The 476295-nt window shown below is 41.5% G+C and overlaps 2 protein-coding genes and 1 long non-coding RNA gene across 57 annotated transcripts; 2 read left to right on the top strand and 1 right to left on the bottom strand.

Moving 5' to 3' along the window:
* Window positions 1-6: 6 nt before the first annotated feature.
* Window positions 7-145686, top strand: CAMK2D (calcium/calmodulin dependent protein kinase II delta). Of its 6 annotated transcripts, XM_035113117.2 has the most exons (21): window positions 7-361; window positions 1912-2006; window positions 59665-59724; window positions 79165-79219; window positions 82114-82179; window positions 85680-85752; window positions 93128-93230; window positions 94256-94339; window positions 95517-95611; window positions 97440-97562; window positions 99403-99486; window positions 101078-101120; window positions 108067-108104; window positions 109487-109519; window positions 115662-115721; window positions 117406-117447; window positions 121278-121326; window positions 135621-135696; window positions 137288-137382; window positions 141374-141602; window positions 143588-145686. In XM_035113117.2, exons 1-21 carry the CDS (start codon window positions 297-299, stop codon window positions 143589-143591), a joined length of 1572 nt encoding a protein of 523 aa, XP_034969008.1. In that variant the 5' UTR covers window positions 7-296; the 3' UTR covers window positions 143592-145686. The 6 variants fall into 6 exon arrangements, with proteins under 6 accessions (XP_034969008.1, XP_034969009.1, XP_034969007.1 ...); XM_035113118.2 differs by lacking the exons at window positions 85680-85752; window positions 109487-109519; window positions 143588-145686 and adding an exon at window positions 86722-86794 and having other exon boundaries at window positions 141374-141606; XM_035113116.2 differs by lacking the exons at window positions 109487-109519; window positions 115662-115721; window positions 117406-117447.
* LOC132592628 (uncharacterized) lies at window positions 2013-15905 on the top strand. Its single transcript, XR_009558124.1, has 2 exons — window positions 2013-9708; window positions 9772-15905. It is a non-coding gene; the product is annotated as an uncharacterized LOC132592628 (long non-coding RNA).
* An 11763-nt stretch (window positions 145687-157449) lies between the features above and the next one.
* ANK2 (ankyrin 2) lies at window positions 157450-467602 on the bottom strand. Of its 50 annotated transcripts, none has more exons than XM_060278531.1 (53): window positions 466991-467117; window positions 423649-423706; window positions 285477-285578; window positions 279171-279269; window positions 277267-277365; window positions 264384-264482; window positions 258197-258382; window positions 257417-257440; window positions 255554-255652; window positions 252715-252813; window positions 245897-245995; window positions 245005-245202; window positions 240927-241025; window positions 240690-240788; window positions 236950-237048; window positions 236498-236695; window positions 233189-233287; window positions 231824-231922; window positions 231175-231372; window positions 229728-229826; window positions 229530-229628; window positions 227588-227686; window positions 225234-225332; window positions 218007-218079; window positions 217083-217139; window positions 214194-214338; window positions 211518-211620; window positions 210069-210172; window positions 207899-207940; window positions 206056-206091; window positions 201857-202081; window positions 200141-200239; window positions 198860-199014; window positions 197387-197598; window positions 194802-195006; window positions 193961-194057; window positions 192678-192906; window positions 191199-191324; window positions 190493-190615; window positions 189048-189080; window positions 187721-187742; window positions 178538-184519; window positions 177059-177133; window positions 176103-176234; window positions 175334-175474; window positions 172646-172925; window positions 170500-170779; window positions 168089-168181; window positions 167490-167573; window positions 166070-166234; window positions 164425-164604; window positions 162376-162467; window positions 157450-159717 (listed from the first exon to the last, which is right to left on the bottom strand). In XM_060278531.1, the coding sequence occupies exons 2-53, from the start codon at window positions 423667-423669 to the stop codon at window positions 159534-159536; spliced, it is 12186 nt and encodes a 4061-aa protein (XP_060134514.1). In that variant the 5' UTR covers window positions 423670-423706; window positions 466991-467117; the 3' UTR covers window positions 157450-159533. The 50 variants fall into 50 exon arrangements, with proteins under 50 accessions (XP_060134514.1, XP_060134513.1, XP_060134504.1 ...); XM_060278530.1 differs by lacking the exon at window positions 466991-467117 and adding an exon at window positions 445785-446030; XM_060278521.1 differs by lacking the exon at window positions 423649-423706 and having other exon boundaries at window positions 466991-467602.
* Window positions 467603-476295: the final 8693 nt, after the last annotated feature.

The raw sequence follows: 476295 nt of genomic DNA, 5'->3' as shown, positions 1-476295 counted from the left end.
TCGCCCGAGCTTTTGCCAAGGAGGAAGGTCGCGGGGACTGAGGGGGGAGCAGCGCGCCTCCCTTCCTCCCACTCTTGCTCTCCTTCCCCTCCTGCTGTATAACCCTCGCAAACAAACAAGCCAGCCGGAAAGTGGAAAGGAGCTGCCAAGAGGGAGCGTGGCCGAGAGGAAGAGGAGGAGGAGAAGAAGCGCTTCTGCCCTCCCCCGCCGCGTCCTGCCCGCGCCCCCTGCCGAGCCTACCTTTCCTCCTCGCCTTCTTCGGTGGCGCCAGCAGGAGCGAGCTCTCCGGCGGGACGATGGCTTCGACCACCACCTGCACCAGGTTCACCGACGAGTATCAGCTCTTCGAGGAGCTCGGGAAGTAAGTCGGGGGCGAGCAGAGGGACAGGCTGGCGGCGGGAGGGCTTGGGGGTGGCGAGAGGAGCAGGGCATCGAAGGGGGGCACGCTGTTGACAGCTGAGAGGAGAACCACACTGGCGGCGGCGCCTTGGCACTGGGGGAAAGGTGCGTTGATCCCTGTCTTGGGTCAGCCAGCTAAAAAGCTTGCCACTGAATTTTACGCACAAACACACACGTCGGGTGGTGCGGCGATTTGAACCGCAGCAGAGTTCAACTCCATGGCCAGATCTAGTGGAAGGGGAGGGAGAAGCAGAGATGCATATTGGAAGGAGACGCAGCTGTCTTCCTTTCGCCCTCCTTTTGCATGCAAGGTCCGTGTTGTGCCTCGGACGATTTAGTGCCACGTTTGTTGATGCAGAAAGTTCAGCTCTGTCAGTAGAGTGTAATATGTGTAATATAACACACAAACACAAATATACACACTATACACATACGCAGTGCATTTAGACATGAAGGAAGGGCAACCCTGCCGAAGCAGACTGGGCTTCCCTGCGTGGGTCTCCTCCCCCGCCCGCCGCTTTGTTAATTAGGGATTTGTGTTCTTACATCCATCAGTCTGGTTGGGAACAAAATAATGGCACAAATCCCCCCCCCCCAATTCTCTCCCGCGTTCTGTGCGGAGGGGCACAGGGGGTGAGAGAGAGCCACAGATGACTCAGTTTGCCCCTGGGCAGCGTGGGTGGCTCAAATTTTAACGTCCAGGAAAACAACAACATCACATTCTGAAAGGGGGGGGGCACCCAAGTGTTAGGAAATGTGAAGAAACATACTTGTTAGTCTTCTTATAACACAGAGTGCTTACAATTCAATCCAGTAGGTCTGTGTTTATCCTTCTGATTTGCATTTATCTCATTTTCTTCCATATTTTTTTTTAAAAATGTGCGAATTCAATACGGTGTGATTTTGTTATATAAATTGACTTGAAAATGTTTGACCGGATGGCAGGAGTGGTATTAACATGGTGAACATGTCATGAAGAGCAGTCTAATTCCAGTGCTCTTCCTCTTCAAGGGAATTGCAAATGAATGCTCTTGCTCAGGACTGCATCTATTAAGATTTATTGCATCCTAGCCACTCCAGTGTGACATGAGTGTTTATGCTTAAATAAACACAACGTGCCATGTTTACAGGATCACAGGAGGGACTGCTTAAAAAAAATCAGTACCTAAAAATAAAATAAAATCCACCACAGGAATATATTCAGGCTACACCTTTCAGTCAAAACCCTGTGAAAAATGCACAGTTCCTATGTGTCAATACTGCCACTTATAATGAGATGTACATTTATTCAGTCTGTTAATGATATGGCTTATGCTCACATCTTAAATACAATTTACTGTTACAGTCCATCAAATTAGGGCTGATTGCCATGTTGTGCTCATTCTCATGCCTTCATATATTGACACTGTTCAAATTGGTTAATGCTCTCTAAATTACTAGACCATTTCTGAAGTAGCACAGCTGCCCCCCCCCCCCTTGAAACTGATGTTTCTCTGATTTATTGGCTTACAGGGGAGCTTTTTCAGTGGTGAGAAGATGTTTGAAAATCACTACTGGACAAGAATATGCTGCCAAGATTATCAACACTAAAAAGCTATCAGCAAGGGGTGGGTACTCCCAATCTAATGTGAATTATTTTGTATTTATGCAGATCTAAGTGAATTGTGATATAAAATAATGTTGATTGCATGGAGTGAAAATGAGGGCCCCCTCTTTCCCACTGTGTGTGTTTCTGTGTTTGGGAAGACCATATTTAACTTAGCATATTCCTGTGATACTGCTTAGAGATTGCCTGTAGTGCTAATTAGACGAACTACTTGGAGTTATAATTTCCAAATGAGCTCTGTTATTGCATTTTGAGGAAATAAGTTCTCCTTCCTATAGCTTTTACTGGAGAAAAGGAGGTCAGATTGTAATTGAATTGCACACTCCTGTTTTATTTACACATGAACTTAATTCACTCTGGCATATTTAACATGAAAAAAAAAACCCTTGAGAGGAAAATTCCCTGCTTCTTCTACACTCATGTTTTTGGTTGAAAATAGGTCTAATTTTATCAGATGATCTGCGAGCCAAGTGGCCATGTTTAAATGAATTATCTTCACCTCTGTAGTGCATTGTTTCCCCACTTCATGACTTCCAGATTTGGCTGTTTATTTCGCAGTGGTTTTATATGAGCTCCATTGTTTTGGTCCAGAGCTTTCTCCAAAATGTGTCATTCATGTCTCCAAAGCAAATTGGATGGAAATTGGACACGGGGCAGCTTCCCATTCATTTCAGCGGTGCTGGTCTAGGAGAAGTCGGAACTATGTGTGTGTGTATGGCTCTTTCAACTAATGAAAGTAGGCCTTATGGTGGTGTATTCTTGGTAAATCCACACTGAAGTGCTTGTATGAGGATTTTGAGAATTATGGATTATTCTCTGTTAACATCTGTACTTTCCATGTTAATTTCTGGCCTCTTTATGAGCGTAGAAATGAACTGAAGTGTTTGTTCAGTGTGCACACCTTCCATTTATGTCCTTTTTAAAAAAAATATTAGGGGGAACTATGGGGCAAGAATTTGCTTGCCTGGGTTTATTTTTATTTTATTTTTTTGAGCTTATGTTATGTGTGTGTCATTACATGTACCTTGAATTCCTAAGGCAGCTGGAACAGTTCAAGAGAGTAGTGTTCATAGACTGCCATCTGCAACCTGCCTGGCAGTCTAAGCCAAGGCATGTTTACTCAGGGGTAGGTTCTATGAATTAAATGGAATCCTTTTGTATGTTTACCAGGAAGTAAGTTCCACTCTCTTGAATGGGATGCATCCCCAAGCAAGTGTGTTTAGGATCATAGTCTTATTCTTATTTATACTAGAGTGAGTTTGAGGGCTGCAATATTACATTATTAGAGTTTTCTTTCTCCTTTTTAGTTCACATATTTTGAAGTGGCATTTATGTGCTGTATAAAATTGAACAGAATTAGTGCACCTTTACTTCAGCAGCTTGCACATGTTTGCATTTAAAATATATTATTAATCTCTGTGTGTAAACATTAATGCAAACATTTTAAAAATTTCAGTAGGCTTTGCAGGCTCAAACTATGTAGCACTGATGTGTATGGAATTTTGCTTGTCATATTTTTAGCAACCATTGTGTTGAAGGAACCATAAGGAATTTCCAGTAGATTTTGGAGAATGCTTAAACACCTAGCATAGACAACTGTTGTTGGGCTAGATGCAGGGAATAAAAAATTCCAATAGTTAAATACCTGAGCTATAATGAATTGCCTGATAAAGAGCTATGTGTAACATGAAAGCATAATTACACATCAAGGTTGGTTGAATGAAATATGCGACCGCCCTTCTTCATTCTGTAATTCACGTTTTCACCAATACAGTTTTAAAATTGTAAATCAGAACTGTGATTACTGGCATTTCTTGTAATACTTGAACTATTCCTCACCACCACTCTTAGTGGTGTTAAGCTAGGAGTGTTACGTTCTTAGGAATTCCATTTTGTGGCTATAGCGTGCAAATCCATAGCCTTTGTTTTTTGGATTTAAACCCAAGTGGTGTAATTGAAGGCATAAAGTTTGCCTTCTGCTTATGTAAAGATCTATCTCTCTGCTGTGTGTGTGTGCGCGTATGAAAGAGAGACAAAAGCCTTTGTGTGGTACAAATCTTGATACATTACCCAAATGTGTTAAAAGGCACAGAATATTTTGTCCTTAATAGGTAGCATCCAGTTAAGTCACACTCTTAGATGCATTGAAATGAATGCTTGTGTTTAAGTTAGCCGTGACTAACTGAATTCCATTCCAGTGGGTCTACTCAGTGTAGGATTTAGTAGCATACTACCCAGTGGTTTTTTTTAAAATAGTTTATTGGCTTGGAAAAAGAAAATAAGGCGGTCACGTGACAGAAACGCAGCATATTTTGATTGGGAAAGGTCCGTAGCTTAGCAGCATGTACCTTGCATGCAGATAGTCCTTTATTCAACCCCTAGTGTCTCAAAGTAGGAGAAGGTCTCCTGTATGAATCCCTACAGAAGCCGCTGCCGGGCAGTAGATGATGTTGAAGTAAATGGAGCAGTGCTCTGACTTTGTCGAAAACAGCATCCTTTGTTCTTTATGATGATGATAATAATATTTTCCACATGGAATTTTATCTAAAGATGGGAAGATATCAAAGGCATGGAGATGGGTAGAGGAAAGGAAGAAAAAGGAATGGAGAAGCAGAATAAGGTCTAAAGCCAGCTAGAATCATGATGAGAGGATGATAAATTCATGGTTTTAGGTAACTGAGCGTATGATACATATATACAGGGCTTTTTCCAGCCGGAACTTGCCTGAGCTCAGTTCCAGTCCCTCTCAGGTGGGTGACATTGCCATTATAAGAGAAAAATAAGAGGTGCCCATTATGAGTTTGGCCATTGCTTCTTCTAGAAAGATAGCACTGCACACACAGTATATTTGTTTCACATAAGTTATAGCGTTCTTGAGGTGCTACATAATACCACATTGAATAACTATTTAGTTATCTTAATCCTTAGCACGCCCCTTCAAAGAAGGATGTGACACAAATAATGATGTGTATGAAAGGTTTTAAATGTTTTGTGACATAGAGCATTGTCTGTGGGTGCCTGCTATGTAGACCCATCTCAGAATAGAAGCCGGCTTGGGTCCAGCCAGTATGGGGATGAGGGTTCTGTATCTGAACTCTCTGAAGCCCTTGAAAAAGGGGGCAGGAGCATAAATAAATAAGGAATCCAAACAAATAAAGAACCCACGGCAAATTGTGACCCTATTACCCAATTGTATCCATTTGTGTCTATAGTGATCTTGAATCACTTAAGAGCCAGTTCTACAAAACACATAAACATCACAGCATTATTAGGGATGTGATTTGCCGAAAGAAATGTGGGGATGGACTCTTATTTAAAAGCATTTTATTTGAAAGTGTAGGGAAGCTCACGCTGTAGTACTTGATTATCAAGTGATGAACATACATTGCAGTCGTCAAGTGGTGTACATCAAGTGGTAAACATGGTGCATTTTAGCAGTAGGCAGCAGCCAGCTGTACATGCAGGCTTGTGCTCTCAGGAATGTTTCGGCCTTAAAGACTGGCATTGCTTCTGTTACATCTCTCTCTTGCATATTTAAGTGCATCTCTCTTGACAACATTTCAAGATTGCCTATTTAATTCACACATTGTGGGCTTTCTCGCTGAGCACAGTGGAAGTCAAACAGTAGCTTGTTTGTCATGCCATGAATGTTTTCTGTGATTCTAAAAATGCCTTCTCTTTCATATGCAAGACAGTTTGAGGAGGAAAAGGGAATAGAACCTGTAATTTATTTTTTGGCATCCTGAGGGCATACTTTCTGTGACTCTGTATGGCTAGAGGCAACTTTGGAAATCAGATGGGTAAATCAGCATTCTGGATCTGTTTCTACATTGGCATTCTTGGCTTCTGAATTTCAGGTTGGTGAGTGATCTCAGCAACACCTGAACATGTACAGTTTTGTAATATGCTTACTCTCAAGCACTTGGGCTCCTTCGGTAATCGCCTCAATGTGAATTGCTGCTCACGTCTGTCTGTTGATCTATAGTTCTTTCAGTGCCTCATTTTTGAAGAATAATAAAATACTTTGGTGTTCCAAGAATAGTAGCTTACAGCTGTTTTATTCACAATTTAGTAGCAATATGTAGAAGAGGTGCTTTTATAAAACAAGCAAAGATCTCGAATCAAATAAAAAGGCGTAAAAGTGAGGTAAGAGAATATTTCTATGGGACATAATGATTAAACATGTAATGGAAGCTGAAGCAAAATAAAAATAAAAATAAATGGATGAAAGGAGAGAGCAAATAGAAGTTGCTTTACCTTTCCCACTTGTCCTGCTCAACCATGCTCAGTGCTGCTCCACCCCACCCCATTATTACCATACTTCAGTGGCTCCCAATTAGCTAAATATTGCAGACTCTGCTTTTTCAGAAGCCAAGCGATGGACCCCCTACTTTAGAATTTTTTTGATATCTCCATTGTAGTTTTGGTTTTGTGAATGGTGCCACGGACCGCCTGGGTGGCTCACATGGACCGCCTGGGGTCTACGGACCACCAGTTAGGAACCAATGCTCTATTTCTGTCCTTCTGCTTGGGAAAAAGAATCACATTCACTTTTTGATAAACCCTCACTGGAGATGCCTTCTCCTACTCCATTGGAACGGATAAGGAAAGGGACTCAGAAGGAAGAGAGTTTACCTTGCCCACCCCTAGTTGTTTCTGTGGTGGTGGTGGGGGGCTCTGAGCAGGCTCATCAATCCTGTGGTCCAAAATTGATTGTGGCAGCTTGATCTGGGCATCAGTTTTCTCTAAAGCCCAATAAGGTCTTGCTTGCACAGTTGTTTGCAGAGCAAGAGGAAGCTAAGCCTGCTCAGAGCCTGCCTGTCCCTGAAAGGATCAGTGTGGAATGTATTGAGCCTCAGAGGAAGTTCACCACAGGATGTGCTTCTTTGGAGACTGCTGGCTGCACACCTGGTGTCTCCTTCAGGAGCCAGACTGAGCTTACTTAGCTGGCTTCGGTCTCCAAAGCATGGTCTTGAGAAGAGAATAGGAGCCTTGCTGGCTCAAAACAAAGGTCCAGCAAATTTAGTTTCCTGCATCCCACCTGCTTTTGGGAAGTATGCAACAAGAGAACGAAGGGAACAGCACTTGCCTGCTGTTGTTCCCAAGCATCTGGTATTCAGTGACATATTGCTTCTCATCATGAAAGTTCCAGATGGCTATCGTAGTTTGGGTAACGTTTATTAGCTCTTATCCATTGAATTGATTTAATCCCACCTTGTTCCTGCCTGAGAAAAAAACAAGACACGTTCCTTCAGCCCCAAGAACTTCCTGGTTGGCCAGATCAAAATCAGCACCAACGTTGAGGCGATATGCATCTGGATACCAGCTGCTAAGGAACATAAGTGAGAGGAGGCTGTTACACTGTGAGAACAAGATGCTGGAGAGGATGGCCCATTTGGTTTCATCTAGTAGGGCTCTTGTGTTCTTATAGTTAATACCTGCATGTTGCCATTTTTATGGGGATATTTCATAATAAACATGCGTCTCTACCTCCATCATTCAGCCCGGACCACCTCTAAGGGTCTTCTGGCAGTTCCCTTACTGCGAGAAGTGAAGTTACAAGGAACCAGGCAGAAGGCTTTCTCAGCAGTGGCTCCCTCCCTGTGGAACACCCTTCCATCAGCTGTCAAGGAGATAAAGAACTACACACCTTTCAGAAGACATCTGAAGGCAGCTTTCTATCTGGAAGTTTTATATTTGACACTAGCTGACCCTGCCACGCGTTGCAGCGGCTTATTATTATTATTAAGGTGGATTGCAAATTCAAGGCGTTGTGTCCTGCCACAGCTTCTCTTTTCATTCTTTATTATTAATATTTAATTTCTATACAAGCGTTCATCAAAACTGTGGGATTTAATCCATTGGCACAGTCAAAGGCAACATTCCTTATTTCCCTAGAGTTGGGCAGAGGCAGGGAGACATCCAGTCAGTGTAACTTCCCCACAAAACTATATCCGGGTGGTTTCACAAGATATTTCCTGGCAGACCTGTTCTTCCTTGGCTGAAAACCAGGACCACAGCTTGCAATAGTTCCAGAGGCCAAGGGTTGTTTTGCTCCAAGTAGACCCATTGGAATGAATATCCATTCATTTCAATGGGTCTCCTCTGAGTGTGGCTAATATTGGGTTGAACCCCAAGCTTCTTGTCACAGTTGCCAACTCGGTCTCCCATGTTTAGACCACCCTCTCCTGCTTCTTCGCTTGCGTCCCTGTGTGGGCTGGAAAGAAGAGACAGAGCTAGTCTTTCATCTGGAATTGTCTGGGAGCCACACCGAAGTATGTTGGAAGTCTTGTGTAGTCACAGTTTTGCCAGTTCGGTATAGAATAGCTCCAGTGCTGGGGATGTTCTACCTTCCAACAGTTCTCGCGGAAGGAAAACAAGCTTCTCTTCCATCTGTGTAAACAGACGGCTCTGAGCTGGGCAGCTTTCTGTTCCAAAGATCCTACAGTTTAACTGTCAACAAGGAGGGAAGACGAGGGACAACAAATGCTGTTGTACACATACACTTAGCTTAATGATGGAACATAACTCTTTCTCCAGGCCAGCCGCCAGAGGAAATGCAGTTCGCTCCTACCAGGATGCACTTGCCAATGGATAACGCGATGCAGAAAAGGATACCCTGGGACTACCGACTGGTATCTTTCCAAGCAAATGGGGTGTGAGGGAGCAGTCACGAAGTTGTTAGGATTTGGAATGACTGGGTTCTTACTATGAACTGTATGTAAGTGTTTGAGGCAAGCGCCTTGGTCATTGGAATGGACGTCCGACGGGTCATAGTATTAAATTGAGAATATTACGAAGATACAGTATGCACCAATTGTGTGCCTGTGGGGCCTGCGTTCCTCGGGCTGAGGAGAGGACTCAGCAGGGCAGCTGCTGTGTTGGCAAGCGTTCGCTGATTGTTGAAACCGACTTCAGCTTTTTAGAATGGGTATGTAATTTACAGAACAAGACCCTGACTCATACAGAGAGCATGGTTGGATCAGACCAAAGGCCTATCTAGTCCAGCATCTGTCATCCCACAGGGGCTAACCAGAAACCTATGGGATGGCTATAAGCAAGCCATGATGAGGGCAGTAACCCTCTTCGGCTGTGGTTCCCCCGCAATCAGTATTGTCTTCAGGTAGTGTATAGCTATCTTGACTTCTGGCCAGCCTTGAGTCTGATTTGAAGAATCTATTTAGCAGGGGATTGCCGAGACAGAAAAAAACCCTTGTGTGTGCCCCAAGGACAGGGCACATGCAATTTAAATATGACATTTAAGAAGACGCACTGCAAGTCTGGCAGCTGGGGGAGAAGGATACTGATAATTTGTGGGGGGCGGAAAGGGAACCAGACATTGCTTCATAACTGCTGGATAAAGGTAAAGGGACCCCTGACCATTAGGTCCAGTCGTGACTCTGGGGTTGGCCGAGGGAGCCGGCGTATAGCTTCCAGGTCATGTGGCCAGCATGACAAAGCCACTTTTGGCAAACCAGAGCAGCACATGGAAACGCCGTTTACCTTCCCGCTGTAGCGGTTCCTATTTATCTACTTGCATTTTGACGTGCTTTCGAACTGCTAGGTTGGCAGGAGCTGGGACCAAGCAACGGGAGCTCACCCCGTCACAGGGATTCGAACCGCCGACCTTCTGATAAGCAAGCCCTAGGCTCAGTAGTTTAACCACAGCGCCACCTGGGTCCCAAATAACTGCTAGATAGTAGGTTATAAAATTAGAGCAATCCTGCCACATAGTCCAGTGTTACTATTATTGTCCAAGATCGCAGGTGGGGGAGTCTTACAACAAACCTGCTATGTATTTCACAAGTTATTGCACTCAATCACTTCCCCACTCATCCACAGCACAGAACCCCCCCCCCTCCAGCCTTTCCCAGTCCTCTTATTCAATTAGTCCACTTCCTTCTTGCAGGGAACCCCCCACTTGTCTCTTATCTGGATTTGGCTTCATATGCAGCCGAAGAGGACTGGTTGGAAATGGAAGCGCCTTGAGTGGCAATAGCCTGTTCTCAGATGGAAGCTTCCACTTGCTGGGCAAATTCAGGTGCCACCCTGCACCCTTGATCATGTGCTCACTGTGTGTAAACCTGGAACAGCAGCCAGTCAAAGGGCAAGGTTTTACCGCACACGGCAAACATGGGAAGAAAGGGAGAGCCATGTGGTTGCTTGCCTCAGCGCTATAATTTCCAAGTGGCATGGCAAGAATCCACTTTCATCTAGGAAATAAATAACACAAGCTCAGTCATGAGCCAGATTTGAACTTGAGGGGGGTAGAAAAACTGCATACTCTTGACGTTGCTTGAATTGTACTTGCCAGCCTGTTTTCAATTCATGCTGGTGAGAGTTTGTCCGTTTCTAGAGCAAAGGGCTTCACTAAATATGGTCTTCCTTGGGTGGTGTGTTGGAGGTGGCAGACAGAGGGCTAAATTTATAGTTGCAAAAGTTGGATAGGAATAATACATTAAATTCTAATACATTAAATTAAATTGGAATTGTGTTCCTGGCAGCTGGTGGATAAATTGTCTGCTGAAAATACGTAATTTCTGTAAAGCCAATTCCATTTGCTCTGCTATCCTACTCTGGCTGAGGAGCGTGAGCTATTAAAGACTTGCCCCTAAAGTACTTTCCTCTAATTTTCCGGAGCCGGAGTGCTGCCATTGGAAATAATGTTTCTCAGAGAAACTGTTCTAGGCTTCTTTGCTTGATGCATATTCTTAACTGCCTAATGGCAATCAGTGCTCAGCTTCCTTCCTAATTTCAAATTAAAGCAAGACAACATCTTTAAATAATCAACACTTTCCCTCTCATTAGGCTTTCTGTCAAGTAGGTGCATGGAACACAACCTTGTTCTATTCCTGCAGCAATCTTAACTTCACCTTTTGTTAGGGCAACTTCTTCTTAAAATACATTTGTGTGTTTGGGAGGCGAATTCAATCAACTGCCAATAAGGCTGAGTTAAAGACTTCCTTTGATGGCCAGCCACATTCTGTCATCAATCTACATTGTGGTAATCGGTCATTCTCTACTCCCAAACCTTGGAATCCAAGGTAGCACTGTAAAAATATTTCGGTTCTTGGGGACTTAAGCATCACATTTTTGGGAGGCTGTTTGTCCTGGCACTCGTGATACTTCATCAGGGCTGAGAACAACACTTGTTCACAGCATGTTGCAAGCTTTTTGTTGTCTTACTTAGGCATATCTGTGTTTGGGCAGGTGCAGAATGGAAATAATTTTGTGTGTGTCTGCTAAGGTAAATCAACATTTTATAACCGTATGTTACTGGAGAGGGAATCATACATGTGTGTTTGTGCCTCAACTCATGAACGCTGTATATTTATAGTGAGGTGATTGCTTGGGTTGTATATAAAAAGGTAAAAGGTAAAGGACCCCTGGATGGCTAAGTCGAGTCAAAGGCGACTCTGGGGTTGCGGCGCTCATCTCGCTTTCAGGCCGAGGGAGCCGGCATTTGTCCACAGACAGGTTTCCAGGTCATGTGGCCAGCATGACGAAACTGCTTGTGGCGCTACAGAACACTGTGACGGAAACCAGAGTGCACAGAAATGCCTTTTACCTTCCTACCTCAGCGGTACCTATTTATCTACTTGCACTGGTGTGCTTTTGAACTGCTAGGTTGGCAGGAGCTGGGACAGAGCAACAGGAGCTCACCCCATCATGCGGATTTGAGTCACCAACCTTCTGATCAGCAAGCCCAAGAGCAGGGGTCAGCAAACATTTTCAGCAGGGGGCCGGTCCACTGTCCCTCTCCGGGTCATGTGGCCAGCATGACTAAACCGCTTCAACAGTGCCCAACTTTCATCACACACAACCAAGAAAGCATATGGTTAAGTTATCTAGTCTGTATTAATTAGAAGGCTAAATTAAAATTTTTGGAGCTTGGGACACTTGTGTCCAGAGGCAGGAATGTTCTAAAATGAAGTCAGTTTTGTAACAATTTTGAACTCACTGGAAAGGAACAGGCAGCATAAGGTAAGTGGGTGTGTGTAGAACTCCTCTCTCTCTCTCTCTCTCTCTCTCTCCACTGCTCTGTGCTTCTGTGAGGCGAAGCAGAACTAAGTCTGGGTGCAGGGTGAAGTCCAGACTGGTTACAGGGTCTACTGAAACAAAGTTAGATATAGAAGGGTTCAGACTGAATTTGGGTGCGCAGACTGTGCTCTACGAACACAAAGCTCTTTCGTTGTTTCCACAGGGAACAAGCTGAGCCTCGGCTCTACATAGTAGCATCATAGCCAATGGCAGATTTAGAGGTATGCACAGAATTAGGGCCCCCTGTGGCTGAGTGCCCCCCCCAATAGTAGTATGTAGGTGGTGACCATTTTGTGTGTGGGGGGGGTGTTGTTCTGTTCCTGGTCCCCTTGCACGTTGGCAGAGCATGCATGAGCCCGCCCCATTATGCCCTGCCCCTCTTCCTGCCTTCTTCAGACCCACATCAGACATGTGCAAAATTGTCACCACCTGCATATTGTTAACGGAGAGGTTACCTTTGAAAGATGACTACAAATAATGAATTGCCATGGTTGAATTTTGGTATTTTTGTTGCGTTGTTTCTGCCTCTCATTTCTCCTACTCCACTCATTAAGGTCAACGGAGGTTGGCCCATTGGGCTACCAGGCCACACAGGTTGTCTAGCCCTGTGTGGCCTGTGTTTGAGCCCTCACCTGAAAGGAATCTGACTCCTGGTCCCTGCCATGGTGCACCAAAGGGAAGTGAGGACCTATCCATGGGTCTGTTGCTGCAGCAATTATTTTTAGCTTTTGCTGTTGCTTGCATTTCCTGAAACTGCTCTGTGTTTCAAGTGTGTTTCAAGCTGCTTCAAGTGTACTTTATCTGAAGAAGTGTGCATGCACACGAAAGCTCATACCAAAATAAAAACTTAGTTGGTATTTAAGGTGCTACTGAAGGAATTTTTTTATTTGAAAATATGGGTTTCACATCCTAACAGTGCCCCCCCCCCCCGACTGCCAAACACGTTTGGGAGATGCATCTTAGTGTCACTGTTCAGCTTGAGAGGCAAGTGTTCTCCCAATTCATTCCTCTACCCCTTTCCTCCCGGTTTCCTTTTGCTCCTACTGATTCTGAAAAAGTATCTTCTCATCCCCTGTGGTGACAAACAGAAGATGTACTATTTTCTCAACCTAGTTTCTCTTAAGGTGGCAAATGGCAGGATGTGCCTGTAAAGTAAGAAAGGTTCTGTTCTCAGAAGTCTCCCTCTTGCTTTGAATTTCTCCTTCTTGCCATTGTTTTTGATTGGCTGTGCAAGGAAAGGATGGCCAGACCTGGCTCTGCATGCTACCCAAAGGGCCAGCTGGAAACCTTGTCTCTTGTTGTCCTTTTTGAGGCTTGACTGGGACTGTTGTAAATCCAAGCCTTGGCCCTGAATCAGTGTCAGGCTTGCCTTTTGCATATCCTAGGGCTTTCTTTTTATTTTTTCCTTTCTTTTTAAATGTCTGCTTCCCTTCTCCGATTCTTCCTTCACTCCCCACCAGCACCACATCAGGCTGCAGGATCTAAGTGCAGCCGTGGATTAATGTGTTCTTGCATTTTTCTAATCTTCAGGAACAGCACGTTCCTAAAAAAAAAAATTGGAAAGAGCCAAGAGCAACTAAATGCAGTTGTGTGTTGTGACAATGCAAGCAGCAGTGTGGTCCTGAGAATCTCCATAGATGTTGTCAGATGATGTGGCACCTAAAAGGGAGTTAGTCTTTTCCCCCCCTGTACAATCATGACATCAATTCGCAGGTGTGTAGGAGAAAAACACAAGTGCAATATGCAAATAAATGAGCATGTTGTTATAAGGGGTAGTGTGGGGGTGGGGAAGCAATCCTGTTTAGAAATTTCTCTCCCGTTTGTTTTTGTTTCTAAATTTCTGGTTATTTAAGGCTCAGCGTACCAGCTTCCCAGTTCTTGCTGTTGTTTTTGTGATGGGTGAGGGAAATGCAACCCACAGCCTCTTCCTGTAACCTACTTATGAGCACCTGCTTTGTTCCACAGCCTGCTGCTCTTGACAGTTGGCCCCCAAACCACAAATGTTTTCATATTTCTGTGTGTGCAGATGTAGCAAAATGAATGCCAGTATTTGGCCCATTTCCTTCTTTGGATGCTTAGATGAGAGACTTCTCCATTCTTCAGACTTCTTTCTGCATCATTACCTGCCACGTGTGGGGAAAAAAAAACTTTGCATGGGTAGTTTTGAGGGTTACAAAGGATTATACGGAAGAGGACCAAATATTTGTAGCAAGTATAACCTCTTGTTTAACCGTTTTAAGTTGATCAGGCCTCAAAGTTGAATGAAACATCTTTGGGTCAGAGGGCACTATAAATCTAGGCTGTCAGTTTATGCTTGGAAGTACATATGGTGGAAGCATCCATGTATTTATATATAGGTGGATATTTATAACTCTCTTCCTCTTTATATAACCCCAGTGGTATTGAAAACCTTTTGTATACCAGAGTCTTTGTGTACACAATAGCAGCTGTAGAGCATGTTGTCTTTTGTGCAGAATAATTCGATGGCTGGATTCTCCCCCTCCTTCCTTCCAGGCGTCAAAAGACCACAAAATGGTGACTAGCTTTCAATGGTACAAGTACTGCTGTAGCAATTTTCATAAGCAAATGCAACCTGCCAGTTTCCTTTCTATGAAATAATAGCATTTGATTATGAGACCAGGAACAAATATTACTGTACTTTGAATGCTGTTTGTTTGCTTGTTCATAAAGTATCTAAAAATCTATGCATTCTGCATATGTGCTTTAAGAAATTCCCTGTCTTGGGGTGAGTAGCAAAGTAGTGCTTTGTTGAGAGTAAGGGTGGTACAATGCTTAGGATTTCAGTCTAGGACAGGAGAGTTCTGGGTTCAAATCCCTACACAGCCAATAAGTTCACAGGGTGATCTTGAGCTAGTTATCAACTTTGCCAAACAGGTTTAGGGTGTGGCTGTGTGACAAGCAGGAAGGGGAAGGCATAATACTCGCATTTCAAGACCAATCACCTTTCATGGCACATAATAATCCTTTTTTTAATTAGAAGGGGGTGTTCAGAAGCAGATTGTGTTATACAGTAGCATTATAGGAAGAGATATCTGCTGTTCAAAAGGGGGAGGAGTCAAATATTACAAACATTAACCTATAGACCTGTCTAAAATAACTCTTTAGCTTCAGGCCAATAACCTTATTTAATGTGAAATATTTGGAGGTGTGGAATGTTGCCTATAACCAAAAACAAACATGTTTTTAAAAGACTAAATTTGTCGCTCCTTGCCAAACTTTTTTTTTAAAAAAATCTGTGAAATGTGAACATCAAGCAATGTCATTCACAATCTGTTATCATTTAGTGAGCATGTGCCATTTTAGAAGCCTTCAGCATTTTCCCCATCCTAGTTTAATCACAGGTAGTAAGTAGCTGCTTATAGGAGGGCAATATTCTGCATTGTGATTGCAGGTGTCGCCGTGTTGATTGTCTTGCATATTCATGTATCTTTAGGAACAGATGGAACCACATAATATCCATATTTGATGATCTGGTGGGATTTGCTCAGCCTAAGCTCACATTTACATTTTGAACTCTGAAGGAGATGTGTTGGCAATTTAATCAGGCAAGGAAAGCCTTGGAGTTGCTTCTGTCGCTCCTCACCAAGTTTTTGACATTACAGTAGATGAGATGGCGAAACTTGTGTCTGAACTGTACGGATTGAAATTGCGGACTCACAACTGAGAATCATTCTCCATGGGGGAAAAGGAACCTTGTACATTTAAAAAGCCTAGCCTTCTCTCTACAAATATCTTTTCCACATACGCTTGCCCCCAACGAACACCCCCATTCCAAAGCAACTATTTGCCCCACAGGGGGAAATGTGCAAGTATCACATGGGTGCCTGGGAACCCCCCCCCCAAAAAATACAGGGCAAATAGCAGCTTCGGAGGCAATTTATGGATGCGGGGGGCGGGGCAAGATAATAAAGAAAACAGCAAGGGGCTAAGTGGTAATCCCCACCCCCACCCCAAATAACACACACATAGGTGCATATACAAGATTTCAGTACGGAGCTTAGTCAGGCTCCCCTTTAGTGCTTAGAGGATTGGATCATGGATCTCTCCCCCCAATTTCTTGTTTGGTCTTTATACATAGGATTACCACTGCAGCTGTTCATTGTGACAGTTAGGCCCCATGGCAGAGATGTCTCCTGTGGAGTGCGACTTGGGCGCTGGGCGCAGAGCATCTGGGGTGCTGCAGTAAAGGCCAGCACTGTTATGTCCAATGGCAGGCGAGAGGCAGGGGGCGGATTTGGGCGTCGTACATGGTGTCACTGGAATTTGACTCACCAAGGCCCACCACTGCCTATGGCAGAGGTGGGAAAGTGCTAACACTTAGTCCTCATCAAGCCTAAATGCAGCTGGGGGGGGAGGCATTTCAGGGTGTGTGCACGCAATTGTCTTCTATTATTATTATTATTATTATTATTATTATTATTATTATTATTATTATTATTACCCCGCCCATCTGGCTGGGTTTCCCTAGCCACTCTGGGCTAGGGAATGCGTTCTCGGTAGTGGCACCCACCCTGTGGAATGCCCTTCCACCAGAGGTCAAAGAGAACAACAATTACCAGACCTTTAGAAGGCATCTCAAGGCAGCCCTGTTTAGGGAAGCTTTTAATGTTTGATTTCTGTATTTTAATGTTTTGTTGGAAGCCGCCCAGAGTGGCTGGGGGAACCCGGCCAGATGGGTGGGGTATAAATAAAATTATTATTATTATTATTATTATTATATAAAAATAGCAAAACATCAGACATTAAAAATTTCCCAATACAGGGCTGCCTTCAGATGTCTTCTGGAAGGAATTTTTTTATTCTAAAAATCAGATAGTCTGGAGGGAAAGGCTTAACTCTTCCCTCTCTCTGCACTCCCTGGCTCCAGAAGGATGCTTTTGCTGTAGAATGGGGGGCGAGAGTTTGGCTGGATGTCGGGGTATGTGTGTTGGGGAGTGTGGTGTAGCCAAACCCACTGCTATCTGGCCACACATACTTTAATTTTGGTCCTGCCGAATGCTAGCATGTGACCTGAAAACCTTAGCTATGAGAGGATACTGTCACTGGGCCGAAAAAGACCCCACCCCCCTGCCCTTCCCTAAGGGAAGTTTTCTTGCGATACAATAACGTTCTTCACCAAGTTTTGTATTTTGGGTATCAGCTTATTTGGTAAGGCCTCTCCTCCCTTCCAGAGGGGAGGGGTTGCGCTCAGGACCCGCCTCCCGTGTCTGCAGGGGGCGTGTTTGGCCCCCTGCACTAGTCCCTCCCCGCCGCTGTGTCTTTTTTTTTTTTAATATAATTTTTATTAGATTTTAACAAGAAATACAAGAAAAAAGAAAAAGGCACAAAAAAGAAAAATACATTAAAAAAAAACGACAAAAAAAACAAAAAAAACAAAAAAAAAACAGATTCGGACTTCCTCATTTCCCCTTCTTGAGTTCTTATTGTTAAAAATAGTTCTCGCATTTTCCCATTCTAACTTCACATTCTTTTTTCTAAGTTTCAACTTTTTCATCTTTTTCATTGCTATTATCCATTCTCCTTGTACTTTAACCTCTTTTCTCTTAACATCCTCTCTCCAAAATTATTATTATCTAATCCCTAATCTCTTTCCCTTACCCAAAAATATATAAGATTCACATCCTAATTTATTACCCATTTACTTCCACCCACACAACAAAGTTCCCACCCCCCCTTCCCTGGAATCGAAGTCTCCAGATGAATCAGCCAGGTTCTTCATACAATCCTTAATACATTCCGAGATCAGACCATATTATTTCAGACAATACCAAATAATCCAAGACCTCTCAACCCACCCCTAGTCTGTCCCATACCAACTTTTGCCGAACTCTTGCCCCCCTCTTCTGTAATCCCATCACTTTGTATCTTTGCACCTTTTCATCCTCTTTCTGCCCCCCAACTGTTTGTGTCCTCCCCTCTCTCACCGGGGCGCTGATTTTCCCAACCTCTTTTTTGGGGTGCTTTTTTGCTTTTACCCTCTCCTGTTTCACTTCTCTCACCAGTGAAACAGTGTTTTCTCCTACTTTCCCTCCCTGTTCCACCCCTCCCACCAGTAGAACAGTGTTCTTTTCAGGAAATAAGTCCATTGGTTCAGCATATTGTCCTTCAGTATTATCTTTCTCCTCTTCTATGTTTTTTACATACGTCACTCCAGCACAGTCCTGGTCTTCCAATCTGTTTTCTTCTCCCTTCTCCTGATCTTCTATATCTGTTGGATCCTGTGTTTTACAGTCAAAAACAAATGTCTCGACAGTCTCTTCTCTCAGAAAGTTTACATCAAGCTTGGAGATGCTCACTTGCTTAGTAAGATCCAAAATTGTTGCCAATATTAAGTCCCACTGTGTGACTTCCTGTCCACTCTCTGGAACCTTCTCTCCTATTCCTTTGTCTAAAACCTCCTCCATCTTTGTACAGACCGGCCGTGGAGTTGAAATTTTAGTCCAATATATATGAAAAGTGAACAAATAGGCAAAAAGCCAATAATCCAGTCCCACTTGGTCAGAATCTCTCTCTTTACTCCTTCTTTTCCTCAGAGTCAATACTGAGCAGCCTCAAGGCAAAACAAATCCTCTTTCACTGTTTACAGCTCTCAGTCTCTCACATTCAGCCAGACACATTCCTTTGTATTGTGACGTTAATCAGCAAACTGACTGATCTTTCCTTTGACCCGACTCCAGGCTCGCAGGGGGCTTTTCTCATGCTGGATCTCAGTCTTTTGCAGAGATAAGTACACCGCTTACTTTTTCCTTTACTCTGCCTCAGGAAAAAGCTCTTTTTACAGCATTTCTGGGTTTTCTAGCTTGCTGCGATCTTTAGTTACTCAATCGGGGGGAGATGACTTCCCTTTTTAATCTCCGCCTCCCACTGCCAAATTCTTGTTTCAAATTGATTGGTTTCAACTTACTTCGTCCAGATCGTAACTTTTTCAGGAAGAATCCACCGCCTGCAGGTTGGAGGCTCGGAGCTTCGCTTCTTGGAGGTAACGATGGTATGCCTAAAATGGCTCCCGCGACTGCCACTCAGCTGGCTCTCAGGGGCTCTTGCGGGCTTCCTGGGCAGCTGAGGAGTCGCTTCTGGAGCTCCGCCAGGCAAAATTTGCCCCCTGGACGCTCAACCAGGGGTATTTACGGGGATCCGCGTGCCCCCGCGGATTCCCCCCCCCCGCGATGCCAGAAACCTCGCAGCGCGAGGTTTCTGCGCCTCCATTTTCCAGCGCGGCAGACTGGAAGTCTCCCCGCCGCTGTGTCATACTCCTCAGCCGGCCAATAGGGCTCACTGGGGGGCGGAGTCTAGCTCCGTTTAAACTGCTGCTGCGGTGGGGGATCTTTCTCTTTACTTCCTGCCTGCATCGGACGTGCAAAGCTTTGCTTGGATTCCAGTGAGGAAGTGTTACTGTTTGCTTACTATTGTAAATCAAAATGTCATCTATCATTGAGAGCGTCTTTATGACTGCAGACCTGCATTTTAAGGAGGGTTAAGTATCATCACTACTGTATAGATAAATTAGTTTTCTGTAGAGCCTCTTAAGTTGACATTTCCTTAACTTTAAAAATGACTAAATTTAGTTCCAAGACTTCCTTTCTATCCCCGATCCTTTTTTTTGGGGGGGGGGAGGCTGAAATGCCTTAAAGACTTGAGTAAATTTACCTTTCAGTAAATGCAACCGCTGCTTCATTTTTGCTTGTGCTACTTTGCATTCTGTCCACAGCACAAAAAGCAGATGGTCACTTAAGCACTGCAGAGGTGCATTTTAAAGTTAAATCTGTATATTTTTGCCTCATTGCTTGCAAGTAACAAGAGGGAGGTTTCTCGAAGAGCACTGCACAGCTTCCAACACTGTGTACCCTGAGAGAGAGATGTACTGTAAATCGTTAAAAATCCACACTCCTTTTTTTAAAAAAAGAGCTGAAATATATGTGTGTATGTATAATAGCTAGTCGTCCGTCCCCCCCCCCCCAGCTCCTAACAGTCAGCAAAATCAGGATGTCTTCTGGCTTTGTGGGTCCCAGGCTGTGTTGGCCAGACTTTCTGTGACGTGTGATGACTGAGAGAGAGCAGCTCTGCTTTTGAAAGGCACTGCTGCATATAATAGCACTTCAAGAAGCCATTGCCTCTGCCCCAAGATTGGTGGAGAAGGGGGCTTAAACGATGTACGTAAGCAAAGCTATGCCTCTCCATGCTATCTCCGTGACTTAAGAGGGGAAGCCAGAGAAAAGCGGTTGTTTCCACCGCAAAAATGTAATTTGAGATTTTGACATGATAGCTTTCAGCAGCCTGCTGCCACTTTCACCTCTGCACAAGGTCGAGTGGAACCTGCTGTGAGGAGAAACTCATGAAATGCAACTAAATGAGAAGCATTTCTGCTCAGCTTCAGCTCTCGCTTTTCAGTGGAGGGTAGGAGGGGGGCACATGACTCTCCAGATGTTGTGGGGCCTACAGCTCCCATCTCCCCTGATTATTGGTTGTGGGGAGTCCCAACAGCATGAGCAGGAGGACGGCAGGTTCCTCCATCCCTGGGTTAGAGTGTTTATTCACATTAGATAATAGCTGAGGCTGGTAGAAAAATTCTTGTCCACCTAAGGCTTTGAAGAAACCCCTTCCAGTTCCTTTAAAGGAAAACGTTTGCTTGGGATTAAGCAGTATATGATATGCATGATGAGAGCTGTTGAACCTTCATGGTTCAGTCTAAGATTTCGATTCTTTTGTTAAGCCTTCCAAAATCTATTGAGCAATGATGTGTGTGAATGGATTACTGTTTGAAGGTGATAGTTGGTAGAAGAACTGGAAAGTGTAAGCCAGTTCTGCAGCATTCTGCAAATACCTCAAAGGTGTGACATTGAATTGATTGCACAAGTAAACACCATAAGTATAGAGAGAATAAAGAGCAAGGGGAGTTCATTATGGAGCAATAGCGGTCACTGAGCGATGTTAGCAGAATTATCAGAAGCATGAGCTTTGGAATGCGCAGGAGCAAACATTACTGGTGCAATTAGGTAAAGGTAAAGGGGCCCCTGACCATCAGGTCCAGTCGTGTCCGACTCTGGGGTTGCGGTGCTCATCTCGCTCTATAGGCCGAGGGAGCCAGCGTTTGTCCGCAGACAGCTTCCGGGTCATGTGGCCAGCATGGCAAAGCTGCTTCTGGCGAACCAGAGCAGTGCACGGAAACGCCGTTTACCTTCCCGCCGGAGCGGTCCCTATTTATCTACTTGCACTTTGACGTGCTTTCAAACTGCTAGGTGGGCAGGAGCTGGGACCGAGCAACGGGAGCTCACCCCATTGCAGGGATTCGAACCGCCGACCTTCTGATCAGCAAGCCCTAGACTCTGTTGTTTAACCCACAGCGCCACCTGGGTCCCTTGCAAATACCTCAAAGGTGTGACATTGAATTGATTGCACAAGTAAACACCATAAGTATAGAGAGAATAAAGAGCAGGGGAGTTCATTATGGAGCAATAGCGGTCACTGAGCGATGTTAGCAGAATTATCAGAAGCATGAGCTTTGGAATACGCAGGAGCAAACATTACTGGTGCAATTAACAATGGGCAAAATGAAGTGCTGTGAATTTAGGTACAGTGGAACCTCGGTTTATGAACACCTCGGTTTACGAATTTTCGGTTTATGAACGCCGCGGACCCATCTGGAACAGATTGATTCACTTTCCATTACTTTCAATGGGAAAGTTCGCTTCAGTTTATGAACGCTTCAGTTTAAGTACTCCGCGGACCGTCTGGAACAGATTAATCCACTTTCCATTACTTTCAATGGGAAAGTTCGCTTCAGTTTATGAACGCTTCAGTTTATGAACAGACTTCCGGAACCAATTGTGTTCATAAACCGAGGTACCACTGTGCTGTGTTGTTGTTTAGTCGTGTCCGACTCTTCGTGATCCTATGGACCAGAGCACGCCAGGCACTTCTGTCTTACACTGTCTCCCGTAGTTTGGTCAGACTCATGTTGCTGGCTTCAAGAACACTGTCCAACCATCTCGTCCTCTGTCGTCCCCTTCTCCTTGTGCCCCCAATCTTTCCCAGCATCAGGGTCTTTTCTAGGGAGTCTTCTCTTCTCATAAGGTGGCCAAAGTATTGGAGCCTCAGCTTCATGATCTGTCCTTCCAGTGAGCACTCAGGGCTGATTTCCTTAAGAATGGATAGGTTTGATCTTCTTGCAGTCCATGGGACTCTCAAGAGTCTCCTCCAGCACCATAATTCAAAAGCATCAATTCTTCGGCAATCAGCCTTCTTTATGGTCCAGCTCTCACTTCCATACAGAAGTGAGAGAAGTGAGGTACTGTAGATGTACTCAAAAAATGATAGTGTATCTGGAATTAAGGTGGATTCCTGCAGAAGACCGTTCTTGGATATGTTGCTGGAAAGCCAACCGTGGAGCCTGCCTGCCTGCCTTCCTCCTTGCCTGACCTGGGGTGCATTCCACTTTCGGTTGAGGGTGACTTTTTAAATAGCCCATGATGTAACCCAAGTGTTTAGCTCTTCCCCAATAGCAGAATATCTGGTTTGAGAACTTGAGTTTCAAAAAGGAAATATTTGTTTGCTGTACTGCTTGTTCATTCCCATGTTTTTCATGAGTACGGTACTCCAACGAAAGCTGCAGTTCACAAACCACTCATGCCAGGGTTCAGATTTGCCCCTTCAAAGTCTGTGAGTCATAACAAGTCTATGTGGTGTGTGGTGGGGATTCTCATGTTACTAATATATTGTATGTTTATTTTCTTTGCTAGTCACTTTATACACCCGGGCAGCTAAAAAGCCAGTATAAAAACACACAGTATGCAACCCCAGAGTCGTTAACGTCAGGGGTCCTTTACCTTTTTATACTTAATACGTTGTTGTTGTTTAGTCGTTTAGTCGTGTCCGACTCTTCGTGACCCCATGGACCATGACAGGCACTCCTGTCTTCCACTGCCTCCCGCAGTTTGGTCAAACTCATGTTCGTAGCTTTGAGAACACTGTCCAACCATCTCGTCCTCTGTCGTCCCCTTCTCCTAGTGCCCTCCATCTTTCCCAACATCAAGGTCTTTTCCAAGGATTCTTCTCTTCTCATGAGGTGGCCAAAGTATTGGAGCCTCAGCTTCACGATCTGTCCTTCCAGTGAGCACTCAGGGCTGATTTCCTTAAGAATGGATAGGTTTGATCTTCTTGCAGTCCATGGGACTCTCAAGAATCTCCTCCAGCACCATAATTCAAAAGCATCAATTCTTCGGCGATCAGCCTTCTTTATGGTCCAGCTCTCACTTCCATACATCACTACTGGGAAAACTATAGCTTTAACTATACGGACCTTTGTAAGCAAGGTGATGTCTCTGCTTTTTAAGATGCTGTCTAGGTTTGTCATTGCTTTTCTCCCAAGAAGCAGGCGTCTTTTAATTTTGTGACTGCTGTCACCATCTGCAGTGATCAAGGAGCCCAAGAAAGTAAAATCTCACTGCCTCCATTTCTTCCCCTTCTATTTGCCAGGAGGTGATGGGACCAGTGGCCATGATCTTGGTTTTTTTGATGTTGAGCTTCAGACCATATTTTGCGCTCTCCTCTTTCACCCTCATTAAAAGGTTCTTTAATTCCTCCTCACTTTCTGCCATCAAGGTTGTGTCATCTGCATATCTGAGGTTGTTGATATTTCTTCCGGCAATCTTAATTCCGGCTTGGGATTCATCTAGTCCAGCCTTTCGCATGATGAATTCTGCATATAAGTTAAATAAGCAGGGAGACAATATACAACCTTGTCGTACTCCTTTCCCAATTTTGAACCAATCAGTTGTTCCATATCCAGTTCTAACTGTAGCTTCTTGTCCCACATAGAGATTTCTCAGGAGACAGATGAGGTGATCAGGCACTCCCATTTCTTTAAGAACTTGCCATAGTTTGCTGTGGTCGACACAGTCAAAGGCTTTTGCATAGTCAATGAAGCAGAAGTAGACGTTTTTCTGGAACTCTCTAGCTTTCTCCATAATCGAGCGCATGTTTGCTATTTGGTCTCTGGTTCCTCTGCCCCTTCGAAATCCAGCTTGCACTTCTGGGAGTTCTCGGTCCACATATTGCCTAAGCCTGCCTTGTAGAATTTTAAGCATAACCTTGCTAGCGTGTGAAATGAGCGCAATTGTGCGGTAACTGGAGCATTCTTTGGCACTGCCCTTCTTTGGAATTGGGATGTAGACTGATCTTCTCCAATCCTCTGGCCATTGCTGAGTTTTCCAAACTTGCTGGCATATTGGGTGTAGCACCTTAACAGCATCATCTTTTAAAAATTTTTAATACATAATAAAGACCATCAATTTTTTAAACAAATAATAAATGCGTGGAACAAAGCGTGCTGGCCCACACATTTGCCAGGTGGAATTGGGGAGCTTCACATCAGCAGAGTGGCATCACAACACAGGGCAGCTGGGCTGGCCAGAAGAATGCCTTTGCCCAATCCACACACATACACAACAAAGTGGGTTTGGATTGCATTGCTAGTCTTTTTTTCCTGGGTATTTATTACAAAACTAGTGTAGATTGTTTACTAATGATGATGATAGGAGCAGGATTGTATCCTTTTGGGGATTGTGGTTTTAGCCTTAAAATGAGGGAAGAAAGCATTACATTTATAAAACGAACTGGGAAAACAGACTATTATTCTTCAAGGTCACTGGAAATGAGTAACGTGGAATTCTAGTTTAACAACCATGGCTGTCTTTTTGCACTGAACACCTTTATCCTATCGTGTTTCGCAGACACAGTCAGTATTTGTTGTGCGAGTAGCTTTCCCCGTAGATATTATTTCAAACTTGCTTTCAGTTACAAAATATCCTACGCAGTTTGCCTTGTTATTTTTACGCTTAATTCAGCATGCAGTGTTTTTCTTAACTTAAATTAACTTAAATTAAAAGGCATCCATGGTTTGTCTAGAGCTGTCAAAATGTGGTTGCATACACGTGCAACAGGTCAGTTACAGTATACTTGTATTTAAAAGTCAATTAGATTTAAGGAAAGTTTTGACCAGGAGAAAAGCATCACTTGCAAAATAGAGTCCCAAGCAGTGCAGAATAAGTAACTGTTTTCTTAATTAAATGGATTCATTCCAGCCATAAAAAAACTGCAGACACCATAATCAAGGAAGTAGCTAGCAAAAACCCACCCTTCTGCACTGGCGTTGCCCATCAGAAGCATGCCAGGTTAATTGAAGGAGGGTGGAGAAGTTCATTTGCAGTATAGCTCCTGAACTTTCACCAATCTAATCTATGCCAGCCTGTGAAAAAGTGTTCAGCAATGTGTGTGCATAGTCGGTTCCTGGCTTGTGAAGGTGGTAGGGCTTTCCAGCGCCATGCTTCCTTGAGAGCAGCTTTTCAGGAGTGTGAACTTTATTTAAAGGAAAACACTTGTGGAGTGTTTCGCATTTCTAGCGACAGATGGGGAATGGCGTGGTTCAGCAAGAGCACACAGCCGTCTTGCACACCTCCTGACAAGGAAACTAACACAGGAAAATGTTCTTCTTTATTAGTTTAAAAAACAAAAAGCCCTCTCTGTGTCCTGATTTGTCAGGAATGATTATTTCTTGAGCTATAGAATAATTCATCTTGGTTTTCCCATGAGTAAGTGGGAGGAAGGTCCCTATGGCGTGAAAGGTTGCAGGCTGCACGAGAGACAGATAGCTTGGTGGTAGAGCATGTGCAGAAGGTTATCCCAGTTCCCTGGCGTCTCCTGGCATCTAGAAATAAGAAGGAAAAAGATCTCTGCCTGAGAACCCAGAGAAGCGCTGCCAACCAGAGCAGACAATACTGATCTAAATGGACCAGTGATCTTACCTGGTGCATTCCCTATGCTTATAAGATAGCATTTGAAGGAGGGAGGCAATTTTACAGTGTTAGTCCTCTATTTGAAACGCCTTCTGGTCAAATACCAGTTTACAGGTAATCATAAGAAGGGAAGCAACTGGAACCTTGAAGTTTCCCATTAAGTTAGCACCTGGAGCTCAAGCTGATCAGGCACCTTGGCCTCTCAGTATTCTCTAATATGGCAGTATTTATTGTATTAAATCAAACTATAATAAAGTACTTCTGAATTACTTATCTCTATACATCATATCCAAATTAAAGTAAATCTGTTTCTTATGTCCTTTTGGGGGGTAAAGATAAAGGTAAAGGACCCCTGGACAGTTATGTCCAGTCAAAGACGACTATGGGGTTGCAACGCTCATCTCACTTTTCAGGCCGAGGGAGCCGGCATTTGTCCACAGACAGCTTTCCAGGTCATGTGACCAGCATGACGAAACTGCTTCTGGCGCAACAGAACACTGTGATGGAAACCAGTGCACACTGAAATGCCATTTACCTTCCCACCTCAGCGGTACCTATTTATCTACTTGCACTGGTGTGCTTTTGAACTGCTAGGTTGGCAGAAGCTGGGACAGAGCAACAGGAGCTCACCCCAGCATGCGGATTTGAATCACGGTCCTTCTGATCAGCAAGCCCAAGAGCAGGGGTCAGCAAACATTTTCAGCAGGAGGCTGGTCCACTGTCCCTCAGACTTTGTGGGGGGCCGGACTATTTTTTTTGGGGGGGGGGAATGAACGAATTCCTATGCCCCACATTTTAAATAAAAGGACACATTCTACTCATGTAAAAACACGGTGATTCCTAGATTGTCTGCGGGTCAGATTTAGAAATCGATTGGGCCGGATCCCTTCGTTTGCCTACCCATGCCCAAGAGGCTCAGTGGTTTAGACCACAAAGCCAGCGGGTAATATGTAAGTGGCTACCCTGTTTTGAAGGAATGCATATTTAAAGAAAATTATCACAATAAACCTTATGTGCACTTCGTTGCATGATCTATTTACCTGTTGAAATGATCTATAAATGCTTAACAGTACCAATGTACATTTTTTTAAAAAAAAATAGCAATAAATAGCATAAAAGCACTATAAAAATACAACCCCATAGTATGGTAGGTTTTTAACATATGTCCAAAGTATGCAATCCTTAGTGTTTTATGTCCAAGGGAAGAGTGTTCCATATCAGTTGCCACCATACTGAAGGTTCTGACCAAAGGACTTAAAGCTAGAACTTCAATAGTGGGTAAGTCCAGCTGTATAGGACTGTGAGGATTTGTTGTTAATCCTTCTTGGCTTTTGGAATGAGAATTTTAAGTCATCAGCCACAATCTAGAGAATAATGCCTACTCATGGGAGCTTTGAATTAGCATTTATCAGCCGAATGCATCTGCCTCTGCAACCATAGCAAAACCAAATTTGAAACGTGAAAGAATCCAGTCTTTAGGGGGCACCTAAAGTGGCATGAGTTGTTATCCCTCAGTGCCTGGCTTTTTTAAATGTAACGTTTAGAACTGGTCTCTAGCAGCCTAAATGCATAAACATCATGCTTCTTTTTTGTTTCCCAGATACATTTGCAAATTTTACTCTGTGCGCAGCACACACCTCTGTCTTGCAGAAAAATAATAACAATTGTGGAAGCTGGAAATTCTTGTGACTTTCTCAGTACGTCTGCAATCAGACTGAGCAATAAATGTTCGTGATGTGCGTTTTTGCGCTTGTGTGTTACTATGTATGTCCAAAGGCATATGTAGTTGTAACCGTAACGCAAATAGCAGATTCTGCTTTTCATACAGATAATTTGTTACTCGTTCATTTGTTCCGCCTAGCATTACTATTTGCATTCTTAAAAATAAAATAAAATAAATGGTTACATATCTGCTCACCATTTTACATGCATCTTGATTCTGTTGGTCTCAGCAGGCTTAGACCCATATAGCCTTGCAGAGGCTGTCCTTGCTGCTGCTTCGATATGCATGAATGTTTGTATCAGTTCATCACTGACACACTGCCTTTTTATGCAGTATGATATTTCATAGAATGCCATTTAATTTTGTGCGACGAACAAGTATTATTTCAAGGGTAATTTGCTCTCTTTGGTGTTCAGTTATTTGTCCGTGTCTGGTACCAGAAGCAGCAAAAAAGAAGTTGCACATGCAATTCAATTATGTCGCAGTTAACATTGGAAAGATAGGTTCCAGTTGCTGGGGATCTTGAGCTGTTGGTCTCACGTCCTGCTTATGAACTCCCCATTGGTTAGCCACTGCGAGAAAAGAGAGGAGATAATCCTTTGGTCTGATTCAGGAGATCTTTTCTTATGTTTTTACTAGGCAGAGAGCAATGTCGGGAAGCCATAGCAGAGTAGGAACCAATAAGAATTTAAGGGAGACAACATTTGTTGAATGTTTGAAGATTCAATAGCTCTAATCCCACTATCAGCTGGATTTTTATTATCTTCTTTCAGTGTAGTGACTGTGATGTTGATTTTTTTATGTTGAAATGTTCCAGATTTTTTCCTGTTTACCCACATTGAGAATCCATTAGTATGCGGTAACTAGGTGTGGATGCAAACACATTTTTGATACGCCTGTTTTAAGAAGATAAGGGCAGCAGTGTTGAAGACTTCCAGATCATTAGATCTTGTTTAAACAATAGAAGACTAACATTTGCAGAATTCTTAAAGGAATACCAAGTAGTGCATTCCAAGTGGAACTTGTTCATAGTTCTGTCTCCTTATCTGGATTGGGGCACATTTTGTGTGTGAATATTTTTGCTTTGATATTGCTTTTCTAGGGTATGCTCAAGGCAGATTTACAGGGCAATATACCGTGAACATTAAATGTAATTAAACAAGCAGCAATATAAAAGTTATCAGTATTTTAATGTGAATTGGAATGCTACTGTATCAATTAAATTGCAAAGTGTCGATTGACTACTTTTGCCCATTGTAATAGTATAACCAGTTATCTCGGAATAAGGACAACAAGAGTCAATGCAATTTACTTCAGAGTACATTAAAGGATTGTGCTATGAAACAATTTAAAGCAATTGGGAGCCATTTTAATCTATTGGAAAAAGCAGCCTAATTTTTCAAAATAAATAAAGCATGGCTTTTCAAGCTTTGTCCCCAAGAATCTGCTATCTAGAAATGTACTATTCCTGAACATGCTCTGTTGAGTAGTCATGGTTAAATAGCCATTGATAGGCCAACTCACAGTGAAATTTGCTAGTTGTTTTAGAATTAATTAAGTTTTTATCTATTTTATCCACAAAACAAATGGAAGCTTTTAGACAAGCCACACAGAAAAACAGCACAGAAACAGTTTTTCCTTCTACTTTTCCATATTTAATCTCAATATTGCCCAATCTTTTTGGGTGCTCACAATTGCTATAAGTTCAACTGAAAAACATTGATGGGTCATTTGGAGTCTGGTTTTAGTGAATATTCCACACACACCCTGGCTCTCAAATACGTGCTTAAGGACCCTTGAGTATCTCAATAATTTTTGTACCAGTTGCCCAAATACTTGCTGGGTTTTTAGAGACTTGCATGAGAGATCCTTGATTTGGATGGCAAGGCTTTTGCTCAAGTGGACATGGCTATTCCATGACCTCCCACTTCAGTGGGTGAAATCCCTGTGTGCTAGCAGTCCTTTCCCACCACAATAACACTTCTAAAAACCCATTTTCACAGTGTTGTGTCCAAATAGTCTTGGGATCCTAAGAGACTGAAATTGCAGCCACAGAACTTTACATGTACGGTAAATATGAATCTCAGTGTCCTTAATTACCTAGCTGAAGTTGTGACTACCAGATGCAGTTGGTTGTCTTAGACAATTTGATATGCTTTGATAGCATATTCTCTAACCTTAATGATAGTTTAAAAAAGGAAATCCATTCAAGTGTCCTTGTTTAATATTCTGTTTCTAGTATGCTTAAAGTATAAGTGGAGTTTCACATTTAATGAGACATTTCTGTAAATCAGGCAGAGAGATTTGGAACGTGAAAGTGTATAATAAATATGTGAACAAGTTAATGCTGTTAAATGTCACAGTCGTGTTGTTGGTATTCTGCATAGAGGTCTGATTAAATAATCCATTCCTTACAAATCTTCCTGATCACTTTTGCATGTTGTAAAATTTCCATATCTGCCTGACTATGGTACCAGCCTTAGTCATCCTAAAACCCTTGGTCCTGTGAATCTGAGTTACCAGTGTTGAAAATCTGCAATGCTCTCATAACATCATAGCTTGATGCTCAATTGTTAGGGAACCCCAGACTGTTTATGTGCTGACAAAGCATCATCTTTTTCAGCTTTGTATTGGGTTTTCCCCTCCACAGTGATTCCCACCAGGTATTTATAGTTGCAGCATTTTGCAGGCTTAAATACCCTTCTGCAAATGAAAAGGTGCCTTTGGTTTGCAGAAGGGCCTTTGATCTGGTGGATACTCCCAGTGGGGGAAGGAGAGGAGGCCATTTTCAGAGATTCCTCCTTTCCCCTGCAGTCCCAACTGCCTCCCACCGTGTTAGTCCAGGGGGACCATCAGTTGATTATAGGGGACACAGGACAGAAGGGAGAGCCATTAAAAATCAGCTCCCCCATCTTCTGCCAGCAGGAGTGTCCCATGGGATCTAAACCATTGTTTGTGCTTTATTACAGAGCTAACCATTTACTCATTTTCATATTTATTGAATCTCAAATACAGTGGACGCTCAGGTTGCGAATGTGATCCATGCGGGAGGCACGTTTGCAACCCGCAGCATTTGCAACCCACAGCGCCGCATCTGCACATGCACGGGTCTCGATTTGGCACTTTTGCGCATGCACAAAGCGCCGAAACCCAGAAGTAACCCATTCCGGGACCTCCTGTTTCGGCTCGTTGCGCAACCCAAAAACGTGCAACCTGAAGCAGCCGTAACCCAGAGATAATTGTGGTATATATATATTAATCCCACTATGTTGTCATGAACTGGCAGGACAACAGGGAGGAGGAAGGGGATCCTGGCGAGAGGTGTAGCTGGGACACACCAGGGCAAGCAGGGGATGGGGAAGGAAGCACAGAGCGACGGAGGATGGCGAGGGGAAGGAGGTCAGTGCACAGGAACCAGCGCAGCAGGACCCATCACCAGAGCCAGAGGGTTCCCTGTCCCCACAAACACTGTGGGCTCTGAGGTGTAGCGAGCAGTGGGCAGGGTACTTCAGGAGGCTGAGGCAAGCAAGGGCCCCCAGCCCAACTCCCTGGCTGGCCAGGTATGGCTTGTTAGCTGTGGGAGGAGGGATGTGATTCCTCAGCAGGAGTAGGCCTGCAACAGGTGAGGGTCACCTGCCTCATCAAGCCCAGATGCTGCAATCAGCAGGCAAAGTAGCAAAGGGAAGCAGAGCTGAGGGGCTGTGTCTGCTGATCTGCCCCTGTTGAGGGCAGTTTGCATGTTCCAGGATCTTTGTGGGACTGTGCTTCACTTTGGACACCTGGATTAACCCTGGACTGGGGATTTGACCTGCTGACTTGCCGCCAGGTAGGCCAGGGGTTCAGGACATATGCACCCAATTGTATCAAGGAGGCGTTGCATAGTAACTACTGTACCTAATTTTCCTCTCTCTGTGTGTGTGTTTTAACTCAACATAAACCTTACTTTTTATGTGGTTAGTAGGAAGAGTAGCTTCTGGCCCATTTTAGAAACTGTGTTTAATGTGGCTTCATTGGGTTTCACATTATTTGAATTTTCCTTAACTGGGGAAAAAAATGTGAGGGGAAGGAATATAATAACACCAACAGGTGTTCTGTCTTGCTAATATTCCCACCTGGGCGATTCTTCTCTGTTGTGTCATTAAGAATACAGTAGCATATTTCAAGCTCTGAGGCCCACAATAGAACTGTGGCAAAAGTATGATCAGTTAAGTAAGTCTAATGGTTGCCCAACTGCCACCTAAGATGGCTGACTTACTCTGCTTAAGCGATACTGTGAGCCCTGATCTGCAGGTGGGTTGGGATTTGGCAACAGCTTGGCACTACATGGAGAGAGTGAAAGCCTTTTGTAGGTCCAGAAGAGGCCTATGGGCCGTTTGCTAAGGATACCTTTACATTGCAGGAAACATCACTGCATTATGTGCAATTTGGATTGCATTGTTTAAAGCAGGGTTGGCTAACCCCCAGCCCCGCGGGGCTCTGACTTGCCTCTCCCCAAAATAGCCCCCGAGAACTTTGCTGCAGTTGCAGCGCAGGAGTGTTGGAACAAGATTTCATTAGTTGGGTTACGGTAGGACTAGTGTGATTAGGATTGTGCCACTGCATTAACAAAACAAGTGTGGGAAGGTGATTTGGGGGGAAATTGGAGAGTTGTTCCCGAGAGCCGCCTGTGGCCACGAGTACAAATCCCACCCCCACCCCAGTGTGCATGTGTTCTGGAATAAGTTTGGATCTGTGTACAAGAATGTGAGGTGGTGACTTTTTCATCACACACACTTTATCTCCAGAGGATAGTGTGGCCCTTGGGCAGAAAAGGGATCTGGTCTAAAGAAGAAGAAGAAGAGTTTGGATTTGATATCCCACTTTATCACTACCCGAAGGAGTCTTAAAGAGGCTAACATTCTCCTTTCCCTTCCTCCCCCACAACAAACACTCTGTGAGGTGAGTGGGGCTGAGAGAAGTGTGACTAGCCCAAGGTCACCCAGCAGCTGCATGTGGAGGAGCGGAGACGCGAACCCGGTTCCCCAGATTACTAGACTACCGCTCTTAACCATACTCTCGCACGTTGCCACGCCTTCTGCATTTCCAGTTGATCCCTTTCTAAAAGAACCTATTGGGAATCTATAGGGAAGTTTTTAATGTTTGATGTTTTACTGTGGTTTTATAATTGCTGCCCAGAGTGGCTATATGGGTACATATAAATAATAAAATCAACAACATCATCATTATTATTTATTATTAGTTTATTATTATTATTTGTTGTTGCTGTTGTCTAGTTGTGCAGTCTCACCATGTAGCAGCTGTACAATTGTAAACCCATGACAGACTTCAGTGTTTTGAGAGAGAAAAAAGGATTTCCTGTCCACTGCTGGCAATGGTAATCTAGGAGACTTGGCTTGTGTGCTTCAGTGTTCCCTCTGTAGTTTCTTGCTCAGTGTTTTGTGAAATCCTGCCATACCATAGAAATAGCAAATGTTCATAACGGTGGGTTGTTCATCTCACACTTTACAGTGGAAAAGAGCATCAATTCTTTTGACTGTAGCTGCTGCAACCAGGGGCTGAGTAACCATAGAGAAGGATGCAATTTTTTGTTCTGTATCAAACTGCTGGAGTGTTGGCAGGAAAGGTACTTTAGATCAGGCCCGGCTCTAGGGGTAGTCTCAGTGGTGCAGGGTGCCAGGGCGCCCGACCGGCTTGAGACGGCCCTGCTTTAGATGGCCATGGAGGCAGTTTAAGATCCACAATAGCTAGTGATACGATTTGGTATAGTGGCTTTCCTGCTCTTCCAACAAAACCAGTTGCTTTCTTACAGAATTGTAGTGTCATAGAGTTGGGGGGGGGACATTGGATCTACAGTGTAGGTTGCAACTACTGTTCTTGTTTGACATGTCATCTAACTTCCCCACAAACAAATTATAATGAATGCTCAGTAAATACCTGATGTTGGTTCCTTCTAAATTTAGTGCAAACAGTTCAGGGTGAATGCTCAATAAACTCCTTAATTAGCACAATTTTTTAATTGGTTGCTTCAAATATAAATTTAAAAACAAGGTGTTTTTTTTAAAAAAAAGCTGAGGAGGACTGGACAGATTCAAAGAAGGTAATTATGCCGTGCTGGATATTTAATCCAAAATTGTCAAGGAGGCACAGTTTAGTGTACAGAAGGTGTCTAAATATATTGCTATGTAAAGTAGACGGTAACCAGAAGGAATGGCTGCATTGCTGTATAACTGCTTGTTGTTGTATGCAATAGTCAAGGCGTCTTTAATTCCTTCTGCTCTGATCCATTAAACTGTTAGGTGTGATCTAAAAGCCAGAATATTAACATGTGACTCTTGGCATACTTTAAATTGAGTTGGGAGCCGGCAATTAAAAAAGCCTTTAAATAGAAGTCATATCTGCATAGTAGCCAAGCATTAAGCAAACTTGTTGCAATATAAACAAGACTCTTCTTCTGCTGAGGAGGGCGTGATATTAAACTAATTTCAGCTGCTCCATTTGGAAAGTGAAGTGATGCAGGAGTGATCAAAGCTGCATGCTTAAAAACAAGAAGGGTTTCAGGTTTATTTTTCTGTTTGGTTGACAAATCATTAGCATGCTGAACGGGTTACTTTTATGGAAAATGTGGGCATCACAACCTGAACAATGGGTACCCATAATAGTCTTTCAATGTACATTAACATTTTGCGTTGCTTTTAGGAATGAGATTCTTAGCTGAGAAATGGAGATAAAGTTTTGCTTACATATGAAAATGGATAAATGTTGAATTAGTGATAAAATGTATTCATTCACAGAAATATGCTCGTCCAGGAACCTCTAGCTTCACATTCCCCCCCCCGGTCATATTTTATTCCATTATTTTGATCATGTTTAATCTTTAAAATGTTGTCAACATGCTATTTCAACTCATCGTAGTTTGAAGTTTCTCCTTCGTAATACAGGGATTAAATTTGGTATATCAGTTTTGTTTTATGGTATGAAAATACAGAATGGACACAGCACCTGGGTAATAGCTGGGTGAAAGCTCAACCAGTAGAGCGTGAAATTCTTAATCTCAGGATTGTGGGTTCAAGCCCCACAATGGGCAAAAGATTCCTGCATGTAGGGGGTTGGACTAGATGGCCCTAGTGGTTCCTTCCAACTCTACAATTCTATGTTTCTATGATTTGATCAAATTGGTGTTGTTTTGCTTTCAGTTAGGGGTGGGGAGCCTGTGTCCCCCCAGATGTTGCTGAATTACAACTCCCATTGACCTTGCTAACTGGGGATGATGGGAATCAAACAGCATTTGGGAGAATCACCATCCCTGCTATAAGCATATAAAATTTCCCCAAACTTCAGATCAGCAGGACTGAAAGCACATATAACCTTTAATGTGACTTGCTTTGATTCACACTTTAATGTGGGTTACAAACGCTTCAGCTTATAATCTCCACTAACCCAGAAATAGTACCTCAGGTTAAGAACTTTGCTTCAGGATGAGAACAGAAATCGTACTCCGGCAGCACGTCGGCAGCAGGAGGCCCCATTAGCTCAATCAATCAATCAATATACTTTATTCGACCAATAGTCAGAACAAAAACATTTCTCAATACAAAGATAAACATATAAAACTGAAGGCATCAGTGGGATACATAAAAATATAAAAAATATAAAACTGAAGACATCAGAGGGATACATAAAAATATAAAACTGAGGGCATCAGCGGGATACATAAATGGGGTATGACCGCGCTACTAAACCTCCTACAGGTAACCCACATCAAGACATTCGATTATACGTTTCCGACACTTGAGCGCCAGGAAGAGGAATTTAGCCACAGAGAAGGTTATTTTCCCAGTGGGCTTGTTTAGCAAATATGCTGCCTGCCGTTCTCTTAGTCGGGAACTAAACTGGGATAAATACAGGGCTATAAGACATTGCCTTAAATCATTATAAAAGGGACAACTCAGTAGAATGTGTTCTGTAGATTCTACCTCACTCAAGGCACAATGGCACATTCTCTGACCGTATGGGACTCCTCCAAATCTTCCCCTCAAAACCGCCGAATCAAGGACATTCAGTCTAGCCGCAGTAAGTAGTCTGCGGTATTCCACGTAGTGGATATCCGCCAGGTAACGGGCTGGTGCAGACCGATACACCTGCTCCCCTAAAAATATCCCAGATTTCATGCGGGCTATGTCCTCCTGTCTGGCGATATCCCCCAATCTCTGAGCGATCATTGTACGTCATGGATTCAATATAAAGGGAGGACAGACCGCACTTTTGCACTTCCTCTACCACTTCCCTTTCCCATGGAGATTTAAAATTATCCCTCAGAATCAGGGGGGCCAAACCCATCGGTCTGAAACATAGTTTGAGCCATAGCCATAATTTCGCTTTCAGGGCCACATACGTAAAGGCTTGGCAACCGGTCTCCAATCTCATGATCGCACCCGCAACAGAAGGGGGGATCCTGAGAATGGCCCTGAGGAATTGTGATTGGATAGATTCCAATCTTACAAAGTCCCTACGCGTACCCAAGGCAATGCCCACCAAAAGTAGTGGGAGAACTTTCATTTTAAAGAGTCGCAGGGCAACATCCACTGTTTGTGCCTGTTTCTTGGAGTGTAGGGATCTAATCAACAGAGCTGCTTTAGAAGCATTTGCAGCTATATATTCTCTGTGTGCCAAGAAGGACCTGTTTGATCGAACTATCTGACCCAGGTATTTGAAGCAACTAACCTGCTCTATGGGAATACCATTAATTGACCACAAATTAGGTTTTGGTCGAGCAGCAAAGACCATTATTTTGGTCTTGGCATAATTAAGATGGAGCTCGTGTTGGGTCACGTATTCATGAAGAGCTCGAAGCATCCTCCTTAACCCAATGGGGGAGGTAGCTAAAAGGGCGGCGTCATCCGCATACAGGACATTCAAGGCTCTACCTGCTAATTTTGGCGGGTGGAAAGCAGCATTGGTCATATGGGCCACTAGTGAGTTAATATAGAAATTAAATAGGGCAGGGGCAAGCAAGCAGCCCTGTCTTACCCCTCTAGTGGTGGCAACCGGATTAGAGACTAGCCCCTTGCCATCTAGCTTAATTCTCAGGAAGGTATTTGTATGCAGATTCATAATCAGAAAAAGGAGGAGGCGGTCAATAGACGTCGCTGCCAGTTTTGTCCATAGCTGGTTCCTGGGGATTAGATCAAAGGCCTGCTTAAAGTCGATAAAGGCGACATGGAGGGCTTTTAGGCCTTTGCCAGCATATTTGTCGGCCAGATGGTTCAGGATTAGAATTTGGTCTGTTTTCGATCTTCCAGGGCGGAAACCTGCCTGTTCCTCTGCGATAATATTATTGCTCTCCATCCAGATCGTTAGCCCCATTAGCTAAAGTGGTGCTTCAGGTTAAGAACAGTTTCAGGTTGAGAACGGACCTCCCGAACGAATTAAGTTCTTAACCAGAGATACCACTGTACAGTATATAGTTTTTTAGGTTTAGGCAATTAGTTTCTCCCCATACATTCATCTCCCAGTCCCCTTTTTGCAGCACCATCTTGTGAATTTGCATTGCACCAGATTCCTATGAAGTGTCCATATTTCAATGAGACACTTTTTTTATTGTGTTGGGACTATGGTTTCTATGTGTTATGCTGCACCTTACCTTCTGTCTAAGGATATCATTTATTTACCACATCTACATTCCACCTTTTTCTCTAAGGAGCTCAAGGTGGTTCTCTCCCCCCCCCCCCCCCACCTCGTTTAATCCCACAATAACCCTGTGAGGTAGGTTAGGCTGAAAGGCAGTGTGACCTGTCCAAAGTCACAGATTGAGCTTTATGTCTGAGTAGGGATTTGAACTCTGGCTTCCCAGATCCAAACCCAACACCACACAGCCTCTTTGGGAGGGGCTGCTTTTCCAAAACATTGGAAATGGATACTACCACCAAGTTTGAATGCTTCGATAGCATGTATAAATCAAATATCCAGCTCCAAGGGCCTTCTAGTGGATCCCTCACTGTGAGAAGTGAAGTTACAGGGAACTAGGCGGAGGGCCTTCTCGATAGTGGCACCTGCCCTGTGGAACACCCTCCCATCAGATGTCAAGGAAATAAAACAACAATTATCTGACTTTTAGAAGACACCTGAAGACAGCCCTGTATAGGGAAGAGTTTTTTTATGTTTGATGTTTTATTGTGTTTTTAATATTCTGTTGGGTGCCGCCCAGAGTGGCTGGGGAAACCCAGTCAGATGGGCGGCATATGCATAATAAAGTAATATTTTTAAATTATGGTTTCTTTATAGAATGCAATATAGTGTGCAAGAAAATCACATTGATATTTGTTTGCTATTGTAGCCCAGCTATGCAGTCTATTCACGTGAAGAACGACCTGCTTTCTTCGTTAGGGAAGGGAGTACTAACGAAGTCATCAGTCATTCATTACCTGACACAGAATCATGCAGTATCATATAAAGATGTCACTGTTGCGAGAAAGAAAGGTGGCAAGTCTTTCATATGCCCTCTCTTATAACTTCTCCAGTGAGATACTGCACTCCAAATGTGTCACTATTTGTTTTTTCAGATAAGTTGACAGGTTCTCCCTTCAGCAATTCCTGCGTTGTTTCCCACTGTAAAACATGTTTCCTCTCAAATGAAGGAACAAAGCACAAATGTGGATAGGATTCTTAATCTAGGTTTGCTCCTTGGGAATTATCCAATTGAACCCAGTCTGTTGATAGTAACATGCAAAGCCGTTTGTGGAAAGCTTAAAGCTATTTGAGGATTTGACCCATTGATCTTTCTTTCTGCTAAGGCAGGATGGGCAGTTAATTGGCTGAGGAAACCTGATGAACTTCCAGTTGCTTAACAACATGAAAGCAAACAATAACTACCATGTGTTTTCACTCTAAGCTCATTTATGTCTAACATAGCCGCAAGCATGTCAACTGGAAGGGTGGCTAAATACAGTTCGGATAAGTCGTACAGATGACTAATATTAAACTAAAATGAGGTGTGAACAATGATTTGTGGTTTATACTTTCTCTGACTTCTGTGTAGGTGTTTTACATGGATGTGCTTCAAGAGTAATCACCTACTTTATTGGTCATTGCTTATTCTTATTCTTAACTTTGCATACTGCTCTTCATCCGAAAATCCCAGGGCAGCTCACAAATTTATAATCTCCAGATAAAATTTCTCTTTTAAAAAGTTGAAGTGAAACTTCATGCAGAGTATTTTTCCGTCTTAACAAAATTATTTATAGGTGTTTATCTAGTGCAATAAAATTCTATCTTAAAGTAGAAAAGATGTATTATATCCATGAGTCCCCTACAATGATGTCTCAGCATTGTAAGGCAAGGGATGTCCAGATCTCTTTATTTTCAAAAGTACACTTACAATGTAGGAAAAGACATGCCCATTGGTCCTACATCTCTCAGCTACTCCTAGGTGTACACCCAATGAGGTAGTCGAAGTAACAGAGAGGCCACGCCCCTGACCTCCGGCTTATGTATCTCCCCCTGGCTGCTACTCTTCATAGAATTGTAGAATTCTAAAGTAGGAAGGGACCCTTAGGGTCCTCTGGCTCAACTCCCTACCATGCAGGAATCTCAAGTGAAACATGCATGACAGAGGGCCGTCCATTTGTCTGTGGTCATCCCAACCATGTAGTGCATGTATGGAGTAACTCTGGACTCCTTGACTGGGCATGGTGGAATTTCTAGTCCACAACATACAGAGAGCCACACGTTCCCCTACCCTGTTGCAGTGGATGTAAACATTGGATTTGATTTTTCCCCCTGTTTTCCTTTTTGGCACCGTATCTTTATTATCAACCGTAAAATGACTGCAGTCCAATTGGTTCCCTCTGACTCTGGAAGCTGAAGGTTCAGGTTTTTCAAATAGTTGGAGGTCAGTAATCACACTGACAATAAAGTACACTTAAAACTTGATAGAAAATTTGTCGATTAGGAAATAGTTTTGTTACTTTGCCCCTTGAACCACTGTGTCCTGATATAAATCCTGCCCCCTTTTCTCCAATTTTATCTAGCTTAAACATTTTGTAGATTCATTTTGTGCCTGTGGGGATACTCGGCAATAGGTAATTCTAATGCCTGACAGTTTATTGCTAGTCAACTTACATGCAATTAAATAGAAACATGATGCACAGTAAGAGATTGCCAGTAGTTTAAAAACACATGCTGAAATGACAGCCCTGCATTCCTGTGGTTTCTCGGGTCGCATATAAACATAGTAATGATGACGAAAATGACAGTTGTACAGTCAAGTCAAGAATAGGTTTTCCATTTGCAAATAAATAAAATAGTATACAATCCATTCAAAGATAACTTAGCTGGATGAGTTGTTTCCATTAACATGGTTGATATTGGCCCAGATGTTAAAAACAAATGCATGGTAAGACAGCAGATGGCTATAGAAAGAATTGATGAAATTAAATAAAAATTAAATAAAGATCCTGGGGGGTAGAGGGAGGAGAAAGTCACCTCCCAAAGTGTGCCTCATGATAACTTCGTATTGCTGACAAACGCACAGGAATAATGAAATTTGTTTATTTGGCTTACAGTATTGTCTTCCAGAAAGTATAGACTTTACATAGCTGAACTAGGCTCAGAGATTAGTAAGATGAAAATTGTAATGAAGGCCCAGAAGACGGTACAAAATGTGGTGCTGTATATCTGACTGTGTTGGAATTAGTGGCAGCAAAAGTCCTGCCTTTTGAGCAACCAACTTTGGTTTCACCTTTTTTACTTGTAAATGCTTAAGATGGCATATACTGACTGCTCCATCTTTGTGTTTTCAGAAACGAGTGATGTTGGTACAGCAGCACCCCAGCCCCCATTTATGTGGGGGTTGCTTCCCGAGGCACCACATGTGTCAGTGAAATCACTTATAAATGAAATCCATTGAAAATCCCTGCAAACACCCCATTCTTCCAACATTTTGTCCTTTTAGTGATGTTTCAGTGATGTCTTTATGACCTTTCTGGGTTTGGTGCGATGTGTGTATACATGGTCGTGCACATATTGAACGTGTGTAAACGCTGCCTGTTTCCTAAAAATCTTTGGAACTAATTATTGAAAGCATACATTTTTAAATGCGCCTTAGTGCTTTAGTTGTATGAAATGTCCCAGTTGCGACACTCTTTCCAAATCATTAGATCAAGTAGCACTACCCATGGCTTTAGTTCTTCATCCTGAATTAGATAATCTCTCTTCATGGATTTATTTCCTCAACATAGACTGATCTTTTATCAGATAGACCAGGCTTCCTCAACCTCGGCCCTCCAGATGCTTTTTGGCCTACAACTCCCATGATCCCTAGCTAGCAGGACCCAGTGGTCAGGGATGATGGGAATTGTAGTCTCAAAACACCTGGAGGGCCGAGGTTGAGGAAGCCTGAGATAGACCTATCTGGGCTAAAGTGGTTTGAATCTTGTTGCACTTCAAACAAATCTGAGGATGGCAACAGCAAACAAACCAAACACATTAAATACTTGCTTCCTTCAGGAAACTCATTCAAATGTTTTTGTAATATAACTACAATGTAGCTTTTGTAATATAACTACAATATAGCAGAAGAAAGAAAGGAAAAATGGTTAGCTCATGTTAACAATAAGAATAATCCACAAATCCTGGTTTAAATAGATCTAATTTAAATATGTAAAATATATTAATACAAACAGTCTGGTATAAGTCTCTTTACAACCATAAGGACTCGTAGGTCCCACTATCACTGTCCATCTATTGTTCCACACAATACTTAAATGTAAAAGTGTGTGAACATATGCAAATATTCAAGGATTTTTCCAAAGCAAAGTTAATATGAAGAACAATTCCTGACCAAAAGGAAGACACCACAGAATATGCTGACATCATATGCCCCAAAGAGGCATGTTCAGCATTACATCGCCAGTATCTCTTTTTTAAGTACTCCAGAAGTCTATTAGTAGGAAGGGAACATATGCCTGGCATTCTAAAAAAAAAGATGTCAATGTCTTTATTTTCTCCATTCTAATGATTTGCTGCTTTGAGATGAGTCAAGATAGCTCTGGGTTGATAGGAATCTCCTCAAAGATATGGACAGGTTTTGGATCCAGAGATGTCTTATAGATGCAGAAAAGTGAACTGCCTCCAGTTTTCCTGTCCTGCTGAAGTCCAAAGTCTCGTGCTGCTTTAGAAGTTCCACCGACCCTCAGCACAGCATCTTTAGTGGAGGGAGGAAGAAGCGAGAAAAGCCCTGTTTTATGCAAGTGGAGTTTTGCTCATTCTTTTATAAACCCACCCCTAGATCTGCTTTTGTTCCTGAGAAGGCTTAAGAGCAAAGAAAACAGAACACAATAATCCCTCATGTAACATGCATTTGATTTGCACAGTTTCAACCATATGCTGGTCAGACCTCACCTGGAGTACTGTGTCCAGTTCTGGGCACCACAGTTCAAGAAGGATACTGACAAGCTGGAACGTGTCCAAAGGAGGGCAACCAAAATGGTCAAAGGCCTGGAAATGATGCCTTATGAGGAATGGCTTAGAGAGCTGGGCATGTTTAGCCTGGAGAAGAGAAGGTTAAGGGGTGATATGATAGCCATGTTCAAATATATAAAAGGATGTCATATAGAGGAGGGAGAAAGATTGTTTCCTGCTGCTCCAGAGAAGCGGACACAGAGCAATGGATTCAAACTACAAGAAAGAAGATTCCACCTAAACATCAGGAAGAACTTCCTGACAGTAACGAGCTGTTCGACAGTGGAATTTGCTGCCAACGAGTGTGGTGGAGTCTCCTTCTTTGGAGGTCTTTAAGCGGAGGCTTGACGGCCATATGTCAGGAATACTTTGATGGTGTTTCCTGCTTGGCAGGGGGTTGGACTGGATGGCCCTTGTGGTCTCTTCCAACTATGATTCTATGCTGTTGAAGGAGGCCTGGTTGAAATTTCAACCCAGACAAGAGTGGAGAGCTTAAAAGCTGTTTTTGCGCAGGGTCCACTTGGAGTTACCTAGCACGGAAAGAGCTTTTAAGCACTCTGCCATTCTTGCTGGACACAAGGCACAGGGGTGCTCTCACAAGATGTCACAGGAGCATCCCCAGTGTTCCAGAGCCGGTGCACTGAGCAGACCCCCCCCCCCCGAGCAAGGCTAAGATCCTAAAAGCTTTTTGTTTTAGGTATCCCAAGTGGACCCGGCACAAAAATAGCTTTCAAGCTCAAGGCCCTCTTGGCACACTGACTGGGAGTGCTGAGGATGCTGTGTCTCCCCCACTAGCTGTGGAGTGGCTCCAAGGGGTTAACTATACACGGTTTTTGTGTATACTATATGCATAACCCTTGAAACCAAACCCCTGCATAAGATGAGGAATTGCTGTATTTAATTTGGAAATAATAATGGTGCTGGGCAGTACCATTCCAATTACTAAAAAACTCCAGCACTTAATGGTTTGTTTCTCTCCAAACAAACCACAGGAGGAAGTCAAGGAGAAAAACAATTGAGTTCTGGTTCACTATGGTTTGTTTCATCCCAGCTTGGGAAAAAGAGAAGTGGGTCAAGCACACTTTGAGCAGCACGGTCAAGAATGCTTGTCTGTTTTCTGTTCCTAGTCAGCCATAGTTTGGCTTGCCATGATGTGAAAACCAGCTTATAGAATAGATATTATTTAAATACAATCTGGAATGTAAAGTTTTTTAAATTAATAGGGTGGAACCATTGCCCAGGGTTAAATTAAAACACTCCAGCTGCGCTGTATTCTGGCAAACTATGCTGGAGACTTTGTAAAATCCATTCTGGTTCATGAGTACCTACAGAATGAAACTATTTTAAACATTTGGAAGGTCAAGCTTTACATTTTACCTTGAGTTTGAAAAGTGCAGTTAATTGGAAAGCTGAGTCATTTATCCAAGGTCAGTCAAATGGCATAGTATCTCATCTCCCAATTATTGTATCTATATAAGAGAAGGTTAAGATGAAATTGCTTCTTCTGAATGCAAGTTGTGAATCACTATGGAATGACAAATCTCTCTCTCTCTCTTTTTTACACATAAACACACTTCACAGTTAGACATTGGCAGATTGTCTGACTGCTAAGATGAACTTCTTACACCTTTTGCCAGTTGGGTGTACTTTCCAGACCCGGATCAGCCTAGAAGGTGAAGAGGTGGGCAAGCCTTTGAATAGGAGGAGATACACACACACACACACACACACACACACACATATATATATATATATATATATATATATATATATATATATATATATATATATATACACACACACACACACACACATACACACAGTGATATCATTATACAGTACATTGGCTTTCTTGTTTGTTTCAGACAAGCAGCTGTTGTGGTGTTGCACTCCTTTGGCAGCAGTGCACAATATAACATAATTCAGTGTGATGAAGTTTACTTCTATGGAATTTTATCATCTTCCCCATCCTCCCCCATAGCACTTAGCATATTCCATGCCAGTAATGTGAGACCAAATGCTCATGCAACACTGAAAGACTTAAAAGCTAACACGTGTGTGTGTGTGTTGTTGTTGTTGTTGTTGTTGTTGTTGTTTTGTTTTTGTTTCTGATAAACCAACTCTTAATTTTCCTTTTCTCTTCCATTCTTTGGAAAAATCCTAACATTAAAAGAACCTGTTTCTATGTCTAAGATATCTGAAACGTACACACAGAGAGAGCTCTGGGCAGAGACCACTGAGTGTTGCCACTAGTCAGCATAGATATGTAAATCCTAGTTTTGTGTTCTGTGTATGTGCTTGCACCCATCTTCAGTATCTCTCCCAGAGTGATGTATTTCAGTTTGTGTACCACACCACAGCATGCCACACTTCCCCCTTATCAGCCTGATTGATGGCCTGCTAAATTCTTGCTTCTAGGCAACAAATTCATATATTCATGTAATAAATTTATCTCTTTCCATCACTCTTCCCTAGTCCCAAACCCTTCAAAAGCAATGCAGTTGGGTGTTTCCACTTCCCTTAACACAGCTTTGTGGCAGAATTACAAGTAACCTGTTTGCTGCATTAATATTCATCTTGTCTTTTCATGAGAGAGAGAAAAAGAGATATTTCCATACACAAACTAGGTCTGTTAGAATAAATAATATGAAGGTAAGCTGTCATGGGAAAATTTATTTGTTTGTAGTGAAATATAACTGGCAGCATATCCACATTTTTTTAAAAATATATAACAATACATTTGATGGCATTTCAGATACCATAGTCCTCCTTGTTGATCTGGTGTGGATGTAACACTGGCTGTTTTTTAAACACAGTTTACAAATTAGGCAGACACATATACATGCAAACACAGCCCTTTCCCTGGTAGTCCTAACTGTGATCAGCATCACACCTGCAACATTAACCATGGTTAGTATAAACTAGATTTCTTAGTTTAGTTGGGATTGGGAACCAGTGTTTGAACAGGTCCGCAAACCCTGGTTAATGTCATGGACTGGCTGGATGCAGAGGAGTGGTGGGAGGCATCGGTTGGGGAACCCCCGGGGAAGAAGGCTCAGAGCCCAGAGGATTGTTGTTGGGGAAATGATGGATGGTCAGAGGGAGAAACTGGGATGAGGAGATGTCGGAAACTGAAGCGGCAACGGGGTTTAGTGAGCAGGAAGAGGCTGTGGCAGAGGGCATTTCAGACTCAGAGGCAGGAGAGGAGGGGGAGCCAAGAAGCAGAATGGAGGCAGGTCCTGCTGTGACCAGCTCCCCCCCCCCCTGATCTCCCAAAAATCACAGAGAAATGGGAGGAGTGGTGGGAGTCAAGGTGACAGAGCCTTAGGCTGCTGTGAAAGGAACCGGGGAGGAGCCACAGAGAGATGTGGAAGGGCTGGGACCGTTAGTCCTCACTACTGCCCTTCTGGGAAGAGTTGCTGTGATCACTTGGCATGTGCTGTTTCAGTTCCTTTGATGTGTTATGGAAACATGTAGACAAAAGCGGAGAGGGGATTGGGACCTGATGGGGGATGACCACGCTCCTGTGCGGGTTACTCCTGCTTTACAAGTCCAAGGCAAAATTGACACTGCCAATCCTACATGGAGTTTGAAAGGATTCCTTATTTTGTCTATGCGCAGGTCTTTGTGAAAGCTGACATTCTAATTCTCCTGAGTTTGCCTACATTTCCCCCTTACTGGGAAGTGATAAAATCAGGAAAGCACTTCAGAGAGCCCACCTAGGAGCATTTACAAATGGCACTATTCTTTGAGACGAAGGAGCCTTCAGAGTTATTTTCGCACAAAGCATGAAGAGCGAGGTATTCTTCATGCTGGGGTAGTTTCAGTGCAGTGGTGTCAAGTGGTCATGGTGCCATTGGGTGTCTGGTTGCTAGACAACAGATAGGAACAGTAAATATGAATGACTGCCTGCTGCCACTTTTCCCTGAAGCCTTAGCGTAGTGACCACTGGAAGCATCTGTAACATTTACCAATTTGCTTGCAATTTGTTAAGTTGATTCATAGCTTAATTAGTTTCTGTGACTGCATCATAATGTTTAAATTGGTCCTTTTCAAAGCCAGCATTGTTCTACCAACAGCATCTGTTCTGAATTTGTCTTTTAAATTTAATCATATTAAACACCACAGATTTTCACACTGTCATCTACACAAATGCATAAATGTTTTGAAAAATCAAACAAAATATAAAACGGTGACATAACGTACACCAGCAATTTGCAATGTGCCTCACTATAGTGTATTAGTAATTTTCCTGATGTCTGTTCTTCTGGACTGCAGTTTGTGCTTCCTGCAATGGTTGAAGCACTTGTTCACAAAATCTAGGCTTAGAAATAATTTCAGCTAAGTGAGAAATTAATAACCAATAATTCGTTTAGGCAAGAGGAAGCAGTGGCATTATTCAAATGAATTGTGTCTATAAGCCACAAGTCATGTAGCTCAATGCTCCAGTAGCCCTAAAGAACATGGTGTTCATACTGAATGCACCCTTATCCTTGGTTATTGAAAGCTCTAATAATTGGCAATTTTAAAATAATTTACCTTGGGTAACCCCTTTAGGTCAGCTATGAGTACTTTAAGGACTGCACTCTGAAGTCTATGAATCTCAGTACGGTATTTGATTTACTTACTGCAAGTACATCTTTACAGGGAGGAAATACTTAACCTCTGATACAATCTTTATGCAGCTGTTAACGAGAGATGCAGCTTAAGAAAAAGATGAGGTAGGCTGAATGCCATCATAAATTGCCAAACTAAGGAAGTTAGAAAATTATAGACTAGTATAGGTCAGCCTTCCAGATGTTTTGGACTTCCACATCAGCAGCAGATGGCATGTCAGGGATGATAGTAGTTCATTCCATGGAACAGCATTCCTGTTGAGATACGATAGGTGCCCACTTACTGTACCTTCCAAAAACAATTGAAGATATTTTTGTTACAACAAAAGCTGTATGAAAAGGTTTCCTCCGCCTTAGGTGTTCATTTTCTATTGCTTTAGAACCTTTCCCCCCTGTTTTTAAGCCTACCTTTAGCAAAACAAACAAATATCTGAAGAAGTGTGCATGCACACGAAAACTCATACCTATGACAAACTTAGTTGGTCTCTAAGGTGCTACTGGAAGGAATTTTATTATTATTATTTGTTTAAACAAACAAATAAATTGCAATACTGTATGTTTCTAGACTGACCTCACACATAAAAAGCAGTTTACAAATTAATAAAAATCACATAGCTGACCAAATAAAAAACATCTGGAGAGCACCAGGCTGATAAAGGCTGATCTAGATCCTAGGGAATGTTTTTGATAGATTTCTTCAGTTTTGGAAGATTTGTCAATATGCTGGCATCAAAAACCTAACCTTTTCAGAGCAGCCCTGAAAGACTGCATTTTGTTCTAGCAAAGCAGGGACAAAAAAGCAACAGTTGTGTAAAATGTATAGTAAGTGCATGCCTAAGCATGTACAGTGGTGCCTCGCTAGACGAAATTAATTCGTTCCACGGGTCAATTCGTGTAACGAATTTTTCGTCTAGCGAGTCCTAGTTTCCCATAGGAATGCATTGAAACTTAATCAATGCGTTCCTATAGGCTCTGGGAGGACTGGCGGCGGCATGCAACGGGGCTTTGGAGAAGGTCTCCGAAGCCCCGTCCGATGCTGGCTGTGTGCAAGGCGGCGGGGGGAGAAGCTCTCTTCTCCCAGCCACCACCTTGCCTGCCTCCCCCGACATGGAGCGCAGCGGCGTCTCATGCCGCTGGTGCGCTGTGAGGCGACGGGGGAGAGAAGCGCTTCTCCCCCCGCCGCCTCCCGCCTGTCTTCCCCGGTGGTGCGGGGCGGGGCGGTGGCTCCGGGGGACACAGAGCCGAATCGCAGCGGGCGCTGCTTGCCCCGCCTGTCTTCCCCGAGCTAAGGGGAAGACAGGCAGAGGCAGCCGCCGCACCACCGCGTTTCGGCTCCATCCTCCCTGGCAAAGGAAGATTAGCTGTCAGCTTCCCGCGCTGACAGCTGATCTTCCTTTGCCGCTTTCTATGGCCGCGTTTCGTAAGACGAAGCGGCGGTCATAGAAATTTTGTCGTCTTACGAATGTCTCTCGCAACGCAAAACTCTTTTGTCTAGCGAGTTTTTCGTTGTGCGAGGCATTCATAAAGCGAGGCACCACTGTATATGCAACCAGAAATTCACTCCCTGCCACAGGATTCAGGAGGAGTTCCTCCCTAGTAAGTGTGGCTAGATTGAAACCTTGGTCAAAATAGCAAACAATTATGATAAAATAATATTGTAGGCTACCCCCTCTCCCCTAAAAAAATAGTCAAGAAAGGAAATGATTATTTTCCATCAGTTTGTTCAATGTCATTTGTACACACAGTTTCTTGGAATTCAGTTTGTGTTAACTGAGTCATCCCTGTTGTGGTAGGAGCCAGAATTTAGGATGTTGGAATAAATTTGAATTTAGACATGAAAGAGGTAACAGAGCCAAGGTTCTTTAGGCATGACTCATAATTTACAGGCTGTGGACCACATCTTTCAATGGAGCTGGTTCCAGCGTGAGGCCTGAAGTCAGTAGTAGGCTTACCAAAAATATGATTTAAAGATCCCTTCCCGTGCCTTTTTCTTTTTTATTGCGGTAGGCTATCTGATGCTGAAACCAAGTGTGTCCAGATTCTATGTGCATATATAAAAGTAATCAATTGCATATGATGTTTGGCCTCACTGAATGTCTGATGTGACTAGACATAACCAAACATAACCAAGAGATAGCATAACTGAAGATTTGCCTCAGCACCGGTCGCTCTTGGGCGACTGGCATTTCCCCCCTTCAGATTTAGAGTTCTCTTTTTACTTTATGTTTCTATGTTTTATTTGCATTGTTCAAAAATTGCATTAGAAAGCCACACATGCATAACACACATGGTCTAAAAACTTACAGATGAAATGAGCACTGTGAATTTGACTATAAAATCAGAATGAAAAAGTCCCATGCAAACGTGGCAGGACATATTAAATTTAATTTGACTTTAGTTCAGGTTGTATAATTCAAGATGCAGCATGGGTCTTTGTCTCTGTGGTAATGTGTGTTAGTACACTTTTGTACCATTGATACCATTGTCAGTTGAGGGACTGGTTTCAGTTGGTCGAGGCTTCCTTTTCTGCATGAATTGACATAAGGTTCAGACCTTGTAGCCGATTTAACACTGTTGACTGCCCACTAGGAAATCAGATCACGGAAACAGAAATACTTGCCGGTACCCAGATCCTTGGCATAGGTCCAGGTAAAGCCGTCTTGCAAAGTATAGCTGAGGATATTATATACAGATACGGGAATTGTTCTGCCAAAACACAGGGAGAGGGGAGAGAATTATGCTCCCTATTTAAAGGGCTAGTTTCTCTGATTCTACAATGACCAGGGGGTCAAACCATATTTTAAGTAATCAAAATAGTTTCAGAATGCTCCTATCAAGACGATTCTATATAAAAAAAGCAGAGCACCCTTGCAAAATCTGATTCATTTTAAGTGGTGTTTGTTAGGAACAGCAATACCCTCTGTATGCTTCAGTAGGGGAAAGTCCCATTGAACTCAATGGGATTTACTTCAGAGTAGACACCCACATTTACTGCACTGTAAATCTTAGTACGTAAATTGTTTAATAGGAAATATTTTCCATAATTTTGTGCTTGAAGATGACAACATAGACCAATAATAATTTAGTTGATTGTCCACAGCGCCCTTCATTTTAAGCTGACTTCTGGAGTTGATTTTTAAAAGCAAGGCCAGAACAAGGTATTTTTACACCTCTGGCAAGGACACCTTAGTCACCCCTCTTGCAGCATGTAATATGGTAGATAATAAAAAATGAACACAAAGTCTGCACATGACTTTTAATGCACATCTTTTTATTTTGCTGTTATAAAGCACCATAGTAAACATTTACTGAAATGTTAATTTGTAGCATCATATCCTAAAATGTAAATAAGTAATGTTTAATACATTTTTAGGCCTAATTATGTAATAGCTCTAAACCATGATTTTTAAAATCCATGGCTTAGTGTTAGGTGTGAACACTGCTTAGTAGCTCTACTATGGTTTGTTTACTCCCAGCAAATCACTGTCTGAAGCCATGATTTTCCTTTGGCCTATGAACCTTGGTTTGTTTTAACTGTGGCGTGATGTTATATATGAACCAAGTACCCTTTCTTAATCAAGGTTTGATTGGGCACCAAACAAAACTTTTTTCTTCCAGCTGGATTACAAATAAGTTGCAGAGCATCTAACATACTGGCCTGGTTCACACATAAAGTTAAGCCATCATTTGTTTAATGAACCACAAGTTTGTCACTCTGTCAAGCAAACTATGGCTTTTTTCTCCAAAGCTTGGATTGTTTTCCAGCTGCTGTTGTCTTGTGCCTTTGTAACTTCCAAATATTAGTTGTGGGGCATTCTTCCGTTTTTAGAAGTACACTGATGTAGCCGTAGATTTGCATTTGCCTTCTGTGGCGGGACTCCTTTAAAAATAATAATCTGTGGTACTAGATAATATCTTCTAGGATTCCCCCCCCCAAAAAAAAACACCCTCTGTGTGTTGAGGGAGTACATTTTGTCCTATAGGTAGGGCAGCTTTTGAGCCCGAGGTTCAGTCCTGGACAATAGTTTGGATCCTAGGAGTCAAATCTAGAATGTATTTGTAATTACAAATGTGCTTCTAGTAAACACAAAGCTAGCCAACATACATCTGGGACCAGGAAAGAGAGTTTTCCTGCCAAGATGCATGGCCTCTGAAGATTTCTCTTTTTTAGAATATACGTGCTGATGTCCCTGAAGATTCTAGCCTTTCTTCGCAACCTTTTCCCTTTTACGTCTATATAAGCTAGTAGTCATGGGATTCAAATGCCTGCTGGGGGATCTCGTCTGTCTAAAGAGTTTTTGTTTTTACAGTAGCAGAATGGTCTGTAAAGTGAAATGAGCCACGTTCCAGCCAGTAGTACCAGTCAATGAAGGCATAGTTAAAAAGCAATAAGGAATCCCTTGGCTATGATACACCATAAGCAAAACCACAGATTCTTTTTTAATAAAAATAATCTGCTGGAGGGAGTAATTGGGAACCTTAACCTCACATTTTCATCTGTGCAAGTGTTATTTTTAGAAACAGTGTCACTGAGAAATGTATTTTTTGCTCGGATATTTCTGGATTTAGAAATTGCATTAGTGTTTTGTGAACTGGAATTTGAATCTCCCTTGGACTGTGAATATGCAGGCGCTGGAAACTGTCACAGAGGCAAAAGGACAAGGCAGGTAAAAGACAGTTCACTTATTTGAGAGTAGTGAAGGCATTTTGGGTTCATGATGCCGACAGGTGCATCATTAGCACTCACATATTTGCTCATCAGTGTGCATATGTCTCGAAAAGATGTCTGTTACTGTTGGAATTGCTTGTACCAAGAAAATGGTCCTTTTGCTTTTGCTACAATGGACTAGCATCGCCGTTCCTTTATAAGTTACATCAAAAGTAAAACAAATAAATAAAACAACCAAGAAAGTAGAACTGCAGAAGTCATTCATTCTGCTTTGGGCCCCTGCAATAATGTTCCCTGATCTGTGTGTTTGGGGAAGGACTGAGTGGGAGACTTGAATGTTGCTTCTTGCTTAGCTGTACATATATTAGAATTCATGTTACCTGAACATTTAGTATTTAACTACCGGTAAAGGCTGCTATTGACTCTTCTACTCTGCAGACACTGATAGAGATGTTTCTTTGCTCCTGCATTCCTGTGCTGAAAGGGGTGTAGGGGTGTATGCCGGGGAGGGAAGGAGGGAGGGATTGAACAATCCTACCCAAAGAGTCAACAAGGGCTGTGCTGTGACATTCCCTGCCTTCTGAAGGGAAGGTCCATAGCTCAGTGGTTGAGTATCGGGTTCAGTTTCCACCGTTTCCACATAGGACTGGGAAATTAAAAACTTCGATCGCTTCTACATTGTCAGAGTAAGGCAGCACTGAAGTGGCTGGACCAATGGCTCAGCAGGAGAGGTGGCAGGGTTTATGGAATCCCCTGCTATTTTACTCGTGGCCTGTGGCCTGGCTGTTGCGCACTGCAGCTTGTGAATATGGAGTGGCCATCTCAGAATCACAATTGTAGAAGGGACCTCCCCCTGCTATGCAGGAATGTCAACTAAAGCATCCATGACAGGGGGCCAGCCAACCTCTGCCTAAAAACCTCAAAGGAAGGTGAACCCACCACCTTCCGATGGAGTCCGTTCCTCTGTCGAACAGCTCTTACTGCCAGAAAGTTCAGAATCTCCTTTCTTGTAACTTGAAGCCATTGGTTCTGGACCTACCCTCTGCAGAACGAGAAAACAAGCTTGCTCCATGTGACAGGCTTTTAGATATTTGAATATGGCTCTCATATATCTTCTCAGTCTCCTCTTACTCTGGCTAAACATACCCAGATCCCTCAACTGATCCTCATAAGCAGGGGTCCCCAAACTTACCCGGCTTCGGGCCAGATGCCCGCTGCGCTGATTGCGTGGTGGGCCGGAGGGTGGGGGAGCGGGCGCGGGAGTGCACGGCTGTGCGGGCGCATGCGCAAACGCTATTTCTGGCACACTCCCGACCTGGAAAGCGGCGGAAATAGCTTGTGCGCATGTGCAGAAGCCTGCTCCGGCCCGGAAGTACACCGGAAATGACGCTTGCGCGTGCGCACAAGCTTTTTCCGTCGCTTTTCTGGGTCAGAAGTTGCAACGAATGTCCCCCTCTCTATTACTAAAATGCGACACAGGAATCGAGAGGTGAAGCCACCCACACTCTTCTCCCGCCGCCTCCAAATAAACCCCTTTATTCTTGTGGGTTTATAAGTAAAGAGCCTCTCCTTCCAGCTCACGTGGTATATATATAAAAAAACTCTAGGCTGTTTGATAGAATAACCTCCTGCCACCAGTAAAGGGTCTCTCTTGGCTTGATTCCCCCTACAGTAAAAGTTTGCCCATTCCATGCTGGCAACTTGTTGACACCCCAGGTTATCTTTCTAAGCCTCCTCAGTGTTACTCCAAGACACAAACTTTCGCCTCTTTTCCTGAGGTAAGTTTTGTCCTCTAATGAGTTACCACTTCTGTGAGTCCCGATACCTAGCTGGAAAAATAATGACAATACTTCTTGGCACAAAAGAGAAGAATTTTATTAACCTTAGAACATAGTTGTTTCTTTAACGTTTCATGTGTTTATAAGCTACGTTTCGGTTGTAGACAATCTCTGTCAAACATTTAACATCGAGCCTTCCTGAACCTCATCTAGATCCCCACTATCCTGGCCTCTCAACTTTTTTCTTCACACTTACACCCTCTTACTTCACACTTACACCCTCTCCCTCCCCTCAACTGACAAAACCGCCGCTCCCTCCTTTTAAACTGGGAACAGTCCCGCCCCCACCAGAATGTTATGTCAGTCAGGGGACCCCTGCTTATAAGGCTTGGTTTCCAGACCTTTGATCATCATGGTCACCCTCTTCTGCATATGTTCCAGCTTGTCCATATCCTTCTTAAATTGTGGGCCCCAGAACTGGACACAGTACTCCAGTTGCTGTCAGAGTAAGACAGAATAGAGTGGTACTGTTCCTTCCCTTGATCTAGTTACAGGTAGGTAGCTGTGTTGGTCTGGCGTAGTCGAAACAAAATAAAAAAAATTCATTCCAGTAGCATCTTAGAGACCAACTAAGTTTGTCATTGGTATGAGCTGAAGAAGAAAGCTCATACCAATGACAAACTTAGTTGGTCTCTAAGGTGCTACTGGAAGGAATTTTTTAAATATTTTGTTTCCCTTGATCTGTACACTATACAGTGGTACCTCAGGTTAAGAACTTAATTCGTTCTGGAGGTTGGTTCTTAACCTGAAACTGAAAGTGGTATCTCAGGATGAGGTACCACTTTAGCTAATGGGGCCTCCCGCTGCTGCCACACCACCGCCGTGCAATTTCTGTTCTCATCCTGAAGCAAAGTTCTTAACTCGAGGTACTATTTCTGGGTTAGTGGAGTCTGTAACCTGAAGTGTCTGTAACTTGAAGCGTCTGTAACCCGAGGTACCACTGTACTTCTGTTGATACAGCCCAAAAGATCATTAGCAATTTTTTTTGCTATTGCATCACACTGTTGACTGGAGTAACTTTTGTTGCAGAATTCTACATCTTTATAGATTCTCAGCGCATGCACTCATACTAATTACTGCTCATTATAAACTCTTGACAATGGACTTTTGCTACTAAGTATTTGATAGTTTCTTGCAGATACTAACCTGGGAGATCTGGTTTTAAATTCCTGGCAGAATGACTTGCTTTGAGCCATGGCTCCATATGCCCCATTTCCTTGTAATTAAATTTGGATAAAGACAAAGGCCTACTTTGTCAGTGATGATTTCTAAGCCCTTTTGAGCACTGGATGTGATGATATCTATCTGCTTGTACCCACCTTCTTTCAGTATAGCCTGCCATCCCATAATTTGTTAGATTAATGTGTTAGTCAGTATGGTCCTGCTGGTTAAGAATGGAGTAATAATGGCTGAATAGAGGTATAGAAAAATGAGATTGGAAGGCACTCAGTGGCTGATAAATATGTCCTTTGTTCATTCCTGTATTGGGATCCTTTGGCAGATTAGTGCAAATCAAGTTTCTTTCTTTAAAACAAACAAACAAAAAACTTCTTAATGCCTGTAAGGTAAACAGTTAAAATCAGTAGATACTACCCTCCCCAATCTATTCAGTGATCACAGAGCTCAGATCAATTGAGTTTGCTTTTCTTAGTCTTATTTTTTTCAAAGCCTGATTGAATAGAAGTTCTGATGCAATGTCCATCCACAAAAATAACTTGAGGCATGCTGTGTGCCCTAATTTTGGGGCTGTTGTTACTTTCATCCAGTGGCCCGTTAGAGAAAATTTGGCTCTTGTGGTGGCATCTGATTATTGGATACAAGCATCCATTGTGCTTTGTCGTGTCTGTGGGAAGTTGTCCTGGCAATAATGGCTACCTGACAAGTACTTGAAAACAGGATACATTAAGAAGATTGGTCTCCGCTGAGGAGGAAAAACACTTTATTAATGTCAGTTGTGCCTGATTATGTTAGAACAGTGCCTTACTTTTTCGACAGAAAAAAACCCCCACCTCATCCACCCCTCCAAGTAAGGAATAAATAAAGGAAGACAATTTCAGACGTTTCCCTAGGAGAAGGTGATGTTTTCTAAAGCATTTGGTTTGAGAAAATGCATTATTTGTGTAAAATCCAGGAGCCAATGTTCTCCAGCCTTGGCCTTGTAGAAGGTTGGATTGATGGGGTTCTGTTCTTTCCGCTTGAAGCAATTGGGGGCATCCAGCATTCTGGACAGAAAGCCTTGAGAACTGCCGGCTGTGGTGTGACTAGCCAAGCTGCTTTTGAATTCTCTAATAATCAAAGTCTAAAATTGGCTGCACTGTGAAATGTCAGAAGTATCATCCTCTCCAAAAGAGAAAATTAGGGCAGTTGGATTTGGTGACAGTTGCTGCATTGTGGGCTTTGGAGCCTTGAAAATCAAATCCCTGATTTTTATAGCTGGCATTGATTTCTTGTACAGAGTTCAGTGTAATCAGTAAAGGAGTGTGCTGCGCAAGCCACTGAATCTTAACAGTTCTGCTACTGATGTCCTCCCACAGTTGGCTAGCTTTTAGAGAAACTTTGCAGAGGAGCAAAAACATCTATGGATATTCTGCATCCTCCCCTGTGTTTCATCTGTTAATGTTTTCACATTATTTGATAAACATTTTAAAAATTGTTTTGGCCAGACCCAAAGAGCTGCACAAACAATTCCATGGGAATTTGGCTTTCCATGTCCCATGGGAAACCTCATCTGAAAGCAAGGGCAGTTTCAGAAGCTGTTTGTTATCTCTCAATCCCTCTCTGTGCCCGCGCACATTGTTGAAAGGGGAAAAGGAAAGTAGAAAAAATTACTGCATGCCTGCAAGCTCTTGAGAATTCCTGAAGCAATCCTTGATGCTAGACTACACATTTAAAATAAAATCTGCTGCTTATAATGTGGCAGCTCCTTGAATAGATTGTTCTGAATGAAAATGAAAGATGAAGGCAATATACCATAGAAGTCTCAGACCTTTCAAGGAAAAAAATAGTTCATTGATCAAAGACAATGTTATTGTGTGATCCTCTCCAACCACTTTTCTCTTTTAAGTACAGTATTTGCATTGCTTTGAAATATACATACATTGGAGCAATTTACAGTAATCTTAACATTCAGATCTAGTGCATACTTTATGTCTGGTGGATTATAAACCAAAGTACTGTTCATCTTAACTCCATATAATACTCTTTCTGTTTAGTGCTTTTGATAACCTGATTGCAACAACTGACAAGAAGGATAAGGCAATCTATGGCTCCTAGTCAATGTAGCTTTGTATCATCTCCCGTATCAGTTCCTGGGGAACTTGGACAGAAGAGTGCTGTTGTACTCATGTCCTCCTCATGGGCTTCCCATACACATCTGGTTGGCCACTGTGAGAACAGGATCCTAGTGTAGATGTGCCTTGGGCCTGATAGGGCTCTTGTGTTGGGTGGGGGTGGGGACTGCTCATAGACACAAAACAGACAAGCACAAGACTTAACACGATGTATCTATTGTTGGATGGTACTAGGTCAAGCTAGGGATGCAATTTGGACGCGCCTCACATTAAAAAAAACCCAAGCTATTAAAAAAAAACAAGCTGGCACTTACAGGAGGAACCTAGATCTTTCTTCTTGTCATGCATGTTCTGTGTGTCTGGAGCAGGGGTCGGCAAAGTTTTTGTGGCTTGGGCCAGTTCACAGGCGCTGCGGTGGGCTAGAGTGCGTGTGCACACACGCATGCGCAAACACTATTTCTGGCACTCCTTCCAGCGTGGAGGAGGCGTACACAGCTTCCCATTGGATGCAGGAGCTTCCTGCAGCCAATGGGAAGCCGGCCAGCATCGCGGAAGGCAGTCCCCAAGCCCTGGTCTGGAGAGTAGCAATCAGGGGTGGGGATTTGATCCTGCACATGCAGAACAAGATGGCATAGCAAGCAACAAGACAAATAATCAAGGACATTAAACTGATACAACCCTCTTGCCGTGCAGATCAAGCTGTCCCAGTATTGATGATCACATGTGCAAATCCAGCCAAACTACCTTGCTGATGAAAAACTGATAAATAAGGTGAAACCATCTGGCAAGGAAGGGTCCTTAAAATAATTAAGGACCTTGAGCTTGTTTGGAGGTTCTAGCAGGGGAGCGCAGCTATTGTATACCCTTGACCGAAGAACGGTACACTCCTTCTATCTGGGATGGTTGTCCTCTTCCACCGAGCGCGCAGCTTCGGGAGGGTCGAACATGGAGCGGTGAGGGAGGAAGGGGACATCCGCCTAGCCAGCCAGGTCAGCCGAATCAACCCTGGCGATCAATGGGGTGACAGATGTCACAGCCAGATCACCCTCACATACCGTATGTAGGACCTGCTAAGAAAGAGACAAAGAGATAAAAGTTAGATACGAAAATTTGAACAAATTAAAAATAAAGTTTTGTATTACTGTTTAACCATTGTTAAAGCGGGTCAGTTGTAACGAAGTGATGCAGTAGTTATTGTCGTTTTTTGTGTTATTGTTTTTTGTTTTGTTTTTTGTTATTGTTGAATTCTAAATAGAGCTTTTTAACCTGGAAAAAAATATGAAATAAATATTAGTTGAGCAGCTACTGGACTCCCCCTCAGGCCCCTGTCTAGACCAGAGGAGAGCAGATGGTAAATTGGAGTCCACTGGTAGATCTCTGGGCAATTTGAAATAGAACTGCAAGTATTTTTGGCTTCCAGTTGCAAATTACAAAAAAGACTTCCCCCCTTTTTTGTAATTTGCAGAAAACGGGAGTGTATTTTTGTGTGAAACGATTGCGAGACCAATTCTGATACTGAAAGCAAATATTTGGTCTGGGATATGGGCCTCACAGGCATTCTGTCCCTTTTTTACACCAGCCCTACAAGCCACTCTCTTGCATTTGACTCTAGTTGGTGGAACTTGAGGGTCTAGACTAGATAAACAAAAACAAAAGCAAGTAGATCCCAGAAGTCTGGCCACCCTCTGGTCCAGGCTACTTTTGCTTTAAAAGAAAGTGCAAACGGGGAGAAACAAATCACAGAATTCCTTTTAACTGTTAGCTTGGCCATGAGAAGTTGTGGAAGTGGCAGAAATGCCAACCTGATTGCACTTCCTGGTTTGCCATACCTCTGGCAGCTTGACCTAAAGTACCATTTGCCGTGCGCTGCTGAATAAATCTTGGAAGTTGCGGTATGATTGCTTAATAACAGATGACTCAGAGGAAATCACGAGCTATTCTCAGACAAGCAAAAAATTAGGCTGAAGTTCAGAAAATAATTCACTTGTAAATTATTTGCTCCATCACAAGTAATTGCAGCACTCTTTGATGCCTTTGTTTTGCTAGTTATAATATACTCGGCTTGGTTGCACTCCAAGCTGGCTTGATTTCAGGAACCCATAGTGGCTTGCCACTTACAAGTCCCCCCCCCTTACCTCCCACCTCAAGAGGATTTATGTACTTTAACATGGAAGTTCTTAACAAAACAATTCTAGGCCATCAAACAGATCATGTCATACAGAAACTTGGTATAAGTCACTCCTAAAGTTCTTCCCCTCCCTGCAAGTGTAATGCATGTCCAGGCACATTAAAAGTTACTATAAATTCTGCTGTATACAAAGCAACACTGAAAGAAACTTGGATAGGAGCAGTGAGTGGGTGCCAAAGTAATTCAGACTAAAGGTTCTAGATTTCTATGACACAAACACACAACGGGGAGCAGCGGGGAAGAGCTTCCTAGCTCCACCCTCCCTTCACTATTCTCATTGCCCTCCACAAGTTAGAGGCAGATCTTCTGAAACTGAAAGCTTTAGATCCCTGGAAATTAAGAATGTTAGAACCCTGGGAAACCAGTGTTTTATAATGCTTAGGGAGCCTCTATGAGGACAGAAGGCTCTCCATTTCAGGAGAGTTACCATGCACTATTTCTAACTCCACCCTTACCCCCTGCAAAATTGGTTTAACAAGTTGGATCCCCGACCACTGGCCCTGTTAGCTAGGGATCATGGGAGTTGTAGTTCCAAAACATCTGGAGAGCCAAGGTTGCCTATGCCTGCTCTTGTCCACTATACTAAGCCTTGGCTCCATCTGCACTATATATTTAAACACTATTATACCACTTTTAAAACAGTCATGATTTCTCCCCAATGAATCCTTTTTTGGGGGGGGGTGCTTCCTGGGGGAAGCCAGGACTGTTTAAAGTTGTTTAATACTGCTTTTGATGTATAGTGCGAATCAACGCTTAATCTAGAATTGAGTTTAGAGACAGCACCCTGCCAGAATAGCTAAGTTTATTCTTCTTAAAGAAAGTTGTGAATTAATTAGATCTTTCTAAGTCACCATGGCAGATGGTTAGAATACAGTATTTATGGGAATTTCAAATATGCAAATGTACATTCCATGATCATGTTTCACTTTGCATCAGTTCATGTTTTATTCTCATACTAAATAAAAGACATGGTTATGCCTTTAAAATTATTAATCTATTTATTATTATTATTATTATTTCCTGCAGATCACCAGAAATTGGAAAGAGAAGCTAGAATCTGTCGCCTTTTGAAGCATCCCAATATCGGTAAGAATGTGGACAATACATAGCCATGTAGATTTTTTTTTTGTACAGGACAAAAGCCACAGTATTAGTCTCAGAGAAATAAGGCAGACCAAAGAGATGGGTTTGTGCTTGTACTGATGTACTAATATCAGTTTCAGAGCATTAAAACTTTTAATTTACTAAGAAATTTCTGCATATGTTGAGAAATGCAAATATTTCACATTTCAGTAGGGAAGGGATGCAAAACCTTGGCCCTGTTGATATTGCTGGACTCTAGCTCCAGTCATTCTTGGCCAGCATGACCAGTGGTGAGTGATCAAGGCAGTTGTAGCCAACAACATCTGGAAGGGCAAAGGTTCCTCACCCCAGACCCAGCTGTGCTACCCAAGGAATAAAGAAAGGGAAAGAATGGTTGAGTAGTAGGCTAGGTGTTAGAAATGAAAAAGACAGCTCTGACAGCTCAATGAGATGGAATTTTCACATCTCTATCAATACCTAACAAACCTCCCTCCCATCCCTTTTCTTACCTTTTCAGCTGTCCTATGCAGGGGCTATAAGCTAATGTGGCAATGTGTGGCAATCAACCACATCAGCACAGTTGTCTTCAATATAGCAAGAGTTTAACAATCACTAAAGTAGAGCTTCTTCTTTGAATTAGAGAGTACAAGTCGAACTAAGGTTGTTTTCATTGCTGAGTTTGAACGGGCTTGGAGGGAACAGGACACATCCCAAGGCCTGTTTGGAACTTTCTGAAGAATTTGTAGCAAATTGTACTCATGTATCTTTTTTGCTTTGTGCTGTTGTTTTTTTCATTGTGTTGAGATAAAAGCATTGTCCCTAAGCTCTGGCATATTCTCTTATGCTTTCTAGGCCAGTTGTTTGGGGTTTTGGTGGTTTGTGTCACTTTGAAGATGTTCATGGACCTAGCGAAGTCTTTGCTCAGCTCTGGGCCTCTGGTGAACACTTCAGCAGTTCTTATGTGTGTGATGATGTTAGTTTTGAGATTGCAAGGCCTTAGCCAAAGTCCATGAGAATTTGAAGTTGGTGGACAGTCCAAAGGCAGCTATCTGCTGCTACCGTGCTGTTTAGTTTGAAAAAAGGATATATGCTTTTGAATATGGCAATAAAGGTCCATTGTTTTTCATTTTGGTGTGTACTGGCTAACTCTAGAGTCTAGACTATGTTGTCTAAAATCTGCAGCAATACAGTTTAGTGTGGCAGTGTCAGAAATGTCCTGTTCTACTTTACAGGTATTTATTGCCTCTAAGCCCTTGAATGAAATGTTTGTAGGGGGCCATATGCTGTTTCTCACCTAGCTTCTGTTTAGGCAGGAAGAAAGTCAGAGATACAGCATCTTCTCACTGGGTATACATGCAAGCACCCTTCCTCATTTGTTTACTGTATGTGTTTATGGGAAGTGGATTTTGTCCGCTGGCCACATCTGTTGATGTATCCCTGCTTAGCCATGCACCCTGGGCAGTCACACATTTAGCACTGGTGAGAAAAGGACAGGCGTTCACACAGCTTCCCCACCCTGTACCAGTCAGCTTTTCCAGTTTAAAGGAAGAGCCTTATCTATATACATGTGTGTGGTTCTTTCTTACAGACACCATATTTGTGGCAGCTACAGGAGGGGGTACCTAATGGGCTTGCCGGGTATGTGGCCAGCAGAAACAATCCTGTTTCCCTTTCACACATTAATGTGGGAAGGGTGCTTGTATGTACACCCACAGTGAGAGGCTACTATAAGGAGGAGAGGGAGCTTTTTCTCTCATCCCTGGCATCCTTCAACATATCTGGCATTGGTGCTTGCAGGCCGGCCCCTTGCTCTCAGTACAACCATCCCCATTCATCCTGATCAAACATCTATACAGAAGGTGGGGTTAGATTTGAGGCCTGCTTTATTATAAAGTTAATATTTGTCTATTTGGGTAATACAAAAATGACTTTATAAGAATGCCTTGGTTCTTTAGAGATTTGGGCTTTCTGCAATTAAGTAATACACCTTCCGTATTAAAAAGTGATACAGCCCTCAAAAGAATCAAGCTGCTGTTTAGCCAATGTTTTGTTTTATTTATCCATTTACTTCATAAAATTTATAAACCGCTTAATTGTAGAAAAACCTCAAAGCGGTTTACAAAAACGATAAACCAGTAAGATTATTGGCAATAATGCTATTGCAACAGCATTGCTTATCTGGTAAAAAAAATTGAGCCCGCTTTCAAAGCTGCCAAGCCTCATTAAGTTGGAATAGGAGGAAGGGTATTTTCTTTATTGCTTACTGCAAAAGTAAAGATACTAAAGTAATGTTTCATTGCATTCTGCCAACCAAGAGCTGGTTAGCACAATACCTATTCTAGTCACATGAGTATAGGATAAAAATGTAGCATGTAGCAACAGTGGACATCATGAATGGCAATCCCCGTTATATGGTAGGGCTAAATTGAAAAGGCTCATGTGGACATGCAAAAAAAGTTGAACTTTTAACAGGACTTGAAAAATTAACTGAGCAAATGTTAGAAATCAGACTTTACAAATATTCTTGTAGTCATTGTAGTTTCCAGGGTTGTAATGATGCTAGGGGAAAAAAGCTAGAAGAGAAGTAGTGGGAAATTGCTCTTTTTGTAGAGTCTATTTTTTTCTACACATGGAATTTCATTTCAAAGTACCTTAAATTATATGCAGTGGAGAGAGAGAGAGAGATACAAAGGGCTTAATTTTCCCTTTTATGTTGCTTCCTTTTTGCTTTCTGGTAGTCTTCGATTTCTAGAATTAAGTGGAAAGAATCTCTGGTGCAAAAAAATGGGGTGGGGGAAAGAAACCCATTTTTCTTCTTCATAATAAAAACGCATTCCTGAACTTTCCATTTTCTGGCCTGCTTCCATTTGGAATGTGCTTTATTTTCCATGTTTGATTTGTAAAAAAGAAATCCTTTTATCTTTCCCATTATGCTAGCCCAATATTGTTCTTGTAGCTTTGTGCTGGCATGTATTCCTTGGTTTCATTTTGTAATTGCTAAAACCTGTGAGATTCCATTAATTAGTCGGGCAGCTATACAATTTTCTATTTCCTTTTTTAAAAAAAAACAGCAACGTTGCTGTAACTTGTCATAGTAACAAAGAGTAAAAATGTATTGAGCTTCAGGTGGAATAAAAAACTGCTGTGGTTTGCAGATTACATGCTACAAGAGCCGTAAATTTATTATCATTATCATTATTATTATTAAAAGCTTTCAGTTTCTGGATTGTAAAGTAAAATGCCTTACATACCTGTGTATTAGTTACATCAGTACATCTTATCAATGTACCTTGTAGCCTTCAGTAGCAATACCTGTGTCTGGCATTAATAATTTTGTGTTCAAATAAACAATATGTTGTAGCAAACTAATCAACGTAAAACATTTTCTCTGATGTTCCCTGTTTTCTGGGTAAAACACTCCCTCTATTTTCCTTTCTTTATTTTTTAAAGAATTAAGTATATGATCATCCTTTCCAGTTTTCTGAATTTTGGAATGAGTTTGAATTGAATTTAATACACAAGATCTGCAACAAGAGAATGGGCCTTTTCTGTGGTGACTCCCCAACTGTGGAATGCTCTCCCCAGAGAGGCTTGCATGGTGCCATCATGTATTTAGGCAAAAACATTCCTCTTTACCTGGGTCTATGGCTATAAAATAAGTGTGTTGGGAAAGGAAAGGACTGTTATTATGATGGCTACGTAATTATTAGGCTGTGTGTCAGTATGCTTTTTATTACGGTATGTTTTTATCATTGATGTTCTGTAAAGTGTTTCTAATGTTCCACACCACCCTGGGATCTTCTGATAAAGGGTGATAGATAAACTGGATAATAAATAATAATAGATCTATTGTGAGAATAGACATTCCATCTTCGGTGTGATCCTGTATTTGCCTACTCAAAAGCAAGCCCCATTGAGTTCAATTGGACTTCAAGGTAAATTGATTGCCATCTTAGTTTTCTTTCCCCCCCTTTTAAATGAAGGTAAATGTTTGGCCATTTAACCACATACCATGTCTGGAAGAGAGTAGCCAAAGCAGTGTCTAATTCCCAGCTATGAAGATTAGGGTTAAGAAGAAAAGATCGTATCACAGAACCATTACTGTACTAGCTAGGCATGAAATTATATGCATGTGATAAGGGTGTTCACGGTAAACTTGTTTTTCAGGTGAATGTGATAGCAAAGGCTTCTTATCACTCATGCATTGATCCATTGATCTCTTCTATGATTTTGCCGGTTAGCCTTGCTTTATTTTTTTCAGAAGCAATTATAGCCTTTTAACAATGAGGAGGCAGAGAAGCTAAAAGGGAATCAACTGCTTGTGATTCTTAATTTCCTCCCTTTGCTGTGTACAGAGGGAAATAAACAGTTAGTTGGCTTTAGCGAATGGAGCTACTCTTTTATACTCTCTAGTGTATGAAAGATATGTCGTTCATGTGTAGCATCTCTTCTCAGATTTCTTTCCTCTAGTCTAGACAACTCCCAAGGTCATTTTTGGCCTTGCCTATGATTGCGCAGGGTTGACAGAAATGTGAAACAGCCTGTGTATTGTCAGACTACAGATGGCCAGCTTACCTTGTGGGGAGGTTTCCTTGTTTCTTAAACATGTTCCAAAGCATTGGTCTTCAAACCAGTAGATTGGGGCCAGCTGCTGGGCCACAGCCTGAGTTAAGCTGGGTTGCAACAGCAGCGCTACCACAGTACTTGTACATGGTTAAAAAGATTAAGAAACGAGTCTCCAAAGCTTGTTTGGGTTAAAAGAGAGCTCTGGTTTTGAAAAGGTTGGAGACTGTCGTACAGCAATACAGGTGGCGGTGGGTTTTGCTTGAACAGATAGGTTGTTGTTCTTGCTTTATCCCTAGTTATTTACGTTAGATTGAAGATAATAGGTTTACCTGTTCCTCCACTGCAGCACTTTGCCATTACAGTTTGCAGAGTTGTGGCTTAAAACAACGTGTTTTGGGTAGTAAGTTTTTGTCTTTAAACAGCGTATTAGGCACACTGTTACATTATTTAAAGTTAACAGCTCTGGGGCGCCATTCGAAGGGATGTCTCTGGTGCTACTGTTCCATTTGGGCAACAGACCTCCTTTTGCAAAGTGGAATTGCCCCTTCTCCCCCCTGCAGCCCCCTGCGCAGCCTAAAAGTTTGTTCCAAGGAGTTGGGAGATCCCCTGGAGCTGATTTTGAGGGCACCCTGGGAGAGGAGTAGGAGGTGAAGTCCTGTTGCAGAAGCAGAACTTTGTTTCCAAAGCATGTGATCCAACCCTTTGAATTCTGGCATGGGTTGTACTGATGCTCACCCTGCCTTACCTTGAAGCTATAGCTTAGAAAACCTTGCTGCAGTCAGTTTTTAAATACCCCCCCCTTCCTGGGCCTAATTGCAATTCCAGAAGCCTGATTAATTTTGTGGCACATTTGAACACTTTTTTGACTACAGTCATACCTCGATTTAAGTACGCCTCGGTTTGAGTATTTTCAGTTTAAGTACTCCACGGACCTGTCTGGAATGGATTAATCCACTTTCCATTACTTTCAATGGGAAAGTTCGCTTCAGGTTAAGTACGCTTCAGGTTAAGTACGGACTTCCGGAACCAATTACACTCATACCTTGGGTTAAGTACGCTTCAGGTTGAGTACTCCGCGGACCCGTCTGGAACAGATTAATCCACTTTCCATTACTTTCAATGGGAAAGTTCGCTTCAGGTTAAGTACGCTTCAGGTTAAGTACAGACTTCCGGAACCAATTGTGTTTGTAAACCGAGGTACCACTGTACTTGATCTAGCAGAGAAATGGCGTGACTTTACCAGTGCTAGAATGTCTAACCCAAATACTGTTTAAACATGTTAAACAATGGTTTTTGTGAGTCCCTGATTGAAAACGGCAGTATGGTTAACTACAGAGCACTTCTAGATGCATGGATGCCTCGGAGCCTCTCACAAAGCTTAATGTGCCATAGAGCAGAGCAAGTGCGCCAGCTACTATTTCAGATAAAATGTCTGAAATGAAAGGAGCCAGAGTTGCATCTTAAAGGCATATCCAAAGAGACAGGAACAAATGCCACGAAGCAGTAATAGCGTCTTTCACTGAGAGATGACCTCTGCTATCCATTGTACTTCGAAAAAATGCAGATGACACTCGGTTACCATAATCCTGAAGAACCTTGTTGTGTTTAGCTATCGGCCCTCCAGCAATGAGTTCTGTGTTGTGTGTTCCAGCAAGCTCTCTTTGAAAGTAACACACATGCTATGCTGCCTGCCAGAAGCCCCAATTTAATAAGAAAAGAAAGATGTAGACTAAATCCTTGGATGTTTCTACTGACCTATTTGTTTTCTCCTCATACAATTCTTGTTTTTATATACACACTACACACAATTTTTTTTCCTCGCAACATTGCTTTTGGGGTTTGAAAGTTAAACTGTGAGAGGTTTTTGCCATGCCCTTCCTCAGCCTTTGTATACTTTCCTCCTCTTGTGTTCGTGAAACAATGAAATAATAATAATTAATAATAATAATAATAATAAATTTATATACCACCCACCTGACTGTGGCTTCCAACAAATTAAAACATCAAACACAATAAAACATCACACACATTAAAATCTTCCCTATACAGGGCTGCCTTCAGATGTCTTCTAAAAGTCAGATAGTTGTTTATTCCTTGAGATCTGAAGAGAAGGTGTTCTATTATTTTAGGGTATGTTCCTATTTGTAGTTGAATGGACGAATGAAGCTCGGAATGCCTTAACGTCTTACAAGATGTAATTTTTAATAGGATATATTTTGATCAATCAAGGTTGCAATTCTAAGCACATGTACGAAGAAGTAATTCCATTGACCTTGGAGGACTCCGCTTCTAAGTAAACATGCAAGCCAGGGACCTTATATCATGCAAGCATGTAGAAAACAGGTCTTCTAAAGAAGCCACAGACATTATGCTTTTGGGGGATACTTTCCCACTGGGGGAAAAAATCCAGCTTTGACTTTAAAACCATTGCCATGTTTAATTCACTGCACATCCTAGCATTTCTATTTAAGCCACTTCAATAGGGCCTGTGTCATTGAAGTGCTTTGAAGGTCAAGGTACTTGCTGGTGGAAGGTTGTTCTTGCAGCAGAAGGTCCCGAATGCTCTTTCATGCCCCACTTGTGGGTGACTAATAGGCTAGTGCTCAGCAAGTCGCTCATTAACCAAATGAAAAACAAAGCCAGCGGACCTGATGGGATACCTGCTGAAGTCTTCAAATATATAAGGGTCTGGTGACTTCTCGTTCAGTGTATCTGAAGAAGAGTGCATGCACACGAAAGCTCATACCAATGACAAACTTAGTTGGTCTCTAAGGTGCTACTGGAAGGAATTTTTCTATTTTATTTTTATTTTGTTTTGACGGCAGACCAACACGTCTACCTACCTGTAACTAGAAGTTTTCAAAGTGGGTGAAACTGAACTTGCACAACAACTTCACAAGCATCGAAAAAATCTGGGAGAGAGAAGAGATCCCAGCAGACTTTAGGGATGCCAATATTATCAATCTCTTTATTAAAAAAAAAAGGTGACAGAACTGATTTCGGAAACTATCGAGGCATCTCTCTATTAGCTGCGGCCGGCAAAATTCTTGCAAGGATCTTAGCAAACCGTCTCTTAACAATATCCAAGGTGACCCACTGCAAATGGCATTTTGAGGAGATAAGATAGAAGCCATAGTCTTTTACCTTTCACCCCCATAGTTAAAGTGTTCCTCCAGTAAAACTAGTTGTTGTTCAAGGCCTTTATATTGCCAGGGCAGGATTGAGTTTGAAAGGGATTTGGGGACAGTCATAATTCTGAGAATCCCCTTCGCTTGAAAAACTTATGACATTGGTCATATTTCCTTTACTGTTACAGAAATTAGACCAGATCCAAAAAGCCATTTACAATATTCAAACACTTCTGCCAGTGCTCCACTAGAAGCCTGCAATGGAGCTGAACGGTTCTGAGTTATCAGAAGTAGAGACAGGTCTATGGAAAAAACCACATTTCACTAACTCACTTCCAAGCTTTTCTCCCTAACAATTATGACTAAAGATTTGTACTCATTTCAAACAAACAGAAGTTGAGTGCTGTGCAAGGGCCTGTCTGGCCCTTGCTTCCATTAAAATATAGTGAGAGTTGAGTTCTCAAAAAACATGTGCATGGAATTACATCTTTGTTACTTATATCATATGCCAGAATTGTGTTTAACGATCTAAAAACTAAAGAACGACACATTTTTCGTGGAAGGTCAATGTTGTGTCATCTGCTATGTTAATGTACTGTAACTTCTTTTGTAATGAAGCAAGTGTTTTCAATCACTTGAAGCTGGTCGCTGATCAATTAGGTAGTGTTTGTTTATAGGCAGGATACAGGTGGTAAAAGTGAAAGAGCTGTGCTCAATAAGTGATGAAGTGATGCAGAGGACCTCAGGAGTATTGCTATATGGGTTCTGAATGAGTAATATTCCTTTAAGGATTTGATTTCATACAATACATCTTTTGATGTTGTAACTGAGATAATGCAGGGTCATTGGCCATTATAATATGGTATCTAATCTAGCAGGTAAGTACACACTTAGATTGCAGTTACTTTGTAGTAATCCCATTGAACTCAATGGGACTTTCTTCTGAGTAGATATAGAAATGTTGATAATTATTTTTTTTAAGCCTATGGTGTTCAAGAGTTCTTAACCATTTCCTCAATTGTGACCTTAGGATTATCTGCACTTAAGATCATTAACTGACGTAAGAGTAAATTCTCAATTCAAGATAAATGTAGTCTACTTAGTACTGAAGGCCAGAAACATAGCCCATTGAAACAGGCCTGAAATCATGTAAATGCCAGTTATTTTGTTTGGTAGAATTACACCTCAGTTAAGATATTTTAGACCAGAATCAATATCCACCCAAAGTTTTAAATACCTAATGCCTCCAGCTATGAGGTGAGTGTCCAGAATATGGTTAAACCTCTTCCTTTGAAATTTGTGCTCCCTCAAAGTGATGGAGTAGTCTGGCATCTGAGATTTTGTCCAAAATGGAACCAGATATAAACAGAGGGTTTTAAAATAAAACCAGGTCAGACTGAAACTTATATAGGAATGTTATCATGAAGGTACTAAAGGTAAAGGTAAAGGGACCCCTGACCATTAGGTCCAGTCGTGACCGACTCTGGGGTTGCGGCGCTCATCTCGCATTATTAGCCGAGGGAGCCGGCGTACAGCTTCCAGGTCATGTGGCCAGCATGACAAAGCCGCTTCTGGCGAACCAGAGCAGCACACGGAAACTGCGTTCACCTTCCCGCTGTAGCAGTACCTATTTATCTACTTGCACTTTGAAGTGCTTTCGAACTGCTAGGTTGGCAGGAGCTGGGACCGAGCAACGGGAGCTCACCCCATCGCGGGGATTCGAACCGCCGACCTTCTGACCGGCAAGTCCTAGGCTCTGTGGTTTAACCCACAGCGCTACCCGCGTCCCCTATGAAGGTACTTGTGATGACTAAAATTGTACTGGCAAGGCATTAAGAGTTGTATACTCTTCCATCTTTGAGGAAACACCTCAGAGGTTTGGCCACAAGCCAGAACAGAAAATAAATGTCAAACTCTTAAATCAGGTTAGATATAGGCTTGCCATCACACAGGATCATGCAGATAAGTGACTGAGATGTGTTAATAACTGGAATGAAAACTGTGGATGTGGGCATTCTGCAAATCATTTTATTTTCTATTTGGGAAAAAAAAGGAAAAAAAGAAAGTGGTTCATGGACTTCTCAATATGCACCATGGAATGTGCTGAACTGAAACCAGCAAGAAGGTGCCAGCTCAATGTGAGACTTCATTTCTGTCACCCTCATTCTTTATTAAGTCATTGAACATTCCTGTTGCCAGCTGTCAGTTTGATGGATTCTGGAAGCATTTCCTTTATCTGGGTTAGTGAAAACTCGGCTTCTGACATTGTTGTGTGGAAATTGGCTGCAGAGCACCGATAACTGGAAGTAAAATACCAAATATAGCAACAGCCCATTTTCTTCCCTTCGTCCTAAGACAAATGTTTTTGCATCCTCTGAGCAGGTTCTAAAAAGTGTCACTTCACAAAGGTCTTCATACATTGTGTGTGTGTAAATGTGAAGGGGAGTGGGGATGAATTCTGGCCTATTTATGAAAAAGCTATGCCCATTTAAGAAATTCTGTCCTATTTATGAAAAACTTGTGAATAAACTAAAAATATTAAGGGGCCAAGGTAAACAAGATTTGACTATATGAAGAGGCTTTCCCCTTAGCACTCACATTTACAGACACATGATTGCGAAACATATTTGCAAAGGTTTATTTTCTGTTTCTGTATGGATTTCAGTTAACAATGATATAATAATACTTGCCGATCTGTCTCTGTGAAAGTGCTGTTGCTTTAAGCTCTGTGTGCAAGTTTATGTCAGGGTTTGGCCCTGCCCAGACCTGAAACCTGAGGTCTCCTCAGATGTGGAGGAAGGAGAGCTGCTACCCCCACCTACCCTACCAGCAAATCTTCATATATGTTGATGATCCTAAGGAACCATCAAACCTGGGCATCCTTGTTGAAGCAACAGCTTTCATCACAGATTCAAGTTTGATGGTGTTTGCTTTGATAGTGTTTCCTGCTTGGCAGGGGGTTGGACTGGATGGCCCTTGTGGTTTCTTCCAACTCTATGATTCTAAGTTCCAGCCCTTCCTAGAAATGCTGAGGATTGAACCTGGGACCTTCTGCATGCTTAAGCAGATGTTCTGCCACTGAGCCACAGTCTTTCTCTGTGTTCACTGATCTTGGATTCTTGAAAGAAGCACATGTGTGTTCTAATAATGCCAAGGTTGCAGGTTCGATCCGTGTATGGGACAGCTGCTTAGTCCTGCATTGCAGGGGGTTGGACTAGTTCAGGGGTGGCCAATTCCCAAGAGACTGCAATCTACTCAGAGTTAAAAACTGGCAGTGATCTACCCGCTTTTTTGGGTTCAGGTCAAAGACGTTGTTGAGCTTTTTTTTTAGGAAGGAGGAAGAAGGCCCGGGGGGGGGGGGTTCGGGTCAAAGTTGTTGGGTTTTTTCAGGGAAGAGGTAAAATTCTGAGCTTTTTTTTTTAGGGGAGCCACAGTTGTTCAGCTTCTTTGGGGGGATCCAATGATCTACCAGTTATCTACCCCAGATGTCTAGTGATCTACCTGTTGGACATGCCTGGGCTGAAGGATCCTCAGGGCCCCTTCCAACCTGTACAATTCTACAAATGCAAAAATGAAATATTATTTGAAATTATTTTTGAACCTCTTTGTTTAGAATCTTTTCTTTCTCACTTCTAAGTATAGCCAACGTCTTTCATCAGTAGAAGCTATATCTAGCCTCAGCTTCATCTTAGATGTTTAGATATCGCTTAAAAGCAAGACCAGAGCCCTCCAAATTTCTTAATTCGTTGTTATCCGCCAACTAACCATTTTAGACTCAGGTCACTGGACCATGGCTTAGATCTGCTGAAAAGGTATTTCAGTGATTCCCATGTTACACTCCTCCTGCTATAAGCCTTTTTATTTTGATGGTTAATTTTGAGACTAAAGACACGAACTCCCTTATTCATGAGAAAATCCTGCTAAAATTCACAGGACTGCCTCCTGAGTTAAGGGTTTTAGAATGTTGGTCTTTTCACCTGATGTTGTGTACAAGAATACTCTTTGCAGACATGGTTAAAGTGTATTGAAAGCAAACCCCAAAAGCTATCAAGTGAGAACTTCCAAATGGAACAACAAAAGGCCGGTTATTGTTCCTGGGGATTTGAAGGCACTTAGCTTTTTGGCTTATACCCAAGGAAACCAATTATCTCCTACTGATAACATGCTCTAGAGTGTAATTATTATTGATGCAACTATATGTACTTGGAAAAAATATTTTTAGTGGGCTGAGTTGTGCTCCAGAATATTTAAGTGTGCTGATATTTAAAACGTGTCACAAGTCACAAGTAAAAGGATTTGTATACCATAAGTAAAAGAGGCTCACCACATAAACATGCTTGGTGCGTATATAAGCAAGTAGCCTGTACTGCCTTGTATTTATAAGGGGGGAAATGCCTGTTCCGCCCACAATCTCTACATTCTAGTTCAGGGATGGGGAGCTTGTGGCCCTTCAGATATTACTATATTACCAATAGTCCCAGCTAGCATGGCTAGTGGTCAGGCATGATGGAAGTTGTAGCATAGCAATATCTGGAGGACCACAGGTTTCTCTTCCTTGTTCAAAATGGAAAAAAAACCCACTTAGATTCTTTTTCTTTTGAGAGGGTGGGGAGGAAATGCAAATTCTTTACATGTCTTTCCTTGGCCAGAAAACTCCAGGATCTAACTATCTCATTGCCTGCAGTTTGTTATTAAACATGCCACCCTATTCACAGCTTTTACAACAATTTATTTAGCACTGGTAGTGTGCTGGGTGCTTTGAATTTTAAAGCTTTGGAATAACAAGTAGGCATGCTGTTATTGTGAAGTACTGATTCATTTACTTTTACTCCAGCAGAAAATAGTAACTTGTTCTCTTACGTTTTAAACTTTTAAGGAGAATGAAATGTAAAATACTATTATCTGGAGCAGATTGTCCTAGCATATACAGTGCTTTCAGTTACAGTGGTGCCTCGACTTACGAATTTAATCCGTTCCGAAGGCACCTTTGTAAGTTGAAAAATTCGCAAGTCGAAAAACGCCATTGGAAACGCGCTTTCCCATAGGAATGCATTGAAAATGGAAAAATTTGTAAGTCGAAGCAACCCTATCTAAAAATTCGTAAGTCGAAAAATCCCTATCTAAAACCGCCACGTTTTTTTTCCAGATGTCGAGACATTCGTAAGCACATGGCCATTACCCCCATTCGTAAGTCAAAAAATTCATTTGTCGAGTCGTTCGTAAGTCGAGGTACCACTGTATAACATTCAGCAGTGCTTCCTCATGGAACCTCGATTGTTGAACGCTTCGGAAGTCGAACGTTTCAGCTTTCGAACGCCGACAACTGAATGCTTCAGTTTTCGAACGTGCCTCGGAAGTCAAACGGCTTCCGAGGTGCGTTCCTCCATTTTCTCCATTGCAAATGCTGACCAGCAATTGCGCCTCAGTTGTTGAACGGTCCTCTGGAACGGCTTACGTTTGACAACCAAGGTTCCACTGTACTTGGCACCTTTTTTCCCCTAGAAGAAAAGCACTGCCATCTAGTAATTTTATGGTGATTTTAAAAAATTCAATTACTTGTATGACTGCAAAATATAACTTGTTAAAATGCCCACTTCATTAGGAATTTGCATAGATTATTGCAGAAAAGTAGTTTTAACAATATTTGCATGTTCAAAATAGGTTGGAAATTATGGTAAAATCTTGTGTTTAATGTGCATTAAGAACAGTTTCTTTCCATATTAAAAAAGACCAAAGAGATGAAAAGAAACAAAAACTGAGAGCATATACACCTATACATTTGGTTACAGCAAACGCTAGAGCCAAACAGCAGAAAATCTTCCACAAACATGCAATCCATAGCACACAAAGTGAAGCAACCAGTGAATGTTGCAGTGGCAGGCTTTGTCCCAGAACTATATACATCCAACTATATATATATCCTTCAAATACTGTTGGACTCCAGTTCCCATCAGCTCCAGCCAGCATAGACAGTAGTCAGTGATAATGCAAGTTGTGGTACCACAACTTCTAAAAGGCCTCAGGTTCCCCCTCCTTGTAGGAAGGTGTTTCAGTGCATATGAGGACCTGAGGAATCATGGTTTCTGAACCCATGGAGAAGAGACTCTGAATGTAGTTCTATGCATTTGGCATAGTGGGTGGCATTATTTCCTGACCTTACAGAGGACATTTGTAGGTTGTTCTGCATTCATTAAAAATGCCAGAGTAGATACCGAAAGGATTTTGTGATTTCTTATTTGTCAGCAAGGTCTAGAATTTATCTCTTGACACCACTATTTGCCTCAGATTTTTAGGCTGTCTTCCTAGAAAAGTCAGTTCAGTTATTGGTATCTCTACCTTACATTTTCCATGGTTTAAGAGAGAGATTAAAAGAATTTATTGAGTTTTTCTACAATCTCGTTATCCTCCTCCAAAAGACAGTTGTAGCTCCTTTGTCAGCCAAAGGTCAAACCACCTCCTTGGTTTGTTGCCAGATTCTGGTATATTTAAATGTATAATTCCTCAAATTCTTTCCTTTTGTTCTTTATTGTGTGCTTTTGCCATTTGTGATCTTTTGTTGTCCTTATTTGACCAAGACTTTCATTTTCTGAGAAAAGGTCTTGACTGTCTACCAGCTTCCTTACTCATTAACCACTCTAGTATCCTCTTGGACTTTGTGGTGTACATTTTGTGGTGTACATGTGGTGTTCATTCTTTGTACTGTACATTTTACTTGAGCATCTTATTAGTTCTGGCTCACCCCGAAGCATTCTGGGAAAATTTAACCCTCTTAACTTTCCTTTTCAACTTTCTTTTTAACAATTCCCTCATCTCCAAGAAGCTTTCTCTTGAAATAAACATGACTGTGTTGGACTTTTGTCTTAATTGTTCAATTACAGTTGAATTTAATAGCACTGTGCTCACTCTTCAAATCAGTTCCACAGCAGTTATGTCTGCATGCCACTTAGACTTACACTGAAGATAAAGAAACATGGAACAAAGCAATTTAAAAACACAATAACAGCAGCTAAAACATAAAAATAGGTTTCTCATTTGTTTGCTTAAAATAATCCTTAATAAACTAAACTTTGCTTAAGTGAGACTCCTTTGAGTATATACAGGGTGAGTCTTTTAAAAGAGGCCCCTTGGAACATGTGTACTCTGTATCCACGGTGCCTCTTTTAAAGGACTCACCCTGTATATGAGAGAGAGAGGAAAAAAAACTGGTGAGTTAGGACATAATCGTACCTTGGTTGTCAAATGCCTTGGTACTCATATGTTTCGGCTCCCAAATGATCAAAACCCAGAAGTGTGTGTTCCGGTTTTCAAACTTTTTTTGGGAAGCCGTCTGTCCGATGCAGTTTCCGCTATTGTTTCTGGCACGCCTGCGCAATCAGGAGCCAATCGCAAGCCGTGCCTTGGTTTCCAAATGTTTCAGAAGTCGGATGGACTTGTGGAACGCATTGTGTTCGAAAACCAAGGTATGACTGTACATGAAAGATATCTTGACTCCAATTAATGATGATTAAGACTCCTGAATGCCTAGTGTCTGCCTTTGGAATGGAAGAAATACATTTTTGCTATGTTAATTGGGCTTTGGTGTTTTATGTGTACCAGATTGTGCTTTATTGTTTTGCTGTCAGCAAGGCTATCTCATCTGGTTCAGGAATTTAATATGAAGGCGATGCTAATACTGTATTTTTTAATGAGTAGACAACCTTTTGGAAATTTTGGACTGACATCATCTCTAAAGATTTGGATTTCCAAAATAGCTTACTTTCCTATTTTAAAAAAATCACAGAATTGCCACATTAAGTGTTAAAAGACCATCTATAATCTGTCACTATGAAATTCTTTGTGTGGTAAAGCAGTTCTTTGCTTGATTTAATTCTCATTGATTATAAAAACTTAAAATTGTGACTTGGGATGGAGTCTGTATCTGAATAAATATATTAATGTTACCAGTTCAAAGGTGCCAAACAGCAAATTAATAAACATTCATGTGTTTGCACTCCTGCAGTGCTTATTCCCACCTCCCCCGAATATCTGTATCCTTGATGTTTTTCCTCAAAATTGTGCTCAAGCCAAATCACCTTAAACTGTCCAGTTGTGAACAAATGCATGGGTGCAAAAATACTCAAGGTCTGCCTGCACATCTAATGTATCAGTATTACTTTGGTGATATGCTTGAATACTCTGGCAGAAACACATTTCTGTGAATGGAATTAGGAACAGAACAGAATTCTCAGTGACGTTACGAGTCTGTGCTGGGAGAATGCACTCTTGCAGATGTTCAGAGCTGTTCCTATTGCTGCTCGTTTTGACTTGACTCAACCCAAAGTTCAAAAGATTTTGCAGGATGTGGTGAGATGCATTCTTGCATGTCAGAGCAATAACATAACCCCATGCTAGGTTAGAAAAGGCAACTTGTGGAAACTTCACATCACTCCTCTGTGAAAGCGACCAGAGAGCTTGGTGTCATTTGTGGTTAAAAACTGCTGCCTCTTCAGTAAGCATGACACAACTTCCTTTATTACTGTACTACATCTGGTACAAGAACCAATCACTAATGAAAAAGCACCAATGGAGACTTGTATGTTATCTACCAATGAACTCAGGTTTAGATCCTGGAGCTACCTGGGGAAAAACAAGCTATAGTATGATGCTAGGACAGGGGTCCCCAGACTTGCATCTGGGGGCCGGAGGGCAGGGGAGTGGGCCGGAGGGCAGGGGAGTGCGCGCCCGTGCGCATGCGCACACGCACACGGGCGGGAAAAAATCGCCAAAAATCGCTTGTGCGCATGCGTATGGGCCTCCCCCGACCCGGAAGTGCACCAGAAATGACCTCTTCCGGGTCGGGAGAGGCCCATACGCATGCGCACAAAGGATTTTCGGCGATTTTTTGCCGATTTTTTAGATCGTCGCTGCGCCGCGCGCCGTGAGAGCGGGCGGCGGCAGCGGGCGGCGGGAGTCGTCGCGGGCCGGATTGGAAGGCCGATTGGGCCGCATCCGGCCCGGGGGCCGTAGTTTGGGGACCCCTGTGCTAGGACAACTCCTGTTACTCCTTTGTGCTTGAGCAATGACTATTGTGAGCGTTATGTTAATCCTTTCTTTTGTTAGATACAATTTAAGAACCCTCAGGTGCAGTTCTGTCCTTATGGTTTGGTTTTGTGGTTTCTGCCTTTAATTCAAAAACGCACACAGCCACCCCACACACAAAGGGAGAAGCTGCTACTAAATATAAGACACGTCTTATATTTATTTTTTCCTCAAAAAAACACACTATGGCTTATTTCCAAGGGATGTCTTATTTTTTTCCTCCTCCTGCTGCTGCGGCCGGCATTGCTGCTGCGCCTATCACTATGTCTTATTTTTGGGGTATGGCTTATATTCCTTGAATGCTTAAAAATCCTGCTATGGCTTATTTTATGGGTATGTCTTAAAATATGAGAAACATGGTATGCACGCTACGCATTTTCCTGATGTGTGCTCAGCATGGTTTTGAAAAATCCCATAGCATAGCTATTAGAACAGAAATAAGAGTTGCATTGACTTGGCTTACATCACTAATGCAATTCTTGAAATTTACTATACAGTAATTCCATAAAATACACAAGTGTTCCTTTCACTGTGAAGTTCATATAACCAACGGTCTCAATGTTCAATAAGTCAAAGTACAAATGACCTGAAAGGGTTTTTTTGGGGGGTGAAACCCTTTGGGTGCAGCCCAAGGTTGGAATTTAGCATTGCGTTCTTCACATTGTTTTGTCTGTGCACATACTCCAGCTTGCCATATGGAACAACACCCACCCTTATGCACTTCTCTGGAGGTTTTTCTGCCCCCCCTCCAAAAAAAGCCAATTTGGGGGGTGCAGGGGGAGGAGAGGGGGGTAAGCCCCATTGCACAACCAGAAGTCCTTGTGCAGGGCTTCCACTGACAGAACTGGTTAGCTGAACCCTGCTCCAAAATTTGCAGCTGAATCCAGCTGTCCTTGTTTGACTGCATTTTTTTCATCAACATCATCATTGAAGTGTGTTTTAAAAATAATCCTTTCACTCCCCACCATATGGCATTTCAGAGGTATGATGCGTATGAACATCGAAGGCTCATTTAGCAGTCTTTGTCTTCTGTATGTATTTGTCTAAAAAGGGTGTTTTTTCACCCATCTAGGCTAATGGCTATATTCACATTCTCTGGCAGTGAATTCTAGGAGTTAATTAGGAATTGTGTGACATAGTCCTTTTGTTGGTCTTGAACCTAATGCTGAGGAATGTTTTTAGGTGACCCCAAGTTCTGCTATTAGGGGAGAGGAAGAAAAATCTCTATTCAATTCCTAATTTTATAAACCCTGCTGCTTAAGTTGCCTGTGGACCATTCAAACTTGAAAGATCAGTGTTGGTGGGGGAAGTTGTGCACACAGGCCACAGGATGCCCCCCCTTTTGTGTGTTTCATATCATTTATTGCTTTTCTAGCTGAGCACTCCTCAGTAGTCCTCCAACAAGGGAAATTTCCATGCATGCTATTTGGACTGCTGAAACAGTTGAACTCTTAATTGTAGTTGGAGTGCTCATAATATGTGTTGCAAGGATCTTGAATATAGCAAAGCACATGCTATAGGTCAGGTTGCCCAGAAAGCATAATGTTTGCCTTACTGGCACGGAGCTACAATCAGTATTTTTTGTTACTGAACACCTAACTCGCTAGACAGCTTCCACTTCCTTTAAAAGTGTGTTCTTCTAATGCTTTCAAGGTATAAGGTGTCAACGCTTAAATAGAAGTGGGTTTTCTAAAGGAATATGTGTGCATTTCTGTTTGACACGCGTTGACCGGGCATTTGACAGACTAATTGCTTCTTTCCCAGTTCAGATCAGCTGCTTGGGCATCTGAAATGAGGTCTGCATGGAGACTTGTAGCTCATTCTTGAAAAATGGGAAAGGGCAGCGCTCAAAATAATCTTTCTACGTAGTAGCTCTTCATCGAACAACAGCAACTGTGTCCTGATATGGCTTCCTATTGTGAACTAAAATGCACTGAGTTCTGTATTCATTTCCTTCTTGATAAAAACAAAGTGCTTTTGACTAATTCACAGTGAAGGGTGGGAAAGATAGCGAAACAAAGACATACTATTCTCCTGGGTGTCTTGGTTGTTAAGGTAATTGTTGAACAGCTTATTCTATTCCCAATTCAGTGTTTGTTGCCACTTGGAACATTTTATGTGCTGATTCCCATTTAATGGGATCTGCAAACAACATTTCTCTTAATACATCAGCTCGCTACCCAGCATCACTGAAGTTCTTCCCCAGCAAGACTTATGTGCCCAAAAGATTTTTGAATAAAATAGATATTAGCATTCATGAAATATGGCTTCTATGCTACAAATTTGTAATATAGTTGGGTGACAGCTGTAACCTAGTGCCCTCTAGATAGTTTTGAATATAATTCCCATCAACTTCCACATTCTTGGCTGTGGTGGCTGGAGCTGATAGGAGATGTAGTTCAAAACATTTAGAGAGCACCAGGTTGGAAAAGGCTGGTATAGTGCAAGGAAAGAGATACGAGCCTATTAGATGGAGTGCTTTCTGTATATATGAAGAAAGAAAGATTCTATAAAAATGGATTGAAAAAGGAAGACAAAGCATAGCTCTATTTTTTTTTTACATAAAAAAGGAAAAATTAATTATCAAAGATGGGAGATAATTATCCAGAAAGGTGAATTAGACAAAAGAGTCAAAGAGAAAGAGATGTCATTTTTCTTTCTTTTTTTACAGTGCGACTTCATGACAGCATATCAGAAGAAGGATTTCATTACTTAGTCTTTGATTTGTAAGTATGTCTGCTTGCTACATACTGTACCAAGCTCTTTTTCTGAAGAATGAGATTGGGGTGTGGGGAGAGCCCACAAAGACCCTGGAGCTGTTCTCTGTGTTCCTAATATTTGGCAGGTGAAAAGGAGGCATAAGTGGTTCATGTCATGGTAGTGGATGAATAAATTATATCTAATTGCATATTGAGATCCACTGAAGCTGAATGTCTTAAGTGGTTAACCCATTTTGTGATCTTGGTTCCAGTCCTTCCACAGCTATGCATTCAGCTGTAAAACACTGTCTATTTTTATGGGTGGGTGTGCAAGGATTCTGTTGTCTTGCTGATAGGGCATACATACACCCAGTAATTTTCTCCCTTGGACATTAAACCTACTATCCAGTTGGTAGACAGGCTTGGTGGGGTTGCCCTCTCCAAGCCAATGTATACTATAGGTACTACAATGGGAAACTGTGGCTTAACAAACCAAGAGAGCTTTTAATTGTGACACAAAAGTAAGGAAATGGAAAAGAGAATGTCAGGAGAAAAGAGTACAGGCTCAAGTCCTAACAAGGCATTAGAACATAGCTGGATCATAGTTAATAATTATGTGAGCTGCCTTGATAAGAGACAGATAAATGCCAGATACCTTCTGAATAACATGCACCAGTGTTACAAAACTGTTCAGTGAGGAATGTGAGGAAATGGTGTTATGTTACAGTCGAAGGTTCTATTTTTGGAAAACACTGAAAAAGCACAAGAATTGCTGGTAAAGATGAGAAGAGAGCATGAAATGTTTTGTTTACAAGACTGCATTTATGAAAGATTTATGTAATAGCATATTATTCAGTGAAATGGCATGCTGTTACGGGAAGAGAGAGGCCACCAAATGTAAAAACATGTAGCTGCAGCTTAAGTCGTAAGGCTATTGTTTTGCCTAATTATGCCCAGTGTTGAAATCTATTTTTGTAAAAGAAATACATTGGGCTTCTCACTTCTGGAGCACATTTCTTTTTGTCAAGAAACACTGGAGCAAAATTGTAAAGCTCATAGATGTTTAAAAAATTCTCATTTTCAACCTCTCGGGACAGCACATTTTGATGTGTTTTTAAAAAACCTAACGAACAAGAAACTTTAATATTAAAACAGTCAGCTTAATAAATAGACACTTTTATTGTGAAAAGTTTTTGTTTCCTTATTTGATAGTCATTCAGCTATTTTTTTGTGTGTGTGGTTGTTTTGTTTTTAAAATAATTTTTTTCACAATGAAATGTTGAAAGTGGTAAGATTGGGGGGATTTGCCTGTGTATGCATGATTCTGTTTATATAATTATCACTATAAAGCTATTACAATATCCATAGTGAGCTGGTTGAAGTAAAAATTCAGCCATAGTGAGGTGTTTACGCAAACTTACTTTAGACTGCCTGCCTTCTTTCTTATAAGCAGTTTTTTTCTTTATTTGGGAAATACTTTAGTATCTCTAGTGGAACAATTAGAAATAGAAGAATAAATTGATATTGCGAAGACTGAAAGGCCACACGGGGACAGGCAGATCTATTGTTTAAAGCATTTTTACTCAGCTCTTCAGCCAAAAAGGCTCTTGGATCAACTTCCCTAAGATCAATAACAAATAAGACAGTCATAAGAACATTAACAGAGATGTGATAGATCAGACAAACGTTTCCTTTAAAAGAGTGGCCAAACAGGTGTCTCTGTGAAGCCCATGAGCAGGAACAAGAGCCCTCCTGCTTTTCTTGCCTCTGTCCAGCTAAAAAATGCAGCACAGAAGGAAAAAGAAGAGGAGGAGGGAAGAGGAATACAAGAAAACTCAGGCATCGGTCCTTGGAGCTAAAATACTCCTACAGTGATCAGGTTCCTTTACAGTGATGAGCTTTAGTGGCACCAGTTCGGAGAGAAGCCAAGCCAAATGGAGCTGTTCTCTCAACCAAGCTGAGAGGGTGGTTCGGCTTCCCAACTTCTCCCTCTGTTGTAGCTTGATGGAACAGATAGATGACAATTGAGGAAAAGCCAAATGGAGCTTGTCTATCAACCGAGCAGATGGAGTGGCCATTAGTGTGATATAAATCCTTTCAAGTTATTATTGTGCCTCTTCTACTAAAAGTGGACACCCGTAATAGGGAGGTTAATTACTTACCAAATCCTTCATTTCTGCGTCACGAAGATCCCGTAATGAAAGCCCATCATAATGTAAGTGATTTTCCTGCACATTATAGGGGGGGAGCGAGGAGAATAAAACTTACTGGAACTATTTGGTATTGCATACAAATATCTCAAGTAACTTGAGGTCAGAACAGCAGGTGGCTGAAGGTCGACATCAAAGGGCTGCTTCACACCTTATCTATCAGGGGTGGGTAACTGGATCTGGCGGGTGGGGTAGATAGTTATCTCCCCCATCCCTTGCAGGCCAAGCTTGGCAGGTGGATGGGAGCTGCCCACCTGTCAATCACCTGACATCACAGTGAGATTAGGCAATCCTTTTTTTTTTTTGCCGCAGTGGGTCTTGCAGAGCGCTTTGCAAAATGGTCTGCAAGATGAGGTCTGCCTCATTTACTACAATGTCCAGTATCCTGCAGATCTATGCACCGATAGTTGCAGTAGTATGAACCTTCTTCATGTGTGACGATGCTCCACGATTCAGTACTTTTGCAACACTTTCAATACTTTGGCAGTTACAGACTCCGCTAACCCGGAAGTAGTACCTCGGGTTAAGAACTTTGCTTCAGAATGAGAACAGCAGCAGGAGACCCCATTAGCTAAAGTTTCTTTGTTAAGAACGGGCCTCCAGAACGAATTAAGTTCTTAACCAGAGGTACCACTGTATAGAATTCTCTCACACATAGGATTCTCAATTATTTTTGTCCGATATAAAAAAAATGCTTTATATCATTAACAGAGTCACTGGAGGTGAATTATTTGAGGATATTGTTGCAAGAGAATATTACAGTGAAGCAGATGCAAGGTAAGTGCTGAATTTCAAGGCTTTTAACTGTTTGTTCATTTGCTGTTTATTTACCTTTAATGTGGTACCGTATTTGGCACCATAATAAAATGATGGTTGGAGTTCCCCATCGGTACTGACTTAAAAGTAGGAAACATTATCAGCTTGCCACACAAGGAATTCATGGATTTATTGGGCAAGCCTAGTTTGATGATGCACTCCTTATAAGGATGGTGGCTTTAGTCTGCTTTAAGGGATTAAAGTATTTCCCCTTCATCTAGTGCACCTTTTGACAGGGGAAATCACACTGTCCCAGAACTTTAATATTATTCATCTATTATTCTTTCACAATGCATTTTTGCTAGGAAAGTATGGTTCTCAGTTAGCCCAACAGACCCATCTAGTTTCCTCCATTGAAATTTGGAGTTCCACATTTATTGCTGTGATGAGCACTTCTCATGCATGTCCACACACAAAAATCCATGCCCGCTGTTTTCTCAGTTTTTATATAAAGCACATGGAAGCGGTTGAGTGATCCCTGCAGGGGGGGAAACACATTTCAGCATGCTGGTGATCTCACCTGGGCACCACAGTGTTCCTAATCTACTTTCCACTTTAACTAATTGCCATTTTACAGGGAGCTCCAGAAAGTGGCGTGGGTGGGTGATAACATCTGAAACGATCCTTTCCGTCTCAGTGAGTGGTGCCCACTGGTACAAATAATCCCTTTCAGAGAACATTTTGGTCCTGAGGAGAACAGTGCCAATAGATCGAAATCTCCTTGCTTGTCTTTCTAGCCTGAGCACACAGTCCCCATCAGGTGCTTCCCTCAGGGGCGCTCAAGATGAAAAGACTTTGATTGCTGGATTTGGGTTTCTTCCTGTTGCACCATCCAGGAAGATAAACCACTCCCTCTTTCCTCTCTATATACTCTGCAGTGCAAAACAGAAGGGGGAGGCAGCTTCTGAGACTAGGCAGTGGTTCTTAGATATTTTTGGGTTATGGACCCCTCTGAGAATCTGATGAAAGCTGTGGACAGCCCCCCCCCCCCAAATGCACATACATACAAAATTTAGCACAGTTCATTTTATTGTTTTGGAATACGTGCCCAGTTCATGGACCCCAGGTTAAGAACCCCTGATATAAAGTCTGCTTTCCACCTCTGCTGATCATCAAACACTGCTTCTTCAGAGATCAAGGGTTTAAGATTCAGTTATGTTTGCTGGTATTAGAGACAGTGGTCATAACCCAGAGAATTGCACATGCAGTTCTGTGTATCTAAAAGGGCATTTTCACTGTTTCCTAAAACCTATATGTTCTTGCCCTTTTCCATTCCCAAAGTTAAAGTGTGATTTTAATTTTTTTTTCTAACTTTTAACAAGTAGTTCCCCATGGGATATTTTTTTTTGGGGGGGGGGAATCTAGGACCAAAGCATTAAACAGGTCATTGTTGAGCCCCTCATATGACCATTTTGGCATTCTCAGTGTGTTTGACCTTGGCTGTAAATATGCCAAGAACATTGGAAAAAGCTTTCGGTCTTCTTGGCTTCTAGACATCGATAAAAAAATTCAAATATGGATGTGTAAAATGACAAACTGTGTGTTCTTGTGCCCAAATAAAAGTGTCTTAATTTGTATCTTAAATTACAGCTTAGTTCTCTGTGCTTAGCAAGAGCAAACATATTTTATGCAATTGGCTTAAAGAAACATAGTAAAGTGCTTCGGCTTCCTTTTATTACTTTTGGATATGCCTGCTAAACATACAGCTGTTCTAGATTAAATGATACAGATCCTCAATGAATTGCACTGATAGTTTTCTGATTTCCCCCCCCCCCCTTATAATTCAGGGGCAACATTTTGTGCCTTTTTAGTTATTGTTTAATTTGTACTTCTCCCTTTCTGTTCCTTTTGTACAAGTGTTGAATTTGTATCTCTCTCTGTGTGTTCTTAAATATGTTGGGGTTAGTGTGGATTGGATAGCGCATGTGCTTAAAAATCCAGTCACTGTGCCACCCATTAGACACCATGGAGAATGTGCACAAATTAGGAGAGTGAACAAAGTATTTTACATATTTTACAGTCAGTTTGTATAACCTCCAAGTCAAATGGGATGATGTATTAACCAGTGAATGTCCATGGTCTTCAAGTTGAGAATACAGTGTGATTTGCCAACATAATTAACATATGCAGTGGGACCTCGATTTACTAATTTAATCTGTTCCAAATGCACACTCGTAGGTCGAAAACTTTGTAAGTCGAGTTTCCCATAGGAAAAGCGGTTTCCCATAGGAATGCATTGGAAACGGAAAAATTTGTAAGTCAAGGAAACCACATCTAAAAACTCATAAGTTGAGGAAACCGCATCTAGCCGCGAACGGGTTTTCCGTTCGGATGTTGAAAAAATCATAAGCGCGTGGCCACTTTTTTCGCTCGTAACTTGAAAATGTCGGATGTCGAGTAGCTCGTAAGTTGAGGTCCCACTGTAGATGTGTTGACTGTGCCAGTGGCTCCCAAACTCCCCTCAACTGACCATCTTAGAATTGCTGGTTGTCCTGGTGGACTTACCTCATGGTTTTTCTGCCCTTTATAACAGTTGCAGTGCACTGTGACAGGTGCTCTATGGTTTTGAATTGTATTCTTGACACTTTCATTTCTCTTATTGTATTTTATTGTATTGCAGTTTGCATCTCCCTATATAATTCAGATTATAGCAGAATAAAATGCAGCATAAGAAAAAGAAGAAGCAATAAAAATAGAACTAAAAATCAGTATAAAGATTTCATGCTGGCATGCTGTGGGCCACCTAAAAGAAGCTCACAGAGCACAGTTTGTGAACCCTTGGACTAGGCAATATGCAGAATTTACCATTGGTGACTAAACAGTGGTACACAGTCTTCATAATGTCTGATGATGTGCATAGTGACCAGTTTTTTTATGCATGTTCTCTATCCCATTCACATTGACAACACTTACATTGTTTGCAAGGACTACCAAAATAAACAGCATCTAGACCAGTGTTTCTCAACCAGTGTGCCTCCAGATGTTTTGGGACTACAACTCCCATCATCCCTAGCTAGCAAGACCAGTGGTCAGGAATGATGGGAGTTGTAGTCCCAAAACATCTGGAGGCACACTGGTTGGGAAACACTGATCTAGACTCACCCAAATAATTTGCATATACAAAAAAAGTTTAACTAAAGATTGCCATTTCCCCCCCTAATATTCCTGCCATTCAATGAGTGGGAAATACAAGACAAAGTATTCTGTCTAATGATGTCACATGTTATGTGTTAAATGTCCTTTTGTTTTTTTTGGTAAATCTTAAAATTTCTGTACACAGCATTGCTGTGTTGCAGATCAGCGTGTAATTGAAATGTGTCCAAAAATGTGATTTTATTTATTATTATTATTATTATTATCATTATTATTTCAAGTTATTTTCATTTTGACTTTTGCATTTAATGTGATTATGTGCCTTTAAAATGTTTTTTCCCTTCCATTCTGCCCTTGTATCTCTGCAGTCATTGTATACAGCAGATTCTAGAAAGTGTTAATCATTGTCACCTTAATGGCATAGTTCACAGAGACCTGAAGGTCAGTATCTGGTGCCCATAGGTTGGCTAAGAAGTGTTTCTCTCTCTCTTTCCTTTCCTTTTCTTGGCTTGAGGCTGAAGGGTGGGTTCGGCTGAGAAGTCCCCTTCGCTTTCCTTTCTCATCCTCAGGATGACAAATGGATAATGCATGGTGCTGCTTTCAAGTTTGCAAGTGTCACAGGTCTAGCATACATCACGGTAGAAGCTGAAATAGGTGTGGCAAGACAAAGTGACCTTCCAGGATTTATTTCCCCACCACCACTTATATCTGTGGTATGATAGATATCTCCACAAACATTGGAGGGAGCTTGCACCTGCCACATAAACTTCGGCTGTGATGTATGTCAGCCTGCAGGTTTTGTTTTTTGTTTTTTTAAAAAAAAACACCACTTCTGTGCAGAGACTTTGGGTTATAGTAGCAGAACAACTGGCTTGGCATTGCTCTGCTAGAGTAGGACCAACCCTCAGGCAAGAGCAAGCACATAATCGCTTGGCTAAATGAAACCACGAGGAGTGAGTAATTTGCCTTAAAAACACATTACTGCCGGAAAGTAATATTAACTGCAGGTTGGGCAGTGCAAAAGAACCATCACCTTCAAATAAATAGAAGGAGCAAACAACACCAGGTGTTTAATACAAGCTTGCAAATAGCTCTGGGAGGTTATTTCTTCATCTGTATACGAAATACATGGCCAAAAATGAGATCTGTGTGTAAAAGTAGACCCCATTTTGGGCCGTTCCTCCTTAGCACTGCTGAGATCAAAATGAGCTAAGTGAGCTGCTTCATAGCAGCACACTCACGCCTGAGGAAGTTAGCTACTCTAGCCGAGGAATGCGGGTCCATTTCCGGAGGTTGTGCGTTACAGTCTCTGTTTGCTGGTTTTGCACTATAACCCAGTCTCACTGAGGGTATACAGACAGTGAGTGTACGGCTTGGAACTAACACACGCCCCCTGGTGTTTGCATGCAGTCATTGCATTCAGCAGATCCTGGAGGCTGTGCTACACTGCCATCAGATGGGCGTAGTCCATCGGGACTTGAAGGTGAGTAATGCTGTTGGGGAAGAGAGAACCTATACCACATGGTCTCAAAGCACTCCTTTTAGCTGCATTTTTGCGTGTAGAGGGGCAAAGAGGCGCCCACTTGTTAACTTGCTGGTTGTCTGGACAGTTCTGAAAGCTTCCACATAAAAGAGACACCAAATTACCAAATCCCCTTGCAAATTTAGAAGTACTTTCCTTTGCTGTTCTCCTTTGGCGTATACGTCACTGAAGCCGTGGATAGGAGCGAACCTGCAGAAGAGTTATCAAGTGATGCTTGAGCTTGTCGTTCCACGTCAATCCATTTCGAATCAAAGAGTGAGAAGCTGTGACTGAGTGTGCTAAGCTGCCGGAGGCATCTCTTTTTACCTCCCAGAAACCTTCTAGCCCATTTTCCTTTGGATTTTTTTATTATTATCTACTTTTCCTCCAGGGTCACAAGATGGAAGGACTGATGTGTTTTGCCACTGAGTGTATTGGGATGCTTTGCCAGCTATTTGTTCAGCTATTCAGCATCAGCATCCTATTTTATGCAGGCTGCTAGTTTCGTTGGGTTCACATTGCTCTGAGCTTTCTTTTGCCTTTTTATCTTTCTGCTTCTGGACTAAGAAAAAAAGGAAATGCCGATTAATTTTGAAACCCATTCTTAAAACACACGATGCAATGGGTTTTGGGAGAGCCCTTGACTAAGACACTGTCCATAGCCTCCCACCCTCCCAGTGCCCCCACTGTTGGCACCAGCTGTTCCTGTTCCTTCTCTCCTTCTTCATCAATACTGCCATTCACTTGCTTGCCAATGAGTAAGCAGGCAGTAACATGCATTGCTCCTCCCTTCTAACTACTCACTGTTGTCCGAACAAGTAGGTTGCAATGGTGAAGAAAACGAGCAGGTGATGGAGCAATAAATCACATGGAGTAGGTTTATTAGAAGAAGAAACAAGGCCTGCTCAGGAGCTGATTCCTTGCATCGTTCCTCTGCATCCAACCAGTCCATGACAAGGAGGGATCTTGCCAGTGACTCCGCCTGCTGGGTTATGGGCCCTTTGGTGGTGTCCTACTATGCTACCGCTTGACACCTGCCGTGCTAGATGCTTGCGAAGGTTGGCGGTTCAAATCCCTATGACGGGGTGAGCTCCCTTGCTCTGTCCCACCTCCTGCCAGCCTAGCAGTTCAAAAGCACACCAGTACAAGTAGATAAATAGGTACCGCTGCGGCGGGAAGGTAAACAACATTTCTGTCATGGTGTTCCATTGCAGCGGAAGCGGTTTAGTCATGCTGGCCACATGACCCGGAAAGCTGTCTGTGGACAAACACTGTCTCCCTCAGCCTGAAAGAGAGATGAGCACCACAACCCCATAGTCGCCTTTGACTGGACTTATGCGTCCAAGGGTCCTTTACCTTTTTACCTTTTTTATATGTATATATATTTAAAAACTTCTTATATGTTAGGAAGGCTCGCAAAGATCTGAAAAGTAAGCAGGGGATAATTTGTTAGGGTTTTAATGGAGATTTTGTACACCACGTTGATATATTTTTATATGAGTTTGCAGTACAGAAATGAATTCACATCATCCTAATTATCATCATCGAGGAAAATTAAACCAGTGGTATATGTTCTCCTAAAGGACCTTAAAGTTGCCCATATACCTAGCAAGTAAAAAAAGAAAAGGAAAATTCCTTCACACTGAGGGCTCTGTAATGGCATTCATTAGCACATTTGACATTGAAATCCTCGGGGTGGCTATAGAAAGCAGTGCTTATCCCACCCTTCCCTAGCCTGGCCCTAACCGCCAGATATTTTGCACCAGTTTCCATCAGTGCCAATCGGCATGGCAGATGAAAGGGGATGATTATCTTCCAAAATATCCAGAGGGCACCAGGTTGGGGAGGGCACATAACATTATTAATTTTGCTGTTTGGGGACAGCAGCCAGAAATAGGTCACTTCCAAGCTGATTGGATCTTGTATTCATTTGATTGAGTCCTCTATTTATTTGTGTTCTACATAACTCTTCAAGACATCCATGGCTTGCATTAATTGAACCATCACTTCATAATGAAAGCATAGTACGTGCATTGTTGTCTTTCTGGACTCAGAGTGTGCATACTTACACATCTGGATGACCATTTTATTGCATCATAAGATCACGAGTCCACAAAAGCTTATGCCCACAACACATAGTTCAGTCTTTAAGATGCTGCGTGACTCTTGCATTGGTTTGATTCACAAGGAAAGATTAGTGCACACCTAAATCTGTTCTGTTGAAAACACTTGGAGTTGCTGTGTTCGCAGCTGAGCTCTTTTATGATTGCAGTTTCCGTAACACCTTTCAAATTATACAAACCCAATCACTGCATGGTTTGTGGATGTTGTTTTCACCATGCCCTTCAAAAGGAGCGCAGAAGTTCTAGCGGTTTTATACTCATCTTGCCGCTGCCAGGTTGACATGCGAAATGAATTATTCATAATTCCATTTGGCCTTGCGCTGCACTTGTCTCAATCTGTCAGTATCACTGACAAAATGAAAAGGGAGCTTCCACGTCCCCCCCCTCCCCCAAGTATTAGTGCATTCTTGCTGTGCTGTTACATAACCAGTATTCCCCCATCACCTCACAACTGAGTGGGGATTCCTTTGCTGCAGTGCCAAGAAGATGATTATTTCTTCTTCTTCTTCTTCTTCTTCTTCTTCTTCTTCTTCTTCTTCTTCTTCTTCTTCTTCTTCTTCTTCTTCTTCTTCTTCTTCTTCTTCTTCCCCCTACCCATTTTTAAAAAGGCATTAAACATACATTGTTTTTGTTATTTCTCTCTCTCTCTCTCTCTCTCTCTCTCTCTCTCTCTCTCTCTCTCTCTCTCTCTCTCTCTCTCTCTCTCTATATATATATATATATATATATAGCTTTTCTATCCAGACATTGAACCTCAAAGTAGATTGCAAGAATACATATAATAAGCAATACCTTGGATCTTGTTTCTCCCCTCATCAATCCTGATATTTTTAAACCATAAGCCAGTGGTTCCCAAACTTCTTTTTCCACTTCAACCTTTCTAAAGATCTTGCATCTTCAGCTACCTTCTAGAGCAGGTATAGGGGACCTTGTTTCTGTCAAGGGCTGCATTCCCTTTGGTGTAATCTTTCAGGAGCTGAATGCCAATGGGGGTTAAGGCCACAGGTTTATTTATTGGCAGAGCTACTCCTTTTCTTTTTCTTTCTCTCCTACCTTCTTTTCCCTGTCCAGCAGCTTGCTGGGGGAGGAACAGGACACTGTTTCCTCTCCCCTTTCCATTGCTGTAACCATTTTGATTTTCCCACCCACTGTCCTTCTATCCTCACCCCCACTACATCAGACTTCCCACCAATAAAATTAAACAGAGGACTACAGGTTTCCCACCCAGTCCTAAAGGTTGAAATGGATGGGTTTTGGTGGACCTCCTCTTGAAAGAATTAAAAAAACGTCTGAAATGTCTGAGCATTTTACTATAGAGCAACCATGTTTGTGTCTTTTTAAGCGAAAAGGATTTCTAGTGAGGAAAGAAGCTATTTTTCATACCCGGCTCAGGTGTGACTGAGATACGAACCATTTTCAGTGACAGACAGGATTCACATTAGCTGAAAAGCCTTGACAGAAAATACCCTTTACGGTGACAGAATCACCACTGATTAAACAGGCTAGACCAGGAACCCCCAAACTTCAGCCCTCCAGATGTTTTGGACTACAATTCCCATCATCCCTGACCACTGGTTCTGTTAGCTAGGGATCATGGGAGTTGTAAGCCAAAACATCTGGAGGGCCGTAGTTTGGGGATGCCTGGGCTAGACCTTCGAATGCTCCAGAATCTCAGGTATAAAACCCTAAACTTGTAGTTGGGAGCCTTTGGATATCCACGCAAAAATACACTGTCTGGCTATTATGTTGACATGGCCTAAACAAGAGAGAGGCTAAATGATGGCTGCCTCTCTACTACATGCATAACTGCAGCTAAAGTGCATCTTTGTGATACGGACACTGACTTGCTCCTTCCCTGGGAAGACTCTCAAGTGTATGCTGTTTAATCTCCTATATCTTTCTCCAGTTTGTGCACGTTTGTCCCATCCTCTTCAGACCTCTTGCATGACAGACACGTCAGCGTTTCCCCGTTGTCTTGAAATGGCTGGTGCATGTTCTTTTAAGGGGCAGAGTCCAGCAGCCCAGGATGTCCCTTAAGCTTGCTATCGAAGTGTTTGGCTGTGTTTGTAATGAAGCATATTTACTTCCTTATGACAGCGATGTTTGCTTTACAGTACTTTGGGTCCAAAGATATTTGCTGACAGGTGTTAAGCACTTCTAAAGGAGCAGGGGGTGAGATTGAGTTATTTTAATAGTCCCATACTGTATGTGAATGGGCATTGCTGTGTTTACCTACTTGGGAAGTATGTATGACCTGGCAGCCTGATGCTCTGGGTTGTTGAAGGTCAACAATAAATAGAAACATCCAGTGGCTTTAAGTAATTTACATAAGCAGTGCTTTCCAGGAACTAATGATGGCCAACTTTCGCCTCTCTGCCTTACGAAAAAGGCTCTGCGGATCAATTTGTCCTGGGTATAGAAGTAGTATGGCAAACTGCTAGCAAAGTTGGGTGGCTGTTTTATAATTTATGCAATATTTTAGGCAGAAATAGTGCCCACCATTTGATGTTTTTTTATGCCCAAATGAATATCTTGGGATGCTTTTTTAAAAAAGGGTGATTGTGTTTGGTCAAACTAATTTAAATGAGAAGGGGGGGAGATTTTGGTCTGAATTGCATGTCTCTCAATGTGTTGGTTGTGCTTATCAAGCAGGGGAAAAGAATCTGCTAGTTTAATGATAAAGTAGTTTTTAAAAAATGGGGGGAAAGTGAGAATGACAATTTAAACAGTGAAATTTGCCATTGCAAATAAAGGGCTTGTAATTATTGTTTCTGATTTTTCAGGTGTCCATGAGCACTTTGAAATATGCAATAAGCACAATTTTTCTTCTTTACAATAACATTAAAGTAGCTTGTGAAGTAGTGAATGCAGGATGAGAAGAGAATATGCTCACTTAAAAATGCTGCTTTAAATAAGATGTACAGTGTAGTGAAGGTAGCCTAGTTTTTTTCAACTCTCAACAGGACCTAATGTCCAGCTGCTTATTCAAAAGCCTTTCTAGAGGCTGACAGGCTAGTCAAAGAGCCCTGGTGGGGCCTGAGGGCCAAACTACAAGTTGCCAATGCATAGTGGAAATCTAGAGATGGATGGATCTTTCCATTTCAGTTTCCGCTGAAAAGAAATCATCATGAAAATTCATCAGCATATTAGGGCAAATTTCTCCTAATTTCACAAATTTCACTTTTGTAAGTAGTTTCCGCTGATATATACTTTTAATAACAAGGAATTTTCCCTAATATGCATTTTGTACATTATTTTCACAAATCTGTTCCTTTTTTGCACACTTTCTCCTAATATATGCATTTGTTGTAAACATGGATTGGAAAACTGCATCACAGAATTCAGAGAAGTGTAAATTTCAAGAGACAGCTGTTTTTCAGTTCTGGAAAGTGTGAATTACGTGGGTTCACCTTCAAATGCGAACTGAATCCAATTTCTTTCCCATCTCTGTGTGTAGCTATATCTCTAATTTGTATTTAATTATGTGCACAAGGGGAGAGTAATTAGGTTGAGCAGTGAACAGGAATAAAAGCTTTATCACTTCTCTCTCCTGCAATGATCAGGACTAAAATCTTCCTTCCACATGGCTATTGGCAGCTGGTAAAGAAAAAAAAACCTTCCCATTGAAGCAATGAGAGGTTTTTTTTTAACTAGCCTTCTAAGCTGTCCCAGAGGTGGAGGAAGCAACATTAGGAACCCCTGTAGTTCTGAAGGGTTGGTCATCTGATCCTCTGTGCCTGTAATTAAATGAAAAATTTAGACATAAGTGCAGTCTATGCATTAAGTGTAACATGTAGTTCGGCCCTGAGCTTTCATTGTGGGGATCTTGTTAATGAAGAGGGATGAAAAGAGCCCTGTGAGGAAGAGTCTTAAGAATCTCTCCTGGAACTCTTCTGTTTTGTGTAGATACATTAAAAGAAATTCATATTTGAGCATTTAGCGATTTAACAAATTTATAAAACGCTTCGTGGTCCGAGGCAATCAAAGCAATAAATGACAGTAAACCCCCAAAATTCTAAAAACAAACAAACAATGATAACAGTTTTTATAAACTGAAAACAATAAAAAATAATCTCTGCATCTTCTTTGTAGGCGTTTAAAGAAATGATGACTTACGTGTTCTCTTATTTCCCCCCACCCCTTTCCTCTTCCTTCCTTCCCCTGCATCAAGCCTGAGAACTTGCTCCTAGCTAGCAAGTCAAAGGGAGCAGCTGTAAAACTGGCAGATTTTGGATTGGCCATTGAAGTGCAAGGTGAACAACAGGCTTGGTTTGGTAAGAGAACATTCTGACTTACCCATTTCCTCTCTGTATCTATCCTGCTGTGCCATCTTATTCACATGGAAACTAAGAAGCTGCCTTATACCACTGGCCAGTCTAGTATTGTCAACACCAATTGGCAGGAGCTCTCAGGGGTTTTGAGCAAGAGTCCTTTGCAGCTCTACCTGGAGATGCCAGCGATTGAACCTGGGATCTTTTGCATGCAAACACATGCATTCTCCCACTGTGCAATAGCCCTTCCTCAGGTGGGTGTGTTGTGGGCACTTTCTGTATTTTATCCCTAGTCACCGTTCTAGCTGATTCTTCCCTCAAACAGCTCCCCTCCCAACACACCTCTTCAGAAATGCTGAGCGTTAAATCTTTTTGTGCACAATCCTCCAGTAAGTTATTAGCGGCTTTTTTTCCACAGCTCCCATACAGCTGAACTTACCTCACGGGCTTGTTCTGAGGGTAGCATGGGATAACCCTCTGTGTACCACCTTCAGTTCATTGGAAGAAGAGCAGGGTACAAATTTAATAGGTGGTGGTCTCTTGTCTTCATTGCCAAAATGAAGTTTTGTGGGCCCAAGACTTGATTACTGTCATTCTTCCCCTTTCCCCTTTTATTGGGGCCTATATCTCCTCCATATAATGATACCAGGTCAACTGGGAGTCACTTTGTGAACATGATAATATCATGATAATACATAGTCAGGCAGGTTAATAATATCACTGAGGGCAAACCAGATCATCAAAGATGTCTTTGGGTGTGTTGGATCACCTGTCATGTACTGCAGGCCTGATTCTGCAAAATCTCTTTAAGGAGCTCAGCTTACATCTGATTCTCTCTTAGCAATTTGCCATAGAGCTCCCTCCAGGATGCTGGGGGAGGGAGAGCAGTGGATCTCTTTCCCTACAGATAGTTAAAGTTGGAAGAGCTGCTGAAAATGCAGTAGACACACAACTATCTAAAGTATGTTTTAAAAGAATAACTGATGTTATATGGATCATTTTACAAGAATGGTATTTTCTTTTATAAGGTTTTGCTGGTACGCCGGGATATCTTTCCCCAGAGGTACTACGAAAAGATCCCTATGGAAAGCCAGTAGACATGTGGGCGTGTGGTAAGATATTTTTGATTTCTGGGATTTTCCTTTTCTTCCTTTAAAAGCCTCTGTAAGTGAGCTTTTATATTTCATTGCTTTGCTCCTCCTAAAAACCTCTGCTGGATACTATTTTTTATAGACCCACTTTACAGGGTATATAACTTTCCAAGACAGTTTACAATAAATCATTGCAATACAATTAAAATCATGTGGACGTGGGCTGGCATAAATTCGGAGGAGGGGAAGGAGAAATTTGAAGGACGTTGGTAGGCTGGATAGAGCTGGCCCCTCTTCCTCCTTTCCGGGCTGGATCAAGAGGCATGGGGATGGAGCTGCATTTGAACGGCTCCCCATTCCTGCTCTAGGGGGAAAGGGCAGGTACCTTTATTCAGGGGGGATTTGGGTGGAGTAAAGAGATAGTGAAAGGAGAATATAAACAGCCCTTCCAACAGCAAACGGCTCTGATCTAAATATGAGCCCCATTTCGCGTCAACATAGCTCCAGTCCAAATCTCCTTCAAAGTTTTGTTTGCTTTTTTTGTAAGCTGGGTGATCCAACTGCAGAAAGCTGTGTCAGTTCCCTTGGAAAATGTTTACTTGAGTTGTTTTGACTAAGTTTAATGCTATTGTCTCACCACAAAAATGGTTTTGTAGATTTGGAAAAGGTTCAGAAAAGGGCAAACAAAGTTGATCAAGGGGATGGAACGACTCCCCTGTGAGGAAAGGTTGCAGTTTCTGAGGCTTTTTATTTTAGAGGCAAGGCGTTCAAGAGTCTATAGAATTATGTGTGGTAAGCAGAAAGTGAACAGAGGCAGCATTTTCTCCCTCTCGCAATGCTAGAACTCCTGGGCATCCAATGAAGCTGAATGTTGGAAGATTCAGGACAAATAAAATAAAGCATGGTGATTAGTTCAAATATGAAACTTGCTGCCAGTGATTACTAACTAACCTGAATGGCTTTGAAAGAGGATTAGACAAATTAATGGAGGATAAGGCTTGCCATAGCGGTTGTGCTCCACCTCCAGATTGGAATCAGGATGCTTCTGAATACCAGCTTGCTGGAAACTGCAAGAGGAGAGAGAGAGAGAGCTCTTCTGCTCAGGTCCTGCTTGTAGGTTTTGCTCGGGCATCTGGCCATTGGCCTGATCCTGCAGGCTCTTCTTATATTCATGTGTCCTTATTGTCACCTTCCCCAGGTGTTATCCTCTACATTCTCTTGGTGGGATACCCTCCTTTTTGGGATGAAGATCAGCACAGACTCTACCAACAGATCAAGGCTGGAGCGTATGATGTAATACCTCAATTTCTTGTTTTCTGATGATAGCTCACTATAATATGATAATATTGGGGATGACAGTGGTGCAAAACTGCTAAGTATTAGCTTGTGATTCTAGCATCCAGTCATTCCTATGATGTGTTTTTTTCTCTCTCTCCTTCATTCCTATTATCTGCCTACCATTTTAATCTACAAGCAACATTGCACGATTAACTGTTCAGGAACTTTAAAGAACTAACGTATGGGAAAAGCAGCTGTGTTGTAACAAGAGAAACCACAAGATTGTATATCCCAGGGGCGCCCCCAACCTTTTTGAGTCCATGGACACATACAGGGAACAGTCATTTGCATCACAAAGTGCCCATTTCACTGAAGAAAAAAATTGGGAGTTCTCATAACTGTCGTCCCCACCCTCCCGACAAAACACCTATATGCCCGCCCCAAAGCAAATAAAACACCAACAGAATAAATAGCCCACCCCACCCCCTCTTCACAACCAGACCTCTTTACAACTAGTGACCTCTTCACAACCAGACAAATCTCCCTAAAGCCAACAAAACTCAATTAAAAATAAAAATTGAGAGTGGTGGTGGCCTTTGTGGGTGCCATATGGGGTGTTCTCAGGGTGCTGTGTTGTTCATATGAACAAAGGCTGATTCGATTTCTGTTGGAGGTAAAACAAGGTGTACATTTTCAAAATAATAAATAACTGGTGACATAAGCAAGGGGTATGGAAGATTTGGTTCTCCTGGTGTCCTCTACTGCAAATGTCCAAGACCCACTGTGTGTGCTGGAGGTAGCTGATGGGAGCTGGAGTCCAAGAACATCTGGTTTCTGTTCCCTGTCACAAACAAAACTCCCTCCATGTAGTTCTTAATGCCTTTTTTATTGTCCCTGTCTCTATTACACACACCTATAACGGATGTTCTCTTCTCTCTATACAAACCTGCCCCTCCCCTTTCATTTTCTGGTGCGGCTTACATTTCCCCCATTTCATTCTTCAGTTAGATTTGTCACAGCTTCCCGCAGCTGTGATCTCTCTTGGTTCGCTTGCAAGTTTGCATATGTGTGCCCGGGACGGAGAATTGTGAAATGAGCCATGCAAAATACCAGCACCGCCTACAGTATATCCATCATACTTTCTCACAGCTCAGAATCCTTGAGTCTGGCAGCTGCAGAAGCGGCAGCCAAAAGTCGTTTCACAATTATGAGATGTTTTCCCCCCTCCTGTCAAGCTCATTCCTATGTGATGCCCATAGTGATGTATTTTCAAATGGACAAATGTCTATTCTTCAGCATGATTATCCTTCTTGCTGTCTCGGAGGACTCCTTTGTGCAAATTGCCTTTCATAATGTAATAGCCTGCTCTCAGGAGCACAGCCAGCAAACTTAACAGGTGTTTGTGCTTTCCCTGGTGATGTGGCTGCTTGTGGTAATCAACAAGCAAGAATTAGTGCCATTCAGAAGTGGGTATCCCTTCCCACCTGTCTTAGGAGATTATGCTCACCTGTTCTCCACAGCACGTCCCTTCATATTGCTCATTGTTGCTGTTTATTTAGATATTTTTAGGCTTTGCTGTGCCTCTTGGGGTCGTTTGCATTATTTTTATCTAATAAAACAAACAGACCTAACGTGTGTGTGTGTGTGTGTGTGTGTGTATCAGTTAATCTTGTGGGTCCACTCCCATTTTATGCTTCTTTGATTTGATTCAACTTGCTTAGAAATCGGGGGATTTGAAGGCCCAGAAAGCATAGAATAACAACCATTTAAATCCCTTTCAAATTCTCTGTGTCAAAGAATCTTGATTTTGTATGACATGGATATGGTTGTTTTTCCCCCCAAGTTTCCTTCACCAGAATGGGACACGGTGACCCCAGAAGCCAAAGACCTCATCAACAAAATGCTTACAATCAATCCTGCCAAACGTATCAATGCATCAGAGGCCCTCAAACACCCCTGGATCTGTGTAAGTAGGGTTCTACTAGCTGTCTACTTTGGTCAGAGGGCAAAGTCCAAAACTTGTCTCCCGTGCCTTTCTATTCCACTTGCAGTAAAATACTTCATGATTTCCTTCCGTGATTACTTGGAATCTCAGCTCAGTGCTGTAGTCAACAACGAGCCAGAGTAATGATTAGAGTGTTGGACTAGCGCAGGGGAGATCTGGGTTCAAGCCCGCATTCAGCCATGAAGCTCATGGTCTGATTGTCACCATCCCTGTTACTCAGCTAACCTCAGAGGGTGGTTGTTGTAATAAAAATAGGATGGGGAAGAATAATTCCCCATCCCATTGGGAGGTAATTTGGATATTAGTATAATAAATAAATACATTTAGAAATCTGATAATTAGAATTGTTGCTGCCCAACTATCCTTTGAGAATCATTTTTATTTTAATAGCCAGGGCGCCACAATTATAATTAGCATTTTCACCTTAAGGTGAATTATATTGTAAAAATAGTCTGTAAATTCAAATAAGGTGTTGGGGGTATGTGTTTTCGGCTCACAGTTTCAATAAATGAATACTACAGCGGCGCACAAATGCCTATCTCACCTTTATACAGTTAGCCCATATTAGCTCTTCCTACTCACCAAAATGTTAGAGAGGTTGTGGAACATTAGGCTCTAATCAATATATGTGGTGGACATGTGGGAAAGTGACTCAGTTCTGGGAGGAAGTATTTGTCAAAATAAAAGCAATTACTGGACAAAACATCTTTCAGTGTCCAGAGCTGTTACTGTTCATTTTTTCCCTGGGGCAGATAACATTAACTTACACCTCAAACCTCTAATAAGTTCTCCTTTAGTAGCAGGCAGGCTCATAATAATGAGTTGCTGGAAGAATTTAGAGGGTGCTGCTCTGACAAATTGGTACAGTAAAGAATGGCAAATAGCACTTGTTGGAAAAATGGACTAATAAAATAAAATTGGCACAAGGTTTAAAGCACAAATGCTTTTCTTGTAATTTACTGGTATGGCTTTAGTGTACATATGGCTAAAAAATGAACAGGGACACATTATAAAACCTTTTGGTTAAATTAAGCTGCTTATCGCTTTCTATACAAACGGTAATCTGGGATAAGAATTTAGTATGTTATTTTGCATGTATTGCCTAAGCACCATCTTATGGTCAACCCACATGGACCCTGAGATTATAATAACCTGATGCCTTTATTTGTGTGCCTCCCCCATGAGAGGTCCGGAGGGTGGCAACACGAGAACGGGCCTTTTCTGCAGTGGGGTTTAGGGTGGGATATGTTATTACTTAAGTGTATGCTGTTGTTAGATGCTGTAAGAATCTACTACCATAAAACAAAAACAAAAACAGTATAATACAATACAATATTGAACAAAACTACAATGCAATGCAATGCAATAAAAAACCCCACAAATCCTTAACCTCACTTATCTGGGAGTCATTTCTATTGAATCCTATAGGACTTACTTCTGATTATGGCTAGTTTAAATCCTGTTTAAATACAGTTCATTATATTGAAGAGCCAACCACTTTTAATTAAACACTTCAGATTCTAAAGTTTAGATATGAGGACCTTGCACTGATCTCTGATCATCTCAAAGGATTATTGTTGTTAAAGCAGGGCAATTGTCAGGTTGTTTTTGTTTTATTTAGTTACAGAACCAGTCAAATGGTGGGAGGAGCCTTGTCATTTTAATCAAGGGCTCCAGAGCTGCCATTGGCATCTGGAAGCAGCTCTAGAAAACATTGTTCGGAGATTGTCAATACTGAATAAATTTGCAAATCTGGTTGCATGCACCAAAACACTTCTCTTCCCCCCTTTTTTTTCTTCAGCAACGTTCTACTGTGGCTTCTATGATGCACAGACAGGAGACTGTAGACTGCCTGAAGAAATTCAATGCAAGAAGGAAACTTAAGGTAAGGAAGCAAGTTTCCCCCCAGACCTCGTGCTAGTTGAGAAAACTTAAAGCATATAGTTAGTGTCTCTTAAAAGCAGCAGGTATTCATTAGTTGAGTGTCTGTATTCTCTATGACTGCTTCTCCCTCTCTCATACATGACAGTAACGTTTCCCTAATATTGCACTTCTTTCCCCTTGAGTTCTCTCCTACCACCAGTTTCTTGGAGGGGGGTGGATGGAGGGGAGGAACATTTCAAAAACAAAAGCCCTCTCACAAATCAAGTCCTGAGTAAACTACAGAGCTGGGAATGTTTATGCATACCAACTGCATATGCATACTTCAACTTGCAACATTTGACTTACCATCATTCTGATCCAATACTTCCAGTATATTTGCTCCCTTCCCCTCTGTACTGTCCAGGAATGTTCCATAGATTATATTTCAAACATTAAAGAAAACAGAGGACCTCCTGCTCATACAGAGTTCCTCTCACTTCAGAGTCCTTGCAAAGATTTCAGTTAGCGACAGCACCTCTGTTCATGAGTCCTGTTGTAGAATGAATGAGAGAGTGCATGTTTGCACACCTCCACTCCACATTAATGATGGTGCAGGATTTTCTTTTAATAAAGTCTAAAGTGATTAACAGGGACCCAGGTGGCGCTGTGGGTTAAACCACAGAGTCTAGGGCTTGCTGATCAGAAGGTCGGCGGTTCAAATCCCTGCAACGGGGTGAGCTCCCGTTGCTCGGTCCCAGTTCCTGCCCACCTAGCAGTTCGAAAGCACATCAAAGTGCAAGTAGATAAATAGGGACCGCTCCGGCGGGAAGGTAAACGGTGTTTCCGTGCACTGCTCTGGTTTGCCAGAAGCAGATTTGTCATGCTGGCCACATGACCCGGAAGCTTTCTACAGACAAACGCTGGCTCCCTCGGCCTATAGAGCAAGATGAGCGCCGCAACCCCAGAGTCGGACACGACTGGACCTGATGGTCAGGGGCCCCTTTACCTTTTTAAAGTGATTAACAAAGGATTTTAACTTCTCTTTTTAAAAGAGAAAAACAACCTACACATTTAGAAAATAATGCAATAGTATTATTAAGTATTATTAATATTTTTAAAAAAAAAATTGGGGAGAGCATTGCAAATCGTTTTGAACAGGCCTGTGTTCCTTGAGGCAATCTATCCTTTACATATTTTATGCGCCCTCTATTTATGCTTCAGGCAAGCAGCCAATACTGTATTGTTTTGTTGAGATTTTAGCATGGGCTACAGTTCTGCCTGCCCATTTTTTTAAACTGAATTGCATCCTGGTCTTGGTTTTAACGTAGGAAATTGATTCCAGCATTTTGAACTGTTTTTATTGTCATTTTGATTATTTTGATTTTTTTTTGTAAGCTTCTGAGTTTACAGTATCTCATCAAGAAAGGCTGGGTATAGATTTTAAAATAAAGAAGCATGTTACATAGTTACATGGGCCATTTTAAAACTTTCAAATGTAGGAAATTTTAGCCAGCAGTGGGCCTCTGTGTGTTTGAAATAAGAGAGAGATCCTTTTGCTTATCTTAAGAAATACTGTAGAGGATACTGACTTATTATGTTGAATGTCTTTTTAGGGTGCCATTTTGACAACTATGCTGGCTACAAGAAATTTCTCAGGTATGTTCAGTGCACTGTGCGGCACCATATTGCTAATTGCTGAGATGTGGTATATGTTCCTGTGGTACATGTCAAAATGAGTTCATCTTTGCATGTGTCCGGATGCCATATTTGTTTAATACACTTCTGTTTGCTTTGCATTGGCTAAATAAAATTGGAGTAAGATGAAACTTCTTAAGTGGACACCTTGTTAATTCCATCTTTCATCTCTGGTAATTTCTCACTGCCTTTCGTATTATAGTAGTTAGACATGGTTATTAGATCTGCTCGCATAGTTTACAACAACCTTCCCCGACCTGGTGCCCTCCACAAGTTTTGGGCTAGAGTTTCCAACATCCTTGAAAGTTGGCCATGCCAGATGGGGCTAATGGGAGTTGTAGCCCAAAACATCTGAAGGGCTCCAGATTCAAAATGATGACTTAAAGCATGAAACCAGAAGACTTTATACCATAACGAGTTCTCTTCTGTTTGGATCAGAATAGCTATATGCCAAAGTAGAAAAGCTAGAGATACCTGGAAGTCCTTATTGAAACATTTTCTGTCAAACGGCAGGTCAACTTGCATTTTGTTGATATTGGTCTACTTGATTTTTAGAGTTGTTGTTTTTGACATGCTTTCAGATGCTCCTTGGAGTGAATTTCCCTGATTTTTAAGGGCAGATTATGGCCACATTTACATGTTTTGTTTTATAAGGACTTCCCGTTTGGCAGCCAATGCCAGTTGAGGAACCCAAAAATTATAACTTTAAAGATGGTTTGGAAAAGCGAAAGTTGAAGACTTGCTAGTCAAGTTCAACCTTTCAAATAACTTTTCTACATGAAATTCTCTTACTAATTTGCAAAGACGTGTATCACTTGAGGAGAATATAAAATGTTAAACCCAGATGATACATATGGTAGATAGAAACGTAGCTATCTAGAGAGCAATCCCCATTATCTTATTACCAGCAAAACATCTTGCCACCATTTGTTGAATTTGCCACTGCAGACAGTGCCCAATTACGCAAATAGGTAAAGTAGGCACCTATGGGCCCCATACCTTTGTCTCCGTAATATAATTCATTAATTTATGATTAGCACATCGCATTTTAAACTATGCCAGAGCACTTGAGATATATGGAGTCAAATTTAACACCTACCACCTTTAGTTGAGCATCAAAGTGAGGAAGTAAAGACTTCTGGCTAAAGCCAGGCTATAACAGCAAATTATTCAGGTTAGTGAAAACCCAAACAGATTGCAAATAGACCTCAAACTATCTGTTCACAGATATTGCAAGTACTGAACCAGGATGCAGTTGTGACAGAGTTTAGTACTTTACAAATCTAAATGGGAATGGGAGAGTTTACACTGGTAATAGGCATTACTCTTGTCAAGTGCACAGCCCAGCCTCTCTGTTATATGCTAGGATAAAAATAAACTACCAAGAACTGTGTTAAGTTCCATGTAAGAATCAAGTGCAAATGAACTGAATATTCTTCAGGTCCAATTGTTGCCACAAAAGTTTTGATTTTGCAGCAAGAGGTGTTAGCTTTACCTTTTTGTGGCTGTTCATGCCCACTGCTTGTGGGAAATGATTTAAATGGTATGAAACTTCCACACCCACCCATGTCACCTTAGTTCTAGTGGATACATCAAACTAAGTACTGTATCTTCTCAACAAAAATAGATTTAAAGATGTGTCTGGTCACCTGCAATGGTTTCTGCTGTAATTTTCTCTCCTTTTTGTAACCTTCACAAAAACAAAGAATAATTTTAATATATTACTCCATTCATCCATTCCTGAATTGACCTGTTCTGTTCATTCCGTTCTTTTTGAGTGGCACTTGTCTACTGTGGTTAATTTAAGAAAAGGTGCCATCCAGTTGATGTAAATGAAATCTAATTTTGATTTTTGTTGTTGCATCGCATGCCTTTTTGGGGAGCGAATTGTCCATAATGATGTATCTATAAAAGTGTTTTATTTATTTATTTCCTTTTTTGTTGTTCTTCCTGTAATGTGGAATGTATGTTTCTTGTGAGGTAAGCCCCCTCGGGAGCTGAAAGGAATGTTTTTATCTTCATTCTCCCAAGCAATGTGCTGCCTGTCCCAAATCACGTTTGTTTTTTTGTACGCTGTGTCCGGATGGAACTGGGTCTTATAGCAGCCACGTGACATTATCACGCTGTGAGTTTTCCCCTCCTCTGCTCCATTTCATTGGCTGCTGCTTGTGGGGGCAAGGGAACTTTCATTGGGGATGACAGCATGGCATACTTTGTAGTGCTAGATGTTACTGGGGAGAGAAAGAGAGGGGGAAGGAGAGAGACAACGATCCTGTTTTTCACAACAGTCATATGACTCTAATAACATCCAGTTCCAGCCTCAACTCCGTTTCTTTGGGTTAGCTGATATATAAGTAGGACATCATTTAAATTCATGACCTTTTCATTATGAAAAATTGGCAAAATGCAGGTCTTTTTTGTTGTTGTTCTCAATGGTTATTAGGGAATATACTTATTTGAAATTGGTGTGTTGCGAAACAAGTCTTTCATTGGAACTATCCTCTACAGGTTCAAATGAATGGTTACAATATGCTCAGTGTAAATCACCACTGTGTATATTTTGACAGTGTAGCATCAAATGTATCTCTTTTGGCCGAAATAATCCTGTGAGGTAAGTTAAAATGAGAGTTAGATTCCTAATTCAGATATCCATTTTCTAGCTTGCTAAACCATAGTTTAGTAACTGGGAATGAGCGTCAGAACTCCCCTACCCTCCCTTGTCCCTTTCCTTCCTTGGCATGCCAATACTGTATAGCTTAAAACTGCATCTTCCCGTTATTTCTGGAACAATGGGATACAGTGCAGCATCAGGATATTTACCCACAGTTTGCACATGGTTTAAGATGGTGGTAGGTAAGCTGACATTAAACCACAGTTCCCCGTTTTGGCTATAAAGGAGAACTGTGGTTAAAGCTAACCTGAATCTTTGCACCAAGGAATGTGGGAGACAAGGGTGGAGCATGTTGTCCTGATGTTCCTTCCTGGTTGCTAAAGTGTGTTTTCGCTAGCTGGAAAATGTATATCTAAACTAGGCCAGTGATTGGTTCAAAGCCCACAACAGTGGCTTTTGTAGCTGAGATTAATTATGAACTTTTGGTTGGATAGATTTTACTCACTGCCCCATAGTACTTATTACAGCAGAAGGGGTGAATTCCAAATTTATGTCTGTCATAGTTGTTCTGTTGCTATACAATGAAATATAACCCAAAGAACTTTCAAAAGCCAATCCAACATGTGCTCATTACATGTAAGCCAACATGCCACAAGTTCACTAAGCTTAGTTACTAGCAAAGTTGTCATTCTTTTCATTTGTGCTTTTATCCATTAATTGTTTTTAATGTTTAAAAATGTGTGGTCTAGTTGTACTTAATGCTGCTGCAGCACAGTGCCACAAATAGCCTCATTGTTTGCGGCAGATATTTAGCTCTAATGGTTGACAGTTGGGTTGCTACTTCATTCTCAGATAAAGGACTTATTCTTTAAATGTATGTTGTATCACTGTAGTGGAATTGTAAATACGATGAATAAAGACCATGGGTTTCTGTATGTATGGGAAAGAGCTTGCTCTGCCATTTCCCACATGAGGTAATGGGTGATGCAAGCGACATGTGTGTACGATTGCTCATTATTTCTTCCGCAAAAAGAGGGCTATATTAATTGGAAAATGAACTTGCAGGTTGTTCACGGAGACCAGGGGTGGGGAACCTTAAATCTGGGTGCTGAATACAGCCCTCCAAGCCTACGTAGCCCTTGGGACCTTTTCCAGGCCAGCACCCTCCCTAATGGACCCTTCTCCTCACCCTCTTTGAGTATTTCTGCCAGATTGGAATGTGACATTGAACTCTGATAATTCCTCTTTCTTCCCCGGATGGAGGACAAAGAGGAATGTGTGAGTGTGTGTAGAAACTAGCTTACTCTGCAATGGTAAAAATTCCATTGATTGATCTGCCCACATTTGCCCATGGTCCACCCACCACTGGTATGTGACCCTTGGAGCAGACCGGTCCAACTTTTCATACCAAGTAGGCCACAAGAGTACTTGGACATGGAACCTGTGGGCTGCACACTGCGTTGTCACCTGGTGCGAAGGGGAGAGTGAGCCCAAAATTGATGCCTCCCCAGCCCTTCTTCTGTCTTCCCAAAGCCAGCTAAGCAAGGCGTCCTTCTTTGGGAAGGAAACATAAGGCACTGGCAGGGTCCTAGAGCCCTCCCACCTCCTCCCCCAAGCTGGGAAAGCACAAACTAGGCTTTGGGAAGAAGGTTGGAGGACGCTAGGAACCTGTCAGAGCCCCCCACACCTCATTTCTAAAGCCCAGCACCTTCCTTACCAGGCTTTCGGAAGGTAGCACAAGAACTGCAGGGAGGGGGCATCAAATGTTGCCAAGGGCCACCCAAAAGGCATTGAGGGCCACATTGCTGAAACGCCCTGCCTGGAGGCAATGTGGCCCTCAGGCTGGGAAGAGTTCCCCACTCCTGATGGAGATCTATGCAGGTATAGTACCCATAGCAGACATTTCCTTGTGTATGCAATTGTGTCCCCATCACCATGCACAAGACTCCACCTGGTAAGTTACCAAACAGATCCTCAGTTTCCCTGTTTTCTATATCTGCATGGAAAATTCTTTCACTTGTACCAATATGGTTATATTTGTATTGAATTTCCTCAAAATATCATGTGAAAGATATAGTTCCAAATGCATTTATAACTTGGAAAATTGCTTCCTTTGTGATTATCAACATCATACTTTCACACATGAGTATTATTCTGAACCACCTTAATCTAAAAGAAAGTGATGATATCTGTCTGAATATTGCAAAATTTTAATGGCAGTTGGGTTTAAACTCTTAACGATAATCTGACCCTAGTCTTTTCCACACCACTTCTGTTGGGGCAAATTTCTTGTGTGCACAAAGCCACAGTAAGATAGATGTGACCACCAACGAAGATGGAAATAAATGATATTGTGCATCACTGCAAAGTATTCCTAATTCTGGCTCTCTTTCTAAAAACAACAACTGCTGAGCACAGTCCAGGAAAAATTGTTCACAATTTATTGCATGGCCATATGTATGATATGCTTAAATCAATGAAAAGTTTAATTTGATAATAGCTGAGGTTTCATTGAAGTCAGTGGGATTGAAGTGTTTAGTCTTTTTTATTTCAGCTACAGTACGCTTTACAGGCAAATTGCTGGAAACAAATCATGCACCAAACTTTCCCTTTTTCTTTTAACTACACAATGGCCCCAGGTATGACACATGATATTAGTCCATCCTTGGAACCTGATGTTTTTCCTCAGATGCTCAGTACAGCAACTTGGATACATTTTTCTTGGGCTTTTTCCAGTATTCTATCAAATATATTTATCCGTAGCATTGTTGTTCTTATAAACCAATCTACAGTTGGTGGACCTAGGTGTTATGAGACAAATAGTTCAATTGGTAGAGCATGAGACACTTAATTTCATGGTCGTGGGTTCAAACCCCACATTGGGCAAAAGATTCCTGCATTGCAGGGAGTTGGATTATATTACCCTCATGGTCCCTTCCAACTCTATAATTCTATGAACTAAAAATGTATTATGAACTGTGATGTATGGAAGTGAGAGCTGAACCTGGATAGGAGTTCCTGGCGTGCTCTGGTACATTGGGTCACAAAGAGTCGGACACGACTAAACAACAACAACAAAATGTACCAGTCACTTTTTTTGTAACATAGCATCTCAAAATGGTCCAGTTGTGTCTGCAGCACCTAGGCTTTAAGACTCACTGCATCTGTAACATGATACTGTGCTGGTCTTCCAGATACCTTTCACAGGTAGATGTTTCAGTGCATGTGTTTTAAACTGCTGAATGGCAGTGGAAAACTGTTATTTCTCTTTCACCTCTATGCCAAAAAAAATTCTTGGGATATAACGGTTTTGTCTTCCAGAGAAGTTGTTACCTGTTCCAGGTCTGCATGAATGGACAGAAATAATCTAGGGATCTAATAGCCAATATTACCTCTATGTGGAGGTTTTAATGCTCTACAGCAATAAAAATCTTACTGGTATTATAGGCATCCGAAAGCACATCAAAGTAGATAAATAGGCACCACTCCAGCGGGAAGATAAATGGTGTTTCCGTGTGCTGCTCTGGTTTTGCCAGAAGCGGCTTCGTCATGCTGGCCACATGACCTGGAAAAACTGTTTGCGGACAATCATCGGCTCCCTCGGCCAGTAAAGCGAGATGAATGCCGCAACCCCAGAGTCGTTAACGTCAGGGGTCCTTTACCTTTTTATACTTAATACGTTGTTGTTGTTTAGTCGTTTAGTCATGTCTGACTCTTCGTGACCCCATGGACCAGAGCACGCCAGGCACTCCTGTCTTCTACCGCCTCTTGCAGTTTGGTCAAACTCATGTTAGTAGCTTCAAGAACACTATCCAACCATCTCGTCCTCTGTCGTCCCCTTCTCTTAGTGCCCTCCATCTTTCCCAACATCAGGGTCTTTTCCAGGGAGTCTTCTCTTCTCATGAGGTGGCCAAAGTATTGGAGCCTCAGCTTCAGGATCTGTCCTTCCAGTGAGCACTCAGGGCTGATTTCCTTCAGAATGGATAGGTTTGATCTTCTTGCAGTCCATGGGACTCTCAAGAGACTCCTCCAGCACCATAATTCAAAAGCATTAATTCTTCGGCGATCAGCCTTCTTTATGGTCCAGCTCTCACTTCCATACATCACTACTTACAAGCACATATTTAAAACAAATAAAACTGCAAGGCACAATATAAACATGGTGTGGTAAGATGTTTTAAATGTGATGATAAATGCAAAGAGTAGAAAGAAAAAAAATACACCCAGTTTGTTTGTTTTGTTTCATTGATTTTGAATTACATTGGCTGACATTGTTTATTTCCTTTCAATTTATAGCAGCCAAGAGTTTACTGAAGAAACCTGATGGAGTGAAGGTAGGCTACAAATACTGAGGTCATCTAATGATACGTCTCATTTACTTTTCATTACCATGTGACTTTCTAAATTCTCTTTACTTTGGCACCGAAATAACGTCCTCTTCCTTTAGGTTTTGCTTTTTAAGAAAAAGAAAATATATATGCTTGAATAAACTTAAGTCACCGATTTGCAGCTGATCATTGACCAGCCATTTGGGAAGGCAGCCTCCATGTGTCCTTGGCATTCCATTTGTCAGAAGGTTATACCTCAGGTGTTGGCAGCCCTTGAGCTGGATTCTGCCAGAAGTAGTTGGTGTGCTTTGGCGGAAGTCAGTGCATAAGTTTACACTGAATAAAAGATGTCTGTAAGAAGCAGAACAATCTTGCAGTTTTCCTGTGTGATTTAGAGTTTCTAAACTTGGGTGACCTCAGAATTCCATAATAGGAGAGAAGCTCTGTAAATTCTGGGTAAATTCTTTGCAAAATAGCCAAGGAAGAGCTGGGGGGGGGGTATTTCTTCTTCCCAGAAGGACTTGTCAACACAAGATTAAATAAAGTAATCCAGCTAATATTAGAAAATGTAAGTTCCATTTCTTCTATTTTGCAAGTTTTCATTGAAATATGTATTTGACCTCAGCTTTTATCCTTGCAACTTTTTTTTGAAGTTTGTTACTTACGTTTGAATATCTAATTCACTGTATATTTCTCTTGGACTCATTACCTTTATACCCTTTCATAGTTCCCTTAAAGGCACCCTAATCACTTAGGTCCAACCTGTCTTTTTCAAAACAGCCATTGGCAACCTATTGCTTCCATGGACCAAGCACAAATTCCAAGATTAACTGGACCTTTTTCAATATATTGCTTGAATCACTGAGGGGAATACAGGGTGTTCATCTCCACTGCCTTCAGTAATTTGGGCACTTTCCAAAGTCAACCTGGTCCTCTCCAGTGTTCCTAACTGGGTAATTTTAATAGGGCAACTTACCTAAAACGTGTTCCAATTCAGATAGCTTGTTTCATTCAGTTTTAAGCTCTTGTATGTCTGTAACCACCTCTGTCAAAATTGGTCTGTTTAAACAGCAATGCTAAGTATAATTGCTGCCAACACTTTGCTAGTACCACTACACTTATGGGGGTCTTCTTTGCTGTGTGTTCAGGACTCTGTTTTGCCTTTGTGTTTGCAGTCCTATGAAGTGGCGGGTGGAGAGTGTGCATCTTATCAAAGTATTTGTTTTCACAATTTTTCTCATGCAGGAGATCCCACTCCCATCCTGAATACCTGTATATTAGGCTGTTCTTAGAACAAACAAACAGTAAACTGTTCTCCATGCATTGATACCTCAAATCCAACCAGTCACATTTTCTTCTTTTCCTTTCTCTCTGACTGGTCAAATCAGAAAAGGAAGTCAAGTTCGAGTGTTCAGATGATGGTGAGGATCTTTATCTGCCAGATTTTTCCTCCTGTGAAACGTTCACACTTAAGAGATGAAATACTTGCATTTAGATCTGTTGACGTAGCACAAGGAAGCTGCAAGACTTTTAAAATACAGGCTTGTAACTTCTGCGTCAGTTCAGTGTAACATGACGTCCTGAATTAATTGCTATCAGTTCTTCCAGAGCCAAGGTCACAGACGAGGGTGAGAAAGCTGTGTCCTTCCAGGTGTTGCTGCACCTCAGTTCCCATCAGCTCTTGCCAGTGTGGCCAGTGGCCAGGGATGATGCATTTTGTAGTCCATCAACATTTGGAAACCACAGATTCTGCACCCATCTCATAGACTGTGCAAATATCAGTGCAAAGTAGATGCAGCAATGGCCAGTGCAACTGTTCTGCTACAATATCATTGTTATTCAAAAAACCTTCTGTATAGTTGTTGTGGTCTCCTGGTATTAAACGTAGGTGAGATTTCTGAAAATGTAAGAACATGATAGGGCTGTCCCTTCAATTATATGTCGAGGTGTTTGTAATATGAAAACTGAATTATTGCTCAAGCCAGTGCCTGGTTCCTGTGAGTATTGTGCAGTATTTGCAATAAACAATAAAAATTGGTCCCTGCTTTTACCCTTTCTCTTACACCACCTCCTGTATTCCACTGCAGGTACCACATGGTGTGAAAATTTATTCCAACATTTAACTATACATTTCATTCCTCTTAAAAAGAGCAAGTGCTTTTGAAAGACCCCTCCTTTCTAGTACTTGGCATTCTGCTGATGAATAGTAAAGCTCTGTAGTTAGTTCTTGATAGAGGTGGACGACTACATTCACAGGTATTTTACCTACAGATACAGGAGACGAATAAAAAGAGAGCAGACTACTACCAAACACTGTGCAATGTCATATGAGTTAAGCAAATTTAAAGTTGCCCCTTGACTAGCATAGAGGACAAAGGTAGGTAGGAAGCAGAGCCAAGTCAAATGCAAATGAAAGTGGCAGCAGCAGGGATGTGGAATACACAGTTAGGTGTATGTCTGGCCTTAACTGCCAGTTTGCCAAACATACTGCATTGTGTATTATAAGATACTCTTTTGAAACCCACTCAACAGTCCTGTATCTACTGTACCAGTCACACATTTGTTGACGTGAACGTTTAGTTTTGGAAAGGTGGGTAATTGCCTCATGACGTCCTGCCTAACTTTATATGGCTATAGTCAGTGTGGTGTACCTGGGAGACCAGGGTTCAAATCCCCACTTAGCCATGAAGCTTACTGGGTGACCTTGAGCCAGTCACAGCCTCACAGGTTTGTTGTAAGGATAAAATGAGGAGGGGAAGAACCTTAAACTCCTTGAAGAAAAGGTGGGATATAAATGTAAACACTACAGTCCAGTTCAGTATTCAACCCACTGTCTCTGTCCTCGTAGAAGGACGGGGCTGAGTGAGGGGCTCTTCCGTCAAAAATAAGGAAATGGTGAATGGCATATTTTGAATTGTGCCTGGCTCTGCAAAGTGAGCTTCATTTGCAAGAAAATCTTCTTAAATTCCTGTTTCCAAAGTGTGTTCTTATAGAAACCCTACTCAAACTGTACAATCCAGCAGTGGGAGTTCTGTCACCCCGCTGACTTCAACAGAAGATGGATTGTGGTCAGCATGCTTGCAAGAAGGGTTTTACCTTTTGACACACAGTTTACGCATCTTTCCATTGTTAATTGCTTATAATTAGGAATATTGCACAGCTGTTTGTAGGCATACATGTTGCTTTCAGTGGTGCCACCAAAACTTCCTTGAACACAAATAAGGTTGTTTCCAGCTTTAAGAATTCTCAGAAATAAGTGGTAGGTTTCCAAGGAACATTTCCAAGTATTTTGTAGGGCTGATATGTTACTTTAGCTCAGGAATGAGGAACTCGATTCTTACCATCCTCACCTGTGGCAAGCCAAGCTTGTCACATGACCTATTTTTCTTTGCCTGAGGGATTTGAAATCAACTCAGTGAGAAAAGGCACAGGGCTTTGCATGCTCCTTCAATCATTGGTTGACAATGCCAGCAAGCACCATACCTGATGTCATATGTAATATGGTATATGTATGGCAAATGAACTTGCCTTGGCCAAAACTTGACTGAGCTCATGTCAAGTGGGGAACCTAATTAGCAAGTAGTCTGCATAATCAATAAAACTTCATTTTGGGAATGGGTCAGCGACTTCACTCAGGTCTGTCCCCTTTTCTGTCTCCAATGGGAGCTTCCCTCCAAGGGCAAGAACAGTTTTGGGGGGTGGGGGTGTAAATCCTATCAGGAGAGAAGGAGCTAAACTTGATCTTACTTTCCCCCCTCAATTTATTTACATTTTGAAAGTGCATGTTAATTGTTCATATGCAATTAATGTTGCATCTAGTTTGATCCTAAAAGGCATGCACTACTGGTAATACCTCCCATCATTACAGTAAACAAATACTTCCATGGATCTCTCAACACATTTTGTAAGGGGCCTGGAATACAACTTCAAAGTGTATATCTGCACTTGCAATATACAAGTGAATGTCTCCACCCTTTTACTATTGGAAGGATGTTCTTCCAGAGATGAAAGTTGCTTGAGTGATACTTTATATTTGATTCCTGCTCAGGATACCACCCATATTGACCCCTTTTGTTTGTGATCATTTTGCTTTTCTTCTATTTTTAGAATGATACTTTTGTGAGGGCCAAATTATATTTCAATTAAGTCTTTGCTTTTATTTATTTATTGCTTGTGAGAAGCAAGCAATCCCAACCCATGGTTTTGCACCATATGTAAGGGGAGCCCGGGGGCCCAGTGCCTAGCTTAGGCCTATTCTAGCAAATACACATAGTGCTAAACTGTAGTTCAGCAAGCATCATATGCAAACCAGCCTATACTCTTACGGAACACAGAAAAAGGCATAAATAGTGCATTTTCTTTTTCTTTCCTTTTTTGCACGTGCTATCTTTGTAATTCCAAATCTAATGTAGTCACTGTTCAGTAAGAAAAATAAGTGTTTAATTGAAAACATATTGTGAGGAGGGATCCTGAATACATACCACACTTTCAATATATAGTACAGATTTCTAAAAAGTTATTTACATATATATGCATTTACGTACCTTCCGAGGCACCCCTGTGGGCACGACACTGGGTGTTCAAAATCGCATACAGCACTACTGGTTCTAGAAGAATAAGTAAAACAAAGCAACTTAATTGAAATCTGGCTAATAATGTAGTCTGGCACCTCAGAGCTTATTAGAATTCTACCACTCTAGGGAAAAACAAACCACAATTGTCGTGCTGCACAACACCATGTGGTGTTGTAAAAACACCATGTGGTATTGTAAATCCTATTGAATGCATTGTTAAGCCTCCCATTTTACATATCTGAATCCTTTTTTGTTCTCTTACTGAAGGCAGACAGAAGCCCTGTTCATACATCACGGTAAGCCATAGTTAATGGTTTACCATGAATGCACAGAGCACTGTGCCCTTCACTCCTGCCCTCTAACCAGCAGGAACAACCATTATACCCGCGATATGCTTCACTCCAAACTATGATTGGTAAGCCAAGAAGAAACTTTGGCTTAACAAAAGGTTTTATGGTGTGAAGCAAACCACAACCCTCAGTTTAGACACAACATGAAGCCAGTGATGGAGCTTTGTTCCTCTTCCAGGCGTTTTCTGCACACTCATGGTAAACGATCAACAAAGGCATGTGTAGCACCCAAGTATCCTCCGCTGTGTTACTGTGCACAGGGATCTGTGCATACACTGATCTTACTTCATTTAGCTTAAGAACTCTCAAGGCATATCATTCATAATCCCATTTTGCAGGTAAGACCAAAGGCAATTTATTCAACACTGTGAATTCCATGGGTTACACCCATAATTTTTTAATTTTTTTTTTTACAATCTGGGATAGAATTTTGATGATGTGAATCTCTTAAGTCATGTATTAAAATAGCTACAACCATTCATCAATATAATTACTTCTAATCATGCCCTCAGCATTTTTAGCAGAAGAAGAAGAAGAAGAAGAAGAAGAAGAAGAAGAAGAAGAAGAAGAAGAAGAAGAAGAAGAAGAAGAAGAAGAAGAAGAAGATGATAAAAATATTTTTGTACCCCCACCCATCTGCGTGGCTTGCCCCAGCCACTCTGGGTGGCTTCCAACACAATATACAAAAACACAACAGAACATCATACATTAAAAGCTTCCCAATACAGGGCTGCCTTCAGATATCTACAGAAGGTTGTATAATTATTTCTCTCTTGGACATCTGATGGGAGGGCGTTCAGCAGGTCAGGCACCATTACTGAGAAAGCCCTCTGCCTGGTTCCCTGTAATTTCACTTCTCACAATGAGGGAACTCTTTGGAGCTGGACCTCAGTGTCTGGCCTGAACAGTGGAGACAAAGACACTCTTTTGAGTATACAGCGCCAACACTTTGGGGAATTGTGCTCGGAAACGTACTGGGAACCAATGTAGTTCTTTTAGGACTGGTGTTATATGGTCCTATAATAAAAATACACCTTCAATGCCATGGGTTAACATATTCCTACCATTGCTTTTTATTTTAAAATATGACAACCAATACTTTTTGTACTACCTACTTAGTTATCTGAGTAGGTTAAAAGTGGACATCCCATGTAACAACATAAAATATTTGTTCTGTTTATAAATAGACATTCCATTGAGTTTTACAAATGGTCAGCTAAGATTTATGTGTTTCCATTCTTGCTTTTCTTTCACATGTAACATTTTACCTTCTCTGTTCTTTGTGTTAGTGGAGCATTAAATATCCTGTATTACTGATCAGCTAAACTTTCTATCTTATTTATATGCAGCTCTGCTCCTCTTACAGCTAGAGCTGGTAAAACCAAAGGGCAGGTTTTCACCGGAAGATATGTGACAGCTCCTTCTGCCAGTTTTAGTTATAATTAAATTTTACTGAATCTTAACTTTTAAATATTCAGTTTACTTCTATTATGAATAAAATACTTGATATATAAGTGTGGATCAGCATTTTAAATGCATCTAAGAACTGAAATAGTTTTGGGGGTTTATTCTAGGGTGCAATGTAATTAGCTTTTCTGTTGTGTTTAAGGCTATGTCGCCCTTGCCTGGTTCAAAACTACTCACGATATTAGAGAGAAAAACAAATCAGTCTTCTGCTTGAAAGGAGGTCTTCCACGCTCATATCCAGCACTCTGTGTATATCACTTTAGCACACACTTCCCGGAATACAAAATCATGCCCTTTTAATACTCCACATTCACATTCTGCCGAAAAACACAGCTGACATCTTTTCCTGCATTGACTTGAAATGATCAATGGTCAAGAGGCTCTGTAAGCTACAATATTTAAATTATGTTGAATATACATTTTGTTTTCTGGTTCAATTGAATCCCAGTTGTGTCCAGAGAACCAGCTTGCAGCATGCTGTAACACATTCGGGCCTAATTTAGGGCAATAAGGGTGTTTTCGAAACTGTAAAGCTAATAACCTTTAAACATTTTATGTCCTGCCTAAATATATAGACTTCTGGAGGCAACACGTATGACAAAATAAAACTGTGTATGCTGTCCGTGAAATACCAAATGCATTTCAGTCCAAGGATAAATACTGAACTCACTTTATCAATAGCAAGGCGGTACTCTGCTATACCAACAGCAGGAGTTCAAGATTTATATGGGCCTCTAGCTTAGTTGACTCCCAAGCTAAACTCAGACCTGGTGCAATTTATTAAATAGCATCACATCCAAAGATGGGAGGTGATGAACAGGTCATTGGAAATGTAGGCCTATTCTCTCTCATTTCCTGCATTAATTGCATATTGCTTGGTTTGAGCTTTTTTTTTTAAAAAAAAATACTAGTAACATAGCTGAAACCATACATGTCTATACAGCACCTCCAGGGGCATTTCATTATGAACGGCACTGGGAGAAGCTGCTATAGTACCTACTCAAATCTGTTGTCATTGTTGCCTTTGATTTTTTATAAATTCATACCTCCGTCAATCTTTATCTCCATATCTATATCTGTGTATAAGTATTCTATATAGGGAGATATAGATATGATTATCTGCTGTGAGAGGTCTAAGGCTTGTTTGTTTCTATTTTTCTGCATACCTACAGATAAACAACAAAACCAACGTGGTAACCAGCCCCAAAGAAAATATTCCTACCCCAACGCTGGTATACCTGGCTTTTTCCTTTTAACTTGCTTTTGAGTTCTGTTTCTGAGTTTTCTCTCCCTTTTTCCTCCCCTCTCCCCTCTTCCTTGCTTGCTTTCTGAAATTTTTGCGCTATTTTTTTCTCTCTCTCGGGAACTGGGGATTGCACTTTTTAATATATGCATATTATTTATGTGTGTGTATAAAGAGGCAGTTGATTGTGAAACAGTGTGTTTCTAATTAGCCAATGTGACATGGAAAATGGATGTGGTTGTGTAGTAGCTTTGGTAGCTGTAGTTGAATTTCATTGCATGCTGTGTCAGAAAGTGAATAGAATGTGCTTTTGTGTTGCCCTTAGCTCTTCGTCTGATGAGTGTTCCAGTATTTATAAATGAGGCTTAAACAAACTTTCTTCCTACTTTTCCCTCTCAACTATAATGTGAGTGTCAAAATCAAGGAGAGCTAACAAGATTATTGCTAGGCAACCACCAAGTAGACCTTATTCAGCTTCTCATTATTTACTCTTTCAAAAAAACAAAAAACACAGCAGGGCTTTGCAAGACTTCACTTACTGGGATCAAGAGGCATCTATTTCTAAAGCTGGTTATATACCACAGCTAATACAGGCACCCCCAAACTCGGCCCTCCAGATGTTTTGGGGCTACAACTCCCATCACCCCTAGCTAACAGGACCAGTGGTCATGGATGATGGGAGTTGTAGTCCCAAAACATCTGGAGGGCCGAGTTTGGGGCGCCTGCTTTAATACATAGGAGTCATTACTCCATAATAGGCTCTGTGGTGAATGTGTAGCTCATGAGTCATAACCTTGCTTAGGTTACTTATTCTGATTTCTCTAGGCCATGCAGCAAAATCTCAAAATTAATAACCTTTCCATTAACAATTAGCATATTGTCAGTGGCATCCAACCTACCATGTTTTGGTAAACCCTTTTGAAGAAAGGTCTTTCCTGTTTTAAAGTACTGGCACCTATGGTTTTGTGCATGACAGTCCCATTGAATATTCCCCATGGAACTTCCCACTACTAAGTATTCTGAAAAGTATCGGCTTTATAGAGTCTTCTACCAGGAATTGCCCAAATGTGTGCCTGTGTGTCACCAACCCTAGAGATACTCCTGCAGATGGCTGGAGGGATATTAGACTCTGAGATTACAGCATTTCCTACCGTGAGTGTTAATCTCTGTGAAATGAAAGGATCTGAAGGTAGCAATACTCTTTGGTGCTTAGGGTTTTATATATCTTTTCCTGAACCTGCTCATCCCATTTTGGCTCTTCTTTAACCTTTATAGGCTGCACCGTCGTTCTTTAGTAAATTGACCTAGTTGCAAAAATGGTAGTTGCATTTCTGCCTAGTTGAAACCGTGAGCTAATCTTTGGAGGTGGAAGGTTAAAAAAACTGGCCAGCAGTTTGATTTGGAAGACGTTGTGAGAATTGGTGCCTCTTTAGATCTCCTTCAAAGCCCTGCACATGTGTTAAATCATGAATAAGGTCTTTGCATGCTGCTACAGTAGATACGGTGGCCTTTCTTGCTGGCTTGCCAGTTTCATCCTCTGACAGTAGCTAACTTTGCCTTAGCTCTTGTCAGTGCTTAGCCCTTGTCATCTGGCTCTTCTCGTTCTCCTTCTCACACGTGAGAAATCTATTTACCGAGAACTGTTTTCTCTCTCTTATTTTATTCTCACTCAGGAGCCCCAAACTACCGTAATCCACAACCCAGATGGAAATAAGGTATTCAGAAAGAACCAATGCTGTCCTGCACTTTTCAGATTCCACATTCCATCCAGCCCCCCCCCAAAAGAAAACACACACCCCACAGCGTGTGCATTATGTGGGCTTTAGCTAGGAAATTAGCTACCTGGTATTCAGTCTTCTAGTGAAGCCTGCAGAGAATTGCTTCTCTTGTAATGGAATCCTGCAGTGAGCCCATTTCTGCACTATTTCTAAGTTTCCTCACCTGTGCCAGAGGTGCTCTGGTAGAAGCTGTTCCACACTTTTGGTGTACATCTCTAGCTTCTAACCTGGAACTTAATGTCCTTGCAGAGAAAAAGAAGTTCCTCCTCAGATGCAGAGTGTGGTTCAGGCTTTTCATATGCAACACTTGACCGAAGTTCCAGAAAGGCACTTTTGGAGATTTGTCCCATCTGTTTTTGAGCATGCTCATTCATTGTTGCATAACCTTTTATTTTGGGAGGGGGCGTGTCGGGGTGCTTGTTGCAAATCATACACGTAAAAAAATGATAAATACACGTAAAAATGATAAATGCTCACACACACTTCACTGTGCTATCTTCCATGCATTCTTCTGCATCAGACTTTCTTACCTGATGCTCTCTGTATGCTGTGGACTGCAACTCTCATCCCAGCCAGAGTGACCGATGATCAGGGACTGGAAGTTGTCATCCAAAACCTATGGAGGGCATCAGGTTGGGGAAGGTTGATCTATAAACAGGTTCAAGTTCCCCACCTCCCCCAAATATAAGCATTTCCTGTACACGAATAATAGTTCCAAGGATGAGGCTACTCTTGGCCAGGAAAGTGATAGTTGTAACTTGTGTCCTACTCAGATTTCACCTTCTTGGGGTGCCCTTGGAACCAAGTCTTTCTGTCCAGCTGGGGGGAAACATTGGGGCCAGGCCAAAAGCAAAAACTTTAAGACTGCAAGGGAACCAGTAGAAGGGGAAAGGGAACTTACTAGCCAATGGACCTGTAGCTCCCCCCCCCCCCCGCTCTGTGCAATGCTTTTCTTCACTAAACTTCAGAAATTGTTCAGAACATCTTCCAGATGCTCACATCTGGGCTGGCAAGGATGTTCTCTGGATTCCATGAGTATGATTTTATTGCATTTTTGGTCGTTTGTTTTTTAATGTCTGCTGTTTATGATGGCTGTGTTTGTTGGATTGGATTGCATATCAATTTCCCCCCTTTCCTTGCATGGACATAAAAATGGGCTAAGCAACTGTTGAGCCATGGCTGGTGTGGTAGTGCTAGAACCCTGGAATTAGCAGCTTTCCTTTGCAGGAGAAAAGGAACCCATTTTCTATCCTTTTGTCACTGTTGGAGAGTTAAATTTGGGGGGGGGGGAGTGTTTGCCAACCAAATTTCTGGTGTAGCTTTCAGTGGTGGACATGTTGCCTATCCCTGGACTAGGTAATACTGTAATTGGTACCCCATAATTAACTAATCAAAGAAAACGCCACAGTATGCTCGGACATCACTATTATTTTCTGATTTATTTCATATAACAACTGACAGCTGCCCTGTGTTGTGTTTGTGGATAGTACTTGTAGCTCACACTACGGGCCTTTCTCAAGCATGTATCCCAATTTATTGTATTTATATCTCCAATTCATTCGCATATTTATTTTACAGTCTCTGGTATATATATAATATATATAAGGCGGATTGTGACGTTTGTTTTGCTACCACCTGCTCATGAACCACATTTTGTTGTTCATATTGTGTTGAAATATGCAGTTTACTGCCTACATTCGCTAACACTTGAATTTTCAGATTTCACTTGAATCAAAAAAACCAAACAAAAAACAAATGGGACAAAATGATCCATAGCTCTTTGGCATGACTACATCTACTTGTTCTGTACCATTATGGAAAATTGATAAAACTGTGTTCCCTTTCTGGGGTGTGGAAACGCCCCAAACTAAAATGAACTTCATCATGGAGGTGGATATCACTTGTTGGGGAAATCGCTGTTGAAACGTATCGTATATGGGGCGGGGGAGGGGATGTGGGGAGCCTTTTTAGCATGATGGGAGAAATGAACATGTCCATGGAGTTGGCTTGTGAGGTGGTGCATGGAATTTCATGTGGTTGCTGGCAGATTATGTAAACATTTTAAAGATTGTGTTAACATAACCTATAAAGCATGATACATCTGTGTTCATGCCTCTTGACTCTTGAGCATTCTTAACACCAGACAGAGCATGACGGTTTACTTTGAGTGGTTGGACAGATGTTGGGGTGGGGTGACGCTCGCTGATCTATTCGTTGGTGTGCATACATACATCATGTCTTTTAACCATCAACATTGCATTAAGCATTGAATTATTTTAAGAACATATAAAAGAACACTGTCAAGGTCTTTTGGGATTCATGTCTCCCAGGGTTTGTTTGTTTTATATACCAAGCCATAGAACAAACACCTGAAACCAGACTTTCAAATAAAGCTCACAGAAATTACTGGCCCGTAAAATTGTGCAGTATACTTGCCCACTCACGACAATTTTAATCATTTTTGTTCTGAGTAGAAATAAGAAACAGTTTTCTTGTCAACATGGAGGTGAATCTTACTTGTCTCAGGTGACCAGCTGCATTTATAAACCTGTGGCTTGATCCACTTTCAGCTTGGTCCTAATTCCATGAAGGAAGAGATTTGTCTCATGTTTTATATTGACTTCTTGTTTTGCTCTTTTCCTTGTATGAACTTGTTTTAAAGACTAAATTTATTGTCATCTTTGACAGTGTCCTTTTAAGCGTGTAGACATTATTATTATTATTATTATTATTTATTAATGCATAAAACTCTGACAGCCATCTGAGATGCTTGTCTTTTTGACAATATGGTGAGTTTAAAAAACAGCTGCCTGATGAACAAATAATTGTAAACCAGTAGGGAATAATATATCTGTCAAAACAAAACAAAAAAACATAGAGATATGAAATCGGACCACTTCTGTCTTTAAGCTTCCTTAATAACTTGCTTTCATCTTGAACAAATGTCTTTAAAAAACAAAACAGTGGCTGGGATCCAAAGAGCGACATTTATTTTTAATTTATTGCATTTCTATACTCCCCCCCCCAAAAAAAAATATATTCTAAAGGTCATGTACAGAAGGGGGTCCCTGGAAGTTCTCCAGTCCAGACACTGACCAGACCCCAACCTGATTAGCTTCAGCAAGGTGGCCCCTATAACTATTGTGATGCTTTTGGGGATGACAAGTGAGGCCCTCGTTTTTTGTTTGATGTTTTGCTTTGAATAGGAAACTGCCACACCATACCTTCGGCTGCCTTTGGAACTCTCATCTGTGTGCTGCCACTGTTTGAGAAACAGAACCTCGAAACCCCTTGAATAACTGGACCTTCTGGTTCCATAGTTCTTTGGGTCCTGGCAATATTAATTTGAAACCACAGATTGGATTTATATGTCTTGCACAGAACGACATTCCTGCACTTCTTATTTGTAAAATGGCTGGTTCTGATGGTCAGCTTAATGTAATTCACCATCCTCTGTCTAAAAAGTATCAAAGGGTTTTAAGAAAACCAATCAGCCCATTTTTCATGGTTGTGCTTCCCTTACAGTCCCGTGAAGTTCAAAACAAGAAACTCGTTGCCTTTAAGCGTTCCTTTCCAAACTGGATTGTGACCGCTTCAAATTTGGCTTTAAGGGTAAAAGCCCATCACCCTCTGTGATTATTTGTTTGAGTCTCGCAGTCACGTGGTCTGCTTCTGGGGTTTGCATGAGATGTTTGATGACATTGTAAATATAAATAAGTAGTGGAGTAGTAGATCAGTCAGTTGATTTTTCTTATACTTCTCAACAGGAATCCACAGAGAGCTCCAACACAACCATTGAAGACGAAGATGTGAAAGGTATCTATCTAGCTGTACTTGTCTGGTGCATTTCTAGAATGTCTTTATAATATCAAAAAAATTGTGATCTTACTATTGTACTAGCTGCCAGTATCAGCATGGCCGTACACCGCTCAAGGTGTAGAAGGCGGGACACAAACAGGGTGACCAGGCTGAAAGTTGCTGAGAAAATTAATTTCATTACTTGTTTATTGCATTTATATCCTGCCTTTCCTGCAGTGGACTCAAGGCAACATGCATGGTTCTTCCTTTCACCCTCACTACAACCCCGTGAGGTAGGTTAGACTGGGAGACAGTGGAGGAACAAAGTTCACCGCAGTGACTTTTATAACCGAGTGAGGACTTTTATAGCTGAGTGAGGATTTGAACCTGGGTCTCCTTCGTCCTACTTCTAACCACTGCACCACACTGCCACCCCATATACTCTATGCCGTAGCTGTAGTCACTTTTGCTGCTGCTAACCTTAGCACTACCTGCTGTCCCTCAATTCACCCACTCCGTGGTATGGATTCCTGCAGAAATGTGGATAGTGCTACATTAAAGCAAAACAACAACTCACAACAACACCCCCACCGTTAAGAGTGCTTTTTTGTATCTTCAACAATATGTCCTGTTCTACATTTGCAGCTTCATGTGCTCATTTACCGCAGTTCCACCACAGAACTTCATATGGAAATTAAGGCTCTGGCCTGGTTCAAATGGTGATGCTCCTTTGGTGTGGGTTGGGGGCAGGCCTAAGATTTTTGTCTTCTTTCCTCACCCACCTATCCTGTCCTTAAGGCCACATGGATGCACTGGCAGACGAATGTGGTGGCGGGAGGAGCGGCACACCCCTGGTGCCCCTGGGGGGGGGGGTGCCATCGTGCCCACCCCCTGGAATGCTCGGCGCTTCACGCACCCCCAGGATGCTCAGCGCTCGCCATGCATGCCCCCGGGACGCACACCACGCCCCCGGATATATGCCGCTCCCGGTGCCGGAGCACGTAGCTCCGCCACTGCATGGATGTCATATTTAAGTAGATTGAGTGTTCATAGGTCTGAACAGCATAAGCAATACTATAGATAAAATATGGGTCCACACACATGGGTGAAGAGCATGGGGACTCAGTTAAATGGAGAGTGAAACTGGTGAAATGGAAAATATTGAAGAACTGTAAGTTAATGTTGTATTTATCATTAAATAATGGGTTTGTTTTTTCACGCTTCTGTTTCAAACGTGTTTCTTCACTACTGTTTGTTCCAAGCAGCATTTTTATAAACACAGTCTGTTCAGATGCCAGTATTTTTGTTTCCTGGCCAGATTTATGTTTTCCTTTTACATTTCCCTCCTTTCTCCTATTACTGTAACATACTCTCGTATTTCCTTAGGCCGCCTTCCCCAAACTGGTGCCCTCTAGATATTTTGTACTACAACTCCCATCAGTCTTCACTTTGCTTGCTAGGGCTGATGGAATTTGTAGTCCAATGCATCTGAAGAGCGACAGCTTGGGGGAGGCAGTTACCACTTTGATTGCCATGATTTCTCTGCATGATTTTCCCCTGAAAAAGTTTTTTTTTTTGAGGCCACAATCAATGTGTAAAATGCACATTGGTAGGTTCCGTGGCTGGGGAAAAAAAGTTTTTTGCGGGGGGCGTCATGTGAAATCACGGCAATCAAAATGGCTGCCATGCTCTCACAATAAAAAATGGGAATGTGGTGTCTTGGACCTTGGCTTCAAAGTGTTGGAGGGTGTGGCATGACATGAAAGGCCATCCTTCCCATTATCCATTTACAGTCTCCAAGGTTGTTTTGCCTGGTGTGGGGGAGGAATATCTTAAAAGTTCAGAGAACGGAATAATCATGAAGCTGAAGGTCACAGATAGTTTGAGCTTCAGTGCAAGATTGTTCATGGAGCACTGGTTTGACAGTCAGTAAATGGGCAGATTAAATTGTAAATAATAGGTATTTTTATACATCTTTGCTAAAGCTTTTTGGAAAACTATGCAACATTGTAAAGTTAAAAGATACTGGAAGTATTAGAAATGAAATGAAAAAGCATTGTTTTATAATGTGAAAATAGTTTCTTTGGGTACTATAACCCAAATGGTTTTGTTTTGCAAAGGGGTGGTTTCCCCCCCAGTTAATGGTGCTTGTATCTTTTATAAGGCTTTTAAACATGTTACAGTAAGAATCTGATGCAATGGAATTAACAATTATGTGCAAGGAATAAATTTATTAGAGAATAAAATATAAGGTATTATTTTGTGGATACTGCAGATTTAAAGATGAAATTTAAATAAATAGAAGTAATGTTGGAAGTCTTAGGCGTTTGGGGTTTGTATTTTTTTTTTAGGAAGAGCAAATATATTTGTAAATACCATTTATAGTGCATGCTGTAGAATCCTTTGTCTTCCTATAGCAGTTTCTTCCAAATACGATTGTGTCTTCCATTATTTATTTATTCATATGGTGCCCTTTGTATAATGGATTCCAGGGCAGAGAATAGCATAAAATACTAATATATACACACTAAAACCATATTGGGAACAATTTGTGACAGTAGCCAGAGACGGGGAGGAAATTTGAATCGGTTCACATTTAAAAGTGAACCTCCCTAATTCACAGTTTCCAAAATAATACAAGAATCAAAACACAGCGTACCTTTGAAAGTCACACTTTTCTGATTTTGCAGTAATGTGTACAAAAGTGCATATACTGTCTGCAGAAAAATGTCTATTTCAGCAGGTGTTTTTCAGTTGAATGCCCCCTTTGCCCCTTAGAAATCTTTGAAGGATTGAGAAGGTGATGCAGGAAGTTACAGAGGGTAGGGGAGATGAGCAGAAAATGTGGTGATATCCTTGTAGTAGTAGTAGTAGTAGTAATTTATTTATACCCCGCCCATCTGGCTGGGTTTCCCCAGCCACTCTGGGCGGCTTCCAGCAAAATATTAAATTACAATAGTCTATTAAACATTAAAAGCTTCCCTAAACAGGGCTCCCAGTTCCCTTGTTGAATGTAAGGATCTGACCACTGAAACCTGTTTAGTCCCTTTCCAGTATCTTAAGATTTTGCCAGACCAGAAGACTGGGATTCTTGGGAAACCAAAGTCTGCACTAAGCGTAAGAAGAACCCTGCTGGATCAGGCTAAAAGATCATCCAGTCCAGCATACAATTGGCCAACCCACAGTGCATATGGGAAGCTCGTAAACAGGACCTGAGCGCAACACCACTCTCTCTACTTGTGAATCTCACCAACTGGTATTGAGATGCATACTGTCTCCGACAGTGGAAGCAGAGCATAATCATCATGGCTAATAGCCATTGATAACTTTATCCATGAATCCGCTTGTTATCTAACTTGGTGCAGCGTACGAAGTTCCACGCTTGTGTGGCGATCCTGAAGATACTAAGAACATCCTTGAAAATAAGGATTAGAATAATGGCCAAACATTAGCGTTCATCAACCTCACAGTCTAGGTTTGTCTTAGTGAAGTCTATAGGACTACTCCATGGGTTTGTGAATCACATTTATCAGCCTAGCAGGTACCTTATGAATGCAACCCGTATTCCATATTTAATGTTGTTTTTACTGATCTGCATTAATTGTAGCTCGACCAGAATGGTCCGAACAAACTGACATAGGTGCACTGGCTACTCTCTCGAGGTAATTTTTATTTATCTGGGTAAATAGTGCATATTACCATAGGAAAGTAAGGATATATTCCTTCTGTGCTGGCATCTGAACAGAGACCCATAGTGGTGAATGGTATCCCTTTCAGTTTTTGGGTCAACCTGATTTTTCTGTAAAGAGTTCTTGTTGGTTTTGCCATGCTCAAAGATGTTCACTTGTTGCGTGTGATTGAATTACCATTTTTGTTTTAGCCTTTTCTTTTCTTTTCTCTCCCCCCCCCCTCACATTTTCATGCCCCACATACAGCTCTCAGAAAGGAGGGTGACATGGAGGTGTCATGTTCTACTCACCATCTCTCTTCTCCCATTGCTTCTTCATCTTACCTGTCACCATCTTTGTTGTGTCCCAGCGGCCGCTCCTGCTGCCTGTGGCTCCTGAGGATTCTGATCATACTCTACCTGCTCATCTTTGTTTGTTCATATGTTGTGTTTCTTTCCATCAATTCGCCGGCAAAGTCCAAGAAAATTACAAATTCACAGAGTCACTTGCATGAATCTGGGCCCTCTCAGTCCACTCCTTCCTCTCTTTTATGTAAGTTGAGAGGTGCAGACAGTTCACTTCATTCACTCTGTCTCCGCTCCCAGTTGTAGAAATATAACGTTGAGACTTGGCCTGAAACTTGCAGTGGGCTGCAATTTAATGTCTGGATAACAATGTCTGTTTAACACTGGCGGATGGTCTCCCTTCCTTTGATGAAACTAAGCCCATTTGTGACTCATCTGTGAGGAAGAATGCCTATTAAAGAAATCATTTTGCCTTCAAAGTTGGATGAATTTGAATTTCATCACATTCACTGGGAGAAAAAGAAAGGAAACTCTTGTGTTTTATAGACACATCAGTAGCGGGTTTAGGAATGTTTGTGTTGCTGATGTGAAACCAGTGATCTTGTCTTCTCTTTATATTCAGTAGGCTCTTGGTGCATTTGTTGAATATTTTAAAACACTGGGGAGTGTGTGTGTGTTGAACAATGGAAAAGAAATGTTTAAATAACATAATTAATAAAATGTAGCACAGGTCAAGTCATGCCCCTCCAGGATGTTCTCCCGGACAAGACCCATAAAATGAATGGTAGCAGCACTACCAAGCCCTATTATTCATTTAGTAGTACATTTATACCCCAACTTTTCACAACGCGGGTGGTGCTGTGGGTTAAACCACAGAACCTAGGGCTTGCCGATCAGAAGGTTGGCAGTTCGAATCCCCGTGACGGGGTGAGCTCCCGTTGCTCGGTCCCAGCTCCTGCCAACCTAGCAGTTCGAAAGCACCTCAAACTGCAAGTAGATAAATAGGTACTGCTCCGGCAGGAAGGTAAACGGCGTTTCCGTGTGCTGCTCTGGTTCGCCAGAAGCGGCTTTGTCATGCTGGCCACATGACCTGGAAGCTGTACGCCGGCTCCCTCGGCCAATAACGTGAGATGAGCGCCGCAACCCCAGAGTCGGTCATGACTGGACCTAATGGTCAGGGGTCCCTTTACCTTTACCCCAAAAAACTTAAGGTGCTGCACTTGGTTCTTTCCCTTCCCATTTTATCCTCAAAATAATCCTGTTATCGTGCTTCCATTCATCTGCACCACACTTGGCCCAGGCAAATATCTTGGTAGATGTGCCATAGGTCAGAGATTATAGTCCAATGCAGCATATTCTCCAGTGCGAGTGCGCACACACACACAAATACACCCCTGTTTTGGTGGGGATGCTGCACAGATTTCATGTGCTGCACAGATGGGGTGCATTTTTATTTATTGCAGTTATTTACACCCCACCCTTCAAGGTACAAATCCGTTTGCGGTGGCTTACAAATAACGCTGACACGCTAGTAAAATCATAATAAATAAATAAAAACCAAAGACATGAGTTAGCTATACAGGAGCTCCAGTGTATCTGAGGCAAAGGTTGCATTGCTTTTTAAAGTTTCTATATGAAGAAAATATTAGATCGGGAAAGGGCATAATGTTTAATTTATGGGTAAACGCAGTAGAAAATGTTGTGCTTATTGCTTCATAATCATAAGCAGAAATTACTTACAGGACAAGTAAATATAAGCAAGGCAAAGTTATATAGATACATTATAGGAAGGGAATGGATTCCTGTGTGTTTTGTTCTTTACGAGCCTTACTCTGACTTGGTATATTTCTGCTTGGCAGTAGAATATCTACTGCAAAGAATGATGATTCAGACTTGTATAAGGAAAATGAGAACTGCTGCCATGTAACTGCATTAGGATGGAGTGCTGCAAAACAGAATCATAATGGCATGTGGCTGTCCTGTAGAAATAAAACATTCAATTATTGTGATGGAGCCAGATGGCAGCTATTGGCATTCACGGGTGTTAAGTATAAATAGAGCATGTTGTTAGGGGAATTCATGAGATCCGTAAACACCCCTTACCCATTCTGGGTATAATTTACCAGAATGCTCTCTCCTGTGCAAACCCCACCGAAATGATTAGCAACATAAGTTCCATTTGTTTTTGTTTTTATGGGGTTTGCATATGATAGGCCTCAGAGTTAGCCATTACCAGTATAAAATATGAGTTGGTATATGAAAGTTTTATGTATCTATTTAGCTATCTATCTGAATGCATACATAGATACGAACACATATTGCATCTTAAGCAGAATAATTTAGCAGAGGTATAAATGCCCCTGTTTGCACAGTGTGCTTGAAAATTCTCCTGTGCACCCAGTCCAAGAGCATCAAGATCTCTGGTGCTCTTGTCCAGCCCCCATTAATTTCATCCGGCCTGTCGTGCTATTTCAGAATGGCATACCATTTGTGATTCTAAAAGCTCTGCTTCTATTGCACCTTTAAAGCCTTTCCTGAGATTCTATGGTTACTTTTTCCAGTCACATTTTTTAAAAAATAAAAGCCAACAACATTCACTCCTTTTTTGTAGACATTTAATAGACAAAGGCAACGAGAGAAGCAGGCATTCCTATACAAAGTACTGTACTACTTTAAAAGGCACCCATGGGGCAAACTACTGAATAAGAATGAGGAATTTGTGGTCTTCTAGGCTTTGCCGGACTCCAACAACTTCCGTCTTCCCTGGCTGGGTGCTGATGGAGTTGGAGTCCAATAGCATTGGCGGGGTGTGTGTGTGTGTGTGTGTGTGTGGTGTGGTGTCGCAGCATTGTTTAAAGAAAGTAGAACTTTTTCCTGTATAGTGTTAATACGATGTGTTGTAAATCAAATAAACAGCAGCAACCTCATAAAGCTCAGCTGCTGGAGATTGAGTGTTGCCCATAATCTTCTTTTAAGAGAGCTGCTATTCAGAGTTTGCCAACATTTAGCTGCAAAATGTTGTATTGGTAAACTTGGGCTGCCATTTTGATATACTAACCAGCATAGCAATGTTTCTTCACTGCAAACGAATAGATTACGAGGCCTACAGTTTTGTCCATGTTTTCTTACGGGTAAATCCCAGGCATAGAATCAGGCAGCGTGCCATTGCATACCCAGTGGAAGAGGCCTGTTGCCTTTTTAGTATCTGTGAGCCTTCCAAAGGCATTCAACCCAGATGCTGAAGAAGTAAGTGGATGTTACCAGAATGCTACACTAGATGGATATTAAACTGATGCCGCCATGCTCTTTTTATGTTCTATGGGAACTTTCAGACGTGTAGAATTTATTGTGGCATAGGCATTTGTAAACCAATTGGTTCTAGTGCATGAAAACATATGCTACAGCAAATATGATTGTCTTTAAAGTCCCAAAAGACTCGCCTTGTATGTGTCTATTGCTGTAATGGAATAACATGGCTCCCGCCTGTTTTATTTCTGGCATGTCTTTTCATAGGGTAGCTTTGCCAGATGCACGAGTAGTTAATAAGATGCCACAGGACTTGGTGTCCTTGTTCAGTCCAAACAAAACAGAAACAAAGAGATGCATCCCTTGAACACCTAGGCTTTTTATTGGCTAATTATTAGGTAAACACAGATGACTGGGAATGATCTTTGGATGAACGGAGCATTGTGCCAATATAGTGTCAATGCACTTCTCAAAAGATTGATGCTTTCCTGTCTGTTTCTGAAGCACTGTTCAGCCCAGAAGCAGAAGCCACAAGGACACAAGCTTTACTCCCTACCCCATTCTGTCTAAAAGTTGAAATTCATTGGCATCATGCCATGGGAGAATGGTGCTGTAAGAGGCATCTGCTTTATGCAAAACAGTTTCATAATCTTATCCTGCTCTAAATGATCTGATTGGTCCAAAGGAGGGCAGCACTCCTGGATAATTAAGCAGAAGAGGGAATTTTTGCTGGTACAGCTTCTCACAGAATGGGGGGAGGAAATCCCTTGCTACACAGGGAAGATACATGAGTACTGTCCTCCTCCTTTTGATTTGACCAACCTAAGCCACTGCTGTCCATTTGGTGAGTCAGGACCTAATTTTGGGTTGTGCAGTTCTAAATAAATTAAGAAGACTTCCCCAATCCATGTCTGGGTGAAAGAAAGGTCTTGTGTTTGGAACCAGACTTCAGCAAATTCAAAACCTCCATTCAAAGTTTTTAAACAGAGGTTGGATAGCCATCTGTCAATGATTATTTAGCTGTGATTTCTGCATTGCAATGGGTTGGACTAGATAACACTTGGGATTCCTTCCAACTTTACAATTCTATGCAACAACAACAACAATAATAGTAATAATAATAATATTATTATTTATTATTTACACCCCTCACATCTGTCTACTTCCTAAGTAGCATGTTATGAATATTAGTGCCACAACTGAGCAAAAAATAGCAAGCTTCTGTGTTGAAAAGCTATGAATTTAGAATGTAAACCAGCCTTCCAGCAATTTTCAAACTGCCCAGAAATGTAGTGTTGTTACTTAGCGTGTGTGTGTGTGTTTTTTTTCAGCCTGTTGCTAACTGAAACATCTTTGCTGAGCTCAATTCACATAATAACCACAACAAAAATAAATAAAAATAAATTAAATAAATTAAAATTTTATTATTTGTACCCTGCCCATCTGACTGGGTTGCCCCAGCCACTCTGGGCAGCTTTCCTTAATGCAAAGCTTCTCATTCTTAAAGTGCTGAGAAGCAAATATTAATGTTTCTGTTTTTGATTGGATAGGTATTGCGGCCCTTTTCTTTTTTAGATGGTGCTGTTGCTTCTGGAAAAAAAGGCGAGGTGACTCTAGATAGTGACAAATGTTAACTCCTGTCTCCAAAACCTTCATAAGGAAACCTTGGATTCTGAGGGAGAATGAAAGAGCCCCCCAGGAAAGTAGGTCTATGTCTTGCTTATCTGGAGGTGGTTGTGGGTGTGTCTTGTTTATCAGACATAGGGAGAAGTAAACCCACTAACACGAATTTATCAAATTTAGAGATACATTGTCGCACCTGCCTGTCCCCTGCCCCGCAAGCTCAATCTGAAAATTGATTGGAATGAGCAAGTGTTCAAGTTTAGCACTTTAAAAGAAAATAGAAGGGGTTTTCAAAAGTTTGTTTTAAACACTTGTTTAAAGCTTTCCCCAAGCTTCAACCCCCATCTTCTTCTGCTCTCCTGCCTCCCTACCCCTGCCTTCATGTATTCCCCATGAATGAATTGGGAAGGGTGGCCGAGGGGAGGCCTGTGTGATTTTAAACCACGTTCTAAATCAGCCTGTGCTCAGCTTTTCTTGGTAACCACTCCCTCCATCACCTGAACGAAAAGATGGGTGCAATCCGACAGGGACAGTGTCAGTGCCAGGAACCCCTCTCTTTTATCACCTGTTTCATATTTTATCAGTACTGTCCTCTGGTTCTCATTTGAGGATGGGTTGTATCTCAGGGACAGAGTACATGCTTTGCGTGCAGAAGAAGCTCAAGTTTTACCTTTGGCATCTCCAGATAGGACCAGAAAAGACTTATACCCAGAATGCCTAGTAAATTATACCCAGAATGCCTAGTACCTTGGGGAGCCAGATGAGCCAGGGGCCCAACTAGTTCCTAAGTGATGGTAATTGCCGCCACCATGTACAGTAGCTGATACCCAGTGCAGAAGTTAGCTTCCTCTTCCTTTTGTTAAGGGGCCTGGCATCCTGGTATGGGCAAGTTGGGAGGTATACATATCCATTAGTGTGTTTGGATAGCCGATAGTCCATATGCTGACACTCCTGTTTCTCATTTTTCTATTCATTAGGGCATGAGACATTTGCGCTTTCGCTAGGTATGCAGAGAGAGTCTTGGGAGAATCTTTTCTTCTTAGGAAATTGAAGAGAGAATCAGCTGCTTAAGACTTCTGCCAGATCATTAGTGAGTGAATCACAGTGAATCACTTGGAGCAGCAGACACTGGAAAGTAATATCACTGTACAGATGACAGCTTAAGTGTTTAGGTTCGCCATAAAGTCATTCAAAACATATTAAATAAATGTCTCTGGCTTTTTCTTTGAACAAAAACAACAACAACCCTACTCTTCAGTAGAGACTTAAATAATTTTCATATGAATGATATGTATTATTCAATAAGAACTTGAATCATTACCTGTTCCCCTAAGTAAGTTTTAGCCAGATCCAGTTTTCCTTTGCTTGAAAAGGTTCCTATCTAAGACTTTGGGGGAGGTAGATGGACTATTGGTCTGACTGGTTCCTAAGTGATGGTGATTGCCACCACCTTCTGGTTTCAGGGGAAAAAACCAGAAATTGTTTTTCTAGAGCAGAGGGACTATCCGTACCATACATTTAAAACAGTCTTATACCACTTTAAGAGTCATGGCCTTTCCTGAAGGAATCATGGGGAACATGGTTTTTTAAGGGGGCTGAGAGACCCCCTCACAGCAATACAGATCCCAGCACCCTTAGCAAACTAGTTTTCCAGGATTCTGCTGGGGGGGGGGGAGAGAGATGTCTGCTAAAGGGGCATGAGTGCTTTAAATGTGTGGTGTGGATATGATCATATGGCACAGCGGTCTTCGTTGTAGAGGGTGATACAGTAGATTCTAAACTTCTTTGGAGTCACTATATGAGCACAGGAATAAATCACTGCAGCAAGAAGCTGTATTAAATGCCCTTTCCACCCTCAACCTCCTTGCATACATGCATGTAGAGGGTTGTTGTTTTTTGTAGAGGCTCGGGTCAAGATGCAATACTTGCCCCTGGCCTATGCCCTCCTCAACCCTTTGGAGGACTTATTGCAACACACAAGCATTCCTGACATCATAAGCATATAAAGTGAAATGGGAGAATTATGCTAAAATAAAGTAATAATATTTGGAATTTATATTCAATTCCAAAGACTTAAATTTTTTCTTTAAGCCTTGATGAGTTTCAGATTAAGCTCGGTGATCACCCAGCTGCTCAACTCTGAGCACATAAACAGTGCAATTGGTCTGTTTGCAGAGTTTGCCAACACTCTCCATCTTCCATCCCATGATAGTTACCTTCAAATGTGTATGAGCTGGTCACTCCTTCTTGCCAGTAGGGATTCCCAACTCTGGTTCATAAGAGCAGCCCCAAATTTGTTGCATGTGTACAACCCTGAACCCAGTGTGCACACCAATTAAGTCAGAGTACATTGATTAATCTCCATGCCTTTGAAAAACTTTAGACTGTCTGAGGCTTGATTGTGAAGGTTGACGTCAAATCTGTAATTCCAAGGGCCAATCCAAAACATGCATGGTGCATGTCTTTGATTCAGTAGATGCTGTGATGAACTAAGTTTGGGTTGGATCCAGTGTTGTTGCTCCATACATAGAAGTTCCTTCCGTTCATGGAAAGAAAGTTGTATTCACAGAAAGACCACTTGCATGGCCACAGCTCCTCTTCTCCAAGAATGGGTATGAACAGAGAAACATCCAGCCCTGATCAATGGTATAAGCACCAACTTAAGGCAAACAGATTCCATGCTATCTCATATTAAAGAGGTAGGGAACCTGTGGCACTCTGGTTATTTCTGAGCTACAACTTCCATTCTCCCTGACCTTTGGCCATGCTGGCTGAGGCTGCTGGGATTTGAAATCCAATAACATTTGGAGGGCCACAGGTTGCCCACTCCTGCCTTAGTATTTATGTGTGAACTAGCCTTCAGCTGACTTTGCTGTTGTCATCCTACAAAAGAAGCAACTCTTTGTAATACCTGGCCTTGGGTATCCTTTATGCTGCAGAACTTCAGAATCCAAGCATCATTTCTCCTCTTACATTATTTCTCATCTTGTGCATTCCTTGGAGGTTTTTAAGCAGAGATTGGATGGCCATCTGTCATGGATGCTTTAGTTGTGATTCCTGCATTGCAGGGAGTTGGCCTAGATGACCCTCAGGGGCCCTTCCAACTATGTTTCTATGTTGCTTGCCAGTAATGTTGGAATGAGATTGCAGCTCTGCAAGTAGTAAATATATCATTGGTGAGACCCTAAGTGTGCGCAACAGGCTTCAGGATTGTGGAAGGTATCTGTGTGTGTGTGTACAGGGCTGATTAAATAAAACACAGTATGCACCTAATGTAAATTGGCATGTAATGGGAAAAGAAGCCAGATTCACAAAAGTATGGGACCTAACTGCATGTCAAGCTGTAGCTGTGCTAGAAAAGCTTATGGGAACCAAACAGAATGTGACTGAACAAGGGAATGCTGTAGCTTAGAAAGCCAGTGCCATTAACAGGTGGTAGTTTCAAAAGCAATTGGATCCACGATGGAGGTGCTACAGCATGACTACAATCAGGGTTGTTGTGTTCGGTCTGGAGCTTTGAAGTGAAAAGGAGAAAGAAACTAAAAGAGTACTGCAAGAATGAGAAAAGATATCACATGTAGAAGGAACATTATGCCCTTAAATTGGACTGCCAACAAGCCAGGCATTGAAAACTGGGTCTCTCTCGATCATCTTTTTTTTAAAGTTTTCTCAGGTCATTTGCTGCTGAAGGCCTTTCTCAAGCTCCTGTTGTCCTGCCTTTTAAAAAAAATCCCTTTCCTTCTGGTCTTATTTCCTACTAAAAATATTACACCCCATGTATAAACCTGTAGCTGCATTCAGCACGAGCGATGAAGCATTTCTGTTATTTGTATTTGTTGCTCCCAAGTTTTGCTTGCTCTCATCATGCTTGCGGGTCAGCTTTCCAATGACTCAGGCAAGGGCAAGAAAGTGAAGTTTCTCATATAACTGAGCGCTGTGCTGCTTGTAGCAGAAGCAATCATTTTAGAGCCAGAAGACTCCCGTGCCTTTATTGAGTAGGAAAGAAATTCACCTTCTTGATGGTTTGCACCTATTCAACTGGAACGGACAGCATAGTGTAACTTCATGGATATATGCTCTGAGCTGCAGTTGGTATTTCATGTGCAGACCCTTGCCAAATGTGTGAGAAAGCTAATCCTGCCAAGCCCCTATTGTGCTAATGAAATGTACACGCACACACAGAAACGCGTGTTTGTGGGGGGGAGGGTGAGTAGCGCTGGAAGAAATGATGCTAGATGTGATAGAAACATACAGCCACAGCTGTATGTGCAGCACCAATAAGGCTTCCTTAATCTCATTTCCTGGGGTTGTAGGATTGCGCAGGTACATTGCTTTCAGGTCAGTTGTCACAAACGAAATTAAGTTGAGAGATACTCATTCACGGTGTTCCTATTGAAAAGTAATCTCCTAACCTCTGGCTTCCTGGAGTTTCTGTATTGTGAACAAGGAGTACTGCAGACTAAATGTGAGTTGCCCCTTCTGTGAAGCGCACTTGCTACTTTTGAATGCAACAGAAGTAAGGCTTAGGGAATGATATCAACAGGTGCCATACTGTTGCTCATTGGAAAATGCATACTAAAAATACCTAAAGAGCAGAGCAAACCTATATAGCCCACCCAGGTGGCACATATCTCTGTCATGCAAGTACAATTCACACCATATCAGTTCAGGAAAACTTATTCTGGATCACTTGCCATCATTGTGACAAGAAGCGATTGGCACGTGAGCAGCCTGCAGTGAGTGGGGGAGGTCTGGATCAGGCCTGCTGGCCAAATCCTATTCCCCACCCAGGATTAGGGCATAACTACTTTTTGGAAGCACAGCTGAGTAACAAGCAGATATAATGAACCCAAGGAAGGAACAGAGGAAGAAAGCAATTGGACCTCAAAGGAAACGGAGGTTTATCAAAGTCACCTTGGAAAGGACGTTTTGATGGGTACTGGCTGTATTTTGATGGCCATGTTTCCATAGCCGGTCCACCATTTTATGGGCATCTCAATAGTTTACAGATATTTTCTGGTGATTTGGTTACAGGAAATGTGCACATCCCACCTTTGAAGTTACATAAACTGGAGGGTAGAGCTAGAAGGCATGCATGAGAGAATCAAACTCAAGTGGCATAGTCTGCTAGATTCTGCAAAGGATTCTTCCCTTTACAATTTTCTCTGACAGCTTTATAGATTACAAAAATCCTTTCCAGATAGATCTCTGGCATATGCTTTATATCTCTACAAACAAACAAAAAATGTACCAAGTTCTAACAGCCACTTAACTCTTCTTGCTGTAATGTTGAGAGGGAGGAGAGGAGAAGAGGCATCGGTGAATGAATGGCAATCACATTGATCGGGCAGAAATCTCAATGGCTTCAACTCTATAATACCCTGAGAGTCTTTTGTTCTGCTGGTTTCCATTGCACTGTGCAAATACCTCTGAATGCACCATCTTATTCATGTTTCTGTCTTGTCTTCAGCTCGTAAGCAGGAGATTATCAAGGTTACTGAGCAGCTGATTGAAGCTATCAATAATGGGGATTTTGAAGCCTACACGTAAGTTGCATTTATTTTATTTTTCTTGAGATGGGGTACAAATGCCGAAGGCTGTATCCAGTGTCTAGTTTGCACAATTGTGAGAACAAAGAATTCCGTAAATGTTCCTAGACAGTAAAATAATCCAAATTCACTTCATAGACATGGATAATAAAACATACAAGGCTAGGTGTTCTGTCTTCACTGTGGGAAGTCACATGCGCAACTGGTTGGCCACTTTGAGAAGAGCGTGGGACTAGATAGCCCTTTGACCTAACTAATCTAGCAGGGCTCTTCTCATGTTTTTATGAAGCAAGTGTGTGACTTCTTGTATACACTTGAGGCTTTGCCCATTCTGGCTGATTAAACCTAGCCAGAGGAAGCTAGGTTGAGTGGGTAAGAAGAATAATGAATGTCTCCTAAGAGGAATGCATTGTCCCATCCTTAATATGACTCTTGTGAGACAGTCTTAACTAGTTGGCCTCACTATGTTGACTACCAACAAGTCTTGCATTTCCCATTCTTGAACAGGATTTTCAAGTGTGTAGTAGCATCTCTGCTTCATGGGTTCTTGAGATAGATTATATAGAACCATTTGATTGGTATTCAGGTCTAGTTTTGGGACTGGGGCAGCTTTGCTCACCTTGGTAGACAGTGTTTTCTAGGAGCTAGACAAGGGGGAGTATGTCCCTGTTGGTTCTGCTGGACCATTGGTGATTATCTTTCTAAACCACCTGGTGCGATAAGTTTAGGAGAAACTATTTGGCGACGGTTCCAGCCCTCCTTTGAGGCTTGGCTCCAGAAAATAGTAAGAACATTAGAAGACCCTAATCTAGTGATCAGGCGGATGTCATGTCTGGTATGGCATCCTGTTCCCACAGTGCCCAACCTGATGCAAGCAGGAACTGAGTACAAGAACACATTTCCATCCTGCAGTTTCCAGCAGCCGGTATTCAGGAACATATTGCCTATGGTAGCGGTGACAGAGCATAGCTACCATGGCTAGAAGTCACTGTTAGCCTTTTCTTCCATGAATGTATGGAATGCTCTTTTAAAGCAATATGTCAGTGGCCACCATTGCCTCCTGCAGGAGCGAATTCCAGTTTAACTGTACGTTGTTATGAAATGTGCAACCTCAGCCACGCTTCTCCAAGCTGCAACGTTGATGGAATTCTTGCAAACTGATTGGGTTGCAGGCCACCAGCAGCAGTGTTAAGCTGCCTGGTCAGGATATCTGAATCCAACCATGGCTAAATCTTCACCATCAGTGAAAATTCAAAATGTATCTTGCTCATGTATATTGCTCATTTAACTCTGCAGCATCTTAGGGCAGGCATCCCCAAACTTCGGCCCTCCAGATGTTTTGGACTACAGTTCCCATCATCCCTGACCACTGGTCCTGTTAGCTAGGGTTCATGGGAGTTGTAGGCCAAAACATCTGGAGGGCCGCAGTTTGGGGATGCCTGATCTAGGGCATATAGAACTAAGCATATTTTACACCTTCATGTGGTTTGTTGGCTCCATTGAATCTGGAAGATGACAATCCTCCAGTTGGTTGATCTTTAAACTGAATGGCTCTTGAAATGAGTGTTCTCTCCTCCCTGCCCTGTAGGAAGATATGTGATCCAGGCCTCACCTCATTTGAACCTGAAGCTTTGGGAAATCTTGTAGAGGGAATGGACTTCCACCGGTTTTACTTTGAAAATGGTATGTTAATAGTAATTCAGATAATTTGAGGTCTTGTGTATCTGGGAGATGTTAAGTACCAGTTGTTGGAAATACTGTACTCGTTTGCCTTTCAGCTTTGAATCTAAAATTTCTTTTTAGACATTTGAATCACCTGCTCTTTTTTAACTGGAGATGCTTGGGATTGAACCCTGGGACCTTTTACATGCAAGTGAACCATGGAACACCCCCCCCCTCCAGGTTGTACGATAGGGCTGGCTGTTTAGAAGTACATGAGAGTGTGTTATAGGGAGGGAAGAGGTGTTCAGTGACCTTCCATGTTCCAGAATTCATATATTTATTTTTCAGGAACAACCCCCTTATTCACATGAAGTGAGCATGATATGAGTTGTTAGGAAAGTGGCCTCATAACTGTAGGTTTTGCTCCTGACCTAGTAAATCCATTTGTTCCAGTGTCTGAAATTAGGCACTTCTTTGTGCATCAGGAGCCTACAATGCTGCTCTCTCTTGGTATGTGGGCTTTTTTTCACCACACTATATATCTGAAAAGGCCTCCCTGTTTCCGGTTATAAAGAAGTACAATGGTACCTCGACTTACGAAGACGATCTGTTCCGCGGCCGTCTTCGTAAGTCGAAGTCTTCGGTTGTTGAAGTACTGCTTCTGCACATGCGCCGACTGCGTGCGCTGCTTTGCGCAGGTGCAGAACGCACGTGCGGCGAAAAGACTTCCGGGGTTGTCGACTTCAGAAGTCGAAACCTTCGGAAGTCGAATCGTTCGGATGTTGAGGTACCACTAACTGATAGCAAATTGCCTGTGTCCCCCACCACAACAAAGAACTGACACTGCTATAGTGCATTATAGGAAGTGAATGGGATTTGAACAGTTTCTTCCTGTAGACATAAACATGCAAAGTGCCACCATGCTCTGCAGGTTATGTGGCCACCAAGTGGCAGCCACACCAAATGCAGCATGACCTCAGTTTAGTGTTCTGCCTGATTCCCTAAAACCATAGCTTTTTAAACATGCATCATTTCATGACACAGTTATTCAGTGAATAACTAAGCAAACCCCTTCCCAGCCCCGGGAGGAGTGCAGGGAGCGACACACCTACACACTGCAGCCGACACACAAACGCGCTCATACCAATGACAAACTTAGTTGGTCTCTAATAGTCTAATGTGCTACTGGAAGGAGTTTTGTATTTTATTTTGTGTTGTGACACACAGTTTGGAAAGCTCTTCCCTAAACAATTAACAGGCCCAGTTTCATGACTTGAATTTGGTTTGTTCAAGGAAGCCATAACTAAAATTATCTGCAGTTTGCCAGGTTTGAAAAATGTGACATGTTAAGGTTTAGCAAAAACAGAAACGAACAATTCCATGCTACTCAGCAGCAGAGGAATTAAGAGGGAGAAGCATGCAAGCCAGCCAGAGGCTAGGTTTGTTCCCACCACAATAAGCCATGGTTTACTGTGTGTGTTGTGGCATCCAAATGCAGCCACTGAAGAAACATATGTGATTAAATTGTTTCATGGAATTCTTTCTATGCCAAAAAGTCACATGAAGAGGATGTGGAAGTAACCTGTGGCAACAGCATGGTATTGCAAATGAACAGAGACTTAGGCCCTTATGTTAAATAAATGTTCTTAATGATTGTATTTGTTGCTGTCTTTAAAAATATCAGTTACTATTGTCCCTCCTAAGTAGAATGTGAGGTGTTGCATGTATCTCGAAGAGCAACCATTTGTAAAACATTAATAGCTTGATTGGTATCTGTACCAGAGAGAGAGAGAGAGAGAGAGAGAGAGAGAGAGAGAGAGAGAGAGAGAGAGAGAGGAGAGAGGAGAGAGGAGAGAGGAGAGAGGAGGAGAGAGAGAGTTAAGTCTGTTTGCTCAGTGAGTGTTGATTTTTTGTTTACTTCTTTGCTGGAAAAAGCAAGGAAGACCTATTTATTAGACAATAACTCCTGGAGAAACCCCCTCATGGTGCCTGCTAAAATCTCATTTGAAATAACTCTGATAAATTTCTTTAGCAAATCTCACTGCCTCTTTAGCAGCAGCTCACTTTACAAGACCGATCTATTGTTACAGTGTTCGAAACACATCAGTGTCCCATAGGGGCTGATTGTCCGTACACTGCTGAGGAATATAAATCCTCTTTTTAAGGTTCAGTGCCTGAGCCACATAAAAGGAACAGAAGCTTCATTTTTACTCAGGAAGGCACATGTTTCCTTGCTGTATATCCACAAGCAAGCTAGTGGAGAAAACACAGCATTCCTCTTTGGATAACAATCCACTAATGTGTAAATGTGTAAATTATAGTATAAACAGCTTTTTGCTTCTGCATAATAACGGCACCCTGCAGGTCTCGCAAAACAACAACAAATGCTCTCGTATTTGCATACATGGAGGCAATCCAGCGTGCATAGTGGGGAAAAGGATTTCACCCATGCAAGCTGTTCTCACTTAACTGTAATCCTGCCCCCCCCATCACACTTTGCTCCTTCCTTCCCCCATCATTACTGTTGGCATTGTTATATTCTGATGAAACAGGATACCAGTTGCGTAGACGCACACAAAATGGATGTTAACATTAATTTTGGGATGTTTTTAACCAGCACCAGTTCTTCTCTAGAAGAGAATTGCCTCACAAATAAATATGGTAGTTGAATTTTCTCATCCATTCAGCTGAGTAAACTTCAGTTTCATATATATTCCTCAGTGTCTTTCCCAGGAGAAATAACAGCTTGTACAGAATAAGGGGTGGTGCAGATTTTGTTGGGCCTGGAACACAGGGGAAGGGGTTAATTGTTAGCATGTGAGCTCCAAATCTTGGGGTTCCTTTTCTTCATCTCAGCTGAGTTCCTCAGAAAGTCTTCCTGCGTCTTTGCAGCAGCAGTCCAGCCCTCTCTTGGTGAATTAGCCACCTCACCCATCCAGTTCTAAAGTCTTTATTATTTACATTACAAGTTGCACAACACCACTGGTCTGCATATAAAATAAGAAACAGAACTATATCTCTGCTCCGTTCAGCTATCCGGTCAGAGAGACAGACTCGGATATTCTGTCAGACACACTGACTGCCCTGATAAAGACACCTGTTGCAGGGGAGAATTCTTGTTGCTAAGCAGATGTGAAGGATGTGCTTCAAGGCCATGCTTCAAGGCTCGTTTCAACTTTTATTTTGGCAACGCACTATCATTTAATGCCCTGTTGGCATGCCATGGTTCCAGTCCAGATCGCCAGCTGCCCCACAGCAGCTGTGTAAACAACAACACACATTTAAAGCACATTCACGCTGCTTTAGCAGTCATGGTTTCCCCCAGGGAATTTTGGTGACTGTGCTTTACCCCCGAGAGAGCGCTCTGCCTCACAGCACCTTTTTACAAACTACAGTTGCCAGGATTCTGTGGGGGAAGTCCAAATGTACCGTATATGTGACCAAACAAACCCAGGCATGTTAAATGCATTTTGGCATGTAACCTAAGAATAGGAAGCCCCTTTCAGCCAAGGGCCCATATTCCCTCACGGGCAAAATTTCAGGGGGTCATACATGTTAGTCGCTAACCAAGTCAAAGTTAGTCGCTAACCAAGATGTTATTTGGTGGTTGTAAGGATTATTTAGAGAGTTAATTTGAAGCACTTTAAACACTCTCCACATACGATCCATGAGTTTTTGCTTCACATGTTGAGTTTTCTCCAGTCACATCTGTGATCGGGGAAAAGATGTTGACGATCGCTAGTATGATCAAGGGTGTGGGTTTTTAAAAAAACAAAAATAAAATAAAAATTCTGCATCATCTTTTAATTAATATCTCTGCCTCAGCAAGATTCTGCCGTAATGTAACACATTAACTTCGGTGGACACACAAGCCAAACAAAATTCAGTGTATTTTCAACTCCAATTTAGAGCTCAGGGGCTACCTTTTTTAAAAGCATGTCCACATTTTGTTCAGGGCTGCATTCCCTTTGAGCGTTATGAGTTTTATACCATGTGCCATTCCTCCCTGTAGCTTTGTCTAAGAGCAACAAGCCAGTCCACACCATCATCCTGAATCCACATGTCCACCTCGTGGGGGATGATGCTGCCTGCATTGCATACATACGGCTGACTCAGTACATGGATGGGAGTGGGATGCCCAAGACAATGCAGTCGGAAGAGACGCGGGTCTGGCACCGCCGCGATGGGAAATGGCAGAATGTTCACTTCCACCGTTCAGGATCACCAACAGTACCTATCAAGTGAGTAAAGCATTCTCATATTCAGTTTGTCGCCTGTCCATCCGTTTAAGAGCTCTTTTCTTTGGCCCCAGTTATTTCTCTTCCACATTCCTATCAACTAGGTGTCTCTCAAAGGGAGTCTAGAGCATTTGATATGTCCAGGCCAAGCAAGCTGCTGACTGCTACTTCCATTTCATATCTACCTCAGTATGCACCAAATCAGCTTTCGAAACCATTGCTTAGAATTTGCAGCGATGAATCCGCACAAATTCAAGTGCAGAATGAAGCTCACTCAGCTGCTGTACATGTTTCTATTATTTAATTTTGGCTGGGTAGTGGCCACAAATTCTCCCTTTATTGAGTCAACAAAATGAATCAAAAGCTGCAGCTCCCATCTGCTCTACAGCGTCTGCCTACATGATTACTGTTGGAGCCCTTCAGACCAAACAGATTTCCCTAGCCCCATAAGATTGGAGCCTGTTACTGAATTCTTCTTTTTGCCTGTTTTTGCAGTATTTATTTAGAACAAGTATTATTTTACCAGGGTTTTATGTTTTATCTGCATTTTTATTACACTTTTCTATTGTTTTTAGGTCTTTAGGTTTTATCTTTGTATAGGGCTTAGAGATTTTTAGAGTTGTTTAGAAATTCTCCTAATTAATTACTTTTGCTCAGGATCAGTATATTATCTGCACTCTGGAAACAACAAGATGCATTGACCAAGATAGCAGCAGAGTGTTCAGGCTTTCGGCACACCTTAAATACAGTATAGGCAATTCCCCATTCCCACAAGTCAAAGGGATGGCCAGGTATGGTTTAGGAGGACTCACCAGGGTGCTCCCAATTTTTGTGTATGTGCACATGGGCCCAAAGCGGAACCCCTGCATAAATGGGGCATCGCCTGAAATTGCAAAGTGGAAACTTGAGTTGTAATTCACAATAGCATATTACGAACGAAGCTTTGCTTATATCTTTGTCTCGATCAAATCATTATCATGTTGATTTATTTGAATGAGGGTGGATGTAATAGAGCAGCTTGAGAAAGTTTTGGGCTTTGTTATTAATATAAATCGGGGGTGGGGAGCCTGTGGCCCCTCCAGATGTGGTTGGATTCCTAGCCCCCTCCTCTCTGACCACTGGCCATTCTGTCTGGAGCTGATGGGGAGCTGTCATCAAAGCATGCCTGGAGGGCTACAGGTTTCCTGTACCTGGTATCAGTTGTCCCTGACCCAAAAATAACTCCACGCATATGTGCATCCTTTCCCCACCTCAGCTTTTTGTCTGAATCCACCTGCAGCTATCATTGAACAAGTCTCTACAAGGGATAAAGAAAAAAGTATGCATGGATAATTTGCACCTGTTTCAACCACATAACACCAGTCTTGAAAGACCTACATTGGCTCCCAGTACATTTCCGAGCACAATTTAAACCCCTAAACGGCCTCGGTCCAGTATACCTGAAGGAGCGTCTCCACCCCCATCATTCTACCCAGACACTGAGGTCCAGCACCAAGGGCCTTCTGGCGGTTCCCTCATTGCGAGAAGCCAAGTTACAGGGAACCAGGCAGAGGGTCTTCTCGGTGGTGGCACCCGCCCTGTAGAATGCCCTCCCACCAGAGGTTAAAGAGAACAACAACTACCAGACTTTTAGAAGACATCTGAAGGCAGCCCTGTTTAGGGAAGCTTTTGATGTTTGCTGGATTACTGTATTTTAATATTTTGTTGGAAGCCGCCCAGAGTGGCTGGGGAAGCCCAGCCAGATGGGCGAGGTATAAATAATAAATTATTATTACTAATTAAACATTGAAATGTTACAGTAGTTTGAATATGAAAATAGTGGTGTGTGAAATTTGATTTCTCTCTGTGTGTACATATATAAATACACACAAACAGTTCATTTGGAAATTATGACTTAGCCCCAATAGTAATATTTCAGCAATTAATGTTAGTCTCTCTCTCTCTCTCTCTCTCTCTCTTCCTCCCATCATTCCTCTCGACCCTCCTAGCTAAATGTCTGCAGTGCCACGTTCTGTCCTCCGCACTCTGCACTTGGTTGGCTACCATCTTGGCCACTCCATTGCCCTCTTCATGCATGTTCTTCGAGTGCATGAAGCTGTGAAGTTTCTACATGTGATACATTTACGATGCATCATTTTGTTGTATATTCCATTGGCACTTTTTGTTTACACTTCAGTGAAGGGAATGGATGTTCCATGCAAACTGAGAATGGGAAAAAGACGACACGGGAGAAAAGAGGGAGGGCAAGTGAAATGCTAGAGAATATACAGAGTATACTTCTCATGTCAGAAGATAATATCTTCATGTGCAAACTAAGGGAATGAAGGTTTTTTTAAAAAAAAATCAGTTATCTATGTTTTAATTTTCGCTACTTCTGTTTTCTGGCTTGTTTGTTCTTAAAGGCAATGTGCATTGCTTTGGTCATAGTAGAAATAATTCCTACTAACAGCACCTTTGTTATTGTAGGACATATGAGTAGAAATACTGGTTTAGACCAAAGCATTTCTGTAGGCTTTTCTTTCTGGGAGTCATCTTTGTTATGAGTCACTGTAGGTAAACTGGGGGGAAATGGCGTAATTTTCTGGCTTGACCTCGCTAGAAGTATCTGTCACTGTTCTTATCGGGTCAGAAATGTCATTTTATTTTTAACAATTTCTTTAGCTTTGTAGTTGTAACTGCAGGGAAAGAGGAGATATTTTGGAGTATTTTTTTTCTCATTTGTTCAGAGCCAAGCAGTGAGCACATTAATATGAGATGGGTTTTGGTGGTTAAAAGGGTAAACTAAAACTTTTTAAGAGCATTTTATGGATGTACAGTACATTTATTAAAGCAAGTTGTAGAGGATTTTTTAAACTGATGCTCTAGTCAATATACTCTAGGACAATTAGGCCTTAAAAGCTTAGTATCAGGAGATTACTTGTCTTAATTTTCTTTGTAACAGTTTATTAACTGATAAAAAGGAAACTACTAAGAAAATATCTCTTTTCTAATAAAACTGTTACACTTTTGCCATAATAATTTTATCTGTTTTCTCATGGCTCATCAACATCCTTGAACAGTGTGGAATAAAATACTTATTGCAGCTTTATTAACTATTTCCCCCTGTTGCTGCATATATACATGCAAAGTAAGCAGGAAATAAATTCAGTGTCTGTTTAGAACAGATTGCTCAGTTGCTATTTGATTGCTTCTGTTGTGTAGATGTGAAATTATATTCCTGCAAGCGTTGCTCCTCTTCTTTAAAAGTTAACAATAAAAATAGGGTTTTTTCCCTTTTGAAAAAAAATACTTTTGTTTGTTTCTTCTCTCTTTGGTTAACATTGGGGCTACTGGTTTTCTGTAATGGTGTGTAGCGCATGATACTTTGATCAATGTTCTTTTTTGTAAGTTAAATTTACAACTTGCAGCAGCTTGAAATTTTTAAAGCAGACAAAAAAAAGAGCTCCCAATTTGTATAACTTTCATTTCTCTGTATTGATTACTAATCAAAAGTGGATCTTATTCCTTACATCTTGATGTTGTTCTAGTATACATATATATGTTAGAGAAATTTAAGCTTCTCTGGTGATGATTCTTATACAACCCACAGAAATGTTTATAACAAGCATCTACAGTAAATGTCTTGAGCCATATTAACCCGCAAATGGGATCTGTGAAAAGGCACAGTGGCCTCGTGCGTTTTGTTTTTTTTAAAAAATTTTTTTTATCAATTTCTTCTTTTGTGAAGCGGCTTTAGGTGGTATACGTGTATTTACATTTAACAAAATTAGGTGTAGAATGTTTTTCTTTTCTTTCTTTCTCTATCTCTTTTTTTACACTTTTTACCATAGCATGTGGTGTTGCCATATTACTCTAGGTCAGGTCTGTCTTCCACACTGAGATGTGAGGGGGGTGGGGGGGTGGGGGGATTGTGTGAGTTAGTTCTCTGCACTCCAACTGAATTACACACCTAACCCTTTGTCATTTTCAAAACACTGCAGTTTACCATGCGACACCATGTATATATATATATGTATATATTTCTTGCCATAATGGTAAAGAGCTGACTGATATATTTAAGAATTAATAAATTTGTGATTTCTGCTGACATTTGGCTCTCATTGTTTTCATTTGAGAATGTGACGCTTGATTCTGATGTTCAGGCTGTGAGGACGACTCCTGATGTAGGCAAATTGCGCGCGCACACACACACACACACACACACACACACGTGCAAAGAGGGAAATAATGTTGACAGGCTCTGAGGAATCCCAAGTTTTGCGGAAGCAGATTTTAAGTAGGCATTGAAAAGAGTACAACAGGGACACCTTCCTGGTGTCTCTAGGCAGGGAGTACCGAAGTGTAGCAGCTTCCATGCTAAAAGGTAGATTTCTTCCAATGCAGAAGGAGTATTACATGGCACCTGTAGCAGTGCCAGTTCTGCAGATCGAAGCAGTCAAGTGGGCATATATGAAATGAGATGTTAGAAGAAGCAGGTTCCACCCACCCCTCCAATCCTCTCTATATGCACACTGAACTTAATGGGAATTATTTCTAAACAGGCATTAAGGAAAACATAAAACGGTTCTGTTAATTGGGAGAGGGTTAGGAGTTGGAGAGGGAAGAGGATCAATATCATATATGGTTGTGGAAAAACATCCCCCCCATACACATTGTGTCCGTTTAAGATAGCTGCAACTATCCTGCGTTTCTGTGCTTGGCTAAAACTTTCAGTTTGCTGCCATCTGGCGGTTGCTTGTTTGCTATTCCAAGGGTTTGGTTTTGGGGAGCATCCAAGTAGATCTTAGGGCCTCTTCCATATCTGTGTTTTTCCCCCCAGGAGGACGTTCCATCTTAGCTGATGGAATATGAGTTTATTTTGCAGTCATTACCATGAGTTAAGGCAGTACTTTCAGGAGCCGCCATGACTGCGAAAATTGTTGGAAACCGTTCCCGTATAACTCTGGTTGACGTTGGAGATTTATTCACTGAACACCTCACCCCCACCCCCGTCAACGTGAACTTGCAGCTTTCCGTGAAGGAGGAAGGTTGTATGTTTCAAAGCAGTTTAATACATTATTAAAAACAACAAAACAACAACAACAACAACAACAACAACAACAACAACAACAACAACTCATCCTGAAGTCCAGAGAAATGAAAAGAAAAAAGGTGGTAACAGTAATGCTTGATTGTTGTATTTTAATATTCTGTTGGAAGCCTCCCAGAGTGGCTGGGGAAACCCAGCCAGATGGGCGGGGTAAAATATATTATTATTATTATTATTATTATTATTATTATTATTATTATTATTTGTCTCATCCCACTCTTCAATTCCTACAGTAGTGTGACTGGATTATAGACTCTCTTGGAACACATTTAACTTTTAAAATAAGTTCAGCATTCATGCTTCTTGGGAAATCATAACTTTATAAAGACAATGCCTCTTCCCCAGTCACACCACCATCTCTCAGGGTACCTTACAAGGAGGCTGTGATGCTTTTTTCTATTTTTGGTTTCTAATTAATAACAGCAATGCATGTGTTGTCAGGGGGGTGATACCCGCAATCACTTGTTATTATTGCTGTTTGTAGCAAGTGCATAGTTGCCTAAAATGTGGAATTCCTCCCATCCCTCCTCCATGGTCTCCCCCGCCTTGCAAAGAAGAATATTGTGCACCAAATTAAGGCCAGTATGTTCAGAACTGAACCAGAGGGATATCTACTTAACCAAATGTGCCAGAGATCTTAGAAGATCAGCATTGCAACCTCCAAAATGCAAAATAATACACATGCATTGTTTGTTTGTTTGCTTGCTTGTTTTGTTTGTCTGTTTGTTGAATTTCTATCCTGCCCTTCTTCCTGCAAACAGTCCAGGGCAGATTAAAACAATGACAATTAAAAACATCTCAGAACAGTTACAGTCAAAACTATTCCAATAGCAAATACAATTTAAACCATTCTAAAAGCAGTACTTACCATGAATGCTTGCAATGCTGTTGTGCCTCGTTGGCCTGTAATTTGCTTCTTTGGTGGTTATGGTAGTGATCTTTGTTAAAATGTTTGCCTCCTAGACAGGAAACTGCCATATTACCAAGTCAGATCAATTGGTCCAACTAGCTCAGGATCACCTACCCTGTCTGTGGCTTTCCAGGCTGCCAGGCAGGGGGTCCTCCCAGCCCTACATCAGCTGCAGATGGCACCTGGGATCTTCTGCATGCACCGTGGATGTCCTACCTCTGAAGTCAGAAGCCTTCATCAGATATTTTGTATACAGAGGGTATGTGTGGATGGATGGATGGATGGATGGATGGATGGATGGATGGATGGATGGATGGATGGATGGGGCATCCATGTTCTACCCCCCACAAAAATGGAATCTTATAGTCATGGAGCAACAGTGTAAATAACTGTGTTTAAATATAAACATAGAATATTAAAATCTCATATTAGGACCCAGCAAGATGACACACTTTCCAAGGTACATGCATCCATCCCAAATATTTCATGGCTTTTAATAAAAAGTTTGTTAGCATGTGAAATGACTGGGGCAGGGGGTACTCTCTTACTGTGAAGAAATATGACTGTGCAAGACCATTGACCAGCTGCATCTGCTATGCTGTTTTGCCCATCAAAGCCAGTTTCCACCATCTTTGGTACCACCGATGAAGCTCAGGTGAGTGATGGGAGTCTTTTTGGATGGCTTTGAGAAGTTTGATGAAATCTCCTGCTGGACTTGCTTTCTCTCACCCTCTGTGTCATTGTCTTAGGTACACTAAATCATCCGCTCAGCCTGCTGGACAAATAGTATCCAGGGGAAGTCTTGCATGCATGCAAAGACAGGCTCTGGTGGACTGAGCAGGCAAGATGAATAGTGGGTCCAATGGTAAAGAAGGCAGTTTCTGCAGGTGCTGAAGAGGGAAATGTCGGGCAGATGGGGCTCATCAACCTTCTCCATCTAGGAGAAGGAAAACTCTGATCCTAAACCTCTGCTGCCTTGTGGGATATTTCAGGGAGTAGAAAAGGCTAAGGAGTAAACCCTGCACAAATCCAGAGAGGAGTCCCTAAGATGGTTGGATGGCATCTTGTACGCCTCCTTCCAGCAACTCCTGCATCCAAGCTGGTGCTAGATGTATCGCTCTGCTTTCCTTTGGGCCACTTCAGTGAGGCTGAGAGTAGGGCCTTTCCATCTGAGCAGCCCAGGACCTCCACATGCCCTGCCCAGGTTTACACCATGGAGAGGTCACTCTGGGGTTTGGCTTCATCCACAGAGGCACACTCCATTGTCTTTTGAGATAGACAGGTGCCAACAACAAGAATGTGCAGATTTCATTGCTCACATGTAGCTTGCAAGGAAACTGGGCTTTTCCCATTAAAAACCCTCTCCAGAACCACTTTTCTTCGATTGCACTCTCCTGTTGGTTGGATGCAATACACATAATTTGCTCGTTGGGTTTTGCTCCCTGGCGCCTGAACTGGGAGTGATCAGTCTCCCTCCTACAACAGAACACATTAGAGAGAAAAGCCATCACTTGTGAGACCATTTATTATAGCGCCTCTGTTTTCATTGTCAATGGCCCTGACAGCATTGTTTATTTTGCTTCTGTGCTCAGCACCCATAAATGCATATAGATAAAGCTGTGGAAATGTGTTTGTTTTCCTCTCCTTTGCTGACAGCCAGTCTGGCTCCTGTCTTTGGCTTTTCAACCACGTGAATAGCAAATGGCTCCTTTTCCAGGACTACTTCACAGAAACTATGCATATGTTCCAGACCAGAATTTACTTGTTTGAGCTGCTGTTGTCGTGGCTGGTGGTCAACTTGTGACCCATAGACTTCAAGGGGGTGGGGGGGAAACCCAATATAAAGTTTAACATGGGTAATAACTGAATGTAAAACAATAGTCCTGCTGCACTGGACAAATCCAGCCCAGTGCTCTGCTTCCAACAGTGCTAAGCCTACTGCTTCTGAGCAACTTTCATGTGAGCCATGGAGTCAGCAGTACACATGCAGCCCAGATCTATGTCCTCATAGATCCCAAGGGCTGTTTACTGTGGATTGCAAGTTTTGCACAGTGTCCGCATGACACCCTTATCAGAATTCATTTCCCATTTAATCCAGAGTTACCATTTTCTGTAGGAAATCTGGTAAGTTTTTGTTTTGAAACCCAGTGGAAACAGTACTATCTGGATGACATGGGGAGATTCAGGTTGGCTTTTCAATGATGATGGGAATAGTGTGAACGAGCAGCATTGAATCAACAATAAAAGCCACATGGAAACACCCCAACTAGCCTAAAGCGATGTGGCATCATCAGATTTGACTGCATAGCTCATCTATTCACGAGAAGGACTGAATTCAGTGCTCCTTCATACAGCAGTTTTCTCCATTGGAGAACTTGGATTCAAATTCCCCACCCTTTCCAAATTAGTAATTGGTGCTGACCACGCAAAATATAAATACACTTCTCTTATGGGGGCAGAAAATGATACCAAAAGCATGATTGCCTTTTAGTGGTTCTGTGTAAGATACAAGCAAAACAACTCCTTTGGAAGTAAACTGAATCATTGCGGGACCATTGAAAGACAGATAGATTGTTAATGTTAATGTGTGTTCATTATGAGATAATTTTCCATTGATTGATAAACATGTTCCATGAATATCTCCTTGATATCAGGGTCATAAACTGAAACCTGCTTATTAGATGAAATGTGCAGCTGGAAGTTACCACATGGGTTTCTAATCCTTCTCCCAATCTAGTGCCTTCCCGATGTTTTTAATCACAACCCTCGTCATCCCTGGCTGGGTCTGACAAGAGTTGTAGTGCAAAACGTCTGGAGGGCAGCAGGTTAGAGAAGGTTGGCCTTGAGCCAGTGGTGCACTCTGGGTAGAACCTTGGGCTAGAAATCAGCGCACCACTGTCTGAGTCATATGTTATGAGTAGCATGGCCAGATCATGGGATAAGTCCATGTCAGTGTTGTCAAACCATGGTGACATATGCAGCTGAAGTGGAAACTTCCAACATGAGTCACTGATCCTGTTGTTTCAGTGCTCTGGGGGTTGTTGTGAAAATGTGCAAGAGGAATTGTTAACCCTCCATATCCCGATAAGCAGCAGTGATTCTAATGCTGACTTGATTGCTGGCAGGAGGGCTTCTGTTCTCAGAGATAACCCAGCTGCAGGTTAATTACTGTGCTTGCCTGCTGGCCTAGATCATGAGACACCCAAGCCAGGTGAAGGTAATTGCAGTAAAGCCAGGTGAAGGTAGCTTACAAAAATCATAGGGCCTGAACCAGAGAGAGAGGAGCTTTGATGCAGGCCTAAACTGAAATAAGTGCCTCATAGCCTGGCCAGACAGGTCTTCACTGCTACCTTCCTGGGGCTCCCAGCAGCTGAAATGAAGATTGAAGTTTGGTTAGTATTCTATCTTTGTATGAAGGGGGCTTGTTGTTTGCCTGGTATCCTTGTGTAAAGGAAGGCTTGTTGCTTGCCTGGTACCATTTTGTAAAGGAGGGCCTGGTATGTTAATTTTGTGTCTAGGTATGTTAGGCTATTTGATTCTTGTGTCAAGTGTAAAGGAGAGGATCTGTATCATTGCGTGTGATGAAGCCTGCTGCTCAGTAATTCCAGGCTGCCTTCACTACTTGTGTTTTGCGTTTGCTTCAGAGAACCCTTCTGTACAAAGAAATTGGTACATTTATTTTAACACTGAGGTAGGATGCAAATGTAATCGACTGATGCCGTGTTTTCTGTATTAGCTTCATTCTCTATAGTTGAAAAAAGCATTCCTTCAGAGAGTCTGTTGGATGCTGAACGTTCCGCCAGCTGCAAGGAGGGGGAGGTTCAAAATCCATTTTCTTGGTGTAATTTGTGTAGCTTTGCTAAATGTGTTGCTATTTTCTGCCCGGCTCTGACACAGGGACAATAAAGCGAGCCTGCCATGGAAATTAGGAGCAGGCCTAGAGTCTTGTAGGAAGTAATGCAGTGCAACACAAAAGAGGCCATAAATCAGCTGGAAACAACCACTTGGTACTAATGGCTCATTTGTTTGGACTTATCTTTTGATGGTGGCCGCCTTCTGCTGAGATGAGGGCCAGGAGAATAATGTCTGCCAAAGGGTATATTTAAAGCAAGCCAATAATGAGAGCCACTGGCTTGCCATGGAGATTCCACTCGGGAGCCTGCTTTGTAGTCTGAGATCTCTGCAGAGAAAAATCAAACATTTTGGAAAGGCAGCATGCCTTCTCAAGGACCTGTTAGCAACCTTGATAAGTCAGTAGCTATCATTCACGGAAAGAGATTGGTTAGATCCAAACGCATCTGATATTACAGGTTCTGTAGCTTTCATATTGTGAGTCTGAAAGTCGTTCCAATTCTGAAGGTCATTCTGTGAGTCAAAGCATTTGGTCAGACAATAATTTCCTGAGCTTTTTATGCTTCAGGTGAGGGGTTACACCAGCGAGAGCCAGTGTAGTGTAGTGTAGTGGTTAGAATATCGGACTAGGACTTGGGAAAGCAGGGTTCAAATCCATGAAACTTACCAGGTGACCTTGGCCCAATAGGAGTCTCTCAGCCTAACTGAACCACCTCACAGGGTTGTTGTTAAGATAAAATCGAGGTGTGGTATCACCTTGAGCTCCTTGGAAGAACGGTGGGATATAAATATGATTACCGTAATAATTAATTTTACCTTTGAATGTGTATCAAGAAGACAGAATGAGAACCCTGACATGCTAATTTTCTTCAATGTGGACCTTTGTTTTAAAATGCAAGAGATTATATATACAGTGGTACCTCGGGTTACAGATGCTTCAGGTTACAGACGCTTCAGGTTACAGACTCTGCTAACCCAGAAATAGTACCTCGGGTTAAGAACTTTGCTTCAGGATGAGAACAGAAATCGTGCGGGAGCGGGAGGTCCCATTAGCTAAAGTGGTACCTCAGGTTAAGAACAGTTTCAGGTTAAGAACAGACCTCCAGAACTAATTAAGTTCTTAACCTGAAGTACCACTGTAATGTAAGTATTTGCATGCAGTTTTGGCTAATGTACACATTTTTAAAATCAATTTTCCCCCAATACACATTTTTGTTATTTTCACAAATGTAGGCACACTTTCCCCTAATACAGTGGTACCTCGGTTTATGAACACAATTGGTTCCGGAAGTCTGTTCATAAACTGAAGCATTCATAAACTGAAGCGAACTTTCCCACTGAAAGTAATGGAAACTGAGTTAATCTGTTCCAGATGGTCGGCGGAGTACTTAAACTGAAGCGTTCATAAACTGAAGCGAACTTTTCCATTGAAAGTAATGGAAAGTTGATTAATCCATTCCAGACGGGTCCGTGGACTACTCAACCTGAAGCGTACTTAACCCAAAGCATGGGTGTAATTGGTTCCGGAAGTCTGTTTATAAACTGAAGCGTTCATAAACTGAAGCGAACTTTCCCATTGAAAGTAATGGAAAGTGAATTAATCCGTTCCAGATGGGTCCGCGGCGTTCGTAAACCGAAAATTCGTAAACTGAGGTGTTCATAAACCGAGGTTCCACTGTATACACAAACTGCCCAAGAGCTGAGCTGAATCTCATCTATAAGCTATTATAGGAAAGCAATCCCATTTTCACCTCACTTTTGCTTTGTAATGCTACTTTCATGCACCTCAAAGAACTGGATGAATGCAATCTTGCAGACTGTCATGCCAAAGACATTATGTGTGAGCCATGTGTTTACCATTTCCAAATGCCATTCTCCTTCCCCAAGGGGTGAAAAGATCACAGAAATGGGGTAAATTGCACATACCTATTTGGAACACTGCAAAAAGGTCAGCCTGTTCTCTCTCCCTAAAAAGGTTTAAAATACAGGATCACTTGCAAAATTCTGACCTAGAGGCATTCTTCTATATTCTGCGAAACATTGATGGCGGCTGTTTAAATATGCTGGAATAAAACAGAATGGTTCATATGCGAACCTTTGGCACATAGCAAAGCAGTTCCTTCAGGCAGTGTTGATCTTCTAGAGTGCAAGCTGGGTCTAAACATGATAATTCCATTGGCGTTGTGAGAATGATGTGTCTCATTTCTGAAACCTGTCCAATGGCTGTTTATTCACAGTGAGCTGATTTATTTGCAGTGATTTGGAGCTGATTGCTTTCTGGTGACAAATACACCGCTACTAGCCTCTTTCTACTATGTAAATGTCATTTGTCATTGTAGCAGTCTACCTCGCTCATTCCTATAGTGCTGCCCTTTGTGTTTTCTGGTAACGATGCTGGTGAAGTTAGCAAGAAATAGACACATCATTTGAATTGCCACCATTCATCAAACTTGTTCTTAATAGTCCAGTACCTTTACTCCAGGGTGGGAAACCTGTGGCCCTCCATATCATAGAATCATAGAGTTGGAAGGTACCCTGAGGATCATCTAGTCCAACCCCCTGCAATGCAGGAATATGCAGCCATCCCATATGGGGATCAAACCTGCAACCTTGGCATTATCGGCACCACACTCCTTGTTGGACGTCAACTTCCATCACCCCCAGCCAGCGTAGCCAAAGGTCCCCTATCCCTTTCTTATCTGGAAAGTCTTAATTCTGTTTGCAATTAATGATAAGGCGTATTCCAAGCTGATGTTCTGGGTTTGCCTGTGCTGCTGTCATTCATCAAACCGGAATGGCCAAGGTCATATCCGCTATTGGCATTTGGCTCATAACTTTATTACTTCAACCCCTTCCTTGAGCTTGCTGAGGAACTGCCCCCCCCCTTCCTGCATTTTATTCTGCTCTTGGTATTTACCGTTAGTTTGTTTTTTGGGGTGGCCTCCCAGTCTGAAGCCTGCTCTTTTCATTCATGCTTTCCCCCAATTACTGCCAAAAGGCTCCATTTCCACCATTTTGGAAAGGGTGAGGCTTCCCACCCCACTGACCTTGTCCACAATTGCTCAGCTCTCAACATACTGTGTCCAACAGAGCAATTCCAATGAACAAGGGCCATGGGTAGTTCTGATGCAGCTGTATGCTGTACTCTACCAAATATTAAATGAAGTAATATTTTAATGACTAAAATGTTTATAAGATACAGTGGTGCCCCGCTTAACGAACGCCCTGTAAGACGAAATTCTCGCTTAAAGAAAGGATTTTTCTAGCGGAGGTTGCCTCGCTAGACAAATTCGTTTTACGAAAAATTCATCTAGTGAATCGCAGTTTCCCATAGGAATGCATTGAAATTCAATTAATGTGTTCCTATGGGCAATTTTTTTTAAAAAAATAAAAATAAATGCATTCCTATGGGATTCGCTAGACAAATTTTTCGTTATGAGAATAGAGCCGTGGAACGAATTAAATTCGTCTAGCGAGGCACCACTGTATAGGAGAAGAACATTGAGGATGCCCTTGGCTGTGAGGAGTTGACATTTGAGGAAAGTGGGATATTTTCTCTCTGAGTTCTTAGAACAGCTGAGTGATGAGCTTTTAGGCAGAGAAGGGGTCTGCCACCAGAGGTTTCCTTGTTGCAGTGGCAGAGAGCTCTGTGGCATTAATCCACAGCTGTGGGAAATGACATGCGCTGGGCTGAGGGCAGCCTTGGATCTGCAGCATCCCAAGTTTGCTTGCTCCTCTGATGCATAGACAGACAGACACAAGTAGAATAATTATATCAGTCCCGGAGCTGTTGTAGCTGTTTTCAATCACATTGGGGGACAAAAGGATAGATTTTTGAAATGACAACCAACTTAATTAGCAATTCATAGTTAATGGGATAGCAAAAGTTGCTGTTTGATTGTATGCGGCTAGGGGCTACTCATGAAATCTCTTGCACTCTGTGGGATCATGTGAAATTTCAGCAAGATCTTGCTGAAATTGGTGCCACTTCTCTGCTTAGGGAGCTTCTGCCACCTGAGGTGGTTGCTTCACTCCTTTTCCTGGGTGGCCCCATACTGTACTGAGTGTAGGAACATGCTGCCCTGTCCACTCCAGCCTCCTTCACAGACCATGTGCACCTCCTCCTGTGGGCCGTTTTGACAACAGTTGTGGACACCTACCTGTCAATCACCTAACATCTAAGGATGAATCAGCAGACTTAAACTATGCTGCTAGTTGATCCTTTGCACGTGTGACTTGTCATCCTTTCTAAAGAGATGACTAAAAATCTGCACATAGTATTTATCACAGTTGATTTACGCAGAAGCTGTGGTATCCATTTGCTCCATTCTTCATGATTCACCTTCTGCTGAAGCAGATGTTTTCAACGGGTCACCCGCCATGACTCATCTCTTGTGCCTGAAGGGAGTCGCAACTAATACAGCAACAGATAAGTTAATTTTCCCCCTCCCCCTTTTAATTACCAACATGAGCACCAGAGTTTATTTGCTACTTTATTGCTTCTTATCCTAAGATCAATTTATCAATCTATTTGTAAAATATGTGTCTACAGGATTGGCCGTGCTTTCATTAACATCTTTCCCCTTATTATTAATTAATATATAGCTAAGAACAATGATGTTCTCATTAATCAGATGTGGCAAAAAATTTTGTTTGGCTACAGGAACATGACAAACGAACATATGAAACTGCCTTCTACAAAGGATGACACTAGTCCAGTATTTTTTGTCCTCTGATTTGGCTCTCCAAAATCTCAGGCCTCTCCCACACCTTTTAACTGGAGATGGAATATCTTGAGTAGTATATTCAAAGCATCTGCCACTGAGCTATGACCTCTCTCTCTTTCTAGTGTCTTGGGACAAGGATTCTGTCTAAGTACCCCTGCACATGTTGACTCCCATTTACTTCCTACCATTGGTGATTGCAGACAGGTACTCTTGCCAACCAGTACATATATTCTGGATTAGATCTTTTGATATTTGCCCTGCTGCCCTCTCTTTCAAAAGCATCGGAGCACCTGACCCTCTCTCAAAGTTTTTTTTTGTTTTTTGTTTTAAAGTTGGTTTTGCTTACGCTTCTGTAACTATGCGGTAGTTTTTCCACACAATAATACCTTGGAAGACAGGAGTGCCTGGCGTGCTATGGTCCATGGGGTCACGAAGAGTCAGACACGACTAAATGACTAAACAACAACAAATACCTTTTCACAGAGAACAGTGCAAGTGTGATTCTAATGTCAATGCTTCTAAGGCAGGCATCCCCAAACTGCGGCCCTTCAGATGTTTTGGCCTACAACTCCCATGATCCCTAGCTAACAGGACCAGTGGTCAGGGATGGAGGGCTGAAGTTTGGGGATGCCTGTTCTAAGGTATCTTATGTTATAAGCCCGAAAAATCATGGAAAAGAAGAAATATCTGCCTGTGGGATCATGCACATTTTGTGGGTTAACTCTTGGGATTTATGCACAGAAGGGAATGTCTTCAGTTTGCCCGTCAAGTTCATCTTCATAAGAGAGTTACCATCTGGATAGCTCAGTTGCTTAGAGCATGATGCTGATAATGCCAAGGTTGCAGGTTCGATCCCCATATGGGACACCTGCATATTCCTGAATTGCAGAGGGTTGGACTAGATGGTCCTCAGGGTCTCTTCCAACTCTATGAATTATCTATGTCAGAACAATTGGCAAACAACTAAACAAAACACACACATGACATCATTCCTGGAATATAACCACGCCTAGCAAGTATTGCACTGAATTTGCTACCAATTAGATAACATGAAGATCCATTCTTTTATGAACGGAAAACAATAAACAGTGTCTTTTGTTTCCCATACTTTAAATTAAATAACCAAATTCAATTCTTGGTTATGCAGAGGTAATTATGATAGTAGTAGTAGTAATAATAATAATAACAACGTGTAGAGGTTGCTAAGTTTGCCATTTTGCACCTAAATCAGCCCTGCTAAACTTGTACCAAAAAAAGGCATACAATTAGTGCTACATTTAACACTTGTACATTTTTATTTAATTAAATCAGCCATTGTACACGTTGCAGCTATGTATTGTTAGTGTTGTTGTTTTGTTTTGTCTTTTTAAAAATCTTTTTAACTAATACATGCCCTCATAGATATATTCAGTTAGTGTTATCACCATGGGAACAAGATGCTGACTCATCAACTTAAAATCACTTCTTCTCACAGTATTCAAGTTCTCTGATAACACAGCAAAAAATCAAAACCGATAAAGGAGAATAGCCATTATGCTGTTACACAGAACACCATCTGCACCGCAAAGTACACAACAGAAATGCGTTTCTTTTAGAGCCCCAGTCTTGAAGGTCAACCAGTGATGTTCTTGACAATGAGAAATGAGCTATTGTGTGTCCTGAAATGGGTCTCCTTCCATTTTGGCAGTCACAAGTGCTTGCCAACCAAAAAAAAAAATGCTAGAATGACACTTTGGGTAGCTTTCTTAGCAGGCAGCCAAACCCCCTAAAACATTTCCTTTCTCTCCACATGGTTTGTTAAATGAGGAGGTGTCATTTGTAACATTTATTTTCGGTATTCTGAGCACTGAGTCGATTATTATTATTTTTTTACAAGAAGGAAAATCTGGCTAGGTTTTGAAAAATATCAACCTTGAAGGACTTGACTCATCCTTGTTGAATATACTTTGTCTTTATCAAATAACTGATTCAAAATGTATATCATTTTATATGTATATATATAATATATATAATTACATATATATGTTAAAATGCAACAGAGCTCCAGACCACTATTAGAATTAGGTACAGACCACAGAATAATTCCAGAGTCGCATATGCCCTTCTTGGAAAAATCAAAGTGCAGACATTTACATGATGATTCCTGGAAGTTGGTTAAGAAATATAAATAAAACGACGACAAAAAAACAAATGCCCAATGGATTCATATCCCTCCATAAGCAAATCTCTGAAGAACAATCTCAAATGGAAGGTTAAGCTCCGCTCACTCAGTGCTGAGAGAGATAAGCTGTTACATGGTTACAAGAGAGTTGAGTTTGTATTTCCAATGCCACATGCATGTGCCAGGTTAAGAGACAGTCTTGATAGAATGTGATAAATTTAGAGTAACCCTTCTCAAGAGTGGGAAAGGATTTTTTTCCCCTTATCAAGTTATCTACAGTGCAGTGGCCAGCAGGAATAACCACCAATAAGACAGTGTGGTTTGCTAAAGCAGTGATGGAAACAGGAAATTGCAGGATTTAGAGCTTTTTTTTTTTGTAATGCACTTTGCCTCTTGTTCCAGTCTTAAAAGATTTGAATACAGTATGCAAATGTGCCACAGATATAGCTGCTAGCAAGTTATACCTAACTGGGTATTTATTTTTCTTCAGGAAATCTTTAGGTGGCTTCCCAGGAGTCATAAAGCAGGGGGGGGGCTGCAGTCAGCTGGCAACAGCTGGAGTTTGAGGTTTCGGCCTGACTCTCAGAAACTTTCAAGTCAAGGAGATCACCAAACTGGAAGTCCTATAAACATGGGAGGCCTGGCATGCTTCCTTCTCAGTAGATCCATGTTGTATATTCAATGGAAGAGTAATTAATCGCTCTTCAACAGTTTCAACAGACCGTGTAGTTCTCGATCCTAAAAGTAGTCATGAAAGGCAGTGTTTCTTTCTTTCAGTCTTGTGAGTCCAAGCACTTTAGCTATTTACATGTTAATGTTAGCATCCCTTTTTTTTAAAAAAAATATGCACATACATTGTGATTTGAAGAGGCCTGTGGAAGAAGCTATGTTTTTACTGATCGGATGCAGAAGCAAAGGAACAACAAAGATGGCAATCTTGACAGGTTTCCAGTATAGCACAAAGTCAATGACTTTTAGTAGACAAACCATCCCAAATGAAGGATGCTATCTTTGGTCACAAATTATCTTACAGATATTTGAAAAGAAAAGAAAACCAACCCTACACTATATGCCAAGTTGAAATGTTAGTGTCCTCTAGTGATTATGTTATGTCACCTACAGCAAAAGAAGAAAGTGAATTCTGGATATTGAATGGATATGTGTGTTGGTCTGTGGGTGAGATTTTAGCAGCATCTCATTTGGCCTCTCTCTTCCACTCATCTTTGCAGAAATGTCTCAGTAGTTGCTGGAGGTCATGCTGAAGGTCATCCCGGGGTAGTGCTTCTGGTGTGTCCTCCAGCAGTTCCACATGAATACGGTTTCCATACTGGTCCTTAACCACAGTCCTCTTCTGGGTACTGGCTTTACTCATTGTTGTCCTGCAGGGAAATGAAGGGTAAAGAGTGAGCAATTGTAGCATATGCTAAAAAGGAAATGCAATTTCCCTTTTCTAATAATAATGTTTTTGAGACATAATAGGTCCAATGAAATTGACTGCAGCAGGGATATGGATGTGAGCTGCCTTAACTATTCCTACAGAAAGGTGGAATATAACAATAAATGATTATTATTGATACTGGTGCTAATAATACCACCCATGAAAGCTCGTACCACAACATATTTTTTTAACTTCAAATGAACAAAATTGATCATTTGTTTTGTTTTGTTTGTAACATGGTAAGATGTCCACCTTCTAGAACTGGGCCTTAAAAACACATGCTTCCATGCACAGCCATTAAAAGAGCTTCAAATAACCATGCAGGCCTTTTCAGGGTGCTTAACCTAGCATGATGATAATTAAATCATGTTTGTTAAATATTTCTACTGCATCTTCTCTCAATGCTGATTTACCTTCACCAGTTAAGAGCCATGCTATCCTTGGTTGTGAACCGCTTAATACTTTTCTCTCACACCTTCCACTAATCACAGAAAAGAGCTTACATGGTAGATTGTATTCACTCTACCATTTTGTCTTCTTGACTAGACTAACTCCAAAATTTATAATATACTTGCACTTAAAAAGTACTTAGTTAGAACTGTCAACTGTCCCCAGACATGGAGTAAGGGCACAAGATGCAGCCACCTTGCTGACATAAGCCCATCTGCCTTGACTCAGTGCCTGGATGAGAAGTCACTGGGGAAACCCATATATATGTAACTTTGAGACCATTATGGAGGAAAGGTGGGAGATAAATATACTATTTTCAAAAAACTGGAAATGTCATCATTTTGCAAAAACTGTGACCACTAGCCTGTTTAGGGTAGAATGCATGCTTTCCTCCTCTTTGTGAACAAGGCAGCAATCCCTTGTCACATTGGTGTTTCAAGGATTTGGAATAAATGCGTTTATCCAGCAACATGAATTTTTGGCATATATTTGTAGCATGGCTAGTGACAACTGTGGGGGTGGGGACTGGTTCAGGAACTGATCTGTACCAACTTGTTCTGGAGACAGTTTTGACCTTTGAAAAGGTAGTTCATGGTTTACGACTGTTTCCAGCCATCCTCTTAAATCTGCTTTGGTAAATATCACAGTGACATCAAAGAGAACAGATTGTTAAATGGGGTTTGTCTAGTGAATGTGGGTGGTAAACATTTCTATTTTTTATTTTATTTTTTGAGAAGGGAGCTATGAGAAATGTCGTCACCTCTGTCTTCTAAGACTTTCTAAAGTACACGAACCGAAACAGTTTCTGTCATTTGTTACTTTAATCTTGGATGGGGGATCTGTTTGCTTGTTATTTCCCGGGGAGCTGCCTTCATCTAGTATGGGCATCTACACATCTTCTTCCTCATGGAAGAGACAAAGAAATGAATGGACCATGCTGTGCTGGATTTTCTTTGAATGAGGCATCTCCCTAACCAGCTAACGTACCCCCCACTCCCTTATTGCTTTATTAAAGGGTTTCTTTATTTACGCAACTAAACCATTCCTTGGTCCCATTATGTATAGTCTTAAAAGTAGCCAAGATGCCACATAGTCAGTCTTGACTATTGTCATGGTGAAGTCATATGTGGGAAACATGATGGCGCCACCCATGTTAAGCCAGTGTATGATATCATAAAATGGAAAACAAAGGGGGAAGAAACTTGGGGGGGAAGCAAACCACCATGTAATCCCAACCATGTCTACTCAAAAGTAAGCCCTATTGAATTCAGTGTTTACTCTCAGGTAATCTGAGTTAGGCTATAGCTTAACAGAAATTACAAAACAGCAATAAAAATGTGGATTATGAAATAAGTAGAGAGAATACATCATGGCTGCCTTATCCCAGCATCTACTCATGTTTCCTCTAACCATGACATCTGAGCCAAAGTGCTGAGATACTAGGGCAAGTCAGCCTCAGAACATTTGACTATGGAACACTGGAGTAGCCGTTTTGGTTGTACAATTAGTTCTACATTAACTAAAAAATAAGGGTATTAATAACTCCCCACCCCACCCCCAAGTGGAAACAGTATTTGAAGGCTCTGCTTGCAATTTGGCTGAAGCCAAACTTCTCCCTCATTCACTTAGAATGGCAATGGCGCCCACCTGAGAGGTGCCGGAACTAAGTCACAGCTGAAAAAAAAGCATTGGCTGAAGCCCTGAACAGAACCACCCCTCTTGCCCCCTGGCTAGGCATGCAGTGCAGCCCCACTTGTCTGTCTGGAAGGCAAAGTGGAAGCTTGAGAAGACAAATTTCCTCTTCTGAACCTATTTTTAGTGACGCTTCAGTTGTGTTTGTTGCAGAGTAAAAGGTCAAGCATAGAGTTCTGGTGAACATATTTCTGGAGATCAAAGCATGTAAAATTGACTTAGTGACTCCGAACCAAAATGTGAGTGATTTTTCAGCCTACATGTGCAGGTATGTGACTGAATCATACCTGCAAATTAGTGACAGTCTAGAAGTGGCCTTGGTGTCGATCACTTAATATTTTCAAGAAAAGCTTAAGGTAATGAGATTCAAAGCTGATATTATTTCACTTCCCACACAATTTCTGTTAGTTTGTTAATCATTTGCCATTAAGAAGTTCACTGCCATGCCAACCCAAACCTTTTAATAACTGAGCCATCCTCTTTCATGACCTCTTTCTCTACTAAAGGAGGGACTTCAATTTTCATTTTGTTACCTGCATAGTTCAGGGCCTAAAGTGAAACAAGAAACAGAACCATACCACAAGGGACTTTAAAGCACAGCTTAAATATTCCAACCTGCTGAAATGCTGGAGGAAGTCCAAAGCCAACGAGAAAAAGAAAAGTTAGCCAAAAACCAAACAACCAACCAAACAACCACCCACTTCAGTTTTTGCTAATGTAAAATATCTTGTCATTGAGTGCCCATGGATTCAAATTCATCACATTTTGACTGTCTAAAATATATAGGAGTCTTCTGTACTTACTGTGAATTTTGAAGAGTCACAACTGAATCTACATCTCTCTGCCACTGCTAGAAAAATGCATTATTTCCAGTAGCTATAGATGAACTTCACAGTCCTGCTCCAGAATACCAGAATTCCAAAAACTGGATTTTTGCACTCTTTCCCCCACCCCCGGTGTTATAAATTTCCAGCTCTCACCCCAGGACTAGTCCTAGATTATTGAAGCCAGAACCTGCCTTTGCACTTATGAGAATCGGGGAACATTTGGCAGTTCTGAAATTGGCAGGTCTTCCCAGGAAACCCATATAATCAAGACATACAACGTCTATCAGGGTTAGGGACCTGTGGCCCTCCAGACATTGCTGGACTAGAGCTGTTATCAGCCATAGCCAACATGGCTGATGGGCTAGGGATGATGGGAGTTGTGGTCTTCTGGGACAGAGGCTCTACATCCCTTGCCTTTATTTATTTATTTTAAATTTTATATACTGCATAATCAATCTAATCTCAGATATCTAATCTGTGAATGTGGAACATCCATAAAACAGCATAAAAATCCTTAGTCAACATATGGACAGTGGACCATGATAACCAATTAAAATGGCCAAACTACCCCAGGGTATCAGAGCTACTTTGGACATTTTGCGTCATTCTGCCAAGCGGCAAAGATGATTTTGCCCTAAATCAGATCTAGATTATGTATTGTAGAATGCATGATAAAGTAAACTTTGGCATCTACTGAATGTCTTGTGTGATTTTCAACAGCAGGAGCACCCCTATAGCTTGTTGGTTTCCAGAGCATTCTTCTTTGAATCAGTTTACAGGCAATTTATGGGGTGAATGGTAGGCTTGAGTACTTGATGGAAATTAATTACACCGCTAATGTAATTAATTTTCAGTGTCTCACCAGACTAAGGTGAACCCATTCTCGTAGGTCGCAATGAATATGAGCTTGTGTGACAGTGTGAAGAAGTACTGCAGTGATAAAAGGAATGTGAATGTCTTTCTATGCCACCATTTTGACAGAAGGAAAAATGTAAATTTTAAGTGTGAAAGGAACATCTAATGAGAGTACTGGAAATTACTGAGTTGGAGATATTGAGAGTGTACTTCTGGTGAGAAGCCTCCTGGATTGTTTCCTGAGTTTGGTTAATGAGTATTTTGTGGGCGGAGGGTCTCCAGTGAGATGGGAGGGGTCTGCTGCTGCAATAGTTGGAAAGCAGTGCAGATGGAAAGCAGTAGTGATGCCATGGAAGGGTGTTCTGGATAGTTAAACTGAGATATGGTGATGCAATTGGATTAGAATAAAATGTGTTTATATATTTTTTATTCCAATCCTGATTTTCCTGCAGAGGACCTCAGGGTCTTCCTCCCAGTGGTACCCTACTGAGTCACTAATCAGCTGTACATCTGCTTAGCTTTAAGAATATGGCACCATCAGATGTTCATAGAACATTAACTGGGTCTCATCAGGTGTCTCATACAGGACATTTACAGATATATTATTTTAGTGGTTTTGTGTATTTTCTAATTTGGACTTTTTATTTTGAGTTGCTTTGAACATATTAGAAAGGACAGGTAAACTGTACTTAGAAACAAGACTCCAAATGTACTTCACTGCAGTAAACCACCCCAGGATATGTATATTCTTCTCCCCATATGATTTTACAGTGGTATTCCAGACTGACACTTCCAAAGACATGTCGGAAAGGCAATATTTTTACCTCTTCAAAGTCATCTTTGGCTGAGGGAAGATCAGTTGCTAAGCTAGCATCTCCATGGTGCTTCTCCATTCGCTCCCCATGTACAACCGTAGTCTTCACAACTTTGCTGACCTTGCGGCCTTCCACTGGTTCAGACTGAAATTCTGAGGCACTCAGTACACTTGGCTCAGAAAAGGTCACCTGGTGAAGAAAGGTTTCATGGATAAGTTGTGTGGTTGTGAGCACACACTACTAAGGAGAGCTCAAAGCAAGGATTGCTTAGTTAACGCCTTAAATGAATGATACTGAGTTTTGGCTTATCATTCTAAGTGAACGTAATACATAAATTAAATTTAAAGATATGCTCAACTCGTCTCGGTTGCAAAATTTTGCAAGAAATCAATGAATCCTAAATTTCCTCCCAAAATTTCTTCCAGAATGTGTAATCGGATTACTATAGGAATTCAGATGGTCTTAGCTTGATGTACACATCATAAATCATATGGCAAACTCCTTCCAAATGAAAACCTCAATTCCTGCAGTTTCACTACACAAGGTGTAAATGCTTTGTGACCTTTCTATCTGTACTTCCCCCTCTGAATCTGACTGTTGCCAAGTAAGCAGTTCTCTGCATGTTGCAGAAATGGCTTTGGACCCTGTCTAATGTGAGTACCTTGAATTTAGAAGTAGACCAGTCAGCTGAAGATCCCATTAGCAGAGCACCCATATGCTATCCTGTTCAGCTGGGGCTTGGGCCAAGAGGTAGGTTTCTTTAAGTAGTCAAAGGCCTGGGCAGTTCCTACTGAGCTATGGTGAATGTTATTTCAGCCAAAGTTGGGGCCATCACAGGCTTTATGGAAGATGAAAAGGCCTTTATCACTGGTCTACAGCTGGTGGGTTATGACCCAGTAGTGGGCCGCAGCTAGTTTCAAGGTTGGTTGCAAGAGGAGCACTACTACCATGCAATATGTGATAAAAGATTAAGGAATTGGTTCCCAAATGCAGGTCTAGGTGAAAAGTGGGCCCTGGGTCTGAAAAGGTTTAAGATACAAAGGGAAGCCCAATCTCCTTGATGCTCTGGTTGTGCTGACTCTTGTCGAGTTCTATAACTTCAGAGTCCTGTGATCAATTGGGTTTGTGGTCATGATACTTGCCAGTTAGAAACAGGGATTTCTAATGAGGCAGACATGCAAAGAGATAGAAAATTAGTTTTACTGTCTGATGTTGGAGAAAACATCTCTCTACTCAATAGAATACTATTCACTCTACCTCCTTCCTCACCCTTCACCCTCAGTGCAACTCTTAGACTGAATGGAGATTTTCAAGGTTCCCTCCCGGGTGAAATGTTCAATGTTCTCCAAATGCAAGTGATAACCTTCCTGTTGATATTCCAGTCCCAGCAGCAAAGTGATTTAGAAAACATGACATGCCAATTTCGAAATGGGTATGCCCTGGATTCATCTACTTGCTTTTCACACTCTACAAATCACAAGGATTGCTTCTACATGTGCAACCTTAAAACCCAGGACATGTATGAAAAGGCCCTTAGAAGTGTGCAGACTTGCAACCAAGTGAGGGGAGGTTGCAACTTAAACACAATGGCTAATTGGGGTAATACTACTGTTAATTTTCCTAATTCATTTCTCATTCAGTCAATCTAACTAACCTCTGATTGCTCACTGTCACTCTTCAGCACAACTCGCTTTATGACCTTGGAATATCCATCTCCCTCTTCCACCTTAACAGGCTCCTGAGGTTCTCCTTGCATCACAACTTCTTCCTTTTCTGTGCCATCTGGTAAAGTGAATCGCCTGATGATTTTTCTAGTGACCTAATGGAATTACATCATTATTAAGAGTTTTAAAACAATAGCAGTCATATGTACCATTCTACTGGTAGGTAATATGAGGCAAATGAAAAGCTAGATGTTCAAAATGAGTTCGCCTAAGTACCTTAATTCCAATGAACCTTAATAAGCTCACCTCTTTAAATAGTGGCTAGGCCTCCCAGTCAGACCATGGATGTTTTCCCCTTTGGAAAAGTATCTTTAAAAAATATTTTGAAAGAGTAAGCCTTGCAGAAAGTATTTGTTATCAAGGACCTAGCAGAATCTCCCAGATCTCACTTGCAAAACTGATGAGCATGTTTAGAACAGCTTGTGTTTGACACATGTCTGTGCAGTACCATGCAAACTGGCCATGCAGTGCAATCCTAGAATGGTTACTCACAAATACCCCACTGTGCTCAGTGGGTGTTATCCAGGCTAAGTGTGCATGGATTGCAGCCTTGGATACTTTTATTACCAACCTTCGCGCTCATTCTGATGTATTGTTTTCCACCAACAAAGCCCTGATATAGAGGAAAACTCATGCTGTTGAATGTGTTCCTGGGTTACTAACTAGGCCTCAAAGGTGCTCTGCAGGGCATCATAGAAGTAACTTATGCCAGATTGACAACTGCGGCTTCCTTTGTGACCGCACAGAAATTTTATTGCAAGAGTTGTCACAGCCACTGCTGCCCCAGTTTGTGCCAGCTCGTCCTTGACGTGCCATGTGGAATATCAACATGTTAGTCTGCAGTTTGGGCCAGGAATGTCACTAAAGTGTCCAATTCCCATTGGAGATGCTTTCCATGTTACTATTGGAGTAGACACGGGGGGTTTCGAGGATTTAGTCCAGTCTGCATTTTTAAGCAGATTCACCTAATCTGCACTGCCCAGATTATTATATAGAATTGAATGCAATTATTATTTCACACTTCTTCAAATTGTGTAATGCAGTTCTTGACTCAGAAGAGGTACCCAAATGCATCTTTTAGGGTAAGATGTGCACCAAAAATGCATTTTGTGAAGAAGTGTGCAAAAAATAATGCTAATAGGTGCAGAAACAGGATGGAATATATGTGAAACTGGCACAGACCTGAAAAAAAATGATCATTAACAGACACTGAAGGAGTCTCATTGTAGGTTTCTTTTAATTTAACTCCATAGCACATAAAAGGGCCCAAGTGTAGCTTTAATTTACAAAGAAAACCCCCTGCTCTTCCTACATTTCCCATTAAGTCAACATCTTAATGTTAAATTGTACCTTCTTCACCACAATATGGCCATGTTCATCTGTGTACTGCTCCTCTGTTACAGCTTCTGGTGGCATTTCAGGCATATCATCCGACTGTTGGTCAAAGAACAAAATTCATAAATTAAAGTGGTTGCTTTAAATAAATTGTACAAAAGAGGTTAGTTGATTAAAGCAAGGGGGGAAATGAATGAATCAGGAAGCACTGAAGCATAGTTGTTAAAACTCCATTAAAGGTTCTGCAAACCAATATTTAAAAACATGCAAAGAAACCTTGAACCAATAGGCAAACAGAAATCATTTGACCTAATAGGAAGTAGTGTTGAAGCAGCAACTCTCAGTGGGACATGGGACATTCCTCCTCAAAATGCACATTGGGTAACAACCCTATTGGGCTTCTCTTTTCTCTTCCAAGCTTCCCAAATCAAAGTAGAAAAAGTTATCTATGTTACTCAATAGACATGCATTATTCAGAAACATGCCAAATTCATCAGTGCAATACCAGCCAAGGGGTTGCTTCAGGAACAGGACTTTGGGAAAAGGGTGGGTCTTAGAGGTGTAACCAGGACATAATTGCCACTGGCACGTGCAGTAGTTCAACACTCCTGTACCTGAATAATCACCCGGCGGCGAACGACCCTGGTAGTTACCATCTCTTCCTCATCTGAGCTGGCCTCCAGCTCACCTAATTCCTCTGCTAGCTCCTAGTGGAAGCATGGAAGCATGGCTCTTATCATACAGATATAGCATGGTGTGAATGAACAGCATTTGGCCCCTTCTATTAGCACAATGGAAACAACACAAATGCTCACAGCTTTAACAGAAGCTGCATTACTTCTTCCCTTGAGCATAACATGAGATACTAAAATCGCCTTTAAAGTTGTGATGCCATCTAGACTATATATATATATATATATATGTTTTTTTGTTATTGTAAATCACGTATTAGCTATGGTGCAATGTGCTTGAATAACTTGGATACGATCCAAAAACTTTTCATACTCTATTAATCTAATCAGAGAAAAGCTTTCGTACTTATTTAATTAATTAAAAGGCATTTACATACAATTTACTATTTAAAAAAGATCTGCTGGCTATAAACTTTTTTAAAAGGGAAATTAACCTGGACAAGAGAAGTCAAAGAAAGAGAAAAGGCTCCTGATGGTGTAGTTTGTTGATGTATAATGCTAGGCCAGTCACTCCATGGGGGAGGGGCTGGGAGGGACTGCTTATGCACAAGCTACTTTCGCTAACCATGGTTTATATGGTCAGCATTATATATGGACAAAACCAAAGTGAGTTCAAGCGTTGTTGCTGAAGTGCACGACTTGGCTTGGAATGCAAATGGAATGCCTCCCCCATTCCTTCCCACCACCTGGAATGCTGCATTCCATGCACCAGGGAGTAAAGTTTCCCAGGATTCCTGAGTCCTCAGATTGTCCTCAGCAAGGGCCCTGGAAACAACATGCTTTGGGTGCATAAAACCCACAGAGTGGGCATACTCGGCAGCATCCCAGATACAGAGAATATTGGAGCATGTTTTCAGGGTCCTTGATGCCCATCCTCAGACACCTTATTTCCTAGAAGTCCTGATGTCTGTGATGTTGCCATTAGGTATTTACAAGAGATGCCAGCGAGAAAAAAGGGAGTGCATATCTTTCAGACACGCCTTCATCAAACCTCCCCGCTGCCAGATAGCAGGACAGGATACAGGTGCTTGGGGAGAGGGGTGGGCTGAATAACATTTGGATGACACACCCAATTTGAAGTAGGATAGGGTCCAAATTTCATAATTGGCCTTGGCAAAAAATGAGCTGTTTCTGTTTGAGGAAATTTGTGTGTGAAATAGTTGCATGTGACAGGTCCAATTCTGAACAGAGCCGAAGAGCTTCCACTAATCACTAACGACCTCTCTGTAAAACAAACAGGAATGCTGACATGTAGGATGTCAACTCATCAATGTTTTGTTTGTTGCATGTACACCAATCAGAAAGGCACATATTGGCTTCCAAACATTTCCTGCATCCCCACCCCACCCAACCCTACACAGAAATCTGGTCATCTGCTTTGCATGCAGAAGACCCCAAGTTCAATTCCCAGAATCTTTAAGAAGGGCTGAGAATGTCTCCTGCCTGAAATCCTGGACAGCCTGTGCTGGTCAATGCGGACACTATTGAGCTACAGAGACCAATGACCTGGTATGGAGCAGCTTATAAGTTCCTATAATCTCCATACAGGGAAAAATGGCATCTGTGAAGCCCTTAAAGGTAAAGGGACCCCTGACCATTAGGTCCAGTCGTGACCGACTCTGGGGTTGCGCGCTCATCTCGCATTATTGACCGAGTGAGCCGGCGTATAGCTTCCGGGTCATGTGGCCAGCATGACAAAGCCGCTTCTGGCAAACCAGAGCAGCACATGGAAACACCGTTTACCTTCCCGCTGTAGCGGTTCCTATTTATCTACTTGCATTTTGACGTGCTTTCGAACTGCTAGGTTGGCAGGAGCTGGGACCAAGCAACGGGAGCTCACCCCGTCACAGGAATTCAAACTGCTGACCTTCTGATCAGCAAGCCCTAGGCTCAGTGGTTTAACCACAGCGCCACCTGGGTCCCCTGTGAAGCCCTTAGTTGTACTAAATATAGGATATTCGCTATTTTTTCTGAAGGATTTCTTTAGCAATAGATTCTCTTTCATGAATCCATTCTGGAACATTTCATTTTGGGTTGCTGCCATGTTCATCCTGTTCTAACCTAGTTGACAGAAGTTTTCTGTCTACTTTTTCCCTTCTGTGCTACCTACGGCTTTGTGTTTTCAACGGCAGATTTCTTTCATTTATAATCTGTTTGCAGTTGGAATTGTTTTTGGCCAGTTATGCGTGGGGAACATTGGTATTTATTATTCATACATTTTGTTCCTTGATACTGACTAAGATCACATTAAAGATGTTACTCCCCTGAATAATAATTCCTCTGATGTGCGCAGGAGTAACCACGTGATTCATCAAGCGAGTGATAATACTTACCTTTTCCAGCAACTCTTCTTCATATCTTTCTGACTCTTCTGGGTGTTCATCAATTGATTCCACAATCACCAGGCTATTTTTCCTTGGATAAAGATCTTCTTGGTGGTCTTCAGGTTCTTGCACAATGGGTGAATCCGTTCGTTCACTAGATGTTGGGGTATGGAGGTATGGCCTTTCAAGATCCTCAGAGCCTGCAGTGGAGCCCTCAGACTTTTCACTGGGAATGCTTGTTGTTGCTTTTTCTCCTTTTGGTGCCTGTGTTGCTCCAGACGTTGTGACACTGTGAAATAAAGTTGAATTCAAGGTTCCTAATTATTATATGTTCTATGTTTCTAGTGAATAAGCATACAGATGAATGTCAGGCTAAATATTCAACGTAACTTTAAGGTTTACATTAGTTTACATTAGTTTAATATAAACCTTAGAAGGACCACACTCCATCCGTACTTAACAGAGTTCCTTACTCTTCATTCTTGTTTGGAAATATAATAATAATAATAATAATAATAATAATAATAATAATAATAATAAATTTATTATTTATACCCCGCCCATCTGGCTGGGTTTCCCCAGCCACTCTGGGCGGCTTCCAACAGAAAAATAAAACACAGTGATCTATTAAACATTAAAAGCCTCCCTAAACAGGGCCGCCTTCAGATGTCTTCTAAAAGTCTGATAGTTGTTTTTCTCTTTGACATCTGGTGGGAGGGCGTTCCACAGGGCGGGCGCCACTACCGAGAAGGCCCTCTGCCTAGTTCCCTGCAACTTGGCTTCTCACAATGAGGGAACCGCCAGAAGGCCCTCGGTGTTGGACCTCAGTGTCCGGGCAGAACGATGGAGGTGGAGACGCTCCTTCAGGTATACTGGACCGAGGCCATTTAGGGCTTTAAAGGTCGGCACCAACACTTTGAACTGTGCTCGGAAACGTACTGGGAGCCAATGTAGATCTTTCAAGACCGGTGTTATGTGGTCACGGCGGCCGCTCCCAGTCACCAGTCTATCTGCCACATTCTGGATTAGTTGTAGTTTCCGAATCACCTTCAAAGGTAGCCCCACGTAGAGCGCATTGCAGTAGTACAAGCGAGAGATAACTAGAGCATGCACCACTCTGGCGAGACAGTCTGCAGGCAGGTAGGGTCTCAGCCTGCGTACCAGATGGAGCTGATAGACAGCTGCCCTGGACACAGAATTGACCTGCGCCTCCATGGACAGCTGTGAGTCCAAAATGACTCCCAGGCTGCGCACCTGGTCCTTCAGGGGCACAGTTACCCCATTCAGGACCAAGGAGTCCTCCACACCTGCCCCCCACAAACAGTACTTCTGTCTTGTCAGGATATATTGGAACTTCCCTATTATGTTTTCCTATTTTATTTTCTTACATTTATATCTAGGGTTGCCAGACTCGATAGAGGACAGGACTTCTGTGCCTTTAATTGCCCTGCTCTCTTTTGAGTCTGGAAACCTTAAAGAGAAACTAGCAGGCCCTTTGTTTAATTTCCAAGCAAAGGGTGTCATATAGAGGAGGGAGAAAGGTTGTTTTCTGCTGCTCCAGAAAAGCTGACACGGAGCAATGGATTCAAACTACAAGAAAGAAGATTCCACCTAAACATTAGGAACATCCTGACAGTAAGAGCTGTTCGGCAGTGGAATTTGCTGCCAAGGAATGTGGTGGAGTCTCCTTCTTTGGCGGTGTTTAAGCAGAGGCTTGACAGGCATATGTCAAGAATGCTTTGATTGTGTTTCCTGCTTGGCAGGGGGTTGGTCTCTTCCAACTCTGATTCTATGATTCAATTAAAGGCACAGAAGTCCTGTCCTCTATTGAGTCTGGCAACCCTATTTATATCCTGCCTTTCTCTCATCATGGAACTCAGTCCCAGATCCCCCATCCAAAAAAAAAAAAAATCCTCCTCTACCTTCTGTTCATAGACTCCACTGGAGGAAAAATCCTTCCGTGAGTTGAGGGATACAATTGGATACAACCACTAATTTTTTAATATATATTTTTTTCCCATCTTTTGGAATCTAAATGGGGTGTGTGTGTGTGTGTGTGTGTGTGTGTCTGTGTGTGTTATAGAGGTCAACAGAGCGTACAGTACATTTCTCACAATATGCCATCATTTTGGGCCTGCAATCTTGGGATTCTTACAAGTATTCTTGTGTAGTAGATGAATCTTCTGGCAGCGCATGAGATTTCCCTGAGAATTCAGCTTCTACTCGCTCCTTGTGTGCTTGTCGTAGGAGTTCTGTAATGGATAGTTCCGCCTCACCTCTGGGTGTGCCGTCATGCAAGGGTGAGTAACTCACAGAAATGTCTTCCTCAGAGACAAGGGGAGGGTGATCTGATGGCTCACTGTCTTTAGAAAAAGAATGCTCTTCCTCCTTCTTATCTCTTGTGCTGTACAGATCTTCACGGAGTGCAGAAAAACCTACAGCAAGGTAAAAACAATTATTTGGTCTTTCCATGCAAAGTAGGAAGGTCTGCTCAGTTTACATCTACCTGCAGATTTGTGGTGGTGCTGAGTAGGGAGAGGCAAATCTGTCAGTTTTGGTTTCTCTGTTTCTTGTTTTTCCAATCTTAGATTCTATGCATTTCCACATCAGCTTGCAATTAAAAAAATATATCCTCCTGAAAATTCATCAGTATTTTAGTGCAAATTTCTCCATTGCATGAATTCATTTTGTCTAATATACACATTTCTGCAAAGCAATTTCCCCCAATATGTGCATGTTTATGCACACTTTACCCTCATACAAATTACTTGGCTGGAGAACTGCACTGCATAATTTGCAGAAGTGTGAATTTCAAAGGATGGCTGTGTTTCACTTTTGTGTATTGGTTTGGAATAAACAAAGTAGGAAGGTTCATCTTGAAGTGTGAACTGAATCGAATTTCTCCCACTTCCTTAGGTTTCATGTAGGGCAGGCATCCCCAAACTTCGGCCCTTCAGAAGTTTTGGAACTACAATTTCCATCTTCCCTGACCACTGGTCCTGTTAGCTAGGGATCATGGGAGTTGTAGGCCAAACTCTGGAGGGCCGCAATTTGGGGATGCCTGATGTAGAGGCACCACACACACAAACACATACATAAATGTCTGCTGACATGGAGCATAGAACCATCGAGTTGGAGGGGGCTTCAGAGGCCATCTAGTCCAACACCCAGCTTAATCCAGATAGCCCAGAGCTGGAGCATCCACAGGACATTACTCTTTAGCTCAGGATTCAGCAAACTTTTTCAGCAGGGGGCCGGTCCACTGTCCCTCAGACCTTGTGGGGGGCTGGACTATATTTTTGGGGGGGATGAATTCCTATGCCCCACAAATAACCCAGAGATACATTTTAAATAAATGCACACATTCTACTCATGTAAAAACACCAGACAGGCCTCACAAATAACCCAGAGATGATTTTTAAATAAAAGGACACATTCCTCTCATGTAAAAACAGAGATTCCCGGACTGTCCGTGGGCCGGATTTAGAAGGTGATTGGGCCGGATCCGACCCCTGGGCCTTAGTTTGCCTACCCATGCTTTAGCTTCTATTTAAAGAACTCCAGTAAGGAAGAGTCCACCATCCCTCTAGGTCAGGCATCCCCAAACTTCGGCCCTCCAGATGTTTTGGACTACACTTCCCATCTTCCCCAACCACTGGTCCTGTTAGCTAGGGATCATGGGAGTTGTAGGCCAAAACATCTGGAGGGCCGCAGTTTGGGGATGCCTGCTCTAGGTAATTGTCCCCATTGTTTAACTACTCTTACCAACTTCCACAGACAGCAACCTGAACAGCTTTCCTTTCAGTTAAACATGTTCCCATTTGTACTATATATTGATATTTTAGGGTTTCTTTATCCTACACATGCCTCCTGCTAAGCTTAGCATTAAAAGCATTTAGATGATTCCAACACACATGCAGACATCTTGACACTCATGGAATGACTCACACCTTGAGTGTCTAAGCTGCTAATACTGAAAAGAATCATTGTTGATGTAATGTGCTCTATATGAATGCTCCATCTTTGGATGGCTCCAGATTGTCCCTATCTTGTGGGAGGGATTCAAGCATATATCGGAAATTTAGATTTAAAAGGCGCTGTTGCACTAGTGCAGCAAATGCACTTAAAAATAATAATCTGACATCTTGCGGGTTGGTAAGTGACAGGGAAATGCATTGAAAAGTGTGGGATAAACAAACACCCCACAAGCAAAACAGGATGAGTAATCAACAAAGACTGTCTATAATCTAACCCAGGCATCGGCAACATTTTCTGCCCATGAGCCGAACTTGTCCGTGGGCCGCACAGGCGCAGAAGCAATTTCCGGTGCTGCGCTGCCCATGTCCAGAACACCGGAAATGGCTTCTGCGCGTGTCCGCGGCTGCGCAGAAGCGATTTCTGGCGCTGCGGACATTCTGGAAATGGGCAGCGCAGCACCAGAAATGGCTTCTGTGCATGTCTGCGGCTGCGCAGAAGTGATTTCTGGTGCTGGCTGCCCATTTCCAAAATGTCTGCAGCACCAGAAATTGCTTCTGCGGCTGTGTAGATGCAATTTCCGGCGCCGCTCGGCAAGTCCCTGCGCCGTGTTGCGCCAGTTTACTGCAGCACGGGGGGGATTTGCCGAGCGGGTGGCTCGGTTCACGGGCGGCCCGTGGGCCGGATAAACGGCCTCCATCGGCCGTATCCAGCCCATGGGCCGGAGGTTGCCAATGCCTGATCTAACCTCTGCCTAATTTTTGTGCAAGCAAATCAGGTTGCATTCTCAATAAGCAGGCCTTTGATGGTTGTGTCAATGCTGACAAGTTACTAAACAGTGAGCAAAGGTGTGTGAGCTCACCCTTACCTTCACTATGATCCAGTCCTATTGTCTGTTCAATTTCTGCATAGGTGCGATTATGGTCTCGGGATGTTTCCATAGTGTTCTCCATGAGATGAACAATATCCATGCGATTTATTTTTGTAAGACACTCAGTAAGGCTTGAATCTGTGATACAGAAGAGACCAGACTTTATTTGAGTGCTGTGTGTTCTTTTCCCTTTCCTCTAGATTCACACAGCAAAAGAGTATGACTCAGAAGTCTGCATCAGCACCTTGAATTTGGAGATGAATGATGAAAATATGTCTCTTCTGTCCACCCTGAGATTATCCCCAGACACTTGGAAAAGGTAGGCAATTTACCTATTAGCTCAAGGGTGTCCACCTGTAAAAGTTCAAAGAGGCTTGCTACTTGTGCTGATCAGCAGTTACAGCAACCCCCTTTGAGGTCCTGCCTGCAGAGCAAAAATGTCCATTTACAGGTGAGGTTTGAAACCAAATTGTGCCTGCAAATTGACTTTATTGAGGGTCACTGGCAGCTGGCAGTTCCTCACCCTGCTGTGAGTGGTGCCGTGTCATAAATTTCTCCTGTACTTTTTGTCTGCCATTCTCATCAATTTATGGGGGGGGGGGAATGCCTCTCTTACAAAGACATGTGGAAATGTGGGGTTGTACTGCCACTTTCCCTTTGTATTATGCATGTGAATTCTTGACAGTGTTGCACTTCAGCAAAGTACATGTATACTCACTAGGCTCCTTTGCCAAGAAAAAAAGGTATCTACTAAAACTGAGCATACCAGTAGCATGTCTCCCATCACGTTCCAGCCAATATTTCAGCAGTGCGTGACTCTGGTCCTGCAGTGAATTAGGATTCTCAATTCGGATCTGATGAATTTGTTCCTCTGTGAAATCCAGTTCTCTTGCTAGCTCTGAAAGCGCACATTATTAAAATGATTTCAAACAGTCACACATTTCCTTTTAAATAAAGGTAAAGGGACACCTGCCCATTAGGTCCAGTCACAGACGACTCGGGAGTTCCATGTCGAGACCCTGCAACCACCCCCTCAAAGAGGAATAAAAACACTAGGATACATGATATAAGGTTAATGTTATTGGGCAAATTTAGGCCACAACTTTATTGGTATTGGCTTAGGCATTGAGTAGACCAGGCTATATCTGACTCCTGCCCGCTGCGTAGGAAGTTTGGTAGGGTAAACCACTGGTAGGAGGAGCCCCGTCAATGCAAACCAACTCGAGCTCCCCCCTGGGTTCCCAGAAGGGTTGTGGCATGGCCCTAGCCCCGCCCTGGGCTTCAGACAAGATCTGAATGACATGGCCCGAATCCCCCCCCCGGCGGTGCAGAACAACATCCCTGCCCCCGGAGGGGAGTGGGTGGTCACATGGTCAACCGCAACTCTGCCCCACCAGGAAGTGGAGCGGATTTGCAACGATCATCTCGCTTTACTGGCCAAGGGAGCCGGCGTACAGATTCCGGGTCATGTGGCCAGCATGACTAAGCTGCTTCTGGCAAACCAGAGCAGCACACAGAAACGCCATTTACCTTCCCAGCGGAGCTGACCTTCAGATCGGCAAGCCCTAGGCTCTGTGGTTTAACCCACAGCACCACCCACGTCCCTTGTACAGTCCCTGGTAGGCAGATGTAATTCGAGTTGGTGTCTCAACAGATAGGGAAGAAGAGCTAGAAGTTTCATTTTCCTAAGATGGTTGTGATCTCAACCACATTAGAACTGACCTGTCCAGCTGAATCCAAGGTGATCAGCGATATGTGCGAGTCTTTCCTCTATCCTTTCTTGATCATCCTGTTGATCTAAAGCAAGGTCAAATAGGACAGGTTTTTGTTTTGTTTTTAAGGCAAAACTGATCTGCCTCACGAAGAGAGACTCCATAAAATAAGGCCAGTGTTTAACAGTGTCTGCTTTCAAAGGAAACCAAAGGTCTTGGTATGTAGCTAGAATGGAAATATTTGAATACAAAGCACTTTATTTAAAATGCCCACTTAATTGAGTATGGTATTGGAGGCTTTGGAAAACACTGTCCTCAATTTTATTTTGGAGCTCATAACTCCTAAACATTTAAAATAAAACAGAACAAAGGGGGAGAGAAATAATTTGCTGGAGCAGGAAATAAGTTTTTTCATGCCTCTTTAAAGTAATGGCAAATGGCCATCAAACTCATATTTGCAATATTAGGTGATATATCCGTAACTTCATTTCAAACATTAAGAGCATCATATTTTTTTAAGTTGCACTGCTTACAACTATCAGAAAGATTTCCAGATCATGATATCTATGCAGCATTAGTATTTAGCAGTTTTAAGTTTGTTTTTTTGCTAGAACATGTTGCATTCCTAGCTCTTTACAAAGAAGGCATGCAAAAGCAAGTGCACACTTTTTCTCAGCAATTTTTGCACCAAAGCAGCAATAATTAATAATCCCAACAGCCAATCTGATACCAGCAAAGTTTGAGTTTTTGTTTGTTTTGTTTGTGTGCATTTGAAGTCATAGTCTCTACAGCTCAAAATTCAATTACCATATTTTCCCCTTATTGCTCCTCCGTGATAGGAAGTTCTTTTTTTAAAAAAATGGATCTAAACATTGGGCATTAAATTTAACATGATTAAGTCCATAAATCCAGTGCACCACCTTCCATTAGTAAATGGTGCGAAGCAAAAGTACAACAACCATAAAAGGGTTGGAGCTTTTTTTAAGGCACTAATAACTTGGCTTTTGGCACAGCTATATGGACTTGCATATCCTGAATTATGGTAATCTTACCTGGTTCATCTGTGTCAAAAGTAATTCATGGCAAAGTGATTCAATTATAGTGAAGAGAATCCAAAAACTAAAACTTGCGTGGTCAGCTGTATCAGAAGCGAAATAATAATGCTCTAAATTTGTTAGTTAAACAACATGAGCAAATGTTGTTGTTGTTTTAACAAAAATGACTGTATTGCTATGTTTTATCTTTTGCGTAAGCATTTGCAGTGTGCAATCTTGAGATTGTTTCAGGGATAGTAAAATACATACACAACACAAAACAAAACGGAGCTTACACAAAACACATTGACAACCACAGGAAGCTTTAAAAAGGAGACACACAAACCACACACACACACAAAAAAAGCAGGGGGGAAAGAAGGGAAGAAACAACAACCAAAGAATTGCGATTCATGACATGCGTAGCAAAGGGAATCCCAATGGCTGGCAAATACCTTCAACATGGTCAGGGACATTTTCATCAGGAATACGCTCAATCAGAGTCTCAATAGACTCATCCCAAATGGGCCTGGTGTCAAAGATGTCCTCGGCAACTGACTGCTGGGTCTCAATGGATGGCACATTTTCAATAACTGAAACTTCTAGGGCGCTACTACTTTCATCATCTGAAACTAATTCTTGTTCTTTCTCTGACTGAGTAAGTCTATCCACTAATTTGGAAGCTTCATCGCTAATCTCTTCAAAGAACTCTATGGAGTTTTTGTAAAGGTCAAAAAAATATTCCTTACTTTCTTTAGTGGGACTAACAGCACTGCGGGAAGCTGAGGCGCTTCTGTTCTTAACGGGCAACCGCGAAGGAAATATCTTTGGTCGTGAAGTCGTCTGCTCGTCTGATTCTACCTCAAGCTTCATCTCACCCACCCTCTCTCTGGTCTCTGCTTCGGCCTCAGCATAGCTTCTAGCTTTGACTGAACGCTTAGCCTTTGAGTCCACGGAGGCACTTTCATCAGATTCAGATTTGCTCCTGATGTCTTGTTTCGCAGGGAGCTTGCATGTTTTGTCAGGAGCTTTAGCTGACTCTGGCTTCCAGACAGATGTCTCTGTATACAAACACTCTTGTTCAACTCTTTGGAAAACTGCTTTGACTGGAATCTTAGACTTTGGTTTGGATGGGTCATCCTCCGATTCCTCTAGGGCCTCAACAAAGCTATCTGAAGGAAGGCTCTCAAGCTCTGATTGTTGCAATGAGTGGGATGCAGCGGGAGTTGTCCTAATGGGAATTTTGGATTTGCTTTCAGAAGGCACACATTCCATGATGGCGGTAGGGATTTCAATCACAGATTTCTGCTCCTCTGGTGAGGAGTCTGGGGAATCATCTTCCTGCTCAGCATACACCGACCTAGTGACTGTTGAAAAATCTAACTGTACATCAATCACAGTCTGCTCGGGAGAGACAGGGCAAGGCACCTGGGAGCTGTCAAACATGTCTTCAGTATCAGCTCTAAGGAAGAAGTCATCATCATCAGAAGCAGCAGTTTCTTTCTTTGGTGACTTTGAAGAGGCTGAAATGCCCATTTTAATAGGGATTCTAGATTTAATATCCCCTTTTGTGGTGTAGAAACCACTGGCCTCATCCTCTGATACAGATGTGAGTGAGCCTTTTATAGGCATCTCTGCTTCATCTAGTTCAGAAGATGCAAATGGAACTGGGGATTGCTCCTGCTGGAGAGATTCCAGGCCTTCAGCTTCTCTCATTTCTTCAGATAAGGACACATCTTCCTGAGACTGCTCTCCCATTTGGAAAAAGTGTAAGTTTTCATCAGAATAATTCCTCTTGGTCATGTCAATGGCACCACTCCTCGTCATTTCAAACAATTTCCCTTCCTGGAAAAGAAAGGGGTTTTGTTCACTGGTAGGCGTCCCTTCTTCTGTAGGAGTCCTGGCTGGTGTCGTGTCAGGTGTGGTGCCTTGTGACCTCCTGTCTACTATTAAGCCAAATATCCTTTGTTCTTCCTCTTTCACCCGAGCCTCAAAAGCATCATCATCTTCACGTATTTGACTCCACTTGTCAGAATCCACATCTGTCCTGGTTATGATCACTTGGTTGATTATTTTCTCAGCTTCATCTCTGATATCTTGTAGAGCAGCTTCATCTAGTGATGTGGCCTCTGGTGTTGAAGTTGATTGTTTCTGAAAGATGTCCACGTGTTTCGATTCTAACTCCATATAGATATCTTCTGAGGTCTGAACCTCAGAACCTACAGATGCTGGTGTGCAAAGGGAACTGGTCAGTGCAATTTCCTCATTGAAGGTAGTTTCTACCTCAGTAGAATGATGAACCCCAGATGACTGTTCTGTTGTCATCCTTAAACCAGTTCCTGAACTAATTTCAGTGCTAGTAAAAAAGTGCTGTGAAGGGACATTTTCATAAGGGCTTGTTATAGGCAGAGCACTGCTTTCATCAATATCATCTGCATTCCTTTCAAGGTCACCCTTTTGGGTTGTTTGAGGTAAATGGTCTGCCGAGTGCTCTACACTACAAAAATCCCTTTGTGCCATCTCAACAATGTTGTCAGTTTCAGCCAAATCACTTCCCCAAGGGGAGGGAACAGGTGAAACAGCAGTTGCCAATTCATCATTTGGGGATATACAGCAATGAGAGGAGCCAGGGGTACAGGAGCCCCCTCTGGTTCCCATAGCAACCATGTCTCTGTGTGGTACCTCCTCAGATGCTCCACCATCTTTCTCAGAATCATCCTGGTTGTGTGACGCCGCTGAGGTTTCATATAACTCAGCTATTTGGGGGGCGTCATCACCCACAGAATGGTAGAACGCCTCCTCAGGCTGCATCATGGGGCCATTAGGGCTAGCAGTGTCACTCTCATCAGTGCTGTAGCACTTGGACTCGCTAGCCTGTGCTATGATGCTAGTATCTGAGGCAAGAGAGGTATCACCAGACATTTTGGTTTCCTCTGTTGGCTTATCTGATTCTGTGTTATCCTCTTCAGTACCAAATGCATGCTCCTTGGATTCAATAGGCTGAAACCCTGTTTCTTCAGGACTAGAACTGGAATCCCTATGACATAGATGAGTTGAAGGAGGCTGCACCCTAATTACAGGCTCCATCAGCAGCCCAGAGTCAGCTTCCTTTTTCAGCTTTGTTAATTCTGGCTCACTTTCTGAAGAGGAAGAAGTCTTTCTAGATTCAGCTGCAGAAGTGTGCACAGTAGGTATTCCATCATCTTCTACAGGCGTTGAGGGTGCAAATTCAAGTTCAGACGCAGCTTCCAAATCAGAAGCTGAAGTAGCATCTTCTTGCTTGGGGTCCCTTCTATAGTCCCGCTTCTGCTTTGCTTCCTGTTCCAGCTCATCAAACATTTTAACTTTAGTCACCATTTTAAACATCTCTTCTTCTGGTGTGAACCTCCTCGTCGGCTCACCTTCGGGGTCATCTTCCGGCTCTTCGTTGACTTCAGGAATCACAGCTGACTTGGGTATGTTTGAGAGCATCTGCAAATCTGTTGTCTTGGGTGTGATTTCATAGCTAATTTCTTCGGAGCTGGGAGTCTCGGGTGAAAGAGGGCTTTTCCCTGAGCTTTCCATAAGAGAGGTTTGCTCTAAACTGTCGTCTTCAGCACTGCCATCAGGGTCACGTAAAAGTCTAGATCGCACAGGTGTCAGCTCTGGGAAGTTTTCTGCTTTGGCAAAGGCAGCCTGCGTGGGACCAGGTCCTGGAGGGAAACCAGTCTTTGTTTTCTGTTCTACAGGGCTGCTTTCAAGAGAATCACGGCAGGGGGATTCTTTGGTAGGACTAGGCTCAAGGGAATCGGGTGTTTTACGGGAGGAATTATCTTCCAGTACTGGGCTTGCTTCTAATGAATCTTTATGGCTTATAGCTAAGGATTCATCTGCAACTGGGCTAAGACCTTCACTGTCTTGGCTAGGAAGTGAAAGCTCCAGTCCTCTACTAATGGCATGGTGCTCAAAAGATGCCTGATCCTCATTCTCTAAAATAGTATCATGCACTTCAGATAACTTAGTTAAATGTCCTTGCTCAGTAGCCATAGATAACTCATCCCTGATAGCATCTTTATCAATCAATGTTGAGCTAGAATCTGTACATTTGCCTATCTCTTCTTTGGAGCTTGTAACTTCTTCTACTTCTGACAAACGAGGAGAGAGGGACTCTGAGCCGATTATAACTTTTATGTCTTTGTCAGCAACAGTCCTTTCACTTTTTGTCGGAGAAAGTCCCTTTGGTGAATGTGCCTCTGCTGTTCTCTGTACTGTACTGGCTAATTCTGTTTCTTCCATCTGGTCAGCAGTTTCTGTTTTCTTTGGTGAAAAAGAGAGGCTCTCGGGGCTCGTTTCTGGAGTTTCGGCCAATCCCTCATGCTTATAACTTTCCTCAGAGCTGACCTGAGGGGTCCCATCGAGCAGGCTACCAATTGGAGAATCTGCTATGCCTTCATGTTTAAGGCTTTCTGAGCTGCCATCCAGAGCACCACTTTGCAAGGAGAGAGCGGGCAAAAAACCATCTTTCACATATTCTGATGGAAATGTAACATTGAATGGACTGGTCAGTACTTGATCTAAGTGAAGCTCACCTTCCTCGGTAATTGAAATGTGCCGGAACTGTTGGTATTTATCATTCTCCTCAAGCTCTTCCTTTATGACATCAGAAAAATCTGTGGACGTCTTTCTGTCTGGGCTGATTTGAAGGTCAGTATCCCCTTGGTCATCAAATGTCAGGGTCACACCCTTTGCATTTTCATCATCAGTTGCTGGAAAATCTTTTTCTGCAGTTTTGCTACTCTGCTGCTTTGCCTGCTGCATGGCTAAATCTTTCTTCAGAGCGCCCTGTGCCTCTTTCTTAGACTGCAAGCCTGCCTCTGCCTGAGGTTCCTGGCTCTTTTTACCTTTTGGACTATCTTTTTTGTGTGTGTCTCTTTGTGTCATTGTCGGCTTCTTTTCAGTGTCTGTCTGAGCAGCTCCTTTCTTAGCCGGCTCTTTCTCAGAGACCTGCTGTTTCTGTTTCGTAGATTTATGCTCAAAAAGTCCAGCCTTATGCTTTGATGGATCTTGACCTGACTGGAAGGCTTTCATCAGTTCACGAACAGACATAGTTTCTTCAAGTCTCTCTGTTTTAGAAGAAGGTGAAACCGGCGGCTTCTTGGTTGTGGGTGAAACAGGTGGCTTTTTAGATGTGGGAGAAATGGGTGGCTTTTTAGATGTGGGAGAAACAGCTGGCTTCTTAGTTGTGGGAGAAACAGCTGGCTTCTTAGTAGAGGGAGAGGAGAGTTTGGAAGCAGAGGGGGAAGCTGCAGTCTTTGAGGCAGAGGTGGAAGCGGGAATCTTTGAGGCAGGCGAGGAAGCTGCAGTCTTTGAGGCAGAGGGGGAAGCTGGTATTTTTGAGGCAGAGGGGGAAGCTGGCGTTTTTGAGGCAGAGGGAGAAGATGGGGGTTTCGCTTTGTAAATAATTTTTTTAGGCTGTGATAGCTTTGCAACAGACTTCTCGGTTGCCCCTTCTTTTCCTGGGGTGCGAACAGGCAATTTTGAACGCCCTTTCTGCTCATCTTCCACTCTCTTCTGAAGGGCTTTCACTTTATCTTTGATTGAGCCAATAGGAGTTTCTTCTATAACAGGAGACACAGCTGTTGCCTTAGAAGGCTCTGCAGGTGCTAACCCTACCTCTTCATCTAAAGACTCATCTGAGCTGAACTTTGTTAGTCCCGAATGTTCTTTCTTTCCTTTGGTTTCTTCATCCTTTGGCTTTTGTTTATCTTTTAATTTCTTCCTAACTGGTTTTTTAATTTCCAAGGTAGGCTTTTGCTGGACTTGCTTCTTCTCTTGGCTTCCCCCACTTTTTTCAGAGCCCCTGCTTAAAACCACAGCTTCAAATCTCTCTTCTACTATGTCTTCCTGTAATGTCTGAGGCTGCATTTCATTAAGCGACATGTAATCTTTTAGATCTTGGCTGAGATGATCGATCATTCCCGCCATGTCTGTCTTTTCTTTCTCTGTTTTCCCTTTGCCTATTCTAGTTTCTGTGCAAACAGGCTCGGTAACTTCCAGTGGAGCATTCTGCTTAGCCTCTTCTATTTCTTCATCACTTACAAGGACCCATTCTTCTTCCACCAGCTCTTTCTCAGAACTGGATCTTTGAAGAACTGGCCCTTCTTTTGGACAGCTTCCACTTCTCAGGATTTCGTTCACTTTTTCCAAATCCTCCTTAACTCTTTCCACAATCTCAAATGGTTCTCCAGGCTCTTCATCGGCAGCTTTCACAAGGTCCTTCACCTTAATGGAGCCTGACTTTTCAGCTGAGTCTGTGGTCAAGATGGCAGTCATTTTAATCAAATCTTGTTTCATCTCAGAGACTTCGGATAGCAAGTCTGAGCTGGCTAGGACAGGGACTTCATTGACAAGGTGACTTTTCAGGACAGATGTTTCTGTAGATTCTGTTTCATCATCATCTTTGATGCAAATGGGGAAAAACAGTGAAAATAAATGGAAATCGGAAATAGAGATTGAAAAAATGTAATCAGGACTGAAATGACTGTCTTTGATTGCAGCGGTAGGAGGGTCAACAAAACTGTCTGGGTATGGTGGATCCACAAATCTGAGGGTGGAAAAAAAAGCAAAGCAAAGCTAACGGGGGGAAAACTGAAAAGGAAAGTGGGCAGGAAATAACTTGCTTAGTTTTCGCAGTACAGCACACACACACATACAACACCAAAGCTTTTATAAACCAAGGACACTAGAAAAACAAAAGTGGGCAAGAAAAAGAAATAGTGGAATTTACACAAAGATAGGCATCTCAAGATTGTCCAGATGTCACAGATCAATGTTCAAATAAAAACAGATAACAAAGGTGTGTGGGGTGGGGCGAGATTGTAAGTTGGTTGGAAGTTGATCTCCTCAAAGAGAAAGCCAGTGGTAGCAAACTTCAGAACCAAAATTAGGTATACGGTTGTAAACTTTTGTTTAAGAACCAAAGTTAGAAGTTGTGTATTTACATTTAATTCTGCGATAATCTAGAGTAAATGAAATACATTGATATCTGAGGCAGCTGCAAACCGGCATTTCATCTAAGGGGAATCTTACATTCAGATGGTGACACAGACACACACAGGCTTTTATTTCAAGAGGAATGGTCCTTTCCTTGGAACATCCTCATTATTCAAACAAATGGAGGGGAAATCCAGGGGAAAAGATGATGGTGGTGGTGGTGATAATGATAATGATGATAATAATAATTTAAAAAAAACAAGTGGGTAGGAAAATTTTAAATAGTGACTAGCTCAACAGAGAATTCATAGGTTAGGGGGGAATGTAATGCATGGCAACCAAAAACATTCATACAGGGCACATACGCACACACAGACACAAATACACACAGTACATATACATATATATGTAAGCCAAGTTATTTCCATGCAAAGCAAAGCTGTTGCATACATTGCAGGGTAAGTATCCTTACAATAAAATAAAAGGAAAAAGACACCAACAAAACTTAGATGGTTATAAATGAAAAAGGCTTAAAATCATATGCAACATACTGTGGTGAAGTATTGTCCCCATCCCCACTACTAACATATAAAGCATCAGGTTTGGATATAATGAGAAATATATTTGCAGTAAAACTTACTACAGAGTAATGTGTCTTCCCTCCCCCATATTGATTCAGGGGTTTTGTGTGAACAAAAGCATTTTAAAATGTCTTATCAGCAACACAAATGTGTGGAATTAGTTAAACTTTGAGACTATTGTATATTGTATATTGTAACTTGACCAAAAGGCGAATCAATGAGTATCATGGAGAAGAAAAGCAGAGCAGAGGAGGAGCCCAACTAGAGAGGAGGCAAAGACAGAGGAACCTGACCCAAGGCAGCCTGCAATTCTGCATGAAAAAGATTTATTTAATGATGCATTTTAAGAATGTTTACCTCCCATTCTTCTGCTGAAAAAGCTCCTAAAGTAGCTTCCAATGTAACTTCCTGCTCATTTGAGGTCCAGCTCCAAGGGTATGGCAGTTCCCTCACTGCAAGAAGTGAAGTTACAGGGAACAGAGCGCCTTCTTGGTAGTGGCGCCTGCCCTGTGGAACGCCCTCCCAACAGATGTAAAGGAAATAAAGAACTATACAACTTTCTGAAGACACCTGAAGGCAGCTCTATATTGGGAAGTTTTAAATGTTTGATGTTTTATTATACTTTTAGTTTTGTTGGAGGCCACCCAGAGTGGCTGGGGCAAGTAATTTTGTTTTTATTGTTTTTAACAGAAGTCATTTTACAAAACAGTTCATTATTTAAGAATGTAACTATCTCTTTTTTAATTTAAACCTCTTACTATCCTTAGGCACGGACCTCGACTGTGCCCAGTGGAAGAATGGGGCTGCCTAGCACAGCTCCCACCTAGACCAAACCACTGTGGCCTGGAAACTGCCTTTGGCAATTCAGCACTGCCTGGTGACCTTTCTTGGGTAAGTTTTTAGGGTGAACTAGGGAGAGAACTTTGCCACCTGATCCACTCTAGGGCTACAGATTCAAGTCCATGCATGGACTCATGGCAGTGTTTTCCTTCTCTGCCTTTCCTGGCTTCTGAAAAAGCAGCTGTTTCTTTTACTGCTTGTTTCTAGCTGCTGGCTGATGGGGCCACGGAAGAATTTCACTTGCCTGTGTCAGTGGCTGTTTGGTTCCAGAATTTTTGCCTCCCTTATAGCAAATGTTAATTGTTTCATTTTTCATTTTCGTGTCAGGAACTCTGGCCCAACTACCTGATGACTGGCACTGGGCAGGGGCCAAAGCATTAGGGCAAGGGGTGCTACATGCTCCACCTATAGGGTGGGTATGGCCTTATGGGCCCAATGGCTCACTTCCACTCAATTTGCACTCTGCAGTATCTTCCATAGCTTCTGATTCGTGAAAGCAGACAACATGAGTGGCGTAAGCTGGCTGTTTCCCCAAGCTGACCTTCCAGCAACTGGGTTGGAAAGCATCACTGGTAGCAGGGCTGCCATATTGTTTTGGTCCTTTGCCCATGCCGTGATCTGTCTGGAAGCTGTAATTTAATGAACTTGTGACCTGATTTTACCCCAACATTTGTTGCCATCATTCCCCTTCTTGTCCCGCTCCACTTCCAACTACAGGTATAATCAATAGTAGCTAGCGACAATGTCCCAATACATAAATATGCTTCTCAGAAATACTTCACCAAAGTAAGAGAGGGTGAATGGATTATGGAACTTTGTTACTTAAAACAGTATCACTTTTATACACAGGGACATGCATATTGCATGTAAACAATTTAATGAAGTTAGTTTATAGAAGCTGAATCTTTAAAGGTGATACTGTAATTAACTTATAAAATGCAATGACTTTATGTGAACATACATACAAAATAAAAAATGAAATAAAATATGGGGATTTATACGAGCCTAACAGCAATAGCAGGGGTCACCAGGGGATGTCAAAAGGAAAGTGAATGCTTAGATGAACTGTCTTAGTACTTTAATTTTAATTATTAGTAACATATTAAATAACATCTAAAAGCTAAATTTACATTATTATATCATTCTCTTTTAGAAAATTAATATTATCAGTGGCAATTAGAATTTGCACACTCTCTTATGCTTAACTTAATTATTAGACAAATAACATTTTTATTACAATCTTACGTTTTTCTGATGTCATGTCAGTCTGAAAGAGAACACAGAGTGAAATGGTTACAGCACTTTGAGTCACAACAACCAGTGAGAAAACACCAGGTAATTTACCATTGAAGTTGTAGGTCAATCCTAAATACACATACTTGGAAGTAAAATCCACTGGATTCAATTGGAGTTCTTTCCTGATAAGTATTGCAACTTAACTGGTTGTCCAGACAAGCTGAATTCTAATAAGAGCTAGCAATGCATTTAAGTCACTGATGAACCTTGGTGATTAATTCCTATTATCAAACTACCGTATATAATCTAAATTGTTAATTTGTTGAATTTAGGCTCTAAATTGGAATTTGCACAGAAAGATCACTGAGCAGGACAGGGAGAAACAGTAAAGAAGGTGGAAGTGGCAAGCAGGTTATTGATATCTTGACTTGTGAAAGTGCAAGAACAATATACTGGCACATTTCTTAGTAAAAAAAGGAGGAGCACATGCATAGCTCGATATGTCCTAAGATTCCAGCTATGCATTTGATATCACAGTAGGTGTCTAAGGTTCTATTACCTTGTGGAAATATTTAGCTTGGGGCCGGGGATAGAAACAATACAGCTCTATTATAATATTTGTCCCCTTTCTAAATTTTAAAATGCAAGGTAAGATAGATAATAAACTGTGGCTAAAACCAAAACATGGAAGGAATAGAGAGGAGGGAGGATGGCACAAACCTAAGGCTCATTCACATACAGTGGTACCTCGGTTTATGAACACAATTGGTTCTGGAAGTCTGTTCATAAACTGAAGCGAACTTTCCCATTGAAAGTAATGGAAAGTGAATTAATCCGTTCCAGATGGGTCCGCGGCATTCGTAAACCAAAAATTCGTAAACTGAGGTGTTCATAAACCGAGGTTCCACTGTAATAGGTTAGCATTGCATCTGAATGAGTTTTGGTATATAGTGTATCACTGCACGGTATATTTCTGCAACATCCAACATTTTTTTTATTTAAAAAATCAACTTCATATTTATTTCTGCATCTAAACAGTTCTGATTTTTATTTTTTAAAAATCAATTTTATTTATTTATTTTTAAATGCATTTATAAACAATGACCCAGATTCTCCAATAAAAATTTAAAAGATCACACATACTGTGTTTTCTCTCTCTCTCTGCCCCCCCCCCCTGCAGCTCTTTGCAATTTGAAAAGTTGCTCCTCAGAGTTTGGGAACTCTGGAGCCATGAGTGAATGCACAGCAGGGAGACGTGGTGAACCCTCTGCATGCATACCCAAGGCAATTTTGATCACAAGGGTTTTATAGAGCACTGATCTATTAGCAAGATTACCTCTTCTTCCTGTTCTTGATCTGATTCTGATTCCTTTCAGCCCAATATGCCATGCAAGAAAAGAGAAAAACAGAGCAGGAAAAGATAGGACGCGGTTAAAGGAAAAGAATGATTTCTGGTCATATTCAATTGGCTAGAGTACAAAACAAACAGAATTTCTGCACTTTTTCCTAAGGAGTAAAAAAAGGGAATTATCTCAAGCTGGGGACTTGAGATAATTAAAAAGTGGGAAGCTGTTTGGATATTTTAAGCTCTTGCTTGATTTTTATTACTGCATTTCAAAGAAGCCAATATACTATTTCTCAACCACCGAGCCTGACCGAAGTATAGAAGATTAGCCCTGCCATTTGCCATGCTGAACCATGTGGCTCAGGCAGTGGATTGTGAACCTCCATTCACCACCTGTAGGGCTGCCCCCAACATCACTACTGTTGGCTGCTTGGCATGTCCTGTCTCCTGATCTGCTACTGCCCCATATCTTGTTCTGAGGTATGTCACCGAATTGCTGTGACAGCAGCAAATACTATTGAAAGTAAGCAAGTACAGTACTCTCCAGGGCAATGCTACGCTGCTACCCACAAAAAGTGAGGTGGCAGCGGTGGAGGTATTGTGCCAACCCTGAAAATACATGGTTGGAATGTCAAAGAAAATGTAACAGTTTGCATGTGTTAATTGCTATCTCTTCATAATTGATTTTTCAAGCTTAAATCTGTAATATTTTAAATTCCAACGAAAGTGAGAAGACACACCCTGTGCACATGAGATCTCTGTTGTATGCATTTACTTGCTTATGTGAATGACTTACCTATGAACAGCTGGAGGCACAAATAAACAGAAGATCACAGATCGACTTGGAATGGGCAGGAAGGCGATATACCAGTATATGAGAACCCAGACTTTCAAGTGACTTTGCAATCTTTCTCCAGCACTACACTTCTGTCTGAGCAAACTACTAGGCTTAATGCTCAAGAAATCTGCAAAGGATCCTTTGAGTGGGTTCTTATGGTATTGGATCTTTGGATATAGACTCAGAAAATTGATGCTGCTGAGCCACGCTATGTATTCAAGGCCATGGTGTGAGAGCCACCCATCTAGAGAATACTCTATAATTAATGCACCCTCTATATTAGGGGGTGAGGAACCTATGGTCTTACAGATGATGTTCCAACTGCCATCCACTCCATCCAGCACAGCCAATGGGAGGAGATGTTGAGAGATGTAATTCAGCAACATCTGAAGGGCCACGGGCTCCCCTATCCTACTCTATATGTAATATTAAAAATATTTAATTAAAGTCTTAAAAATAAAAATTCACAGCCACTTAACCCAAAAGATAAGCCACTCCATGTAGTTTGTGCAAAACAAAGCCAGGGATTAGGAGCTCTGAAATTTCAGTGTGCCAGCTAATATGTGAGCAAAGATCCTTTCATTGTATTATGCAGTACCTTTGTGTGATTTGGCAATGTGATATTCAGATTGCAGATGGCTTGATGTACGAGGCCTCTAGAAGATTTCGGCTCCTTCATAAATGACAAGCGCCCACAAGGTTCTTGTGTTGTGTCTCGGACCTAGTGCAAAAAGCAAAGCAAAGCACACACAATGCTACAGCTCAAAGAGATATAAAATACTATCATGTTCACTACCTTTTAATCACAGTTACAGAGACAACATTATAAAATATGAATGATGCAAATGTATTAAATGTACAGATGAAGACATACCTAAGTACTGTAAAGTTCTATTTACCCACTGCCACTAAACCCTGCTTAAAGAAACTTTACTATTTCTGCCTTAAAGTGAAAATGTTGAATATCCAAAGGGAGATCTAAGCTAGAGGACAGATTTCAACATTTTCATAGATCTCCACAGTTTTTATTTGAAACATGGTGAATGTTCAGGCAACGACTCCCCCCCCCCCAATTTGCCATATTCCATTCCATTGCATAAAATGCCGACACACTGATGCACAAAAAGAGATAAAGTAGACCAATGCCCTTGACATGCAGTTCATCAGCTTTGGTGCTATTATTAAAATAGTTAAAGAATGGTGGTTTCTGGCTGTATATGGATGGGCTGTTTCTGCTTGTTGAATATTCTGAATAGTCACCACCAAATAAAATGAAAGTTTAGATATAGACTTGTATCTATTACCTTGACAAACAATGGAAGTCTATTTTCTTTGAAGGCATAAAAACTGAATATGTGATGTTGGCCACTCTTTGTTAGTGGTACTAGATTCCCAAAGCAGTCCACGTAGATGGGCTTTCCTTCTAATACCTACATTTGGTTGATAAGGAACAAAATATAATAAAAGTAAGTATCATGGAAATGTAGAAGAGAGTTCATTATTACCAGTAGTATCAATTCCTAGAATGCACTGGTCCACTGGCTGGGATTGACAGAAGTGGAAGTTCATCTGAGGGGCCACAGATTCCACAGCCCTCTAGAACCACCACTTTGCTAAATAGCAATAAAGCACTTTGGGAGATGACAGCCGGCCCTCTAGTACTATATAGTATAACAGAAACTCTTGTAGGCAAACAGGGAAGATAAAAGATATTTCCCCCTGCTTAAAATCCACCACGCAGGCATAACTGAACTGAACTATGGCTGTTCTAGGTTGGGGAGAATACTGAACAAGAGGATTCCTCTTAGAGGGTGGCGATAGGTGCCACATATTGTTTCGGATCCCAATCTGGACAATGTGCTATATATGTGATTGTATTTGCCACTAAACAAAATTTCAGGGGAAATTGATCTGCAGCAGGAACATGGCATAGAAATGGTGGTGGGGAGAGAAGGATTAACCCTTTCCCCTTCTACCATTTCCTCTTGAAAGCTGCTATTTGCACCTATTGCAAATAGTTTTTCCTCCCATAGCAAAAGCAGCTTTCCACCCATGGCAGGGGTTGGAAGCATGTCAAGAAAAAACAAAACAAGAGTAGGAAAGGTTCAATTCCACCCTCCTCCATATAAATGTTTTAATCTGGACCAAGAGTCTTTGTACAGTGGTACCTCGTTTTACAAACTTAATCCGTTCCGGAAGTCCGTTCTTAAACTGAAACCGTTCTTAAACTTAGGCACACTTTCCCTAATGAGGCCTCCCGTTGCCGTTGCCCTTCCACCATTCGGATTCCATTCTTAGACTGTGGTAAAGTTCACAAACTGGGACACTATTTTCGGTTTTGTGGAGTTCGTAAACTAAATCGTTTGTAAACAGGACTGTTCTTAAAGAAACCACTGTGGTTCTTTTTCTTCCCAAGAAAAAGAAATATCTGCATGTGTTCTAACATATTTTTGTTAGATGTTTTAATATCGGTATATGTTTCGTACCCCATCCTGATATTCATATAGATTAAGGGTGGACTATAAAATATTTCTAATTAACAAACAAGCAAGCAGATAAAGAATATACAGTAATGTCCAGTTTTAATACTACACAGAGTACACCAATTGAAATCAATGGGTATCCTTGGAGAGTGACTTAGCTGGATATTACCCATATTAAGATTTAAAATGAGAGGTTTTCTTTTTCTTTCTACATACAAAAGGAAATTAAAACAATGATTTTAAAAGTACATGTACAAAAATGTGAATGAAGGAATTTATTTTGCATGTTTAATACCATACCTCTACATCTCTGCTTCGGGCAACTTCAGCAAAGTTTTCTTGCTGTTCTAGCGTTTTATCCACTTTATCATCCGTCATGCAGAAACATCTTAATCGGGCTTCTATAGGATCATGTGATTTGGCAAACACTACAAATTTGGCCATGTAGGGCACACAGATAATCTCTCTGTATACTTGGGAAGCAAACGTAACAGATTCCTGTATCTGTCGACAGTCTATCAACCAAAACCTGCAAATAAACAAACATGGAAAACTGTTACATAGTTAAGTCCAACATAACACACACACAAGTTCAGGATTTGGAAAATACATCCAGAAATCACAATCACACTAGTATTGATTTCAAATTACTTGTGCATCAGCTTGAAATAAACGAATTCTTAATGGGGGGGGCAAAAACATCTAGATTCTGCATTGGGTGTGGCTCAAGCCTGAGTGTAATTTGAAATGGATCTCTACTAATTCTCAGATTACTAAAATGCATTGGAACAGTCATTTTCAGCTGGGATATGAACTGGGATATGTACACAGTCCCTTCACCCCCTTTGTAGTGTGCACAGGTGATCAAACCAGGAAATCTCTAATTAACCACAGTTTCTCCTTTTGTGCACATTAGGATACCATGGCTAACAGCTTCAGAACAGATATTAAACAACTTTAGACTCTTCAGATTCCAGAATTAATTGTACTCTACTCTAGTTTAGAGTCAGGCCAGGCGATGGATTACACATTGCAAACACTACAATGCCAGAATTAGCACATTAGCACAATACCTTAAGGACCTCCTGTCTCCATACAAACCTACCTGGACCCTGCACTTATTATCTGAGGGTGGCAACACAAGAACGGGCCTTTTCTGTGGTAGCTGCCTGTCTGGGAAAGCCTCCCCTCAGAGAGGCTTGTCTGGTGCCATCATTACATATCTTTAGGCACCAGGCAAAAATATACCTCTTTACCCATTCTTTTGGCCATTAATCTATGGCCTGTTAAAGTGGGGGGGGGGGGCCCTACGGACACAACTTATTATGATTATTTTATTATGCTATCTATTACTATGCTTTTAATTATGTTTTTACTATTACGCCCCATAAAATGTGATCTTAATGTTGTATACTGCCCTGGGATCTTTTGATAAAGTATATAAATCAAATAAGTAAATAATATCAGTAAATAAAACTTTAGTGGGGTACTTGTGTGCAATTAATAAGTAATCAAGCTGAAGATATAGTGCTGAAACTCTTAAGTACAGTTTAAAGAAAATATACTATTCTGGACAGTGGTACCTGGCAGATACGTTTGTGGTGAAGGAAACACATTCATTGACAAAAGTTAATGGTGTTGTTCCTGTGATGTCTTCCCACTGAGCAGGTGTTGTTCCGCCTGAAACAAATGAGGACAAAGAGAAAAAATGTTCGGCATTCCTACAAGAAGTCAATGGCCTGGTTGTCATAATAAGCCAAAGTATGGCTTAGTGCAGGCACCCCCAAACTTGGTCCTCCAGCTGTTTTGGGACTACAATTCCCACTATCCCTGACCACTGGTCCTGTTAGCAAGGGATGATGGGCGTTGTAGCCCCAAAGTAGCTGGAGGGCCGAGTTTGGGGATGCCTGGCTTAGTGAGACCACAAGAACAGGAGAGGAGCTGACAGCCAATTTGCGTGTCCAGAGTCCTCCTTACTCCTGCACTGAGGGACTTCAAGATTTGGCACAGCATTTCACGTAGCCAAGGTCTGTTCCTGGGTGTTGCTCAGGGTTAATAACTTGATATTTAAATAAATAAATAAATAAATACACACCCACATTTTTTTGGTACCAAGATGCAAAATCTTATTTCAACTATAAACAATGGAGGTTGTTATTTCCACTTTGCAAATATGGGCTAGGCTAAGCAAGAGCTTTCAATGGGTTCTCTACAACATCAACATACAATGCCACCCTTTTCAATGGACCCATCAGTGCATTTAAAATCATAGAATTGTAGAGTTGGAAGGGTCATCTAATTCTAGCCCAACTTGCTGCAATACAGGGAATTTTTACCCAACATGGGGCTTGAATCCACAACTTTGAGATTAAGAGTATTATGCTCTACCGACTGAGCTATTCAAGGTACTTCTTATGAGCTTACCTGTTATGCTGCATAGTAGTCTTAGAGTAGGTGTATCACCCCCATATCCATTAATCATCAGATCACTAGAGGCTTTAGGAACAGGGATAGTCATTGTTATTGGTTTATGGAATTTTCTTCTCCTGGGTTCCAATGTGACAATAGGGCTGAATGTGGCTTTGTTGCCTAAAATCTTCTTTACAAGCTCATTGTGCATAGGTTGAGCCTAACCAAAGACATCACAAAACGAAAGTCTTAATTATTGGTATCTGAACAGTCATAACAACAACTTTCATAAAAGTACATGTCAGTGTACATCATACAATAATTACAACAATGAAATGATTAATAAAAGCATCCATAAATACTGGCCAGTGATTTCAAAAGGCTATCTAAATAAGACAATTTTTAGTAAAGACAGGCATGATTCTTCAGGCTGGGAGCTCCATGGCACCCTACTGGCAGGGATTTCCAAAGCCTGCCATACTATAGAATCAGTCCCTCCAAAGGCCAACCAAACCTCAGGGGGATGGGGAAACACAAAGAGTGATCAAAGGATTTCAGTGATTGACATGGCACATTATGGTCCTTAAAGTACTTGCAATCCAAGTTGCTTAAGGCTTTGTGAATTAGCACTAGGGACCTTGAACCTCACCTGATGGCAAATTGGCTAGTGCTGTCAGCATGCTGCCAGTAGCCTGCTCCTGCATTCTGTACTAGCGTCAGTTTTTGGACCAGATACAGGGGTAGCCCCACATAGAGCATGTTACAGTAATCAAGTCTTAAGGTTATCAATGCATGGACCACTTTGGTAAGGCTATTATAGCCTTGTTAAGGAATGCAATTAGTGGGTTAATACTCTTTGAGCCAGCAGAGATGACTCAATGCACCTGCAGGCATCTTGAGATTCTCTTATCTGTGTTACTGGGGAGATTTACCAAGTATCTTTGTGTATAAAAGGGCTACAGCCTGCTGTGTGGGTTGTGGTAGGAGACTGCAGGAATTGTGGAAGGCTGTCTGTTGGAACTATGGATTCAAGTGAAGACTTTCTGAAGAGATTTTGGACCTCCAGTGACAGAGATGGCTCAAGATGTACCTTGCACACCTGTTCCTTCAGAGAGACTTCAACTCCAACCAAAACAGACAATTGCTATTAGCGCTAAAGAATTACCAAAAGAATTCATTCATTCATTCATACCAACAGGCTGCTCCCAGTGCAAATATCCCTGGGAATCATAGATTACCAAGCCTTCTATGTCCTTAGAAAGATTGCCACAGAGCTCCTGGGGAAACCCAAGCTCCTTCTGAGAATTCTCTGAAAAATCTCCAAGCCTATTCAGAGATGGGATGAGGTCACCATTCTCTAGCAAGCAGATGAGTGACAAATTGGACACAGCTCTATATTTTTACATAATTCGTCTGGGAATCATAAAGTGCTTTATGAACATTTAACTAATCAGTCCTTTCATCATAACTTCAAAGCATTCAGTGCAAGTTCACAAAGTCTACCACTTCAAATTTATTTGTAAATTAGACCAGAAATATGGAAGTCTAATCAGTTGTGAAAAGAGGTTAATTGGAGGAAATGGAAGTTAAATTACTTGCTGAATGTGGACGGACAGAGTCATAGTTAGTGAACTCACAACTTTAACTCATCTCCTTTAAACTCAAAATATATTTAATTTACTGTGGCAGTCTTTTAGATAAAATAATATTTGCAATGAAACAGTTCAGTAGCTTCTATTATTATTTTCTCTGAATAAAATAGATACGATTCCAGCCAGCTCCATGCACCCAGCTCAATTCCTTCACTCCTGCTTCTCTTCTCCTTTAGCATAAGTGGGAATACATAGCTGGAAACTTCAGTTAACTATTGCTTCTTGGTATGTGTGAAGCAAGAACTATGCTTAGCAGCTTCCAAATAAACCAGTATTCAAAAGCTTACTTTAAACATGGCTCCATCTCCTAGTTTATTTGGAAGCCATTAAGCAGTACCTCAGTTATGTCATAACAAGAAGCAATTGTTAACAGTGACTTCTGGGCTGGTTTCCCTGCTCAAGTGAAGGTGGGTGCAAAGGAACTGTTGCAGATTCATTGTGTATGTGCATATCCTGGTTTATAAAGGCAGGAATTGTTTGTGCAAAGATAACCAGCGGAGAAATGAGAGTTGTTTCTGAAATTCTGAATTACCTACTGTGACTTCTCAAATGGGAGCCAATGCTTTAGTAATTATCCATTGCTGTTGCTTATTTCCAAATTTTGTACAGAATAGTGTGCAAGCATAGTAAGACACTGCCAAATGGATACCAGTCAGTGTGCACATCTGCAAAAATGATCTAAAAGCAATCATATGTGTGATCGCATCAATGTGGTTTTTTTTGTGTGTGAAGTTTTACCAACATGCATGTCTGTTCTGATCAACTGTAGGAAGGAACCAGAGGTCCAGAATTAGCTTTATTAATTCTTCTAGCTACTGGAATTCAGGGGGAGTGACATACAGGAAAGAGAACCCAGAGGAATAATTAAAAATGGAATGAAGAAACTCCTCTCATCAACAGAAATGCTGCCAGTTAGATAATGTAAAGTCTTGTCCTCATTTCTCTTACCTGAAGACCAACACGAATTCGCTTGGTTAGTGCTCCTTCTGGAAAGACAGCCTGTACTTGAGGTACTACTGTACTGCTTAGCACACCGCCCTCGGGTCCAATGAGGTTACTGTCTTGTTTGACCCGGGACACCACTGCAAAGTACTGTGGGAAGTCCCGAGTGATGATACGACAAATACGTTTCTTCTCCAGCTCCTCTGGTGTGTCAAGGACTAAGTGAAAAGAGACCATAGTTAAACCGAAATTATTTCCTACCGTAAACATGTACATATATACAGTGGTACCTCTACTTACGAATAACTCTACTTACGAATGTTTCTACTTACGAATGGAGCTCCGTCTGCCATCTTGGATGCGGTTTAGATAGGATTTTTTCTACTTACGATTTTTTAGATGGGGTTGCTTCGACTTACGAATTATTTCTCCCAATGCATTCCTATGGGATCCGACTTACACATTTTTTCGACTTACAAATGTGCGTTCGGAACACATTAAATTTGTAAGTAGAGGTACCACTGTGTGTGTGTGTGTGTGTGTGTGTGTGTGTGTGTGTGTATATGAATGCCTCCTTTCTGTAGATACAATTTGAGATTGTTCTTAAGTAATGGTTGCAGCATCGTAGCCATAGTCAGAAAACTACTGGCAGATCTTATTACATTAAAAAATGTGTAGTATATTAACTGACTTTTCAAATCGTACATTGACCAGCCAAAGCAAACCCTCAAAGCTATAAAATTCAAGAGTTACTTCATGCTACTCCTAATGGCCAGTTTTCAACACAAAATAACATCCACTTCTCTAATTTTCTAGAGTTTAGATGTCTCCATGGCTACAGAAAGATTTGTGAACTCTACATTCAGACTACGTTAATCATTCTTATTTTCCACTATGGCCCTACTATTGAATGTAAATGTGGTTGGCAGAAGACCACACAATGTGTTAGGATTGCCATTAAAGGGTTTCTTCAGATTTTTGTAGTTTTGTCCAGAATAACAAATCTGTATCGTCAAAAACTTCATGTCACTTGGATACCCAATAGATCTTTCACTTAGTGCAGGGAGATTTGACCACAAATTTACAAGAATGGGGAAATATTAGTGAGAATTCACAAAATTGCTGGTAAATGTGTTCGTCTTACCCATGAGTCATTTTAAACTGTTCTGACACAGAAAGAAGGCAAACGCCACAAGTCTCTTGATGTTCTATTTATCTTTTTCTACTTGTTCCATCATATGCCACATTAATAGACTGAATGGTCTTGCACACAAATATTCATTGGCCACATGGCATTGTACATGTCAGCTCAGTGGAGAGTTAGCTGCACAGAAACTACATATAGCAAATATGCATAGCAAATGCATGCAGTAATCTATTTGTGGTTGCAGAATAATGTTTTTATTATATTTTTTAAGCTCATTATCATTTCCTTTCTATGGCTTTCAGACCTTTCTCCTTTCTTAGCACACTGTGTACCTTCATCCATCCCATTTAGGATTTCATTCAGCTCATCCTCTGTAAATTCACAGAAATGCTCCTTCCAGTTGTCTCCATTCTCACTGCGCAGGATCACCAGCTCCCTTTCTTTACCACGTAGAGCCGCAAAGTGAGGAATCTCGACAATCACAGGCCTATTACAGCAACACAGCACGTTAAAGGATTGTGCCAAATGGGCAGCAAATCAATACAAGTTTTCTCAGTCTGTTACAAAGTGACCTGGAATACTGCCGGCTTCTTTGCCATTCCTGGATACGATCCTGAAAAAAGCATACTAGAACCACTTTGGAATTATATAGCTTGTTGTTAGGACCAGTGAGCAATGTACTCCCACTTTTTTATATATAAAAACCACACAGCATCTATGGTACTTGCCAAAGCAGCAGGGGCTGGCATTGGGGCTGTAGAATTATAATCTGAAATGAATAAAGCCCACACATTTGAAACTTGTTTTGATGTGTGGAATCCTGTGCAATCACATTTATCATGCAGAATCTACTGTTATCTATGTATATACATATATGGCCACATTAAATAAAAAATATGACTTATAGGAGAATACAAATCTATTTAAGAAACAGGCCACATCTGTCATCAATATGCATTGATTTTATATTGGTTCTTTGTTTCAGTTGACATTTTCCAGACTCATAATTTATAGTGAAAATGCCCAAATGATTATTCTATATTAACCTACAAGCGCAAAATCAAATTTCTGCTCATTGTGCCCATATTGTATATATATGTTTCATCATAACTTGTGTTTCCCATTTTTGCAAAAACTATAAATACATTTGTGTATCAATAGTCTCACAATAACAACTGAATTACATAGGCCATCTTGTATATAATCATGCTAAGTTCTATGTTATATCCAATATATAACATATCACCGTTGTGTTGGTGACAATAGAGGCAAAATATTGTACAGTAGATTCCTACAGTTCCAGTCCAGGTTGCTTTGCGACAGACGTCAAGCACACAACAGCTATAACAACTGTTACATTTCACAGCTAGGAAGTTCTCATGCTAAATCATAAGTGGAGTTCAAGGAACTTTAAGAAAAGGTACAAACATATCACCAAAACAAAAACCACATACCACAAGGGCTGGAAAATGGTCCACTAAAGGTTAGGTAAATACAGAATTTAAAATCATAGAAAGGGACAATGTCATGGGCACAATGACATAAAAATAATATTGCAGAAGGAGAAGAATGGGAAGGCCAGCATCCATCAATTTGTTTTAAGTCTCTCCTACCCAAGAAATTTGGTCCCTGGAGGCCCCAGCTGAAGGATTCGGCTGACCAAACTTTCTCCCTCATTAAGTGGGGGAGGAGCCGTAGGCAGGTGAAGTTTACTGAGTACATCCAAAGCAGCAGTGAAAGAAAGAAAATAAATAAGCTTTATGTATTTTGTTTTCCAGAACCCCAGTGCACTGTCTGCTCAAGAGTGGAATTAGGCTGTACACTGAACAGGTTTCTGCCTTGATTTGTTTAGGTATGCCCCACTGATCCTGATAATTCATAAAAAGAGCTCCCCAGAATTTTGCAACCTTATCTTGTCCTCAGTAGGTTCAGTGGTATGCTAGCCTTTGCTTCTAATATTAATGGGAGCAAGATCCAGTCTTCGGGACTTATGAGCAAATGAATTAACGTGAGGCTTGGCTTGGCAGGAAGTGTTCAGTGACTTTGATTTCACTGCCAGGACGCCACTCAGGAAAGTGCCAGCGGTGTAAGACATGCCCTTGAGAAATGGTATGTAAACTCTTAGTACATGTGAGTTTCCATAGACATTCCCCACTAGGCTGAAAGGGTGGGGTGGGGGAACCAAAAGTTGTTGAGTTTACTGTGAGTGTATTGGAAGGAGGAGAAACAGGTAGATAGAGGAAGAGAAGAACTGAAAATACAAAATGCGACAGCAAAGGCTTTCCTTAGTTTGGGTTTGATGCTTTTCTTTAAATAATTTTCTAGTATTGAAGGGCGCTTTCGTAAACCCTAAAAGCGACCGCTTTATCACAGATGTGCATCTACCCATCGTTTCAGGCTTAGGAATCTTCTAGTTCCTCTATTGAAACACAGCAACAACAAAATAATGAGTTAAATGGTTGATGGTTTTTCCTCCTATGCTGCATTCTAGAGATACATCCCATTCTTTCCCCAAACCCCATTCTCCAGAACTAAACGAAAGTCTAGGAACTACAGGGCTTTAAATTTGCTTCACACTGGATTTACGCTGTTCCTTTGACATCTTCATCCTTTTATCCGTTTTCAGCTGAAGCCATTCGCTCTAAGCAGAGGGGGGTTTCCTTTGATCATCCATTTTTGGATGCCACCATTGGTAAGGGAAATTGCTGATAAAATAAAAGTGTTGAAAACTGCTGGTTTCAGCAGAAAATTGCTAAAACAAGTGCAGCACGTCTGATCTTTCTGTAAGGTACTGCAGTAGAAGGAATAAAATGCAGCCCCAGAAAAATCATAGGTTTGTGCTTCCCAGGCAGTCCCAATTACTGAGAAAATATCCTCTGAGAGAACACAAGTCCCCCTTGAAAGCAGCTTTAGCTTTTCTTGCATCTTTCAATAGGTGTTATATTTACATTTGCAACATTTGTGCTATTTTCATTTTACCCTTAAAAGCGAATATGTAATTAATTGACTACAATCACGAAACGATTTCTGCTTTAAAAGCCCAGCGTGGATTAAACAGACTTATTCCAGGAAGCACACTAAACCTTGAGTTGTAGCTACTGGTGCTTTAAATAAGGGGGGGGGGGGCAAAACAAGCTAGTTGAATTATTGCTGGCCTAACAGTGTTGCGCTTTTCACTGCAGAGCCCATCAGCATAAAATAAATCAGATACAACATTTTCACTTCGAGCACTGAAGTGCTGAGCCACCCCAGAGTAGATCACAAAAAGAAACCATCTTTTTCATGTGTGTTTTTTTTAAAATTATCTTGGATAATTAAAAAATTCTTACCCAAGAAACTGAGCACCAGAAGGCCCAACTTCAATTAAACGGCTAGCCAGACCTTCTCCTTCCACCATTGGAGGCATTGTGGCCAGTCTATGACGTTTGACCAACCGGCAGGTAACTCGTGTTGGAGCAGTGCACTTCCGGGGTGGAATAATTATTCGAAGTCCATTGTGTCTGCAACCCCGCATAGCACCACCTCGAGCATCCACCATAAAACTCACGAGGAAACTGAAAATTGGGAGAAATAATGCAATCTGATTTGCAAGTCAATCATAATGTTCGTTACTAAATGTCCATTCTTACTGGCCTGTGTCAACCAGAATTATGTGTTGTGTGCTACCTTATATCCACAGCTTTACATATTAATTGCAATGAAGTAGGTGTAACTATTACTGTATCTCTTTTCAGTAATAATATTAATAGAAATCAGACCTAAGAAGATTTCATATATGTAAACTCATGACAGTTAATAGAAATGCAAAGACACATGATTATGTGTATTCCTCGGCCTGTAAATATCTCATTTCAACGGGTTGCGTTATGCAACTGCCCACAAAATTGCAGTCATGACTGGCTGTGCTGGTTTGTATATGTCCATCAGCAGCATAGTAAAAGATTAGTAAAATAAGAATACAAATAGTATTCGGATACTCTGAGATTACATAACAGATACTGTAAATAAGAAGTCCATTTCAATTTTTGTAGATTTGTAGAGTAAAGATTCTAGGACAGCAGGCCAGATCTTTATCTGAACCTAGCCTTGTGGGCCAAATTTGACAGTGGGCAGGGTCCATTTGACATCACAATGATGCCATGCCAGCTGATTGAGCACTTTGAAGTCCCTAAACTGTGGGACTCCATACCAACATGCAGAGCTTGTGAAGAGTCTGATGTTTTCACTTTACCACCTCTCAGCTGATAGGTGGTAGAGGCAAGGCCAGCTTTCTACAGGAGCTGGCCATGTGAGAAAGTTCCCTGCAGGGAGATGACTCGCACACCCTATCTGGCACATCAGCTGATGGAGGGCAGAGCTGGAGCCTGCCTTGCCAATACACAATCAGATCCACACTTTGAGTTGTGCATTGGCAGTGGTGTCTCTACCTGTCCCACACTGAAGTTGCATAGGATGCTAGATATGGGGTCGTGGGCACAATTCAGGGGAAATGGCCTTGCAGGCTATATTCGAACTCCTAGCAGGCAAAGTGGGACCAGAGGGTACATAAGACCTATAAGACCTTGGTTTGTTTTCATAAAACTATGAATGAAACCAAGCAAATTGCTGGCATTCTTTAACAGCTGGCAAGATCTCCACCAAATGGTTAAGGAAATGTGGCCATAAAATGGGCTGAAATTGGTTAGAAAATGCCAACACTACTTTCCCTTCCCCGTTTTCTCTAATGTTGCTTCCCCTTGTTTCCTGCTTTCTCCCATCCTCAGTCCCTTTAAGCAAAATTGCATCCTTTAATGCCTTATATACCGTAAATGTGTATCAGATACAATACATCACTCTTCACAATCAGAACCTTTCCCCAGTGAGATCTACATGCAGTTATAACAACTCTCCAAGCTAATGGGTGATAATTAGGAGACACAATTTGCCCTCCTGAAGCATGCCATGCACCCTGCATCTTCCCTTTTTGACCTATCTAAGGCTGCCAGTACTTTTTCCCAGCAGGGTTCTTGCCCCTCAACATCATGAAAAGGAGATGAGACATTATGGAACTTCCAGCTACAGCAACAGAAATTATTTCACCTTCCAAATTTTCACTTATTGGGTACATCTCTTAAAAACACACACACAGTTGGCAACTCTACTTCCAGAGAGTGCAATTCAGTGCGGTGATTCTGCCACAGTCTACAAACTGTTTGTACGCCTTTGGTCTAAATGTGCAAATGTGCTATTTCTTAAGAGACGGAGCTTCTTGGTTTTAACAGGATAATGACATACCGTATTTTTCAGCCTATAAGACGCCCCCATGTATAAGAACCCCCCCCCAATTTGGGGGGTCTCAGATTTAAGGAAATTTGGGAAGATGGCCCCATATATGAGAAGCCCCATATTTTTGACACTATATTTTAGGAGGGGGGACTAGTCTAATACACGGAAAAATACGGTAATTCGGGATGCTATATACATACATTCTCTCTGGGCTGTTTCAGTTAGATAACATTGAATCTTGAGTTTCAATTTCCCTCCTACGGCACTTATGGGTTGATTTTTTCTTTATTAATTAAAAGGTACAATTGATGTACTTGTTTTCATAATGATTTAATATGTAAATTTATTCTTCCTTCTAACAGTAAAACATTATTCTGGGTATGTGTCATAGGCCAGATGATGCAATGAAAACTGCAGACATTATGGTTCTCTGGTTCTCCCTAAACATTCTCTTTGGAGTGATCCATAAACATTTCAGAATAATTTCTACAAGGTCACACTTTATATGCACTAATATAAATATAATTCATAATAATTTATTATATGCAACCAATTTCCATAAAGCCATGGAATATCACTTTCAGATAGAGGGATAAATAATTATTTTCAACAACTCAACCCTACGTCTAAAAATGATATAAACAGCAGGAAACAGCAAAACATTTTCAGGGAGGTTTCATTTCAAATGCACAGAACTTGCTTTCATCTGTAAACCTCTGCTCATATGAGAAAACAAGCTATATCAAATATAATAGTACACATTACACACACACACGGCTTATCCAGTTGGCCCCTTATGCTCCCATGACATAACAGAAAGACTGTCCATGGAGATATGGTAGCAAAAAACTTGCAGAGCTGTACTCATAGTAGGCAACGGGAAGGTTGTGGCATCTATGGATAAATATGAATTGGATGTTTATGTTTGCATAGCATCCAGCTAGGGGTCAGAAGAGGCTAGACACTGCTTTTAGCCCACTTCTCATTCTTCCTTCTTACATACTACCAGCCCAGAGGATGATCCTGGTGGTTAGCTTTCTCCTCCTTAGTTTCAGCATTGCCTTTGTAGAACTCAACAGGGATGGGGAGAAAACTAGATTTAGTTAGGTCTGGCTGCTGGCTGCCATTGCCTGTAACACCTGCCTTCTGTTCTACCAGCCCCAGCAGGCTGGGAGTCCTATAGTCACACCAGAGCAAATGAAACTATGGTTGTAGTCTTTTTACTAATGAAAAAGAGACAGCATGCTCCACACAAAACATTCAGATATGCTGGTACATTTGAATTAGTTGGTTAAGCAGGCAGGGAGACATGCTTCTCGTCACTCAGTTGGAAACAACAGCACCTCAATAGACTACATCCACCACAGCCTCACACAGGAGGTCTTCAAATTGTGATTACCATTTGATGCAGGGAAACAAGGAGATAGCAGCAGACAGTTAGTCACAGTGAGGAATATTAGATACAAAACAGCTTGATCAGGTTGCTTCAGCATTTTTTTATCAAGTGTGCAAATAATAATAATGCAGCAAAATAGTTGTGCTGCATTTTAGAGGGACAGCAAAAAACTAAGAGACCAATCAAACTCCTACTTAAAGTTAGTGGGCATGTTTCTCCTTGCATGAAGGCTACCGAATAGAATTCAAAATGGTCTTTGAGAAACTAAGGACAGATTTTCTCTGGACAAAGGGTACTGCCTACATTTATCTGCATTTAGTTAGGCATGATAATTTCCCTTAAACTTCAATATGATGTATGCATTTTTAATTACACGAAGGATTTCAGCTCAAGACTTGATGGCTCCAGGCATCTGCAATATAGTTACAACACACTATGCATCTGAATTTATTGAAGCAAATCTGAAATAGAGCTAACGATTTGTAATGCACAGTTTTAATTGTAGACTGAATTTTGTTCATGTAAAAATATTGCAAGCCTAAGCACTGCTTCTAAATTTTTCCCAGTTACTTTAGGTATCCAATTAATAATTGCTTACAATATTTTTGTGAGGCAGGGAGTGTGGGAGAAAAGGATTGCACATGACAAGATTTTGGAGGTTTCTTGCGGGGAGACAATGTATTTCCTTTGTACTCTTCAAAATGTAGGCTGTTAACATATTCAACAGACAGAAATCTTTCTCCTATACTAAGCAATGAATGGCATCAATGCACCAGAGCATCCTGAAGTGAATAAACAAAAAGGATGGCAGAAGAAGGAAGGCAAAAGGAAGGCAAGTATTAAAAATGAAATTATATATAAGTTCACCTGCTGTTGTCATGGTCAAAACATGGAGATGAGTGGCTGCAACAGTAGCAAAAAAATAAAAATAATGGATGAATAAATGAAATAAAAGGAGGAAGAGAAGCTGTTTTAACCTACAAATGGAGAGATGTAAAGTAAATATGTAAACACAGATTACAGAGAGAATATAAATACAGTATAGGTGCAAAGATGAATGAAACAGGATGTCCCTCCCTGATCCCTGCTGATCATAGCTGCCAAGTTATCCCTTTTTTAAAGGGATTTTCCATTATGCTGAATAGGCTTCCTCGCGAGAAAAGGGAAAACTTGGCAGCTATGCTGCTGATTGGGGGGGACTCAAGCCCTCATTGCAAATTTATCCCACCTCCAAAAAATATGGAGGCCACATAGAAACACTTGCCTGTATCAGTGTTCCAGGTGGTTCCATATGTGTGCAGATTCCGTGTGCCAGATGATACATAGACTAATATGACATAGAGAAATAGCAGGGAACAGTTGTCCTGTAATACATCTAGTTCATGGGCAACTGCATATGGAAATAACCTCTTCAATGTTATATCTTCCATATGATACAGTTAAGAGCTTTTCAGTGGCCTCCATATGGCAGGTTATAAAGCTTTAATCCAAAGGTAGCCAACATGGTTCCTTCCAAATGTTAAAGGTAAAGGGTAAAGGGACCCCTGACCATTAGGTCCAGTCATGACCGACTCTGGGGTTGCGGCGCTCATCTCGCATTATTGGCCGAGGGAGCCGGCGTATAGCTTCCAGGTCATGTGGCCAGCATGACAAAGCCACTTCTGGCAAACCAGAGCAGCACATGGAAACGCCGTTTACCTTCCCGCTGTAGCGGTTCCTATTTATCTACTTGCATTTTGACGTGCTTTCGAACTGCTAGGTTGGCAGGAGCTGGGACCAAGCAACGGGAGCTCACCCCGTCACAGGGATTCGAACCGCCGACCTTCTGATCAGCAAGCCCTAGGGTCAGTGGTTTAACCACAGTGCATGTTATCGGACTATAATTACCATTAGAACTAGCCACTGGCTAAGCTGGTTGGGAGTTACTTCAACTATATCGAGAAGGCAACACACTGGCTACCCCTGTTTTAATCGATCATCAGGTACTTGGAATGGACAAATGAGTTCTCTAGGGAAGTTTCTTTTTATGGGCTAAAATAAACCAACAACAGCTGCAGCACAAATTGGGTGTCAAACTCCTAACACTGAACATAGTACCACACAATTCTGAATTCACTGCACAATCCTATGCATATATACTCAGAAGTGATTGTTATGATGGACCCATCTTAACTCTTAGCTGCCTTTTTTTCATTCTTGCCTCCCTGGGGGAAAAAAATCTATTGATTATCGTTGAATTGGCCAATATAGGCCCATTTCCATTCCGCATTCTAGATTAACACATTTGACATTAATTATATGTCTTTATTTTTTCAAGTTGTTCACATGTTCATATTAGGACTCATTTTTGTTTATTTTTCTGACTTACGTTCCTTATTTCCAATTTCTTATCCTATCTGCTTCAAAATTGATGCATTCATTGCCATAGTTCCCTTGTCTGTGATTGTGGGGGGAAATTGCATCTTATTATTTTCAAGGATATGAAACTGCTGTTCATAAGAAGCTTTTTTTGAATAAGAAAAACTTTATTGTAGGAAGTTTAGAAATACTTTATTAAAGAAACAGCATAGAAATACTATTTGGTTTAGAAATACTTTAAAGGCTTATATGTAATTTTATTTTTATTTAAAGAGCTTCCAGCTGCTAGGTCCTGTTTCCACTGCTGTTTGTGAGAATACCATACTGGGTTAAAAATAAATAAACCAGTTACCTTGTTAGCAGTGATCCAATATCCTTTTTTGAAGACAGGCAGCTAAGAATGATAACTCTAATTATTTATCAATTTTATGCACCAGTGCTACATCCCCTCCATAATCCTCCCACCACCATCAAAAATGAGATAAATTTGGAAAATTATCCTGGGAATTACAATATCCTGAGTTTCACAATTGAAAATCTTTCAGAAATATTGGTGTTGGCCATTAGAATAATGGAGAACAAAAACCTGTGTGAACACTCATAATAAGAATCAAACGGAATAAAAAACAACAACCTACCACGCAGCCCAGCCCGTAGTACAAAGGAGACTTACCAAACCAATATAGTTCAATTTAATCTGTACAATCTAGTGGACCATTCAGATGTTGCCTTGTAGAAGTGTGTTGAGGAGATACAGATTGTGTGGGCAAAGCCTACGCATGAACAGCTTGTATACCCATAGGCTCTGTGCAGATAACACAATCAATGTGTGGATACTGGGAGATAGGGGTAGCAGGTGAGATCCCAATCTATCCTTCACAAATTGATTACATGAAGATATGTTTTCTAAACAAGGTTTAAGGCCTTCCCCTTTAGTCTAGTGCTCTGTTTCAGGCATGAGCTTCAGAGCTTCTCCATTTCATTAGAAGTAGCCAATTTATGCCTGCATTCCCTTCCTTTGTGGAATAGATGAATGCATTTTCTGCAGGCACACATACACATGTTTTCTGTGCACTGAGGTAGTTACCGTACACACAAAAAACCCTCTGAAAATGGAATCCATCATATGCTGATACTTATTCACAGAGTAAACTTAATTGAACTCCATGTATTTTTTGCCTATTGCATTTATTTTTTGCTTCCAAGTTTTTTAAAAAAGCTACTAGCTGATATTGTGCCATCATATTACCAAGCACACAGCTGAATATATATATATATGGGTGCCAGTATACGTCAGTTCTGATGTAAAGGCCATCTGTTCATTCTTCTTCCTGCTGCCACTCTTTCTAAATGCATCCAGAGTGTTCAAAATTTGACACTATCAAATTGTATTTTGTAATCTAAGGTATAAGAATGAAAGACCCAGCTCTTCAAAGTACCATAACATCAAATTAAGATAATTGATAATGAAACTATATTATTAAGAACATTATATTTGCCAGATTGCTTAAATGGGTGTGGTGCTGGTATCCCTTCTCACTTGACATTTTCCATGTCCTACAGATTCTAGCTCTAGTCAATTGTTCTTCACATCTAGGTGATGCAGGAGTTCCAATCATGTGGAAGCATGTGTATGGGCATTTGCTCATGCGTAGGCTCTTGGTATGCACATGGTCAGTGATGTGCAAGACATTGGGGGTGGAGTCAGCAGTGTACTCTCACTGCCCTGTTTACACAGGACTGAATAGGATTTTTTATGGTTCATTGTCTCTTGAAGCCTTCACCTCTAAACTGATGAAGGCCTCCTGAAAGCAGCTAAGAACTGTGAATGCCAATTTTATCCATTACTACAAGTATAATAAACTGTAAAACTGGATGCCAGTTACTAGCTAGTATAAAACTGCACCTTTCCAAAGGTACTGGCATTCAGTGGCTCAATTGGGTATTTTGCGGACCTCACACTTTAGATGTAATATATATTCTCCTCTTATTTTGAAATGTAGTAAGCCATCACTGTTGAGTCTGAGAGTCCTCCTGTTAATTATGCTGAGTGAGGCCCTTGACTTCTGCCCCCAAACCCCACATGAAAGCACCACTGACATTTGCTTTAAGTGGTTAATATCTTCAGTAAAAAATGGTCATACAAGGTCTGAGTCTTAACCTCTGAAATCTGGACTCCCAATGATTTCAAGAGTCAACATTATATTCAAGAGCTTTAGGTCTGGCTTAGGGCATGTCCACATTACCGATTTGTATTTGTTTCAAATACAAGTTTAACAGCCATTGCTTCTAGCAAAGAAATTTGTTGGGATCTGCACAAATATATTTTTCATTGACTGTTGAAGTCACAAATTCTTTGTGGTGTGGTGTCATAATGGTTTCAATATGAAGTGTACTTGAGTCCTTTAATCTGAATTGTTAGAACTTTTGCATTGAAACAATAACACAGAAAAATGCACATCTAAAATAAGCATTAGTTCAAGCTGCTGAGATTCTTTTGTCTTCTGTTGTGTATTACTTACCCAGAATGAACGGGGCTAGCAGAAAGAGTGACATTGTCCAGGTTGTCAGGGCTCCAGCTTAAGCGATATGAATTTCTCTCACCTTCTTTGGCCAATGTGGATACCTTGAAATGCAAATAAATTTAACTTTTCTGTTTTTGAACCCTTGTTCTTCTCTTTATTTACAGCACTGAACCAACCCAAACCAATATTTCTATGCCTCTGATGAAGTTGGTTCACAAGAAGCTATAAAATTCTAAAATGAAAGTGTAAAAGGTCATGTGTGTAACTTAGTTAATGACCAACTAAATATACTTCTGAGTTATTTAGATATCAAGCTCTACTCTGGAATCACTGTGGCAGCAAAACATTTAATTGCTCCTAAATGATTTCAGCCCAAACAATTGTCATCCAACTAAGTTATAGTCAGAGTAAACTCAGTGAAATCAACTAACATAACTTGAGTCCCTTGATTTAAATTGGACTATGCCGGGTATGCCTTAACTGGATACACCCCTGTAGCTTCTACCACTAAAAAGTGGCTACATTACAACCTAGATTTGCCTCACCATGCCCTAATGTTTCTTGTGCCAGAAGCATTTCCTCTGTCAGTTAATTTCTGTCAGAAAATTATAGAACCTGGATATACAGGACTTATAGTCATTCCTCCCTTTAGACATGTATATTACTTCAGCTGTGAAGCACACATATAATATTTATCTTCTCGGAACAGTGTATATACCTCAGTCGGGACAAATGTGATTGCAAAGCACTGACCCCCAAAAAACAGCTATACAGAGAATGCACTTACAAATATTATGTCTTACTAGCTGGCCCTGCCACGCGTTGCCGTGGCTAATCCCTGTGACTGCCACCACCCTGTGTCGATCCATGACATATCATGCCCCCTTTCCCCCAACCCCCGGGTCATCCCTGTGACTGGCCCCACTGTGTCCTGACCTATCCCGTCCCCTCCTCCCCCCAACCCCCACCCAGGTGAGTCAGTACATCCATTTGGCCTAGTCTGTAAAGGCTTCAGCCTAGTATGTAAACGACAGCCGGGGTGCTGTTGAGAGGGAAGGTTCTTTTCCCAGAATGCACTTTATAAGATTAATCTCACGGTAGCATAGGACATTGTGTGAAATTTGAATGCTATCGGTCAAGCGGTTTCGGTGAAAAGTGGAAACACACCCACATGCTGTTTTTACATTTTTATATATATAGATGAAGCAGTTATCTGCTTTATACTAAGTGGATTTTTTTTTTTTGCTGACAGACATATAACTGTGAATGATACGGAGGGAAATTATTCAGCTAGACAACATTATAAAATCAGGCAAGACCCAAGAAAGTTGGAACACAGAGCAGTTGATAGTTCACCCAAACAGTGACAGCGCATAAAAGACAATTAAGAATGGCAACATTAAAGTTATCAGTTGAGAGGCTTGCAAAGCTACCATAACATCTCACCTGGTGGCTGGGGATAACAACCGTGTCATCAATCATGGCGCTGTCTCTCAAGTAGGAGGCGTGGCTCAGCGTATGGGACCTGTCTGAACTGAAGGATCGTAGGCTGGTAGGTTGGCAACATTATCAGCAGTTGAGGTGGTGTTGTGAAGATGGGATTGTGGGCAGAGCAAAGGATTGAAGAAAGCATGCTATTAGCAAATTGAGTGCAACTTCCAGGGGGATGATTTAAGCACTTGAATAAAACCCTCCACTCTTTTTTTCTTTTTGCACCAACTTTCTTTCTCTTTTCTCAAAACCATTGGACTCCAACAGAATCCCATTCTGTTCAATCTACAGTCTGGAAATAGTTTGAAGTAGTGACCCTGTGGCTTAATGGCTCCCCTTATACAGTACTTAAAAGCAACAAGCAACCCGTTCCATTGTTCGTCCTGTTGAAATGTGTGTGTGTGTGTGTGTGTGTGTGTGTGTGTGTGTGTGTGTGTCACTCATAATTTTAAGGTAATTTTTCAGGAAGGAAAAAAAAATGAAGTAAGTTCCTCTGACAAGCAACGGTGTGCTACTTAGTCCCCTGGAAGGTACACAGAAGGTAGCCAGCCATATGCTCTTTTCGCAGTGCGCAATTTTGCCTTTATATACCAGCAGAATTTATAAACAAGCAAAAACAAAACAAAACAAAACACTGTCACCTTTACGTCACCTTTACGTCACCTTTATATGCACAACACTACCATAGAAAATCATTTGCAGTAGCAATGATAGATGCAAAGCAAAATAAGCTACTTTCGTACATCAACTAACGGCTTAATTGAACTGACTGCTATCACCTCAAATATCAAAATGCAAACATACTAAGCTACATGGAGTTTCGGCTACAATTATGTACCTCAAATATTGATTAAGAAGCTTAAACTATTACCAAGCTACAGGTCATATATTTTGTGTTTTGTGTGCAATACTTAATATGTTTCCAGTTGCCTAGTAACATAATAATGTTAGGAATAAATTAAGATTGCAGAAACAGTTGAGTAGAAACATTTATTTACACAGCACATTTTACTATCTCAATGTTAACTATTAATGGGTATTAAACTTGTAAATATGGGACCCAGGTGGCACTGTGGTTAAACCACTGACCCTAGGGCTTGCTGATCAGAAGGTCGGCGGTTCGAATCCCTGTGACGGGGTGAGCTCCCGTTGCTTGGTCCCAGCTCCTGCCAACCTAGCAGTTCGAAAGCACGTCAAAATGCAAGTAGATAAATAGGAACCGCTACAGCGGGAAGGTAAACAGCGTTTCCATGTGCTGCCCCTGTGCATTAGATCCATTTGTGACTGACTCTGGGGTTGCGGTGCTCATCTCACGTTATTGGCTGAGGGAGCCAGCGTACAGCTTCCAGGTCAAGTGGCCAGCATGACAAAGCCGCTTCTGGCGAACCAGAGCAGCACACAGAAATGCCGTTTACCTTCCTGCTGTAGTGGTACCTATTTATCTACTTGCACTTTGACGTGCTTTCGAACTGCTAGGTTGGCAGAGCTGGGACCAAGCAACGGCAGCTCACCCCGTTGCAGGGATTCGAACCGCCGACCTTCTGATCAGCAAGCCCTAGGCTCTGTAGTTTAACCCACAGCACCACCTGTGTCCCAGTGATTCATAGAATCTCACATAAAAGGACCCAGGGGCAGTGAGACTAGGACCTCTAGGGCATTTCCTCATACTTGCCAGAGACTGGTTTTCTTCTTGCATGTCTTATTGAGCAAAGTCAGGTACAAACAGTTCTTTCTATCTATTGTAATAGCTATATATAATTGAAAATGGGCAGCATGTTAACTTTGTTATCTTTCGGAAATCAGTATGTGCCTTAATAGTTTTTTAAGCCTGCCTTTAACTTGCAGCATTGCACATGCCGTAAAATAATCAGTTAAGATTTTGGTTGAGATCATCGTTAATTGCAACCACAATGGTATTTTAGTTGTTCCTTCAAAACTGAACGACTCTAATAAACAAAACCTTCAAAATTCTCCATGTCTACAGCATGGATGCGGGTATTTAATGACAGATGCCACAAGGGAGCACTGAAGAGAACATCATTTTCATGCTGCATAATACCTACCTGGGCATAGTGCTAATGAAAGCATACAAAGAGGGGAGAGAGAAATAATAAACATGGAACATGATTATGAAAGAAAAACCATGATTGTGAAAGAAAAACTAGAGGATCTAAAGCTGAGCTTCTTAAAATAAGCCAGTTCCATAATAGATGGAAGAAGCTACATTTTCCATAGCACAAAGCAATAGCACAACCACTGCATTGCATAGGCTTCCTTTATTGCAATGAAGATCCATATATTTAAGCTAACAATATCATATGTTTAGTGCTTTTAATATTCAGATGGAACATCTCTGTACCTTTCATTTTCACGTGAGCTGTGATTAGGGTATTTGGCTGAAATCTGAGGGGGGAGCTTTATGTACACATTTCAATCCAGTTCTCCCTCAGTAAATATTCTTCCTCAGTAAATATTCTTCTGTGAATCTACAAGGTGGGCATTCTCCATGCCCACCAAGTCTCTGGGCCTTGAAAGTGTCCTAAAATCCATCCAGATACTGTCCTAGGTGTTTATTCAGCAAAAATACTATAGATGTGTTAGAAAAATATAACATTATTTGTGCAGTAGTACCTGTCAGATCGGCCTCCTTCCAGGCTGTACCTCAGGTAGTTCATACCATCTAAGAACTGGCTGCTGGGTAAGGAATCGTCACCTAATTCTTTCAGATCTTCCGCTCTAAGATATTCTCCCCCATCTCCTGTCATAGTGTCATCACCTTGAGCCAAAACACACAAATTCACAAGATCAATAAACTAATGAAGACCTACAGCACTGGAAAAGTATGGTCACATATTAGGTGGATCACCTCAAACACAAACAAACAAAACAGGGAACATTATCCTCATTCCTGAAGCACAGCAAGCACAAGCTGTTAATACACACTAAGAAAACACTGGCAGAGTAAGTGGGATGATATCAGTGTAAGTTTAAAAACAAAACCCATCAACAGCACCTCACATTGAATCAGTCTTTTGTCCTTTGCTATTATACACACTGTTGGCTGAACTAATTTTGCTTTTGTTCCTTTTTTCCACTTAGTTTCTTGGACACAGCTGGTCTCTGACATAAACTGCTTCCACATGAGACATTAAAATTTGACTTTGAGCCCCTATTGCACTATTATGTGCCATATGAGAATGTCATTAATGTGGGACAGAATGTAGAAAAGAAACAGAAATATATATATTCTAGCCAGCAGAGAGTTTATATTGGCACTACACTCTGATTTTCAGAAAAGCTCAATTAAGTATCAGATGTGAACAGAGAAAGCTGCCTAATGTTTGGATCAGGCTATTTGCCCATTTAGCTCAGTATTGTCTACTCATACTGGCAGCAGAGGTCTTTCCCATCAGCTCCTACCTGATCCTTTTAAATGGAGGTGACAATGACTGCACCTGGGACCTTCTGCATGCAAAGCAAGGAAGAAACAGCATATATAAAATCTGATGGGGAATATATGTTTATATAAAGAGAGATAGAGGAAGAGCTTGTGCAAATGGAAGAGCTTCTCTGGACCTGTAGTAGGGAGCATTTTTCTTGTGCAGTGATCTTCCACTAAGTCAGAAACAGGCCTTTTATGAACTGCGAAGATGTTTGGATCCAAGGAAGCGTAAGTTCTGGATCTTAATTCAAACTTTGTAAGGCACCAAGGCAAAACTGACTTTCAGATTACTTTCAAAATAATAATAAAAAGTGTTACATTAAACGTTCCAACCATAACAGAAAATGGTTCACATTCATTATGAGGCAATGATGCATTGGATCCAGACTTAGTCATGCGTAGAGCAGACCCAATGAAATTTGTCTTAAGTTTGTCCATTCCAAACATGAATGAATCCGAGTCAAACCCTATGACTACACAGTAATCACCTTGAACCAGCAGCATCTAGTAATGACTGCTGACCTAACAGTCTTGCACTGAACCAATGAGCCAGACACTCTCTCTATAGTAAACACAGTTACCATGAGAAAGAGTGAATATGTATCTGTTCTGATGATGCTCACATGGAAAAGCAGATCAGGAACTGGGGGAACGTATTCCTCTTTTAGAGGAATCCATACTCTTGTATCCTCCTCTCTCCAGGTACTCTTTCACTTAAACTTAAATCATGTCAGGGATTTGTAACAGGGTAGGGGAGCCTGTGACCCTCTGGACATTCTTGGGCTTCAACTCCCATCAGCCCCAGTCATCATGGCCAAAGGTAAGGTATGATGGGAGATGTAGTTGAACATCTGGAGGGTCACAGGTTTGCCACCCCTAGTTTGGTGTGTTATTCTTTGTGCAAATCTTTGTAACCATAACTACTTCAGGGTATTATATTGCCTCTTTGACCAGCCATGCTGTCTAGACCCAAATAATTGTCAGTTAAGTGATTACAGATGGGCGTCACATTATGTCAGCCACACACAGCTCTCAAAGGCTCTTATGGAACTGTTGGCAACTGAACCGCTAAAATGGAAATATTGAACATCTGTCCCTGCTGAATCATGAGAGCAGCAGCATACAAAAACCATATTCTTGCAATCGTCTGATGGGGGGAGGAATACAAGAAGAACACACACACACCCTGAAATAAAGGCAAACACTGGGGCATTTTGCAGGTGGTATCTTTGGAATCTTTAGAAACCTGTTTCAGTGGTAATGGCAGGTAAAGCATCCACTACATTAAAGAAGCCTTCTACAGGAGCTACACATTCATCATATTTCACTATATTTATCGCTTTTTTGAACAACCTGGTAGGTGGCCATATGCCAATACAGAGGCTACCTAGTTAAACTCTGCAAAAATCCTTAACTTTCCTCTAAGAAGAATTTCCAAGGCCTTGAACAAATATATTGGGTTATTGAAATACATTTCAGGGTGGGGCGGAGCATTCTTTCTTAACATGAATCTGAACCTTTAGCCTATTCTATCAAAACTACATTCTACACAGCATAACATGATTTCAATTAAGAACTTGACATTCTCTTCTAAAGAGGAAGCCATCTTGAGGAACGTCACACAGTAAAGAAAAACCAACATAATTGTTTCTTAATATTTATCAGTGATCTCCCTGTTAATGAATCTTAATGCCCCAGGAGGGCACAATACTTAGTTAATACAACCATACAAAACTAGCAACTAAATACTAAGATCACAGAAGGTAATTTTATTATTCCAATATACTTTATTTAAATCTGAATTTATAGAACATGAACTATGTCTTAAATCTTCTTAAAAGGCAGAACAAAGCACCCAGAGAGCCAGCTACAAAATTAAGGCTCCGTTTTGGGGGCCAGGGTGGGCAAAACTGAAATCATGCAGAGACCCACACACACACATTCACTGGCATAGATCAGAGTTAGGCATTCCATAAACATGTGTCTCGGTTTCAGAAAAGAGGAGAGGGACAGTAAACAATTAAACAATAAAATAAAAACAGTTTTGTGCCTCACTCTAAGAACTCTTAACACTGTACCTGCATCACTAAAGGCATCCTCATCAGTGAAATGATCATAGTCAGAGTGTTTAAAAGCTGCATAACACATAAGTTAAATTTCAGGAACAGGGCCAAAAGGGAGCAACTAACGGCATATGGTAGACTGGGAAGAAATCTCATTACCTTGCAACCAAGAGAAAACCAAAATTATTTAAAATAAACATGGAGGGGGTGAGGGAGCGGTATATATACTGAACAACAGGAGGAGGATTAGAGAAAATCAAAGTAATTCTTCACATGGTAGATCAGTCTAGAGGCCAACACTCGATGAATCACTGGAGATTCATGATCTGATCCTCCTACCTCCAAATTTCTCTTTAAAAGCAGCCATTTGATGAGTAGCCCTTTCACCGCTGGCATTTTCCAAATACAAATAATGTGCTCTGCCCACCCAGCTATTTGCTCCAATAGAGAAAATATATAGGTAAACATATGCTTATCCTAACAGGGCAAACAGCAGCTGCAAGATGGTAGGGAGGGAGGGCTAAACTGAGACCTCCCAAGAGATGAGATCCTAAGAAGCTGCCAGACCATTGGTCCATCTAACTCCGTATGATCCACATGGACTGGCCAAGACTCCTCAAAGTTTTCCACATGACTGTTTCCTAATTCTACCTGAAGATGCCAATGACTGAACCTGGAACCTTTTGCAATCAAACCACATACGTTATCACTTAGCTATGCCCCACCTTCATCTAATCACAAATCTGTAATGTCTCTTATATTTGATGCTAACTTATCCTTTAAATAAATAAATAAGCATTTGTACATTTGTTTTTTTAGCCTATGGTTTTTCCCCCAATCTTTTGAATTAGCCACTTTAAGTAATGTGATGGTTTCTTAAATCCAGAGTTCGGTATATATTATAACCAGCCTGGCTCATGTGGTTTGTGGTCAGCTTACCTTCCTCATCAGACACATCCAAGACTTCAGTCATAGTTTCAGGTACATTGAGCTTGTGTTTCTCAGTTACAGTCTGGAAAAGAGAGAGAGAAAGAGACATCAATAAACAGGTTAAATCGTGGGAAACAACAACAACAAAAAACTGCTAAATATATATATTTATAAGAAAACACCCAGGCTAATACACATTTATCATAGTATTTTTCACATTTCAGTCTCACTCTGACATTTGAATCATGTTCTTCCTTTAAATACGTGGGAGTCCATCTTAGTGAAGACCTAACTTGGAAGGTCAATACAGCCCAGGTGGTTAGGAAGGCCCAACAGAGACTTCATTTCCTTAGGGTTTTGCGAAAGAACAAGGTTGGACAGCATCTGATGATTTCCTTCTATCGGTCCACGATAGAAAATGTTCTCTCATACTGCATTACGGTGTGGTATGCTGGTTTGACAGCCATGGGCAGAGAGTCCCTACAGAGGGTGGTGAAGACAGCCCACGACATCTGAGTCTGCTAGATGTTATCGCGGGAGACCATTGCCTCAGAAGAGCAAGGAACATTCTCAGGGATGACTCATACCCTGGCCAGCACCTTTTTAATCTCCTGTCCTCAAGCAGGAGATATAGAAGCATGATAAGCCACACCAACAGGTTAAAGAACAGTTTCTACCCATGGGCCGTGAGGCTGCTGAATGGAAGACAGCAACATTGCAGCTGACGTTTGGGGTTGGTGCTCGTACAACAGCACACAGAGTGTAACAAGGACTGAGAGATTTGGGGGGAGGGCTTGTTTAATCTCACTGTAAACAAGTGGTACAGTGACAATTCTATTTCTATTCTGTAGTTCTCGTGGTTTTTCCCTCTCCAAAAGATGTCACTTCCTTTTATCGCTACAGAAAACTTGGCCATGTGCTGTAATGAGCAGCAGTTTCCTTTAGCAACTGGTTTTGCATTTTAAAATGCTTTTAGCAGATTTGTTAATTGATATACATGCAAAACTTATTCAACTCTTTTGAGGCAGGATGAGTTCTAAAAAACACATTAGGTAACGTCTACAGAAAGAAGTTAAAGGATGCATATGGAACTTGTTAAAGCTGTAAAAACCCTTAGAAATGAAGCTTTGAACGATGCAAAATATTCAAGATGTGAACTCTGGGCAACATGTCCGAAGAACCTGCACCTAAAATAGTAACTTTATTACTTTCTCATGTTTTACCAATATATTTCTATTAGCATTTTATTCATGTATTTGTTTTTTAAAGCTTGTAAAATTACAATTTGTAAAAACAATTCAGAACAATTCCGTTTTGTGATTTAAGCATACAGATTCATATTTATTTCCTGCTAAGAAAACCAGCCACAGTAGCTTATGGAAAGACAAGATAAATTGAGTTGAACATTGAGACATTACCAGAAGAAAGTATTAGAGGGAAGCATATGAGGGTTGTATTCGGCCGGGTCATACCCATGGCAGACACATCAAAATCAGTTGAATTGAATAACTTAATCCAGCAATTTTCATGGGTCTATTCTGAGCATAATTTAGTTGAATATAACATACAAAAATGAATAGGTTTTCTACAAAAATCTCATAAAAGTGTGGTTCATCATTTAAAACTGAAAACAGGATTTAAAAGGTGAAAAACTAATATGACTGTGAGAAAATCTTAAGTGATAGACTAGACAACAACTGACATGGACAGCACCAGCGGAGGGCAGTGTACCAATGCCCCCCTAGGTAAGCAGTGTGCACACATACACACACATTGCTCTATGGAAATTAATAATAATAATAATAATAATAATAATAATAATAATAATAATAATAATATCATACCCATCAAATTAAAATAAATCCATTTAAAATGAACATATTTATTTGAAAGGTAACAGAACAAAACAAAACAAAAAACAAAAAAATCAATAACATACAAATATCCTGTTCACGGCCCAATGTGCTCAAAGCCGGAGCATATTGTTGGTTTTCTGTATTTCTATAAATATAAATGTTCTATAAATATCAGCATTCTCATCACAACCAAACATGAATCATGTTGAATCATGATGGCATCCAATATAAGGACAAGTTCTAGTTTGGAAAATTTGGGAAATCATTTGGCTGCGGATAACAGGCCTCAGTTTACTCTATTGTAGTGAAGACGCAAGGAGTGGAAGCAGAAACCGATACCCAGTGTTAATGTTTTTAAATATTAACTGATTTAAGAGACTAGTGATTCTTCTTTTTTTCATTTGCATGCATTACTGTTTCAATTTATTGTACTTAAATGCTTCAGCTGAATCTCAAAGCAGCTTACAAACAGTAACAACGGCAGCAATAAACAGAACAGAACATCAGCGCGAAACATCACAATTACAATGCCTGGGGCCTGGGCCAAATAAAAGTTGGCCTTACCAAATCATATCAATCATTAACAAATCAACAAGACAACAATTATAAGTATTTATAAACCATACAACAATACTAATGAAACAGCAGCTTTAAAAAACCATTCTGCCTACCCAATGTATTAAATGCAGAGAGCCCAGCATCTTGAGAGGACCTTGATGAAATAAGAATACCTAGAAGCAATTCCATACTATAACAAACACTTTCCTCAAATCACATAATGTTGTGCTTGTGGGCCATAACAATAACTCAAATAACTCAAACCTACAAACTCATAAAGAGACTGGGGGAATATACCCCCATCATTGGTACTGCATACTATCACCAAGAAGTGCCACCAAGAAGTACCACCTAAGAACATGGGGCAAGCCTTCTGGATCAGGTCCATAGCCCATCTATTCCAGCATCCGGTTCTCACAGTGGCCAGTCGGATGCCTGTGAGAAACTGGAAACCAAGATCTGTCCCTTTCTGTGACTTCTAGAAACTAGTATTCAGAAGCATTATGCCTCTAACAGCGGAGGCAGAATAGAGCCATCATGGCTAGTAGCGACCATTCCCCCACCCCCACCCCATAGCTGCCAAGTTATCCCTTTTTTAAAGGGAAATTCCATTATGCTGAATAGGCTTCCTCACGAGAAAAGGGAAAACTTGGCAGCTATGCCCCACCCCCACCCCCCAAAAACCCAGTAGCAATCCAAACAATTAGAGGGAGCAATATCCTTTTGCAGAACTATGGGCCAGGTGAGCAGCAATCGGCAGCAGGCACAGCCCATCATTCTGCTCAACAGCTCAACAATGCTTAAAAGTCACATGGCTTTTCTTTTGTAAAACCAGAAAGTTTTTTCTTCATTAGAAAGGTCAGACAACAGCAGGAAATCAAAGCCTGCCGAGATTGATTAAATGCACACCGCGGGGCATATGTTTCCAACATCTCTCTTTTCAGTAGCAAAGAAATGTGTTAACAACTACATTCAAAGAAGGAAAGCCTGCTGATGGAATGATACTGCCTAAAAGCAGAAAGAAAGTAAAATGCTTGCTTGCAAAGTGATATGTAGTATAGTGGGAAGTAGCAGGTTTGAGTTTTCTGGGGGTTTTCTGAGTAAAAGCAAAGATGAAGTGGACCTTCTGTTCTCAACTGGAAAAGGCCCTGGGCAATAATATGAATACTCAAGCTCAGACAATATCTGAGCTGTTCTCGTACCATTGCTGGTTGAATGCAGAGGAAGATTATATGGAACTGTCAGAAGCTGTGTGGACTCTCCTACTAACCATATGATGGAGTTCCACTTGGAGGTGTATTTGGGGTTTGGGGGTCAGGATGAAATTTTTTAAGCTTTACTCCTCAAAACAGTGGGGATAACAAATTTGTTCATGGTGGTATACATTCACCATGTAAGCGTTACCATCACAGAGGTTTGTAGCTGCTTCATAAAGATGGCAGCTATCCACTTATCTCCACCACATATTTCTTCTACTGCCACTGCTGGTTTGAGATTTATTTTTCATTGGATTTCCCTCCTAACTTCAGAACTCCTAGAGGGTGTTACCATATTTATTTTCTTAAAATAGGCTCTGTAATAGTACAGTCAATAGCAACTTGCCCAGTGGGGTGGAGGGGCAACCATAGCACCCTGGCAGGTGTGTTGTTGCTGTTTACAGGGAAGGAGAGAGGGAGGGGTGAGGAGACTGGCCCAGTGCCAGACTGTACTACTTCTAATTGCAGTCAGTAGGGGGACCAGAACAGTGCTCTGCAATACTACTACTAGCAGTTGCAGTTATCACAGTACTGTACTCATTAATGTATTTTTTGTGAGTATGAAGCGACTGAGTCTTATGGACAGATATACACAGTCAGTCTTCTTTTGCGGTTTGTTTGGGTTTTTGCCATGCTCAGTTCAAGTCATCCTACTGCCTACATCTCATTAATAACCCATAGCTCACTCTAGTTATAATTCCCAACAAACCATTTTGATTCTATCTTTATCAGAACATAACATCTGAGACTTACTGTAATCCTGCATTGCAAAAACAAAATTGCTTTCACTCACACATCTGGACGTTGTTCCAGTTCCAGAACCAATCCTCAATTTAATGGGAATTGCCGAAATCTATGTACTACTCTGATGTTTAAGTTCTCTCGAATCCCTTGCGTGGGATTGGGGTTAGAATGCCGGACTAGGATCTGCGAGACCAGGGTTCAAATCCCCACTCCACTATGAAGCTCACTGGGTGACCTTGGGTCAGTCACTGCCTCTAAGTCTAACCTACCTCAGAGGGTGGAGGATTAAATGAGGAGGGGGTGAACCATGTATGCCACCTTGAGCTTCTTAGAGGAAAAAATGTGAGGTAATAATAATAATAACAATTTATTATTTATACCCTGCCCATCTGGCCGGGTTTCCCCAGCCACTCTGGGAAGCTTCCAACAGAAATATTAAAACACAATAATTTATTAAACATTAAAAGCTTCCCTAAACAGGGCTGCATTCAGATGTCCTCTAAAAGTCTGGTAGTTGTTTTTCTCTTTGACATCTGGCGGGAGGGTGTTCCACAGGGCGGGTGCCACTGCCGAGAAGGCCCTCTGCCTGGTTCCCTGTAACTTGGCTTCTGGCAGCGAGGGAACCACCAGAAGGCCCTCGGCACTGGACCTCAGTGTCCGGGCAGAACGATGGAGGTGGAGATGCTCCTTCAGGTATACTGGGCTGAGGCCATTTAGGGCTTTAAAGGTCAGCACCAACACTTTGAATTGTGCTCAGAAACGTATAAAAGCAAATAAATAAAATGTCTAATGCATACTTGCAAAAACAATATGACTGACTGAAGAGTCTAGGTTGAAATTACACAAATGTACAAAAGGTGTAAGGTCCCCGCATGCTCTGGAAACGAAAATCGGATCAATGTAAAAAAAGTTAAATGAACTATTCATCAAAGTACAAAATAAAAAATGAGTTACAAAGGTTCTAAATAAATATATAACAATAGATGCCCACTATGCATACTGTAGTCAAGAAGTTAGGAGACATGTCCTTCTATGAATAGGACAAGGAATGTTGCTTAGGGAACAGCCCTCTAGTTGTCAGTAGGGTGCATGCACTGTCAGTGTGCACTCATGGCAAAAAAATCCTGGCCTAGAACATACCTCATACTAATTCCCCTTGCAGCCACTACACTTCTTGTGCCATTTGTACACTAGGGGTCCTTTGGAAAAGGATACATAGCCAAATCTCAGGTTTACTGATTTTCTGCTTGGTCTCTATAATATACTAGAAAGGTATCTCATGCTCTTTTAGATAAGCGAACCACAGACAAGCAGAGACAAAAGGTGCAAAAAAAGAGTCTAACTGTGGATACTTCAGCACTAAATTAGGATACCTTCAGCACTCAATTAGCAATGGATGCATATTCCAAAGGTGGAAGTGCAATCCAATGAGTAGGCCATAGCTGCCAAGTCTCCCGTTTTCCCTGGGAAATCCCCATTTTTCCAGCTGTTCCTAGCTCAAAAAACAGATTTTTTTTGTTTTTCCCCGGTTTATTCTGGCGCGGTGGCCATTTTGGAACTGGGCGGAGCATGCTCAGAAGCGACTTTTGATGCTGCTCTGCCCAGTTCCAAAATGGCTGCAGTGCGACTTCTGGCGCGGTGGCCATTTTGGAACTGGGCAAAGCAGCATCAAAAGTCACTTCTGAGCATGCTCCACCCAGTTCCAAAATGGCGGCAGCACTACTTCCGGTCTGCTATTTCCGGCCCGGTCCCTTATTTCTCTGACAGCAACTTGGCAGGTATGGCATAGGCCCTCCGAGACTCAAGATTCCAGTACCTGAAAGAGCAGCTCTCCTGGAATTGTCCTGTCTCTTAAGATCTGAATGACATGCTCTTTCTGATTTCCCACATCCAAGGCTGGTAGCATGAGAACAGACCCTCTCTGCGGCCATTTGTCTGGTGCCTACACTGTTATCCTTCTGTAGTCGACAAAAAACTGTCGTTTGGGGATTTTACGGACCTGTCTGTAGTATTTGTGTGGTTTATGCATTTTAATTGGTTCTATCTGTTCCTCTTGTTCATTATTATGATATATATTGTTACCTGCCCTGAGGTCAAGGGTGAGGGAGGACAGGAAAAAACCTCCTAAATAAATGAAGTATCTTGTAAACATAACCAGAGTATGGCATTATAGCTAATTTGAATTCAACCAAGACCCATTAAGCCTGACGTGAGAATGAATTTTCCTGTTCAAAGTTAAAGCAGATGAATATGACTCACAGTTTTACATCATGGTAACTTGGGGTGTGTTCAACCCAGTTAAGCAAGACAATTTTAAATATTTTTAGTCTCACAAACTTCACCAAATAGCAGCAGGGTTTAAACTCAAGGATTCTGCCGTAACTAACTTGTGGACAAAAATGATAAAGTAGCACAAAGTTTAGCAACAAGCAAATAGAGTGGTGGGCAGCAGGCACCTGCAATCACTTACAGTGTTTAAGTCTCATTCTGCAGCATCAGAAAGGTCAGAAAATAAGAGATAGCCAAGAACATGGAACACAAAATGAGGACTTGGCATGGCATCCAATTGGATCTTTTGGAGATACAAGGCATACAAGCTACACAATACCATCTTAATATATTTTATGGTGTGTATAAATAAATCTATCATTTCCACAGCTAGATGTCCATGGGTACTGTCTACAAAAACTGAAAAATAATTGTTACATTTAAATTATACTTCTAAAACGAAAAAATAAGAAAGGCAAAACAGAATCAAAAATAACTAAGAACAGAAATGCCCCTCTGAATAAAGAAGAGAAGATAAGGCTGGTGATACTCACAGTTGTGGTGGTAATCACTTCCTCGGTTACAACCTTTAATGTATCAACCACTGAGATATATCCCAGACGCTTAGCAATTGCTAAAGCAGTGTTGCCATTCTGAAAGGAGAAAAGAGGGAGAGAAGGAGAAGGAGAGGGAGGATTATGATATGAACCAATGAGCTCACACCCTGCACTGAATGAGCCAGCATTTCCATCCAAAACAAGGCATTCGCTTAGGAAAAATCAGTGTGCTTTACTGTTAAATCTGAATCTCTCTTTGCAACTTTGCTCAGACTACAGCCCCAATTGCCTTGGTAACAAAATACACAGAACATCTGCCTGTTGCACTTAATAAAAAATATACTGCTTTTAATGGTTTAACCCACAACTTTCTATATTACACATTATAAAATCTGGCTTTGCTGCAACTCCTGATTAATTTTACCAAACATGTTTTTAATTGAGAATAACCTGATTAATAAATAGCTTAAGAGGCTCCACCTGAAAAAATAGAAAGATGAGATTATTCAGGCAAATGGTGCAACAGGAACAAAACCTAGGGAAGGCAAAACAAATCAGAGACTGTATTTAAAATTCAATATACAAATGCCACTGCCAACAGGATACCCTCCAGATGTTGTTGAACGACAGCTCACATAATCCCTGGGAGTTGTAGTCCAACAGCATATGAAGGAAAGCACATTGGTTATCCCTAGACTGGGGGGGGGGGGAGAGAGAGAGAGATAGAAATTCAGCAATTGTATGCCTCAATTTCTATTTGGGTGAACAAAATAACAGAAGTAATTTTGCTTCTTTTTTCTAAATGTAATATATTTAATCCAAAAGTAGCACCACTAATTTGTTTTATGTTTGGTGCTGTACAAAATATCCTTCAGTTTCAGTTTTCAGGAGTTAAGTAGTATTTTCAGGGAGAATGTGAAATATTTCCTAGGAAAATCTAAACTGTGCAAGCACTTGCCTTCTGAGAATACTTACACACACACCCAATGCAGTTTCAGTACCAAATTTTGATTTCTCATATGTTGATTTTTGTCTGGGAGAGCTTCTAGATTGTTGCTATTTTCAGCTAAAATTTAATCATACACCAACAAATTTGGGTTGTGCCATTATTGATGATTGACAAGTCTTGCACATCAACCCATTTCCCCAAATGATTTGGCTTTTTTGATAAAGAGGGTGACTGGAAAATGTGGTGGGATGACACTTAATTTGATGCAACACTATGCTCCCCGCAAACAGAAAGCTTTTCTATTCTGTGTGAAAAATGACTGTGTCAACAGGGCACTGTTTCATCCAGGGCCGCCCCTACGGCCAGGGGGCTTGCCCGCTCACCCGCCGTGGAGCTGTTCCTGCCGGCCGGCCGGGCTGCGCAGCTCTGGCCGCGCAGCTCCGCCCGCCTGCCACGCTGGGAAACGGGGCGGGGGCGCCGGAGGGATCCATCGCACCACGGCGCCAGGGCGCCAAATATACTTAAGACGGCCCTGGTTTCATCTCAGCTCTAGTCAGGCTACATAGAAAGCCAATTTGACCTCTGAGGGTATGTGGGACTGCTGACCCGGTAAGTGGTCATTCTTAACCTGAGAAGCCATGGTTTCCAATGTTGAACATTTTCTGAAGTTGCACAACTTCCTATAGGAGCACCAGTTCCTGGCTGACCTCTTTTGGTCCCGTCAAATATTTTTGGGTGGGAGCTCCCCCCCCCATGTCCAAAAAACACAGAGGTGAAGCGTGGAGCCAAGCGCATCATGGCACAGCTCCAACGGCCAGCTCCTCTTTCTCCTCCTGCCATGGAGGTGAAAGAGGGTCAAAACAGCTTCCCGCCTGTGGTGGCACCAGGAGAGGAGCCACCAACCACTGAAGCTGTGTAGCTGCTGCGTTTGACTCCTCCCCAGCTCCTCCTGACGTCCTGATGTCAGGTGCATGATGTTGCATGCCCCCCCCATTGCCTTTGCAAGCTGGCGCCTCTGCCTCCCTTCATGTTCCTCTGAAACTCTTTGAAGGAACGGATTTCAGAACTGGTCCCAACAACCAGGTCCCATTCTCTTTTGAATGGAATACAGTCTTCAGATTGTCTTGACATTATACTTTCACTGAGTCTAACCTTTAGTCACACACTGGGAGAACGTGGCTATCAGTGAAATTATACCATTCTCTATTCTTTGAGGAAACGGATACACACTATTGTGTCACAGCCAACCAGGAAACAATCTAAGATAATAAATTAGGCACTACTCTTTCCCTATGCTGGATGGTAAGGTGGGTGATTTCTTATCATTAGCCTAAAACACAGAACCAGAAAGAGAAATGTACACCATGAAATGAAGAAAAGAGTGTGGCAATGCCATGCTTACCGCAGTGATTGCATTTGGTTTGGCCCCATGTTGGAGAAGAACATTGATGATGTGTGTGTGACCTTGCTGAGCAGCTTGATGCAGAGGAGTGTAACCATTCTGTAGTTAGTGGTAGTTCACACATTTAAGGGAGGGAAAAACAGCAACATCAATATATATATATTTGCATATTCCCTAGATTATTTTAATGAAGGTATAAATCATAATTGCTGGCAACCTTGCAATCCTATCTGTTTGGATATTGCAATTTTCATTATTAATACATTTTATAGAAAATTATTCTTTCACCATTAATAACAGAAGGCAAGTAATAGCTACCAGATCTATAGTAAGGTTTAGGGGAAAAAAGGAGGTGAGGAGAAATTAATCAATGGGCCAAAGCTTATAGGACAAAGCAGTTATTAAGTAAATACTAGTGATGCCATGGAAGTTTGTGAAGTTTTTATATTCTTTAAAACTGTTCACAACTTCCCCTCCATCCTTTTCTATGGGCTAGTCACTGGAAGATAGGTATGAGCCAATGCATCACACAAACCCTTATTCATCATCCAATTGATTTATTTTTCTTGGAGATTTCAGAGTGTAATATCCATGAAGAAAAAGCAAACAAGGGCTTCAAAGTAAACTAACTTTTGGTTAGAAATTCATTTTTCCATTTGCTTTTCTCATATGCTGCCTATATTTCTTAAAGCAGGCTTATGTTCTAAAAGCAACTTCAACTAAATATAACACTGGGTGAGACAGAACATTTAGAGACAGAGGCAATGGCACGACAATTCCAATCCAGCCATTCTTAAGGCCACACAGTAAACTACTGAAATGGAATTTTTCAGAAAAGGGGGGGGGGTTGTTATTACTGTAAAACAGCAAATTATAGAACTCTTCTTGCTAATAACACACCATGTGCCAAACTTAACTGAATGTATTGGAGGCAAGTTAAAGAGGAAATATATTCAAAATTGGTGCATTTTATCTTTTAAGTTTCCATACAGCAGAGGACATTTTAAAACAAAACAAAACCCCAACCCCTTTCCAGACTAGCTGGCAGCCAGATGTATGGATTCACTCAGTTAAAAGAGCAGCTCCCTTTTGCTAGATTTTCAAAGTATGTATCTATCTCTTAGAAGCATGGGAACGAGGTGTTCTTTTTCCTATAAAGGGACTTCGCAACTTTAAAAAAACTGCACTCATGCTGAAAGCCGTTTGGAATGTAAAGGAAAGAATTGGGAAGGGCTTAGAAACTGCAGTTAAGGCTCACTGCTTGTCCCCACATGGTTGCATTGTGGGATAAAGGCCATGCAAGCCAACTGAACTTCTTATCTTGTCCAGAGGGTTTTCAGAGAGTTCTGTCATTCTTGCACCAGCCCACTAGGTTTTCTATGCTGGGTTCAGAGGAAGGGGCTTCCCTCCTCTGGTAGTCCAGAGATTTCCATGCTAGGAGCAGAGGAGGGCAGAATGTTCCATTCCTTTCCTGCTGACCTGCTCAGTCAACTGCACACAATTCCTTATCAGCTATGGCTTCCTGGCTAGTCCTTATATACAAGACCACTTTAAAACATGTATTCATCATTGACGAAGGCATGCCTGAACCAAGATGTGTTTCAGAAAAATCACACCAAAGCACAAGTCTCTGGAGCATTATTCTGCTTCCATTTTATAAAAAAATAATCTGAAAATTGAAATCCACATGAGTGATCATCTGTGTCTGCTTCTGATGCATGCACATGTGTCCCTAGTCCACAAACGAATTATTAATGGTTCTCAGCTTGGCTTACTGAGTACTGCATTGCAATTTTGACCAAACTGGCTACAGTCAATGAGAACCACATTCTGCTTTCAGCATACTTCCCTGGAACAGTTAAAATACGAAGTGCAAATTACCATCATATGTTTGCAAAGCAGCAAAGGGGAGGGGGAGATAAAATTATGAACAAATGTTTACCTTTGTCTTTGCATTGACGTTAGCTCCCTGCTTCAGGAGAAAGTTGACCATCTTGACGTTCCCATAGTGACAAGCCACTATTAATGGACTGTAACCCAGCTACAAATAAAGAGCGACCCAAAAAAACCACAAAAATAAGTAGTGAATATGATATCACACTGGAAATTTATTTTATCATCTTGGAAGTTACTGATATACCTTAGTCTGGGCATCTTTGTTTGCCCCATGTTTTATCAGCATATCCGCTACATTCACTTTATCTTCCTGAGCTGCCAAATGTAAAGATGTCAATCCACTCTGTAAATTAAATATAAACAGTCTTTTATTGTATTATAGATACAGAAGTATTTGCAACAGCTGAACCTTCTGAAACAGCATCCAAACGTAAAGCTTATTACCACAGTCAAACCTCAGGCATACAAAGGCATGAATGGCAGTAGCTATGTCTTCATTGAAGAGAAGATGTCTTCTCACCATGAATATCCCGAGGCTGTGAACTAGTGCTACCAAGGGGCCTGAATCCCATCAATGGGAGGAATCTTAATCACTTACAAGTCAAATAAAAAAATTCCTTCAGTAGCACCTTAAAGACCAACTAAGTTTATATTTTGGTATGAGCTTTCGTGTGCATGCACACTTCTTCAGATACACTAGAAACAGAAGTGTCAGACCCTATATATATACAGAGGGTGGTGGGGGTGGGTGGGAATGGGTGGTGGGCTGATGGGAGTGGTAAACCTGGAGATGGTTGTTAATGGCTAATTGCAGCCATCAGCAGCCATTAACAGCCATCTCCAGGTTTACCACTCCCATCAGCCCACCACCCATTCCCACCCACCCCCACCACCCTCTGTATATATATAGAGTCTGACACTTCTGTTTCTAGTGTATCTGAAGAAGTGTGCATGCACACGAAAGCTCATACCAAAATATAAACTTAGTTGGTCTTTAAGGTGCTACTGAAGGAATTTTTTTATTTTGCTTCGACTCAGACCAACACGGCTACCTACCTGTAACTACTTACAAGTCAGAAAGACTGCCAACTATCATTCTGTCTATCACATCCACCATGACTAGATTTAATTCTAGGAAGCTCACTCACAGCCAAGCCCCAATTATGGCCCAAAATGAAAGAGCAGCAAGTGTAGATCTGAAGAAGATGAATGTCAAAGGTAGAGATGGATATCATGAGAGAAATGATAGCACTGAATGCTATGGCCAGGGGCCTCATACACATATTGAACAGGAGAAGAACATCCTATGAGGGCAATGAGCAAACGTCCATCACCATCCTTTGGGGCCTTTCTCTCAGGAATGAACGAAAGCTTCCAAGAACAGATCTCCCTACACAAGTCACGCCAACAACATCACAGCACCAACAGAATAAATGCATGAAAAACCTCCTCTGTTATTCTATAGGCAGAGAACCAGGCTATGAGAACTGTATGGGACCAAAAACCAAGCAAGTTAGTGTTTTAGAAAGCTTCTACTATCCAGATTTTATCGTGGTAGAAACATATTTATCTGTTTCTGCATATTTAACATACAATAATATTTTTCTGTTAACTGTGTGACAATACTATCCCTTCTTTCATTTTCTAGATAGCATTAAGTGGATTTATTTCCAGTAACAAGAAGGCATTACCTTTGTGGCCACGTGGATATTAGCTCCTTTCTCCAAAAGTAAGTTCACCAGGTCAGCATGACCTTCCTGAGAGGCCAGGTGAAGTGGAGTCACTCCTTGTTTGGTCAAAATATTGGTCTCTGCTCCATAGTTCAGCAGGGTTGTGGCTATTTGCATCTGATTCTTCTTAGCAGCAATATGTAGAGGGGTATATCCATTCTAAAAACCAGTTGCTTTGAATTAATATCTATTTGTAATGTCTGCTTTCTTTCACAAAAATATCAATGCATTATTTCTCCAGAAAATGACCATTCTTCTCTTGCTTTTACTGAGTCTAAATCTTCCACCTAAGGGAGGAATATTCTTCAGCAAGCAAGATATCAGTCAGGGATTCTTGTGTCAGAGCACAGCAGCATGGGATATTTTTGTGACACCAGTTAGTAGTGAAATCCTCAAAGGTTTGCACATTATTCAAGAACAGGACCATGCAATGACTTTTCTTAAATCCTGTCCGTCGCTGGAGATTTCCCCCTAAAGCTTAAAGGTTTACTTCTGTTAGACAGTATGCAATTTTAATGTAACTAATTATTTCTTAGATAAAAACAGATAAGCATCACCTATACTGTCAGAACTCCAAGGAAACATTCTTGAATGGAATGGGAAATCTCACCTTGGCAGTAGCATGGGGGGAAGAACCTTTCTCCAGCAACAGTAGGGCCACCTTCTGGTTGTCGTAATGAGCAGCAACATGGAGGGGGGTGAGGCCATTCTGGAAAGGGCGGGTTTATGTTATGGCATTAAGTGATGGTTAGCTCTGCTTCAAGCTACCGTTACATTACAAAACAACATAATAATAATAATAATAATAATAATTTATTATTTATACCCCGCCCATCTGGCCGGGTTCCCCCAGCCACTCTGGGGGAGTTATGTTAAATAAGAAGCGATTGACTGATAACAGCACAACATAAACATTGAACTCAGGGTGAATTATTTTCATATTAGAAAAGTTGCTTAGGAACAGAAAGGGCATTAAAGAAATCATTAGTTAAGGGGCTTTGCTTTGAAAGGGGATAGGCTATTAAAAAATTAATTTAAATTGCCCTAGTTCATGGGGACATGGGTGGCGCTGTGGTCTAAACCACTGAACCTAGGGCTTGCCGATCAGAAGGTCGGCGGTTCGAATCCCCGTGATAGGGTGACCTCCAGTTGCTTGGTCCCAGCTCCTGCCACCTAGCAGTTCGAAAGCACGTCAAAGTGCAAGTTGATAAATAGGTACCGCTCCAGTGGGAAGGTAAACGGCATTGCCGTGCACTGCTCTGGTTCGCCAGAGGCGGCTTTGTCATGCTGGCCACATGACCAGCAGCTGTCTGGGGACAAACACCAGCTCCCTCGGCCCATAAAGCGAGATGAGCGCCGCAACCCCAGAGTTGTCCGCAACTGGATTTAATAGTCAGGGGTACCTTTACCTTTACCTTTAAGATGCGTGCATGAAATCTGCTTGAAGGTTATTACAGCTCCAAGAACTGCTTTGTGTATTTGGATAGATTAGACTTAGTTTATATGGAGTTAGATACTATTGATTAAAAGCTTAAAAAAATAATAATTTCAGAATTATGGATATCATTCTTGCTTAAAAAAAATCAACCCCTTTCCAGCTACTTTCTGCTGTATTTAATTCCTGCCCTGAGTCTCTTGACCATTTCCCCATATAAGTTCCTGATTTGTTGCCTAATTCTACAATTGTGGAATAAAATATGTCTGTCAACTGCATGTCATTAATTGACTAATATTTCAGATTTGTTTTCTGCAATGCTTATGATATTTCAGTGTTTGTTAACCACACTCCTGCGCATACAATTCCTTTTTGGTGTCAAAAATTAATCTATGACACTCTTGGGAATCATCAGTTGCATTTTATTTATGTTAATGTATAAACAAACTAATATATAAATAAAAGCTACTTCTAATAACTGCAATGGAAAATTATTAACAGTATTGACTGAAAAAAGCAAATTCAGACACCAATTCCTACCTTTCCAGATGAATCAGGAGATGCACGACGCTGCAGCAGGAGTTTCGCCACATCAATGCTTCCATATTTAGCTGCCACATGCAGTGGTGTGAATCCTTTCTAAAAATGTACAGGTGGAAAAAACCAAAAACATCAATATAATCTTAATTACTTGGTTTTAAAGAACAATCTCTACATATTTTCAATGCAGTAACTGCTTAGCCCTCAAATTAAAATCAAATTTTATCATTAAAGGAACTGAAAAAATAATTAATCATAACTTCCCAAGGGTCCATAGCATATTTCCCAATTTGCGACGTATTTCCACCCCTAAAAGGAAATATCCCATGCTCGCATTATGTCTGCTAAGTTTCAGGTGCCAGGTGAAACAGTTTTATTTCAGGAGGCCTTTGCACCATCAATGTTGTTCTAATGTTCTAACCTGAAGTTTAATTTATATTTTGAAATTTGTATATTGCATGTTTCAGTTTTTTGTAAGCTGCTTTGAGAATTATTATTTTATTATTATTATCTGGAGTTATTATAGACACCTTTCTTTTGTTCTTTTTGCAAAAAGTAAATGAACACAGCTTACAAAATTAAGACACCCCACTTACCAAATACATGTTGAAATATGTGAGTTGGGGGTGTGTATACTGTATATATGCAGTACCTGACATGCAGTATTTGCGCATGCACTCAATTTTGCTTTGAGATATGCCTTCTCAGCAACTGCCTTCACTGTACCCCCTAACTATTTCCTAAACTCCCAGGAGTCTGAAAAGAACAATTTGTGGATTTGGCAATAGGAATTTTATATGCAATATGCTTTTTGTAGATTTCAGCTTGGCATTCAATACCATTCTACCGCGACGTCTGATAACTAAATTGGGAAATTTTAAGGAAAAACCATCTTCCACAAAAGCTGCTGCTTGCCTTCTATCACTGTGCCATACAAAGCGTGCTCACGTACGGTTTATGTGTGTGGTACGGAAGCTGTACTTCCCAGGATAGAGCAGGGCTGTGTAGAATTATTAAAACAGCAGAGAGCATTATTGGCTGCTCACTCACCACCTTAGAACAAATTTACACCACCAGGTGCCATAAAAAAGCACTAGATATATCAAGAGATCCAACGCACCCTGGTCACCATTTCTTTCAGCTCCTGCCATCGGGACGGAGATATAGAACAATGCAGGCAAGAACGAGCCGTCTCAGGAACAGTTTCTTCTCTAGAGCAATTTTGGCCTTAAATGGAAAGCCTGGACTTTGAAGTCATCTTATTTTACTTGTTATTTTGTATTATATTTACTGTTTTTAATTAGGTTTTTGTAATTTTGGATTATGCGGAATGCTTTATCTGAGTGGATGTTGCAACCAAGTAATTTCGTTGTTCCCGCAAGGGGACAATGACAATAAAGATATCTTATCTTATCTTATCTATCAGCAGGTTCCTGTACATATTTCTCATGTCAACTTTGAAGGTGTGTGGAATATTAATAAACTTGAACAGATGTCATATCTTCAAAATGTTTTCACTTCTTTTAACTGAGGTAAAACCATTTCACCTCCAATTTCCGTACTGGGCGGCGCACCCTCTTTTGTAACAACCCATATTCTTTACTAGAGAACAATGAACGCAGCTACTTAAATAACTCATCGGGTCTAAATCAAGCAGCTCCTTAAGAATTAATCATCTGAATACAAATCATACACACACACACCCCATGTATTTTAGTTGTCTTAATAATCATCTGCCTGTGATCAAACACCTCTTGCTCTGAATCACTGTGCCGGCACTTAGAAAGTAATATGCTAAGGCAAACAAGGTAATATGGCAACGGTAGCTCTATCAGATGTCACTCAGTTTATGCACATATTAAATGTGCTTTTAAATATTAAATATTTAAATTAATTTAAATATTAAACTGCTTTTACTTTACAGTGCTTACAATGAGGTTTCCTCAAGCTGGTGCCCTCCATACTTTTTGGATTCCAACTCATGGCCACTGAAATGTCTGGAGGGAAGACTGCTTTTGGAGAATTTACTTTGGTCTAACTCGGGAGTGGCACTGCAGAATCACTCTCTCGATGCCAACACCATTACTACTTACCTGAGTGGTGACTGGGCATGGTAGCAGTGAGATCAGGACTGTGCAGGCACAACAACAATGGAGGCAATGAACTCTATCCATTGGTGCACCTGGGCATCCCTGATCTGACTACTGCCTCGCCCTGTCCAGATAAGCAGTGACACCGGTGTCAGAAGGACACCGCCCCACGGTGCCAACCACTTCTAACTTAACTATAGCTCTACTGTTATTCATATTCAGAGATGTACAAATCAGGCTACTTCTGGTTCATGTACTCTTGTATCACAAAGAAGCCCTTGCTATCCTATTTCCACTTTTTCTGCATTTTTTTCAGAACCTGCACAAAAATTCACTTTTAAATCTACTTTTCTTCTCAATATTTGGGATGAATGAATCTATTAATTTCAGTTTCTCCCTGTTTTTGATTTTTCCATCTTCAGTTTCCCACATTTCCACATCAGTTTGTGGGGTTTTTTTTAAAAAAGAAAATAAGACCCTCAAGAAAATTCACCTGAATTTTAATGTGAATTTCTTCCAATATACACAAAAATTTACAAAGTATATTTTCCCTAATAGTAAAGCATTTTGTATGTTACTTTCACTAATATATATGCATTTTAATGTACACTTTTATTTTAGTACATGCAATTTTCTATACATTACTTGTCTGAAGAACTGCATTGCAAAATTCGGAGAACTGGAATTTTGAAGATTGGCTGTGTTTTGGTTCTTATATTGTATTGGAAGGTGTAAATTGGGTAGCTTTGGCCTTAAATGAAATGGAATTAAATTTCTCTCCCATCCATAATCAAAATACACATTTCTAAATATATTTTGATGCTAGCAATTTTCAGAGAGTAAGACCCATTGCCCTCAATCGGCCTTACTTCTGAGTAGACACCAAGCACTTCATCAAACTCTCATCTCTCCTCATCAGATCTCTCTATCTGTTGTATGGGAATAAGGATGCTTGCTTAATTTGATGGTTGTGAATTCTGATATGACCTGACCTGCTCTATACCTTTCAGATGATTGGAACTTCTAGAACTGTGCTGTCAGTTCCAAATTGTAAGGTGTGTATCAGGTCAGTTCATATCAGAATTCACAGCTGTCAAATTAAGCAAGCACCCTTATTCCTGATCTACAGGTAGAGACTTGATGAAGACTTAATGGAAGTTCAATACTAGCATTAGCCAGCTCACTATAGGACTGTTCATACCAAAACATCAGATTTTACCTTGGTAGCCAAAGAGTGTGCTGCACCTGCTTCCAAAAGAACTGATGCTACATCAACTTGACCTTCTCGGGCAGAGATGTGCAGCGGTGTATACCCATTAGTAGTTGCAGCATCTGGGTGTGCCATGTGCTGCAGCAACAGCTGGACAATTTCTGTTTTACCCAAGCGAGAGGCAATATGCAATGGAGTCTGTTCCTCCTACAACTCAAAGCAGGACAGAAGTTAGAGTGGGACTGTTGTTATTAAAGGTGAAGCCTCATTTCCCCCAGTTTCAAATAATTATTCTAGATGTGTTCAAAAGGTAGATACATACGGAACTCCCCACCACCACCACCACTACAAATAAATCTACAAAATGACCCAAGGGCTGGGCATGGGGGGTGGGGGGAACGACGTGTAGATAGCACACTTAGAAACTCTTCTGCTTTTGTAACAAAGGTGAAAACACATACCCTTGCTCGGGCGTCAACTAGTGCACCATTCCTCAGGAGGCAGCGCACCACTTCCACCTGTCCTGCGCGAGCAGCCATATGTAATGCAGTTTCACCACGCTGAAAAAAACAACAACCCCAGATTTTTCGATGTATTAGCCACCCGAATGAAAACCTTATTAGCTTCATTCATATTGGTCAATGTTCAGTGTAATGGAAGCAAGGCCTCTACTCCTAATATCCAAAATGTCACTCATGCAAAGCTAGGAAGAACATAAGAAAACTATGCTGGATTTGGCTAATGGCCCGTCTAGCCCAGCATCCTGTTCTCCCATTGGTCAACCAGATGCCTGAAGAAAGTCTGCAACATGAGTACAAGAGCTCTGTGATCTCCAGCAACTGGTAATTGACGGCAATGCCTCTGACCATGGAGGCAGAACATGAGTGATGAATGTCCTGCTGGTGGTGCAGGAATAAAAGTGTTGGCATATTTGCAAAGCTAAGCAAGATCCAATATGGTTTCAAATTGGATGGAGGACCATGCATTGAGTTTCCTGCATTGTAGGGGGTTAAACTAGATAACCCTCAGGGTCCCTTCCAACCACTGCTTTCCCCCTAGAAAAATAGGTGCTGGTACTCACCACAAAGTTGTTACAGTAAGTGTCACCATTTTTAACAACAACCAAAAACAGTGCCTCTACTCCATACCATTGAGTACCCCCTGAAAAAACCCCCACTGCTTCCAACCATGATTCTATGTAGCAATTCCTCCTAAAATGCCACTGCTGAGCATGTCTTTGAGGGGCATATATCTAGAAACAAGAGGGTAGATTAATCTTCACCAATCGGGGGGAGGTGGCACTATCTCTCCAGCCAGAGAACCTGGTGCTGCTGTTCTTGGACTTATGGTGACATCATTGAAGACCCAGAAGGAGGACAGGGGTGGTTGGGCCCCCTTTAATCTAATCAAAGCAGCACCTTTCTGCTTTGGGACTAACACTAAGGATGCACCTATTGCTGCTTCTATATAGAGCTGAGTCTCAGTTTGCTCCTTGCTGAAGTAACATTGAAGTGGTATGTTTCTAGAGCACAGTCTGAGCCCTGCATCCAGCAGGGACCCTTCCCCTCACCTTGAACTGCCCAGTCCAGTATCTAGCCTGAACCTCACCCCGTACCCAGCCTGAGTTCTGCTTTGCCCCACCCGCCTCCACCTCAATCTTGTCTCTACCAGCAGCCCAAACAGGGTGGAGTTGTGGACAGGAGAGGAATAACCCTGCTCACAACCAGCAATATATAACCCCCTGATGAAGAGACTATAATTCAGTTGACAGGACACAACATGACTAGGTCATCTCTCTGGTCCCAGGTTGAGCACACTTAGGTCACACAAGAGGGAACTTGGTTACGGGAACAAAGTAAAAAGGGGACTTTATACAAAAAGGAACCACCCTGTACAAGCAGCCTGGGCTTAGAATAAACATATGAAGAACACTGATAAAATTTCTCTTTGCATAGCTAACACAGGCATTTTGTGTTCAGGACTCCAAACCCAAACACCCAATGCCTAACTTCCATGCTTCCATGCTTCCATGGCAGTCAGGTGAGCACTCCCGTCCCACCCCACTGATGTATGTGAGATTGGGATGCCCACTACTATGCTGGCTGCTATGGTTCAGCATTGGGACTACAATTTCCATCATCCCTGACCACTGGTCATGTTAGGTAGGGATGGTGGGAGTTGTAGTCCCAAAACAGCCAGAGGGCCAAGTTTGGCCATGCCTGGCCTAAACTATGTTAATGAACAAATCCCCTCCCCAAAAGAATCTCCCACACAGGAAATACAAGGGTATCGCTCATCCAGGTAAGCTCCCTAAAGTTGATTAATAGCTATTCCAACCATGACTACTCCGGTTTAGTCATGCTGACCACATGACCCGGAAAGCTGTCTGAGGACAAACGCCGGCTTCCTCGGCCAAGTGAGATGAGCGCCACACCCCATAGTCAAGTTTGACTGGACTTAACCGCCCAGGGGTCCTTTCCCTTTCCCTACACTCCTGCTAAATACTCTTGCCTGGAGACATGGAACAAAACTATCTCTTCAGGCATAGTTTGCATTTAAGGTGTGCATTCACAGATTTATTAATAATTACCGTATTTTTCTGTCTATAAGATGCCCCCATGTATAAGACACTCCCAATTTTGGGGGACTCCGATTTAAGAAAATGGGAGGAGATCTATCCGTGCATAAGATGCCCCCAAATTTTGGACATTATTTTTTAAAGGGAAAAACCTAGTCTTATACACGGAAAAGTACGGTATTTCTTAAGCCATTCCCAAGCATTCTAACTGCACACTCCTCCCTACTCCATAAGGCAAGACTTTTGATGTGGTGATCTTGGCTTGCATTGTACCAGACTTCTCTGGTTTGGATGTAATAGCATATGGCTTGATCCAAACCATGATCTCTGCATCAAAGCTGACACACAACAAGAAGAGGAGTAGGGAGGGGACAGAAGCAAATGGCCATAGAAGATTATGCTTATTTCAGGTCAGCTGCTATACTTAGCCTGCAACTTCCTGCTAGAACCTCTCTGTTTCTAGTTCCAGATGTATCATAGTGTTTCTACAGATCTTTCCATAATCCAAAACGTATTATTCACATTAGAATGGTTCCATGAATCTCCAGGAGACTTTTAGTTTTGCAGACCATTCAAGTTGAATTTGATTTCTGAAAACAATAACTGATTCAACTGTCAGGTTTAAGTGATGATACCAAACAATACAGTAATTAGGTATTTAAAGTCACATTGAAATGTTTTTACCGTCTGTTTTAAGCTCCTTAGTTATTTTCCCAGCTGTAATTTTGTTAACTTAATTTCTATGAATAAATTATACATGACAAAAATAACTGTATGTATAAATACAGAATTAGGAATGGGCTTCACTTAAGCCATCTTGATTGTTAGTAATAAATATTATAACAGGCTATTTTGCCTTTACACTTGGATGATTTAAGCATTTGGAAAACAGCACAGGCAAAAGTTGAATCTGAACCCAATTAGATTTAGACTGCAATCTTATATTTACTAGGAACTAAATCTCAATGAATTCAAAACAACTAAATTCCATGTAAACATGTTTAGAATGAATTATTTTCTTTCAAGAGCACCCCATTTTTAAATCAAAGTTTATTTTGAAGACTATTTATGGTAGCTAGAAGTATATGTTTGTTTATATGTACACAAACACCTATTACTATAGTAAAGTCAAGTCTGCCAATACTTTTTTTAAGTCAAGGAACCTGAAATTTATTAATCTATTGCATTTATATAAAACCTTTTTCTCTAAGGAGCTCAAGGTGGTTCTTCTCCTCATCATGACCATTTAATTCCCATAAAACCCTGTGTGATAGGCTAGGCTGAGAGACTGTGACTGGCCCAAGGTGACCCAGTGTGTATTATGACCAAGTGGGGTCCAACACTTTAACCAGTACACCACACAGGCTCAAAGCAACATTGCATCTAAAACACTTAAGATTTTCTTTATCTAGAAGTTAAAAATATATCTATATATAAAAAAATAACTAAACCAAAGAGAGACAGAAGAGCAAAAGAAAGAAAAACACATCCCCCTTTTTGTATGCATTTATGCAAGACAGATTTATAAGGAAGTTTAATAAATTAATCCCGAATGCAACATTTTAGGTAACACAAATGGCAGTGCAGCAAAGCTATGATTACTCAGATGTAAGACATACTCACAATGTTAGTGACATCTGGAGAGGCTCCATTCTGCAGCAGTAGGAGAACTATGTTCAAATGGCCCATAAATGCAGCCACATGTATTGGTGTAAGGCCCGACTGTGAAATAAAGCAACAGCAATTTTACTCCTCTGCAGAGCGCCTTTAGGATCTTCCTCATTTATTTAAAAGGAGAGTGTGGAACTAAGAGAAGGAAGAAATAGTGGGGAGAGATGCTTCTTTAGGAAATTTCTCTACCTCTGTTATAGCTTGGATAGAAGCCCCGTATTTCACCAGCAGTTCCATGACTTTAATGCGATTTTTCTTGCAAGCAATGTGCAGTGGAGTAAAACCATTCTGTGCAAAAGACAATCATGTTAGTTATAGCATGCACCCCTCAGTTCTCATACAGCGTTAGATTATCAGATTTTCTTCGGTAACGTCAGGTTCTGACATACTGACAAAGCATATACTCCAGGGCCAGTTTATTCCCATTTAATCCCAGCCCAAACAGAATGTGTGGAGCTAAAGTGCCCTTTTGAAAATGCAAAATGTGTCCCATATGCAATTTAATGTGTGTGGTGTTCTTCACATGAAAAAAATAGTGCTATCCCAAATGTGTAAATAAGACAACCACATAGATGCGCATATAGAGAAAGCATTATGCATCAAGGATTTTATGATAATGTCTGCACAATGGGCTTGATGTGAAATGCAGACTTTGCCAACTTGTATTTGAAATTTTCTTGCAACACTCATGTGTGGGTGTGGGTGTGTGAAATAAAATGCTACTGGACCAAGTTTAGGCTTTTACTCTTACGTTTATAAAGTCCTAACAACTCAGAACCTGGTTATCTTTGAGACTGCCTTGCCACTACATGCACTCAGTATGTGGTGATTAACATCAGCAGCCTTTAGTGTGGTTGCACCAGTATTATAGAACTCTATTCCTTTGGTGATTAGACAGGCGCTTTCTAGTTTGTGCTTTAAATCCATGCTGCTGACTTTTTTTTGTTACTCGGGCCTTCCCTAGTTTATTTGTTATTGGTTTTCAGTTTGCAGAGGATGTGCAATGAAGGATTTTCATTTTGCCACCTGATTTTGTTTTATGATTGATTTTTCATATTCTTAAATACTTCTGTTCACCACTTAAATATTGTATATTAAGTATATTTTATTTTAAGCTGTTCGTGAATTCTTAAACAATTATTAAATAAACCAATTTTTACAAAAAAAATTTTTTTAAGGAAAATTCATTCTGGGAAATTTTGGCTCAGCTCTACAACAAATAGCCATTCTGTCTTCTATAATACAATTCCCTGAGAGCGTTGTTTGTTTAACAGTCTTGTCAAATGTAGTACGAACAATATCATTATCACTGAGATGACTATCTTTGAATGTTAGATCTAAATGATTTGCAGCACTATGATTTTAAAATAGCATTTTGAAAAGTCCTTAACTTATAACCATTTTAAAAGAAAATACTCCATAACTTCCCCCTTCTTTTTGTTTTAAATATTAGGGGGGAAAAGGGGGGCATCTCTTCACATCTCTGATTTACTCTAAGTTAATTAATGCCTGTGTTAGAGAAGAGAGAATGAATGTTGTTGTTGCTTGGCTGTTCTTTTTCTAACAGTTGCTAAAAGGTAATGAAAAAATATCACCAATCCTGACTGAAGCCACTTATGTTTGACAATTTGCTTAGGTGTGATATTGGTCTCTAATGACTAAGTTCAGTTATTTAATACAGTGGTACCTCTAGTTATGAACTTAATTCGTTCCAGAGGTCCGTTCTTAACCTGAAACTGTTCTTAACTAGAGGCGTGCTTTCGCTAATGGGGCCTCTTGCTGCTGCTGCGCCGCTGGCACACAATTTCCATTTTCATCCTGGGGCAAAGTTCTCAACTAGAGGTAACTCTTCCAGGTGAGCAGAGTTTGTAACCTGAAGCGTTTGTAACCTGAGGCGTTTGTAACTCGAGGTACCAACTGTAGTTTAAAAATCTGTTGAAACACACCAGAATTATCTGTTGTTTCATTTGGAAATGTGAAATCATACATTGGGTGTGTATGTTTTATAAAAAAAATAAAAAATAAAAGCTGAGTCATCTGGTTTATCAAGAAAAATCGAGAACAGGACTCTTTTCTTATACAGCTATATGCTAGGGCTTTTTCTCTCACAGACCTCTGGGGACAGGGCAAGCATGAGCAACCCCTTTCTCAGGCTGACACTTGGCAGCTTTAACCTGTGGTGAGTTAGCAATGCGCTTCTGCCACTCCCTGCAAGATTCACTATTTGGCATGCCAAAAGTAACATTTGAAGTGGGATGCCAAAACACGGATGTTGCACCATGTAAAGACACCATGAACTGAAAGCCAACACAAGCAACTTTTTTTTCAGTTCAAGTTGCAAGTTGGATTATTATGTACAGGTATCTATTATGCCATAGCTGCCAAGTCTCCCGTTTTTTGCGAGAAACCCCTGTATTTTAAACCATTTCCCGCTGGCAGCCCAGATTGGAAAAAAATCCCGTAAATCCCCTGGATTTCCTACCTGCCAGGGAGGCTCCATTTTGGGTGCCAGTGCCGCCCGATTTCCGGTGCCCAGACATGGGTAGCGTGGCACCAGAAGTTGCTTCTACGCATGTCCGGACATGCGTAGAAGCGACTTCCGGTGCCGCGCCACTGCTGATCCCGCATTTTTCAGCGGGAGACTTGGCAGCTATGATGTATGCAGCTCAATACCGTATGTGACAAGGTTTTGATTAAGGCTTGCTGTTGTGTGTATTACTTTGTGCCACCAGGAGGCCAGTGCTATTCAAATGGCTTTTTAAGAAGCACTAAGCACCAGAATTCTGTAAATAATGAGGACACTAAGAATTAAAGTGCCATTTTAAAAATATTTTTATTTTTTATTTTTTATGTTAACTGTGAAGCTGCTTAATTTTTAGATAAACTATTTCTGAACTAGAAATAGTTCAGAAATAGTCCTGTTTTGGAAATAGGCAAACAGGACTAGAAAAAGTCCTGTTTTGGAAATAGGCAAACATGACAACTGATGGGAAGTGATATTAGCAGCTTCTGTTAAACCAAATGTTCACATAGCATCAAAAAAAGAAAGAAGATCCTTCTCTTTATGTAGTTTCCAGACAGAACTGTTTTAGTCAATTAACTGCAATTTTAGTTGCTTTTAAGTTATGAGTGAACCAGCTAGAATAAATAATACAAGTAAAGTTGTGAGAATAGCCATCAACAACAACTGTTTACCTATTATACACCATACAAACATCATTCTTCCTTTTGAAAGGCATATCAGTTGAACTGTCTGAGCCATAAGCCAATTGATGCCAGTTACATTAACAGTCCGGAAACCTGAATTTCAAACACAGCCTGTTTTAAATGCCAATTAATAATCAGCATAGGATGGAGTCTACTTAGGCTGCAATCCTAATGGACAACTCATGGTTACTTCTGTGTAAACAGGGTTGTATTGCAGCCTTAGAATCCATGGTGGTAAAATATTAAAGAGACTATATGGCAGCTGCAAGGATGGTTAATGCGCTGCAGAGAACTTGGGCCAGAATTCAGAGAGCTGCTTGGACACACACAAGGGGCTTGCATTGACTTGATGGGTTTATTTTTAACCACTGACGTTCACCATAATACAAACTATTTTTGAAATGGAGTGGCCCTTACAAATAGTTTGCTGCGAGGCAAGGGAGGCTTGTGGGGAGGAGGAGGGTTGGGAGGGGAAGAGAAGCCCAAAGCCATCTGCTAATAGATCTAGTTTCCTTGCCTCCCCTCAAAAAGGCTACAACCTCCTACAAGCAAATGTGAGTTCAGACAGTGTGAACATACCTACTGAATTAGAATTATTAGACAGTGGCAGAGACCGCAATGTCTAGAATCACACATTAGAACCATTAGATTGTCATTTGCGTAGCTCACTACACACTCCTTTCAATACAGAAGGCACCGTGTACCCCTTTATTACAGGGAGCAATGGGGAGAGTTCAGACAGTCACAAGAAGCAGCTGGATCCATGTGACTGTGGCTCTCTGCAGATGCTCCCTCTCCACATGAACACTGAATGTGTGGAGCAGGAAGGGGAACCATGTGCCTGCTGGCTTCAGCCCTGGCATCCATAGTCCAAGTGTCCCTGCCCCCATAATGCCCATGCAAGCTGCATGGAGACTGGGGGCAGAGGCAGTAGGCATGGTAACATCAGGGGTAGAGATCAGTAAGCACCGGGTCCTTTCCATGCAATCACTGCATGTGTGGAGGAGAATGTCCAAAGACCCCCCCTTGTGTTTCCAGTAGAGGTACAGGAAAAGTTTACCAGAGCACGAGCATTTGGATTTGCTCTCTTGTCCAGCAGAAGTTTGGTGACACGATAGTGGCCACAGTGTGCAGCAACATGGAGGGCAGTCAAGTAATCCAGCGTGACATCATCAACAGGAGCTTTGTGCTGCAGTAGGTGTTTGACACACTCCACGTGGTCACCTTGGGCAGCCATATGAAGCGGAGAGAGTCCATTCTGCATAAGGCAAAAGTTCAAAACTGCATCAGACTCTACAGGGTGGTATCCAATGCTAGTCTTACATGGAGCCCATTGAAATTAATAGATATGACTGATTTATACCCAATAATGTGAGCACCATTGCTGCAGCAGAAGATTTCAAAATAACTTGCAGACCCTACTGGAATAGTAAAAACACAGCACACTGACTAGGAATTGCCCAATTATTTGGTTAGAAGCGGTACACATCCTTCAAGGGTATGTGCACATTTGCTTGGAATGCATGCAAAGTGGCATACCCTTGGAGGGCAAACAAGGGATGCCCCTGTATCCCTAATTTGGATCCAACCTGCTGTCTACCACATTTCCAGCAATGTAAATTGAACAAGGTTCCCCTGATATATTCTCATGTGACTTTGTCAAACACCTTCCTGGTTGTGGGAGAAAATGCAGAAAAGCATTCCTATGCATAAAGAACAGTACAAAAGCACCAATCTAAGTTAGACCTCATTCTCCAGGCTGGTGTGTGGTGGCCTGAGTTAAAGTCTGCTTGTCTTTATGTGTAGGAATCCAGCAGAGTATTGCCATATATGTCTGTACCACAACTTACTCACATTCCAGATTTTCTGCTTTATGCATAAATACTGTAATCTACCTTGATATTTCAAAACCAGACAAATGCCAAAGCTCTCTTCTCTTGTAAGTTACCCACCTTGGTCCTAGCAAGCAGTGGAGCACCCCGTTCTAGGAGCAGTTCTACAACCTGGTCGTGTCCACTTCGTGCAGCGCAGTGAAGTGGAGTCAGTCCATCCTTTAAAAAAGCAAAAACAGTGAAATGTTTATCATACCCAACACTTGTGCCCATGGAATATATTATTCTTCACCTATGAACCCCCCCCCTTTATGTGCCTTTAATGTGAGGGGTATCTTTGGAACTAACTGTCACTCAAATCACATGGTATCATTCAAGGTCCATCACCACTTATGAGGATGCAGCATGAAGAGACATTACAGAATTCAGGTAACCAAAGCGATAAGCTGCCACTCTCCCGATCCCTATGGGCAGTTATTTCCTAGCAGCTTCCATGTGGCTGTAGCAATGTATACCAATCCCCAGTTCTTAAGCAGAAGAAAGAGAAGAAGCATTTTCTACCGATCTCTTTCTCCACTGTTTTGGAATTGCCCCTCCTGTCTGTATGCATTTATGGTAAAAACAATACATGGTGAATACCTGTGTTGCCTCAGGTTACTTTTGAAACAGGGGTAAAAAACACAGTGCTATGGAGGTTTGGGCAAGGGGGGAACTAAAAGGGCGATGGATGACCTTAAAAGCATAACATGAAATCAACAGTGGAAGAAGCCTTAATTTAAGGCTGAAAAGCAAGCAGGCCCTAACAACCATTTGGCAAACTTGCTGTGACAGCACCGTCTCTTTGCTGCAGAAGAACATCCTGTCCCAAAGCACTTGCAAGGCTTCTCTGCCACTGAACATGACGGTTAGCAAAAGACAAGTCTATGAAAGATTTAGAGAACTGAGTGCATCCTAGGTGACTCCAGACCTCGGAGAGCAAAGAAACGAGGAAAGAATATTTGTGTTTAAAGTAAACTCAACTCTGAAAGACACTGCTACATGAAGGGACAGAAGGAAAGCTCACAAAAGGAAATAAATTTACCCAAGTCATATTGGATGTTGTTTTTGTACAGATTTGCAAACATACCCATGAACTCCGTAGGACACAATTCAGCAAGAGTTACTTGCAACTAAGTATTGAAGTCTATGGAATAGAACTTAAGGCTCAATGACCTCTGTAGTCCATGCATTCAGAACTCTGCGGCTGGATTACTGAAACACACTCTATGGGGGGCTACCCTTGAGCATGAGCCAGAAGCTCCAATTGGTGTGGAATGCAACAGCCAGACTCCTGGTGGCAGTATGTGACCAACAACGTGTGACATCAGTGGTAAAACCACTGGCTGCACATCTATCAAAAGATCAGGGAATGCTGATTTCAGTAAGACTTTTTGACAAAGTCCCTCATGATATTCTTGCAGAGAAGCTAGTAAAATGTGGGTTGAACAAGGTAAATGTTAAGTGGATTTGTAGATGATTGACTGACCAAACCCAAATGGTTCCACATTATCCTGGAAAGAAGTGACAAGTGGGGTGCTGCAGGGTTCTGTCCTGGGCACGTTGTTGCTCAACATCCTGATAAATGACATGGATGGGGGATTGAGCAGATGGCACCAGACTGGGAGGGGCAGCTAATGCCACAGAAGACAGAATTTGGATTCAAGATTACCTTAACAGATTGGAGAACTGGGCTCAAACTAACAAAATGAATTTCAATAGGGGCAAATGTAAAGTTCTACATTTAGGCAAGAAGAACCATCTGCAAAATTATAAAATGGGGGGCACCTGACATTCCAGTAGCACATGTGCAAAGGATCTAGGGGTCTTAGTGGACCACAAGCTTAACATGAGTCCAACTCATTAGAAACAGCCAGCATGGTCAATTGTCAGGAATGATGGCAGCTATTGTCCAGCAACATCTGCCAGGCCACAGGTTCCTACCCCTGCTCTATAGCCGCAAAATAAATCCTTGTTAGCTGAAAGTCACTTGACTGCTGCAGTTACAGCTTCTGGATCCCAGAAATACACTGGAAGTAGAAAAACCAGAATAATAGCTCAATGTAGCCCTGGTGTAGCTTCTCTTTGGCACCAGTGGCTAGGAAGGAACACTAGTGGGGCAGTGGTTTCCAGTAATCAAAGGGATCTCAGTTCTCCCACTGCTGAAGGTGCTGCCATGAAACTTCTAGCTTGTTTTGTAGTAGCACAACTTCACTGCTTAACCAAAGAATGTCTAAAATATAGGGTGGAGACACAAGGGAAACCATTTATTCCTCTGGTTCCCTCTTATACAAAATGTGAAAGCCACCTGAGATTAGATAAAAGCTGTACGTAACTTGCTACTACCTTACAGGACCACGTCCTCAATCAAACCAGTAAAGGTATAGCAAAGTAGCAAATCAAGCAAGCAAACACTTCTTCCCCAACTCTCTTCTTCCCCAACTTAATCTCAAACATACTACTGCAATAACCCTTTCAGACAAGCTTCTATTATTACTGTGGACATGATAGTGAATTGCGAATGAGATATGTAAAGTAACTTTTTGGAACTAGGCATAACAAACTGACGTAGCATTTTTTAAAATCATGATCAATCAATTCTTCCAGGAATTTAACTTGTAAATTAATGTTTATGCTCATCCCCCCCTTTAACACTACTGCCTGTTTACATATAACTTTATTAAAAGAGTGTTGACATCTTAAGATTGTTTAATTTATTATTTGTGGGGCTGGCCATTTCGCCCGCCCCCCCCTACCCCCCAACAATGCCATCTCAATGCCATGGAGTGCCAACTCAGTGGTTGTTGCCATTGCTGGCAGCAGCAACATGCACACATATTCCCAAACAAACAAACAAAATTAAGTGGGGAAAAGATAATTGAACCCCATCCACTGCTGGATAATTGCCCTTCCTGCTGGAAAAAAAGGTGAAATGGTTGCCCCGAATACTCTGCTCATCAACAGGCTGGAGAATTTTGAGAGGCCATTTGTGCACAGCTGTGCCTTTAAGGTAACCCTGTTCCCTACCTATCTTCCCAAGGCAACTGAAACCTAGTGACAATATGCACACCCTTCAAATAGTGCCCTATCAAGGCACAGGCTTCAAGTGTCCTGAAATGAGAAAACCAAAATATGGAGTACAAGAGCAGTGCTCAGCTTCAGTGTGAAAACAGAGCTCATTACTGAATCATGAAAAACCTACTCAGATTAAACCACAGTAAGCCCCACAGTGAGGAAAATTAAATGATTCTAGGAAGACATAATTTTTTGACCAGGCCTGTTATTTCTGAATTCCTGTTTTGATCTGTCTCATTTTCTCCATTTATTTATCTAGCTTTAGCTTTATTTAACAAAATGTATAAACAGCTTGATTGCAAAAATACCCAACTCAAGACAATTTACAAAAGCACATCTGTGGTTCGATTTTATAGTTTTTATATTATTTTTGTATACTGCTGAGAGATTTTTAACTTTTAAGCAGTTTAGGAAAGCTTTCAAATAAATTAATGAATAAAGAAGGAATCTCTTCAAATAGCTGTACCTGAATTCAGATCTTCTCACCAATTTGTGACTCGTGAGTTGCTCTACAGCTCACTGAGTCATGCTGCCAGCTGTAAGACTCTACTGACAGATTCACTTCTTGCCAAAATTCCAATCCGTTTGATGGCCAGGTCCTATTTTCTGTCTACAACCAGGAAGCAGGGCAACAAGAGTACTGTGGCAAATCTCTAGGGCCTTACAGGCTTTACAGACAGCAGGCGGACTTGTTCATCAGTTCAGCAATTGTCAGCTGTTCCCCAAGAAACAAATGTTTTGGACCTAGAAGTGGAAAGTCCAGGAAAGGCACAAATCCAGAGGCTGCTCTGATTCCGCTCGGTAAGCACACCATCAAAAGCCAATTCTGAGGGAGTGGTGGTTCCATTTTCTTTCAGTGTAACAGCAACATTCAGTGGGTTTGTGTTTAACTGCAATCACTAAAGAGATATATTGGGAAGGCCCTTAAAGAAACATAATTAAAATTTATTAATGAAGTCTGTCGATGATCCTTGAGTTTAAGTGTGATTTCCCCTGGTTTTGTATTGTTCACTCAGATACCATCTTTGTTTTCTGCTGTTTGCCACATTTTCCTCAACAGCAGAAAGCCTGTGGCAAAGGTTCTGGCCATAGAAAATAAGGAGAAGCACATTCTCTGTATTGCACTTAAACCAAAGGTTTAAGCTCCTCACAGTCTTCCTTCCTCCTTCTGAGCCCTATGGTCATATCATGAGTTAACATGCTTCTTAAACCACACAAGCGAGGGAAACTGCAGTGTGTGAGCTGAAATGGAGAAACAGTAGGTGGTAATTGTCCCCTCCAAAAACTGCCTTGTTTGTAATGTGCAGTTTGGCTTCCAATTGAATTGATGCTTTTGAATTATGGTGCTGGAGGAGACTCTTGAGAGTCCCATGGACTGCAAGAAGATCAAACCTATCCATTCTGAAGGAAAGCAGCCCTGAGTGCTCACTGGAAGGACAGATCCTGAAGCTGAGGCTCCAATACTTTGGCCACCTCATGAGAAGAGAAGACTCCCTGGAAAAGACCCTGATGTTGGGAAAGATTGAGGGCACTAGGAGAAGGGGACGACAGAGGACGAGATGGTTGGACAGTGTTCTTGAAGCTACGAACATGAGTTTGACCAAACTGTGGGAGGCAGTGGAAGACAGGAGTGCCTGGCGTGCTATGGTCCATGGGGTCACGAAGAGTCTGACACGACTAAACGGCTAAACAACAACAAGTTTGGCTTCCAAGTCCCATCTACCAGGTAGGGTGCAATGTTTGAAGCCAAAAGAGGAGGCAGCAGCTTTTCTGGTTGTTTGGAGTGGGTTACAGATCACTAAATCACTGGGATATAAAGATGCTTTTCTATTCACTTCTCCAACTGACAAATGGTGAAGCTAGACTCACTGTATCCTTGAAAACTGGCAAGTGTCACATCATTCCTATTTTGTTTTTTATTGCTCTATTTACTTATGGCCATAGCTAAGCAGACAGAGCAGACAAAGAGGACATAAATGGATCAAAGCCTGACACAAGGACACCACCACAATAGCGTGACACTGACAAACAAAACCACAAAGATCTGGAATCTCCCACACTGAGAAGCTGCCAGCAGTGTCCTTGAGAATGAAGAAAAAGGACGGTGTTAAACCTGTGAATGAGGGTGCCAGTGCTTTGGGACACTCACTAGGTTCTGTGGGGGTGTCTGTGTGCTAGCAGCTTTGAGCGACACTCCCAGCTGACAGGGGTGATAAGCCAAACAATGAAAGACTTTTAAAATTAGATTCTTTATGAGAAACTGGAGGTGGTCCTATACAGATCGCATATTGCAAGGCCAGTTTGATCTAGCCAGTTTAGCGATATAGCATGTTCAAAAGATAGGGAATAATGTATAACAAATTAAAGCGTGACCAGTGCAATCACATTGTTCTTTCATGCTTGGATAGAATAGATGCCTAAACTGCGATTTTAAAATACTTTTGTCTGTAACTCTGCCCCAGAACTGAAGCTTCTTTAATCAAAAAGGGCATTTGCTTGCTCTCGCCTACCTTCCATACACAAATGAATCTCTCTCTCTCTCTCTCTCTCTTTCTCTCTCGTGTACACAACTGTTTGTTTTTCTACACTAGTATGCAAGCACAGTGTCCGATACTCCAACCAGCAATTATTTGCCAGGGTCACAGACCATTTTTCAGCTCTAAGGTCTTTCTCTTTTACTTCTAAAGAAACCCTGAAACCACTTATATTTCATGTAATACAAAGGCAGTGGGTGGAGCTAATGGAGCCAACAGTGGGCTTCCCTCGGAGCCGCCCCTTGCCCATTTAAGCAGCCTATACCTGGGGCACAGCCTGTTTGTTCCTGCGCTGGGTTTCCCCACCCATCCACCCATGGTTTACACTGCTAGTCAATAACTTTGCTGTGGCTACGGTGGTCATTGTTCTTTATGGGGCCAGGTAGGAATTTGCCCACCGGGCTAATTGGCTCTGACCCGGTGGGTTTTGCCTACCTCATATCAATTGTCACAACTGGTTGGGCATTGGGGCAATCCTTTGTTTTGGATGGAGGGGAGGTTGTAGTCTCCGCCTGCCCCTCCAAATGCTGTGGTATCCCGTTAAAGGGATCTGGGGGGAGTGGCAATTTTTGCATGCCCAAGCCAAGGCTGAAGGCACTCCCCCAGATGGCAGTCCCTGCAGATGTCACCCTATTTGATGTAAATCTTAGGAACCCCCACCTGGATTGACCATGTATCACTTCCGGCGGGTGGCCCAGAAGTATTTAGATTGCCCTATCCCCAAGCCAAACCACTTTCATCTGTATTCAATAAAGTTGTGGCCTGTTATGACCCAAAACCAGTCTTATTGGTCTCTTATTTATATGGGTTGGGGTATGGGAAGTCTGATGCCCAGTCCTGCAATCATATCTTACTTGACTTGTTAACAGCCTATAAATTAATTCTAGGAACTCTTGGAAGTTTCACTGAGAAGTTCAACAAGAGCGGACAGCTTTCTCTGAAAGATCAGGTGGCACTGAATAAATTTTTGAGACGTCACTCAAGTAAAGCAGCAATTGTGAAGCAAGAACATTCAGCATCCAAAGTTTTTGCTCCATGGACAGAAGGAATTGCCATTCATAGAGCTACTCCTTTCATGAGTAAAACAACCTCTTCCATGAGTGGAAATTCTCCTTTCAGTCACAGAACAAAAACTTTGGACTCAAGACTTTAATGCGAACAATGGCTTCCTCAATGGCTTTCTCTAAAGGAATGCATATTGCTGTTCATATTTCTGATCCCTGCATAAACCAACAAAGAAACAAAGGGGGGGGAGGAGGTGCAGGATGACATTCAGGGAATAGAAACACTCACCCTGGTTTTGGCATCGATCTGCCCTCCACGATCCAACAAGAGCTTCACCATGTTTGTGTTTCCCCTTTTGGAAGCCACATGCAGTGGGGTGATTCCATTCTACACCATGAAAAGAACAAACAAAAAGCATGATGGACTTGAAGAGGTTCAATGGGGATGGCTTTGCGTTTTGACATGATACAGTATAGAAGATAAGCAAGGATGTGTCACAGCATACAGAAAACAGTTAGCACTGTCCTATCTTGAGAAAAAATTCCATAGCAATAATTTGCAAATGTCGTTAAATGGAACTAAAATATATGCATTTTTATAGCTATAGAAGGGGGGGGGAGGAAATCTGATCTCTGTTATGTTTCAGCATTTTGTTTGAATAAACAGAAGTTTACTACAACAGTTCTAATTCATGAGAACTGGGAAGGGGTGGTAATTTTGTATGGAAGATTTCACTTATCTTCATTTAGTAGCTAATGAAATTTTGATTGTTAATCAGTATAATTACTTAATTTGAATGCAATAACGCAGGTCCGAATGTTTCTGTTGATGTATGCACAAAAATCTCATGAGAGTAATATGCATACATAATTTCAAATGTGCACTTTTAAAGGGTATTTTGTGTATCTTCAGGAGGTTCTTCACTGATTTACTAATCAGCAACAAAAACATTCACCAAACATCGAACATCACATCCACACTGTATGCAAGACAAATAAATCAATATTTATAACATACTGGTATACTTAAATATAAAGCAACAATCATAGCACATTAGCTAAGACACAATGACACCTATTATTGTAACAAATATCAGCATTAAAAAGGTCCTAATTAGGTTGGAAGGTTTTGTCTCATCCTTCATTTTTTGCAATTGCCATGTGCAATTGCAATTGCACATATTTCAGCTGTGGGTTACGTCTCTTTGTAGAAAGCAGGAAGAAAATATAAAATCATTGGAACTTCCCATGTCAGCAAAATTTTTAGTAGCTTTGAAAAGCAATCCATTACACAGAAATATATTAAGATGCAGATGTTTAGTTTGTACACAGTATTTTATTATTTTCTACATTTTGTTGTATGGTGTGTTTTCTTTCTTCTATTTTTTTCAAATTGTATCTTAGTTGCTTCTTGCTAAATTGTTAGTCATCCTGGGAACACACTGTTGAAGGTGTGAGATAGAAACCATGTAAATAAATAAAATATTAAGAAAAAGCAACCCTTAAAACCTTATTCATTTGTATTGTGCATGCAGCAGCCAAGGGTGACCCTTTCAGGCAATTGGCAATCAAGTTTTCAGCTGTTCAGTGGCAAGATGGGGGAACAAGTCTAACTAATAGCTCAATTCTATGCATGCCTCCTCAGAAGTAAGATCAGCAGGATTTCCTCCCAGGACTGTAGCTTAAATACATCTCCATGTCCTGAACAGCTGTTATTTCTACATAATCCCAGCAGCTGGGGTGCTGGGAGGAAACATGCCCAGGACACCTGCAGAGCAGGTGTGGGGAATCTTTTTTCAGTTTGAGGACCACATTCTCTTGAGGGGAACCTTCTGAGATCCACATGCCAGTAACAGGCATAGCTAAAGGCAAAAGTGGGTGTAGCAATGGATGTGACTCTTACCTTGGTAAAGTAGGCTGTATTACAGCCATGCAAAAACCAGGGGCTTTTGTACACCCACACCTCTCCATCCAGCAAGCAAGAAGCATTATTACAAAACACCCAGGTGGGCACAGAGCAAGGCTGGTGAGGAGTGCAGGAAAAGCAAGGGGAAATGGCCTAGGGAGAGGACCAATTGCCCGACACTGATTTATTTCTTTTACTTGGTGGTGGTATTGATTTCCCACTTAAAAGATATTCAAAGGGACTGACAACATTTGTCAAAACAAAAACTACCCTTTTTAATCATCAACATCCAGTGAAAGTTTAAAAGCCCACATAAACCCGTTACCATGTACATTTAATTTGGGATAGAAGCCTATACATTGTTTCCTGGAAGTAAGCCCCATTGAGAACTCAGTGGGACTTGGTTTTGAGTGGACATGTATGATGGCACTGCTGTGGAATTAAAAGGCACACTCACACTGTAAAAGTACTTTCCACTGCCTGTTATAAAGCAAGTAGAGAAGGAGCCAGAAGGATTCCTTCTAGAGGAAGGGTGCGGTACAAATCCCATTAATAAATTAAAACATTCCATAAAGCAGGTGCCACAGTAGAAAAGGCTCTATTCCTGGCTAACCATCGTTTACTCAATGGCAAGTGACACACAGCAGGGCCTTCAATGTTAGCTACAGCATTCAAGTCGGACATTCATATGAACAAGGAAGTTATTAAGGAAGCGTAGAAATACGTGTGCAGAAGCCTGCTTCTATCTGCATATGGCTAGTAGCTGAACTGCAATGTGAACAGTATATACTACATATCTTAAGCATTAAAGAATATTAAAGAGTTGGAGCTTGTGTGCAAAGTACATATGTGAACAGACTAATGAGCATAAGGTATCTGCTACAACAAAGGGTTTTTTTAAGAATGCCGAAAGTTATATTAATAATTCAGTCAATGTGTTCTGAATCATGTGCATGAAATTTACATTCTTTCCCTCTACACAGAAGTGTATTGTGTAAAGATAATTTATTACAGTCTGATACTTTTTTGGGGGGGGGGATGGCTTATTTGTTGCAAGAATAAATGTAAGAATCATTAACTTTTCATAATTTTTCAAAACAGACTTGGAAATTGTTTTTAGTTTTGTTTTAATTTGAACATTTAAAGAAAGGTCATAGAATCAATGATTGACCTCCCTCCTTTCATTGTTCTCTCCATGCACAAAAAAGCAAAGAATCCATACCCTTGCTGTGAAGTCTACAACAGCTCCTCGGTTGAGCAGAAGTGTTGCTACATTAACATTTCCATAGTGTGCTGCTATGTGCAAAGGTGTGAATCCACTCTGCAAAAAAGAAACGGTCTTAATCAGAATGCACCAATTTTTACATAAGGAAGCATTTAACTTTTTTAAGCTATTATTATAAACAGAAGAGTTACTGTGACTCCTTCCTGCAACAGGTAACCAAAAGCACTATTTTCCAGTTTAATATCTGGGTTTTTCCATTTTTATTAACAGACAACAAAAAACAACCTTCTCTGGGTCTTCTACCAAGGAAAAACGACAAATCCCTTGATTCTAGCAAGAAACGATGCTTCTGAGCATGCTCAGAAGAGTCACTTCACCATCTGGACTTCCCCAGCTCATTTGACCTAGCTAACAATGAGGCAAGCTTTCACCTGGCACCAGTCCCCTCCCCTCACTATGGTCTCCTTGAAAAGAGGTCTATTCTGTCTGGGTTTCCTAATCATTCCTTATAAGCCCTTCAAAGTTTTGATAGTATATGACAGTGTTTCTCAACCTTTTTTGGGCCACGGCACACTTGTTCTATGAAAAAAAATCCCGCGGCACACCAACTCTGTGCCGCCCTGTATTTAGTTTAGTTTGGAGGGGAGACGTAAAGCATGCCACTGAAGAACTGCTGCGCGGTAGCCAGGCGGACCCACCAGGCGCAGAGCCTGCGGAGCGAGCGGGGACACGTTAGACGGCACGCACAGACCCCAGGCGGGCAGACACGGGCGCGCAGCTGCCGCCGCATCCCTCCCAGCCGCCCCAGGCAGCCGCCGCCACTCTGGCCCGGCGAAGGGAAGCCCTGCGCAGCCTTCCCCGCCTGCCTCCTCCTCCCCAGGCGGCGGCAGCGGCGCCCTCTCTGGCCTCCGGCTGGATGCCGACTCTAAATTTTGCCACGACGTGCGGCGACGAGAAGGGTGATTTGCATTGTCACGTGCCTGGCGGCCGCCAATACACAACACTGACCCGCTGGAAAGGAAGCCGGCCGGGTCACGACGTGGGCGCTCGCCTCGCGTCGTGACCCGGCCGGCTTCCTTTCCGGTGGGTCAGCGACGTGACAATGCAAATCGCCCTTCTCGTCGCGGCACACCAGCCAGCGTCTCGCAGCACAGTAGTGTGCCGCGGAACACCGGTTGAGAAACGCTGGCATATGATCACAAAACCCAGATGGTTCTTGAGACCAAATGGAGACACTTGCCCATTCATTTCCATGGCAAATTTAAGTACTGCTTTGGTTAGAAGATTAATGTTTTCTTCACCAAAGCATATTAGAATAATGGTACAGTATAACAGCTACAACAGAAAAAACTGTACACTGGAGTGGAGGGGTGGGGAGAGATACACAATCTCCCAGTGACAGATTTGAGGCTACTCTTCATTTAAAATCTATATAAACCATATATAAATGCCTATCATAAAATTAAAAGAAACATTTTACCTCAGTACCTTTGAGAAGGTTTCCACTGGGATCTCTTCATTTATCAATAACCAACAACTACCCACAGGAACCATGATGCAGATAAACATTAATGGAGTCACAGCCTTATATTACATGCAATTGCCCTGTATTTCAAATTATCCCCATAGCCCTAATGCTATTTCTAATTCCCATTTCTTGTTATCTAAAAACAATCTCCACCCTCTCAAAAGAACAAGGGAAGAAAAAACATCAAAGCAGAGGAGAAAATATACATTTTTGTCATCAGTGCACATTTAGAAACGAAATTGGGTACAGTTTGAACTGTATATGACAGGAAAATGCAGCAATTATCTGGGGGGAGGGGGGGAGTAGATTAACAAAATTGTTGTTTTTGGTACCTCAGTTGTCCTATTCACCATCATCTGTTGCAGCATGTTTTGGAAAAAAGAGGAAAGATATTACAGATTGGCAGAAAGACAGAGGCCTAAATTGTTTGCTGAAATGAATTATCTTGTTGTTATGGGAGAAAGCCTGAGCTAATGTTCAATTTAACTGTATGCAGCCCACCTTCTCTTGGGCCACAAACCGGTTTCCCACTCAGCAGCAACACTGCTTCAGCTTCCCCCTTCCCCACAACAGATTATCAAGTTTACAAAGACTGAATTTGATATTAACCTCATGTTAATTGGACTACATATTCAATGCAAAATCTGTCAAACACCCTTAGAAAGTCAGCGAAAGGAAAACTTAGAAACTGAAGGGCGATTTTTGTGCCTTGAAAATCTAACCCATTTCCTCCAGTTCTACACTGAACAATAGAGGCTTTTATTGCAGATACAGGTTTCAGCAACAACTACTAGAAGAGGAGCGTTATTATTTGCATTAATCTTTTTAAAGTAATGGAACTGATAGGAATCTCTGAGGGCCACTTAACAAAAGTATAAGTTTCTTTTTTGGTTACCATGTAAGATGTTTTATATGTACACTTAAAAAGCGCAACATCTGAATGCAGAAAAACATCTAAATTGTTTAAGGAGCTACTAAAGACTGCTGTTTCTTCTCAGTAATGAATCTGAGTTTGTCCTGCATAAAGGACAAAACAGGCCCTGGACATCCCAATTTTTAGTACGACTACCAATACTGGAGAACAAGGAGGGAGAAGCAAGCGTATTTTTTACCTTAGATTGAACATCAGCATTGTGATCATTCTGGAGCAGAAGAGCCGCTGATTTGGTGTCATCTTTCCTGGCAGCAATGTGCAATGCCGGCAACCGGACTTTCCCTTTAGTGTCATTCTCTAGAAGGATGGCTACTGCCTGATTGTGTCCTTGCTGTAATGCAACCGCTAATGGAGTGAAGCCGTCCTGTTGCAGCAGAAAATATAACATTCCGCATGAAGCCAGAACCCATATAAAGAGCTCCCACAAAGAGGTGTGTTGTACTTCACCACGCAACATTTTATTAGCCACCTACCGGTAGCAATGTATCAAACTCTGGCAACCCACCAAACACTCCAGAGAGGCCCATCTCCAAACATATTTACTACTGAATTTCACTTCAAAAATAATGTAAAAAACATAGGTGGTATTTTCAAGGCTGATGTAGTGATGAGTTATTTGGCCCATATACTGCTGCTAGTTGAATGTTTCTGGTGCTCTTTGGGGTTTTTGATGTTGGTGGTTTTTTATTGTTAGTTACTGATGAAATTGTAATTTAGCTTTTGTATATTTTTATATTAATTGGAAGTCACCAATCGATAACTAATAAATCACATATGCAATAATAATATTTGGTTGTGAAATGGCATGCTTATTCCCCCCCCCCTTATAATTTAAGCAAGCCAAACAAAATTTGCGGAAAAAAGTTTATATCAGTTCAGGGGAAGATGCATAAAATGTTTCCACTAGCCACAATCTAGAACACTTATTTAAACATGTGGAAGGGAGAGTTGAGTTTCAGACCTTCAGGTGGAAGACTGAGCCTTGGAGCTCAAAGGGTGTTGCCTGGTTGAACACAGGGCAGAACAGATGAGTGCTTGACAGGCTAGAATGAGGCAGTATGCTCCAGGTCAAGGGTAGAGCCTGGGAGACATGGAGATGGAGGCAACAGAAAAAGCTCAAGCCAAGAATGAGATGGTCCAGAGAACTAGTCCCTTTCCTTCTTGTCTCACATCCAGAGATTCAGTGCATTTTCCTGGAGGCCTTGAACAGGTCAAAAGCCTGATCTTTGGGGAAGGGATAGAACTCAGTAGTAAAACATCTGCTTTTCATGCACAAGGTCTGAAGTTCAATCTCTGACATCTCCAGGTAAGGCTGAAAGAGACTGAAGCTCTGGAGAGCTACTGCCAGTCTATGCATATGGACCATTGGTCTGACTCAGTATAAGGCAGGTACCTATGTTTGAGTTAGGACTGGGATATAGGAACACTTATGTAAAGGCTTATGTGCCACAGCTCAGTGGTAAACCATATAGGGTGTCCTTTTTTACAGAGAGCAGGCCTCTATTTGAAGGAGCTCTCTGTCTGAGGGCTGTCTAGACCTAAGGAGTCACAAAAAGGGAGAACATACACATCAACAGGGCACTAAAGTTGTCCATCAACAGTTAGTAAAACCTGAGCAGCAGACTGGGCAGCCACACAAGTCCCCTGGTGTCTTCCCCATTATGGTGAGATGTACTCTACTGTATTTCTGTTTAAATTATAGCGATTATTTCTAAATTTGCATCTACATGTATAAATTACCATATGCAAATTGAACTCTTCTGTTCTCCTTTTCTTAATGCAAATCCTTTCTTTCACAATGCATAACTGATCATGCTAAAAACACAAGTTTTGCATGCAAAAGATTCAAGCTTCAGTCCCCAGGTAGGACTGGGAAGGCTCTCTTTATGAAACCCTGCAGAACCACGACTGGTCAACATATACATTACTTAACTAGACTAATGACCTGACTCAGTACAGTATAAGGCAACATTCGATGTTTCTTTCTATTTTCACTGTGTGTGCTCAAATTCCAAAAGCGGCTTGCAACACAATTGAAGGAGGACTGTTTGGGATTAAAGTCCAAAATCCCCCTGGGCATACAGAAGGAATGATGAATTCTTGGACTGCAGCCTGTATGGTTGCTATCTAATGTTGTCAATCTAGTGTCAGCTGTTTGAGGTAAAATTACAGAAAGCCTATCCTTTGGTTAGAGTTAGGCCAGTAGGAGAAAAGAAGGAGGTGTCTTTTCAATATAGGTGAGACTCAGTTGTGTTGGCTGAAAAGAAGGATTGTTTTAGATCCACCTGGAAAGATGTGAGATGGCACCTCACCGTGCTTATGCTCACATCTCCAATATCATATTATTCTTAAGAGAAATGAATTAGTTTGTTTGGGGGGAGGTGGAATCTACTGAAGATTATTAAACAACAACAGTAAAGAACTGGGGGTTTCAAGATCAGGCAGTGACTCATCTACAAATGCTGTTTCTGCCTTGTTGCTTAGCAACCACACAGGATTTCATACTCTAGCAAAGCTGCCACAGCAACATGATCTTGGCCCATCCCAGCAACAGAAAGCATTATTTTAGGAACCATCATCAAATGCAATAGTATCCACTGAATGAAAGGATAGAGAAAACAGCTGTTAACAAAGGCAGACTTGGCTGGAGTGCAATGCTAATAAATGTCATACCATTCTGAATACCCTGGGGTGGGTTAACTCCATGCCGAGGAGGGTGACAAATGTAGGAATTGATAAGGGACCACTTTTCATGGTTGCTAAAAGTGGAAGAGCTTTATGAAAATATGCAGATTTGTCCATAGATCAACACTTTCTAAGTTTTTACTTCTGAGGCAGACATTATAATACCATAATAGTAGGGGGCGGGGGAGAGAACTTAAGTTAACGTAACTTTTGAAGGGACATGTGGGAGGTTAGAGTTATGGGTATGCTGAGCCAGTGTGGGTTAGGTCTTGTAGGTCGTAATCTGTGCTTTACAAGGAGCCTGGAAGACAACGGGAATCCAGAGCACCAGCTAAACTAAGCCTCAATGTTCAGAGGAAGTAGACCACTGAATACTAGATATGAGGAACAAGCAGTAAGGGCTGTTGGCTTCCAGGAGACAACTTATTCAAATGCTGTACTCCCAGTCAGCTCTAGCAAGGCTCTTCTGACATTATGTTCTTCTGCTAATGCAGCCCTGCTGAAGAGGTGGGCCACTGAATTCTGTACCAGCTGATGGTCTTCAAGGGCTATTCCAGGCACCCCCAAACTGCGGCCCTCCAGATGTTTTGGCCTACAACTCCCATGATCCCTAGCTAACAGGACCAGTGGTCAGGGAAGATGGGAATTGTAGTCCAAAACATCTGGAGGGCCAAAGTTTGGGGATGCCTGGCTACTCTGTTCAAAATATCATTGCAGTTACCTGAAGGGAAGGGGGTTTTGGTGGTAGTACCCAAGGTATGGAACTCCCTTCCCTCTTACTACTACTACTAGTAGTAGTAGTAAAGGTAAAGGTACCCCTGACCATTAGGTCCAGTCGCAAACGATTCTGGGGTTGCGGTGCTCATCTCGTAGTCCAAAACATCTGGAGGGCCAAAGTTTGGGGATGCCTGGCTACTCTGTTCAAAATATCATTGCAGTTACCTGAAGGGAAGGGGTTTTTGGTGGTAGTACCCAAGGTATGGAACTCCCTTCCCTCTTACTACTACTACTAGTAGTAGTAGTAAAGGTAAAGGTACCCCTGACCATTAGGTCCAGTCGCAAACGATTCTGGGGTTGCGGCGCTCATCTCGCTCTATAGGCCGAGGGAGCCAGCGTTTGTCTGCAGATAGCTTCTGGGTCATGTGGCCAGCATGACAAAGCTGCTCCTGGCGAACCAGAGCAGCGCACGAAAATGCTGTTTACCTTCCCGCCGGAGCGGTACCTATTTATCTACTTGCACTTCGTGCTTTCGAACTTCTAGGTTGGCAGGAGCTGGGACCGAGCAACGGGAGCTCACCCTGTCACAGGGATTCGAACCGCCGACCTTCCGATCGGAAAGCCCTAGGCTCTGTGGTTTAGATGCCACCCACATCCCACTACTACTAGTAGTAGCAGGGCCGGCTCTATGGGTAGGCTGGGTGGTGCGGGGCGCCAGGGCGGTGGCCTGACAGGGGGGCATCGCGCGGCAGAGTCACGCAGAAGCCATGCTGCGCCCTGCGCCCGCCCACCAGCCGCGACAAGAAACGGGGCGGAGCAGGGGCACCGGAGCGATCTCCACACCATGGTGTCAGGGCGCCCGACATGGTTGAGACAGCCCTGAGTAGTAGTTAAATTTATTACCCACCCTTCATCAGCAGGGCCCCGTACACATTACAATGATTTAAAATTCAATATTAAAAATATTAAAAAGAAATTATAGTGACTGGTATAGGGTGGGCCCTGAGTAATTAGCAGCACAAACTTAAAACTTTCAGGCATTTGCTGAGCATTAACACTGGGACCTCCTTAATGAATTACTGTTTTTCTGGTTACTAAGACTATAATAATAATAATAATGTTATTAGTTTTCAAGTGTTGTACTTTTAAAATTATTTATGACCCCATCTCTGTGATAGTTGTTACAATGAAGAATGAGCTACATGTTTTAAACCAATAAATACTCTTCAAATGGGAGACCACAAGAAGAAATCATCTTTGGGTGATAATTGGTACTAATAGCGTGAATATGTGACACCCTGAACAGCTAGGAACAAGTGACATTATGCCATGTTAGCATCATATATATTACACAATCCATATAACTAAGCCCTCTGAAAGCGGTAGTAGCCAGGAATCATTAAATTAGAGCTGTGCCCCTGCAAACGTGAGAAATGTAACTAAGTCTGGGAGCCATCAGTGGAGTTAGTTTACTGTACTTTGTGACTTCTTCCTAGGCTCTATGACTCTGTCCATACCACCACCCCTTTCAGCTCTGCTTGACTTATTCCCTGCTCTCAACATGCTCCTTACAGGAGTATAGCAAGGGGTGCGTAGGGGGCGGTGCACCCCGAGTGCCACCTTAGAGGGGGGTGACACTCGGCACGCCCCCCGCAACTCCCAAGCCGAGCCCCGCTGCCCAGTAAAAACCCTCGCTCGGCAGCTGGCTGCTCACTCACTTGCTCGGCGCGTGCTTTGCTTCTTCCTGCTGGGGCGGAGGCAAGGGGCGGGCGAGAGAGGGGCGTCAGTGGCCACTGCTGACGTCCCTCCCTGGCCCGCCCCTCGCCTACGCCCTAGCAGGAAAAAGCAAAGCGCGTGCCTAGCAGTGAGCGAGGAAGCTGCAGAGCGAGGGTTTTTTTAAAACCTTGCTCAGCGGCTTGCTTGTGGTTTTCCGGCAACCCATCCCGTAGCACACTTTGCTTCTTCCGGCTGGAGTGGAGGCAATGGGCAGGCCAGGGAGGGGTGTCAGTGGTGGCCGCTGACGCCCCTCTCTGGCCCACCCCTTGTCTCCGCCCCAGCAGGAAGAAGCAAAGCACGCGCAGAGCAAGTTTGCTGCTTGTTCGCGGTTTGCTGCTGCCGGCGCTCCAGCACCGGGATCCTCAGCCACAAGCAGTGGATCACAGTGCTCGAGTGCTGCCGCCAGCAACCTGCTCCATACGGCGCATGCATCGTACGGAGCAATGCTGCGCATGCACCGTACAGAGCGGGTTGCCGCTCCGGGTGCGCGAGCGGCTAGCTACACCACTGGCTCCTTATTCACAAACTTTTCTAGATAAAGCTTCATGATGATCAGAAAGTGAAAGAGCGACATATTGTAACCTTATAGACTATCTGCCCCAAAATGGGATCTCATTTGGTGAATGTTGAAAATAGTTCTATGGGGAGGGAAGGAATATCAAGGCCCTCTAAGAATGCATTAGCAACTAGACTGGAGATTAAGGAGCTGGATGGGGTCAAAGTGTGGAAACAATGTGTTTGAAGTTTTCTAGGACCTGAGAGCCAGACTACAGGCATCTATTTCTTTCCTGTGATGGCTCTTTTAACTGAAAAGCAGCTTGAAATCTTTCATTGGGAATGAAGGAACAATGGGGAGGGGGGGGGAGATGCTGCATAACCCTTTCCCTTACATTATTGCAGAATGCCCCTCCACCACCTGTTATCTCAACGGTTGAGGGAAAGTTGCACATCTTTCCCCTTGCAGATGAGGGAACAGCCTGAGGTAATTATCGTTTTGAGCAAGTGAAGGGCAAGAAAGAAAGGGTTAAGCAGCCCCTCCTTCCGGATGAAAGCATTTGAGGCTGCTCTTAAGAGAAGTCAGGGCAAACTAAGAAACAGGAGTGTGTGCCATGTAGATTCATCTTCACGGTTTTATAAAAGAAAAAGGCTATAGAAAGACCTGTAAATAAAATATCCAAGTACAGTACCTCAGTAGCAGTGCTCTGGTTGGCTCCATTTTCAAGAAGATATTTCACTACTTCAATGTGGTTCTCTTGAGCTGCCATGTACAAAGGAGTGAAGCCATTCTAGGGGGAAACACAAATAATAATAATATTTTCACTGAGGGCCTAAGGAATTATGACATCAAAACATGGATATTAAAAAGTAAAGCTCAGCTGCCATTTCCCAAATAAAATGAAGCAGAATGGAAAAGAAAACCAACAAATATAAAGTTCTGCTGTTTAAATTAATGATATGTGCCCTATAATAGTCTGTACCCATTTGCTGCTGCTTCACCAGATGTTTTGAACTACCGACTCCCATTTGGAAGATGGTAGCCCAAAACCTCTGGAGGACACTAGGTGAAGGCTGCAACAGAATACATGTTTTCAAACTGCTGCATGAACAAGCCACTGAAATATGAACACTTTGGCTCTTTGGTAATGATTTAGTAACTCCACATAGCTTTTTATAGCTTAGTATCCCCTTGATATCTTTTTCATAGCATTTAAAGTAATTTGGTGTTCGCTGGGAGAATTCATTACTAGACTGCTTTCCATGTAGGAAAATGGGAATGTTAAACTGGCAATAAAATTTTATAAGCACTGACGAGGAAAGGGATAAAATATATTTATTTATTGCTTTTATTTAACTGGAGGCAGCCCACTGGGCGCTATAAAACCATGGCCTCAAGAAAAAGTGCAGAAATGGCAGAATTCTGAAATAATGTATAGAAGCTTATAGTATGTGACTTTTCAACAAAATGAGCCAATAGTATTGGCTACAACATGTGTTTAGCATTTGATTGATTCTAAAATTGTGCTGACCATAGCACAGCAGCAAATTAACTCTTACAAGTCATTGTTGCACTCAGTGCAAGGCCGTAACATTCTGGATCACTACTAGTACAAATGGTTTAATATTTATGTGTATTTTATTTATTCATGAGTTCTATATATCTCCCTTTGCCAGTAGGCCTCCAAGTGGTTTACTTCAAAAACTGCATAAAACAATACAATAGAGACAAATCCATAATTGGAACTGAAATATGTGAGCATAAAATTCAGATTCCTTAGAGAGTGTGCCAAAGCAACTCCTATCTGCCTTTCCCTGGATTCAATTCATACAGTGCAGCGGATCACAAAGGATAGTTTTGAGTAGAATATTAATAAGAGTAAAATGATTTTATGAAGTTCCTAGAATTTTAACGAGTAAGCTTTGCAAATTGAAAGTGTGTCTTCCCAGCTCTCAAACAGACTGAAAGAAAGGCTAGCTCTATTGCAAGAAAGGCAAGACTATTGCTCTCCTGCCTACAAGATGACATGGCCAACAGCCAGGTCAGCGAGGCCTACATCATACCGGAAGAACATTACCAGCCAGTTGTTGCCATAGCAACACATATGTATCTGGCCAACTCTTTAAACATGTAAATGGATTCCTAACTGACTTAACCATGCCCATTACATTAGCAAAGTTCAACAGTACCTTCTACTACAGAGTACAGTCTTGCACATACAAAACTAGAAGCTTAGTGGGGAGCCACGGGAATCATCCAGACCAACCCCTCAATCCTTATACAATACAGAAGGGTGTATAAAATGGTTGTATCAAGTTTTGCTTCCTTTAACCAGTGATATATCTTTGTATTATAAAGAGTCATGTTTTTATTTACCATCATCCTGCGAATTAGCTTAACTCTAAGGTTTCAACCAAATCTATTCAGGCTTAATTACTGCATTCATGTATCCACTTTAACTTCCCAGGGAGTAAGACCCATTGAAGATAATTTGTGCCTGGACTTCAGCTCCTGCACAGCAGGAGTCATGGCTAAGCTTACCTGCAAAGTTTTCACCTTTTGCAGTTGCCAATTGCAGGGAGTAGGGGCTCTTTAACATTTACCCACACTTACTATGTATTTACAGCAGTCACGAAATTAAAAGACGTCTGCTTCTTGGGAGAAAAGCAATGACAAACCTAGACAGCATCTTAAAAAGCAGAGCAATCACCTTGCCGACAAAGGTCCGTATAGTTAAAGCTATGGTTTTCCCAGTAGTGATGTATGGAAGTGAGAGCTGGACCATAAAGAAGGCTGGTCGCCGAAGGATTGATGCTTTTGAATTATGGTGCTGGAGGAGACTCTTGAGAGTCCCATGGACTGCAAGAAGATCAAACCTTTCCATTCTTAAGGAAATCAAGCCCTGAGTGCTCACTGGAAGGACCGATCCTGAAGCTGAGGCTCCAATACTTTGGCCACCTCATGAGAAGACAAGACTCCCTGGAAAAGACCCTGATGTTGGGAAAGATTGAGGGCACTAGGAGAAGGGGACGACAAAGGACGAGATGGTTGGACAGTGTTCTCGAAGCTACTAACATGAGTCTGACCAAAGTGCGGGAGGCAGTGGAAGACAGGAGTGCCTGGCGTGCTCTGATCTATGGGGTCACAAAAAATCGGACACGACTAAACAACAACAACAACTGTGCATTTATATAAAATAACTTCCAGTGAGTGTCTAATCTCAGATTAACCCACCACATTAAAGTGTATCCTAGTTGCTGGGAAGAAATGAAGGACGATAGGAGACAAGGGGAAATCTGGTCTTTAGGATTATGAAGATTCTAAGGACTGCAAGCAGGAAACACAATAGCAAGCTCTGAAGGATTCCTATCACCTGGCATGCAAACAATCCACTCATTAATCAAAGCTCTGCAAGAAGATCAAACTTATCCATTCTTAAGGAAATCAGCCCTGAGTGCTCACTGGAAGGACAGATCCTGAAGCTGAGGCTCCAATACTTAGGCCACCTCATGAGAAGACTAATCAACAATGAAGTTCATTAGCTAACATTCATTAGTTAAAAACACTGAAAGGTGGGAGTAGACAGGCTGGCTCATCTTCTCACAGATACTGCTAACATGTACATTTTGCCTCATATCTTCACTTTCATAAGGTGCATTCACTTACTTAAAAAAGTAACGGGGTAAACTCCCATTGCTCGATTCCTGCTCCTGACAACCTAGCAGTTCGAAAGCACATCAAAGTGCAAGTAGATAAATAGGTATCGCTCAGGTGGGAAGGTAAACGCCGTTTCCGTGTGCTGCTCTGGTTTGCCAGAAGCGGCTCAGTCATGCTGGCCACATGGTCCGGAAAAACTGTCTGCGAACAAATGTCGGCTCCCTTGGCCAGTAAAGCGAGATGAGTGCCGCAACTCCAGAGTCATCTGCAACTGGACTTAACTGTCAAGGGTCCCTTTACCTTTACCTTTTAAGCTTTAAGTAAGTATTTCTCAGCCATTTCTTGCCCTTGAGTTCAAGCATTTTATTTCACAAACTGCTTGATTGAGTCCCTGATCCAGATCAGATCTGAGAGGGTAGTGGGACATAACTCTTGCCGCCCTCGTACCCATGGTCTCAATTTGGATTGGGCAATGTGGCATGCCTTCAATGTGCATTTTTGGGGGGGAGGGGAGCTCATTCCTTCACTAGAACTCATGTCACAATCTGGAAATGCTTGTTTAGTAATGCTACAAACCTAAACCCACTTATTGAGAACAAGCTTCCTTAAATACAGCAGCACTTACATCTGGGTATGTGTGGTTAAGACTGGAGCACAAATAATCTTCGTTCTTCATTAGCTATATTTTTACTTTTTGTAGTCCCTACTGAAATATGATGGATGGGCAACCCTCAGGTTACTCTCCTTCAATTCCATAAGCATGTTAAATCACCAGGAACATAAAGAAAATATTTACACTATGTCCTATGGTTTATATTTCTGTTTGTTACTTCATAATTATAGACATGACCCATTTGAGATATTGACAGCATTTCTTTCCCACTCAATTTAGAAGCTGTGGCATAGAAAAACATCCTAATGAAATTTGATGACTCTAATAGGAATGTATTCTGCAGCCAAGTAGGGAACAGCCAGCAAACAGCAGCGATTACGTGATTCTCCTTGCTCTGAATAGCACATGTATTCTCTTTTGCAAAATTTGACATAATATCACTAGGATAATCACATAGCACAAAACCCCATCATAAGGATCTGCAGATCTTGTTAGTGGGTGTAATATGTAAAACCCTCCCACACCAAAAAGCGGAGAGCTACTCATTTCTACTGTGATCACGGTCCCTTCAAAAATCTCCCGTTCTCAAAAAAGAAACTACACCGAAGAGTTACAGCTAAATCTGTTCCTTAAAACACTTGCCATTTACAAAATTTTGCACTAGACATCTCACCCTACAGAATGGAGTTCAAAATATTAAGGCTAAAATTACAAAGGACATAATTCTTACTTTTCTTTTATATATTTGCTATATTTAACTACATTCTTAATTTTGTCCAAATCATTCAAACAGCATTTCCATGCCAAATATTTTTTTTAAGTGAGGAGAGAAAACCATCAAAATCCCCCAGGTGGCATATCTTAATGTGTCACTACTATTCACATGACACAACAATTAATGGCAACATAGGGCACAGGAGGCAGCTGTGGTGTAATGGAGTTGCCTGCTGGTGATGAATGCTCATTGTTTTAACTACTGGTTCAAAAAGTAATTATGCATTTCAGGATCAATATAATCAATCAGACTGCTCTATGTAGGTGGTTTCCCCCCTTTGCTAAATACAGTGATTGTTGTCATTATGCAAGCCTCACATTTACTGTCAAACCCATCTACGGTTACTTTTTTGTGCTTATTATAGATCTAACAAAGCACTAAAAAGTCTTATTACTGACATCCATTCAGTGACATTATAGCATAATTGTGCTTGCTAAAGAAAAGAGAAAAAAAGCTGAAATTATAAAAGAATATACTCGTATAAAAGCTGCTTTTCAATTAACTGATTCCAAACAATACAACTCTAGATAGTTTTTGAGGTCCAAAATACTACTTAGGATTTGTTGTGACTCCAGTTTGACTTTCCACATCTTCTACTCTGAAAAACAAATAATCATGCTCCATACCAAACTTCTTTTAAAACTCCATCTAGTCTCATAGGCAGTTTGCTATGGAGGGCAAGTCAAAAGTCCCCTTGGGGAGGTAAAACTAGCTGACCAGTAGATCTTTAGATTTTCTCAACAGTTCTGATATTTACGGAGATGCAATATTCTGATCTCTCCCTTGCCTTGCAAAAATGTAGTGTCATCAGCATTCAAAGTGCTTTCCAGAGTGACAAAACCCAAATAAATCACTGTCCCAAACAATCCTTAAAAAAAGCTGAACAGCTTTGGTCGGCCCTCACGTATGTTCACTCCATCAAATCTGGCCTTCTTTGAAAAAAGTTTGGGCACCCCTGTCCTATACTGTCTTCACATCCCTTTTCATATCCAGCACAAACACATCATCTTTACCTTTAAAATCATATGTGATTAAAGCATGCAAAAGGCTTGTGTGAACTTATTAACTAATGAAAGTTTAACTGTCCCAACAGGACAGCTGCAAGTCTGTAATCAGACTTTATAGCAGGGCTTTGGGCCTGAGTTGTAATAGAAATGTGTCATAGAAGTATTATTTCTATGGAGGTCTCTGTTCTTGGAGTTCAAAATGCATCACAAAAGAATAAAAATTATTAGGACTCTACAAACTTATTTTGCATTATGCTCTAGGGCATTACTTTCAGCTGTACTAAAAATAATGTCTCATAAGAGGATTTTATCTCAACAGGAGAGATTCTCTTTCTCTACAAGGGTAAGTTAAGGACGTAATACCCACTTTTCCAAAGATGTTCACATTACATGATGAGGCTCTGAATATGCGTCAGAGGTTTCTATTTTTTTAACCTTCTTTTTACCTTCTTTACAGATTTTGTAACTAAAACAGAGAGCATAGAATCATGAAAACAAAAAGAGATTAGACTTAATGGGGCCATACATTTGTAAGAAAATTTCACTGGGGCGAGGGGGCAAATTTGTAAAACGAATTACCCTGTTATGAGTTATAGTGATCAAAATTATTCTGCTGTATCTAGAAAATAGTATAGGACAATTTTCGCAGAATTTTGAATAGCTATTTAATGCATTGACATTTCTCTCTGAAGAAAAGGAAAAGAAGTCATATGTCAGAGGAATTCTTCAGCCACAGGAAGAATGCCGTCATAATGGATTTGTTCAGATGTAACAATAACCTGTAGTTCACCTTTATGAGCCTGTGTGAGCCTTGGTCTTGTGTGCTTCCCCCTCTTCTTTACTTCTTCAGAATAGCCATGAGGAAACAGGTAGATTTTGCTTCTGTTTTTAACTAAGCAGAATTTGTCATTTTTTCCAAACCCACACAAAGTGCCATTAGTCTCAGGGTGCTTCAACCCTGTAGTTTGTTATTAACTCTGTGCTGCTCCTTCATGCAAATGTTTTGCAGCAGCAACACAATGTCATCTTCCTCCTCAAAATAAAATCCCATATTTTCCTCCCATACAATCCACATCTTTCATGGGTGTTTTTTCTTTGTTTGTTTTTACTTTTTGGATTTTCTGTGACAATAGTAAATTCATATTAGAAGATGCTGAAACACTCCCACTGAAGTTACAGGTAGGTAGCCGTGTTGGTCCGAGTCGAAGCAAAATAAAAAAATTCCTTCAGTAGCACCTTAAAGACCAACTAAGTTTATATTTTGGTATGAGCTTTCGTGTGCATGCACACTTCTTCAGATGAAGAAGAAGTCTGAAGATTCTGAAGAAGTGTGCATGCACACGAAAGCTCATAGCAAAATATAAACTTAGTTGGTCTTTAAGGTGCTACTGAAGGAATTTTTTTATTTTACTCCCACTGAAGTTTCTCGAAGGACTAACTCGATCTTTCTCAAAACTAAATCTGTAACTATTGTTTATAAAAGTTTATTGGAAGCTTGAAAGAGAAAAAAATCACGGTAGTTATGCAAGCCATCTTCCATTCATGCATCTTTTGGGAAAAAAATCTTTAACTGGGAGGTGGAATGTACAAAACAATGGGACATGGTTTTAGAACCCATATAGAATGTTTCTTTAGCTTTAAAATTGAGACTGGTTCAGCAACAAATTGATACTTCCAGTACACTGGACTAGCCCAGGCCTAGATCAAGGTAGTAAATATGGGGCAGTAGGGGCAAAATTAGGGTTTAATTGTATTCAATGTGCACTTTTAAAATGTGCTCAATTAAAATGTGTCTGATATTACTCTATTTTGAGTGTAATAGAGTAATAAATCCATCTTCTTAATTTGCAGGAGGAGTATATAAGTAAGCAAAAACTGAATTTGCACATGCTTACGGAATCAAGAAATATTTTCACCAGCAGCTGATGACATTTTTAAACAATTTTTTAAAAGAATGACCTAGATGTTAATTTAAAATAAACATAGAGAGCTGAACAAAAATAATCAGATCAGTTCTTATTCAAATAGAAGAAAGATTGAGCCAATTATGCTTTGCGCATCATGCAGCAAGTACTGTAGGATGTATTAGCAAAGGAGTTGAGCTATGATTGTGGTAGTCCCCAGTTTAAATCTCACCTCAGGTATGAACTCACAAGTAGGCTTAGAGTAAGCTATGACCTTCTTAGCCCTGGCCTCTACATAAGCAATAGGACGAGGATGCTGAAGACAACTGAGTTTACATAGTTGTTGTAAAGTTTACAACCAGATAAGAAAGTGCTATGAACACTGAAAAATGCTATATAAATTCCCTAAGGCCTAGTTTGGATGTAACAATGTCAATTTGATACTAGTTTTCCACCATGGTGCCAGACAAAAACTTTCCTCTATAAACAAGACTTTTGTCTTTAACTATCTGAGGCCTTTTGGAAGTACTGTAAATTGGATTTTTTAAAGTATTTCTTTTCCACTCTGTTTTAATGTATCTATATGGGGTTGGTTGTTTGGTTGTTTGTCGTTCTGGGTTGCCTAGGCAAGATAAAGTGGCTAACAAATTTTAACAACAACAACGAATTCTAAAAATCCTGCTTTCTTGTTCTCTCTGTTTCTGCCAGCATATTAGTGCTTTATTTTCTGTTGTGTGTACCAGAAATTAACTGCAGCTAAAAATTGGGCCAAATACTTGAGTCCTCATAAATATAGCCATCAAACAGGTAGGTGGGGGAGTTAAAGTATCTGGGACCATTGCTAGAATATTGTGATTTACCCATTATTCAGCTCAAGTTGAGTTCCAACCGCCTGCATTTGAGCTGCCTATATCTAAATATATAATGTCCTACACAGCCCTTTTATAACTAATTGTTTGCGTATGTATAAGGTCTAAGTGGGAACGAGATTATAATGTGTCAGAGCACCTGCCATTTTTATTATTATTATTTTGTATGAGCTTGGCTGCCTTTATTTTTTTGAGTCAATTCAATTTGGATCAGAATTCGAGGACCAAGCATCTGCTACAATGCCTGTAGACAGTGCCTGGAACATTTAGTGCTACCAATTAATGTGCTGAAAAACTAGAATATTCATTATATACTCCCTGTGAAGATGATATTTATATTTCTGGCATTTTTCATTAAAATGGGATTCAGAGTAGGTTTTTTTAAAGAAAGGACTGAGAAGTCAAATATTGGCATTGTATTAAAGCTTTTGGTGAAAAATACTGTGAAATAAAATTGGATAATGAATGTTCATGATAATTGTATAATTAGAACAAATGAAAAAAAGCTATTTGATAGCTTCTTGAGCTAAAATGAATCATAGCATTCATTTAATCTGATGGAGGAAGGGGATACAAAGAGAAACAAATTAGCCAGTGTTTTGATGTAATGATTTTTAGCAAAAAATGGAAACAGAAAAACCCTGAGCAGTGTCATGGGTGTAATATATAATTTCATACCTTCTCTTTCTTCATAATATATATTGAGACATTTTATTTTGTATGAAGTGACTGACAAATGTAAATAAAGTTATTTTATACAGACATTATCTTAATGGGATGTATGGTAAAGGGTTTGTTATGAGGTACAGTTCTCAGCAGAGCCAAGAAAATGGGCATAGGTTGGTTGGTTAGGTTTTTAAAGATGCTTTGGAGAATATTACGTAATTAGGATTAGTAAAGGTCCCTGGGCTCCCACTCCCCTCAATTCCCATCCCTCCATTTCACTTTGTTTCTTTGGTTTTAACCAAATATATTCTCCCCCACCAACTATGGGTTAGCTGGTGGACTTAAAATAAGAACTGCTGAGAGCTAAAATATCAGGGGGGAATTAAAGGGAAGCATATGATTCATGCTGTTCTATTCTGTTTCTTGGTACTCACTTCCTTTGTCACTGTAATATGCACTGTGAATCTTCTGTTCAAGAAATTGCTTTTCCTTCTTCCTTATGATGCAGTACTGCTGCCTGCTGTGAACCAATGGGGTTCATAGTAGGCCTATATATCTAAATAAACCACCTCCTATTGCAGCTTTATACAAAAACAGAGTACTGGGCTAGTCCTATAGTTCAGCCAACCCTATGAGTGACAAAGCCACCATGCAATTCACAGCAAGTGTGACCTCAGGCTTACTGAGTTCTTAACAATTTTGCAGGATGCCCAGCTAATGTAGAAAGAAAAAGCACATTCTTTATACCATCAGATAGACTCAGATTATGCAATGTATAAAATTATTTTTTGTAAGCTAAACATTCTTCTCCCACGTTGCAGTGTTATATATATATAACATAGAATCATAGAAATGTAGAGTTAGAAGGGACCCTGAGGATCATTTGGTCCAACCCCCTGCAATGCAGGAATACACAGCTGTACCATACAGGGATTGAACCTGCAACCTTGGTGTTATCAGCACCACACTCTAACCAACTGAGCTATCCAGGATATATTATAGTGGCATATGTGAGTATCTATATCTAAGAGTAATGTATGTGAATGGAGGCATGTATAAGACGAATAAAGGAGCATATGGAGTGTGTAAGAGACAGAACAAGGGCACAGAGAATAAATTATGGGCAACCCCAATCCCTGCCTCACAGCTATGATTTTAGGTGGGTCTCGGCTTGTTATTGCCAATTTACAAAATGCAACAGCATCAACAATGTGGCATTACTATAGGACAGGCATCCCCAAACTGCGGCCCTCCAGATGTTTTGGCCTACAACTCCCATGATCCCTAGCTAATAGGACCAGTGGTCGGGGAAGATGGGAATTGCAGTCCAAAACATCTGGAGGGACGAAGTTTGGGGGTGCCTGCTATAGGATATAGGAGAAGGCCTAACTCCATCACACATATTATAAAACTGCATGGGTATTGGTGGTTGTAAAAATATGTATAGATATTTAAAATCACCTAACTGTAGGTGATTTTAGATATCTATCATGGGGGCCCTTAGTGCAGTGAACGTCAGTGGTGCCACACATAGATTAAACAGTTCCATCTGACTACAGATGACCTTTTATTTTTATTTTGTCATTTGCAAATTCCTTCTACCCTTTCCCTTTCTGAAGCCTTTTCTGCTGTGAGTCAGCAGCTACCAAAATAGATCAAAGACTCCTGCCTGAGATACTGCGGCATTTCCTTCTATGTAAAAGAGAAAAGAGCAGTATTCCAGAGGGTGCCTTGCAGTTGCGGCTTGTGTATAGCCATTGTTCATTAATATTAAGCACTGAACCTGACTACAGATTTAGTATGTTTGGGACCAAATTTTTTATTTTTATTTTATTGCTAAATTAATGACCAAGTGCACAACTCACAAGCCCTATTGATATGAATGGTCTTCTTGCAGAGTTCCATCCCATCTCAAAGGGCTTTCTGCATGTGCACAAAGGCCACAATCCACTGGACTCCTTTGTATGCATCAATTTTCCCCAACCTTCAAGTATCAGCTTGCATTGTGACAGAGTAATGCTGCTCTTTGGCAAAAGAAAGGGAAATTAATGCAGCATGGCAAAATTTGAAATTTATAACAACCCTGTACAGGTACTGAATATGAACACAATATATCAATTACATCAATGATTTTAGACTCCCACTGAATCCAAACCATCATCTACATCAATGATCTTCAGATTTTCTGCTTTAATAGCAGGTTAAGTTTTAGATAGAGGCAGAATTTAGAAATGAATTGCCCACCCACCCCATTCCAAAATAGCCAGGTGTTCGGAACCTGAGCCAAATAAATAAGTTCAGGCTATTTCAAACTATTACATTATTATTATTATTATTATTATTATTATTATTAATCATATTTGTATACTGCCCTTCATTCAAAGATCCCAGGGCAGTTCACAACAGAAAGATACAAAATACATGAAGCAAAACCAATAACACTCCTTCCACAAACACATTGAAAAAGCCATGGAATGTTAATCAGCCAAATGCCTGGTTGAAGAGAAATGTTTTTGCCTGGCACCTAAAGATATCTAATGAAGGCATCAGGTGAGCCTGCCTTTCCCCATCCAAAAAACTTACCTTTCACATGCAGCATTGGATGGTGTGTATGCAAAAGAGGGGTTTATGTCATAGGCCAGCATTATCCCTGAAAATGTTCTCAGTGTAAGGCTCCGACTGCAAAGATCCCTGGGGGTTGCAGTTGGACATGCATTCTGACAAACTATAATTCCCACAGACCTTTACGATAGAATCTGCTCAGCTGTTAGGTATTCAAGGCTAATGAAAGTCTAAATAGCTGCTCTCTCCTTCACACATATCTCCACTGGCTATTACTGTAAGTTCTGGGGAAAGGAAAGTGAGTGGCAGGGCTGGCGAGGTGAGGGAGCAGAGACATTAGTTACAGGGAAGAAGCATTAGCGTGTTATGCTGTTGTGTTGGGGCTTGAAGCACATAGGGAAAGTGGAGACAACAAGGAGTTGAAGTGAAGATTAGGCATAGGTCAAGTTAGGTCTAAGCAAAGTGAAGGCAGTTCTCCTATAGCAGGTCAGGGCCCTTGGCAGCTATGGCAGCTGGGGTTTGAAAGATGCCATCTCAGCCCAGAGCCAGGGCCATTCGAAACCTTTTTGTAGGTTGACTAGCACTGCAGTTGGGCCCACCTCACTGAGGAGATGGCTGTGCTGACTTAAAGGACTCTTGTCTAACTCTGCAGTAGCCAGCTGTAGAAGGGATGAAGGAAACTACACTCTCAGACAAGGAAGACCCACAGGCGAGTGATGAAGGTCCTTTCTATGTATTTCCTTCTCATCGATGTGCCATATTCTGAGGCCATGGAAAGCATTTGGAAAGGGTCATTTCCACCCCCTAAGTTTCTCTTTATGAAGAAGCTTAGAAAGTACCATTCTTATTTCCAATTGAGATGAGTTTGTCCATGTTGCTTTTCCATACCAACATTGTGCTGAGGAACCCTTGGGTACTGCAGAGTATTCTAGGACATACTTAGGGTGCACTCTAATTTTGTGTGGCGCATCAACCAGATGAGGTCAGTCTGACCACTGCCCCATGTAAACTGCGAATATGACCTAGAATACACAAGTGACCCCAATGAGAAAACCTTCAAACTTAAAAGAGTTTCCAGGAACACAGTTTAAAAATCAGTTATATAGATTTTGGAGGGCAGAAAATGTATTGTTGCAGGCTGAGAATCAATAGTACTATATCCTTATTTGAAAATATACAAGAGTGAAAAAGGTATATTTGGAGAAGCATAAAAAAGATGGCTTCAAGAATATTGGGATTCAGTTTATATTACCTATAGGGCTCCTCACTGAATTCCATGCCTCAAAATGAAGTTCTACGTGCCAGGAGAAAGCTTATAATTTCATAATCTGAAGACTGAGAGATCTGATTTAGCTGCTGTGCTCCAGCTGCTGGTGAGGTTTCAATATGTCCCACTGTGCTGAATGATTTGGGCACTTCACTGTGTGTGACCAATTAACCTTGAGTCAGATTTGCCAACTTAAGGTTTAGAGCACTTTATACAACATTGCATTTTTATAAAGCAGAAAATGCCCAACATACCTGAGATTGTGCATTAATATTGGCTCCTTCCTTCACTAGGACTTTGACAACTTCAGCCTGCCCAGCCAAGGATGCAATATGCAATGCAGTATTGCCTTTCTGTTTGATAAAAGATAATAATAGGAATAATAATTTATTCATAGACAGATTTGCCCCAAACCCAAGGTTCAAAGCAGCTTTCAATAAACAGTATTTTCATTCACATTCATAACATCAATTGAAACTTTAGCATTCTTGCATTAAAACTATTCAATAACTTTCTCTTCATTTATAATAAACCTCCTAGAATTAAGGCTACCCAAAAATTTCTTAGAAATGTTTTTGGCCTCTTTTTTTTTTTTAGCTAGGGAGGTCCATAATGTGGAAACCTCTTATTTAAATACTTTGACTCTTATGGTATGTATATAATTCCACCATGTTCTTGCTATGCACTGCCCTTCAGTGATGCAGACCAATTTTGAAAAACCTGATAATTCTAGAATATTCACAGGGATAGAGGCGACAGTAAGCAAAGCAATAAAGCTGCATCCTTTGAATTGGTTTTGTCTCATGCTGCCAGCTATTAACACCAAGACAAAAAAAGGGGGAAATTATTCTTAACCAGAAAAAATCCCAAGGAGTAATATGAAATTACTTTCTACTTGCATGACAAGGGAGCAGTTTTCATGGGAACACAGGAACCTCCTTATACACAGTCAGACCATTGGCCCCCAGTATTGTCTACATAGGAAACCTCAGACCTGGGGGGAGAATGAGGCCCTCCAGGCAGGGGCGTAGTGTGGGAGGGGGCTGCTGGGGCCATAGACCCAGGAGCATTGGGGGGCGGCAGCGTTGGCAGGGCAGCATGAGGAGGACACAACAGACATGTGACCTTCCAATCAGTCCAAAGCCCATCTGTTCATCAAGACAAGTCTGGATCCAACACTTTCTCACCTCTGTGATTATATAGTATAGGAGAGGGTTCTTTAATTCTCCTATGTTTTTACTTTGAAGCCAACAAATGTACTAAGGGAGGGTTGGTGTGAGTTTGGTATGGATTGCAGAGGTTGATGCAAAGTGTGTGCTTGCATTCTTGAGGCATGCACAGCCGACGTTAATGAGGAAGGACAGAGTACAGTGCTGTTGTCAGATGGAAGGTGTGTGAGACATATACTTAGGAGTTTCAGCACATGTTTCAGAAACACTGCCTAATGGATCTTAATGCAGAGTTGAAACAAATAATGTTCATCATTAGTCTGTTTCAGGAATAGAATCATAGATGGCTGTGGTGCTCTTCCAATGTCTCTTTCCCCCTCCCTGCCCCCTTTCCCTTGTCTATTGTGTTTTTATATAAGATTGTAAGCCTTCAGACAAAGACTGTCTTGTTTTAATTGACTGTTTGCAAATCACTCTGGGAGCCTTTTTGGCTGAAGAGCTGGATACAAATGTTCTAAATAAGTAAACGTTACTGTACTACAGCTCCTATCATCCCTTAGCTGACCATGTCACTGATCAAAGCTGTAGTCCAACCACATTGTCTACCCTTGCTCTATTTCAGTGTGTGTGTGTCAGTGTGTGTGTGCGCGCGCGCACGTGTGTGAAACACACACAGAGAACCATTTGTATACAGTGGTACCTCGTTTTACAAACAGTCCCGTTTACGAACGCCTCTGTTTACGAACTGCGCGGACCCGGAAGTATTTACATCCGGGTTCTGCGGCATCGGATGCGCAGACGTGATCTGCGCAGCTCGTGCATGCGCAAAAGCAATCTGCGCAGCGCGCACGTGCGCAGAAGCGCTCTATCGGTGCTTCACGCATGCGCAGAAGCGTGCCTTCAGGGAGCAAATGCCTCCATTTATGAACACCTCCATGGAATGGATCGCGTTCATAAACCGAGGTTCCACTGTACAGTGAATATATTACCTTAGTAGCAGAGTCCACTGCAGAACCTCTTTCCAGCAATTCCTGAACCAGTCCCACGTGGCCTTCTTTGGCAGCCAGGTGTAGAGCATTGAGTCCATTCTGCAAGGGAAAAATAAAAAATAACAATCCTCACATTAACCACAAACTTCCCATTTGGCCCCTCTTAAAGGGGTTTAACCCTAGTCGTATAGCACAGTCGTATAGTCCTAGCTGCAAGCACAGACATCAGCAGCTAAAAAGTTCTCAGCTGGCACAGCCACTGCCAGTCAGAGACTGAGCTATTGTTCCATCCCATTCACATAGGAAGCTCCAGGTCCCACATCCAATGCATGCATGGTCATGCTGTCCACAACATCCACCACACAAACACCTATGCATCTCTCTCAACATTTGCAAATACAATAAGAAATGTTGTGTCACAGAAGGAGATACCTTTGAAATCTCATAGACTCTGCCCACCCATTTCTCATGGGAGTGTGGGGGAGGCACAAAGGAAGCTGCCAAGCAAACACAAGATTGACCTCTCCCTATCCCACTGATGTACTGATCTCAAAATGGGTAGGTTCAAAGGAGTCTACATAGTAGCACCCTCATTTAAACCTCCCAAAGTCTACTTGAACCGAACCTCTGAGTGCAGTATATACCAGTAAAACAAGAATTGGATGGGGTTTCTCTCATTTCTGTCCTTTCAAGTGTTGAAAAGCCAGAGTTACCTGGCTCTCCCACTTCACATATTTGTTTGTTAAAACTATTTCCTATCCGCTCAGTTCTACAGCAGAGTACATAAATAATTTTAAAAACACAACTCTTAAAATAAAACAACACCTCCTCTATCAGATATGCAGACTTAAAGAGGTGGTGGTTCTTTGTAAACAAAGAAGAAATCAGATCATTTCTCAAACATGGATATTTAAATTCTAGCTGCCAAATGCAGCCACTTTATTTGCACCCATGAAAATGAAATGGCTCTAGTCTATCCAACAACTGTTATTACTTTCATTATTTATATACCAGTAAACCACTCTGACTGTCCCAGAATATACCTAAATATCCAAAACTTTGTCAAAGTTTTTCTGGCTACTATAAATAGATTCCAAATGAGAGAAGTTTATTATTCTATCTGCTTGATCTTGGCAAAATCCTAATATGGTAACCACTTCTGGCTCAAACAAAAGTTTTATTCTAAAAAATCATTTTATAATTAAATCCCGGCTGAATCTTGCAAACACGGAGTGGCCTAAATACAAAACTACATTTATTTTATTTAACACCAACAACAACTTATATGAGCCTTCTTTGTAAGGAAACATCTAAGCTGTTCAGAAAAATATAAAAGAAAACAATAGAAGTATGAATAAAAACAGATATTTTTAAATATTCAAAAGATATTTATTTATCTTTTGAAATGAGTCCAGTTAACTTCTATGGAAACCTACCTCCACATGGGATAATGTACTTTAATAAATAAGTATGAATAAATAAAGTAAGCCTACTTAGGTAAAGATAAAGGGACCCCTGACCATTAGGTCCAGCCGTGACCGACTCTGGGGTTGCGCGCTCATCTCGCGTTATTGGCCGAGGGAGCCAGCATACAGCTTCCAGGTCATGTGGCCAGCCTACTTTGGATCCCCCAAATGCCTTACTAGCACACCTTGCTAAAACAGGAAATCTAGGAGATTTACCTACAACTATAAACTGTGGAATTCAGCATTAAATGAATTGACACAATACTGTACAGATTACATTAAAGGATCTATTCAGTTTTAATGATCAGTGGAAACAGCAAAAGGTCAGCTGGGCACAATCCAACCTATTTAGAAAAGAGGCTGGCTGGAAACCAAATGCTGTTTTATCTGATTAAATGGATCAAGGCAGCAGAAAACCACAGAGGGAAAGACTCATGTTGATTTCCCATTATCCACCGGTCTATTCTGGAGGACTGGGCATAATAATAATAATAAAGCCTTTCAGCAGCAGAACACAAGGTTCAATGTTCTGTGAGCCTTTCAATGTAGAGCCCACTCTAGATTCTACAAAAATAGTGCCGTGAACCTACAGAAAGGGAAGGAGAAAAAGATGGAAGGAAGAGAAAAGAAAAGAGTAGGGCTTGGCTAATGGCAGGCTTTTTCACGTGATCAATTTTATCTTAGATACAGCACCCTCTTAACTAACTTTAGCCCTGTATTTGTTTACACAACCCAGGACTCAATCCATGGTTGAAAGTGGTTCCAAGTGAGGACAAGTGCATCATGACTAAGCAGTGATTCTTTCCTGGCATCTCTGTTGCCATGGAGTAATTCCATCTGTAAACAATGTCAGTTCTTCAGGTGATCAGATGTGGGAGGGCGTTTGCAATTTAATTACAAGGGCACGCTGCTCTGTGGATGACCTAGGAAAAGTGGCTCTGGTGCTTTGCAGAAACAATCAGGGATTCCCTTCCCCATATTAAAAAATAACAGCAAATAAGGTTGCTAGTTTAGATAAAAAGCCTATATCAAGGCTTACTATATCCATATCTGAGATTTTGCAAATGCCGTGCTATTTTATCAGGTACCTTCAATCACAGCAGGAAGTGAGGAATCCTAGAATTGTAGAGTTGGAAGGGACCACAAGGGTCATCTAGTCCAACCCCCTGCAATGCAGGAATCTTTTGCCCAATGTGTGGCTTGAACCCACAACCCTGAGATTGAGAGTTTCATGCTCTCCAGACTGAGCTATCTGCAGGATCTGAAATAGTTTTTATTCAGACACATGGAAGAATAAGAACATAAGAAAAGCTCTGCTGGATCAGACCAGAGGCCCATTTAGTCCAGTATCCTGTTCACAGAGTGGCTAACCAGATTTTATTTTATTTTTATTTAACAGATTTAAAACCATTTCATAGCATGAAGCCGTTAAGAAGTGTACAATATACTTATGGAAAGCACACAGGCAGGACCCTAGTGAAACAGGACTATCCCCGTGTGATCCTCAACAAAGGGTATAAATAATGAGGCATATTGCCTCAGGCGGTGGAGGTCAGGCCCGGCTCTAGGTAGACCCGCGGTGGCACAGGGCACCATGGCGCCGGCTCGCCAGAAAGGCGCCGCGAGCTGCGCCTGCCCGCTGGCCGGCCGATCCGCCGGTCCGCCGTGCAGCTGCGCCTGTGGGAGCCGCGCTGCGCACTGCGCCCACCCGCCCACCGCGCTGGGAAACGGGGCGGGAGGGCGCCAGAGAGATCGCGCTGTGCCTGCCTGCCCGCCCGCCGCTGCGCCCACCCGCCCACCGCGCTGGGAAACGGGGCGGGAGGGCGCCAGAGAGATCGCGCTGTGCCTGCCTGCCCGCCCGCCGCTGCGCCCACCCGCCCACCGCGCTGGGAAACGGGGCGGGAGGGCGCCGGAGAGATCCAGCGCACCACAGCGGCAGGGGCGTTTAAGACGGCCCTGGTGGAGGTAAAACATAACCCTCATGGCAAAGCAGCCCTGAACTTGTCTAAAGCCATTCCTGTTTTACATCCATCCATCCCTATTTTTTGTAAGAAAATGAGAAGAAAACTAAGAATATATGATTGCCTAGTGTTTCTTCAGAATGAGCATTAATGAAGTATCTGTTTGCTTTTTGTGAACGAAGAAGGATAAAGCAAGTAGGCTGTATGGAAAGGCAAGACATTTGCTATTATATCCTTTTTCAAATGTATTTTCAATCAAAAATGTAGCAAATGTGAGATTTGGTAACTAGGGAATTATAGATAAGAGGACAGAGGGGAAGTGGATATTATGCAATTAGAACAGGGACAAAATATACATCAGTAAACTTCTACTTACACACAGACTGAGAAAGTGTGAAAACACATTAAACATGGCAAACAATTATTTTAACAACTCATCCTCTCTGAACATCAAAAATTGTGTTTGACAAAGAGAGCATACAGCTTTGACCCCCCTGGTCCCAGGCCTAAACTAACATCACATCAGCTGCACTACAGTGCTTGATCTTGGCAAAATTGAAGTGTCTGTTCTGGAATGATTATAGTTGGAAGCTGCTGCATCACATGGATCATACATCTAGTTTGATCCATACAAAGAACATCGACCAAGTGCTCATCTGATCATAGCACTGGTATGTCACATCCATATAGCAAACACAATTCTCTTCAGATAAAATATCTCAGATCAGCTAACATAATAATGGGGAGTAACCCCCACTGAACTTTGTAGGAGTTACCCCCACGTAAACAAACTTAAGATGTTAATCCCCATATTGGCATTTTTTTTTAAAAAAACTATTTTTTCTTTCTCAATTCACTTGTATAGATTTGAAATGAAGCAAATGCGTGATCCTTTGCATGCACTGAGGCTGTTCCCAGTATGAAGCAAACTAGTTGGCATTTGAGCAGTTCCGATTACTGCAGATGTCCATTAGCTACTTGATTCTATCTGCTCCAACACACATTGAGCTTCCCTCTAAAAATAACCTACGAAGTGTTTACTTGCTGCCTGATGCTACACAGGAATAGCAAGGGAAACCTCAGACTTCCGCGCTTGGGATCACTGAACACCAGGTGCATTGTGGAGGAAGATACACTTGATTTGTAGAAAGCGAAAGGGACACACCATGCCCAAGAGCAAAACAGAAGCTTTCCAATTTCCATAAAAATCAATAAAATACCATGTCCCTGCCAATGTATACTACTGCCCTTGAAATTTTGATTGAAGAGGAGTAGCTTCATATCTACTAGGGGAATTAAATGGGGGGGGGGTGTCTCTCAATCTAGAACAGGCATCGGCAAACTCTGGCCCATGGGCAGGATACGGTGCAGTGCGGTGCAGGGACTCTCCAAGCAGTGCAGCAGAAGCGATTTCTGGTGCTGTGCTGCCCATTTCCAAAATGTCCGCAGCAGCACCGGAAATGGCTTCTGCGCCTGTGCGGCCCGTGTCCGGCCCACAGACGATAGTGTGTGTGTGTGTGTGTGTGTGTGTGTGTGTGTGTGTGTGTGTGATGTGGGTGGCACTGTGATCTAAACCACAGAGCCTAGAGCTGGCCGACCCACAGGAAGAAAAGGTTGCCGATGCCTGATTTAGAATATCTGTGTGGGCAAACATCACAGGAGCTGTTTAAGCATTTGATAAAAGTTGACCTCATCCCTTCCTACTGCCATACAGAAGGCATGATAATAATCTTGAGACTTCTGGCTTTTGCTTTTCCTCTGCAAAATCAATAGATTATAATTGTAGGAGAGATAAGATTCACAGGATGCAAAGTTGCTAACATGCTTAAAATCTTTTTTAAGGCGAGACTCAGGTGTTCTATCTTGCTTGCGATCAGAATATGAATGGAGTCAAAAGGAAATTTCTCTATAAGAAGAATTGCCTGTTAACTAATTTAAGCCTATTCTGAGCCACTGATCTACTATTAATCTCCATGTAAATGCACTATAGAGCGAGCTGCCACCTTTTGTTGTTATTTATCATGTTTATAGAACTTATTAATTATGCAGTCAAAACATACAGAGACACCATTTAAATGTTCCTTTCCTAATAACCATGAATAACGGCAACTATCGAAATCACAGACTGGGCTTTGGCAAAACTTAAATAGACTGATCTGTCCTGGACTGGAGAGGGGGCTAAGTTGGGATTTTGTTTTTGTATTTTCTCTCTCTTTTTCTTTCTCTTTTTGCTGTTATACGTTGGAAATCAATAAAAACTGTATTTGTTTGTTTGTTTGTTTAGCAGTTTACATTAATAAAATTGTAGATAAAACAGTGAAAATCACACACACACACACACACACACACACACACACACACACACACACAGAGGTAAAGGTACCCCTGACCATTAGGTCCAGTCGTGGACGACTCTGGGGTTGCACACTCATCCCGCTCTATAGGCCGAGGGAGCCGGCATTTGTCCGCAGACAGTTTTTCCGTATCATGTGGCGAACCAGAGCAGCGCACGGAAACGCCATTTACCTTCCCACCGGAGCAGTACCTATTTATCTACTTGCACTTGACATGCTTTCAAACTGCTAGGTGGGCAGGAGCTGGGACCGAACAATGGGAGCTCACCCCATCGCGGGGATTCCCGCCCTAGGCTCTGTGGTTTAGATCACAGCGCCACCCACATCACACACTCACACACAAACACACACATGTGGCTCACAGGAATATCTTTCCACCCCACCTTTAGCACTCAATTCAATGTAGGGGGAAGGAAAGGCCAGCAAAAGAATAAAAACACGCCTTCCCTTCTTCCTTCTACCCAGTTCCTTCTGCAGTTCCCACTTGCATATTATGCCAAAATCTGTAAATCATGAGCCACTTACCTGATTACATGTATTGATGTCTATTCCTCCCTTCAGATATTCCACAACTTTGTCCAGATTGCCAGCCCTGGCAGCTCTGAGGAAACTTGCATTGCTGTCAGACTGTGAAAATAAGCAAGAGGATACGATTACATTTCTTCTTCAAAGGTACACAGCACAAGTAAGACCAAAGAAAGAACCTGCATATTCATGTTACTGAAGTTTCAGTTCCAATAATTTGCACTACTGATTTGGGCATCCCTATTCTAATACAGAACAGGAACGCGGGTGGCACTGTGAGTTAAACCAGCAGGAAGGTAAATGGCGTTTCTGTGTGCTGCTCTGGTTCGCCAGAAGCAGCTTTGTCATGCTGGCCACATGACCTGGAAGCTGTACGCCAGCTCCCTCGGCCAATAACACGAGACGAGCGCTGCAATCCCAGAGTCAGCCAGGACTGGACCTAATGGTCAGGGGTCCCTTTACCTTTACCTTTTATTCTAATACAGATTATTTCCCACATGCTGTGGTGTGCATGTAACCATATGGAAAGCCAATAATCAAATATTTTACCAATATTTCTCAACAATGTTTTCCCAAAATATCCTCAACCCTGTTGCACCTCACTGTCATCGCCCCCCAGTTACTGTTAGCTGTAAAATTGAAAGGGTACCAATACACATACAGCTGTTCTGCACCTGCAAAGATCTGGCTAATGTGTGGACATCTGGAAAAAAGGAGCAAGGAAGCAACAATGGGGCAGCATTAAGTGTATGTATGGAAGCAATGTTTGAACCGGTCAAATGGTTCAATGTGGATCTGAGCAGCAAAAATTTATTAGAACACAGTCTAAGTTGAGCCAAAAAGAACTATGATTTTTTTTCAGGTAGAAATATAAGTGATCGGTAATTGGGGGGGGGGGGATAGCATCCAAAAGATACAAAATTATCCCCACTACAGTTACTCACACCTGTTATAATCTTGTCAAAATGCCTAATTATGATAATATACTTTTACATGATTCAATTGATTCACAAAAGACTAAGAACTGGCTGGTTATTACAACAGATTAGGTCCTTTCCTTCTGTGTCTATCTAAGCCAACAATGGGGAACCTGTGACACTCCAGTTGTTGTTAGATGCCAGGTCTTATCAGTCCCAGGAAGCACAGCCAATAATGGGTGGCTACAGGTACCCCAGCCCAGAGCTTGCCCTTCATAGTTGCTGTCCCCAAGCATCTCCCATCTCTTTTCCCGCACCTTGATCAACATCACACAGATCCTCTTTTAGGTTTTTGCCACTCCAATCTCATTGATCCCTTCCGCCATCAACTCCCAGCCCTGACTGATTCCTCTACCCATCATTCCTTTGGGTTCAATCTGCACAGCTTGCTGTCTTCTTTTTTGTAGCCATTTTGCCTCCTAGGCGTTAGATCCACTATTTCCTTGGCTTGCTTCTGTTGTGTCCCCCATTATTCCTTAGGGCTCCACTTCTTTTTATATCCCCCCCCCAAAAAAAAACCTGTGTGAGGGGTTTTCTCCCAGCTGCAGTTGACTTTTGCTTCCTTAACAAAGGGTTGATGTTGGTCAGATGCACCTCGTTTCCCAGCAGATAGAACATTAATCTCTTCCGTTGTATCACAGCTACTCAATCAAAGACTTAGATAAACGCTCAGAAAGCTTCATTGGTGTTTCATTGGTATATGTACAGGCAAAAGAATATTAGTCCAACTATACCAGGATGTGAAGCACAATCCTATCCATGCTTACTCGTCTATCTATCTATCTATCTATCTATCTATCTATCTATCATCTATCATCTATTTGATTTGCATATTGCCCTTAATCCGAAGATCTTATAGTGGTTCACAGCATAAAAATACAAGATCAAAACACATAATAAAAACAAAACAATAAACCTCCCCATTGAGACAAAATACATTGTAAAAGTGTTTATGATTGCTGCCTTAATATCACAATGTTGCTATCAACCCCCCCCCCCCAAGGGCAGATTGCTCAAAAAACGCAACCACACAAGGAGCATGTATATGCACTGATAGGCAAATGTAATTGTGAGTCCCCAGTTAGGGAGTTTGCCAAATGATCTATTTCCCAGAAGAAAGGTAAAGAGTAATGATATGTCAGGGGCACTGTAGAAACTTAAATCATTGTTCCCTGCCCAGCGCTAATCAGAACTCTGCTAGGAGCTCACTGGTGCAAGTGGGGGGTCCTCAGTGGTCATGTTGCTATGGTCCCCTCCCAAACCTGGAGACACTCCTGGTTTGGGGGGAAACAGGATACAAAATAATGCTTGCTTGTTTGGACCTGTCATTAGTGGAGCCATAAAGGCACTGGACGCGGGTGGTGCTGTGGGTTAAACCACAGAGCCTAGGGCTTGCCGATCAGTAGGTCGGCGGTTTGAATCCCCGCGACGGGGTGAGCTCCTGTTGCTCGGTCTCAGCTCCTGCCAACCTAGCAGTTAGAAAGCACTTCAAAGTGCAAGTAGATAAATAGGTACCGCTACAGTGGGAAGGTAAACGGTGTTTCCGTGTGCTGCTCTGGTTCGCTTGAAGCGGCTTTGTCATGCTGGCCACATGACCTGGAAGCTGTATGCCAGCTCCCTCAGCCAATAACGCAAGATGAGCGCCGCAACCCCAGAGTCGGTCATGACTGGACCTAATGGTCAGGGGTCCCTTTACCTTTACCTAAAGGCACTTGGAGGATTTGTCCTGGTCCGCTTCCACTGGGGTAGGACTATGAATACCCCAGTAAAGAAAACCTGTCCATGAGAAAGGAAGGAAGGCGAAACCATGGGCAAGAGACAGTCATGCTGTTCTGACCTTAAAGGTAAAGGTAAAGGGACCCCTGACCGTTACGTCCAGTCGTGACTGACTCTGGGGTTCTGACCTTATACCACATTTAATGCACATATTCTTGCACATAGAAATAGAACATTAAGGCTGAATATGGGATTGCAAACTTTAAAAAAACCTTCTAATACAGCCCCTTCCCCCTGAGAGAAAAAAGAAAAACAAACTGATTCTCTGTTCATTGTACTCTGGATTTTACCCCAGAGCACAAAGATATAGAAATACTTCAAGGAGACTCTGGTGCATATTACAGGCTCCTTAGTATAAAAAAAAGAGACCACCCAACTTAACACACTGCAAGGAGGAGAAAATGGCAACACAAGATATTTGCATTGCAGGAGTCTTTTTCTAGCATTCAACATCAGCCAGTGAAGCTCTGTAACCATGACACAGCAGCAGTGTCTGTCAAACACTGCCAAAGAAGACTTTGTGCAATGCAGCAGACTCTTTTATTACAAGCGCAGAAACTGAAAGCAGAAATCGATGATGAAACCTGATTTTTTTGTGCTTTCAGGCTATACTACAGAGCACATACTTTTCATGATTAAGTATGGCAATGTTGCATTTAAACAATATTGCTGGATTTTTTTCACCGTTCTTTATTGGTTGACATTGCCTTGCAAGCCTTCAATAAGGGGAAATGAGCATGGCTTGGGGGCAGAATGCTACTGTGATGGTGAACTTTGCTCTGATCAATGCATGTTCATTAGCACATCTGTAGAACCCCCCCCCCAATGCACACACATATAGGTGAATGCACTAAGGGTCTGCACAGCTGGGCTGCGTAACCTGCAAAAGCAAGAAACCTTATCATAGAGAGGTCCCTATGCACACACATGTAAGCGTACTTTACACAAAAAGAAACCTAGATTCTTGCTTCTTGGATAACCAGTGGAACAGAGGCAGCATGGTTTTATATTTTGATTTTATTTTATTCTGTGAACCGCCCTAAGACCTTTGGGTATAAGGTGGTATAATCATCATCATCATCATCATCATCATCCACAATAATGTCCAGGCTAGTGTGGAGCTGGGGAGTGTGAAAGCACAACAAGGAATGAAATATCTGCTTTCAGTGTGCACATATGGTTCCCAACCAAGTGACAGAATCCACATATAGAAGCTTGCTTCCTTACACAGATTTCTCTCTTGGTAGAGTAAGATGAACATTATTTCCTTTTATTAACAAATTCAAAGCTGAGCATGCAAAAAAAAAAAAAAACACAACAACTCCACCCATTCTTTTCTTTAAAACAAAAACCAAAAAAGCTGTGCTTCTTCCTTGAGCAGAGAATATTTTCACTCCAAGGGCCACATTCCCTTCAGGGCAACTTTACAGGGGCCAGAGGCAAAAGTAGGCAAAGCAATACTGTAAATGCAAACGTTACCATTCTGCAGCAGGCTACACACTCACACACCTTTCTCTATCCAGACAAGCAAGAAACATTATCAGAGTTCAATGGCACATTCAGGCCAGGCAGAAAACAACCAATGAGAGTGAAAGGTAAGGCTGTGGGTGTGGTGGTGTCATCCTGGCAAAAGTCCCAAGGACCAGACAGAGTGACCTAGAAGGCCAGACTAGAAGCTCCTAGCCCCTGTCCTTGAGAAAGCAGAAATAAATAAATAATGGTTTGCTTTCCTGAACTTATTGCTCTGTATATCGGAATTAAGAATGACTATTAATTTAATGCTGCTTGTTGACTTTAAGAAGTATTTTGTGTGTCCCGTATATTCAAACCCCCACTGCTGCCTTGCATTTCTTATTATGACACTAATTTGCAAGATGAGGTCTCCACAGTTAAAAACGAAAACTGTCCTTAATCCACCTTAACGTGTTTATCTCTTGCTGTTCCTGTGGTGCCGGGGTCAGCCAAGACTGAAGGATCCCTGGAACGTCTTTGCATTCCCCCTGGATTTGGCAATGGAGAGTCAGCCTTACTTCTAAGTGACATTCATTTTCAGGTTGCATGTTGAGAACTCAGATCACATTACCCAAGTCATCGGTTCAGTTGTAGCCAGAAGAAAACATATTACATGACAGTCAAAAAATACTTAATTGATAGGTAATGCAGAGCTGCGTGTTTTCTCCTCCCATCTTCAGAATAAAGGTAAGGAACTTCCAGCTTTTACCACACCTTTGGGGAACCTTTGACCTTCCAGATGTTGTTGGAGAACAACTCCCATCAGCCTTGGCCATGTTCTCTGGGGATGATGTGAGGCACAGTTCAGCAACATCTGGAGGGCCAAAGTTTACCCACACCTGCCTCATAACAACTCTGGTTCTCTACCTCCTTGCATCTCTGCACGTATCTGTTTTGTATTGTTAAAGTAGAGGGAGGACCTGCTACAGGGAGGTGTGGTTGGAGACCGAAGTTTGAGAAACACTGGATTAAGTGCTTTCTTCTTGCCTTGAGATTGGTAAATACCAATGCTGAAGGGACAGAGACTGTGTGGCCAAGCTGGCGGGGCTGCTAGGAACCTTCCAACCTTCAGCTGTCAGCCGCACAGAATTCAAAAAACGTGGCTGGGGGTGCATTTGGCAGTGAAACTGGAGGCAGGGGTGGAAATGTATTTGAAGGAGGCAGGAAAGTATGGGACTGTCTCCTGATTCTTAGTTGCTTGATGCAGCACTGGAGGAAGCCCAGTGAGAGATTAAAAGGAACAGGTCAAGTATAAGGACACCAAGCTTCAAGTGAACTGAGTACAAGCAATAAAAATGTTCCTTATGAAACAAGAATATCTCATACTGACTATCTGGTTACCTTTCAGGAAGATGCGATTTCTCATAGTTAAGACATATGCAGGTTTTAATTGGCAGTTACAACCACCCATAGCATTTTAGAATATTAGAATATGCAAATAATAATAATAATAATAATAATAATAATAATAATAATAATAATAATAATTTGAACAGCAGCAATTTTCAAAGCAGGAGTAATGTGGACACCTGGTTAACTCTTTCCATATGGAATTTTGATGTACAGTACTTTTAAAATTAACCTTCTGTTGACTTCCCTAGCCTCTCTTTTCCAGTATAGCTTTGCAATTTCAAAGCTACTGTAACTTCCTCCTGATTAAAAACTTGGGTTTGTTTACAAGCCTTTTATTCAGTACATGGCTTTAACAACAACAACAACAACAACAACAACAACAACAACAACAACAATTATACCCCAGCCTCTCTGGGCTGCTTACAGCATTTATAAAACATAGTAAAACATCAAACATTAAAAAATAGTTCCATTCTTCTGAGCCAAGCCTATTATTTCTATTTTATATTCCAAATGTATGCTAATAGTAACTTTTTGAAAGACCATTCCAATGCCTAGATCAGGCACCCCCAAACTTCGGCCCTCCAGATGTTTTGGACTACAATTACCATCATCCCTGACCACTGGTCCTCTTAGCTAGGGATCATGGGAGTTGTAGGCCAAAACATCTGGAGGGCCGCAGTTTGGGGATGCCTGGCCTAGATCATACACGTACCTCTTTCCATGTGGATAAACTACATGACTTTTCCAACACATATTCTATACCATTCTTGACTACAAATTGGATGCAAAATCTCACTGAATTAAGCATATGCTAAATTACTTTGCCAAAGCCAATGCAAGAAGTAGTTAATATCAGCAAATAATACTGATGAAAAATATTTAACAAGCAGCTGTATAAATCTAACCCTTAAAGCTCTCCCGTAAATCCACTGTACTGTAATCATTTGGCAATCTAGCTTTCACTGACATTTGTAGGATTTCTGAAGCCACATTTAAAATAAATAAATAAATACACACACACAAAGGAGCCTGGGAGATAAGTGCCATATTAATTTTACAAAATGAATGCAGTATTTGTGTGAACTGAGGAAGTTGTGGGCACTTTCTCAGCAAGCAGTATTACACATAAAAAGCGAATGTGATAAACTACTTGACCTGAGATGAAATAGGTTGCTTTGTGTCAAGATTTCCAATGGCTGTTCCTGAAAACATAAAAATTATCATGCTGTTGGCATTCGTCTCGAGGGGGACAGTGACTATAAGGGAGAAATCAGCTACTACAACCTATACACAAGGATTTGGATGCAGAGGAACGTCCTCCAGCAGAAGAAAGTCTTTCTTCAGAATCCAACTCAAACACTATTCACTGTTAGTTGGGTTTAAGGCAACTCTTTTCAATCCATGATTAAATTGAAAGTATGTTCGATTAGAGTACTTTTGTGACCTCGTATTCCCATTCCAAACACATCCGCTGGCCCCAATAAAACAAGGAGCAATCTGTGCAAGGAAAATGGGGTTGCCTGTATACAATACCCCCTCTGGGGATAGGGGTGGGCAGAAAATCTCCTGCTTCACAATGTGCACATGTGGAAGGAATCCAATCCAAGGATTTGTGTGTGCAGCAGGCATGAAGGAGACTCAGTTTATCTCACATTCCTTTATCAACCCTGTATCCCACCCTTTGTACTTCTTCCAAATATGAAAATGTGATGGCAGCGTAATATTATTATTTGCTGGATGGTTAATGTGAGGTACTCCAGATGTTTTTGGGCTACGACTCCCATCATCCCTGATCAATGGCCATGCTGGCTGGGGCTGCTGGGAGTTGGAGTCCAACCACAACTAAGAAAGCCTCAGTTACAGGTAGGTAGCCGTGTTGGTCTGCTGTAGTCAAAACAAAATAAAAATAAAATCCTTCCAGTAGCACCTTAGAGACCAACTAAGTTTGTTATTGGTATGAGTTTTCGTGTGCATGCACACTTCTTCAGATACTGTATCTAAGAAGTGTGCATGCACACGAAAGCTCATACCTGTAACAAACTTAGTTGGTCTCTAAGGCGCTACTAGAAGGATTTTTTTTATTTTGTTAAGAAAGCCTCAGGTTAGCTGCCCCTTCAATTTGATCCTTGACTTTATATCTGCACAACAAAATGGGGCAATACTACAATGACAGGTGCATAATTGCAGCAGCCTAAAGATTAGCTATTTGAAGCTTCAATAAGCAGATATTGCTACAATGGGAGGATAAACTAAGTTACCAACATTTCACAGCTTTTCAGCCATCACCATACTGTCTTTTCTTCCCAATGAAACTTATGCACCAAATAAATTGTACCAGCCCATTTCAACATTATACAGTCATACCTCGGGTTGCAAACATGATCCATGTGGGAGGCGCATTTGCAACCCGCAGCGTTCGCTACCCACAGTGCCGTGTCTGCACACATGCGTGATGCAATTTGTGCTTTTGCACATATGCATGACGTCATTTTGTGTTTCTGTGCATGCGCATGCATGAACGCCGAAACCCGGAAGTAACCCGTTCCGGTACTTCCGGGTTCGGCATGGAGTGCAACCCGAAAATGCATAACCCACAGTGTTCACAACCCAAGGCGTGACTGTATAACCAAGTCAAACAGACCTGCTGTACTGCACTAACACCTATAAAATGTTGTAATCAGGATTCACACCACTCCATCTCATGGAATTTCAACCATAACAACATTTCTTCTATTCCAAATGACAAACCTATGCACCTCATAAACTGCACTACCCATTTCAGTGATACTGAACCTAAAATACTGCAAAATCATACAGACTGTACTGCAACTAACTCCCATAAATTGTTGTAATCATGGTTTGCACTGCTCTGTACTGTACCTGTACAGAAATTCCAAACAGGAAATTCCAAACTTGCCCACTGACAAATAATGACTCTCCATGGTTTCTTTCATAGCCCTACCTGGAGATGCCAGAGATTGATCCTGGACCGTTTTTCATGCAAACCATGTGCTCAATCACTGAGTCATGACCCTTTCCTCCAAAATGACTGGCACCAGCTCTCCAGGGTTTCAGGCAAGGGGCAGATTCCTAAAGATCCCCCCCTCAATTTCTCTTGCTGAACTCAACTGCTGCTATAAACTTGAATGTTCAGTTAAATTCCAAAGGGAAACTACTTCCAACTGTTCTTAATTCTCAAGGCAAGCAGAGTGATGCAAAAATGCAGTAGAAAAATCCCCAATAAAGTATTTCCAAAATAGCTTTGCTTGTGATTGAAATAAGGGAAGGATTTCAAGCAACTAGCTTTTACCAATTAAAAATGCATGCCATATTAACATTGAAAATGCAAAATAATATTATTTTTGCTAAATTGTTGACAGGAAACTAGCAAGGAGAAGTGGAATATCAAAGATCTGTGGGTGGGGTTGCAAACATGCCACGTGGGCACTCATAATGAGATTACATTGATGCAAAGTTGCAAATTGCAACCATGCATTATAAGGGAGTGCTACTTTTGAACAGATACCAAAGAAATTCTTCTTAAACAGCTTTGACATTTGATGAAATATGTGATATATAGTCTTCATTTGCTATATGATTTCTACTCAGATTCCATCTGACTTCCCTTCTTACTGGAAACATAGACACTCATTCATAATGCCACTGGACCCCATTCAGCTTTGACTGAGTTCAAATGTGCTCTTCTCTATTTTATTTCTGTGATGAACATGAAACTACTTTCAAGTGAAAGTGCGTAGAACTGGCTGAATCTGGAGAATAGTGCAGTGAGCCAGCACAATTAACCTTGAAATGTGAATGCAATTTTTAAAATTATACATTTGCGGCATTCCCCCCTCCTGCTAAATTCACTAAGCTTGCAGTCCTATGTACACACTTACGGTACTTGAAAGTAAGTCCCACTTAGCTCATCAATACCTACTTCCAAGTAAAGATGCATGGGATGAGGCTGCTAAGTACTTATATAGTGAATAAAATATTTGAAAAATTGTGTCTTGGCTTAAGTAACTGCAAACACTGACGACATGAGAGATCACATTGACCTGTGTAATGAACTTTTTTCTGTAACTGAGCCTTTAGATATCTCCTGACCTAAACTATGGAAAATATACTTAATGGAATAGCACAGTCCATCAAATGCAATTTATTGATTTTATGTTCTCAAATGAGACATCAGTACAGTCTCTTTGGAATGTCTACTTACAAAAATATAGTAAAATACATTCCTTTATTTTATTAGGAGCTCTATCTCCTGAGGTTTTTTTTGCTACTTACAATCCTACATTTTACATGCATGGAAACGTATCCCAGGAGCTACTTTGCTCTTCAACAGATCCCCAACAATTACCATCTTAATCCAGCCACCAGCAGTTTTTAAAGTCACAGACCCTATTTCATTGCTCAGCATTGCCAGTATCTACCAAGCAGGTTCAAAGAGTTCTCTTGCTAAGAGGTCATCTTCTTCTTTTCTACACAATCACAAAGGCCTATTTATCCCCTTTGTCGTCTCTTTAGGCTTACCAGTGTCTCAGGATATTTAGCCTCTTCGTTGTTGCATCCATAGTAGTCTGGAATTTTATCCACATCTTGTATGTTTCCTTGCACTCTCACACCCTTGTCCGTGTGACAAGCCTGGCAAAGGGGTGCATTGCCCATATCAGTCCTCCCCGTTCACTCCTGCAAGTGGGTTTGACTTTGAAGTGTCCTAAACACTCCAAAGTGGCAGAGTAAACAATCCAGAAGGATAATTACTGATCCTGTGCTTTGCTCCCCTCAACTCCCCTTGCCTTCTGCGGGCTGCCCTGTGTCAAAAGGAAACCTCAGCAACTGCAGACTGCATTCAGTGACCATTTCCAATTCAGGCACTGCCTGTCTATTTTTACACCTACTAGGCCAGCTATGCATGTAAATTGAACGGGGAGGGGGAAAGCGACATACAGGCAGCCTGACTAGCGCAGAGTTAAAGTCCTACTGTGTGAAATGCCTCCACATACAAGGGTTATTGAATTACCCAGCTGCATGCCTTTGAATGTTTTGATTTCCCCCCCCCCACCCTTCTACTGTTCACATTATCCCTTGGTGCTTGCCCAAAGCACTACAGTTCAGAATGCTGCATGCTAACACCTTGGTACTTTCCAGGAAAGGGGGGGGCATTGGGGGAGGTGAAAAAGTTTCACATGAAATGATTAATTCAAAATGCCAATTGTTTTTTATTTAACACACAAATGCTACTAGATATTTTAATGGTGCTTTGTTTTTTTTTAAAAGATCCTCATATGGTACTTAATAAATATGCAACTATGGCATATTTGTTCGTTCTGAATCTGCATTAGTTGAATGAGTCATAGTCTCATAGAATTCCTTTGGCAATTCTGCAGAGTTACAGCATTTGAGTATCCTTTAAGCACTTTGAGCCACTACCCTTTTGCTCAAGCAGCCATGCTCTCTAAAGTACAAATCTTAGAAGCAGGCCCCAGACAGCCAACTGGAGCTTTGCCAATAATACAAACTCAATTATATTTATCACCAGAAAAGTAGACATATGGTTGGATCCAGATTTAGGCTACAATCCTAACCACACTTTCCTGGGAGTAAGCCTCCATGAATTCAACAGGACTTTTCTGTGTAGACATAGTTGGGATTGCACTGTGGAGACCAATTGATATCAAGATGACATACATTAGTGGTGTCCCATTTATTTCAGCTGGTCTATGGCAAGTATGACTATGGTCTGGTTTGCATGCAGCAGTAAGCCATACACTGAAACAAACTATGGGAACCAGGCAGAGCGCTTTCTCAGTAGTGGCGCCCACTCTGTGGAACGTCCTCCCATCAGATGTAGTAACTATACAACCTTTAGAAGTTATCTGAAGGCAGCCTTGTATCCCTTGTATCCCATGGGTGGGGTACACATAAGATTAACAGCAGCAGCGACAACAACTGCTACAAAGGAGAACCACCATGCTGGTTTGTGCATGCTACTCAATCTTGCCCACTTTGCTTCTCCCTTTCCAGAGGCAATAAGCAAAGCATGGAGGGGCTGAGTTAGCATTACGTAAGAACCAACACTTGTATTCTGTTTCTTTCTGAACCTATAATGAATGGAAGCCATTGTTTGCTTTTAGTTTAGCACTTTGTAGTTTGTATGAAAAAACAAACCACGAAAGCCAGTTTGCATGTATCGCTAAGTCATCCACTCCATGGTTTTGTCCCCCGCTCCCCGCAAATGGGGGAGTGAAGGAAGCATGACTGTGCAACATGCACTAACACGCTGCTCATTCATTATAAACCATGGTTTTTTTCTGACCACAGTTTACTGTTCTTGGGTAAATAAGGCCTAAATCTGGTTCCAACCCACTGAATATACCAAAAGCACATGCAATGAAACTAAACTGTACCAAAGGTAACTGTTATAGTTTTAGTTATTTTGACACACATTTTCAAGTACTTACTGATTTTGTATAACATTGTTTCTCCTTTATCAATTTTTTTTAAAGAAACAAATGATATTCAGTAACCAGTTGTCAATGATCCAACATCTTTATTGCCCTATTGATTTGTTACCCTTCACAGCTGCCAGGATTTATAATCGGATAACTGTGTTTTTCACCCTTTAGGATTACTGACCTACGGGGAATTCATGCTCGTGTTAATTATGTCAAGTTAATTTAGAATGGCTCTGTGCTTCTCTTTTTCCCAAGTTGTCCAGCCTTTTGGTTATTGCAATATTTTATTATTTATATTTACTGCCAATTTATGGAGGAAAGTGTCAATTGCATACCTAGATATTGTAATAAAATTCAACTTGTGTGTCAAAGGAAGCTTTGAGATATGAAGTTTAACAGATTTCATGTATTGAGATCTCCAATAGGTCTCAACATTTAGATGTATTAATAGTAATCCTCAGTCAAATTCAACAAGCTTATGGGTCCACCAGACTATCTGTTCAGCTTTAATCCTGATTTGCTTGTACAAAGCTTATGTGGTGGTTAGACTAGGTCCAGCCTAAATTTCATTCTGAAATTTACAGTGTGGTTATATGACAGTTAATGGTCACCCTGATTCATTTGTTAGGTGTCTACATGTCAATCCATTTATAATTCATTCATCCCACATTTTCAGTTTATTTCCTTTTCCAAACTGTACTAAAGCAACAGACTGCCTAATCCACTTTAAATATGCTGGTCTAACATCCTGATATACACTTCAAGTCTTCTCATAATACTGATAGTCTGAAGACTCCAAGGTCTGAAAACAAACAAACTTCTTACTCTTTCCTTGCTTGATAAGATGCCAGGCATGCCATATTCAACATTGATGTGACAGGTTATGGACATCTGAAGCAATTCCACCCTAACCCCAGTCTAATACCTGTTTTAGGATTTCTTAATATGATTAGGAGAACTTGATGGGACATTTGTTGAGAGGCGGGTTGAGAGGCAACTTTCAAGGACTCACAGAAGGTCACAAAGGCAACAAAACAAATCAGACAGATACACCAACAACAGGCCTGGTGGAAGCAGTATGACTGGGGCAGTGGGATTCCCTCCCGACAAATTTCTTTGCTATGGGCAACAACACCTTCCTTCTGCTGCAAAAGTCTCAGAGTGCTTGACTAACAGAGGAAGCTGTAAAAATGAACAGACTTGTTTAGACACTCCCATAGCTGCAGATAGTTGCCTCTCATTTTTTTAAAACATCTGCGACATCAAAATTTATGTATGCAACTTCATATGAAAAGGGAAATATCAAACTCTTAGCACAATATCCCCATGACATTCCATCAAATACAGAACAGAGCTGCCTCCTATTCAGCAAAATTCAAGCCTAGCTTTGTGGCAGAGTTCACTGCGTGCACAGATCAACTCTGCCAGTTTTGTTTGTTTTATTTAACGCTGTCCTGTGTTTTTAATGTCATAAAAGATAGCAGTTGGCAAACCCAGAAACTTGAAGCATGCTCTATAAATATAAAAGGTTAACCTCCTCAGTGTTGCTTCCTGTTCACACATATCTGCCTTCTCACATTCCATGTCTAATGAATAAGGTTTCTAAAAAATTATGGTAGCCGTCAATACTGTGAAATTTAAAATACAATGTACAATTGCAACTCCACAAATTCCATTTACTTTAGACTCAAAGCTGGGAGGTGGACAGAAGGGAGCACGAAAGTGGCAGGAGAGATTCATAGAAACAACAGGTTTTGGTACTTGATATTCTTCCAGTTTTCAGATTAATTATATAAAAAGAGACATGTCCTACACACTAAATCTCTGCCTGGCAATAAATGTTAGTTGAAGAATTCCAATGGATGAAGAACATTGACAAAATGCATGGCATACTTTTAAGAGCATATAAATGGATAGGCAAGCAGGAAACAAAGTCCAAGGACTTCTTTCAAAAACCACTTGCAGATGGTTGTGATCTACATAGATATCTAAGACAAAGAAAGGGGCAAGCTTTCTGCCAGTGAACTTCTAACAATGCTAGTGCTGTTTGTTGCACTGCTTCAAAGTTATTAAGGGCAAATTACTCAGAAAGCAAATATTTTCATCCTTTGCCAGATTGAGGCAGGGCAAAGCAATCAAACCAAGTGTATTATTTAGCGACTTAAATTTCAAAGTCCTTATGGAAGGGTGGAAAACTCCCAGGGTCTCGTTAATGCCATTGTTATTTGGGTCTGTCTCTCAGATCTATCATATCACATAGCAGCTAAGAAACCGAAAACAAAAGCTGATTGTTACAGTAATCTGGCCTGTACACCAGTATTGTATAATTAAAAACACAAGCAATGGAAAAGAGTTAGAGGTTGCTTTCACCTTCTTGAATCTATAATTATTCAAAGAAGTCAAGAGGAAAAGTGCTTTGATGGAAAAGTGCTGGGCACATTAGAGGCTAATTGGCTAATTGTGCCATGAGAAACTTGATCTCGGTCAGCCCTAGTGTTACCCTCACTGGGGAGTTAAGGTACATAAGAAAAACTGTCAGTTCAGGCCAATGTCCCAAGTAGTCCAACATCCTGTTCTTCCAGTGGCCAGTCAGATGCCTGTGGGAAACCGGCAAGCAGGAACTAAGTGCAGCAGTATTCTTCCCACCTGTGATTACAGCTGAAGGCAGAACATAGACATTGTGGCTAGTAGCTATGGTGGTCTCTATTCCAGTTTTAGATCAGCATCTTAAGTCCAACCCTTGATCGGTCCTTTTGTTTCTGTTTCACTGAGTGACTTTACTGTTGCTGGGTTATCCTTGAAATGTCCTTTTCAATTCCAGAACTCATTTACAGTTGTTTCTTCGAATTCATCTCCAGGGAAAAATTATGGATTAATATTCTTCAGTTGCTAAATAACACTGAGTAGAATTATCTTAAAAGCCAATGCCCCATCTCCATCATCCTCTGAGCATATCCATCTATACTGAAAGGCTGAGCACAGCACATCTAGTGCATTGGCTGATGCTCCAGCAAAGAGCTTTGGACCAGCTGAGCACTATCTTCTTTCCTGGCTATTACTGGCAAACAGTATCTACTATGAATTGAATGTGTAAACTGAACATATGGGTTAATATGGCTAAAATACTCCATATACAGTATTAGGACATAAAGCCTCTCACACAGCTGATTGAGAAGTATGGCTTCGTAACTGTCTTGAAATGTTTTTCACTCGACTTGTTCATTGTGGCTGTGCTCTTACTTATAGGTGAAACTCGGAAAATTAGAATATCATCAAAAAGTGCATTTATTTCAGTAATGCAACTTTTTATTTTTTATTTTTATTTTAATTTTTACAAATGCTTTCTTTTGGAAATTCCACAGTAATAAAACAAATAGTTACAATAATACAAAAATAAACATCATTATTACATTTCATTAATTACATTCCATTTATAATTGACCCGCCTAACAACAAATAATTACAATTACAACAAATAAAGGCTTGACATATCTTGATTTGCATGCCATGCATTTATCTCATATATTGGTTTCACCTTTTAAATTGCATTACTGAAATAAATGCACTTTTCAATGATATTCTAATTTTCCGAGTTTCACCTGTATTTGGCTATGCTCATCTTATTTGAACACTGGCATTTCTTTGTCTTAAATTCATTCTAAACCTGATGGCTATCCATATTGATTTTGCGCAACAAAATCAAGAGAAAAATCAAAATATTAAGAAGGATATGGCTTCGGCACAGCAGGTGCAGAGCATCTCTTAGTTTTTGACATCAAGAGCAGCTCTAAATCCATTTAAGCACTGTGTAGCCATCCAAGCCATGGGATTCATAGAAGCCCTAACAGGATTTGTTATTTTTAAAGGAAAGAAAATGTGATCCCACCCCACCCCCTTGCACACAATTCATATGATTTGATGAGCTGTCTCTAACAAAAAGCACCTCCTGAAATTATGGGTATAGCAGCTGGAAATATATGAACAAGTTACAGAAATGAGAAAATGTGGAAGGTGATTTTGTTTATTGTGCTTTGGCACTTAATACCAGAATCTACACTGCTAAATATAAACAGCTAAATATATCCAAGAGTAGGACATATATAGCACTACTGCTGATAGCTGGTAAAATAATAACACTTTGCATAGTGGATTACAAATGGCCAAAGCTCTTTGCATACAAGATGTCACAGCAAACTTTACAAAAGCTATGTAAGATAATGATATTGACCTTTGCATGAGGATGATATTGCAGGCGCAGGGAGGAAGAGCTGAGGGAATACTAGTTAGGGGCTATGCATGTTACTTTGGGAATGAGTTGAGGTTTGAAACACTGGGCATTTTTTTGCAGCCTTTCAACCCACAGTTCACATTCTCAGGAACTTCACACATGTACATTTCAACGTACAAAGGGACATAGCTGAGTTGGTTACAGTGTGGTGCTGATAACGCCAAGGTTGCAGGTTCAATCCCCATATGGGATAGCTACATATTCCTGTACTGCATGGGGTTGGACTAGATCAGGCATCCCCAAAATTCGGCCCTCCAGATGTTTTGGACTACAATTCCCATCATCCCTGACTACTAGTCCTCTTAGCTAGGGAGGGCCGCAGTTTGAGGATGCCTGGACTAGATGATCCTCAGGGAGCCTTCCAGCTCTGTTATTCTATGATCCTGCATGTCATCTCAAAACTGGGACACCCTTCTATTATTTTCTCTAAGGCACAAGCTTAAACAACATGAGGATCCATAACTCATAAAATCGCAATTTAAAAAAAATGGGAAGGAGATGTCAAATCTTTTTGAGTTATAAAATTATTCAAATATGATTACAATTGAGTTCCTAGTTGATATTATAGTTACTTGATCTTCCTGTGTGTGAAAGTGATACCCTTCCCTAATGTCCATTTGCCTAGCAATGGAAGATGGTCAGATATATAAATAAAATGCTGTTTCATTTGCTGTAGCTGGGTAAGGGCCATGCTGACAGAATACGATGGAGGCCCAACACTTCATATTGCAAAATTCCCCAACTTCATTATGCTTGACATACCAAATGCCATTTCACTGAGGCAGCTCTATATTTTCTCTGATAAGTAACATTTGCAAATGCAGATGATGGTGGGATAAATGACAATCTGGAGCACAACACTTCTAGCCTCGCTACCCATTAAGCACTCAACCAATTACAAACGCATATTCTTAGCCATATTTGAAAAACAATCACCAGAAGGCCCTTCCTATATGCTGAATGGTTCAATGCATTAATCATAATAATCCTCTCTTGCTAGTACCAGAGACAGAGAGATCTTTTAATCCAAGAACTACCATATGTCACTACACTGAGCATATAAATAAAAAAGCAGACAAACCATGCTATTAATCATTGCAAACTACTGCAATAGAGTAGGGGGAAAGAGAAATTTTGCATGAGTACATGGTGAAACAGTATCACAGTAAAAGGCCTAACCACATCTATAGATAGATCTCTATAAATGCATTTTTAGATGTACTGAATCCTGGCAAGATGGAGGCACTGGGTGAGTAGTTCCTTTATCCAAGAAATGATGCATATCTGAAGGAGGTTCGCAGAAGGCATGCAAGTATTATGGATGCACATTCACCCTATGCAGTTTCCCTGACAAAGCAACAGCACCAGTCTCAAGAATGCTTGGCCTAAAAAGAAGCTCCCTAAAAGATGCAGAATTAACCAGGCACTTATCATCATATGCTAATCCTCTTGTGTGCTGCCAACTTCAAAAATGTCAAGCGGCAACACATCATTATACAGCTTAGCATGGAACAAACCAGAGACAATAAATAATTAAGGAAATGCTTGCATTATTAAACCTGGAACATCAAAAGATGTTCATCAGTAACAACATAACCTAGAACATCATTAAAGCGCTGAAGACCTGTGGTGCTTTAAAGAAAAAGAAACCTTCAACATAACTGTGGCTGTTCTAAAGGAACCTGGCCATGCCCTCCAACACTTCAGACGGCGCAAGTCCAGTCCGGTGCCACTTCCTGGGTGCTTGAGCCCCTAGCCATACAGCACTATGCTCAGGCAATGCTCACATGCATCTTTCTCTGGACCTAATGGCAACAGTGGCCAGACAGAGAGAGAGAAACTGAACACACAAACTCAACCAGCTCACTTGGTCAGCTGGCAAAACATCTGATGAAACTGCATCCAGTCTATATAAGAGCAAAGACTAAGTGGTGTGGTATAGTGGTTAAAGTGTCAAGACTAAGCCCTGGAAGACCAGGGTTCAAATGTCCATGCGGCTATGAAGCTCAGTGGGTGATCTTTGGGCCAGCCATTGATTTACAGCCTAGCCTACCTCACAGGGTTGTTGTGAAAATAATATGGAAACAGAGAGAGCCATGCTCACCACTTTGAGCTTCTTGAAGGAAAGGTCCCTTCCTTCCTCTTTCTGAACGGATCCTCCCGCTACAGGGATAGAGAGGCAGGTGGAGTCTAACTAGATCTCTTGCTGTAGTAACAGGAGCTGTGCAACTGCCTGTCTATACTCCCAACTCTGATATTTCTTCTCTGCTCAGTTCTGGGCAGGTTGTGCTTCCCAGGGACATCTTCTGGGTCACACATTACCCATGGCATCTTTGTATCACTTCAGTCCAGCTGCAAAACATAGTTGGTCTTGCTGGGAAGCCACGAAGAGCTCAATGACCTCTTCGTAATGAGCACAAAATAAGTGTTTTAGTGAAAGAGACCTCCCCAGCACCACATATCCACAGGACATCACTGCAGACTCTTGCAGTCTTGTAGGTCATGCAGTCCAACTCCTTGCTCCATGCAAGAAATCCAGAGCTAGCGTATTCCAACACATCTCCACGCCTTGTTCAAGGCGTTGGTATTGGTGTAGAAAGCCCTACAAAGCTTGGGACCGGATACCTAAAAGATTGACTCATCCCGCAACATACCCAAATGATCGCAACATTCTGCAGAAGAGGTAGACCATTCTGCACAATGTCAAGATTGGGCATTTTGTGTGGCAGCACAATCCCAAGCATCTGATTACATTCTTAGTATGCTATGAATAATGGTAAGCACAAGCCTAGCTTTGGTTATTTCCTTCATGGAACTATTCAATGCCCTTCATGAAGTCTACATTTCACATGCACACAATCAGTGGAGACTGGACCTAATGTCTCACCAACCTCAAATGGAGGCTGGACCTCAATGTCTCACCAACCTCAAATGTCTCACCAACCTCAGTCTGTCCCCAGCCAACTCCTCCCTCTTACATACAACCAGTCTAGGGTGTGGCAGTGCTGTCGGCTTCCTCTTCCTAGGTCCCAATGTTGCTCTTGTAGGAAGGAGGATAGGGGGGAAACTAGAATTAGTTGGCTCTGCCTGCCATTGCCTGCCCATCACTGACTCTGGCTTTACCTACTGTTGACCTCCCATTATCTTGTTCATCAGTTTTCGAAACATTCCTAACTTTCGAAATATGTAGATATACAGACTTTGCTGCCAGAGATGTTTAGTACTTATGCCCCTTTCACATATTCTAAGCACTGTTGCCAACCTTTTCCACTTTCCTAAAAAAATGAAAGTAACAAAAAAAAAACTAAGCTGGTTCCCTTGAAAGGCAGATGTTATTTCAGCAATCATCTACATCTGGGTCACAAACATAGTTATCATAGGATTATATATTAGCAGCAAACATTTAATCTACTCTGGAAGTGAGCATACATGGTTTTGATATGGAAATGTGTTTTTTGAAGAAAAAAAGTTTTCACATTCATCTGCATCTGAAAGGAGTTGAGAATTTATAGTTCAGATTTAGGACAGTGGTCAAAAACATTCTTTGAAAATGAAGATAACCAAATGTAATTATTTATTCCTGAGAAGAAAGTCTGATTTTGAAAGCTCAAATATTTTCCTAAGTATTTATGGGTCTGTTTGGGCCCTCTTATAGACTTCTTCAAACAGCATACAGTTCAAACTAAGGAATTAGACGACTGAAATCCTCCAGCACAAATTTCCGCTCCCATCAGCCCCAGCAATCATGACCAATGGTCAGGAATGATGGTTCAGCAACATCTGGAGGGCATCATAACAGCTGCCCATGCTGTAGAGGCTGCCTCCATTTAACAAGCAGTTCATGTAGAACAGCTCCCCACAGGTACCAAGACATTGTCTTCATGATTTGCAGAAATCCTTTAAAAGATTTGTGGTGATATAGCAAACTGATTTGATCTCTAAGATGAGCGACTGAGGTAGAGCTTTATCACAAGGTGAGTGAAACATGCTGTTATTCTGACAAATGAAGATTTAAAAATCCTGCAGTGCCTGCGCTCAAAACACAGTTGTGGACACAAAGCATATTTTTAAATGTTAGAGGTGAATAATTGTGTGTGTGTGTGTGTGTGTGTGTGTGTTTGTGCATGTATGTATGTGTATGTTATATATTTATATGTGTGTACACACACACACACACACACAGGGTTCCTTTTGTACTTTAGAGCTACCCATATTAATATGTAACAGAAGATTTGGCAATCAATATGTACTGTAAGTAGATGTACTCAAGTCTGCAGCTCCTGCCATGCATACTCTCTTCTCACTGCCTATTCTCTCCCATTCCCTCTCTCTCTCGGAAACAAGTTATTAATTACTTCACCCAGTGAAATGGAGTATCCAGATATGAGCAGGGTCCATTTCCACCAAAACTAAAATGAAAACCAATGGCTGCATTTTATCCAACATGCACTTTCCCTGCAGTCGCTTGTTTTCTGCTGCTGAATTTTAAACATCTTTTCAAACTGCTTTCACTGGGACTAGCTGTCTCATCATATCTAGTTACGCCCTCTTGCACACCGAGGCAAATTAAGACTCTCAGATTCACTCTCAACTCAAGCCTAATTTCCTAATTGATTCTGAACTCTACTTCAGAGGAGGGTCGGAACATGGGATGGTGCAGAAGAATGAAAAGAAAATGAAAGACGCCTCATATAGGTGCCTCGGAGCTTGTCTGAGGCCCGGGGTGGGAGACTTGTTCGGATAAGGTAATAAACTCAAACCAAAAGGCAGTATGTCCTTAGCGGGGATCCCCAGCCAACTTAGCCCTCAGAAAAACGGGGCAAGTGTACTTGGCTGCCCTGCCCCCCTACACGCAGGGGCGTAGCGAGGCGCCGCGACACCCGGGGCGGCAAATTGCCATGCACACAGGGGGGCACGGCATCGCTACGTAATGTCACATGCATCATTGGCGCCTTGGTGCAGACTTTTTACCGGGAAGCTGGAGGCTCGGCTTGGGAGTCGCGGGGGTGGGGGCACCAAGTGGCACACCCCCCAGAGTGGAACCTGGGGCGTACCGCCCCCATACCCACCCCATTGTGACGCCCCTGCCTGCATGAGCCTGTAGTTCTCTTTGAGATGGTAAATCTATGTCTGGGCTGCACCTCTTCAGGCTGCAGGCTAGAGGAGCTAACATGGCTGAATGCTCACTCCTCCATAAAAATAACAACTTGCATGCAAAAAGTTAGCATCCCAAGGAAAGGCTAGAACATGTCTTCCTAATATCAAGCTTTTTTGTGTGTCTTTGAAGAAGCATCTGATCACACTCATCTGATTCTTCTAGACTTCTCCATGTTCCAACCGTCTTTTCCTAGGTGCCCCATCTACTGTATGTCTATATCCTTTCAATGTCCAACCTTTCTCTAGAATCTGGATGACTTGCTATGGCTGCTCAGCCAATAGAAAGCAGAGACTCTTAGGGATAGAGACCTTTCTGAGTGGCTTCCTATCAACAACCAAAAAACCCTTCAGCTCATAGATATGCCAGTGTTTCTCGGACTTTATAAAACCATATCCAGTTATTTCTCAGCATAGTTTTCACTGATATGCAATACTCTTCATTGCTGTATCAATATTTGGAAGTAATTTTATGGGGGAGGGGGGTTAGATCTTATGTTTATCTCCCCACCCCCACCCCTTTAAAAAGAAAATCTAAAATTAAAATTAAACAAAAAATCCCTGCATCCTGCTATAAACTTACTTGATCTTCCTTTCATCGCCCTAACCTAGAATATACCCACTTTGTTCTTTTATTCCATATACTGCTTCTCCCTCACCTTCTTGGTTCCTATGCAAACATGCACAACTTCCCAGTTGCCCCTCTACTCAATAGGCTACCACCTTCCCACATTTTTGCTCCTACAGACACGTTCTCCCCACTCATGTTCAATATGAGATAACAGAGCCCATAGGAAGATGCAACATCACAATCACAGGGGCATTGTGAATCACACTTTTGGAAACCATAATCCTTGACTCTTTGGAACCTGATAAGAAAAAAGAGCAAGCCAGATTGGACCTGTTGAAAATGCACACACCCTTGTCAGAGTCTCACACATACCGGTACAAACGTGAGGAAACATTAATACATAGGGCTTACGCTTTCCCCTAAAGCAAAGAGAACCAATCAAGCCATTGCTGTGTGCACAGCTGGTTTGTTTCTTAGGCATTTTGATATGTTTCCCCTCAAGCCAGATTCAATCTGAATTGAGGTGAAAAAGGACCTAGCTGCATTTAAACTGGTGCTATGTGCACAGCCTATAATTTGCCTTTGTCATCCCAATCCTGAAAGGTACTCAGGCCTTTTGTCTACCCAAAATTGTTTATGACTGCCAAGAAGGGTCTGTGTACATTCCAGATATGCTCATCACTTCACATTACACAGCATCATGCTATCTCATCCTTTGCCATGCACACAGATTTATATTTCTACAGGTAAAGGGCAACATGCTTAAACCACACCCATTCCTGTTAGAAAGCAAGTTTGCTGTGCGACTGAGGGGGCTATTTATGTAACAGTGAATGTGCAGCTGCAGTAAAAGGCAGACACAATGAGGCTGGCTGCTGAATATTAAACAGAACAAAGCAAATAGAAGCATAGTAATTCCCTGGTATATGCTGAGCACTGACCTATTATTGCTTCTGGGGAACATGCTGATCTCCCCATCCTCTGTGGCCAACATATTTCTAACATGTGGACTCCTCTAAGTCTGCCTGGTTCTAATCAAGGTCATGCAGCAGTTTGTGCAAAAGAGATGCCAGAAGGGACTGGTTTAATTATATTCAACTTTAATTAAAGAGCCTCAACATTCTGGTTTAAAACAGAGAAAATCAGAGAGAGCTCTCCAAAAATCAGTTCATTGCAAAGCAGCCTTCTACATGCACAGATGAGTTGGTAATCATATTTATATACTATACATAGCAGTAAAATATACTATATGTTTTATAAGGAAATGATCAAACATATAATCAAAGGGCTGGCTTATGCTGTAGTGTTCCATTTAGAGGATTAGGGTAGTAATCGCAATCCGCCTTCATCAGCTACACATCCCAGTGCTGCCTATATGGGAAATGGCATTCATGTCCTGATAAAGAGAATTCTAATGCAACTTAATGAACATAGCAAACAAAGCCTTCAAGAAGTCAGACAGATCACATCAGGCATCCCATAGGTATCCAGCCGTGTGTGTGTGTGTGTGTGTGTATGTGTATGTGTATGTATATATATATATATATATATATATATATATATATATATATATATATATAGTAATGAATTCAGACTGAATAATTCATTCCACAATAGCAAGGGGTGGGAATTAGATGCATTCCATAAATATACTGAAGAGGGGGAGAAAAACAAACAGCAGGAATGGCAATTCTGGCAATTTGCTAAACATATCTACATGTTAAAATATAGTATGACTGGACCTATGCCTGTGTGATATTAGCACAACAACATAGGCCGCAGGAAGGAATGTGTGTGAAGGAAGGAAGGAAGGAAGGAAGGAAGGAAGGAAGGAAGGAAGGAAGGAAGGAAGGAAGGAGAGAGAGGCAATTACCACCTGGAGCATATACCGGTAACAGCAGACAATTTATGTAGGCACATAAGACAAAGTAGCACTGCAGATGAGTTAAAATGTAGCAAATAAGGAAGCATTTCCTGTACTGTATACCAATGGCTGCTTCCCTACCTAGGTGTCCTTTGGACACACATTAACGTATCCCATTAAATGTGAATATTGTACATCTGCTTCTTTAAGCAAGACTTGAGAAAACTCAGCTGATGAAGGGTTTGTGTTCATGCACTAACAGCAGCAGCAGCAGCAGCAACAACAACAACAACAACAACAACAATTTATTTGTACCCCACCCATTTTACTGGGTTGCCCCAGCCACTCTGGGCAGCTTCCAACATATATAAAGACATAATTTAAAAATCAACATTAAAAAGCTTCCCTACATAGTGCTGCCTTCAGATGTATTCTAAAGGTTATATGGTTACTCATCTCCTTGACATCTGATAACAGGGCATTTCACAGGGTGGGTGCCACTACCAAGAAGGCCCTCTTTCTGTTTACCAAGTAAACACCCTCATGATCTCCACCTCTGACAGTGTACATTTAAACAAAAAGTCACACCTCTATACCTTCAGAGGCAAATGCCAAGTGGGAGGTGGCCCTAAAATATATGAGTGGTTCTGAGTTGCGAAGAATATAACCTCAATGCAGGTCTCCACAATATCCAACAATACCACTATTGTTGTTATATTCTCTTCCAATTTATAGAAAATCATTTTCCCTGACAAAATAAGCAACAAGCATTGGGATGGAAAGGGTGTTTTAGCTGTCACTAGCTTCCCAATCCGAAACACATCTCAGAAACAGTTGCAATATTACAAATACTTCAGAAAAGAATGGCTGGGGAATGGTTGTCAGTATTGAAAAGCGGAGAAGGAGACAACCTAAGTTAATTAAAAACACACAAAGCTTCTGCAGTTTACAGGATGAATCGCATAACAATGCTGTAATATGAACAGAGTGAAGTGCCTGTTAATAGAGGTGCAAAGGACCCATACTTGATGCCTATGGTAAGCAACAGAACAGATTGTTCTGTTGACAGCATTTGGATTTCATGTAAAACTGCATGCTAATAACCTGACAGCAAAGAATGGAAATAGAGGGGAAAGGGAATAATGTCTCCGACCTCAAAACCTATCTTGATTAAGTGCAGCACAAAATTGCAGTATTCTCTGCCAGTAAACAGTTTCAAAACAGCTGGAGGCATAAAACACCTGGCTCCTGGGTGATCAAAACAGAGCCTGGGAGCTTTGAAGATAAAAAAAAGAAAAGCAAAAGAAGTGCCACTGGCCATCTTCATATGCTTGCACCCATGTGGCTAGGAATTATTTTATTTGCTCTCACTGCAGTAAGCAAAACATTTATGGCGGGGTAGAGGATGCAAAATTTTGGAATGGAAAGTGGAAAGGGAGACATTGCTGCATAGCTTGCAGGGGACACCTGTGTACGTGTCCTATATATATTGGGGGGGGGGGAGAGTGATGGTGGGGTATGTTTGCTCATACCTTGCGCTTCCGATTTTCCCTAGAGATTTTCCTTTGCCTTTTTCTCTCCTTCTCTTTCTCCTTCTCCCTTTCATCGAGTTCAGCCTCCCGAACTTTTTTAATAGAAGCAGCGGCGTGAGCCATTTTGCAGAGGGGAGCACCTGCTCAGAGGAGTCGGTTCCCACCACACTGAGATCCAGGCGATTTGTTTATCTCGCAAGGGCACAGAGGAGGTGATGCTGGAAGGCAGAAATCCACAGGGCAATCCTCTTCCTCTTTCTCCCTCCTCCTCAGGCACCCTCTGATAGGTCACAGCTGTGATCCAGCCTCTGCAGCATCCATAATTCAGCACAAGATAGGCATATCCTGATTTTTAAGTCTCCCCCTTGCTCCCCCCCACACACATGTAGGAAGGAACATGCACACAGCGAGCTATGGAGAAGAAGCCTCACAGAAAAGCAGGAAGCACTTTAGATTTCCTGTGACAGCTGAAGAAAATTCATCCTATGCACAAATTCCACCAGCTGGAAAGGTCTCTTGGGATTCTTCCAGACGCGCTGCATATGCTTCATAGATAGCCAGGATGGAGCCACCTCTGCACAATCCTTGGAAGTGGGTAGGTAGGGGTGGACAGCTCCTTGCAGCTCCCAGCATCACCTCGTTACAGGGTGGGAAGAAAATGGTGCAGTCTGGCTTAATGACTTGCCGCTGCAACTGCCTCTGCTAAAAAGCACATGATATGCTCTGTTCTCCTCACATCTCTCCATTCCAGTCTTCCCTTCTCTTGCTTATTAAATGCAGTTATTCTCTCTCTCTCTCCCCCACCCTGCCGCCTTTCTCCACCCAAAAACAAAGGAATTGCGAGGATAAGGAGGAAACGTTGCTATGTTCAGAACAGACCGGCTGCAGCCTGTTCAGTCTGCAGGTAGCGACTTCCTAGCTAAATACATGGCTGAGTGAGCTGAGAGAGGGAGAGAGAGAGAAGGGAAGAAGCTGGGAATAGTCAGGTCCTCATTGTGTCATTTTTTTAGAGTCCACGTGAGGCTGCATTAGGAGAGCTGCATTAAGAGGCGATCCCAATGCTGCTCTGAGGGTGGACTTCAGCAAGGAAAACACACAGCATAATCTGGGCTCAGCCTGTCCCAGCCAGCTGAATTCTGTGGGGGAAGGGTAATAAAATGTAGAATATCTTAGTCTGCAGTATGCATTACTTAAAGGCTATCTGATTTGTGAAGTGCTTACATTAGGAATAAAAAAAAACAGGATGATTATGGGAGTATGAGAAATGAAAACAGAGAGTGCATCTTTTTAATTACAAAAGAGGGGGAGGGAATTATCCCCTCCCAGAACATTTCAGATGATCTTTTATTATCTTTTATATTAGGGGCAGATGGGGTGGGGTCTATCATCCCCTGACTGCATATCCCACAGCTTGCATATCCCACAGATTACATATCCCAACAGCCTATCCTTGCAAAACACCAGCCCCGCCTACCTAGGAAGTATTTGCTCCTGCAAATGCATTCATTATAACAATGATTGATTGAAATCGGCACAGCTACCCCTTTCGAGACACACGTAAAACAACGAGCTTGAAAAGCCACAGCAAAACCGGAAGTCTCTCTCAGCCCATAATTGAGCAAGTAAGCAATGCACATAAATGGTCCTTACCCTAATCCAAGTGAGGAATCATGCATTCATCTATTTTTAGCACAACATTGTCCAAAGCGTAAGGTAATGGGTATTTCCAAAAACTCTTCGATTAAAGGGCCCTAACTTGGCTGTACTGCAATGGCTGAAATGCTACAGAAGAGCTCTTCTCAGGCCCAGTGTCTGCATTTCAGCATCAGCAAGGCACAAAAGACAGCCTATTACTAAAGAGATCCAGACATTAGGAAAGTGTTCCAAGGGAAGTGAATGGAAGTTCCACTGGGTAACAAACAAACTCACCAGCTTCCACTAGCGAGTGCATCACTTAACCTGTGCTAAGGAATGTAATAGTACACAATAATAATAATTTATTATTTATACCCCTCCCATCTGGGCGGCTTCCAACAAAATACTTAAAATACACTAAAAACTTTGTAAACAGTGGTTTTGGGGGTGGGCACGCCACATTCTAAATGTACCTGCAAACACTGGTCCCCACATGCTCCACCCCTGACTTGTCTGCATTGAGTGGACATGCCTAAAGGGTGCTTCGTATCATGCTCACTAAATGAGCTTAAGAGCCTTTATGTGATCCTGAATTATGAAGACACTTAGAAGCCCCATACAGACCCTCCTACTCAATGTGGGAAAGTCACAAGTGTTGGGGACCAGCATGCATAGGGATGATGTATACACCCTGCACCCACTTTTCATGTTTACATCACACCTGAATAGGTGAAGGCAGCATCAAGGAGAAACCCTGACATGCTCAAGATTTGGGGGAAGGGAAGGGGATCTGCTTGGTGCCACAATAAGCCTTTGAGACATCTGCACTTCTCACTGCTTTTCAAGTGTCTCTGAGACTCTGCAAAAGATGGATGAAGGCTCCCCCCACTGGCACCAATCTTCCCAGCTCACAACTGTGAAGGTAAAAGGTAAAAGGATTCTCACCTCAAGCCATCCTGACTCTTGAGCACAGTATGACATTCCTGCCCCTCCCACTGCTAAGAGAGCAGGGCATGTGGTAAGCACAAATATTTGATGGCCACCAAGTAAGGGACCCAGGTGGCGCTGTGGTTAAACCACTGAGCCTAGGGCTTGCTGATCAGAAGGTCGGCGGTTCGAATCCCTGTGACGGGGTGAGCTCCCGTTGCTTGGTCCCAGCTCCTGCCAACCTAGCAGTTCGAAAGCACGTCAAAATGCAAGTAGATAAATAGGAACCGCTACAGCGGGAAGGTAAACGGCGTTTCCATGTGCTGCTCTGGTTTGCCAGAAGCGGCTTTGTCATGCTGGCCACATGACCTGGAAGCTATACGCCGGCTCCCTCGGCCAATAATGCGAGATGAGCGCGCAACCCCAGAGTCGGTCACGACTGGACCTAATGGTCAGGGGTCCCTTTACCTTTACCTTTAAGTAATGCAAAAGGCTAAGGAAAAGCCTTCCACTGGAGTAAGTAAAGCAAGCAGAAGACGCTTGGTGGACTAGGGGAATGCTGTGGATGTAGTGCATCTTGATTTCAGCAAGGCTTATGACAAAGTCCCCCATGATACTCTTGCAGAGAGTCTGGTAAAACATGGGCTGGACGAGGTAACCATTAGGTGGATTTGTAGCTGATTGACTGACCAAATCCAAAGGTTGCTCACTAAATGTTCCTCTTCATCCTGTAAAAAAGTGGCAAGTGGGGTGCCACAGGATTCTGTCCTGTTGTTCAACATCTTTATAAATGACTTAGATGAAAGTATTGAGGGAATGCTCATCAAATTTGCAGATGACACCAAACTGGCAGAGGTAGCCAATGCCATAGAAGACAGAATCAGGACTTAGGATGAGCTCAGCAGATTGAAGAACTGATCCCAAATTAACAAAATGAATTTCAACAGGGACAAATGGGAGGTTCTATACTTAGGCAGGAAGAACCAGCTGCACCAATATAAGATGGGGGGCACCTGGTTTGACAGTAGTACGTGTGCAAAGGATCTAGAGGTCTTAGTAGACCACAACCTTAACTTGATTCAACAGTGTAATGCAGCACCAAAAAACGATAATACTATTCTAGGCTGCATCAACAGAATTATAATGTCCCAATCAAGGGAGGTCATAGTCCTGTTCTAGTATGCCTTGGTCAGACCACACCTGGAGTATTGTGTCCAGTTCTTGGCACCACAATTTCAGAAGGATATTGACAAGTTGGAATATATGCAAAGGGGGAAAACCAAGAATCAAGCGTCTGGAAACAAAGCCTTATGAGGAACAGTTGGGTATGTTTAGCATGATAAAGAAGAGACTGAGAGGAAATATTATGACCATCTTCAAATACCTCAGGGGCTGTCACATGAAAGATGGAGGAAGCTTGTGTTTTACTGCTCCAGAGTCTAGGACCCAAACCAATGGATTCAAGTTACAAGAAAGGAGATTCTGACTAAACATCTGGAAGGACTTTCTGACTGTAAGGGCTGTTCCACAGTGAAACGGACTCCCTCAGAAGGTGGCGGACTCTCCTTCCTTGGAGGTTTTTAAGACAGATGGCCATTGCAGGGGGTTGGACTAAATGACTCTTAGGGTTCCTTCCAAGTCTACAATTATATGATTCTATGAGTAAAGGAGCAAACAAGTCTCTGCAAGGTACAGCAATATCCTTGTGAAAGAGTATGTTATGCAAATCTGAAAGGAATACATTTTTATTTCTCCTAGTCTGGAAATATTTTATTGCCATCCCAGGGGCGGTATTTCAAAGCCGCTCTTTTGTTTATCACCAATTACTGCTAGTGTGAATGGCCACCGTATTTATTTTGCACACATTTAAAATTTAATTGAATTGTCAGGTGGAAATTTTGACATTTCCTTGTTATTTGACTCTCATTTTCTTCTCTACACACTCTGTGTATGTGTGTGTGCGTGTGCGTGTGTGTGTGTGTATATATATATATACATACACACACACACACACACACACAAAAAAAACTGCCATGTAAAGTGGACTACAGTCAACAGACACTTATGACATAAAAAGAATTCTTAGTCTTTAAGGTCCCATAAGACTCTTTGTTGATTTCACATGAGATTATGGGACATCCAAATGCTCATTTAGTACATCTTTACATCATTACACAACAAATCAGTGATTAGGCAACAGAGGGTTCCCTCCCCTCATTAGAAAATTCCATCCCCCATATACTTCCTTTCTTTCCTTGCTATACAAATCCCCCTTTTCGAACCTCTCCAATCCTTCAGAAAAAAATATTAATCTCTGCATTATATTTTGCTACAGCTGTTGCATCTCAGAAAATTCACTCTGCAGACTACTAAAATCTCTGCAGGGTGCCAATGTTAAGATAATCTGGTAGTTTGAGACTGCTTGAGCTGAAAATCTTCCAGTCCTAGCTTGAGTGGCAAATTAAGAAAACTTCAGACTTCACAACAGTTTGCTATTATCTTGTAGAATTGTACAGATGACCTCTGTGCCTGGAAAATAACATATATGGGAGCCACGAGGAGAAAAAGAAACATACATTGAGGAAGTCCACTAGTGAATTATGTTGATCTCTAATTGAACCATTGTATCAGCTGTAATATTTGGAGAGCTGGTCCTTCATTATAAATAGGAGGTTTTTGTTCCTTTCTTCTTTCTCCATACTAAACTCTCTTAACTACATAGATTGATAGCATTGCAGAGTTGGAAAGGACCACATGGGAATCTTTTTGTCCAAATGAAGCACCTATCCAAATATTATAGCTGGTACAATGGTGCAAGATCAACACTAGAGCACTTCCTCAATATAAGTATTTCATTCCCCGCCCCGCCCCCCAATGGCTTCCATGCATTTTATTTTCCAGCACAGAGTCAGGGAAAGCATTTCAAATGTAATATTTGTTGTAATTTACTGTTTTGTTCAAACCCATGCAGCAAATCTCACATTGTCATTAGCTTTGCAACTCATTGGGGGTATTTCATACTCACTGCTTATGTTCTACATGGTTACTCTTTTTTAATGTGGAAGGTAACTATGACTATTCCCAATATACCACCAGATACAAAAGATATATTACATACTGATTATTCTCTTCCTAATCACATTAATGGGTGCATCAGCACCTACCCAGTCAATACTAGAATAGTTTATTACAAGCTTCCCTTTCCTAATCTTTCTTTCCCAAATAAGTCATGTAACTAAACTGGAGGTCGCTGAACCGAAGGCCACATTCACTATTTTCTCATTCCTCCCCCTGTTGATCAAAGGGAGGGAGTAATTCTGTGGGGTGTTCTTTTGCAAGAATGCCAAGCAGAAGATGAGATAGTGCAAGCACTGAAAAGCTTCTACACAGGAAGGCAAATCCTTTCCAGTGGGAAGGAGAGTTGGCACAGTGTGCTACTACCTTCTCCTAAAAGACACAACCAACAATCAGGGTATATTTTAGAGTTTTCACAAGGCTTTCCTTCCCAGTGCCTGCTTATCTTCATGACTTATGCCACACCACATGAATAATAATAATAATAATAATAATACTTTACAGTATATGTCACAAATCTGACTGGTTTGCCCTAGCTACTCTGTGCAGCTTCCAGCAATTTATAAAACCACAGTAAAATGCCACACATTGCAGCTTTCCTCATACAGGGCTGCCTTCAGATGTAGTATAAAAGTCAGATAGTTGTTTATTTCCTTGACACTTGACAGGAGGGTGTTACACAGGGCGGGCACCACTACCAAGAAGGCCCTCCCTGGTTCACAATGAAGGAACCACTAGAAGGCCCTTGAAGCTGGATCTCAGTATCCGGACAATGGGGGCAGAGGCGCTCCTTCTGGTATACATGAGCTGCAAATCCAAGAGCAAAATGTGGATACAGCTTGTGGTTTGTCTGGAGCAAGACAATCCATGATCCCAGGTCTGAACACGAAGTCAAACCACAGCTTAGCTTACAAGACTGCAGCAGCACCAAAGAAGAAGCAGAGCAGCTGCAATCTCGCCTCCAAGAGCTTACATATTCACACAAAGTCATGGTTTGGCTTAGAGTTACAGGTAAACCAGCTCTACTTAAGACAGATAAGTAGTTCACACCGACAACTAAAACCAAGGAACGGGGAGAGGGAGCTGGCAATGGGTTTGCAGCTCACTCTCTTGCACACGTCTTCTTCCTACTCTCAGCATTACATGTGGCCATCACTAAATCCATGATGAAACTGATTAGGCTTTAAAAACATCTACTTTCCATTCTCAATGTGAGTTTAGGGCAGGTGCAATTACACTTCCTGCTCCAGGTCTTAAAATCCTGGTCTAAGATTCAGCCTGAAATGGGAGAAAGTGTTAGCCCTGATGCAGATCTGATCCTGAAAGGCAATTATTATGTTCTTAACTTTGCCCATTGGTCCCAGATATCAGGGAAATAATTAAATCAATGCGTGCCACTGTCCATACAGGTGAACACAGTGCAAGACATCTTGCAACATGAACTTCCTTTTGGAAGGCTGTGCTAGTTTGACATTTCAGCAATTCTTGTTTTAATACTAACCCAGTACTATGTAGACACACCTAAACACACTCAGCCGTGTGTGAGTTATGCATACATACCATATATATACTGTACCCCCTAATTATGAGTGCAGCAGGATTTATTTATTTTTAACAAGCTATAGCTAAACAGCACAAGTCAACCAGGTGAAAGCAAAAGTCATCAACAAAGGCCAAGCCCTTCATGATATTGATCTTAAAGTGGTCTAGAGCAAATAAATATTATGGTAAATAATAGGATGGTTGATCTAAGTATAGCTTGAAGTGGTCAATCATAGCCCAACGTATGCAGCATTTTATTGATCCTAAGGAGATGAAGTCCTTCTGCAGTCATCAGTCAAAAGGTTTGATGTTCAACATCCCGTTCAATAAAAACCGAGTTAGCCCTATGTAGCAGGATACCCCATCCCCTTCTGGCTATTTTTTCCACTGGAGTGTGTGTACTGTGGAGCTGTAGCTCTGCTACAAATGGTATGTAGGAGTTGAGTGGGAGGAGAAGCAGATGAACAACGAGCCTGAAAGAACAGAACACAGGAAAAAAATTATGTCGCTTCTGATACAAGTTTGATGCAACTGACTGTGGAATCAGAAAATGAAATGCAACAGGATTCCTCCGGGGTTGCTCTCTGGTTCTAGGCTCACATTGTACAGCATCCTCTGTTTACACGGCTGACACGTCCTTTCTGCTTCTAAGGCAAGCAGCTACAGAATGGGGGAGAGGAGAGAATATGGGAGAGATAAATAAAATGGACCTCACCCACTGGGCCTATAGTAAAGAGCTTTTAGCTACAGAGTGCTAGGTACAAAGGAGAAATGGCGTAGCAATAAGAACACAAGAAGAGGACGTCTGGATCAGGCCAAGGCTTATCTTGCACAGAATTCTGTTCTAACTGTGGTCAACCAGATGTATATTTGAAGTCCATGAATGAGACACGTGCAAATAGTACTTTCCTGCTCACGATTCCCAACAACTGATAATCAGTGGCATGCAATAATTGCAGCATGAAGTCAGCATCACATACTGTATAACAATAACAATTACTTAATATTTATACAGCACTTTGAAGCATTCAAAGTGTTTCATGTGCATTACCTAGTTGGAATCCATGCAGCAATGCTCTAAGGATTGCATACCACCCTGATCTATTTTTAATGAAGAGTGACTTATAAATGCTTTAAATAAACAAGGTAAATCAGCACTATTAGCTATTAGCCCTCGTATTGAAGATGGGGGAAATTGAGGTAAGAGAGTGCCTTGCCCAAGACTACTTATGTTTATGGAAAAGGCAATATATTAACCAAGGCCTTCCTGATTCACAGCTCAGTCTCTCAGCCATTTTACCCTACACCAGCTCTCAAAGTCACTCAGTAATGAATCACTCCAATCCTGCAATTGAATTTAGAAAGGGGTTGTTTAGAGGGCTAGAGGGTTGAGGGGTAGAGCAAACAAAAAGCTAATTAAAAGTTCTGCTTTAGAACAACATCTGTTAACAAGAATGTCTACCAAGATGCACTGCTCTCTGAATCAATTTATCCAATGATACCTCTCAATATAATAGAATCATAGAGTTGGAAGAGACCTAGTGTTGAATATCGTTCAACACTACCATACTAAAATGTAACAACAGCCTTTCTATAACACATTAGAATGTCCAAGGGGTTTACATTACCTCGCTGATCCTTACAATAATAATGCTAAAGTAAACACTATTAAGTGCCATATGAATGGCATGCCACTATTCCCCATTTCTTCCACACTTCTGATGGGAGAGACTGAGGCTTGGTTGGGGTCATCTGGGAAATTCATGGTACAGGCAGATATGAACCAAAGATTTTCTGATTCACAGCTCAGTCTCTTAGACAAATATAAGATAAAGACTTATGAATCCATATATGTATTTGTTTGTTCTGAAGGAGAGGACAGGAAGTAATGGCAGAATCAAACTCCCTCCTCAGCAAGGCAAGATCTACAACATAGCCAGACTGGCAACTGGAAGTTTACCTATTCAATACTAATGAACCTTATAATTGCATAGGTGCCAAGTTATCCCTTTTTTAAGGGATTTTCCCTTATGCTGAATAGGCTTCCTCGCGAGAAAAGGGAAAACTTGGCAGCTATGTAATTGCATATACCATATACATATATGGGTGCGGTTGGGTGGGTGTCCACTAACTGTTTAGACTTTACCAACTATTTTAGCCAAATTAGATACCCAACTAGTACACCCATTCTACCAGATATTCTGCTATATAATGATATTGATGTTGGCACCTGTCTATCTTGAGACAGTAGAAGAGAGCCCCTTCGAGGGTAAAGTCAAGCAGTTGGAGAGTTACAGTGACTGTAATTACTGAATCTGTGGGAAAAGTCAGAACCCTGACTGCTTCATTCAGATCATTGGCGAGACTTGAGTCTAGAGTGACTTTCCATGCAAGGCACATCACATGCTTTCCAGTGTCTTGTTATCGCAGTGAAGAAAACCAAAACCTGAAAACCCATGAATTTAACTAGCATCAAACCCACACTGCAAAATCCATCCTAACAATCAGGTGCAACCGCTTGTCAGACCAATGAAACTGGTTATATTTCAAATCTCACTGGTTAGAAAAGGCCTGAAGAACTCCAATTACAATTAACAAATCAATCAGTATTTGGTCTTGGCACTGTTTCTTGTGCCTCTGAACAGATCACGAATCTTCAGTGATAAGAGAATTTGCTTTCTTCTTCTTCTTCTTCTTCTTCTTCTTCTTCTTCTTCTTCTTCTTCTTCTTCTTCTTCTTCTTCTTCTTCTTCTTCTTCCACAAATGCAGATGGCCGACACTATAGTTCAGTTTCTTGAGTGGGAATGCTAAGATGTAATTTAAGTCTTCTGCCTGCCAGATTCTGGGCAGGGGTCAATTAGTTTCAAATATTCCCTTAATTATTACATCTTCACTGAATTGTGATTCCACCCCCAAATTCAAAATGCACACGTTCCTGATTGCCATTTGTAGCATTCACACCTACTGTAGTGGAATAGTTCACTCTCTTCCCAAATGCTTTGAAGAAGCCAGCACCAAGGACAGCGCTTACATGGGAATCTGGCAGGCTCTAGTCTAGTGAGTGGAAATTTTGAAGTGTTATCTGTGCCCTTCAGTATAACCGAAGGGCAGCAACAGACCACATAATTGGCAAAAGAAAGATACACATGGTTGCTTTCTGGAGGGAGGGGTGAGGGGGAACCTACAACAGTCCTGTCTCATAATGCATCATCCCAAACACTGTGAGACAAAAATCGAAGGAGGAAATTGTTCTGGCTCCTTTTTTAAATGAAAGGCAAAGATAAAGATTAATCACTCATCTTAAAATATTATCTATATGTAACTGCACCTCTGTAATTCTTTATATTAAATATGTTTGTGCGTGGTTCTGTTATTGTTAGTATAGTTAGGTGTTAGTTTGCACATATCATAGTATCGTAGAGTTGGAAGGGATCCTGAGGATCATCTAGTCCAACCCCCTGCAATGCAGGAATATGCAGCTTGTCCCATACGGAGATTGAACCTGCAACCTTGGAGTTATCAGCACCATGCTCTAACCAATCTACCAGTAGTTATCCAGGTATTATGTTTATGATTTGTTGTTGTTGTCAAAAATATTTATCTGATCACCGAACACAAGGTTTTGGGAACTCAGGATCCAAACACTAAGTACTTCTAAGCCATCTCTGTCTGAAAGTTTGCTTCAGATAAAAGAACTGAATTTGTGTGTCTGTCCGAGATAATGACTGGTGATTGGTAGCCCCCTGCTGGGGAACTGCTGCTTAGCAAGTAATAAGAGTTTGCTTACAGCTAACTGGAGCAGAAATGTGTTTCTTCCCCCCACTAACTTCTGCTGAAAGGCTTGCTGTGTATGGATTACAGCATCAGATTACAGTCATTGTATTTTATCTTATATAACCCACCCTGGAATAATAGGGTGAGGGGCAGGTAAGAAGCACCGTAAATAATAACAATAATAAATAATAATAATAATAATAATAATAATAATAATAATAATAATAAAATTACAGCAAACAGGATTATATCCAGGATTCCTAGTACTGTACTAAACCATCACTGCAGAACTTAAGCTATTTGGTTGGGGATAATTCTGCTGGTATGAATGAGATCACTCAACAGTAAATTGTTTGAAGTCTGCAGGTCAATTACCTGAGTTTTGAAGACACAACTATGTTTGCTAACATAAACAGCTCAGTTAAATCATTAGCAATAACTAAGATATGTTAATTAGGGACAAGACAATTTTAAATTATAATGTGAACAAAACAAATGCAAATAAATTAGGCCAAACATACAGGCAAATTAGTCAAGACTACAGGGTAAATTTAATTTTGACACTGTGTTTTCAGTAGGCATGTAATTACTTTTAAGGAATTTTGGTTTTTGTGCTGTTTCATCAGCTCTAAGCATTGAGGTGGGTTACAAATCCAGGGACATGACCCAGTTTTTCTATGTGCAGGTGGCAAATCACAGATGTTTGGCTAGACATTAGCTTCACACACCACACAGTAACCTACAAACAGTTTACCAAGGCAGTCCTATACATGTTTACCTAGAAGAAGTATGTCCAGAAACATATAGTGAAGTTTACTCCCAGGAAAGTGTGCATAGGGTTTCGACTTCTAAGTTAGGACTCTATTCTAAAGGTGACATGAGCCAGTCTTTGGGCTCATCCACACCTTTGCTTGACCCATAAGCAGACTACTGGACACAGAAGAGGAGAAGCACAAGCGCAACAGACTGGCTGCAGATGCCTGGAGCAATCCACAACTCTACCACCACAAACCACTTGCACTCCCATGCTGGATGAGCAGGAAGGCGAAGAGGCCCTTTCCTATCTAAGTGGGCTGAAGAAACATACAAGTATTATTACTACTATTTATCATCATCATCATCAGTGCTTTTCTTCTAGAAAAAAAATGTGAAGGCACTGCATACCCTTGAGTACCCCCAGAAAAAGCTGTTGTTGTTTTGTTGTTGTTGTTGAGGATATAATCTTTGGGGTGGCTTACTTATACACCCTTAGGCACCAGGTGAAAACATTCCTCTTCAACCTGGCCTTTGGCTCATTAACATCTTATACCCCTTTGAAATATGTTTGTGGGAGGGGGTTTGGAATGGGTGGGTTACTGGTTTGTTGGGGGGTTTTTTGGTATTGCTTTTAATCATGTATTTTGTGTTTTTGTGTTGCATTTTTATGATGTGAACTGCTCTGACATCTGCAGATGAAGGGTGGTATACAGACTTAACAGTAACACATGTATACCTTGATTTGCTTTAGGCCCGGGAGCCTTTACATGTACACAACATGCCTCCTCAATCATCTCTATGGGGGAGAAGCTCATTACAAGTACACCTTTGCGGTGCATCAGTGGGGGGAAGTATTTGCACGGATAATTTGAAGCATATTTGGAGTTCTGGATCAGGGCAGACCATAATCCCTGCAATTATCAATACTGCAGGTTTCCTTGGCACATAACATGACACTATATAAACTAGTAAAGGCCCTTGTAATGGAAAGTCACTAATATATAAAAGGTTCCATTTACTGTGCATCTCAAGTTTGTCTTTGAAAATGCATCCAGTAAATTCCAGACCTAAGCAATTACTTCTAGAGGTACTGGGTTCCAAATCCCTATCAAGTTCCTGAATTCTTAAACAGAACTGCTGACAGGATATAAGGAGATAATGCAGCCTAATTGATGCAGTTCCCATATTTTGTCCATCTTACAGTTTTAAAAATGGTACACCTATGTGAGTAACATCCTGATAAGCAGGATTTTAATTTCTTTCAAAACTATTGACAGATAAAAGACACAACTGCTTTAAATATAGAACATTAAATTTAGCTGATTTTGAAGGACACTAGTCAGCAAAGAGCCTGGCTCCTTGTCAAAAGACTTTTTATTACCAATTTCACAGTAGCCCAACCCATGCACAGCTGCGGTCCTCAACAAATTTCTTTCTTATATTGGCCAATCAAAGTGATTTAGAAACTGGCATCACTGATTTTGTGTGTTCTGTTTATGGAAGGGTAGAATTTAGGTACACTTCTTGAGGCTACACAGGACAGCAGCTGCACAGAAATAATGCTGCAAAGGAAGGGGAAGGGGAAGGTTGCGTCCATACAACCACTGCAGTCTGAGGCAGTTACAGATTATAGGTCACCCATTCTGACCCCAGCAGTATCAGCTCACAGCAGTGGAGTAATGTACTTCCCAGCACTGACTTTTTGCAGGCATTTTTTTTCTGCTACTCAAAAGGTAAGTGGCTCTGAACTCTGCGCATGTCATCAGCATGAATTTATAGAAAAACAGCAGCTCACATGAGCTGGATTGGTCCATTGGGCAGGCTTTCTTGCAATATAAATGGAAACAGTGTGTTTGTTTTGCAAAGTTTGTTTTGCATTTGTTTTGCAATGCAGTTTTATTGGGGAGGGGGGAAGAAAAATTGAAGAAAATTTAGAGAGAGTTTATTTGCTTTACAGTATAACTGTATAACTCTACCAAATACATGGCTATATAATGAGCCATCATATAAAGATGTACATACACAGAGAAATGTGTGCTAACAAATAAATAACAACAGCAGCAGCAATTTATTACTGGTAGCCCGCCCATCTGGCTGGGTTGCCCCAGCCACTCTGAGTGTCTTCCAAAAGAGTGTAAAAGAAAAACAGGACCCTTTAAATGCCCACAAAAATGCAGAGTGTGGATCCAGTTTCCCTTTTCTCCAGGATTAGGAAGGATTGTAGCTTGGTAGTCGAGTACCTGCTTTGCATGCCAGTCTGGCATCACCAGGCAGGACTGGGAATGCCTCCAGTATGATACCCTGGAGAACTGCTTCCATGGGTCCGTGCAGACAGTACTTAGCTACATAGACAGACTTGTCTGACTCAGTAGAAAACAACTTGCATTAAGAGGAACTAAGGAGATTATAGCATGAAGGAAGTAAAAGAGATGAAATAGAAACTGCTACAGTGATATTCAAAATGAAAATCAGATAGTGGGGAGTTGGGGAAGCCAAAAAGACAATGATTTAAAAAGTTGATTAAAGATGATATGTTTATGTTTCTGTTTGTATTGATGTTTTTTTGTTGTAATGATGTTCTTTGTATTTTTGGTATTTTTGGTATTTTTTGTTTGTTATAAAATGTTTAATAAAAAATATTTTAAAAAAAGAAAACAACTTGCTATGTTACTAAACCTCAATCCTGCAGCCCTAATAGAATTAAGATTCCAGCATTTAGTGGCAACAGAGCCAATTGCAAATTATTTCTCCCCATGCTTCAAATTATAGAAACCCTGCCAAGTGCTTGTTGGAGGCAAATGAAGTATCAGCTAGAAATGCCTCACCATTCATAATCCCGAAGCACGCTGTGCACCTATTCATTTCTGTTTACTTGGGTGAGAGTTGACAATGTCTTTTGCCTTCTAGCTGACCAAGGTTGCAGCATGACACAGGGAAAGGAGGGGTGATGGGAGTTTACCAAATCACTTCACCTGTCTGCTCATGGATCCATTACATTTGCTGCAGCTTATCCAGCTTGTGTTCAGGTCAGCCAGAAGCAGCACTGCATAAAGTGATCCAGATGGCCTATTTATAGAGCATTCATCCTGATCTGCTTGCACAAAACTTAAGCAGGGGTTTGATTATTTCCAGTCTTTACTGAGCATTCATTGTCATTTTTGCAACAAAGAGCATTCATCCTGATTTGCTCATGGAGCATTTATGCATCTCCATATTTCCGAATAAACTTCCACATCACTTTTCTGACAGCAAAAAAACTGTTCCATTTTAAAAGTGCAGTTCTTGTGCACAAAACTATATTTCCCAGTATGCACTTGAATTCCTTCCACAAAATGCTAGCAGTCTCTCTCAGCCTTCAGTCTCCTCCCCAGCCTCATCCGCATTGTGGAGGATTTCTTTCTTCCTTTACAGGGTTGATGTTCAGCATTACATTTAGATAATGCATGCGATGGATGCACTTTGAACACTTGCAAATTCAATACAAATGTTAGGTGTTGTTTCCCAACTTACTAACTTAAAATTAAAACAGAGTGAGATGAATAACATCACTTGTAAAGCCATATGATAAAAACATTTGCAATTTAAGAAAGGTATATTTTCCAAGAATGGTCCTAAACAACTTTTTTTTGTATAGAGATTACCAAAAAGAAATGTAGCTTTCAGAGAGGATGTTGTTTGCAACACGCTTGAAATAATTGGGAACACTAACGTAATCCAGCCAAGTGCACAAAGTGTTCCTTCTTGACTGTCACTTTATGTTCAGAGTTATCACAGCTTATCTGGTCATGAGAAAGAAGGGTGGAGGCAAGAACACAATTACTAGTCATGCTTTTGTTCTTCCCAATTGCAGACTCAAGTCAGCTGTTCCAGTCTTGGGTGTCTTTCTCACCGAACACAAATTCCCTTAAATTGATGTCAGGTGGTTCTAGCGAATGTGATAAATTCTTTCTAAAGACAAACAAGAATTCTCCTTAATTCCAGTCATAGAATAAGTAAAAATAAAAAATCCTTCCAGTAGCACCTTAGAGACCAACTAAGTTTGTCATAGGTATGAGCTTTCGTGTGCATGCACACTTCTTCAGATACCTGAAGTATGCATGCACACGAAAGCTCATACCTATGACAAACTTAGTTGGTCTCTAAGGCGCTACTGGGAGGATTTTTTATTTTTATTTTGACTGCGTCAGACCAACACGGCTACCTACCTGTAACTAGTCAAAGAATAAATTATTTTTATGGCTGACCCCTAAAAAAACCAAAAGATATCCCACAACATAGGGCTGCTGGGATCTCAGGTGCAAAATATAATACATAGTGGTGGTTAGGACCAGAGGCAAAGGTGGGAAGAACAATTCATGTGACTTTTCTTTAGTATAGTTTCTATGCACATTCACACAGACCTCTGTCTGAGAAGCAAGGTTATTGAGGCTTGTGGCTGGGGGGGGGGTGTGTGCTGGGAGAATCAAAGGGCCATATAGAGAGGCCCCTGTGAATGATTCTCACTGTAATGGGACCCTTTCCTAGACCTGTAGTCCTAGTGTAAGAAAAAAGTCATAGGATAAATAAGACAGGCTTGCAAGAATGTGGCCAAAGCATCTTTGTGAGTCTGCTATAAACTGTTCATTATAGAGTCACAATTTTACCTGTACATTTGCAGGGGTACAAAAAGAGTCTTGAGAGATATACAGATCTACCGTAAGACTGATGCTTGGTGAAGCTTATTTCTGAGTAGTCATGCATAGGTTATGTGCTGTTAGTTCAGTACTGTAGTTATAACACATAAAGGTAGCTTAATTAGTAAGAATGAGGCTGAAATCCTATACATACTTGCACAAGAATAAGTTAAACTCAGTGAGTTACTTCTAAGCAGACATGCATAGGAATCTAATCTATTCTCCAGCATAGCTCAACATCAGAAACGGCATGCACAAACTGCTTGGCACATACCTACAACAGAGAAACACAGTTACTCAAATGCATTTTGAAGATAATTTACAAACCAATCCAATGCATATTAATTCAAGAGATCATGCAGCTTGTTCTCAAATAAATGTGCTTAGGACTATAGCCTTAGGCCAAAATTCTACACATACGAATCATTTCTAACTCAGATTTTGCCTATTTTCCATTGACATAACACACTGCTTTCAGTGAGATGGGACTTCTTTCCTGGTAGTCACAACTATTTCAGACTCCTATCAATGTAGATGTGCAGTTAGGATTTTGTTTTGTTCCAATATGCATCATTTGATGCTGAATCTAATTTGCCCATTCAGTGAAACTGCAAATTTTAATGAATGGTTGAGAAATGTTACGTTTGAGTTTGATGGCCTATTGATAAAATACCATCTGTGGCTACACTTGCCAGTAGTGAAGCTTTTTCTTTGTCACTTGTATTTGACAACAGTTCTTCAAATATATCATGGAGCTATATTAAACTAGTGCATAGTTGGTGTCTTCTTTTGACCCCAAGTTTTGGGTGATTGAAACGCCCTGCAGAGTTCAGAAACACAGGAATTCCAAAGAAAGATGTGCAAACCACTGGGAATGACCAGGTCTAATGATTTATTAAAGAAGGGAACAAACTTACAGCAAAGGTCCAATGGCTCCCTCCTCACATAATTCTGTGGGACAGACTCCACAGCGAGGAGATGGCTTTTCTGCACCCAAGTTAATATACACACAATCTTTATAGGCCCAGGCATGTCAAATGGGGACATAGGTGGCTTGTGTTAACCATTACCCCCCCCTCTAGCTATGCCTGGGACTTGGGGATGCATCAAAGTGTGTGAAACCTGTATGAGCTCATTGCTACAGCTGCTACCAATTAGGTAAGGGTCATCTTGACCATCAATATGCTGCAAGGAGGGCTTCCAGACCAGCTCACTTTTTCCAGTGAACACAGTGATGTATTTCGTCGTTATTGGTGGTGGCTAAGTGGGGGCCCCAATCATGCATGCCCAATGGCAGAAAGATAAGTGCAGGACTTGGGCCGTAGAACCTTATGAGGATGGGAATGAATTTTTAAGAGGCACAGGAGCCTATTTTCTGCATGCCATTGGTACACAACAGGAAAAGGTGTGTGTGGCATGAGAAAGAGAAAAATGTGGTGATCCTTCTCCATATCCAGGATGAACGCAGCACTGTAATTAAGGTCCTTCCCTTTTCCAGGATATCTGTGTATTGAGCTTCACAATTTTTCAGGCTGTCTTCTACAGGCTTCAATGACTGATGTTATTATATGAATGATTTCTGAATGAACCTCAAGAGTTTCATTATTCTGTTAACTCCATTGTTATTCCCGTGGTAGATCTTGTTTAGTTCACAGTTATCAAACTATATTGCTGTAACTTTTGCTCTACTGTAATTCAGTAGAGACACACCAGTAACGCTTGTTCCAAGTGAATAGGCTGTACTGTATTATATTGGGCAACCATGCACCAATAATAACAAACATCAAAACTTCTTCAGTTTAAGAGCTATTTCCCTAAGCTACCACCAGAGGGCACCCTTCCTACAAAACAATGGAAACTAGGATGGGCTACATAAAATGAACAGCTACAAACTGTTTGAAAATTCAGTTAGTCTACTTAAAGATTTTTATCACAGTTAGACCATCTTTTTAAAATGTACATTTATGTTTTAAAAATGCACGTCTCATATACAAATCTTCATATACATACAAACAGACCCTTTGACATTGCCTTTATACTGGATTTAATGAAGGCTTCAAATAGAAATTCTATATACAGTTGACGGTTTGCATCCCAAGGCAGGCTGGGGTTAAGAACAAATCTGTGACTTGCAAAATCTTGTATTTTTACACTCCTTAAACCACTTCAATCCCTGCTGCTTTACGCAAGGGACTTGGCATTCAGCATACATAATCCAGAAGCGTTGAAATCACTAAGGAATTGCTTACTTTACTTTTTACACCCCCACCCCCACACACCCCTGCTTAGTTTCCATCACCACAGAGATGTCTGGTGCACCCTAACTTAAAACACTCAATGAAAATCTTCCAGGGCAACCTCAGTTTTACAGTTTTCAATTAGCATCTCCATTTCTAGTTATTCTACTTTTGAAATAGCACCTTCCTTGAGATTCCCAGTAGCCAAACTGGCACATTTTTATTCACCCAAATAACCATTTTAAATAAAATGTCAGTGTTTTCTTACTCCAGTAGTTGCAAAAAAAAAAAAAAAAAACCAGTTAGCAGCTCCTCACTTTTTTCAGTTTTATCAGTATTTCATTCTCATGCTATCACCTGCAGTGTAAAGAGAGTAAATCTGAAATGCCAGACATCTCGTGGCAAATCATGATTGTTGCCTTCTTTGGTAGTGCTGATACCTCAATATGTAAACATTTTTATTTATAGTCAAAGATGACTATGATGTCCCATAAATACTATTGGAAAAGCAGGTGCTATAACATTAATATGAGCAGATATGGACCAAAAATCCATGGACCTCCACGTAAAAGCAGGGTATTTTTTTTAAAGGCCTGATATACATCTCTATGTATCCATCTATCTAACAATGTTGTTTACACTACCCTGCCAAATCAGACAAAGCTGCTATAGGCCTGTCTCCTCAATCTCCACTAGATGTCGCTCAGTCTACAGTGTCGACTTCTGACCACGCCTAATTTTTAAAATCCTTGAGAAACAAATAGAAAACAGTGACAAATTGCCTGGAGTCCATAGAGGCAGAGTTTTCCAGACATTTTGTTCAACAATTGAACACTTAAAGAGATTAGCACCTATGCATGAGAGGAAAGAAAACCCTCAGGAGGGGAGGAGAGGGGGCTGGTCGCTTCTATTGTCCTGTTTTAAACAAAGGACTACATCAGCCTTTACGGACCTGGTGTCCTCCAGATGTTTTGGTCTACAACTCCCATCAGTTGTGCTGCCCGGGGCTGGCAGGAGTTGTTGTCCAAAACATCTGGATGGCACCAGGTTTTCTCATTTCTGAATTGGAAAGAAAAGAATAACAGTGGATGGCAGGAATACAGCTCTCAAAGCACCAAGTCCAGGTTTCACCCTTTAAAGTCAACCCCAAAGGAGAGAAAAGAACACAAGGAAATGCTTTAATTATTGGTGGATTTGGGGGTTTGTTGTTTTGTTTTCAGAATCCTAGAATTGTAGAGTAGGGAGGGACCCCAAGAGCCATCTAGTCCAACCCCCTGCAATATGATTTCTATACAATTAAGGAATCCTGCCCACAGGCAGGGTTGCCAACATGAATAAAATATTGGGGAGGCCCAGGTAAGCCCCACCCCACATAATTGATCGCATGATGTGGTACACGCACACCATTTTAATGTCAATGCCCATCAACTTTGGGGGACCCACATCCGTCCCTGTGTAGGCTCGAATCACCAAGCTTTGGGTACACACACTGGTCAGAGAAGGCTTTCACTGCTTCAAATAAAAAACAAATATTATTTATCTTATTGTTTTCAGAGATAGCCATGAAATGCTTTAAAAGGGGGCTTTTTTTAAAAAGCTCACCCTTAAATAGATGAGCACTTTAAGAACACAGCACTATTGCCAAAGACAAAGTTGCCAAGATTAGTCTCTCCGTGATAAATTCTGCCCACTCCAGCCACAACAGGTAAGAATTAGGGTCACCATCTTTTGAATCTTCAATCCTCTCGAAAATCAGAGAATAGGTCTGGATATATACTGGGCCAGCCCAAGATATTGCACACACAGAAACCAACTGGACTAGCAGATGAATTGTAGGGTAGATGAACAACATACATTTAAAGCGCATTAAAAAAATAAATCCATATATTTGTGACCATAGCATACAAAAATGCATTATATTATGCATGTGCTCTACCACTCACCTAAAGCATTCTTGTTATGTATGCAGGCATCGTAGGCCAAAGCCAGGCTGTATGCATGACACTGCAGGTCTAGGCCTTAATGCCTCCTGGAGTTCAGGTGCTTCACCTGCATAACAAAAGACAGGGAGGATTCTAAAACCCTCCAATGATATTTGCAGGTAACTGGCAGGCAGCCAATCCATGCTGCGATAGGGCCAGCGTTATGATTCGCCAGTCACAGCATTAGGCGACCTATCACAGGCGGGGCCAGGTGTTTTGCCTGGGACAGCTTAAAGTGTATATAAATACTGGCCTGAGTGCCCCTGTTTGCCATTTTTGTTCTTCTTGTTCCTGGTGTTACAATAAATCCCTTTGAGCTGAATTCTGGTCTTGGGTCATGCCTGAACCCACCTACACCTCACCTCCTTTACTTCCTTTTTGCCTCCATATTTTTGCATTTCTATTTTGACAGAAAGAGAGGCGAAACGCCAGCAACAAAAGCGGATAAATGTAAGCAAACAACACCCTACAAGGCACAATCACTGCCAAAGGTGTAACAACTTATAAAAACTGGTCTCCCAGCAAGAAGGTAAAATATTACTAAAGGAGGTCAAATCACGGTAGGGAATAGGCCAGAAGATGTCTGAAAGACACTAAAGGGAACAGAAAGCCTACTGTTTATGGGGAACATATATTTAAAGTGCTGGGTCTTAAAACTATTACATCGGTAAAACCTCCGAATAGAAAAAACAAAGGCTGGCAGAGAGCAATATGCTTGTTTGTGTAACTGACAAGTGAGAGCAATGACTGTCTATGACAAGGCACCAACTGCTCTGTCATTTTGCATCGCTTCCTAAAAGCATCATATGCAAATGTTAAAAGCCAAGAGCTGAACAAAGAGGATGATACATTGCAGGCCAAAGTAAGATTTATGCCTCTCTAGCCTTCGTACTGCAAGCAGAACTGCTAGAATTTCTAGCTACCAGGAATAAACGCTTCTGGGTTGTTGTTGTTGATGATGATCAAGCTGAACCCAACTGAATACTGATTGACCTGTCAGTAGGAAATTCTGATGGAATTCAACGGGGTGCTGTTACAAACATTCTGTCTGAGGAATGATTGCTACATGTGTTCTTCTGGGGCTTCTCTTGAACGCCCCAAGACCCAATTTTGGGGGGCATAAGGAGGAAGCCCCATTGTGCATGTAGAAGTCCTTGCACAGGGCTTCTGCTGACACAGCACATTAGGTGAATCCTGCCCTCTGTACCCACTTTTCTCTGTTTAGAGATCTGCAATCCTTTTTATTGCAGTAAATGGCCAACTCTTGTTGCTTGACTTACTTTTGACACCACTTCTCAAAGTAAGGAGGTGGAAGCTCTCTCTCTGGGTTGTTGCTCAGCAGAGGCATCTAGGAATTATCCTCCCACATTCACTATACCAGCTGTATTTACCATTTCATTGGAAAAACCTATAGGCAGACCTTTTCTCTGGATGGCTGATGTGGACAACCCCTCTGCATTTACACCCGAGAGCCACTTATTCTTGGTATAATACAGCGGTTGTTACGTGCTCCCTACATAACCTCACCTTCAATGAATTAAAACACCAAGTCGTCTGATTATATCTCTGGAGACAATTCACCAGGGCGCTGTGCTTCAAAACACACAAGGTTTCCAGTTAGAGTCTCATGGGAGCGCGGGAAAGGCAGTCACAGGTGTTAGATCACACAAATAAAATATATTGGCAAAGGCAGTCCAGAAGGAATGCATCTATCACTTATCTGTATTGATTTAACCAGATGGGTTTAATTCAGATCAGTGAATACGCTGGGATTTTGAACCAATTTATTCTTCCTGCTGATAAAAAAAATGTGTTCACTATTGCTTCTTACTAGTAATTATCCTTGCAGCGGGTCACTGTTTCCATAGTAACTGGGTGTTTGATCTTCTAATCAGCATGCAGTTCTCCAATGTTACCACATTATAATACATTATACAAGCAAAACAAATACTGTGCAAAAGGGCTCTCTCTCTTTTGCACTATATGGTGATGAAAGCAAAGCATTACAAAAACTAAATGGTGACATATGAGTACAAGAAATAATATTTAAAATCAGACCAAAGGTTGTTTATGTATGCCACTGTGGCGGCAAGAATATTGATAGCCCCAAAGTGGAAATCTCAAGAGGCACCTTTGATAGTGGAGTGGCAGACAAAAATATTAGAATATATGGAAATGGCCAAACTGACCTGCAGAATCTGGGACCAGGGTGATACGGGATTCCAGAAAGAATGGAGTAAATTTGTATGAATATGTAAAAGATAACTATAAAGATATGAAGACACTAGCGGGATGGAAATAAATCCTACATCTTTTATTTTAAGTAAAATTAGGAAAATACGCGAGTGGAAAGAAATAAATTACTCGTTGAGGGGAGGAGGGAGGTCGGAGCTTGGCAAAGCTATCTGTTGTATAGTTGTTGATCATGTGTTGTATGATGTTAAAGAACTGGAAAAAAGAAAATAATAAAAATTTATTACTAAAAAAGAAAAAATAATATTTACAAAGCATATGAAGTTTTTGGATGTCCAAACTGCTACAGAGAAGCTGTAAGGTAGACCAATATTATTACACCCATTTTGCAGATAGGATGGTGGCTTGAGATTCAGAAGTATTCTTTTCTAAAGTCTACTCAATAAGTTAGTAACTGAGGTCAGCCTTAATATGGGAGGGTGGGGCCCTGACTGACTCCAGCTACAAAAGCTGAAACTGTTGAACAGACTCTTAGGCTGGGGTGTTGTGGCTGGTCTTTTTGTATCTTGTGATTTATGTGGGAGTTGTTCAGTTTGGTTATGTGCTTTTCAAGGTTTTGTTTATTGCTTATGACTACTTTTGTTATGTTGTAGTTATGCGTTCTTTCATGTTGTCAGCTGAGCATGATTTGAACTGTAGAAACTATGTATATTATTCACATGCTGTGCCACAACACCACACTGACACCCCCACCCCCAAGTAAAGTTTGACAGAAGGATTAAATAGATTCTAGTTTTGATTCTACCACTCAGTTGCAATCTTGGGATATTAACTTACCTTTGCCTTCATTTTCCTCAGCATTGGGAATTTCAAATTACCCTTTCTTTCCCATTGCAATGATTTCTAGAAACTCAAACCATGGTTTAGGATTATTGACTGGGAAATTTGCTCATGAGTGAGCAAACACCAGCCTGGGATACCTAAGGACTAAGGAAACTGAATTCAGCTCACTAGCCATGTTTCACATACCCTCCAACATTTCTCTGATGAAAATAGGAACGTCCCATTCCATAATGATAATTTTACTATATATACCCCACACATCTTACGGAGTTGCCCAGACACTCTTGGTGGCTTCCAACATAAATAGAAACATAATAAAACATTAAACATTACAAAAACTTCTGTATATTGGATTGCCTTCTGATGGCTCGGGGTGGGGGGTCATATAACTCCAGGCCCTCCAACACTTATCCAATGAAAATAGGGACGTCCTAAGGAAAAGTGGGACATTCCAGGATCAAATCAGAAATTGGGACAGCTTCTCTAAATCAGGGATGTCCCTAAAAAATAGGGACACTTGAAGCGACTGGTTTCATGGGCTGGGCAACACCTCAATTTTTGCAGCCTCAGGCCAGAGCTCTATCAAGTCCATATTGGGCTGCTATAAATAGCTGGAGTGGCTGGAAGGATCACAATTTGTGCTGTGTTAACACAGGCTTGATGTTAACTCCTCCTGGCCAACTGATTGCTGCAGTGACACAGCTGAAGTAGTGTCACTGCAGTGAGCAGAGTAGCACCACTACACTGTTGCTGCTTAGTAGGAAGTCATTGCCACTGAACTCAACGATATGTACTTTTAAATTAGCATGATAAGGATAGCATAATGAGAGTGTGATGGTACCGACCTGGTGGAATGCTCTGTCTCATGAGACTAGGGCCCTGTGGGACTTGATCTCCTTCTGCAGGGCCTTTAAGACAGAGTTATTCCGCCTGGCCTTCAATTTAGCCTGATCTGTCATCCCCTTTCCCTTTCCTTTTTATGAAGAAACCCTTCTGGGTCCCCACATCAAAAAATTTCCCTGGTCTCCTTGCTGGCCTTAGCAGGACTAACTTGGCCAGTTGCCCTGGTGATGCTATATTGATATGTATTTTACATTGTTTTTTAAGTTGTTTTTGATTGGTGTTTTATATTTGTTGTTAGCCACCCTGAGCCCGCTCTCTAAACCGGGAAGGGTGGGGTATAAATAAAAAATTAATATTATTATTAGTTCAAGCATCTTCACTACTGCTTAGCTAAGTGTGAAATGACTCCCTTGATGGGTAAAAGTTTTGCTATGGAATGCTTCGTTGCCATGCAAGATAGAACCTCCTTTTCTAAGCACAAGGAAGCACTGAATTTAAGTGAACTTGAAATATTTCACATGCCGTATGCACATGAGTAAATCCAAGCCTGTAAAGTGGCTGTCATAAAAGCAACTATTTTTCATGATCTTGCATAAACTGTTCACAGTATTACAACTCTCATTTTATTCAGTGAAAACATCTATTTCTGTCCCCTTATCCTTCTGTTCATCTGCTTCTTGTACAGCCATGCCTCTGTTGACTTGGTTGATTTAGTTATAAAAACAATCACATTTTCATTTTCTAAGGAAAAGCAAAACAACCTTTAAAAAAAGAGAGGTATGATTCAATAAAATGACTGAACCACACTTTAGGGAAATACTTTTTAAACAGAAGTGTCTTCAAAACAGCAGGCATTTTTCTCATTTTAGTTGATACCTCATTCCAGAGGGCTGGACTTTCCTTACCTCTTCCATTTTACCTCACTATAAATACTATTTAACAGCATTCCCTTTGGGGTCATGTGCCAAGCCTCTGGATACATAGCCTTGGCAATATAGTACTACCTAAAGCCAATTTATTGCAAAAGTTGTGGAATTTTTGCATATTCTACCTTCTGTTGTTAGCAACCTACTTATAACGACACCCCTAGAAGCCCTAAATCTTTTGCCAAATGCAGCCAGCAGCTATACAGTTTCTTTACTTAATTCTTCCTCTCTAATGAAGAAACATAACACAAGCTCTCACTTCCTAACAGGACTTCCACCAGGGAATTCTAATTGTATTCTGTCAAGACTCAGTTCTCTATAAATATTAAACACACACACACACACACACACACACACACACACACACACACGATGATAAATACCAGATATCCCTTTAAATATCAGCTGCCAGAAATCACAAGTAGGAAGAGTGCTATTGCACTCGGGTCCTACTTGTGGGCTTTCCATAGGCAAGTGGTTGGTCACTATGATGCCAGAATACTGGAGAGGGACGCGGGTGGCGCTGTCGTCTAAACCACTGAGCCTCTTGGGCTTGCTGATCGGAAGGTCAGTAGTTCAAATCCCCGCAACGGAGTGAGCTCTCATTGCTCTGCCCCAGCTCCTGCCAACCTAGCAGTTCGAAAGCATGCCAGTGCAAGTAGATAAATAGGTACAGTGGTACCTCAGTTTACAACACAATTGGTTCTGTAAGTCTGTACTTAACCTGAAGCGTACTTAACCTGAAGCGAACTTTCCCATTGAAAGTAATGGAAAGTGGATTAATCTGTTCCAGACAGGTCCGTGGAGTACTTAAACTGAAAATACTCAAACCGAGGCGTACTTAAACCGAGGTATGACTGTACTGCTGTGGCTCTGGTGAGCTCTGGTTTCTGTCACGGAGTTCCGTTGCACCAGAAGCGGTTTAGTCATGCTCATCAGATGACCCAGAAAGCTGTCTGTGGACAAACGCCAACTCCCTCGGCCTGAAAGCGAGATGAGAACCACAACCCCATAGTCACCTTTGATGGGACTTAACTGCCCAGGAGTCGTTTACCTTTACCTTTTACCTATAATACTGGACCAGAGGCCTTTGGCCTGGTCCAGAAGGTCTCATCTTATGGTCTTATAAACACAGTTATTAATGTGCTCCAACCTGTGGCAAGTACCACTAGACACTTATTGTATGGCTACTTGGCCATACCGTAGTATCCTGGGGCCCATGGTAATCTGCTTGCATTCCACTTGGGAGTGTGGTGTGGTGGAATGGATCCATCAGTGGAGTACAGCAATTTATGGATCATGCTTTATAGCAGAGGGTTCTGATTCATTAGAGCAATTAGGTAGGTGTACTCAATAAAGCTGCTATGCTAACTCTACAAATCAACAGACAGAAAATTTATTGTGCGTCATAGGCATATGTTTTAATGTTCTCATGGTAAGGTCTTAAGTATATGAATTTAACTGGTCTAATCTATTTCTTACCTGTTATAAGATACAACAAAAAGGAGATGGGAATATAAATATTAAAATAGGAATTTATCTTCCTTATCTTTACTTTCACTCACCGAGGGACATCGGGAAGAGCAATATTATCTGCAGCCTAATAAATACAGTTTCAAATTGGATATTACACATGATTTGTACTAATTTTGCTTTCATCTTCTTTCCGTTCAGCATTCCAGTCTCTTGATACATAGCTTACAGAGGTAGAACATCACCCATTACTGTGGTTTGTCAACTGAAACATCACACTAAACCATGTTGTTGTTGTTGTTGTTGTTGTTGTTGTTGTTGTTGTTGTTGTTCAGTCGTTTAGTCGTGTCCGGCTCTTCGTGACCCCCATGGACCAAAGCACGCCAGGCACTCCTGTCTTCCACTGCCTCATGTTCGTAGCTTTGAGAACATTGTCCAACCATCTCATCCTCTGTCGTCCCCTTCTCCTTGTGCCCTCAATCTTTCCCAACATCAGGGTCTTTTCCAGGGAGTCTTCTCTTCTCATGAGGTGGCCAAAGTATTGGAGCCTCAGCTTCAGGGTCTGTCCTTCCAGTGAGCACTCAGGGCTGATTTCTTTAAGAATGGATAGGCTTGCTCTTCTTGCAGTCCATGGGACTCTCAAGAGTCTCCTCCAGCACCATAATTCAAAAGCATCAATTCTTTGGCAATCTTTATGGTCCAGCTCTTACTTCCATACATCACTATTGGGAAAACCATAGCTTTAACAATACGGACCTTTGTCGGCAAGGTGATGTCTCTGCTCTTTAAGATGCTGTCTAGGTTTGTCTTTGCTTTTCTCCTGCTGTCTTTGTCTGTGGAGTTTTCTTGGCAGGGATACTGGAGTGGCTTGCCAGTTCCTGCTCCAGGTGGATCACATTTAGTCAAAACTCTCCACCATGACTTGTCTATCTTGGGCGGCCCTGCACGGCATAGCTCATAGCTTCTCTGAGTTATTCAACCCCTTCGCCATGACAAGGCAGCATGGAGACATTAAACCATAGTTAAGCCTAATTAATAACAACCTGATGTTATCTATTAATGGAGAACACCCTCCCCAAATAATAATAATAATAATAATAATAATAATAATAATAATAATAATTCCTGCTTGGTTTTCATTAAGTTCAAACACACCATCATTTTCCCTTGTACCATGCAAAGCAGAATTTTTAAAAGGCTTTACTCAGAAGTAGACCACTAACCAAATAGCTAGGATCACATATTCACATAACACTGACAGTTGAAGAGACACCTGTAAAAACTTCTAGTTTGATTGTACTCTGAGACAGACTGTGAGGGACAGGGGATATCGCGAAGTCCCTCCCCTCCTGAGTTCAAGCCAATCACCGAGCACAGGGGAAAGCAGAGAGAGTTCCGATTCCAGTGGGGAAGCAGGAAGTCGTGTCCGAGGCTCAGGCAAGGTAGAGGAGCCAGGGTCCCAGGTGGGACAGGAAGGGGCGAATAAGGGGGGGAGACCCATCCCCCCAACGCCAGAACTACGCAGAAAGAGAAGGGGAAAGAGGATGGGTCTGCCAAAGCTTTTGTGTTGGAGAAAGACGCGCCAAAAGCCATTAGGAGGTTCTGAAACCGACTGATCACATCACTCCGTGTAAATAGCAATGACTTCAGCACTGTAAATACGCAGCACCAATAAAAGAATAAAATGCAGAGCTGCGTAGCGTCGTTACTCTGAAGTAGTCCACTCCGGCCACTGTGACACAGACCTATGCAGAGAGATGGGATATAAACGCACCACATAAAATTAATACACTGGTCATAAAATGAAAGCAAATCATATGAGCAAGCTATGTATGGAAGAAGAACATTTTAAGAGAGACTGCCATTAATGAACTGTTATTACAAAGCAATCAATGGTGAAGGAAAGCTTCTCTCTGGAATTTTAGAGGCTCAGCACTTTGTCTGAATCCTAATCTGTCAATAAGGATCTAATGGTTTTGTGAATATCCCACTTGTCAAATATCAAAGCAACTGAGAAATTATAGCAGAGTCAATATTTCACTTTCTAAAAGAACACTATTATTCATTGGCAATTTGCCATTAATGTGATGTAAATAGAAACATATCCATCAATAAATATGAATTCCTGGGATTTTTGAAGTTAGTACAGTATATCTGAGACCTTTTTTTTTATTTAAAAAAAGTCAAGTCTTTTAGACCAGTAAAAGGCAATCTTTGCATATGGATATTACAGGTTGTCCATGAAGATTGGATTTGTACATGCATGGACATCTACAGCTCATAGAATTTTTATTTTGTTTCTGGTATGTTATTTTGTATCTGGTATGTATACAGAAAGCCTCAGGAATGGACAACTGCATATCCCAATCCATGCAAATAAAGCCATGAACATCTGTATGGCCTCTTGAGCCTACTGGTTCTACTTCTAATTTCCTACAGAACGGTGTCTATTAAAACACACATTTTTAATCTGATATAATTCGATTAATGCATTCATTATTAACTGCCTCACTCACTAAAGAATTGATGAGCCTAATGATTAACCTGAACAATGCTTTCAGCTATAATTAAGTTTAACCATGATACTGGAAAATGATTTGCCCTGCTAATGTCATTGTTCACTACTGGGACATTTTATTAGGATGTCAGAAGAGATGTTGGTCTTGCAATGTATTGCCAGTACGCCTATGCTTTTTGAAGAGGCCCCAAAACTCTACATGGGGTACTTTTATCCAAGCAGTATGTGATATAATCCCCTTGTCGCACACTCTGTTTTCAAGCTCTCCACTTGATTCTTGCTGCAAATGTCATACCATTATTAAATTCCTCTGGAAAGTAAAGTAAAAGTTCAATCCAGATAATTTTTCAATCATTGGGATATATATATACCGTGTTTCTCACATTTTAAGACATGTCTTATATTTATTTTTACTCCAAAAAAACACACCATGGCTTATTTTCAGGGGATGTCTTATTTTTTTTGTTAAGCTTTTTAATTTTTTACCGGTATTAAGCTTTCCGAGTTTTGCTGGGTCGGGCTCGGTGCGGCACGCACTGCTCACCCCCCAGTCGTGACACGGCCGCCGCGCGGGCTTCCTTACCCGGGTTGCAGTGCAGCGGCGAGGGCGGCGTGGCGACGGGCGACGAGGGGGCCGGGGAAGGCTGAAGCAAAGGCGACGGCGGAGGCAGCGGCGGGTCTTTGGGGCCGCCAGCGCCCGGCGAAGGTGCGGCGGGAGGCGGCAGCATGAGGTAGAGATGCGGAGGGGGTAGGCAGCGCACACAGAACGAGTGGAGGCACGGCATCAGCTTGGGCCACCGGCTCTGGATGTTCTGGCCGCACACCCCGCAAGTGTCCAACAGGTTGAGCCACGACTCTCCGTCGGCCCGGTCCGCGGGGCCTTGCCGGCTTTCAGCCTCGTTTTCCCCACCCATGGCGACAGGACCGGACACGGTGGGCCCTGCTCCCGCCATAGGCTCGTCCATTGTTCAGCGGCGGTGGCCATTTCAGGCACGAAACGCCTCTCACCCAATGGCCGCTTCTGCTCTCACCCTCCCCCCGGCCTGCTCACGAGCGGAGCCCCGCCCCTTCACGGCCGCTGGGAGCAAGCGACGTCAGTTGCTCGTCAGTGTGATTGGCAGGCTGTTAAGGGCTTGGTCGAATTCGGGGTGGGGGATTCATTCAAGAAAGAGCCGGCAAAGACAGCTGCGTGCGCTGTGCCGAGCCCCGACTCAGCGGGAGCCGGCAAGGACAGTAGCGCGCACTGCGCAGAGTCCCGACTGAGCGGGACCCGGGAGAAACAGCAGCGCTCGGCGAGGCGCACGCTGCAAAAGCGCCATGCAGACCTGCTCCCACCACTGCTCCCACTCAGCATGTCTTATTTTGGGGGGATGCCTTATATTTTATTGCCTCCAGAAAATCGTGCCATGTCTTATTTTATAGGGACGTCTTAAAATGTGAGAAACACAGTATTCAATATATTCACACACACACACACACACACACACACAACTCAACTTTAAAAGATCAAATTAAAATCAATGGAAGATATCCAGCTGACTCACACTCCCAGCAGACCTAGTGGAGTTAAGTCCCACTGATTTCAATAGGTCTATTCAGAATATGATTAATGGCAGTGTTTACAATTCACTGTGCATTTGATGCAAGAGGCTATTTTTTAGGATTGCATCATTGGCATGCCTCATATTGCCCACTTTAATGCTTTCCTCAGGCAGACAAAACCCAGCACTTGATCAGAATGAGCCAACAAGCACTAAAAGAGCTGCACTGTGATGGTGTACTCAGATCTGGAGCAGTTTTGAACAGAAAAACAGCTGACAGGAATTGGGCTTAAACACTTGCTCTTCCATTCAGCCACACAGAATCATCAGGCTCCTTTCCATTCTCAAATTTTGTCAAGGTGTGGCAGGGGAGTAGACTTATTAGTTTGTTGTGGCAAAGGAATAGATTTATTGGTTTGTTCCAGCAAAATCAATAAACATATAAGACTACTTCCCTTTCTTTACATGTGACTTACATGTAACTTACAAGAGAAATGTAAATGAAATGTGTCTGAGATTGGGCTTTGTTGAAATGCACTAGTTACAGGTAGGTAGCCGTGTTGGTCTGAGTCGAAGCAAAATAAAAAAATTCCTTCAGTAGCACCTTAAAGACCAACTAAGTTTATATTTTGGTATAAATCAAAACGAAAACGAAAGCTCATACCAAAATATAAACTTAGTTGGTCTTTAAGGTGCTACTGAAGGAATTTTTTTATTTTGAAATGCACTGTTTAATCAATCAGAGTAGCTAAGAGTTATGTTAATTATGTGAAATGACATCCTCAAGGATTCGTCAATACTATCTCACTGCTAGCAATGTTTAAATGTTCAAAGATACAAGAGACAATGTGGATTCCTTATTTTCCTTCTTAATGCTCTGCTCTAATCTTCATGCTGTCAAATCTTTACAAGCACATAGGAACTACATCCACCATCTCCTCTGTAATTATGGCCATTATGGTCAAAGGTCAAATACATGTAAAATGTATTTACAGTTGATTAGGATTTTCCCTTAAATTCTGTTGCCTGGGGATATCAGATTTTCAGAAATTGCCTATTAGCACAGCTTCACTGGTTTCTATTGCTGATTTATACCAGTTGAAGATCTGGATTTTTCTGGCTATTTCAAACAATAGGAATATAGGATTGCCATGTTACCTCACCTCACCATTGTAGAACCCACTTACTTATGAACAGCAAAAACTGATTGCAAAGGCTGCTTGAGCAAACAAGAATCCTGTACTTTAAAAAGATAATCTCAATTTCTAAGGATAACAGACAGGTGTGAGGCAGTGGCAGTGGTAGCAAGTGATTTCCCTTGCTCCCTTCTGAATCTCTGGGGTGAGACAAGGAGCAGCCAATCTCTGAAGCCTCACACACAACCTCCAAGTGTCCAGATTTTCCAGTCCTGAAATTACAAAAGCCATCCCAGCTTCTGACGTGATCCTGGAATGTCCCTATTTCCTCCACCAGTGCTGCCACCGCCAAGCTCAGGGAGGAGGATGAGCCGGCGCTTGTCCCAAGCTGTTGCCTCTCCATAGCCGCTGCTGCCAGCCTCCTCCCTTGGGCAGCTTGTAGTGGCTGCTGGAGAGCAGGGGAGGAGGGGCTGCTGCCATTAAGGCCCAACTCATGTGATGCGCCGGCTCTGAGGAGCAGGAAGAGGGCAAAGGGCAGGGAAGAGTAGAACTCAAGGAGTCTTGATTTTTTATTTTTTAAAATGCTCTGTGTTTTCATGTCTAATTCTTGCCCCTTTCTAAATTTTATTTATTGGTTTTTCTTTTTCTTTTTGTAAACCTACGAAAGAATAAAATAAAATAAATTAAATTAAATAGGGATTATGAAGTTTTCTCAGGACAGTGGAGGGTGTGTGTGCTGTGACCCTTTGGTATAGTTGTGGTGGCACTGGCCTTTCTTTGATAAGAAATGCTCAGTGGGGGGGACGCAAAAATGGGGGTGGGTGTCAAGAAGAGTCAGGCAGGGCAAGTGAGAAATGGCCCTATTTTCCTCTGATGAATGTTGGAGTGTGTGTAATCAAAATGTTACAAGATATGTGATTCAACAACAGCAAAGATTAATTCGTTGTCTGTCCTCCCACGGACCTCAGGGCTACGTTTAAGAGGCTTACAAACATGCCATATTCTCTGTGGCTCTTCTATGAATATATTTGATTGCTGTTTCCACCTTAATGCACTTATTTAAAGGCAATTTGACACTTTTCCTTTCCTGTGCTTTTTCATACAGGCTTTTTCCAGGTTGCCATGAGACATTTGAAAAAGCACTGATACACATTCTAATCACGTACGTGCTCTTGTTTGCAGCTTGTTCTTTTATATTTAAAACATTCAGTTTTTCTCATTTGTTCTAGGCATGTATAAATATTAACCTCTTCAAGACCATTATTCTGCCTAGATTGATGTGCAATAAAGCGATGAGCCGTAATATTTAGTTAAAAGCAGAGGCACAGTTCATATGTTGCCACTCAGATAAGCAGTATACCTCAGTACCGGTAGACATTATGCATAGGAAAACCTGCTGCATAGCAATGTGTGCATTTAGAGAGGTACCTTGAGTATTGTCACACAATGCAAACAGCAATCAAGGGATGGCCGTTTAAATACAATGCCAACCTCTATCACTTTAATACATAAAAACAACAAAGCTGTGCAATATCACAATGACAGCTGGATTTCATTAACAGTTCACTAACAGCATGTCAATAATATAATATGCAGAAAACATTCCAATTGATCAATTAAGACTTTATTAATAGATTGATAAAAACCTGGGGCCTTCCAGATCCTGTTGGACTGCAGTGCCCATAATCGTTGACTGTTGGCCATGCTGGCTTAGGCTGATGAGAACTAGAGTACCTAGTCATAAGAACTGGCATTGTCCTAGCCTTATTCTGTGAATTCCGTTCCTAAGGTTGCCACAGATCTTACCATTTTCTTCCTTGTCTCATCTGCTACTTTCTCCAAACTTATGTATCGTGCACAAAGAAACGGCTGCGGTTATAAAAGGAGGAATGTTACTTTTGTTTGCCTGGAGGGAGCTATGCACCTGGTTTACCTCCTGCAGAAGAAAGCTTACGGGTGCATTTATAACGGAGCCTCAAATTGCTAATTTTAGTACAGCCCAATAAGGTTCACTTTCCCCTTAAAACCAATACACGTCTGGCTACTACAAGGCATCAGCTTATTCAAAAGTATACGCTGTCATTCTTTTGAAGTCATTCAAAAGTATATTAAACATTCTGTGCTTTGCAGGCAAATGAGATGAAGCAATTCCAACAGCTGAGCATCATTGCCAGCATAGTCACTGGGATATATATCTGTTACAAAGCTCTCTGCATCAGTCCTTTATTTGGAAGTTGAGAGGCACGGAATACCTGTAATTCACATGCTGTTATGCCTTTCGGGAATGTCAACATAAATGGTATAATCAGGAGCGCGATTGAACTCCTGCCTCATATGAAAACCTCAAAGCAGCTTGTCAAGAGTCACAACAGATGCCTTAATAATACAAACGGCAAGGTTTACTATGGCTAATGCTATACTGTACCACTATTCCTATTTTCATGCTATTTAGAAGAAACAGTGTGAAAAGGATACAAAGGCTAATGTTTATTATTCTAGGATTAAAGCGAAATCTTCCACCACATGCATTGCTCACATGATATCTAATTACACAATTAATGTGTGTGCGGGGGAAGTGCATACCTTTGTAGCCTTAGCACAAACATAAACATGCAGGGATCACTAAACCTGCAAAGCTGGGAAAATGTCACAGCATGCTAGGCTTGTGTCACAATGAGGGAGGGGAAGCTGTGTCATGGAGAAAACAAAAGGTAAAGGGGATGCCATTGTCAGCTGGCGGAGACGCCACTCATTAATCCTGAGGGGCCTGGCTGTCAAAATCCAGACTGCCACCGCCTGCTGTTCTGTGCGCTCTCACGAAGCGCCGCAATTGCAGTAGGGAAGTATGATTGATAGCCGTGTTGGAAGCGCATAATGGAAACTGAACAAAATGCTCTAATAGTTCCCTGTCCAGTAAGGACTTAAGAATATAGGCTCATCACCTCAAATCAGCCAAGGAGAGACAGTCACCACAAAACTGTATCTAACACATACAAATAAAATTCAGGTGGGTGTAGCTATGTCAGTTTGTTGCAGCAAAACCAATGGAGAGAGCAGTGGCCTATTGGCAGGAAGCCCAACAGCAGGTGAAGGCAGAGTCAATGGCAGGCAGAGCCAACCAGGGCTGGGTGATATCTGGTTTTCAACATTGTGATGTAGCACCAGTTAAACATTGCAATATACCAATATAACATTGGTGTCTGAAATAAGGATGGACATATGTAGAGGCATTGCCTGACTTCATGGTTTTCACCAAATTGTGATTTTTGCATAGCACCCACACCCACTCCATGATTCACAATATATTGCCAGGTCAAAAATTATTAAACCAGTATCACAATATGGACAAAATATATTGCCCAGCTCTAGAGCCAACTAACTAGTTTTGCCCGCATCCTCCTCCCTGCTGAGTTCTATAAGAGCAACATTGGGACCAAGAAGGAGGAAGCTGACAGCCCTGCCACACCTTAGACTGGTTGCCTATAAGAAGGTAGGCAGGTGGGGGCAGGCTAGGGACAGACTGATGTTGGTGGGGGAGCGCCTTACTTGCATTTAGAGACCAGCCTCCACTGACCAAGAATCCTTTACCACCTTAAAGACTAACAAATTGGTGCACAAGCATCTGTTTCATCAGCTGAGTGAACGGTTACCATCAGTTTTACATGTCAGGTTTATATATACATATAGGGGGGGGGGGGATGGTGTGTGGATGGGTGTTGGAAACAGCAGTGTCCAGCAGCAATGGAATGCAAAAATTACAACCAGAAATAATTCAATTAAAGGATGCAAAATAAGCATATTGGCCAATCAATCACAGCAGCAGTAGCTGATGATAACACAGGCGTCCTAGATTTGCTATGTTAATTAACACCAGTAGTGGGACAGGAAACCCACAAAATTAATATAATTAACAGTCCTTTAGGTGGGATGGTTGTCTCACCAGCACTATTACCCAAAATGTGGATTAACCCAAACTTTCTTCTTTGTGGTGCTGTGTCTAATGGCCTGAATTATATTTGATGGGTGTGCATTAATTTTCTTGGTTTGCTTTGAATGTTGTTCTAGTGTTGTTACACACCTGAATATCTTAGTGACAAAAGTAAGCTATATGAAAATCAAAACAATTACGCAAACCATTTTGTCACGCATTAAAGGACACTCGGAATGCAAATAGATCTGCTTCCCAGAAGTGAGCAGGGATCTTCCCAGCTTAATTAACCTTCTGGGATTCTCTGTGCTCCATGTGTGTGGAGAGAAACTACTCGTTTCTCTCTGCCCCTCCCTGCCCACATTGCACTGTTTCACATGTTGCCATTTGTAAATAAATTTGTGAAAATACCAAGCATCATTCAGAGATGTTGGCTTTGCCTGTTACTTTCAGAAAAGTCCTGTCCTACACTTACAGGAATACACAGATTAGAGTTATCTGCCAACAAGAATGGTTAAATACAGGTCTGTATAAAACAGTGTTTGGTGACTGTAGAGCAGACCTTCAGAATGTTTTCTAATCAATTCTTCTACTTAATACCTGCCCTCCCAAGCTATTCTGTCTCCTAAGGACAATCAGAACTGGGATCTGTCTGGGGGGAAAGCAGCATTAGGGAAGAAATTGAGGAGGGAAAAGTGGCAGAGAGAAGGAAGAAACTGTTCTTGTCCCATAGCTTCCCTGCTGAAAGATTCGCCTTTCTTGCTCTTAATTTCATTAAAGTGGGGAGGGGCAGTTGAGCAGTTCTGTCTTTGGGGAAAGCCAGATTGGCTGTTTGGCTGATTGGGAATGTTTTCTGTATCATTGTGTCTAGATGGTCTCTTTGCTTCCATTAAAGACAGATTAAATATGATGCCTTCCAATCGTTTCTGGCCCGCAAACAACATAATTATGTTCAATAAAATATGGGCTGCTTTTGCAGTAGCACTAGAGATAGGGGGGGGGGAGAAATGCATTTCTTAATAGTGGCCCTGCACTATTTCTTTGTCTACTTTTTGAAAGGAAGCCTGCTATGATAAATGATCCTATATCAAAAGCTTCTAGCAGCTAATGGTGTTGCCTTATGTCCGTGAATCCCCAGATCTAAATTTTCACACTACAATTAGGATATGCTGAGTATAAAAAAGAATTCTGATGGTTAGTACTAATTTAAAGTCTAGTGCATCACAATTTAGGCACAGTTTTTATGCATTCAAAATGTGAATACGCATGTTTTTCTACCAAAATCCTTATTTCTTATTTGTTTACATTTTAGTTAACTGTACACATGAGGCAAAAATGTGGTTTTTTAAAGAAATCATAAATGTCAAAAGCCAATTTGCATTGTTTGGCATGTGGATAAAAACCACAAAATCACAGACTGATTTGAATGAGATCCAAAGCCCATAACATTCAATGAAGGGCATCAGCATTTAAAATTAATGATATCTCTAGGTGGAATATATTTGCTTGGTGGTAAAACCTTTTTATTTCAATGGAATATGCTTCTAAATGAGCATGTTTAGGATTACAGTCTCTGGTAAATTAGCCTACAAAACATGATGCTACTGCATGAATACTTCTGCATTCCTCGCCAACTATTTGGCCTTGAAAGATAGCAACCTTTTTTACTAATCTTTTCTAAACTTCTGTATAGACCAGGCATCCCCAAACTTCGGCCCTCCAGATGTTTTGGACTACAATTCCCATCATCCCTGACCACTGGTCCTATTAGCTAGGGATCATGGGAATTGTAGGCCAAAACATCTGGAGGGCCGCAGTTTGGGGATGCCTGGTATAGACCTTTCAGTTAGATCTGCCTTTTGATGACCAGTGGCGCTGTGGGTTAAACCACAGAGCCTAGGGCTTGCCGATCAGAAGGTCAGCAGGGTGAGCTCCTGTTGCTCGGTCCCAGCTCCTGCCAACCTAGCAGTTCGAAAACATGTCAATGTGCAAGTAGATAAATAGGTACTGCTACAACGGGAAGGTAAACGGCGTTTCCGTGCGCTGTTCTGGTTCGCCAGAAGCGGCTTTGTCATGCTGGCCACATGACCTGGAAGCTGTATGCCGGCTCCCTCGACCAATAACGCGAGGTGAGTGCCGCAACCCCAGAGCCGGTCATGACTGGACCTAATGGTCAGGGGTCCCTTTATATTTACCTTACTGATATAGAAAGGAATTGGATTGTTGGAACTTCACTGATTGCAGCAATCCGTGGGTACCTGTTCCTTTATCACATGAGTGCATTTTAAAAGAAAGAAAGAAAGAAAGAAAGAAAGAAAGAAAGAAAGAAAGAAAGAAAGAAAGAAAGTGTGTGCATTATGGGGAAACTTACAATAATTATGGGGAAAGCACATTATCACAGAAACTTACAATATATAGCTGTGATCTCCATACAAAGTTAAGTGGACTTGGTCCGAGGCAGGAACTAATTTTTATTCTGATAGATTCAAGTTACAAGAAAGAAGATTCCAACCAACCACCAGGAAGAACTTTTTCTGACAGTAAGAGCTGTTTGACAGTGGACTGGTCTCCCTCTGCAGGTGGTAGACTCTCCTTCCATGGAGGTTTTTAAACAGAGGTTGGACAGCCCTCCATCATGCATGCTTTAGCTGAGGTTCTTGCATTGAATGGAATGGATGGCTGTCAGGGTCCATTCCAATGCTACAATTCTATCATTCAGTTGCCAGAGCTGCTGAAAGTGAAGTAACCTAGTCCCCTAAAGAAATCAATGAGAAGAATCAAGCCTTCCCAGAAGAACTTGACTTAATGGTATTCAGCATAAATTATTCACCACCTTCACCTTCAATACATGTGCAAGATGCAAGAATTCTGCCCTTAACACTTTGATACTTAATTGTGCCACGGGGTTTGCTCAGAATGAACATTTAAATGAGGCAGTTAACTCTTAATTGCTTCTGCTCAAACTGAACTTCTCATTGCTTCTTCTGAGTCAGTTCAGAGTTCTATTCAGTAACACTGCTCTGTAAGCCACTGTTGCTAATACTTGTGTGTAACTAGCAGAAGCATATCTATACTTGTTTATATTGATGTTGTGAGACATGCATATGGTAAAGTATTCAGGTGCTGCAAGATTTCTTATCCATTAGGTTTTGTTCAGGGCCTTAGTGCCTAGCATGTGTGTTGTGTTGCTGTATCAAGTAATTGAAATATTTCCTTTTGAAATATTTCCCTCCAGATTACAAGGAAGGAATCTCTTGCTAAGTGGCAAAAATTTTTTAAAAAAATTAAAAATAACAGGAGACTTTTACAGAATGCTTTTCTCAGGAAGGTGACCTTTTGCAACAATCTAAACAACCTAACAGAAGCATTTGGACAACAATTCATAACATGAATAATTATCCTTTGTTCCTTTATTCCTCCAAACTCAGTTTGAAAGCCATGTTGAACCACATTGACGACAAATAGCTTTCTGTTCCACTAGTTTATGCCATCCATATGAAGGAATTGTATGACAACATGTGGTTTCTTCTAGAACACATTCCGTATAACAACTATGCTTGGCACATTTGTGGTGATCTGAAAGTAATTGCACTTCTCATTGGTTTACAACTGATATACAGTTAATACTGTTGTTTTATTTGCGAGTGGGACAGTCGAGCTCAAGTCAGTCCCATCATGCTTGTGGATTACTGCAGGAAATTAGTAAGGGATGCTCCAGAAACATAAGACGTGAAACATCCGTTAAATTTTAGGTGTGTTCATAATTTAATAAACACTCCTATTCACTTGGATTTTTTTTGCCTTGCTTACTTTAAAAATGAATTCTGTAGCACAATATTGGTGGGAGATAGATAAAAATTAAAAGTAATTTCCAAGTTCAGCGATCTATTTTGTATAAGACACAATACACTTTTTTCATGTCACAATATTTTTGTGTTTTTTGTCACAGAGTGTAACATTTGAATATCTTTGAGAACTTGAAATACAAGCTGCATTGCAACATATGACTGAAATGAAAGCAGCTCATAATAGTACATTATATTAATTCATAAAGACAAAGGTATGCCATTGTTGTTGTTGTTGTTGTTGTTACTTCTGAAGAATCATTTGCCCTTTCAAATACTATATGCTGTTTTTTTAGTTTAGTGAATCAAGGGAACGGAGTTTGTAGGTGAATTCCACAACTGGCACAAAATCTGAACAGATGCTGACTAGGAGAGAATTCATGGAATGAGACCAAAACCTAACCTAGCGCATTGCAGTAAGTTCCAGGCCTATTCCAAAAATGACCAAAGATGTCCAGAACAGCAGTTCATATCCAACAACCATACATAAATAGTATGCATATGTGGTTATCTACATTGTTTGTTCAGGGTCTTATCAGGTCCTTGTACATGACTTCATTTGGATATAGTGTCTTTGGCAAAAGGAAAAGGAAAAAAAATATCCATAGGAGTTTGCAGTTTATATATTATAGCCTGCAATGCAAACATATCTCATTCATAGCACAACTCCTCATGTTTCACCCAATTATGAAAGTGGCCATTTTGCTCTATGGCTTTTAGACTCTAATTGAGACATTAGCAAGAAGCAGCTCCTCCTTGCCACTGGGCCTGGGTCTGCCACTGTGAATTATTCTAAACACACAACTTATTCTTTCTAAAGAAGGAACCTGTCCAACACTGACTATAGCCAAAAATACTGACACCAGTGCTATCTGTTGACCTTTTCCACATGGGAAGCACTTGCTTCCACAATTCCTACACTGCCCTCAAATTTCCTATGGCAGTTCCAAGTGCGGTCCAGCCCTGTACTGAAGGAGTGGACATTGAATTTCCCATAAAGTATCCTGGTGCTCTTGCATTCATGATGCTGAATAGGAGGTCTGTGCTCTCTAAGTGGAGCATTATATCTCTGATGAAGCAGTGACATTTAGACTAGGAACAGAATGTGTTCCTTATCTTTGCTTGTGCTCTCGCTCAACTTGGGAAGGCGGCAGTCACCACAGTGCCGTCAACTGGAGTAAACTGTTTCTAAACTTAATGGAAATGCCAACTCACAAAACGTATTTCTTCAATGTTTCAAATTTAATGAGTAAGACTAAGAATCAACACTGTGCTGAAGACTATTGACATTATTCCAATGCTCTGATTTCTAATCACTCTTTAATCTCATTTTACCGTGGTTTTTTATACATGTTGCCATAATGTGGACATTTCTTCAGTGGTTTTAAAGACAGGCTTTTGAATACTATAAGCACTTAAACACCATGAATTAATTTCCCTAATCAGTCTTATAGGACTCAAACAGTGGGATACATCAACTTCCAAATAAAATAAACCCACTTTCCTAGAATGCTGTCGGTATTCCCACTTGCAGTAGCCACAGTAGTATGCTCCCAAAACAGAGCATATGAGGAATAGAGAAGAAGCAGGCTTGGGCTGGTTCCCCTCAGCCAGTTCAGCTACTAGCAGGTTCTGAGTCTGAGCTGGAGCAGGCATAGCAAGAAGACAAAATTCTCTTGCCACGCAACTTTTCTATTCTGATTCATGGCACTGACAGGGGCTCCAGATATAGCAAGGGCTTTGAAAGGGGTGCTTTAAAAATTTTAAAAGCTAAACAAAATGCAGAAGGAACAATACATGATCCAGCCAGGATTAGGTATGTCCCAAAAATCACTAAAGCCCAAGAACCCAGGTAAAAACATAATGGAGCCTAGCTCAGCTAAATAGTGTTTATTAAGTTGCATGATCTTTTGCATCCTTATGTCAAGAGAATATTAAAATACTTTGTTTGTGGCTGCAGTAGCTGTCTGTACGTCAGCAATCACCAGTCATAAAAGTGATGTAAACTATATCCAATATTCTATTGTGCTGGTTTTTTTGTTTTTCTGTGTCATTATATTATCTTTTGTGCTGTGCCAGACCCTGATCCATTGATTCACCAATACCAGCTCAAATTCCCATGAAGTGCACATAGCTCAGATGCAAATTGAATTTTAAGCTGCTGCCACTCTATCCATAGGTATGATTACCATGTTTCATAAGGCTTTACTAAAGACAGGACCTGGCATTATGTTAAATTAACAAGGCTGACTCGCATTTATACAAAGCACATCGCAAGAAGATCCTTTTGCTAGTGTTGAAGTCACAGGTGCTTACTTTTTCCAATGGATTTGGGCTCACATGGCTAGTTTTGTCAAAGACTCCAGCTTGTGATCGGACACACCCTGGTTCAGTCCATGGGTTTTCAGGACACAGCAGTAGCAATCTGGACATACGCTGAGACACCTACAAAGCTGGCTTAACACATGTAAATGCACAGAAAAGGATAGTTCCTGTTGTCCTTATCATGACAGGGAAATGAAGTTCACAGACACCGACAGAGCAGTAGGAACAGATGTGCGGGGGGGGGTGTAAACTAGCATTACACTCTTCCCTGCATATGATGTGGCCATTAGCACCATGTAACCCTCTCCTTTATTTTAAAAATCATCAAAATAGAATGAGTCTAAATTCTAAAAGTCCAGGATATCTATACATATCAGCCCCTACTCTATACAATTCAGTCCATAAGGAGCATCTGCTATTCTAACCTCACCTCCTTCTGCTACTGGCCACAGATTCTCAGACTCTGCAGTATCTCTTTAATTAATCACCCTGCCCCCAGCTTCTCAGCATACTGAGCTTGAAAAATGAGGACTTTTAAAATTGTAAGGTTGAGTACTCCAGGCTAAGCCCATACCATGAAGAAGACACCTTGTCCCTAAAGCATCTCAACACCTGTTCAAGCAGTAAATTATCTCCCCTAGAGTGTCTGTAATCCCTCTCAATTTTATTTTTTCTTATACCTATTATGTCCACACACACACACACACACACACACACAATTTCATGACGATGCAATCATTCTTTTCACTCATCAGCAAAAGCACATTAACCTTGAAAGATTCTACATGGCCCTGCGCCTTGTCTACTCTTAATTCTCATTGTTCCATCATTTTTCCAAAAAACAGGCTCAATAAATAATACTACTTAATTATAATTATTATTTTAACTTACATTTTAGCTTAAAATGAAGACAAATAACATTAAATAGCAGGAGCAGAAAATGTCTAAACTAGCACAGGCTAAATAAAAGCAACCAGAATCAAATGTCTGCTAGATTAAATGTATTTTTACTGTTCTTATAGTTTCTGAGTAATCTTTGAGGACAACCCTACAAAGAGTACATTGCAGTAGCTTAGCTGAATAAACAATTGGGGTGTGTATGATAATTGCCAGGTTCTTGTTATATTCATCATTATATTCATCATTTCCTCTCTTTTTCACAAATTAGTTGCTTAATTGTTTATTGTAATGTATTTCCAGGTATGAGAATCAAAATGCCAAGATTGCCTTCCCCTCCATCTTTCTCTCTTGAGATAATACTAAGATTACCTTTTTTCTCTCTCTCTTTGAGGATTATCACCCTGCATTTCTACCCCCTCCCTTATTAAGATAGGCTTCATATTAGCTTTCTAGGATCACATCAGTTTCCCATGAGTTCTTTCTTATACTCAATGGCATATGGCTCCAAGATAACCATCTTTAATTATTACAGCCATTTCTCAGTCACATCTGAACTATTGCAGTGCGAAAACCAATGGCAAGCAGCTTGACCAACAGCATCTGCTCCCCATTACAACTACGTTTCCAGTCCTAAATCTTCCAAACACAATGATTCACAATGATCCTTTCCTGAGGAGAGGCAAACAATGACATTCCAAAACCAAGATGCTGCTTAAAATGCAGGCATTGAAACAATCACATGGTTCAATCTCTTGCTTAAATATGTCATAATTGCTCACAAACTGAGCAACGCACAAACATTGTGAGGGTTTGGAGGCTGGCTAATTGCAAAGTACTTTAGGAGAATTACAGTAGATAAAATTCACTGAAGCCTAAAGTAATTATTCTCAACACTTGGTCACTATTCTATTTTCACTTAAACAAAATACTCCTCTCAGAGGCACAAGGCAGATGATCTGAGGAGATAGTTTCCTCTCCTTTCATACACATGACACAGCCTGGACCAATCTGGCTGGCTAGAACAATATGTTATGTACAAAGAAAGTGACATCTTGTAGCACTTCCAATGTAACTACAGTCGTACCTCGCAAGACGAATGCCCTGCAAGATGAATTTTTCGCAAGACGAATGCATCTTGCGATCTGATGGTGACTTGCAAGACGAATTCATTTTGTAAAAAATTCGTCTTGCGAATCGCAGTTTCCCATAGGAATGCATTGAAATTTAATTAATGCGTTCCTATGGGCAAAAAAGAAATGTCAATGCATTCCTATGGGAAACCGTGATTCGCAAGACGAATTTTTCGCAAAATGAATTGACTCGCGGAACGAATTAAATTCGTCTTGCGAGGCACCACTTCGATTGTGGCATTAATAAATATTTTATTGCATCATGGCTGTTTACCCCAATAGGTATACAGTATTAACCATTATAATAACTATACTGTAATAACTATTTTCCAGCTTACCATTATTCATGGTTCTTACATTCCAGGTTCCTATGCAAAAAAATTCTTTACAGCATTGGACTTTCCTTTCGCTTCCAGGCATATCCGCAACTGAGTGACCTTTCGGCTTTGGCCCAGCCGCTTCATCAGCTCTGAATCTACTTGTACTTGTCCTCCGCTCTTCCCCAGTAGTATGTTGGACGCCTTCCGACCTGAGGGGCTCATCTTCCAGCGTCATATCTTTTATATACCTGTTGTCTTTGTCCATGGAGTTTTCTTGGCAGGGATACTGGAGTGGCCTGCCAATTCCTTCTCCAGGTGGATCACGTTTGGTCAAAACATAACTTCTCCAAATTATTTAAGCCCCTTCGCCACGACAAGGCAGTGATCCATGAAGGGGCACAATTGCGCTCATTTCACACGCTAGCAAGGTTATGCAAGGTTATGCAAGGTTATGCAAGGTTATGCAAGGTTATGCTTAAAATTCTACAAGGCAGGCTTAGGCAGTATGTGGACCGAGAACTCCCAGAAGTGCAGGCTGGATTTCGAAGGGGCAGAGGAACCAGAGACCAAATAGCAAACATGCGCTGGATTATGGAGAAAGCTAGAGAGTTCCAGAAAAATGTCTACTTCTGCTTCATTGACTATGCAAAAGCCTTTGACTGTGTCGATCACAGCAAACTATGGCAAGTTCTTAAAGAAATGGGAGTGCCTGATCACCTCATCTGTCTCCTGAGAAATCTCTATGTGGGACAAGAAGCTACAGTTAGAACTGGATATGGAACAACTGATTGGTTCAAAATTGGGAAAGGAGTACGACAAGGTTGTATATTGTCTCCCTGCTTATTTAACCTATATGCAGAATTCATCATGCGAAAGGCTGGACTAGATGAATCCCAAACCGGAATTAAGATTGCAGGAAGAAATATCAACAACCTCAGGTATGCAGATGGCACAACCTTGATGGCAGAAAGTGAGGAGGAATTAAAGAACCTTTTATTGAGGGTAAAAGAGGAGAGCGCAAAATATGGTCTGAAGCTCAACATCAAAAAAACCAAGATCATGGCCACTGGTCCCATCACCTCCTGGCAAATAGAAGGGGAAGAAATGGAGGCAGTGAGAGATTTTACTTTCTTGGGCTCCTTGATCACTGCAGATGGTGACAGCAGTCCCGAAATTAAAAGACGCCTGCTTCTTGGGAGAAAAGCAATGACAAACCTAGACAGCATCTTAAAAAGCAGAGACATCACCTTGCCTACAAAGGTCCGTATAGTTAAAGCTATGGTTTTCCCAGTAGTGATGTATGGAAGTGAGAGCTGGACCATAAAGAAGGCTGATCGCCGAAGAATTGATGCTTTTGAATTATGGTGCTGGAGGAGACTCTTGAGAGTCCCATGGACTGCAAGAAGATCAAACCTATCAATTCTGAAGGAAATCAGCCCTGAGTGCTCACTGGAAGGACAGATTGTGAAGCTGAGGCTCCAATACTTTGGCCACATCATGAGAAGAGAAGACTCCCTGGAAAAGACCCTGATGTTGGGAAAGATTGAGGGCACAAGGAGAAGGGGACGACAGAGGACGAGATGGTTGGACAGTTTTCTCGAAGCTACGAACATGAGTTTCACCAAACTGCAGGAGGCGGTGCAAGACAGGAGTGCCTGGCGTGCTATGGTCCATGGGGTCACGAAGAGTCGGACACGACTAAACGACTAAACAACAACAACAATAACTATTTTAGTCAATATACATGTAACAAAACTCTGGGATATCTCTACCTTAGGAAAATGTATTCCTGCAATACACAATAGCATATATGCGCTGCTGTGGCATTTTTAGATACAATAGCCATTTTTATATCTGCAGGACTGCATGCAACATAATATCAAAGAGCTGGGATTTTGGTTGTAGCAAGAGCGAAAACTAGAATCACCAAAGTATCAAACCTGTTTTGGTAGTACACATTGTAATACTGTACAATATACTGACCGAATATATTGACCCAATTGAATAGCCCAATTGAGCTATTTCATGCCTTTCCCGAAATTATACAACTACTGCACTGTGAGCACATTGGCAAGCCTTTAAAGTTCTTCAAAGACCCAGGTCTAACTTTTAAAAAGCCAGTAATTACTAGCTGCACTGTAAATCAACCTATGTGAAAGAGAAACATGAAATGAGTGGCCAAGTTTAATGTACCAGCCTATCAGGTTTTAAAGTGTTCAGTCAAGGCCAGCCAACTCAAAGGCCACTGGTGGATCACATCCTGTGTCAATTCTCTCCTGGTAGGCTTGCTCAGTGGCACTGTTCCTCCCTTTGCAAACAGTATCTATTATTCCTGTGTATAAGACTACTTTTTAACCCAGGAAAATCTTCTCAAAAGTCAGGGGTCGTCTTATACGCAGGGTCGTATTTCTTATACAGCAAGTTTATCCCAAACTCTATATTTTAACTGGAAAAGTTGAGGGTCATTTTATACGCCCAGTCGTTTTATATGCTGGAATATACGTAATCTCACTTAGCAATTGTGGACCTGCCAACTCCCGAGACCCTGCGTACTAGGAATCCCTATTGAAAATGTGTGGTTCACCAACTTGGACTATGTGGTCACGGACCTCTTTTTCCCAGCTGATGTACTCATCTCTCCTGACCTCTGCCTATTCTCTTTCCTAGGGCTTAAAGATGAAAAAAGAAACTCAATCTCCCAATGCCCTGTTGTATTGCTATACTACGCTGAACCCAGAAACATCATAAAATGGAAGGCCGGGCAGAATCCAATGCACAATTTGGCTTAAATGTCCTTTAAATGTTTGGGTACTTAAACCTGAACCCCTAATGAAATGCTGTTATACTTTCCTTCATTTTCCTCCTTTGCATAACTCTTGCAGAATGAAGATTTAATGCAAGGCTTGTAATTCTATTGCATTGTAATTGCTTATTCAGATTTATAGCAAGCCCTTTCATATGCTGCTCTTTATTATTCTACCGCTTCTCCTTCACCCAGGAGGATATGGTCCCGCTTAAAGCTTGCATTGTGTTTAGATTGGTGGAAATGACATACATTGGCCACCCCCCTTGAACTAACCCTTGGAGACAGGGTTGTCTGGTGAAGTAAATGAGGTCCAGAAAGCTAGTCAAGCAAAGCATAGTGTTAACAGCTACTGCCTGATTTGAAGAAACCTAGTGTTGTGGAAAAGAATATTTGAGGAAAGCTGTCCAGAGGGCAATTAAAACCAAAAGTAACATAACAATGCTACTCAATTCAAAAGGTAGACCAAAAGTGGAAGTTTAGTACTCACTTCATAAGCAAACTGGTCAAATGGCAAAATACTGATTCAAGGAAACTTGCTAAAATGGTGCATAAGCAATTGGTTTGTTTGTTTTTTTGTAAAAAAAATACACAACTGTGCTTTATTAAACTGTTCCTAGGAACATTAATACTTAAACTTAGCCTACAAAACAAAGCATTCAAATTTTGGGACCCGACCCTAACAAGTGACAGGGGAGTGGAAGGGGGGGTGGCCACACAATTAAGTTATTATCCAGCCCAAATTATTTTTTGAGAGAGCCTGCATCCTTAGGCATATTAATACAATGCAAACTTGACTTGCTAATTTTTTTAAAAAAGATTAAGAGTAGGCCAATATTATCCCCATATAAACACTCGGATTATGGAATACCATTTTGTGGTTAATGTAGCTATAGCACATATTGGCCTCTAGGGATAGTGTGATAAATAGGTCTAATCCCAGGAAGGGAGGCTGTGTAATTTATTTTTATCACAGGAAATGGAACTGCAACATTGGATTTGTTTTTTTTTACAAAATGTAGCTACTCCATTTTAAATATTTTATGGTTCTTTAGAAATACTAGGAGAAGAAAATGTTGTGTGGATGCATGGAAACTCTATTAATATTTTCCAGGCAGTAAGGAAACTATGGAATTTCCAAGTACTTTAATAGAAAGAAGAGTTATTTTCTATGGCACTGATGTACTCAGCATTTCAGCTTGTAGCCAAGGATTTGAGCACACATTTTCCTTTACAATGCAAAAGCATTTAAGTTCTACATAACATATACAAGGGGCCACCAATGCAACACCCAGAGGTTCCTGCTTCATCCATCAGTGCCTCCTATGGTGCCCACGAAAAGTCACAGGTAAGTGTCCCATCAAAACTCCACAATGCATAAGGGAATATTTGTTCTTCCTCCTCAGTTCCTTACTCAGTCTCTTCCATATTGAACATTCCCCTTAAACATGTTTGCACTGGGTGCCAGGATAGGAACCCCAGCCCCCAATCTGTTCTGAAAGGTGTGTAGAATTTTGATCTGTGAGCATGGCAGTGGCTGCTATGGATGCCTTTTTCCTTTTGATGGGTTTGCTGGTGGGTGAGACATGGCAGCTTCATAGGCTCCTATGAGAAGCCACGCCAACCCAGGTAACCGGTTCCATTGGCAATTCCTTCTGATTATATGTTTTTAGATCAAGATGCCAGGCATTTTTATTGCTATGCCTACGAAGACATCAACTCACCTAGAAATTTATTGCCAAAGTTTCCTTCATTTTGTGTTCTTTGCATTCTTGAGAGAAGCCTAACCTCCAGGCTCAAGGTCCTTTCTATCAAACTTATGCTGGAGCTACTGTTAATGGTAATTTTAAGAGATCTGATACGAAAGCAAGGAGTTGTTTTGTCAGCGTATTTGAATACAACTTTAATTACTCTTCTGGGAATTCATTTTGATGACAAAAGAACGGAATATATTAGAGCAGGCAAGTTGAGCTGAGTTTAAACTGAGAAATAGATCCATATGCAGTTATGTCAACAATGAAGTTGTAAACTTGGAATTAATAATGAAAATGAAAAGATCACTTAATCATTACAGTTCTTTAACACTACCTTGTCTGTTTAAGGACCACTCTAATTTAATTGCAGCTGTCCTTAAAACCTGTGTTATAGGAATGTGGAATCCTGCCTTATGCCAGGACTATCTGGGCCCATCTAGCTCAGCACTGTCTGCCCTTGCTGGCAAAAGGTCTCTGGGATTTTAGGCAAGAGACACTCGCAGAGATTGTCTGCATGCAAAGCAGCAGTTCTACAAGAATCTGCCCTACACATGAGCTTCTCTGGTTCCTAATCAAATGGGGAGCCTCCTCCATGAGTAGAAAAGGCTTTCTGCTCCAGAAATCCCACCAGCCTACAGGAAAGCCAGCACCAGGTGTATGGTGACAGGTTAAAGGTCAGCCCCAGAAGATTTTTTTCTACTTGGCTATCATCATTCTTATTTGCCCCGGGTGAGTTACAACAATATAAAAAGACAAGATTAAAATCAGTACAAACAATTCACATTCTGAAGAATAGAGCGGGTCCTAAAAATACATAGGCAGTACGCAATTAAGTTTTACTCAGAGCAGACACATTCTGAGAAAAACCTGGTTGTGGGTCGCCCTATGTATCTCAGATGTCAAAGGCCAGGGTAAAGGGCATCTTCAGCATAGGGAAGTGTCAGACATGCCTCTGTGGGAACGGAATTCTATAGCTTAGGAGCTGCCATAGCCAATGCCCTCTCTCCCAGAGGTGCCAGTTTAGGAGGGCGAAGGCAGGGGGCAATGTCACACGTGTGATGACCTGGCATGCTGCACACAACATCAGGATGTTGGGAGGAGCCTAGGGCAGAGCTGAACATGGCAGCCGGTTGGCTTCAATGGCCAGTGGCTCCTCCTCCACCTCCTCTTGGTGTCACCACCAGCAGGAGGCTGGTTTGACCTGTGGAGGGGAAGGAGCCAGGCACTGGAGCCACACCATAGTCAGCTCTTTGATTCACTTCTGTGCCTTCTTAACATGGAGGAGGGGATGCTGGCCCCCAGCCTGAAAGTATAGGAGGGGTCCAAAAGGGCATGGTCCCCAAGAGCTGGCGCCCCTGCCCTCTCATAAGCCACCAACCCCTCCAAACTTTGGAGGAAGATGGAAATACTAAGAGGGCTCCCTCTGTCAATCTTAACTCCCAAGAGGGTCTGTAGGGAAGGAGGTGATCTTTCAGATTTTGGAGTCTGAAGGGGACTTAAGAAGAGTAGGAAATTGGTTTCCATACAGACTGGATCATTTTTTTCTGTAAGTATGGATTTATATGCATTATACTTGTATGGCCCTTTAATTAGTATCAAAGGTAAATAGCTCTTCCCTTTTGCCTAGGTATGAAACCCAACCTAAATCAAACATTACACACTAAGGCACCCACAGAAAAGTGGAGTCACCATGTTTTAACTTTTTATCAAAATTCTTCCATTAGCTGGATCAGGACATATCCTCACTGTGCAATCCTATACATTTCTTTAGAATTAATTCCCATTAAGTTCAATGGAGTTTACTCGCTGGGTGCAGGATCGCAGCCTAAATGTATAAAAACATATACACGCTACCAAAGAAAGATAATTCTCCATACTTCAAATACCTTTGGCAGGTCTGCTTTCTTTCATCTCTGTTGTATGGAACACATATTATCAAGTTTCTAAAAATACAGAGGCTTATCTTTTGGAAAGCTATATTACAGCATCATGTAAATTCTACTCAAGTTTACAACAGATGACTGCAAGATGCATCGCTGAACATTTGCTGCATTTCCCCCCTTGGGCTACACAGCTTACAAAGCATAGCAGCTCTTTCATTGCTGTATCCCCAAGGATACCTAAGGACCAAGATATTTTTCGCAGGAGCTACTCTTGTAGTAAGGTATTAAAAAGTGAGAGAAAGAGAATGACAGACAGCATGATAATATTTCCATAGTAGTAATTTTTCAATGAAACTGGTTTCAAAATAATTTGTTTTGAGGAAACTAATTCCAAGTGGAAAGATTAATTTTAAGACCTGGTGGTTCAAATCCTATGCATTCTTTCCTTGGAAAAGTGGGACTTACTTCTGAGTAAAAATGCATAGGGTTGCAGCTCAGAAAACCTTTAGAAAGCCTGGCCAAAAAGCTGGGTGTGGCTGTGTATTTTATGTTGCCCTCCATCGCTTTCACATTAACAGCAGGGTATTGCAAGTATCTGGTTGCTACAGTCATCTGGGAAAAGGAAACTCAGGGTTGTTTGTGTTGGTTTTTGTAGTGTCACACCTTTCATTTGAATGAAAGAGAGAAATCTCAGCTAAAGGTAGTTAAAGGATATAAATCCCAATTCACAGATCCACAAGAAATAAAGCCAGTGCCATGTCCACCTACACTATTCCTCTTTCCACAACCAAACAGTTAAATCTATTTTTAAAGGAGGAATAGCATCCAATGAAACCAATACAGCATAACACAGTCAATAGTAATTCAACAAAACAGGCATCGGTGTGCTTTTTAAAAGAGCCCTTCAGTCACTGTCCATTCGGATTAACATTAGGTTTGTCTACCATTTCAAGACATTCCAAAAAAGAAAAACCAAAGCATTTCCTTATTGCCAAATTGGCTAGATATCAGCAGTGGATAACAGATTCCTACTACAACCTTCACACCCTAGACATGTAGCTTCTACACACCACAATGTCTTAATGACTAAGACACTACTACTTCTTAATGTTTTCCGAATACCAAGCAAACACTAACAGGCAATATGGTCTTCCACAGCGTAAACACAGAAAAGGTGCTCCATACACCTTCATTCTCAAGACTTCAGAGGACTCCTACTGTCTTACTTCTCCACACACGCACACATATACACATATTGCTGAGTCCGTTTACATTACCTTCTTGGGTCTTTTCTTCCTCTGATTACTTCCATTATACTTCTCTCCACCATCACTCTTCTGAGCTGCTTCCTCATTCATCATTTTGAATAGTCTTCAATGCAAAGAGCGTTGCCATTAAACCCTCTCAAACACACAGAGCATTAGCAAATGTGTCACTTGCTGGAGAGGAGGAGGGCTGTGTGAGCAGGGAGGGGGAGGGTAGGACGGAGGAAAGAAGACCAGGCACAGAGAGGGTGAGCGCGATGATGTTGCTATGGCAGCAGCTACCACAACTGTTTATCTGACTGCATTGTTAAATCTGATTTAACCAATTATCACAGAATCTGTAGAAAAACCCTTAAGCAGAATGCACAGAATCTGGAATAGAATTTAGGGAACGAGTACAATGCTAGTTAGTATAAAAAACACACACACACAAACACACACACACACACTTTTTAAGGATCCACCCTATACTTTTGACTGTAGATTGTTTTAACTGATGTTATTCTTGCATTTTTGTATTGATGTAGCTTGCCCTGGGACCCAAGAGTGAAGGATGGGTGAGAAATTTATTTTTTTATTAATTATTGTTATTGTTATTACTATTATTATAGATGCTCAGATATATATATCTGCTACACACAGACACACACACACCTCTATCTGTATTATCTGCTCAGGAGTGCCTTCTTACAAATCTGTTAAATGTTAATTAGGTCACTGTGCCAACTTCTTTAATTCCTGAAAATACAATACATAAGGATTTGCTTTGTCTTCCTCCCATTTACTGACTGGTAAAAATCGTAAGCAATTTCCCTCAGTGTCACTGTGAAATACGGATTTTACTAAAATTAGTACAAAATGTGGATAATTCTTTTGCTTTGGACTTCCAAGTCCTTTAGAAAGCAGGCATTTCACAATTATAAGCTCTTCCCTTCCTTAAAGGAAAACAAATGACTATGGAAAAACAGACCTTCCATTTTTCTCTGATTATTATTACCGTAGTTTATTGTTTTCACTGGAAAGTTTAATTAAAGCATGCACTGCACAAACAAAACAAAATGAGTGATTCCCTAAATGCTGCAATCTGACCCAATGCATATAGAAAAACTAGGACTGGAAAAGTCCCCTTCTGTTGGAAGGCCTTTCCTTCAAGGAAGGTACATACCATTAGAACCTACGGATCTAACCCCCATGTATTTGCACAGTTTGATACAGGAGCTTCTTCTATACAACAGAAATCTGAGGTGCAGATTGTGCTCCCATATTTGCAATAACATTCCCATTGATTTCAGTGGTGAAGCCAGTTGGGAAACCCAATTGACCAAGAGTTCCATCTGTGTAGATGTCCAATGATGAGAAGTAATCTCTCTCTCTCTCTCTCTGTCTCTAACACACAAACACACCCAGCATTTCCAAGTCACTTTCTTCCACTGCTTTTCCCACCTGAGCAGGTGTGGGGATGTCTTCACACAATGATTTATTTTCCCATGTTAAACTCTGAGTGACTGACACTTTCATTTATGCATGCACCATCGGCAGCAGGTGCACAAAAGCTTCCTGAACTGTGCACACCACAATGGAACCATGCCTTCTGTTTTCAAATTGCATGGAAGCTGGTTTGAGAAACAGCACATCCAAGAGAAGTATTTCTCGAAAAGCTACAAGGTATGGAGGACACTACATTTCCTCAGGGGTAACCGGTCAGGGGCCACAGGCCTGTCCTAGGTAGATATGGAGTGATGCCAAACCTTTATCTCCCTCCCCACCCCCCGGTCACTCACATGAAATCAGACTGTGATTACAGACTAGCCACTCCTATTCTAGAATATAATTAATTAGAGACAATTGGGTGGACAAAAACCAAACAAAGAATGTAATTCAGAAGGTTCTGTCTACTTCATGGTATCCATAACCATCATGTGATTAATGCGATTTCTACAGAAAGTATTACAGAGGCAATGATTGGTGAATGTGTATCTTTGAAAGCAAAAACGGGAATGCACATTGTTCAGAAAAGTCCCTTGAACCTTCTGTGAGGCGGTTCCAGACAACTAAAGTGGGAGAACAGGGCCAGAAAACTTTACCTCCACGAACTTCTTAAATTAACATTATATGATAACGGTATTATAACGGTATTATAAGGTATTATAAGGAAGTCCTGGCATGTAATGATACTGCGTATTTACTATTTGTTTTTTGTCGTGTGTGGTTGACCGTATCGCTTTTGAAAAAGCAAGCATATTCCTTGACAATTCATAAAAGGACTAAAGTCTAAAAATCATATTCTGACAAACATTAAATGTACAGAGTAATATTTGTACATATGGAAACTCACTGAAGTACATTACACTAATTAGCCTTAACTGCTGTTTCTTGTTTTACAAAGGCCAATGCATTAATCTTCATCAACAGCTTTATTTCTATTTCTATGATACCATAAAGCAGCAGTCGAGGAAAATAGAAAACCAGACATTTAATGGCTGAGCTACATCTATGGGACTACAAGAATGGTCAACTCTGCAGCCTTACTCAGCCCAGGTAACCTAAAATAAAACTGCAAGATGATGTATGACTCAATTATCTCTCATTTGTCTTCAGCTGCCAGTCTGCCTGAGATTATAACAGTCAGCAGATGGCTCTGAGGCCCCAAGTGGGAAAGATTTGGTGGTCCCAGTGTTTGTTAAAGCAAAAGGAATTTTAAAAGAATTACTACAATTAATTTGCCGATTTCAGTTTGTGGACCGCTGTCCATGTCTCTGAGTGCAAAACATTTTCTGGCAAATTGCTGTACAAGCTGTCACACTTCATGCATGGGAGGCCCTTGGAAACCACAGGGTACAGAGATCAAGCTGTTAACTTGCTAATGGCACAATTCTCCATTGCTTTTACTCATCAGACTCCTATCATCTTCTAGTAATATGTCAGGGCACAGCACAACTACAGAATGGGAGATCAATGCATTTTCATCAAGTGAAACAGAGCAAAAGCTCTTGTCGCAGTTAATTTCCATCACTTGATTTTTAATTCATTTGATTTTTTTCTTCTTTTTGTGCATGTAAATATTTCCATTTCTTTCTCTCCCTCCCTCCCTCTCTCTCTCTCTCTCTCTCTCTCTCTCTCTCTCTCTCTCTCTCTCTCTCACACACACACACACACACACACACACACACACAGTTTCCCAGTAAACACTGGGGTATGCATACCCCTAAATATTTTGTAAATCTAAGTTTGGCCCCCTAAACATTTTTTTATAAAAAAGGGGGGAAAGCACTGATCAGAACTCACCATGAATGCCTCCCTTGTTCTCTCTTAATGGCAATGGCACCCACATGAGAGGTGCCAGAACTGAGTTCCCGTGAGTTCTGGCTGAAAAAAAAAGCCCTGCTGTTCCCCAAATTGTTTGACTTTGCTTCAAGACTTGGAACTTTGCTTCAAGACTTAGAACATAAGAACAGCAGTGCTGGATCAAGTCAAAGGCCCATCCTGGTTGCCCAACCAGGTGCCTATGGGAAACATGCAAGCAGGACCTGAGTGCCGCCGTACTTTCCCCTCTTGTAATTCCCAGAAAATGATATTTAGAGGCACAGTGCCTCCAACCGTGGGGGGTAGGAAAGAGCCATCATGGCTAGTAGCTATTATTGATAGCTTTCTACTCCATGAATTTGGTCTAGTTCTTATTTAAAGCAACCAAAGTTGGTGGCAACTCACTTGAGGTGAATTACAATTTTCAGGAATCTATATTTTTTATATATTTTAAGTAGATCAGATGAAAAACAGCTGCCATGATGCACATGCAGTCAAATGCAAAAGCAATTGTTTTACTGATTTTGCTTCAAGGACACACTTCTGTCTATTTTCATCTATGCTTGTAAATCACAAACCAGCATAGGATTATATCACATAAACCAAAGGCAAACCCTGAAGAACTTATGATCAGGAACAATTAAATTAAACAAATAAAATAAGCAAATGTTACACCTTAATGCAGGCATGTCCAAAGTCCACTTTGGGGGTCTAATCTGGCCTCTGTGGCAGTATTATGTCCTGGGGTAAAATCCTAAAAAATGCTCAGCAACTTCAATGTTTAAAAAAGCTGAACAACCTCGGGGTTAAATCCTTTAAAAAGCTCAGCAACTCTGGTTGGGCCTCAAACATGTTCACTTTGTCAAATCTGGCCCTCTTTGAAAAAAGGTTTGGGCACCGCTGCCAATGAAAGGCACATCTGGTCCAATACTGGTGTATAAATACTGTAGTGAAATGATTTCCATCTCTCATTGACATTGCAGTCATAAACTCCCTTACCTGGGAGTAAGCCTCATTGCACCCAGTGGGGCTTACTTTCCAAGTAGACACATACAGGATGGCACCATTAGTTTTGCATCTTTTCTCCAAAATAACAATATGATTTGAAGCAATACAGATGTTACACAAATGAACTATTTATATGCCTATTAATCAGTTTATGCTTGAATAATGTATTTTTCAAATAGCCTGCCTGGCCTGCCTTTAGGTTAAATTGATTCCCTTAGTCATCAGTATGAACTATCCACCATAGCTGCCAAGTTTTCCCTTTTCTCGCGAGGAAGCCTATTCAGCACAAGGGAAAATCCCTTAAAATAAGGGATAACTTGGCAGCTATGCTATCCACTGATTCTGACTTTGTAATTAAATAGGCACACAACCACATGGAAAATATTGCATGGTTATTTCATTGAGGCTTTATGCAAATTTGGCTTATTACATATTTTATTGAAATGTTATTTCTTAAACAAAGGAACATTCTGAAAATATCAGACTCCTGGCCACTGCTCCATTGAACCCAGACTACAATAGTTCTGTGTTCTGTTCTTTTAGGTGTTAGACTGCTGTTGTGATAGATGCTATCATGAAAAGAGCAGACTCTTATGAATAAATGTAAATTTCACACCCTCAAAATTCACATATCTGCAATTTTCTTAACCACTTTGCACTGGATATTGGAAAGAATTATCATCATATTAACTAATTCTTTTCCAGCTAATGAATTGCCTAGAATTATGGTCATCTGGGACTTCCATGAACTTCTCTTACTAAGAGAGTTCTGCTGGTTGCTTTGAACCAAACCCTGAGGCTGCAGCTGCCCAGGACTGATAAGAAAACAACAATTGAATAGTGCAAATCATGGAATGCCAGAGACCAACTTCGTTTTATCAGCAAATTAGTCAAATAATCAGGCTGGGAGGGGAGTAAGCAGGATAAGACACTTATTTTTAATTGCATCTTCAAGAAAATGGTGATTTAGATTATTTTGCTCCCAAAGGTGAGAAGCCCAAAGTGAGACTGTAAGGATCTAGGAAATCAGTACTTCTACAAGCTATTATGTAAGAATCCCAGGAGCAATGCCCATGCTTTCAACAAGTCCATTACAGGAAGAGTCCGTAATTGAGACACAGATAGGTAGGCAGGAATACAAACTAATGCGCAGTACACTACACACTGCTCTTGTTGAAGTTCCTTTAAAGTAGAAGCTGTGTGAAAAGAAAGCTTGAGGAACAGTGAATCACCAGCTGGATTCCCTTATAACGTAAGGAGGAGTCCTGTCATTTTCACAGTAGTCAACAATATACTTTCAGGAATTCCAAAACCTGGACATGCAGACTCTACTGTTACTCCTCAGCAACTGTCCTTCAACAGGGACCTTCTATATGGCTATCATGACTAGTAGGGAAAGACAGACTCCACTAATGTTTTTAAAGTCATCTAAGTTAGTAGCCATTGGCAATGAAGTCCATGCACTAATTCTGTTTGTGTAAAGAAATATCATTCACTCACCTTTTCTGACAATGTGTCTGAATTCAAACTCCATACTGGGTGATGGAAGACACCAGCAATTATGTTCTTTGTGATATTATATATTATTATTATTATTATTATTATTATTATTATTATTATTATTACTATTAAATTTGTATACCTATACCTGCAGGTCTCGAGGTGGTTCACAGGCTAAAAGCACACCATAAAAACAAGAAATACAAAATAGAAATGAAGACAAAAATAACCCTCTCCCAACACATTTTAAATTTGCTGGTGTAAAATCAGCAAAAGGCCTGGTTAAAGAGGGATGTTTTTGCCTGGTGCCAAAAGGTGTATAATGAAGGTAGCAGGCAAATCTTCCTGGGGAGAGCATTCCACATATCCTCGATCAGCAACTAAAAATAATAAGTTTGACCAAAGGCCTAACTATCCAAGAAGACAGAAAAACCAGTAGGAGAACACTTCAATCTCCCAGGACATTCTATACAAGATCTCAAAGTAGCTGTCTTACTACAAAAGAATTTCAGAAATAGACTGGAAAGAGAAGTTGCTGAATTGCAACTTATCACCAAGCTCAAAACCATGGAGGGACCTGGTTTGAACAGAGATATCGGGTTCTTATCTCATTATACATGATAAGCGATCTTCAGCCATCTCAACCCTTGCTTTTTCATGCAAAACCATTTGCAGTCGTTTGCGGTCATCAACAGCTATCAGTCAGTCAATCACCCATTTCCACCACCCTTCTGAGTGATCCCCCCTCCCCATCCCCACCCCTCCCCACCCCTTCTCTACATAAGTGCCTGGAAACTTCCATTTCACTGTATCTGAAGAAGTGTGCATGCACACGAAAGCTCATACCAAAATAAAAACTTAGTTGGTCTTTAAGGTGCTACTGAAGGAATTTTTTTATTTTATCCAAGCATAGTATTTCCCATAGTGGTCAATATGATAATGACTACTAGTCGAATCACAACAACAGGAATGAGTTAATATGCTCATGTTCTGCTTCTGATTGGTCACTATGGGAAATAAGATGCTGGACTAGAGAGGCCTTTTGTCTACAGAATGCTATAATGCTACAGAATGCACTCCCTACTGATATATGACATATGAGAGGTGATATATGAGAGGGCCCATCTGTATTGGCATTCTGCCGGCTTTTGAAGATGCATCTGTTCACAAAGGCTTTCCCTTGATCTTTCTGTCTAAATACTCTGTTTCAATTGCTGTATTTTGAATGATATTATTATGCAGTTTAATTGTGGATATTTATAATCTTTGTGTAACTGGCTTTTATATGTTATAAATTACTTGGAAGACTATTTTGATATTAAACAGTATGTAAATAAAAACAACAGCAACGTTCTTCAAGAATTTGTCCAATTGAGGTCTCAGTTGACAATGTAGGAGCAAGGCAGCAGGCCTTGAGATAACAAGCACTAAATACTCAATTATTTCACAACTCACTAGAGCTACAAAATCACCTTAATCCTTAGTTGTACCATATGTCACATACTCAGAGCTCCAAAGCCTCAAGCTGAACCTCCCTTCCAGTGTGGCGATATTTGGTTACTGGCTTGATGATTCATAAACTGTTTATTATAATGAGATTACATTTTAATTTGGTATATATTGCTAATTTACATCTATTACTAGCAGTTCAAATGGAACAGAAGCACATCATATATGCTCTGAAATGAACATAAATAAAATGCTAAGCCAAATTCTAACTGGAATTTCAAGGCACATATAAGTTTAAGATTTCACATAACCCTCCACTTATGCATATTCCACCAACTGAAAAATATGTGCATCTCTGAAGGAATGCTTCAAGATGGGGGAGTGGGGAACAGAAAAGTGAAGAGGGAAGTTTTGCTAGATAATGTTTTCATACTCATTTAAAACACACACATCACATTCAATTAAATTAATAATATTTTGCATCTAAAAAGGCTGGCACAAAATAATTTTCCTTGGATCCATCCTATTCAGTATAGCTTCAACACGGGTGTGATAAAACAATACCCATTCTTTAAAAGTTTTATATATATATTATTTGATTCTATTTAGTACTATAAGCAATCTTACAAAAAAAAGTAGCATATTTTCAGTTTCCCTTATTTGCATATCAGCACCAAGACACTGGACAGCACCACAAACAGAACTGCTGTGTATATATATATATATATATATATATATATATATATATATATATATATATATATCATTTTGTCCTAAGGGACTACCATTGCATAAGAATTGTGCCAGTGAATGTCGAGCATTCACAGCAAAAAATATATATAAAAAATTAAATGGTGGGAAACAAGTTATGACTAAATTTAAGCACTTACAGCTTAGTATCTGAGAGGAGAACATGGCTCACAAGCCAGAACTCTGAATGGAAGCATTTCTGTTAAAAGAATGAGTATGTGCTGCAATATTATGTTACAGTTACACTTTATGTATATTACTCAGTGTATCGAGGCTGTCATGGAGTAAAAATGTACATATACGTACAATGAAAAATTCTACACTGTCCAGCTGACAACCAAATGCAGACAGGAATAACAAATGTGCTGGAATGAGGATATATGAAAGGCAAATTCCATGCAGGGTCTACAGTGTTAAAATAAAACCTATAAACTCAGAGTATCCTTTTCTGCCATATGATATGGGAGCATCACTTGTCTCAAGCATGCATTTAGATATCATGCATTTAGATATACTCATATTAATAGCTGTACTTCAATTTGCCTGGTATTATACAACATCACTCCCCCCCCCCCCGAGATATCAAACTTACCCCCATTTTTCCAGAAATACACGTGAATGGAGTCTTTGGCACCCCATAATTACCATATTGATCACATGTCATGTGATAATTGCTATAGTAACCAGACACCTGGTGTGGGATACTATCTGACTAGAAAAAATATTCCTGAAAGTACTATTGATATCTTTTTTTTCCCTTGGCTTCTTTTTCGTTTTAAGAGTGAAATGAATTATATCTCTTTGGCAAATATCATGACAGGTGAAATCTCAAAACATGTTTTAAACAGTAAGAAGCATGTGCAACTAGGCCTACGACTTAAAATATTAAGCAGCATATAAATGTTTTAAATAAATAACTTGTGCGTATTTTGTTCTTTTAAAATTTATTAAGCACTATTGCAGCCTGTTACTCTCTAGAGTTAAGCATGAATAAGCCTATTTACATTTGTGGACTTAAGGTATGCCTAAGTTGCAGCAATTTCCTTTAATTTTTCAATGTGGGTAGAGAAATTACTTAAATGTCTATTATCATATTTTGGGACACCTTATTGGAATCACTTGGGCTTATGTGCTTAGTCATGTTGTGCTGTAGGTCAGCGTTTCTCAACCGCTGTTCCGCGGCTGGTGTGCCGCGACGTGCGGTGACGAGAAGGGCGATTTGCATTGTCACGTGCCTGGCGGCCGCCAATGGACCCCCCATATAGGCAAGAGGATATAACACACACACACACACACACGTTGCACTTACAATCCTGAATTCATCTCCTCTCAATGACCCTCTCCCCTTATTCTTGGACCACTTATCTCTCCCAGTGCTGACTCTCTGGATGTCACCGGTGGACCTTATTTTCAAGCCACATTTTTTTCCCATGTCAGCAGACAGTAGACTTCTAAGCAGGCCTTTTTATTAAATAAAAATGCAGAAGTACAGCCAGTTTCAATTTCCATGGGCTTTCAGATCACAACTTGTTGCTAGAGAAAAGTTGGGCAGACTAGGAGTATTTCTGCAGAAACAATGAGATGGCATTTGCAGCTTCCAGAGAACAGGGAGCCTTTATGCTTTTGCAATGTTAGCACCATGGATAACATTTCCTTATTATTTATGAAAACCAAAATTGGTATAATAACCTGACTTTGCAGTCTCAAAATTGTTTTCCCCACTCCACCTGATGCTAAATACTTTTCTCATCGGAGAGATGATTTTGCCATACTTCCCTTTATGAATTACTGCACTCATTTGTTTCTCCTATACTATTTATTTACTGGGGAAATTTATATCCTGCTCTTCAGTCAAAAAGCACTTCTTAGTACAGTGTACAAAAATGTAAATACAATAATTTGTATTTCAAAATGGGGGGAAATACAACTGTAAAAGAGCAGAACTGTCAGACAATATTGATACAGAATTAAAATTAAAAACCTGGAAGCTTCAAGTTCTAAAATACCCAGGCCAATGCTTGGGGGACGGGTTTTCAAATGTCCTTGAAAAGGATCAGACTTGGAGCCAGGCAAGACACCCTATGGACAGCTTGTAGCAGCACAACTGAAAAAGGTCCTATCTTCAGTCACCATCATCTTTGCCTCTAAAGGCAGGAATAACTTGAAGAGCTCTGAGGATGATCTTAATAGACGGCTTGTACAGAAGCAGATATTCCTTAGTTACCTGATACTTAAACCACTTAGGATTTCAAAGTCTGAAGCCAGAACTTTAAAATGCAGTACTAATCAACAATATAAAAGAGCAAGCATGCTCTCTAACATTTTTACCTTAGAATCCAGGACATGGCCTTACACCCATGTAAGACATGTGACCCGTGCAAGATCACGGAGCCTCAAAACGTTTATTTTTGAGGTCATGATCCCACACATTTTGCCCCAAAACACAACTTTTGGGGCTCCATGATCACTTGTTTTTGGATGCCCATTGATATCAGAACAGTTGACAGGTATGACGGCAAATGAATGACAGATATTTTCAACAGCTGGCTGCTTAATTATGGAACTTTTTTTTTCACTACATGTTGGGAAAATATGTGAAATACTGTGACTAGAATTGTTAGCAGAGCTAATTTTAGCCTGACCTGATTTTGTGATTTTACTTTTTCAGGGTCTGCATATGTTTCTCCATTTCCTCATGCTACTGTACTTTAATGCTAGGAATAAAATAGATGGAATTGTAGCTGGTTCGTGACGACACAAGTACACAAGTACTCCCATAGGCCTTTAAGTAAGATTTGTCTTCTCCGATGATGAGCTGAGAAGGAGGGTGTAACGAAAATGTCCTCCCTCTCTATTACTAAAAATGCGCCACAGGAATCCAGGGGTGAAACCACCCCCCCCCACTTCTCCTGCCGCCTTAAAATAAACCCCTGTTACTTGGGTTCTTTAGTAAAGAGAGTCTTCCAGCTTACGTGGCCTGGTATCATGAGAAACTCTAGGCCAGGCATCCCCAGACTTTGGCTCTCCAGATGTTTTGGACTACAATTCCCATCTTCCCCAACCACTGGTCCTGTTAGCTAGGGATCATGGGAGTTGTAGGCCAAAACATCTGGAGGGCCGCAGATTGGAGATGCCTGCTCTAGGCTGAAAGACGGAATAACCTCCTGCCTACAGTAAAGGGTCTCACTCAGTTTGATTCCCCACTGCAAAAGTTTGCCCTTTCCACTCTGGCAACTTTGTAGCACCCCAGGTTATCCTCCTAAGCCTCCTCAGTGTAACTCTAGGACACAAACCGTTGCCTCTATTCCCGAGGTAAGTTTTGTCCTCTATTGAGTCATCACTTCTGTGAGTTTAGATACCCAGCTGGAATAACTAAGCACATCCACTAACATTTAAGAAAGCTTTATTTAGACTAGATGACTTTTAAATGCGTAATGGTTTCATGTGTACAGGCTCTTAGATCATATTCTTAGTTTCAATTAACAATGGCTAGATAATATAATTCAATTAAACTCCTCAAAACACTTTAAGATCTCCTACGCCTACCCACACTCTCCCTCGCTCCCACAACCCTCTCCCCCGAATTAACTGCCTCCCATTCCTTTTAAACTCCTGGCAGTCCCGCCCCTCAGGAATGGAATGCGTCATTTATCCAGGAGGTTGGGGTTTAACTCTCTGCACCCTGGAGTTCTTTTGACCACCAGGCCAATCCGTCACAGAGGGAAAAGCCAGTTCGCATGCCCAACGTGCACAGGGTGGATGAGACTCACCCACTGCTCCTCAGCTGACACTGAACAGTGTTGCTGTTAAACCTCCCCTCCCCAAATGGGAATGAAAAATAGGCCAGGCCCACCTCCCCACCAATCAGCGCAGATCTGCTGAAAAGCACAGAAGGCATGACCCTCATGCCAAAATGGAGACAAAAGCTGCACACACGTGAGAGAAGGTTAACATTCAGAATAGCAATTTAGCACAAGGTGAGACTGAAATTCAGAGGCAATGCTGTGAAGTAGCTGAAAGATGAAAACAATATGAGATTCTCTGTGGGTCTGAAATGTGGAACCAGGAGCACCTGCTGTTTGTCTCTACTTATGTCCCACCTCATGAGAAGAGAAGAATCCTTGGGAAAGACCCTGATGTTGGGAAAGATTGAGGGCACAAGGAGAAGGGGATGACAGAGGACGAGATGGTTGGACAGTGTTCTTGAAGCTACGAACATGAGTTTGACCAAACTGCAGGAGGCAGTGGAAGACAGGAGTGCCTGGCGTGCTATGGTCCATAAGGTCACGAAGAGTCGGACACGACTAAACGACTAAACAACAACAACAACATATCCTACTTGTACAGTTGTAAATAAAGCAACTATTATTAAAAGGAAACAAAACTGTAAGTCTCAGGAAGGGGTTTTGCTTCAGGGGAGTATTGGGAGCCAGGCGAAGAGTTCTGGCAGGCTAGAGTTTTCCCAGGCCAGTCACAGTAGAAGGAGCCAGCATTGATCAGTCATGAGATGCCAAAGACCTTGTGGTAACCTTCTATACCAAATTAAAATGCAACTCTTCCATTATTTTGCTCAGTTCTGCAGTGAGGTTGCTTTTGTTTTTGTTTGAACCTATTATTATTTTTAAGACATATGGGGACTCGGTGTAGGGGCTGAAGACACGGTACTGGGCACTGCCGCCAGGCGAGAGCTGCGCAGGGTCATTGAGCTTGGTGTGCTGCTGCAACTTGGCAGTCAGCTCGCCGTCAGTGCCGCTGTCCAAGGCCGGCAGCTCGGGCTCCGGCTCAGCCTCCGTGTGGTGCTTGGGTGGCTGCAGCTGCTGCTCGGCTTCGCCATTGTGCTCCTCGACTTGCAAGCGGCGGCTCAGCTTGTCAGCCAGCTCATCGTTGGCCATCACAGATGAGAGGAAAGCAGGAGACGAGTTGATCCGGCCCAAGCACGCCTCTGCCCCAGACCCGCTGACTGGGCGCGCCGCATCGTGGATGAGCAGCCACTAGACAATGCCTGCGCAGGAGACGCCCAGACAGGCGGGCAGGGCAGCAGCAGCAAGAGGGGGTTTCTTCTATTGCATACTCTTGAATAAGCCTGTAGGGGATCACAGTGCAAGGAGGGAGAGGGGAAGCACGGCTAGTACTCCAAGAAAGGCTGGGAGCCAGAGGAAGGCTGCGCAACAGAGGAGACCACAGAAGAGAAGATATTACTTCTTTATTTTTTTAAATAACTTTTATCCTCTTTTTTATAAAAATATTTTATTTATTTATATGTGTCCCCGGATTCATTGAAAAAAAATCTGGTAACCTTAACGTACACCCACATAACAAGCCTAGAGACAACTTTTCAAAGACAGTAAGCTTTTTTTTTTAATGCTCACCAAATAGCTCTTAGAAATACTGTTTCTGAGGCAATACCCCTTCAGTAAGTGTCCCTAAAATTTTAGTTCCCACCCAAATGAGGATGAGCAAACAGATGGCGGCTGCTGCTGCTCCTCACCACCATGATTGCCAGCAAATAGATCAAGAAGGCAAGTGAGAGAGAGAGAGTGGCAGCAATGCTATCTCCCACACTGGGAGTGATGTTTGATGGAGAACTCCTGTTCTCTGCAATGACAACTGCTTAGGAGCGGAGGCAGCGACTTCTCCTGAACTTTGGTGATGCAGTGGACTGGCAGGTGATGCACAAATGGTGCCTGAGCCACAAGTCACGAAAAGAGTTGCTGCTGGCTGGCACAACAGCTGTTGTTGACCACTCCCACAACAGAGGGAAGGAGAGGGAACTGCACTAAGGAAAAGCAGCAATAGCAGAAGTGTGCTCCAACTGGCCATGGGACCTTTGCTGGCCTGTAGGCCCTAACAAGTAGCTAGCAATGCTTAGTGTTGACACCTGCTTAAAAGTAATTCTTAAATGCGTCCGTAAGAAACTATGTGAAATGGAAAGAAAATCACTCAATCAATACTAAATAAGACCTGACTGGATGGGGGAGAGGCTCCTCTTTTCTCAGAAAAGCATCCCTAAAAAATCAGGAACTGTTTCTAAAACTGGGGAAGATCCCCATTGGCTGTGAAAAGCTGAAAGCCTACTGCTGGTTTAGTATAGACAATAACAGCAAAAGGAAAGAATGATATGTTCTCGGACACTGTAGGACATTCTGAATGCTCTCTTCACTTACAAAAGCTTCTTTTATTAGGAAGTGGGGAAAAAGCCTTTTATTCTCCAGACTTTGATGGAATCACAGCAGGGCAAGGGCACGGAGAAAACAAGCATTTGCTACCCTGGTCAAATGGCCATGAACTTAGAGTTCCTAGAAGTGTTTTATCTACATCCACTCATTACTACATGGTGTTATGGAGACTTCTAATAAGGGCTCATTGGAGAAAAAGAAAGAAAAGAAAAGGTCCTTCTGTTAAAAGTTATTTGGGACTCCTCCTCATGTGGCTTTCTACTAGTTGTCTGGCACCAAGGTATGTGCTGAAAAGCACAGAGTAAAATGCACATTTTATTTGTGCATGTATAAGGCTGGCTCTGAAAACAAAGTAAGCTCTACAAACCATTTAATTTCAATATAGTTCCAACAGAGGTTTCCTTCATTTGACCTATGATTAACTCTCAAACTATGTTCCAAAGCCCCATATGCACCCTATGACTGTGGAACAGCAATGCCTGTCATAAAAAAGGGAAACTGTGCCTTTACAGGACAACAGTGGAGAAGCAGCACAGACAATGCTCTCCTTTACTAGATTGCAACCTCTGGACATGTAAGGAGGAGGCTCCATCCTCACCAATTAAGGTTCAACCGGGGAGAGACTCTTTGCAGGAACACTTTGACATGCCCCTGTGGTGAAACTGCTGTTAAGAATATGCCAGAATTATTTCTGAGGTTGACATAAAGGACAGTTTATTATGGGGCAAATGAGAGTGTTATCTGTTGCAGAAAAACAACAACAATGAAAACTAACAAGCTTATTGTGAAATAATCAGAACACACTTCATCAGTGAAGACAGTGGGCATGTCCACACCAGAGAAAAATATGGATTTGAACCTGCCCACTAATTTAGGGGCATCCACATGAAATCTTCCCAGTGCCATGCCACACATTTCCCCCTTTAAATGTGTGCTTCTAAATTCCTACAAAATCTCTGCATGCTTGCCCCCATTTGCATTCAGACGGCACTCCCTTTGGGGGGGGGGTCAGCTCTTCTGGCAGCAAGCTGCTGCATGGAATATTATCCTAAACGCCTGATTTGGACAAAATTGTTCAAGGCTGGACATACTGTACCTCCTATATTTCTTTCTGTTGCTGCAGAGTAATGCACTGTGGCAGCTGCTTCTCTGATGGAAGTTCCCCCCTCTTTGTGCAGGAGGATAAAGGGAAATTGTGTCCCATGGAGCTCAACCAGAAGCTTCCCAACCCTCTCTTTTAAGGGTGGTGGAAGCAGAAATGGGGGGTGACCAGTTAAATCCTGGCCAAGTATATTCAAACATTAACGTTACAGGGAAAGAAGGGAGGGGAGAAGGAGGTGGCTTATCGCAAAACGCTGGCAAATCAATATGGATCTGAAGGAAGTCAATTTTAACCTTTCTACAAAGCCCAATACATACATGTAAGGAGAATAAAATTGTGGATTCACACCTGATTTAGAGTAATAAGTAGATGAGCTCATATACTCTGACTACAAAGAGAAAGAGGAGAAACAGTTTACAAATGGTCAAGTAATGTAAGAAACAACAATAGTTGTGTCACACAGTACATAGTGGAGCAAAGGGTAATATAGAAGCTAAAGCAAATGAATAAGCTCCAATCCATATGGTGGTGAATCTATCCTGGTTAGCAGCCACAACCAGATCAATAGTGTAAACAGATACTTGCTCATCTTCTTCCACGATACATGCTATCAGCTGCCAACAGTACCCTTCTGCCATTTACATAGGGCAAACAGGTCAATAACCATGCAAAAGGGCTAATGGACACAGATCTGACATTGAAATGGTTTTGTTAATAAATCAGTGGAGGATAATTTCATTCTCTCAGAAAATCTGAATCACCAAACACTAAAATGTTTCAATGAGAAATTCCAATGCAAAGGCACCAAACTGGAATGCGATGCAACTTTGATATTGTGGAATGTGGTTGCAATTGATTCTGGAGATTTGATGCAATTAACCCTCTTTAGGTGTTTGCTTGCATCTATTGACCTTGCTATGCTGAGTTATCACCAGCTTGCCACTTTGAAGCCTCTTGTGGTTACTGCATGCCCCTCCTTCACTGCCCCCACCAAGTGGCTCATCCTGAGTCTTTTATTCCAAATGTTTCACATAAAGAACTACACAACTTTTAGAATACATCTGAAGGCAGCCCTTATTTCAATGAATACATGACTTGCAGTGTTTTCCATGAAACCTCTTATACTGAACCTCTCCCCCTCTCCGCACTAAAAACACCCTGCATGTAATACTATACAATATAATACAATATAATCCTCCCAAAAAACAACATAGCAGCACATTTTGACCACAACTTGAGAGCCATGGATGCCTTCCCTCTTCAGCCTCTCTCTTGCCAAGGCACATCCTGACATGACACTCACCCCACTAACTAACACATACCAAATTCTCTCTTACAAAAATCATACAACACCTACTACTCACCCAATATCATATCCCATTTTACCAACCGCCCCACCTCAAACACATCCGTCAATACACACAAACACAGCATCATCCAATCACTGTGATACCTCCCTCTCAATCACCAAACAACTATCACCAATCATTCCTTCCACTCCACAAAAAATGTACTGCAACAACACCGGAGACAATGAAACCTTTCACTGACAAAACCTCTATCTATCTATCTATCTATCTATCTATCTATCTATCTATCCATACATACATACATACATACACACACACCCATCAATCGCACAAATATACTGTTCCCAATAGCAGTCTAGCTCTCACCCAGGTTGCTATATCTCATGAAACACTCACCCAAAGATGGGTGGAGCTAAACATAATCCTTCTCTGGTACTTCTTCTTTTCACCATGGTAATCCCTTGGTACTCCTTCCTCAGGCATTTCAATCTACACAAAAGCCCCCCCCACACACACACACATTCATGCTTTCTGTTCAAAGGCCATAGAGGTTAGGTTATTTATTTATGTATAATTTTTGTATAACTGAAGATGTTCCCAGTCTTTAGAGTTAAAGTGCTGCCTTAGGCTGAAGAGTCCTGGTCTTCCCTGTTTGACAGAAGGCAGAATGATTCATAAAAGTTCAGAAGCTATACAGAGGGGAAAAATATCAGAGTGACAGTGTGTATTTCACATCAGACTTTTGACAGATAGCTTCAGCATGTCACTCAAATCAGTTTCATGGAAGGCGCAAATGCAGAACAAAGGTTTTGAAACAAGGAAGGCCGGCAGAGAAATGGTGACAGACAAATCAGTGGTGGTTACAGGACAGAATAGTCTAAGATAGATGAGAGGGGACAGGTAAAATGAAGCTAAGGTTACTCAGGAAAGTCTTTACTAAGGAGGAAATGGGTCTTTAAAAATGACTGTAGAAGAGACGGAGGAAGTGGCTTGATTTGAGGAAAGAAGGCTCATGAGTTGCGAGGTGAAGATAATGAGGTAGCTAAGATTGTAAAAGGCCTCTGAGATGACGAGACAATGGATGAAAAAATTATTCCATTCACACACACTGCAGGAGTATAATAACTACTTTGTTAATATATGATTCTCTACTGCTCAAGAGTGTGTGTGCAAAAGAACAGGCCCCATGAGCAAGTCCAATTGCAAAGGCATTTCACACCCGTCTCTTGCCAGGAGGAAGGGAAAACATGCTGCTCCAGTGTTCACATGAATACCACAGTGTCTGGGATCACAGCAATGCTCATGTGAGAAAGGCAGAGCTCATGGCCCATTTGTGAAGATGCAAGGATGGCATGCACTCCTTGCTGTGAACATTCAGGCATTACAGTCCTGATTCCAAAGAAGTCGCTACCAAAAAATAAATAAATCAGTTGCCGCCACATATGAATTAGTATATTTATCCTTCCCTAGTGGCAACACTTATTTGCCCTCAGTGCTGGGAGGGAGCAGAGGGGAGGATGGGCAGATGAAATGGCAAAGTTCAAAGTCTTTATTACTTACCCAGGGGCTAACTTTCATTTGTACAAAGAAAAATAAATAAGAGAAAGCATGATAAAACAAAACATAACATCCAACTTTCCACACTGCAACAATACAAATAGACAACATGGAGCCATCATGGTGGTTCAGGCAGGGCCAGCTTTCAAACAGCATTGCCTATGTCACTGGCCAGCCTGATGCTGGTTGTCTGGGAGACACGTGCAACATAGAGTAAGTGTCCAGAGTTTTAGAGTGGTAATGGTGTGCACTTGGAGGGAAATAGCATTTGGTTGAGTGATATCTCGTTCAGAGCTGCTGTAGCTTGTACTGGTTTAGCATTGGAGTTGGGCAAGCAAAGCTCCCTATCTTTTTGGTCTCTGGGCACTGGGCAAGGGTCATGCCTGGGGGATAAAGAGGCGGGCTCCTTGCAACCTCCTATCAGTTTGGATGCACAGGGCAGTCCAACCTGCCACCAGGTTTCTGACTACAGGCAGTATGAGCATCTCAGGTATACTAGTGTCCTAAGTCTCTCTTCCTCACGTGGATTGATTACCCAACATATGGAATGGCCTCAATTTTAGTAATCAGCAGTCAGGTTGACGGTATTCCATGGCCACTTGTTTTACATCAAATATGAAAGAAGCTGTAGCTAGTGAATACATGGCAAGCTGGTACTCTGTTGTGTGTGTTCTTTCTCCCATTTCCTGCCTCCTTTCTTGGTGGCTGGCACAATTAGTACACATTATCAAGCGTTGCTGATTTTTTAAAACACACACACCAAAAACTGGTACAAATGCACTTCAGCTGGCTGCATTAAACATTCTGATCTTGGCAACATTGTTGCTATAGTGATACAATTTGATCCAACACAAGTCTCCGACTCCAAAATTGTGACGTTTATTTCTTACATAACATCCAACTTTCCACACTGCACTCTTGTTCCCCAAATGCATAGATATCTAAAAACATAGCATGCCCCTTGAACCACGGTGGATAGTTCACAGGAATCAAAAGTTCAATGCCTACTTCAACAGTACATTTTGTAAGTATTAATACTTGGATTGTGCCATATATCTGCCCATTAATATCCTGCTTCCTTTTCCTGCCAGTGCATACTTGGGACCTTTTCGGGCAGCTGCAACCTCTGCAGAATTGTTGCTAATATTTTATAATGATTTCACTGCTGATACATTTTTGTGGAAGATTCCCAGAAATTAGGGGATTTTACTACTGATAATTTTTTGAGCGTCTGCCAACGGTAGCAGGACTGTGGTGGCAGAAAGTGTAGGCGCAATCTCACTGCGTTCAATGTAGTTGCAGAGGGCCATAAATATAATTATTCAGTTTGTTCCCTGCTGCCTTTGAAGCCAGTTCATGACAAACAGAACTTTTGATCAGCAGCGATTGCTTCCACTGGTCTACCTTGAAAAATATGTGCCACAGGTTATTGATTTCATGTGAAGTGCCTCAATTCTTTGAGCTGGGTCACACGTGCAAGTCCTGCTTATTGTCTCTACATACAGTAAGTATGTCAACCAATAGACAACTGCACATGGAAGGAGTGAAAAGAAGAAGTACCAGAGAAGGATTGTGTTTAGCTCCACCCATTTTGGGTGAGTGTTTCATAAGATATACCGTAGCAACCTGGGTGGGAGCTAGACTGTGGAACAGTCTCTCCCTCTCTGCACTAACCCCCCCCCCCCCGCATGTTATACTATGCAATATAATACAATATAATCCTCCCAAAAAACAAAAGCATGGCAGCACATTTTGACCACAACTTGAGAGTCATGGATGCCTTTCCTCTTCCTCTTCTTTCTTGCCAAGGCACATCCTGACACGATATACGACACTCACCCCACTAACTAACACATACCAAATTCTCTCTTACAAAAATCACACAATACCTACTACGCGTGCCGAGGTGAGACCAGCCCACTCAAAGATTTTTATTTGAAAACTGTCCTCTGTTTTATTTTAAGATGCACAAAGGTGATCATATATTAACAAACAGAATCAAAAGAAGTCAAATAATTCACACACAAAATCATAGGGCTCCTAAAAATTAAAAAATATAAAAACAAGAGATTGCGCCCTTGTTTAGGAGTCCCATAAAATCTGAAGTACTTCCACCTTTCTTCAGACATTGATTTTCTGCCACCTTCCTTTAACCAAAACATAGCTTCTCGTTTTTCTTGTAATAGCTAAATCCCACAATTCTAATAGCATTCTTCAAGGTTAGCATTTTTTCTATTTTTCTCATAATTAACATTAATCAATCAATCAATCTGACAGCTACTAACGTAAGACAAAAGATTTTTTTTTCCCTTGAGTTGCTGCTCTTTTCAAATATACCAGGAAACTGGTCTTCTCCCTGTTCCACTTTTGTATTAAGTTAAGCTGATGAATATGCAAAACTGAGCCATCTCCAGAGGATCTGGGTTCTGGAATTCCCTCCCATGTAAGGGAGCTCTTATCTCCACTGGACATTGTATGATAATTAGAATGTAGCCTTGTCATTTATTCTGTCTTTTGATGCTATTAATAGATTTATTAATTCACTGTGGTTTTTAAGATCCGATTGCGGTTTTTATTTTATATGCACACCATTTTGGACGTCTATGGCTGAAAAGAGATAGAATAATAAATGCTATCTTACCTTACATACTTAGGAACCAATATTGAATTGAGCTTTGTCATTGTACTGTTCAGATATAGCAACTGTGTCAGAAGCTGTCTAGTTTTTTTAATATAATAAAGCCACCAGAAATGTAGGACACCTTATTCTTACCACTTATATTGCCAGCATTTATTACTACCATTATTAAATATTATTGATTTATTACAGCTCCTTACGGATTGTTTTATGCATACTTTAGTATATGCATATGAATTATGGTGCTGAATTATGGTGAATTATGGTGAATTTGAATTATGGTGCTGGAGGAGACTCTTGAGAGTCCCATGGACTGCAAGAAGATCAAACCTATCCATTCTGAAGGAAATCAGCCCTGAGTGCTCACTGGAAGGACAGATCGTGAAGCTGAGGCTCCAATACTTTGGCCACCTCATGAGAAGAGAAGACTCCCTGGAAAAGACCCTGATGTTGGGAAAGATTGAGGGCACTAGGAGAAGGGGACGACAGAGGACGAGATGGTTGGACGGTGTTCTCGAAGCTACCAACATGAGTCTGACCAAACTGTGGGAGGCAGTGGAAGACAGCAGTGCCTGGCATGCTATGGTCCATGGGGTCATGAAGAGTCGGACATGACTAAATGACTAAACAACAACAACAGTATATACATTTTGTACATGTTATCTGGCTTGCTTGGGCTGGATAATTATATTACAAAATTCACTGAAGTGTGAATTTCAAAGGTTGAATTCTTTTTTTTGTTCATATATTGTTTCGTTTTGTGTATCGCTGCTGCTGCTCTCCCTGAGCAAGTGCTTCCTAAAACAGATGCCTCACTCTGCCTAATGGTAGAATCAGCCCATAGAATGGTAAGCACTATTCCCTTCAGTGTTACTGTTAGTTTTGTACTTTACAAAATGAGTACGTTGTTAATATTCTGTGTTTAGAATATGAATTTTTGAGGGGGGAAGACACAAATGAGGAATGTCAGGCAGGTGGTCATGTTTTCACTTTTTCTTCTCCAAGCTTATTGTTTACAATTATGTACTATGCCTCAAGCTTGTAATTCTCTTTCCTTTTCACATTGCATGGGGAGATTTTTATAGAAACCTACTGGGATATGTCCTACATTGTGAGTAAAGCAAAAGGAAGTTAAATTTAAGTTGGCTGGTTTCTAAAGCAGCAGCACCACAGTTATGATGCTCACCGATGGGCTCATAACAGGCTTCTTGTGCCTTTGCACACGCAGGCACATAAGAAATTTAAATACATATAAGTAGCTTTCCACTAAGTTAGTTTAGATACCGTGAGCCTGGGAGAAATACTTCTAAATTTTTTTTTAAAGAGTCTGCAGTTTGGGGTGCTCTTTAGTTTTGTCTAAAGATTTAAGAAAGGTAAACAAAAGTAATTCTGAAATGGACCCAGATTAAAACTGAGCCATTGCACCAAACTCTCATTCTTTATATTACTTGAATTTTCAGATCAAATTTCCTGCATCCCTTCTGTTAAACTGTTTATGTTGCTATTAGTTTATTTCATTTGTTACTTAAAAATAAAAATAAAGCCACAACAAGTTAAATATGAAGATATGTGAGTTTTCTCTATCTTTATTTGTGTATGCAACCAGCTTGCCAATGAGACTATAAATACAATTAGAATAAGGTTTGTCATAAAGCCTATGAATCTTGAAGTTATTTTGTTATTGGTGCTTCATTTAGTCTGATGCCCTACAGTCATATCCTGCTGAGCTGCCACTGCTATAGTCATATTGCCTATAGTCAAAACCAAGAGTAATGCAAAATGACAGGGCTGGGGAATTGATTTGAGGATCAAAAATGTAGAGCAGTATTCTCTCCCCCCCCCCAACACACACATCCCCAACACCTTCCTGTGATCCCCACACTCTGAAAAAAAACCCTGCTCATCAAAGACTCTTGTGGCTCCTATAACCACTTTTACAATGTTGATAAATAATAATAAGCACTTCAAAAGCTGGTTGCTGTACAACAGTTCTATTAAAAAGAACAAAGCATCTGCAGGCTTGCAATCAGCAGAGACAAAGGGGAAAGGGGAAAGAGAAGCAGATGAGAAGACAAAGGTCTAGGGGATGATGCACATTTTTTTAATTACATTGTTGCAAAAAGGGGAGATACAGTATACAGATGACAGAAAGCAGTGGATTCCAGAGAAAAGAACCAGCAGAAGAAGAACTGAGGCACAGTTTTTTTTTCTAAGAGGAAAGTGTTGACAGTGCAAAAAAGACAATGGATTGGAACTAGACTTTGTTCCTGTCAGCAGAAGCATATGCTGCGCTGAGTTCTGGTCAGGGGACATCCCTGCTGTAAAAATCAATACTATCAACAATCATGAGTTGCACACATTTCAAGGGTAGGTAGGGGTATTCACACTTTACCGTAGATTGCACATTTGCCATATATAGTATACTGAATTTCCTTACAGGTTAATTGTGAAGGGGAGACTCAGATAATTGGAGATATGTGATGGACATGCTCCTGAGATTGACCAGGGCACATTGGAATATAGATTATGACCTTACTAGGAAGCCAAACACCACCTTAGAGAAGCAAGCGGTCTAAAAACTCATGTATGTTAGACATCAAGCAATTTTAAACTATGAAAAACAGGTGTACGCTGCTGTACCAGGTTAGCAATTCTCTATACTAGAAATTACATGGATCAGAACGATCATGCAGCCTGATTCTATCTCACCCATTGCTTGCTGTGTGGGCAGTTATTTATGCATCTTTTTCAAGGAGCAAGATATTCACAAGGAATCATATGGCTAGAAATGGCTATAACATGTTATTTGTCTTTTTACAGAAGTGCCTGCTACTAATAAAAGTGGAAAAGTTATAGCATTTTGCTAGTGGTTGTTGTAAAAGTGTGGGGCAGGGGGTCGCCAGTTGACGTATGCCTCTTTTCATAAGCATGTATTATAACCCTCTTTCCATTCTTGGCAGATTTTGCGATCAGAATATAGCTAGCAATTGCCATGTTTTATCTTCTACACAGCAAGACACCTTGGCAAACAGTACATCAAATGACAAAGCATGTTATGGAGAAACAAGAATAACAAAGTGCCATTATGACAACAGACGATGATTACCAGGGAAGAAGGGACAGCCTTTCTCTTCCCATTAATCAACGAAACGAACACACATTTCACGTGTGAAGACCTTTAAACCTCCCCCTTAAAACAATTCAGACAAGACTCAAATTTCGGTTTGGTTTTTGGCAGAATTTAGGCCACAACTTTATTGATTACAGCAAGTGAGTGGTTGCATAGGCTCTGGTTCGACCAGCTCCCTGCACCGTTGCAGGTAGTGCTGACCCAGGGCACCAACATAGGTCAGCCTAGGGTGAACACCCAGATAGGCGGAAAGCTGGGAACAGGCTATGTCCACCACCCAGATATCCCCCTGGACTTGGGCATAGGCACAACCCCTCGCAGGGTTGACCAAACCATTGAGTCCCTGGATTCCTTTAATGGAATACCCCTTCACACAAGGATGGGGGAACGCTCTCGCCATCCCTATCACCTGAACCAGATCCTATCCGTAACCTTATAAGTTGTGATGATTTGGTATGTGGCAGGCAAAACCCAAATGGCACCATCCAATCAGTCAAGAGGGGAAAATTCCTGCCATGCCCTGCACAAGCCTTAAAAGTAGGGAGAGATGGGTGGGTGTTCTGATGCAAAATGCTGAAAGAGGAAGCTCTGGGTCACATGCATGGGTATATGTAGGTCCCTTGATCCATAGCCTGCGTCCCATTGGCCTGATTGAACCCTGCATCAAGGGACCTACCAATCGGGTGTTGTGGCTATCCAATCATACCCACTCACAACACAAGGGTTTGGTTGCCAGGTCTCACCGCAACACATGCCCTCTTTAAGGGGGGACCCGATTTATCCAATTCATTGTTCACAAACAAACGGAAGAAATATTTCTAGCTGTGGATTTCTCATCTCATCTGTGATGACAAATACTGCCAAATCAGTTTATTGGAGTTCTGTGAGTAAGACCCATGTCCAGATATTGAGTTTGCCTTTTGTATTACACATCTGAACCCCACAATTATATTCGCTTGAACAATTTGTACTAGTACTTAGGGGAGCTAGCTGCTCACAAAGCTTTTCCAAGTTAATGTATGCTGCCTAATGTCTCCAGGGAGTCTGTCAGGGCACAAAGGACAGCCCTGAAGTGTTACTGGAAGGTCATTAAGACTGATGGTTATTGTAGATGCTGGACAGCAAAGAGGCAATCAACAAGGACATTGCTTATTGTCCAGATCTACTGAGGCCTGGGGGGGAAAGACCCCAGCTGATCCAAATTAGTTTGTGAATGTGGCAAAATGTTCACTTAGTTACTTCAGACACAAAATAAATAAATGGGTTTTGAACAATAAAAGAAACTGCTTTGCAATAAAGCAGAAAACGTTGTTTCAGGGTGCATTGCAAAGATGTTCTTGTGACAGAAGCATTTTACATCTAAAGAACTGCAGATTGAGCTGGAGTTGAGTCAACAAACTGTGGCCGTTTATGAACATTTATTGTTTTTATAATTTAAATGCATTTACCACTGTATTTCAAATATTACATAAGTTCACAGGTACTGTTAATGCTTAATCCTCTGCTCTCTCTTAATGTTAATTTCTAAACTTTGGCCCAGTTCTTCAGCCATTCCTCAAAGAAAAGTACCTTGTCTGCATATAAAAACTTCCAGGTTCAGTCCCTACATTCACAGCTGAAGGAACGTTAAGAATGCTTTAAAAGGCTTATGCTTGAGAGCCTTGGAGGTCTGGTGCTATTGCTAAGGTGGCTACGGGCTACTGTATGCTACGGGATTTGTCTTCATTCTTTTCCAAATTATTTGTATATGAAATTATGGCATTAAATTGTGGTGATAAAATGGCAAATCTGACTCAATGTAAGTAGAAAGGTAATACAAAAACTGTGCAATTCTGCTCACTGCACTGCAAAATGCATATTATGTGCTAAGATTAGTAGCTAACATTATGGGACCTGGTAGGTTGCTTCCCATGGCTTAATGGACTGGACACTCCAGTCTATAATCATTCTTTACAATGCTACCATCTTACCAGATAATTATAGTTTTTGGGTGCACATTTGGGCATTTTCCTATAGACTATGTAAAAAAAAACTGCTAAAGTTTATATATATCAACTGAAAAGGTCAGTGAGACTTAGTGAGTAGAACATTAGAATAGGGCCTGGGATACCAGGGTTTGTTTGTTTGTTTGTTTGTTTGTTTGTTTGTTTGTTTAGAGCAGGCATCACCAAACTCGTCCCTCCAGATGTTTTGGGACTACAATTCCCATCATCCCTGACCACTGGTCCTGTTAGCTAGGGATGATGGTAGTTGTAGTCCCAAAACATCCTCCTGAGTTTGGGGGTGCCTGGTTAGAGCATTTGTAGGCCTCTCTTCTGCTAAAAAGGCTTCCAGAGAGGTTTATACACAATCAAAACAAAACAATCCCTACCTGGAGGCTTACAATCTAAACACACACACAAACATGCAAGGGAAACTGGCTTAGGAGGAAATATCAAAATCAAAACTCAGGCATCAATTTCTAAACAGTTTTTTTTCCCTATAAGGACAAGCTAGCACAGCTCAGGGGCAGTACTGTATCCCATGAAGAAGAAGAAAAGCACTGTTCTACCCCTCCCTCAAAAAAGGACAGCAAGTTAGTCTGGTATGCTTTGCTCTATTTAGACTCCCCATCACCAAGTTTTCCTCTACGCAGGGGCTTTCAAAATAACTTGTTTTATGTTTGAAGTCAGACAAGAGCCCTTTAAAATTACTATTCTAAATGTGAATACTTGGGTCCGTTGCTTGCTTCATGTACTGCCTGTGCTGTGAACTAGTTGTTTAATCTGTCCACACATCACCTCATAAGAGCCTTTACTCTTCATTGCCAAATTTAGACTTGATCCTTGGGGCTTGAACTGTAGCTGTTCCAAATTAAAACAAAACGTTGAAGCCATTTGACCTGCTAGCCACTTTCTTTTATTTCCCTCGGAACAGGGTTAAATACACAGTGGAAACAGTTCCTTCTAACTAGAATACTGAGAGGTTTCTCAACAAAGCTGTCTGTGCTGCTCATTTTCGGGTATTGCACTGTTTCGTGTTTCAATAAGGGGGGGAAAACTAACTCATGATTAATAAATCATAATAAATTATGCATTTCTATCAATCATTGCTCATTATTTTTCAGGTTTTGTTTACCTAAACCTAAACAAAGATGTGACACATAGTGGAAAAACTTGTAAAAAAGAAATATTAAATATCATTTTACTAGGGTAGCTCAATTCAAGTCGCATGTTGTTAGAAACCTGCACATCTTTTTGCTATATTTGAGATGAACTCATTACTACATTTCAAAGTCTATGAAAATGCCTGATTGATTTCTTTTAAAAGCCACCTGTCTGTGGAAATCTTCTAAGAAGCAGGACAGAAAGCTTGGTGTATTTGTGGCATTAACAAGTAAAGTCTTGACAATTGTTTCCATTAACATTATTAGAGCTGAAACAATAGTATTCTTAATGCTGTGCTGCTTTGGGGTTCCCTTCTGACTCCAAATTAATAAATCTGTCATCACAATATTGTCCCTGGGTGGCTGCAGATGAATGCTCAAGCTTTGCTATGAATCTGCAAAAGGCTGTGTTTATCAAACAGAGGAGAACTTCATTAAAATTTACTGCACTTACTGGCACACTGTCATTCGTACGCACGAATTACTCTCTCATTAAAACTTCCCAGGAAGCATACTGATGTAGTAAGCACACAAAGTATTACTATTGCAATTTTGCTTTCACATAATATACAGTACTATTCCTTATTGGCTAAGAACATAAAGGAGAAAATAAAGCACAAAGCATCATTTGAAATTTGAAATTAGCACTATGCATTGTATAATTGGCTTACTTTGCCTATGTAGACATTTGTGGTTTAAAATGCAGTAAGGCTGTTTTCCCTCGCTGCATTTCAAGTAGCATTTGTATACTGCTGTAGTACGCACCAGAGAGGGGGTGGGGATGTCATCACCCAATGCACATCAACTATTTGGTTTCCCTGCACCCCACCCCCCAAAAACAACTCCTGTTCATGAAGCTGCCATCTGCACATGTGCAATGGCTGTCTCAAATGTGCACACATCAGTGTGAGAAGTCAGTATGGCTTACATTATCAAAATGAATGGAAGATGGTTTGAGGCAAAACACACTAAACAGCAGTATTTCTCAAGAAACTACAGGGTCGAGATTAATTGTGGCTAAAGTCATGTGTACACAGCTTCCAATACAAGTGGTAGGAGCACATGGGAGCCAGAATAAATGGCACTGTATGTAAAACCTATGTTTATTTATATACTTGTCTGCAAAATGCCTTTGTTGTTTCTTTGTTTCCAATAATTAGAGGCCACTTTTCACCACAGATAGTCCCAAAGTGGGTTGCAGAACAATCCATAAAAACACTTCATTAATCAAATAATATGGTGTTTTTAAAAGAACGAAAGCCACACGTAAAAACATAAAATCCATGAATAGGCCTAACAACAGTTAAAATTCCTGCTGGAATAGAAAGGGCTTCATCAAGCACCTGACGCTGAATTGGAGGGGGGGCTGTCTGGTCTCAGATGCAAGAGACTTCCACAGAGGCCCACAATACTGAATGCACGGCTCCTAGTGGATGCAAGCCATGAATCTAAGCCAGGGGTCGCCAAACTACGGCCCGTGGGCCAGATGTGGCCCAATTGGCCTCCCAATCCAGCCCGCGACGACCCCTGCCGCCCGCTGCTGCCGCCCGCTCTTACGGCGCGCAGCGCGGCGGCGCACTTCCAGATCGGAAAAAAGCGCCGAAAATTGTTTGTGTGCATGCGTATGGGCCTCTCCCAACCCAGAAGAGGTCATTTCCGGTGCACTTCCGGGTCGGGGGGAGGCCCATACGCATTCGCACAAACGATTTTTATGACCTGGAAGCGTGCCACCACGCCAGTTAAGTGTGGGTGCGCATGCGCACGGGCGCGCACTTCCCCGCCCTCTGGCCCGCTGCACGCGCACTCCCCTGCCCTCCGGCCCGCTGCGTGAACAGCGCGGCGGGCACCGGCCCAAAGCCGGGTCAGTCTGGGGACCCCTAATCTAAGCCATGCGGAACCACTATCCGAAATATGTCTTCCTGTCAGTTTGCAGTTCCACCATCAAAAGCATGATTTTTCCTAAGATCAATCTCTTATTTTCCTCTTACTGGCATGTAAAACATGTGGGTTAACTGATTTTCCCATTAGGGTAATCTCTTGCTATTTGCCTCTTGTAGCACATCAAGATGAACACAAGTAATCTGTCAAGCAACTGGCATATAAAGTTGCCTCCTAGTGAATAAAGGCATTGGCACTTCCACCTTCTTCTGCAAAAAGTATACAGTACTGTCTTCAATAAGGCTGTTGTCCCCTTGCCAAGCTATGATCAAAGCTGGCTGAACTCCATGGTTTTTGATCACACCATACAATTGCAGAAACTAGTAGTGAGCCCCCTCCCCCCAAAAAATCTGCATCCTAAAAATATCCACTTAAAAATAATAATTCCGGTCATTAAAGGATGCTAAACTACACTTTCAAGTACAAAAATGACAAGGTGCAAAGCTGCAAGTCTAATTTATAATACATTCTGTACTAATAGGATAGTAACAGAAAAGTGCTGATCAAATCTTGGATCATATTTTTCTACCTAGATTAAGTCACTGCAGCTCTCAATTCTGAGCATTTTTGCTGTGATTCAGGTGGCCTGCAAAGTGGAAAGTGATGCATTGGTTACCATGGCAAATGCACACTTCTGAAATTATTCAACAATTGTGTTCAATGTCTTTCTCCTCCCACCTCAAAGAGTTCTGCGACACAAGGTTTGAGGCTATTGTGCTTCTCTTCCCACATAGACCATAGCCAGGTAAGAGCAGCAATCTGACACACTTTAAAACGGTCACATTTCTCATAGTTCAGGTTGACATTCTTTATTGAAGGCCAGATTTGAAGGGAAGTAAATAAGATTTCTATGCCCCACAAGATCGTCATCTGCTCTCTTTAACTGAGCAGCCTTCTTCTCCGACTGTGGAGCAGTATTGTTAAAGTGACTGAGTGAAAAACAAACAAATAAGAGCTTCTATGCATTTTTCAGCTCCACCAATTATAACAGCATAGAAAATTTCCAAGGCATCTGGTCACATTGCGTATGTACCTTCTGGCAAGATCTATAAGCATACAGAGTACTGTCACAAATACTGAAAAATTCACACTGGAGACTTTATAGAATTAACTAGGTTCATGAGCAGACGAAAGAAGGACCGGTGGAGTGAAACAAAGACTATAAGACAGGGGTTGGGAATCTCCAGCCCCCAGGCCTAATTAGGCCTCTCCACTTGGCCCATGAGGCAGTTTTGTCCAAGCCACTGCTACCTGGCCTACAGTTGACATCATATATGATTGTCAGGCATGGGCCACAAAACCTGAGCTACAAAGTGCTGGCCCTCAGCTGATTCTAAGAAAATTGAAAGGTAAGGCAGATATTTCAAGAAGGAAAGGGATTGAGGCTGGTGTCCCTCCAAGTGTGGGAGGCATAGAAAGTGGCAAGGGGAGGCTTAATTTTTTTCTCTGACACCCTCCCAGAAACTCCCATGACCAAATCCAAAACCAATCTTAGTCCACAGTGCCAAGCTTTGGCTGAGCAACTGCCTATTTCTCCAAAGGATTTGATTTCAGCACCTATAACCCAGCTCCCTCCATTTCATTTTATCTTCTTGCCCTTTGCCGAGGCCAGGATTTAGGCCCTATCTGTACTGTATATTTAAAGCAGTATCAAACCACTTTAAACAGCCATGGCTTTCCCCAAAGAATCCTGGGAACTGTAGTTTGTTAAGGGTGACAATAGTTGTTAAGAAATCTCTATTCCCTACCATTCCCAGAGTGGTTCAAAAATCATTTATTCATTTATTTATTCTGCCCAGGGATTGTATAAATAAATAAATAAATAAATAAATAAATAAATAAATAAATAAATAAATGGGTGTAAAGATTGAGTAATAAACAGTAATACAAACCTAGGAACTACCCCCTGAAACAAACTTTAATGACAAATCTGTCTCAATATCTATATGAGCAGCACTTTAATGGAACAATGGCAGCCATATCATTTTGATAATTATGCTTACTGTTTTTATCAAGTCTGTTTTTATCACTATTTATTTTATACTATTATGCAAACCTAGTTATCACTCTCATTGCTTGGTATTTTGGCCTCACTTTGCAATAAAAATGCTTTCTATTCTTCTCAGAGTTTTCAAAAGGAGCAGTTTTTAAGTTACGTTAGGCTACCCTTTCTCTCTCTCTCTCTCTCTCTCCTCTCTCTCTCTCTCACACACACATTTGTTGTTGTTGTTGTTGTTGTTGTTTTCTTTCATACTTTTATATAGTGACAGCAACTACAAATAAAAAATATTGCAAGGCACTTTAGAATATAGCCTCTTTTTAAAATAATACTGGCAATGCTAGCAGGACATTGAAGCATGGGATTTTGTAGAAAATGTTGTACAATTAACAGAATGTTCTAATTGATTAAATGGATTTTAAATGGAAATATCAAATTTCCCCAACCCGTTAATAATATTGCCTGGTGATGTAGAGATGAATCACTGTCTTTAAGGCACAACACTTTCGACACTCCTCTAGCAGCCACCTTGTCCAATAGGTAATTATTACTTACTTTTTCATGGATGTGGAACTGAATCTTATAAGTATTGACTTATAAGTATTGATAAGTATAAACCAGGAGTGGCATGCCTATGGCATTCCAGATTTTTCTGGACTCCCAACTCCCCTCAGCCCCAGCCAGCATGCTCAATGGTCAAGGATGAGCTGTAGGGGGATCACAGGTTCCCCCAACTTGCACATCCATGATGTATCTGGGACCTCAACTCAGTTTCCTTATCTTTGCACTGGGCCACAAGGTTATCATGTCACATTAATATCATATTCCCTCTGATGTACTCCTGGAAAATAAAACCTCTTGCATTGGAGCTAAATAAATCAATATATACTTGAGAAATCTGCAATCTACTAGGCTGCAAATGAATGAAAGTCTACAGACGGGTTGCTATATTCTAAATCACCTTTCAAGAACAAGAGCAAAGCACAGGAATTGCCAGAAGCAGATGTGCTGGGAATAGAAGCTAAGCTATCTGTCCATATGATCTAAGAACTGGACCCATTAACAAAGGAAGATTGCCGACTGTTATACTACAGCTGTGGCTGCCTATTAAATAATAAAAAGCCTTCAAGTAAAATCATTCCTGGACTGGTCAGCATGAAGCACAAGCACATCGCAGGGGGTGGAAATATTATGCATAGCTTTGTAGGTCCATACTACTTTCAACCCTGTAAATCATGTTACTTTATTGTCACCCTTTTGCTTTCCCCATAAATCTTTACTTCAGGGCAACTATATTTTGCATCTCATACATTTTTTAAAGTATTTGTGCAAAATGAATAACCTTTGCGCAAAATGCTAAGAGGGGGATGGTGTCTCCTACTACTTCTTTAGTACAATATTTATGAGTTCTGGGAATTAGGGAGGTGGCAATTATTCCAAATGCAGAGGTCACCAAGAGTAAAGCTGATCCAATTTCTTCATTTATACTGCTAAGAAGACAGCATGTGGGTTATACACACACATACACACACAGCTCCACAGCATCAAATGTTTGGAAATGCTCAAAATACCTCTTAGATTGTTTCTATCTTACCAATATTGGCAAGCAAGTACACCTACAAAAGAATACACTAAGACAAGGGGATTGCAATACTGAACTTGCATTAGGCCCAAAGCTAATTGGAACAGACAATTAGGAAAATTTGAAATTATGAAGATGGCAGGCAGAAAAAGATTCTTTTCGAGGAGTGAGAGATGAACTGTGAAGTCCTACTGAAATTACAGTATCAGCACTAAGTGAATAAATAAGCTAGAGAAGAAATGAATTCCTATTATCAAAATTCATTTACTCAAATGCACCTCTGAAATGTAAACAAATGTATGAAAAGCTAGGGATTGGGCCTCCATATTTAGGGAGAGTATATTTCTGATTGCCAGTTGAAAAAAGAGATTTAACAGTCTTTAGGAAAGTTATTTTACCGTGTGTGTGTGTGAGAGAGAGAGAGAGAGAGAGAGATGAGGGGGGGGAGAGAGAGAAATGAGGGGGGGGAGAGAGAGATAGGGGGAGAGAGAGAGAGACCCCCCTCCCAAAAACTGATTAGAAACAATTTAAAGGTACACTCTGGATGACACTGACAGCCATCTTTTGTCCTTTCCTTTGAATTAAACATGACTGACCCAATTTAAAAGAGGACTGGTAGAGTCTCCTGAGATTATCCAAGAGTCATGAAAATATTCTGAGGAGGAAAGGTGTGTCATTATCCCCAGGCTGTGCTCACTAGACTGTAATTAGAAGGACTATTTTCTCTTTTCACAGATGGGGCTCCTGGATAGTTTCCAATCTATAGGATTTATTTTTCAGCAGGAAAGCTGCAATAGTTTGTTTGAGATGCACTGGGAATTTTTCAATAAACATTGTTTTGCATCATTGTGGATTTATCCTTTTTCCTTTGGTCTATCTACTACTGCCAATCGGCATAGAATGATTTAAGTTTTCCAGTCCTGTTTTTACTGGTATTATAATTTAACTGGAATCACTAAACAGGCAGAGTTAGCAATTTTCATTAATCTATTTTTGAATCCTGCGATACATAAAGTTTTTTTCTTAAGGTTTGCAGTGGAAACACTCAGAATAAGCAGTGGTATATTCAGCCTTATTTAGCATATTTAAAATCTCTCATGGCTACAGGGTACATATTAATTACAAAGCACTGTAATCACAGCTTCAATACAAAAATATAAATAAAAAGAAAACAAATGTTATTTTTGTAATCTGAGATTTGTAAATTACTATTGTAGCTCTGATGCTGTACTTGCCCTGATTTTAGCAGATCAAGTTACTATTAAGTTTTCAAGAAAAGCCCAGGCTTTTGTTCAACCTATGGCTCAAATAAGCAAACCTACAAAAGAACTAAATACACTGATACAAGGGAATTGCAATACTGAACTTGCATTAGGCCCAAAGCTAACTGGAACAGAAAATTTGGGAAATGGGAAATTATGACTTCCACTTGTCCAGTTTTCTTCTATTTGTTCCACGCTTTCTAGGCACGGGTGCAAGAAGATTTTCTTTTCACCCGCCACCTTCCCTGGGAAAACCTGTTGTTTACTGCTGAATTATAACAAATGTCATTGAGCCCCATGATAGCTGTAAATTGTATCTAAGGCTCTGGGCTGGTAAATCCAACTTGAGGTTCACAGCATTAAAAAGGCTGGTCCAACAGAACCAATTCAGAGGTATAGAGTTGTATCCAACATTAATCATACTCAAAGCAGACCCTATTAAATTAATGGACATGACTGAATACATCAATTTCAATGGGTCTACTCAGTGCTAGTTACAGGTAGGTAGACGTGTTGGTCTGACGTAGTCGAAACAAAAAATAAAATAAAAATTCCTTCCAGTAGTACCTTAGAGACCAACTAAGTTTGTCATTGGTATGAGCTTTCGTGTGCATGCACACTTCTTCAGATGCACTGAAACAGAAGTCACCATACCCTTATGTATAGTCAGAGGGTGGGGAGGGGTATTACTCAGAAGGGTGGTGGGAATGGGTGATTGGCTGATAGGAGTGGTAAATCTGTTGACGACTGTTAAATACTGCAATTGGTCTTGCAGGAAAAAGCAAGGGGTGAAATGGAAACAGACTGGAAAGAGAAGTTGCTGAATTGCAGCTCATTACCAAGCTTAAAACCATGGAGAGACCTGGTCTGAATAAAGACATTGGATTCTTATCTCATTATACATAATGAAGCTATCTTTAGCCATCTCACCCCTTGCTTTTTCCTGCAAGACCAATTGCAGTCGTTCACAGTTGTCAACAGGTTTACCACTCCTATCAGCCCATCACCCATTCCCATCACCCCCCCCCACACCCTCTGACTATACATAAGGGTCTGGTGATTTCTGTTTCAGCGTATCTGAAGAAGTGTGCATGCACACGAAAGCTCATACCTATGACAAACTTAGTTGGTCTCTAAGGTGCTACTGGAAGGAATTTTTTATTTATTTTTTTGTTTCGTCTACTCAGTGCTATTATTCTAGAAAAATGGGTTCTGGAACTCACCATGAATGCCTTGCTTGTTCTCTTGTAACAGAAATGGCATCCACCTGAGAGGTGCCAGAACTGAGTTCTGTTGAGTTCCAGCTGGAAAAAAAGCCCTGGGCCCTACTATGAATAAAACAGAGTTGGATACAATCCATATTCAGTTGAAGGCAGGGTTGCAACCAAAGAATCAACCTGACTGAGTCCATCCTGATGTTACGGAGCATTTTTGCACTCCCATCTACAGGCCATTATGAAATTGCACTATGTTTGTTGAGAGTGGGATGATTCTCATGCTCCATTAAGTCTGCCCTGAGATTGTACTGTATGAATTGTAATGCACTGTAATGTATGGAGGGAATCCTATCTTGAACACGGTCAGAGCAGACACTTGAAAGAGTTAATGCAAATTCAAATAACCAGGGGAGAACAATTTATTTATATAATTTCAATGAGAATGCTTTCATGGTGATGAGATCTTGTTCCCTGATTGCTCACGGGTTCTCTTTGTTTGCACACTGCAAAGGAAGATACCGTGTTTCTCATATTTTAAGGCATCCCTACAAAATAAGGCATGGCAGGATTTTCCTGAGGTGGAAAAATATAAGGCATACCTCGAAAATAAGCCGTACCAGGTGGTGGAAGAAGGTCTGTGGCAAAGAAGGGTTGCTGCTGCCGCGTTAACCCCCGAGACCTGGCTGCAGCCTCTGCCTGCCGCGCGCGCAGCCCCAGGACCCGGCTGCAGCCTCTGCCTGCCGCACGCGCAGCCCCAGGACCCGGCTGCAGCCTCTGCCTGCCGCGCGCGCAGCCCCAGGACCCGGCTGCAGCCTCTGCCTGCTGCGCGCGCAGCCCCAGGACCCGGCTGCAGCCTCTGCCTGCCGCGCACGCAGCCCCAGGACCCGGCTGCAGCCTCTGCCTGCCGCGCGCGAAGACCCGGTGGGAGCAGGTCTGTGGTCTGTACAGATACCGGTACCGGTACTTATTTTTTAATTAAGACATCCCTTGAAAATAAGCCATGCTGTGTTTTTTTCAGGAAAAAATTAATATAAGACATGACTTATAATATGAGAAACACGGTAGCTGCAAGTTATATTTAGCAGAAAAATATCCTTGCTGTTGCATCTTCCTGTTCCCACCTCCCACAGCAAAATGTTTACAAGGTGGGGGTGGGATTTGACTGTGTGGTACTGGAAAGGGAAATACAGCTCCTGATTACCAAACAATATGAACCTTCTAGGGAACCATAAAATGGTGTACATAATGAATATGCTTAGGGCAAAACAATAAGCCCTTTAATAATGAAAGGTGAAGTATTATTTATAAAGCAAATACTGTAATACAGTGGCAAAGAAAGTGAACTATGAAGTGCAAAACTGCAGTTAACAAATTGTTTCAACTATCAAACCACCATAGGCGCCAGCTCATAGGGGTTGAGGTCCCTTCTATATTGTTATTTAGTCGTTTAGCCGTGTCCGACTCTTCGTGACCCCATGGACCAGAGCACGCCAGGCACTCCTGTCTTCCACTGCCTCCCAAAGTTTGGTCAATCTGCAATAGCGGGTTGTAATACTTTGCAGGACTATTGTATATGAAGCTGCCCGTCTAAAGTGCTACATAAATGCTGCTTATCATACATTATTATTGCGGCATCATTGAAAACCTATGCAACAGTTACTTCAACTTAAAAGTCCAGTGCAGGTCCCATGTTTGGGAGACCTTGGAGCAATACATCAGTCTTGGGCCCCCTCCTTCATTAAAGGATCACTCCTCGCACTTCTCCCTAGCAATTACCCACACATACACCATTGCTACAAGACAAAATGGCAGCAAGTAAACAGCCACTTAGCATTCATTCTTCACCCTTTCTGGGCCAGATGGAAAATGTATGAGTCAGAGAGTAGGTGAAGAGGAGGAATAGAAAGGATGAGGAACCTGTGGCTCTGGTGATGGAGGGAGCTGTAAAATCCAGCAACTTCCAGAGGACTGCAGCTTCTTCTGCACAAGGAAGGTGGCTTCCTTCAGACTCCGCTGATTGCACCTTGTCTCAGGAACATTGCCAGTAGTATATGTGGTGTAATTGAGAGGGTAGAGTTAGCACACTGTGTTATGGGAAAAGATGGGTGAATGGAAGGTTGAACCTGATTGACTGAAGTATAGCGATAGGACAGATGCCGTGAAGAGATAATGCAAGGCCAGATTTTCCTGGCTGCAACTCAAAATGGCAATAAACAAGATCAGAAGAAGGGCTTTCTGCTTGGGGGGTGGGGTGGGGGATGGCCGAAGCAGGGATAGGAATTCTACCTAGAGACAATCAATCAATGCACAGGTAGTAAGCCCTGACCAGCTGCTAACAAATCTACAGAGGCATAATTAAAACAAGTTCTCAATGCAAAGCTTAAGGGGCAAAGTAACAAGTAATACAATGCCCAACTGGAGCAAAATAGCAGGTGCAGGAACCCAACCCTGCTGGCCTTTTAATGTCAGCCCTGAAAACATTTACAAATAGCATTTGGAGTAAACTGATGGACAAGGTTAAGAAGTGTGAGCATCTTATATGAACATAATGCAAACAGTATAGCGTCTTGAAAATGAGCAGCAGTTTTAACATGCTTGCATGATTTTCCCCCAAAGGGCGGGATAGGAAACTTCACCAGTTGCTACACCCTCCCCTTTTCTTGGTGACCCACAGTACTTCGTTCAAAGTCCCAACTGTTTTCCTCTGGTCCCATCCCAATCTTCAGGCTGCCAGCCATACAAATACTGGTTATAACACATCAGTGATTTGTTCTGGTAGGAGTTCTGAAATCTATTTATAGGAATACAATGAGACCCCATGTTATTTGCAAGGGTTTTTCCACTTTTGACTGAGAGCCACAATTGCATTGGATTCCCTGAGACAGTCTGACTGTTGGCAGCAATGGAGGGCTAATATAATATAAAGCCACTACCCTTCCTAGAAAAGAATGTCCTTGGCTTATGGAGCATAAATTATCATGGGAGAAACAATTTAAGGATTGTTAAAATTAAAGCTCATGGAATGATGAATTAAAAGATTTGAAGTTACAAGGAAACTTCTTGGCTTTGAAGGAAGGAAGAAAAAATTATCTCAGGGGAATTTTACCATATCATCTGGAATATAAATGGCAGCTGAAGATAACATCCCTGCCAAAAGCAAAAAAGCAGTAGTGCTGTTCTATGCTGGGTTCCAAATTAAATGATTAAATAATTAAAATAATTAAATGAATTTTATTGCATATTTTGCTGCGATGAAAAATAAAGCCCAACTCAAAAGGCCATGCAAGTTCCTGGGAGGATACTTAGTTATTGACAAAGCATTCCTTCCTAAATCAGTAACAGAACTGTTTGATGTTTCATAAATGTGGGTATAATTAAAGCTCACTTAAGCTACATACATACTTACCCGGGAGTAAATTTGATTGAACTCAGCAGGGTTTACAGCTGAACAGGCCTGTCTAGGATTGCCAGTGGTAAAATTCAGAGTCATCTAGTCAAGTCTTCAGTAGGTGCACACCAATTTTTGTAGTACCAATTTAGTACATGCCCTATGAACACATTGGTGAGGAAGGCTGAAATCCTGTTTTGTTGTTGTTTGTGCCTAGTCAGGTCACACACTAGAAAGACTCTATGCAGCTATAGGACCTGTCTCATATCCTGAGAGCAGATTGGTATCATCCTTGTAGCATTGCAAACTGTTTCTCCTTCTGAAATTTACAGAATCTGTCAGAGGAATTAGAATCCCAAACTATCTATACAGACAGCTGCATTGCAATCTGTAAAACAAACTACAATAGTAAACGCTGCATTGAACATCTCAGCCGTCTTATTTAAGAATACTTTAATTGGAAACAGTATTGTACAGTCTGGATTAAATAAGACGACATGATATCATGTTCCATTAGTACTAGAGAGGATAAGTTCATCAAGGAGAACACAACACAGGAACTGCATATAGTAACTTTTGTGTAAATACATTCCCACGTGGAATGTTTGGTGACACAACTGGTAACACAACTGAGTTAGCCACAGGTCTCCACTTTTTCTCTAACATATCCTCCACATGAGGGGATCTGTGGCAGCTATCCAGCCCACATGTTTGCTCTGAACTTCCCAGAGTATCATTTGCTGTGAGTGACTACAGTTCGTTAAGTTTTAAAGTTCTCAAGACATGTCTTGCTGATGCTTCCTTCTGCTACTTCAATTTGTTTGTCTTCTCGACAGCTGCCGACAGTGTAACTTCTGGCTTCTGGCTTATGCTCTCAGAACTGTATGCAAAGGTTGCAGAGTACTAGAGATGAAATTTACAAGATGCTCCCCTCATCTCTCGCGCAAGTCCAGAGAAGCCCCTGAACAGTAGGTGTAAAATTGATTGCCATATCAATTTTAAGGTGGCTTCTGAGCCCCTGCAGTGATGAGAGGAAAGTCTCTCTCTCTCTCTCTCTCTCTCTCTCTCTCTCTCTCTCTCTCTCTCTCTCTCTCTCTCTCTCTCTCTCTCCCTCTCCCTCTCTCTCTCTCGCACACACACACACACACACACACAGCCCTTGGAACTCTGTTTTTGAAGCTTAAGTGTGTGTTATTTGTCCCTTCCACAAAAGCTGCAAAGAGCAGAGATCAAAGATTGACAGGACTTTCCCCCTCCTTGGCAAAGGAGTGCAGCAAAACTCCTTCGTTGTGGTGGTGAAATTGATCATTCATACAATCAATGGGCTCCCCCCCCCTTTGTATAGATGAGGAAAAGGCTTTGTAAGAAAAGCTTTGTCAGTTTCATCCGCAGCTCTTTGCAGCCTTCTCCCACAATGCTCATAGCTTAAGCAAGATGCTGTGTGTCCCAATTACTATTTTCCCCACAAACTTTACATCTGTGGTCATATCCACACTGTACGCTTAAAGCAAATTTAATGCACATGGCTTCCTCAAGTACTTTGCCCTTCGCAACCCTTAACAAACTATTGTTCCCAGGATTCCTGGGTAGAAAAATTACATGTGCTTTAAATGTACGGTGTGGGTGTGACCTGTAAAAATAATGCAACACAATATGGAAGCTGCAGTAACACGATAGGGTAGTAGATGGATCGCCCCATCCTACTGGCAAAACCTCAAACAGGACATTACAGCCTCAAGTGACAGAAATTCCCACTCCAATAGATGTTGATTAAGTGATACCAATCTTGCAGTGGTATATGTGGCCTGCTGGAATGCCCAGTCCCACTACTGCATTCTCAACTGATCAAGCCCGTTGTTTGACTGAAATGTGTACATTTACACTCATGTGTGTCTCTGTCCCCGTTCTCCAATGAAAAACATCACAATCAGATGGAGAGCAAATGAGGATTGTTTTGTTAAACTCCTAAATCAGAAGGCTATCCCTTGACAGAAAGACCTCACCAGCTTGCAGTTCTTTTTCTTGCTCCGAAATGGTTCACATCACATTGTTCTGAACTCTTTATGATGGGCAGACATCAGTATCCTAAGAATCTGTGTTCATGATAAGGATATACTTTATCATGAACACAAACTACAAGAAAGAGGATTCCTCCTAAACATTAGGAAGAACCTCCTGACAGTAAGAGCTGTTCGGCAGTGGAATTTGCTACCAAGGAGTATGGTGGAGTCTCCTTCTTTGGAGGTCTTTAAGCAGAGGCTTGACAGGCATATGTCAAGAATGCTTTGATGGTGTTTCCTGCTTGGCAGGGGGTTGGACTGGATGGCCCTTGTGATCTCTTCCAATTCTATGATTCTATATATAGGCACTTATATGGATACTAGCTTCCTGCTTTATCAGTGGCTATTAACAAGCTGACAAATAAGGCTACAAGGTCACTGTCAGTTTAGAAAGATCACAAGAGAAGGATAAATAAATATTCGGAACTGTTAGATGGACATACATGTCCAGTGTGTCTTTGCTTTGATAATAGTTACACGAATTGACTCTTTGTTTACATTTTATTTAGCAGTACCATTTTATTCAGAAGAATCTTCCATTTGTATGAACAATTGACAGGTCTGCAGTGGCCAGCAATATACATCAGCTAACCAGGTTCATTGAATTTGCTGAGGATGAGCTATTTACTGCCTTAACACACATTAAATGGCACCTTTGGGTGAATGATGTGTAAAAGAAAAATAAATCCAAAGTGTGATAAAAGACCCTGCTATTCCATATGGATGGCATGCGGTCACGAAGCTGCACGGAACACTTGCAGAAGCAAAAAGCACTCCTGTGTTGTGAGACGTTAACAAGAAAAATAGCCAAATGCATTTTTGGACTCTGAGTGAGTGCAGCAGAGAGATTAAGGAGCAGTCCTATCTCTTGCCAGGAGTTGTAACTCAAGGATAGCATCACACTGTGAGGTCATCAGTTTAAGGATTTTATCACTTTAGAACTTTCCATCAGTTCAAATGGTCTGTTAAAATGCTTTCATGAAAGCAATCAATCCACAGTTGGGAAAAAGTTATTGCAGAATAAAACTAGTTTTGTCTTTAAGACTTTATACAACCACTTCCAAGAAAACAGGAACTAAAGTTGAATCCTGACAATACAGAGCTGCTGTTTCAGAAGAGGCTGCACTCTCCCCAAAGAAGTAGGTGTAATATAAGGGTGACTCATCCACTCCTCTTGTCACTAGAGCCATGGGTTGCTGTGCCTATTTTCAGTTATGGCTGGTTTGCCATGTACTACCATTCCTTAACAGGGATGACCTTGCCTCAGCAACCCATGCCCTAGTAACCTCCCAGCTAGACTACTGTAATGCACTCTACAAGGGGCTGCCCTTGAATACACTTCAGGGACTTCAGTCAGCACAGAATACAGTTGCAAGGATGTTAAGTCAGCTGCATGACAACAAATAACACCAGTTATTAAAAGCTCTGCACCAGCTGCCTGTAGGCTCTGAAGCCCGATTCAAGCTGTTACCGTAGTTTTGAAGTAAAGGTATAGGTAAGGGACCCCTGACCATTAGGTCCAGTTGTGACCGACTCTGGGGTTGCGGCGCTCATCTCGCGTTATTGGCCAGAGTGCAGCTTCCAGGTCATGTGGCCAGCATGACAAAGCCGCTTCTGGCGATCCAGAGCAGCGCATGGAAATGCCGTTTACCTTCTCGCCTGAGTGGTACCTATTTATCTACTTGCACTTTGACGTGCTTTGGAACTGCTAGGTTGGCAGGAGCTGGGACTGAACAACGGGAGCTCACCCTGTCGCGGGGATTCAAACCACCAACCTTCTTATCGGCAAGCCCTAGGCTCTGTGGTTTAGACCACAGCGCCACCCGCGTCCGTACAGAGTCCTAAATGGCTTCTGACCGAACTACCCAGTGGAGCATCTCTCCTTGTAACATCCTGTCCAAGACTGGAGAACTGCTGGGGATGGGGGACTTTTGGTTGTACCAAAGTCAAATGAAACCCAGGCTATCAGGAATTGTGGTAAAGCTGTCTAAGGGATGGCAGCCCGACGTTCTTTAGTTTCAGCAGGCACTGGCAATGCCAGCGAAAACATTCCTCTTCTGCCATTCCTTCTGCATTTGGAATATTGGCCTTGTAGGACAGATGGAGAGATGTTACACTGTATGCAAAATGTCTGATTTCTGGATTCTGAATTTTAGATTTTTTAATATATTTGAATGGCAAGTTTATGCAGCTTTGTATGCTTTGAACTTTGAAAGTGCTAGAGGAACTTTGAAAGTGCTGGAGGAGACTCTTGAGAGTCCCATGGACTGCAAGAAGATCAAACCTATCCATTCTGAAGGAAATCACTGGAAGGACAGATCCTGAAGCTGAGGCTCCAATACTTTGGCCACCTCATGAGAAGAGAAGACTCCCCAGAGAAGACCCTGACGTTGGGAAAGATTGAGGGCACAAGGAGAAGGGAATGACAGAGGACGAGATGGTTGGACAGTGTTCTTGAAGCTACCAACATGAGTTTGACCAAACTGCAAGTGGAAGACAGGAGTGCCTGGCGTGCTCTGGTCCATGGGGTCACGAAGAGTCGGACACGACTAAACAACTAAACAACATGCTTTGAACTGCCCACCAATAATGTTTTGATGAAGGGTGGGGTATACAATCAATCAATCAATATTCTAAAACACTAGCTTAAATAAGCACATAAAATTGTTTCCTACAGAAATATTTTTCCCCTCTTTGGCTTCAAAGCAGCTTCCCCAGCTGCATGATTATTTATAGCTGCAGCAGTTTCAAGCATTTACTTGCACTTCGTTGCATGCATGCTGTAAGATGGAAATGAGTAAATTAATCCATAAAGTACTTTTAAAATACATTTTAAAATGCTTTATAACGGAAAGGAATATTTTAGGAAGATTAATCTTTCCTGTGGGTAATTACGTTTTAGTTTGACATATGCCACTCAGGTGAGCATAAAATATCCTCACCCACACTACTCACTACTAGAGGAAAATAATACAGTGGAACCTCGGTTTATGAACACCTCGGTTTATGAATTTTCGGTTTATGAACGCCACGGACCCATCTGGAACGGATTAATTCACTTTCCATTACTTTTAATGAGAAAGTTCGCTTCAGTTTATGAACGCTTCAGTTTATGAACAGACTTCCGGAACCAATTACACCCATGTTTCAGTTTATGAACGCTTCAGTTTAAGTACTCCGCGGACCCGTCTGGAACGGATTAATCCACTTTCCATTACTTTCAATGGGAAAGTTCGCTTCAGGTTATGAACGGTTACTCCGCAGACCGTCTGGAACGGATTAATCCACTTTCCATTACTTTCAATGGGAAAGTTCGCTTCAGTTTATGAACGCTTCAGTTTATGAACAGACTTCCGGAACCAATTGTGTTCATAAACCGAGGTACCACTGTAATAATTTATTTTTAACGTCATTGTTTCCAGTTTAGCACCACATTTACTGCAGGTTGTTGGGAACTTGTATTTACAACAGCCAATTAAATGATCTATGTCTCTAATAACATATCTCTGTCTCCTTGTTCTCCTTTTGCAGCAAAAAGACTTCTATACTTCCAAGCAACAACCTAAACTTCTAGTGATTTCATACTAGAAAACCATAGCAATGTTATTTATTTTCAGCAAAGCTTTCTGAGCAATTTCAATACAGTACTATGTTGGTGAGTCAAGATGATGTTATTTGCTGGTGTGGGTGGTTCAGCTGGAACCCTTTAAATAATTATGGGTTATTTATAGGACAGCCCAGGTGGGAAGACAGAATAAAACCATTGATCACTTGACAAAATATTCAGCATCCTCAGCTTTTAAATATCAACTGACTGAAGGTTACTTCACACATTCAGGTTGCTAGCATTGATCATCATGACCCATGGCATCTTCACATTTCCCATTCCTTACCAAGGCTTTCCATGATGCAACATAATAGGAGCTAATATACTTTTTATGTGAGCATTACTGCACTGAGCAGGGAGAGACTTTGTGCTGGCCACCTGGCAATGGCTTATCCCACCTGCTCTAGCCCTAGGAGCCTTTTCCAGGCCATGACTTTAGGAACAGCAGAAGCAGCTGGGAAGAAACAAGAAGAGGAAGAGTGTGTGTGTGTGTGTGTGTTGCGTGTCTTTGCTTGTCAATTTGTATTCTGTTATTTTATGCGCTGTGGGTTGCTGTTATTTTTATTGATTTTTTTAAAAATTATTTATTGTAATTGCTAAGAGTGAATTTCTGCTTAATTATCATTAGCTGATAATAAATTTTATTGTGTGTTATTATATTCTAGTAGATTATTGAATATTACTTTATTTGATATAAATTGTTTATTTTGAAGTTACGCTTTTATTATGACTTGTTTGTATTGGATCAAACTGTTATAAAGTGTGCAGTCTTTGTTGTACAAAATATTATTACATTACCTAAGCTGTGATTTTGCTTATTTGCCTTTAGAACACACACACACACACACACACACACAATATTGCATACTTATGTTTTGGAACTCAGTTTTAAACTTCAGACTTATTATAGCCAGTCCATTTTTAAGAAAATATATTTGAAACATATTGGTATAGTGAAAATGTTCAAACAGACAGATCCAATTTGCAGCAGAATTGCAATTTGATTGTTTGGGAGGGAAATTTTCAATATGAGAGAGTACCACAGCATGGCTTCAAAAATCAAAGGCTAGAAGTAGAGTGGTCACCCCAGAGGCCATTTATATAAGAAAACAGATATTCTCATTTTATCTTACCAAGAACACAAGACTGCCACTATTATTCACTCCTAGTACTACTGCTGCCTTCCAGAATGATACAGCAAAATCTCCATTATCCAGATCAGTTTCCCTAAACTCCCCATTTACCAAATTCTCTATAAATTCACACTTTTGAATCCCTGCCCCCTTGCTTGTGATTCCTCTAGTCTCAAGGCTTATAAAAACACCACTTGGATGTTTTCATGCATGGCTTTTACTACATAAAAATATCATTTAGATAAATGAGGCTAATGAGGCTGATAGCCAGACTGTACATGGCTTTAAAAATCCACATTTCTAAAACATTTCCCCAAAACAATTAACAAAATAGAGCAATGCAATTTTGGTTGGCTCCATCATTTTGCTTGTATCCTAAAGGCAACACGATATGCAGGTGTACTGGGTGCAATTACTGGTGTAAATGCATACTTAACTATTTATGATAAAAATAATATATTCACTTACATCAGAGTAAGCATCGTTTCATGCAATTGGGGCTTGCTTCGGAATAGACGTGAACAGGAATGCCCTTCAATCTCATTAAACCAGCCCTCTGTATAATTTCTAGATCTACCTAGCTCCTCCACTCCATGTATGATAAATGCTACTAATCACTTCATACTTTTTATGAATACAAGCAACAGCTTACACAAGCATGATGTTTAAACTGTCAAACATTCCAATCAGCATAAAAATTACCAGTACATATTCAGTGACAATCAGATTAAAAGACTAGCAAACTAGAGAGACAGAGAAAATCAATTAAGTTCCTCTCTGGAGAACATCAAAAGTTTAATTTCCTAAGTAGAGAATTCCGTGAGGGAAAGACTAATGCCATAGCTTCATAATTAATATAAACAAAACATCTATAATCTTCTCTCAACGAATAATGATTTCACTGAAAGCACATACAATGGGCAATAGGACATAATCCTGGAGCATTCTGAAGATTTAAGAACTGTTTGTATGGCACTAAATACTTCACAAACTTCTATACCAGGGCTGAGGAACTTGCGATCCCCCAGATGTTGCCGGACCTCAAGTCTCATCAGCCTCCATCTGTATAGACAGTAGTCAGGTTATCGGATCCTCCTGAGGGTCCGCGTTGCGCACGGGCCTCAGTATACCCCCACGAGTAGAAGGGTGGGGCTGGGACCTGAGCTGAGTGTGCCCACGATCACGCCAGGGCCTTTTGGCCAATTAGGTGGTGGCATGATGGGGGGGTTGTTTAAAGCATTGGCACAGCATTGGAGCCTTACCTGGCTTCACGCCACCAAACACCCACCCACCCGCCCTTGTCATAGGTATTCGCTTTGGCTTTTGGAATTCAGTTGGTCGCCTGTTTTGGAACAGGGGCTGGGTAGAAATTTTTATTGGCACTGGTCATTTGGTTTTCGCCTACCTCTTAGCAATTGTCACAACTTTGTAAATTTTGGTGGTTAGGCATTGGCTTAATGAGGTGGGGGAGGTGAGGTGCGGCCACCACCTGCCCCCTCCAGGAACAAGGGTATTCCGTTAAAGGAATCTGTGGGTCTGGTCTTTGTCTGAAGTCCGCTTGAGGGGCTAGGGCCATGCCAGGACCCAGCGGTAACCCTGGGGTGAGCTTCAGTTGGTTGCCATCAACGGAGCTCCCTCTCTTGGTGGTTGACCCTTTCAGACTCCCTGCAAGGCGGGCAGGAGTCAGATATAGTTTGCCAGTGCCTAAGCCAATACCACTCACATTGTTGTAATCAATAAAGTTGTGGCCTAAATTTGCCCATTAACATTTAAACTAAAATACTGTGTCAATGTGTTCTATTATTCTGGGGGTAGTTCTGGGCCTTGACGCACAAACCCAAGCCTTTCTCTACCAAAAACAGAAAAGATGTTAATGTGCACTGAACTGCTAATAAAATCTGCTGATATTATGGAACAGGATTCTTAATGCCCTACGCGGGTTATAAAAGATTCCCAAAACCTACTCCTGATCTCTTTGAGAAGTTTGTGAATACAGTCCTTTGAGCTGTGGCCCATTTGGTGAATACTGAGTTGGACAAACTAGAGGACAAACCTTGGTCACTGGTCATGGTTTCTTTGGAGAGCTTTGTGGCCAAGTGTGGATTTGTATTCTGGTCTCCCAGGTCCTAGTCAGACACTAACCACTATACCAAACTGGTTCTAGAATCTAAAGCATGTGCACCACATTGCCTCCACAATTCAGAGGGCCCGGGGCAGCACAACATCAGCATTTCTATAATACACAATTCATGTTCCCATGCATAACCCCTTTGCATTATGAATATGGATTAACAGTCATGTTGTGATTGTATCATACTGGGTTAGAAATTTAGAACTACTGAAATTAATAAAATATTGTGTAAAAGGCATCACTGTTTATAATGTGATCATTACTCTCCTTGTTATTGTGGATTCAGCATGATTTGGCTTATGGCTGTGGCATTTAAAGAAATCTCAAAAATTAATACAGAATTTCTCTGTTGGATAAGCATGACATCACCATTTTGGTAATTGCAACAAGTTGCACCAATATTTTGCATATGTATATTGATAATCACTTGATTATATACAAAATACATCTTACAGACTATGAAGACATTTCAATCATCTCAGTGCAGTATGATCAGGAAGATAATTATATAGTCATGAAAAGGCTTTGAAGTCAGGGTTATGTGCTAAAAAGAAAAGAAGTCCAACAGTGTCTCGTTTATTATTTATTCAATATTCTGATATACCTCCCTCTAATCTGAAGCTCAGGGTGGTTAACAATCGGCAGATAAACCGTCATACAAAACAGTACTTCATTGAAACCACACATTCATTACAGCAGCAATTCAGGAGTGATATATATGGTAATGGGGACCTTTATATGTCCAGCTGCCCTTTGTCAACAACGAATTGTCACTGTTTTTTGTGTTGAATATATGCTATATGGTAATTTATGGACCTAATAGGTATCTAAAGCCATTTGCACATAACTAAATATGTATTTTATCAAAATACCAGTAATTGTTGAAATGAAATACAATTAAGAAAAAGTATATTAATAGTGACATAATTATTAAGCTCTAACTGTATGCAGGTTTTATTTATTTATTTTTGTTTTTTATCTTATATTTTGGAAATGTACATCCAGTTTTGTTTTGTTTTTATTTATTTTGGGAGGGGGACCAAGAGAGTGGGGCCCTAAGCTATAGCTTGTTTAGCTTATACATAAATCCGACACATTCTGTCTCAAGCAAACTGCTATTATTTGGGGGGGGGGGAAATTCTTCTTTTTTAATGAGACTTTTGTGAAATTTCTGTTTCAGATCCCACTACAGCCTATATATATATATATATATATACATACATACCAACTCTTTCTCAAAATTCCACATGTATCCACAGGCACATCAAGGTTAGAGAACTGCACACGCAAAAATAAAATCCCATCTGAAAATGTTATATTGCATGCACAAGGTCTTGCATGAAAGGAACACAGTAACTGCTATCGAACTGGCCTACCATAGCACCGTGAGAGCTCTCTGCTAATGTGCAAGCACAGCAAAACAATCCAATCCTATGTTACTAATACTAGTTACAGTGGTACCTCGGTTTATGAACACAATTGGTTCCGGAAGTCTGTTCATAAACTGAAGCGTTCATAAACTGAAGCGAACTTTCCCATTGAAAGTAATGGAAAGTGGATTAATCCGTTCCAGACGGTCCGTGGAGTAACCAACTGAAGCGAACTTTCCCATTGAAAGTAATGGAAAGTGGATTAATCCGTTCCAGATGGGTCCGCGAAGTACTTAAACTGAAGCGTTCATAAACTGAAGCATGGGTGTAATTGGTTCCGGAAGTCTGTTCATAAACTGAAGCGTTCATAAACTGAAGCGAACTTTCCCATTAAAAGTAATGGAAAGTGAATTAATCCGTTCCAGATGGGTCCGCGGCGTTCATAAACCGAAAATTCATAAACCGAGGTGTTCATAAACCGAGGTTCCACTGTACAGCAATTGGTATCTTTGCTGTGTTTACAGCAGTACGTTAGCAGGAGGTCTACTGCCCCTGAGGAATATAGGTTTCTACTGGAACTACAAGCATTAAATGCAACACAGTACTTTGGCTGATAAATAAGTAATTGCTCTTGATATGTTGATCAGTTGGCTGGCACGTTTTCACAGAAGAAATAAAGAGAAGAATTTACTAATCAATATGCTCCAACCGGTGAAACTGGTTCCCATTAAAAATGTGCAAAGATAAAGAACAAATCAAATAAGCTATAACTTTCTTGGATTAATGAAACAAAACACCAAGAGTTTCTGGTTTAGGTATTTGATTATTTGAAATCAAATCATGCTTGCTTAAATTCAGGAAGGTTGCCCACTTTTCAACTTGGCTTTCAAAAGTAAAACTCTATAGCCAGATTAATGTTAAAGATCAGCACCCGAATACTCATGGTTATATTCTAAATACGTAACATAAATTATAATGCATTTTCCTTAAACTCACTTTATCTAAATAGTGAGAGAATACATGGCAATAGTTTTCCTGGTAACAGGGAAATAACTGCAAGCCATTTGGGTGACTTGCATAGGCGTAGACGGGGGGCAGCTGCCCTCCCCTAAATCCATCAAAATCAATACAAATCTGAGGTTCTGCCACCTCCTAACACAAACCTGCCCCCCCCAAACGAAAGCCCCTAACAAAAATCCTGGCTACACACATGATGACTTGATGGTCATTTGAAGAGGGCTGAATAAATTAATCATGTCCTCCCTCAAAGAGGGCATGTGTCGCGGTGAGACTTGGCAACCAAACCCTTGTGTTGTGGTTGGGTACGATTGGATAGCCACAACACCCTATTGGTAGGTCCCTTGATGCTGGGTTCAATCTGACCAATGGGATGCTAGCCAAAATAGGCATATATGCCTATGCACGTGACCCTGAGCTTTCACTCTTGGTCAGTGCATCAGAACACCCGCCCACCTCTCCCTATATTTAGAGCTTGCGCGCTTGACTTTGCTATGCCATCATGTGTCGTCAGTCGTTGGGACAGGGACACGGCAGGAATTTTCCCCACTTGGCTGATTGGCTGGTACCATTTGGGTTTCCCCTGCCGCGTAGCAAATCGTCACAACTTGTAAGGTTGCGGATAGGATCTGGTTCAGGCAATAGGGATGGCGAGAGCGTTCCCCCATCCCTATGTGAAGGGTATTCCGTTAAAGGAATCCAGGGACTCAATGGTTTGGGTCAACCCTGTGATGGGTTGTGCCCGTGCCTGAGTCCAGGGGGACATCTGGGTGGTGGACATAGCCTGTTCCCAGCTTTCCGCCTATCCGGGTGTTCACCCTTGACTGACCTATGCTGGTGCCCTGGGTCAGCGCTACCTGCAAGGGTGCAGGGAGCTAGTTGAACCAGAGCCTATGCAACCACTCACTTGCTATAATCAATAAAGTTGTGGCCTAAATTCTGCCAAAAACCAAACTAAAATTTGAGTTGTCTGAATTTTTTTTAAGGGGGAGGTTTAAAGGTCTCAACACACAAATAAATAATAATAGCAATAATAATATACTATACTAGAATGAATGAATGAATGAATGAATGAATGAATGAATGAATAACACACTGATTATCATCACTCTGTAACCATACTAAAACTTAGGGCAAAGGAATTATGTTTGTGAAGTTTCTCACTTGAAGTCCTGATGAATAGTTTATCCTATCCATATTTGCACACGATGTTTCCTACAAACCAGCAGATTTCATGCAGACACAGTGGGCTGTGTTTCATATATCAGGGAATGGCTTATACACTGGGTAATGGAGGTTTCTGACAATGGTCAGAAACAGACTAATAAAACGGCTTATACTGGACATTTAGTCTTGATTTCAGTAAGAAGTTGTACATGTCCATGATGCAATGAATTTGAAAAACAGTTTGAAGAATATCTTCTGGATCAGTACACATTGTATGCTTAGAACATGGATCACAACAGAAAAGGGAGGAAGAAAACCTGAATTAAATACCAAAATGAATCTTCCACAAGGTGGCACCCTTTGCTTTTCAATCTACAACCATTAGCTTGAATACAGACTCCTGTTATTTTCCGTTTAAGTACGAGCTACAAAATCTTTATCAATAATTTTTAAAGAACAGAGGAAAAAAGTATGAAGCTGATGCTCGGAAAGGCTAATTATAATATCCCCACGAGGAATATTTGATAATGGGGAAAACTTGCACACTCTGAAACCAAGCATAAAACAGCATAAAATAAAAAGCAGCACACAAAAGGGTCAAATTTAGTTTCCAAATTATACCTCAATCTCCATCAATATATGCATCTAGTGTAAAATCGAACAGGATCTTCTGTTAACCTTTTCTACATGCACTGGCATGGAAGCTTGTTATGCATTTTAGCAACTTGGCATCTGTATGACGACATTTCAGTGGGTGGTCTCTATCGCTGTACCCATACTTTGCCTAAGCACAACCTAGTATCTGATTGCAAGGTATCACCCCTGTTGAAAGTACCAACAGCTAAAATTCAACATTTTATTGAAACCAAGGGGACAAGACAAAGGGATTACTTATTATGGAATGACATAAGATAGGGCAGTAAGTCATTCTGTCAGTACAAGGATTTCCACTTGCGTAATATAACTCCACCTGTCCTCTCCCTGTGTGTGCCCTGCATCCCCACCAAATCTGTTCCAGAGGGTTTGAGATCCTCCCAGAAGAGGCACACAGGGCAGGAGTAGAATGGGGAAAGTTGGGTTGCACAAATCTTTGCACTAATGAAACTTGTTGGTTACCGGTGATTATGGTGTATGTTTGTGGCTTTAAGCAGATCTCCTATATTTGTTAGATTTTGATTTATTTATTGAAGTTGAAGCTCTGAGGATATATTTATTATATTACGCACACAAATATTATAAATATAGATAAAATTTGTTTGTGTGGATATATTTGTCAGTGTTCACTCTTTGGATGAAAATGCTGGTCTTCATTTCTTGTTTCAAATAAAAGTATTTTTATTTGTAAAACTGCAGCTTTAACTTGGTGGCATTATTTGTCACAGAATGAACTGTGCATCTTTTTCTTGATCAAGAAATGACACATTTCTTTATTCCAAACCAAGCTGGAATTCATTTGAAGAGCTTGTCCAAGGCCTAACATTCATTCTCTCTCGACAGGCATATTTTTTCTTTCTCATTACTTTCATGTGACTAACACAGTATCTTACTAAAAGGCTAGCAGCAAACAAAGGCAAACATATAGGCTAATTAATATTAAAACCTATTAGCAGGTCCTCTTATGAAAAACATAATCTGATTCATGTCCACTGCCAGTAATCTTCTATTATTTTTTTGGCAGGGATACAAAAGTCATGACGAGATTTAATAACGTGAAGAAGGTCAGCGTAACATAGTTGCAAGAGATGTCCTTTCATCAGCCACCCACCTGCCAGCCTCTTGCCAACAGTTTTAAAATCATGCTTTCCCCTGAGCAAATGGGAAGACAATGGCTTAGAACAGGAATCCCCAAACTGCGGCCCTCCAGATGTTTTGGCCTACAACTTCCATGATCCCTAGCTAAGAGGACCAGTGGTCAGGGATGATGGGAATTGTAGTCCAAAACATCTGGAGGGCCGAAGTTTGGGGATGCCTGGCTTAGAAGAAGCTCCCAGGAAGGCGTGGGACAGTGTGAAGGTAGTAAAACAGAACCCATCTACTTGAAATATTTCATTATGTTCTCCATTAATTTAAGTGGGTCAGGAAAACCTCAAACCATGACAAATTCACTTCTCTGATCATTTGCCCTGAAAAACAAATGCTAATCTTCTGCATTACCCAAAAGGAATGCCCGGGGGGGGGGGGGGGTGAAAGCGGAATGAAACAACTCCAAATTCACTTACTTTTCAATTCAAAATTCTGTAACATCTGTGGATTTTGTTTTGTTTTGAAACAAAACTGCTTTAAGAGCTAAAGACGACTCACTCACTAACACATATGTGAAAAGCAGGATCCTTTTTCAATACTATTTACCATTCTTTTCCTGGAGTTATTATGCTAACTCAATAGATGTTCACATTTTATTCCAGAGCCAATATCTTTCTAAGATTTTTGCTGCATGACTCCCTTCTTTAGAAGGCACTTTGATATTGTACCACTCTGAGACTGTGTGTGACAGATGTATGGAGCAAAAGTCCAAGTGGTTGTATTCAACTGTGTCTTTCAGCTGATGAAAGCAGTGGCATAGTAATAGGGGGCGGGGGCGCCCCGGGCAGCAGGCTGGGCGGGGGGCAGCAGGCTGGATGGGGCTGACTACCTCCGATGGCCGCCGCCGCCATGGAGTGCCTCACTCCGCGGCTTGCTCGCAGGGTTTGCCGCTGCGCCGCAGCGCATGCCTCCTGTGCGTGCATGCGTGCAATGGACACCCCGCCCCCTGGTGGGGTGCCTTCGGGTTTGCCGCCCTGGGCAGCCAGGCGGCTAGGTACGCCGCTGGATGAAAGACTCACTTGATCTAGCTACAGGTAGGTAGCCGTGTTGGGTATCTGAAGAAGTGTGCATGCACACGAAAGCTCATACCAAAATAAAAACTTAGTTGGTCTTTAAGGTGCTGCTGGAAGGAATTTTTTCACTTGATCTAATCATGGATGGAACAGCCTTATCCTGGTGTGTTTCTGTTTTACACATGTTTACCAGTAAGTCCATTCTGTCCCATTTCCATTTTGTTTTAAAGAAACATCCCTTGGGATCACACAGGAAGGGTGAAGGTGAATGCAAGGCCAAGACTTGCTGTGGCTCATTCTCATCATGCTAGATTATGGTTTACCATTTACTGCCTGGGAGACTTGAATACAATAATTGTAGGGCAGCTGGTCACCACACAAACAGGTAAATTGAATTTCTAGTCAATGAACTCAGAGAAGTAGAATGGTATAATAGCAGAAAAGTCCATTCTTCTGCCTTTCTTTCTGCTCTATTTTGCTGCTCTCAGCTCTTAATGGGGATAGAGACTGTAAGAAGTACAAAATGTATGTGCACTTCTGCTTCCCCTGAGGAGGATGTTATTTGGTTTTACTATTTGTTTTACTATTATACAGTTGTAAGATAAATAAAAATTAAAAAGGAAAGGAAAAAGTTCTTTCAATAATACTCCCCCATATTTTAGTGCTTGTAACTATTATTATAGCTCAAAATATTCATTGTGTTTCCCCATATTTATATATATTAATAATAAAATAATAATAATAATAATAATAATAATAATTTATTTATTTATACCTCGCCCATCTGGCCGGGTTCCCCCAGCCACTCTGGGCGGCTTCCAACAAAACATTAAAATACAGAAATCCATCAAACATTAAAAGCTGCCCTAAACAGGGCTGCCTTATTTCTGAAACAAAAATTATATCTATACCATCTGAGATCATTCTAACCTTGTAATACCCTCTATATTTTGTGCCAAGTACACACGGAACTTTATAAATATCTTAGCAGTTGAAATTAGCCTCCTGATCAGCATTAGAAACATATTCAGTCTGATATAAAATATGAACACTGAGAACTTTTAAAGGACATAGTATTAAATTTTATTACAGACAGGGCACATAAATGAGATGCACATAAATTAGAATGAACCCTTAGAAACACCAAATTAAGTGAAACTGAAATGTTAATAAAATTGTTATGTTCTTAGACACATGAGAGAATTCACATCTTTTACCCAAGTAGCTTTCTACCCTGCATTCTAGCTATGCTTGCTGTTGCTGATATGTTAGTCCAAGAAAAACAATAACATGTAAGGTGATATAGTTTGTTTTAACTAAATTCTGGTGTTCTAAGTTATGTTTAGAAAGGCATGCAATGAAGTTTGCATATCCCGCACCAGTTGATGAAAGCCAAGAGAAGACATCTCCTCACTTATTTTGGAGCTTTCAACTAATCACCATCTCACTGCAGAACTACTCTCACTCCTTTTTCGTTCAAAGAGCTGGGTGGAAAGGTATTCTGATAAAGTATCAGGAATGGATACAGAAATTTCCAAAATAAAATTCTATATATTTTACTCTTCCCCCAGTAATAGCAAATAATAGATTTGAAAAGTTTTGCTGCATCCAGCTTAGACTTTGGGGAGTGTCGGATCGTTGACATTCTCTTTGTAAAACCAGCTAGCGTCAGTTAGATCTACAGAGATGAATAACAAATACGCTCTCTCTTCCCTGAAGCACAATGCAAATCACCGCCTCCATGCCCAATACAAATATTTATTTGAGTTTATTCCAAGCCAGTATTTGAAATGCAGCTGATGAAGCTGCAAAGCTTTAGTGCTGAGCCACAGTTAAAAGATTTGGTAGAAAAGAAGATAGCCAGACCAAGGCCACATTCACACCATACATTTAAAGCAGGATGATACCACTTTAAACACCCATGGATTCCACTAAAGAATTGTAGGAGCTGTAGGTTACTAAGGGAGCTGTAGGTTGCTAAGGGTACTGGGCAAAAAGAGGCCCCTATTCCCCTCCTACAGTTTCCAGAGTGGCTCAACAGCCAATCCCTCTTCACAGGAAACTCTAGGAATTGCCGCATTGTATGGTCCATTGAATATGTAGGGTTGCATACCCTCCAACATGTTGAGGCAAACAAATTGGACACCATCTTCCAGGGCCATGCTCCCACATGTGACTCTCACAAGATTGCGCGCTGAAAAAAGCACTTTGGGGGGGGGAGATCGCAGCACGAGAACACGGCACCCAAAATGGCCGCCATGTTCTTGCACAAAAAAGGCATGCCCCAGTTTTATCAGGACAGTTGAGGGGTAGGCAGAACTGAAATGGAATCCCTTTCCCTCACTTTGATCAAGCATCCTATAAAATATAGGCCCATGACCCTGGCTGGATCTACACAGATCTATGAAAATGCTATTTAAAAAATGTAAAATAATTCTCAATGCAATTTCCCATTGACAATGGATCGCTGTCCTACAGGGCCCTCTAGTGTTACCTTTTTATAACACATTTTTTATGTTATAACTGATCGGTGTAGATTAGTCCCTTGTGACAGGATTCTAAAATCACTGTGTTGAGCAGGCATAATGGAGAAACTTTTTCAGCCTGAGGAGGGCCTCATTCCCTTCTGGGCAACCTTCTGCGGTCACATTGCCAGTGCTGGGAGGGGGCAGAGGCAAAAGATGGCAGAGCAGTGCATGTAAATCTTTCTCTGTATGGCAGCACCTTAGAGACCAACTAAGTTTGTCATTCGTATGAGCTTTCGTGTGATTGGTATGAGCTTTTGTTTTTGTTTCGACTACATCAGACCAACACAGCTACCTACCTGTAACTTTCTCTGTATGGTAAGCTGGTTTCTACACACATTCCTCTCTATCCTCCATCCAGGAATGCAGGAGGAATTTGAGGGTACACCCCATTCAGGCAAAAGCACTGGAGGATGGTGCAAAGCAGTGCCAGTGAGAGGTGTGGCCTGGGGGAGAAGGGGTGGGTCGGGGGAGACCTTCAAGGGCCAGAGAGAGAGGAGTGTAGGACCACAACTAAGGTTTCCTACCACTGCCTTGGAGAATATTCTTCCTGTTCACAGGGAAGTAATGAATACTTCAGGGAATCTGTGGCCTTTATGGGCTCCGCAAAGAGCAAGAGCAAGTACAACCTTTTCTTTGATCACTTTGCAATGTCACACAAAGGCAACGCTTCTCTTAAGACTGAACGACCTTGACGGTCTGTTTGCTGCAAGGAGTTAGGTAGCTGCCTCCAGCTGGGAAACACCCGTCAGCTGCTACAAGGAAGGGCAGTTTATGTACAGGCCTTGAGCCAGGTGGATAAAGCAGCTGCCGACATAACTGGCTAAATCCTTCATGTCAACAGGGAATAATAATATTCACAAATCATCTACCACATACTAATGTTCTCTCGATCCTCTCCCCTTTATTTACATCACACCACACACAAAAGCACCACAAGCCATTCATTGAAAATAAAAGAGCTCTCGCTTTAGACACAAGGTCCTTTAGACACAAGCATATGCCATGTCACACGGCAAACATTTTGATAGGGGCCCATTTGGGACCTGTTGCTTGAAGCCAGAATTGGCTTTTACAAGTTGTAGATGCTTTTCATTGATGCCTGCTTCCCATACAATTCAGACAACAGGGGAATACTGAAAGCACATAGGAGGAGGAAGATCAGATGAACTACACTGGGGGTGAAGAATCCATTTCAGGGGCACATTCCCTCATGGGGAGACTTCCCTGAGCATCATCCCAATGGTGGCTGGGGACCAGCAGCAAAAATGGGTGAAGCAACAACTGTGATTCTTATGTTTGTACACTGCAGTCATTGAAAAGCCAGAGGTTTCAACACACACAAAAGAATATAGCTTTTTTCATGTGATCTTGTGGCTTAACCAGATGTTCTTCTACACTACTATTTTACCAGTGCAGCAGCCATGCTCCTCAAGAACTGTGTTTGCCTTGTTCACTGCAGGAATCACTATCTGTGCCCAAATAATTGACTACTGTGGTCTCTGCCTGACCTGTGTTACCTACCAGTGGTGTTCTATTAACTGGGTGTCTGTACACACACTTCCTGCTGAATTGTTTAGGTTTGTTTCTAGAAAAGGTACTTTGACATGAAACATAATAATAGAAAGTATGTGCAGATTGGGCTAAAGGCATACTACTGCATAGAAATTAGTAGGTACAGTCCTCTGGTCTACTAGAAATAAAGTGATACTCAGTGAAGAACTAGTTGTCCACTCCTACTGTTTGCTTTCAAGTGCAAATGACCCAGATAGTATGAAATGAATAACAACATAAACCCAGCATTTCAAAAACTAAAGTAGTCTTCCTAAACAGAAGCATATAATCTTTGTCTAGCCTGTTTCATCAATACTAGGGGGGGGGGACACCTTTCATTTTTGCAGCACTGTGTTTAAAAGTAATATGCACAGCTGCAGCAAGCCAGTGAAAATTGACTTCAAATTATAATTGCAAGCAATGGGAGAGAAAAATCCGAAAGATGCATTTCCAACAGGAAGCTTTTTAGATTTCATTGGAACAGTACGTCAGAGGCAATATACTAAATTGCCTGAAACAGATCACTATAATTTCATTTTTAAATCATTAGAGCTATTCCCTCGCATGAGCCATGAATTTTAATTCCAGATAAATTGTAGGCATACAAATTATGGAAAAATAATGTTTGTGGAAAGACTGTGGCAGTGATTTTTAAAACAAGAGAAAGACATAAACAGGGGTAGGTCAAGTGGTATTCCAGTTGTTGTTAGACTACAACTCCCATCAACTCCAGCTATATGACCAATGATTACGTATAATGGGACTTAGAGAGTAGAACTGGGCAGCAGTAGAATGGCTTACCTGCATTGCGACATGAATTGGAATAAATTGAATATCCCTGATAACTTTGCATACAAATTTTACCCAATTTCTTAGGGAAAATGTAAAAAGGAGAAAGGTTTTATACTGCTAAATGTAGTATACAGTATATGAAACATTCATGATCATTTGGCAATGAAACATTCTACTGGGCTATAACTCAGAATGCTCATTACTAGAAAGTAATGCATAGCTGAGAAGAAAGGAGAGCCAGAAGTAAACTAGTTTTTTGTTACTTTTACTTTTTGCTTCTTTTTCTGGGGAACTTTTGGTTGTACAGAATCATCCTGGCTAAAACTCTTGTTGGATGAATTGCTATTGTTTTTTGTATATGAGAAGCCCTAAAACAAGTAATACAGTAGAGTGGATCCTTTGAGCTACAGGCACAAATATTTTATTTAGGGCTTAGCACTTGAGTTCTATTACCTCTTTGCTCCGTTAATCGTTGCAGCGTCAGTGTCACTGAAAGTGGCGGTGGGGTGAGTGAGAAGGTGGGTGCTCCCATAAAAAATAATAATAATAATTTATTATTTATACCCCGCCCATCTGGCTGGGTTTCCCCAGCCACTCTGGGTGGCTTCCAACAGAAAAATAAAACACAGTGATCTATTAAACATTAAAAATCTCCCTAAACAGGGCTGCCTTCAGATGTCTTCTAAAAGTCTGGTAGTTGTTTTTCTCTTTGACATCTGATGGGAGGGCGTTTGCAAACTTTTTTTGCCTCCCTAAAAAAGCTCAATAACCTTGGCTGGATGCTCCCATAAAAAAAAAGCTCAGCAAGTTCCACCACCTCTTTTTCTAGAAAGAAAAAAAAAGCCCTGAATTTATTACATGAACAGCTTCTCTTCAGTAGCATCCTTCCATCACGTAGCAAGCACTTACATTCTGAAGTAATACTCTGGCTGGCACATAACTATTTGTCTAGAGAACAGCTAATAAGCCATTTGGTTCTTCCAAGGTTACTCAGTGATGTAATCTCTTAAGGAGTCAGGCATAATGGTAAATCTGCCACTTTTATGGCCAGCATTGAAGTCTGATTTCCATGCAAGTAAAGAAGATAAATCACAGGGACTCGGTCAAAATACTGGAACATACGAAGAATGGATCAACTCATCTGTTTCATCATACCACTGCTCCAGTCAAATGAATATTATTTCTTGAGCCCTGGACAAACACAACTATTTCTATTGATCAGCATTATATATCCAGGGCTCCACTATCACCACACATATCAAGCTATCGTTCCAAGAAAGGCAGAACTCTGCATTTGGGAAGGAACAGAAAGGTGGATCAACCATTGCATCCCAAACTCTACTGGCTTGCCAGCCAGCTCATAAGGAGCAGGGCATTTTCCCTTTCATTTTTCCTTCACCAGTTCCAGACTGGTGTAAAGGGGAGCCTAAGGATCAGGTCCCTTGGCAGATCAGTGGGATGGGTATGGCACACAACTCCCTAAACTCCCTTTTTCAAAGTTTCCACCTGCTACCCTGTTCCAGCCTAACATCAGTGGGTTAGAATTGTGTTCAAACTTGTCTTTCCGAAAAAAGGACCAAATTCTGTTTTGTACCAAAGATGGTATTTTTCTGTATTTCCTTAGAAGACTGGATTTGGTCTATTATTAGAAGTTTGCACAGGAACTAACGTGCACAAAACTGTAGCAGTAAAATTATTCAAGAATGGTAAACTGTTCAGAGCAAGGAATAATTTAAGCAGTTATGAACAACACTTTCAGCTACATTTAAACATCGCCGACTTCTTCATGGCTCCTGTGTTTCAGACAAATAAAATACCAGGGTACCTTTTGTAACATGGTGGTCATTTGAAATGTCTGTTCATCTTCCCATTCAGTTACTTACCTAGAAAAAAAAAACACACATTAGATCTTTACAATAGACTTCATTATACTTTAGTTTCAATGTATGTTGATTTGCTGAACTGCTATATATATATATATATATATATATATATATATATATATATATACACACACACACACACACACACACACACACACACACACACACACAACTTGAAATGATTTTTCCCCACTTTGCGATGCTTGAGGTAGCAGTCCTATAAAGATTTTCCTGGGAATAAGTCTTTCATCAGATTCCCTGTGAAAGCCACATTGAAATGCCGCCTTTTTTGGAACATTGAAGCAGGTGGAGGTTTTCTTCCACACCAAGCAAGACCTAAGTGAACCGTGTATCCTCTGACTGATCAAATACAGTGGTACCTCAGGTTAAGAACTTAATTCGGTCCGTTCTTAACCTGAAACTTTTCTTAACCTGAAGCACCACTTTAGCTAATGGGGCCTCCTGCTGCCGCCACGCCAGCGGAGCACGATTTCTGTTCTCATCCTGAAGCAAAGTTCTTAACCCGAGGTACAGTACTATTTCTGGGTTAGCGGAGTTTGTAACATGAAGCGTTTGTAACCTGAAGCGTTTGTAACTCACGGTACCACTGTATGTATTTGCGTCTAGTCAAAGGACTCTTATCACAACAACATTGGATGTGTGGAGTTTGAGGTGTCCCTGGGCAAAGTGCCCTCTGGTTGGCTCTCTTGTCCACCTGTGGGTCATTTCAAACTTTTTTGGAGGTGGGCAGTAGCAGCACCCTAGATAGTGGGATCCAGCCACATTTTACCTTTCTGCAATGTTTCCCTTACATGACCCAGCCACTCACAACGTCTTGGAGCACTGAGCTAGAAAAAGATACTCAGGTAGTGTTCAAGGCAGGTGTTAGCTATGGGCCTTGACCAGTGCTGGGACCTTGGCTGCCACCCTAGGCTTCCTGGGGGCATGCTCTGCATGCACACTGACCCATCATCCCCAGAAAATGCTGCATCGTTGTTCTTACAGATGTGCAGCAGCAAGCTGAATTTGCAACAACCGTATGCAAAGATTTCATCACATTCTGTAGGCATGCATTCTAAAACTATGAGAAACCCGTCTTTGTGAATATCTCTCTCCAACTTTTCTAAGCATTACAAAGGTGGTGCCCAGCATTCACAAGGACAGCGTAAGTGTTCAACCCTTTAAACATTTGCTAAAAACCTTTCTTTGCCACCATGCTTATGCCAACAATTAAGACTACCGGTATTTCTGTAATGGTCAGCTGGAGATAAGTTTTAAGTGTTTTCTTAGTGTGGGGGAGTCTTTAATTGATGTAAACAACTTTGATATTTTTAATGAAATTGCAGTATATATAATTAAAGACTGTGTAACAGAAATACTTGGACAGGGTTTTGAGACATACAGTATATAATTCCTGTGACAATCACCTTCTCTCTTTGCTACATGATAAGCTTGCAAAGTGACACAAGAAATTTAAATATCTTGCAAAAGCAAAGTAAAAGGTAATGAGAAAAGGTTTTTCTCAGCATGGCAAGGAAACTTTATAGACTGAACTATAAAGCTGCCAGCATTCAAGAGCTCTTTTTATAGGCGAGATAATCAACATTGCCAAAATTTCACAGCTACTGCACAAAAGCAGTTACTTCTGTGCTCTGGAAGACATTCCTATCCTATTCAGCCTTTGAAGGAGCCAAGTTCACATTATTCTTTCTGAAAAATAAAACTTCAGTCTGTTGGATACTCTGTATTTGATTAGGCCTTTCCAAACAAGCTGTTGCTGCCAACTACAGTTCACAAATTTTCCTAATGCCTCGTCCCACTTTAAACTTGATCATGCCTCTTTGTGCATTAGCTATGCAATGCACTTAGTAGGAATTATAATGTAATGCTTGGTGCTTCCTCTTCAAATGAGCCACACAATGCTTTCTTGGTATTTGGCTTGTGCTAACCAACTAATGATAAAATGCAGTGTCTGTCTGATTAAAGGTTCCTTGTATTTTAATATTTTTGTTTATTTGTTTTAATATTTTCTGTATAACTTTCTTTCTAGGATGGCTAGAGTCTTCCTTTAAAAGAAAAGAAAGAAAAACCAGGTGTGCTCATTGAAGTTTTGGGAGTACATTGCAACATCATTTATTTTTGCAGGTGTACTATATTGTATCTATGAGACACCCCCAATTTCAAAACACTTCATTGATCACACTCTGTATTAACTTCATGGAACCTACTCTTTAAAATCACACTTATTCATTCATTCCTGAGATCCTTGATTACATTAAAGGTTTTTTGGGAAAGCGGGGCTTTCAAACTTAGTGAGTTTTATTTTAAGAATTGTAGCAAATTTGCTTCTCCCTAGGACTTCAAGCCAGAAGTTCACAGAACAGTGAAAGACTCATTTTCCCCATGTTAGTATCATGGAAAGAGTAATCATAGACACTGCTCTGAACAACGGCCTTTGGGCCGTTGTAATATTTCAGACATATCACTTCCCAGTCCTCCCATCCACAAGGGAAGTTAGTTTGTGTATATTCAAAGGGGCTCTTAGAAATCTATAAGTATTGCTTAATTATCTTACCAATGCCAGGGTATAGGTGTGATAAAAAACTGTTCTGTGATTACAACTGTTAAGTATGTAACAATCACTGTCCATAAAGGTAAAGGTAAAGGGACCCCTGACCATTAGGTCCAGTTGTGACCGACTCTGGGGTTGCGGTGCTCATCTCGCGTTATTGGCCGAGGGAGCCGGTGTACAGCTTCCAGGTCATGTGGCCAGCATGACAAAGCCGCTTCTGGTGAACCAGAGCAGCACACGGAAACACCGTTTACCTTCCTTCCAGAGCGGTACCTATTTATCTACTTGCACTTCGACGTGCTTTCGAACTGCTAGGTTGGCAGGAGCTGGGACCGAGCAACGGGAGCTCACCCCGTCACAGGGATTCGAAACGCCGACCTTCTGATCGGCAAGCCCCAGGCTCTGTGGTTTAACTCACAGCGCCACCTGCTTCCCATAATCACTGTCCATACTTTTCTGCATTTCCCTCTGATCGTACTTTTTAGAATTCCCCCCTCCAAAACCATGTGCATATGCCTGTTACTCAGCATAATACTTCATGTTTCCGAAGCATCTCTACCAACTGCAACATTGGAGAAGTCCTAGCCCAAGAGGAGCTGGCAATGCTCAAGGTAGAAGCTTCTGGGTCCGAACCCCATTTACATCCACTACAAACTAAATAACAGTAAATGTTTTCCATTTATATCTCCCCCCCTCCCCCCACATTCAGTTCTTCCAACGTGATTAACTGTTTCTTCTAACAAAGTACACCATTCACTCAACTGAGAACCAAATGTCTTCTGCTCCTAATGGACACTAAGTTTTACTAACACTTGTTACTACTAACGTTGGTTAGTTTTACTAACATCTGTTACCTTTTATTGCAGCTTGCTAGAACCAGCTTCACTAAGTCTTTTTCAAAACTATGGCAAGCTGAATAGAATAACAAAATCATAGAAATGTAGAGTTGGAAGGGATCCTGAGGATTGTCTAGTCCAGCCCCTTGCACTACAGGAATATGCAGCTGTCCCATGCAGGGATCGAACTTGCAACCTTGGCATTATCAGCATCACTCTCTAACCAACTGAGCCATACAATGAATAAATCCATCTAGAATTTGCCTGGACATAGCACAGAGGTAGCCAAAGTGGTGCCCTCCCAACCCCATATTTCCCCCATTACACCACATTTGCCAATGGCATTACCTTTGGGTGTGTGTGTGTGTGTGTGTGTGTGTGTGTGTGTGTGAATGCGTGTGCATGTAATCCTGTTGTTTTTCACCTTCTGTATTATTCCTGGTGTTGCCTGAGCACTTAGTAGCTACTTTGCAGTGCTCATGAGTCCAATTCCCAACTCCTCAAATCTGCTGGTTTGAACAGCAGCTTCAGTTTCTGCTGTTGTTTACATCCACATCCTTCCATTCACCCGCTTGTTGCCTGCAATTCCTCTGAGCGCCACGTCTGGCGATTGAGTATTTGGTTGCTTGCATGATCAGTCGGATGGCCTGTCAAAAGAATTGCAGCCAGCAGTGGTGATCAGATAGCCTTCTGCTTAAAGACCAATTTGCGGAGACTACAGCTCTTCGTCAAGCACTGCAGCAAGACTGGTAACAGAGGGACAACTATTTAAAATATAGAGAATTCCGTTTGAGAAAGCAGTGAGCATTGCATGTGGGGGCAGAGATGCTTCCCTATGCAACTGGATAATAATAAATGGATAATTGAGAAATAAATAGATAATAAATAAATAAATGGATCAGCTTAATTACTGAAGAGGAAGGAAGGAGGTGGTTGGTTTTATTTCAATGATTGGTGCTCTCTTAACGAATTGATGGACTCATGGTGGAGGGATAAGGTGCATGGGGTCAATGCTTTCTAAATGAACAATGATTACTAGGGAATGCGGGGGAAGATTCATAAATTAATACGGGAATAAGAAGGGAACTGGGTGGCAATTAGTAAGGAATATGGAATGGGTGAAAATTAATAGGGGAATAAGGAAAGGGGAGATTAATAAGGGATTTGAAATGAAAGAATTGTGTGAAAATTAATAGGGAGTAAGAGGGAAGTAGTGGAAATAGGGGTGGAGGAGAAATACTGTTCAGTTTACATTGCAATGTGAACCTACCTAATTTGTGCTTCTGGAAGCAATACACAAACCAAAAATTAATTGTACTTCACACTTCTCCAAATTTGAAACGAAATGAATAATAATAATGCAATTCTCCAATGAAATAAGGGTACCAAAGTGTGTACATTAGAGGAAAGTGTGCATAAAAATGGATATGTTAGTGGAAACAGCATACAAAACACATTATATTAGGGGAAATTGCTTGTAAAAATATTTATATTAGGAGAAATATGCACTAAAATGCTGCGGGTAATGGTGTGAGGAATCTTAAAATAAATTTGCACACGGATGTAGAAACTGAACTTAAGACTACAAAAATGAGAAACTGGGTGGAACCAAAATTTGGAAGTGTGTGGTGGAGTTAAGTGTGTTACAGACTCACAGTTAAGACCGTGCTTATGGAAGACAATCTTACTCGGGTACGAATGATCGCAAAGAAGAAGATGATTAAAGAAGGCAAAAGGGTTAGGAATTTTGGCTCTGCCCATGGCCACTTTGAGGGTTGGTCTTGGGAGAATGCAGCCCTCACCCCAGCAAAAAGAAGCTGTCCCTGCCCTGGAGCCTAACAGAAGGTATAAGGTAAAGGTAAAGGGACCCCTGACCATTAGGTCCAGTCGTGACCGTCTCTGGGGTTGCGGCGCTCATCTCGTGTTATTGGCCGAGGGAGCCAGAGTATAGCTTCCAGGTCATGTGGCCAGCATGACAAAGCCACTTCTGGCGAACCAGAGCAGCACATGGAAACGCCGTTTACCCTCCCGCTGTAGCGGTTCCTATTTATCTACTTGCATTTTGACGTGCTTTCGAACTGCTAGGTTGGCAGGAGCTGGGACCGAGCAACGGGAGCTCACCCCATCACAGGGATTCAAACCGCTGACCTTCTGATCAGCAAGCCCTAGGCTCAGTGGTTTAACCCACAGCGCCACCTGGGTCCCTAACAGAAGGTATATAACACCTTTAAAAAAATCAGAGGGGTGCAAGATCTATCACTTCAAGGGCACCTTGAAGCTGGAATCCAGGCAAAAGAAAGGAGGATAGCATCAATAGGATAGGAAGCCAAAAGGGAGAGTGGAGGCCAAGCCTCAAAATGCAGAGAGAGAGAGAGAGAGGGAGAGGGAGAGGGAGAGGGAGAGGGAGAGGGAGAGTATTAGATATGGTGTGTCCGGTTCATTTTGCATTCTTTTATTTTTTTTTAACCACATGGTCTGAATAAAATACAGATCCGTAGAACAAGATCTTTCTGTCTCTGAAAAAGGCAAAACACTAAAATGTACTATATCTTCTAATAAATCTTCTCACTCCCCTGCTATCTTCCCATGGTAGCTGCTTTCCTTAGGCAGGATTCCACTCCTGGTTTGCAGTGCCAACACTGCCTCATCATTTGACCATTCTGCATGGCACGCAGAGTTTCCATACTAGCAGTGGGTGTCCCCAGGAACAAGCAGCACTGGTGAAGTCATTCTTCTTGTGATCCCCTGGAGCTTAAACATGGGCTAAATTGTGGGGGAGCGGAAAATAGCCACAGGCAAGCTATATTTTCCATTTAGATAGGTAACAAGCTGCCCTCCCCATTAGTAACTGCAGCTCGGGATGGGGGAGAAATTTGCTTACTTAACCTACTTAACAAAAATGCAAGTACTAATGTGCATAAAGTATACATAAAATACATCTTAAAATGCATTATTATAAGGAAATTGTTTTTCAGTGTCCTCCATTTTAAGGCTAAGATAGATCCAAACCCCATTAATGTTTTTTTCTTGTCTTGTTTCACTTTTCAACTAAAGAGCACACGCCATGGGTTAAAAAGACAAACTGCAAGATCTAGCAAGCATTAAGCACTTCCAATGCTGCTTTATGTATTTCTCTGGGAGTTGCTCTACATAATTACATTGGATAATCAGTGCTCTAAATCAGATATGCAACCACTGCAAACGATGAATCCAGGAGAATGATCCCAATTATTAAGATGTCTCTATTTTCCCCCCAAGCTACTAGAGCTCAGCAAAGTGGAAGCAGCCAATGAGTTAAATGCAACCTAACTTCACGGCATCAGTAAGGACGAAAAGGCCTTAGCTGCATTTGGACTTGTGTTAAAAGCTACGAGCAAGGCCCATGAATTAAGAGCTGCCCAAAGGGCCCATTGTGGAAATGTGATTTATTGATACTGTATATGGGAAACACATATACTGAACCAACTCAGTATATGTCACCAATTGATGGACATTTCTTAGTAATTATGCAGCTTGGTTTCTTGAATAAGCAATAAGCAAGGAAAGACAATAATCCAAAAGCCACAAAACCTGTAAAATAAGTCATGCAAAGCTTTAGGAACACAGCAAGCTGCCTTATACTAATGGCCCATTTACTGTAGTGTTGTATACCAATGACTGGCAACAACTCCCCAGGGCTTCAGGCAGGCGATTTTCCCAGCCATACCTGGACTGAGCCCAGTTGAACAAGGCAGAGACTTAACCACTGAGCTGCAGCCCTTCCTCAAGTAAATCCCAGTGTACTGAGCAAGGACTCATCCAGACTTGAGCTTGTCCCATACTGAGAAAGCAGGGGTCCAAGAAGATTCCAAGTGGTTTTGCCATTGCCCCACCATTTTCACTGGGAAAACCCGTTCATTAGCAATAAATCGGAGCAACCGTCAATCCAGGGAAAACCCGATTGACATTTGCTCTGAATCAGCAGTAAAGATCAGCTTTCCCCGGGAGAAAGCAGCAGGCCAAGGCCAAGTCTTGATGAGCCCTAAGACTTGTTCCTAATCAAATGTGTATAGAATTAAAGCCTGAAATATCAATAAAATTAAGAGTTCCCTTGCACTGTATTAGTAAGTTTCAAAACCATTATATTACAATTATAATATTATGATGCATTATGTTTTGTCAGTACAGATTTCTTGTACTTTTTAAAAAGTTTAAAAGTTGTAATGAGGCTCAATGTGTTCATGGAAAAACCTTTCCTTTATCTAAGTTTTTACTAGACATTTTGCAAGCCAGCTGGTCTGGCTATTCCCCATTAAAAGCTGTTTTAAAACTAAGTTCCTTTTTTTCCTGTGTCAAATAGCTTCAGTGAACTTGCCTGGAACTGAATCAGAGGAGTCACATAAGAGGAAGAACAAATACAGCCTTTGTGCAGTTTTCCTGGAACACAGTGAAAGTTTGACTCACAAACACAATACAGTTCTAGATGTAAATTACACAATCTGCCCCAATATTAAAAACAGTGACCGCCTGAATGTTTCACGCTGACAACTGCTTTCAAAACCTGAAAGCTTTTTAAAAATGATCTTACAAATACAACCTTGCCAAAAAACATAAAATTTAATTTTGCTTGCAGTCAGCAGCTAGACCTGCTAATGGACTATTCATGTCTAGAGCAGAAGTAATGTTCCCAATAGCAAAACAGGAGGAGTGAATCTCTTCTTTCCATGATTTGTAGCATGGCAGGTACAGCATTACATTGCCATTGACATAGGAAGCTATTTTATAGCAAGCCTGACCATTCAATGTGGCCAACCTATGGTCCTGCAACTCCCAGGAACCCCAACCCACATGACCAATGATTAAGGATGATGCGCATTGTAGTTCAACAACATCTGGAAGGCCATGAGTTTGCTACCCCTGGTCTGCAGTAACTAGCAGCAGTCCTCAAAGATTTCATACCAAAATATTTTAGAGCCCTACCTGCGGATGCTAGGGAATGAACTTGGTATAGTTTCCACGCTTGACCATAGCCCTACCTCATGCTCACTGAGGAAAATCTGGGTTGGACCAATGCAGCTCTGTGTGGCAGTGATTTTGTGCCTCAAAATTCAAAATGTGCCCCCTGGTCCAAAAAGGTGAGCAAACTCTGCATACTAGACAATGACTGAAGCAAACCATAGAAAGAATGGGAGAATGTGTGCGGGTGAAACAGCAAGGATTTACGAGAACTAGCAGTGTCTTCCTGATCTCCTAATCACTAAAATATATAAACAGGATATTTTGGTGAATGAATCTCTTGTTTTAAAAAAACATTTTATCTGCTGAAACTGTTTTATCTGCTGAAATGTTTAGGAGTACTCTCATTTCCCTACTCATATTGAAATACTGCCCCTCAATGAGGCCAAACTTAGATTCACAAAATGTTTAGGGGTATGCGTACCCCTGCGTCTCCCCAGAAAAAAGCACTGCTTCTTTGTACTATTATATGGCTAAATTTAATGATGTATTTTAGTTTTTATTCTAAGTTGTGGTAAGCCACCCTGATATTCATTTGCCATAATTTAATCAGTAATTCCACTGACGACAGTGTATATTTGTAATATCTGGTGCCAAGTTGTCTGCAAAAAGCTAATCCCAAACTTTAATAGGCTAGTAAGCTACTTAGTACTTAGTCCTAGAAAGGATCAAATAATCTTTATGATTCCTTAATGGGGGGGGGAGGTCCCATCCCTTGAGCACAGGAGCTCTTCAAAGTTACCTGTCCATATAATTCTCTCAGTTTTTTACTAAAACTATGAAATCCTCCTGCTTAAAATCTGCATTTTTATTATAATTAATCCATTTAACATTTAAAGAACGCATAATACTACGGAGAAAACATTTCAGCTTCCCTTTCCCTCTAGTTGCATTTGCTGTAGCAATGCGTCCAGTTATAAAACTGTTCATACTTGAATACAGGCAAAAGAAATACAGTCACAAATGAAGCTAAGTAGAGCATGGGCTTATTTGCAGAAACATTTGCTATTAAGATGAAAATTTGACATCCTGAAATGTCTAGCTCTGCCCCCTGCCAATTAAACCTCCCATCTTTCAGTTTATTTTGAGAACATGTAGATAACACAGTTGTCTTTCCTTTTTTTAAACTCTAGCTGTCAAACAAGCTGACAGGATGCTGCATGGCAGTGTGTTACACATCCATTAATGGTACACCTGCCTATCAGCAGATTCTGGCTTTTTTCATGGGCCAACATTATTTCTTTGCATTGTATATGCCTTGAAGAATGCCAAATTTAGCCAATCAGAAATGGGATATTTTATTACAATGAAGCAATAAGTAAATTTTGATAAATAGATAAACTAAAGGAAAAATATTTTCTACCACCTGAAGAGGGACTTTGCTTTTTGAGGGCTACATACTTTCAAACACATACCTTCCGCTGAAGAGCCGATGTGATGTGATGGTTCAACTAGGACCTGGGAGAGCAGGGTTCAAATCCCCACTCAGCCATGAAGCTCACTAGGTGACCTTGGGCCAATCACTATTAGCCTAACCATAAAGGTAGTATGTAAATGTAACAAACAAACAAACAAACAAACAACTATGCAATACTACCCAAAGACACATAAGGATGACCTGTAGCACCTAGCAGTAAGGATGGAGAAATTCATTTGGTCTGCATTTTAGAGCAAGCCGATCTAATTTGCTAATCCTGGGCTTATATTGGAATGCAGCTGTTAGCCAGATCACAAACTTCTCTGAATTTTTTGATGCAGTCTTGGTTCAAAAACAGCGAAAAAGTATTTTACTTTTAAATCTGCATACGAAAATGCATATTTTAAGTGTACTTTGGGAGAAAATGGTAAAATATTCTTTTTCATACTTTTTTTAAAAAAAATCCACAGTAAATGAGACAGAAATGAATGAGTACAAGTGAAACTGATATATACAGTAACATAAACAGGCCTGAGTCTTACTTACAAGTATGTATGTTTAGGACAGGGGTGCAAAAATTGCCTTTATTTCAGACTAGCAAAATTAGCTTGTTTATCCATGCTACATAAGCTACACCCAATATATTTTTAAACTTCCCCATTGTCATGGAGAGTATGAACTTCCATCCCACCTGCATAATTCAGGTGCATAAACAGGATAGTAGACTTTGTTTTGAACAGCTGGTACTTCTTCTGGAAACTTAAGCCTCAAGAGGTTTCATTTTGCTTTCTATCCATCTTACAATTTTGAACAATTTTAACTAAAAACCTTCTATTCCTTGATTATGTGTATGCTCTCTGCAGATTCCTGAAGATGGAAGGAACATTTCCAAAAACCTTTGTAATTGCAGTAATGTCAAACTGACTGACTGTTCATAAAATTACTTCTAGCTTGGAGGGCTAGAATTATGTTCCACTATGTAATTTTGCCATTTCGGATTCTTATGCGTCCTGCCCCCATGGATAGGTCTAATGCTATGGTTATGCCTGAAAGTGCCACCTTGGTTAGAGTTTAGAAATTGTCAAAAGGGTGCCAATGTTCTTTTAATGGTTAAATGGGCAACTCAAGGATGGAGTGGCAAGGAAATGTGCGAGGAAATGTGCCTGCAATCACTTGGAACTAAGCACTCAATAAAACTCAAACAGACTGACTTTTGAATAGATATGTGTAGTAAAGAACCGAGTATGTAAACACCAGCAGTTTGCTAACCCAAACCAAGATTTAGCATGAATATGCAGGTTCCTGAAGAGATCACAGCCACTTTCCTCCTCCTCCGATCCTGCTTCTGCAATGCTGTGAGATTAGCCATGGACTAGCTTAGTAATAATAATAATTTTATTATTATTTATACCCCGGGCCCATCTGTCTCACGCAGGCTTGCGGTTTATCTTGCTCCAGAGAAAGTATGTGCTGTAACCAAGTTTGTTAGTGGTTTATACATCCTAAACCAAACCATGGCTTAGCTCAGCAACAGCAAAGCAGAAGGCAGAGGAAGCAAGCAGTCATGATGTGCTCTTCAGAAGTCTGCACATTCATGCTAAACTGTGACCTGTCTTAGTGTTATGTGCTAATGGAGCCATAAAGAACTGGAGCAGAGGAGCCTGCCTCATACAATGCTGAGTTAAGGCAGAGATATGGTCTCAGGGTGGTGTACTTACTGGCAGGAGCTCTCCAAGGTTTCAGACACAATTCTTTCAAACTCCTACCTGAAGCTGCCAGGAGTTAAACCTAGAATCTTACACATGTATGTCTACCACTGATCCCAAGTGCTTCCCTTGTTGTGGATCTTGGGATCCATGCTCTTCTTTATTCTCTTTTGGGGCTGATGCCACAGGGTAGTAGACCTGCTGTCTTGCTTGAAAGTATTTTTTACTGCTGTGTATTGCTTTGCTTGCAAATTTTCAAGTAAAGCCAACATTACAAAGATGCCATAAGTCTTCAGTGGTTGCTCATCCAAAGGAAATTTAAATGGTGACGTTACTCCTGGAATTTCTCCCCAATCAGGAAGTGGGGATTTTATGTTAACAACTTAACCATAGTTACCAGTGCTTTCTTCTGCAGGACTCACTGATACGTTATCCTTACATTGACCAGTCAAGTAGAACACTACACCTATTAAAACATTCTGAAATGCAATTACAGAAAGCTGTTTGGGAAAATTCAATTTGAAGGCTTAGGCCACCAGTGATACAGAGGTTATTCTCCATGTGCACTTCCTTTTTATATATGATATATTACAACAGCTGACCCTGGGCTAGAGGATGGTCATTTTTCAGAACAACACATTGTCTTCCAATGGTTTTCATTATGTAGGTAAGTGATGGTGTGGGGGAGAAGCCTGCTTTTCTTTTCTTATAATTCTTTTCATTTAGAACAATGTCTACAGCCTTTTTCTAAAGTAGCCAGTTCCTTGACAAAAGAGGGATCGTGTGCATTTAGTAGAATGTCCCTGACAATTCAGTGTTTCTCTTAAATAGCTTTCCTAAGCAAAGGCTAATGGAAGGCTTGTTGGTCTCCAGGTTTGGATAACACTTCTGTGCCTCTTATAATAGCTGTATGGTGGCCAGCAAAAGCTGCTTCTTTTTTATTGTCACCATGGTGACTTTTAGACAGTATAATAGCAGCATGGAAGTCACTTTTCCACAAGACGACCCCACAGTGCTGCTGTAATGTTTAAAGGCCTGGCACCAATACGTGGGGGCAATCACTAGGTCATCACCACTCAATTGCAATGATAGGTGGTAAGCTCTTACACGATTGGCCCTGTCTATGTATGGCAGATGGGGTTGATTTTTTTTTTTAAGCATTGATCAGCAATGTGGCATACATGATTAAATTAAATATTGTTGCAGTAAAAGAATACAGACAATAGGTTTGATGAAAAACAGAGCACCTTAGAAAAGTGCTGTACAATCTGTAGCTGTGGGGCTTCACCTGACTACATGCAATACTGGGTTTAATTTGACTCTTGGAACAGCCACTTTATTTACACATGCCTATTTCACAGGGAAATGCTGCCTTATACTGATGATACCGTTTCAAAGCAATTTAACAACCATACTAGTCAATCTGCCCAAGATATAGGAAGCTATATTCTCGTGTAATTAAGAGGGGGAATTGCAAGATTCAGTTACTGGCTGTATTTAGATGTCATGATAAACCATGTTTTTTTGGAATAGGAGCAGAAAGCCTTGGGCTCGCACATTGCCTCCTCCCCTCCTAGCATGGCCATGTAGCAACGTTTGAAAGCTTTCACTTTTTGATTAACTGCTTGTTACCATTATGCCCAGATCCTAGGGCTGGGCAATAAAGTGGTACCTCTGGATGTGAACGGGAACCATTCCGGAGACCGTTCGCATCCAAAGCAGTACTCAACCCACGCCAGCGCTTCTGCGCATGTGCGGCTCGCGATTCGGTGCTTCTGTGCATGCGCGAACCGCCGAACCCAGAAGTAACCCGTTACTTCTGGGTTTGGCACGTTCATTACCCGTGTTGTACGCAACCCACAGCATTCGTATCCAGAGGTATGTCTGTATGTCGTTTTCAATATTGTGATATATCAGTAGCTAAATACTGCAATATGCCAATATAGCACAATGTCTGGAATGTATCCACCTTAAGGGAGGAAGAAGTAGCCAAGATAAATTGTTCAGCCCTAAAACAGTGAGTGAACCCCAATGCCTCTCCTGCTTGCACATTGGAGGGACATCGGGGCTTCCTTGAACCATTCAGCTTGGGTGGGGGGCTGTACCCAATTGACTTTTACTGTACCAAATTGACTTGCTCTTTTTGCAGCTGACATTTCCTAACGAGGTTTTCAACATTGTTTTGGGTGGAGTTTTTAAAAAACATTTCTGAACATAAAATAAACTTCTAGCTTGTTTGCAAACAAGGAAACAAATTACATATGGTAGAATTTCTAACTCTACCACTTTGTAAAGTAAACGATGTTTCAGCTTATGCTTCCGAATCTGTGGTTCTTCTTGGCCCAGACGCTTCTCTCAGTTCTTGTGCTACTTTAGCTAAACTTTTATTGGGCACACTCCACCTGGCTGCAGCACAGGAAAAAATGGGCGGTGGCAGCTGCAACATCTTGCTTGCTGTTTGAATATAATTAAAACAAGCCATGAACTATAAGAGAGCCACAAGTGTGCTTGCTTTAATCAACTTTAATGTACAAAAAACCCAACGTTGTGCTTTTAAAATGTCATGATTTAAAATGTTGACTAATTAAAGTGTAGCTCATTACTCCGCCATAGCTACATGCTTGCTCAGTCTAGCTTCAAAGCAAAATTCCTTATATATATTTTAAAGGGTTCCCTCCTCAAAGTGCCTCTAAATGGCATCTGCAACTATCCCTCATAAATGTTTTAAAATCTTTAAAACAACTGGGGCTTTGGAGCAAAGCTGCTTAGCTTAGTGGTGCAGAAATCAAACCTTTTGTATCTACTGGCAAGGAAAGTGCAAATGCTTAATTTCCTCCTACACAGTCCAGCTATCCCTCTGAAGTGTAATGGTTCGTGTCTCTTCTCCGATGGTTCATTTATACTTTCCTTGGGTGTCAACAGGATGTATATATAATGTCATAAGTGTGAGAAGGATATCCAAAGTTGGGAGCTATGGAGATAGGAGAAGGCATGCCAGGTTCAGTTCACACTGGGGATTAGTTTTAGCACGGCCCTGTGTTGAGGTATAAGAAACCACATAATAGAATACAATATAATACCATACAAAAAAGCAGAGCTGCTAGTTCTGCCTTATCTTTGCTACAGAGTTCATCTTACGTCCAAAGACAGACAACCATGGCTCTTGGTACATTCTTACAGTACTGTACTGCCTTTTGGCATACATCTAAAGTATTAGGATATACAGTGGCTGCATTCAGATGTCATGTTTCTGATCTACTAAATCAGGGGTGGGGGATCCAAACCATAATCTGGGGAACTGGAAATAAGCTCTGTGCCAATGTGGTCCTTTCTTCCCTTCCCTTGGCTTAACAGAACAAAGGTTCAAGTGAGCCCTTCAAACCAGGACCATAAACCATGGTTGAACAATCAACAACTTGACATCTGAATGCCGCCTATACGTCTCACAAGTTTTATTTATTAATCTCATGAACTGTATTGTAACTACAACTGGCTTAAAAGTGTATGCTGGACAAGAGTCAGGGACAGGAGTAATTAAAGATGAAAGGGCCATTCATTCCACACCAGACTTGGTTCAAAAAAAACAGAGAAAGAATCTAAGTTACCCATCACCCCTAGACAAGGCACTGCAGTGTCTTTAGTATTCATGCAAATGAAGGAGACTATTATCCTTTAGGCTACACTATGTCATAAGCATTCCAAAGATCTGTGCGTCTACATGAGCACAAAAACACAGAAAAAGCCACCTTTTAAAGTGTTTGGCTGGCAATACCTGAATCAAAACTCAAAAGACTGAAAATAACCTTCTCCCTTTGTTAGGAATCATTGGCTCAATTTAAAGGCAAATGCCAATTCAATTGCTTTATAATGCACTTCGTTAATGTGTGTATTACACTGGCTAAGTAGTGTATTACACTACTAAGCCTTATTAGTTTTGTACCACTTTTAACAGGTTTGTGCATGTTGCTTCCTTAGCAGTATTTATTGGTCTGTTGATCACCATTTGCGTAGCAATGCACAATATGACAAATTCCTTGCACAGAAAAACTGTGCCCTCTTGCCTTTTTCACTTTCAGCATGAGCTCCATAGAGGTCCTAAAACTCCACCCCAAACTAAAATGATGAAGATGTAGCTTGTATACTCATGTTCATCTGTGGCACTGTAGTGCTTATTCTTAAGAACAGCTTCAGCAAGCATTTCACAAACACAATTAATGCAAGCGTAATTAATGCCAGCTGAGCTCCTTGGAGAAAAGACAGGATAAAAAAGCCAAACTTCTCAAACATGGGTTGTCTACAGGCAGCATATCAAAGGAAGATCCTTATATCAAGTCAGCCCGCCAGCCCCTCTAGCTCTGTAATGTCTACACCAGTCGGCCAATGTTGTGCCTCCAGATGTTGTTGGACAATTGCTATTGTCTCTGACAATCAGCCTTAATCCGGAAGCAGGGCCAGTCCGCCCATGAGGCAGACTGAAGCAGCTGCCTCAGACAACGGAATCCTGTGGTGGCTCCGCCCACCCTTGCCACTGCTGCTGGCATCACATGGCTACTCTGGCCTCTCATTCATATCTGGAGAGACCAAATATTGAACATTCAACACATGCTCTTCCTCCATCACTGAGCAGTACGGCATCCTTTCAAAGGTCTTAATAAATCCCATATTCAGTCCACTTAGGAACAGAGGTGTTTATCAAGTACAGTGGTACACTGGTTAAGAACTTAATTTGTTCCAGTGGTCCGTTCTTAACCTGAAACTGTTCTTAAAGTGAAGCAGCACTTTAGCTAATGGGGCCTCCTGCTGCTGCCGCCGTGCCACCAGAGCACGATTTCTGTTCTCATCCTGAAGCAAAGTTCTTAAACTGAGGTACTATTTCTGGGTTTGCGGAGTCTGCAACCTGAAGCGTTTGTAACCAGAAGCATTTGTAACCCAAGGTACCACTGTACTGAATACACTGCAATCCACGGATGGCATGATGCACATGAATTAGGGGCATGGAAGTTAGAGCAGGTAAAAATTAACGATCCATTTATAAGCATATGTGTTAGCTGAATGGAATACAAATAGCTGTTTCGTTTCCTGCTTTCCATTTGTACCATGACAATGTTAGGTTTATAGCCTGGTAATAAAAACATTAATTCATATTTCCAAAACAACAGAACTCCCAAATAAATGATTAACTTTTAAAAGTGGTTTAAAATATAAAGTGCCTTTAAAGGAGGAGTTCCTTAGTACAACACTTATGATAAAAGTTAATTTCATTTTGTGTGTGTGATTAAATAGTTTATAGTGTGCTTTCTTTCTTTTTAATTAGCAGCTATTTATTTATATGTGCCTCCTCCACAGGCAAAAACATCCTGGAGCCTCCACACATAACCAGATACCACCTGTATATTCTGTCCCCGCATGGATAAAACAGCCTTCCTAAGTTTTGCTCTAAAGGAAGATTCTCTATTACTTCAGATTAGCAAAGAAGCTAGTTTCAGCACTTATCTGAAAATCACTACCTAATTCAGTACATGAAATATCGGCTCTGACATCATACCAACCCACCCCAAAGCATGCACAAGTCTCTACAAGAACAGTAGCAGTGGGCCCCCACATCTGCAGATGAGTACAAAGGGCAATCCATAACTTTAATGCAATTTAGACATTTAGATGGATGGGCTGCATGCCCAGTGTGTTGTAATAACCCTGAAAAGCTTTTGGCTCAAGCTGTGGACACATTAGCATTAACTTATGTCTGCTGCGTTGTTTATACTATGTGAGATAACTGCTTGTGCTTCTCTCTCTGCCTGCCACCCCCAGTACTTAAATGTTATCAACAGAGACTCTCGACTGATACAGAATTTAATTGCAAAGATGAGGAATATTCTCCTACCATGCTCTTCTGCATTAGTCATGGGGGCTAGCTGAAATGCTGGAAGGTCCAAGCACTTTCAGAAATATTTTCTTAAATTATACAGATTTTATTTATTTAGGACATGTATATCTCACCTTCCATGCATCATGAAACTGAAGGTAGCATAGATGGAGTTCTAAGGCAGTTTTTCACCTCTGTCACTACAGTATAGCCAAACCCAAATCTTCTTAGAGTTTAGCAAGGTAGCTGCGTCATGTGCCCTGAGATGCCTGGGAAATGTGATGATAAATTATTCAAAAGGACTTGAAATAAGGGAGATCATTTTGTGTGTGTGTGTGTGTGTGTGTGTGTGTGTGTGTGTGTGTGTGTGTGTTTCTTGCAGCCGGGGCAGATGAAAGCATACGGCTATGCTGATGCAGGTGTACCAATGCGTTTCTTCTTTCTGCGCTCCTCCCAGTGGTCATTCCTCCTTTGGTCACTGCTACGGATACACAACTCTCCAAGTGCTGCAGCTGTCTGCAAGGGATTCGCACAAGGTGGGGTTAGTGCTGCCAACTTTCACGTTACAACTGCAGACATCTTTGCAATGCAGTGTTGGTCCACCAATAGGCCTGGTGCCTGAAGCCAGTTGCCTGCAGAGCATGTCCTTTCTGGAGATCCTGCCATCTTCCATTCTGTATACATCACCAAGCCAGCATAGATGTCATTGCGACAGGAGTGTGAATATGCTGGAAATGAGGGCTTTGTTTGAGACTCTGTCCTGCCATGTGATGTGCAAAATCTTCCTGAAGCAGTGCATGTGGAAGGCATTGGGGTGTCACTCCAGGTGGGTGTAAGATGCCCACATCTCACTACCATAAAACAGCATGCTCAACACACAAGCCTGGTAGACCTTCATCTTTGTATTGGTCAATTAGCATCACATTCTCCCAGATACCCTTTTTTGCAAGGCAAGACCACCAGTTTAATGTTCCTGTGAGGCAACTAAAATTCCTGCCCCAAGCACTAAGTAGCGCTAATACCAGCACTGAGTCCAGGATGAGAGCACAGATCAACCAGTTCACACAACATGCTGCTGCACATTATTTAAATGATCCGTTGGCACCCCTCGCCCACGCCTGCTGCACTTCAGACTGAACAGCCTGGAGCCTGCCTTATTGTATCATCCAAATCTGGGCTCATCGTTTGTTACCTCCAAGCAAAATATAAGCAGCAACCAAGGTTTATTCTTGGATTACCACTCATGGTTTGTTAGGAGGAAACAAACCACGAGTGTCAGTTCAGATGGCACAACAAGCCAGGCTCTGCTCCACCCTTGTGCAGCAGGAGTATGGGAGAAATGTCATGGGAACTGTTTAGCCGTGTGCATCTGCATACAGCTCATTCACACTAAACAATAGTTTGTTTTGAACTATAGTTTAAGATTGATGGTTGTGATGAGCCTGTGAGTGCCTTACATAAACATATTTGCTTAGGCCTTCCAGCATGTTTTCTGAGCTAATTTTACTGGTGCTGATTAATGGTTTATAGATTTGCTTGGTATTTACTGTTAACTATTTTAGAGCTTCTATTGTTCTAAAATTGCATGCAAATCTACATACATATTATATATTGCTTTTGTTTTGAGTTAGGGAAAAAAATGAAAACTATCATTCTTATTAGGAGCTCTGGGAGTTATTAAATTGAGATGTAGCCAAAACATTTTCAAATAAAGTAGCTATTTCTATACAAGATGCAAGCAACACACTAGTGTCTCTGACAAGAGGTTCACCAGAAGCCAGCAACAGCCTTTTCAGCATCTTTCAACACTGCAGATACTCCTGGGCCTAGAATAGCTCTCTAATTATACCACAGTTCACAAACCCAGATATTGTCTACAAGTGGTAATTTATCATATTATATCAATGTCACTTAATGTGTACATTTGAAAAATGGTTTGGGGTTGCATCAATGCTTACAACTCTTAGGAGTAAAGTGAATGTAGCCAACAATGAAATAATCCAGCAATACTCTAAGATTTATAATAAAACAATCCCTTGAATCAACCAACAAAAGAGCTTTATCTCTTTCCATTTTCATACGTATTTCTGTTAGGCAAAATCTTACACAGACACAGAATACATTCACTTAATTCAAATTTCAGAATCTTTTTTAAGAAGCCTTGCTAACCTTCAGAATTGATCAGACAGTGGTGGTCAGGTCTAAACCCACTAAACCCAGCTTCATGTTGATTTTTTAATATGCACCACGTTCCTTGGTTCCCTTCCCCCCCCCCCGCATTCTATTTCAGAGCTTCTTTCAATTACGGTACACATTCAGCATTCAGCAGTTTTTCTCTTCATGTTAATATAGCCTAAAAATTAATAGCTCTATGAATGTAGGAGGCCTCTTAAAAATTAAACTGTGTAGCTATGGGAATTTGGCCTTTTCTTATAAACATACTAGGAAACAGAGCAAAAACAAGCTCATAATGACAATAGGCATAAGTTAGCCAAGTCAGAGGAAGAGGAGGATTATATTGGACCAAGTATCAACCTTATGAACAGCGCCGCCGCCCCCCCCACAGCAAGTAGTTGAAATCATGGACAGAGGCAAGCTTCATGTTTCCATCAACTACAAGCACATTACAGGTAGGTAGCCGTGTTGGTCTGGATCGAAGTGAAATAAAAAAATTCCTTCAGTAGCACCTTAAAGGGACCTGGTTTGAACAGAGATATCGGGTTCTTATCTCATTATACATGATAAGCGATCTTCAGCCATCTCAACCCTTGCTTTTTCATGCAAAACCATTTGCAGTCGTTTGCGGTCATCAACAGCTATCAGTCAGTCAATCACCCATTTCCACCACCCTTCTGAGTGATCCCCCCCTCCCCATCCCCACCCCTCCCCACCCCTTCTCTACATAAGTGCCTGGAAACTTCCATTTCACTGTATCTGAAGAAGTGTGCATGCACACGAAAGCTCATACCAAAATAAAAACTTAGTTGGTCTTTAAGGTGCTACTGAAGGAATTTTTTTATTTTACAAGCACATTGTTAGCCCTGCCCTTGAGGTGGCGTAATTGCCCATTTACAGGCATAGAAGAAAGGTCATTATCACAAAGTGTCTCTGTTCTCTCTGCTAAGGGATTGACAGGGCAAGGTCTTATTACCATCCTCTGACAGGGGAAAGAATATTGAACATATTCTCGGGTATTAATTTAATTATGATAACATATCAAAAATGTGCTATACATACACACACACAAATCCAATATGCCATCAACAGAAACATTTTATGTGAGACAGTGGTGCAAATGCTTTTGCTGAGGAAAACCTCTTACAGAATCAGTTCCTTTGAGGAGAGAGGGTCCTGGCGACTTTTGTTTAATTAACAAATATGCTAACTGAACAGAAGGGAGCAGGGAGCAGTACAGATACTGATACAATACAATACAGGTATCAATCTCCAAGAGCAACAGTAGTCAGCTACAAAATCTCAAACTTCTTTACTGTATATGACCCCGTTCAGATCACTTCTCCCCACTCCCTAGTCTCAGCCATAACCCTGGCAGATACAAAAAATAAAAAAAATTCCTTCCAGTAGCACCTTAGAGACCAACTAAGTTTGTCATAGTGGTAGAGCTTTCATGTGCATGCACACTTCTTCAGATACACAGTGACAAACTTAGTTGGTCTCTAAGCTGCTACTGGAAGGAATTTTTTTTATTTTTTACGGCTACCTACCTGGCAGATATGTTGGGCTTGCCAGGAAATTATGATGCCTAAGATGGAGAAGAAAATGGCAGCCCTCCTATTCCATGAACAAAAGCTGAATGGACTGCCAGCTCACTATTACTTCCAACTAACAGGACAGCATCCTTCACTGGACAGGGCAGGCTATGTGGCCCACAGCCCTACCTGCCAACACCTTACCACTGTTCCCCACCCTTCAACATCTACTACCTGAAGCAATTGCCTCTGTCTGCCTCATGCTGGCCCTGGGACCTGCATCCTTAGCTGTCCTTGATGGCCCATTAATCAGCATTAATTGCCAAACCACTAAAGCATATGGCTCATAATAATAATAATTTTAAAATCTTAAAAAGGAAAAGAATTTAAAGAGATAGAGTAAATTGCCTCAGTTCATGTGACTGTTATCCCTTTAGCAGCACTGTGATGTGAAGGGAAAACACTCCAAAGCACAAGGCAGCTTGTTGCATTACCCTGGGCTCAAATTATTGTTCACACCAGCAAATACCAGTGTGGTATAACGGTCCTTTGGGAAAGGAACATAGGCACTTACCTGGAAATACGGTAAGCCCATTGAACTCAGTGCAGCTTATGTCTGAGTAGACAGTTAGGACTGCACTAGCATCTAATCAAGTTTCTCCCTCCACTTTTGCAACACCTCATTCCACAAGCATACACTTGTGCTTCCCTTCCCCCAAAACCTCAGCTATTAACTCTTCAACCCTAGCTGCAGTCACCCCTCCCTGACTGCAACATATACTCAAAGCAAAATCTCAGCCACAGAATAGAATATTTCCCGAACAGAAGAGAAGCTCCTCTCAAAGCAAATCTAGAAATCAAGGCAAGTAAACTCACAATCAAGTACATTCAACTGCTAGAGCAGCACCGGGTATTTGTTCAAGAAATGAGCCTCCCAACCACCAAATCCTCCCTTAAGACAAAAATACAGCCAACTCACTGCCAACCCCAGCCAGTCTCCCTCCACGCTGTGACACCTCTTGGCAGAGAAAAGCCTCCAGGCTCTCTTGCAAACTGATGTCAGAGATAGCAGACTTTCCTATTACAGCTCTTTTACTGTAATCCATGTGCTTGCTTCTGGCCAGTCCCTGCTGGCCTTATAGCACTGCATGATCTTCCCTTGAATGTAGCTGTGCTTCCAGAACACACCAGCTTCTGGCAGTCAGTCTGATTCTCTTCAGCTGCGTTTATACTTGGCAGCTGGGAGGTATCAGGCTGTCTGAGTGAGAAAGCAAGGAGGCTGTTCCTCCTCTCTCCAGCTTGCAGTTTGGAGAGGGCAAATCATATGGCATTTATGGATCCTGAATATATGCACTGAATAAAGGAATCTGGGGAATGCAGCCATTGCTTTACTCTCCATATCTAATTACAGGTGTTGATCTGCCGTAGTCGAAACAAAATTAAAAAATTCCTTCCAGTAGCACCTTAGAGACCAACTAAGTTTGTCATTGGTATGAGCTTTCGTATCTGAAGAAGTGTGCATGCACACGAAAGCTCATACCAATGACAAACTTGCTTGGTCTCTAAGGTGCTACTGGAAGGAATTTTTATTTTATTTTATCCATATCTAATTTATCCTGATAACAGTCTGGTGAGGGAATGCAAAGATTGACAGCTTCAAGTCCATGAAAAGAGGTTTGTGGCTGTGGTGAGATTTGGAGTAAGGAAAAACATACAAAAACAATTATACAGCTTATCATGCACCTTAATGTATTGCCATAAATTAGGAAAGACAAAAGAAAAATACAGTTCGAGGGGAAATGGGTGCCTATGATCATTTAACCCACACCCAAGCAATCTTACTGGAATTTCTCATGGTACAATATTCCCTGTGCAAGTCTCACTAAATTCAGCGAGAATGACTTCTGAGTAGGGCATTATTAGCATTCTGTTGTCGGTAATTAATTAAATAGTGCTTTGTGTTACTACTCTTTCATAATTTCAAATTATCCCAATTAGAAAAAGCAAAAAATCACTGAAGCCTGTTGCAGTTTATGTGGAAGGCTGAAGTGGTTTTTTATTCAGGCCATCCGCTGAATGATACCAATAGTTTAAAATGGCAATAAATCACACCTGAAGACTATACTTGCTCAACGTGCCTTCAGGCAGAGACATTCAGTCTCTTACACAGGGCATAGCATCTTGCTTGGTGACACTACACTGCCATTCCTCTTCCTCAGTAGAATTTCACTGGATAGAGGTAGGTTGGTATGTTTAAAGTTTATGCACGGAACCAGCAGCAAGGGCATACCATAGCAAATCAGACACTGCAAATGCAAGCTCCACAGAAAAATCAAGTATACTTTCATTTTAAAAACTTTCCCACCTAGTGTGACAATTTAGTATGCTTTATGGATCCCTTTATTTATTGTTTCGCTACTTTTAATGGCTGGTTTTGTTTTAGCATCTTCACAGTTATGTAAGTAACCTTGAGCTTTTTGTGGAAAGCCATCCTGTGCATATAAATAAATAAATCATATTCATTTTTCTAAGGTAGGTATGATGCAGTCTGCAAGTCTGTATCAGTTCATGCAAGGATACCTGGGAGGAAGCCCTTGAACTCAACAGAACTTAGTCTGGAGTACACATGCGTAAAATTGTGCCTGAAGACTTACTAGCTCAAATGTATCCTTGCCCGTTATTAATAGTTAATCACTACAAACACAGTTATGCCTGGGATAACACAGAGTTGCTTTGCAGCCTCTTTGATTTACTACCCCAACCGAAAGCTCAAGAATTTACTTACAATGATAATAACTATTAGTACAAAAAAATGTTCCAATTTCCTCAGAAGTGGGACCTTGGCTGGCTCTTTGAGTGTGCTGTGGAACCAGACAGCAGCAGGGGTCAGGAATGTAATGTCATGCCAAGTCGTTTATGCCAGAATTCCCACAATTTTAAAGTGCCTTTCAGTTGGAGACGTTCAGTCTCTTACACCGCAAAAAGTGTTTTTTAATTGGTGATACTACACTGCCACTCCTCTTCCTCAATATAATTCCACTGGATGGAGATAGGCTGGAATATTAGTTTACGGTACAGCTGCAGCTGTGTCAAAGTACATCAGGCACATTCCCACAATTACCTGGTAACCTCAAGACTCAATTATTATAACATGGGGCTACCCTTGGTCTTGGTCTGGAAGTTCAAGCTTGTGCAAAACATTGCAGCTGAACTGTTGATGGCAACAGATTATCACTAGTACGGTATGTAACCCAGGGGCTTCAAAGATTGCACTGGCTGACCATATGCCCAGGTTCAAGGTTCTTGTATTAATTTACAAGGCCTTTAACAAATTGGGCACAGGATGCCTCAAGGACTGCCTAGTAACTAGTTCCTGATATCCCTGCCCACTCACTGAGGTCCTTGGAGGAATCACTGCTAATGATGCCCCACAGCTAGGGTGCACAGCTTGTTTCTGCCAATAGATGTGTGTTTAGTATTGTGGGCCCAATTTTATGTAACCCTTCCAGTTGAGGTCAGACAGGCCCCCACCTGGCACCTACTGAAGTCTTTCTTATTCCAGCAGGTGATTAACTGAAGTTTGATTTTATAGTTGTACCTGATTTTTAAATTTTTGTTTTGTACCTTTGTACACCACTTACAGACTACTGTCCTTAAGAGATGCATAAAATGTTTAAACAAACACATAAACATCTACTGAGATTACAGAGGCTGAACTGTTCTGGAATGAAGTTGCTTTTCTGTACTCTATATATTCTCAGGGTTAACATGTATAACCACACCTTTAAAGGGATTTTAGATAAAAAAATCTCCATAATCCATAGCTGTCAGCCCTCCCTTTTTTGCGGGGAAACTCCCTTATTCCAAGCCACAGCTGTCAGCCTTCTCTTTTTTTGCTGGAAATTCCCTTATTCCAGCGCCGTTTCCCGCTGCTATCCTGGATTGTTAGATATACCGTAGACTGTTCCTGGGACGGGTGAGGCTGCTGATCCCTTATTTTCAAATCCGAAAGTTGACAGCTATGACATAATCTCATGTTGATGTTTGTTTGTTTGTGGGGCGGGAGACAACAGACTCTAAGGCTTGGCAATAAATGAGGAGGAAAATGTCTGAGCATTTGCCACTTGTGTTCATTTTCCATACTTGCAGCTTTGAAAGCACTCAGCTTATTAAGGGCTCAATGGAATCTTGTAATATGAGCTTTTTTTCTTCATATACCAATAAAAAAACAAAAACAAAAAGCCCATCCAACATCTTGCAGGTCTTGGAGCCTTTAATGGGATTGCCCTTGATGAGAGATATGAAGGCAAATTTCCTGTTAGCCTGAGTCACACTAATGGACTTTCAAAGTGCAGCCTTTCGACTAGCTCTTAATGACTTGTTGCAATGGAGATGGGGGATCAGCATACAGCAATGCCATCTTCTGGCATAGTTCCGGTGAGAAAGGGAGTTTGCTGAATGCAGCTCAAAGGAAGCTCCTTTTCTTTGGAAACAGAAACTCAAGCAGCCACACAATAAATCTTGAGGGTTGTTTTTCTCAGAACACATAATGTTGGATTGTGATTGTTCAAAGAACTGAAATGAAAGAGGAAAGGAGAACACATAGTACTGAACTGAAAGAGCATAACTTAAGTGGATGAATTCAGACTACAAACATGTTCAGAGTGCAGCCAATTCATATACAAATGTTACTGGGGTTTTTTTAAAAAATCTTGCAAGTAGTGTACAATCCTCCCTACCTGTCTATGCCGCTGGATAGCTAATAATGGGGTGAGCCTACATGTAAAACAGTCCCTGCAACTGTGATTGCAGAAGCTGACTAGCATGATAAAATTTATTTTGAGATTCAAGTTGCCAGCTGTTTAAAAAATGCAATTAAAATAGCAAATACAAAACACACAATTAGAAATACTGTGGTACAAAATGAACCATAGAACATGTAATGGTGACTGCATTGCACATTATGTCCCTACTTTATCAGAAGTATTCCTGCTTTTAAAACGCTGCTAAGAGATCAGTGAACATATATCTTTATGGCCAGACACACTTCTGTCTTTTGACATCAATGTTTAAGATACGGCAACTCAGCTGGAAAAGGACCTAGGTTTGACAGTAATCAGTTCCAATGCATTTGTTGTAAGCTTGTGAATTACATTATAATATGAGAACAACTTTCTCATGTTATTAGACTGGTCAAATGCATACATAAGGGATAGAAAACTGGTGTCTCAACAATGCATCTGCTCACTTGCACACTACAAACTTATCTGTCTCCTTTCTACCAGCCTCACATTAACAGACACCACTTTTCACCTGGCAGGCATCACGCCAAGAGAGAAATGAGCCTCCATTTCCCATTCACAGTTGCAAGGTAAGAAACTGTTCTAGCACTTTCTTTTTAGCCTGGTCAACAATACTCCCTGATAAATGGGCATTGAATTCCCCTTCCAGCTGTAGCACCTTCCTCAATATTGGGAGATTTCCCCCTGCAAAGTCAGTAGGGCTCACCACTTCTAGGGATTGGAGAATGGAGATGGTGGGTTGGCAGTACAGTGGTAAAATAGCAGATGGAGGCCTTTCTGGATATGTCCTTTCATTGTTAGACTGCAAACAACCAACACCCCGCTTCCAGTTCAAGCAGGTGTTGATGCTGAGCCTCCTCTCCCCTCTGAATCATTTCATTACTGTGCTCAATTTAGCTATGTTGATGTCTGACTAACCCTTACTGGCTTCTCATGCATTGTACCCATCAATTCCTCTTGCTCACTTTTGTCTGATAAGCTATTATTGCAGAGCCAACTAATACACCTGTAGCACCTTAAAGACAAATGAATTCCTTATGACACATTCATGATACATAAATTTGGGTCCACTTCATCAGATGCAAACGCTCAGTATGCTAGTATGATTTTTATTTTTGCAAGTATATTTGTTTGCTGAATATGTTAAATTGATTGTTCAGTGTATTTATATTGTGGCGGCCTATGGCTTTAAACAACAAAGTTTTATTTTATTCCAATGTGCTGTCTTTAAGAAGAAGAAGAAGAGTTTGGATTTGATATCCCGCTTTATCACTACCCGATAAAGCTATATATTTGCTTTTAAAAAAAAAACCCACTTCAGATATCTTATGAATAGTATTTTGAAACTGCCTTCTTGCTATCACAATTGGAATTTTTTTAAAAATAATAATAATAACAATGACTTCAGTAGTATCTGTTTCTGTACCTCCTATTCTCCATCCTCTGGTCCCCTCTCACTTTTGTGTTTCACGTTTCTTTCTGTTCTACAATAATTCCTTGCAGAAGCTGAGTAGCTCAGTTGGCTGGAGCATGGTGCTGATAATTCCAAGGTTGTTAAGGTTACAGGTTCAATCCCCGTAAGGGACAGCTGCATATTCACGCACTGCAGGGGGCTGGACTAGACGATCCTCACTGGGTCCTCCCCTCCAACTCTATGATTCTGCCTTCATGGAATTAAATGTGAACCAGAATGTGAATCTGCCCTGCTAATGAACTTGAGTGATGTTCTCACACACATACAGAGAACCAGACACCCTCTGCTGGCTCTTCTGGGAAGTGGATGTTGAAACTGAAGCTGCTGCCTCTTTCTGATTAAATCCTGGAAGAGAGCCTGTAGTAAAACAGAATCAGAAAGCTACAACTTCCTATAATTCAAATTATCTTGTGGTTTGAATGTAATGCTGACTGTGGCTTGTAAATGCATTAAGGGGAAAATTAAACCTCAAATCACCCCAAGCTGTATCAGTACCTAGATCTCTAGATGTTTCATCCCACCTCCCTCCACCTGCCCTGTAGACCTTTCATTGAAGAGTTAAAATTGAAGTCGAGTGCAAATTAGGCAACATTACCATATTATATGCAGATAGCCAAAGCTGCCCAGTGCAAAAATTGACCAATGCAGTGGTTTGGACTCCTGAAGCTAAATAGGTTGCAAGAGAGTCCATGTACAAATGTACCGTAAGCTGCTCTAAGCAATTAAAAGTGGGATGTGTATGTAGCCAAAAAAATAAATACAAAGGTTGGCATTTCCCTGCCTCCAGAGTCCACCTTTAGTAGCCAATTTCCATCCTTACATGAAGAAAGCAGTCCCCTGTCCAAAGCGTGCTCTGGGTAAGCCATCCTTGTTCAACTCAGGACCATAATCAGGGTTGATTTTTCATGTTCACAAGTGAAACTAGGCACTGCAAGGTTTCTGAAGGAGTAAATCCTACTGGCCTTAATGAGGCTTATTTCTAGAGAGAGAGAAAGAAAATGCTTGGGTGTGTGTGTGAACTGTAAATCAAGATTTTACAACTGGACCTAACTCATCCAAAAGGGATGGAGAAAACCAAACAGGGTCACTGGCTGAGCACTGCACAGCCAGCTGAAGTGGAGACACAGAAGAAAGGGAAGGGAGCTTAGATGCTGGAAGTATGGAAAAAAAGACAACTACTTCCTGAGAGTCTGGAGTATGACTTTCCAGAGAAGAAGGAACAACACGGGATTATGATCAAATGAAAAATTGTTTGGATAGCTGCCTTAGTAAAACATTCGGTAATTAGTAACATGATATCTCTTAGCAAAGCCAAATAGGTAGAATTTGGGAAGCTTGAATCACACACCCCATTTGCTTTCTTACAGAGCATGCACTATAGCAAATGCCATGTAAATGAGATTAAAAAGCACTTAGGAGGAGATGCAGTGGTTCCAGAGACTGGTAGCTGAGTGCATCTCCCTCCATCTGAGTCATCTTTTCAGACAACCTGCATGGATGAACACACAAAATATTAAACATATCCAAAAGGTAGCTTGAGAAGGACCTGAAAGACCTATGTGACTTCATTCGAAAGGTTGGGGGGAAAGCACTTTTCAAAATATACAGGCCTACCAATCCAAGCGCTTTCTCTTCTTGACTGATAGGCCTGTTCTTCATGCTTCCTGTGAACTGCTGGTGGCTTCATGAGAAGTGAATGGGGGAACAGAAGGATTAAAAGTGGTCCTTGGAGAATGATTCAGATTGTACTCACTTGCTACCGGTAACACTGTATTTTTTAAAAAAATATATATGAAATATTTCCTCAAATGTGCGGCATCTGTACGCACTGACACATCATGGGATATAGTGCTTCACGTGAATGTGACATCTTGGCTAAATCACAGCACATATACAATGCAAACATTTTAAGAAGCTAATAAATAAATAAAAGGCATTAAGGGTGAAGATTAGGGGTTGTATCCAATGAAGTCCAGAGCAGATTGGGCAGTGGAGCAGTTCAGGTGGCATGCAGGGAGAGAAGACTTCTGCATAAGCAGAAGTTATAGAAACATGGGAAGCTGCCTTATACTGACTCAGACCACTGGTCTATCCAGCTCAGTACTGTCTGCACTGACTTGCAGGGGCTCCCCAGGGTTTCAAAGTAGGGAACTCTCCTGGCCATACATGGAGATGCCGAGGACTGAAGCTGGAATCTTCTCAATGCAAGGCAGATGTTCCACCACTAAGCTACATCCCTTCCCCATAAAGTCCTTGCACTAAGGTAATGATACAACCCTAGGACCACACATTGAATTGGTTAAATTACTTAATTGAGAAACATTTTTAATTGACTAAAAGTGTGAATTCATTAATTAGGCAGTAGATTGATCTATTACTTGCATTAGGAATCTCTCTCTCTCTCTCTCTCCAGCATGGTGTAGTGGTTAAGAGTGGTGGACTCGTAATCTGGTGAATCGGGTTAGCGTCCCCGCTCCTCCACATGCAGCTGCTGGATGACCTTGGGCTAGTGACTTCTTTGAAGTCTCTCAGCCTCACTCATCTCACAGAGCGTTTGTTGTGGGGGAGGAAGGGAAAGGAGATTGTTAGCCACTTTGAGACTTTAAGGAGAAAGCACATCAAAGTGCAAGTAGATAAATAGGTACCACTACAGCGGGAACGTAAATGGCGTTTCCGTGTGCTGCTCTGGTTTGCCAGAAGCAGCTTTATCATGCTGGCCGTATGACCTGGAAGCTGTATGCCGGCTCCCTCGGCCAATAACGCGAGATGAGCGCCGCAACCCCAGAGTCAGTCACAGCTGGACTTAATGGTCAGGGGTCCCTTTACCTTTTTAAGGTGGGATATCGAGTCTTCTTTTTCTCTGGATAGCTCAGTTGGTTAGAGCGTGGTGCTAAGGCAAAGGTTACAGGTTCGATCCCCATATGGGACAGCTGCATATTCCTGCATTGATCCTGGGAGTCCTTCAGGACGACTCGCTGCCTCACAATCTAACCTACCTGATTATGAGAATGAATTGAGGATGGGGAGAAATGTATGCTGCCACTTTGAGCATAATAACCTTGTCCAAAGGTTTTGTTTTCCCCTCTTCTGCATCTTTTCCAAATGGGTTCCCATATAGAAAAGTGTGAAATTCTACATGCTAACTCTGAAGTTCATGATCTGAACTTCAGAGTTAGCATGAAGTTCCGATCGTGAAGCTGAGGCTCCAATACTTTGGCCACCTCATGAGAAGAGAAGACTCCCTGGAAAAGACTCTGATGTTGGGAAAGATGGAGGGCACAAGGAGAAGGGGACGACAGAGGACGAGATGGTTGGACAGTGTTCTCGAAGCTACGAACATGAGTTTGACCAAACTGCGGGAGGCAGTGCAAGACAGGAGTGCCTGGCGTGCTCTGGTCCATGGGGTCACGAAGAGTCGGACACGACTAAACGACTAAACAACAACAACTCTGAAGTTGCATTTTAGAGGCAAAAAATTTGCTAAGGTGGTGTATTACTTTTCTCTTGATCTTCATCCAGTCATAAAAAATCCCCTTCTTGTCAAAGAATATGAGCTCCTTCACACATGCATATTCAACACTTGACAACTGCAACATCATGGGGTGATGATCATCTGTGTATGAGCCATCACAGACAGAACCCTTCCCATGAGCTCATACCATCTACAGCAGCACATCATTGGTTCACATATTCAACTGTAAGTCATCCAGCAATGAAATATTAAAAAATAATTTAATCATGGGAGGATAACATACACATCTCTTTTGGAAAGTGCATCTATATGTAAAGTGTCTTAATCATTTATTACCATTTTATCTGGCTTACAATATTTGAAATCCAATTTAAAAACTCAGCATAGTCCCAACTGAAACAATGTTAGAGGTGACAAGAGTATTTAAAAAAAAAAAAAAAGCGAACAACCAAGAGATAAGATTATCAGGCACAGTCATCTTAGACCTAGAACTTTTACTTGCATGTACAGTAAAATGTTTTAAGTGTGTTTTACGTGAAATATACAGTGCAATATACAGTGACACTAGATGGAGATGGTTAGCCTTATGGAAAATTTGATGTATTTTTAAAAACGCTTTTTTAAAAATCCTTTTTGGAATGGTTTTTATATGTGTGTAGATTTCACCTTAGTTAACTGAAAGAGCATCCAGAGGCACCAGCAAAAAAAAAAGGCCCTTTCTCCATTTGCTACTTCCCTTACCCCAAAAAGTAGGGTACCAGTGAAAGCCTTCTAAGGAAGAAATAAGGGACTGAGCAGATTCAAATGCCATACACCAGACATAGGCAACCGTGGCTCTCCAGATGTTTTGGAATTACAACTCCCATGATCCCTAGCTAACAGGGCTAGTGCTCAGGAATCATGGGAGCTGTAGTTCCAAAACATCTGGAGAGCCAAAGTTACCTATGCCTGCCATACACCCTGTTCCAGACTACTTAGAACAGTGGTGGTAAAAAAAAAATTGTTCCACCAAATATTTACTTAACAAGAACTCCCAGCAGCCCCAGAAAGCATGGCCAATAATCAAGGATGATGGGGAGCTGTAGTTCAGCAACATCTGGTGGGCCAAAGATTCCCCACCTGATGTGACTTGCCTCATCCTACTAATGGAAGGGACTCAGGTGGTGCTGTGGGTTAAACTAGGGCTTGCTGATCAGAAGATCAGCGGTTCGAATCCCTGCAATGGGGTGAGCTCCCGTTCCTCGGTCCCAGCTCCTGCCAACCTAGCAGTTCGAAAGCATGTCAAAGTGCCAGTAGATAAATAGGTACCGCTCCTATGGTGTTTCCGTGCGCTGTAAATGGTGTTTCCGTGCGCTGCTCTGGTTCGTCAGAAGCAGCTTTGTCATGCTGGCCACATGACCCAGAAGCTGTCTGCGGACAAACGCTGGCTCCCTCGGCCTATAGAGCGAGATGAGCGCCGCAACCCCAGAGTTGGACACGACTGGACCTGATGGCCAGGGGGCCCTTTACCTTTACTAATGGAAGGGCATCCCTGCAGAGCTGATAACTACAAAAAGCTGCTGAGAGGTCCACACAAGGATCAACAAGGACACATTCCCCCTGTATTCATCAGTCAGCAGCAACAGAAGAAGCATCAGTCCCAAAACACAGAGAGAAGCTTCACAGAAAATTTTCACAGAGCTACAGAGCATTTCTTTTTTATTTTGTATGTGCAAGCAGTTGCCCTTGAGTTTATTAACACAGGCACCAGCTGTTTGCAAAGAAAAAGAGTGGCTTTCCAGTAATGACAGTATTTCCTCTCTCAGCCCTCACCCGCCCTTGTGTACTCTTCTAGGAGAAACAAACATAAAAGGAGATGCCTTCTCACTTGATGCCTAATACTGGAACTACCGGTAAGCAGGAATTTCTGACCAAAGCAGCATGCAGGAGTCAGTCTGATTCCACCAAGGTTTTCTGATACATAGGAGAAGAAAACCCCTTCATGTTAAATGTTAAGGAGGTGGCAAACAAATTCATTTCTCATCCTCCTCAACATTTCAGAGGATTTGTTGTGGCTACAGGGCTATAAATAGAACCCATAGGGATGGCTGACCCAGGAAGACTGTAGTCATATGATCCAATAACAAACAATGGGGTACTGTCTGTGAACCAATCTGAACACAAGCAAGGGCTGAAAAAGGTTTTGTGGTCATCTAGTCTGGCCCCTTGTCAGACACATCAATCCTCCTACGAATTAACTTAATTCTTGTCCCCAGAATATGTGCAAAAGACAGGGGCAGATGCTAACAGTGTATTTCATGGCAGAGCTGCTGGCAAAACAGTTAAAATTGGTAAAAAGACTAAGGTGGATTGCACAAGTGAGTCAAGCCAGATACTCTCAAGAAATGAGGAAAAGCAATCTGCAAAGCACTCAAGCAGTTTTTGCTGGTATTAATAATGCTTAATAGGCAGAAATAAGAACTATGAGGCTAAACAACCTTCCATAGGTCACCAGTAAATGCTTTGTTTATCAGCAGTTGCTGAGCAAAAGTAAGCTCAGGTACTAGAAAGGACAACAGATTAGTCTAGAATGCAGCAGCACAACTGAATTTAAAACGGTTAACACAGCAAACACTCAAGTGTTTTGCAGGCTTTTTTGATGAATGAATCTTTTGTTGTCTAAACAAAGATTCTTTTAACATAGGGAAGTCTCAAGTCGTTGCCCCATTGTGTTCCTCATATTCAATGGGAGCAATTAAGGCACGCAGATAAACCAGAATATTTTACAACCACGCAGGCATTCTTTTTTCATTTTTTTTAAGAGCTGTACAAGTGGATGCAATGAAAGATACGAAGTTCTTGGACTGCACAATGTCACTGTGGTCAGATTTTTTCCCCCATAGTGGGAATCTCAGCTGTGATGTATGACTCAACCACAGCTTTGATTTGATTACCAACAAAAAAATGTGGAACAGTCACGCATAATTGGTCCCAGCAGTTGGAAGGGGAAACACACATAACTATTATTTCACAGTGTTATCAGACCATTTACTGAGAATCCAACTTCAAACATTAATCCCAAAACTGGATCTTACATGATAGTTCATACTTCAGAAAGCACACAGGCCCATGACTGTTGCCTATAATCTATCACTGAATGAGACAGTGGTCACCCACCAGGGATCTGGTAATCATGGATTACACATGAAGTTCACAAGGCATGGTAATTGGTCCACAACTTTGTATTTTGTTTTATCAGGAGCGTGTTTGGAAGACGAATACAGGAGGGAAAACCCCATTTAATTAAATTGAAAGGCTAAGGCAGCAATCTTCTGAAATCTTACTTGGGAGTGAGTTGCATGGAACCCGGTGGGATTTATGCTAGATTAAAGATGCTTAGGTTTGGGCTGTAAAGAGGAAAGGGGTGGGGAATTGGGGGGGGGATAAGAGCTTAAGCTTACTGAGAAGAGAAACTTAACATGCCAAAATCCACATCAGGGCAATGCCTTTATGAGGCCAACCGCAACATCACAAAATAGTGTGCAAGTTTTCAAGCTATCCAGAACGCTTCCTCAGAGAAAATTTCTCAAGCTGATGCTGTTTCCTATATACATATGACCTTCCAAAACAACCCATTTAATTCTTTTTAACTAGGGATGGATTCATTGCTTAACCTGTAAAGAGCCACACTGGAATCAAATTGCAAGTTGTGCACCTGCACATTTAACATAGCTTGTTTCCATTCTTTCCTTGGTGCCTCCCTCAAGGTTTTTCCCTGGACTCAGAGCAAATTGATCTGAGGCTTTTGTCTCATGGAGGCTGGCCTATTCCCGTGTCCTCTATGTGGGCCACGCACATTCTAGACAGCTATGTCTGGTCACCAAAGCTTTTCTCCTGACTGGCTATCTGCTTCTCTCCATTAAATCAAAGCTAATGAACATCTTACTCCTGCATCATAGCGGTGCCAGAAAAGTCGAAAGATTCCTGTTTTGAAAGAGAGTGGTTTACTGGGGGAAAGAAAGGAGCTTGGAATGTAATGGGAGATCTCCAGGTAATTTGCAGTAGATCAGCAAGGATTTCTGACTCCTACGGTAATTATGTAACAATAGCAGCAGCAAATAAGTTTTCTCCACCTCACTGCTGATAGTTTGCTGAAAAAGAGTGGTTCTGATACTGATGACAAATTTCTGGGCTAAACAGTTGTTCAGCAACACCCTGATCCTTAGTTCTTAGGATATGTCTGTTCACCTGATCCAATGTTTTGCACCTGGCTCCACTTAGTGGATTTCAGGGTACTAGTTTTTTTAAAAGTGGATCCCACAAGGCTGAAATCTGCCCACCTGCTGTATAAATGTAAAGATAACCAGATTAAATGCAGCCCATCAACTATTTGTGGCAGCCCACTCTATATGAGGAAATTCCATATGTTCATAATAAACTTACTATTGCATCCTAAGAACCATGAATAGACTTGGGTTTGCAGAGTGAGGCTCCCCACTTTGTTCTTCTGCTGCAGCCCACCCACACCCCAAGATGCCCCCTAAGAAGCAGACTTTGAGGAACAGCGTGGGACACGGCAAGCATGGAAATTAGGGACCTCCTACCGGTATGCATGAGTGAGAGTACCCTGCTGCCTCGCCCCTCACTCTCCTTCCTAGTAAGCAGCAGTGACTCAGCTGTTGGGTGGTGCTGCCATCTTCACTCTGCCATCTGCTGCAGCTTCTCAAAACGAATCAGTAAATTACCTATTCAGACAATGAGATTATATGTGTCTTTGCCTACCACCTCCTTTTGCAGCTTCTCTATCCCCTTCCCGCCTATTTTTCTCACCCTCTCCCCCAATAATCAGTTAGGATCCCATCCCCACTGAGTCCTCACTTGATTGTTTTGGGCTCTCCCCTTAGGAATTTCACCTTAAAAACAAAACAAAGCAATTATTTGTGAAAATCTCAGGCATTCCCCCCTCCCCTGAAGTCTGTCAATGCCTTTCTCTTGTGCAGAAGCAGACAAAAGCGTCCCTTGGCAAGGAGCTGTATTGGCACTCCCCTGCCAGAATATATATATATATATATATAAGAAGCAGGCGAGGGTGCCTGGACAGGAGAAATGTGTCTCCTTGGGGCTGGACAGGGTGCCCACACTGCTCTCTGCCTGGAATCCACTCAAGGACCCCTTTTCATCCCCTCCTGCAGCTGCTGCAACAGCAACTTTTCCTGCTGGAGATCCCAGCAGGTTACTTCTGCAGGCAAAGCAGGTGCTGGAGTTCTGAGCTGGGGTGTGTGTCACAAGAGGACTCCAATGTCTGGTAAGTGATTTTTCAACACACACCAGGGCCTGCACCCCCAGTGGGGGCTGGTTTCACCAATCCCTAGGTATGACTATGCTCTTGTATATGGGTGCAGTTCTTTTGGCTACAAAAAAAAAAAGATACTCAGCGACTTGGTCTGATATTAAAATAGAACAGGGGTAGCCAATGTGGTGCCTTCCAGACCCTCAACAATTTTGGTGGTTTCCTGGTTTTTACTTTTTGAAATACGGCAACCCTAAGTTATACTGTAATCCAAAACATATTGAGGGCACCATGTTGGCCTTCCCCGGAAATGTGTGTGTGTGTGTATATATATGTGAAACATTTGACAGTGCATGAAACTATTTTTCTGGCTGCAAGTGTGGATAATATATTTATTATTGGACAGGTACTGCCTGTACAGGGATTGCTGCTCATGCTGTTATTTCTGTCTCACTCACAATGCTGACTTGCTGGCACTAGATAATACATCCTGACACCCTTTGCTTCATTCTTCACAGTTTCATTTTCACCTCCACCTCCGGGGGGGGGGGGGGAAGAAGAATGTCACCAGCTAAATTCAGCACTCCGGGGACTCTTCAATTTGGTAACAAGATGCTCAACCAATTGCATCAGAGACTGCTCACAGCCCAATTAGACATGATATGGAGTTACACATTACTTTCCTCCATGATGTCTTCATCCAAAAGCAGCCATGGCACGCTGCCTGTGTGAACAGAGGATGGGCAGGTGTGGAATGGCTGCTTAAGATACAGGTATTGGAAGGGTTGTTTTCCTCCTGTGGGTGGGAAATCAGCAGGCGGCTTTTTTTAGTGGACAGTATAGAGCAGGGAGTTAGAACAGTCATTCATCCAGACATCTCCTGTGAAAGGGCTCAGGTAACATGTGGTGGAAAAGACCTTGGAGAGCAGATGCAAGTCAGATCAGATTAGACAATATTTGGGGAGAGCTATGGCTCCCTGGTAGAGCATCTGCTTTGCATGTAGAAGGTCCCAGATCCAATCTCTGGCAACTTCACATAGGACTGGGAGAAGACCCTGTAGACATTACTGAACATCCTGTGTTCCTATGAAATAGAACTCTTGTGTCGCATCTAGTTTGTCCCAAGTCATCCACCTAATCCAGAGGCAGCAGCAGCACTACTTAACAGGTTGAGTTACTATTTTTATCTCCATGTATTTGCTAGTTAGTGTCTCTTTTGAATTGTGCAGTCAGCTCAAATCTCAGCATCACCCTTGATCTTCCTTTACTTTCAGTTGCCCTGTTGAGTGACAGCTCTTGTACTGCTAGTGAATTAGGCAGCCTACAGGAACATTTAGAGAATGCCTAATATGAAATAATTTCATGCATCCGACCTGAGTGCTTTAATATAAACTGGAAAAATGATAACCCCTAAGTACTATTTCTTTTCAGAGGTCTCGCCGTTTCTGACATTTAAAGGCCCCAATCAGCAACCAGCTCTACCTTACATATTTTTGTGGCATTCATACCCACAAAATGAAACAATCCAGGTAGGTGATGAGGAGCAGGAAAGTAGGAGCATCACCTTCTTCCTCATCAAACACTTCAGGGAAAAGCAGTAACTGCAGCTAATTCCCCACCACTTTGCTTTATTTACCATCTAGCCTAGGGTTTCCCAAACTTGGGTCTCCAGCTGTTTTTGGATTACAACTCCCATCACCCCTAGCTAGCAGGACCAGTAGATGATGGGAAATGTAGTACAAAACCAGCTAGAGGCCCAAGTTTGGGAAACCCTGATTTAGCCTGATGATCAGCTGTGGAGAGTTCAAAAGCTTGCATACAATTTTCTAAAACTTCTTCAATTTTCTAAAAAAAATAAAGTTATTGCCCTGATACGGATTTTGGGTTCATTCTTCTTATGAGCAAACACTGCTGCTTTTACCTTTTGTGTAGCTTCAGGAACCATCTCTTGAAGAATCATATAACCTCCTCCCATTCCTTCCAGGCATCCCCAAACTGCGGCCCTCCAGATGTTTTGGCCTACAACTCCCATGATCCCTAGCTAACAGGACCAGTGGTCAGGGATGATGGGAATTGTAGTCCAAAACATCTGGAGGACCAAAGTTTGGGGATGCCTGCTTGAGACCAAGCCAAGGTACATAAGAAGAGACTGGCTGAACCAGACCAAAGGTCTATATCAAGTCCAGCAGCCTGTTTTCAGTGGCCAACCAGATGCTCATAGGAAAGCGACAATCAGAGCCTGAGAGCGATAGCACTCTCCCCACCTGTGATTCTTATAAACTAATATTCAGAGGCACACTGCTTATATCTGTGGTGGTAGAACATAGCAACCATGACTAATAGGCATCAACAGCAGCCTTGCCCTCCACAACTCTGTCTAATCCACTTTCAAATCCATCCAAGGCGGAGGCCATCTCTACATCCTGTAGAAGTTAATTCCATAGTTTAGCTATGTAGTATTTATGTGCTATGGTTATATTCATTATTGCTATTCAGAAGGCAGATTTTTCAAAATGTAGCTCACTTCGTTCATTTCTGGAAATTTTACAAAATAGTCAACATTTCATCCATATGATCCAATAAGCTATTGTTTAAACCTGCGGTGTATTGAAGGCATCAAATATTAAAAATGAATGTAATGAGTCAAGCTTACCAAAGCTGTTTTCAGTAGTCAAACTACGGTAGCTTGCCCTATTTATCCCTTTATAGAATGAGACCACTGTTGTTCTGGAATTGTTGTGGTCTAGGTTTCATCTCTGCATAAGCAGGGAGGAAAATCAGGAAAAATATAGGTGTCAAAGAGAGGTGTCAAAGGGAGGAAAATCAGGAAAAATATAGGTGTCAAAGAGAAACACAGGTTGACCCATTAAGTCCAAGCTGAAGGCCTTGTTAGCATCAGGTGGCCCCATGGTTGTCTAGGAGTAGGTAGCCAGATCCAATAATGTCTCTATACCCCTCCTAGCCAATTAAAAGGCTAAGCAAGGAGTTGGGACCTGAGAAATCACTAGAAAACCAGGAAGAGTATATTTTCTACAATTTCCTGCACCCTTTGCTCCTCCGGTTCTTAATGTTATGCACAATGTTTCTCATCCTGAGCTAAAGGGAGCAATTTAGCCTTGCGCTGTGTCAATTGTTTAATCACTGCAAGCATTTCAGCTTGCCAGATGGTGGGGCGGTCTGTTCCATTTAGCTGCCTGAAGAGAAGCAGGGAAGTGCTGCCCTCCATGCCCCCTCACTGCCTCCCCAAAGCCTCACTTACTGGGGTCACACTGCGGCAACTTCTGGGTTCCGGTGAGATCTTGCAAGAGTGCCACAAAATCTCCACAGGGCTCATGCAAGATCTCACCAGAAGCCGCAGTTGCATTCTGGAATGGCATTGGAGAAGTGAGAAGTGGCTGCAGCTTCTAGTGAGATCTTGTGAAATTTTGCAGGACTCTTACAAGATCTTGTTGGAACCTGGAAGCACCAGTGGGCAGAGTGCATGCAGTAGCGCTGCCCCTTGGATTCTGCTACCTGAGGCATCTGTCTCAGTCCACCTCATGGACAAGCCAGCCCTGTAGATGAAATGATCCCCCTTCTCCTCCCTTCCATGTACTGTTCTGGTGGTTCTCCTGACACAAACACTGACCCAATATGGAGAATGGTGCACATGAGTAGATGGGGGAAAGCTTCCTTATGCACAAAGAAGTCAATGCTTCCACTGACAGGACTCATTAGTTGGATCCTGCCCAAGATATCTCCCAGTATATTAAAAATCCCAATTAAGTTAACACGATTGCCTTAATGTTGGTGTCATTAAACACAGGAAAGTTTCACAAGGTAGTTAATACCAACAATATAGTATGGGAAGGGGGGAAGCATTCTAAAATTTGAAGTAATGTTATTTTAATCAATGCACCAGAGACTCTTAAATCCACCTGCTACTTGCTGTTCACAGTTCCAGCCTTAGCATTCACAATCTAAGGACACCCTCTACAGCACTTCCACATCTGAAGTCACAATTTCCAGGCACCAACCCATAACAAGCCAAACATCTTCTACAAATTCAGTCTTATTCTTTTAGAAGGCTGGAAAGCACATTTAGGATGCAATCCTGAGGCTAGGGAGAGTGGGAAATTAAGTCAGTTATTCCACCTCATCCAACAAGTTGCTGGGTTTTCACTGGCAGAGCAGAAGTGAGGACAAAGGAGCACTCAGATTTCTTTTAAATGATTTTCTTCTAGAACTGTTCCCTTCCCATTGGAAACAATGAGTGGAAAAACAAATCTCTGGTTTGGCGACAGGTTGATAAACTGGGAAGGCATGGAATCCTTCGGATCCAACCCTCCTTCTGGTCCTCTCCCCATTTTTTGCTCTACTGATGTTGTTATTGAGTTAGGGATTTGGACATTTCAAGGAAGGGGATGAGGAAAGGCAATGGCTCAGTGGTAGAGCATCTGCCTTGCAAGTTGAGGGTTGCAAATTCAATCCCCGGCATCTCCAGGTAGGTAGGAGAGACACCCCCCCTACCTGAAACCCTGGACAGCTGCTGCCATCAATGTAGACAAAAGTGAGCATAGGACCTTCCTATGTTCCTAGCATATCTTCCTCTCTGTGGTGAGAGCTCTCTGTCCCTCACCTTTGAAGGAGGTCCAATGCCTCCTGTTTTCCCTTGTCTGCCCTCCTAAGGAAGAATAAGAGTACTTGATCCAAATAACTTTACAATTACTTTTCTTGCTTCTAAAATTAAGCTCTGGTACAAGTTCAGTTCTCTCCCTACCCCCCACTTCCAGTTTCCAGCTGGCAGTGAAACACAAAGTGCCAGAAGAAGTGTTAAAAGAGTCTGTTTTAATGGTGTTTCTGACCAGAGACATTTCCCTTCCTCTCGTCTCCGGTGTTGTTTACCAATGACAAAATCCAGGCTGAGCTGGTAACCAAGAAAAGAACCTTTCTCTGTTACCTATACCAGAGCCAAACTTCACTATCTTCATACTATAACAATGCATGGTGGTAGCATAGGCAGCAAAAGATAGAATTCAGACCTCTGCACTCCTCATACATCAGCAATACATTCTTGATTCAGTGACACACTTCCACTTTCATCCACAGACACGCAAAGACTGCAGCAATTGTCATGCACAATGTAAACTGCAATCTGCATTCCTCAATAACATGCTGGCTATGGCATGTCTGCATAAGGCAGGTAGTGCTTATTTATGTCTGTCAAACAGTGCAGCTCTTTTGTGCCATACAGCATGCTGTCTGCAGTTGTGTTGTCTTTGACTGGCCTATGATCTGCAAGCAATGCATTTTGTACCTCAATGAATTTTTTATTCCATCTGATCTTTTCATCTATGAGATGGTTAGTTTCTTTGAATGGTTGGTGCTGCCAGTACATAGTTGGTTGGATGTTTGATGGGAAACGGGTAATTGTTTACGATGTCAGAATGAAGCACTTGAGCTGAATCCTTCATGTGGGAACTACCCACTGCTGGACTTAGTGAGTGCCGGGCCAGGCACTGTGCCAATCAGTATAAATGTGTAGATGGGCCTTGCTATATCTTTTGTGTGGTCTGTAAGCCATGCAACACTGTGTTTGTTTTGTGTAGGATCAGTACAGTTCTCAAGGGGGTGGAGTGCTGCAGTATTTGGTGTGTGGATTGTCATGCTATGTGTTTGTATATAGTAAGTAGTATCTGTATCATGTGTCTGCAAAGAAATCTGAGAAATGCAGTGTCTGGCTAATGGTCTGCATTGCACATCAGCCTGTAGTATTATGCAGCTGTAGCACCATGGTAGGTGCTTGCATGCACATAAGGTCTGTAGACTCTTGTCAGTCTGGGAAAACTACTATGCTAGCATCTGTCTGAGACAAAGGAGCCTAGCAAAGTGCCTTATACAAAGTCAGACTGTTGGTCCATATAGCTCGGGGTTGTCAACATTGACTGACAGTCGCCTTCCAGGGTTTCCGATGGGGAGCATACCCAGCCCTACCTGGAAATGTCAAGGACTTGTTCTTCCACTAAGCTTGTTCTTCCACTAAGACATGGCCCTTCCAAACAACAGTGTGTATGGTGACCATGTGCCATTACTTAAGTCAAGATACTTGTCTGACATGCCTAAACAGCGTTGTCAGTTTTTCATAGGCTAGATGTCCATATCAAGGTGTGCTTTGGGTGTGGAGGATTCCTAGGGCAGGGGCCTGATGGCTTATGGTGTAGTCACCCTGCTGAAGCTAAGGAGCCATTAGATCAGGGTGGGCACCCACTTCCTGGGTAGGCACCCACTTGAAAAGCCCCTGTAAGACCATGTTAAGTTCAGTGAAGGAAGAAAGGTGGGGTGCAAATATATTAAATAAGTAGCGTCTGTCCTGATGACCAGAGAAACACCAACGTATTAAAAAGAGCATCGCCGTTTTGAGTGGCTTTGCTAGACAGTGTGGCAAGGGCGTACCCACCATTCGGCAAGTTAGGGCAGCTGCCCTACTCTAGAAGCAGGGCTGGTGGGCAGAGGCGGAGCACAGCCCGGCGGAGCGCGAGTTCGCCATTCCTGCCGCACCGCGCCGCACCCTCCCTCCAGCTCCCCGGCGCGCCCTCAGGCAAGGCCAAGCGCGGCGGGGAACCAGGGAGCGCGGCGCGGCGGGCGGGAACGCAGAACTCGCGCTCCGCTGGGCTGGGCTCCGCCTCCGCCCACCAGCCCTGCTTCTAGGGAGGGGCACAGCCCGGCGGAGCGCGAGTTCGCTGTTCCCGCCTACTTTGTGGCCCCTCCCCTTCTGTGCTTTGGCCCCTCCCCTTGCCCCCCCCCTAGTTTTGATCCTGGGTACGCCCATGCAGTGTGGCAACACGAAGAGACAGCGGACAGGTGGAGCGGTGTGATAGATGGAACCTGGAGCCCGGCGTGTGACTCACAGCGTCCGTCCGTCCCCGCCACCCCGTTGCACATTCCAGCCTAAGTTTGTTATCCCAAACCCCTTGACTTCCAAGCAGACCCCACCCCATCCCACCCATTCGCAATATGGTTCCTTCAAACAGGTGCAAGTTAAGCTCGTAGCCGCAGGGCGGGTGAGTGAACGACTGCGCGCGTCCGCGGAGAGGCCGTTCGCGCCTCCGGCTGCTGCAGCCTGAGATAAAAGCGCCCCTCCGAGGGCGTTTCCCGCCCTTCCTCCCCAGGGCCGTGTGAGCGCACCCACCTGCCGAAGGCGTGGCTGGCTGGCTTGGGGCGACGTCCCGCCTCCAGGGACCCCCGGGGAGGTGGGGGAAGCCATCTTCCCGCTCGGGGGCTTCTCCTTCCTCTCCTCCTCGCTGTCCCCGTGCGGCTCTCCTTCCAGTCCCGCCGTGCTGGGTCTGGTAGCAGCCTCCTCCTCCTCCTCCTCCTCCTCCTCCTGCTACTCCTCCAGCTGCCGGCCTCAAGCGGACCGGCGCCAACGGAAGGCAGGCGCTGGGCTGCTCATGCCCCGAGGTCCCTCTCGCCTCTTCCTTTCACCTTCCTCCGTCCCGCCTGCAGCAGCCGCCCTTCTCGCAGCAGCCTCGGCCAGAGGGGAGAAGAGAGGAGAGCTGGTCTCGTCGCCGGCCAAAACAGCACGCCCGGATTCCCTCAGCAGCCCGCCTCCGAACCTGCAATAGGCTGGACGCTGCAATGGTGGGGCGCGGGAGGGGGGGCGTAGAAAGAGAGACAGAGAGGAGGGGAAGGGCGGGAAGAAGGGCACGCGACTGGTCAATGAATGACCTTCCCCGAGAAAGTCGGAGGCGGCTGCGGCCGCCGCTGCTTCGGCTCCCTCGCTGCGCCCTGGCGGTTGGAGAGCTGAGGCGCTTCTTCAGGAGCGCCGCAGCCGCCCGGCTTAGTGCAACGCCAGCCTCCAGGCTGAGTCTCTTCTCTGTGTGTGTGTGTGTGTGTGTGTGTGTGTGTGTGTGTGTGTGTGTGTGTGTGTGTATGCGCGCGCCCGCGTCTCCGTCTCTGTCGGGGGTGGGAAGAGAGCGAAGCGCACCAGCGCTGGGATTATTATAGGAGCGCTCTCTCCCTCACACACACACGCACACAGAGAGGTGAGAGGAAAGGAAGGCTCGGCTCTGCATGAGGTCATGGACAGCTCCTTGAAAGAAGGCTTGCTTCGCTGCTGCTGCTGCTGCCGCTGCTGGCGTACAGTGGTGGCACAAGGGGCAAACGGGTGGGGAGGCGCAGAAGGGGCGAGGCACGTTTCTAGGTGGGCGAGCGGTGCCCCACATGTTTAAGATCTCCGAATGGAAGACAGCCGGGTGTGTGAATGGCAGGAGTCCAGCAGTCGGGGTGGGTGTGTGGCTGGGGACTGGAGGGGGCGGGTGGGAATGCCGGGCTGTCCAGTCAATGAAGAAAGGCTCAGGACCCCACCCCGGCACCTCGCAGGATTTCTGCTCTGCACAGTGACTTCATTTTTTCCTGTCACGGCTTTGTAGGCGTCGTGAGGCGGTGGCCTTAGCGTGCAGCGGAGGTGTGGTCGCCAGGGGAAGGGCTTTCGCCATCATGCTGCTGCTGGGCAGCTTCATCCCTCTTAGGCAGGCGCACCAGTGGGATGAACAGAAGCAAACGCTCTCTGCCTGTGCTAGGTAAAAGTAAAAGGTAAAGGATCCCTGGACTGGTAAGTCCAGTCAAAGGCGACTATTTGGTGCATTGATCATCTCATCTTGCTTCAGGCTGAGGGAGCCAGCATTAGTCCACAGACAGCTTTCCTGGCCATGTAGCCAGCATGAACAGAGCACACAGAAACTACCTTTACCTTCCCGCCGCAGCGGTACCTATTTATCTACTTGCACTGGCCTGCTTTCAACCTGCTAGGCTGGGACATAACAATGGGAGCTCACCCCATCGCGGGGATTCAAACCGCCAACCTTCTGACATGGAAGCCCAAGAGGCTCAGTGGTTTAGACCACAGCGCTACCAGTGTCCCATATGCTACTCCCATGGTGTTCTGAGTAGGGGCTTACTCCCAGATAACTTGGTACAGGATTGCTGCCTAAAGGCTCCATTTAGTGGACGACATTATGGCTGCATTCCTATAGCCCAGGGGTGGCCAACTCCCAAGAGACTGCTATATACTCATAGAGTTAAAAACAGGCAGTGATCTACCCCATTTTTGGGGATTCAGGTTGTTGAGCTTTTTTAAGGGAAGAAAGCCTGTTTTTTAGGGGTTCAGGTCAAAGTTGTTGAGCTTTTTTTGGGGGGAGTCAAAGTTGTTGAGCTTCTTTGAGGGGAGCCAGTGATCTACCACAGACGTCCAGTGATCTACCGGTAGATCATGATCTACCTGTTGGACATGCCTGCTATAGCCTAACGTACCTGGGAGTAGGTCGGTAGTGCTATATCTGCTATATGAGCAGGGAGAGCAGTGGGGTTCCTTGGCCTCCCCATCCCCAGCAGAGCCATCCCCGGTGCTCCTCCAGCTTGTGTGGCAGCCAGCGCCGGGCTGGGGGATCCTTTACCTGCTCGGCTGAGGGGAGCAGCAACCGCAAGTCCTCAGCCGAGCGGTTAAAAGATGTAGAGCAGGGGTAGGCAACCTAAGGCCCATGGGCTGGATGCGGCCCAATCACCTTCTCAATCCGGCCCGCAGACAGTCCAGGAATCAGCGTGTTTTTACATGAGTAGAATGTGTCCTTTTATTTTAAATGCATCTCTGGGTTATTTGTAGGGCATAGGAATTCGTTCATTATTTTTTTCAAAATATAGTACAGCCCACCACATGGTCTAAGGGACGGTGGACCGGCCCACAGCTGAAAAAGGTTGCTGACCCCTGATGTAGAGGGAGGAACAAGCTGTATTGGTGCCACTCCATTGCAGCTGTTTTCTCACTCACCAATATATCACTGGTGAAACCGCCACTGCAGTACCTCAGCTACCAAAGCTCACTGGAGGAAGTCGCTAGCAGAGGGACTCGGGAGCAGCAGGAGTTTCAACAGCGATATACTGCTGAGTGAAGCCGACATCGGTCTGCTCTTCATACCAGTGCTGGGCGATATATTGAGATATCGCCCAAACCTAGAGTCCACAGTATTTAGCTAACTGGGAACCACTGACATAGAGGGTTAGTCTGCATGCACTGCATTTATATCAAATATGTCATGTCTTGGAAGGCACATTCTGTAAAAGTCGTATCTCAATGCATTTTTTACTGATGGAAAATATGAGTCAATTCCCTGACATGTTTAAAGACGACGTGAAATACAACAGAGTCATTTAGAATGTCAAATATACTCCTCTGTCCTCAGAGTATCCCTATGTTTACCGTATATTTTGAAACTGAACACAAGTTGGATTTTTTTTGCATCCACAGAAGATGCCACATCTGAATTCTAAATGTACAAACAGCTAATATATGCTACTGTATGTCTCCCCAGGTCATTTAAGCCCTTAATGTATGACACTTCAACAGCAAGGCTGTTATATAGAGCAGGAGCAGATGAACACTTCAGTGTATAAAAGACCAGTTCTGTGGAAGAATACAGATTTGAAAATTTATGGTGGAGAGTAGATTGGAATAGGAGCAGAGAAGGAAAAATGTATTGACAAGAGGATTCAAAGCAGACAGCCACCTCCATCATGAATCTATTTATTATGAATGATGTCCCATTGATTTCAACAAAGATCAGCTCAGAGGTAGCGCCTGATGCTTTAAGAAAGTGTAAAAAGAGCAGCTGGCAGCAGAGATGTGTTGGCATTGGCAGACTCTGCTTGGCTCAGCAGAGAGGGTTCCCAGAACTACTTGGATCAAGATATTTTTAAAGATCACATTATCTTGTTCCTAAAAATCAATAGTCATTACAGGAATGTTGAGTATGTTGGGATATAAATGTCTTCCATTCCACAGACCACTCACTTGATGCTTGTGTGGATGAGTGTCAAACCTGTTTTTCTGCCTTTCCCCCCTGCTTATTTTGTTTATGCATCTGTGTATGTGTGTTGATATCAGTGTTAACACATACACATCCAGTTCAGGTCTTTGCACAGATTCACATATCTGCCTATATTCTTCATTCTGCAGCAAACATCTTCAACATCCTTCTATTTCTCTTGGCATAGTGTAAATTTGAGCTTGGTAAGGACAACACATTCCCTAATTCTGAACTGATTATTTGAAGCAAATGTCAGCAAAACCTCAATATCAAGTGTTTCCCAGTGGCACACCTGGTAATCAATATTCACATAGAAAGTAAGTTATAGTTGTAAAATTTCCTTTTCCGTTTTGCTATTTAAAGGAATCTAAACTGATGTTTTCGTCCTCCATGTAGCAAAGGAGCACCATTATCTCCCCATAGCAATCGCCATCCTTTCACATTATGTAAAACATAAACTGCTGAAAGAAGTCTCCATAGAATTGAGAATGCTCTATCAAGTGATGGCACTTCCATTATAAATATTGTTTTTCCTATGCTTAAAACACAGCGGCCACACTCAGTTTGTTAGTAATAAAACTTTATAAATGTTAAACACACACACACACACACACACACACACACACACACACACACAACTGCTGTAGGCTTCTCCCAGATTTGTAAATATAATGCCATCTGTAGGATCATTTAAACCCACTTTGGATTAATCTAGTCTCATGAAACCTTTTATTTATACCATCATCATTTATTTGTAAGCCACCTTTCCATGCTCAAGGCAGCTTGCAACATCAAAAGAAATTACATAATTCACTCTAATAGTCACAAAAATATAGCAACATCTAAAATAGCCATAAACAATAAATTTGTGAAAACATCTAATTAAATATACAGTAAAATTAAACATTCCGTGCATAATTCAAAACAAATGCAAAAATAGTATTCCAAAACCAGCAAAAATAATGCATATCCAAAATTAAATATTGACCCCAACAAGAACTTATAAATAACACCCCACCCCCAATAGTCTCTAGACATCCTGAGAAGCTGGCTGTATTCCTCCCATCTTCCCTAATGCATTATCCGCTGTTTGTGCCTGGGAGTTAAAATGCCCTTTCAAAACAAAAATGCTTGTTGAGTTGTCATCGTCCTCCCCATTAGAACAGAGATTTCACAGTCCAGTTGCTCTTTTTGGATAAGTGGCCTGCAACATTCGTATAATCCACTTATTCTGAAACATTTCAATTATCAGCCCACAGAAGGTCTTGCACCATTACCAGCTACTTCCAGATCACTTCTTGCATAATATGGTTACATAATTGCAACTAACATTCTCTTAAACTGCTTTTCTTTCCTGCCTTTTGTCTGTGCATCCCATTATAGAAGCATGCACTACATGCAGTGCCAAGGGGTTTTGTCCTACTATAGCATGGTTATATATAGACATGCCCTGTACAAATGCATTTACCGGTAATACCGGTAGTTCTTCCCAGGAACACATATCTGCAGCAAACCTCTCCCCAATCCTCCCTGTTACATCTAACTGCTTAACCTACCAGGAGGAAAGGGCTATGGCGGTTGTGGTACCGTAGTCTATCCAACTGATGCTTATTCAGCAGTCAGTCCAGCTGAGTTACCTCTAAAACAGGGACAGTGGACCTGTGAAACTTCAGATGCCGTTGGACTCCTATCAGCTCCAGTCAGCCTGGCCATAAGTTAGGAATGATGGGAGCTGGAATTCAATAAATTCTGGACCACAGGTTCCCCATCCCTTCTGCAGAATAAGAACTATGGATTGCAGATCCATAGTTTGCACATCTACTCAGAAGTAGTCTCTATAGAGTCCAGTGGGACTCTATAGAGCTAAATGTGAATAGAATTTCAGTCATACACATGGATATTTACTGAACAGCCATGCTTTTAAGCATCTTAACCTGACACTGGTGAATATTGGAATTGTTTCAAAGATTGTATACATTCAAAACCTTTGCTAGGAATAAAGGTACCTCAAAGTAAACTTGAAATAAAAAGAACATTTAGTGCAAGATAGATCACTGAGGGAACCACGTTATACGTTTATTGTAGGCAGAGGGTATCCGCTTTGATTTAAAAGTCCCCTCTAGTGCTTTATTTTTTTGCAATTGATTTTCCGTCCTTCACATAAGGAAGCCTAAGAACTGCTTTCAGTATAACTTTGGATGATGGGCATCTTAAAGCCAGAGCTTCAGGTTCTGTGTTGTGTTTTAGAAATCCACATATTTTTCACTCTCAAGCAAGCCTTTGGAAAAACTTGAAAGCTGGTTGGCTTGTTTTGAGGGTATACATGGGCATAGCCAGGATTTTTGTTGGGAGGGAGGCCTTTTGTTGGGGGGGGGGCAGAACCCCCGTTTGCTATGTATTTTTATTGAGGGGGACATCTGCCCCTCCCTGCCCCCCTTGGCTATGCCCATGAGGGTATAACTGATATTAATGTGATGTCTCTGCTGCAACCATTCTAAAGTGATGCCAATCTGTATTTTCCCGTTTTTAAATATGATTGGTAATCTGGCAGTGGGAATCCCAGACAAACATCCAGTAAGATGGCTGGGTAGTTGACTTCTTTATTAACTGGTTTATCGATCAGTCTGTATCTCACTGATTTCAACAAACCTTGGCAATTTTAAACTAGGCACATTCTGATTTTATTGCTATGCTTTATTGTTAGTTTTTATAATATGTTATTTGTGGTCAGGCTAATTACTTGTAATGTTATTGCTGAACTTCTGATTTTAACCTCTATAAATTCCAGAAAGGAGTAGGTGCATCAACATGTTGTAATAAAGGAAGAACGAGTGCCCTGTAGAGTTTTAAAGAATAACAAATTTGTTGTGGAATGAACTTGCATAGGCAAGTGATAAAGGCAAACATACAGGTTGAAATCATTCCCACTGAAATTGAAGGGAATTTTTGAAATGTTTAATTGTTGACAAGTATCAACACCACCACAGTGATAAAATAAATGAATAAAGGAACCGTTTAATTGTGGACAAATCACACCCTTACAATGAAGGTTATGCCCTTAAAGTGCCATTTTCCTGCTCAAACGCAAGTCCCACTCAAGTCCCTTGCTCCAAGGCAAGGGTGCATAAAATTGAGCCTGGGAAAAAAACACATTAATTAAGAAACCCAAGCATAAGGAAAAAGCATTTTCACATATTACCTGTGATTTATATATACCCTTCATCACCCAAACATGCTAATTTCATCTTGAATATAGAAGGGAGTATCCTTGCAAGAAGTCTGTTCCTGTTGTTTTCACTATTGGCTGCCTCCCTTAATAAGTAGTTATTCTTTATTGAAGTAAACTAATTGATTTTGTTTTGAATTGTTTTATTGATCTTGTAATGCACCTCATCAACTGAGTCATATTCTGGTGGAATGGTAGGATAAAAATATTTTTCAATTAATATTGATAGTCAAATCTCATTCCTTTGACATTTTTCCAGAAGGGTCTTCCATCTGTTTGGGGAACAGAATGTCCAGTTTTGGAACAGGTGTTTGAACCCCTTGGTGTTCTTCACTAGAATAATATTTTCCAGCTGATTTGAATATTAATTATTCTTCAACAACATTGCAAGGAGACTCTGAATATTGAATTTGTATTGGAGCTTATGAACCTGAACTATGGATGGTGAACTGCTTCCTTGCTGAGACGATTATATGATAAAGACTTCTGTGATAAAACAGCTGTCAACATGAAGCATATCCGTGATTGATCATAATTGTGGGCCTCGGCTGACCAAAAGCATTTTGTATTACTCATCCATCAGTTGCCTCCAAAGCAAGCTTTTATATATCTAATCATATCCAGCCTTATGCTAGATCACTATGTACTTCTTGTTGTTGTCTTTTTCAGAGGAATGCTGGACTAGTCATTCCCTTCCTTCCTAGAAGAAAATCAGTTCTGTATTACTGGCATTATTTAAATGAGTCATCCTTCAGTGTCCAAGAATCAGCTCTTTTACACTAAGTTGCTGCATCACACACAGTCATTCATTACTGTATAGGTTTATTCCTACAATTGATGCACCAATACAATGGTGTTGTATTAGAGCATCAATAGCAGGTCTTATCTTCTCTATAAATGTATACCAGGAATAGATCTGATTCACATGCCTACTGCCTGGGCTCAGGACTGTTTCTAATGATTTGCTCATATATGATGGAAATAGCCAAGTAGGAAATAGCCAAAAGAATAATTAAATTGTGTCCTGAATATCAGCAATCGAATGTCTTCATATCCCCCTTTTCTTTTTTCCCCCAAAGGACTCTCCACCAGCTTTTTGCCTTTCTCCTCAGCCAATAATTGTTTAAAAAAGTAGGGGAAAGATAGGGATCAGTATGATGTCGGAGAACAGAATAAAAACTGATTAATATGCTACTGAGTTTTGGATAAAACAGAATCGGGACTAAAGGCCAGGAGTACCAAACTAGGAGGAAGCACTTGGGGTTGTGTCCAACTGACAGTAGAACCACTGAAATTAATGGAGCTAAGTTAGTCATTAATTTCATTTAACCCACTCTTGAGTAAAACTTTACTTTTTGTACCCCATCTGGCAATAATATCTTTCATGACAGAAGTAGTATAGTGGGACTGGATTAATCACAAGAACTTCAGTAAACTAACTAAGACAATGCAGAACTGGAATGAAAAGTTGGTGACTCAAAGATTCCGGTTAGGCCTTCCAGGGCCAAGAAAATGCAGGGTCTAAGTTATGGGATAGAAAGTAGACCATGAAAACTTGCCAGAGAGTGCTTTGTTGTGCTATTTCATCACTATTGAATATGTACAAATACTTGCCAGATGCTAAAGAGTGGGCAGTTCCTGGCATGAAAAATACTGAAGGAAAAAGGCCGAACAGAGAGGAAGCAGCTAACCTCATGCGTCTTCCACAGCTAATGGGAGGAAAACATGTACATACAATAAGAGAAATAATGAAAATCTGAAGGAACTGATGCATAAAAAAGTAAAAATGAAGACAAATGCCTGGTTTCATTGCCTGCTCCTTGGGCTTCTTTATGCATAGAAAATATTGTAGACCAAATACAGAGCATATGCACCTTAAAGGGTGTGTAATGAGATCAACCTGATATATCCAGGTTTGCCAATTGTCCCACCCTCAGCAGAAAACACTTGCTGCAACATACTGGTCTGAGAACTTAGCAACTCAGGTTTATCAATCTTGGGCTGGCTCCTAAATTGCAATGGTTTTTTGTGTGGCTCATGCCATGTTTACAAGCAGACACTGTCTTCTAAGCTCTCTCTCCTTTCAACCTACTTCAGTCTCAGTGAGGCTTTCAGACTCTTGGTCTCTGAAGATGGTTTTGGACCAAAGAGAGCGAACAAGTAGAGGCTTAATTCAGACATGGAGATGCTGTGGATGGAGAAACCAACCTGGCTGCAACCAGCCTTAGATAGGGTTGAACTCTCCATGAAGGACCACATACAGAGTTTAGATCTCTTGAACTTTGCTATAACTGTGGAAGCTTGAGAGGCAGTGGTGGCCAGCGGCTTAGGCTAGTACACAAACTGCAGCTAGATTTAATCTGCTTGGTTGAGGCGCTTGCGCTTAATCTCGAGTTTCTGAAATATAGG

This window comes from Zootoca vivipara, chromosome 9, assembly GCF_963506605.1.
Source record: "Zootoca vivipara chromosome 9, rZooViv1.1, whole genome shotgun sequence".
NCBI classification, from domain to species: domain Eukaryota; kingdom Metazoa; phylum Chordata; class Lepidosauria; order Squamata; family Lacertidae; genus Zootoca; species Zootoca vivipara.
The sequence above is the reverse complement of the archived record's forward strand: the minus strand, read 5'-3'. Positions and strand labels throughout refer to the sequence as shown.

Coding starts and splice junctions, on each gene's coding strand:
- CAMK2D (XM_035113117.2), top strand. CDS start 297: ATGGCTTCGACCACCACCTGCACCAGGTTCACCGACGAGTATCAGCTC. Junction 101,121..108,066: donor GGCTACAAGAAATTTCTCAG/GTATGTTCAGTG, acceptor TTCAATTTATAG/CAGCCAAGAGTTTACTGAAG. Junction 109,520..115,661: donor GTTCGAGTGTTCAGATGATG/GTGAGGATCTTT, acceptor GCATACCTACAG/ATAAACAACAAAACCAACGT.
- ANK2 (XM_060278513.1), bottom strand. CDS start 295,771: ATGGGCAATGCACCCCTTTGCCAGGCTTGTCACACGGACAAGGGTGTG. Junction 279,270..285,476: donor ACATCAATACATGTAATCAG/GTAAGTGGCTCA, acceptor TTTCCCTTGCAG/AATGGACTCAATGCTCTACA. Junction 237,049..240,689: donor CTCCAGATGTCACTAACATT/GTGAGTATGTCT, acceptor TGTTTTTTTCAG/CGTGGTGAAACTGCATTACA.